The 513,087-nt window shown below is 37.4% G+C and overlaps 1 protein-coding gene across 1 annotated transcript; it reads right to left on the bottom strand.

The window, feature by feature from the left end:
• Positions 1–34,329: 34,329 nt before the first annotated feature.
• KCNH5 (potassium voltage-gated channel subfamily H member 5) lies at positions 34,330–401,770 on the bottom strand. Its single transcript, XM_070469447.1, has 11 exons — positions 400,908–401,770; positions 371,614–371,737; positions 360,642–360,748; positions 355,560–355,688; positions 342,615–342,730; positions 334,320–334,712; positions 311,502–311,928; positions 180,274–180,473; positions 135,285–135,537; positions 112,505–112,701; positions 34,330–44,185 (listed from the first exon to the last, which is right to left on the bottom strand). The coding sequence occupies exons 1-11, from the start codon at positions 400,978–400,980 to the stop codon at positions 43,238–43,240; spliced, it is 2,967 nt and encodes a 988-aa protein (XP_070325548.1). The 5' UTR covers positions 400,981–401,770; the 3' UTR covers positions 34,330–43,237.
• Positions 401,771–513,087: the final 111,317 nt, after the last annotated feature.

Below are 513,087 nucleotides of genomic sequence, written 5' to 3' on the forward strand. Positions count from 1 at the left end.
ACAGAGTGGCTGAACAAAAACAACAATATTAAAAATGGAAATTTCTTTAAAGTAAGTCCAGATTACTCTTACCACCTTATTATAATTTGTTGAATATTTATGAATATCCTCTTCAAAGATACAATAATTAGTCTTAGAGAAGTTGTGAAAGTTTCTAAAGTTAGACTGTGAGTTCAAATTATGACTCTGTGAGCTCAAATTATGTATGACTCTGTTGTGATATTAGCTAGATAATCTTGGATCCATGACTTAACATCTCTATGCCTCAGATTTTTGCCCATAAAAGTAGAATAAGGTTTTTGTAAGTATTAAATGAGTTAATATTTGTAAAGCTCTTAGACTAGCATTGGACATAGGTATATATATTGCTTTGAAATAGTGTAATTCTTACCCTCATAGAGACACTAGGTAAATATATAGTAAAGGGGAAGGGACTACTTATTTCAGTGAATATCATGGATGTTATCACAGAAGAATGGATTCACACCAGTTGAAAGGAGAGACCATTGATGCTAATAAGTTTATTTTTATTGTAATACTTCATATAAGAAAAAATGGGAGCCTGAATCGGGGCAACAGCCATGGATAAGTTAAGGACACCTTTGAGATGGTGAACAAAGAATCTACACAATATGGCAAGTGGCTAATTAAGTGAAGTGAGGAACAAGGAGGACTAAAGATAACAAGATATTGACCTCAGCATCTAGTAGAAACAGTGCCTCTTAAAAGCACACAACACAGAGCACTGTGAGGCTTTGCACAAGATAATGGCAGAGTGGGACATTTGAGAACAGATAGCAGGACCACTCCAGGAGCCTGGAGGCAAGAATACGTGATTGATAGGAATGTCCCAAGATCAAGGCAGGGATGAAAGCAGGAGACCAGGTCCAAGAGTCAGGGTTAAGGAATAAGAAAACTGAAACAGTGAGTGACCTAGTTTAGGAGCATGAATTAAGACACAAGATCAGAGAAGAATCTAAGGTAACCATCTGTCTCCTAGGGTATTAGATTAGAGCATCCCAAATCTTTCTTACCAAAAGCCAAGATTCATCCTAGATACCAGGGAGTCATTATCAAACTGTAGGAGTTCAACTAAAGAAGAATCAAGAGTCCAGAAAACAGAAGTTTACCTCCATAAAATTCTGGAAAGGAATTTCTATATACTTGGATGATCCAATAGAGGGGTTTCCAAGTAAAAATGGAAACCAAGAAACAATTATAATTATCAATCTTTTAAAGCAACTACTTGGAAGTGTGTAAAGGTTATCAATGACGGAAGTATAAAAAAGGGGTCAGAAAATACTCAAGATGTCTCTATAATGACATACAGAGATTTGGTAAATTGAATATTGGTCATTCAGGTTAAGAATAGATGTAGTAACTAATGTACATTGTCAAAACACAGCAATAAACAAATACCTGTGGGAAACTACAGCCTGCTCAAAATAAACATAGTTTTTGCTTTGTTTGCTTTAATTTGGTTCAATTTAGTTTTCACAAGAGATATGAAAGATGTTCTTTGTTAAGAATGCATATACATCTGTGTAGTGTCAATAATTTATCTATAGAAATTAAGCCTTTGGCTAATTATTGGAAATTATAGGGAATAGAGGGTATGAAGAGGAAAAAGAGCTCCTGGAAGAACCAAGACATATTTTGTTTAAGAGTTGTTCTAGGCTTGGGTCTGATCATGAGACTATGGAAGCAGTCAACTGAGCAGACAGAAGTTAAGATACGACCTTATTTTGGGTCTCAGGTGAGCCTGCAGCAATTGTGATGGTAAGCAGATTGTATTATCAGTAAGACTGCATCTCCAGATTTCCTAATGGCCCTGTTGCTCAATAAGGTATAAGGAATATTTAGCAACAGACTGTTTTGGTTACAACCTGGCTTATGCAGCATAAATATTGAGAATACAGTTTCCGAATAACAAATGTCAGTAATCCTAAACCACAAGAGTGTGCACGCAATTTATCTGATACAAAATTATAGTGGACAATAGTTTCAACCACAAATCAAAGATCAATGCCAATTGGGGAGAGTGTGGTGAGGCCCACCACTTGGTATCGATCATCTAAGCCACAGTCTCACACACAGATGATAATTGCCACCAGTCATACCCACAAAGATAGAACCACAACACTTCTCTTGTGCATGTCAACATGCACCAAGCCATTGTCACTTAGGTAATTCCATGTTTGCAGCTCTGCAATTCAGCCCTAAACTCTTTGTAGGTAACAGATAATAAGTGTAAAATCACATTTTAAAAGAAGATCTGGTGTGTTATCTACTTATCAATGCTTTTAGTAGTGAATTGCAATCATATTAGTTATTTGAAAATAAAAACATCACTTTTAAACCATTATATAATTCTAATAGGACATTTCGCAAATGAATCACAATGTGTGTCTGTCTATAGTATTCTTAATTTCTTTGAAATAAGTTAAGCAAATATGAAGCATCACTGAAACAATTTAAACCCTTTAAAACCAAATGAACATCCTACCAAAATAACAAAGAACATAAATTATGCTTTAAAAAATACCTGCACATTTCTCTACTGTTTTAGAAAGTGTGTTTAAATTACCCAGATTCCAACTGTCTTCTGTACACAATGAAACAGAAATACTTTATTTCTTTCTTTCCCACTATACCTTGCCTAAGTAGAGAGAAGGACCAGCCAACATTTATTGGTTGATGAATGAGAAGTTCTGACAAAACGTGGTCCACTGGAGAAGGGAATGGCAAACTACTTCAGTATTCTTACCTTGAGAACCCCATGAAGAGTATGAAAAGGCAAAAAGATAGGGCACTGAAAGACGCTACCCCAGCTACCCCAGGTTGGTAGCTGCCCAATACGATACTGGAGATCAGTGGAGAAATAACTCCAGAAACACTGAAGAGACAGAGCCAAATGAAAAACAACATCCAGGTGTGGATGTGACTGGTAATGGAAGTAAAGTCCGATGCTGTAAAGAGCACTATTGCATAAAAACCTGGAATGTTAGGTCTGTGAATCAAGGAAAATTGGAAGTGGTCAAACAGGAGATGGCAAGAGTCAACATTGACATTTTTAGGAATCAGTGAACTAAAATGGACTGGAATGAGTGAGTTTAACTCAGACGACCATTATATCTACTACTGTGGGCAAGAATCCCTTAGAAAATATGGAGTAGCCATCATAGTTAATAGAAAGTCTGAAATGTAGTACTTGGATGCAATCTTAAAAACAACAGAATGATCTCTGCTCATTTCCAAGGCAAACACTCAATATCACAGTAATCCAAGTCTATACTCTGACCAGTAATGCTGAAGAAGCTGAAGTTGAATAGTTTTATGAAGACCTACAAGACCTTCTAGAACTAACACCCACAAAAGATGTCCTCTTCATTATAGGGGGATGGATTGCAAAAGTAGGAAGTCAAGAAACACCTGGAGTAACAGGTAAATTTGACCTTGGAGTACAGAATGAAGCAGGGCAAAGGCTAATAGAGTTTTGCCAAGAGAACACACTGGCCATAGCAAACACCCTCTTCAACAACACAAGAGAGGACTCTACACATGGACATCACCAGATGGTCAACACCAAAATCAGATTGGTTATATTCTTTGCAGCCAAAGATGGAGAAGCTCTATACAGTCAGCAAAAACAAGACCAGGAGCAGACAGTGACTCAGATCCTGAACTCCTTATTGCCAAATTCAGACTTAAATTGAAGAAAGTAGGGAAAACCACTATACTGTTCAAGTATGACCTAAATCAAATCTCTTATGATTATACAGTAAAATGTCAAATAGATTCAAGAAATTAGATCTGATAGAGTGCCTGCAGAATTATGGACAGAGGTTCATGACATTGTACAGGAGACAGGGAGCAAGATCATCTCCAATAAAAAGAAATGAAAAAAGGCTAAGTGGTTGTCTGAGGAGGCCTTACACATACCTGTGAAAAGAAGAGAAGTGAAAGGCAAAAGAGAAAAGGAAAGATATACCCATTTGAATGCAAAGTTCCAAAAATAGCAAGGAGAGATAAGAAAGCCTTCCTCAGTGATCAGTACAAAGAAATAGAGGAAACAATAGAATGGGAAAGACTAGAGATCTCTTCAAGAAAATTAGAGATACCAAGGGAACATTTCATGCAAAGATGGGCTCAATAAAGGGGACAGAAATGGTAGGGACCTAACAGAAGCAGAAGATATTAAGAAGAGGTGGCAAGAATACAAAAAAGAACTATCCAAAAAAAGTCTTCACAACCCAATAATCATGATTGTATGATCACTCACCTAGAGCCAGATATCCTGGAATGTGAAGTCAAATGGGCCTTAGGAAGCATCGCTATAAGCAAAGCTACTGGAGGTGATATAATTCCAGTTGAGCTATTTCAAATCCTAAAAGATAATGCTGTGAAAGTGCTTCACTCAATATGCCAGCAAATTTGGAAAACTCAGCAGTGGCCACAGGACTGGAAAAGGTCAGTTTTCATTCCAATCCCAAAGAAAGACAATACCAAAGAATACTCAAACTACCACACGATTGCACACATCTCACATGCTAGTAAAATTATGCTCAAAATTTTCCAAGCCAGGCTTCAACAGTACATGAACCATGAACTTCCAGATGTTAGAGCTGGATTTAGAAGAGGCAGAGGAACCAGAGATCAAATTGCCAACATTCGTTGGATCATTGAAAAAGCAAGAGAGTTCCAGAAAAACATCTACTTCTGCTTTATTTCCTACACAAATGCCTTTGTGTGGATCATGACAAAATGAAAAATTCTGAAAGAGATGGGAATACCAGAGCACCTGACTTGCCTCCTGAGAAATCTGTATGCAGGTCAGGAAGCAACAGTTAGAACTAGACATGGAACAACAGACTGGTTCCAAATAGGGAAAGAAGTACGTTAACGCTGCATATTGTCATCCTGTTTATTTAACTTATATGCATAGTACATCATGAGAAACGCTGGGCTGGAAGAAGCACAAGCTTGAATCAAGATTGCTGGGAGAAATATCAATAACCTTAGATATGGAGATGACACCACCCTTATGGCAGAAAGCAAAGAAGAACTAAAGAGCCTCTTGATGAAAGTGAAAGAGGAGAGTGAAAAAGTGGCTTATAACTCAACATTCAGAAAACTAAGATCATGGCATCCAGTCCCATCACTTCATGGCAAATAGATGGGGAAACAGTGAAAACAGTGATAGACTTTATTATTTGGGGCTCCAAACGCAATGCAGATGGTGACTGCAGCCATGAAATTAAAAGATGCTTGCTCCTTGGAAGAAAAGTTATGACGAACCTAGACAAGATATTAAAAAGCAGAGACACTACTTTGCCAACAAAGGTCCATCTAGTCAAGGCTATGGTTTTTCCAGTAGTCATGTATGGATGTGAGAGTTGGACTATAAAGAAAGCTGAGTACCAAAGAATTGATGCTTTTGAACTGTGGTGTTGGAGAAGACTCTTGAGAGTCCCTTGGACTACAAGGAGATCCAACCAGTCCATCCTAAAGAAATCAGTCCTGAATATTCATTGGAGGGACTGATGCCAAAACTGAAACTCCAATACTTTGGCCACCTGATGCGAAGAAGTGACTCATTTGAAAAGACCCTGATGCTGGGAAAGATTGAAGGTGGGAGGAGAAGCAGGAGACAGAGGATGAGATGGTTGGATGGCATCACCAACTTGATGGACATGATTTTGAGTAAGCTCTGGGAGTTTGTGATGGACAGGGAGGCCTTGTGTGGTGCAGTCCACGGGGTCGCAAAGATTAGGACACAACTGAGCGACTGAATTGAACTAAATGAAAAGTGTGGAAAGAGAACATTGATAGACTATCATCTATACGTTATTGACAATAAAGATTTCACAAGCATCAAGCATATGAAAAATTTCACAAGATTATTATATCTCAATTTGTAAACAATACCCTTGGTTTCATCTAAAAGGTGATATAGTAAAAAAAAAAAAAAAAGGAAAAAAAGCAACAAACAAACAAAACCAAAAGTAAGACCTCTGCATGTACATCTAAGTTCTCTCAGATTATCCTGGAAAGCCTTTAAAAAAGCTGTAAGAATAATACTTCTTCCTTTGAGAATTTGTATTTTGAGAATTCTCAAAGGAGGAATGTTCACCTCTCTCCCACACACAGAGGCAAACCGATCTCAAAAAGGTTTCTCTTGGGAGTTCCCTGGTGGTCCAGTGGCTAAGACTTTGTCCTCCTAATGCAGGGGATCCAGCTTAGATCCCTGGTCTGGGAACTAGATCCGGCTTGCCACAACTAAGACCTGGCGCAGACAAATAAGTAAAAATAAATATTAAAAATCATCGACACAATGGACATAAGTTTGAGCAAACTCTAGGAGACAGCAAAAGACAGGGAAGCTTGACCCTGGCATGCTGCAGTCTGTGGGATTGCAAAGAGTCAGACACAACTTAGCGACTGAACAGCAAATTATTTTTAAAAAATTATACCTTTGGCAGAAACCAACACCATTCTATAAAGCAATTTAGTCCATGGAATTCTCCAGGACACAGTATGGGAGTGGGTAGCCTTTCCCTTCTCCAGGGCTTCTTTCCAAACTAGAGATCAAACTCAGGTCTCCTGCATCGCAGGCAGATCTTTTACCAACCACAAGGGAAGCCTATGAATACTGGAGTCAGTAGCTTTTCCCTTTTTCAGGGGATATTCCCGACCCAGGGATTGAACCAGGGTCTCCTGCATTGCAGGCGGATTCGTTACCAACTGAGCTATCAAGGAAGCCCTAGAAAGCAATTATCCTTCAATAGATTCCTAAAATTAAAAAAGAAAATTAATTTCTCTCTTCTGCTGTCAACTTTGACTACTTAAATTTATTCCTTTCCTTTCCTTAAGTACCAACTATTTTTAAACAAGTAGGATAAGTGTGCTTCCACTTTTTCATTATCTTCTTACTCTTAACCCCTCAAAGTCTGCATTCTGTCATTACCCCTCTACTGAAACTGCTGTCTAAATGATTCTACTTTCCAAATATATTGGCATTTTCTGTCTTCTTTCTCTAGGAAGGTTATGAGCCTAGGAACCAAGTTTTCCTCTGCTTATAGACTCTAGGCCATTGGTCTCCTCTGTTGTCCTTCCTCTGTCTTCTTTGCTAGCCTCTATCTTCTCAAATGCTACAAGCACTAAACAATCAAGAAATAATAATGATTTTCATTATAATAATGACTAACACAAATTACCACCACCCGACAACTGATATTCAAAAATTATATCTTTATAACAACACAGTGAGGCAGGTACTATTTTCATGTGCATGCCAAATCTGTCACAATGAGATTGATTCACCTATCCTTGGTGACAATATGAGTAACTGGCCATGGAGGATTTAAATTCAGAGTTTGACTTTGCTTTATAAACATTGGTAAACCTGGTCTAGATGATCATTTCCAGAACCTTTTCTGACACTCTCATCCAATTCCTGCTTACTTCTCATTGGTACACTTCTGTTAGGGAAAGTGTATATTTACTTTGTGTGAAAAAAGTGAAGGTGTTAGTTGCTCAGTCGTGTCCATCTCTTTGCGACCCCATGGACTATAGCCAATCAGGCTCCTCTGATCATGGAATTCTCCAGGCAAGAATACTGGAGTGGGTAGCCATTCCCTTTGTCAGGGATAGTTACTTTATTTGCCTCCATTCCTTTTTGTCTCTAATACACTTTATACACTATAGTGAAATTATTGTCCTAGGATATAACCTTAATCATGTCACTCTCTTGCTTGTACCTTCAATAGCTCACCATTTTCTTAATGAATTCAGAACACATTTGTCATTTAGTAATGCATGTAGGACCTACTTTATTCCAGCTTCCCTAAGCTTTATGTCTTCACCTCTAACACGCGGTGTAGTAAAGCCATCCTCCACCCCCCAAATTAATGCCATTATTTCACACATCCATAACTTTGTTTATACTATACACTTTATTTTCACCTCTCCCTCAATGCCACCCATCAACATAATAGCCATTAGAATTCTATTATATTCTAATCCATCCATCAAATTACAGTGTCACTTCTCTTTTCCTTGAGTTCCAAACCTTTATAGATCCTTTATAGCACTTACCATATCATTCTTTAAACAACAGTTATTTTACCCATCATCCCATTAAAAGTGGTGGGTGTATCTTACTATTACAGCCCTAGCAGCATAAAGCTTAGCCTTTCATAAATAGTAGATTTTTAAAAAATATCTCTGCACAAACTCATTAAATGAATTAGTTTTGTGACTTCATACACAGAGGAAAAAGATGGTTTACCAAGAACTTTCCTAATTGAAGCATTCAGTCATTTCACAAGTTACTTTGGAATATTAAGTGTAAAGCAGCATCATAAGCATTTTACTGGGACTTTGATTTGGAAATCATCTCCCAAAATCCATTCTACTGTTTCTATTTCACCAAGTGACCCAGTATATTTGGCCAACCATATTATCACCCTGCTAAGACTCAAAATGTCCCTGTCATTCTTACATCTAAGTGGGGTCTGTAACTAAGTCTTGGCCAATGAATGTAATCAGAAGTGTTGTGTAGTATTTCTAGGAAGTCTCCTTAAAAGTTTGAGGCCCATGTCTTCTTTCTTCTTTCCCCTATATCTACTGCTTGGAACACAGATGGAATGGGCTCTAGGAGCCATCTTTGATAGTGAGAATTAAAGTCCCCCCCTTGAAATGATGAACCTGAAAACTAAAAGGACTATGAGTTCCAGAAGGCTCTACAATAGTCACACTAGCCCTATTTTGGATAAAATAAAACAAAATGCCCAAGGTGAAAAAACTAACCTAAGATTGCAGCCTACTAAGAGATAGAGCTAAGGCTAGAATCCAGTGAGGCTTACCCCAGAGACAGCATTCTTAGCCATTGAGCTTTGCAGTCTCAAGTTCTAGCTGCAATAAACTGTATACTATAGATAATACTATAATTGATAAGCTAGAATGATCATAAAATGAACACTTTCAGAATATTAGTATTTTTATCAAGATAGAATGGGGACATATCTGGAATTAGAAAAAACACTCTTAAAGTAATATGAATAAGGAAAAATATGGCACTAAATTTTGGGCCCAGTTCATTGGAAGGACTGATGCTGAAGCTGAAACTCCAATACTTTGGCCACCTCATGCAAAGAGTTGACTCACTGAAAAAGACCCTGATGCTGGGAGGGGTTGCGGGCAGAAGGAGAAGGGGACAACAGAGGATGAGATGGCTGGATGGCATGACCAACTTGATGGACATGAGTTTGAGTAAACTCCAGGAGTTGGTGATGGACAGGGAGGTCTTGCGTGCTGCAATTCATGGGGTCGCAAAGAGTCGGACATGACTGAGCAACTGAACTGAACCGAAGCTGCTATAATAGTCATATGCTTGGTTCAATGATAATTTGTAAATTTTCAAGAAATTTAAATATTAAAGAAATGCTTTTAAAGAGCACAAAATATTGATTTTTCACCTCTTAACAAACATGCCAAGATACAACTTTATGTGTTGATTATTTGAAAATGATTATCTGTTAATGCATATGGGCTTCCTTGCTGGCTCAGTAGGCAAAGAATCCACTTGCAATGAGGGAGCCCTGGGTTCAATCCCTGGGTTGGGAAGATCCTCTGGAAGAGGGCATAGCAACCCATTCCAGTATCCTTGCCTGGAAAATCCCAAGGATAGCGGAGCCTGGCAGGCTACAGTATATGGGGTCACAGAGAGTTGGACACAACTGAGCGACTAAGCACATCTATCAATGCATAGCTAAAAAACACTAAATAGGAGTACACATTTGAAATTAACACAAAGAAAGAGTTCCCATCTGTCTTGAAGTCATTTGCAAAGGAGAAACAGGATAACCTGAGAGGTTTTTTTTTTTTTTTACATTAATGAGATTTTCAAGTAAGATAAAAAATATGTCCAGTGTAGATTACCACCACATACTTCAGTATTTTCATGTTCGACCTATACTTTCAACTATATTATTCTTATTACTACTCATCAAAATTTACCTCTACAAGAAATAGAATACAGCTTCAGTCCTTTCATGCATTAGATGTTGTCATGTCTTATTCATTATAAATTACCTTTCAATCTAACAGCATTTAAACTGAGAAAAATTTGGAGCCTTTTAAACTCATTTTCTCAAGAGAAAATAACTTTATAGTAAAATGACCTTTCTTTGAAAAGAGAAGAAATATCACATTTAAAAAATTTTCAAGGATATGACTGTGATAAAGCAGATGGCTTTTATCCAGATATAATATCTAAGACTCACCTGTGTTCATTGTATCAAACCCTTTTTTGTATAATTCTAACTATAGAAGCTGAAAATGGTCTCGTAAAACTTGTTGTCATGACAACAAAATCTTCTAAGAAATGATGCAAGTCTGAATGTGAAGGAAGTATTCATGACATGATTTAATAGAAAAGATGCTTCAACCACCCATTCCCACCCAGCCACTGCAATCCCATTATTCAGCTTGTCTATTGTTTGCTTTTGTTTTTTAACATTTAACAAAATTTACACCCTACCTAGCCTTTACTAAATATGCTAAAAGTAGGAGTTATTTTCAGCTTTCTTCTACCAATGGTTACTTATGGTAAGAAATGGGTATTAAAATTTATCAATCTTTATATGTTATTCAGAAATATTTTTTTTGGTCACTTGGTTTGGTTTGAAGAAGCTCTTCAAACATCCTTTAATAGATTTCTTTATAACAGGAAATTTGATAACTCTGAGCAAGAAGAATTTATAAGGAGTTATGAATTTATTATTTAAGAAAGCTGGGAATATAAAAAGTGAAAAATAAAAATAAATTTTAAAAGAAAAGCATAGTTGTTTTTGTCTTAAACACACACACACACACACACACACGCAAAACCTTCAAAACCAGTGCCAAAAAGAAAACTTGCTACTTCACTTTTAAAAAATCTTAGAATCTAGGCTCTTAAATGGGAATAAATTCTAATAAGCTTCAAAATGTAAAATATGGGTGATATTGTTGTGAGGTAAAAAGTAAGAAAAAACAACTATGAAAAGCTTTGGTTTGTAGCCTTCATATCCTATGGGTCATGTTACTTTCTATCATTTGTTCTGGCATTTGGCATCTTTCCCACTGCAAATGTAAAGCACTTCTCTAGTCCCTTCCTTCTCTTACATCAAGAATTCAAAAACAAGAGTTTGATAACCTAGATGTTAACCTTTGTTCTTGCCAAGTTAAACTTCTCATTGCTCCCTGAAGAAGGTCTTAGCCACCGTTGTTTTTTGTTTTAATCTCTCATCAACTGTTTTAGCCAGTGTAATAAGTCAAGAAAACAAATAAATGGTAGACTGATCAATAAAAAGAAGTAAAACTGTCTCAACTTGTAGATTCTGTGTCTACATAGAAAATCCCAAGGACATTATAAAAATACTCCCAGAACTAATGAGTAAGTTCAGCAAGGTCACAGAATACAAGATAAACATACAAAAATAAATTATATTACTGTACAATGGGAGTAAGCTTGTAGAAACCAAATTAAGAATACAACATCACCTATGATCACTCACATACAAATATTTACATATAAATCCAATAAAACTTGTACAGGACTTGTATCCTAAAAACTAAAAAATGATAAAGATATTCAAAATATCTCTAAATAAATTGAGAAATGCTCTATAGTCACAGATTGGGAGACTAAAGACAATGAAGATATTAATTCTCCCCAAATTTATATACAGGTTTAATGCAATTTCTATCAAATCTCAATGAAATTTTCTATAGATATAGACAAAATTATTCTATAATTTATATGGAAGACAAAGAAACTAAAATAGTTGAAAGTAATTTTGATGAGAGAGAATTAATTGGGAGGAAATACTTTATGTAATTTTAGTTCTTATTCTATAGCTCCAAAAAGCAAGATCATGCAGTCCTGGTAGAGTAGCAGACACATAAATAAACAGAACAGATTAGTAAGGCCAGATGGTTGTTTACAAAGGTGAAAATACAATTCAACAGAAGAATAAACTTTTTCACAAATGGTTCTAAAATCATTGAGCATCTGTAAGCAAAAAAGGCATGAATCTTACACCTTTTACAAACACTAACTCTAAAACAAACCATAGATTTGTGTGAAACGTAAAAATCTAAAACTTTCACAAGACAGCATAGAAGAAAATGTCCCAGACATCATGAAGAGTTCTTAAGCATAGTTTGAAAAGCACTATCTATTAAAAACAATCTACAAATTGAAGTTAATTACAGTTAAACACTGTAATTATTATAGTTATTATTACAGTTAAATACTGTCAATTATTGTAATTGACTTTACCAAGAGACTCTGTTAAAAGGATGAAAAGATATGCTATAAACTGGGAGAAAGTATTTGCAAACCACACATCCAACAAAAGATGCACATTTAGAACACATAAAAATATCAATTAAAAAAAATAGCAGATACATGAAGAGACACTTCTCTGAAAAGGAAATACCAATGGCAAATAAGCACATGAAAAGTTCAACATCACTAGCCATTAGGGAAATGCAATGTAGAGCCACCATAAGAAATCATTATATACCTATTAGAGCAACTCAGTGAAAAAATACAAGCTGGAATCAAGATTACTGGGATAAATATCAGTGACCTCAGATATGCAAATGACACCACCCTAATGGCAGAAAGTGAAGAGGAACTAAAGAGCCTCTTGATAAAGGTGAATGAGGCAAGTGAAAAAGCTGGCTTAAAACTCAACATTCAAAAAACGAAGATCATGGCATGTGGTCCTATCACTTCATGGCAAATAGATGGGAAAATAATGGAAATAGTGACAAACTTTCTTTTCTTGGGCTCCAAAATTACTGCAGATGATGACTAGAGCCATGAAATTAAAAGATGCTTGCTTCTTGAAAGAAAAGCTATGACAAACCTAGACAGCATATTAAAAAGCAGAGACATTACTTTGCCAACAAGGTCCGTATAGCCAAAGCTATGGTTTTACCAGCAGTCATGTATGGATGTGAGAGTTGGACCATAACGAAGGCTGAGCACCAAAGAATTGATGTTTTTCAACTGTGGAGTTGGAAAGACTCTTGAGAGTCCCTTGGACTACAAGGAAATCAAACCAGTCAATCCTAAAGGAAATCAATCCTGAATATTCATTGGAAGGACTGATGCTGAAGCTGAAGCTTCAATACTTTGGCCACCTGATGTGAAGTTGATTCATTGAAAAAGACCCTGATGTTGGGAAAGATTGAGGGCAGGAGGTGAAGGGGGCAACAGAGGATGAGATGGTTGAATGGCATCATCAACTCAATGGACCTGAGTTTGAGCAAACTCTGGGTGATGGTGAAGGACAGGGAAGCCTGGCGTGCTGCAGTCCATGGGTTCACAAATTGAGTGATCACAAAAACAAGTGAAAAATAGTGACAGTGCCAAATACTGGCAAGAATGTCGAGACAATGGGTCTTTCACGCACTGCTGGTAGGAACATAAAGTGGTACAGTCTCTCCAGAAACACTTGGGCAGTTTCTTAAAATATGATAAAATGAAACATTTGTGTGAAATGAATTATTTTCTGCTATGCCAGTAAACATGACTTAGTACTGAACACCACCAAAATACCATATCACAGCTATGTCACAGTCATCAGGGATTCTAGCCTTCCACATGCAAATTTCTGAGCCCAGGTTGTCATCTAGCAGTCATCAGCCACTTCCTAGGCTCCTGAGCTGAAGAGCTCAGGGAGGCAAGAAAGTGCAAGAGATAGTCATCTGCCATATACACCACCCCTTAAGGTAAATGATGAATTAATGATGTTGTTGCTCAGTCACTCATATATGTCTGACTCTTTGTGACCCCATGGACTGCAGCCAAATTAAGGCTGAGAACAATCAAAAAGCACAATTTGGCCCCAGATAGCTGAGATGCATATGAAAAAGATGATTTCCAGATAGCTGAGATGCATATTAAAAAGGTGATTTCAGTAAGCCTGGATGCTTGAATCTCCCCATACATAAAAGATTGCTAATCATTTAATGAAAGAGATCTGGTTTTCCTTAATTAAAAGTAATCTTTTAACATTCAGATTACCTGCCTCTTGCGGAAAACTTCTAGGTAGCCTTGCTCCTCCCTTCCCCACCTCCTCAGAAACAGTTCTCTCAGGGTCACCTGAGATGCTGTCTCCTGAGCTTGAAGTCCTCACAATTCCCACCAAATAAATCTACTCTCAACTTTTAGGCACGTGTGATTTTTCCAATCAACAATACTAAACATACACTTACCACATGACCCAATAATTTGCGTTCTGAGACATTTATCTCGGACAAATGAAACTAATGTTCTCAAGAAAGCCTCTACACGATTGATCACCGCTGCATTGTTTGCAATAGGCTAAAAATGGAAACAATGAAAATGACCCTCAATGGTGAAACAAACATGATGCACTCATATTGTGGAATGCTCTGCCAAAGTTAAAAGGAGTCAACTATTAATACACACAATGAATTGGTTGGACCACAAGGTTATATGCTAAATGAAAATGTCAGTCTCATAAGATCTCATACTGTGTAAGTTTACTCACAACATATTTGGAAATGATAAAATTATAAAGGTAGAGAACAAATTAGTGGTTGCCAGGGTTGGAGATGAAAATGAGATGGGAGAGTGGAGGTTGTGACTAATAGGCAATAGAAAAAGATAGATCTTTGTGGAGGTGTTACAGCAGGCAGATAGCTGTAGGAGCAAGAGAAATGTGGGCAGGGGCCAGATGGCAGGAAACCAGACATCTTGTTAACAGCAGGGTTCCATAGGCAGACAAAGCAAAGCCAGAAGCTTCAGACTGATAGGAAACCACACATTCTGGGTGATAAGGGTTCACTGTTGTTCAGTAGCTCAGTCCTGTCTGACTCTTTGCGACCCCATGGACTGTAGTACGCCAGGCTTCCCTGTCCTTCACCATCTTCCAGAGCTTGCTCAAGCTCATGTCCATTGAGTCAGTGATGCCATCCAACCATCTCATCTTCTGTTGGCCCCTTCTCCTCCTGCCTTTAATCTTTCCCAGGATCAGGATCTTTTCCAGTGAGTCCTCTCTTCACATCAGGTGGACAATATGAAAAGGCAAAAGGATAAGGGTCCAGGTAGCAGACAAAGAAAGGGAAGGAAAGGCAGGAATCTCCTGCATCCAGATGTAATCCTTTGCTCATTGTGTTCTCATTACATAGAAGATTAGCCTTACAGGTAAGAAGCACTCATGCACTGTCGCTGTGACACTTCTGATCTTAGCTAAATAAGCACAAAAAGCTCTTCCTCCCTGGGCAAAATGGAGCTGAGATGAAAATCAGGGATAATAACCCCCAAACTTCACCTTCCCCAGTGAATATTCCACCCTTTTACTTGTGTGCCCCTTGTAACTTGCTTGCCAAAGTAACCCAGGGCAGCAGCATCACTTCATCTAACTGCCTGCTCTCCCTCTGAGAGTATATCCTTGCTTAAATAAACTTTTACTTTCTTAACCTCTCTGCTTCATCTTCAAGTTCTTTCAAGACAAGAAAAAACCTGAAATTCACCAGGAACAGTGGTAGAACAGTTCTGTTTTGATTGCCATTGTGGTTACCCCACCATACTACCCACACGGGAAAAGACTTAGAACTATAAACACACACTGTGCCAATGTCAAATTCCTAGTACAAGTGGGTACACAGGACCTCTCCAAACTACCTTATGGCTGCTCATGAATCTGTAAGTATTTCAAAATTATAAATTTAATTAAAAATATCAGTACTGGATTCTAGCCTTCAGAGATGGCCTATATTCTGCCTGTGGAGTCTGTTTCTCACTAAAGAATTCCACTTCTTACCTATCTGTTCATTTCTGAATTGTTTCATGAAGAATCAAGAACTTTAAATTCACCAGCAACATATTGGCAAATCCAGCCAGGAGAATTGGGTAAGTCTCAGGCTCTCGCTTTTCCTGTGCTTGGGGGATATTTTCCATACTTCCCATCACTACTCTCCTACTCTCTCCCTTACCTCACTCTTGCTTTCCACTCTAATCTCATGCTTTACTCTGCTGAAAATGGAGCAAAAGAACTATGCCAAGTATTATCCAAACTTGCCTCTAGGTCTTCCATTACTTACTATTACGTATGCTCAGGGCATGTCAGGAAAAGTTTCCAGCCGTCCTCACAGGCAGCTAGGGACACAACCCATAGGCTCTTTGCCCTCTGGGTTTGCCTTATCCACATTACATTAACTGTTAGTAAGTCCACTTGTGTAAAAATATGAAATACAGCCTTACTTAGAGTTTGTGTTAGGATTATAGTGGCTGTGATCCCTTTGGGAGCTCCCTCACAGAGTAGGTGATCTGTGTGTGTACCCCCAGGTATTAGGAGATGGGGGATGGTCCTATACCACGTGGTTGGGATGTTTGGGACTCATGGCGGTAAGATTATCATTCACCACCCACATCCTGGTGTTTGTCTGGCCCCCTCCAGGGTTCACCCTGACCCCACCCCTATCCCATCCTGTTAGGGTAGAGCAGGATGCATTTCCCAAACCATCTCCCTTAATGACCAGTGACTGTTTTCCAGAACTTACCACCTTTGTAGAAAAGAAAGCTGGCACTTAAATAGGTCCTAGAACCATGAGGATACCTTTACCAGGGAAACATACCTACAGAATCTATAGAAAAGCCTTCAGGAAGGCCAGTCATCCTTGGTACCATGGATGCTAGGATAAGACACAGGTCCCAGGACATAGAGACCGACAGGACTGCCATAGGAGTGTTGCTTACCCACACTGTGGATAAAGTAAACAGGATTAGATAGACGGGGATGGCTGGATCAAGTCCTGATTTAGAGAGTTCCCATGGGACCTCCACGGAGAAGGAATTGGCAGCCCACTCCAGTATCCTTGCCTGGAAAATCCCATGTTCAATCCCTGGGTTGGGAGGATCCCCTGGAGAAGGAAGTGGCAACCCACTCCAGTATTCTTGCCTGGAGAATTCCATGGATGGAGGAGCCTGACAGGTTACAGTCCATGGAGCCTCAAAGAGTCGGACACAACTAAGCAACTTTCACTTCACTTCACTTCACTTCATGGGACCTCCAAATGCAAATGCTCCTTTCTGGTATAGGAACATCCTCTCCCTGAACAAACAATGGGGAACCTCTTCCATTCCCAAGGAGTCACTCCTCAGGCGAATTTTGAGTTATTAGGACAAGTTTCCTCCCGACTTTTTAAAATGAAAAGGCTCATTTTCTTTTGTAATAAAGCTGAATCCCAGTATAAACTTGAAGACAATGAGGCCTGGTAAGAAATCGGAAGTCTCAACTACAATACCATTCTACAGTTAGACATCTTTTGCAAAGGGCAGGGAAAATGGACAGAAGTTCCTTACGTACAGGCTTTTATGGCCCTAAGAGAAAACCCAGAGCTATGAAAGTCCTATGTTAGGGAACTTTGCCAGCTGGGACCCATTTAGGCTACACAGAAGCCCTCTCAAGTGGCAGCCCTAGAAGAACAGGAGCCCCAGACAGAAGACCCAGGCTCCACACTCTTCTACCCTCTTTAGCCTCTCCCCTACCATACAAGCCTCTTTACCCTTCTGTACTCAAAAATGCAAGCAGTCTCTTTGCCCCCATCAGGAATTAGTAGATGTGCCTCAGAGAATTATCAGAGTCCATACCCCCTTTTCCTTGCCTGGCCTTAAGCAATGTCACACCAGTTAGGCAGATTCTCGGAGGACTCTAACTGGTTCACCAAAGAATTTGAGGCCGGAAGTTTGCCATGGCACCCTAAACTCCTCTCAGCCTTTTTATTGATACAGTCTTCAGTGTTTTTAACAATAGAGACCAGGCTGAGGATAAAAAGAATGAACAGCCTGACTTAAGGAAGAGATGATGGCAAGCCAGGCTTTTGACAACTGTCCTGACAAGACCTAACCCACCTCTGAAAAGTGAAAGTGAATTCGCTCAATTGTGTCCAACTCTTTGCAACACCATGGACTGCAGCCTACCACGCTCCTCCATCCATGGGATTTTCCAGGCAAGAGGACTGGAGTGGGGCGCCACTGCCTTCTCCAACCCACCTCTTGGTCATATCAAAAGTGCTCCCAGAAGACCTCTCCCAGGAAAAAGAGAAAATTTCAGTTTGGGGTGTCTTGAACACTAGAGTAAGGAATGCTCAGGAAATAGGTCCCAGCCCATGACCAAACACTGCGCTCAGCCTGAAACAATATGGGCCACTGACAGAGGGGATGCCCTCAGGTCTAAAGGAAACAAGGAAATTCCTCCACGCCAGTCACGGCAGTGACTGACAGGACCTGGAACTTCCTAAGGCTCTCAAGCAGACAGTCATCATCACAAGGGAGAAACCACAGATGAGGTGACCATTGATGTGACAGTCTTTTGTCACTTATATTTTTGTACTCTGATGCCATTACAAAAAGTGCTTCTTTTATTAAGGAGATTCATAGGAAGGTTAAGGAAACAGTTACAACAGTTCCACATCAAGATGATGGCTATGCAAGGATTTCAGCTGATACCAACTTAAAACAAGGAGCTGCCCTGCCCCTGGGCCCACAGATCAGGCATCCAGAGATTTTAACTCCCTGATAGGCAGGGTCAATGGCCCTATTCAGCCTTGAAGCAGTTACAGGAGATGAACCATGGACCTCCTGCTTCTCATAAAAATATGGGAGTAAAATCTTTGAAGGGAACAAGAAACAAGAGGCAATGGGGCAGGGCACAACCTTTAAAAAAATGACAGAGCCATATGACATGACAAAACTGGTTAGAAGCAACATGGCAGACAAGTCAACCTCTAATAGACCTTGAGCCTGATCATACACTCATTGTAATACATTAGCATGGCAAATGATACACCCACCAGCACCATGACAGTTCTGAGGCTAATCATAAAATGCCCAAAAGTGGGCAGTGGCCCAATTCCTGGAAATCTCCACCCCTTCTCTGAAATATTGGAATAATCCTCCTACTCATTGGGCTTTCCTGGTGGCTCAGATGGTAAAGAATCTGTCTGCAATGCAGGAGACCTGGGTTTGATTCCTGGGTCAGGAAGATCCCCTGGAGTAGGGAATGGCAACCCACTCCAGTATTCTTGCCTAAAGAATCCCATGGACAGAGGAGCCTGGTGGGCTACAGTCCATGGACTGACAAAGAATCAGACACGACTGACTGACTAATACACACTTATTAGCCTATGAAATGACTCACCCTGTAAAAGTTAACCATGCCATATTTTGAGGCTCTCTTGCCTTCTGAGATGGCCCACACTGTCTGTAGAAAGTGTTTCTCTCTAAATAAATCCACTTTTAATCTATCACTTTGTCTCCAAATTTTTTCATGACAAAGCAGGAACACTAAATTCACTGGCAACAAGAAGAGAAATTGAAATACAAATAAGAAGAGTGTTCACTTAAAAGTTCATAAAGCTCAGTATGTCATTTTAATTCAATTTGGAAAGATTTTGGAACATTTCAATAAAGTAAATAAGAGAGCCATAGACTCCCAATACTGCCCACATGAAGGTGACATTCATTTGTCATCTTTAAATACATTTATTCAAGAACTGAGAGAAATTTCAGGGAAAAAGTCACTGAAAAAAGAAAACTAATGAAATAAATGAAAATTATTCTGACATCAAAGACAGAACTATTACCAAAAAATGTTTCATCATATCAAAAGAAGTAATTCAGTAAGTTAACTTTCCAAAAGAATGATAATGAATAGATTCTGGGATTGTTTAATAATCCAGTCAGTGAAGAGGAGTTAAACTTATGACTTTGTTACAGAAAGACTTACATTCCTCACTGACAAACTGACACCTGTGAGGATAATATACAACTCGTAATACACCTCTATAAAAGGACATGGATGACCAACTGATTAATCAATCAATGATTATTTCTCAATTCAAAGAGTGTTTAAAATTATTCACTGCTGAAAAAAACTCGATAGGCTCTGGAGTCTTTAAATCATATAGGAAAGAAATCTTGTTGGAAGTTTCCCCCAAATTGACAACAACTGTAAACATTTACATGACATTTCCAATAATGAGTCGTGAAACTGGAAAATTTTTAAACTATCAATAAGAATAAAACATTGAACAAACATGCTACAAACAAGACTGACTTGTCTCCTCTCTGCAGAGCTATTATTAAATTGGTGACATTTGGAGAAGTAATCTAAGTAGACTTTTTTGAATATGTAGCTCAAAAAGGTAACAAAAGATATTTTAGTCATACATCTAATAAAACATAATTTTTCTGGACTTTCTGATATTTATGGTATTGGTCAGCATTTTTAAGCTTTGAATTTTAAGATTTCTTTTCTCATGCTAAGTAAATTATGACTTTCAAATCTCAAAAAAAAATAGTGCTGGAATGTATTGTTAAGAATTTAATGTGGAGTTTGAATTGAAAAAAGTGTCACTAGCCTTTTTAGCAAGACAGTACAAAATGATGGTGAATTTTATTCCCTCGCAGACAATAAAGATCGGGAGGTGTCTTCTGCAAAACTTGTGAATATCTAGAATAGTATAACATCCAAATCAGAAAATAAAATAGTACATCTTTGTATCTATAGGACACGCATTTTCAATCTAATTTCTATCCAATAAAATAATCTGGTTTCTATAAACTTCAAATCTTAACTTGTAATAGACTCTGGGAGAAACTTAGGTAATATGGTAAATTAATACATCTATGCTCAGAAAGGGCTTCCCTGGTAGCTCAGAAGGTAAAGTGTCTGCCTGCAATGCGGGACACCTGGGTTCAATCCCTGGTTTGGGGAGATACCCTGGAGAAAGAAATGGCAACCCACTCCAGTACTCTTGCCTGGAAAATTTCATGGATGAAGGAGCCTAGTAGGCTATGGTCCATAGGATAGCAAAGGGTCGAACACGACTCGGGCGACTTCACTCACTACTATGCTCAGAAAACTTAGCATGATAGGTCTGGAAGACGGTATAGGTTATTCTAACAACTTTCAGCTCCCTTGAACTGGGGCAGGGCTCACTCTTTGAGCATTATGTACACCTCTGGGGCTCAGGAGTAGTGCCTTCTGGCCATCTGCTTTTTAGTTCAGCTCTTCAAGCCTCAGAGTGAAAACTAGGGTAGATCTTATCACTAACGTTCCCATTTGGAGTTTCAGAGTGATTCTTCCCACAACCATCATTTTCTCTGTTTCCTTTCCTCTTCCTTCCACCTGTGCTAAATCTCTTGACATTTGTTTATCTATGTGCTTCCTATGGGACTTCCCAGGTGGCTCAGTGATAAAGAATCTGCCTGCAATGGTTTGATCCTTGGGTCGGGAAGATCCCCTGGAGAAGAGAATGGCAACCCACTCCAATACTCTTGCCAGGAGAATTCCATGGGCAGAAGAGAACGGGGTCACAAAGAGTTGCACATGACTGAATGACTAACACTTGTGCCTCCTATCCCAATCCTAAACTCATTTGAAAGCAAGTTCTTTCTCTCTGATTTACCTCTGTAACTCTCCATTTCTAGGCATAGAAGTTCTATATAGTAAAAATCTAATACGTTTGTAAAATAAAATACCTCTTCAGAATTAAAGGAAAATTAAAATGGCACAGTTATGCATCAGTAATTCTATATATTCTATAATGTTGTTAGCACTTTATCAGAACATATAACTTTTGTTTCTTCATTTTAATCATATTGCACCAAAAGGAGTAAATTTAAAGAAAACTGAAAACACTGAGGCAGAAGAGTCTCTCTGGGAGGGAGCCAGTGAGGTATTTAGATATTCCCTCAACATTTCAGTGTTAACATTTGACAGTGTTAAGGTAACATTCAATGCTTATTTAGTCAACAAATAACTATTGAATATATTCTAGATGCATGGCCATTTTCCAGGTTCTGAGCTAAAAATGGTGTCCAGGAGATGTGGTCTTAGTCCTCACGGAATCAGGTCACAGTATCAGTCCAATGGAAATGGGATTTATTTTTATAAATTAGTGGAAGCCTAGTTTGAACTTATAAGCTATACTAAATATACTTCAGGACAAGTACATTTAGAAGCAGCACAGTCTGAGGTCCCAGGATTGTGAAACAGTTTTCAATAGGCATCTTCTTTCAAAGTTTCACTGTTGCTTGAGACGTGGCAGAGAAAACTGAGCCAAAACACTTGGTTTGGAGCAATACTGAATTCTAACTGTGAGCACGTCTGTTCTGCTCAGCATATTCCAAGTCCTTTCTCATTAGGTTATTCTGGAAGAACAAATTAAGGCTAACAAGTCAAAAGAAAAATGTCTTTTCTTCATAAATTTCCAAGAATGAGTTTGCAATACAAACCAACATGGGTGGATCGGTATGTTCTATACCCCTACATTTCCTAAGCTTGAGAACTAAAGTAAGATTTTTCTAAAGAGAATAACAGTACATAGCATTGTTATATAGCCATGTCTACTTGACTTCAGAGCAAGAAGAATCTTTTTTAACTAAGAAAAAAAACACACACACACACATACACACCAGCAAAAACTGCAGGCTGCTAAAAAATCTAGTGGATAAAACAAACTAGATGACTCTTCTACTAAATAAAGAATTTAACAAAGAAATTTTTGAATAATGGACATGTTTTAGATCTGAATTATGGTGATGATTAGACAACTATAGAAATTTACTAAAAGTCTTTGAATTGTACACTTATAATAATAAGTGAATTTTCTTCTGTTTAAATTACACTTCCATGGGGGGAGAGCAAATTAGCCAAGATGGCATGTACAGGCTCTCTCGCCCCATGCTTTGTAAATAATGATTATGTAACAGCTGAGAGCATTGATAGCACTATGCAGGTGCGTCATGAGGTACTCACTGGGTCACGAGTCACTTCGCGCTGTAGGGATATACGAACTCCACCTAGAAAGTGGCGGCATTTACAGCTGTGTCACAGTTGTATCAGTTGGGTCAGTAGCTAGAGGAGAGAATATAGTGTATCTACTGCTACGGCTGCTACTTCAGCTAGGAGGCAATACTGTGATGGCTGCTGTGCCAGCCAGGAGAGAATAAACACGTCTGCAGTTCCTACAGATCCTTTAGTCTCCTTCCAGCCTCTGAGCTCGCATCTTGCCTCCCCTGGGTTCAATGAACAGTGCGCATAGTGAGATACAGCAAGATAACTGGCGTCATGAACAGGATGAAGAGTGATACAACTTCAAAAATGTTGTTTGTAAAGAGACAATAAACCTTCTCCAAAGAAAGCTTCTCCAATAGATCTTCACCTGGTAACGAATCTCTAATAGCAGAAAAAATTCACTTGTACAACTTTGTATACTTCGGATACAAAGGAAGGCATATTTGCTGGAGACAATAAATGTTTCTAGGAATCATGATATTCAAAAAGAAGTGAGAATGAGGCTATTTGCTAAGATTATGTATTGTCTCCCAAGCTTCTTCCACTCACATCAATGTGACATATGCATGCGCTCATGTAGAAGCCGTCACATTTACTCTGAAGTTGTAATGACAGTAACAGAAACATGAACTTGTGCAGGGCTCTCAATGTGTTTTCTCATTGACAGGCACAGGCAAGTTCACATCTCTGCCTCTAAGCCCAGACTTTCCTTCCAAAGATCATTTCATGAGTTCATCAGAGCTATTACAACTTAGAAGGCAAAGAAGGTGAGGAAGGGAAGAAATCCCAACAAAATTAAGCCAGGTTGCATTTCTTTAAATTGTTCATAATGAGCCCAGAAAATATATTATTGTCAACATTTATTCTCCAGCAATTTAAGCTATAATGTACTGGGTAGTGTTTTTTTAAAAAAGGCTAATTTGTAATTTGAGAGATACTTCAAAGAATCATTTAATTGTTCAGTGAGTTCGTCTAAAAATGAAAGTTGGGAATTCAAATATTTTTCCATCCACAAAGTTCAAGTGATGGAAGCATATATAAATATATGAAAAAACCTAAATATCAAATGAAAAAGATACAAATGTTCTGTAAAAGATATTTGAGCTGAAATTTATAGAATTAGACTGAGATCTGCCATTCTATCATGACAGAATATAGAATGAATTCTGCTTTGTTCAGACAGGTAGGAAGAGATTTTTGGGTATAGAGACTATATACAGACTAAAACGGTTTAAAATTTTGATGGGTTATACCATAGCCCCCAGTCTTTATTGTGTTTTGGACATTCTGGGGCTGTTTTGTGGGTCAAAGCAGTCGCATTATATTCTAGTTTTTTGGTTTATTTGTTCTTTTTGTAATTTGAAAAGAGCAAGCAATACACCCTATGGTCATGGTCTAAATAAAAAGTTTCTCAATGAGATCAATTATAATGCAAGTGGGTGCGTCTTTGGAATGGGAGTGGGTCTTTCGCATATGCAACAATTCTACAACACCAGCTGGGTGCCCTAGGCATGCTTACAATCATAGTTGCTTCAGTCGTACCCAATTCTTTGTGACCCCATGGACTATATGCTCCTCTGTTCATGGGATTCTCCAGGCAAGAATACTGGAGTTGGTTTCCATACCCTCCTCCAGGGGATCTTCCTGACCCATGGTTCAAACCCACATCTCTTATGTCTCCTGAATTGGCAGGCGTGTTCTTTACCACTAGTGCCAGCCAGGAAGCCTAGGTGCCCTAGGTGCTCTATGATTCAACTCAATTTCAACACTATCCACCCAGAGACAGCATCAGATTCTGTTGGTTAAGGGCACAGTCCCTCAAGCCTGCCTCCACTTCAGCTGCCAATTGCAGGTCCAGGTTGTAACTTGTACTTCTGACTGACCAGGTATAAATAAAGCAGAAGTTACCATGACCACCTCCTTGAGTTTAATCTGTTAGAGAGGCTCACAGAACTCAGCGAAATATTTTACTTGCTAGATTTCTGGCTAACTACAAAAAGCTATTAACTCTGGATCAGCCACATGGAAGCAGAGGGCAAGTTATGTAGAAAGAGCATGAAGCTTCTGTACTCTTTCCAGGCATGCCACTCTCCTCAAATCTCTGCAGGTACACCAAGCTGCACTCTGAACCTAATCCTTCTGGGTTCAGGTAATGCTGGCCTCATTACCTAGGCAGAACTGATTAAATCTTTGGCCATTGGTGATTGAATTCAATTTCCAACTCACTCCCCTCCTCAGAAGTCACTGGGTTGGGACTAAAAGATTCCAACCCTCTAATCACATCATTGGTTCCTCTGGCAAACAGAACCCATCTTAGATGCTATCTGAAAGTCACCCCTTTAACAAAAGACATCTCCATCCCTCTTATCATGTAGGGAATTCTGAGAGTTTTAGGACCTCTGTTCCAAAAACAGGGACAAGGACCAAATATATTTTTTTTCTTATAAATTACAGTATCACAACTCAAGCTCATAATTATGGATATATTAGGCTGGGTAATTTGTTATTATGGCAAGCTATTCTATATGATGCAGAATGCATTGAAGCCTCCTTGTTCTCTATCCAGTAAACACCCAGAGCACTTCTGCCCCAATTAGAAAACCAAAATGTTGCAGAAACTGACAAATTCCCCCTGGGAGCAAAATTATCCATTGCTAAAAACTAATGGTCTAAATAATCAGTCCAAATTCTTTAGTCAAGATTGCATATGAATTTGGAAAAAATATAATGTCTCTCACCAACAAATTATCCAGATAAATTATAAATTTGTTGATACCTAAACAATGCAAAGTGAGTATCTTGGAAAGTTGAGACATTTGCAAGAAGGGAAGTATCATTAGTTATGTTTTATTACATCAGCAAATGGCAGCATCAAGGATAGTGAGTGAGGTAAATGAGTCTGTTCTAAACTTTCAAACTGCATAAAAAGGGACTGATTTTTTACTACATGGCTGATCCCCATTATGCTAAATAAATTGCCCTTATTATGAAATATTAGCAAAGAGTCAAAGACAAAATCCAAAATCTATACCCAATCAAATTTTATCACCACATTTGACTACAAAGCCCCACTGTATATAGAGATTGTCACTTAATTAATTAAAATGAGAGGAGACATAATGTGCTTATTTTTGAAGAGCAGTGTTTGTTGACTAAAATTAAAATTCTCTTCAGTAAACTGAATTAACACTCTGTTCTAACCGCAACCTTTTTGCTTTGTTGGTTATGGAAGAACCCACCATTCCAAATGGTGCAAGATAGTTAAACACACAACACCCAACACTGGAAAGGTGAAATAGCAGTTAGAGTCGCATATACTCACAGTCTGGGGGAGAACGAAACTCTGTTCCATGCAGGGCTGCACTGGGGTTGCATTTGAGAGCAGAACAAGCAAGGGCTGTGAGGGGAAGGCTTTGTAGTAACAAGAGGGTAGGAGCGGCCCTTGGTTCCCATCTGAGGATGTGATTGGCTTGTTTGAAAAACTCATGGGTGGCAGAGAAGTGAAATCTGCTTAGTTGAGGACTGAGAGGAACACAGCTGTTCTGGCTGATAGAGAATTAGCCAGGTGGGGAGCTTTTCATGCTCAATGGGGCTGTTCATGCACCTACGGCAAGAACAGGGAACTCATGGTTACCTCTGACAGGTGGAAGTGATGTATGATGCCTTGCTCATCCTGAATGCAAAGAGAAGACCATGTGACAGGTATATTTTTCCTGTATGAGTTAGCTGTGTTAAACCTTTTCAAACTGAAGTGAATCTAAAAATAAGAGACCTGTGATATTTCCAGCATCCTTTTAAGACCTGCACTGTGTCCAAAGCACACTTGAGCGCTGAGGGAAGCTATAGAAGAAGAAGCAAACACAGATTTTTTTTTTTTCTTTAAATAGCTTCAGGCCTACATCCTCATATAATTTTGCATTGATCTCAGTGCTCCTGTGGGGCTTTCCACACAGATCACCGTGCAAAGGAGAAACCAAGGTGATGCCATGGATTGCAGTATTTCACTCCTGTGCACACACAGCCCACATGTGATGGTGAACCCTTACACTGTCTTATGCCCTAGAAACAACACAAGGTCAAACCCTGAAATCTGGGCATGTGTGTGTGCTCAGTAGTGCCTTACTGTTTTTCAACCCCATGGACTGTAGCCTGCCAGGCTCCAGTGTCCATGGAATTTTCCAGGCAAAAATACTGGAGTTGGTTACCATTTCTTACTCCAGGGGTTCTTCCCAATGCAGGGATTAAACCCACGTCTTCTATATCTCCCACATTGGCAGGCAGATTCTTTACCATGAGGCCACCTGGGAAGCTGGAAATTCTGAGATCAGATGATAACTTCCTGTGAGAACCATGAAACACTGAAGAGTCCCCCCCAAGTAACATTGATATTTATTTTATTTCTTCAAGTGCTTAAGTAAAAGCCAGGTATCTAATGCAAATCTGAGAAGCACTTTGAGGCAAATATAAACTTGGTGTCAGAGCTCTGGCTTTGAAAACTTTCTCTGATAATTTCTAGTGTATGAGCTTAGAAAAGGTTCCTAGTCACCTAGAACCCATGGTCTTGAGTCTGTAATGGGGTCACTTAGGACATTACATATGAAAGTAATTAGGACTCTATGGAACAAACGATAGACAATTCTATTTATCTATCCATCCACCCATCTATATACAGCATACAAAAGAGTAAGAATCTTGTTTTACAAAAAAAATCAATTTGAGTAAAACATTAAAAATAAGGGCAAAAGCACAAAAGATGCAGTTCTGTATAAGCTGCAGATATCCTGTCAGGGCATGGAAGGGAGGCTTATAAGGGAGGATATAGTTGTTGGTGTTGAATTTTGGTCCCTGTGTCATGTTCAGTATAAGCACTAAATTGCCACACTCACTTGAAGGTAAAGAAATTGGATGAGAGTCCTAAACTAACTCAACATCTAGGGGCCTCTCTACTACTTTACCTTCAACTTTGGGAATTTATCTTACAGCTTGGAATCATAAATCAGAAAGGATGCTGAAACAGAACTTAATTTACAGTTGGTGTAACAGAGATTTCATAAGATACTTTCATTGAAAGTAAAAATGTTGAAGGGTACTGTTTCTTGAGAATTTCAGATTAATTAAATTAGGGCTATTATACAGCCCATAAGTTAATGAGGTTTTTAAAAAGCATATTTTATTTCCTGAAGTGGGAGGTGGGACAGGAGAGCGTGTGTAGGATATGTGTTTGCCTTTACGGTCGATAGGGAAGTAATAGCACTCTAGCTGCTAGCCATGCTTGAATAAACTTTGATCTTGTCTGATTTTCTCTATGAAGAAGGTTAGAAAATCTGGAACATCAGTAGAAATTGGGTGTCATGTGAGTTACTGATATTAATGACTCCTCAAATAAATTCTAGAATCTACCCTTGAGTACTGGGAAAATTAATAGTAAATATAAAGAACCTCAAGTTTTGTATCAGCTTCCCAGGTGGTGCAATGGTAAAGAATTCATCTGCCAATGCAAGATATTCAAGAGAAACGTGCTCAATCTCTGGTCGGGAAGATCCCCTGGAGTAGGAACTGGCAACCCACTCTAGTATTCTTACCTGGAAAATTCCATGGACAAAAGAACCCGGTGGGTTGTAGTCCATGGAGTTGCAAAGAGTCGAACTCAACTGAACACACACACACACACGCAAAGTTTTGTATAACCCATTAACCTTTTCAAAGTACTTTCACTATTATCTCATTTGATTATGCCTACCTACTCCAGGCTGCACAAAAAATAAAGTACCGACTCATAGAGGAGAGGACTTGGTGAGGGGCTCCTGGCAGCCCCACAGCACAGAAGTGTCTTTTTTTTTTAATTTATTTTTATTAGTTGGAGGCTAATTACTTTACAGTATTGTAGTGGGTTTTGTCATACACTGACATGAATCAGCCATGGACTTACAGAAGTGTCTTATATACTGCTTGTGCGCTGAAAAGCAGCTCTCCTCCTTGCACGCCATCTGTCAGACCCTGTCATTAAGAAGGTTTAATGGTGATTGTCAGATATCTTGCTTTAGTCCTTCCTTTTTTTTTCCCCTGAGGCAGGCAGGGAGTCCCAAAGACATCAGCTCAAGGTCACCTGCAGAGTGTTTCTTCTCCCCCTGCTTAGAGCCCAGTGGAAAACTACAGGGAACAGCAGGTCGTGCGAATGGGCAGCAGTGAAAGAAACAGGATTCTAAAAATCTGTTCTCTTCTCTCTTTGCCCAGATTGTTCAGAGTTAGAGGAATGGTGAAAAGGGTAGAAATTTAAAGAAGGTATGAGAAAAGAGATGAGATGGTTAGATAGCATTACTGACTCGATGGGCCTGAGTTTGAGCAAGCTCCAGGAGACAGTGAAGGACAGGAAAGCTTGGTAAGCAGCAGTCCATGGGGTCTCAAAGAGTTAGACAAGACTTAGCCACTGAACAACAACAACATGAGAAAGCTGACATTCTTCCTTTTCTCTAAACCCAGGAATCATTCTTGGCACTCCTGCCAATCAGTAAATTAAATAGCTCAAAAGTCATTAGCATAAGCATTTCAACAGAATCTTGCCGTGGGTGTTAGAACAGAACATTCACAGCTCTGGAAGACAGCCAACCGTAAGGTCCTACCTTGGGTGTAGCTGTATTTGATCAATATGGTCATCATATCATACACAGAAGCAATGTTTGTTGATGGGTTCAATGATTCCAGGTGACAAGATGCCAGCACTCCTCTACCAGCCACTGACCATATTGAACACTTTTATTTATAAACTGTAACATAGACATACTTTCCCTTTCTATTGAAACAGTCCCAGTGAGCTTTAAGAATCATGGAAGATACTCTCCTTAAACACACACATATACATATATTCACACATTTAAAGACTTAACTTTGGGTACCAGGAGAGAGTAGAATCAGGCACGATGGAAAGTAATGTTTGATGCGCCCACATGGACTGCAGGAAACAAAGGCCCAGAAGTTCTAGCTTTTGCTCCTCACACAATGATCTGGGTTGCTCAGCAACCAGCCAAGTTTTTGCATCTTCTTGAACTCTTTCCTAAGTTACATCACTAGTCAGATACAACAAACTTGATCTATTTAGTTCTGACTCTAAAATTTGTAGGAATAAAGAGAGTATTATGATTATAGGATGCTAAATAATAATATCAGAGGGAGAGTACATTACATCTTTTGTGAGATACCATTTTAAGAAAATTGAAATAAAGAACACCCGGCTTTAAGTAAATAGCACAGTCAGACAATTGTTATTTCAACAACACTCAGAGATGAGACTAGCAATGTTTTTAGTAGCATTAGCTGAAATGTGTGTGTGGGAGACAGAGAGAGTAAGCAAGTGTTCATTGTGGAAAATGAACACAGCCATGTGATATAGTGAAATCAAGATAGCTGAATTTCAATCCTAACTCCTATGTAATCACAATAACTATACATATAACTTTGGAGAATCACTTACCCTCTCCAATTATTGGTATCTTCCATTTCTTGAAGTGAGTGTGGTACAGATTCATTTCCAATATCCATTCCAGCTGTAAAATGTCAGTTCTGGTTTGCTCACATTGGGCACATTTTTATTTAATCCAGTTAAATTATGCTTGTTTACCTAGATTAAGCAAAAGACATGACTTGTTTTCAGCAATGTTGTAGAAAGCAAAACCTTCCTTGCTGGTGGGGAGTAGAAGCGTGCTAATATAAGATGGAGAATCTAAAGGTTCATATAAGCTTGGTTCTTCACCACACACACTCAGGAGAAAATGTCTCATGGGAGAGAAATTTATGTCTCATCCTCCTCTTAATCTTATATAAACCCATAATATGTTTTATAACATTTTGAAAATAGATGTCTTTCTCTATTAAGGTATTACCACCAAACGTGCATGGAGAGACTGTAATATATTGCTGACTGTGTGTGTGTAAGGAAAGAGGGGAAAAAGGGGGAAACAGTAGAGGAAGCATTAATTACTGATATTTTGAGCAGAAAGTATGCAACAACTTTGATGTTCATTTAGTTTCATGTGATCATCATATCCTTGGCTTCCATATGAGAGCTGACTCCTGTAGAACCTCTGCCTTCTATAAATATACCCTAATGTATCCATACCAAAGAGAAAGCTTTATTTACTTCTCTCTCAATCAAAATGTTACACTTCAGAGAAAAGAGATATCAACAACTATTCATTGATGTTATTAATGTAATAAGTGAATAATACAAAAAATAGAGGAAAACAATAGAATGGGAAAGACTAGAGATATCTTCAAGAAAATTAAAGATATCAAGGGAACATTACATACAAGGATGGGCATGATAAAGGACAGAAATGGTAAGGAACAGAAGTAGAAGAGACTAAGAAGAAGTCACAAGAATACACAGAACTATACGAAAAAGGTCTTAATGCCCAGATAACCAGGATGGTGTGGTCACTCACCTACAGCCAGACATCCTGGAGTGTGAAATCAGGTGGGTCTTAGGAAGCAGAGTGGAGGAGATGGAATTCCCACCGAGCTATTTAAAATCACAAAAGATGATGCTGTTAAAGTGATGCACTCAATATGTCAGCAAATTTGGAAAACTCAGAAGTGGTCACAGGACAAGAAAAGGTCAGTTTTCATTCCAATCCCAAAGAAGGGCAATGCCAAAGAATGTTCAAACTACTGTGCAATTGCACTCATTTCACACACTAGCAAGGTAATGCTTCAAATCTTTCACACTAGGCTTCAGCAGTATGTGAACTGAGAACTTCCAGATGTAAAAGCTATGTTCAGCAAAAGCAGAGGAACCAGAAATCAAATTGCCAACATTTATTGGATTATAGAGAAAGCAAGTGAATTCCAAGAAAACATCTATTTCTGCTTCATTGACTATGCTAAGGTTGTCTAGGTCACAACAGACTGTGGGAAATTCTTAAAGAGATGGAAATAGCAGACCACCTTACCTGTCTCCTGAGAAACTTGTATGCAGGTCAAGAAGCAACATTTAGAACCAGATATGGAATGACTTATTCAAAATTGGGAAAGGAGTATGTCAAGGCTGTATATTGTCACCCTGCTTATTTAACATATATGCAGATTTTTGCTGTTGTTCAGTTGCCAAGTAGTGTCCAACTCTTTGCAACCCCATGGACTACAGCATGTCAGACTTCTCTGTTTCTCGCCATCTCCTGGAGTTTGCCCAAGTTCATGTCCATTGAATTGGTGATGCAATCCAACAATCTCATCCTCTGTCACCCTCTTATCCTTCTGCTTTCAAACTTTCCCAGCTTCAGGGTCTTTTCCAGTGAGTCAGCTCTTTGCATCCGGTGGCCAAAGTACTGGAGCTTCAGATTCAGCATTAGTCCTTCCAAAGAGTATTCAGGTTTGATTTCCTCTAAGATTGATTGGTTTGATCTCCTTGCATCCCAAAGGACTTTTAAGAGTCTTCTCCAGAACCACAGATCGAAAGCACCAATTCTTTGGTGCTCTGCTTCTTTATTGTCCAGCTCTCACATCCATACATGACTATCGGAAAGACCATAGCCTCGACTATAGGATCATTTGTCTGCAAAGTGACGTCCTTGCTTTTAATACACTCTATATTTGTCATAGCTTTCCTGCCAAGAAGCAATTGTCTTTTAATTTCATGGCTGCAGTCCCCATCCACAGCGATTTTAGAGGCCAAGAAGAGGAAATCAGTCACTACTTCCACCTTTTTACCTTCTATTAGCCGTGAAATGATAGGACTGGATGCCATGATCTTGGTATTTTTTAATATTTAATTTTAAGCTGGCTTTTTCACTCTCCTTCACCTTCATAAAAAGGCTCTTTAGTTTCTCTTCACTTTGTGCCAATAGAGTGGTATCATCTACATGTCTGAGGCTGTTGACATTTCTCCCAGCAATCTTGATTCCAGCTTGTAACTCATTCAGCCTGGCATTTCTCATGAGGTGCTCTGCATATAAGTTAAATAAACAGGGTGACAATACATCATGTGAAATGCCAGACTTGATGAATCACAAGCTGGAATCAAGATTGCTGGAAGAAATATCAACAAACTTGTATATGTATATATGCACTCTAATGGTAGAAAGTGAAGAGGAACTAAAGAGCCTCTTGATGAAGGTGAAAGAGGAGAGTGAAAAAGCTGGCTTTAAATTCAACATTCAAAAAAATAAAGATCATGGCATCTGGTCCCATCACTTAATGACAAATAGATGGGTAAACAATAGAAACAGTGGCAGATTTTATTTTCTGGGGCTCCAAAATCACTGTGAATGGTGGCTGCAACCATGAAATTAAAAGATGTTTGCTTCTTGAGAGGAAAGCTATCACAGACCTAGACAAGGTATTAAGCAGCAGAGATATCACTTTGTAGACAAAGGTCTGTACAGTCAAAGCCATGGTTTTGCCAGTAGTTATGTATGGACATGAGAGCCAGAGCATAAAGAATTCTGAGCACTGAAGAACTGATGCTTTCAAATTGCTGTGCCAGAGAAGATTCTTAAGAAGCCTTGGATTGTAAGGAAATCAAACCAGTCAATCCTAACAGAAATCAACTCTGAATATTCATTGGAAGGACTGATGCTGAAACTGAGGCTCCAATACTTTGGCCATCTGATGCAAACAGCTGACTCATAGGAAAAGATCCTGATGCTGGGAAAGATATAAGGCAAAAAGAGAAGAGGGCAGCAGAGAAAGAGATGGTTAGATAGCATCACCAACTCAATGGACATGAGTTTGAGCAAACTCTAGGAGACAGTGGAGGACAGGGAAGCCTGGGGTGCTGCAGTTCATGGGGTCACAAAGTGTCAGAGACAACTTAGCAACTGAACAACAGCATTCAGTGACATTCAAAAATGCACCTCTTATACTGGATTTCTTCAATTAGAAAAAAAAATGTTGTATTCTCAAATAACAATCTTTATTATATATTCAACCCTTACCTTTTGATGCTTCAAGGACTAGTGGCAGAACCACTTATGAATGTTTCCAAAAAATAAAAGTACTCTATTTTTCTGTGTATTATACATTCTACCCTTATGCTTCATAGACTGGGATAAACCTATAATGTTAGGGAAATAATAACATTTTTATATATTGATAGAATGAAGAAATATTAAGAAATCTCTTAAAATAAAATTTTCTCAAAATTCTATCTAGATTTTATTTTCTATCTTTCATAAAACAGATATATCTTCTAATTCAAGCACACTTACCACTGGGGTTTAAAATTCAATTTCAGATAAGACTCTAATTTTATTACTTCTCTCATAACTACAATTTATCAGAGGAAAGGTATTCTAGAAGTTTAAAATAACATTTTAAGCCAACATATTAATATCAAAAGACTTTTCATTGAACCCACTGCTTCATATGTTTGTAATGTGAAACTTTTCATTTACTAAACTAAATTCAAGACAATAATTTTCAACAAAGACTCAACTCAAACAAGTTCCATAAAATGCACATTTTATTCTGTATCATGAAAAAATATTCACATTTAAATAAAGTGGGAAAAAATGAAAGTTAATCCTCCCTGATGAAATACAGTTTATTGTGCTGAAACCCAGAATTCTTTTGGGTTAGAAACTTCCACCTGCCAATTCGCTTTTTAAAAATGATTTTTTCTTGAGAACAAATCTTAAGTAAGGTGATAATCACCACAAACTTCCCAGAAATAATTAAATTTTGATCACAAGCATTCAAAACATTTTCACACATTCTCTCAGCAATCAGTTATAAGACAATATAGTACATACAAAATTTCTGTATTACACACTGCAATACCTTTAAGTAGAAAAAATGATCTATTAAACATGAACTAAATTTTGAACAGAACAAACTAGTACTGCTTAGCATAGGTATTAAAAACATCACAAGAAGTTTTTCCATTATTTCCTTGGCCAATACATAAATCAGTTGTTTCCAGTGAATTAACCTTTATAGATACAGACATTTTTAATACCCCAAATTCCCATCAGTATGGTTGCAGTGGCAAAAACATTTACAAATTTGCAAAAGTGAATTTCCATAGTAACATTAGTGTTTTAGTCAGGAATCTGCAGTACAATATACAAAACACTGCAACTAATGTAAACAAAGTCACGAGAGCATAGAATAGAAAGAAATCTATAGTCTCTGATATATCATAAATATGCACATTTTGCTTTGTTTTGTCTGAGTACCAAGCACTTCTAGGGATCATTGCTTTTCCCATAAACTACAATGGACATTTTGGGTAGAAATAGATCTAAATTGGCTTCCAGTTTCAGTGCAGTAACAATCACATTGCTCTTAACATCAAATTCATGTTTTAGTTCACTTTAACTGTGAATAGAATCTAAGCAGGAAGATGACTGCTCAGTGGAAGATGGCAGTGCTGCCAATAAGACGGATGGGGACAAGACATAAAGACATTTTTACCCTCTTTGAAAAAGAACACTGAGAATCATAATATGAAAACATTTCTGAAGAGATCAAAATCCAATCTTTGCCACTATTTTTTAAATATGGAATATTTTAAATAATCTTAATTTTAAATGAAAACACAGTGGGCTTTTTTTAATAAACTGGCCAATGCATGACTATGATATATTGTTATTAAATACCCAGGTCTATCAAAATGTCTTTGACATGAAATTCAAAATGAAACTTGATCATGATTTTGCATAGTTTGCTAGCTGTTCTTCCTTTTTACTCTACTGTGGTCTCATCGGGAATCTTTCCCATCATACTTTGGTTGGAAAAAGTTGAAGAACAAATGAGGGATTCATGATACAAATATCTCTGTAACCTACAGTAATCTTTAGGTTGCCCTAATCACAAAGTCCAGTTTCCCAATAGAGTCTGACTGTGGAAGGAAGAGGTTAAATTTCATGTCATCGAAGAGGATTTAGCAGAGGAAGATAAATTATTTGGTAGTGAATGACTTAATTTGGTTACTATTAATACACAATATGGTTTATTTAGGCATCAGTGTAGATATTTTCAGCTTGATTGGGCTAGTCATTCAACAGTCAGTACATATGCATGAATGAGAGAGTGATTAGATCTTCTTGGTTTTACTCCATGAAGATAGAACCCAACCAGCTAGGTACTTATGGGCCTCGGCTTCTCGGTAAGAGCTAGAGGTTCTAAATGCAATTGATGGGGGAGCACTCATTTATATATGTATTAAAGCTATAGCACTTGACAAACTCACATTGCTTCCTGTGTTTCATTAAAGGTTCAACTATGTTTTTTGACAACATATAATCTATAAATACATAAATATCTAAAAGCATCACACAGAGGAAAACACATTAAGAGGAAGTAACTGTTATTCCCACTCCTCTTTTTTATTTTCCTCAGTTATAACTCTGGCCCAGTTGCACTTTTAGGTCAACTATTCCTTGAACAAATATATTTAGATGTAGCACAAGTCATGACCTTATTTCTATAGTAAAACAGTGATAATGTAAAAGCCAGGGATGAAAGTGAGCCAACTATAAAAGCTTTATGCAGTGTCATCAGGGTCCTCTCCAGTTGTTATGAAAAAGGTAGACTGATCTTTTCTATGGTTACCTCTCACTATATTATCATCAAAGTGAAAACAAAATGGTTTGGGCTGAGGGTCCCAGAGTATAATGTCATACCCTACTTTTCCTCCTTATACCAAAACATTAGCTTAAAAAAATTTCAAAGGATAGAATAAATAAATCATACTAAGAAAATTAACATTTTATTCATTAGAGAAAACTATTTAAACTCTCTGAAGTAAATATACATACAAAAAGTTAATTAAATTTGGAAATAATACAAATTGCTATTCTAAGCTGAAATAGTTCATTTGGATAATGCATTTAGTAGTGGTTTGGCCAAGAAGCCAACAGTGGTATAATTAAAAGAAGAAAAGATCTGCATAATCTACTTAGAGCTCAGTGGGTCAAAATAAATTTTAACAATAAAATATTTCTATAGTCTCATTCAAATACCAATAATAAAAAGTAAGAGAGATTATAGACAAAAGAATCTGAATATTTCTTGTTTTTCTTGAATATCATGAATTACCTCTTTATGTTAAAATAAAGTTGGAAAAGGAAATATTAATACTAATGACCACAACTTGCTTCTTACTTATAACCACATTTGGCAGCTTACCTCTACTGATACCTGTCAATTGTTGGGAGAAATATAGGAAAAGTTCATTATTAGGATGAGGCACTCTGTGCTTGCAACAGTTATGACTGTTATCTCTGTCATTTATTCTAATCTACTATGGAAAATTAAAAAACTACATTTATATCATAGAGTGAAACTTTTAAAATTATTTTAATTTTAGGAAACTTATAAAGTACATGTCTTGAAATATTTGAAATTTGTGGTTGGACTAGATAGCCCTTGAAATGACAGTAGTTTGTAAAATAAAGTTTTCTTTCCAGGGTCTGCCTGCCTGTGTTAAAATCTCAATAGCTATGCTATCCTAACGAGCTTCCTCATCCACTCTCCAATCACATATACATGATGATTAATGAAAGATTCAGACTTAGCTACCCCTTCTCATTGAGAAGACTGAACATATTTACACAGAGCAGTCAATAAAAGTAATGTAAAGCAATGTATACCATTAAAACTAAGGGAAGTCAAAAAAAAAAAAAAAAAGAAAGAAAAAAATTCTACATAAACTCACCAAAGTTGATCTGATTGTACCTGTAAGCTTTGCCAAAGACCACACTTACATCTCCATGCACTAAACTGCAATCTCCATTACATTCTTTGTAGATTTGTTCCAAATGTGAAAATGCAAATCCTGATTTGGACTCTTGTGAAATCATGCAGTCTGGCAAGACTATCCTACTTAAAACCTTCCTCTGTTTTTCTTCTGACCCTGTAGTCCCCCATGTATCACTTCTTGGTATGTTTTCTCAGATCAAGATGAGAAGAATTTTCCTATAATGTCAAATTAATATATATGAACCCTCTAAAAAATAATAAATGTCACACCATACTTGGAAGAGTCTTTATTACTGAAGCTGCTAACATTTAGGAAGTACCAGTTTACACTGAGAGCAAGCTGATTGAAACCATTTATTCACATACGCAAATACACATGTAGTAAGGCTGTGAGTTGGAATGCCACAGGCCCATCACAGTAGATAAAAATATGTCACTGACCACTTAGCAAATAATTCATAAGGCTTACAATGCATAGCAAAAAGTCATGGTCAATGATGATCTATCTATCTATCCCCTTAAACCTTCTCTAATACTCCTTGAAAGTTTCAGACATTTGTAACTATTCTTCCTTTAACTTGAGATGTCTGTGTCTGTTTTCAAAATAACACCTAATTCCTAATTTTTAATAGCAATTTAAAAATTCTGATTTGATGGAAAGATTAGAAAATCCAATAGAGATCTAAATACCTCTTATAGTACATTAAAACTTCCCCTTTGTTTCTACATGCTTTTGCTGTTTTCTTTGCTCAAAAGGTCATAGCAAATGCAGTACAGCAGGTTTGAGTGTCTCTCTTAGCTTGCAAGACTGTCTTTGCAGATTGAACAATCATTAAGAAAATGAATCTCATTTTTGAAAATAAATTTTTACATACTATAAGTGGCTTCTTTTGAGTTATCGATATCACTAATTATAAACTATAACTGTTTAAACTTAAAACACTCTCATTCAGATAAAACATGAGTAATTCTCTAATGTAATTCAAATGGTTTTCCTTTTTTAAACCTGTTCTTTTTCCAGTTCAAGATACACATTGAAGAACTGATTGGTCATTGAAAAGGATTCTTTCATAGCTAAAATTTTTGGTGTAAGAGCATCTACCTATGTGGAGCCACTATTTTGAGTAAGTCATGATTATTTTCATACAAAAGGTTGAAGATGAAATATACCTTGAATACTCAATTTGTTTACATTTTCTCACAAAATTGAGGATTTCTGCTGAGCTATATGATTAAATAGAATAAGAAAAATCATAATATTTATATATGACTTTTTCTCTTATTTCTCTCTTCTAAAAGTTCTTCATTCTTCTCATGTTTGATTAGTAATAATTTTCAAATCTTACATTCACATGTCAGTGACCAATAATTATTTAGCCACTTATGTCTTTCTCCACCACCCTCTGACCAGAGAAGTCTTCTCTAAAACCTAGAATATTTAGAAAATGCATCTTGGCTGGTCTTCTATGAAAGAAAAAACAAAACAAAATGATAATTTGTCTTTAATGTTATTTTCATCAAAGAGGAAGATGATTTTCCACTGACCTAACATCATCTTGATATAAGAAGAGGACAGTTCTTATCTTATTAATTACTGATTGGGAAACTGAAGCCCAGATACACTAAAAAACAGCTAACTTGCCCATAGTTACTGTGATTATGACAAAGACACAGATTCAGAATCCAAGACAGAGCTCAGATATTCATCCTAGGATTGAATCCTAGTTTTCCAAAAAGTTGTTCTTTCTTCTCTCCCTTCCCATCTAGACCACAAGAGAAATACTCCTATATGTAACAAAGTATGAAACACAACCTTCACATGATTACAAATATTCATATTTTAAAGTTATCCATGTATGGTACGTACACTCTAGACAACTTTTCTGATTACCTACATGAAATTTTGGAAAGGAGACATAAAATAACTTAAAAGATAAAAATTTTACAAGATAGTAGAATTTATTAGGGACATGATGAATAATTTCACTAATATCAGCCACTGCACACTTCATGAACAATCATTGCTCTGAAAACTAATTTAAAAATAAAGATTTTCTAAAAGAATTTAGTTATTTAAAATAGAACAAGTGAACCAAATCTCCTTAAGTTAAGGACAGAAAACTGAGATTTTCATTTAGGCTCCAGTAAGATTAGCTTTCAAAATGCATTTTAGTTAGCAGTCATAATTAATATTCCTATTAAAGTGCTGGGTACTCGGGGAATATATATCTGTTCTTAGGAACAATTTAAAACTCCAAACTTTCTAAATCTCCTGCTGTGATCTACATGTTGTTTTTTTTTAACTGAACACTTCGGACATTTGTGTTGCTATTGGTGTTCAGTTGGTGAGTCATGTCCAACTCTTTGCGACCCCATAGATCAGAGCCAGAGAATTAGAAAGGACATTTGTAATGCTAAACTTAATGTAAGATGAAACCTGTGTCATAACAAAATAATTTCCATTTTAACAATGAAGTCTGTGTATCTATTCAACATCTATGCCCAGACCATTCTAAAGACTGTTTATGTCAACGTGGTCCATGAACTGCTTTGAAATTGTCATCTGCCTTTTGTGTTCCTATTTGCCTTTATCATAAGCTCCTCTACTAGATCAATGTGGTGCAATAATATCCTAATATAGACTGATAAAACTTGTCATCCTGATATGCAGCTCACATTTTTTTTTGTTTGACTTCTGCTATCACATTGCAACCACCTGTCCAAGGTACAGCATCTGATCTTATACATTATCATAGAAGAATATTGAAGATGTGTAAGTTGTTTTGGAAAATGTTCCAATTTTAAATACATATCTATTTACTCCTATTATTACATTGTTCAGAAAGATAATAATTAAAAAAATTTATTCTGGATGCACCAAGAGCATCTATACAGCGTAAGAATAAAACATGCAGTCCTCTGGTCCCCCAAAAGAGAACCTACTGTCTATGTGCTGGTTGAGGCAACACAGAACATGATTGTATCATTATTGGACATATTAAAGTAAGCGCTCACCCTTTACCCAAGTCTGAGTAAGTTTGACTGGAAAGAGTTGTGGATTCTGAGAACCTATAAGATTACTCTATATACAATGTTTGCTGAACACATGCATTCCTGCTGAAAACAGCAGAGTGTATTCAGCACCACATAATGTCATGCACACAGGAACAGGGGTGGCTGGAAAAGAATACTGTGATAACCGCACCATAAATAAACAACTGATACTCTTCCCTCCTTTGTACTAAAGTAGTTCCAAGCCATATGTTTCTTTTCCCAATACATAAACATCAGTATTGTAGGTCAATTAGATGAAGTCAATGTTAGAACACAGTAAATATTAGCAACACTAATAAGCAAAGGTATGGATTGCCAACTACAAACCACTCTGATGTTTCAGAGTTACTCATACTTTTACACCAACCGTTATTTCTGAAGCACGTGGCTAAAGTTAAACTAACCATTTCTGTACTCAGATTATTTTTTACCACTCACTGTTGAAAGCTTAGGCAAGCTTGTCTCAGATATGGTTATTTAGAAAATACCCTGAAATTCAATAAATATCAGAAGTCAAGGAAAAGTACCATCCTCATCATGAAAGCAGTGGAGTCCCACTTTCAACGATGATTTCCTACACCATGATTACTTCATTGTCCTGTGCCTATGGTAGGTAGTTATTGTAGCATAGCATGAAGACGTGCTACTCTGAAAACTTCCATTATGGGTAATGGAAGTTATGGGCACAAAAAATAGGAAAATGAAACCCATGGCACATAACGTCTGTCCTGAAATTCCTAGATTAAAGAGGCACATCTTGTGGGCATGTGAAGAAGCTCTAATAGAAATTCTAAAATATCAACTGTTTTTACAAATCACTTTGCTTTATACTTCTCCAGGCAGATGGTCATAACTTGTCCTTTAGTTGTGTTGTTTTTGTTTGGGGATCCTGGGAGATAGTTTAAAAAGCTCATAAAAATGGGTACAATACATCAAAATATCTATTTTGATTTTGCTATCACCTCGTGTATGTTAATATATATGTACAGATGGTCCAATAATATACAAATTACTGTTACATATTTTCAACTCAATGCAAACAATAACTGTCCTACTTCCACTATTAAATGTCATTCATGCACCAATTTAAAAGTATGCCTCTCTGATCAACTTTATAAAATAAACTTTAGTCAAAAGAAATAAACTTTTCTAAGTTCTTACAAATGAATGTGCATTTTATTCTCAATACATAGCATTTGAGAATCTAGCTATACACGATCTTCTGTTACTTTTTTTTTAGTTGATAATAGGCACTTTCTAAGAAGAGGATTTGTGGCCCAAAAGACTCTGAAATTTGGTCTTTATTACCCTCCTTTCATAAGCAGATCTGCCTGAGCCATAGTAGTCTATTGTATCAACTCAGAAGAAGTCCAGCAGTAGAACTGTGTGCAAAAAAAGCTTTAGAAAATTGTAACTAGAATAATATTATAGAAAAGCAGTTTTCTGAGTTGAGCAACTTAACATCTATTTTTTAGTGTTTTTTTTTTTTTTCCTAACCACATTTCATGTAGTACCTCTACAAGCAGTAAGAATCAGGTGTGAACAATTCTGTACCTGTGTTCCATTCCTTCTAAGTCACAAATATGCTACAAACCTTATATTTTTATATTCTTTTTTATTTTACATCATTCTAGTTAATTTTGTATATGTTTGCTTGGTTTTCTTTTGCTAAGAACCTTTCAAGTTCATCTTTGAGCAAGTTTAAAAAAAAAAACAAATTTAGAACATTCATCACCTTTGGAAAATCAGCATCTCTAATGTAAATTGTTAAAAGACCCTTTTACCCTGTGGTGCAGTATTCCTATAATAATATACACTATATTAATAGTTCAGTATTTATGGGGTTGAAAAACATGAGCTTATAAGATGGTGGCTGTTATCCAAGATGAAGGGAGTAGGGATATCCTTACATAAGAGTTAATGATTACTATCTAAGTAAACGTTAAACAAGAAGTACAGTTGAGCAAAAATGCAATTCATGCACAAACCCCAGAGTATAAGTTCCAGATCCCACGTCGATGTCTGACTGAGGCAACAAAACAGTTATTTCAATGGAGCAAACACTGCCTGTTGTTGAAAATAACCTAACACTATGTTACAGAAAAATATCCTATGGAATGAGATCATAAAATGGCACTAATAGTTTAAAAGGTTGAATGATTCCTTGGCGTTAATTTATAATTTTAACTTAACAGAAGAGTGAGGAAATGACAGATCAGTATACTCAGCCTGAGATCAAATTTGTCATGGCAACATTGGCAGGTTGGACCCTGATTCTTCAACTATTACACTGTCTTGGTTAACAAAAGTCATACTTTTTAAAATTACAGAAGATATTATAAATAAATGTAAATTGTGCATGCAGTCAACTGCATAATATACAAGCAATATCTACGTTTTTAATAATTATCTTCTTTGGCAGGCCAGAATCCAGCTGGACATGCAATATTTACACATCAAAATCCATATTGTGTTCATCATATTGAAAGCAAGTGAAAATATATATATATATGTATATACTGTATATACACACATATGTATATAGATGTATATACTGTTTTTAATATATTAACAAATATATACGTATATATATATTAAAAGTGGATTTCATCTTTGTCAGATTCAGGTGACTCAGGCCTTGAAACACTAAAAATATCCTGACAGGGTATCTGAGGAGGTGCTTGGAGAGGCATTTGGGATTTTGGAGACGAGACTGGGGGTGCGCTTTTCTCTGAGAGTATTTTTAAGATTTCTGCCACCTGCTTCTCCAGGGCAGTCATTCTGCAGCTTAGCAGCTGAATGTCCTCCTTGAGTTCGTGTTTGACTTCCTGCAGCGTGGTCTGTAAGGCCTGCTCGGGGATGGGATAGAAGGGGTGTTTGGCATCAGCCTGGATGGGGCTGTGCTCTAATGGACTTCGTGCCTCCCCAGCCTTATCCAAACGAAGGTCACTTTTTGTAATCCCACTGTCACAGGAATCCGTTTTCCTTAACGGGTTTTTGGTGACACTGCTCTCTGAATCACTGCCCTTGGGGTCCTCGGACAATAGCCCCATCGACTCAGCTTTAGTGACGTTATTCCAGTCTTCCTTCTTCTCCTCATGGGCTGCCATGTTGTTCTTGAGTCGCAGCCACCCTTTTCCGTTTCCATTCTTCATCCTTACGGGGCTGTTGACTTTGAGGCATTTGGGGTCAGCGCCGCCACCGGGCTTGAGCTCCATGGCGTCGCGGTTGTTCTGCTTGAGGGACTCGCCGGTTTTCACGTAGGCCAGGGACGTCTGAATGGGTGTGATCTGTGACACGGTGACCACGCTGGTGCCGGTGATGGGCGCGCCATTCTGTAAGGAGCGGCTTTCTACCTGCAGCTGGTTCCGCTCGGGGTCACTCTGCGTTGACCCCTGATTGCGCAGCTCCTTCTGCTGCTTGAATTTCTGGAAGAGCTTTCTTACCGGATGGTCCACGGGGATGCTGAGGGTGACCTCGTTCTTCTGCCTGAGGCGCTCCTCCTCTTCTTTCTTCACATCACTGATTTTGCGGAAAATGATCTGTGGAGGGGCAGAAAGATTAAAAACTTGACTATAAAAACAGATGACTTTATACTTGTGTGACAAGATACCAGGTATATTCTGTTTTCCAAAGGAAACTCTTGAAGATAGGGCAAGCAAGGCCACTTCTGAAGGGAGAAACAGTCCAGTGCCAGTTAACAGGTACAATACACTTGAAATCAGACGTAGAAACTGACTAAGCTTGCTCAGCTCATTTTGTCCCACTTCCTTGCATATCAGAGGGGGAATGTAGTAAAGAGACAACTAAATAGAGCTATTTGCTTTCTTGTTCACATTCCCATTTCACAGAAAATATACAAATACGTAAATATAAACATCTATTAATATGTTAGTATATATGTATATGCATATATGTATACATGCATGTGCAAGAAAACATATTTATCTCTTTGCAATAGATCACTATTTTCTGTAAGTTTTTCTTTTTTCTTTTTGATCATATTAATATGATTCAAACCCATTCTTAATGTTACCCTCTGTTTAGAGGTCAAATAATAAGCGTTCTAAGCTATAAAAATACTAAAAGTTAGGCAGTCTAACAATATAGCACTGTGAGTTGGGTGGAAGGAGGGATTAAATTTATTTATGTGGCTCTGAGGCCAGAACAAGGATTTATATATAGGAGCTTCGGGAAGGTAAATACCAGGTCAGTATACAAACTTAATTTCAATCTACTATGCATTAACTGATTACACTGCCTCAAAAACTCATGAAACTCACACCACTAAAATATTCAAATAGAAATAAGAATGTTGTCCATGTAATAATTCTTTCACTGAGTAGGAAGCTGGACTCTTCAAATTCCAATATTTTAAAAATTCAAATGTAAAGTTAAATACATAGTACATGCAGGATTAGATGAGCACTCACAAATAAGTAAGCATAGATTTTATTAAAAATGTGTTTTGAAAATAATATTGTGAAGTTACAACCCCATCAAGAAAAATATAAAAGACTGACTATGTAAGAAATTATTACCACTTATATTATCAGAGTCAGAGGTGAATTTGGAAAGTGCGAGATTTTTTACTCAGTCTTCTAAAGAACAAAATAACTACAGATGAGGGTTATATGGAATATTCACAAGGGAGTTATATTAATGTGCTTTCAGAATCAGATAATTTTATGATGCTAGCAAAATTACTTGCCTCCATCACCCTCTCTTATTAAGCTGTTGGTTGTATTAGAAATACATGTGAAGTATATAGTCTCTCCCATGTAATAGACTCTCAGAATATGTTGATTATCTTCCTTGAACTCTCATAAAACACTTTCTGTTTGATACCATTTTCATCACCTCTGTCTCCGTATAGGCATTGATCTTATGCTAGAACCAATACTAGTGATGATGACTATAAACAGAGAAGTCAGGGAGAGGCAATTCTCCCTATAAAAGCACATTTTCTAAATTGATATTGATGCACTAAATACAGCTTATCAAGAAGTAATAATTTATATTTTAGAATAAATATTCTCTAAATTAAGTTACTGTCTATAAAGACCAGCATATTTTCGCTTCTCTACTAGTACATGAAATGGATCTTTTTGACAAATGTAATTCTAATCTCTTTAGTCTGCCATCAAAGCTCCAGCAGTTTAATAAGAAGCCTTTCAAAGGGTTGACATGTTTCTCATGCTTCCTAGGTAAACAAGGCTTGTGCTAAACTTCAAGATATTAACACTTTTTGAGACCAGACAAATCCAAACATGGAAATGAAGATACTCTATTCCTGGATCATTCCCTTTCATTGTAAATGCAGTTACTTTGATTCTATGCACTGACATAAAGGGATTAATGTAAATGGTAGGTCACATCCTTCTTACCACTGGACTCCAGCCTTGTTTGTTTTTAAATGTAGTTATTTAGCATTGGAAAGACACAGCTGAGATTACCCTTCACATTTAGGGGGTGGGGAAATGCATCTATGTCAAATGAACAGTGGAGGAGGGCAAGTGCTTGGCGCACAGGGATGTCAGATAAAGTACAAGACATCCATGCAATATTTAGGACACACTAAAAAATCATACATTATTTATCTGAATGGGATAAATTTATACTGCCATGTGAGGTTCACAGATGAAAGATTTGGGATTCCTGGAGACTGAGAATCTGTGGGCATCTTAAGCCATACCTTTGTGCTTTAAATTTTCAATACAATGGCTAATAATTGCTTATAATTATTGAGTGCTTACCAAATTTGGGATGTTTTATGATTTAAGGATGTAATATGCCCAAGTAAATCATCAGTTAAAAAAAAAAAAAAAGCCTTCTTTCTCCAGTTTCCTTTACCAGCCAGGCCCTCCCCAGTATCAAAAGCCAACAAAGGCCTTTGACACTGCTCCCACCAAGTGGAGAACAAAGACTCCTAATGCCATGCTACTGAGCACAAGGTGAGTTCTGTGACAGGGCCAGGCTGCCACTCGGCAACCAGGGACAAATGAGATAAAACTGGGCTGGCATATTTTGTCACCAAGAATATGTAAAAGGAAATGAGAAAAAGAAAGAATGAGGTTTTCTATATGAAAAACAGAATCCAAAGAATTCATACCTGGATTTCATCAACTATTTAGCATAAACAGACTTGTAAGTCAGAGGTCACTTAAAAAAAAAAAGTTTAAATTGAATGGAGTTTGCTGAATGAGACTAAATTTATTTATTTTGACCTGTAGAACAGAAATTATGACTTATTCAAAAATACTTATAAAAATACTTATCAAAAATACTTATAAAAAAAGAGGTCACTTCTACAGGTATATTAGCTCATTTAACTGTCACTACTCCTCTATGAGATAGGTCCTATTATTGTCATGTTACAGAAAAGCAGACTGAAGCACAAAAAGTTTAAATGGTTTGCAGTAGGTCACACAGCTAGTAAATGGCCAGGACACAAATTCATGGAGTCAGATTCCAAACAGTTAACCGTTACAGTCTAATGCAGTTTTTCAGGATAACTTTGATACCACCTCCTGCACCTGTACCCAGACAGGTGAATGGATGAAGTAGGGAGTGATACAGCAGTTTAACACCCAAAAGGTAACCCTTCACAGAGCATTTGTCATGATGAACCATCCCTCCAAGTGGTGAAATGAATAAACAATTGAAGCTCTGTGCATGTTGAATAAGTAGAGTTGACAAACACTTGCTGGGTAGAATCAAGTTCAAATTTTTGACCCACAGATCAATCTTTAAAGAATTTGAGTAAGAATCCTTGAACTGTAAGAATAGAATAACATCCATTAAGAATATATTTTCTAGCTGATGACAAAGCAAAACTTTCCTAATGCAAGGTATGAGAATATAGGCCCTGAAATTAAAAAAAAAAAAAATTACAGAGGTGTCACAACTAGTTGGCCTATGTCTTACATGCAAAGCCTGATAGACTTTGCTATGACATAAAAAATGTGTTATATAACAAATAAGAAAATAAAGTCACCATATTTCTAAAACATTAAATGTAGTAACATTAAATATAATAAATGCTCATAGTTTGAACATAATTTTATGACTCTAAACCCCAACTTTGAATAACAACATGTTTTTATTATGAAGAAGATATTTCATTATAAAAACTAGGATGGAAATTATTCTATATTACCATCACAAGCATGAACATTCTCATATAAATTATCTGAGTCCATGCTGAATCTTTCCTTCTAAAGAAGTGCTTCTTACCTTTAACGTTTTAATCATGTAGAATAAAATGGTTTAAATTCATAAGGAAGAGAAAGATTGATAATTTTTAGTTAAACCTTCAAAACAGTGTGCTTTTATTTTAGATTAAAATAATCTGCAGGCTACTTTTTGGCATTGAAAGAATCTTCAAACAATAAGAGTTTTCGTTTTCCAGTTGATTCTTACATTGTCAATGTGTCATACAGAAAGTAAAAAGTTTCCTATTAATTCAATAATTCAATACATAATCTATATACATTAATTCTGCCAAATGTTAACATGGAAATTATGATTATTTTTCCTTAGAAAACAAAGATTAAAAAACAAAATCCCCCAAAACATTATTTTAAAAAATAATTAAAGGATCTGAGTAAAGTTCAGAGGAGATCAACTTTTATAAGAATTACATCATGTAAAGAAAAAACTTGGATTAAAATAAATCAGCTTTTAAAAATGAAAATTTGCTCTTTTCTTTAGTGTTAATAACCTACAACCTCTTGCACTTGATATGTCCTGTGTCTCTCTTTTGCTGAATGGCAAGTCAAATTGTTAATAAACACTAAAAAATTAAGGACAAATTAGAAAAGAAAAATCACAAATCAGACTATGATTAGAGCCACACATTTATTGGTAGACTGCACAATAGCCTCTACTGTTTCTATGAGTAAAGGGGTTTATTTCATTTAAGCTTTTCTTCTCCTTGCCTCATTATGTTCTGTGGAGCCCATGATGGAAGGTTTAATTTATTTAAATGATAAAAGCTTCTTAAACTTGACAGGGAACATGGCCAACTGAGCTTTCCACTTCAAAAGTAGGACATTTGATAATAAAAGGGATATCAAAATTGAATAATTTGAATGTGTACTGAACTTTGAAATCCAATAAAGGCAAGGGGAAAAAAAGGGTTAGAATCATTTATTTAATGACATGGATTTAGTATTATGTAATTTGGAGGATAGAGGTATACTCTCTGAAATGGCTCATCACTTCCCAGATCTGTGAATCTACAGAATTGACTAGGAATTTATAGCTACTTATACAATCAAACACCAACTCCAGATTATCTGACTCTCTTTAAACCTAGTTGGTTTGGTGCTTTCGTTCCTTTTACTGTTTCTATAAACTTAGTCACTAATTCTAATTCTAGTCTTTCCAACCATTCCAACCTGAACTAATACTACAAAGAAGTACTTATCAATCACTACTGTGTATCTATCAGACGCTATAAAGTTCTTTTAACAAAGGCCGCAGTGACAGAGCTGTGGCAGGTGACCATGTGTGACTGAAGGATAACAATGATACACCATACTCTGATTTGAAATACGACTGCCTTGCTTCATTCAACCATCCATAGGCTCTTCCAGGGCAAGGAATGTGTTATAGATCTAGTTCAGTCCCTTAGGTCTTAAATGAGCTTCGAGGAATTAATTAATTAAGTGATTAATACAAAGAAAAAGGAAGGAAGGGAGGTGAGTAGAAAGGAAGAAGTAAGGAAATGAGAGAAAAAGAAAATTATTTGATTTTGTTAATGTGTTGGGAAATGCCTAAGCGAATATGTGTGGTTGCTGCTGCTGCTAAGTCACTTCAGTCGTGTCCAACTCTGTGCGACCCCATAGACGGCAGCCCACCAGGCTCCCCTGTCCCTGGGATTCTCCAGGCAAGAACACTGGAGTAGGTTGCCATTTCCTTCTCCAATGCGTGAAAGTGAAAAGTGAAAGTGAAGTCGCTCAGTCGTATCTGACTCTTAGCGACCCCATGGACTGCAGCCTACTCCATCCGTGGAGTAGGCTCCTCCATCCATGGGATTTTCCAGGCAACAGTACTGGAGTGGAGTGCCATAGCCTTCTCCAGAAGATGCAAATGCAGGACATTCCAAACTTAACTGATATAATTACACATTTCTATTAGTAAAGTTTTTTCATTAAAAAAACATAAAAGAAGGAAGCCAAAGTCTTCAAAGCCAAGAATATAGCTAGTCCAAAGTAAAGCTGGCAAAGTTTAGATTCAGCCTCAAAGATTGCAATAATCCATGATTTGTCTTCCCTGTCTCAATTTTTACCTTTATTTCCCTTTATTCCATTCTTCTCTATTATATATCAAATGTGATCATGTCCCACACAAAAATCAGAGTAAAATCAAAGCTCTTTAATGCAGTCAGCAAGCCTACAGTGGTTTAGTTAACCTTCCTTCCCAGCTTCTGTTTTCCTTCACTCTCACTTGACCTTCACACACCAGCTACTGAGTCACTTTGAGATCTAGACTCTAACACTGCACACAGTGTCCTCTCTCCCCCTCACCTGCTGGGGAGCTCCTACTTATCCTTTAATCCTCAGCTCACTCTGATCTTCTTTATGAGGCAGGACCAGCTAAACAATGTCCTTTTATATATATATTTTTTTAGTTGCTCAGTCATATCCAACTCTGTGACCCCACTGACTGTAGCCCACCAGGCTCTTCTGTCCATGGGGATCCTCCAGGCAAGAATACTGGAGTGGGTTCCATGCCCTCCTCCAGGGGATCAACTCAGGGATTGAACCCAGGTCTCCTGCATTACAGGCAGATTCTTTACCATCTGAGCCACCAGGGAAGCCCGGCTACACAATAGGTAGGGCCAAATACAACATAAAAATTCAGGGCCTCTAATATCATACTTAATGGTAAAATACTGAAAGCTCTTTCAAGAGTTCAGGAAAGAGACAGGTACGTACCATCTTGCCACTCCTATTTATCACTGTGCTGAAGCTAATTGTCAGGGAGATTGTTAAGAAAATGAAATAAAAGACATCCAGAATGAGAAAGAATTAAAACCATCTCTATTTGGAGATGACATGATTAGGTACACAGAAAATCCTAGGAATCCACGTACAACTGTGCATGCATGCACACACACACAAACACACAGAGAAAAAAACTAATAGAGCTAATAAAGGACTTCAGCAAGAATGTAGGATACAAAATTGAAAAAAGTTATATTTCTATGCTAGTAATGAATGATCTAAAAATAAAACTAAGAAAATAATGTCAGAAGACAGCATCAAAGAAAATAGAATACTTAGGAAAAATTTTAACAAAAGAAACACAGGACTTATACACAAAAACTATGAAACATTGCTCAAATAAATTAAAGCCCCAAATTGATAGATATTCATATTTATGAATTGAAAGACTAAATATTGTTAGCATGACAATATCCCCAAATTCATCTGTAGATTTAATTCCTAAATTAATTAGGAACTAAAATAAAAACTTTATTTTTCAGGAACTGACAAGCTGACCCTAAAATATAGGTGGAAATGCGAGGGACCCAGAATATCTAAAATTATCAAAATATAAGAATGTAGTTGGAGGATTCATACTTCCCAGTTTAAAAACTTATTCCAAATCTTTAGCAATCAAGACAATGTGGTACTGGCATAAGAACAGACATATACATCAATGGAATAGAACTACGAGTCTAAAAATAAACCTATGCATTTATGATCAATTGCTTTTTGACAAGAATGCCCAGAGGATTCAATTAGGAAAGATTAACCTTTTCAACAATGGTGTTGGAGCAACTGCATGTTCACAAAAAATAAAAAACATATAGATGTATATAGATACAGATGCCACTCTCATACCATATAGAAAATTCAACTCAAAAATGTATCAAAGACTTAAATGTAAGAGCTAAAACTCTAAAATTCCTAGAAAGAACCCAAGGCATAAATCTTAGTGACCTTGAATTAGGCAAAGCTTTCTTAGACACCTAAATCTCAAGCTACCAAAAATATTAAATAAATAATTTGGACTTCACTAAAATTCAAAACTTAATCATAAAAAAGAACGAAATAATACCATTTGCAGCAATATGGATGGACCTAGAGATTATCATGCTAAGTAATTCAGAGAGAAAGACGAATATAATAACACTTATATATGAAATCTCAAAAAGCTTTTACAAATGAACTTATATACAAAAGAGAAATAGTCCAATAGAAATAGAAAACAAACTTATGCTTACCAGAGGAAAAACAGTAATGGGGAGGGATCAATTAATAATGCAAGTCACTTTGCTTTATACTTGAAACTAATACAACATTGTGAATCAACTATACTTCAATAAAAATATATAAAAATAGTCAAAGAATTAGAAAAGATATTTACCCAAGGATGATATACAAATTATCAATTGGCACATGAAAAGGTGCTCAGCATCATTAGTCATTAGGGAAATGCAAGCCAAAACCACAATTTCACATCCTCTAGGATGGCTATAATAAAAAGATAACAAGTACTAATAATAGCAGAAAATACCAAGTGTTGGGAGGATGTAGAGTAACTGGAACCCTCATACACTGCTGGTGCAAATATAAAAATGCCTCTGTGGAAAACAGCTTGTCAGTTTCTCAAAAATTTAACATAGAGTAGCCATACAACCCAGAAATTCCACTGGTAGGTATATATCCAAGAAAATATAGTGATGCAAAAACTTGTACATGAATGTTCATAGTGGCATTATTCATGATAGCCAAAAAGTAGAAAAAACTCAAATATCTAATAATGAATGAATCAGCAAACAAAATGTGGTATACTCATATAAAAAACATTACCTAGCCATAAAAGGAAACAAAGTACTGATCAGTGTGACACCTTGAAAATATTATCCGAAGTGCAACAAGCCTGATACAAAGTGTCATGCATTGTATGATTTCACTTATTTAAAATGTTTAGAATAGGCAAATTTAGTCAGGAAGTAATGTTTTCCAAGGTTTAGGGGATATGGGAAATGGAGAATGAATACTAGGCAAGAGTGAGATTTCTTTTTGGAGTAATGAAAATATTCTGGAATTAGATAGTGGTGATGGTTACGCAATTTTGTGAATGTACAAAAAATCACTGAACTGTATCCTTTCAAATGGTAAATTGTATGGTGCACGAATTGTATCACTAAAAAAAAAAGCAGGTCTCCTTGTTCAAAATGATGAAGAATTTCAAGATAGCAGTAACAGAGTATTCAACCAAGATCGGAGCTCTTCTCCTGAGAGCAAAGTCTTAAGGCTGGGCATCCAGGAAGCCACTGTGCTGGGAGACTTTCACTTACTGACCCCAGGTAGAGCTGGTTCTGTCCTATTCTACATCCTCAGGGAATTTATTTTATGACACATGGATGGTGGGATACAGAAGCAAATATGATAATCATTCACACTGTATTTGTTAAACACCATGTTTCAAGCTCTGTTTAAGAGTTTTATATATATATATATATATATATATATATATATATATATATATATATCAGTAAACAAAACAACACCTCTTAACTATTCCATAGAATGTCAGGTGATGTGGGCTACAAAGAAAAAGAAAGAGTATAAGGACCTAGAGAAGGCAAAGTCGTTGGATCTCTATTGGGAAGTGATATTGGAGCAAAGACAGTCATGGAATGAAGAAGCTGGCCATGCAGATGGCCATGGGGACAGGGGGAACCTGAGCTGAGAGCATCTGCATGTTTGACGAACAGTGAGGAAGACAGAGCAGCCGGCATTTAGTAACCGTGGGGAGAATTACTGCTAAGGAGGTTGGAGAGGAGGCCACGGACTTCGGTTTTCAAATGTGAGGAGACGCCATGGGAGACTTTGGAACAGAGGGTCTCACTTCCACTCTGAAACGATAGTTCAGGCCATTGTGGTAAAAATAAATATATGGTCAGAAGAACAGGAGGAAGGTACCAATTAGGAAGTTTTTTGGGTAACTCTGCTAAGACATCATATTTGACTAAGACAAGAGAGAGAGAAATGGAGGTAGTTAAAAAAAAAGAAATGGAGGTAGTGACAAGTGGTCAAATTCTGAATTTATTTTGCCAGTAAGACTAATGGAGTTTTCAGATGTACTGGATAAACAATCTTAGAAAAAAAAAAATTCAAAGTCTCTCTTTAGGCTACACAAAAGTACAAATAGCAGTACCATTTTCTGATGGTGAAACCTGATATGGTATCCTATAAACTAGAAAGACAAGCTATCTGTCCCCCTAGACATACACACACACACAGATGCACACATGTATACATACATGCATATATAAACATGTACACAATGTATCAAAGTGGAACAAAAGCAGTATAACTGACAACACTCCCATTAAAAGCTGTAGGGAATCACGGCTGAGAGGCTCAGCCATCACTGGTCCACAGCAATGATGAGATCTGCCAGGCAGGCACTGTGATGGCCCTCTGCCCTGGTAGTGGGGTAAAGTCCTTTATTAGTTTCTCAGTCTGCTCTGTGGGGATAAGCTCTATCGTCCACTGTTCTCTGTGGCTCATGATTCCATTTCCTTGGATGCTCATTTTTGTCCATTTCCCTCTACGGTTCAAACCTATTATTGGGGTTGGAAAATTTATACTATCTCAAGACTGTAGGGCTTCCTCAGCTTCTTCCTGCCTGCAGATTAGGGGCCTGAGGTTTGGTTTTGAGCTCACATTAAAAAAAAATGATTTTTTAAGACCAAGTTTAAGATTGAAGGCAGAAGGACAAGGGGATGACAGAGGATGAGATGGTTAGATGGCATCAACGACTCAATGGACATGAGTTTGGGTTTACTCCAGGAGCTGGTGATGGACAGGGAGGCCTGGCGTGCTGTGGTTCATGGGGTGGCAAAAAATCGGACACGACTGAGCGACTGAACTGAACTGAACTGATGGTTTCTTTGGCCATATAATTATCTTAAAAAAATTAACTTCTGATATGTTTATAGTTGATTCCATATTCCTGCAACCTCACAAAAAGTTATTTCCTAGATATAGTTCTCAAGTCTGGGTTAATCCTTTACTTTCTAGGCACCATGTCTCTGTTACTCTCAGTCTTTGCCTCTGTCTCTTTCACCATGATGGAAACTACATTGAAAGCATCATGTTTGATGGGATGCCACATCTCTGTTATCTGATCTTTGCCATGTGAAAGTCGCTCAGCCGTGTCTGATTCTTTGCAACCCCATGGACTACACAGTCCAAGGAATTCTCCAGGCCAGAATACTGGAGTGAGTGGCCATTCCTTTCTCCAGGGGATCTTCCCAATCCAGGTACCGAACCCAGGTCTCCTACATTATAGGTGGATTCCTTATCAGTTGAGCTACCAGGGAAGCCATAAAACTGTCTAAATAGACTTTTTTGGTACCAAAAAGTCATTTTTGTACAAAAACTTTCCTGTCTTATTTTTACATTTCATGTTCTAAATCCTTTCCCTATCTGCTTACCGGCCAGCCAATTCTTATCTGTGATCACCTCTTTCTTCTCATGCCTTGCTAAATGTAACCAGTCACAGCCCCCACTCACTATTATTATTCTTCTTTCCAAACTTTTCCAAGAGAACTAGTGCATTGGAACACAATCACACGTGGCCACTATACCACATGTTTCATCCCTGGAAAATATTGGTTTCCATCTTTTCATGTCTCAAATATCAATTTCCTTACTTATTTCTACTCCTGTTAAGTTACTGCCTCATATGTTAGAATTAATGGTGGCAGAGTCTCACTCTTGGTATCACCTTAAGCTGATACCCAACAGTATTGCAACTTATTTCCAGTGACACAAATATGAGAATATGTTTAACACAGTGGACCATATGATTTAAATAAAGCTGGTAAATTTTTATGTTATGTTTTTTCCAACAATTAAGGATTCAAATAATACCTAAAAATAGAATCATAAATTTTTTGAAAAATTACCTTCAATTCAAAAAAGTCCTCTTGCACCAAAAAAAAAAAAATACAAATTAATCAATAAATAGACATGAAATTAAGACTATTTCCATAACTACTGGTCAAGACAAACTAAAACACTGATTATTAACCAAGAAGGAAAATAAATTACATAAGACAAGAACAATGGAGGGGTAATAATTAAACAAACACTCACATAGTTTTACTGGCAACAGATATATGGGAGATTCAAATTTGAATTCAACATCACAGTTTCAAGCATACTGAACAGAAAATTGTCAGTTACATACTTGAAAGAAAAACAAAGTGAAGTCGCTCAGTTGTGTCCGACTCTGACAGCCCATGGCCATGGGATTCTCCAGGCAAGAATACTGGAGTGGGTTGCCATTTCCTTCTCCAGAGGATCTTCCTGACACAGGGATTGAACCCAGGTCTCCCGCACTGCAGGTAGACTCTTTACTGTCCTAGCCACCGAGGGCTCTATACTTGATATATAGATAAAAACAAAAATGAAATTAATTTTGGGGAGCAAGTCATAAAAAGGAAATAATTGTTAAGGCAGTGCTAAACAAAAATTAGCTAAAATTTATTTTCCCAGAATCTGAACACAATATACATATACTATTAAAAAAAGGATCCTTCTTAAAGACCTATAATTTTCAACTGCAACTATTTGTAAGCATTTAGACATTTAGAAGAAGATTCAGAAGAATAAAGTTATTTTACTTTTAAGTTCTTATAGAATTTTTAGCACACTCAAGTTTAAAGGAACAAAATTGATTAAAAAAAAATCACCATTACATGTTGATTGCTATGCAATATAAGAATAAAGCCACTAGTGTGGGCTTAAATCCATAAATGGACCATTAGATCACAATGTTTTTGATAACATAGTTATTCTGATCACGGTAGCAATTGTGTCCACATGTCTTCATCTTGGAATTGCTGCAATAAAAATATCAGATTGGGGGAATTGTACTAAGTATTTCCCACGGATTATTTGATCATATAAATTGAACAATAATCCATTTTTTAGACAAAAACACTGAGGCTTATAGAGATTTTAAAATTTTCCCCAACCCTACACAACCAACAAGAGACAAAACTAGGTTTCCAACCAATCAGTTCTGTTGAACTCAGAAACTAGAGTTCTCTGATTTAAGACTGTCTGATCTAAATTTAGGAGAGATGTAAAAGATCTAAAGGATCAAAGGCCTAGGGAGGAGGAAATTAAATGATAAATGAGGTTAAACCACTTTAGTAATAGCATACACCAAAGTCATGACTGGGCTGAAAGTTTAACACACAGAAGGAGATACAGAAATATGAATATGTAATAGGACTCTTCAGTATGCAAGTAGAAAATAACACTGCTTAACATTTGTCAAATGTGATACATTTTATAACACACTTTAGCATATGTTGCCTCATCCCCCTTCTCCAAACTCTACAAGTCAGGCAGGGCAATTATTATTATCCCTATTTGACAGATGAAGGTCAGAGAAGTTACATGACTTGCCTGAATTCATTTAGCTAGCAAATGACCAAGCTGGGACTGAAATATATTTTCTACTGCCAACTCCAGTGTTCCTTTCACTATTCCTTGCTGACACTCCTAATGCTATGTATAATTTTGTTTTATAGTTTACAATGTACTTTCAGCTATATTACTCTACTAGATCTCATTTGATACTATTTCTTTGTCCCCAGGAACACATCTAATATGTGGCTTTAGCATTTGCCTTGTAAGATAATTGCCGCGCCTCAGGAAGAACTATTATTAAAGTAAGGCAGTTACAATACCTCAAAAAATATTTTCTTAATGAAAGAAAATTTCTACAGTTTTGTCTGAAAAACCAACTCTAGTGTATATAAATATGTGTTAATTTTTGCCTTGATGCTAAAAGAATATTTCAGCTCTCAGTTACTATGATACATAAATTCTTTGCTGCTAGGAAATATAGATTGATAGGTAAATAATTATCTCTTAGAGTATTATCTTTTAGAAAGATTTAGCAATGTATATCTAGTCTAGATGCTATCTTACTGTTTCAGTCTTTTACATTTGAAATCAAATTTACATAAAATAATTCTTGGATATTTCTTTATTTTGTGGAATTGGACAGCTGAAACTCAAGAGGAATCAAGTGAATGGGCACTTGGATGGATAGATAACCATTCAGTTAGTTTCAGAACTAAGTCCACTCTCTTGTTTGTAGTTTAAAATGGTGCATCAATTTTTTTTAAAGATGTCTCTGAGAGTCAGGAGACTAGGGTTTGGATACTATCTCTGACTACCTGTATAAAGTTGACCAAGCCACTCAGTCTTTCTAAACATCAGTTCAGTTCAGTCGCTCGGTCATGTCCGATTCTTTGTGACCCCATGAATCGCAGCACGCCAGGCCTCTCTGTCCATCACCAACTCCTGGAGTTCACTCAAACTCATGTCCATCGAGTCAGTGATGCCATCCAGCCATCTCATCCCCTGTTATCCCCTTCTCCTCCTGCCCCCAATCCCTCCCAGCATCAGGGTCTTTTCCAATGAGTCAACTCTTCACATGAGGTGGCCAAAGTATTGGAGTTTCAGCTTCAGCATTAGTCCTTCCAATGAACACCCAGGACTAAACATCAGATGTACTTAAATATCTATTTATACAGGTAAATAATTCTCTATTTTATCAGGCTGATTTAGCTATTCTATGTCAAACAGACATAAATTGCTTATGTTGAATCTAATGAGTGGTATAAATATAGCATATGTTGACCCAGTTGAATTAAAAATGGTGTCTGTAAGTATTTGTTGATTGCAAAATAACCAAGTTCTTGTGTAGAAATCACTCCTCTTTCATTCACCACTTGGATTATTGAACTTTCCATAAAAGCTAAATTAATTGTGCAAGTAATTTTGCCCTGCCTCTTTGGACCAACTCTATTCCATTTGAATAACTTGTACAATACTTTCAACATTTTACATTCTAGTAAAAGGCTAGTAGAAACAGAATTAGTGATCAGTGCCCACTTCCAACTTAAAAAACCTTTTGCAAGTGACTTGATGTTTAGAGGATCCAGTGGAAAAAACAATGATGGGTCATTTGGAGACTGATGTTCTAGTCCTAGCCAGGGATCTAATTAGCCATGTGACCTTGTGTACAAGTCCCATAATCTTTTGGGGACTTTAGTTTCTTTACTTAAATACTTATCCCTTGGGCTTTCCTGATGGCTCAGCTTGTAGAGAATCCGCCTGCAATGAGGGAGAACTGGATTCCAGCCCTGGGCTGGGAAGATCCCCTGGAGAAGGGAAAGGCAACCCACTCCAGTATTCTGACCTGGAGAATCACATGGACTGTGTCATCCATGGTGTCACAAAGAGTCAGACACGACTACCAGCTTTCACTTCACTTATGACAAGGCTGGATTTAGTTCTTTTCAGCTTTAACTATCTTCAGATACATGAAATAAGACAGACAATCTACTTTACTCTCTTTAAATTATTCCTAACATAACTTCTTGCTAGAAGAGTGCACCCTTGCCGCATTTTCCAAGTGTCAAAATTATTTTCATCAAACCCTGGCTCTACTGAGGCTCCTATGACCCTTGGTAACAATTACCGAGCCAGGATACATACATGTGCTGCTTTTATTTTTGTTTTGATTCTGCTTCCTCCGCAGGCAACTGCTCACATGCTGTGCTGAGATAAGATGAAAGTTTGCTGCTAATTACCAAGGTTGTGCTTCTAAAGAGTGTGGGCCAGTAATTGAATTGCAGTGTCTAGATTTGGGTAATAGCTAATAACTTTGTTCCCACAGTGCTAAACTGTAATTAGTTATTCTAGTCAAACAGTGAGAAGCTCTGTGGCTGTTTCCTTAGTGTTGCAGTTGTCAGGAGCTGGAAACTACAGTTTTAAAAGGAACAGAGCTGCAGATTGCCTGAGTGATTGAGATGTGTCAGTTCAGTTTCCCACCAACATGCATGTGCATCCACACACTGCAGCGTCAACAGAGGCTCCTGGAAGTAAAGTTAGAGCTCTCATCATTGTAAGGTCTGGTTAAAGGGATCTAGGCTCTGGGGCACAAATTTTGAAAAACTATATGTGAGTATTAGATGGCATTAGAATATATGATAACCTCACCTGAAGCTTCCAATAATAATATATTCATATATTGGTACCAAATTACTATTCATTAATTAAAACATATATCTGTGATTTATTCTATTTGGAAATATGTTTACAAATATGCTTACAGTCAAGATAGATCTGCCAGTATCATTTTCTATTTATTCTTAGCTATTATTATTATTAGCTATCATTTATTATTAGCTAGTTGTGTTACCCTTATGCCAAAGGGCATCATATTCCATACAATACTGTGATTGGAGGTATTGTCTCCTAAAAACACAGGTAAAATAATATGTAACTTAAGAAGAATCTTTGCCCTGTTTTCTTAGGAAGCACAAACTATAGCTCATCTGAGACTTCAGAGAATTTTGGATATGAATGAAAGATAATCTCTGAGGAGTAAGCTAACTATTTTTAGTTGAGAATCACATGGGATAAAAGGGAGAAGTCTGAGAGATCATAGTTGATTGAGGACAAAAGCAGGGAAGGAGAGGGAGTATGAGAGTTTATGTTTTTGAAGGTCAGCTGGGTTCTTGGAAAATTTTGCATAGAGAATATGAAAATAAATGACAAATAAATGCAGAGACAGACCATGTGTATGAATTGGAACACTGACTATTGTTAAAATGGAAGAAGCTCTCCCCTAATTGATTCATAGATTTATTATAATGCAAATCAAAATCCTGCAGGATCTTTTGAAGATTAACAAGGTAATTTTATAATTTATATGGATATGTAAAATGTATACAATGGCCAAATCACAACTAATTGATAGGAAAAATACTAGAAGACATACTGCCTATATTTTCCTATTAAAAATGATAGTAATTAAGATACTGTGGTATAGCATATGTCTTCTCAGGCTGCCACAACAGAATATTATAGACTGGGTGACTTATTAGTTCAGTTCAGTTCAGTCGTTCAGTCAGTGAAGTCTCTTTGTGACCCCATGGACTGAAGCATGCCAGGTCTCGCTGTCCATTGCCAACTCCCAGAGTTTACTCAAACTCATGTCCATTGAGTCAGTGATGCCATCCAACCATCTCATCCTCTGTTGTCCCCTTCTCCTTCTGCCTTCAATCTTTCCCAGCATCAGGGTCTTTCCAAATGAGTCAGTTCTTTGCATCAATGGCCAAAGTATTGGAGTTTCAACTTCAACATCAGTCCTTCCAAAGAACACCCAGGACTGATTTCCTTTAGCATGGACTGGTTGGCTCTCCTTGCAGTCCAAGGGACTCTCAAGAGTCTTCTCCAACACCATAGTTCAAAAGCACCAATTCTTTGGTGCTCAGCTTTCTTTATAGCTCAAATCTCACATCCATACATGACTACTGGACAAACTATAGCCTTGACTAGATGGACCTTTGTTGGCAAAGTAATGTCTCTGCTTTTTAATATGCTGTCTATGTTGGTCATAATTTTTCTTCCAAAGAGTAAGCATCTTTTAATTTCATGGCTGCATGAATTTCATGGGTGACTTATAAACACTGGAAATTTATTTCTCACAGTTCTAGAGGTTGGGAAATCCAAGATCAAGATATTGGTAGATTTGGTATCTGGTGAGGCCCACTTCCTGGTTTATACGTGTGTGTGTTTAGTCACTCAATCATGTCCAAATCTTTGAGACCCCATGGACTATAGCCCACAAGGCTCCTCTATCCGTGGGATTCTCCAGGCAAGAACACTGGAGTGAGTAGCCATTCCCTTCTCCAGGGGATCTTCCTGACCCAGGGATAGAACCCAGGTCTCCTGCATTGTAGGTAGATTCTTTACCCTCTGAGGCACCAGGGAAGCCCTGGCTCATCTTTCACTGAAAGGTGAGGAAAGTTCTCTGGGGCCTCTTTAATAAGAATTCTAATGCGATTTATGGCTCTACCAAATGACTTACTCACTTTCCAAAGGCCTCTCTTCCAAATACCATCACATTAAGGAGTAAGTTTCAACACATGAATTATGAGAGAACATAATTATTCACTCTATAGTAGCACATGAATAGACGAACAAATGAACAGAATAGACTGTTCAGAAATAGACCCATACATACTTGGACACTAAATTATGATTAAAGTAATAGTATAGTAAATAGGGGGAAATAATCTTTTCAATACAGGTATATGATAAATGGAATACCTGAAATACCTTGCCCTTTATCTCACATTACAACACAAAAATAAATGAGATAGATTGCAGATCCAAATAAGGAGAACCATACCCATAAAACTCTTAAAAGAAAATATAGAAGAAAATCTTCAGTACCTTGAGATAAGAAAAGATCTCTTAAACAGCAAGCAGAAAGTGGGAATCAAAAGAGGGGAAAAGAATAAATGAAACTAACTACATTAAAACTAAAGATTTTTGTTCTTTTAGAGACACCATGAAGGGAATCAAAAGACAATCAGAGTGAAATTCAATACCTATACCCTATAGAGGACTCACATGCAACATTTATGAAGAATTGTTATAAATCATTAAGAATAAAGACAGATAACCCCAATAGAAAAATGAACATTTTACCAAAAAAAGCTATATATAAGTTACTATTAATTATATGGAACAGTACTCATCTTAAATAGGAATCAAGGCAGGGTAAAATTTAAAAGCACAATGTATTTCCCTTACACACTCAGCAGAATAGCTCAAATGAGAAAAAAATAACAAATATTGGTGAGGATGTAGAAAAATTGCAAGCTCATAAACTGCTGGTGTGTATACAAATTCATACAAACACTTGTAAAATTTGTTTGTTGAGTATCTACTAAAGCTAAAGATAAACATACTCTAAGAAATTTCACTTCTAGGTGTATATCTCCTCTCAAAAAATTTATACAAATGTAAATAAAGAGGCATACACAAGATGTCTATAGCAATATAGTTTATAATAATCCCAACTGGAAACCCAAATGTCCATCAAGAGTAGAACAGACAAGTTGAAGTATATTTATTTAGTAGAAAACTACAGTGGGTATTAGTGAACAACTATAGGCAACATGAACGATTCCAACAAAACAATATTGAATGAAAGAAGCCAGATACAAATGGGTATGAAATATGTATTTCTATTTGTATAACTCTAAAAATCAAAGAGGTGGAACTAATCAAAGTATTAAAAGTCAGAAGTCAGAACAGTAATTAACTCTTGACCACAATCTGCCTGCAGTGCAGGTGACTTGAGTTTGATCCCTGGATTGGGAAGATCCCCTGGAGAAAGGAATAGCAACCGAGTCCAGTCTTGCCTGGGGAATTCCATGGACAGGGAAGTCTGGCGGGGTACAGTCACAAAGTGTTATGCTGAGCGACTAACACTTGAGATTTAATTTGAAATGTTACAACCATGAACACCTTAAAAAGGATAATAATAGATTACTGTGAACAATTACATGCCAATAACAAGGACAATCTAAAAGAAATGGACAAATTCTTTAAAAGGTACAATCTCCTAAGACTGATCCAGGAAGAAAAAGAAAATATGAATAGACCAAGTACCAGTACTAAAATTGAATCAGTAATTTAAAAAGTCCCAACAAGCAGGAAGTCCAGGACCAGATGGTTTCATAGGTAATTCTATCAAATATTTAGAGAAGAGTTAACACTTAGCCTTCTGAAATTGTTCCAAAAAAATTTACAGAGGAAGGAACACTTCTGAACTCATTCTATGAGGCCAGCATCACCCTGATACCAAAACCAGACAACAGATATCACAAAAAGGAAGAAAATTACAAGCCAATATCACTGATGAACATAGATATAAAAATCCTCAAGAAAATATTAGGAAACTGAATCCAACAATATATTAAAAGGATTGTACCCCATGAACATGTGTGATTTATCCCAGGAGTGCAAGGATTTTTCAGTATATGCAAATAGTCAATGTGATACACCACATTAACAAAATGAAGAATAAAAACCATATGATCATCTCAATAGAGGCAAATAAAGTTAAAGTTAAGTCGCTCAGTCATGTCTGACTCTTTGCGACCCCATGGACTGTAGCCCACCAGGCTCCTCCATCCATGGGATTCTCCAAGCAAGAATACTGGAGTGGGTTGACAAAGCTGTTGATAAAATTCAACATAAGTTTATAATTAAAAACTCTCCAGAAAATAGGCATAGAAGGAGCATACCTCAACATAATAAAGGCCATATAACAAACTAACAGTCAACATCATACTCAACAGTGAAAAGTTGAATGCATTTTCTCTAAGATCAGCAATAAGACAAAGATGTCCATGTTCATCACTTTTATTCAACATAATTTTGGAAGTCCTAACCACAGCAATCAGAAAAGAAAAAGAAACAAAAGTAATATAAACTGGAAGGGAAGAAGTAAAACTGTCACTGTTTGCAGATGACATGATGCTATATATAGAAAATCCTAAAGATGCTACCAGAAAACTACTAGAGCTCATCAATGAATCTGGTAAAGTTTAAAGATACAAAATTAATATACAGAAACCTGGTGCATTTCTATATATTAACATCAAACTATCAAGAAAAGAAAGTAAGGAAATGATTCCATTTACCATTGCATCCACAAGAATAAAATACCTAGGAAAAAACCTATCTAAGAAGATAATACCTGTACTCAGAAACCTGTAAGACACTGATGAAAGAAACTGAAGATGACACAAGCTGATGAAAGGATATGATATATTATTGCATCAGAAGCCCTCTTATTGTTAAAATGACAATATTACCAAAGACAATCAATAGATTCAGTGATATCCCTATCAAAATACCAATGGCATTTTTCACAGATGGAGCTAGAACAAATAATTTTAAAAACTGTATGGAAACACAAAAGATCCTGAATGGCCAAAGCAATCTTAAGAAAGAACAAAGCTGGAGGAATCAAGCTCCCTGACTTCAGACTCAACTACAAAACTTCAGTCATCAAAAAAGTATGGTACTAGCACAAAAACAGACACATAGATCAATGGAGCAGAATCGAGAGCCCAGAAATAAACCCACACACTTATTGTCAATTAATATATGACAAATTAAACAAGAATAAATAATGGAGAAAAAACAGTCTCCTTAATGAATAAATGGTGCTGGAAAAACTGGATAGCTATGTGTAAAAAAAATAACATTAGAATAGTCAATAACATTGTACACAAAAATAAACTCAAAATGAATTAAAAACCTAAATGGATTAAGACTGACACTATAAAATTCCTAGAGGAAAACACAGGCAGAACACTTTAGGATATAAATTGTAGCAATATATTTTGGCTCTGTCTTTGAAAGAAAAAGAAACAAAGGCAAAAATAAATAAATGGAACCTAATTAAACTAAACACTTTTCCCCAGCAAATAAAACCATCAACAAAAAAATATAGAACCAACTAAATGGGAGAAGATATTTGCAAATAATATGACCAGTACATACAAGGCAATAGAAAAAGATTAAAAACAGGCAGAAAACTTGAGTAGATATTTTTGCAAATATGGCATACAACAGGCATCAGGCACATGAAAAGATGTTCAATATCACTATTTATCAGAGAAATACAAATCAGTACAACAATGAAATATCACCTCACACCTGTCAGAATGACTGTCATTAAAAAGACTACAAATATGAATATTGGAGAGGATGTGAAAAAAGGGAACCTTTTTTATATTGTTGGTAGGAATGCAAATTGGTGCATCCAGTGGGAAAAATGATAGACTTTATTTTCTTGGGCTCCAAATTCACTTCAGATGGTGACTGCAACCATGAAATGAAAAGAAATTCTTGCTCCTTGGAAGAAAAGCTATGTCAAACCTAGATAGCATATTAAAAAGCAGAGACATTACTTTGCTGACAGAGGCCCATATAGTCAAAGCTATAGTTTTTCCACTAGTCGTATGGATATGAGAGTTGGACAATAAAGAAGACTGAGTGCCAAAGGATTGATGCTTTCAAACTGTGGTACTGCAGAAAACCCAGGGATAGCAAGGAGATAAACCAGTCAATTCTAAAGGGCATGATAGGTTTGTAGGAGCTGAGAATAAAATGATTAAAATAAGCTTGTTTAGGTTGGATCTGGGGAATAAGGAATAACTAATGATATTTAATTTTGTGAAGTCACTAATGTTGCCTTGGATGGGGACAGGGAGAGCTTCCTAAACTTTTGAGCAGGATCTTTAATCATGAGTAGAATGGAAGGAATTGTAGGCAGAGAGACTCATCTGGTAGAACACGCAGAAGACTAAGATCATTGTGCATAAAAAGAAACTTAGTTAAACTTTGACTTGGAGTCAAAGTTTCTTGGGACTAAAAGATGGAATTAATCTAAAAATGTAATTTAAATTTACTTTTAAAATTTTTCATTCGACAAAGGATTAATCTCAACAATATACAAGCAACTCCTCCAGCTCAACTCCAGAAAAATAAATGGCCCAATCCAAAAATGGGCCAAAGAACTAAACAGACATTTCTCCAAGGAAGACATACAGATGGCTAACAAACACATGAAAAGATGCTCAACATCACTCATTATCAGAGAAATGCAAATCAAAACCACAATGAGGTACCATTATACGCCAGTCAGGATGGCTGCTATCCAAAAGTCTACAAGCAATAAATGCTGGAGAGGGTGTGGAGAAAAGGGAACCCTCTTACACTGTTGGTGGGAATACAAATTAGTACAGCCACTATGGAAAACAGTGTGGAGATTTCTTAAAAAGCTGGAAATAGAACTGCCATATGACCCAGCAATCCCACTTCTGGGCATACACACCAAGGAAACCAGATCTGAAAGAGACACGTGCACCCCAATGTTCATCGCAGCACTGTTTATAATAGCCAGGTCATGGAAGCAAGCAAGATGCCCATCAGCAGACGAATGGATGAGGAAGCTGTGGTACATATACACCATGGAATATTACTCAGCCATTAAAAAGAATTCATTTGAATTAGTTCTAATGAGATGGATGAAACTGGAGCCCATTATACAGAGTGAAGTAAGCCAGAAAGATAAAGACCATTACAGTATACTAACATATATATGGAATTTAGAAAGATGGTAACGATAACCCTATATGCAAAACAGAAAAAGAGACTCAGATGTATAGAACAGTCTTGTGAACTCTGGGAGAAGGCGAGGGTGGGATGTTTCAAGAGAACAGCATTGAAACATGTATATTATCTAGGGTGAAACAGATCACCAGCCCAGGTTGGATGCATGAGACAAGTGCTCGGGCCTGGTGCACTGGGAAGACCCAGAGGGATCGGGTGGACAGGGAGGTGGGAGGGGGGACTGGGATGGGGAATACATGTAAATCCATGGCTAATTCATTTCAATGTATGACAAAAACTACTGTAATGATGTAAAGTAATTAGCCTCCAATTAATAAAAATAAATGGAAAAAAAAAATAATAAAAAAAATAAAATTTTTCATTCTTTTTCAGAAGACTGTGAGTTCTATAGGGCTTCTCTGATAGCTCAGTTGGTAAAGAACCTGCCTGCAATGAAGAAGACCCCCGTTCAATTCCTGGATTGGAAAGATCCACTGGAGACGTGATTTCCATGAGAGTAGTCATCATTTCTACCTTTTCTCCAAATCACATGACCTCCACATTCTCCTGGTTCACTTCCTAGTCACTGGCCTTAGTTTCCTTATCTGGATCCTCATCTTCTTCCTGATTTCTTAATGTCAGGGTGCCCGAGGGTCCACCATTTTAAATAACAGCCATATCCCAAAGAATAACCAAAAAAATTATGTAGTCATAGTCTAAACTTCAAGCTTTCATATTCACATATCATCTAAAATGAATATATTTTAGATAGAGAAGTTCCTATTAACAATTATTCCAAGATAAGAAGCATAAATCAGAACTGTCCTGGGCAAAGTAGAACATATGGACACCACATATATACAGCTACTGACCCAAGATCTGCCCTTAGATAGTCAATAGGCAGCTCAACGTGGCTCAAAACAAATTCTTCATATTCAAATGTGAGAAAGGGGACTGCACACTGTTCAGAGATCCCAGACATTGAACTGGATACAGTGCTTAGATGAGACTTGCTATTGTCTACTCTGTGTTCTGTAAGACATACAGTCAATATCCATTGCAGATTACTAATTTATCACTAAACATTTTTCCTCCCTTGCACAAGGCTGGATGACATTTTTTTGTCTCACTTAGAAGTTGCCACGTAACAGCTCTAGCTAAAGAAACATGTTTAGAAATTATGTTGTGTCATGTCCATCCCTAATCTAAAATAATTTCCATACAGGATTCACTCTTGTCAGTTGGAAGTAAACAGCCAGTGTGCATCTAGAGTATGATGGAGTAAAAAGATGGAAAATTCTGGGCCTCTGAATCACTCTATTGGAGACTACACACTAAACATTTTCTTTGAGTTTTTATATAAACAACAATCAAAATTTTATTAAAATACTGAAATTTGGGGATTATTGATATTTTGGTGCTAGAATTTCCTTTACAAAGAAACTAATAGACTTTCTCTGAATTTTCAATTTGATTTAAACATTGTCATATAAATATTTTGTTGAAGTCAAAGAGTATGTTAAAATAACCTACAGTTTGCATGCAAAGCAGAATGCAGGAATGAAAATTTATCCCAGGAATTTCCTTTTATATTTTGAAATAAAAAATTATCTTTCTGGACTTACTGGACTACATCAAGGACAAGAAATATATGGGTCAAGTATTATCTTCTGATACTTTTTTATTAAGAAGCCCAAATAAAATAGCTAATAGACTGTTTAACTATTTAACTTTAGCTATTAGCTATTTAGCTATTAGCTATTATTTAGCTATTTAACTGATAGCTATTTAACTTCAAGCATTGCTTAGAATTAATGATTCCTGTTGATAAGATTATATTACCTCCTTTGATAGCTATGGGGAAAATGAGTTGCAAGAGAGCAAAATAAATAACTTTACAGCAAAAATGTTCACTGTGAATCAAGTGCTACAATCATTGGCATAGTAATCAATTTATCTGACACATCACTCCTCTTTATTTTCCTTTGGTTACTCTTCACTATGTGGAAAGAAATCTCTCCAAGTTATTTCACTTTGTTTAATATTAACGGAATTAAGAAACCTCTTTCCATATCTAATCAAGAACAACACATGGAAAGTTTATTTGTTAAATGAATCAGGAAACATAATAGACTCCCAGAAATCTTTATTTTTACCAGGAAGACATTATCTACAATTAAAATATGTCTTTACTGATAGGCAGATTTCATCCCTGACACAAGAACACATATTTAAAATTGGTAGAGTAAAACTACAAAGGCACAATATCAAACTGTATGCTATTTAATCATATTACAAATAATAAGTATAGATTTGGGATGTGTGTAGCTGAAGCATGTGCCACTCTTTTCTAACAATACCATTTTTCCATTGATTTTACTGGCAAAAATTAATGATTTAGGAATTTTGAAATTGTAACAACTGATCATTTTAAAATACTAATCATATTAATTGTTGTGGTTTGGTCGCTAAGTTGTGTCCCACTCTTTGTAACCCCATAGACTGTAGCATGCCAGGTTTGTCTGTCACTTACTATTTCCCAGAGATTACTCAAACTCATGTCCATTGAGTCAGTGATGCCATCCAACCATCTCATCCTCTGTCACTACCTTCTCCTCCTGCTCTCAATCATTTCCAGTTTCAGAGTCTTCTCCAATGATTCTGTTCTTGGAGGCCAGAGTATTGGAGCCTCAGATTCAGCATCAGTGCTTGCAAAGAATATTCAGGGTTGAAATCCTTTATGGTTGACTGACTGGTTTTGTCCTTAGGGACTCTAAAGAGTCTTCTCCAGCACCACAGTTTGAAAGCATCAATTCTTTGGTCCTCAGCCTTTTTTATAGTCCAGCTCTCACATCCATACATGATTACTAGAAAAACAATAGTTTTGACTAGATGGACCTTTGTCAGCACAGTGATATCTCTGCTTTCTGATACACTGTCTATGTTTTTCATAGCTTTTCTTCCAAGGAGCAAGCGTCTTTTAATTTCATGGCTGCAGTCACCATCTGCAGTGATTTTGGAGTCCGAGAAAGTAAAATCTGTCTCACTGTTTCCACTTTTTACCCTCCTATTTGTCGTGAAGAAATGGGACCAAATGCCATGATCTTAGTTTTTTGAATGATGAGTTTTAAGCCAGTTTTTTCACTCTCCCCTTTCATCTGCATCAAGCGGCTCTTTAGTTCCTCTTTGCTTTCTGCCATTAGAGTGGTATCATCTGCGTATCTGAGGTTGTTGATATTTCTCCCAGCAAACTTGATTCCAGCTTGTGATTAATCCAGTCTGGTATTTTGCATGATGTACTCTGCATAAAAGTTAAATAAGTAGGGTGACAATATACAACCTGGACGTACTCCTTTTCCAATTTGGAACCAGTATGTTGTTCTATGTCCAGTTCTAACTGTTGCATCTTGACCTGCATACAGGTTTCTCAGGAGGCAGGTAAGGTGGCCTGGTATTCCCATCTCTTTAAGAATTTTCCGTAGCTTGTTGTGATACACAGTCAACGGCTTTAGCATAGTCAGTAAAGTAGAAGTAGATGTTTTTTTCTGGAATTTCCTTGCCTTTTCTATGATCCAACAGATGTTGGCAATTTGATCTCTGATTCCTCTGCCTTTTCTAAGTCTAGCTTGTACATCTGGAAGTTCTCAGTTCAGGTACTGCTGAAGCCTAGCTTGAAAGGATTTTAAGCATTACCTTGTTAGCATGTGAAATGAGTGTAATTGTAAGGTAGTTTGAATATCCTTTGGCATTGCCCTTCTTTGGGGTTGTAATGAAAATTGGCCATTTCCTGTCCTGTAGCCACTGCTGAGTTTTCCAAATTTGCTGGCATACTGAGTGGTTAAAAGATGCTTGCTTCTTGGAAGAAAAGCTGTAACTAACCTGAAAGTGAAAGTGTAAGTCACTCAGTCATGTCCAACACTTTGCGACCTCATAGACTTTACAGTCCATGAAATTCTCCAGGCCAGAATACTGGAGTGGGTAGCCTATCCATTCTCCAACAGATCTTCCCAACCCAGGAATCGAACCAGGGTCTCCTGCATTGCCGGCAGATTCTTTACCAACTGAATTATTAGGGAAGCCCATAACCAACCTAGACAGCATATTAAAAAGCTGAGACATTACTCTGCTAACAAAGGTCTGTCTAGTCAAAGCTATAATTTTTTCAGTAGTCATGCATGTATGTGAGAATTGCACCTTAAATAAAGCTGAACCCTGAAAAATTGATGTTTTTGAACTGTGGTGTTGGACAAGACTCTTGAGAGTCCCTTGGAATACAAAGAGATCCAACCAGTCCATCCAAATCAGTCCTGAATCTTCATTGGAAGGGCTGATGCTGAAGCTCCAGTACTTTGGCCAGCTGATGCGAAAAACTGACTCATTGGAAAGGACCCTGATGCTGGGAAAGATTGAAGGCAGAAGAAGAAGGGGAAAACAGAGGATGAGATGGTTGGATGTCCATGGGGTCACAAAGAGTCAGACACGACTGAGCAACTTTACCGAATTGAGTGCAGCACTTAACATCATCTTTTAGGATTTGAAATAGCTCAACTGGAATTCCATCACCTCCACTAGCTTTGATTGTAGTGATGCTTCCTAAGGCCCACTTGACTTCACACTCCAGGGTGTCTGGCTCTAGGTGAGTGACCACACCATCGTGGTTCTCTAGGTCAGCAAAAGGGCAGACAGTAGAAGAAAGAATTACAATCCCATAGCCTCCAGAATAAAAACCACAATCACAGAAAACTAACCAAAATGATCATATGAATCACAGTCTTGTGTAACTCAGTGAAGCTATGACCAATGCTGTATAGGACTACTCAACATGGACAGGTCATGGTGGAGAGTTCCTACAAAACGTGGTCTACAAGAGAAGGGAACGGCAAAGCATTCCAGTATTCTTGCCTCAAGAACCCTATGAACAGTATGAAAATGCAAAAAGATATGACACCAAAGATGAGCCCCTCAGGTTAATAGGTGTCTAATATGCTCCTGGGGAAGAGTAGAGAAATAGCTCCAGAAAGAATGTAGAGGTTGGGCCAAATCAGAAATGACATTCAATCATACTGACATATTGACAGGAAAAAGAAAAGAAGATACTACAATAATTCAATGTAGTTCTCTATTTTGAGATAGAATATTAATTTGTTAGCTATAAGCTGCATGGAATTAGCAAATACCATTCATGGTTTCCACAGGCATGTAGAGATATAAATATTATACAGTTGTTTACTAAAATTTGAACCTACAGTATATTTATAAGCCCTATGTGACACTTGCTTTAACCTTCAGAAAAAAATGTGTTGCACTGAGAATGAAAATGATAGTCATGATACTGGTAGATATTTTATCTAAAGTTTATGAAATATTTCCAAGAATGCCACCATTAGCATGGATTTAAATATACATGTTGCCAATATACTTTTAAAATAGCACCCAAAAGAAGATGGAGAAAATAAAATCATTAGAGTTGTGTGAGATGGATATTGAGGGACTATCACCAATGGCCTCATTTCCTTTGGTCTTACTCTACTACCAAACTAATGTGATAAAACCTGTATCCTGAAGCATCCCTTTAACTGGCCTTGCATTACATAGTCAGGCTGTTGTACATACACCATAATGAGAACAATCCCTCAGTCACACATATAGGGCACATGTGAGAGCTCAGGATCTCCAACATTAACCAGGCTTTCAGTGGGCACATGAGGTCTTGATCACTTCCTGCTTCTGCTCCCCACAGTGTTTGTTTAAAAGATATATAGTTCTCCTCCAATCCACCCAGGTATTCCACCCTCAAGAGACGTGGGTTTGATCCCTGGGTTGGAAAGATCCCCTAGAGAAGGGCACAGAAATCCCCTCTTGTATTCTTGCCTGGAAAATCCCAAGGACAGAAGAGACTGGCAAGGTCCAGTTCACAAGGCCACAAAGAGCTGGACATGACTGAAGTGACTTTACATGCACGTATGCTCAGCAGATGACCATATCCTCTCTATGGAGAATTCTTTCCCCTTTACTTCCTAGAGATTCAGTACAACTCTGCTTCTTCCTCTCTTTCTTGCCAAACTGAGAGTGAGATGTTCTTCCTTCTGTTTAAAGACTCCCCTTCACTTTGACTCTTTATCACCTGAATTCTCCAAGACTTGTCTCTATCATTTATCCTTAAATACTCCAATAGAATGAACTTTTTTTCTACTGAGTTTTTAACCTCAGCTTTTAGCTCTCTGCACGCTGGTAAAGTGGGAAAACACTTAAGAAAACTCAACCCCTTCCTTGGACTCTGTAGCCACTCTAATATTTTATCTTCTTACTGTTCTACTCAAACTAATTTTGTACTGAATATATTCCATGTGACTCTCAAGATCCACTCCTCACCCTTCTTGACCTTGCTATGTGCATTGTATGTTTGACCTGTATGATTAGGTATCAATGGAACTACTTTTTGCCTTGCTTCCAGTTAGGTTTGGCCAATTGGAAGCACTACAAGGAAGAGTTTGAGGAAGTAAGGAGACTGAGGATTGGGCTTTCTTATCCCAGCTCCTCCTGGAGTGTCTCCATGGTCTAGCTTAATTTCTTATTTAAATGTCACAGATTCTATCAGGCAACTTTCTTGACACAAGCTCTCTCTCTCTCTCTCTCATTCTCCTTATCCCTCTCTCCCTCCTTTCTCCTACCTCATTTAGGTCAAAAGATAGTAACTCTGTGCTGTAACTTCTCATTGGGTAGCAGTATCCTTTATGTGGAGAAACCATAAGGGCTACCCACATTTTGTACGCAAACCTTTTATTTACTTCATCTCAAATTATCCAATAAGAGTCTGTGATTTTTCTCCTTCTAAGTTCCAGTTGATATAATTTCCTTGAAAGAACAGTTTATATCGATACTATTTGTTGTTGTTGTTCAGTTGCTCAGTCATGTCTGACTCTTTGCAACCCTATGAACTGAAGCATGCCCAGGTTCCCTGTCTTTCACCATCTCCCAGAGTTTGCTCAAACTCATGCTCATTGAGTCAGTGATGCTATCTCATCCTCTGTTGCCCCCTTCTCCTTTTACCTTTAATCCTTGCCAGCATCAGGGTCTTTTCTAATGAGTCAGTTCTTTGCATCAGGTGGCCAAAGTATTGGCGCTTCAGCATCAATCCTTCCAATGAATATTCATGGTTGATTTCCTTGAGGATTGACTGGTTTGATCCCCTTGCAGTCCAAGGAACTCTCAAGAGTCTTCTCCAACACCACAGTTCAAAAGCATCAATTCTTTGGTGCTAAACCTTTTTTATGGTCCAACTCTCATATCCATACATGACTACTGGAAAAACCATAGCTTTGACTATCTGGACCTTTGTTGGCAAAATGATGTCTCTGCTTTTTAATACACTGTCTAGGTTTGTCATAACATTTTGTCCAAGGAGCAAGGATCTTTTAATTTCATGGCTTCAGTCACCATCTGCAGTGATTTTGGAGTACAAGAAAATAAAGTCTGTCACTCTTTCCATTGCTTCTCCATCTATTTGTCATGAAGAGATGGGAATGGATGCCATTACCTTAGTTTTTTGAATGTTGAGTTTTAAACCAGTTTTTCTACTCTCCTCTTTTACCTTCATAAAGAGGCTTTTGATATACTACTCACACACATATCCTATTCAGTTATCAACCTATGCAACTTAGCTTTTGTCCCATCATCCCTACACTGAACGTATTTTCTTTCTCTCTGGTCACTATTACTGGCCTCCACATAGACAAATCCAGTGGTCATCCTTTCAGTCATATTTTACTTGACATCTTTTCTACATTTTATACTGTTGACCACTTCATTCTTCTAGGAAATTAACTTCCTTATACTTAGGCCCATCAAATGCTTTTTGCTGTCCCTCTATATCTCAATCCTGAGTTCCTCCTACTATTATCCCTTCCAACATCTGTGTTCCTCATGTTTCAGTCCTTGACCTAGTTTCCTTTTAACATTATATGATTTTCCTAAATTAAACCCTTCACTCTCAAGACATTAAGCATTTCCAACACAGTCCAAATTCAGCCATTCACTTAGACACAAGTATCTATACATTCTAATGTCACTTTATGTGCAGCATTGCCAATACTACAATCACTGTCTTTACACTACATGCCTCAGAACTTCTCTTTTCCTCGAGGCTAATGGATCCATTCATTCAACCAGAAGTCTGAGTCATCCTAGTCTCCTCTCTCTTCTCCACTCCTCACCATATCAGCTTCCTCACGATTCACTAAAAATTATTGTTATGCTTCTACCAGAGAGAAATTCTGGAGTGAAACATCTGACCATGCCACTCCACAACATAGGAGCCTTAAATGACTGTAGCTTGAGCTCTTTCAAGGCAAACAAGTGTTTTCTTCCATGTTAAACCTTGTATCCTCAGTCTTAGCAGTTGGAATTATCATGCCTTGTGCTTTCTGTGTTATTAATACCAAATTGCTTATAGTTCCCAGTTCAACCTATTATTTTATGCCTCCACGTCTTTTTTTAAAATTTTAATTGGAGGCTAATTACTTTACAATATTGTGGTAGTTTTGCCATATATTCATATGAATCAGCCATGGGTGTACATGTGTTCCCCATTCCGACCCTCCATCCTACCTCCCTCCCCATCCCATCTCTCAGGGTCATCCCAATGCACCAGCCCTGAGCACCCTGCCTCATGCATCAAACCTGGACTGGCAATCTATTTCACATATGTTAATATACATGTTTCAATGCTATTCTCTCAAATCATCCCACCCTCACCTTCTCCTACAGAGTCCAACACTCTGTTCTTTACATCTGTGTCTCTTTTGCTGTCCCGTATATAGGGTCATCATTACCACCTTTCTAAATTCCATATATATGCGTTAATATACTGTATTGGTATTTTTCTTTCTGACTTACTTCGCTCTGTATAATAGGCTCCGGTTTCATCCACTGCATTAGAACTGATTCAAATGCATTCTTTTTAATAGCTGAGTAATATTCCATTATGTATATGTACCACAGCTTTCTTATCCATTCATCTGCTGATGGACCTCTAGGTTGCATCCATGTCCTAGCTATTGTAAACAGTGCTGCGATGAATGTTGGGTTACACATGTCTCTTTCAATTCTGGCTTCCTCAGTGTGTATGCCCAGCAGTGGGATTGCTGGGTCGTATGGCAGTTCTATTTGCAGCTTTCTAAGTAATCTGCACACTGCTCTCTACAGTGGCTGTACTAGTTTGCATCCCCACCAACGGTATAAGAGGGTTCCTTTTCCTCTGCACCCTCTCCAGCATTTATTGTTTGTAGACTTTTTGATAGCAGCCATTCTGACGGGTGTGAGATGGTACCTCATTGTGGTTTTGATTTGCATTTCTCTGATAATAAGTGATGTTGAGCATCTATTCATGTGTTTGTTAGCCACTTGTATGTCTTCTTTGGAGAAATGTCTGTTTAGTTCTTTGGCCCATTTTTTGATTGTGTCACTTATTTTTCTGGAATTGAGCTGCAGGAGTTGCTTGTATATTTTTGAGATTAATTCTTTGTCAGTTGCTTCACTTGCCATTATTTTCTCCCATTCTGAAGGCTGTCTGTTCACCTTTCTTATAGTTTTCTTCGTTGTGCAAAAGCTTTTAAGTTTCATTAGGTCCCATTTGCTTATTTTTGCTTTTACTTCCATTACTCTGGGAGGTGGGTTATAGAGGATTCTGCTGTGATTTATGTCAGAGAGTGTTTTGCCTGTGTTTTCCTCTAGGAGCTTTATGGTTTCTGGTCTTACATTTAGATCTTTAATCCATTTTGAGTTTATTTTGTGTATAGTGTTAGAAAGTGTTCTAGTTTCATTCCTTTACAAGTGGTTGACCACTTTTCCCAGCACCACTTGTTAAAGAGATTGTCTTTTTTCCATTTTATATTCTTGCCTCCTCTGTCAAAGATAAGGTGTTCATATGTGCATGGATTTATCTCTGGGCTTTCTCTTTTGTTCCAGTGATCTATGTTTCTGTCTTTGTGCCAGTACCATACTGTCTTGATGACTGTTGCTATGTAGTATAGTCTGAAATCAGGTAAGTTGACTCCTCCAGTTCCATTCTTCTTCTCAAAATTTCTTTGGCTATTCGAGGTTTTTTGTAACTGCATACAAAGTGTGAAATTATTTGTTCTAATTCTTTGAAAAATACCATTGGTAGCTTGATAGGTATTGCATTGAATCTATAGATTGCTTTGGGTAGTATACTCACTTTCACTATATTGATTCTTCCGATCCATGAACACGGTATATTTCTCCATCTATTTGTGTTATCTTTCATTCCCTTCATCAGGGTTTTATAGTTTTCTATATATATACAGGTCTTTTGTTTCTTTAGGTAGATTTATTCTAAGTATTTTATTCTTTTCGTCGCAATGATGAATGGCATTGTTTCCTTAATTTCTCTTTCTGTTTTCTCATTGTTAGTGTATAGGAATGCAAGGGATTTCTGTGTGTTAATTCTATATTCTGCAACTTTACTATATTCATTGATTAGCTCTAGTAATTTTCTGGTGGAGTCTTTAGGGTTTTCTCTGTAGAGGATCATTTCCTCTGCAAACAGTGAGAGTTTTAATTCTTCTTTTCCAATCTGGATTCCTTTTATTTCTTTTTCTGCTCTGATTGCTGTGGTCAAAACTTCCAAAACTATTTTGAATAGTAGTGATGAGAGTGGGCATCCTTGTCTTGTTCCTGACTTTAGGGGAAATGCTTTCAATTTTTCACCATTGAGGATAATGTTTGCTGTGGATTTATCATATATGGCTTTTATTATGTTGAGGTAAGTTCCTTCTATGCCTACTTTCTGGAGGGTTTTTATCATACATGGATGTTGAATTTTGTCAAAGGCTTTCTCTGCATCTATTGAGATAATCATATGGTTTTTATCTTTTAATTTGTTAATGTGGTATATCACATTGATTGATTTGCAAATATTGAAGAATCCTTGCATCCCTGGGATAAAGCCCACTTGGTCATGATGTATAATCTTTTTAATATGTTGTTGGATTCTGTTTGCTAGAATTTTGTTAAGGATTTTTGCCTCTATGTTCATCAGTGATATTGGCTTGTAGTTTTCTTTTTTTGTGGCATCTTTTTTGGCTTTGGTATTAGGGTGATGGTGGCCTCATAGAATGAGTTTGGAAGTTGATCTTCCTCTGCAATTTTCTGGAAGAGTTTGAGTAGGATAGGTGTTAGCTCTTCTCTAAATTTTTGGTAGAATTCAGTTGTGAAGCCATCTGGTCCTGGGCTTTTGTTTGTTGGAAGATTTCTGATTACAGTTTCAATTTCTGTGCTTATGATGGGTCTGTTAAGATTTTCTATTTCTTCCTGGTTCAGTTTTGGAAAGTTATACTTTTCTAAGAATTTGTCCATTTCTTCCAAGTTGTCCTCTTTATTGGCATATAGTTGCTGATAGTACTCTCTTATGATCCTTTGTATTTCTGTGCTGTCTGTTGTGATTTCTCCATTTTCATTTCTAATTTTGTTGATTGATTCTTCTCCCTTTGTTTCTTGATGAGTCTGGCTAATGGTTTCTCTATTTTATTTATTCTCTCAAAGAACCAGATTTTAGCTTTGTTGATTTTTGCTATAGTCTCTTTTGTTTCTTTTGCATTTACTTCTGCCCTAATTTTTGTGATTTCTTTTCTTCTACTAACTGGGGTTCTTCATTTCTCCTTTTCTAGTTGCTTTAGGTGTAGAGTTAGGTTATTTATTTGATTTCTCTCCTGTTTCTTGAGGTAGGCTTGTATTGCTATGAACTTTCCCCTTAGTACTGCTTTTACTGTATCCCATGGGTTTTGGGTTGTGTTTTCATTTATTTCTATGCATATTTTGATTTTTTTTTTTATTTCTTCTGTGATTTCTTGGTTATTCAGAAGTGTGTTGTTTAGCCTCCATATGTTTGTATTTTTCATAGTTTTTTTTTTTTTGTTGTTTTCTGTAGTTGACATCTAATCTTACCACATTGTGGTCAGAAAAGATGCTTGAGATGATTTCAATTTTTTTGAATTTACCAAGGCTAGATTTATGGCCCAGGATGTGATCTATCCTGGAGAAGGTTCCATGTGCACTTGAGAAAAAGGTGAAATTCATTGTTTTAGGGTGAAATGTCCTATAGATATCAATTAGGTCTAATTGGTCCATTGTATCATTTAATGTTTGTGTTTCTGTTGCTAATTTTCTGTTTAGTTGATCTATCCATATGTGTGAGTGGAGTATTAAAGCTTCCCACTATTATTGTGTTGCTGTTAATTTCCCCTTTCATATTCATTAGCATTTGTCTTACATATTGTGATGCTCCTATGTTGGGTTCATATATATTTATAATTATTATATCTTGGACTTGGGTGGCTATTTCCTTCCCCATTTTAGGGAATTTTTCAACTATTTTCTCCTCAAGTATTTTCTCATGGCCTTTCTTTTTGTCTTCTTCTTCTGGGACTCTTATGATTTGAATGTTGGGGCATTTGACATTGTCCCAGAGGTCTCTGAGGTTGTTCTCATTTAATTCTTTTTCTTTTTCTTCCATGCTTCATTTATTTCCACCATTCTATCACCCACCTCACTTATCCTATCTTCTGCCTCAGTTATTCTACTATTAGTTCCATCCAAAATGCTTTTGATCTCAGCTATTGTATTATTCATTATTGATTGATTCTTTTTTCCCATTTATTTTTATTAGTTGGAGGTTAATTACTTTACAATATTGCAGTGGTTTTTGCTATACATTGACATGAATCAGCCATGGATTTACATGTGTTCCCCACCCTGATCCTCCCTCCCACCTCCCTCCCCATCCCATCCCTCTGGGTTTTCCCAGTGCACCAGCCCTGAGCGCTTGTCTCATGCATCCAACCTGGGCTGGTGATCTGTTTCTCACTTGATAATATACATGTTTCAATGCTATTCTCTCAGGTCATCCATCAATTCTTTTTTATTTCTTCTAGGTCCTTGTTAAGCTTTTCTTTCATCTTCTCAATCCTTGTCTCCAGACTATTTATCTTTAACTCCATTTTGTTTTCAAAATTTTGGATCATTTTTACTATCATTATTCTGAATTCTTTTTCAGCTAGACTCCCTATCCCCTCCTCTTTTGTTTGGTTTGGTGGGCTTTCATCATGTTTCTTTACCTGCCAAATATTTCTCTGCCTTTTCATCTTGTTTAGGTTGTTGTGTTTGGGGAGGCCTTTCTGTGTGCTAGAAGTTTGTGGTTCCTTTTTTTTGTGGAGGTTCCTCCCTGTGGGTGGGGTTGGACAAGTGGCTTGTTAAGGTTTTCTGGTTAGGTGAGCTTGCATTGGTGTTCTGGTGGGTGGAGGTGGATCTATTATCTCTGGAGTGCAATGAAGCATCCAGTAGTGAGTTTTGAGGTATCTATGGGTTTGGTGTGACTTTTGGCCAACTGTATTTTTGTGCTTGGGATTATGTTCCTGCTTTGTTGGAGAATTAGCTCTGAAACTTGCTGGCTCTTGGGTGCCTCCATGTCATTTGAAATCTGTCACTCTTGCCCAAAATGCTCTTGATCATGTTATTTGACTGTGTTCTTAGTGTTCTGGCCTTGGCACTGTTTTTTTTTTTGTTTTTTTTTTGTTTTTTTTTTCATTCAAGAAACCCCTCCTCCAGCAAATATTTACCCAGCCTCTCATCTGCTGGTAACTGCCTTTCCCACTGTCCTTCTGCTGTCTACAGCTCAGCTCCTATAAAACCCATAAAATCTCTCAGAGAATGTAAAATAGTATATCAAAATTATGTGTTAGTATCTCTCTCTACCTTATTAAACCTGAAGTGTTTGAAGCCAGGGACATGACTTGATCATCTTTAAACACTGAATAGCACACTTACTTAAATTAAACAAATATTTAACAGAAGTTTTTCATAAATTAAGAGTCAGTTGTTCAGCTCAGTCACTCAGTTGTGTCTGACTTTTAGCAACCCCATGAACTGCATAACGCCAGGCTTCCCTGTCCATCAACAGCTCCCGGAGCCTACTCAAACTCATGTCCATTGCATCAGTGATGCCATCAAATCATCTCACTCTCTGTCATCCCCTTCTCTTCCCACCTTCAATCTTTCCCAGTATCACGGTCTTTTCCAATGAGTCGCTTCTTGACATCAGGTGGCAAAAGTATTGGAGTTTCAACTTCAACATCAGTCTTTTCAATGAATATTCAGGATTGGTTTTCTTTAGGATAGACTGGTTGGTGTCCTTGTAGTCCAAGGGACTCTCAAGAGTCTTCAACACCACAGTTCAAAACCATCAATTCCTCAGTGTTCAGCTTTCTTTAATAGTCCAACTCACACATCCACACATGACTACTGGAAAAACCATAGCCTTGACTAGACGGACCTCTGTTGGCAAAGTAATGTCTCTGCTTTTTAATATGATGTCTAGGTTGGTCATAGCTTTTCTTCCAAGGAGTGAGAATTTTTAATTTCATGGCTGCAGTTACCATCTGCAGTGATTTTGGAGTCCAAGAAAATAAAGTCTCTCACTGTTTCCCCAACTATTTGCCATGAAGTGATGGGACTGGATGCCATGATTTTCATTCTCTGAATGTTCAGTTTTAAGCCAACTTTTTCACTCTCTTCTTTCACTTTCATCAAGAGGCTCTTTAGTTTTTCATTTTCTGCCATATGGGTGATGTCATCTGCATATCGGATATTATTGACATTTCTCCTGGTAATCTTCATTTCAGCATGTGCTTCATCCAGCCTGACATTTTGCATGATATACTCTGCATTAAAGTTAAATAAGAAGGGTGACAATATTCATCCTTGATGTACTCCTTTCCCAATTTGGTACCAGTCTGTTTTTCCATGTCCAGTTCTAACTGTTGCTTCTTGACCTGCATAGAGATTTCTCAAGAGGCAGGTCAGGTGGTCTGGTATTCCCATCACTTTAAGAATTTTCCACAGTGTGTTGTGATCCACACAGTCAAACGCTTTGGTGTAATCAATAAAGCAGAAGTAGATGTTTTTCTGGAACTCTCTTGCTTTTTCGATGATCCAACAGATGTTGGCAGTTTGATCTCTGGTTCGTCTGCCTTTTCTAAATCCAGCTTGAACATCTGGAAGTTCACCGTTCATGTACTGTTGAAGCCTTGCTTGGAGAATTTTGAGCATTACTTTACTAGCATGTGAGATGAGTGCAATTGTGCCGTAGCTTGAACATTCTTTGGCATTGCCTTTCTTGGGGATTGGAATGAAAACTGACCTTGTCCAGTTCTGTGGCCACTGCTGAGTTTTCCAGATTTGCTGGCATTTTGAGTGCAGCCATTTCACAGCCTCATCTTTTAGGATTTGAAATAGCTCAACTGGAATTCCAGCACCTCCACTAGCTTCATTCGTAGTGATAAGGCTCACTTGGCTTCACATTCCAGGGTGTCTGGCCCTAGCTGAGTGATCATACCATCATGATTATCTGGGCCATGAAGATCTTTTTTGTATAGTTCTTCTGTGTATTCTTGCCAGCTTTTCTTAATATCTTCTGCTTCTATTAGGTCCATACTATTTCTGTCCTTTATTGAGCCTATCTTTGCATGAAATGTTCCCGTGGTATCTCTAATTTTCTTGAAGAGATCTCTAGTCTTTACCATTCTATTGTTTTCCTCTATTTCTTTGCATTGATCGCTGAGGAAGGCTTTCTTATCTCTCATTGCTATTCTTTGGAACTCTGCATTCAAATGGGTATATCTTTCCTTTTCTCCTTTGCCTTTAGCTTGTCTTCTTTTCTCAGCTATTTGTAAGACCTCCTCAAAAACAAACAAAAACAAACAAACAAAAAAAGACCTCCTCAGACAACCGTTTTGCCTTTTTGCATTTCTTTTTCTTGGGGGTGGTCTTGATCCCTGCCTCCTGTACAATGGCAGGAACCTCCATCTATAGTTCTTCAGGCACTCTGTCTATCAGATCTAATCCCTTGAATCTATTTCTCACTTCCACTGTATAATCATAAAGGATTTGATTCAGGTCATACTTGAATGGTCTGGTGGTTTAGCCTACTTTCTTCAATTTAAGTCTGAATTTGGCAATAAGTTCATGATCTGAGTCAATCTGAGCCACAGTCAGCAACCAGTCTTGTTTGTGCTGACTGTATAAAACTTCTCTATCTTTGACTGCAAAGAATATAATCAATTTGATTTTGGTGTTGACCATCTGGTGATTTCCATGTGTAGAGTGTTCTCTTGTGTTGTTGGAAGAGGGTGTTTGCTATGACCTGTGTGTTCTCTTGGCAAAACTCTGTTAGCCTCTGAACTGCTTCATTTTGTACTCCAAAGCCAAATTTGCCTGTTACTCCAAATAGCTCTTGACTTCCTACTTTTCCATTCCAGACTCCTATAACGGAAAGGACATCTTTTTTAGGTGTTAGTTCTAGAAGATCCTGTAGATCTTATCTTCATAGAACCCTTCAACTTCACTTTCTTCAGCATTACTGGTCAGGGCATAGAGTTGGATTACTGTGATACCAAATGGTTTACCTTGGAAACAAGCAGAGGTCATTCTGTCATTTTTGAGATTGCACCCAAGTAGTGCATTTTGGACTCCTTTGTTTACTATGATGGCTACTCCATTTCTTCTAAGGGATTCTTGACCACAGTAGTAGATATAACGGTCATCTGAGTTCAATTCACCCATTCCAGTCCATTTTTGTTCACTGATTCCTAAAATGTCAGTGTTCACTGATTCCTAAAATGTCAGTGTTCACTCTTGCCATCGCCTGTTTGACCACTTCCAACTTACCTTGATTCAGGGACCTAACATTCCAGGTTCCTATGCAATATTATTCTTTACAGCAATATTAAGAGTGCTGGCTGATGTGTTCAGTCGCTGCTGACTGTTTGTGACCCCATGGACTGTAGCCCACCAGTTTCCTCTGTCCATGGAATTTTCTAGGCAAGAATACTGTAATTATTAGTAATTGCAAGCTTCTTGTTACTACTTAACATCAGTGTCACTACTTAGAAAATGAATATGGAAAAATTTTGAATATTGAAACATTTTGGATAGCCATGAAAAACCTCTTTTCTGATTTATTATAGGAATGTTTTTCAAAGTCATGAATTGATATATTGTATGCAGTAGCCATATACCAGTATAAGGTTCTACATAATGTATTCACTTGAACTTAAGACAAGTGCAACCAAGTACTTGGTGCAGATCAGGCTGGATTTTTAGATCTCAAGACCAAGGAAGGTGTCATGTCAAAACGTGTGAGAGCTGATATAATCACTATACCTGAGACCCTGTTAGAGACATTGCAGGAAACAAAGCTTAATGATGTTTAGTTGGGAAAGTGGGAGGACAACTTTGTAGCATGCAGACTTTTAGGTTCAACAGGGAGAGTTGATGTCAATTTTGGTGACATAAAGAGGTAACAAGAAAGCTGGAGCTGCAGCTGCAGTTAGGAAGTCCCTTGGGTGGCCTCAGGAATGGTAGTTATCCCAGTTACAGAGCAAAGCAAGCAGTGGAACACAGTGAGGCAAGACAACTTAGGACCATGTGAGCTACCTAAAGACCCCTTGAACTGAAGAGAGGTATTTGATGTCTGATGTTCCTCAGACACTTTCCTCTTGCATCACCTAAAGAAATATGTATTCATATATACTTTTGAAATATATATCTAAAATAATTGGAAATATCTATTTCAATTAGTCAGTAAATATTGAGGCTTACCATTTCCACTAATACCAATACCGTTCTGGTCTAAGCCACTATTACAGGCTGAATTGTGTCCCTCAGAAAAGATCTATTGAAGCTTTAACCTCTAGTACTTCAGAATGTGGCTTCATTTGGAAATAGTCTTTACAGAGGTAATCAAGTTAAAATGAAGTCTTTAGGATTAACCCTAAACCAATATGACTGGTTTTCTCATAAAAAGAGGAAACTCAGAGACAGACATACGCAGTGGAAAGATCTGATGACACAGGAAGAAGACCACCACATGACTGAAGTGATATACCCACAAGCCAAGGAATGCTGAGGATTCAACAGAAGCTATAAAAGGCAAGCAAGGATTCTCCCCTAGAGGCATCAGACAGAGTATAGCTCTGCTGACACCTTGATTTCAGACTTGGGGACTCCAGAACTGTGAGACTATAAATTTTTATTCTAAGCTGCCTAGATTTTGGTGCTTTATGACGGCATCCTTAGCAAACTAATGCAGCCCCAACACTTGAGTAGGTGCAATAGCCTCCTCACTGGTCTCTCATTTTGCAGTTTTACATCTTCCTGCTTTTCCACCCCATAACATATACTTAGTGTATAAGATGGAAGCAAGAATGAATCTTTCAAGTATGTATGTCATCATGCCACACTAGCCTTCTACTCCACATTCTCCCATGGTTTCCCATCTTATTCAGAGTAGAAATCAAAGCCCTTGCACTAGCTCCTAGACTCTGTACCTTTTGATCTTATCTCTTACTAGCCTCTCTTTTGCTTGTTAAAGTCCAGCCTCATTGGCCTCCTTTCTGTCCCTCAGACATGCTAAGGAAACTCCTCTACTTCAGCCCTTTGCACTTGCTATTTCCTCTGCATAAAGCCCCTTGATATCATAAGACACTCTTCATCTTTTTTAGGTCTTGCCTCAAGAGTCACTTTTTCACATGGTCTAATTATCCTATGTACAGTTGCAACCCTCTGAAAATGCACCAACCTTCTTCCTTGCTTCATTGTCCTCCACATTATTTATTACTATCTAATATATATTTCCTTTATTGAATTTGTTGTTTTTCCAGCCTGAATTTAATCTTAAAAATGACTTGGTATTTTTGTTGTTGTTGTTCACTTATGTACACTGAGCACTTAGAACATACAACACCTGGCACAATGTATAAGGTGTACCTGTTGAGTGAATAAATAGATTTCTAATTCCTTAGAGGTAGCATAAAGTAGAATGATACTGACTGCCACAGGAGTTAGAATTCCTGGGTTCTATACCCCATGGTATACCCCATCGCTTACTGAGGGTAATGGACTGGTGTGGGTCATCTCTGACTGTTCATTCATCTGTGAAAATGAGAATAAAGTCCACTCTATCTATTCCACAGTGTTGTTTTGAGGATCAACGTGGATGATAGATATAAAAGTCCATATGTAATTTATACCATGCTATGTAAATATGAGTTATTATTAAAATAAATCTACTCAGAGTTTTATAGAGTGAAAGTGATTCTCTATATTAAGAGGTAAGTAATAAAAAATGACATTCCTAATTGTGGAGAAGTCAGAGTTCCTGAAAATAAGTTCTAAAAAAGAAAATAAATCCCTGCCGAGCATGACTTAAAGATTTTTTAAAGAGGGAGCTGAGAAATGCAATATTCATTATTAACTACTACTTACTAAGAGTTATTGAACAGAAGAACCCAGGACGTTTACACTTTCTTGAAACATGAAGAATTCATTGTGTGTGAATGAGATTCAGCACTATTGCCTGAAAGCGTATCACTCCATAAAAAAGGGAAGAGAAAACACCTTAAAATATCATACTGTGATTTCTTTAATTTACCTTACCCACTATGATTTACATATGCTAATATATTCCTGCCAAGTAAGTATTCTATAGATAATGCATAGTGCTCATCTTCCTATCAAATCTTAAAATAGCATTTAGGATATCTGGTATAAACTTAACATTCACTTCACAGTTAAACAGAAATCACTTCTTAAGTATCTATTGAGGGTCAGGCAGTGACTGATGGAGGGAGCAATGATGAATAAAACATAGTCTCACTCTTATGGCAGTTTGCAATCTACTTAGGAATATACAGCCATATAAACCTCAATACAAATCAAACTCTAAAAGGCCTTTAATAGAAGGAACTCTCTCATACACACATACAAAGCACATTATGAAAGATGGAAAGTGACTGAAGGGTTCTAAAAGAGATTTTAGAGATGGTAATATTTTAGCTGAGTCTTAAAGGACTTAACAGAAAGAGAAGTAGAGAGGATGTAGGCCATGCCAGGCAGTGGGAGTAGCCTGATCAGGAGAAGTACCAACTTCAGGAAGAATTTAGACAGACTTGTGGTAACTTCATCTGTAAGTAGATTTTAATGGTAATGTGGATATTTAGAGGTCATCCTTGATCTGTGGAAATTAATAATAGCAGCAGTAAACTTTCTGTCCAGTACAAATTATAGTACGGTTCCAGAGTCAAAGGCAGTGGTATTATAGCATGTCTTATTAACTAAACTGAAAGAAGTGGTCAATCTCTTGTGAGGTCATGTGCTTCTTTGTGAATCTAATAAGGCTTATAAAATATCCCTCAAGAATATATATTGCCCAAGACATGAAACATTTTAAATTTTATTTCAAAAATTTAATAGATTTCTTTGAAGCTTGATTTGAACAAAGGTTTAGAACCTTTAGTCCAAATGGCATGGCTCTTTGAGGAATTTTTGTTTCCTTTTTTATGTCAGTGTAAATTTAAGAGCTATTAGAGGGGGAGCTCTGAGGCAGTGCTAAGGTAACACATCATTTGAAAAACAAAAGCTTATGCATCAACGTGCTGAAGGACATCTGAGATATTGTTAGCATGCTAAGTCGCTCTAGTCAGGTCAGACTCTTTCAGACCCCATGTACTGTAGCGTGCCAGGCTCCTCTGTTCATGAGGATTCTCTAGGCAAGAATACTGGTATGGGTTGTCATATTCTTCTCCAGGGGATCTTCCAGACCCGGGATCAAACCCAAGTCTCCCGCATTGGCAGGCAGGTTCTTTACTGCTAGCTCCCCCTGGAAAGCCCAAGATATTGTTTACTAAATATCAATATTTACCATCTTAACAGAGAAAACTGTTAAGGAGAATAGGAGTTCTGTGACCCATTGAAACTATAAATCCCAAGGGCCGCCAACTTCAATCATGGTACCATTGTGCAGATTGAAATACTATGAGAAAGTTCTGCATGAACATTTTAAGTGGACAAAGATTTATGGTCCTATAGACTCAGGGCATGGGATTTGAGTGTTACTGTTTGTTGTATAAACCTGCAAGAAGTTTGAAGAATTGAAGGGAAAGTTTGCTGCATAGCTCAAGGATTGCCAATAGCACATTATCTTTGATTTACAATAGCATTTAATGGTGCTTTATAGATAGGCCATAAACATAAAATATAATCAAATGTGAACCTTTTAGCAAAATAAGATGGTGTTTTTGGTGGTGTGGGATGGGAATGTTTTAAAATCTGAATCAGCACTGCTAAAAATCCTTTCTCTGACAAACAGACCATATAAATAGCTAAGCTGCTTTCCATTCCTAAAATCACACATTTAAATAAGTCTGTTTAACAAACAGAAGAAAGAAAATCAAGTAGCAGTCAGTTTGTAATAGAATCATTACGTGGACTAAGACATCAATGCATGTCTTTAAAACCAAAATGTGGCCACAGTATACAGCATGTATGTATACAGGCATTTGTGAGGATATATTTGACTACAGAAATACACATTTCTTGCCATTACTCACATTTTTCTATTGTTCAACCTTTCTGTGTGTATATGTGTGTGTATTTGTCTTATCTGATCTTAAAAATGCAATTATAATAATGACCATCATACTCTTGCCTAGGTGTGCAGACAGAGGTAGCCTTATTCCATCTACTTTTTCATCTATTGCTCTCCTCTTGTTCATCAGTTCCCTATCCTATGTTGCGCTCCTGCTGATTTTTCCAACATTACACCCAAAATTTCTCCTTGCTTTCATCTCATTCTGAAAAGTCTTACTAATCTGTGAAGCTAGTTCAAAGAATGTGACTTTTAAGAGATATAATCCCAAAAAGAAAACATTCCTATGCTCGAACCTCATTCTGGTTTTCTTCTTCTGTTTATTTTAGTAAGATCATCTTGCTATTTTGACAAGCTATACATAAATGATATTTAATAGTGTGGTAGAAATGAAGTTTAGTCAACTCTATATTCACAGCTGATTGTTTAGTGTCAAGAAATCATTTTTGGATAATTCTTAGTAAGAATGAAAGTAATATCCACCAACATATAAAGCCTTCTCCCTGTCTCTTCAGAGCAATACTGACTGATGAGCTCTATGCAGCAATTTAAAACAAAGAAGTCACGGGAAACCTTTAATAGTCTTATTTCTGGCTTCCATTACTTACTTAACTAGACTTAATCTGCTAGTTTCTAGACATGTCTTATTTTTAAGTAGAAGTCACTTAAACATATGCTTTGATTTCACTGTGTGTGAAAAAAAAAGGAAAATGCTTATAAATATAAAAGACATCCTTCTCACATTATAAGGGCAAGCAATTATAATCTTAAATTCTGTAGATCACTATGTGAAGAAGACTTATAATGGAATGGTCCCAGCAAAACAAGTATACTTTCAGATGAAGTGGCTTGGACCTCTTCAGAACTTTTCTGAGATGTAGGGAAAAAAAGACTATATTATATATTCAGATGAGAGGATGATTGATAATACAAGGACCTGTTCTGTCAATAGATTAAGATGGGAGAAAAGCATTAAGGATAGCTCACAATACTGCAGATAGAATGATCTTCCAACTATGTACCACAGATTGCCTGTAGATAGTGAAGTACTAGCATAGTAGCATACTATAGCTCATTCTTTTAATGAACTGAACATGCCAAACCAACTTTCAGTTAAAATTGATTGCGTTATCCAGATTTTAGATTGTAAAAACTCTGTCATCTCTTCCAATATCTTGTAGAATCTCTGAGTCCCCTCCCCACCATCCAATAATAATACAAGGCTTAGAGAGAAGAATTCATCCACATAAGTGATATTTGCAACTTACTTAGAATGACTTTTTAAAATGTATTACCAGAGAGAGAGAAATGGAATATGATAATGAAACTTTTGGCTAATAGAAGTTAGTATTATTTTCTAAAAATTCTATTATCTATCTAATCTTCTTCCCTGGCAATACACAGCAATAAAGTTTCATTCTCTGCTTTTATTTTAAAAACAGCCTCTACATTTGTGTTCCAGCAAAAAAAGAATAGAATTAGTATTTTCAATGAGAAGTATTACAGATTGTTAATTCTACAAAAATTATCTATGATTTATTTTTAGCTATAAGAAAAGACCACCAGACTCAAAGTGAGACCCTGGTGCTTAATTCCATCTCTGCTGCTTATCAGGGTTACACTCTTTGGTCTTTACTTCTGTGGATCTCAGTTTTCTGGATTATACAATGGAACCACAATATCTTCCTCAAAGGCCTGGCAGGATTAAATGTAATCACATCTGTAAACAAGTGGCATGAAAAGCATACAAAATATTTAGAAACTTTAGCTTAGCTAATATCACAAAAAGAGAGCATGAGGTACCCTATGTGATTCAACTTACTTTTTTACAGCAAAGTTATTTTATTTTATTATTTTATTTTTCAATTTTTCTTGCCATACAGTGTAACTAAGTGGTTATCTGTTTCCCAATCAGGAATGGAACCTGTACCCGCTGCAGTAGATATGCAGAGTCTTAACCACTAGACCGCCAGGGAAGTCCCTCAACTTATTTTAGATTTCTGAAAGATCTTCAAATTTTTGTAGGTTTTATTATCAGGCTTTAAAATAAGCTAACACCATTATATTTTAATATGTAAAAATACTAAATAAAGTGAATGTGTGTGTCTATGTGTGTGTATGTGTGTGTGTATGCATATACTCAGTTGCTCAGTCATGTCTGGCTCTTTGTGGTCCCATAGTTTATAGCCCAACAGTCTCCTCTGTCCATGGAATTTTCTCGGCAAGAATACTGGAGTGTGTTGCCATTTCCTACTCCAGAGGATCTTCCTGACCCAGGGATCAAACTTGCTTCTCCTGTGTCTCCTGCATTGGCAGATGGATTCTTAACCTCTGGCTCCATCTGGGAAGCCCAAATAAAGTGAATAAAATAATTTAATTACATTGTAATAATAATCCAAAACAGAAAATCTTAAAAGATTTTATGGACTGAGTCTAAGTCCAAAAGGGGAGATACTCTTGCACAACAAACACCTAATTTTTAGATAAGTGGGAAGGGCCAGAAATTTTTAAAAAATTAAGGAAGAAATAACTATACTCTTTTCCCTTAGCTATCTGAGAAAGCTGATTATTTTAGATACTCATTTTAGTGAATTAAAAGATCTAGTCTGGTTTCCACAAAACAATGAGATTGCAAACACTTGAAGCTCTAAAGTGGTATTTCTCAAAGTGTTTTCTAAGAAGCATCCAATTTATAGTCATTTAGGGTAGATTCCTGGGTCCTACTTCAGATGACCTAAATCAAAATCTTTTAGGACAGGCCCCAAGGAATCTAAACTTTAGCCAATGCCCCCCAAGTGATTCTTATGCATGGTTTTAAAATCACTGACCTAAAACATGGTTTTCAACTCTGGCTTCACATTATAATCACTTAGGGAACATAAAAAATAAAATTAAAAGAAAAAGATATCTATGCATTGTTCCAAAACAATTTAAATTGGAATCTCTAGGGGTGAGGCCCAGCATCACACTTTTATTCAAAGCTCCCAGAATGATAGTGATTCTGAGTGCAGCCTGAGTGGAACTCCACTGCGTTAAAGCACTCCAAGATCCCAGCTTCCTCTGTCAAGGCAAGAGTCAGAAATCTGCAGCAAAAGACAAACTTGCCTTTACACACAAACCTCCAAGCTGGCCTCACTGCTAAGGCCAGGATGGTCCTTTACCGCCCAAATGTATTTTGCCTACATTTATTTCAGAGGAGTAAATATTTGGATTTTTTCCACTGGACTCCATCTCCAACTTGGTTAATTAAATTAAATTAACCAAGTCAGTTCCCAGAATAAAACTGATGCTCAAAAGAGGTTTTTTACTTCATTATTATTTTTCATTCCCTTCAACTTTTTGTCACACAGTAGTCATTCAACATATATTTATTGATCCACATATTTGTGGATCTCTGTCTTTGTCTGTTTGGGCTGTTGTAACAAAAATAACATAAACCAAATGGCTTATATAGTTCTCACAGTTCTGGGGGCTTGAGGGGTGCAATGTGGAGATGCTAGCAGCTTCTGTGTCTAGTAAGGACCTCTTTTCTGTTTCATAGTCTCTTCTCTCTATACCTTCACATGGTGGAATGGGGTGAGGGAGTTTCTTGTGTCTCTTATTGTTTTTTATTTTTTATTTTATATTTTTTTATTGTTTTTTTTATTTTTGTTAATAAAATATTTTTGCTCAATTAGTTAATTGAACATTTATTATTTGCAACACTCTATTTTGCCTTACCAAGTTTGTGTTTGTTTTTCTTTTTTTAATTTTAAAATTTTTTAAATTGGAGTATAATTGTTTCACAACACTGTGCTAGTTTCTGCTGTGCAACAATGTGAATGAACTCTATGTTCACATCTATCCCCACTCTTGAGCCTCCCGGCATCCCGGCATCCCAGCATCCCCCCGTCCCACCCCTCCAGATCTTCACACGACACTGAGTTGAGCTGCCTGTGCTATGTAGCAGCTTCCCACTAACTGTCTGTTTTACATATGGCAGTGTATATATGTCAGCGTTACTCTCTAAGGCCTCTTTATAAGGGAACTAATCCCATTCACATGGAACGCAGCCTTATCTAACTCAGTGAAACCAAGAACTATGCCGTGTAGGGCCACCCAAGATGGATGGGTCATGGTGGAGAGTTCTGACAAAAATGTGGTCTACTGGAGAAGGGAATGGCAAACCACTTCAGCATTCTTGCCTTGAGAACCACATAAACAGTATGAAATGGCAAAAAGATAGGATACTGAAAGATGAACTCCTCAGGTCGACAGGTGCCCAATATGCTACAGGAGAAGAGATGAGAAATAGCTCCAGAAGGAATGAAAAGGCTGAGTCAAAGCAGAAACAACACCCAGTTGTAGATATGTCTGGTGGTGAAAGTAAACTCTGATGCTATAAAGAACAATGCTGCATAGGAAACTGGAATGTTAGGTCCATGAATCAAGGTAAATTGGAAGTGGTCAAACAGGAGATGGCAAGAGTCAACACTGATATTTTAGGAATCAGTTAACTAAAATGGATTGGAATGGGTGAATTTAATTCAGATGACTGTTATATCTACTACTGTGGGCAAGAATCCCTTAGAAGAAATGGAGTAGCCCTCATAGTCAACAAGAGTCTGTAAATGCAATACTTGGGTGCAGTCTCAAAAATGACAGAATGATCTCTGTTAGTTTCCAAGGTAAACCATTCAATATCACAGTAATCCAAGTCTATGCTCCACTAATGCCAAAGAAGCTGAAGTTGGCTGGTTCCATGAAGACCTACAATACCTTTTAGAACTAACACCCAAAAAAGATGTCCTTTTCATCATAGGGGACTGGAATGCAAAAGTAGGAAGTCAAGAGATATTTGGAGTAACAGGTAAATTTGGCCTTGGAGTACAAAATGAAGCAGGGCAAAGGCTAGCAGAGTTTTGCCAAGAGAACGCACTGGTCATAGCAAACACCCTCTTCCAACAACACAAGAGAAGACTCTACACATGGACATCACCAGATGGTCAGTACCAAAATCAGATTGATTATATTCTTTGCAACCAGAGATGGAGAAGCTCTATACAGTCAGCATAGGGAACCTACTATTATAGCATAGGAAACTCTTCTCAATACTCTGTAATGGTCTACACGGGAAAAGAGTCTAGAAAACAGTGGATACACACACACACACATATAAATAACTGATTCACTTTTCTGTACAACAGAAACTAACATAATATTTTAAATCAACTACAATGATACAAATTTTTTGTAAGAAACAAATTCTTTAAAAATAATCAAGTCCAAAGGCTAAAAATCAAGTTTAAAAACTGCTATCCCACTACAAAGCTACAGTCATCAAGACAGTATGGTACTGGCACAAAGACAGAAGTATAGATCAGTGGGACAAAATAAAAAGCCCAGAGATAAATCCATGCACCTGTGGACACCTTATCTTTGACAAAGGTGGCAAAAATATACAGTGGAGAAAAGACAATCTCTTTAACAAGTGGTGCTGGGAAAACAGGTCAACCACCTGTAACTGAAACTAGAACACTTTATAACACCATAAACAAAAATAAGCTCAAAATGGATTAAAGATCTAAATGTAAGATCAGAAACTATAAAACTCTTAGAGTAAAACATAGGCAAAACACTCTCTGACATAAATCACAGCAGTATCCTCTATAACCCACCTCCCACAGTAATGGAAATAAAAATAAACAAGTGGGACCTAATTAAACTTAAAAGATTTTTCACAACAAAGGAAACTAAAAGCAAGGTGAAAATTCAGTCTTCAGAATGGGAGAAAATAATAGTAAACGAAGCAACTGACAAAGAATTAATCTCTAAAATATACAAGAAGCTCATGCAGCTCAATATCAGAAAAATAAATGTCCCAAATAAAAAAATGGGCCAAGGAACTAAACAGGCATTTCTCCAAAGAAGATATACAGGTGGCTAACAAACACATGAAAAGATGCTCAACATCACTCATTATCAGAGAAATGCAAATCAAAACCACAATTAAATATCATCTTACTCCAGATAGAATGCTGCCATCAAAAAGTCTACAAACAATAAATGTTGGATAGAGTATGGAGAAAAGGGAACCCTCTTACACTGTTGTTGGGAATGCAAACTGGTATAATCACTATGGAGAACGGTGTGAAGATTCCTTAAAAAACTGGAAATAGAACTGCCATAAGACTCAGCAATCCCACTGCTGGGCATACACATGGAGGAAACCAGAATTGAAACAGACATGTGTACCCCAATGTTCTTTGCAGCACTGTTTACAATATCTAAAACATGGAAGCAATCTAGATGTCCACCAGCAGATGAATGGATAAGGAAGTTGTGGTACATATTCACAATGGAATATTACTGAGCTATAAAAAGGAACACATTTGAGTCAGTTCTAATGAGGTGGATGAAAAACTGGTGCCTATTATATACAGTGAAGTAAGCCAGAAAGAGAAACACCAATACAGTATATTAACAGATATATATGGAATTTAGAAAGATGGTAATGATGACCCTATATGCAAGACAGCAAAAGAGACAGAGATGTAAAGAACAGACTTTTGGACTATGTAGGAGAAGACAAGGATGGGACGATATGAGAGAATAGCATTGAAACATGTATATTATCATATGTAAAATAGATGACCAGTGCAAGTTCAGTGCACAAAGCAGGGCACTAAAGCTGGTGTTCTGGGACAACCCGGAAGGATGGTGTGGGGAGGGAGATGGGAGGGGGTTTCAGGATGGTGAGACACATGTATACCCATGGCTGATTCATGTCGATGTGGCAAAAACTACCACAATATTGTAAAGTAATTAACCTCCAATTAAAATAAATAAATAAATTTTAAAAACCTGCTATCCAAATGTTTACCTCTATATTAACTTTATTTCGTCTGAGCTTTGAATTCTTCTAATCTCAAGGAAGTAAAGAGAACAGTAAGAACCTTAAGGGTTTCATTAGTAAAAAAACAATCTTGCTTTATTAAATATTAATTTACCCTTGTATAGCTATTGATTTTTTAAAACCTTTTTTGCTCTACCTCACTTAACTTCTCCTAATAATTCCCTGGGTTCTGTAGAACATATTCATATAAGGGGAAAATTAGTAGACTCTCTGAAGATGGGTTTTGGTTCCAGAACTGTTATTTCACCATTTAATATTGAGAGGTCTTAGTAAGCCATGTTGCTTTTATTTTTTCTTTTTATGTTTTCTGTTTTATTAAATGGAGATATGATCCCTAAAGGACACATAAAATATTGCATTTTAAATAGATTCCTAAACTTCAAGAGCTACAAATGTGTCAGATATTATAACTATTTCAATTTTAAAGATGACCAGATTGAGGCACAACATGTCAAGAGGCCACTCAATATAAAAAGTAAATAAGAAATGTTACCTTGGCTTAAATATAGATTCTCTCATTCTTAGTCAATATATTTTTTTTCATATTACCACAAATACTCTCAGAACATGGCCAAATGGACTTTTTGACATCAAACCAAGTAAAAAAATAAATCTATGTCTATTTATATCTATCTATATCTACATATAGATATAAAGAAAGAGAATCAGAATTTTGGGGGAAAAACCTAGTAAAATATCACAGCTTTCAGAATGCCTAATTTAAAATCTAATTTTGAATCTAAAAGACTCTTAGGTGCAATGAACGGAGAAGGAAGGAAACTGAGATAAGTAACCAGGAAGAATGTAAAGGGTATGTCCTTCCAAGGACATATTAATATCAACAGACTTACAGAATTTAGTCTTCTCCTCTACGTTTTGTTCTGACCTGGAGTTTAGCAGAGAGTTCTTTACCACTTGCTTTCCTAAAAGACACTTATATTACACAAATTGACAGCAAGAGTGAAAGTCAAATCATCAGACTTTTAATGTACAAAAGTGATCTTGCATGGCAAACCAATTCAGTAGCTGGTTACTCAGTCTGTCTATGTAGATCACAGCTCATAATGTAGAAAGTCTTAAAGAATCACTCATCCCCCCACCTTAAGGCCTGTGTTGTTTGAGACGGAGCAGCGGTCATGTTACTTGTCAAGAATAACAAGCTGTCCTCACGCTATGAGTGGTTGTCATTCTAGACAAGGTAGCTTAACCTACAATCAGTATTGAGTCTGACTTTCCAACAAAAGCAGTATTTCCTCAGAATATCTAACATCATAGGGAGTGTTCTAAAGCACCGAGTTGATCAACTCTCTAAACAAATCTATGTGATATATAGTTTAAAATGGGCTTCCCAGGTGGCACTAGTGGTAAAGAATCTGCGTGCCAATGGAGGAGATACAAGAGATGTGGATTCAGTCCCTAGGATGGAGTAGATCCCTTGGTTGAAGATTCCCTGGAGTATGAAGTGGGAACCCACTCCAGTATTCTTGCCTGGGAAATTCCATGACAGAGGTGCCTGACAGGCTATAGTCCATAGGGCCACAAAGAGTTGGGCATGACTGAGTGATAGAGCACACAGCACATATAGCTTAAAACTTTTGGAGAACCAATCACATGTATTTTATCCATTTTTATTTAAGCAATCATTGGAAGAGGGTCTTTGGTTAGAGCCAGTGGCCAGAGAGATACTTAAGATAAGGACTGCAGGGGACTGAGGATTGGCCAGGGGGCAGGCATTAATCACAGAAGCCCAAAACAAGACAGACAGACTGGATACTAGCCAGTGCCCTGCTTCTCATGCGGACCACATGTCCTAGTGTAGAAATAAAGTGCCAGAAATCTCTGGGGAGGAAATACTGCACACTTGAACCGTCCACAATTCCCTTACAAAGCAGCCACTTCCCTGGTTACCCTTAGTGTCACAAGAGTCTTCACTCAGAATCTAAAGACTTCATCTTCTCCCTCTCTTTTCAGTAGGGAACAAGGGATCACAAATGCTGGTCACAACCCTGGGTAGGCAGTTGCCACTTTAGCAATGGCTTTCCAACCATGCTGGGCATGTGAATCACTTGGAGTGAATCTTCCTGATTCAGGGCTAATGTACTAGAAAGTCCACTCACTGCTGCTGCTGCTGCTGCTAAGTCACTTCAGTCGTGTCCAACTCTATGTGACCCCATAGACGGCAGCCCACCAGGCTCCCCCGTCCCTGGGATTCTCCAGGCAAGAACACTGGAGTGGGTTGCCATTTCCTTCTCCAATGCATGAAAGTGAAAAGTGAAAGTGAAGACATTCAGTCGTGTCCGACTCTTAGCGACGTCATGGACTGCAGCCCACCAGGCTCCTCCATCCAAGGGATTTTCCAGGCAAGAGTACTGGAGTGGGGTGCCATTGCCTTCTCCAAGAAAGTCCACTTAATAAAGCTCTAAAGCCACAACCTCCAATCTGCTTTATCAGTAATAATAGTCATATTTTAATCTCTCAATTCGTTGCAAATATGAATTAGACAAAGGTCTTTATATCTTAGATCCTTCAGACCTCTACAACACTCCAAAAGATGCTATGGTCAAAAGAAGAGTGGGTGTTTCTAAGCTCCAAAAAGCTACATGGAGAATAAACCTTGGGGAGTAAGGATAGAGGCAAAACTAGAAGTTTTAGAAGGTGGTAGGAAGATATGAATGCATTAAAGGGAAAAATTATAATTTTTTTTACAACTTGTCTCTACTGCAGATTTTTATGACATAAGCTCCTCTTCAAACAATTCTTAAAAAAATCCAAGCTCTTTAAAATTTTCTTAGAGATATTATTATGTTAGGGGAATGTAAATCCATGTACATAATAATTATGTTCAATCCTCTTGCAAATAGGATGCACTCCAAATATTGATTCACTCATTTGTCAAACATTATTTGAACAATGCAGTATAAAATGCTAGTAGATGCTATGATTACACTATTCACAACCTTTGACTTCAAGTAGTTTACAATTCTGTGAGAACAATGGACTAAATGTAAGAAGCATAATAAGTGTACTAAGTACTAAGCTTGAGAAGTTACTTCTTTTAAGTTACCATAGCTTTGATGCAAAAGCATCTCATGCCCAGATGACACAGATACCATCCAGGGAATAGATGAAGTTCACTTCAGTGGCCCAGTCTGCCACCGATCCTAGAGAGAGAACTTCCCTGAGCTGTATTTTTGACTGGGGACTTTTTCTAATTCATGAGTTGCTCTTTTTAAATGACAGTTCTCTCATCCTGCATTTCTTTTAATTAATAACCCTGTGGGATGTTTTTCATTAAAAATGAATTTTACCTTTACTATGAAATGTCAAACATGAATAAAATGAGCAACTTTTTCTTGCAGAGAATATTAAAAAAAAAGAAAGATATTAATTCACCTTTACTTTGACAAATTTGACTGGTGGAATGAGCTTGTTAAAGCAATATATCTCATTCTTCCCATACCAGAGGTCTCTCTATTATGTTTTTCACAAGCAGATTAATGGATGCAAATAATTTTTTTTTAATTAAGTCCTTCAAAGATGCCAGAATGTTAAGGGCAGGTGAAGCTAAAATTCTTATGGAAGCAAAATGAAGTTGCCTCTTACTTCTGAAAGTGCAATTCAAATTTAGCTCGAGGTTCTAAATAAGAGTAGACTTAGCTCTTGATTTATAAAACTACAAGGTTAATACTAAGCACAGATTAGAAAAGTTCTTTTCTATTTTTTCCCAGTGCTTGCCGAGTGTTTCCCATTAAGTGAAACACATTTATGTAATAACTATTTCTATATCCACAGGGTCATAGTTAATAGGACAGTATTTCAATAGATTTGCAGAGTGCTCGGACAATCAAATTTTATAGATAAAATTCAGCATGAGTTTAGAACCATTAGCTAAAGTACACATTTTAGATCAAGTTAAACTGGTAATATTAATCTTCACACACACAGCAAAACAGCGTGGAAGTGTGTTCATTAACCTACATTGGAGAAATGCAATCCATGGGCTAAAAGTGCCAGGAACTATGCTTGGCATCACAACCCCTGCCTGTTCTCTTAACGTGTATCATTAGCAAAATCATTTCCTCAAATGTTAGGGATCACAGCTGAAATTTTAACCCTAACAGAGGTTATGCATGCTGAATATGTGAAGTTGAGAAAAGGCAGAGCTACACATTGTTTAGTGCTAACAGAAGAAAGTAGGTATTTCTTTTGGGAAAAGCCAACATTATTCTGGGCAAGCATGAAAGTGCTTATTTCCACAATTTTCAGCTTATCCATTGCTGCATATGAAATTCATCACCAGTACATATTATATTTGGCTTTAAGGGGGGGATTCTACTTTCTAAAGAGATCAGATCCGGCTGTCTTTCTAACATTGCTCTTACTTTCATATCACCAGTAACACAGATTCCAGTAATACTGAGACTAAACATTGACCTTTTCTTCCCATTAGAATTTTGAGAGGGTCTTGCATACCAGTCTGGCACAGACACATGAAATGCATCCTTATCAACATCTTCATCACCATCATCATCCCCATCAATACCACTAATCTCCACTAAGACTCCCATGGGATAGTCTCTATGCATTTAACACTCAACAAAATCCCTATGAGGAGGGTACAAGACCCTAAGACCCATGAGGACAGGAAACTATTCATTTTATTCACTCCTAATATTCTTGATTTACAAAAGTATCTGGCACTTAAGAGGCACCTCTTGCATATTTATATACTATTATCTCATTTCATAGATGTACAAACTGAGATATACTAAGTAGATTCGTGTGCCCATGATCACACTTTTGAACCCAAAGCTGCCTCTCAAGTTCTCACAAAGACAGATCCTGGAACATTCTCTATGAAAGAGCATAGATGTCCCTTGACTATGGGTGTAAACAAAACTGTTTTTAGTTCTGAATCAGGTGGAACTGTGGTCCACTTTTCCCACCTGAGTTCTTTAGTAAAGAAGGAGCCACATGTTTGGGACATATTTTTCCGTTTTCTCCTTTCACCAAAACAACAACTAAAGATTCATCTTAAATTCAGCACCTACTACTGGCAAAGAAAGAATTCAGGTACCTCTTGGAGAGTCCCCAATATTACCATTTTCCCTTAATATTTATGTACAGATTTTAACCAGTTGAAATATATCTGCTCAGAGTTACCCAGTGGCAAGTCTACATTTTTTATCTTTAATTTCTCAAGGAATGTTTTTAATTTCTCAAAAATGTAATCTTTGCAAATTCCTATTAAAGATGATTTCAAAATGATCCCAGTAGTTATCAGAATTTAAAAAAATACGAAATTGGATATCTCTTTTCCTGCTACTTTACTCTCAGTACTTACTCCCCTATGGGTATTGGGCTCCGCTGCCAGAAAGGGAAGCAGCACACAGTGCTTCAAAGTAATAAACTCTGCAATAGCACTACTCATTCGATCAACGAATGTCAGGGGAGTGCTGGAGCACAAAGAACAGTCGGATGTAGGGATAATAGACATTTGTCTGTTTTCAAGAGCTTGACAGTCAATGTATGGGGACAGGGCATCTGTTCAATATATAGAGCCCTCCAAAATAGCATACAGTAAACACTGAATAAATGACACAGTGGTGGGTGGTACAGAAGTAAAGAGCTGGAGTAGGTGGGGAGGCCCATGGAGAAGGTGGGGGCAAAGCTGACCCTTGAGGAGGGGGCGGAAGTCACAGGATAGATGATTGATTGCTTTTACAAAATAGCAATTCAAGTGGCACATATCTTTTTCCTTGTAATATATTCTTTTCCCAAGCTCTCCTGTATTTGTCTAAATCTTGATGATTCCATTTCCCATATTCTAAAGATGTGATCTCAGATTTTTAGTTTTGAGAAAAAAGTCTTTTATAATTCAATAAAGGAATACTTTTGCCCTTGCTCTGTATTTAAAAGAACTACATTTTTGCTGTATGAATTGTTACGCTTTGCCTTTATCATAATCCCGGTCATTCTTTTTTTTTTTTTTTTTTGGCCACATAGTGTGGCATGCAGAACTTCCCTAGGGATTGAACCTAAACCCACTGTAGTGGAAGCACAGAGTCTTAACCACTGGACCACCAGGGACGTCCACTCTGGTCATTTATTTTAGCTTGATTTTATTTTGGTGGTATTAACTGCATTTCTGATATCCTTTAATCAAAATTAATCAGCTGCATCTTTGACAGAGTAGAACACATCTGAGTATTGAATACTTCTACTGTCTGAAATCTACACAAAAGTATCAGTTTTCTAATTTGGACATATTTTTCCAAAGAGGATTTGGACAAAATGAGAAAATGCCTGAATGATTTAAAGCTTTGTGGCAACAATTATCAATTAATTTCTAGTATTTGGATATTTGACCATGGAAAATGCAGAGGTGCCTTTGCTTCTAGAAAAAGAGTGATGTGTTTGTTTTATAAAGTTCAAGAGCTGGAGATCCAAATCTCTAATATCTTGTTATATAAAGACAGCTTACCCTTCAAGCATCAGATACACTTTTGTATAATTGCATTTGTTGCAAGTCTTTTCTGTTGACAGACTTGCTCTGATTGATGTTTTGCATTTTTAAAGTCATCTCCCTCTGCATTGTTTGAGCTTCATTACTGTTGCCAACCTCCATAGAATTTCTGGTTCATAATTAAAACATCCATCTAAAAGGAGTATGCCAAGTAGAATGGCCTAGGAATGTAAAACAGAGATTTTTCAGTTTGGCAAAACTACCAAATTCAAATCTACTTTCATAGTTTTCTCACCAGAGCAAAGGTCCACATTAAGTCCCCTTTTTGCAAGCTCTTTGGAAAAATCAGCTACATTAGAATGAAGACGATGAGGCCTTGTCAGGCAGTTTTCTTTGCTCTCACTCCATACCCATTCCAAAGAGCCTACAGATAAAGTCCTTCTAGTGTGTGATTTCAGTAACAAGCCACTCGGTGACTGCCAGGTGTGAAAATGTTGCTATTAGCAAACCAGTAGTCAGTCTCATTTTATGGAGTCATAAATCCAGCAGGCTGAATCTGAAGTTTCATGCTCGCTTTTTGCTCGCATAACAGACCCTTCCCCATGTAATAGCATGCCCTACAATGGCTAAGTAGGTCATTCTACATCCTGGTGTCTGAATTTCCAAGCATTAGGAAACACTATTTTCTTACTTGGAAGGGGCACAACACATCTTCTCATCACAGTAAACTACTTTCAAAGGACCTGTGTTACATATCACCCATTTAACGTGCTGGAATTATAATGCAGTCCACAACCATACGGAAGGTAGTTGCTAAGGCATCTGCTGAAGGAAGGAAGCAAATTCCTGGAAAAGGTCCAATGCCCCACACCACCTCTGTTTGCGGCCTGCAGGGAAAACTGAGTGCATTTTACATGCAGATTTAGCAGTAACATTTTTTGCTCTGCAGTTTCCTCCATTCCATACTGTGAGCTTCCTAAGGGACAGCGCCTCTGCTGAACTTCTACAGATGACATCACTCCCTAAAGGATAAAACTGTGGACAGAGAACGAACCTCTGTAAAATTAAATGCCAGCTTCCCAAAATGATGGGTGAATTAAGTATAACCTGATCCAGAAAGAAGAAGCAGAAAATGAAGGATTTTTTCCGGGAGAACCTAGCCTCTTCGGGTCATCTGAGTGTCTCTGGCTATTTAGTAGAACGACTTGATTTGATTCCTTTGGGAAAAGATAACTTGATTGGAATGTCAAAATCTGTAACATGCACCTCCGAGCTGGGGAAAAAAATGGACATTCCAGGACGGCAGATTCTATTTTGGTCAAAACAATCAACTGTTAAGAAGTAAATCTAATCACAGAGCAGCTCTCTATTTTCTCATTTGCAAAATGTATACAATGCTTTAAAATTCTTCTTTGTTTTATAAAAATTGTAATGCTTTATTATAATATTTGTTTTACTTTATTGGAAAAAGTCTGAATTCACAATAAACATCTTGAAACTCCTCTCTGATTAAGCAGACCCTTCTCAAAATATGCCCTGCATTAAACTGTTACAAACCTACTTCTCAAAATCAGTGTGAAAGGCTTTTGAATACATGACTTTTGAGCTATTTTCGCAGGTACTTCAGAGAACAGAAAAGGCTGAGTCAATAGATTTTACTTGAAAAGTGAAGGAAAAAAATCCCTACAATAAAAGCTATATCATCAAGTTCAGGTGTTGTCTTGGGGATTGAGGAGGAAGGAATTCCCACAAAAGAACTCTGCCTAAAAATTCATTAAAATGCAGATCCATAAATAGATCCAGATTTGGCATTTACATTCAACCACATACATTGACATACATTGACTTCTTTTTCCATAAGAGAGAAAGAAAAAGAAAATACAATAGGAGAAATTGCATGCATACCAAATTTAAATCAATACCAAAAGGCATTAGGGAATAAAAAATGTGTGTATTTCAGCCTTAATACTAATAACAATCTTTGCTTTTACATTCAAAAGGAGTATTTTTCTTTAAATGAAGATGGCATGATATAGCACCGGGTTTTCTGTGGTCCCTTGTCAAATATTAATTTCTAAGAATTAAGAATGGTAGACATATTGGAAATGAACAATCTGGCATCCAGTTATGATGCTCCTAGAAAGGCACTACTGTAAGGCAGAATTCAGCTCTAAAATAAAACATATGATTGTTTCAAGTGATTGCTGGCAACTTTCAGAATTCCCCCAAAAAACGACTTATAAAATATCCACCTTCCTTTATTATGTTAGTTAAATACTCCTCTCTACAAGTTTATTCATTTTGTTCTTGTTTACTACTAAAATACATGCTTTCTTGCAATCAGAATAAATTCCAGCGTTGCGAAAAGTGGTCAAAGGACAGCATACTGGCAAGTATATTGGTAAATTATTCAATCTAGCCCCCACTCTGAAACTTGGGAAACTCTGTCCTTAGCTAATGCTTTGGAGGCATTATTGAAGAGCAATGGATCTGTGAACCTATGTCCTGGTAACTAAATGTGGGGAAAGTTTCTTTTCTGTCTGGAAGCAGACCAACATAGAGCTCTAAATAGAAGCAGCTTAAAGGCTCAGAGGACTGCATAATTAGGTTTCTGCTTCATCTAAATGCACATGACAAACTTCTGGAATTGCTGAAAGTCCACTCCTTTTTACCAACATCAGTGAAATGAGAGCCAGCTTGGAGTTGGGAAACCAAGTCTGGGGCCTCAGGACAGCTATCAGCTCTGTGGCCCCAAGCAAGTCATCTCATCTCTCTTTGTTCACTTCCCTATAGTGTTGATTTGAAGCTAAAATGAGATAATGCCTGTGGTGTGCAAACTACATCAGTTTAGAGGTGAAAATTCTACAAACCATAGCATGTAAGCAGAGCAATTGCCAGCAGGGCCAGTAGTTCACAGTGAATTTGCAATGCTGATATTCAATTGAGGTCATGAGAGTTATAACAACACTCTGCTCAGATTCAAGTGTGGTGTGCAGATTCTTCAAAGGAAACTGCAAAATAAAAAAATGTTTGCTCTTCGAAGTTATTTAGAATGAGATTAAGGGACTGTCCTGGTAAACATAGCCCCTGGCATCAGGTGATCTTAATTCATTCAACAGTGATGTTAAAATTGCTTTACTATCCTGAGAACACTAGCATTATACAGAATCTACAGACATAAATGGTTAGAAACTGCAGCTGGAAGTTAACTGTAATTGTGATTTAACACTAATTAGTAATGGTCATTTTCATTTTCATAATCGTATTTCATAAGGCTCTCTGCCAAAGTTGTCAAGGGTATCATTTGTTTCTCAGAATGACCGAGATTATTCTGTGCTGGGCAGCATGGACTGATTCATATTTCACTCCTTCAATTAGCAAGCACTACAGGTACTATTCTGGTCACTGGCAATAAAGAGATTACAGAAAATATCTTCTTTAGGAAGCTCCTTTTTCTATTGAAAAAACAAAAATGTAGATAGGAAACCAAAATATCACAATCAATGCTGTGAGAGAAGTAAACATAGGTACTATATAGAATACTTCAGTTTTATATATCTTTGGCTTCAACTGTGGACAATGTTTTCCCAATATCTTTTTCATGGGATTTAGAAATATGGATTTGTGAAATGAATGTGCTCCCATATTTTATCTAGCTGATATGGGCAGGAGGGGGGCAAAGAAGGTAGTGAAGCTGGAATTCCCATTATCACATTTCTAAACTATTTCTTCAAAGATCCCAGTCTAGACTATTAAAATACCTGTGGGCTACAACACATGTACACCAATAAAACACTTTAGACTTGTTTGATATCCAATTTCAGAATGTTTTCCACCCACAAAAGGTAACTGCTGTAGAGATGCTTCATTGCTCACAGAAAAAAAAAGTCATTCTGTGCCACTGAATTTCCCATTTTAAGAATGCTGTCTGGAAAGAAACTCCATTACTTAGTTCTAAGCCTATGATAATGCAAGAGCGATTCTAAACTATTTTTTATCACTGACACATTAAAATACAGAATTGGTGCTGTGCTTACCCATGAAATTGCCAGTTGGCTTCAACTGCCCTCTACTTAAAAACAATGCCATCTGTGGAGGACTCTGGCTTTATGGGATGAAAAGAACACTACAGGGACCTCTATTTCTGTTTTTCCAATTGAGAATTTGTGTTGATCATTCTTGGAAATTTTTCTAAATTTAAATGAGAATCCTTCCTCACATTCCTGTATTCCAAGTGCAAGAACATTTATCAAGTATTGATAATTATGCACTTCCCAGGAAAAAAAACAAACAAATGCTGAATATTGATACTGCTCAACATCCCCAGTAATACATATCTATTTCAGCTGTAACTTTTGATTTTAGAACATTTCTAAAAATTACTCCTTCACATTTAATTTAAAAAAATAGGATTGTTATGGACTGAATTTTTCTTACCTGCCTTCCCAATTCACATATTGAAACCCTAACACCTAATGTGACTATACTTAAAGGTGGGACCTCTAAGGAAGCAATGAAGGGTAAAAGAGGTCATAAGAGTAGGCCACTGCTCCAGGGAATTTTCTTTCTTCTTTTTTGATTGTGGTAAAAGTTACACAGTACAAAATATACTATTTTAACCATATTTAACTGCACAGTTCAGTGGGACTAAGTACATTCACATTATTGTGGAACTCTTCCCAGCATTAGTCTCCTGAATTTTTCCCCTTCCTAAACTAGAACTCTGTCTCCATTAAACACTAACTCCCCACTCATCCTCTCTATCACCCTTCCCCTTTACCCATCAAACCCTGGCATCTAAAAATGTACTTTATAACTCTATGAATCTGACTATACTAGGTACCTCATATAAATGAAATCAAACAATATTTTCTACTTCATATATCATGCATATATACACTGTATAAAGTGGAAGTTGCTTGGTCATGTCCAACTCTTTGCAACCCCATGGACTATACTGTCCATGGAATTCTCAAGGCCAGAATACTGGAGTGGGTAGCCTTTCCCTTCTCCAGAGGAATCTTCCTAAGCCAGGGATCGAACCCAGATCTCCCATATTGCAGGCAGATTCTTTACTAGCTAAGCCACCAGGGAAGACCATACACAATACATAGCAGTATATATACATGAATCCCAACTTCCCATTCCATCCCACCACCCACATCTCCGCTTGGTATCCATATGTTGTTTTCTATGTCTGTGTCTATAATTTTTATAAAAAGAGACATCAGAGAGTCCACTGTCTCTTTCCCCACACTCAAACACAGAGTAATGGCTGGCCATGTGAGAACATAGCAAGAGGGGAGCCATGTGTGACCCAAGAGAGTTCCCACCAGACACCAACCCTGCCAGCACCTCGATCTTGGACTTCTAGCCTCCAGATCCTGTGAGAAAATAAATTTCTGTTTAACCACCCAGTCTGTGTTATTTTGTTATGGCTTTCTGAGCAGACTAATACAAGGGTTTAAAAAATATCATTGAGGTGTTTCAGATTACCCTGTCTTGAACAAAAGGATACAGAAATGTATGGTAAAAAGCAGTATCAACCAGAAGCAAGAGGAGTCTCTGAGACAACATGGAGGCATTTCTTTGCAACTACAACTAAAAGGCAAGCATCTTTTTGGCATCATTTTTTATCAATGTCCAATGGGCTCCCCTCCATGAACAAGCCTCCAAGGGTCCTCTCTCTAATTCCTCCAGCAATGAGTTATGACAACACCTGTGAAGTGTCACCACCAGGGATGGTCATTATGGACTCAGTGCCCAGGGATTTTATTGGAGTTTAGCCAGTAGGTATCCTCTGTCTGGCACATACTAAAATTCCACACTCCTTGAAGGAAAGCAGATGTCCAGCATGAATGATATTGTTTGAACAAACAGTAGGCATAGTGAGCTACTCTTATTAGTCAAAGTATTAGAAACCATCTTGAAATTCAAGTTCTCAAACGCCAGCCAAGGGCCCACTTTAGAAGCAGGACTTTCAAAGTCTAGCAGTCATGCCGGCTGCATTAACTCTATACACAAACAGTAAACATCAGTGTATAACAGGAGGCAGAATGAGCAGAAGTATGATGGTTACTTTTAAAGTCTGATTAGAATTCTTTAAAATTTAGATATCACCTTCACTGGTTTTGCTGTGTGCCTTCTGGGCCTGTAACTGAGTGCTGGTCCTCAAACTAACAAAAGCATTTAGTCATTCCAGGAAATGGTGTCTTAGATTGGTAAAAGAAATAATCTATGAATAAAGTCAGAAAGTATGACAACCTTCCTCTGCTCCTCTCCTATGCCTTTTCTGATTATGTTTAAATTTATTGGGAACTATAGAATTGTCTTATTATTATTGAAAACTATATACCAATCAATCCTTTTGCTCAACTTAGTCCAGTTTCTGACTCTCATATTCGGAGGAGGGGGGGGCAGTTGGAGTGGGGGTGCTGTCTCCAGAAGTCTGGTAAAGCCTGTGAAATAGGCCTCATTCCAGAAGAGTTGCTTTAAATGCACAAAATAAAATACATAGTGTTGCAAAGGAAATATATTGAAATTCAATTATCAAAATATTAAAAGCAATTTACAAGACTGTAATCTATGTGCTTTGTTATTAACACAATAACACATCTAGCAGCAGGTCTAATAACTTCATAATATCATAATTATGAAGCACTGATTAGTATAAACATTTCAGGATGTCTTCAACAAAAATAATATGCTATGAGAAACATAATCTCTTTTGGTACCACTAATAAAACTGTAGTTTGGTATCAGCCTTCATAATTGAAAGAAAAGCTAAAGTTCACTTAGAAAATAATAATGTAATAATTTTTCTCATCCAAATTTACAAGATCCAGGTAAAAATTTCAGGCTTCTAGTATTATAAGATCAGAGGCTCACGAAATCATTCCATTCAGTTCACAAATTGTTGACCAAGGGCAGGTAGACCTGTTTTGTTTGACTGGGATTCCAAGGCAAATACAATACAATACAAATTCAAATACAATGTGGAAGCTTCCCCTTCCACATCCAGTATGAGTTCTCTGGTCTTCACAGACACATAGTCTTAACTCAGGTGTGTTCTCTACCTGACTCCTACAGCCAGCCACCTCTTTTTTTTTTTGTTTGTTTTGTTTGTTTGGATTTTGGTTTTGTGTGCATCCACCTCTTATATATGGCATTTTCCATTTCATGATAACCCTCTACGTGGGTGGCACGTAATAGAGATTTGTTTTCTAATAAAGGGGAGAATTCCATTTGCATACCTTCTGCCATTCCCATCTAACTTGCAGGCTTCCACTCAGCTATTGACACACTAAGGCCTATCAGAAGCCGCCTGTATTTGTAAATAATTTTTCACTGAAGCACAACTAACCTCATTTATTTACATACTATCTTTGGCTGCTATGGACTGTACTGGGTCCTCCTAAAATTAACATGGTGAAGTGCCAATCCCCCCAATATGATGATAGTTGAAGAGTCTCAGGGAGATAATTAGGATTAGATGAGGCCATGAGTGTCCTCATGATAAAATTTAGTGCCTTTATAATTGGGCTTCCAGGTAGCTCAGATAGTAAAGAATCTGCCTGCAATGCAGGAGACCTGGGTTCAATCCCTGGATCAAGAAGATCTCCTGGAGAAGGGAACGGCTACCCACTCCAATATTCGTGCCTGGAAAATTCGTGCCTGGGGGGCTTCTCTGTCCATGGCAAAGAGTTGGACACCACTGGGTGACTGACAGTTTTTTACTTTCACAAGAAGAGATACTAGAGAAATTGCTTCCAAACTCTCTGTCTACCACATGAGAGCACAGCAAGAATCAGATGTCACCAAACCAGAAATAAGAGTCCTTACTGGGGAACTGAATCGACCAGCACCTTGATCTTGGAGTTAACCTCCAGAATTGTGAGAAATAAATTCCCATTGGTGAAACCACCCAATCTATGGTGTTTTGGAATGGCAACCCAAGTTAAGACAGCTAATATCATGCTACAGTAGGAGGGCTGAGTAGTTGAGACAGGAACTATATGGCCCTCAAATATCTTCTTGCCAGAAAAGTTTGCCAACTCCTCCTCTAGTTTTTGGATGAAAATATTAGTTACAATTCTAGAAATTTTATATTGAGGGACCTAACAATGGTTAGTGGGAGCTATATTTGCATAACAAGCATCTTGTTTCTCTTTAATGGAGATGGAAACAAGCAGCTAACACGCTATCACATTCCTCCTACTGCAGCCACCAAGAACTACACACTATAAAAAACTCCCCACTGAGACACCTTAAGTGCTTATGTGGCCAGAGCTGTAAATCTATGAAGGCTGAAAATCTGGGCCCCAAATATGCTTCCCCAACTTAGTAGGAGCACACTCTTAATTAATGGTTATGATAGCTAGAAGACATCAATGATATGCTAAGGACATAGACTTGACTCTGTAATTCACAGTGAATATTCACTTCAAGAATGCTTAAAATAGTAGCAATAAGAACAAAATATTTTTGTTAATAGTTCAATGGGGAAACTATTAGTGGAAGTGTGTCTGTGGGATATTGTTGTGGGGGAAAAAGTCAGCTATTTGAAAAAGCAACATAGTATAAACTAAAGAATATGGGCTTTAGAACAGGCAGAGATGGATTCAAATCTAGGCTGTGACCCATAATTTATGTGGCATCCAGCTATCTCACTCTCAGAACTTCAACCTCCTCACCAATGAAATGAAGATTATACTGCCTCATTTGCGGATTGTCGATATTTAATTCGATTAATTATATGTAAAATATGTTGTAGTACATGGATATAAAGTAGACTTTCAAAATGGTGGCTCTTCTCATGAATCACAGGAAGATATTGTCTCAGTTTCTCTTATTTATGAAAATACTTTTATCTGAGAACAAAGTGACACTGATGAGAAATATACCTGAACCGACATTCAAGTTACTGACACCGTTCATCAATTACAGAAGGGCAGGAAATATTTTTTAAAAACAAGCAAACAAAAAACCTGGCACACATTTTAACAAGGAACAGGTTATTAAGGGAAGAAGTCATTTGATTTAACTCACACACTGGCACCTACAGAAGCAGGTGCACAATTCCTGGGTCCCATTAAAAAACAGCACAAGTTTTCTGCTCTACTTCTATGCCTGTCCTCAGAGATAGACACGCTGCTACACACACTTGGCTCTCATAACCAATGTGTGTGTGTGTGTGTGTGTGTGTGTGCCCACACACGTGTGATATGCATGTGCTCAGATGTTCGAAAGAGAAAAAAAAGATCATAGAGCTTTGTGATGAACACATTTTGAAGAACCAAAGTTTATTTTGTCTTTATTATCCCTCTTTGAGGGATGCAATCATTTGCATTGCAATTATATCAGTTGGTTATTTAATATTAATCCCTCCCATGTGTTTTGAAGGGAAAACAACTGCCCTTTTTTCCCACAAGAATATTATAAACATCAGATGAGATAATGTATAAACAATAATACTTAGAGGAGGACAGTGACAAATAATATCTGCCCTGAGGACTGTAAGGACAGATCCAGGTTGTGGTAAGTTTGTAGTATGTGGGAAGATTCTAAAACTGGCAAAAATGTATATTGGGAAGATTTAATAAGATATGAGTTTCAAATATCTACCAGGCAGCCGTGTAGAAGAGGAATTTGCCACTGGAAAAGTTAGAGCACAGAGTGAAGAGACATATTTCTGTGTAATAGACAGGACTTCAATCTCCCTAATGCAGGAGAAGGTGCTCTGTTTAGTTCATATTTGGCACCAGTCTTCCAGGTTTATCATTACCTTAAATCTCAATTACTTGTACAAAGAGATGTTTCACATATTTGCATTTCACATAACATTCACACTCGCCTGTCAGCTTCTTGAGCATAAAGACTGTGTTATTTAGGCCTCATGCTCTCTATAGCTCTTTACATTTTATCTTTCAGGTTGTGGATGCCCAATAACTATTTGTTAACAAAATATAAACTGAAACTGCTTTTCAAATATAAATCAAGTGCTGTGATACTAGTATGAATATGACTCCTGCAGTCTTATCCTCTCTTAGAACCCCGAGTAGAGAATTATATTGATTTGCTTATGCTCATTTCTATGTTGATGCAGTATAGATGTTAATTTGCCACTTAGATTGATTTTTTTTTCCCTCTATGTTAACTAGCAGGAAGGTTCTATTTAAGGGGTTGGTGGAAGGGAAGGCTTGTTATTTCAAAATGCTTCACTGCAGACAGGCAATCATCTTAGATGAAATTCCTTAAGTGCAGTTATCCAAACGTCTATTTCATTCTTGGCAGTAAAATAGCCCTCACAAGTGTCCAATGACCTATAAATCAGAGCTAGAAGAATTCTTTATGCAAATTAAATTTGTGCCACACTCATCAATAAAAAAGAAAACAGCAAGAAGATTAAATTTGCAGCAGCCACACAAAGTAAGGGATTCCTGTATCTATTTGTAGGATATGTCAGTATGGCTTATTATTTTTTGAGATAGTGTGCTTTGAAAGAATTAATGGGGAATGAGCTTTATGAATTGATTATTAAATGAGAGGGAGGGTGTAAAGAGAGAAATATAAAGTAGGCAACCAGTGTGATTAAACTTAGAAGCTTTAAAAGACCCATATAATAAGGTAAGAGACACTGATATTAATTTTACAGCAGTATTATAAACCCCAAGAATTAACTAATTATATTATAGCACAGTTTGTTTCTCCTCATTTTTCATTTTACATTTAAATAATAGATATTCAAACCTTTATCCAACTATCCAGGTTTTTACCACTCCTTTAAAAAGTAAGCAAAATAAAAAGAAAGTGGGAAAATTATATCACTTTACATTGATGGGAATGTACTACTACAAAATAAAATCACTATACCACTCTTTAACTAATAGAATATAATGTACTAACCCTCTAGAGGCTAGTAAGTGGACATGGATCCAGACAACTTACCCGTTTTCTTAGATTGCAAGTAAGAGTGAGATTCCTTGAGAATGAGTTTGCAAAAGCTGTATAAAAGTCCAGGACTTTAAGCAAGGCTTCTCGCTTGATGATGTGGAGGTCACAGTATGTCAGTGCTCGGACATTGGCACACGCGTGAGCAAGGGTAGTTTCCTTCCAGAAGATGTCTCCAAACACATCCCCTTTCCCTGGAAAATAGTTAAGATACATACATTCAAGTATCTACACTAGTTTTTTTAATCCTAGTCATGTTCTTTTTTCTAATTCAGTTTCATATGTTACTGATCATCTAACATAATTTAAAGTCTAAGTATGCAATACCACATATATACATATATATGTACATATATACATACATATATATGTACATAACAATGTACAACACTTTCATATAATGTGTAAAGTAACATCATCCTAAATTCAGTCTTTGACGGAAATCTAGAATGACATGAATAAATGAAATCCCACAGAGAAGCCAAGAACCTCATTTTAAGAAATAGTTTCATTACGTTCTGCCACCTTAACTTCTCCCATTCTGCCTAAAAGGAGCAAAGGTGACTTCTTAGTTTCACCTTTTCTTCTGCTCCTTCTGGTAGAAATGACAGTAAAATGCAATATGTAAGAACCTCCTGTTATAGCTTTATAAATCTGGAACTGACTTGACATGTATTAAACATAAATTATTCAGCACCTAGGTTCTGTGTTGCAGGCAAACAAAAGCTCACCAAGACTGATTCTCCAAGGAAGCCTTTCCCTCTTCACAGAGCTAAACCTCATGCACAGCTTCAGAGCCCCTGGAGAAAGCTCCAGTTCACAATTACGGAGCCAAAGAAACTAAGCTGGCTAAAACACAGAGGTCCAGATTTGCTATGCCATAAACAGTTCCATCAAGAGTGCTATACTGTAGTCAAATGTGGATGTTAAAATAATAGAACACAGAAATCAACTATTTACTTCAGAGCAACACCCACTGGTGACCTGAAATCAACAGTTCACCATACTGAGTCAAGGGTACTTAGCTGCCCAAACACAGGGAAATGAGGAAGCTTCAGAGTAAGTGCTAAAAGCTTTTTCTGCTGAGGCAGTTCCATTGTGCCCCTGTCTTGTGAAGGGCCATCAACTGTGTTCTCCATTCTTCTGCAGGAAAGAGAAGGTTTTAAAGTGGAAAAGATGGGGAATATATTCAGGAGGGGAAAAAAAAATTTTTTTCTACAGTCCCTCTTTCAAAGTGTACTGTGTGGATCACAATAAACTGTGGAAAATTCTGAAAGAGATGGGAATACCAGACCACCTGACCTGCCTCTTGAGAAATCTGTATGCAGGTCAGGAAGCAACAGTTAGAACTGGACATGGAACAACAGACTGGTTCCAAACAGGAAAAGGAGTACGTCAAGGCTGTATATTGTCACCTTGCTTATTTAACTTACATGCAGAGTATATCATGAGTAACGCTGGGCTGGAAGAAGTATAAGCTGGAATCAAGATTGCCAGGAGAAATATCAATAACCTCAGATATGCAGATGACACCACCCTTATGGCAGAAAGTGAAGAAGAATTTAAGAGCCTCTTGATGAAAGTGAAAGAGGAGAGTGAAAAAGTTGGCTTAAAGCTTCAGAAAACTAAGATCATGGCATCCAGTCCCATCACTGCATGGCAAATAGATGGGGAAACAGTGGAAACAGTGGCTGACTTAACTTTTCTGGGCTTGAAAATCACTGCAGATGGTGATTGTAGCCATGAAATTAAAAGATACTTACTCCTTGGAAGGAAAGTTATGACCAACCTAGATAGCATATTAAAAAGCAGAGACATTACTTTGCCAACAAATGTCCATCTAGTCAAGGCTATGGTTTTTCCAGTAGTCATGCATTGATGTGAGAGTTGGACTATAAAGAAAGCTGAGCACTGAAGAATTGATGCTTTCGCACTTTGGTGTTGGGGAACACTCTTGAGAGTCCCTTGGACTGCAAGGAGATCCAACCAGTCCATCCTAAAGGAGATCAGTCCTGGGTGTTCATTGGAAGGACTGCTGTTGAAGCTGAAACTCCAATACTTTGGCTACCTGATGTGAAGAGCTTACTCATTGGAAAAGACCCTGATGCTGGGAAAGATTGAGGGCAAGAGGAGAAGGGGATTACAGAGGATGAGATGGTTGGATGGCATCACCAACTCGATGCACATGGGTTTGGGTGGACTCCAGGAGTTGGTGATGGACAGGGAGGCCTGGCACGCTGCGGTTCATGGGGTCACAAAGAGTCGGACATGACTGAGCAACTGAACTGAACTGAACTCCAACCACAGAGATGAGTGAAGATTAAAGTGAAGATTAAAAAGCTCTTATCATGAAGATTAAAGTCAGAACTGTCAAGAACTAAAGAAGAAAGATCCCTGATAACACTTCAGGCATCAGACCAATAGAGAGAGAAGATAGCACGCAACCAAAGAAAATGAGAGAAAAAGAGAGAGAGAGAACAAGGGAGACAGAAAGAGAAGCTGAGGTTAAGTGAGATTATAGATTCTTTGCCCACCCCACACAGGAAGTTTGGAAATCCTTATAGAACCAAGAGCCACTCTGGAGTGGAGAGAGAAAACACATATATCATTGAGGAGGTGGTTAAAACCACTATGTGATCAAATGATCATCATAAAATAGCCATAATAGATATTTAATAAATATTGAGCAATGAGATTGCTTCCAGATTCTCCCAACATTTCCGTGTTAGTTAGTGATGATGACCTTTTAAGCTGCTGATGAACAGTTTAACTGTATGACAATCATATATTTGTTCAAGGAAGGATGACCAGGGACCCGAGAGGCAAATAAGGTGTCTGGGGTGATACAGCATCAAAGCAATCCAAGGAGACTTTAACCATAGAAATTTAAAAGATAAACTCAACCTACCCTTAACACAGATGAATTTTAGAGCTCCATTTTCTTTAAACTAGCAATTCCAATTATAGGTATTTATTCCAATTGCATTATCTGAAGGACCGAGTTCACTGAAGTGATATTTATAATTGCCAGGAAGGGTAAAAACAAGATAAATGTGAGTAAAAATAAATAAATAACTGATGGAATATTATGCAGTCACTAAATGTCATAATTTTTTTAAGTGACAGCAAATTTGCCTCAGCACAGGAGTCAGGGTGTCAGTCTCATACAAATGACAGAGAAAGGTTCACAATATGTGAAATAATAAAAGCAGAATATTAAATCATATACATAGTATTATCTCATTTTATGCACCCTTTTCTTCCCAGAAACACACACAAAGCAAATGTATGAAATATGATTGCTGTTGTTCAATTTCAAAGTCCTATCCCACTCTTTGTGACCCCATGAACTGCAGCACTCCAGGCTTCCCTGTCCTTTACTATTTCCCTAAGTTTACTCAGACTAATGTCCACTGAGGCAGTGATGCCATCCAACCATCTCATCCTCTGTGGCTCCCTTCTCATTTTATCTTCAATCTTGTCTAGCATCAGGAAAAGAGTTGGCTCTTCACATCAAGATAATGGATCAGTTTTACTACATCTTTTCATTTACATGTGCTATTTTTTAACCAGAAGAAATCACCTATTATATTATTATAGTCCCCAGTGTTATGGAAATAACAGGACTTTTAAAGGGCTGCTTTGAGCCACTATTATGATTCCTTTTCCCCTATTGTCATTGCTACTCTTTCTATACTGGGTTTTACATTGAAGAGAGACAAATGATTACATTTCTTCCTGAATCATTTCTGAAACCTTTTCTCAAGTTATCACTTATAATACAAGCTCTGACCTATTTATAAATACTCATTACTTTTCAACTATTTGATTTTCATGTATAGCAACAACAATAATTATTAGTGTCTGACTCAGTAATTTTGCTTCTGGGACTCAATCAAAAGATTTAAAACAAATGCATATAGTATTCACTGGAGTGCTATTAATTATAACCTCAGATTGGCAAAAGTAAATAAATAAAAATACCCAAAGACAACAGAAATCTATAGCAATGTATATTAATTCATGAGAATTAAAACTAGTTTCAGAAATTCTGGGCAAAAATGTAGATCTCATAATGTTAAGTAAAAAATAAAGATACAATTATGGTTACAGTATAGTGAAGTACACAAAAATGAAACTGAAACTCTAATAGAATTTTCTATTAAAAGTCTATCTTGACACTTTCCAAAGAAGACATACAGATGGCCAGTAAACACATGAAAAGATCTCAACATCACTCATTATTAGAGAAATGTAAATCAAAACTACAGTGAGATACACATTACACCAGTCATAATGGCCATCATCAAAAAATCTACAAGCAATAAATTCTAAAGAGAATGTTGAGGAAAGGGCACCCTCTTGCACTGTTGCTGCTGCTGCTGCCAAGTCGCTTCTGTCGTGTCTGACCCCGTGTGATCCCATAGACAGCAGCCCACCAGGCTCCCCCGTCCCTGGGATTCTCCAGGCAAGAGCACTGGAGTGGGTTGCCATTTCCTTCTCCAATGTGTTAGTGGAATGTAAATTGATAAAACCACTATGGAGAACAGATGGAGATTCCTCAAAAAACTAGGACTAAAACTCCCATATGACCCAGGCATCCCACCGCTGAGATATATGCTGGACATATACGCTGAGAGAAACAGCAGTTCAAAAAAGCACATGTACCACAATGCTCGATGCAGCACTACTTACAATAACCAGGACATAGAAACAACCCAGATGTCTATCAACAGATGAATAAATAAACAAAGTGTGGTACATATATACAATGGAATATTACTCAGCCATAAAAAGGAACAAATTTTAGTTAGCTGTAGTGAGGTGGATGAACCCAGAGCCTGTTATACAGATTGAAGTAAGACAGAAAGAGAAAGATAAGCAGAATATATTAAAGCATATATATGGAATCTAGAAAAAGAGTACTCATGAAACTATTTGCAGGGAAGAAGGAATAGAGAAACAGATATAGAGGACAGACTTGTGGACACAGAAGGGGAAGGAAAGGGTGGAATGAATTGAGAAAGTAGCATTGACATATATATACTACCATGTGTAAAAATAGGCAGCTAGTAGGAAGCTGCTATGTAACAGAGGGAGCCCAGCCTGGCATTCTATGATGACCTAGAGGGGAGGAATAGAGGTGGAATGGGAGGGAGGCTCAAGAGAGAGGAGATGTAAATATATAGTTATGACTGATTCATGATGGTATACAGCAGAAAACAGCACAACATTGTAAAACAATTATTTTCCAATAAAACATCTACTATTCCTTAATTTCTTAAAGAAGAACAATCTTGATGGACAAAAAATTATTATGTTTTATTATTCTATGTTAGTCTATATGGTATATTATAGGTTACTATTAATTTATCAATTGATAATAAATTGTGTTAAAAAGCAAAAGGGACATAAAACAAAAGAAAATGCACATAACTATTACAGAAATTGGCTTCAATTGATGTGTTTATTGTTTTCCTTCTCTCTACTTTTTGTTTTCTAAATTTTTTCTAATGAATTTTTTATTTAAAAATAACAAATATTTTCACAGATGTTTCTCCTTATACTTTTTTAGTGTGACTGAATTAATAAAGTAGGTACACAGATCTGCAGAACAGTAAATATTCATCAATAATAAGTGTATCATCAATAGATAAAAGATAGTCAATATATAATCATAAATTTCCCCTTGCCAATACAGATCATTTTAAATTGTGGATGCATTCAAATGTCTGTTATATGTTTTATTTTACCTAAACTGATGAAACTAAAATTCTCACCATATTTCTATCAAAATTTTAAACTTTAAATTATTTATCTTTTTTAGTATCATGGGGAAATAAAAAGTCTATGAGGCTGAAAAGTAACATGGGAAGTTAACTGACGCAACCAAAGTAAAATTACTCTCTGCTCCTCTCCCTAAAAAATGTCTAGAGAAGCATAGCAAAATTAACAAACATGGATTATCCTGCTCCAAACATGAGAACTCATGTTACATATAAGCAATACTGATTGTTTTATAACACAGAATTTCCATTAGGATACACAATATATCAATCAGACATTAATCAAACTATTTTTCTTTATCCAGTTTTCCATATCATCTAATAGTCACTCAATTCACAACTTTTAAAGCAATTGTGGGAAGATGGTTGTCACATAACTCAACTAATAAATTTACAACACGACTAATGTTCCTCAGGAAATATTATGCACATTTACACTGAGCAATGTGCAGGAATCACAGCAGTGAAGACACAGGGTTATGTATGGACTGTCTAATAGAAAAGCGCCCCCCCCCCTTTTTTTATCACAAAAGGCTTTGTACACTTTTAGAACTGGGAAATCCTGTTCATCCTCTTAACTATACAATGTTTGATGTTAGTTTTTAGGTCAGCTCCCACTGGGTGCAAATAGTTTCAGCTATAAACATTTTAGAGTTTGAGAAAACTAACCTTCCCCCAAAGTGCTAAAATTAGTAGAAAAGCTCACACTCTACATGAAAGTTGTTGTTTGGTCTATTTATACTTTCTCAGTTCTTTGTATCAAGTCTTATGAAGCATTTCACTTCCAAACCACAGGAAGCTGGATTGTAAAATAGAAGAAAATGTTAACAATTCATACAGCAGAAAACTGGAAAATTTAAGACAAAATAGAGACAAATAGTCACAACATAATTAAAGGAGTAATACAGATCATATGTCAGTCCCCTGAGGTGCTGATTTTACAGTGTTTTTATTTTAATGTGAAACACATCATTTGATGAGTTAATGATATAGATAAAATGAATTCATAAAAATTATCTCAGTTATTCATCAATGAGTACAGTGATCCACTATAGCCAATGAATTCCTAAAAATAGAGTGCTTGAGGCTTGTTTAGGTAGTTTTCTGTGACTATATGTGATACAGTGATAGCTCTATTTAACAATTCTTCTATAGAATGGACTTAATTCACCTATTTACTTTTATTAGTCGTCCCTTCACTATAACAGATTGTTGTAGTTGGCTCATAAACTTTATTGTGAATTCATATACACAAAAATTCATTTATAAATTAACAAAGCTAAGAGTTGTTAAATTGTGTGATTTTAAATTGACTTTGACTTTATAAACAGCAAATGTCAGAAAGTAATATTTTGAAGGAAAAGAACATGATGAGCACTAAAACTTACAGATTATATAGGTGTGTTAGAATAGAGTTTTTTAAACATTTAGAACTGATGCCTGCCAATCTTTAGTGATTGATCTTCAAAGTCATCTTGTTGAAAAATTATAACAGATGCAAATCTGACACCTTGAGAGAAGCAAATAATTCTTATCTACTGAAAAAATTACTGATTTAGCTTATGAATTTTTATTGACATGCACAAAGAATAAGCCAAATAGTTCTCATTAAGTGGATGTATAAAAACAGAAAGTATTCTGATGAATAAGTGAAGGACAATGGTGGCAACCTTTGTGGAGGTAGAAGATGTGTTAATAAGCAGGCTGATAATCCTGAATTTGGCATTATTAGTATTAAGAACAAATTGGTTATATACAGAAATCTGAACACGTGTCCAAATCAAGAAAGCTAGTATCATATTATTTTTAAAAAGCCTAAGAAAGAGACTAAATTAAAAAGTAGTTAAATCTTAAAATTCTATTTTCTCTTTCAAAGAAAGCATTCAGAGTTGAAGTTTATTATAATTTCATACTATAACTAAGTCTTATAACTTTCGCATCTGTCAAATGGGAGAAATAAAGGCTGTTCACTTCACCCCATTCAATGAATGCATCCATCCTAACCCTAACTCTAGCACTACACTTAAGCTAGAACATGTGTTTAACTGTGGGGGAAAAGACATGCAGAAAATAAAAATCCTGCTCTCAAGAATTTTTAAATGTATAATACAAGAGACATGTCCAAAAAATATAGGAAAAGATAAGTACTGTAGAATCAGGAATGGCAAAGTACATAAGTGAAAATATTTATTTTGAATTCAAGGGAATTTCGTTAAGACCACACAAGTAAAATAGTGTTTGAGTTTAATCACAGTGGAGTCTTTGAGAGAAGAGCAGTATTTCTTGTGAAAGAGCAGCATGAACATGATCTGCTCAGGGCATGATGAGCAGTGTTACCCCAATACTGGAAACCTATGGGATGTAGACAGAAGGCCACGTCTAGAGGGAAAAAAGAGCATCCAAGAGAGAGAAACTTTAGCACTGTGCAACAGTCTGCTTCATCCTCTTTCAAAGGGAGAACCACCAGAAGTGTTTCAAGTAAAGACAGTCATGGCCCATTCAGTGCTTTAGTACCAGAACTAGTGATGGTATGAAGAGTGTCAAAGGAGGTCCTGTTACATCACTGTGAGACAACCGTATGATATTTCAGAGATTACAGATACATGACTTCACCTTGCCTCACAATCACCTCATCACAAGTTAAGATAGTGACAAGATTAAAGAGGAGAGAAAGATATAAAGGATATGATAGTAGAAAACAAATGCTCTATGATTTGTCTATTGATTCGAGTGAGATCGAGGGAGTAACATATTTTAAATACTCTAGGAAGAAATATGAACCAAGAATTCCATACCCAGCAAAACTGATTTTCAAGAATAAAGGATGAAAACTCTATCACTAATATAAAGAAACTCAGGGATTTTGCTCCCATGGATTTTTCCCAAGATTAGTGAATATCCTTTAGACAACTAAATTACCTAGAGAGACACTGATACAGACTAGTGGTAGCCCTAACTATATAGTTATTGCATAATTAAGACTAAATGAAGGTTAAAGGAAAAGGGTACAGTATGCTACGCTATAGGCTCTGAAAATACAGAGCTAGTACAGCTGCTAAAAATAATGGGTAGAGAAGAATGGGAAAACAAGCGTATGCAAAAACCTTTATATGTATTTTCAGTAATTATACTGGTGGTAATGGTATTAGTATTGTTATTCTGAGGTTGCTATATTTGTAATGTCACATAAAGCAACTGAGCATTTATGCAATACTTTAATTTGATCATCCCCAGCATTCTCAATATGGAAGAAGTAGTTGAAGATGTAATATAGAAGTGAATAAATAAAGCCCTAGTATACTGAATTTTATTTAAATATAATCTGTATTAACTCATTAGAAATTTTATTTCTATCTATCTATATCTATATATATGGGTATATATATGTAGGTGTATATACCTATATGTATACAGAGAAACAGACACACAAATGTCTTTCTCATTTTATTTATTAAATGGACCAAGAAACACTGACTGACTTAGTAGCTGTGAATATCTGTAGGACCAAAACTGTGAAAAAAATTTCACAACAATGAATTCAAGCTTCTTGGAGAAATGCCTAATGACTGATTTCAGGTGTGAGGCAGAATTATACAAGATGAAGATCTGGTCTTAGCAATGAAGTCATCAAAGACTACTGTATCAAAAAGACATAGGAGCCAACTTGAAGGGGCTCTAACTGGCAAAGACAGGAAATTGACACTTCAATAGTGGTCAAAATTGTAATGCACTAAAATTCGTCGTTTGTTTAAATTCATTAGTCCATAAAGATATTTTTAAGGAACTATCTAGGTACCCTTAAAGGACAAGAAACCAACTGGCTATCTTAAAAGTTGGTAAATAATGAGAAAGTATTAAGTATATGTGCAGTCACTTCTATGTGAACTGCATGTTGCTGCTGCTAAGTCGCTTCAGTCCTGTCTGACTCTGCCATAGATGGCAGCCCACCAGGCTCCTCTGTCCCTGGGATTCTCCAGGCAAGAATACTGGAGTGGGTTGCCATTTCCTTCTCCTGTGAACTGCATACTGGGTAACCAAATACTAGTTGAGAGGTAACTATCTATAAAAGCATTCCAATCAAAAACAAAAATATAAACTAGAATACTTTCCTTTTGCAACTCCCAGTGAATTAATGGAGCTAGGCATTGAGTATTGACAGTTGCTAACAAAACAAAAATACAGCTAGAGACAAAAATACGTGTCATCTGATGAAAGAACACAGACCCACTTATAGTCTTGCAAAGGGATTGAACCTGAGTCTGATCAGGCCTCTGAATCCAGCTGCTAATTGACAGGAAATAGAGAGGATGGAGAAACCTGCTAAATGACAGTCAGGATGCAATCAGCAGAGCCCAGACTGTGGGAACTCTGCAGGACAAAGGGCTCAGGGTCTTCAGGAAATAATTATAAAGAAAAGAAAGGGGTAAAGGAGGAACTTGGAGCTTTAAATGATAGATCAAATTCAGAAATAGGTGAATTAAACTTGGTGTTTAGAATGGACCACAAGGTGTAATTTCTCCTAGGTGGATGGAGATTGTAAAAGGTCTTTCACTTGACCTGTGAAACGGTTACAGGATCCTTGAACTACAGAAATTCATTTGGTTATATGTTTATATTGTTGTACTTTATGAACATGTTTTTTAGTTTGCAAATTAAAAAATTCTAGTAGTTTTGACGTGCACCTACTTACTAACACCTCCACCTCCATATACCAAAAAGAAGACTGACTTCTCAACGGCATTCACAGAGCAAGTCAACCAACACCTACAATTTACTAGCTTTGATCTTCTTAGTGACAAAACAAAACCAACTTATTAAACTCGTAATTAAACTTTCAATTTCTTAAAAACAAAAGCACACTTGATACTTTTTGAGAAAATATGAAATAATGGGCTTGATTAAGGGAAGGCAGAGTAGAGAAGGATAGTGGGAGCAAGACACTGGTATGTAGGTAGGTGTAAGAAATCTAGAAAAATAAAGATGAAGCTTTCTATACATGGATGCCATGACTTCAGGAAAACAGAAGAGCAATGGGAAAAGCAAGACAAGCCTTCCAACTCTATCCAGAAACTGTTAGGACTTATGGGAAGAGTGGAGGATTAAGCGTAGGAACTGAGACAAGTCACAAGAGCAGTACAAACTCAAGGAGTGGAAAAATAGACTCCACGTCTTCATGGAAGAAAATGAAAAGATTTGTAGCCATTCTTGCAATCATGATGCATCCTCCACATTAATACCTACCAACTAGATGGACTCTGAAAGTTTCCAATACCCACATGAAAGACAGAACTTAATATCCTCATCTTATGATCTGAGGGCTCATGTCAGTTCTCCCCAGACCTAAACACCTTTATGGGGTGAACAAATCACTTGGAGGAGGGCCATATTTGTAGGCATTTAGTAGCTGATTAATCATCTTACACCTGGGTAAAAAAAAAAAAAGTGTAAAGTAAAGTTGCTCACTCGTGTCCGACTCTGTGACCCTGTGGGCTGTAGCCTACCAGGCTCCTCCGTCCATGGGATTCTCCAGGCAAAAGTACTAGAGTGGGTTGCCATTTCCTTCTTCAGGGGATCTTCCCGACCCAGGGATAGAATCCGGCTCTCCTGCATTGTAGGCAGATGCTTTACCCTCTGAGCCATCAGAGAAGCCCTTTACACTTTACTTTTTATGGTACATTTTTTAAGATATGATTTATTTTTTTATTGAAGAATAGTTGATTTACAATTTTGTGTTAATTACTGGTATGGTACTTAACAGTGTTGTTAGAAGAAAAGCTTTGTTTTGGCTGTGTAGCTTGTGGGATCTTAGGTCCTCAACGATGGACCAAACACATGGCCCCTGAATGGATGAGCAGAGTCTTTACCACTGGACCCTAAGAGAAGTCCCAGAAAAAAATATTTTTAGTAAAAGGAAACAAAGTGAAAAAGTTAATATTCAGCACTCTAATTTCAATCAAGATTAAACCAAAATTTCAAAATTCTATTTTAAAATTCCTGGTAAAGAAAGCATCACATTTGAAATGTGATGGTTAAGAGCATGGACATTGAGTCAGACAAATCTGGGTTCAAGTCCTATACCCACCGTTTATTTTCTAGGTGGGGCCTAGGGTAACTCACTGATACTGCAGAGCCTTGGCTTCTTTATTTGTGAGATGAGTTCCCTAGGGCTCAGGTGGTAAAGAATCTGCCTGCAATGCAAGAGATGTCCTTGGTTTGATACCTGGGTCAGGAAGATTCCCTGGTAAAGGGAGTGACAACCCACTCCCAGTATTCTTCCCTGGAGAATTCCATGGACAGAAGTGCCTGGTGGGCTACAGTCTATGGGGTCACAAAGAATCAGACACAACTGAGCAACTAACAAGATGACTATACTAAGCACTTTTTTCACAGATAAATTAGAGAATTTGATGTAATAATACTTATCAGATAGTGAGCATTTAACAACTATTAGTATTTAAAATACTGGAGTGGGTTGCCATTTCCTTCTCCATAAAAGTTGTGATAGGAAAACTTAAAATCCAAACATATGTAGGTGTTTAAATTTTACTTAAGTATGGGCATGGGCATGCTCAGTTACTAACTAGAGATAAGATGTTTCTTTCTATAAGTCCCTTTTAACTCTAAAGCATTGATATTCCAATAAAAAATTCTAATTTGTAGATCTATCCATTCCAGTTGATGGTAAAAGTAATGTCAATTTCAGGAATTAAAGCCAAATTCCCTTCCATAGAAAAAAAATTTTCTACCATGGCAAACAACCACTGTGTAAGTTCAATTCTTTCTTGATACTGGGAGTTGCTAATGGAGAACAAGGAAATAGTGTTTTATTAAAGAGTTTTTAGTGGGCTGAGATATTTAGCATTTATCCCTTCTTATTCTCCATGTTAAAATTGCCCAACTAACAGTCGGAAAGTGTTGTCTCAGTTTGTATTAGATCTATGCTAAAGCTAGGATCTTAGAGACACATATTTTACAAAAACCACATAGATGAAAGAGAAAGAGAGGGTAGTCAGTATCTCAAGATAAAACAAAGAAAATGGCAACAGAATACAATATAAGAACTAAAACAGCTGTAAAAACAACTTAATGGCAAAACAAAGTGCTAAATAATTTGGCTCATTGAACCTTTACTGAGAACCTATTAGAGGTCCTTACCACAGATGACAGAGAGATGAAAATGAAAAAGACCTTTCAAGTACTCACAACACAGTAGAAGAATAAACAAGTAAAAGACAGATGAAGAACCCTGTATAGGCATGTAATGGAAGCCCAGAATAGAGGTACTTAATCCAGACCAGGGCAAAAACGGAGAGAGTAAAAGAAGAAGAAGCAAGAGACAGACAAAAAGAGGAGAAAAGATGTTTTAAACAAAGAAGCAGTGTACACAACAGTTTGCTAGGAAGAGAGAACTTAGTGCTCAAAAAACTTTCTTTAATTCAATATGGTGAAAAGAGATTAGGAATAGGGAATGGCACAAATCAGTCTGGAAAGCAGGGCACAGACCAGAACCTAAAAGGCCTCACAGTCCAGGCTAAAAGTCATGTTTTCATCCTGAAGGGGCTAAAAAGCCAACCCTAACAAAGAGACTAAAAAGATATTTTATATTTTAGAAAAATTATCATGATGGCAGCATAACATAGAATTGGAGGTCGAAGTTGACAACAAATAGCAAGTAGATAGGCCTTTCAGATGGTAGCCATGACCCAGAACCAAAATTTTAAGAGCAGTGGTCATAGGAAAGGACATTCAGTTCAGTTCAGTCACTCAGTCATATGCGAATCTGCAATCCCATGGACTGCAGCATGCCAGGCTTCCCTGTCTATCACCAACTACCAGAGCTGAATCAAACTCAGGTCCATCGAGTCAGTGATGTCATACAACCATCTCATCCTCTGATGTCCCCTATTCCTCCTGCATTCAGTCTTTCCAAGCATCAGGGTCTTTTCAAATGAGTCAGTTCTTCATACCAGGTGGCCAAAGTATTGGGGCTTCAGGTTTTTTTTTCCCCATTTATTTTTATTAGTTGGAGGCTAATTACTTTACAATATTGTAGTGGTTTTTGCCATACATTGACATGAATCAGCCATGGATTTACATGTGTTCTCCTTCCCGATCCCCCTTCCCGCCTCCCTCTCCATCCCATCCCACGGGGCTTCAGTTTCAACATCAGTTTTTCCAATTAATATTCAGTACTAATTTCATTTAAGATTGACTGCTTTGAATTTGCAGTCGAAGGGACCTTCAAGAGTCTTCTCCAAACACCACAGTTCAAAAGCATCAATTCTTCAGTGACAGCTTTATTTGTTCAACACTCACATCCATACATGACTACTTGAAAAACCATAGCTTTCACTAGATGGACATTTGTTGGCAAAGTAATGTCTCTGCTCTGTAATATGCTGTCAAGGTTGGTCATAGCGTTTCTTCCAAGGAGCAGTGCAGTTCAGTTCAGTGACTCAGTCGTGTCCAACTCTTCGCAACTCCATGGACTACAGAATGCCAGGCCTCCCTGTCCATCATCAACTCCCAAAATTGACTCAAATTCACATCCATTGAGTCAGTGATGCCATCTAATGATCACATCCTCTGTCATCCTCTTCTTCTCCCACCTTCAGTCTTTCCCAGCATCAGGGTCTTTTCAAATGAGTCACCTCTTCACATCAGGTGGCCAAAGTATTAGAGTTTCAGCTTCAACATCAGTCCTTCCAACGAACATTCAGGACTTATGTCCTTTAGCAGGGACTGGTTGGATCTTGTTGCAGTCCAAGGGACTCTCAAGAGTCTTTTCCAACACCACAGTTCAAAAGCATCAATTCTTTCTTAGTCCAAATCTCACGTCCATACATGACTACTGGAAAAACCATAGCCTTGACTAGACAGAACTTTGTTGGCAAAGTAATGTCTCTGCTTTTTAATATGCTCTAGGTTGGTCATAACTTATCTTCCAAGGAGTAAGCATCTTTTAATTTCATGGCTGCAGTCACCATCTGCAGTGATTTTGGAGTCCAAAAAATAAAGGCTGCCACTGTTTCCATGTTTCTCCAACTATTTGTCATGAAGTGATGGGACCGGATGCCATGATCTTTGTTTTCTGAATGTTCAGTTTTAAGCCAATTTTTTCACTCTCCTCTTTCATTTTCATAAGAAGCTCTTTAGTTCTTCTTCACTTTCTGCCATAAGGGTGGTGTCATCTGCATATTTGAGGTTATTTATATTTCTCCCAGCCATCTTGATTCCAGCTTGTGCTTCATCCAGCCCAGTGTTTCTCAGAATATACTCTGCATATAAGTTAAATAAGCAAGGTGACAATATACAACTGTGAAGTATTCCTATTCTTATTTGGAACCAGTCTGGTGTTCCATATCCAGTTCTAACTGTTGCTTCCTGACCTGCATACAGATTTCTCAGGAGGCAGGTCAGGTGGTCTGATATTCCCATCTCTTCCAGAATTTTCCACAGTTTATTGTGATCCATAGTCAAAGGCTTTGGCATAGTCAATAAAGCAGAAATAGATGTTTTTCTGGAACTCTCATGCTATTTTTTGATGATCCAGAGTATGCTGGCAATTTGATCTCTGGTTCCTCGGCCTTTTCTAAAACCAGATTGTACATCTGGAAATTAATGGGTCACGTATTGTTGAAGTCTGGCTTAGAGAATTTTGAACATTCCTTTACTAGCATGTAAGATGAGTGCAATTGTGTGGTAGTTTGAGCATTCTTTGGCATTGCCTTTCTTTGGAATTGGAATGACAACTGACTTTTTCCAGTCTTGTGGCCACTGCTGAGTTTTCCAAAATTGTTGACACATTGAGTGCAGCACATTCACAGCATCATGTTTAAGGATTTGAAATAGCTCAACTGGAATTCCTTCACCTCCACTAGCTTTATTCATATTGATGCTTCCTAAGGCCCACTTGGCTTCACATTCCAGGATGTCTGGCTCTAGGTGAGTGATCACACCACTGTGATTATCTGGGTCATGAAGATCTTTTTTGTATAGTTCTTCTGTGTATGCTTGCCACCTCTTCTTAATATCTTCTGCTTATGTTAGGTCCATACCATTTCTGTCCTTTATTGAGCCTATCTTTGCATGAAATGGTCCCTTGGTATCTGTAATTTTCTTGAGATCTCTAGTCTTTCCCATTCTATTGTTTTCCTCTATTTCTTTGCTTTGATCGCTGAGGAAGGCTTTCTTATCTCTCTTTGCTATTCTTTGGAACTCTGAATTCAAATGGGTATATCTTTCCTTTTCTCCTTTGCTTTTGGCTTCCCTTCTTTCCACAGCTATTTGTAAGGCCTCCTCAGACAGCTATTTTGCTTTTTTGCATTTCTTTTTCCTGGGGATGGTCTTGATCCCTGTCTCCTGTACAATGTCACAAGCCTCCATCCATAGTTCATCAGGCATTCTGTCTATCAGATCTAGCTCCTTAAATCTATTTCTCACTTCCAAGGTATAATCGTTAGGAATTTAATTTAGGTCATACTTGAATGGTCCAGTGGTTTTCCATCATTTCTTCACTTTAAGTCTGAATTTGGCAATAAGGAGTTCATGATCTGAGCCACAGTCAGCTCCCAGTCTTCTTTTTGCTGACTGTATAGAGCTTCTCCATCGTTAGCTGCAACAAATATAATCAATCTGATTTCAGTGTTGACTATCTGGTGATGTCCGTGTGTAGAGTCTTCTCTTGTATTGTTGAAAGAGGGTGTTTGCTATGACCAATGCGTTCTCTTGGAAAACCTCTATTAGCCTTTGCCCTGCTTCATTCTGTACTCCAAGGCCAAATTTGCCTGTTACTCCAGGTGTTTCTTGACTTCTTACTTTTGTGTTCCAGTCCCCTATAATGAAAAGGACATCTTTTTTGGGTGTTAGTTCTAAAAGTTCTTGTAGGTCTTCATAGCATCATTCAACTTCAGCTTCTTCAGCATTACTGGTCAGGACATAGACTTGGATTACCATGATATTGAATGGTTTGCCTTGGGAAGGAACAGAGATCATTCTGTTGTTTCTGAGATTGCACCCAAGTACTGCATTTACAGACTCTTTCGTTGACTATGATGGCTACTCCATTTCTTCTAAGGGATTCTTGCCCACCATAGTAGATATAATGGTCATTGGAGTTAAATTCACCCATTCCTTACCTTTTTAGTTTGCTGATTCCTAGAATGTGGACATTCACTCATGTCATCTCCTGTTTGACCACTTCCAATTTGCCTTGATTCATGGACCTAACATTCCAGGTTCCTATGCAATATTGCTCTTTACAGCACCGGACCTTGCTTCCATCACCAGTCACATCCACACCTGGGTATTGTTTTTGCTTTGGCTCCATGTCTTTATTCTCTCTGGAGTTATTTCTCCACTGATCTCCAGTAGCATATTGGGCACTTACCGACCTGGGAAGTTCATCTTTCAGTGTCCTATCTTTTTGCCTTCTCATACTGTTCATGGGGTTCTCAAGGGAAGAATACTGAAGTGGTTTGCCATTCCCTTCTCCAGTGGATCTCATTTTTCAAAACTCTCCACCATGACCCATCTATCTTGAGTGGCCCTCCAAAGAAAGGACATTAAGTATAGGTTAAAGAGACACCAAGAAAACAGAATGAACAAGATCAGTTTTGAAGGGATGGTAGGGAGAGGGTGTGAAGTTAAGTCTAAACTTTGTGTTGTTGTTTAGTCACTAATTCGTGTCCAACTCTTTGTGACCTCATGGACTGTAGCCCACCAGGTTCCTCTGTTCATGGGATTTCTTAGGCAAGAATACTGGAGTGAGTTGCCATTTCCTTCTCCTAGATATCTTCCCAACCCAGAGATCAAACCTGGGTATCCAGCACTAGCAGGAGGATTTTTTTCCTTTCTTTTTCTTTTTTATTTTACTACTGAGGCATCAGGGAACCCCCTATGTCTAAACTTCCAGTTAATAAAGACTATATTTTACCCTAAAATCTACATACTGAGGAACTCTAAAGTGTATAATTTAAGCCATAGACAACCAATGTTTTATTCACTACTTACAAAGTTTAAAAGAAGAGAGGCATGAGTTTTTTAAAGCAAATAACTGGTATACTTTCATAAAAATGTCTAAATTAACTAAGTTCATCTTCATCACAATATGTATAGCAAATTTATCTGGTTCATAGTACAGCATCTCAAAACAGAGAAATGTGGACACAAAAGAAAATAATTTTGTGGAGCTTGGGAAAAGCCCTTTAAAGAATTTAAGTGTGAAACACTTGACTTTCAACAAAAAGTATATGGGAAGAAATTTTAGCCACAACACTAAAGTAACATTTTCACAGATTCTCAAAATAGAAGAATATTATTCATTCACATCTCAGATTTCTTTTTTGGGGGGTGATAAAAATAAGAAGCAGATTTTGAGCTCTTATGTTTTTTTGAGTAAAATTTTCAAATTTTTTGAAGAATATATGCTTTCTTTGATAATGGACAAATGTTTATAAGAGATTAACTGATTCTAAATAACAATTCTAATTAAACTGGAATCTTTACCCAAGTAATAGAAATTACACTTTTCATATTACTGTGTTGTATTGTGTTGTATTGTGTTGTGTTGTGTGTGGGTGCTCAGTCTTGCCCAACTCTCTGCAGACTCCATGGACTATAGACCACCAGGCTCCTAAGTCCATGGAGTTTTCCAGGCAAGGATACTTCAGTCAGGTTGCCATTTACTACTGCAGGGGATCTTCCTCACCCAGGGATTGAACTTGTGTCTCCTGTATTGCAGGCAGATTCTTTATCACTGTGCTACCTGGGAAGCCATTTTATATTATTAAGTTCATTTAATTCGGTCTCTTTCTTCTTCTCTTATGCCTTCTTCCTTCAACTTAAAAGCAACATCTAAGCTTCTGTTCAAACTCTACATAAATAAGCATGGTTCTCTTGGGAACTTAAAGTTACAGTTAACAGACTTAGACATAGATTGCCATAGATTAATAATTCTAACCATATGATTTTAGTAATCAGTGAAAAGAGAAAAGTCAAAATGTGAATGCAGCAAATCAACTATTTTAGAAGACACGTCTAAAGTTAGTGGGGAAATGCCATTTATATAGTCTCTGTAAGGTACAGTATACTTTGTCAGACACTTAAAAGTAATCTGGCTATTTTAGGCATACCAATAAATCTGTTCACATTAAGTAATTATAGGGTAAAAACTAAAATGCAAGAAGATATTAAAGCACATACAATATTATTATGCATCATGAACTTAATTTGGAATTCTTTGTGTTTTATAAAAAGTGGGAAGGTCAAAAGAAAAAAAAAGTGGGGGTGTAAGAACTGAAAGAACTTCAATTTAGAAAAAGACATGAACTGCAATTATCTTCATGTGCCCTATTTAGAAAACATCTTGAAGCCATCTCTCCATGTTAAAAGAGAAGGTATTTATTGACTATATTTTTATCTTTCCATTAATTAGTTCTGCCTCAGAACTTATTCATTAAATACCTTAACACTTTTGACACATTAAAGAATTATGGAGCTACCAAGAGACCGTTGAGAGGCAAAGATCCAACAGAATGAACTGCACCTGGTTTTTGGATTCAGAGATTTTAATTAATTTTAAAATGACCTCACCTCTACTTTTCAACTGGCAAATAAATCAGCGTAAGAGAGAGTAAGGCCTATTTATTTCTCCTATCAGATCAACTTAGACAAATTCTCATTTTTCTGAGGTATATGCAGATGGGGAAGGGGATGCAGTTTCTGTCTGACCCTTAATAAGGGTTGTGATGAAAAAGAAAAGAAATCAATGCTAAAAGTCACAATTGAGCTGAAGATAAAATAGTTACAAATATCTGTGTACCAAATAACACAGTAATAAACATTATAAATAGCAAACTACAGGAAATACAAAGAGACATAGATACAACACATTAATAATAAAATAACATGTCACTCTCAGTTCCAGGATAGATAAAGAGGAAAAAAAATAAGTAAAGACACAGAAAACCTAATTAACTTACTCAATAAGGTTGAAAACCTTGATATATGCCAAACTTCATGTGCTGATAACTCTTGTAACTTTGCATTAAGTTTGCATATTTCAAAATTAGACTACCAAAAAATTAGAAATAAGAAAAAATAGGATTATAAAAAGAATGAACAGTCAGCATAGTGTCAGAAGTGATGTGGATGAGTTACTCCTTTTCCCTCTCCCTCTCCTAAAACATTGTTAAACATCTAAAGTGTTAAACAAAAAAACAAAAATCCTTTTTAATTATAAAAGAAAGTATTGTTGGCTTAGGAAAGTCTGAAAACATGCATCCCCAGTGGAAACCACACTGTGGTTGAAGTCACACAACAAGCTAGTGAGACAATCTACAAGTCAAGAAGCTGGTTCATTAAGAAAGACCCTTCTGGCAGGTTCCATGCCTCTTAGATGAAGCACAGGTGGCAACAGACACAGGCTTCAGCAGGCTTATAGGTGGAACCTATAAGCCATGTAAGCACAAGAGCATGTGTCTGGACCATGGCAGACGCACTCCTTGGGGCATGTGGTGCAAACATCTCTCACATGTGACATCACACACCGTCTCCTGCAGAAACTCACTAGAAGTCCACACTCCTACTCCACAAACTCCTCAGACTGCCCTCCTATAAAGCCAGATTGGTAGAAGGTGCAACACCAAGGCAGAGTTCTCAAAGTTTTTCTCCACAACTATCTTGTTACTGATGATCCAAATCACAGACACATGAGGATGTGACTTTGGCCAGCACTAGGGTACTGGTGACCCTTTGAGCCTCTCCAGCATCACGCCTTCCCACACCCCTGCCCCCGCACTTATTTCTTCCTTGGAAGATCACTTCCAGGGCAATTTATTTTTTTAAACAGAAACCTTTTGATTGCCTTTTGGCTGAGCTAATCTTTGTTAGAGACCCACAGAATAAAGGAAAGAAAGATTGCCAGAGCGGTATATATGTAATTTAATTCATTAAACCAAGAGATGAAAAATCTCTGAAATATCCAGATTTTTGAGGAGGATAAACAAAAAGCATTCATTCAAAGAAATAAAATATGACAAATATATGATGAAACTGGACCAATACCCAGAGGCTCTGTGCTCATTTTTACTGTGTCATTGGGCAAAACTAGCTACCATTTTATTTTAAAATGAAAAGAAAATGCATTTTGTCTGTTTCACTGAGCAAATGATTCCAGCTTAGCAGACCTAGCCCAGAGGCACTGCACTCAGGGCTTTCTCAATCCATCATTTTAGAAAAGAAGCTAGCAAGGTGAAGCTGTGATGAAGAAAATGGGGCAAAACAAATGACAATGAATGCACAGTCTAGGAAATTTATCACAACAGTACTCATTGTAATATATTTGATGTCTGCTATCCCACTCACCATTGACATGAACATGTAGGAAAAAATATACCTGTTTTGGGCTTGTGTTTTATCATCTTCTTTAAGCAAACAAGAATTGTTGTAGTGTGTATATGCTACATTTTACCACGAAGGATTGTTCTGGTGAAAAGTACACTTTTTATGATGTATTATATAACTCCTTTATGCTCCAGGAAACAAAGCAGACCACACACTATGCAACATTAAGCACACCCAGAGTGCTGATTCTAAGAGCTGCATGCATTTTTCTAACCAAACAAAAAATAAATAAAAATAAAAATAGCTTCTAAAAGAAATTTATGCATAAATGTAATAGTATTTCTCAACAGTTAAAGAAAGTTTTATGAACAATAGTGTTCAGTCATTTGCATACTTGAACTATTTTTTGTAACCCTTACAAATTTATTGAACCTGTTTTCTTAGGAAGTCATTGTTTCTCAATTCTGTCTTTTTCAGGTAATTGTGCTTTTTGAACCAATCCTTCATTTTGGGGGCTGGATTTTGCTTTTGCAGTTTCTAAAATACACCAGTCAATCCTTTACTTATGAGAATAAGCAGCATTCAAGCTATGGTAGGTTGACCTCAGTAGCTAAAAAATCCAATAGCTTAAAAATTGAGCTCATTTTTCATGAGACAGAAGCCATGAAAAATGTAATCAAAAGAGAGCTGACATCCTACAATTCTAACTTATTTTACTTGAAAAAACACAAGAAATGATTCTCCTCTGGCCTCATTATTGCTTCCCTTTTTATCTATGTGGACTTCATGCTGCAGATATTTGAGCAGAAAATGATCTAAAATATCATTTAGCAATTTTTTACCAAGATAAAATGTAAAATGAATTACACTGTCCCCAAACATGCAATTTAAAAAATTTTTTTTTCACTCACATGTACTGTCACTGCCTTTTTTCATTAGTACAACTATATCAGGTCTCTGAATTTTAGAACAAATTTATTACTAGCTGAATAATTTTCCTCACTCATAAATATAGATAGGTAGAACCAGCTTTAAAAACCTAAGCTTACTTGCATTATGATCATTTCAATATAACAGGTCAAATTCATCTACCTCCTCATCACTTTCCGCTCATTACTTAGGTCCACTGCGAGCAAGCAGAAAGATTTGGGGAAAGATGATCTGTACTCAAGTACTAATTCTCAGGTAACTAGCTGAACCAGCCACTAAACTGGCTGGCTGTTGTTGGATGTATAAAGCCTCAGTTTATAAACCTCTAAAGGGAAGTGCTGATCTGCAAAGGTTCTGTTGTCCCTCTGAGACAAATACTGTAGGTTACTAACCTGACAATCATTTCACAAGCCATTTTCACGCTTACCAACATGGAAGTTCAGTCACCCTAGGCTGTAATCACCTCTCGTCTAAAAGGCATTGTCGTATTGTTGCCAAAGAAAGTTTAATCAAACCCTCATGCAGCCCATTAAGCTATGACCAATACTAATGTTCTTTGCTGAAATGGCATTACTAGTAGTCACTGAGATTCATCATCTCATTAGTGACCCAATTTCCAAAGTCACCCAGCAATGGAAATTTCTCAGGAAAACCTGAGAAGTAAAACCTCTGAAACTGCTGCATGTTTGCTACTACATTAGGAAAGTTCACAGTACCTAAAATAGCCACCACCTCATCATCCTGGATGACTTCCAAGGATCCTGACACCACAAAGCAGAGGGCATCCACACTTTCTCCAGCATGGTAAATGAGGTCCCCAGGAGCACAGTGGATAGTTTGGAATTCTACTGCCAAGGCTCGCAGACACCCATCGCTGGCCAATCGAAAAGCAGGATGTTCATTAAAAACCTTCCGGTTTAGATGAACACAGATATCAGCTCTCATGTCCTTGGGACAGATGGAGAGGACCTGAAGAAAGTGAGAGATGAATAAGTAAGAAGGAAAAAGAGAGAAAGACTATTTCCAACAAAAAGGAATCTGACAAATACTGATCGACTACGGCACAGTCTGCAAAATGCCATATCAAGGAAAAAGGTAACGAGACACAGCTCTGCTCTGAAAGATCTAATAGTCCAGTGAGATGGGCTGATGAGCATATGGGCTATTACAACACAGCACCATGTAGGGAATCTCTGAGTGGGTATGGATCTCATCATGGAGAGAAGACAGTCTTAAGACAGCCGGGAAGAGTCTCAGAAAAGAATGTATTATAATGTCATCAAAAACATAAAATAGGTCATTAACATTCATTTCAGTCTAGCTGCTACTTTATAATTTTTTTCATAACTACCTCAAAATTCAGGATAACGGACCTTACTACACATTAGAGAGGATTCATATTAACCAATTACAAGACAACAAAATCAACAAAAGCATCATTGCAATATGTCATGCAACTTGACGTGGCTGATAACAACTCCACTCTCCATATGTTTTCTTCACTCTGAAATAGTTTTATTTTACTAATAAGTTTATGTTCAGGAAGCTAAAGGGTATTCACCAGCCTTCTGTAAGGCTTAAAAAACTGGCATTGTCCACACTGACAGAGGTGGGCACTGCAGGCTGCGTGGTAGTCCTTGTTCATTCAGGTCTTTGACTCCTAAAGACTGCTGAGAGCAACAGCAGAATTCAAGCTCCGAGCACCATTTAGAAGAGGGGATAAATGGCAGAAACATGCTTAAAGAGACGGAGGTAAAGAGATTTTATCCCCTGTAGCTTTCAGACAAGGCAATTAAAGACCCAGATTAAAATGGACATATAATCACATTATCGTCAGAGCATCATCGAGCAAGATATGATTATAGAAGTCAGGACAGTCCCTGTGAAAGGTGCATGTGCAAACTCAGAATCCTCTCCTGACTCCCTTGGTAAATTCTTCCTTATAATCAGAAATGTTTTTCTTTGATAGAATTTGAATCCCTTGAGCTGAAGTCTAAGTTGATTTGTCCTCATTAAATTATACCAAATAATGTTTTCATATAAAATAGTGTTCTTTCCTATGTTAACTGCATTTTAACCTTTAAAAAATTACCTAAGGCCTGGAATATTCCTTTCACTTGGAGCTCACTATCCATGAAAAGCAGGTTGCTTCTGTGTGTAGAAGATGAGCCATCATAAATGTAAAGACCCTTAATTAAATTATACTTTCAATATCCATCCCCTTAACCTTTCCTAATACTGTGATACCACGTCACATCACTTCAGGATCTGCGGATTTTTTCTTACTCTTCTGAATTCCTATATGCAATAGTGATCAGCTCTCCTATCTTTCTGAAAGAGTTCATCTTTGAAAAAATGAAAATCTAAGAGAACTATAAAAGCAATTGGCACTTTCCACATCAGTTAGTTTCCATAACAATACAATGTTTTCTTTACTATATTAACTTTCAGTGACTCCTTAAAATATTAGTCTTTCAATGGGCACGTATTGGGCTTCTACCGTGAGGCATTTCACTGCATTAAATTCCTGGAAGTAGAAGGGTAATAGGCTGTCTTTGCTTTGGCAGAGCTAACGATGAATTAGGGGGAGGTAGGAGGTAAAAAGACAATTATAATATGGTGAGAAAAGTATGATGGGGAATGGCCATGGTGACATGGAAGAGTGCCTAGAGGTATCATGAAAGATCAGCCTTAGGAGGTCATAGTTCTGGGTACAGATCTACCACTTACCTTTGTAACCTAATGCAATTTATTTATTACTCTGAATCTCATCTGTGAAATGGGGTGATAGTGTTTATTTCATAGGTCCATTGTAGGAATTAAATGAAAGGATTTGAGTTTAGCCCAGTTTAGTCTTGCACACGGTAAATGTTAAAAAAAGGCTAGGCTTTGTTTTCCCTACCGAACATTTGAGTATTCCAACATAATGTAATGCTTTTTTTAGCTCTCTTTTTTTTTCCATTTATTTTTATTAGTTGGAGACTAATTACTTTACATCATTGCAGTGGTTTCTGACATACATTGAAATGAATTAGCCATGGTTTTATATGTATTCCCCATCCCGGTCCCCCCTCCCACCTCCCTCTCCATCCGATCCCTCTGGGTCTTCCCAGTGCACCAGGCCCGAGCGCTTGTCTCATGCATCCAACCTGGGCTGGTGATCTGCTTCACCCTAGATAATATACATGTTTCGATGCTGTTCTCTTGAAACATCCCACCCTCGCCTTCTCACACAGAGTCCACAATTCTGTTCTATACATCTGAGTCTCTTTTTCTGTTTTGCATATAGGGTTATCATTACCATCTTTCTAAAGTCCATATATATATGTTAGTATACTGTAATGGTCTTTATCTTTCTGGCTTACTTCGCTCTGTATAATGGGCTCCAGTTTCATCCATCTCATTAGAACTGATTCAAATGAATTCTTTTTAATGGCTGAGTAATATTCCATGGTGTATATGTACCACAGCTTCCTCATCCATTCGTTTGCTGATGGGCATCTAGGTTGCTTCCATGTCCTGGCTATTATAAACAGTGCTGCGATGAACATTGGGGTGCATGTGTCTCTTTCAGATCTGGTTTCCTCGGTGTGTATGCCCAGAAGTGGGATTGCTGGGTCATATGGCAGTTCTATTTCCAGCTTTTTAAGAAATCTCCACACTGTTCTCCATAGTGGCTGTACTAGTCTGCATTCCCACCAACAGTGTAAGAGGGTTCCCTTTTCTCCACACCCTCTCCAGCATTTATTGCTTGTAGACTTTTGGATAGCAGCCATCCTGACTGGCGTGTAATGGTACCTCATTGTGGTTTTGATTTGCATTTCTCTGATAATGAGTGATGTTGAGCATCTTTTCATGTGTTTGTTAGCCATCTGTATGTCTTCTTTGGAGAAATGTCTGTTCAGTTCTTTGGCCCATTTTTTGATTGGGTCATTTATTTTTCTGGAGTTGAGCTGGAGGAGTTGCTTGTATATTTTTGAGATTAATCCTTTGTCTGTTGCTTCATTTGCTATTATTTTCTCCCAATCTGAGGGCTGTCTTTTCACCTTGCTTATAATTTCCTTTGTTGTGCAAAAGCTTTTTAAGTTTCATTAGGTCCCATTTGTTTATTTTTGCTTTTGTTTCTAATATTCTGGGATGTGGGTCATAGAGGATCCTGCTGTGATTTATGTCGGAGAGGGTTTTGCCTATGTTCTCCTCTAGGAGTTTTATAGGTTCAGGTCTTACATTTAGATCTTTAATCCATTTTGAGTTTATTTTTGTGTATGGTGTTAGAAAGTGTTCTAGTTTCATTCTTTTACAGGTGGTTGACCAGTTTTCCCAGCACCACTTGCTGGGAAAAAAGAGGTTATCTTTTTTCCATTGTATATCCTTGCCTCCTTTGTCGAAGATAAGGTGACCATAGGTTCGTGGATTTATCTCTGGGCTTTCTATTCTGTTCCATTGATCTTTGTGTTCCATTTCTGTTCCATTTCTGTCTTTGTGCCAGTACCATACTGTCTTGATGACTGTGGCTTTGTAGTATAGTCTGAAGTCAGGCAGGTTGATTCCTCCAGTTCCATTCTTCTTTCCCAAGGTTACCTTGGCTATTCGAGGTTTTTTGTATTTCCATACAAATTGTGAAATTATTTGTTCTAGTTCTGTGAAAAATACCATTGGTAGTTTGACAGGGATTGCATTGAATCTATAGATTGCTTTGGGTAGTATAGCCATTTTGACAATATTGATTCTTCCAATCCATGAACACAGTATATTTCTCCATCTGTTTGTGTCCTCTTTGATTTCTTTCATCAGTGTCTTATAGTTTTCTATGTATAGGTCTTTTGTTCCTTTACGTAGATATACTCCTAAGTATTTTATTCTTTTTGTTGCAATGGTGAATGGTATTGTTTCCTTAATTTCTCTTTCTGTTTTCTCATTGTTAGTGTATAGGAATGCAAGAGATTTCTGTGTGTTAATTTTATATCCTGCAACTTTACTGTATTCGTTGATTAGCTCTAGTAATTTTCTGGTAGAGTCTTTAGGGTTTTCTATGTAGAGGATCATGTCATCTGCAAACAGAGAGAGTTTCACTTCTTCTTTTCCTATCTGGATTCCTTTTACTTCTTTTTCTGCCCTGATTGCTGTGGCCAACACTTCCAAAACTATGTTGAATAGTAGTGGTGAGAGTGGGCACCCTTGTCTTGTTCCTGATTTCAGGGGAAATGCTTTCAATTTTTCACCATTGAGGGTGATGCTTGCTGTGGGTTTGCCATTTATAGCTTTTATTATGTTGAGGTATGCTCCTTCTATTCCTGCTTTCTGGAGAGTTTTAATCATAAATGGATGTTGAATTTTGTCAAAGGCTTTTTCTGCATCTATTGAGATAATCATATGGTTTTTATCTTTCAATTTGTTAATGTGGTGTATTACATTGATTGATTTGTGGATATTAAAGAATCCTTGCATTCCTGGGATAAAGCCCACTTGGTCATGGTGTATGATTTTTTTAATATGATGTTGGATTCTGTTTGCTAGAATTTTGTTGAGGATTTTTGCATCTATGTTCATCAGTGATATTGGCCTGTAGTTTTCTTTTTTTGTGGCATCTTTTTCTGGTTTTGGAATTAGGGTGATCGTGGCCTCATAGAATGAGTTTGGAAGTTTACCTTCTTCTGCAATTTTCTGGAAGAGTTTGAGTAAGATAGGTGTTAGCTCTTCTCTAAATTTTTGGTAGAATTCAGCTGTGAAGCCATCTGGTCCTGGGCTTTTGTTTGCTGGAAGATTTCTGATTACAGTTTCAATTTCCTTGCTTGTGAAGGGTTTGTTAAGATCTTCTATTTCTTCCTGGTTCAGTTTTGGAAAGTTATGCTTCTCTAAGAACTTGTCCATTTCTTCCAAGTTGTCCATTTTATTGGCATAGAGCTGCTGGTAGTAGTCTCTTATGATCCTTTGTGTTTCAGTGTTGTCTGTTGTGATCTCTCCATTTTCATTTCTAATTTTGTTAATTTGGTTCTTCTCCCTTTGTTTCTTAATGAGTCTTGCTAGTGGTTTGTCAATTTTGTTTATTTTTTCAAAAAACAGCTTTTAGCTTTGTTGATTTTTGCTATGGTCTCTTTAGTTTCTTTTGCATTTATTTCTGCCCTAATTTTAAGATTTCTTTCCTTCTACTAACCCTGAGGTTCTTCATTTCTTCCTCCTCTAGTTGCTTTAGGTGTAGAGTTAGGTTATTTATTTGACTTTTTTCTTGTTTCTTGAGGTAGGCCTGTAATGCTATGAATCTTCCCCTTAGCACTGCTTTTACAGTGTCTCATAGGTTTTGGGTTGTTGTGTTTTCATTTTCATTCATTTCTATGCATATTTTGATTTCTTTTTTGATTTCTTCTATGATTTGTTGGTTATTCAGAAGCATGTTGTTTAGCCTCCATATGTTTTTTTTTTTAGCTCTCTTTAAAAGTTGTTTGCTTTTTTTTCATTCTCCACTCCTGCCTGAATTCTGTGTCTTGACTTTGATGAAGTTCTAGGCAGAATTAAGAAAGTATTTCTGCATGAGCCTGAATATATTTCAAGTTTTAGCTAATGTTAACATTTTCCTCAAGTTGAAAATAGAATTGGTGCTAGGGGAGCAAAGATCATAAAAGCAATTTTAAAACATATACATACATGTATAAATATTATACTGAATAGCTTAGTGGTCAAACAGATCAATCTATTTCTATTTTTGTTACCTTACAGAATTTTCTTTCTTTTTTCTTTTTTTTTCATTTATTTTTATTAGTTGGAGGCTAATTACTTTACTATATTGTAGTGGTTTTTGTCACACATTGACATGAATCAGCCATGGATTTACATGTATTTCCCCATCCCGATCCCAGAATTTTCATTGCTTTAGATTCATTTTGGTAATAGTCATTTTACATTCTTTTAATTATTTCTTTCAAGATTCATGCTGAAAATGAAATCTCCCAGTATTAGCAATATTCTCTGTTTAGTAGCGTATCAAAAGAGGACTTTTACTACATTTTAAGTGCACCTTTCTTTTCTTTACTTTCCTTAAGACATTGACTTTTTTATTATTTTGATTCACAGTATATACTAAAGTCCAAATGTCATAAAGTGACAAATTAAAACTAAGTGTTAAATAGACCAAAGTCACACCTACGGACAAGCTCCACCCCAATCCCTCATATAGAGCATGTGCTATATCCCTGTCACCGAGATGTGAGCATAATATTTTTTTTTTCTGCAAATGAAAGCCCTAATGAGAATCTTTGTGCTGATGCTTGTGCTCAGTCATGTCCAACTCTCTGTGATCTCATGGACTGTATCCCACCAGGCTCCTCTATCCATGGAATTTTCCAGGCAAGAATACTGGAGGGGTTGCCATTTCCTCCTCTAGGGGATCTTCCTGACATAGGGATTGAACCCTCATCTCTTGTGTCTCCTGCATTAGCGAGCAGATTCTTTACAACTGCACCACCTGGGAAGCTAATAAATGTCTTGCCTGAATGCGTGTGTGCTAAGTCACTGCAGTGGTGCCCAGTTCTTTGCGACTCTAAAGACAGTAGCCCACCAGGCTCCTCTGTACATGGGATTCTCCATGCAAGAATACTGGAGTGGGTCATCATGCCCACCTCCAGTGATCTTCCTGATTCAGGGATCGAAACTGCCTCTCTTATGTCTCCTGAGGTGGCAGGCGGGTTCCTTACAACTATTGCCAAATGGAAAGCCCAATAAATGTCTTATGCAAGGCAAAATTTAGTTTTAAGTTATAAAATAAAACTTCCAAGATAAATGTCACACCTGGTCCATTATTCCGAATTTCAATGTACTCTGTTTTGAATGTCATCCAATCTCTTGTCAGATAGCTCCCAACTGGGTATCTTATCAGTTCACTTCAGTAACTCAGTCGTGTCCAACTCTGTGACCCCATGGAATGCAGCACAGTGGCTTCCCTGTCCATCACCAACTCCCAGAGCTTGCTCAAACACATGATCATCGAGTCGGTGATGTCAACCAAACATCTCATCCTCTGTAGTCCCCTTCTCTTCCTGCCTTCAATCTTTCCCAGCATCAAAGTCTTTTCTAAGGAGCCACTTCTTTGCATCAGGTGGCCAAAGTATTGGAGCTTCAGCTTCATCATCAGTCCTTCCAATGAATATTCAGGACTGAATTCCTTTATGATTGACTGGTTGGATCTCCTTGCAGCCCAAGGGACTCTCAAGAGACTTCTCCAACACCACAGTTCAGAAGTATCAATTTTTTGGTGCTCAGCTTTCTTTATGTAAGAGGTTCAACTCTCACATCTCAACTCTCACATCCACACATTACTACTGGAAAAACCATAGCTTTGACTATACAGACCTTTGATGATAAAATAATGTCTACGCTTTTAAATATGTTGTCTAGGTTGGTCATAGCTTTTCTTCCAAGGAGCAAATGTCTTTTAATTTCATGGCTGCAGTCAACATCTGCAGTGATTTTGGAGCCCTAAAAAATAAAATCTGTCACTGTTTCCTTTGTTTTCCCATCTATTTGCCATGAAGTGATGGGACTGGATCACAACAAACTGTGGAAAATTCTTAAAGAGATGGGAATAGCAGACCACCTAACCTGCCTCCTGAGGATCTATATGTAGGTCAAGAAGTAACAGTTAGAACTGGACATGAAACAACAGACTGGTTCCAAATCAGGAAAGGAGTACGTCAAAGCTGTATATGTCACCCTGCTTATTTAACTTGTATGCAGAGTACATCATGAGAAATGCTGGACTGGATGAAGCACAAGCTAGAATCAAGATTGCTGGAAGAAATATCAATAACCTCATATAGGCAATGACACCATACTTACAGCAGAAAGTGAAGAATTAAAGAGTATTTTATGAAAATGAAAGAGCAGAGTAAAAAAGTTGGCTTAAAACTCAAAATTCAGAAAACCAAGATTATGGCATTGGGTCCCAACAGTTCATAGCAAATAGATGGGGAAACAATAGAAACATTGACAGACTATTTTTGGGGGGCTCCAAAATCACTGCATATGGTGACTGCAGCCATGAAATTAAAAGACGGTGGCTCCTTGGAAGAAAAGTTACAACCAACCTAGACAGCATATTAAAAAACAGAGACATTACTTTTTCAATAAAGGTCCATCTAGTCAAAGCTATGGTTTTTCCAGTAGTCATATATGGATGAGAGAGTTGGACTATAAAGAAAGCTGAGTGCAGAATTGAGGCTTTTGAACTGTAGTGTTGGAAAAGACTCTTTAGAGTCCCTTAGACAGAAAGGAGATACAACCAGTCCATCCTAGAGGAAATCAGTCCTGAATATTCACTGGAAGGACTGATGTTGAAGCTGAAATTCCAATACTTCGGCCACCTGATGCAAAGAACTGATTCATTGGAAAAGACACTGATGTTGGGAAAGATTGAAGGCAGGAGGAACAGGGGACGACAGAGGATGAGATGGTTGGATGGCACCACCAACTCAATGGACATGAGTTTGAGTAAGCTCCAGGAGTTGGTGATGGACAGGGAAGCCTGGCATGCTGCAGTCCATGGGGTTGCATAGAGTTGAACATGACTGAGTGACTGAACTGAACTGATGAGACTGATTGCCATGATCTTAGTTTTTGAAAGTTGAGTTTTAAGCCAGCTTTTTCACTCTCCTCTTTCATTTTCAAGAAGCTCTTTTGTTCCTCTTCACTTTTTTCCATAAGGGTGGTGTCATCTGCATATCTGAGGCTATTGATATTTTTCCTGGCAATCTTGATTCTAGCTTTTGCTTCATCCAGCCTGGCATTTCACATGATGTACTCTAATAGTCATAAACAAATGAAGCTACATTTCAGAAGATGATATCTAATTAGTAGTGACTTCTTTTGTTTGACTCCAGGGTTGGTTTTCTTTATCCCCTCTTCATGTCCTGCTGCTGCTGCTGCTGCTCCTAAGTTGATTCAGTCGTGTCCGACTCTGTGCGACCCCATAGACTGCAGCCCACCAGGCTCCTCTGTCCACAGGATTCTCTAGGCAAGAATACTGGAGTGGGTTGCCATTTTCTTCTCTGTCTTCATGTCCAGGAGGTAATAAATCAAAGTGTATTCTCAATTAAGACAGTAAGCTTTGTCTTTGGAAGAGCTCTGGCTATGTATACAGGATCATTTTTAGAATTCTGCAAGTTCAGTTCAGTTCAGTCACTGAGTCATGTCCAACTCTTTGCAGTCCCTTGGACTGCAGCATGCCAGGTTTTCCTGTCCATCACCAGCTCCCAGAGACTGCTCAAACTCATGTCCACAGAGTCGGTGATGCCATCCAGCCATCTCATCCTCTGTTGTACCCTCTCCTCCTGCCTTCAATCTTTCCCAACATCAGGGTCTTTTTAAATGAGTCATTTCTTCGCATCAGGTGGCCAAAGTACTGGAACTTCAGCTTCATCATCAGTCTTTCCAATGAATATTTAGGACTGATTTACTTTAAGATTGACATATTAGGATTGATATATATAAGGAATCATTTTTAGAATTCTGCAAACCAAGTATGAAAAGAGAGAAAGTATGCCATGGTCTGAAAAAAGATAACATTTTTGAGTATTTATGATACCAGTTTCATTAAACCCAAGATCAAGAGGTATCTTAACAGATAACCCTCAGACTCCAAAGAGCTAATCTCAACACGAGAGTCATATGAGTTTTACTCATAGTAAAACACAAATATCTCACTTTCTTAAAAATCTAAAGACTTGCTTCCCCACCAGATACAGCTCAAGTCCTAAGCAAGTATACAAGGCTCTTTATAATAGGAACCTCTTCCAGCCACATCGCTTACTATCTTCCTTTAAACTTGCACCCAAGTCACATATTTCTTGCCTGTCTAAAGTTGGGCTTGCCTTGTGGCTCAGCTGGTAAAGAATCATCCTTCTGCAATGCAGAAGACCTGGGTTCAATTCCTGAGTTGGGAAGATCCCCTGGAGAAGCGAAAGGCTACCCACTCCAGTATTCTGGCCTGGAGTCACAGTGTTGGACATGACTGAGTGATTTTCACTTTCATTTTCAAAGTTGCCATGCTCACTTGTGGTTGTTTGCCTTTGTAGAAGCTGTTCCTTTGACTGGCATATCCCATCATCTGCTTCTCTGCCTTGTCACCTCCAATCCATCCATCAAAACACATATCATCCCTTGCTGTTTCACAAATACAATTTACACACAGCTCTATCATAGATTTTAAAGTCATATAGAAGGGGAAATGAGAGTAAGAGGTGTTGTGATCTGCATTTTTAAATAATAGCACAATAGTAACATTAAATTACCACAGAATTGAAAAGACCTAATCCTAAAGCTTTTAAACTTTTATTTACAGTAGTAGAATCATCCTTTACATTTTTAATGCAATCTTACCTTATGTCTACCTGATATATAAAGCAGATACATGTGGCATTATGCTTGCTGAAAATGTGATAGAGAAGCTGACTCCAGGCAGGGCTCCAGAGGACACATTCATTCATTTAACTCACAGCATAAGCTCTGTTATATACTAGCCACATGCAGGCTACTATGCAGGCCCTCCAGATCTGTGAGATAAAACTCTCATGGTGCATATCTTCCTGGAGCTTCCAGTCAGGAACAGTTTGAAAAACCACTGTTCCTAGTCCAGTGCCCCATTTTACAGAAAGGTATCTGATATGCTCAAGGCCTGTCAATAAATTAGCAAAGCTTAAAACTCTTGAGTTCCAGCTCTTAAGCCAATGCTCCCAAGTAAAGCTCAACCAGAATTAAAATGCAACATCTGGCACTTTCTTATGTTCTCTGGTTATTAGTGTATTACAGAAGTAATACTGCTGATTTCTGAAAATCAAAGTCCAATTAATCAAACTAGTTTATTAGGAAATCAGTAATGCCACCACCACCATCACTGAACAGCCTCAATTTCTTTGCAAATTTGTTTCCATTTCTCACTAAACATTTTATTTTAGCTCCATTTGTATTGCATACAAAGTGTGTTGGTAAAGACATGAAGATTCACTGACAAATTATTAGTTTATCTCATTACCATTTGCCAAAGGAAAGGCATCTTATTCCATACATAAGTTTTAGCATATGTATTGGAAAGATCTGAACTAGATATTATTATGAAAGTGAAAGTGTCAGTCACTCAGTTGTGTCCCTGTCTGACTCTGCAACCCCATGGACAGTAACCCACAAGTCTCCTCTATCCATGGAATTCTCCAATTAAGAATACTGGAGCTGGTAGTTATTTTCTTCTCCAGAGGATCTTCCTGACCCAGGTATTGAACCCAATCTCCTGCTTTCTGGCAGATTCTTTACCATCTGAGCCACCAGGAAGTCCAGATTATATCACAAAGAGAAAATTTGATAAATGTCATTCAGGTAGGTCCCCTCCCCCAACAATTTCATCCTCTGTGCTATTGGTGTTTAGAAGAAGCTTAGAAGAGAGACCTAAATACTTTCACTAGAAACCAAGAAGTTAAATCAAGATTCTCTGAGAAAATGATTGACTAGAGTCAAAGGAAGAAGGTTGATTCTCTCTAATTCATTCTTTGAATATACTTTAAAATGTATTTTAATACTCATCATATAAAACATGGGAAGTCAAAAAAACTATAAAGAAGAACACAGAATTTCTTCATTATTTATACATATTTATGCACATACAGGGGCTTTCATGGTGGCTCAGATGGTAAAGAGTCTGCCTGCAATGCAATCCATGTGGAACTAGTTGAAAGAATTCACCTGCCAATGTAGGAGATATTCCATCCCTGGGCTAGAAGATGCCCTGGAAGAGGACATGGCAACCCACTGCAATATTCTTGCCTGGAGAATCCCAAGGACAGACAAGACTGGTGGGCTGCAGTCTATGCGGTCACAAAGAGTTGAACACAACAGAGTACACATATACACATGTAGAATATTTTTATAAAACTTGAGTCTCTAAAGTTTTATTTCAGGCCATAATCACTCAATGTCATGTTATAATCACTTCCCATGCCATGAAATATTGATTCCAAAACATAATTTGAATCACTGCAAAATAATTCCTAATATAATTATAACACAATTCACTTAACCATTGTATTATAATTGGATGTTGAGATTTTCAGTTTTCCCTTTCATAAATCGAGTCATAACAAATACCCTGTACCTTTTTCTTTTCTAGTCATCAACACTTTATATCAGATTGTCTTAAGGACAGCAGTTTTAGAAGTAAAATTACTGAGCAAAGTATAAAAACATTTTTAAGGCTCTTGCCTAATTGTTTCCCAGAAAATTAGTACCAAGTTACATTTTGACTGGTAATATATGATTGTATCTTACACGATTTTAGAATCTGTCTCCAAAATCTCTTGCTTGCATTTAAAAGAGAAACAAATGGCAATTTCATCTGAAACAAAAGAACTGTAAATTTAATGAGACAGGGGCTGGAGAGCTTTAGTTTTAGTGGAGGTATCTCCTACCACTGCTCCTGAATTCAGTGACCACAGAGGGACCACTTCTAATTCATCTTCAACAAATTTTTAATGTGAAAATGGGGATAATAAGTACAATTGCATTTTAAGTGCCTGAAGGTAGTGAACTAAACAAGGCTCCATCTTGACGTCTCTTACTTCTTTAAAATATTTTACTGTTTATCTATAAAATCTTATATCAGGAATAATATAGTGCTAGTTATTTTTAATAATAGTTGATTACTGAAAATGATCGCCTAGTTTTCTTTTTTAAAACAATGGAATAAATACATTGATGACATTTTGATAGGCATTGAAGTCGTCATTCACATTCTTCAAAATTCCTGCTAGCTTTGTTGCAATTAAGTTATGCCCTGCTAATTAATCTCTGTTCACCAGTCCAACTTAATTAGTATTAAGTTAGTGAAAATTAGTTCAAAATGTCAAGCAAATGACATTTGCACTTAAAACATTTTTACAATCCTTCCTGGGAATGAAAAGCTCAAGACTACCAACAAGTGAAGCAATGTTCTCTGCAGAAATTCAATTCTCATTCACTTTATGGGACTAAAAGAAAGCTCACCTTATTTTATTTTCTTATTTTTTGATTTTTGAGTATAGCCAAACAGCCATGTGGACCAAAGGAGAGCAGCTGACTGGATGTTAGTCTGCCAATTGCTGGGGTACCAAAACCCCTGCAGAATTAACTCAGAGAAATGTAACAAAATAAAGCCAAAGTAAATTAATTTCCATTATTTAAAAGTAAAAGGACACTTTTAGCAACAGAGACTGCTATAACCATTGAATTATTATAGGTTAAAATTCATAGGTTTCAATTTACAGATAAATTTTCTGTGACGAGACTTCACATACAAAAGTGAGACAGAGGTTTTTGTTTAAAATATACAGAAAACCACTCCCACCAAGCTTTTCCTGGTCTTGTTTTCCAGCAAAATGAGCAGTGAAAAAAAAAAAAAACAAATAGCAATTGTTATCAATTTTTAACTAGTGAAAGCTACTGTTTGGGACTATTAACTTTCCCAAGGGCTCTGACAAAATTTAGAGTTTCTATTGTTCTCTATCTCATCTCTGTACTTTTACATGTGCATAGGAAAAGGAGTACGTCAAGGTTGTCTGTTGTCACCCCACTTATCTAACTTCTATGCAGAGTACATAATGAGAAACCCTGGGCTGGAGGAAGCACAAGCTGGAATCAAGATTGCCGGGAGAAATATCAATAACCTCAGATGTGCAGATGACACCACCCTTATGGCAGAAAGTGAAGAGGAAATAAAGAGAGTCTTAATGAAAGTGAAAGAGGAAACTGAAAAAGTTGGCTTAAAGCTCAATATTCAGGAAACTAACATCATGGCATCCAGTCTCATCACTCCACGGAAAATAGAAGGGGAAACAGTGGAAACACTGGCTGACTTTATTTTTATGGGCTCCAAAATCCCTGCAGATGGCAATTGCAGCCATGAAATTAAAAGGTGCTTACTCCTTGGAAAGTTATAACCAACCTAGACAGCATATTAAAAAGCAGAGACATTACTTTGTCAACAAAGGTCCATCTAGTCAAGGCTATGGTTTTTCCAGCAGTCATGTATGGATGTGAGAGTTGGACTATAATGAAAGCTGAGCACTGAAGAATTGATGCTTTTGAACTGTGGTGTTGGAGAAGACTCTTGAGAGTCCCTTGGCCTGCAAGGAGATCCAACCAGTCCATCCTAAAGGAGATCAGTCCTGGGTGTTCATTGGAAGGACTGATGTTGAAGCTGAAACTCCAATACTTTGGCCACCTGATGCAAAGAGCTGACTCATTTGAAAAGACCCTGATGTTGGGAAAGATTCAAGGCAGGAGGAGAGGGGATGACAGAGAATGAGATGATTGGATGACATCACCAACTCAATGAACATGAGTTTGGGTAGGCTCTGGAAGTTGGTGATGGACAGGGAGGTCTGGCATGCTGCTGTTCATGGTGCAAGGAGTCGGACACGACTGAGCGACTGAACTGAGCTGAACTGAATATAACTAAATAAGAATACTTTTCCACATGTGAAAATATGTTCTAAAATTAGATTTTAGAAGTAATTTGATTAATTATCCAGTGACTAGAAACAATCTGGCAGTGATCTTTTTAAAAGTCACCCATGACAAATGATATTCCTGGTGTCTTTAAAAGAAGGAGTTCCTCTCATATGTTGTGGATGGAAATGAATTACCTGATTATATTGACAAAACTGAATATATATATGTGTGTGTGTGTATATATATATATATATAAAATCAGTCACTAAGTTGTGTCCAACTCTCTGTGACACCATGGACTGTAGCCTGCCAGGTTCCTCTACCATTAGAATTGTCCAGGCAAGAGTACTGGAGTGAGTTGCCATTTCCCACTCCAGGAGATCTTCCCAACCCAGGATCTAACCCTCATCTCCTGCATTGATAGGGAGATTCTTTACCACTGTGCACACACACACACACACACACACTATATATATATATATATATATATATATATATGTATACTTTACTCAAGGATTGCAAGATCAGACCAATCAATCCTAAAGAAAATCAACGCTGAATATTCATTGGAATGACTGATGCTGAAACTGAAACTCCAAAATTTTGGCCATCTAATGTGAGGAGCCAACTTACTGCAAAGAGGTGGGTGGCGGAGGATGAGATCTTTAAGTAGCATCACTGACTCAATGGACATGAATTTGAGCAAACTCCAGGAGATAGCGAAGGTCAGGGAAGCCTGGAGTGCTACACTCCATGGGGCTGCAAAGAGTCGGACATGACTTTGCAACTCAATAATAACAGTCCATCCTAAAAGAGATCAGTCCAGAGTGTTTATTGGAAAGACTGATGTTGAAGCTGAAACTCCAATACTTTGGCCACCTGATGCGAAAAACTGACTCATTTGAAAAGACCCTGATGCTGGGGAAGATTGAAGGCAGGAGGAGAGGGGATGACAGAGGATGAGATGGTTGGATGGCATCACGGACTCAACGGATATGAGTGTGGGTAGGCTCCGGGAGTTGGTGATGGACAGGGAGGCCTGGAGTGCTGTGGTCAATGGGGTCACAGAGTCAGACATGACTGAGCAACTGAACTGAACTGAACAACAAAGCTACTTCATTCACTAATTTTACTTCTAAAAATGCTGTCCTTAGAAAATCTAATATAGGTAGAGGGTATTTGACATGGCTTTATATATACTTATGGTGACAATTATTTCCAGAATGAAACATTATTTTATAACTCTAACAAATAGATATATAATAAATAGCAATGTATGAATGTGTAAAATGACTAAGTACTATAAAACCAGAAATGTTTCAAAGAACACCAAGCTTTTCCACTCACTCTCCCAATGTGCTGACATTTATCAGACTAGACACAGATCAGTATGTTCTTAGTAAATAAAGCCTGCTTTATTATTTATAGTTGAAATGGGATAGCAATACCAGACAGAGCTTCCTTATAATTAGACCCTTCACTATTAGTAACATATCTCAAGTATTTAGTTCTCTGGGACCACTAGAACAGACAAAAAATGTATAGTTACTTGAATATTTACAAGCTCAAGTATTCCTCCTAAATTTTCTATGGCAGTATTTCATGCATAAGTAAGCTATAAGAAAAAACATACAGACTATATTAAAACCAATTCTAAAAAACTTGTACAATAAGTACAATTTTAAAAATTAAGAAAATGAAATATAAGCCTTAGATTGAAAGAAGATATGTGTCACACATGTATCTTTCAAAGGAGACATATCCAAGATAAAATGAAAAACTTCTTCAAATCAATAGGAAATAGGCAGAGATCCTAATTTACAAAAAAAGAAAGAAAACTTACGAGTTGGGCAACTACAATAGAGATTACCTAAACAATGTGATTTTTAAAGGTTTTCAAAATCATTAAATATGGGGAAATGCAAATTAAAGCCACAATTAGATGTCAATACACAGACACACAGACTGCAATGGCTTAAATGTAAAAGGCTGCTAATATACCAAGAATATACCAAGAACATGGAGAACATATGGAGCAACTGGTCTATCAGGTATTCTAGTGATAATGTCAAATAATATCCCTTTCAAGACTCTTTGACAACTTCTTAATAAAACAAAACTCCTACCAATACTATAATTCATCAATTTAATTCCTATGAATATACACTACAGAAGTCTGTAAATATGTTCACTAAAAGAAAGTTCATAGTATGTTTATATATAACAGCCCCAACTTAGAAGCAACCCTCATGTTCATCAGCCATAGAATGAAGATGGCACCTTTGATATATCCATATAATTAAATACTACATATATACTGTATGATCCCACTTATATGAAGTTTAGCATCAAAATAGTGGTTACAACAAACAACTCAAATGTCCATCAATGGATAAATGAATAATCAAAATGTAGTAAATTCATGCAAGAGAATATTATTTACTCATTAAGAAGAACTAAAGTACTGATACATGTTGTAACATGGATAAAACTGGAAGACATGCTAAATGAAATAAACCATCACAAAAGACCACATATTATATGAATATGATTCCACTTATAAGAAATTTCCAGAACTAGCAAATCCATAGAGACAGAGAGTAGATTAGTCCTTTCCAAGGGCTTGGGGGAGGGGATAATAGAAAGTTATCACTGAAGGGGCTGAAGTTTATTTTCCAGATGATGAAAATGTTCTGGAGGGTGGTGGTGGGTACACAGCATTGTTAATCTACTAAAAATTGTACATTTTTAAATGGTGAATTTTATATGTGAATTATATCTCAATTTTTAAAGCTGATTACTTTGGAGTGGGGAAAGTGAAATATGCACATGAAAGTGAAAGTGTTAGTCCCTCAGTTGTGTCTGACATTTGCAACCATATGGACTGTAGTTCCCCAGGCTCAGTCCATGAAATTCTCCAGGGAAAAATACTAGAATGTGTTAACATTCCTTTTACCTGGGCGAGGCATGGGATGAAACTTTCTGTGTGATAAAAATATTTTTATCTTGATCTAAGTAGCAGTTATATGGTATATACATATGTAAAACATATTGATCTCTATGCCTATGATTTGTATGCATTATGTGTATGTATGTATGGGTGTGTCAGACAAAATACTATATGGAAAATCATTACTGTCACCAGTTTGTAACCACTAAAAATATTAGCATTAGACAAATTTGATAGAATTAAGTTGTATCACATATGGGATAGAACAGGAGACACGACTAATTTCATTAAATAATTACATAGTATTGGTATAGAGTGTCTTTTATATGTAAAACATATAGGAGATGGCATTAATAGTTACAGTTTCTGCATGCAAGTTGCTTGCCTATCTCACCAGGAAAGTAAGACACACTCACTACTCAGTCAAAGTTACAGGGAAAGGTAAGCAAGTTGAAAAAAAAGAAGCCAGCTTTAGAGGAAATAATTGGCAGCAGCTCAGAGGAGGGTATAATTAAGGAATATTTGAGGGAAAGTGAGCTGGTCCATGAAGGCCAAACCAAAGTGAGACTTGGCTATTTTACAATTAATCAATCTTATGAGTGTGAAATCTCTTTTTCACTTTACGTAATTGAAACAACTTTTCTTAAATTATTGGTACATCATAATGAATTTTTTTTTAGAACATAATGAATTTCTATCACTAAATGCAATGTCTACCGTCTTAAGATTGTATCAATGCTATTCATAAGACCTGAAAACAGAATAGTAAATACTGCTAGTTATTTATCTACTTAATAGTATATATGTTGTCATGGGGACTAAACTGTTCCAATGTTTTAGGACCAAAAATAAACTTTTCTTACTTTTTTTTCTTACTTACTTTTCTTACTAAATGAGTCCATTTAGTAGCACAAGGGAAATACATATGTTTTTTTGTAAGTTTAAGAAATTCTGTCAAAACTCATTAGTATTCTGCAATATTCCAGAAACCAAATTATCATCTTTTTGATATAGCATTTTATGTTGACACTATTAAAAGGATTTTGGGGAAATTAACCCAAAATTAATTTTGATTTATGTGTTTATTACTTACATCGATATTTGTCACCAATGTCTTCATTACTGAGAAACCAGACATGTCAGTAATCAAACTTGCAATTTTCATCATCCAGAAAACAGCCATGAATACAAGAGTAAGTAAAACTGCCCATGAAAAGAAGGCTTGCAAGCATATGATATCTGCCTCAGAGGTCGCTTGATTCTTTTTTTATTAACCATATATTGAATCAACCATTCTTTTTTTTTAACCATTCAATATGGGATGTTTATTCCATATTGAACACTAGTATTTTTGTACATTATGATTTAATTTTCATAGGCACCCCATGAAGTAGGTACCACTATTGTTCATCTCCATTTCACAGATGATGTCACTTGCTTGTTTAAGGAACTCTACCAGAGTCCCAGATCTTGCAAACATGATCAAGTTTGACAAATCAAAGATAGCAAATTATTAGAAATTTTGCAGGCAGTGCATGCTGACTGTGAGGAAAAGCAATAGATGAGAGCTGAGAGCCAAAGAAGTAGTGAAGAAACTAAAACATAATGATGAACAGGTGGAGATGAAAACTTAAATCATAGTATCATCTATAACCTATAAAATAGCAAATCTATCAAAATATGGACAGGATCTATATTCTGAAAATTACAAGATGTTGATGAAGAAAATCAAAGAACATCTAAAGTAGTGGAGAAATATACAATATTAGTGAATTAGAGGACTCAACATATAAATAGTAGTGAATTGGGTAATTCACCCTAAATTTAGCTATAAGTTTAATGCAATTCCTATCAAAATTCCAGCAAAGTTTCTTGGTAGACATAGACAAGCTTATTCTTAAATATAAACAGAAAAGTGTAATATCTAGAATAGCTAAGAGCATTGAAAAAGGAACAAGGTAGTAGGAATCACTCTATCTAGTGTTATGGCATATTCTATCGCTGCAGCAATGAAGACAGCGTGATACTGGCAAATATAGTCTTTTCAACAAATGGTGCTGGAAAAACCGGACATACATTGGGGAAAAAAGCCAACTTCAACCTAAACGTTACATCTTACACAAAACTTAACTCAAAATGCATCATGGACTTAAATATAAAATGCAAGACTATAAAACTTGAAGAGACTGAAAAAACAAACTACAAACTGGAAAAAAAATACTTGCACATATCCAACAAGAGACAAATATCAAAAATATATAAAAGGTACCAAAACTCAATGTTTAAAAAAAATCCATTTAGAAGAAAAGACATAAAAGATGTTTTACTAAAGAGACTAGACAGATAAAACCTAAGCACATGAAAGTATGTTCACCATGATTAGCCACTATGAAAATATAAATGAAACCTACAATGTGGTATCATTGTACACCTAATATAAGAAATATGATGACCCCAAATGATGAGAAGATGCAAAGAAACTAGTTTGTCCATATAATGCTGGTGAGTATACAAAATTGTATATCTACTCTGGCAGTTTCATACAAAACTAAACATGTGCTTAACATATGACCTAACAATTACACTCTGGGCATTTATCCCAGAAAAATAAAAATTAATGTCCACACAAAAACCTGCCCACAAACGTTTATAGTTCTATTTGTAATAGCTCCAAATGGAAACAATGTAAATTTTCTTCAGTGAGTGAACAGTTGAACAAACTGTAGTAAATCTATGCCATAGCATCCATTCAGTAATAAAAAGGGACACAACTAGCAATACATGCAAGAATTTAGATAGATCTCAAGGGAATTATGCATAATGAAAGAAGCTAACCTTACAAATTTACATGGTTCTATTTATACAGCATTCTTGAAATGACAATATTAAAATGCTGGAAAACAGATTAGTGGTTGCCAGGATTTAGGAAGGTGCAGGGGACGGAGGTGACTGTCACAGTGAAAGGTGAGCCCAGTGATGGAACTGCCCTGTACCTTGACTGTGGCGGTGGTTACATGAATTTATGCTTGTGATAAAATTGTTTGTTGTAGAACCAATCACACATACACACACTCACACACACACTTACACGAAATTAGTGTGTGTAAACTGGTGAAATTTCAATAAAGTTGATGATTCATATCAACATCAACTTCCTGTTTATATGGTAAACTGAGTGAAAGGTAGATTCTCTCTGTTATTTCTTACAACTGTATGTGATCTACAATTATCTCAAAATAATTTTTTTTAAATAAAGTTAAGAGTTTTGTATTAACTAAAACTAAAAATTTTTTTCTCTCCCTTTCCAGGAAGGAACAACTATCCTTCAAACAACCATCCTCTCTAGAATATAGCTAATAACAGAGTATTGCATTTGGTGACATTAATACAGTTTTATTAAGCATTACCTTTCATGAAGCCAAAAATACTTGAGAATGCCCCTCAGTAGGAGAACTGTCTGTATGCACTGGATTTACATGAGCCAGCTTGGCTGGAAGATTAGCTTAATCTCATCAGAGACAACTATAGTTTGTCCCTCTGCCCTAGGGTAAACCCAATGCCAAACCTCTGACCTGAGCCATTAGTCTCCAGCACAAAGCCAAAAGCTTTAGCCAGAAAACACTTTGCTCTGGGAAATCAAGCTGTAATTTTGTAATTTATAACAGAACTCTCTCTAAAATATTCCAGTTTCATCTTCTTAAATGCCAAGACCCTTCAAAACTGTACTGAAAAATCTCATTTAGACAAAAAATTTATTTGGTATTTAGTGATGTTTTATATCTGAAAAAAATCTTTATGCAATTATTTTATTTTCACTTAATGAATCCTTTAATGATATTAGCTTAGAAAATTGTAACTAATCTAATAAACTGAGAAAGCAGTATCAAAGAAGTAAAGGGAATAACTCCTTCCCTAAATTCACAATTATATCAGTCTGCTATTTCATTTGCTCATTGGTTGATGGTCACCTATGAATTCTAGAATGAATGATTTGTCTTTCAGATACAGACAAAAAAATATATATAGCCACTACCTTCAGAAGGTTCTAATTTTCTGATTAGGATAGTTTAGCAACAACAATAACTAAAACTAATATATTTTATCAATGAAACATGAGTAACATTCTGGGAAAGTCCAAAGACCTGAGTGACTCAGAAGTTATCTTACCCTGAATAGTCAGCAGCCTTCAGCCTATTTTTGAAATCGCAGTATCTAGTGAGTAGGAAACAAAATATCCCTCTTCCAAGGTTCAAATATAGCTTTGTGGGGATTTCAATATTGTTTTCTTAGATTCAATTGGTTTGCACTTTGAAATAGAAAATGACACCACTATTTTAATCCTTAGGAAAATGATACAAAGCAGATCTTATTATTTCCATTTTACAAAGTTGATCATAAATTCATGGTCTGGGTGACTTAAAGCCTCTTTGTTCTTTCTGTAACATAGCATTTTCTTATATCTGTTGGTTATTCCTATGTCTTTTATGGAGAAATGTCTATTCATGACTTTTGTTTGTTTTTTAATTGGGTTATTTAGTTTTCTCACTACTAAGTTTTGTGAGTTCCTTATATATTTTGAATATTAATCTCTCATCAGATATAGGGTTTGTAAATATTTTTCTCCCATTCTATAAGTTGTCTTTTCACCAGTTATTTTCTTCCTTTGCTGTGCAGAGCCTTCTTAGTTTGGTATAGTCCCATTTATCTGTTTTTGGTTTTGTTGCCTGTGCTATTGTTTATATCCAAAAACATCACTGCAAAGATTTAAACATAAGACCCAAAACTTTAAATTTCTTGGAAGAAAACCCAGGGGAAAGCTTCTTGACCTTGGTCTTAGCAATTTCTTAATTCATTTTGAGTTGATTTTTGTGCATGGTATCAGGTAAGAACCTGATTTCATTCTTTCGCATGCAAATGTCCAATTTTCCAAACACCAATTATTGAAAAGACTACCCTTTCCTGGTGGTTCAGATGGTAAAGCGTCTGCCTACAATGCTGGAGACCCAGGTTCGATCCCTGAGTTGGGAAGATCCTCTGGAGAAGGAAATGGCAACCCACTCCTATATTCTTGCCTGGAAAATCCCATGGATGGATGGAGGAGCATGGTAGGCTATAGTCCACGGGGTCACAAAGAGTCAGACACGACTGAGCGACTTCACTATCACTACCCTTTCCCCATTGTGAATTTTTTTAATATAAGTTCATTTATTTTAATTGGAGGCTAATTACTTTACACTATTGTGTTGGTTTTGCCATACACTGACATGAATCCACCACGGGTGTACATGTGTTCCCCATCCTGAACCCCTCTCCCACCTCCCTCCCCATCTCATCCCTCAAGGTCATCCCAGTGCACCAGCCCTGAGCACCCTGTCTCATGCATCGAACCTGGACTAGCGATTTGTTTCACATATGATAATATACATGTTTCAATGCAATGTTTCAATGTCCAATGCCATTCTCCCAAATCATCCCACCCTCGCCCTCTCCCACAGAGTTCAAAAGACTGTTGTATACATCTGTGTCTCTTTTGCTGTCTCGCATACAGGGTTATCATTACCATCTTTCTAAATTCCATACATATGCATTATTATACTGTATTGGTGTTTTTCTTTCTGGCTCACTTCACTCTGTATAATAGACTCCAGTTTCATCTACCTCATTAGAACTGATTCAAATGTATTCTTTTTAATGGCTCCATTGTGAATTTTTGGCACCCTTATCAAAGATCAGTTGACTATCTATGTGCCAGTTTAATTCTGGGCTCTGTATTCTGTTCCTTGGTCTATATGTCTGTCTTTATGCTTGCACCACAGATTCTAACGACTGCAGATTTTTAAATTATTTTGTTATCGGTTAAGTGTGATGTCTCCAGTTTTGTTCTTTCTCAAAATTGCTTTGGCTATTTGAAGTCCTTTGTGGTTCCATAATGAAACTGGATAAACAAGGTCAAACTGAACTTTGTTTTCCTATTAAGCCCAATAACATTTATGGTCTTTCCTTTCCCACTTATGTATTAATATGTTGGTCCATCTCTATCATATATAATGCCTCCTCATATGTTTGGGACTATTTTTTAGATTTATTAACTTGTGCCACTGTGGCGCTAGTGGTAAAGAACCCACCTGCCAATGCAGCAGACTAAGAGAAATGGGTTCATTTCCTGGGTTGGAAAATACCCCTCGAGTAGGAAATGCAACTCACTCCAATATTCTTGCCAGGAGAATCTCTCTGGACAGAGGACCTGGCCAGACACAACTGAAGTGACTAAGGATGTACACACACCATTACCATATGTTAATTTGATCATCCCTATGCCAAAATCACACTCTTAATTACTATACATTACTGCTCCTAACTTCTATATTGCATCTGTCTCCACTACTCTAATAAATCTGCTTCTATTATATCAAGTCCACCAATATGTTCTATGTTGAAAAATTCAAGCAGAATTTTTCACATTTCATTTACATTTTTGGAGATTTCAAGATAGTTGTTCATTTTCTGACTTCCATGAAATCAAATATTTCTGCTTTAGATCTGATATCACCAACCACTTTTCAATGTTCTTTCAGGCCCTTTCTCATCTATTTCACCTAAATGTAGGAGCTTCTCAAAGCTTGATTTTATTCTCTTTTCTCTTTCCTAGCTACAGTGTCATTTTGAGTTATCACAGCTAAGTGTTTATGGCATTTTATATATTAATGACTTCCAAATTTATATGTCCTATAAACATCAGAATTATACCTATTGATAAAATAAGTATTTACTGATCATATAACATGTACCAATCACTAGTCTAGGTGCTAATTATTTAGCAATGAACAAAAGACACAAAACTCCTTGCCTGTGTGAAATGTTTGTTCTAATTGTGACACAACAAATAAAGAAATGAACTATATGTATAGTAATTAAGGCTGTGATAAGTTGTGTGAAGAAAATTAAATAATAGAAGGTGCCTAAAGACTCTAAGAGTAGAGATGCTGCAATTTTAAATAGGATAGAAATCTGCAATCCGACTAGAGATGTAGTGATCTTAAGCAGAGGTCAGCCAACTAAGACCTGAGGACCAAATGTGAACTGCCACCTGTGTTTGAATGGCCAGGGAGCTAAAAATGGGTTTTACATTTTTAAGTGATTAGTGAAAAAAAAAGAGGAAAGTAATGTTTTATGACATGTAAAAATATATGAAATTCAAATTAATGTGACTATAAATAAGCTTTTAATGGGAAACAGCAACGTTCATTATTTACATTTTGTCTGTGGCTCTTTTCATGCTACAGTTGCAAAGCTTAGTAGTTGAGACAAAGACCACTTGGCCCACAAACCTAAACTTTGCACTTTCCTGTCCTTTCCAAAAAAACTTTGCTGATTCCTATCTTAATCAATACACCCTATTGTTTGCAAACAAAAAGGTTTGCATAACAAAGTCCTCTTTGGGTCTAATGGCAGCAGAAAGTATTTCAGAGTTTAGGCAAATATGTTTTCTTCCTTTAATAGACATTATTTCTCTTTTCTAATTCAGCTTCCCGGAAAAAAAAAATCTCAATAAGAACAAGTTTAACAAAAATTAGATTTCAGGTGGTTGGACACCTTTATTGTGTTTAATCCTTTCCTTGTAAATGTATGTGGAAGTGTTTATGCATGCTTTACAAGACAATGAAGACAAGACAATTAAACAAGAAGTTTAATTTTGTGTGAAAATGTATGCATATATGAACAAACAAGGATACATTTGATACACTATTTTAAAAGGTTACCCTTAAGATTATAGTAACAAAACTGCCTTATCCTATTATGGGATTTGGAATTAAGGGGTTAAACAAGTACGTGTCCAAATTCGTGAGGAGGTATAGTGCTCCTGGCGATGAAAATATTTTCTCAATTTATATAATATGTAATATACACTATAAAGAAAATATGTAGTATCATTTGAAAGACTTTTCTCACAGTTCTGTTTAAATAATTGTGCAGGAATTATTTATCTGGAAAACACACTTCTGTGAAATAACTCATGCTTTCACACTGACATTTTTATGTATCATTGCCAATAGTGAACAAAGGTATATTAAGATTAAGTGATATCAGGTCACATGTTTTATCAGTTAGAAAGTAAATGTCATATAATTAAGACTTGGGGTTTTCTATCCGCTCTTCTGAATCTTCTATAATATACTTTAAAACTAAGCTATCAAAAAGGAAAACTTAGACTGGGTTTTTTTCATTTGCTTGTTTATTTTGGTTTTTGTTTTTGAATATTTTTGTCTTACTTTTGAACCTTACAATAGCCCTCAAAATGTCAGATAAATGAAATTCTTCCTCTGTGAATTTGTAGGAAGATTTTACTACAAGAACTTTCTTAAAACCAATTAAAGATAAATCTATTATCAAATATACTAGCTCTAGTACTCCACTAAATTTTGATTACAGAATCAGGTCCTTTTTATTAGGTGTTCTACATAAGTAACAAGTTTGATGGTAGCACCACTACTAATATATTCATTCTGTACTTTCTTATTGGGGTACTGTATGTTTCTTAGCTGAAGTAAGACCTTATGGCTTTCTGAAATCTGTTCATTAAAATATTAAGTTTTTAAGGGAACTGAAGTTCTTAAAGGAATTTAAGAAAATAAAATTTGCATGTTTTTTTCAAAGAGTACATACTAAACATCTGTACAAATGAAAGCAGCTTTTCTTAACCCCAATACAAACAAGAAAACAAGACCTTTTTTTTTCACTATTGAAAACCGTGCTGCTGCCACCACTGCTGCTTTTTAGTTACTAAGTGTGTTTGGATCTTTGTGGCCCGATGGACTGTAGCCCACCAGGCTCCTCTGTCCATGGCACTGCCCAGGGAAGAACACCAGAGTAGGCATCATTTCCTTCTCCAGAGGATCTTCCTGACCCAGGGATTGAACCTGTGTTTCAGTATTAAGCTAACATTCATCCCATTTTAAGCAGCATAAGCTCACTAAAATTCCAATTTTCATTGTTCTTTGTTGTAGTTTTACCAATTCAGTCTAATAAAATTACATATCTCCTATTGATAATTAAAAACAACACTTGTCACAATAATGCTATTAGTTTGCTTCAGGGTATTTACAAGGTAGTAGTCTAAAATCAACTCATTATAACATGTATATATGTGGCTCAGAGGGTAAAGAACCCAACTCGAAGGCAGGAGACCTGGGTTGGAAAGATTACTGGGTTGGGAAGATTCCTCTGGAGAAGGGCATGGCAACCCACTCCAGTATTCTTGCCTGAAGAATCCCCATGGACAGAGGTGCCTGGCGGGCTACAGTCCATGAGGTTGCAAAGAGTTGGACATGACTGAGCAACTATGCACAGCACAGCACAACATGTACATAAGAATTCAGCTAAATCACAGGACACAGTAGATTTAGGAGTAGCACATTTACTCACCATTCTCAATGCAAGCAGAATCAGCCTTCTCTATGTTAAGAAACAATACCAAAGATTTTTTTTTTAATTTCTTCTTTTACACTGAATGCTAACACTTCAAAATCATTTAGATTTTTATTAGGGATTAGAAAATATTAATAATTCACACAATTATTTTTCTGCCTCCCCCACTAGTCTGTAGGTTTTGTAAGGCAAAGACCTTACCTATCTTGTTCAGTTTCATCTCCAGGGCCTGGTATAGTGTCTGGAACACAAGTTTAGATTGAGTGGTGCAGGGCAAAGAGCATGAAATTTGGAATTAGAACCCTAAGAAACAGAATCAAATTCCGACTCGCCATTATATTCATAAATGTATGTTCTGTTACCCTTCAATTCTTAGTCTATACATTCTTCCAGGGTTTCCAGACCTGGGGGCCAAGTGCCACTTGGTGTAATTATAAAAGATTATCAGTAGGTCAAAGAGAGTGAAATTGACTTGATCAGTCTGCTAGACTCGGAGTCCTGTAGGATATGCACTCTCCCACTCACCACTGAAATTCCAGAGACTAGAACAATGTCTTTAATATAAATAGAGGTTTAATCAACAGTTATTATTAAATACTGGAACAGGAAACAAATCTTTAATGTATTGATAAATATCAACCTACACATCAATATGTTTCTAAATGTTTATGAATTCTTAACTAAACTTCTCAGAATTTCACCTCCATTTAAAAAGAATTTTCCATTTTTCCTCTAACCACACAATATTTTATTACAATTAATAAGCCATTATTAAATCAAAATCCCTCTAACAGAACATTTAAATGATAATGAAGTGTTACCATGAACAGTAAAGAGGATTTTGAGTTTGAGGTTTTAGTTTCATTTGCTTCCTTCCTTACCATATGGAAGGATGGTTCTCAATGGTCTTGAGAATGGCTAAATAAATAACTTACTTCTAATCATACTGTGATTTATTGAAGTATATCAACCATTTAAAAATGCTAAAATTATGCAACCATTGATTTAACTACTTTTCAAGGTACTCTGAAGTCAAGTAATAACTGTCAGATTAAATGGGCATAGTTCTCTTGAAGGTTCTTGCATTTAAATTGTGCCATTAAACAAGAGGGATCTTAATGGAAACAATGGGTATAAATGAATGACTAGGCTGGCTTGTTTCTCTGCTTATAGTAACTGGTTTTTCCCTCAGAAAACTGCTTTTGCTTTCCATTAATTTTTCATTTATTGTCAAGCTAAAGTTAGATACAAGGATTACAATATTAAACTATTAACCGAGACCCTATTTTCTGATTTTTCCTGATAAAACGAAACTACTAATATTTCTCAAAAAATCTTTCCAAAACTTAATTTTGGAAATGGAAAGATCATTAAGCATAATACCCTTTAAGTGTACCATGTTGTTGCAAATATGTGGAATCTAAAAAAATGAAACTAGTGAATGTAACATAAAAGAAACAAACCCACAAATGTAGAGAGCAAACTAGTGGTTACCAGTGGGAAGATGGAAGAGGGGAAGAGGAAAGACAGGGGAAAAGCATTAAGAGGTACAAACTACCACATATAAAATCATAAAAATATACTACTTTGTGTAAAATAAATAAGCTACAAGCATGTATTATACGGCACAGGGAATATAGCCAATATTTAAAATATTATAAATAGAGTATAACCTTTAAAAACTGTGAATCACTATGTTGTACATCTGAGACTTATACTGAATTTTTACAAATATACCTAAATTTAAAAACAATTTAAAGATCATGAAAGAATATATATTCTGAAACCAAATGTGTTTAAGTGATTGGTCATTCACTGGAAAATGCAACTTGACTGGAAGGCCAGCTAACTAGAACTCAAGTCTCCTTACTGATGATCTAGCATTTTGTTCCTCATACTCACCTACACTACCTCCAGTTTGCACCCAAACTACGGAATTTTTATCTTCACATTGGTTTCTAAGAGTGGAACCTCTTACCACTACACGCCAGTCAGGATGGCTGCTATCCAAAAGTCTACAAGCGATAAATGCTGGAGAGGGTGTGGAGAAAAGGGAACCCTCTTACACTGTTGGTGGGAATGCAAACTAGTACAGCCACTATGGAAAACAGTGTGGAGATTTCTTAAAAAGCTGGAAATAGAACTGCCATATGACCCAGCAATCCCACTTCTGGGCATACACACCAAGGAAACCAGATCTGAAAGAGCCACATGCACCCCAATGTTCATCGCAGCACTGTTTATAATAGCCAGGACATGGAAGCAACCCAGATGCCCATCAGCAGACGAATGGATGAGGAAGCTGTGGTACATGTACACCATGGAATACTACTCAGCCATTAAAAAGAATTCATTTGAATCAGTTCTAATGAGATGGATGAAACTGGAGCCCATTATACAGAGCGAAGTAAGCCAGAAAGATAAAGACCATTACAGTATACTAACACATATATATGGACTTTAGAAAGATGGTAACGATAACCCTATATGCAAAACAGAAAAAGAGACTCAGATGTATGGAACAGACTTGTGGACTCTGGGAGAAGGAGAGGGTGGGATGTTTCAGGAGAACAGCATTGAAACATGTATATTATCTAGGGTGAAACGGATAACCAGCTCAGGTTGGGTACATGAGACAAGTGCTCGGGCCTGGTGCACTGGGAAGACCCAAAGGGATCGGGTGGAGAGGGAGGTGGGAGGGGGGACTGGGATGGGGAATACATGTAAATCCATGGCTAATTCATATCAATGTATAACAAAAACTACTGTAATGATGTAAAGTAATTAGCCTCCAACTAATAAAAATTAAAAAAAAAAAAAAAAAAAAAGAGTGGAACCTCTAACTCTGTAGTAGAAGACCCATTTCCAATATCTTTAATTGCTTCTCATGAGCTCACCATATCTCATCTGACAACCTGTACAAGTTTTCAGATGGCCTCTGTGGTATGTTTTAACTCTGAGATTATGACAATGCAACTCCAATAAAAAGCTAAGGGGATTTATCTGTGGGGGTATAGGAAGATGATAAGTAGAAAGGATAGGGAAACACTGCTTGGAAATGTAAACATGTGAAATAATAGGAACAAAGAAGATGTGATAGGGAGATGCTGTCTACAAGATAACAGTATGCAACAAGGGATACAGTGGCTAAAAGCATAGCATCTGTAATACCAATCTGGTCCAAATCCAAGTTTCAATATGTGTGATCTAAAGCACAGCTGCTAAAGAAACTGCCTGCCATGCAGGAGACCTGGGTTTGATCCCTAGGTTGGGAAGATCCCCTGGAGAAGGGAAAGACTACCCAGTATTCTGGCCTGGAGAATTCCATGGGCTGTGTAGTCTATGGGGTTGCAAAGAGTTGGACAGGACTGAGTGACTCTCACTTTCACTTTCAAAGCAGTCATTTACTCTCTTACAGCATAGTTTCCATATTAATAAATGAGAATGATTATGGTATTTATGTGTTGGAAAGAATAAAAAGTCACATAATAAAACTGTCTATTAAATTCATGAAGATTAAAAGAAGATCAATGCCTGCTCTTAACAATGCTATTCTCAAAAAGGACACACATTAACTTATGTTGGTTATAGCTCATTTGATCTTTTAGAAGAAATAAACAATAAAAATAACTTTAATACATGTAAATCCATGGCTGATTCATGTCAATGCATGACAAAACCCACTACAATATTGTAAAGTAATTAGCCTCCAACTAATGAAAATAAATGAAAAAAAAAAATGTGTGTACCCTTTGACTGACAAGCTCCATTCTCAGTGTTTACCTTAATATAATTCTTAGCCATCTTAAATATCCAATACTAGAATATTGATAAAATATGACATATTCTTTAAACAGACTACAAATGGGTAGGTAGCATATAAGTGAAAGTGAAAGTCGCTCAGTCGTGCCCGACTTTTGCGACCGCATGGACTATACAGTCCACGGAATTCTCCAGGCCAGAAAATTGGAGTGAGTAGCCTTTCTTTACCTTCTCCAGGGGATCTTCCCAACCCAGGTTTCAAACCCAGGTCTCCAACCCAGGTCTCCCACACTGCAGATGGATTCTCTACCAGCTGAGACACAAGGGAAGCTCCAGAATACTGGAGTGGGTAGCATATAATATAAAGCATTTCACAAAATCACACAGAATAAATGTGGCAAGCTATATTCCTATGAATGGTAGGATTATGGGTGATTTATAATAGTTTATCTGGGAGTCAGTGATGGACAGGGAGGCCTGGCCAGCTGTGGTTCATGGGGTCGCAAAGAGTCAGACATGACTGAGCGACTGAACTGAACCGATTCTTTCTCTAGCTCTCATTTCTTATTTTATATAACAGTCATATATCACTATTAAATAAACATTTGGGGAAAAATGTTTAGAAAAATATTTTTCTTCTAACATTTATTCATCCATGATGAATGATGATAACAGAATGTTTAAAGTCTACTCTGGTCATGAATGTATTCTCTAATATTTGTCTACAAAAGCAGCAGGCCTATTTATAAACAAATATATGCTAATTAGTTTAATCAGGATTGGGACACCAAGGGAGTCAATATGTTCCCATATGCGTTGTTACTGCTTTTAGAATAAGATTTGTAGCCAATATGAATGTTCAGTTCAAACTATTTGATAGCACATATAATGTACAATCTAGGTAAAGCTAATTATTGATTTGAGTAATTAATGGACTGACTAGATCTTTGCTTTTTCTTCTTTTTTCCCCCCATTTTCTGACCAATCAGTTGAAGATAAGCACAAAGCTAATTTGAGTTTCATTATAAAATTCATGAAGTTTCCTTTTGTAACAAACTTTTATGTCCAAATTTTCTTTCTTTCTCTATTGCCTTCTTTAAACCACATCTTCCAATCCAAAGTAGATTTACTCTCTCTCCTTTTATTTTTAAATATTCCATAGCTCCCTGTATTGTATTTCAAGTGTCCTCACAATTTGGAATCACACACTTATCTCTGTGGTTATTTAAGCCTTTCCTCTCACAACAAACTCAGAGCAACACAAAAGCAGAAACTATGTTTATTTACTACTCCATAGCAATTACAATATCCTACAAAACTATGTTTTCCTTTTCTTTCTTTTCATCAACTTGATTTACAATATCATATTTGTTCCAGGTGTGTAACATAGTGATTCAAAATTTTTATAGATTATACTCAGTTTAAAGTTATTATAAAATACTGACTATATTCCCTGTGCTCTATAATACATCCTTGTAGGTTATTTATTTTATGCATAGTAGTTTATACCTCTTAATCTTCTATCGCTATGTTTCCCCTCCAGTCTTCCCTCTCCCCACCAGTAAAAGTAGCTTTCTCTCTGTGAGTCTGTTATATTCATTTGCTTTATTTTTTAGGTTGCATATATAAAGTGAAAACATACAGTACTTGTCTCTTTCTGTCTGACTTACTTCACTAAGTGCAATATCCTCCAGGTACCCCCATGTTGCTGCAAATGGTAAAATTTCAATCTTTTTATGGCTGAGTAGTATTCCATTGTGTGTGTGTGTGGGCAGGGTGTATGGCATGTCATCTTCATTCATTCACATGTTGATGAACATTTAGATTACTTCCATACCTTGGCTGCAGTAAGTAGTGCTGCTATAAACACTGAGGCACATGTATCTTTACAAATTAAGTGTTTTTCTTTTCTTTGGATATGTACCCTAGAGAATAATTGCTAAATCATATATTAATAGCAGCTCTATGTTTAGTTTGCTGAGGAACCTCCATACTGTTTTTTATAGTGCCTGTATCAATTTACATTCCCACCAACAGTCTATAACGGTTCACTTTTCTCTACAACCTTGCCAACTTCTGTTATTTCTGGTCTTTTTGATAACAGCCATTCTGATGGGTATGAGGTGATATCTCATTGCTGTTTTGATTTGCATTTCTCTAAAGATTAGCAATGTTGAGCATCTTTGCATGTGCCTGCTGGTCACCTATACATCTTCTCTGGGAAAATGTATATTCAGATCTTCATACACTTTTTAATCAAGTTGTTTTATATTTTTATATTAAACTGTATAGGCTATTAATATATTTTGGGTATTTCTTAACAGTCATATCATTTGCAAATACTTTCTTCCATCCAGTAGATTATTTTTTCACTTTGTTGATGTTTTCCTTTTGTATGTAAAAATTTTTAGGCTTAATTAGGCCCCATTTGTTAATATTTGCTTATTTAATTTGCCTTAGGAGACATTCAATAAGAATATCACTACAACTTATATCAAAGAGTTTTCTGCCTGTTTTATTCTAGGAGTTTTATGGTTTCCAGTCTTATAGATCTTTAAACCGTTTTGAGTATTTTTTAATATGGTGTGAGGAAATGTTCTAATTTCATTCTTTTACATGTGACTGACCAGCTTCCCCAGCATCACTTACTGAAGACTGCCTTTTCCCCATTATATATTATTTTTAAGCTTTTTACTGCTTATGAGTTCACTTTATTTTTATTGGAATATAATTACTTCACAATGCTGCATTGGTTTCTGGTGTACAATATTGTGAATTGGATATACATATATACATATATATCCTCTTCCTCTTGTGCCTCCCTCCCACCCCCCAACTCCACCCCTCTAGATCATCCATTGTGTATTCTTGCCTCCTTTGTTGTAGGTTAACCTATTATAGGTGTGTGGGTTTATTTCTAAGCTCTCTATTCCATTCCACTGATTTATGTGTCTGTTTTTGTGCCAGTACAATACTATTTGGATCACTGTAGCTGTCATATAGTCTGAATTCAAGGAGTGTGATATTTCCAGCTCTGTTTTCCTTTCTCAAGATGGTTTTGTCTACTGGGTCTTCTGCATTTCCATACAAATTTTTTAGATTACTTGGTCTAGTTCTGTGAAAAAAAAACCCTTGGTATTTTGATAGGAACTGCACTGAATCTGTATATTGCTTTGGATGGTATGGTCATATTAGCAACATTAATTCTTCCAATTCATGAACATAGCATATATTTCCATCTGTCTGAGTCATTTTCAATTTCTTTTATCAGTATCTTAAAATTTTCCAAGTCCAAATCTTTCATCTCCTTAGTTGGATTTATTCCTAGGTATTTTGTCCTTTTTGATAGGATTGTTTTCTTATTTTCTCTTTCTGATAGTTTGTTGTTGTTGTTCAGTCACCCAGTCATGTCCAACTCTTTGTGACCCCATGGACTGCAGCATGCCAGGCTTCCCTGTTCTTCACCATTTTCCAAAGATTGCTCAAATTCATGTACCCTGAATCAGGGATGTCATCCAACCATCTCATCCTCTGTCGTCCACTTCTCCTCCCACCTTCAATATTTCCCAGCATCAGGGTCTTTTCCAATGAGTCAGTTCTCTGCATCAGGTGGCCGAAGTATTAGAGCTTCAGCTTCAGCTTTAGCATCAGTCCGTCCAATGAATATTCAGGGCCGATTTCCTTTAGGATTGACTGGTTTGATCACCTTGTTGTCCAAGTTTGTTGTTAGTGAATAGAAATGTAACAGATATTTGTACATCAATTTTGTATTCTGCAATTTTACCACATTCATTGATGAGGGATAGTTTCTTTTTGCAGGTATCTTTAGGATTTTATATATAGTATAATGTCATCTGCAAATAGTGACAATTTTACCTCTTTTCTGATTTGTATTCCTATAATTTCTTTTTCTTTCCTGGTGACTGTGGCCGGAATATCCAATAGTATATTGAATAAAAGTGGAGAAAGTGAGCACCCTTGTCTTATTCCTGATTTTAGTGTAAATGTTTTCAGCTTTTTACTGTTCAGTATGATGTTAGCTTTGGGCTTATCATAATGGCCCTTAATATGTGAGGTTTGTTCCTTCTGTACCAACTTTTTGGAGTTTTTTCATAAATGGATGTTGAATTTTGTTGAATTCACAAGCTTTTCCTACACCTATAGAGATTATCATCATATGACTTTTTATTCTTTAATTTTTTAATGTGAGAGATCACATTGTTTGATCTGTGAATGCTGAACCATCCTGGCATCTATAGGATAAATCCCACTTGACTGTGGTATATGATCCTTTTTATATACTGTTGAATTTGGTTTAGGGTTGAATTTGATTCATAGGATGAATTCATTGAATTCATTCATAGAATGAATTTGAAAGCATTCCGTCCTCTGCAAATTTCTGAAATAGTTTGAGAAGGATAGATTAACACCTGAACATTCTCTAAATATTTGGGAGAATTGAACAGTGAAGTCATTTAATCCTGGAATTTTGTTTGCTGGGAATTCTTTTATTACTGATTGTTTCATTACTGGAAATTTGCCTGTTAATATGTTCTAGTTCCTCCTGGTTCAGTCTTGGAAGATTGTACATTTATAGGAAATTGTCCATTTCCTCTAAGGTGTCCACTTTATTGGCATATAATTATTTGTAGTAACCTCATATGATCCTTTACATTTCTGTGATGTTGGGTGTAACTTCCTTTTCATTACTGATTTTATTGATTCAGGCCCTCTTACTTTGTTTCTTGCTATGACTGGCTAAAAGTTTATCAGTTTTGCTTATCTTTGCAAAAAATCAGCTTTTCGTTTACTAAAAAAAATTTTTCAGTCTCTAATTTTTCCTGCTCTAATCTTTATGACTTCTTTTCTTCTACTAATTTTGGGGTTTGTTTTTTCTTCTTTTACTAGTATAAGGTTAGGTTGTTTATTTAATATTTTTCTTGTCTCCTGAAGTAGGCTTGTATTGCTATATACTTCCCTCTTACCACTGCTTTTCCTGTATCCCATAGACTTTAGATTGCTGTGTACTCATTTAATTTGTCTCAGGGTACTTTTTTTTATTCCTTCTTTGAATTCTACATGATTCACTTGTTTAGTAGCATATTGTTTAGACTTCCTGTGTTTGTGTATTTTTTGCAATTTTATCTTGTAGTTGATTTCTAGTCTCAAAGTATTATGGTCAGGAAAGATGCTTGATGTGATTTCAATCCTCTTAAATTTACTGAAACTTTAGTGAACTATCATATGATCCATCTCGGAGAATGTAAAATCATGTTTCCCTTTGATGTGGATATAAATTTTAAAAGATAGCCACTTTCCTTTTTGTAAATTCTACCATAGCATCGATGCTTCCTTAATTGATGTCTTCTACGTCTTGGAGATAGCCCAGCAGAAATTAGGGAAACAAAAACTTCCACAAGGAAGTCTGAGATATAAAGAAATAAGAAAGTATGTTAATATAGGAAGAGAAGAGAATGTTGAAAGGTCTCAAAACAGATCAATACCCAAAAGAAGTAAAATTTAGAGAAAGATGCTAAATTGCACAGCAATACATCTCTCTCCTTAACTCCAGGAACATGTGCAGAGGAGGGAATGAAGCAGCATCTCAGGCAATTGTCAGTGAACAACTACAGGAATTTCTTTCTTAAATAACAAATATTCATTTTCTTGTAATGTATTTACACTATTTGCTCCACCCTCTTGCTGCCTTCTGCTGTGCCAGACAGGGCTGATGATGGTTATCCAGCACTACTAATAAAGAAGCTAAGAGTAGCTTTTCATACTTCATAGTCTATGAATGACCAAAATAAAAGCTATCAGCCTGAGCCAAAAAATAGGCATTTTTTAAGTCATTATCATAAAAACCAGGAAAGAGATGGGAAAGTGGATGAAGTGTAGAAAGTCACATGTCCTGAAATAAAAATAAAAAATAAAACAGGCATCCTGGAGTATGAAGTCAAGTAGGTCTTAGGAAGCATCACAAAGCAAGTAGAGGTGGTGGAATTCCAACTGAGTTATTTAAAATCCTAAAAGATCATGCTGTTAAAGTTCTGCACTCAAAATTCTTAAAGAGATGGGAATACCAGACAACCTTACCTGCCTCCTGAGAAACCTGTATGTAGGTCAAGAAGCAACAGTTAGAACCAGACATGGAAATAGGGACTGGTTCCAAACTAGAAAAGGAATACATCAAGGCTGTATATTGTCACTCTATTTATTTAACTTATATGCACAGCACATCATATAAAATGCTGAGCTGGATGAAACACAAGCTGGAATCAAGATTGCTGGGAGAAATGTCAATAACATCAGATATGCACATGAAATCACCCTAATTGCAGAGAGCAAAGAGGAAGTAAAGAGCCCCTTGATGAAGGTGAAAGTGGAAAGTCAAAAACCTGGCTTAAAATTCAACATTCAGAAAATGAAGATCATGGAATCCGGTCCCATCACTTCAGGGCAAATAGATGGGGGAATGATGGAAATAGTGACAGACTATTTTCTTGGGCTCCAAAAGCACTGTGGGTAGTGACTGCAGCCATGAAATTAAAAGACACTTGCTCCTTGGAAGAAAAGGTCTGACAAACCTAAACAGTATATTGGAAAGACTACTTTTTTCAACAAAGGTCAATACAGTCAAAGCTATGGTTTTTCCAGTAGTAATGTATGGATGTGAGAGTTGGACCATAAAGAAGGCTAAAGAATTGATGCTTCTGAACTGGGGTGTTGGAGAAGACTCTTGAGAGTCCCTTGAACTTCAATAAGACCAACCCAGTCCATCCTAAAGGAAATCAACCCTGAATATTCATTGGAAGGACTGATGCTGAAGCTGAAGCTCCAGTACTTTGGCCACCTGATGAAAAGAGCCAACTCAGTAGAAAAGACCCTGTTGCTAGGAAAGATTAAAGGCAAGAGGAGAAGGGGATGACAGAGGATGAGATGGTTGGATGGCATCCCCAACTCAGTTGACATGAATTTGAGCAAGCTCAGTGAATGGTGAAAGACAGGGCAGCCTGGCATGCTGCAGTTCACAGTGTTGCAAATAGCTGGACATGACTGAGCGATTGAACAACAACAGTATCAACAACAGAAATAACAGGAGTGTAAGCTTTTTTTTAAGCTTATTTTATAAAATCCAACCATTTAAACAATCCTACCTTTATCTAATAGACTGCAAAAATTGTAGGAAACAGTATAATATCATTCATAAAATAAGTATTTTGATGGCCATTTCTACAGATTTGTTGTAGTAAGTTTAGAGAGTTTAAAAACAGAGCATTTAAGGTGGCTTAGTGCAAAATAATAACTTGTTTACAAACACCTACTCATACTGTAACACCACCTACAACATCCATGGATTCATTCATTATTTAATTTTTTTCACCAAAGTCCAAAATATATTTCTTTTCATTAATGGTGTATGTATATAGAAATATTTTATTCATTCAAATTATCCTCCAACTGAGGTTCTATTTTCATCTATATTTAAAGACAACAGTATGCAGTGAATAACAAGCAAAGACTGCAATTAAAAATGGTGTCATGTATAACCTAATTTTTATAATTTATGATTGGTAAAGGAAGAAATCAAAAGTAACCACAATAAATAAAATTATTTTATATCATGTATTATTGCTTATCTTATGCAAGCCCTATGTGCACACTTTTCATACTCCAACCAACTAAGTGATGGTAATGTCCATTGTGGATGTGAGTTTCATAAAAGCATCGAAAGCAATTCTCATATCAAGATAAATCCAGGCTACTGAGCAAGTCATCAGTGGTCTTATATGAACAACTCCTTCTTACTCCTGGACTAGAGCTATCAAATGATTCCTTAGTCCCTTCCTCAGAGGCTATGACAAGAATGTTGAGAAAATGAAACACAAACTAGCCCACTCTAATGCACTAAGGTAATTTCAACATGATACATAAAAAGTGCACTTAATATTATTCTTAGAGAATGATTTGAGCCACTCTGGTTTTAACCTGTTATACAATGTCTCCTTACCCTTCCTGGAGAAAAATAATACTGCCTACTACTTGACACACACAAAATTTACTACTAATTATATTAGCTAACAATAAAATAAAGCTGGCATTGGAGTACTCTTAAAATATTTCAAAAGCCATGACACATCAAATATAACTTGATGCTTCAAATTACTATACAGAAAATATTACCTAAAATTCCTATCTACTTACAATGTTTCTAATAAACTCTTGAATGTTATTTTGTTCAACTTCTGATTCACGAAAGGAAAAATATAAATGAGGTTTTAGATAAAATCTACCTTTTCAGATAATGCCTTCAGGTCAGCTAGAAAAGTGTGAATGCTTACCCTGTAAGTTTTCAAAAAGTAACAACTGAGAAGCACATGCACATATGACAATAATAAAGTTTCCTTGCCATGTTAAGGTATAGATAGAAAAGTCACAGTTTTCAGATATTTGGAGCATGTTACTTTCACACAACAGGCTGAAGTATAGTTTCCTAAAATAACAGACTACCCAAAGTCTCTTTTGCTCAACAAGCTGTTTATTTAAAAACCACAAGAAAAAAATGCCAGCTGTCCCATGGGCCTGGCCTGGCTTAGCCACATCAGAGATTTTGAACCCTCAAGATTATGTTTAAGATGGTGTTTGTTATGCCACATTGGAAAAACCAGTTAGTTTCATGTATAAAACTACAGCCATGGATGTACTAATAAAAATTGTTGAGAAATAATTATTGAATCATTATTGTATTTTATTATATAATATTCAATAAAGGATCTCTTGAATATATGTTTTTGGATTGTAAAATGGCTATGATATTTAATGGTACTCTAAATCATTCAGATACAGTTAGCATGTAGTTTTAGGGTCAGGACCCCAAAATTCACTTTGCACTATGTTCTGTCCATATCCTTTACTGGCAGGGAGTTAATTTCTGCCTGATGCAGACAGCACTGCATCTTTAAATAGTTCAAATATCTCAGGTTACCCATCATACCTCTTTCCAAAATCTTTAATTATCCAAACTAAGTATTCATACTTCTTTTAACTATTCATCTTATAACAAGATTCCGAGAAATTTACATTATCATGATTATGTCTCATAAGTGTACTGTCTTTGATAATATTTCTTTAAAATATTCAGCTAAACATAATATTTTGCCTATGATATGAATGGCATGGACTATATTGGGATGATTATTACCTCCCTTGACCCAAATGCAAAAGTCCTATTAATTCATCTTAAGATCAATTCAGTTTTGTTTAACTATCTTCACATGTGTATGCTTACATGGCATCTTTAACCAGGTGAGGCTCTTCTTAGAAAGTTAGTGCCTTCACTTGGGTTCAGCTATGCCTTCCTTTAGAAACTTCTTGAAGTATTTAAATAAATTAAATTTTGAACCAAGATAATGACACCATGAATATATAAGAATGTCATCCCTGTTTTTCACATTTAGGAATACAAAGAAATATTTAGACAGGCTTTTCTAAATTGAAACACACACACACACACACACACACACACACATATATATATATATATATATATATGTAAACAAATTAAAAGAAAGTTAGGACTGTGAAGAAAGCTGAGTGCGGAAGAATTGATGCTTTTGAACTGAGGTTGGAGAAGACTCTTGAGAGTCCCTTGGACTGCAAGGAGATCCAACCAGTCCATCCTAAAGGAAATCAGTCCCGGGTGTTCATTAGAAGGACTGATGCTGAAGCTGAAACTCCAATACTTTGGCCACCTCATGTGAAGAATTGACTCATTGGAAAAGACCCTAATGCTGGGAAGGATTGGGGGCAGAAGGAGAAGGGGACAACAGAGGATGAGATGGCTGGATGGCATCACTGACTCGATGGACATGAGTTTGGGTAAACTCCAGGAGTTGGTGATGGACAGGGAGGCCTGGTGTGCTGCGATTCATGGGGTCGCAAAGAGTTGGACATGACTGAGCAACTGAACTGAACTGAACTTGTAGAAAAAATATATATATTGCCTACTATATTTGGAAGAAGTAAAGTGCTTCTGTGATAGGTATGCTTTTAAAATAATCCAAGATTTTAACATATTCAAAATCAATTTCTTTATATTCTAAAGGCATAAATCTGCCTGAATGTTCTGCATAATTCTGCCAGAACTTTTCATATAATGGGATCTGCCTACTGATACTTCATGCTTATTACAAAACACGTGAAACAAGAAATGAAGACCAAAGAACTTTTTTCTTATTAAGATTTTTCAAAGAATATATTAGAAAAAATGTGTTAAGACAGTGGAAAATAAAAAATGGTAAGGTTTTTAACTTTATTCTACAAAAAAGCAGAAAATAAATCCAGTACTATGAGAAATATGTGGTCCCAACATAATACAAGTTATATATTTTTTCATGTAGTCCTAAAGCTGAAAATAAACTCTCTAGGCATTTAGGTAGTTTAAATTATTTCTCAGAAAAGTTACCTCAAACTGTCGGATAGACTTTTTTAGGTTTAACTATCATCATTTCTATTTCCCCACTATGAGTTGCTCTTTCCCTTTTAAATCCTCTCATTCCACCCATTTCTCTTTTCTTTTAAGTGCACAGAATGTTATCAAGTAGCAAAGCCCAGAGGATGGATTTTGGTTATTGAATTTTAAAAGAAACTGAAGCAATTATAGTAATTAGTAGTCAATAAAATACTTTCAACCAAATAAAATTAATCTAGATACTGTTCTATATTTTTAAATTTCCTAAGGCAACCTTTCATGATAAAAATGCTACAACTTCACATCAGTACTGATCTTAATGCCACAACTTGTGTTAGAGAAAGCATTATTCATAAAAGACAAGTTAAGACTGAATTAAATCAGTGATTAATTTGCTTGTGGGTTTAAAGCTGAATTCAAAAAAAAGTCTATAAACCTAAATATGTGGAAGTGGTAGAAATGAAATCTCAGTAATTGGGGTGAAGGTTTTCTCTAATTAGCTGCAATGCATCATTAAATTCTACAGTACCAGCAGCTTAAAAAATATATAGCTGTTTTAAAACCAACAAGAGAAGCATTAGAACAAAGATTTTGTTTTACACATTATTTTTGTCCCAGAAAATAATACTTAAGTGGGTAGTAGCCATCCCCTTCTCTAGGGGATATCTTGACCCAGGGATCAAACCTGGGTCTCCTGCATTGCAGACAGATTTTTTTAAGATCTGAGCCACCAGAGAAGCCCAGTATCAAAGAGCATAACTCTTAAAAACCAGATGTTGTTTACTAAAGCTACCTTCAAGTAAATCCATATTTCTAAGATTATTTCTACAACTATAAGATTTTTGTGATTACTGTCATCAAACTTTCATTTTCTTTTATCTATCTTATTTTAACAGACTCAAGCAATGTCATTCCTATTATCAAAAGTAAAGATGAATTATATAACAGATAGATACATGGATGGATAAATAGATGGATGGATGGATTAGATAAATAAGATGAAAAGAGATACAACAGAGAAACAGAAAAGATAGAAAGCTTGGTTGCTGTTTTGAAAATAATTTATAAAGGGACAGGGGAGGATGCACAGATCAATCACTTGGCTACAAAATAACTCACATAGGACAAAAGAGAGTGACTTTGACCAAGTAATAGGAATGGAGGTGGTGAGAAAGCACGTCCATGACTTTGTTTTATCCAACAGCTAATTCATTTTAATATTTTTACTTATTTCTTTAAAAATATTTTCATGTGAATAAAAATTTCATTTCAATTTTAATATTAACTTCATCTTTTTTCCCTAACACTCCATTTTCCATGAATATTCTACCAATCAGAAGTACATTTCTGTGACCACAAATAGTGAATAGCAAACAACCAAAACAATGTCCATACTAAGAACTACATTGTGGATGCCCTTCCATGCACACCCGATGCCAGTGTATTATACCCTAACTGTATCAAGAAGCAGACAGGTAAGTAGGTACTGGAGGGGAGGCTTGCAAGAATCTGTTGATTCCATTATTGAACTAACCCAGCATCTGAGAATTCAGAGAAAGAGAAAGGAACTCAAAGATCAGATCTGTACCAGATCTGTGGCATAGGCTCTGGGTTTATGTAAAGAGCTATCATTCCAACATTTTACTGGTGTTTTCTGTCAGCAATCATAAGACCCCACTGAATTTTCTGGAAAGAAAAGCTTCTGACCAAGATACTGATTGACAAGGTAGATGGTTGCCTCTGAGTGCAGTTTCACTGAGTGTGGACCTCAAAGAATATCCTGCATTTGGCAATTTAAACACTGATTCTCACATGCACCTCTGAGGAAGATTCTTTTCCTTCTTTGGATTCCCTCACATCCTTATATTGGTTCAGGCACACATTAATCAAATTCCACAGATGTGCAATTTGTCCTTTTCCCCTCTGTGGTCACATATTTCACATTAAGGGACCACTTAATTGCATCTTGTAAACTGTGGGGAAATGAGCAAATCTCACCTGCTTTCATAATTCTTCCACACAGCTATCCTCCAGAATCTCACCTGCACTCTCTGCAGGCTTCCCTTCTTCAATTCTTACTTTTCAAGTCCATTCCCTTCAACTCCCCTCAGCCGTTCTGCCCCTAACAAGACCTGTTCTGACTTAAAACTTCCTACTTGCTTCATGAAATTCCCCTAACTAAACATCTACTTTGTTTGTTGGTTCTTTCACCATGACACTGACAGAAACACTACGTCAACCTCCTATGATTAAAAACACGAAATTTGTGGGAAATGGCAAGGAAGACTGTGTGCTGATTTGTTGTGGTTCAGTTGCTCAGTCATGTCCAACTCTTTGCAACCCCATGGACTGCAGCATGCCAGGCCTCTCTGTCCTCCACCATCTCCTGGAGCTTGCTCAAATTCATGTCCATTGAGTTGGTGATGCCATTCAACCATCTCACTCTGTCATCCCCTTCTCCTCCTGCCTTCAATCTTTCCCAGCATCAGGGTCTTTTCTAATGAGTCAGTTCTTTGCATCAGCTGGCCAAAGTACTGGAGCTTCAGCTTCAGCATCAGTCCTTCCAATGACCATTCGGAACTAATCTCCTTTAGGATGGACTGGTTGGATCTCCTTACAGTTCAAGGGATTCTCAAGAGTCTTCTCCAGCACCACAGTTCAAAAGCATCAATTCTTTGGCACTCAGCCTTCTTTGTGATCCAACTTTCACATTCATACATGGCTACTGGAAAAACTATAGCTTTGACTATATGGACTTCTGTTGGCCAAGTTATGTGCTTATTACCATATGTCAAAAATGTGATGATTACCAAATGTACTGATTACCATAGGTCAAAAATCAGTACCTAAAAATAAAGCCTTCATCAATGCTTATAGAGTGAAATAGCTCAAGATCAGTTTTCTCTAAAATTCTTATATGCAAGCCCTACTTGTCATTCTCTACATTAGATGTGAATCAGTTGGGTATAGGATGTGAGGACTTTTTAATTTGACTTTATTTATCATGAGAGAACTTTGATTTCTTCTTTCACCCTGGTATAATTTAGATGGGAAAAATTTAGATATTCCATGAAAAGACAAGAAAGAAATTAGGACTGTTAGGTGGATTACAAAGGTGGTATTCATAAGTTTTGTAAGGAAATGGGGAAAACAAAGAATTTTAAGTGGCATTATAAAACATAGAAGAGAGAGAAGAGGAATTTAGGTAGAGGATAAAATAGAAGACATATAATCTTTCAGTTATAAGCATGGACGATTCCAAATTTTAAGTGAGCAAAGTATCAAAAGAGAAATCAAGAATAAAATCTAGCAGGAGAAATGACAACACTATAGGCATTTTTGAGGTATTTGGAAAATTATTCAGAGTGGTAATGACAGTATTTTAGGCAAATTAAGTAATTAGCTGTTTTCAGGAGCCATAATCCCTAAATTAAGTGTGATGACCACTAGTACTAATGGATGAATAATGGTTGATTGCTTTCTAAGTGCTAAACAATATGATTGACTGATATTTGCTTGTGAAATACAGAATAACAATAACATACAAGTAATATGTGAGTGACAAAGTTACATGCATCTGAAAATCCTATTGAAACATAAAATAAATAACAAAAATGGTCATAATAATCCATACCTTTTCTGTGTCAATGCCTTTTGACATGGACCATGTTGAGACAATATAATCCATGACTCGTTCACTAAGGCCTTTGGGGACCTGATACAGTTTCAGAAAGTCCCGTACATTATTCAGCATCTCATGGTATCGGTTGGTGTTGGCATACATTTGCTGGAAAATTGTGGTAACATTTCCAAAAATAGTTGCATAAAGAAGAGCTGAAAGAGAAGATATGAAAATAAAACAAATATCCCAAGTGAAAATAAATGATATGAATACTGGCCAGATCAATAAATTATCTGACAGAGATACCTTAACAAACTTTTCAGGATTATGCATGATAACCCCCTGAGAAGAGTGCCTAGAATTTGCTATTCATTCAGTAAATCTTATCTTTAGTATGATAAACATGATTTTATGAGTGACAACCAGCTAGTCAGTTTAGTAAAACATAATGGTGATTGATAGATTTCATGAAGAATTAGATGATCCAAGTTTATGATTTGCCTCTTAGCCTTATCACTAAAATTATCCTCCAGCCCTGTCTTCCTGAATGAAGCTTAATCAATTTAAAATTTTGAGGAATTGATGATTCATTTTAGAAATATATGCTCATTCTCATTGCATGCTTCTTCCAGCTTTTGGAATATTTCCCTGCTTATCAATATTTTTGACAGAATATCAAAAATATAGGATGAAAAGGCAAATCAAGGTGTTTCATTTCTAGAAGATTCTAGGAAGAAACAGGAATTAACAGCTAAAACAAAACTTTGGGAGTGCCTATAATTTACACTTATTAAATTTATGTCATAAATCCAGTACTGTAAGGATTTTTTTACTTCATTATTTTAATTAAGAATAAAGTAACTTGTAACCTGCAAACCACTGTTATCTATCTATAAGAGCTAAAGAAAAGTATAAGGTGTTTTAATGCCCCTGATTGCTATTTCCTCCATCAACCAATAATTTACCAACTCCTCTTTCTCCAGATTTATCAGGTTACTAATGTTGACCTGATCTTGAAAAAGCTTTTAAAAGCAGTTGAGTTCAGAGCCAAATCAACACATCTTCAATCACACACCACTCCTAACCTATCGTGTCCCTTTAGTTTTATCCCTAAACAATAAGCTCTTTTGAAAAGAGGGCAGTATTTTAGTGCCTTTAATATTCAGTAAACACTATGTTTAATAACCATACTCATTCCAAAAGCGTTTCACAAACGGGTAGAGTATCAGACAATGATCACTTCCTTTCTTATTCCTCTAAGCATTTGAAAAAATAATCCCTCTGAACAAAAAGTACAAACTGCTTCATTTCACAGTTTCATCAGTCAAGTCCCACTTGATGGAAAGAGTATAACATCAAACCAGTGAAGCAACTTAAGATCCTCAATCTATTTTCAGAAAATCACTTGTTTTCTTTAAGAACAGTGGCTCTTTGAGCATAACAAATTAAAATTGCACAATAGGAAGTTATGATTTTACAAGCAGTTACTCGGGTTCTTTTTTAATCACTTTTTAGGGTTTTTTTGTTTGTTTGTTTGTTTTTACGGGAGTTTTTGCTATTATTTTGGGATGTTGGTGTCAGCACAGAACAATTTTTAAGATAGACAATATTTTGTTAAAACTAAGTAGGAAGACTATAATGCTGACACTTCTCAACAAGATCTTTAAATTGTTCAGTATTTATATTTAAAAACAACAACAACAAAAAAAAAACAACAAAAAAGTAGAGGTAATCACAGACTTAAAACTCTATTCCTTATTGTTGGTATTAAGAAAGACAAGTGCAGAAATAATGTGAACAAACTAATGGTAGAAGAATCACATAACCAGTATGGAATTTTGAATCTCCAAGAAAGTGACATGAAGAGAGTTTATGTTTTTAAAATAATGAGCTTTTCACAGGTTAATTAAATAATGCTACAGTCATGCTTTTGAATAGCCCCCAGCTATTTTAAGATGTCAATGAATATTACAGAAATATTACCTTGACATGTTCAACTTGTTTGGCTCCCTAAGATGCTTGTAATATGTTATATTTGCCAAAGTGTCTTACCACTGCCTTTTAGTTAAACAAATTACCACACATTTCATCTTTTGGGGTACATTAAATATGCATACATTCTAGTCATATGAATAGCTTAAGCACTGAAATATGAATAAAACTGTCAATGTATTTGCAGTTTTCAACATTAATAAATGAAAGATATAATCAGCATCCCATTAAGCTGGATATATTACAAAGATATCTTCTGCCTCTAGCTTTCATGTGAGTGTGGTGTCCTACACTGAGTAAGACTAATCAAGGTCATAAATTAAGGTAAGACATTCAACTATATACATATAATTATATGTATACATGTATATAATTTATATGTATAAATATGTATGCATATTTGTACACACATATTTGTAATATGTGTAATATATAATTGTATATACATATATAATACATACATAATTATGTATACAATTTTTTACTTTGAAATGTTATAAAAATCAGCAGAAAGCTCACATATACCCACATGTAGCTCTCTCAATTATGACATCCTACAGAGACATTACTTTGCCAACAAAGGTCCATCTAATCAAGGCTATGGTTTTTCTAGTGGTCATGTATGAATGTATGGTCATGTATGGAATATAAAGAAAGCTGAGCGAAGAAGAATTGATGCTTTTGAACTGTGGTGTTGGAGAAGGCTCTTAAGAGTCTCTTGGACTACAAGGAGATCCAACCAGTCCATCCTAAAGGAGATCAGTCCTGAGTGCTCATTGGAGGGACTGATATTGAAGCTGAAACTCCAATACTTTGGCCACCTGATGCAAAGAACTGACTCATTGGAAAAGACCCTGATGCTGGGAAAGATTGAGGGCAGGAGCAGAAGGGGACAACAGATGAGATGGTTGGATGGCATCACCAACTCAATGGACATGGGTTTGGGTGGACTCTGGGAGTTGGTGATGGACAGGGGGGCCTGATGTGCTGTGGTTCATGGGGTCATAAAGAGTCGGACACGACTGAGCAACTGAACTGAACTGAACTGAACTATAAGAATTTGCCTGCCAATGCAGGAGATGTAAGAGATGCAAGTTCAATTCCTGGGTCGAGAAGATCACCTGGAGGAGGAAATAGCAACCCACTCAATATTCTTGCCTGGAGAATCCCACGGACAGAATTGGAGGGCTACAGTCCATGGGGTCACAAAGAGTCGGACGTGACTTAGTGACTGAACAACAAAAACAAATAGACATTATACTTAACTCGTATTTTACCTGCAGTCATTTTTGAGGTATATAACTTTATATAAGTTCTATCATCTGTACAAATCTATGTAATATATGTACACTTTTAAAAAGAGAAATCAGTTCTTCTTTAAAAATATTTTAACATTTAGGACTAGTGCACATTTCATAAAATATGGTGACAGCAAGTATGACATTCCATGGCAAGCAACAATACTGCTTCCCACCACAGTTTGTGTTCACAGAATAAATAAGTACATCCTTAAGGAAACTGACCCTGGAACATGACACCCGACAATGAAAGAAATAGATCTCAATAGAAACTAGCTCTATACTGCTAACTCCCAAAGTAATAACCTCTTTCTTGAATTACAGATACACAGATATTCTTGAATGTCTAATGCCATTCAAATCTAACGTGTTCAAAAGAGAACTCATTTAACACTACCTTCTCTTCAACAACCAAGTGCATTTTTCATCTCATTAAATTGCAAAGCCACACCTATTTGCTCAGACTAAAGCTACAGAGTCTTTCTTTTTTTTTTTTTTAAGAAAGTAAAAAGAGAAATTTATTAGCTAACAATCAGTAGAATATTGAAATCTAAGCCTCCGGAAGACTAGGAAAGCCCAACACTAAGAACTTGAGTGGATCTCCTCTCTCTCTGTCTGTGATCTCTTGTCTATGGCTGTTTCCTCTCTCTCAAGTCCGCCTTCTCCACGTGGCAGGACAGGCACTGTATGATTTGGGTTGATGGTGACATACAGAGTCTTTCTTCAATTCACTCCTTAATTCATCTAATCTACTCCATTATCAATTCCTATTGGCTCTACCTTCAAAATAGAGCCTCAATTCAACTTCTTCTCACCACCTCTACCAGCATCCTTGTCTCCTTTAAGACATGCTTTCCCACTGACTAGCGATTGTGTCTTTGGACCAGTTACTAGAGCTCTCGAGAATTCTATTTCCTGTCTTATAACTTTACAGTTACTCTAGACTCTTTACAAAGGAGTTGTGCTAAATAAGATAACTCATATAAAATAATTTTAAGAGTCCAATAGGGAGTAAGCATTCATCAAATGTTATGTATATATCATCATCATCTTCATGGAAATAGCTTCCAAACTATTGACTTTCACTCAGCAGAAAAAACAAACCCTTCTTCATGATCAGTCTCCACCCCGTATTACACCTTTGTTCCTAAACTTATTCATCACTACTTTAATTTATATGACATATTTATCTGTTGATATCTACCTTCCCAATTAGAAATGCAAAATCCGTAAGTACTAGCCTGGCCTTATCCTTTCCTTTTTGCTCACTGCTGTATTTCCAGAACAAAGATCAGTTCCTGAGATATTATAGGTATTTAAATATTTTCTTTCAGTAAGCTGACACACCAAAAAGCTAGGAAACATTTTTTTCAGAAACATTCTTTTTTTCAAGTCAAAGTTTCACTACTGGTGACACAAAAACATAGAAGAAGTACACATTATTAATGCACATGAGAGAATTAAATGTTGAGAAGCTAAGGCGATACATGTCCTGGCCATATTAAGATAGTAAATGCATTGGGAAGGCCCATTGTCATTCATCAAGCACGAATGCTCTTGCTTGGCCTGGCAAGGTTTGTAGGGGACTATTACATAATTTTACACTTTGAATGGGATGCCATAGAGGTAATTTTCCTACTTTACTACTAATAATTTGATTAACCAGTTAAAATTTGTTAAGCCTCTTTTATATGCTCTCCTGTAGCCTTTTAAGCTTAAGTCAATTTAAGACAAGCCAGTTTTACTATCTTATCATATTTAAGTGCTTCCCTCATAGCTCAGCTGGTAAAGAATCCGCCTACAATATGGAAGACCTGGGTTCGATCCCTGGATTGGGAAAATCCCCTGGAGGAGGGAAAGGCTCGAACTCCAGTATTCTTGCCTGGAGAATTCCATGAACTGTGTAGTCCATGGGGTGGCAAAGAGTTGGACGCGAATGAATGACTTTCACATCATATTTAAAGACTTGGTAATTCTGACATATATACTGGTAAATATCTTATCTAAAAAGTCTTATAGGTTTCTTATTCACCACAAAGGGATTATTTTAAAGAGAATTATGTTAAATTTAAGATGGTTACAATTCTCTGACACTCCTTCAATAGACAGCCAGGGTCTTTTCTCCTTTCCCTTGAAATTAAGCATACTCTATTAACTATTTTACTAACAGACTATGGTGACTATAATCACATGCCAATATCTGGGCCCATACCTTAAGAAACTAGAATTAATTTCTAATTCCTCACTACTAAAATACCTGCTAAAATAACTAGAATATAGTTTCTGTGTTGTGAGAGAGCCTGAATATTCTTCTGGAAAGGTACACATGGAGAGAAATCAAGGTCCCTGGCCAAGAGTTTTGGCTGAACTCCCAGCTAAACACTGGCCTTCACTGGCCTTAGGCTGAACAATTTAAAATAGGGATATAAGAAGACATTTCTGATAACACTTAAGGCAGGGTGGATGGTTCAACCATCACTTCCCCTTCTGTTTATATTCATAACTAATAATGATAGTTAAGACAGGAAGGAAAATGTCCTATCAATCTATGATTCCATATGCAACACATAACTTGACAACATCAGCTTACTAGCCACGTATGTGACTGAGCCAACTAAAAAGTGAATTTTTCAGACCCACTCAAGCAAACCCAGTGATAACATATGTGCCAGAAATAAAGTCATGACTTCCTAGCCCTGCACAAATTATAGATTCATGAGTGAAATAAATGGCTGTTCTTGTTTTGAGCCACTAATTTTGATTAGTTATGCAACTCTAATATTCTAATAAACAGTTTTATTAATAGTTGATTCTCAACTGATTAGTAAACCTGAGAGAGGAGAGTAGCAAGTTCCTTATGATACACATCAGTCTAATAGCATATTTAGGAAAAAGAAATTTTAATATATTTTATTGAATATATATTAATACTAAAAAACATCCATTATTTTTATAACATAAACATTGAAGTCATGAATGAATGTTTTCAAAAAGAAAAAAGTTTAAATGATTTAATAATATCATATAACTTAATCCCAGATTCCATTCTGGGATTAAACATTAATCCATTGTTTAATTCCATGGATATTTATTGAATATCTATTATATGCCTCCACTACAATAGTCACTAAGGACAAAACATAATCTCTGTTCTCAAGTAGTACTCACTACTTCCAAAGGAGAAGTATTCATCTTTAATTCTCCAAAATCATATCCTTTGAAAGAAAACTAATGATCATCATATCCTTTTCATAGTTTACAAAATTCACAAATGAACTTATACCGATACCAAGTATATAAATTAAGTATAGTTTATTTCTCAGGGTTAAACAACCGGCAGAGTCAAACAATCTGTATTGAGCTAATTAATTGTAACTTTTTACGTACACTCTTATAAGTTGCACAGAATAACAGGTCAGATGATGATATCCAGTTCTCTGAATAAATTATGTTCTCAGTCACTTCATTTTGTTTGCTCCTTAGGTCACGCTGCAGCCATTCATCTTCCTATGAATAATTTATATTTTTTAGACTTTTTGGGCCCATTCATGTTGACATCAAACATTTATTTTTCCTAGTTGTCTTTCTTTTATAAATCTTGGCAAGTAATCATTAGCCTTAGACTATGTAGTTTAAAATACTTATATGAGAATGCATTTCTGGTAACCATTAAAGCCACATAAGTGGTTCAACCATCATTTCCATTCCTATTTTTATTTACTAAAGTCTACCTTTAATAAGTTAAATTTAAGACATGGAGGGAAATGTTCCACCAAAATATGATTGTATATGTATCACATAGCCTGTTAAAACACTTGAAATCACTCCAAGTGGCTGAAAAAAGTGAAGCTGATCATCAGGCCTCCAATTTCAAAGTTTTATTCTCCTTCCAGTTGTCTCATAATGGCTTCAGGTTTCCCTGGATGCTCTTTTGCAATGACCCATAAAAGAAAGCACCCTCCAGGCATCAGTTATGAACCAGATGTTTTCTCTTTCCCAGTATTCACTTAATCCATGTCCCTTTCACCTAGTACCTGAACCATGCCAACTATCTTGCTAGAAATTAATTTCATTAATTACTTGATGTTAAGTGCTAAATATTGAAAACTATTTGATACACTATCTCTCTTAGGGATGTTGGCATTTTGAAGGAGGAATTCCAGGTAATACAATGAATTGACTGAATCATCATTAGAATCAATGTTCAACTAGTAAGATAAGTTGACACAGAGAAGAAAACATTTTTTAACTTTATCAAATTATAGCAAGATTTTGGAAAGATTTCAATAGCTTTCAGTGGATACCATGATCATCATGAAAACTGACTACATCAAACTAGTTTCAATAATTACATGTGTGCATGTTAAGTTGCTTCAGTTGTGTCTGACTCTTTGCAACCTCATGGACTATAGCCCTCCAGGCTCCTCTGTCCATGGAATTCTCCAGGCAAGATTGTGGGAATGGGTTGCCTTGCTTTCCTCCAGGTATCTTCTCAACCCAGGGATCAAACCAGTGTCTCTTACATCTCCTGTACTTACAGGCAGTTTCTTTACCACTAGAGCCACCTGAGAAGCCTGCAATAATTATATGGCAATGCTTATTATTTTTTATTGAAGTGTAATTAATTTACATAATACTCTCAGATATGCAGGTTTCCCTGATATCTCAGTTGGTAAAGAATCCACCTGTAATGCAGGTGACCCTGGTTCGATTCCTGGGTCAGGAAGATCCACTGGAAAATGGATAGGCCACCCACTCAAGTATTTTTGGACTTCCCTTGTGACTCAGATGGTAAAGAATCTGCCTGCAATGCAGGAGACCCGGGTTCAATTCCTGGGTTGGGAAGATTTTCTGGAGAAGGGAAAGGTTACCCACTCCAGTATTCTGGCCTGGAGAATTCCATGAACTATATAGTCCATGGAGACGCAAAGACTCAGACATGGCTGAGCGACTTTCACTGCTCACTACAATGTGAGCTATTTATATAGTTTGGATATTAACTCCTTTCCAGCCATATCATCTGTAAATATTTTCTCCCATTGAGTGTGTTGTTGTTTCATTTTGTCAATGGCTTCTTTAGCTGTGTAAAAGCTTTTAAGGTTAATTAGGATCCATTTGTTTAGCTTTGTTTTTGTTTTCTTTAGGGGACAGATCCAAAAAAATATTATGTCCAGAAGTGTTCTGCCTGTTTTCTTCTAGGAGTTTTGTGGTTTCTAGGCTTACATTTAGGTCTTTAGTCCATTTTGAATTTATTTTTGAATGTAGCATGAAGAAATGTTCTTATCTCATTCTTTTAACTGCCATGTTTTCCTAGCACCACCTCCTGAAGAGAGTTTTTTCTGCATTGTATATTCTTGCCTTCTTTGTCTAAGATTAATTGACCATATGTGTGTGGGTTAATTTCTAAGCTTTCTATTTATTCTACAGATCCATGTGTCTGTTTTGTGGCAGAATCATTACTGTCTTGATTATTATATTTTTGTAACACAGTCTGAAAACAAAGAGCTTATATTACAGGGAAGCTGTAATATAGTTTGAAAACAGTCTGATACTTATAGCTCTGTCCTTGTTTCTCAATATAGCTTTGGCAATTAAGAATCTTCTGTGGTTCCATATTAATTTTAGGACGATTCATTCTAATTCTGTGAAATCCGTAGATTGCTTTGGGTAGGATGACCATTTTAACAATATTAATTCTTCCAATCCAAGAGAATGGGTTATCTTTAAATTTACTTCTGTCATCTTCAGTTTCTTCCATTAAGTCTTTTGTTGTTTTTGGAGTTCAGTTCTTTTACAACCTTGATTAATTTTATTCCTAATTATTTTTGATAGAATTACTCTTTTTGATAGAATCTTAAATAGGATAATTTTCTCTTTCTTATAGATCATTATTGGTATGCAAAAAGATAGCAGACTTCTGCATATTAATCCTATGCCCTGCAACTTGACTGAATTTATTTATTAGTTATATTTTCAGGATCAATGATCTAAATGTAAGATGAGAAACTATAAAACTCTTAGAGGAAAACATAGGCAGAACACTCTCTGACATAAATCACAGCAAGATCCTCTATGAACAACTCTCAGAGTAATGGAAATAAAAACAAAAATAAACAAATGGGACAAAATTAAACTTAAAAGCTTTTGCACACTGAAGGAAACCATAAGAAAGGTAAAAAGACAGGCTTCAGAATGGGAAAAAGTAATAGTAAATGAAACAACTGACAAAGTATTAATCTCCAAAATACACAAGCAGCTCAATACCAGAAAAATGAACAACCCAATCAAAAAAAGGGCCAAAGAGCTAAACAGACCTTTCTCCAAAGAAGATGTACAGAGGACTAATAAACACATGAAAAGATGCTCAATATCACTCATTATTCAGTGCAGTTCGATTCAGTCACTCAGTTGTGTCTGACTCTTTGCGACCCCATGAACCGCAGCACACCAGGCCTCCCTGTCCATCACTAACTCCCAGAGTCCACCCAAACCAATGTTCATCGAGTCAGTGATGCCATCCAACCATATCATCCTCTATCGTCCCCTTCCCCTCCTGCCTTCAAATTTTCCCAGCATCATGGACTTTTCCAATGAGTCAGCTCTTCGCATCAGGTGGCCAAAGTATTGGAGTTTCAACTTCAACATCAGTCCTTCCAGTGAACACTCTGGACTGATCTCTTTTAGGAAGGACTGGTTGGATCTCCTTGCAGTCCAAGGGACTCTCAAGAGTCTTCTCCAACAGCAAGTTTAACAACATCAATTCTTCAGCACTCAGCTTTCTTTATAGTCCAACTCTCACATCCAAACATGACCACTGGAAAAACCATAGCCTTGACTACATGGACCTTTGTTGACAAAGTAATGTCTCTGCTTTTTAATATGCTATCTAGGTTGGTCATAACTTTCCTTCCAAAGAGTAAGTGTCTTTTAATTTCATGGCTGCAATCACCATCTGCAATGATTTTGGAGCCCAAAAAAATAAAGTCTGACAGTTTCCCCATCTATTTCCCATGAAGTGATGGGACCGGATGCCATGATCTTAGTTTTCTGAATGTTGAGCTTAAGCCAACTTTTTCACTCTCCTCTTTCACTTTCATCAAGAGGCTTTTGATTTGGTCTTCACTTTCTGCCTTAAGGGTGGTGTCATCTACGTATCTGAGGTTATTGATATTTCTTCCAGCAATCTTGATTCCAGCTTGTGCTTCATCCAGCCCAAGTTCCTCATGATGTACTCTGCATATAAGTTAAATAAGCAGGGTGACAATATACAGCCTTGACATACTCCTTTTCCTATTTGGAACCAGTCTGTTGTTTCATGTCCAGTTCTAACTGTTGCTTCCTGACCTGCATACAGATTTCTCAAGAGGCAGGTCAGGTGGTCTGGTATTACCATCTCTTTCAGAATTTTCCACAGTTTATTGTGATCCACATAGTCAAAGGCTCTGACATAGTCAATAAAGCAGAAATAGATGTTGTTTTGGAACTCTCTTGCTTTTTTGATGATCCAGCAGATGTTGGCAATTTGATCTCTGGTTTCTCTGCCTTTTCTAAAACCAGCTTGAACATCTGGAAGTTCAGAGGCCAGCTTCTCCGAGCTGAAGCCTGGCTGGGAGAATTTGGGGCATTCCTTTGCTAGCGTGTGAGATGAGTGCAATTGTGTGGCAGTTTACCATTCTTTGGCATTGCCTTTCTTTGGGATTGGAATGAAAACTGACTTTTTCCAGTCTTGTGGCCACTTCTGAGTTTTCCAAATTTCCTGACATATTGAGTGCAGCACTTTCACAGCATCATCTTTCAGGATGTGAAATAGCTCAACTGGAATCCATCACCTCCACTAGCATTGTTCGTAGTGATGCTTCCTAAGGCCCACTTGACTTCACATTCCAGGATGTCTGTCTCTAGGTGAGTGTGAATGATCACACCATCGTGATTATCTAAGTCATGAAGATCTTTTTTTGTACAGTTCTTCAGTGTATTCTTGCCATCACTTCTTAATATCTTCTGCTTTTGTTAAGTCCATACCATTTCTATCTTTTATTGAGTCCATCTTTGCATGAAATGTTCCCTTGATATCTCCAATTTTCTTGAAGGGATCTCTAGTCTGTCCCATTAATTGTTTTCCTTTATTTGTTTTCACTGATCACTGAGGAAGGCTTTCTTATCTCCCCTTGCTATTCTTTGGAACTCTGCATTCAAGTGGGTATATCTTTCCTATTCTCCTTTGCTTTTCACTTCTCTTCTTTTCACAGCTATTTCTAAGGCCTCCTCAGACAGCCGTTTTGCCTTTTTGCATTTCTTTTTCTTGGGGGATGATCTTGATTTCTGTCTCCTGTACAATGTCACAAACCTCTGTCCATAGTTCATCAGGCACTCTGTCTATAAGATCTAGTCCCGTAAATCTATTTCTCACTTCCACTGTATAGTCATAAGGGCTTTGATTTAGGTCATACCTGAATTAGGTCATACTTTGATTTAAGTCTAGTGGTTTTCTCCACTTTCTTCATTTTCAGTCTGAATTTGGCAATAAGGAGTTCGCGATCTGAGCCACAGTCAGCTCCCAGTCTTGTTTTTGCTGACTGTATAGAGCTTCTCCATCTTTGGCTGTAAAGAATATAATCAATCTGATTTCGATGTTGACCATCTGGTGATGTCCATGTGGAGAGTCTTCTCTTGTGTTGTTGGAAGAGGGTGTTTGCTATGACCAGTGCATTCTCTTGGCAAAAGTGTTAGCCTTTGCCCTGCTTCATTCCATACTCCAAGGCCAAATTTGCCTGTTACTCACGTGTTTCTTGACTTCCTACTTTTGCATTCCAGTCCCCTATAATGAAAAGGACATGTTTTGGGAGTGTTAACTCTAGAAGGTCTTGTAGGTCTTAGAACCAGTCAACTTCAGCTTCTTCAGCGTTCCTGGTCGGGGCACAGCGGCAGCTGCGACGGCAGTGCAGGAGTGGCGGCTGCCATGGCACAGGAGTGACTGAGAGGAGCTACCCCACGTTCAAAGTCAGGAGCAGCGGCTGCGCTTCACTGGAGCAGACGTGAAGAGATACCCCACGTCCAAGGTAAGAGAAACCCAAGTAGGATGATAGGTGCTGAGAGAGGGCATCAGAGGGCAGACAGACTGAAACCACCATCACAGACAACTAGCTAATCTGATCACAGGACCACAGCCTTGTCTAACTCAGTGAAACTAGGCCATGCCATGTGGGGCCAACCAAGACGGACGGGTCATGGTGGAGAGGTCTGACAGAATGTGATCCACTAGAGAAGGGAATGGCAAACCACTTCAGTATTCTTCCCTTGAGAACCCAATGAACAGTATGAAAAGCAAAAAGATAGGACAATGAAAGATGAATTCCCCAGGTGGGTAGGTGCTCAATATGCTACTGGAGATGAGTGGAGAAATAACTTCAGAAAGAATGAAGGGATGCAGCCAAAGCAAAAACAACACCCAGTTGTGGATGGGACTGTTGATAGAAGCAAGGTTCAATGCTGTAAAGGGCACTATTGCATAGGAACCTGGAATGCTAGGTCCATGGATCAAGGCAAATTGGAAGCGGTCAAACAGGCGATGGCAAGAGTGAACATCAACATTCTAGGAATTAGCGAACTAAGATAGACTGGAATGGGTGAATTTAACTCAGATGACCATTATATCTACTATTGTGGGCAGGAATCCGTTAGAAGAAATGGAGTAGCCATCATAGTCAGCAAAATAGCCTGAAATGCAGTACTTGGATGCAACCTCAAAAACGACAGAATGATCTCTGTTCATTTCGAAGGCAAACCATTCAATATCACAGTAATCACTAATTATTAGAGGAATTCAAATAAAAAAACTACAGTGAGGTATCATCTCACGCTTGTCAGAATGGCCATCATCAAAAAGTCTACAAACAATAAATTCTGGAGAGGGTGTGGAGAATAGGGAACCCTCTTACACTGTCGGTGCGAATGCAAACTGGTACCATCATTATGGAGAACAGTGTGGAGATACCCTAAAAAACTGGGAATAGAACCGCCATATGACCCAGGAATCCCACCACTGAGGAAAAACCCTGAGGAAACCAGAATTGAAAGAGACACATGTCCTCCAATGTTCATTGCAGCACTGTTTACAATAGCTAGAACATGGACGCAATCTGGATGTCCACCGGCAGACAAATGGATAAGAAAGTTGTAGTACATATACACAATGGAACATTATTCAGTTATATAAAGGAATGCATTTGAGTCAATTCTAATGAAGTGGATGAAATTGGAGCCCACCATACAGAGTGAAGTAAGTCAGAAAGAGAACACAAATACTGTATATTAACACATATATAAGGAATTATACAGAGAAGGCAATGGCACCCCACTCCAGTACTCTTGCCTGGAAAATCCCATGGACTGAGGAGCCTGGTAGGCTGCAGTCCATGGGGTCGCTAAGAGTCGGACACGACTGAGGGACTTCACTTTCACTTTTCATGCATTGGAGAAGGAAATGGCAGCCCACTCCAGTATTCTTGCCTGGAGAATCCCAGGGACGGGGGAGCCTGGTGGGCTGCAGTCTATGGGGTTGCACAGAGTCAGACATGACTGAAGTGACTTAGCAGCAGCAAGGAATTTTAAAAGACGGTAATGACAATCCTATATGCAAGGCAGTGAAAGAGGCACAGATGTAAAGAACAGACTTTTGGACTATGTAGAAGAAGGCAAGGATGGGACAATATGTGAGAATAATATTGAAACATGTATATTACCATATGTAAAATAGATGACCAGTACAAGTTCAATGTATGAAGCAGGGCATCCAAAGTCAGTGCTCTGGGACAACCTAGAGGGATGGGGTGGGGAGAGAGGTGTGATAGGGGTTCAGAATGGGGGGACACATGTGTACCTGTGGCTGATTCAAGGTGATATATTGCAAAAACTATCACAATATTGTAAAGTAATTATCCTCCAATTAAAATAAATTATTTTTTTAAAGTGGGTTACTGACAAAAGTAGTCAACTAACGTGAAAATATTAAACCAGCTAGTCTACACTCTGTACCTTATGGTGAAATGGTAAAACTAGTTTGTGTCTCTACAGAAGACATTAAATTATATCAGTCAGTTTAGTCACTCAGTCATGTCTTACTCTTTGCGACCCCATGGACTGCAGCACTCCAGGCTTCCTTGTCCATCACCAACTCCTGGGGCTTACTCAAACTCATGTCCATCAAGTCGGTGATGCCATCCAACCATCTCATTCTCTGTGGTCCCCTGCTCCTCCTGTCTTCAATCTTTCCAAGGATCAGATTCACATGAGTCAACTCTTCACATCAGGTAGCCAAAGTATTGGAGTTTCAGCTTCAACATCAGTCTTTCCAGTGAATATTCAGGACTGATTTCCTTTAGGATTGACTGGTTTGATCTCCTTGCAGTTCAAGGGACTCTCAAGAGTCTTCTCCAACACCATAGTTCAAAGGCATCAGTTCTTTGGCACTCATCTTTCTTCATAGTTCAACTCTCACATCCATACATGACCACTGGAAAAACCATAGCTTCAACTAGATGGAACTTTGTTGACAAAGTAATGTCTCTGCTTTTTAATACACTGTCTAGGTTGGTCACAACTTTTCTTCCAAGGAGCAAGCATCTTTTAATTTCATGGCTGCAGTCACCATCTGCAGTTATTTTGGAGCCCAAGAAGATAGAGTCTGACACTGTTTCCACTGTTTCCCCATTTATTTGCCATGAACTGTTGAGACCCAATGCCATGATCTTAGTTTTCTGAATGCTGAGTTTTAAGCAGTTTTTCACTCTCCTATTTCACTTTCATCAAGAGATCACTTTCTGCCATAAGGGTGGTATCATCTGCACATCTGAGGTTATTGATATTTCTCCCGGCAATCTTGATTCCAGCTTGTGCTTCCTCTAGCCCAGCATTTCTCATGATGTACTCTGCATATAAGTTAAATAAGCAGGGTGACAATATACAGCCTTGACATACCTCTTTCCCGATTTGAAACCAGTCTGTTGTTCCATGTCCAGTTCTAACTGTTGCTTCTTGACCTGCATACAGATTTCTCAGGAGGCAGGTCAAGTGATCTGGTATTCCCATCTCTTGAAGAATTTTCCACAGTTTGTTGTGATCCACACAGTTAAAGGCTTTGGTGTAGTCAATAAAGCAGTAGTTAGATGTTTTCTGGAACTCTTGCTTTTTCAATGATCCAGCGGATGTTGGCCATTTGATCTCTGGTTCTGCCTTTTCTAAATCCAGCTTGAACATCTGGAAGCTCATGGTTCACTTACTGTTGATGCCTGGCTTGGAGAATTTTGAGCATTCCTTTGCTAGCGTGTGAGATGAGTGCAATTGTGCAGCAGTTTAAACAGTCTGTCCAAATTTAAATTCATTTAAATTGTATGCACATTGTCAAAATTTCTAAAAAGTTGTTTTAGCTATATTATAATTATATTTATGTCCTTTTGGTATTAGCCAATAATTAGATTATGCATTAACATCTCAAGTACACATTTATTAAGTGCTTACTGTGTGTAAATGCAATACTAAGCCCTATGAAAGATATGAGAAATATACAGTTTTATATATATAATTTTATTTTTTGACTAATACTTAAAGCAATTTAATTGTAAAAGTCTATGCTCAAGAATGATTATGAATTTTCTCATATTTCTTAAAAATCTTCCAAACAGTATATCAGAAATCTGACAAAATATCACAATAAGAGGCTTGATCATTTAATAATAATACAGTTGGCAAAATGTCCTGAAGGGTCAATTAGGTCAAAACTAAACAGGTAACTTACTTGTTACTGAAACTATTCTACATTAAAATCTTAGATCAGCCTCATCATCGCTGACTTAACATTGCCCTTAACAACTTTCATTATTCTTTTCCTTTTAAGTAATGTTTATCTCCTTCACATTTAGTACACATTGATTCTTATCTTCTCCCTTATCTTAACTGTCTATAGAATTAACCAATCAAACCAACACTTTTTTGAGAGTGAAAGAGGGCAATCTTATTAGTTATGCTGGGACAACAAGGGTAAGGAGAGGTATCCCAGGTAAACCAGACACACCATGAGTGACTCCATGTTTATTCCAATTCCTTTCTCTATGGCCCCTTCCCCTACAAGAGACAAGGTCTGTGAGCTTGTAATAATCCCTTGCATCACAGCTCACTCTAAGAACTTCTGTTCATTCATGGGATCTCAACTAACATCTGAACTCATATGTCTTCCCTGATTACATGCCATATCATCTCATGACTTTAAGGGCCTACACAATCACTTTATTTGGATAACTGTATCTATCAAACTGCCTGATGCAATGCCTAAGAGGAATCATGCCATTTCCTCCTAGCCTAGAATACCACTCTTCCCCAAACTGCTCTTTACATTCATTGGAATGGGCATGAAGCATAAAACCAAGGCTCCAGAAGCTAAAACCACCATGCTGCTTTTTTTGCTGAGACTGTATACAGAACTAATATAACTGGCCATGGGAGTTTAAAATGAACAGTGAAATTTTTTTTAATATGAGTGATATCAAAACAATATTTTCTAGAGAAGGAATGATGACTTGGTCAAGGTATAAGGAATTAGATTTGACATGCAGTTCAAAATTTGCAAAATTTATTCTTTGGAACACTATAATTCCCTGTGATGGTGAGAGATGTTTGTCTTTAAAAGAAAGTTTCTGGATCAATAAGTTTTATATTAGTTCTCCCTCCTAGAATCCCAATTCACATTAGCATATCACAATGCATATTAGCATATCAAAAGCTTCAAGAAGCCTTGCAGTAAAGACACCATTCTTCATACTTGTTTGTTCTTAGAACCCTTTTTCTTCATTAAAAACCTTGTAACATTTTGCAGATCTCCATGCAAACCATTTCACAATCATTGCAGTAGACAGGAAGAAGCAGATGCAGGCATTGGAGCAGAGGAGAGACTGTTGCCACAATCACAGGATGCTAATGCATGCCAGCAACTGAGGATGCCATTTTAGCAAATCTAAAAAACTAGTGTGCTACATCAACCCATGTCACAGATTGATGGAGAGAAGGAACTAGCCATGAAAGGTAACACCAATCTGTAGGAAAACAAGAGTAGAAGTGCCAGCTGATGCAGTCAAACTCAAATTTGGTCAAAAAGTAACCTAGGCAAATGGCAGACAGCAAGGTGAAGAACAGTATGTATGAGCAGACTGGGGTCCTTACTTTCTCTAGCCAAAGCTTGTTGAAGTTTTAGGCATAGACTTCCTGCAGTACCCTGTCACTATGCTATGTGAGTCTTAAAGTGGCATTCCTTAATTGACTCTTGAGTCAATGTTTGATGAACAATGGATAAAGGGCAGAAAAATGGCACATTTTTTATCATTTTAGACAAGCTTACTAGAGTGGGAAAAGATTACAACAGGCAAACAAGCTACCAGCTTGGACACCATTTCTGTGAAGCGAAAATGATGAGGATCTAGAAGATAAACCAAAAGACACGAAGAAGATTCAGCAATGCAGAGCAACCGAACTTAAGACAGTGGACTCTGACACAGTTATGCTCTTACAGTCTTGAAGAACCTGAGAAGGACTGGCCATAACTTGACACTAATCAGTCTGTTTTTTCCTTTATGTTGATCTGTATCTTCTAAGTTCTTTTTTTTTAATTTTTTTGGTAAATCACTTCTGCTGTATATCTTTAGCATCTCCACATAAGTGTAAACTGATTAGGCATAAGAAAATATATTTTCCATGAATTGAACATTTCCCAGGAGAATCTTGTACACTGATTGGAGCAACAAATTAACTGATGTTAAGCAAGCACTATAAGCATAATTTCATATATGATAGGGTACTTCCCTGACTTATTTTAATGATAATATCTCATCCTATACTTAGACAGGATTGGATCTCTTAGTGAGTAATCACCAAGAGATTATAATGTGCAAGACAGTCATATCATCATCAAATTAAAAGAACAAATTCATGTAATAATATATAAAAACATGAAAAAATCCATCAGCTGGAAACTTAAAAAGCAGAATGCATTACTTCACTTATGATTCCTGGGAACTATCATTCCTAGAAACTTTGAGCATTCTATCTACAGAAACTTTTTAACCTCTATCTTTGCATTAGGAGCTGGCTAAAGAGTAACAGTTAACTGCTTATAATGAATGGAGCCAACACAAACCTGTTAGGTCTATAAAAATAGCATTGATTTAAAACATTTCAAAGGTTTTAATTCTAAATACTATAAAATTATCTTCATCTTTCTAATTTTCAAGATGGTATAACCCATGAAACACTGTGTATGCATAAAACAGTGCATGATACATTACTAAGCTTCTCTATCTCCCACATGACTAGGTTTCATTTTTTTCTAATAACACTAGGTATGAAATGTTCTCTTTTTCAATAAATCATTACTGCCAAAGTCTGACATGTATGGAATAAAGCCATACCAAGTTCATTTTATTGGGCACTTCACTGTGGCAGAAATGTCAACTATAATAAACATGTGATGAAAAAGATCTTCAGGGCTCCCATCAGGTAGTACATAAAGTGACAGTAGGTTAAAACTGAACATTTACATGAAAAGGTTGGGTGAATGAGACTGACAGCTGTCATTAACATTCTGAAGAAGAAATATGCTACCTAAGATTCCTTGGCTTTCACAGTTTACATGTGCTTTCACAATCCCATTTAATCCTTCTAACAAACATGGGCCTGAGCCTTACTCTTCCCCATTTACAGATAAGAAATCTGCCTCTTCTCCCCACCCATACTACCACTGCTGTGGTTAAGCACTTATCACCTCTCAGCCCCCTGACTGACAGCCTTGCCAAAGATCATGTTCCAGTTGTAAGAACTGGATAATATTAAGCTTTTCTAGGGGAGAAAAGAATCTGAAAATACAGTTGCTTAACAATAACTAATTTTTACTTGCAGTTCACAACTACAGGGTGGATGTGGATCACAGAGTTCTCTGTGTTGTAACCAGCTTAAAGGCCTATAATGTGGCTCTTTTTGATGAAATGGATGCCTTTTGTAATTAAGTCATTAGGCAAATTTGTAGAATTTATCTGATAATAAAAATTATAAACAAATCAGAGATTCAAGCATATATTGTATGCTATACAGCCTTGGGCCCTTGATAAAAATGAACTGTCCAACTGGTTAAATCACAGACTGTATATTTGGGGAGGATGGTTGTCTAATGTCCTGATATTTTGAATTACATTAACTATTGTTTGGAGGCACTTAAAAAAGTGAACACTAATATTTTCTTTTCTGAGATCTGGAGTAGAAGAAAATACTACAATTTTGTACCTATTTATCATAAATCCAAAAATCCTACTCAATATTTTCTCCCAGTTAAAATGATCAGGTGGCAGGGTATAGAAGTAGTTGGAGATGAGAACAGCCCTTAGACTTTGCAAAGCACATGAGTGACTGTCACCAGTCTGCTTCTGACAGATGCAAAGTGATTTCTCTCTCTGTGGATGTCAACTGACAGCTCATCTCCAAGGGTTGATACATTTCAAGCTTTCTATTTTTAATTTTAAACCCAGAATTCTAACATAAGAGGGTATTTTAAGGGGCTAATACCTACTAACTCTTAAGCAAACAGGAAACCTGAAACTCCTGAAGCTAATGATGAAAACAATTTATATCAATATTCTAATTGTTCCATTCCTAAGTCATGTCTGTTTGTGACACTCTGGAATGCAGCACGCCAGGCTTCCCTGTCCTTCACTATCTCCTAGAGCTTGCTCAAACTCATGTCCATTGAGTCGGTGATGCCATCCAACCATCTCATCCTCTCTTGCCCTCTTCTCCTTCTGCCTTCAATTTTTTCCAGCATCAGTGTCTTTTCCAAGAAGTCAGCTCTTTACGGTATGTGATCAAAGTATTGGAGCTTCAGCTTCAGCATCAGTTCTCCCAAAGAATATTCAGGATTGATTTCCTTTAGGATTGACTGGTTTGATCTCCTTGCAGTTCAAGACACTCTCAAGAGTCTTCTCCAACACCACAGTTCAAAAGCATCAATTCTTCGGCTGGTACTCATCGTTCTTTATGGTTCAACTCTCTCATTCTTACATGACTACTGGAAAAACCATAATTAAACTAAAAATATCCTTCCATAGAAGAAGGAGCAGAGTACAAACTAAAGCTTATTTCCTATACTTCATTTCTGAAGACATGAGGTTTTTTTCTGGAGACTCTGCTTGTGTGTTTGTTACCACAGAAGACCTGAACTTCACAAAGTAGTTCATAATAAAAATTTATAAAAGTGTTGTGTATAAATGTGCTTCTTTCATTTTAAATGGCTGGTAAGATTAAGAGAACGGAATTTTTGAATCAGGTGAATATAGGTACAAGTCCCAAAATTACTACAGACTAGTTTCTAATCTTGTTAAATTTATTTAATTTTTCTAAACTGTTTCCTCAGTTAAAAAAATAATAATAATGTGGCCTTGCCTTTTCTATGTGGTTTGGGGAGGGAATTGAATGACATGATGTGTATAAAATGGTCTGTACAGAGGTTGCCACATACAGACACTCAAGAAAAGTGAGCTATAGTTCTAAAATAAGAAATAGTAAAAATTTTTAAATATTTACTTATTTTAACTGGAGGATAATTACTTTACAATATTGTGATGATTTTTGCCATATGTCAACATGAATCAGCCACAGATGTGTATGTGGCACCCCCATCCTGAACCCTCCTCTCTCCTCTCACCTCCCTCCCCACCCTATCCCTCTGGGTTGTGCCAGAGGACTAGTTTTGGATGCCCTGTTTCATGCATCAAACTTGCACTGCTCATCTATTTTACATATGGTAATGGACATGAGTCAATGCTATTCTCTCAAATCATCCCACCCTCGCATTCTCCCACTGAGTCCAAAAGTCAGCTCTTTGTATGTTGTTAAATGAGAAAATTGAAATCTGACATTAATATCATATTGACATACATAAAGATTTTGGAAGCCAGAAAAATACTTCTTAAGCGTTTTTATGGCAAGAACTTGAGTGCAGGTGATCAGCAAAATCCCAAATTCTAAGATTTTCTTGCTATGTTAAATGCATTTTGGATTCTTTATGTATTAGTCTTAAATAGTAACCTATTGTTTTAAAAATTCTATGAAGCAAATAAACAAGATGGCAAGGTATCAAGTCTGCTTTTAAAAGTATTGCCTGATGAAAAGCTAATAAGGCTAATTTAGACTAGAAAGATTTATTTTCTGTAATTCTTCTTGTTTCCCATTAATTTCATCTCTGAACAAGTTGAAATCATGGTAGATATGTTTCAGGGAAAATTAAGTGATTTCCTAAAAATGAAACCTGAACTTCTTCCAACCATTATAAAGTAATTGATAACAAACGTCATGTCATTGTAAATAATGAGAGAACAAAAATAAACAAAATACATGAAACAACTGATTTAAAATTTGGGAAGGAAAAAATAAATAAATAAAATAAAATTTGGGAAAGAAAAGGACATAACTATTACACTGAGGGACAGGGAGTAATAAGAGATGAGTCAAACAACTACCTTGAATATGTTTTTAGAGACAAAAGAATTGGGTGGAGGAGAGTGAAAAGAAAATGGATTTTAAGTTGATGAGAGTGATCAGGCTGAGCTGACGAGATTGAGATCAGAATTTAGGGAAGGCTAAGCTAACTAAGAGGTGGTAAGAATATACAGAAGAATTGAACAAAAAAGATCTTCATGACCCAGATAATCATGATGGTGTGATCACTCACCTAGAGCCAGACATCCTGGAATGTGAAGTCAAGTGGGCCTTAGGAAGCATCACTACGAACAATGCTAGTGGAGGTGATGGAATTACAGTGGAACTTTTTCAAATCCTGACAGATAATGCTGTGAAAGTGCTGCACTCAATATACCAGCAAATTTGGAAAACTCAGCAGTGGCCACAAGACTGGGAAAGGTCAGTTTTCATTCCAATCCCAAAGAAAGGCAATCCCAAAGAATGTTCAAACTACCGCACAATTGCACGCATCTCACACACTAGTAAAGTAATGCTCAAAATTCTCCAAGCCAGGAATCAGCAACACATGAACTATGAACTTCCGGATGTTCAAGCTGGTCTTAGAAAAGGCAGAGGAACCAGAGATCAAATTGCCAACATCTGATGGATCATTGAAAAACCAAGAGAGTTCCAGAAAAATGTCTACTTCTGCTTTATTGACTATGCCAGTGCCTTTCTATGGATCACAATAAACTGTGGAAAATTCTGAAAGAGATGGGAATCCCAGACCATCTGACCTGACTCTTGAGAAATTTGTATGCAGGTCAAGAAGCAACAGTTAGAATTGGACATGGAACAACAGACTGGTTCCAAATAGGACAAGGAGTACATCAAGGCTGTATATTGTCACCCTGCTTATTTAACTTATATGCAGAGTACATCATGAGAAATGCTGGGCTGAATGAAGCACAAGCTGGAATCAAGATTGCCGGGAGAAATACCAATAACCTCAGATATGCAGATCACACCACCCTTAAGGCAGAAAGTGAAGAAGAACTAAAAAGCCTCCTGATGAAAGTGAAAGAGGAGAGTGAAAAAGTTGCCTGAAAACTCAACATTCAGAAAACTAAGATCATGGCATCCGGTCCCATCACTGCATTGGAAATAGATACGGGAACAATGGAAACAGTGGCAGACTTAATTTTAGGGGGCTCCAATGTCACTGCAGATGGTGATTGCAGCCACGAAATTTAAAGACGCTTAATCCTTGGAAGGAGAGTTATGACCAACCTAGATAGCATACTAAAAAGCAGAGACATTACTTTGCCAGCAAAGGTCCATCTAGTCAAGGCTATGGTTTTTCCAGTACTCATGTATGGATGTGAGAGTTGAACTGTGAAGAAAGCTGAGCACCGAAGAATTGAGGCTTTTGAACTGTGGTGTTGGAGAAGACTCTTTAAAGTCCCTTGGGCTGCAAGGGGATCCAACCAGTCCATCCTAAAGGAGATCAGTCCTGGGTGTTCATTGGAAGGACTGATGTTGAAGCTGAAACTCCAATATTGGCCACCTGATTCAAAGAACTAACTCATTTGAAAAGATCCTGATGCTGGGAAAGATTTAAGGCAGGAGGAGCAGGGGACAACAGAGGATGAGATGGTTAGATGGCATCACCAACTCAAAAGACATGAGTTTGGGTAAACTCCGGGACTTGGTGATAGACAGGGAGGCCTGGAGTGCTGTGATTCATGGCATCGCAAAGAGTTGGACACGACTGAGTGACTGGACTGAACTGAACACAGTCAAAAACTTTAGTGTAGCTGATCAAACAGAGATAGTTGTTTTTCTGAAATTCCCTTGCTTTTTCTATAATCCAACAAACGTCGGCAATTTTGGTCTCTCATTCCTCTTCCTTTTAAACCCAGCTTGGACATCTGCAAGTTCTTAGTTCACATAATGCTGAAGCCTAGCATGCATGATTTTAAGCATGACCTTACTAGCATGGCAGATGAGTGCATCTGTCCAATGGTTAGCACATTCTTTGGTACTACCCTTCTTGGGAATTGGAATGAGTATTTACCTTTTCTAGTCCTAAGGCCACTGCTGGGTCTTCCAGATATGCTGACATAATGAATGTGAAACCCTGTTGATATCTTCCTTTAGGAATGTGAATAATTCTGCTAGAATTTCATCACATTCACTAGCTCTATCAACAGCAGTGCTTATTAAGGCCCACTTTACTTAGGGCTTCCCTGATAGCTCGGTTGGTAAAGAATCTGCCTGCAATACAGGAGACCCTGATTCGATTCCTGGGTTGGGAAGATCCCCTGGAGAAGGGACAGGCTACCCACTCCAATGTTCTTTGGCTTCTCTTGTGGCTCTCAGCTGGTAAAGAATCCACCTGCAATGCAGAAGACCTGGGTTCGATCCCTGAGTTGGGAAGATATTCTGGAGAAGGCAAAGGCTACCCATTCCAGTAGTCTGGCCCGGAGAATTCCATGGACAGTCCATGGGGTTGCAGAGTCGGCACAGACTGAGCAACTTTCACTTTCACACTCACTTTACTTCCCATCCCAGAATGTCTGGCTCTGGGAGATTAACCACACCATTGTAATAATCTGGTTCATAAAGATCTTTTTTATTCATTCTTTCATGTATTCCTTCCATCTCTTCTTGATCTCTTCAGCATCTCTGAGGTCTCTACCATTTTTATCCTATATCATGCCCATCACTGGGTGGAAATCTCCCTTGATGTTTCCAATTTTCCTGAAGAGATTTCTAGTCTTTCTGCTGTTGTTGTTTTCCTTTATTATTAAACACTGTTCGTTGAAGAAAGCCTTGTCTCTTCTAGCTATTCTTTGACACTCTGCATTTAATTTGTTGTATCTTAGCCTCTCTCCCTTGCTTTTCACTTCTCTTCTTTCTTCCACTATTCAGAAAGCCTCCTCAGATAATCACTTCACTTTCTTACTTTTCTTTTTCTTTGGGATGGTTTTGTTCACCACCTCTGGTACAATATTATGGACCTCTGTCCATAGTTTTTTGGGCACATTGTTATCTAGATCTAGTCCTTTGACTCTATTCTTTACCTCTACTGTGAATTCATACAGGATTTGATTTAAGTCATACCTGACTGGCCTAGTGTTTTTTTCCAGTTTTCTTTAGTTTAAGCCTGAATTTTGTTGTAAGAAGCTGATGATATGAGCCAGTTCCAGGTCTTGTTTTTGCTGAATGTATACAATTCTTAGGCTATAAAGAATGTAATCGATTTGACTTCAGTATTGACCATTTGATGATGTCCATGTGTAAAGTCATCTCTCGTGTTGTTCAAAAAGAGTATTTGCTATGACTAGTGCATTCTCTTGGCAGAATTCAGTTACCCTTTGCCCAACTTCATTTTGTTCTCCAAGGCCAAATTTGGGTTTTACTCCAGGTATATCTTGACTTCCTACTTTGCATTCCAATTCCCGATGATGAATACAACATCTTTTTTTAGGCACTAGTTCTAGGAGGTCTCCTTGGTCTTCATAGAACTGATCAACTTCAGCTTCTTTGGCATCAGTGGTATGGGCATAGACTTGGAGTACTGTGATGTTAAATGACTTGCCTTGGAAACAAACTGCGATCATACTGTCATTTTTGAGATTGCCCCCAAGTACTGTATTTCAGACTCTTTTTGCTGATTATGAGGGCTACTCCATTTCTTCTATGGGATTCTTGCCCACAGAATGGTGGCAGTAGTAGAAGAACGGTCATCTGAAGTAAATTTGCCCATTCCCATTCATTTTAGTTCACTGATTCCTAGGATATCGATGTTTACTCTTAGCATCTCCTGCTTGACACATCCAATTTTCCCTGATTCATGGACATAACATTCCAGGTTCCCATACAGTACTGTTCTTTGCAGCATCAGATTTTACTTCTATCACCAGGCACATCAACAACTGAGTGTTGTATGCACTTTGGCCAGCCACTTCATTCATTCTGGGGCTATTGATAATTCTCCTCTGCTCTTCCCCAGTGCTATGTTGGAAACCTTCAGACCTGGGGGAATTCATCTTTTGGTGTCATATCTTTTTGGCCCTTTATGCAATTCATGAGGTTCTCATGGCAAGGGTACTGGGATGGCTTGCCATTCCCTCATCCAGTGGATCATGTTTTGTCAGAACTCTCTGATATGACCTGTCCATCTTGGGTGTCCCTGAATGGCACAGCTTATAGCTTCAATGAGGTAGTGCAAGCCCCTTCATAACAATAAGGCAGTGGTCCATGAAGGGGAGTCTGTTAGACTCATCTAAAAGAACTGGCCTTCCAATGCAGAGAACACGGGTTTGATCCCTAGATCAGGAAGATCCCCAGGAGAAAGAAATGTCAGCCCCATTCCAGTATTCTTGCCTGGGAAATCCCATAGACAGAGGGGCCTGGTGGTTTGTAGTTCATACAGTTACAAAAGGGATGGCCATGATTTAGCAACTAAACGACAACAATAAAGCCTTTAAAACAAGCCTTAAAAGGATCAAGATTATCTTCAAATTATCAAGCCATGTATAAAAACAATATTCAAAACACTTCAAGTGAAGGCAATAAATCTAATCAATAACACAAAACTGATAATGCTCAACATTTGTTCAAAAATTACTAGATACATGAAGAACAAAACATGATGTCCAGATAGAAAAAAAATAGTCGATATAAATAGATTAAAAGAGATGATATAACTAGCATACAATAACTTTAAAATGATTTTTATAAATATGCTTAAGGATTTAAATAAAAATATGAGCATAAAGTGGAGAGAAAAGGAAGGTATAAGAACAGCCAGACAGAACTTCTAGAGAGAAATATACAAAATCTAGAATAAAAAATGTACTGGATAGGGTTTATAGCTGATTAAACACTTTCACAAGAAAGAAAAAGTAAGCTCAAAGACATAGTAATAGAAATTATCCAAACTGAAGAATGAGTGAAAAGACTTAAACATATCAACAGAACGTGAACAACCCACGAGACACGGCAAATCCTTTCACATGCATTACTTAGAGTCCTGGGAAGACAATGAAGATAGCAAAATATATTTAAGGAAAGGGAGATGAAATGCTCCCAAATTTAATGAAAATTCAAAAGACATAGATTGAAAAAGTGCAGTAATCCTCAAGCAGGATAAAATATCCCCTGACAGAGGGCATGGCAACCCACTCCAGTATTCTTGCCTGGACAATCCCCATGGACAGAGGAACCTGGTGGGCCACAGTCCATGGCGTCGCAAAGAGTCAGACACGACTAAGCAACTAAGCACATGACTCAAGATAAAATACAAAAAAAAAAAAGAGTACACCATAATCAAATTGTAAAACCATTGGTAAAAGAAAACTCTGTCAACATATAATTTTATATCCCATGAAAATATTCTTGAAAAATAAAGACAAAAATATCTTCACAAAAATAAAAATTGGGAATATCATCACTAGAAAACTTGCACAACAAGAAATATTAAAGAAAGTTTTCTAGGCAGAAGGAAAATAACTCCAGATGAAAAATCAGACCTATATAGAAGAATGAAGAACACTGGAAAGAATAAATATATGGATAAGTATAAAAGACATTTTCACATTTTTAAATTCATTTAATGGAAAGTGACTATTTAAAATAAAACAATAATACACTGTAGAGTTCACAACATATTTAAAAGTAAAGTATATTATAGCCATAGCAAAAGAATAGTGATAGAATTTAAATTTGAATTTTATTTCCAGCTTTTTAAGAAATCTCCACACTGTTTTCCATAGTGGCTGTACTAATTTGCATTCCCACCAACAGTGTAAGAGGGTTCCCTTTTCTCCACACCCTCTCCAGCATTTATTGCTTGTGGACTAACTGCCATATGACCCAGCAATCCCACTTCTGGGCATACACACCAAGGAAACCAGATCTGAAAGAGACACGTGCACCCCAATGTTCATCGCAGCACTGTTTATAATAGCCAGGACATGGAAGCAACCTAGATGCCCATCAGCAGACGAATGGATGAGGAAGCTGTGGTACATATACCATGGAATATTACTCAGCCATTAAAAAGAATTCATTTGAATCAGTTCTAATGAGATGGATGAAACTGGAGCCCATTATACAGAGCGAAGTAAGCCAGAAAGATAAAGACCATTACAGTATACTAACACATATATATGGAATTTAGAAAGATGGTAACGATAACCCTATATGCAAAACAGAAAAAGAGACTCAGATGTATAGAACAGACTTGTGGACTCTGGGAGAAGGCAAGGGTGGGATGTTTCAAGAGAACAGCATTGAAACATGTATATTATCTAGGGTGAAACAGATCACCAGCCCAGGTTGGGTGCCTGAGACAAGTGCTCGGGCCTGGTGCACTGGGAAGACCCAGAGGGATCGGGTGGAGAGGGAGGTGGGAGGGGGGACTGGGATGGGGAATACATGTAAATCCATGGCTAATTCATTTCAGTGTATGACAAAAACTACTGTAATGATGTAAAGTAATTAGCCTCCAACTAATAAAAATAAATGGAAAAATAAATAAATAAATAAATTTGAATTTTAAAGTGATAGAATTTGAACATCTTACATTATATGTAAAGGAGCCTTCCCAGATGGCACAATCATAAAGAACCTTCCTGCCAGTGCAGGAGAGAGAAGAGATGTGGGTTCAATCCCAGGGTCAGGAAGATATCCTAGAGTAGGAACTAGCAACTTAACTCCAGTATTCTTGCCTGGAAAAGTCCATGGACAGAGAAGCCTGGCGGCCTACAGTCCATGAGGTTGCAAAGAGTCAGACACAATTGAGCAACTGAACACATGCACGCATGTACACACACACACACACACACACACACACACACACACACACTATATGTAAAGTGATAAAGCATCATGTGAAGGTAAAATATGGTGATAAATTAAAGTTACATATTGTAAACCATAGAAGAATCATTAAAAATTAGAACAAAGAGGTTTAGCTAATTAACCAACAGAAGCAATAAAATTGAATGTGTAAAAATACCCACTAAATATCAAGACAAAGTGGAGAAAAAAAGAAAAACAATAAAAACAAATAGCAAAAGAGTACATATAAACCCAACCATAGTGATAACACATTAAAAGAAAATATTCTAAGCACTCTAATTAAAAAGAAGAGAAAGTCACATTAAATAAATATTCAAGACCAAACTATAAGAAGTGCACTTTTAATATAAAGACACAACTTGAAACTTTAAAATGGCCAAAAATCCAGTAAACAAAAGAAAGCTAAGTGGGATAAATTTACCAAAGGATGCTTCAGTACAAGAAATACTAACAGAGGAATACTTTATGATAATGAACTCATTACTTCATTAAGAATACACAAAAATTTTAAGTGTGTATGCATCTAGAAAAGAGTCTCAACATAAATAAAGTAAAAACTATAAGAATTAAGCTTGGAAAGAGTCAACATTGCAAACAGAGATTTTAATTCTCCTCTCTTAGGAATTCACTGAGCAAGTATGAGAACATTAATTTAAAAAATGTAAAACCTGAACACTACTATCAAGCAACTTGACCTAACTAACTATAAAACATCACTCCAAATAATGTCACAATATACAAAATTCCCAGCTGTATATGAAATATTCACCTGGCTAGACCATACACCATACGATAAACTAATCATGACTGACACAAACTAACACACTGCCATGAAAACAGAAACTTTGAATAGCATATTGAAGATACAACATTTGAAATTAAAGGTCTTCCCACAAATAAGACTCTACCCAGATGGTTTTTATAGAGAATTTCTCAAATATTTAAGGAAAAGATGTTTGGGATCTTAACCAAGGTTTTTTTCAGAAAACAGGTTCTTAAAAAATAATTCCTGACTTATTTGATGAAGGTAGCATTACCCTGACACTGAAACTAGTCAAATGTGTTAGAATACTAATATTACAGAACTGGAGAAGGAAATGGCAACCCACACCAGTATTTTTGCCTGAAAAATCCAATGGATAGAGGAGCCTGGTAGGCCACAATTCTTGGGGTTGGAAACAATTGGACACAACTTTGTGACTGATTAAGCATGCAATACAGAATACTACAAACCAATAACTCTCATAAAGGTTAATAAAAAAGTACTTAATAAAATATTTGCAAATTTAATTCAGCAATATTTTAAAAAGGTAAGTATCACAACCAAGTATGATTTATCCTAGGAAGGCAATGTTGATATAACATTTGGAAAATTAATTAACCTAATTCACCATAATAACAGACTAAAGCAGCAAAATCATACAATCATTTCCATAGATTCCAAGAAAGCACTGTATAAAATTTAATACCCATTAATGATGAAAATTCTCAGAAAAGTAGAATGTGGTGGGAATATCTTCAAAGGGATAGAAGTAATTTACAAAAACATAGGTGATATATTTAATATTAAAAGATTTAAGATCTTCCTCTAAGATGGGAAGTAAAGCATATTGACTCTCAACACTTGTATTTTATATTATGTTGAAATCTTAACCAGCGGAATAAGGCAGGAAAAAGAACAGACACAGTAGTTGGAAAGGTGAAAAATAGCTGATTTGCAAAAAACATGATCATACAAATGGAAAATCTCAAGAAATATACCAAAAGCTATTAGAACAAAAAATTGTGAATATAGTCATGTGCAAGACACAAAAAGAATAAACAAAAATCTAATTTTATTTCTATATACTACTAATAAATAACACAAAAATTAAATTTGTAAAGCAATAATACTTAAAAATCAAAATCAAATAGTGCAAAACACTTAAAAATAAGTTTAAAGATGGTAACGATAACCCAATATGCAAAACAGAAAAAGAGACACAGATGTACAGAACAGACTTTGGGACTCAGTGGGAGAAGGCGAGGGTGGGATGTTCTGAAAGAACAGTATTGAAACAAGTATACTATCAAGGGTGAAACAAACCATCAGCCCAGGTTGGATGCATGAGACAAGTGCTCGGGGCTGGTGCACTGGGAAGACCCAGAGGGATGGGATGGGGAGGGAGGCGGGAGGGGGGATCGGGATGGGGAACACATGTAAATCCATGGCTGATTCATGTCAATGTATGGCAAAAACCACTACAATATTGTAAAGTAATTAGCCTCCAACTAATAAAAATAAATGGGAAAAAAATAAGTTTAAATATATGCACTGAACAATAAAATTCTACAAACATACTATATATTACATACTATATAGTGATCTTTATCAAGATAATATTGTATTGCCATATGGGTAAGATATATAGATTAATGGAACAAAATAGAGTCCAGAAAGTTAATTTATGTTTGTTCAGGTAATTAAACAGAGAAAAGACAGTAGTCCACAGTAAACAGAGGTGGAAAAATAGCATCTTCACACAAAAGAAAAAAAGAATCTTGACTCTTACCATACATCATATATTTTTTAAAATTCAAAGTATAATCATAGACATTAAGGTAAAACGAGAGCTACAAAATTACTTAAAGTAAACATCTGACAAAATCTTATTGACATTAAGGTTAAAAAAGTATTTCTACAGAACACCAAAAGCACTAAATATTTTCAAAATTGATAAACTACACTTCTTACAAATTAAAACCTTCTGCACTCCAAAGTATTTTCATTAGAAAATAAAAATTCACATTACAAACAGGGAGAAAATGTTCCCAATACATATATACAAGTATATGTGGATATATGTATATCCAAAATGTACAAAGAACATGTTTTAAACCAGTATCTTAACTTAAAATGGCCAAAAAGTTCAAAGCCCCTTTGTACTAGTTTGCTATGGTCCCCATAAGAAAGTACCAAAAACTAAACTAAATGACTTAAAAATAAGCAGAAATTTATTTTCTCACAAGTCTGGAAGCTAGAATTCTGAAATCAAGGTATTAGCAGTCCTCTCTCCTTGGTCTACACATCATGTTATCCCTGTGTCTTCACATGACCTTCCTTCTGTGCATGTCTCTGTTCAAATTTTCTATTCTTACAAGGATATAAGTCATAATGAATTAGAGCCTACCATAATTACCTTACTTCAACTTAATTACCTCCTTAAAGAAGCTATATTCAAATAAGGCCACATTCTGAGGTATTAAACATTTCAACTTATGAATTTGGGGGGCACAATTCAGCCTATAAAACTTTCATTAAAAATACATATATATATAGTAATGAATAATAATCATGATCCCTGATTGCAAGCTATATTACAAAACTATAACGACTAAAACAGAATGCTATTGGTATTAAAGCAGACATAGAGCAATGGGAATAGAAGTGAGCCTGAGAAATAAACTCATGCATATATGGTCAGTTAATTTGACAAAGTACCCAAGAAGATAAAATGAGGAAAAGACAGTCTTTTCAATAAACTGTGTTAGGAAAACTAGATGGTCACATGTAAAAGAATGAATCCTTAACACTGTTTTAGACCATATGCAAAAATGAGCTTGAAATGGATTAAAGGCTTGAATGTAAAAAACACCTAGGAAAAAACACAGTTGGTAAGCCCCTTGACATAGATCTTAACAATGATTTTTTTAAATTCTGACACCAAAAGAAAGAATAAATAAGTGGGACTATACAAAACTAAAAAGCTTATGAACAGGAAAGGAAACCCTCAGCAAAATGAAAAGGCAACACACTAAATGGGACAAAATATTTGTACATCAATCTGATAAGGGACTAATGCCCCAAATATATGAAGACCCCATACAACTCAATAGTAAAAAACAAACAATATAATTTTTTAAATGGGCAAAAGATCTGAACAGACATTGTTCCAAAGAAGAAATATGGATGGCCCACAGGTACATGTAAAAAATTGCTTAACATCAGTAATCATCAGGGAAATACAAATTAAACCACAATGAAATATCACCTCACAGCTTTTAGAATGGGTATTATCAAAAAGACAGTAAATTACAAGTGTTGATGGGGACATGGAGAAAAGGGAAACCTGTGCACTATTAGTGAGAGTGAAAAATGGCTCAGTCATGTAGAAAACAGTATGAAGTTTCCTCAAAAAGTTAAAAATAGAACTACCATATGATCAGTAAATTTATTCATAAATATTCACCCAAAGAAAATAAAAACATTAACTTGAAAAGTTGTATGCACCCCCATGTTCATTGCAGCATTGTTAAAAGAGCCAAGACATGGAAATAACCTAAGTGCCTATCAATGGATGAACTGATAAGAAAATATGGTATGTGTATACAATGGAATATTATTCAATCATAAGAAAAAATCAAATCTTGTCATTTATGACAACATGAATGGACTGGAGGACATTTTGCTAAGAAAATAGGTCACACAGAGAAAGAGAAATAACATGTGATCTCTCTTATATGTGGAATCTAAGAAAATAAACAAAAAAAACAAGTTCATAGAGAGAGCAGACTGGTAGTTGCTAGAGATGGGGGGTGGGGGTTAGAAGAAATGGGTGAACTGAAACTAAAAGAATGATTAATAAGAACAAAACTAATTCTCAAAATCATTAACAGCTAGGCCAATATAAATTAATCACAATGAGATATTACTACACACCCACCAGAATGGGTAAAATTATAAAGACTAATTACACAATATGTTGAAAAGGACATAAAACAACCAAAACTCTCATACATAGCCAATGGAAATGCAAAGTGGTACAACTACTGGGAAAAAAAGTTTGGCGGTATCATATTTACCGTACAACCAGCAACACCATGTAATCCATATGATTAAACTCTAATATTTTAATCTATAGGTAGTATCAAGTCATGTACATGTCATCTGTCCCTAGCAATACCCCCAGAGTCTAGAACAGTGTGTGGCATACAGTGAATATAGACAAAATATTTACTAAATGAATGAAAGCATTTCTTTAACAAGTTCATTATTATTGAACATTTAGTTTATTTTCAGTGTAAAGGTAAACTTTTACCTTCAATCACATTTCTTGTAATTTAAGCACATTTTAAGTTCCTTGAAGTTTCCTAATACTATCCAGGAAACTTGTAGCAATTTATATTCCCATCTGTACTGTGACACAGCTATCTCATTCTGCTCTCTACCCAGTATCAGGCATTAAAATTTATTGCAACTTCACCAATTTGATTTGGAATTTACTTTCTATTTTCATACAGTTAATCATCAGAGTATAAAAATTCTTTTCAGAATGTAAAAAACTAGAAAGCAGAACCTGGTTTTCAATGCTGGTATAATGAGAAACTGTTTGATCTCATTCAGCACACCTGTTAGGATACGCTCGCATTCTAAAATCAAAAGGAGATTCTCACTCAAAAAAAAAAAAAAAAATTTAGTACTAACTATGGTCCAGAACTACATGCAATTGCAAGTTTTTAGGCTGATATTAAACCAATGATGTATAGATGTTCTGGGGGACAAGGGCAAAAGATAAAAGAAACTGGGTTGTAGGCAGACAAAAAAGAGAAGATTCTGAAGAATTTCATTAACATTAGTGGCAATTTTATCACTGTGCACAACTTTCATTTATTATCTCTTTTTTTAAATAAGAAACAGCCATTACAGATCTGGTGTACTATTTGTCCATTTTAAAATATCTGAGAAACCTAGATCTGTTTTTAGAAAAAGATGGAAAATAAGTTCTGGATATGTTTTTTGCCAAGTTGAACTTGGAACTAACAAAGGTTCCACATAAAGATCCAGCCAGCCACTAATATATGGCTCAGTCCTTCCTTTAATTGACATGGAGTGGCAAAAATTGCTACAAACTGCAGAAGCTCAGTTGGTAAAGAATCTGTGGGTAATGCAGGAGACCCAGGTTCAATCCCTGGGTCAGGAAGATCCCCTGGAGAAGGAAAAGGCAACCCACTCCAGTACTCTCGCCTGGAGAATTCCCTGGACAGAGGAGCCTAGTGGTCTACAGTCCATGGGATCGCAAAGTCATATGTGACTGTGTGAGTATGTTCAATTCAGTTCAGCAGGCACTTTATAAGAGCTGAGTTTAATGAACTTTGTCATCTTTTTACTGGAACAAAACTGCTTTACAATATTGTGTTAGTTTCTGCTGTAGAGTATCCTGAATCGGCAATATGTAAATCCATATGCCCACCCTCTTAAGCCTACTCTCGTTCTGTCCCTCCTGGCATCACAGAGCACCAAGCTGAGCTCCCTGTGTGAGTTATATAGAGCGAACTAAATCAGAAAGAGAAAACCAAATATCATACACTACACTGTATATATGGATTACAGAAAACGGTACCGATGAATGTATTGCAGGGCAGGGACAGAGGTGCAGAAATAGATGTTTTTCTGGAACGCTCTTGCTTTTTCCATGATCCAGAGAATGTTGGCAATTTGATCTCTGATTCTTCTGCCTTTTCGAAAACCAGCTTGAACATCTGGAATTTCATGGATCACTTATTGCTGAAACCTGGCTTGGAGAATTTTGAGTATTACGTTACTAGCATGAGAGATGAGTGCTATTGTGTGGTAGTTTGAGCATTCTTTGGCATTGCCTTTCTTTGGTATTGGGATGAAAACTGACCTTTTCCAGTCCTGTGGCCACTGCTGAGTTTTCCAAATTTGCTAGCATAGTGAGTGCAGCACTTTCACAGCATCATCTTTCAGGATTTGAAATAGCTCAATTGGAATTCCAGCACCTCCACTACCTTTGTTCATAGTGATGCTTCCTAAGGCCCACTGACTTCACATTCTAGGATGTCTGGCTCTAGGTGAGTGATCACACCATCGTGATTATCTGAGTCATGATGATCTTTTTTATACAGTTCTGTGTATTCTTGCCACCTCTTCTTAATATCTTCTGCTTCTGTTTGGTCCATACCATTTCTGTCATTTATCGAGCCCATCTTTGCATGAAATATTCCCTTGGTATCTGTAATTTTCTTGAAGAGATCTCTGGTCTTTCCCATTCTATTGTTTTCCTCTATTTTGTTGCATTGATCACTGAGGAAAGCTTTCTTATCTCCCCTTGCTATTCTTTGGAACTCTGCATTCAAATAGGTATATCTTTCCTTTTCTCCTTTGCTTTTCACTTCTCTTCTTTTCACAGCTATTTCTAAGGCCTCCTCAGACAGCCATTTTGCTTTTTTTGCATTTCTTTTTCTTGGGGATGGTCTTGATCCCTGTCTCCTGTACAATGTCATGAACCTCCGTCCATAGTTCATCAGGCACTCTGTCTATCAGATCTGGTCCCTTAAATCTATTTCTCACTTCCACTGTATAATCAGAAGGGATTTGATTTAGGTCATACCTGAATGGTCTAGTGGTTTTCCCCACTTTCTTCAATTTAAGTCTGAATTTGGCTAAAATCACTGCAGATGGTGACTGCAGTCATGAAATTAAAAGATGCTTACTCCTTGGAAGGAAAGTTATGGCCAAACTAGACAGCATATTAAAAAGCAGAGACATTACTTTGTCAACAAAGGTCCATCTAGTCAAGGCTATGGTTTTTCCAGTACTCATGTATGGATGTGAGAGTTGGACTATAAAGAAAGCTGAGCACTGAAGAATTGATGCTTTTGAACTGTGGTGCTGGAGAAGACTCTTGAGAGTCCCTTGGACTGCAAGGAGATCCAACCAGTTCATCCTAAAGGAAATCAGTCCTGGGTGTTCATTGGAAGGACTGCTGTTGAAGCTGAAACTCCAGTATTTTGGCCACCTGATGCGAAGATCTGACTGATTTGAAAAGACCCCGATGTTGGGAAAGATTGAAGGCAGGAGGAGAAGGGAACGACAGAGGATGAGATGGTTAGATGGCATCACCGACTCAATGGACATGAGTTTGGGTGGGCTCTGGGAGTTGGTGATGGACAGGGAGGCCTGGTGTGCTGCAGTTCATGGGATTGCAAAGAGTCGGACTCAACTGAGCTACTGAACTGAATTGAACTGAACTGAACAGAGGTGTAGATGTAGAGAATGGACTTGTGGACACAGTGGGGGAAGGAGAGGGGGGTGAACTGAAAAAGTAACATTGACATATGTAAATTTGTCACTTTTCAACAGTCAAATTGACACTGCATAGAAATACCATTAAGGCATCATAAAAATTCATATGCATTAGGGGATATTTGTGTTGCCTAATGGGTTTCCACCTGATGTGAAGAACTGACTCATTTGAAAATACCCTGATGCTGGGAAAGATTGAAGGTGGGAGGAGAAGGGGACAACAGAGGATGAGATGGCTGGATAGCATCACCAACTCAATGAACATGAGTTTGAGTAAACTCTGAGAGTTGGTGTGGCCAGGGAGGCCTGGCATGCTGCAGTGCATGGGGTCGCAAAACATTGGACACAACTGAGTGACTGAACTGAACTGAATGTGTTTCCCAGGTGATCAGTGGTAAAGAATATACCTGCCAATATAGGACATGCAAGAGACGTGAGTTTGATCCCTGGGTCAGGAAGATACCCCAGAGGAGGAAACGACAGCCCACTCCAATATTCTTGCCTGAAAAATCCCATGAACATAGGAGTCTGGTGGGCTACACTCCATAGGATCTCAAAGAATTGGACACAACTGAGCATGCACATAAGATGCATGCATATAAGAGCATGCATATAAGATGTCCTAATAGAGCACATTTTTCTACCCATATTTGGCAGTATAAGTGATCAATGCTACACTGACATGGTGCTTAGCTTCCCAGAGGTAATATTCTAAAATAAGCAACAGTGAGGTACACAAGAACAAAAGAAACAAATACATATCACTTGTCTAAAGATGTCCATGGAAGATTGCATTAGTTCCACTGTTGATAAATTCTCATGACAAGATGGTCTCACTTCTGAAATCTCTGAAATGCCTTGTGCTGTAATAAATGGAAATAGCTCATTATCACTGTACATATTGCTAGTAATAGTGCCATTTAAGAAGCACTTTTTATCATAATACTCTGTGAAGTTGATATAAATACCCATATTTTACAGATCTAGATGAAGAAGAAGGATATTCAGTAGATTAAATAACTTCTCAAAGTTACATTGTTAGCGAGCAGTGAAGGCTGAGTTAAAATTAATTTCAGGCTACTTTCAAAATCCTGCCTCCTGATCAGATATATTTTTCTAAAATAACTCTGATGGTTCACTATATTTTTACCACCCTCAGAAACCTTTTATTTTAGACATTTAATCAATCTTTAAGGACCTTCTGGAATCCACTGAAAACTCTTCAATCTCATTTTCCAGCCTAGTCAGCTTGAGAGGACCAGACGTAAAAAAATCTTTTTCAGGAAAATAATCATTGCTTCTAAGGGGGGGGGGGGGGGTGAATGTGAGTTACAGAATCAGTATTGAGCTTCATGCTGTTATTTCTGTGTTCCACGACATGCAGCACCATGGGACTTCAGCCAGGTCTCATAAGCAACGTGCTCATTTTAGTTCCATTCAGTCGTTCAGTCATATTTGACTCTGAGACCACGTGGACTGCAGCACTCCAGGCTTCCCTGTCCATCACCAACTCCAGGAGCTTGCTCAAACTCATGTCCATTGAGTCAGTGATGTCATCCAACCATCCCATCCTCTGTAGTCCCCTTCTCCTCCCACTTTCAATCTTTCCCAGCATCAGGGTCTTTTCAAATGAGTCAGCTCTTCACATGAGGTGGCCAAAGTATTGGAGTTTCAGCTTTAGCATCAGTCCTTCCAATGAATATTCAGGACTGATTTCCTTTAGGATTGACTGGTTTGATCTCCTTGCAGTCCAAGGAACTCTCAAGTGTCTTCTCCAACACCACAGTTCAAAAGCATCAATTCTTCAGCACTCAGCTTTCTTTATGGTCCAACTCTCACATCCATACATGACTACTGGAAAAACCATAACTTTGACTAGATGGATCTTTGTTGCCAAAGTAATGTCTCTGCTTTTTAATATGCTGTCTAGGTTGGTCTTTTTCTTCCAAGGAGCAAGCATCTTTGAATTTCATGGCTTCAGTCACCACCTGCAGTGATTTTGGAGCACAAGAAAATAAAGTCTCTCACTGTTTCCATTGTTTCCTATCTATTTGCCATGAAATGATGGGACAGGATGCCATGATCTTAGTTTTTTAAATGTTGAGTTTTAAGCCAGCTTTTTCACTCTCCTCTTTCACTTTCATCAAGAGGCTCTTTAGTTCTTCTCTTTCTGCCTTAAGGGTGGTGTCATCTGCATATCTGAGGTTATTGATTTTTCCTCTGGAAATCTTGATTCCAGCTTGTGCTTCATCCAGCCCAGTGTTTCTCATGATGTACTCTACATAGAAGTTAAATAAGCAAGGTGACAATATACAGCTTTGACGTCTCCTTTCTCAACTGGAACCAGTTGGTTGTTCCATGTCTGGTTCTAACTGTTGCTTCTTGACCTGCATACAGATTTCTCTGGAGGCAGGTAAGGTGGTTTGGTGTTACCATCTCTAAGAATTTTCCACAGTTTGTTGTGATCCAACAACAAGCAATGTGCTATACACTCAGCAATCAGACTCATGCTTCATATGTAACACTAATAACTTGACAGTGTTGACAATATAGCCCTAGACTATATAGCAGGGCCGCATGCCTTTGTGGTTGTAATTTATAGTGTAATATGTGCCCTGGAGTAACAGTGCCACTGTTCTCACTCACACAACAGTCACTGCAAAACTGAGTTTGGAATATTCATTTTTTGCCTTTTCTTTCTTCATTACTTTCATTACTTTCTTTCATAATATAAGCTGAACATGCTTCTTGGGTGGATTTTAACTGAGCAGCATTTAAGGCTTCAGGATTAGACACAGATGCAAATTTACAACCAATCAAGGCTTTTATCAACAAACATGCAACTTCAGCCTCATATTGGTCAAATGAATTAGCATTTAGGAAACTAAGTTGAAAAAATTTAAGTACTTTCTGGACAATAAGTTTGTAGCTTTCTATCACTTCCTTTCTACTATATGGCCTGAGAAATTTTTCTAATGTGCCTAAAAGTTTTATAAATAGTTTACAATGATAAGCTTCTGCAGTGAGGTTTTAAGTCTCTGACATCAGATTAGCCTGAAATTACACTGAGAAATCACAGTGGGAACTGTTTAATGAGTTAATTAGTACTCACTCGTCCAATAGAGCTGCACTCATTAATCTGGGAGATAAACAGCAGATGCTTGCTTTCTGCTCTCTGAAGTATGGTTCTTCTCCCACATCCTTTGGTCCATATAACTATTTGATCCAATCAGGACAACTTTGTGAGTAAGAATTAGATGTATCTCCAAGTTCAATAGAAACAAATTACCGAGGCAATTATCTAGGAAAATTTAGCTGCCCAGTTTAGAACACTAGTAAATGGGTTAGTTCCTTAGGTATTCCATGAAATGTAATTATTTCACCTGAAAAAAACAGAAGTTTTTCTCAGTACGGAGTATCATGATTAACTAGAGACTGCTTCTAAGTTCAGGACAGTGAACATAAATAAATAAAATAAATAAAAAAAAACAACTGAAGACAGCCTTGAAACATTCCCCGATCTGACAAAACCAGTCAAACAAGCAAAGCTGAATTTACCTTATTTTGCAAGCTTGACATAGCCTGGGTCATTTCTTGCTTATACTTCTGGAAATCATAAGCTAACCTAAATTGCTTCCCAAAGTTGATAAGAGGTAACCACAAAAAAATTTCCCATCATTTAAGAAAACTCTGGTATTATAACCAATCACTGTAAAGAATTAAACAATGACTCTCTTAGTTCATAAACTGTTTTATAACCGTATATACCTGAGCCTCCTTCCATGTTTTGGTTTGAGTGTTCCTGGTTTACAAGCTGTCCTTTTGGTTTATGCAGAATAAATTTTCACTAATTACTATTTGGTAAATTCATTGGTTTTATCTCTGTTATTTTTGACATTTTATGGCATCAGAATTGAGATGTAAAGAAGACTCTCAATGACTCTTGAGCAGTGAGCTAACAGGTCCTGATATCCACGGGGCTCACTGAGTTAACAGTTTTCTCAGTGACTCCAGAATTTGAGAGTAAGTCTCTTGGATGTGAGCTCTCTGCTCTCATTTTGTTTTGAATTCTTAGACTATATTATACACACCTGTATTTTGTTTCTTGGTAAATCATCCTAATCTGTTTAAAAAGGGAGAAAACATGTGATTCCCTGTGTTTTGGAACTACTGATGGGAAAAAACAAAAACAACATCCCTCACAGTTAGACATGTTAGAAAATCTAAAGACAAAAATGGGTACCACCTGGTCTATGGGCAAGGCTCTTGTGCCTTTGGTGAAACAAGTGAACTTTCAGAACTGTAGTAGCTGTTTTGGAACCTTTATCTTAGGTAAATCCACCTTAAAGAGCAGCCTTAAAAGAGAGGATTCCAAACTTCTCAGAGCTTCCCTAAAGGCACAGGCATAAAGAACCTGGCTGCCAATGTAGGAAACCTGAATTACATGAGTTCAATCCCAGGGTTCAGAAGATCCCCTGGAGGAGGAACTGGCAACTCACTCCAGTATTCTTGCCCAGAAAATTCCATGGACAGAGGAGCCCAGTAGACTACAGTCCATGGGATCTCAAAGAGCCGGACACAAATGAGCACGTACATACAGAAGCTTCTAAAAGACAAAATGACACCAAAAACAGCTCAGTATGCAAATAAAAATCTTTAGTGAAAAATTCTGTCTGGCTGAGCATGTAAAATTAACTTTAGTGCATCTGCAAGAAATATAATTTAGATCCAGGTATAATTTGAGTTTTATACCTATGACATGGCTAGAATTTTTAAAACAAAAGCTACAGGACTCCTGCTTGCATCTACATGTCTATTTATGTATGTCTATGTCCATGTTTTAGTTATGTGATATTCTTCTACCTTCAGATGATGTTGTCAAAATTTATTTCTAAAGAGCTCCATTTAATTGACTTAAAGAAAAAATTTTATATAAATTTGGTATTCCTAAAACTCTCAGAAATATAGAAAATAACACAAATGTCTTTCAAGTTCACATGATCTGGGGTAATTTTTCATGAATGAAAACTAGTTTATGTTTTTTTGCTTAATGAAAGCAGGCATTTCCTCAAATTTGTTCACTACAAAAATAAGATGATAGCTGTTTAATCTCTGATCCAAGTATAATTGTTAAAAACAGTAACTTACATAAGTGGAAATAATATAAAAGTTTATATTAAGTTAAACTAAATAATATATATTCATTGAACATCTAAATAGTTTTAAATAAGATAAAATACTGAAACATTAATTAGTCAGGATAAATTTATCCACCTTTGGCTTCTTAATTTTTATAGAGAGATGAGGATATCTGAGTCTATTAATACATGTCTTTTGTTACATTAAAAAATTATACTATAAAAACATGTCTTTGAAAAATGTTTTTATAATTACATATTTAGAATTTGCTAATCTAATACAGGATGATAATGATTATTCAAAATTTCCCCCTTCCTTGTTTTCACTGGAAAGCAAAGATTACAAATGTTAAAATTCATAGTCAATATGTAAAAATAAAAGTACTAAATATACTAAGGGTGAAAAAAATGCATTATATAAAAAGTAGGTAAGAAAAATAGAATGTGTTATTTTGATAAGAAAAGGTCTGAAGGACAAGGATTTGGGGTTTATTTGTTTCTTTGTTTTTGGTAAGGCAAAATAGAAAATAATTTTGTCCTAAATTAAAATAAGTATTCTAGAATAAGAAAGGAAAAAGAATAAACCTAAATGAATATAGAAAGTGACAGAAGGTTTGTGGAATAGGAATCTCGAGAAATAAAATCTTATGCGTGGTCAAGCTAAAAAGTGAAATGAATTTAAATTAAAAAAGAGAAATATAGGAAGGGGTGGTATAGGGGTATGCAGTTACAAGACAAAACGAACTCTGTAAAACAAAAGAGTCCAAAATGCAGTACTTGGATGCAGTCTCAAAAATGACAGAATGATCTCTGTTCATTTCCAAGGCAAACCATTCCATATCACATAATCCAACTCTATACCCAACCAGCAATGCTAAAGAAGCTGAAGTTGAACATTTCTATGAAGACCTACAAGACCTTTTGGAACTAACACACAAAAAAGATTTCCTTTTCACTATAGGAAACTGGAATGCAAAAATAGGAAGTCAAGAAACACCTGGAGTAACAGGCAAATTTGACCTTGGAGTACAGAATGAAGCAGGGCAAAGGCTAATAGAGTTAGCTTGAAACTAACTAATAGTTTAGTTACAGAACACACTAGTCATAGCAAACACCCTCTTCCAAAAACACAAGAGAAGACTCTACACGCGGACATCACCAGATGGCCAACACCAAAATCAGATTGATTATATTCTTTGCAGCCAAAGATGGAGAAGGTCCATACAGTCAGCAAAAACAAGACCAGGAGGTGACTGTGGCTCAGATCATGAACTCCTTATTGCCAAATTCAGACTTACACTGATGAAAGTAGGGAAAACCACTAGACCATTCAGGTATGACCTGAGTCAAATCCCTTATGATTATACAGTGGAAGAGAGAAATAGATTGAAGGGACTAGATCAGACAGAGAGTGCCTGATGAACTATGGATGGAGGTTCATGACATTATACAGGAGACAGAGATCAAGACTATCCCCAAGAAAAAGAAATGCAAAAAAGGAAAATGGCTGTCTGAGGACACCTTACAAATAGCTTCAAAAACAAGAAAAGTGAAAAGCAAAGGAGAAAAGGAAAGATATACCTATTTAAATGCAGAGTTCCAAAGAATAGCAAGGGGAGATAAGAAAGCTTTCCTCAGTTATCAATGCAACAAAATAGAGGAAAACAATAGAATGGGAAAGACTAGAGATCTCTTCAAGAAAATTACAGATACCAAGGGAACAGTTCATGCAAAGATGGTCTCAATAAGGGACAGAAATGGTATAGACCTAACATAAGCAGAAGATATTAAGAAGAGATGGCAAGAATACACAGAAGAACTGTACAAAAAAGATCATCACGACCCAGATAATCACGATGGTGTGATCACTCACCTAGAACCAGACATCCTAGAATGTGAAGTCAGTGGGCCTTAGGAAGCATCACTATGAACAAAGGTAGTGGAGGTGATGGAATTCCAATTGAGCTATTTCAAATCCTGAAAGATGATGCTGTGAAAGTGCTGCACTCACTATGCCAGCAAATCTGGAAAACTCAGCAGTGGCCTCAGGACAAGAAAAGCTTAGTTTTCATTCCAATCCCTAAGAAAGGCAATGCCAAAGAATGCTCAAACAACTGCACAATTGCACTCATCTCACATGCTAGCAAAGTAATGCTCAAAATTCTCCAAGCCAGGCTTCAGCAATACATGAACCATGAACTTCCAGATGTACAAGCTGGTTTTAGAAAAGGCAGAGAAACCAGAGATCAAATTGCCAACATCTGCTGGATCATCAAAAAAGCAAGAGAGTTCCAGAAAAGCATCTATTTCTGCTTTATTGACTATGCCAAAGCTTTTGACTGTGTGAATCACAAAAAACTGTGGAAAATTCTTCAAGAGATGGGAATACCAGGCCACTTGACCTGCCTCTTGAGAAACCTGTGTGCAGGTCAGGAAGCAACAGTTAGAACTGGACATGGAACAACAGACTGGTTCCAAATAGGGAAAGGAGTACATCAAGGCTGTGTATTGTCACTGTGCTTATTTAACTTATATGCAAAGTACATCATGAGAAACGCTGGGCTGGATGAAGCACAAGCTGGAATCAAGATTGCTGTGAAAAATACCAGTAACCTCAGATATGCAGATAACACCACCCTTAAGGGAGAACGTGAAGAACTAAAGGGCCTCTTGATGAAAGTAAAAGAGGAGAGTGAAAAAGTTACCTTAAAGCTCAACATTCAGAAAACTAAGACCATGGCACCCAGTCCCATCACTTCATGGCAAATAGATGGGGAAACAGTGGAAAACTTTGTTTTGGGGGCTCCAAAATCACTGCAGATGGTGACTGCAGCCATGAAATTAAAAGACGCTTTAGTCCTTGGAAGGAAAGTTATGACCAACCTAGACAGCATATTAAAAAGCAGAGATAATTACTTTGCCAACAAAGGTCTATCTGGTCAAGGCTGTGGTTTTTCAGTAGTCATGTATGGATGTGGACTATAAGGAAACCTGAGCACCAAAAAATTGATGCTTTTGAACTGTGGTGTTGGAGAAGACTCCTGAGAGTCCCTTGGACTGCAAGGAGGTCTGACCAGTCCATTCTAAAGGAGATCAGTCCTGAATATTCATTGGAAGGACTGATGTTGAAGCTGAAACTCCAATACTTTGGCCACCTGATGAGAAGAACTGACTTATTTGAAAAGCCCCTGATGCTGGGAAAGACTGAGGGTGGGAGGAAAAGGTGATGACAGAGGATGAGATGGTTAGATGGCATCACCGATTCAATGGACATGGAATGTCCATTGAAATGGACTTGGAAGTTGGTGATGGACAGGGAGGCCTGGCGTGCTACAATCCATGGGGTCGCAAACAGTCGGACACAACTGAGCAACTGAACTGAATTGAACTCTGTGAAAAATAAATATGCAACAAAGATATATTGTATAGTATAGGGAAATATAGCCATTGTTTTTAATAACTTTAAATTAACTAAAAAGTACAAAAATATTGAATCACTATGTTGTATACCTGGAACTAATATAATATTGTAAATGAGCTATACTGAATTTTAAAAAGTTTTAATATTAAAAGTATACTGGAGCAAAACTAGAATTTTATTTTCTCTGTTATATCCCAGATATTTTTAATTATTGATCTGCTCTTAATAAGAAACTGTAAACAAAAGCTTTCTTCACCTTTAATATAATCTTCCTAGGAAACAGAAAATTCTGTATCTCAAGGAAAAAATTTCCTACGCTTCACCTTGTCTATGTCAGGCCTTTGGGTACTTAGGAAAAAAATGGTGTTTTCAATATTAAGAGAACTAAGGGATTTTTCAGAACTATGTAACCTTTTTTTTCTTTTTTCTTTTAATTGAAGGATAATGGCTTTATAGAATTTTGTTGTTTTCTGTCAAGCCTCAAAATGAATCAGCCATAGGTATACATATACCCCCTCCTTTTTGAACCTCCCTTCTGTCTGCCTCCCCATCCCACCCCTCTAAATTGATACAGAACCCCTGTTTGAGTTTCCTGAGCCATACAGCAAATTCCTGTTGGTTATCTATTTTACACATTGTAATGTAAGTTTCCATGTTACTCTTTCAATACATCTCACCCTCTCCTCCTCTCTCCCCATGTCCATAAGTCTATTCTCTATGTCTGTTTCTCCATCACTGCCCTATAAATAAATTCAGAAATTACATGAAATTCTTAGAATCTGAGATGTTCTAATGTCATATCATAATTCCATCTTAAAATTTAAACTTTATCTTGAAGTATTCTTATATCACAAAAGTAACCAAATGTCCTTTATAATTGCATTATCATGAACTCTTACTAGATCTTTAACCATGGCTAGTCTTAGGTCTGTTGACACTCACAGTTATTGTTTTCTTTTGAAGCATTTGCAAAAGTATTCCTACAAAAATGGTTCATCTTCAAAGAGATCCATAGGGAAAGAGTCTTGAGTGGAAAACCGATTCATAAAGCCACTAACCCAAGGTCAAGGAAAATAAGAATTAATTACATAAGACTAAATGAACAGATAAAGATGATTATAATTTTTGTGACTTCATTTAAAACATTGCTAGTTAATTTAATGTTTTATTTTCCAGATTTAAATAACCTCTTTTTCTCTGGTCTTTTAAGTTTTCTATAGCTTACAACAATTTGGTAAAGTATGTCTTTGCAACAAAGATTGAAACATTTATCTTTTTTCTTTACCTGACACTTCTAAAATTCTGAAACTTATTAAATATTCTTATTGTTCATGACAATATAGATATCTACATGAATTCAATAAGAATCTATTCTCTTATTAAAAAAACTCAATTGGACAAGTCCTCAATGACTTTCTTAGCCTAAAGGGATGCTGAAGGTGTAATCTGAGCTTCCCTATTACCAAGCAATTTTAAAGAGCCAAAATTGACTTTATAGAGTCAATTAAAACCTCTTGTATATTACCAAAACTTTGAAATGTCATCTGTGAGAACATGCATAGAATTACTGTTCTGATTCCACTTAGGTATATAATCAAGTCAGTTCAATAAAACGAAGCTTATTTCATAAACAAATCAGTTTCATTATAAGTATTATTTGATTAAAATGGAATTAATATCAAAAAGTGTGTTTTAATAAAAAACTATAGTTTATCCATTATCAAATTCTAATCCTGTCTTTGAGGTTTTATCTACTTGGAAACTTCACAAAAACAAAAACACAACAGGTTACATATGGACAAACTTTATCCCTGTTGCTCTATGGGACACTCAAGTAAACTCTAGAACACCTGATGACATCATCAAAGACATTAAAACTGCAAACCAGAAAAATTCATCAGACAGAAACTGTCATCTTTACTCCACCATCTAGAGATGCTTCGAACTTCAATCCAGAAACTTCTCAAACTAACTTCTCTCCAAACTCAGAAGCTGAATTTATAATTTGTTCAAACTACCAAGCTTTGTTTTTCTTTTGTTACCATAGAAACACCTCTCATTAAATTATCTGATTGCTCACATCATACAGAAGCCTAATTGAGGTGGAAGCTGATCTGCATGACCACCTCCTGAAATAAAGTATCTTCACATTCATCCTGTCCTAAGTAATCATGAGTACATGTAACTGCCAATACATCAGGCTGTGCCCATGTAAATAACTTTAAGGAATTATAACCCATTTAAGTTATTTAATTGGTTAAATCTTGGCTCCCGGGAATTTCTGCTCCAGGAAACTTTTTGATTCTTGGCTATTGTTCTCCTTTTACTCATCATATTAACCTTTTTAGTGTGTTGTATTTGCTCAAAGGTTTAAAAGCTTGTCTCCAGCCACTCACATGCAAAATGGTATCTATTACAATCAGACAACTGGATCAAATCAACAAAAAACACATAAATGATGAAGACAGTGACTAGACAGCCCTCTGGCCTAATGACGCAACATAATGGAAAAAACAACTATGTGATTCTTGGGCCTGACTACATCCACAGTGGTAACTGAGAGGAAGGCTACACTGGCTGGTCTTACTCTCAGCCTCCTGAGAGAATAACCAAAAGAGGGTGGGATTTTTTAAATCACCAAGAGACCAGACTTGAATGACTCCCTAAGCAGACAAAACCAGTTTAATCAAACAAGCAAAGCTTAATTTAGCTTTTTTTGTTTTTGAGAGACTAACTTAGCCTTGCTTATGCCTTTGGAAATCATAAGTAAACAGTTTCCCAAGGTTGATATGAGGTGACCACTAGCCAATTCCCTATCATTTAAGACAATTCTAATATTATAACCAATCACTGGAATAATAAACTTTCTTATATAAGCTGCTTGATAACCATATATCCCCAAGCCTCCTACGTTTTGGTTTGAGTGCTCCCAGTTTGCAAATTGTCTCTTTGGTATGTGTACAATATTGTGAATAAAATAATAAAACAAAATAAAATTTTACTAATTACTACTTCAGTAATTCCCTGACTTTAGCTATTTCTGAGTTGCTCAGTCGTGTCTGACTCTTTGTGACCCTATGGACTGTAGCCCACCAGGTTCCTCTGTCCATGGGATTTTCCAGCTAAGAATACTGAAGTGAGTTGCCATTTCCTTCCCCAGGGGATCTTTTTGACCCAGGGATTGAACCCATATCTCCTGCTTGGTAGGCGAACTATTTACCACTGAGCCACCAGGGAAGGTCTTTGACATATGGAATGTAAATATTAAAACATCAAAATTCTAGGATACTTTGAGATGCCTGGTTCATTAAGGCCAGACTTGTAAATGGTATACTCAAAGAGAAAAACTGAGATTGAGATACGCTAATGAAATGTACTTGTAGGTACATAAAAACTCTATTAAATACACAAGAAAGCTATTAATCACACTAATTGCATTCGTCAACTGGAATGACGGAGGGAAACATTAACATTTCATTTTACACCCTGTTGTTCTTTTTCTACCATAGATATGTATTACAGCAATAATAATTACAATAACTTAAAAATGGGTGTAAAGAGCAAATTTGGTGGAGTAAGCACTAAGAATCTTTAAGCCATGGAGGATAATGTCCTTTGCTCCCAAGTTAGAATATCTGGATATATACATAGTCATCTGCCTTCTCTTACCCAGACACAGACATTTAACAAGTTTTATCCCAAGAGAATCTACCTTATAACCACAGTCCTTTTTGCCACTTGGAGAGTCACCAATACTGAAGAAAGGGCATTTTATAAAGTTCTGTTTTAGAATTAAAAATATTTTTTCTAATTGAAATTATAATAAAACTGGACAAGAGCTCACAAAATCCCATTTAACTTGTAATATATCTATAATACTAATACCATTCAGAATGTGTTATATTTATACACTTAAAAATCTGATTTCCCTGAGTCTGTAATTTGCATTCCAAACAACTGACTTAGAAATGAAAATTATTACTCTAGGCTTGCCATTTACATGGCTTTAAAGTACACATATGTAAAGAATATAAATATGCCATGAATATGCCAGATGTTTTTAAAAACACAAATGACAAACACAAAAGAATAGAAAACTAGATAATAAGCTAGTACGTGAAAAATATCGATGATAGAAACATTAAAATTCTGTTTGAATTAGTACAAGTTCACAGTCCATAAAAGGTTTATCTGAATTCTATAACACACAATTATATCAATTCCAGTATGAAGTGAGTAAATTTTGAAAAAAACTATATGCTTTTATAAAAAGCATTGAAAAAGACACATAATCAATTTATGAATTATTTGTACAGCTTAGTAGGATGCCAGTATACAAAAAAAAAACAAAGATGATCTCAAATCCTTAAAAATCAAGTATAGGACTTTAAGGAATAAAAATGTAAAGACTAGTTCTTGAAGAATGAAGTGGACAATGATAGTAATTATATTTCAATGTTTGACCTTAATGCTTAGGAAAAGATTCTTAAAATGCCACCAGCTAAATATATATAATACATAAAATCAAACAACCCACAACTGAAACTAATACCTACCCATGTGGTACTAGACAAATCAGGTCATCCCTATGTACTTTAATTTCATGTTTTTCCCTTGGATTACATGCTATCTAAAGTTCTTTTAAGTTCAAAGACAATTATGTTAGTTATAATTATTATTATATCCCATATTTCAAGAATATAGTAAGCATATAATGTTACAGGAGACTATATAAAGGGAAAGTATTTTCCCAGACTGTGATGAAAAGATAAAGATTTATAACTAAGATTATCAGTTTCTATCATTGGCCAGGCTCACAAATAATTTAAAAATCATAGTTAAAATACTTCTGACAGGAGACAATGACAAAATAACATGGCCTGTGCTTTAGGGAGTGTTAGATTCCAGGGGAAGTAGCAAGTAGTTAAACAAGTAAATACTTCAAAATATTATGGGTATAAAGTTTGTTGGCAAAATGGTGAAGATCACTGTCAAAGTATCCCTTTGTGTTTCAGAGTTGTCATTTATCATCACAGAGTAGAAGGGAGAAATAATTAAATACAAAGTTAGATGGAGAATATATATATATATAGTATTTTTATACAAATAAATAAAATGTTGAAGTTCCAAAGAAAGACTTAGAAGAAAAGGGAAAATGAAGCCCTAAATCCCACAGCACTTCTCTAATGTAATAATTTCTGCTTTGGATTCTGTGCTGCCAACACTTGTCTGTTTGCAGATAAACATCTCACAATTATTAGTCATGTTTGCTCAAGCTGAACATTTCTCTCCTTGAAAACTGAACACCTGCAGAAAGAACACACACACACACACACACACACAAGAATATCTCTCTTCTGAACATCCTTAGGCTGCAACAACTTTGGTACAGACATGCCAAGACATCTCTAATTATAAGCTGGTTTCCTGTGGAACCCATCAACCCAAAAGATAACATCCAAGCATGAAGCAATTTCGTCAAAAACTATACTTGTTTCACGTAAAATCTGTGCTTTCATTTTTGTATTATGTCACATGGTCTGCATGAAAAACTAACAAAATAAAATAAAATAAAACAGGATCCTGCTGGATACAGGGTTTTAAGAACATGATCACATGCTGTCCTTCATGGTTGTGCTGCACAAAAGCTGTGGCACAGCAAGGCTTCCCATGGCTTTAACTGGGAGTGGTGTGAGAGTATGTTTGGAAACTCACAATGACTATAATACCAGTTGAAAGTTTTAAAAGAATACTTGGCCATTTGCTCCACGAAATTCTTCAAGCTGTCAAACTTGAGTTGAACCTTGAAAGAAACTGATCATGAACTCTTTGTAAAACTGGCTTCTTCAATCATGCTTTTCAGGAAAAAATATGGTTCCTCTCAACACAAGCATTAAGATAATATACACAGCTGGTTGAAAATGTATTTGCCTCCAAACACTTGGCTAATGGAATAGGCTTGTGAAGTTTATGGAGCATCTTGAAAAAACATAAAATGGGTAAATTACTACATCTTTGCATTAAAAAAAAAAATTGTGAGGACTTAAGGCCAGAACTGGAAGTGAGGGACAGGGAAGCCTGGCATGCAGAGGTTCATGGGGTCACAGAGTCGGACACGACAAAGCGACTGAACTGAATTGAACACCAGAACAGCTAAGACTGTTAGATGAGACTACTCAATAACAGAACGTTTAGATATGAGTAGAACTGGTATGGTATGGACCTAACAGAAGCAGAAGATATTAGGAAAAGGTAGCAAGAATACACAGAAGAACTATGCAATAAAGATCATCAACCCAGATAACCATGATTGAGTGATCACTCACCTGCAGCAAGATATCTTGGAATGCAAAGTCAAGTGGGCCTTAAGAAGCATCACTACGAACAAAGCTAGTGGAGGTGATCGAATTCCAGTTGAGCTATTTCAAATCCTTAAAGATAATTCTGTGAAAGTGCTGCACTCGATATGCCAGCAAATCTGGAAAACTCACCAGTGGCCTCAGCACTGAAAAAGTTCAGCTTTCATTCCAATCCCTAAGAAAGGCAGTGCCAAAGAATGTTCAAACTACTGCAAAATTGCACTCATATCACACGCTAACAAAGTAATGCTCAAAATTTTCCAAGCCAGGCTTCAACAGTGCATGAACTGTGAGCTTCCAGATGTTCAAGCTGGATTTAGAAAAGGCAGAAAAAAAAAAAACAGAGATCAAATTGCCAACATCCTCTGGATCATCGAAAAAGCTAGTTCCAGAAAAACATCTACCTCTGCTTTATTGACTATGCCAAAGCCTTTGACTGTGTGAATCACAAAAAAACCTGTGGAAAATTCTTCAAGAGATGGGAATACCAGACCACCTGACCTGCCTCCTGAGTATCTGTATGCAGGTCAAGAAGCAACAGGTAGAACTGGACATGGAACAACAGACTGGTTCCAACTAGGAAAAGGAGTACATCAAGGCTGAATGTTGTCACTGTGCTTATTTAACTTACATGCAGAGTACATCATGAGAAATGCTGGGCTGGACTAAGCACAAGTTGGAATCAAGATTTATGTGAGAAATATCAATAACCACAGATGTGCAGATGACACCACCCTTATGGCAGAAAGCAAAGAAGAACCAGAGAGCCTCTTGATGAAAGTGAAAGAGGAGAGTGAAAAAGTTGGCTTAAAACTCAGCTTTCAGAAACTTAAGACAATGGCATCCGGTACCACCACTTCATGACAAATAGATGGGTAAATAATAGGAACAGTAAGAGATTGTATTTTGGGGGACTCAAAAAACACTGCAGATGGTGACTGGAGCCATGAAATTAAAAGACGCTTACTCCTTGGAAGAAAAGTTATGACCAACCTAGGCAGCATTTTAAAAATCAGAGACATTACTTCACCAACAAAGGTCCATCTAGTCAAAGCTATGGTTTTTCCAGTAGTCATGTATGGATGTGAGAGTTGGACTGTAAAGAAAGCTGAGCACTGAAGGATTGATCCTTTTGAACTACAGTGTTAGAGAAGACTCTTAAGACTCCCTTGGACTGCAAGGACATCCAACCAGTAAATATACAGGACATCAGTCCTGAATATTCACTGGAAGGAGTGATACTGAAGGTGAAACTCCAATACTTTGGCCACCTGATGCAAGGAACTAACTCACTGGAAAAGACCCTGATGCTTGGAAAGACTGAAGACAGGAGGAGCAGGGGACAACAGAGGATAAGATGGTTGGATGGCTTCACCGACATGATGGATATGAGTTTGAATAGACTGGGAGTTGGGGATGGACAGGGAAGCCTGGTGTGCTGCAGTCCCTGGGGTACAAAGAGTTAGACACAACTGAGTGACTGAACTGAGCTGAACTGAGAACTGGTAGTGTGAAGATATGGGAAGCTATACTTCTCAGCGGTTTAAAATAATACTTCCAAACCTAAGAAAATGCCACATTTGGCTTACCTAATCCACCATCTCAATAACAGAAAGGGCATTCTAAAGAAGAATACATAATTAGTCCCTTTGCTCCTATTTCTCCTGTTATAAATTGTTATTATGCTATCTTAGTTAAATGAGATGGCTATTTTACTATTATCATTGAAGAAATTGGACACAATATGGTTCTAATCATTTCCACATACTACACCTGGACTCCAGGTAGACTTCAGAACAATACTACTTGGCTTGTGCGGTCTTTCTGGCAACAGCGGGAAAGGAGTACAAGCCAAATCGGTTCTCGATTGAGGCAAGAGCTACATAGCAATCTTTAGACAGTCCGGTGCTGCTACACTGCAGTTACAAATAAGGACTGCCCAGGACTTCAGGTTAGAGTTGAATGGCCCACACAATTCAATGTTAGGATTTTAAAGTTCTGTGATGAATATTTCCAAACAAAATAAGGCAAAACACAGAGCATGAGAAAAAAGCAAGACAAAATTGCCTCTTCTCAATGCTTCAGAAATCATCTGGATATATTAAAATAAAAAAAAGAACTGTAGAAGTAAGCTTTCAACCTAAAGCTTGGTACTGAAGACATCAGATAAAATAACGCTGAGCATGATAGAAGGTTTGAAGATCCTAGAAGGGAACTGACTTCATTAAAACAGAAAAAGCCTTGGCACTGGGGTCAGAACCACTGTATTCTACCATCAGCTTTGCCTTTGAGAGTCCAGCATGAAACTCTTGGAACTCCAATGTTTTTTTCTTTAATTGTGGTCAAATATATAGCCTCATCACTTTTTAGGACCCAATTCTTCATCTTTAAAATAGGAAGTTGCAGGTGAGATGGCTTTTAGTCTCACTTATCTATGAAATTTTATTAAACCTTTCTACTAATTTTAATGCATGTGCTTCTAAGAGCATTTTATGTTTCCTTTACCTAAGAATGATGAAAATTGTTGGCATGAACATTCTCAAGCTAGAGTCTGAGGTTCTGCAGATAACCTGGAATCTTCTGTATTTTGCTAGATGCATTGTGCTTTGTCTTACCAAGAGCACAAACACTCTGCCATGAAAAAAAAAGGAGAAAAACTTTGATTTTACTCTCTAATCCCATTTAGCTAAAATAACAAAGACTCAAAAGCCATGTGCATGTTGTAGAAAGATGTGCTTATAACATTGCAGATTATTTCAGAAGCTTTCTATGAAAGGAAAATTTAAGCAGAAATTATGAGAACATATATTACCTTTTGGACTATAACCAATAAGTGAGATTTATTTTATTTCAAAGCTTTGCTATGTCACCCTTGGCAGAAAAATCATTCAACCTATTTGGGTCTCAGATGTATGCTTTGTGTGAAATTTGAACTACACCTAACCTGCCTGTAGGCAGGCATATAAAATAGATGATTTCTTAAGGTGGCTTTCAGCTCTAAGATCTATATTTCTGTGGTTTTAAGTTGGAAAATAATTTGATATACATTCCTATAATTCTCCTCAGAGAACTACATTAAATTGTCAGTGGCAGAAATAGAGCCGCTACATATTAGAAGCAAGTGTCAGTGTACATCTTGACCTACACAACAATATTATTACTTGTAGACTTTATAAGATTGCAGAACTCCTGTCGCCTATCCACATAATCCATTTGGATCTGTGTCCTTGTTTGTAATATTTACTTTTCATGCCACAGAAAAAAATCACTGACCCCAACCAAATAGACAGTACACAAAAATAATTCCACTTATCTAAGAATTTCCTTAAATTTCTCTTTGATAAAGCCAAAGAACTTAAACTGATCACAGGGACCACAGCCTGTCTAACTCAAGGAAACTATGAGCCATGCCCTGTAGGGGCACCCAAGACAGATAGGTTATGGTGGAGAGTTCTAACAAAACATGGTCCACTGGAGAATGGAATGGCAAACCACTTCAGTACTCTTGCCTTGAGAAACCCATGAACAGTATGAAAAGGCAAAAAGATAGGACACTGAACAACGAATGCCCCAAGTCAGTAGGTGCCCAGTGTGCTACTGGAGATCAGTGGAGAAATAACTCCAGAAAGAATGAATAGATGAAGCCAAAGCAAAAACAACACCCAGTTGTGTATGTGACTGGTGATGGAAAAAAATTCTGATGCTGTAAAGAGCAATATTGCATAGGAACCTGGAATGTTAGGTCCATGAATCAAGGCAAAGTGGAAGTGGTCAAACAGGAGATGGCAAGAATGAACATTGACATTTCAGGAATCAGTGAACCAAAATGGACTGGAATGGGTGAATTTACTCAGATGACCATTATATCTACTACTGTGGGCAGGAATCCCTTAGAAGAAAATGGAGTAGCCATTACAGTCAACAGAAGAGTCCAAAATGCAATACTTTGATGCAATCTCAAAAATGACAGAATGATCTCTGTTCACTTCCAAGGCAAACCATTCAATATCACAGTAATCCAAGTCTATGCCCTGACAGTAATGCTGAAGAAACAAGTTGAACAGTTCTATGAAGACCTACAAGACCTTCTAGAACTAGCACACAAAAAAGATGTCCTTTCCATTATAGGAAACTGGAATGCAAAAGTAGGAAGTCAAGAGTTAACCGAGTAACAAGGTAAATTTGACCTTGGAGTACAAAACAAAATAGGGCAAAGACTAACATAGTTTCAACAACAGAACGCACTGGTCAAAGCAAACACCCTCTCCCAACAACACAGAAGAAGACTCTACACATGGACATCACCAGATGGTCAACACCGACATCAGATTGATTATATTCTTCGCAGCCAAAGATAGAGAAGCACTATACAGTCAGTGAAAACAAGACGGGGAGCTGACTGTGACTCAAATCATGAACTCCTTATTGCCAAATTCAGACTTAAATTGAAGAAAGTGGGGGAAACCACTAGACCATTCAGGTATGACCTAAATCAAATGCCTTATGATTATACAGTGGAAGTGAGAAATAGATTTAAGGGAGTAGATCTGATAGACAGAGTGCCTGAAGAACTACAGACAGAGGTTCGTGACACTGTACATGAGGCAGGGATCAAGACCATCCCTGAGAAAAAGAAATGCAAAAAGGCAAGATGGCTGTCTGAGGAGGCCTTACAAATAGCTGAGAAAAGAAGAGAAGCTAAAGGCAAAGGAGAAAAGGAAAAGTTATACCCATTTGAACGCAGATCTTCAAAGAATATAAGGAGAGAAAAGAAAGCCTTCCTTGGTGATCAATGCAAAGAACAGAAGAAAATAATAGAATGGGAAAGACTAGAGATCTCTTCAAGAAAATTACAGATAGCAAGGGAACATTTCATGCAAAGATGGGCTTGATAAAGGACATAAATGGCATGGACCTAACAGAGGCAGAAGATGTTAAGAATACGTGGCAAGAATATGCAGAAGAACTATACAAAAAAGATCTTCATGACCCAGATAATCATGATGGTCTGATCACTCATCTAGAGCCAGACATCCTGAAATGTGAAGTCAAGTGGGCCTTAGGAAGCATCACTATGAACAAAGGTAGTGGAGGTGATGGAATCCCAGTTGAGCTATTTCAAATCTTAAAAGATGATGCTGTAAAGGTGCTGCACTCAATATGCCAGCAAATTTGGAAGACTCAGCAGTGACTATAGGACTGGAAAAAGTCAGTTTTCATTCCAATCCCAAAAAATGTTCAAACTACAGCCCAACTGCTCTCATCTCACATGCCAGCAAAGTAATGCTCAAAATTCTCCAAGCCAGACTTCAACAGTATGTGAGCCATGGACGTCCAGATGTTCAAGATGGACTTAGGAAAGGCAGAGGAACCAGCAATCAAATTGCCAACATCTGCTGGATCATCAAAAAAGCAAGAGAATTCAGAAAAACATCTACTTTTGATTTATTAACAGAAAGGTCAAAGCCTTTGACTGTGTGGATCACAATAAACTGTGGAAAATTCTTCAAGAGATGGGAATACCAGACCACCTGACCTGCCTCCTGAGAACCTGTATGCAGGTCAAGAAGCAACAGTTAGAACTGGACATGGAACAACAAACTGGTTCCAAATTGGGAATGGACTACGTCAAGGCTGTATATTGTCACCATGATTATTTAGCTTACACACAGAGTACATCATGCGAAATGCCAGGCTGGATGGAGCACAAGCTGAAATCAAGATTTCCAGGAGAAAAATCAATAAACTCAGATATGCAGATGACACCACCCTTATGGCAGAAAGCAAAGAAAAACTAAAGAGCCTCTTGAGGAAAGTGAAAAAGTTGCCTTAAAACTCAGCATTCAGAAAACTAAGACCATGGCATCCACTCCCATCACTTCATGGCAAATAAATGGGGAAACAATGGAAAGAGTGACAGACTTTATTTTAGGGGGCTCCAAAACCACTGCAGATGCTGACTGCACCATGAAATTAAAAGATGCTTGCTCCTTAGAAGAAAAGTTATGATCATCCTAGACAGCATATTAAAAAGCACAGACACTCTCCAGAAAGCAGGAATAGAAGGAACATACCTCAACATAATAAAAGCTATATATGACAAACCCACAGCAAGCATTACCCTCAATGGTGAAAAATTGAAAGCATTTCCCCTAAAATCAGGAACAAGACAAGGGTGCCCACTCTTGCCACTACAATTCAACATAGTTTTGGAATTTTTGGCCACAGCAATCAGAGCAGAAAAAGAAGTGAAAGGAATCCAGATAGGAAAAGAAGAAGTGAAACTCTCTCTGTTTGCAGATGACATGATCCTCTACATAGAAAACCCTAAAGACTCTACCAGAAAATTACTAGAGCTAATCAATGAATATAGTAAAGTGGCAAGATATAAAATTAGCACACAGAAACCCCTTGCATTCCTATACACTAACAATGAGAAAACAGAAAGAGAAATTAAGGAAACAATTCCATTCACCATTGCAGCAAAAAGAATAAAATACTTAGGAGTATATCTACCTAAAAAAACAAAAGACCTATATATAGAAAACTATAAGACACTGATGAAAGAAATCAAAGAGGACACAAACAGATGGAGAAACATACTGTGTTCATGGATTGGAAGAATCAATATTGTCAAAATGACTATCCTACCCAAAGCAATCTATAGATTCAATGCAATCCCTATCAAGCTACCAACGGTATTTTTCACAGAACTAGAACAAATAATTTCACAATTTGTATGGAAATACAAAAAACCTTGAATAGCCAAAGTAATCTTGAGAAAGAAGAATGGAACTGGAGGAATCAAGCTGCCTGACTTCAGACTCTACTACAAAGTCACAGTCATCAAGACAGTATGGTACTGGCACAAAGACAGAAATATAGATCCATGGAACAGAATAGAAAGCCCAGAGATAAATCCATGAACCTATGGTCACCTTATCTTCAACAAAGGAGGCAAGGCTATACAATGGAAAAAAAGACAACCTCTTTAACAAGTGGTGCTGGGAAAACTGGACAACCACTTGTAAAAAAATGAAACTAGAACACTTTCTAACACCGTACACAAAATTAAAATCAAAATGGATTAAAGATCTAAAGGTAAGACCAGAAACTATAAAACTCCTAGAGGAGAACATAGGCAAAACACTCTCTGACATAAATCACAGCAGGATCCTCTATGACCCACCTCCCAGAATATTGGAAATAAAAGCAAAAATAAACAAATGGGACCTAATGAAACTTAAAAGCTTTTGCACAACAAAGGAAACTATAAGCAAGGTGAAAAGACAGCCCTCAGATTGGGAGAAAATAATAGCAAGCAAACCAACAGACAAAGGATTAATCTCAAAAATATACAAGCAACTCCTGCAGCTCAATTCCAGAAAAATAAATGACCCAATCAAAAAATGGGCCAAAGAACTCAACAGACATTTCTCCAAAGAAGACAAGCAGATGGCTAACAAACACATGAAAAGATGTTCAAAATCACTCATTATCAGAGAAATGCAAATCAAAACCACAATGAGGCACCATTACACGCCAGTCAGGATGGCTGCTATCCAAAAGACTACAAACAATAAATGCTAGACAGGATGTGGAGAAAAGGGAACCCTCTTACACTGTTGGTGGGAATGCAGAGTAGTACAGCCACTATGGATAACAGTGTGGAGATTTCTTAAAAAACTGGAAATAGAACTGCCATATGACCCAGAAATCCCACTCCTGGGCATACACACTGAGGAAACCAGATCTGAAAGAGACACGTGCACCCCAATGTTCATTGCAGCACTGTTTATAATAGCCAGGACATGGAAGCAACCTAGATGCCCATCAGCAGACGAATGGATAAGGAAGCTGTGGTACATATACACAATGGAATATTATTCAGCCATTAAAAAGAATTCATTTGAATCAATTCTAAAGAGATGGATGAAACTGGAGCCCATTATACAAAGTGAAGTAAGCCAGAAAGATAAAGACCAATACAGTATACTAACACATATATATGGAATTTAGAAAGATGGTAATGATAACTCTATATGCAAAACAGAAAAAGAGACACAGATATACAGAACAGACTTTTGGACTCTGTGGGAGAAGGTGAGGGTGGGATGTTTCGAGAGAACAGCATCAAAACATGTATATTATCAAGGGTGAAACAGATCACCAGCCTAGGTTGGATGCATGAGACAAGTGCTCAGGGCTGGTGCACTGGGAAGACCCAGAGGGATGGGTGGGGAGGGAGGTGGGCAGGGGGATCGGGATGGGGAACACATGTAAATCCATGGCTGATTCATGTCAATGTATGGCAAAAACTACAATATTGTAAAGTAATTAGCCTCCAACTAATAAAAATAAATGAAAAAAAAATACATTAAAAACAAAAAAAAATAAAAAATAAAAAGCACAGACATTACTTTACCAACAAAGGTCCATCAAGTTAAAGCTATGGTTTTTCCAGTAGTCATGTAGGGATGTGAGAGTTGTACTATAAAGAAAGCTGAGCACCAAAGAATTGATGCTTTTGAACTATGGTGTTGGAGAAGACTCTTGAGAGTCCCTTGGACTGCAAGGAAATCCAACCAGTCCATCCTAAAGGAAATCAGTCCTGAATATTCATTGGAAGGACTGATGCTGAAGCTGAAACTCCATAACTTCGGCCACCTGATGCAAAGAACTGACTCATTGGAAAAGACACTGATGCTGGGAAAGATTGAAGGCAGGAAGAGAAGGGAACAACAGAGGATGAGATGTTGAATCAAATCACTGACCTGATCGACATGAGTTTGAGTATGCCCCGGGAGTTGGTGATGGACAGGGAATCCTGGTATGCTGCAGTCCATGAGGTCTCAAAGAGTTGGACACAACCAAGCAACTGAACTGGACTGAACTGAACTGAACTGAAGAACTTCTTAGTCATTAAAACATCTAAATTGGGAGAGGCCAGAGTCTCTTGGAGCCTCTAATTTATCCTTACATCCCAGTTGCAACACAGTTTAATGGGTAACAACACCTTCCATATTAACATCTTTGGTTATATCATGCAGTGTATGGCCATGGCCTAGGAGTTGGCTAGTAGATGTACATAAGCTGTAAGAAAGAGGGGATTTTGTTCAAGTTCCTCTATTACCCCATAGATAATGCAAGTTCAGTATCTGATGTAAAAATTACTCATGGCAATGCAAAGGTGAGAGAATTGAGGAAAAAAAAATAATAGAGACAAAAGAAAGTAAATTTCAATAAACATGTACTTGTTAATTGAAAGTTTGTCCCCTGCCAAGCACTGACATAGACACTGAAGACATAGTATTGAACTAAATAGAGAAATACCCTCCCCTTGTGGAGCTTTCATTCTAGCAGAACATCACATGTGGATCCAGTCAGGGAAGACAGAGATTGCACCAAGGAAACTCAATCACAGGGAAACAGTATATCAAGAATAGTACAACCAAGTAACAGGAAGTAAAGAGAGGCAAGAACCAAGAGTCAGATACCCAGAATCCAGGGGAAAGATGATACCGTGGTCTAGAGAGCAGCCCATGATCACAGTGACTGACAGGGCAGGGCTGGGTTTTTATGCAGGTGCAGTTCCCATTGCTCTGAGTCTTAAGAATCAAATCTTCACAAGGTGAGAAGCCAGGATAGATTCTGACATTAAGATTATTTCCATACCACAATGTTTTGGATATGAGACAAAATTGGCTCATTAAGTACCAAATTCTGCACAATAACAATTCTGTGTGGTAATGAATTATCCTGCATAGTTCTTGTGTATTTAGGGCTTCCCGGGTGATGCTAGTGGTAAAGAACCCACCTGCCAACGCAGGAGAAATAAGAGATATGGGTTTGATCCCTGGGTCAGGAAGATCCCCTCGAGGAAGGCATGCAACCCACTCCAGTGTTCTTGCCTGGAGAATCCCATGGACAGAGGAGCCTGGCAAGGTATAGTCCATATGGTCGCAAAGAGTCAGACACAACTGAAGCAACTTTGCATGCATATGTGCCTATGTGTTTTAGCTGGGTATATAACTACATAGGAGATAAGCTAGTTACCCACAAGTATTGAAGATAGTTGTTCAAAAAGGCATTAAAAGGTTAAGTGGAAAACCTAGAAGCTGAAGGTTATAAAAATGTCATGGATTAAATGGGCTTCAAATCACCAAACCAACATGAGTCACCAAAACTTGAAACTAAACATTATGCCCCTAATTCTATAACCCTGTACTCAGAAACACACACACAAATACACACACCACAAAACATGCATGCACACAGAATCTAAGTATCAAAGAGAAGGAATCTGTACCTTAGGAGGTGTGGGAGTGGGAAAGGAAGCACTCAGATCGGTAAGTAATAAATGCTCTCATCAACTTAGGGGTATAAGTCACTTTATTGTCCTCTTGTGTGTTTGCAAATGCATGTGTTCAAATATCACATAAATTTCTTCCATATCAAGTAGCGACAACACTAAATCAACCTCAGTTTCTTATTCCAGCAAACTTTTCTATCTTTACTTTTATCAGTATATTTAAACTGAATGTTCAAATCACATTCTTCAGAATATCTAAAAGCCAAGGTTACTAATGATTTCCCCTATATCATAACAAAAGATGTCTAACACTGGTTAACATCCAGCCAACTCTAGATAATTTTTGTCTGACTATTTGCTAAATTATAAGCCAAAAGTTCATTGTAAGTCATTTTCCACGCTTAAGCCTCTGCACGGAGCAGTTTCCTCCACCTAATGGCCTTAACTAAATGGATCCACCTTTGATTTTCATTAAATGTGCTGAAATTAAACTCACCGAGGCTCAATAAATTTTCAGATATTTCAAAAGATAACTCCTCAGTTTAATTTCTTTAATTCTGAATGAATGCATTCTCCTCATCTTCTACAGCTAGGAATCTATAGATGACCAAGCCTATAATCTACTCTAATTGGTAACTGAGAAACAGAGCAAAATACCTTAAATTCATAATAATGGAAGGAAACTTGACTTTATGTAGTTTTAGACTCAGTTAACAAAATTACAAATAACATGTAATTCCCACGTGTTCACTTAATTCTTAAATAAGCCTTTTAATCTTTGGAAATATGAGACAACAAGGTTCTTTCCTACTTTCTATTTGGGATATTTTAGAGTGCTGATGTTAATTATAAATGTCATTTGTTGTTTTATTTACTTCAGTCTCCTAGGAAATTATACAATGATTCTGATAACTTAGCACCCACAAATTTAATCCTTGTGTTACCAGTACAGATGAAAAAACTCATTAGTCAACATTAGCTCATTCAACATAATGATGTGAATAAAGCAAATCATTTTTTTTTGAGTCAGGATGGAAGCAAAGAACAAATTGAAATGCACCACTTATGATCACAGTCTTCTGAGTTCAGAGATATGACAAGAACACCCTGAAATTTCAGATGACCAGAAGACTCATATCTTTTTCTCACAAAAATCTACTGATGGAACTTATGCCCCAAAGAGATGTCTTATCAAGATCCATCAGCATTACTAAAGAATACCTCTGTGTAGCATACACGAATAGCCTACATCAAGTTCTTTCTATGAATTCCTGTAGCAGGTATAACCCTTACTCCATCTGGGTAAAGATTTAATTCACTCTCCTAGTAGGGAAAAAGATGATGAAGGGTGTGGCACAGAAAGAAGAAATTGCTTTCACATCACAAGTTATGCCAATAGGAAGAAATGGTAGAAACATCTGCTGTGTATTCAATCCAACAGTCCATAGGTATATCCAGAAACAGGGAACCTACAACAACAATCTCAAGGATGTTGCTCTCCTTGATGGCAATTCTCTGGAACTATGAGGGGAAGGGCAGAAGTCATGGTCGTTAGTGGCAGCAAGCACACCCTTCTTTTTCATTTGAAATGTCAATAGGTTACTGCAATTATAAACTATGAATCAACCAGAATTACATTCTGTTTTGACTGCAAAGGGTCTCTACAGCAATACAATGAAACAGTTTGATTTAATTTGCCAGCAAATAGTAGATAACTGACATAAAATTTTTTTCCAGGTAAGGAGAGCTCAATAGATAGAGGCCTACTGGTGGTAAATTTACTTCAATTCTTCACCTTGCATTGCCAATGAATATTGGGGATTGTTGAGGGAATCTTCCTTCTACCTTCCTCTTACTATGGGGAGTATCCGTAAAGGAAAAATAAAAAGTAGACTGATCCATATGTTTCAAAAAGCTTTCTGAGGTATATTCAGAGTTCAATTTTATGATCAATATAGTATATGTTGCACAGTCATCAACAGAATTTACACAAAAAACTGCTTTCTTGACTTAAAGACTATGAAATGAATTCCTCTTTCTTTTATAGGCATTTTAATCAGAATTCAAAGATTTTTTTGTTTTGTTTCAAACAAAGATCTTCATGAATCCTTAAGAAGCCCTCTTTTAATCCATTTCAGTCCCAGCAACTTTGGGCTTCCCTGGGGCTCAGCTGTAAAGTATCCACCTAACAATGGAGGAGACGCAGATTCATTCCCTGGATTGGGATGATTCTCAGGAGAAGGAAATGGCAACCCATTCCAGTGTTCTTGCCTGGGAAATGCCACAGACAGAGGAGCTGGCAGGCTACAGTCCATGGGGTCGCAAAGAATCAGACATGACTTAGCAACTAAACAACAATGAAACAGCAACAAATAATATCAATGAAAGATTTAAAATTTGTTTAAGATCATATAGATAATATCACATGGTCATGTATGAGGAATACACATAAAAAGCACCTTGCCTCTCTTTAGAAAAAAAAAATTAACAATTGTTGAAACTACTAATGGCATCACTGACTCAATAGACATGAGTCCATATGCAAACTCTGGGAGATGGTGAAAGGCAGGGAAGCCTGGCATGCTGCAGTCCGTGGGGTCTCAAAGAGTCAAGCACAACTTAGCAACTCAACAACAACACCTAATTCCAAATTACTCTGCAGCAACTGAATAAGGGAACAAAAGTCACTTTGAGGCAGTGGCTAGAACTGACAAATTTTGGTCACTAACTTGCTATGTGGTGGTGGTACCCTGTCCCCCACTAACAACAGGTGCTTTAAATTCTACTTCCACTTTACTGACATCACAAGCAAATTGAAAATGACTAAAGACAATGAATGAGTCTTCTGAGCAAGCAGTCTGAGAAATAAATAGCAATAACTCCTGATTAGCATGACTTTTAGCCAGAGGTTATAAATAATGAGTAACAGATGTCTGATCTGGAGTCCTTTATTACATTATCTTAAGTGAAATTCAGGTTTATTTTTAAGCTATTCTTGAATCAGATATTGTAAGGCAAGAAAAGTATTTCTATTAGTGGGAAAGAAGTGTTTTTCTAGATGAACCAAATAGAAAAGATAAGGCTAAAAAATTAACAAGGGTGTTTATCACATAATGAAGGAAAATGGCTTTTTATCTGAAAGATGTTAGAATATTTTTAAAAAAAAAGAACATTATGGATAAGAAGAAAACAGATGTACATTTATCTGGGGTCTATCATGGCTTTGGTGCAGAAGGAGGCCAAGGAATAAAATGTTATCACTGTCTCATCTATAGCATGGGAACATTAAGAGAACTCATAGAGGTCAATAATTTGAAACAAAAGAATATAGAAGAATATAGTCAGGAAGAAGAACAACAAATGAAAAATGGAACTATATGAGTTTTACTTCTTTTCACATAGTCACAAAATGCAACAATATTTTGTGTATTCCTCATTGCTCCTTTTTATCTCTATTTCTACCCAATACTTTGGGTACCAATTTGACCTGGTAACTGAAACATCCAGTTGAATCAGTCCCATGGAAATGGAGCATGAAAAACCAATACTAACCATAACAGAAAAAAAAAAATCTCTAAATGTTTTAACTTGAATGTGAAATTTCTCAGTTAATGAAAACTCATGAGTATAATTGGAAGTTAAGTCGATTAGCCAGTAAATTATTAACTACCTACTAAGTACATGGCATTGTATCAAGCACTGTGAATTAGTAAAAAATAAAATCAAATACCTGGTCTTAAGGAACAAAGGATATATTAGAGACACAGAATGGAGAATATAATCTATCATATAAAGATTTATTTCTAAGTTTACATTTTAGAAATAAGAGAAAAAATAGTCACATTATGCATATTTTAGTGACTATGATACCTGATTTCTGGCATTAAAAAATAGATGGAAATAAAAAACTAGAATAATAGTAAAAATCTCAGAAGGGAATGAGTGAAGTTGATTTTAAATCCCTTACATTGCACTGAAAGAAGGTAAAGATACTCCTTAACAGTAGACTTTGTTACACATTACACATACACATTAAGATATCTAGAGAAATCACTACAAAAATAGACATGGAAATTATAACTGCCAAAATAATACACAGGGAAAAACTCAATCCAAAAGAAAATAGAAAAGAAGGAAAAGAAATAGAAAAATCAAAAACTGAAAAGTCAAAGTAAGATTATAGATATAAATTTTATACAATATTGGTAATTAAAACTAATTCAAGTAAACAAAAATCTTTGATTAAAAGCCAGATTGTTAAAGTGAACTTTTTAAAAATACAACATGAATTGTTTATAAAAGGTTCAAAAGAGTGTAAGAACATTGAAAGGTTGAACATTAAAGGCTAAATTTATGTGCCAGATAAAGCATAATTGAAATAATTATGGTATTAATAACAGATAAAATAGTCATTCATCTAAATATCATTTTTAGAGATAAATGCAAATACTGCTAGAGATCTAATTATTTAAAATTATTGCTAGAGATATTATAAATTATTGCTAGACATATAATGAATACATAATAGACATGAGATGCATAATAGTGATATGTAGAGCAACTACATATTAATCAAAATTTCAATCACCTAGGAAGACATAATTTTAAATGGTATGCACCTTGTAACATAACTTCAAAATATAGAAAGCAAATTGCCAATATACAAAGAGGTTTTGAAAAATTTACAGAGATAATTGGAGTTATTAAAACATCTGATTTACCAAACAACTGACTTATCAAGAAGATAAAAAAAAACAGTAAAGATATTGAAAAACACAATTCAAAAACCACAAAAACTGGAGAACTTCATTCTTCTCAAACATACAAAGATGTTTGACAAAATTGACTATATCAAGGTCATAAACAAGTCTTGATGAATTTCAAACATACTAATACAATGCAGAATATATTTCTTACTGAAAGCACAAATAAGCAGCCAATACCAAAAATAAAGTACTCATGAATTTGGAAATGTTAAAATAGGCTTTTACGTAACCTATTGGTCAAAGAAGAAAGAAGGCATCAAAATAGAAATTAGAAAATACTTAGAGCTGAGCACTATCTCATATATAAGGCATGTACATATAAGGCATGTTCATATCATGTATGTAATCCACATTTTTCATATTTTAATATTTCAGAAATCAAAATGTATCTTATAATCAATGATGACTTTCAGTTTTACTTGACCAGATGACATAATTGCATTAACTGCATTTAACTGTTATTCCTGGTGACTTAACAAGAAAATTGTACCCTCCACATTTCAGTGTACACAATGTTTAGAACCATTTGAGGAAGAAATACAAATCCCATTTGTTGACCAAAAATGATCCAGTGACATACTTATGGGAAGATCAAAAAAGCACCAGCATCAAAACTCGTATTTTGGAAGAAAATTCCAGGGAAAATAATAAAAGCTCTTGAAAGCACAGAGGATGACATAATGCAAACAAAAATAAGAGTCCATGATTCTGAATCAATAAATGATTCAGAAGAGCTGTATCTGGATGTGAAGAAGTCTATTAAATATCTTAACCAATTTAGTTTTACATTTTATTTCATATGTAAGGAAGCTTATGTTTTAAAATATTTAAAGACTCTTTCAACAAGTATAAATAAAAATTAGAAATTATGAAAAGCTATTATGTTATCATTGTACTTTTCTAAGTGTTATATAAAATAATGCTTATTAGCCTTATCCAGGGCTAATTCATATCAATGTATAACAAAAACTACTGTAATGATGTAAAGTAATTAGCCTCCAACTAATAAAAATTAAAAAAAATAAATAAATAATGCTTATAACAGGTAATGAACATGGTACCACATATGAAAAGTATAAGATAAAGCTAAGAGAACATAAGTATTGAATACTTACAACACAGAAATGAAAAGCTGAAAACGAGCTCAGTATCCAAATGAAGAAGTTTAAAAAAATAAAATGAAATTTAATAAATGAAACAGCTAAGTGCAAAAACTAACAAAGATGAAAACAAAAATTGGATGAAGACAATAAACAAACCAAAAGTTGATTCTTTGGAAAAAAAGAATAAAAACATCTAACATCCTAGTGTCCAAGTGTCAAAGGAAAAAAAGAAATGAATAAAAATAAAATTAAAAATAAACATAAATGATGATACAGCAGATATTAACAACTTTTTGTCAGGGTTGAAAACTGTATGATAATAAATTAAAAAATTTATTACAAAATGTAATTTAGCAGAACTTAACATAGCAAAGGGCTTCCCTGATAACTCAGTTGGTAAAGAATCCGCCTGCAATGTAGGAGACCCCGGTTAAATTCCTGGATTGAGAAGATCCACTGGAGAAGAGACAGGCTACCCACTCCAGTATTCTTGGGCTTCCCTTGTGGCTCAGCTGGTAAAGAATCTGCCATCCTCTGGGTTGGGAAGATCCCCTGGAGAAGGCAAAGGCTACCCACTCCAGTATTCTGGCCTGGAGAATTCCATGGACTGTATAGTCCTGGGGTTGCAAAAAGTCAGACACAACTGAGCGACTTTCACTTTCACTTTCAATATAGCAAAGTAGCTCAAAAAAAGAGAAAATTTTCTTTGATACTATAAATATTATAAATGGTACTATAAATCTTGAAAAAACTGAATTAGAATTAATATCAGAACAAAAAATATCAACAAGTATAGATGGTTTTTCACAAACATTCTATGAAACATTCAAGAAACAGATTAAGTCAGTCGAACATTCAGAAAACTAAAATCATGGCAACCAATCCCATCACTTCATGGTAAATAGATGTGGACAAAGTGGAAACAGTGACATATTTTATTTTCTTGGGCTCCAAAATCACTGTGGACGGTGACTGCAGCCACGAAATTAAAAAACTCTTGCTCCTTGGAAGAAAAGCTATGACCAACCTAGATACCATATTAAAAAGCAGAGACATTACTTTGCCGACAAAGGTCCATGTAGTCCAAGCTATGGTTTTTCCATTATTCACGTATGGATGTGAGAGTCGGACTATGAAGAAAGCTGAGCATCGAAGAATTGATGCTTTTGAACTATGGTGTTGGAGAAGACTCTTGAGAGTCCCTTGGACTGCAAGGAAATCCAACCAGTCCATCCTAAAGGAAATCAGTCCTGGGTGTTCATTGGAAGGACTGATGCTGAAGCTGAAGCGCCAATACTTTGGCCACCTGATGCAAAGATCTGAGTCATTAGAAAAGACCCTGATGCTGGGAAAGATTGAAGGCAGGAGGAGACGGGGATGACAGAGAATGAGATGGTTAGATGGCATCACCGACTCGATGGACATGAGTTTGAGCAGACTCTGGGAGACAGTGAAGTATAGGCAGTGCTGCAGTTTATGGGGTCGCAAAGAGTCAGACAAAACTTAGTGACTGAACATCAACAACTGTCTATCATTAGCTCCTTCAGAATCTGCAAAAGTTAGGAAAAGTCCTAGTCTTCTCTGAGGCTAGTTTCCTTTAATACAAAAATTAGACACAGGACTTCCCAGGTGGTCCAGTGTTTAAGACTCTATGTTCCAAATGCAGAGGGCCCGGGTTATCCCTGGTCAGGCAAGTAGATTCTACATGCCACTTAAAAGATCCTGCATGCCACAACTAAGACCCAGCAGAGCCAAATAAAAATAAATATTTTTTAAAATTAGACAAAAGCAGTATGTAAAAAAAAAATTACTGCCACTCTCACTTTTGTATATAAATGCAAAATTCTCAATAAAATATTAGCAAAAATAACTCCATAATCTATTAAAAAGTTATGCATCTATATGATAATTATGCATAGTAACTAAACAAGTTCATTCTGAAAACACAATATTGAATCATCATTATAAATTGTATTGCTCAAATTCACTATGTTAACAGATTAAAAGAGAAAAAATAATCCTCTTAATAAATACAGATAATGGTTTGATAATATTTGACTATTTGTTACAAGATTATAAGCAGACTAGAGTAAAAGGACCCCTCTTTAACATGACAAAGGTTATTTTAAAAAACCCTAGAGCAAAAATAATATTTGATGGTAAAATAGAGAAATATTTCTTTTGGAAGCAAGAACAAGATAGAATATTCACTCTCATTACTGAACTAGAGATTCTAGCTGGTTCCAATAAGAAGAGAAAATGAAGTGTTAGGATTTTAAAGAAAAATTATGCTGTACTTAATAACATACAAATCACAAAAGAATCTTCAGACAAATATTTAGAAATGATAAAAGTTTGTCATTATAATTGGCTATAAGTTTAATTAAGAAAGATTTAGGGCTCTCCTATTCAATATCTATAAATGGTTAGAGGACACAATTTTAAAGAATACTATTAGAATTTATTAATTCAAGAAGTATTTATAAAGTGACCATTAAGTATCATACACTAGTTCATGTACTAGAGCTTTATAATTTAAAAATAAGTAAATAAAAGACAAAAAGCTCTTTCTGAAGCTCACAAACTAAATAAGTTAATGTAAAATATATCATATATTTTATACATGAGTTTTTTTTTTTTAACTTAAAAAGTTTTTATTGAAACAAAGTTGACATATGTTAGTTTCAGGTGTCCTATATAATGACTTTATATTTGCATACATTATGAAATGATCACCACCATAAGTCTAGTAACCATCTGTCCCCATACAAAGTTATAATAATATTATTGACCATGTTCTTTATGCTGTATATTTTATCCTCAAGACTTGTTTATTATGTAACTGGAGGTTTGTACCTCTTAATCCCCTTCAGGGTGGGCCTAATTTATAATAAACACTCAAATTAGTATGACCTGGAAGAAAGTAGTATTCTGTTTTTAGGTAATTGGGTAATTATGCCTGTTCAGTACACTTAGGTTTTGGAAAAACCTGGATGTGAATTCTGACCTTCACCACCTATATATGTAATATAACTTTGGGAACATTTTCTGAGTTTTCAGTCTCAGTTTTTTAAATGTAAAATGATAATAATAGCATTTACATTTCAGAATTTCAGAATTAAATAAGATAGTATAAACAACCTAGCACAGTGTTTGGTACATGGTAGAGTATAAATAGTAGTCACCGTTATTCTCAAAGGTTATATTCAAACGTGTATGACGAGTGCCAGAAAACGTAATTTATTTAGACTTTCAGAAAGCATTTATCAGGGCTTGGCAGTAAAACCTATCAAAAGATAGTTGGCATGTGGTAGGGAAGATGTGGGGTGCTTTTTTTTTAATTGTAGTGGTTTTTGCCATACATTGACATGAATCAGTCATGGATCTACATGTGTTCCCCATCCGGATCCCCCTCCCACCTCCCTCTCCATCCCATCCCTCTGGGTCTTCCCAGTGCACCAGCCCTGAGCACTTATAGAAATAAACAACAATAGACAGGTAAAACTTTTAAGGAAAAAATTATAAACACATGGAAAGATAAGCCATGCTCAATATCATGAGATGCCAGTTGTCTACCAATTTATCTACAGTTTCAATGTATCAAATTTATTAATCAAATCTGTTAAATATTTTTAGATATTGCTGTGGGGGGAGGGGTATAAATTTGCTTGGTGTTTCTAAAACTTATGGAAAGAGAAAAATACCAAGAAAGGTCATAACACTCTGACAATAAGCAGCACCAGATTGGAAGATCTGCCGTACTTAATGTTAATATGAATCATAAATCTCTAATACTAAAAGGCAACAAGTATGTACTGGAGAGGCAGCATAGTGTAAAGAGCCAGACTGCTTGTGCTGGAACCTGGGGTCTGCTACTTTTTGGATGTGACCTTGGATAAGTTAACTTAACCTTTGTACTATGATTGCTAATAAAATGAGGATATTAAGGGTACCTTCCTTATAAAAATTGTATGTTAGCTTAGAACAGTGTCTGGCATGTGGTAAACATATATACATATTTGATACTGTGGTTTATAACACTAAATTATATGGAAAGATAGATGACTCCCAACAATGCCATGCATATATGAAAGCCTGATATATGAAACAAGTAGTACTACAGATGGCTGGGGGAGTGGGAGGTGAACAACTCAGTAAATGGTGCTGGAATCATTGACTAGCCACATGAAGTAAAGTGAAAAGAAATTCCTAATAAAAATAAGTTGCAGACTTGTCTAGAATTTAAGCAAAAGTAGAAAAAAAATTTTAAATATGCAGAAGGGAACATAGGAGAATATTTCTATGACCTCAAAAAGATGGCAAAAGCATAAACCATGAACAATTGACTTAACCACACTAAATGAAGATCTATTCATAAGAAGATATCACAATGAAAATGAAAAGATATCTGACATACTGTGAGAAGATTTGCAATACATATACAGGTAACCAATAAAGAACATATTCAGAATATGGAAAGAATGCTTATGAACCAATTAAAAAGATAGATCAATGAAAATGTACAGAAGACTTGAAAAGATCCATTATAGTAGGAGACATATGAGATGATTCTTCTCTTTTAAACAATTGCTATTAAAAGTCAGAGAAATGTAATCTGAAAACACAACTATTTCATTCCCAGAAATTTGGTGGTAATGGAGTAAAATTTCACATCATCTTATAAAATTAACCAAGTGCATGGCAATTCTACTCCCAGGTGTATAAATATTTAGTGCACATGTGCACTGAGAGATGTGTGCAAAAATGTTTATATAAGCATTGTTTATACAAAAACTAGAACTACAGATAACATGATATCTACCACATGTTGCACTGGTTAAGAAAAGAATTGCAGCAGTCTAACAATGGAATACTTTAGCAGTGGGAAATGTCACATATCAAGATGACGAAAAAAAAACCAGCTTTTAGCTTTGTTAATTTTTGCTATGATCTCTTTAGTTTCTTTTGCATTTATTTCTGCCCTAATTTTTAAGATTTCTTTCCTTCTACTAACCCTGGGGTTCTTCATTTCTTCCTCCTCTAGTTGCTTTAGGTGTAGAGTTAGGTTATTTATTTGACTTTTTTCTTGTTTCTTGAGGTAGGCCTGTAATGCTATGAATCTTCCCCTTAGCACTGCTTTTACAGTGTCCCATAGGTTTTGGGTTGTTGTGTTTTCATTTTCATTCATTTCTATGCATATTTTGATTTCTTTTTTGATTTCTTCTATGATTTGTTGGTTATTCAGAAGTGTGTTGTTTAGCCTCCATATGTTTGAATTTTTAATAATTTTTTTCCTGTAATTGAGATCTAATCTTACTGCACTGTGGTCAGAAAAGATGACTGGAATGATTTCAATCTTTTTGAATTTACCAAGACTAGATTTATGGCCCAGGATGTGATCTATTCTGGAGAAGGTTCCGTGTGCACTTGAGAAAAAGGTGAAGTTGATTGTTTTGGGGTGAAACATCCTATAGATGTCAATTAGGCCTAGCTGGTCCATTGTGTCCATTAAAGTTTGTGTTTCCTTGTTCATTTTCTGTTTAGTTGATCTATCCATAGTTGTGAGTGGGGTATTAAAGTCTCCTACTATTATTGTGTTACTATGAATTTCCTCTTTCATACTCGTTATCGTTTGCCTTACATATTGCGGTGCTCCTGTGTTGGGTGCATATATATTTATAATTGTTATATCTTCTTCTTGGATTGATCCTTTGATCATACAAAAAACCTCGAATAGCCAAAGTAATCCTGAGAAAGAAGAATGGAACTGGAGGAATCAATCTGCCTGACTTCAGACTCTACTATAAAGCCACAGTCATCAAGACAGTATGGTACTGGCACAAAGACAGAAATATAGATCAATGGAACAGAATAGAAAGCCCAGAGATAAATCCATGAACCTATGGTCACCTTATCTTCGACAAAGGAGGCAAGGATATACAATGGAAAAAAGATAACCTCTTTAACAAGTGGTGCTGGGAAAACTGGTCAACCACTTGTAAAAGAATGAAACTAGAACACTTTCTAACACCATACACAAAAATAAACTCAAAATGGATTAAAGATCTAAATGTAAGACCAGAAACTATAAAACTCCTAGAGGAGAACATAGGCAAAACACTCTCCGACATAAATCACAGCAGGATCCTCTATGACCCACCTCCCAGAATTTTAGAAATAAAAGCAAAAATAAACAAATGGGACCTAATGAAACTTAAAAGCTTTTGCACAACAAAGGAAACTATAAGCAAGGTGAAAAGACAGCCCTCAGATTGGGAGAAAATAATAGCAAATGAAGCAACAGACAAAGGATTAATCTCAAAAATATACAAGCAACTCCTCCAGCTCAACTCCAGAAAAATAAATGACCCAATCAAAAAATGGGCCAAAGAACTAAACAGACATTTCTCCAAGGAAGACATACAGATGGCTTACAAACACATGAAAAGATGCTCAACATCACTCATTATCAGAGAAATGCAAATCAAAACTACAATGAGGTACCATTATACACCAGTCAGGATGGCTGCTATCCAAAAGTCTACAAGCAATAAATGCTAGACAGGGTGTGGAGAAAAGGGAACCCTCTTACACTGTTGGTGGGAATGCAAATTAGTACAGCCACTATGGAAAACAGTGTGGAGATTTCTTAAAAAACTGGAAATAGAACTGCCATATGACCCAGCAATCCCACTTCTGGGCATACACACCAAGGAAACCAGATCTGAAAGAGACACGTGCACCCCAATGTTCATCACAGCACTGTTTATAATAGCCAGGACATGGAAGCAACCCAGATGCCCATCAGCAGACAAATGGATGAGGAAGCTGTGGTACATATACACCATGGAATATTACTCAGCCATTAAAAAGAATTCATTTGAATCAGTTCTAATGAGATGGATGAAACTGGAGGCCATTATACAGAGCGAAGTAAGCCAGAAAGATAAAGACCATTACAGTATACTAACACATATATATGGAATTTAGAAAGATGGTAATGATAACCCTATATGCAAAACAGAAAAAGAGACTCAGATGTATAGAACAGACTTGTGGACTCTGGGAGAAGGCAAGGGTGGGATGTTTCAAGAGAACAGCATTGAAACATGTATATTATCTAGGGTGAAACAGATCACCAGCCCAGATTGGGTGCATGAGACAGGTGCTCGGGCCTGGTGCACTGGGAAGACCCAGAAGGATCGGGTGGAGAGGGAGGTGGGAGGGGGGACTGGGATGGGGAATACATGTAAATCCATGGCTGATTCATTTCAATGTATGACAAAAACTACTGTAATGATGTAATTAGCCTATTAAAAAAAAAAAGAAAAAAAAAAGATGATGAATCTAAAACACATAGTGTTGAGGCAAATCATCAAGTCATACATAGTACAGGAATCCATTTATACTAAATGCAAAAAAAACAGGCAAGACTAAATAATACATTGTATGTGGACATTCTTGCTATGAAAACAAAACCAGGATAGTGGTTTCTAGGGCAGAGGGAGTCGGAAGGATTGGTAGAGTTTTCTTTTTTTTCTTTAAGCTACATGCTAAGTACATTTACTGCTTTGATACCCTATATATATATTTAATAAATACTCTTTAGATGTATGATGAATCACACAACAAAAAATCTTAATAAAGTACTTATAATCTCTTCCCACATCCAAATCCATAACACTTGTTAAAAGTATGTGTAAACATATGTGTACTTTATAATTCATATACAACTTTTAAATTTTACTGTGGTAAGAATCTTTAATATGAGGTCTCCCCTTTATAGCTTTTTAAGTGTACAACACAATTATCGTCATCTGTAGGTAAAATGTTGCACAGCAGATCTATAGAACTTACTCATTTTGCATAACTGAATCTTGCTAATCAATGGGTATGAGGTTTCACACTTGCTTTCTACTTGCTTTATCTCCTCATTCTTGGAAACTATGACTTAATTACCTCTCTAAAACCAGCCTAGGTTGGGTTTGATAGAAGCAGTATAGTCTATTTTTCAAGAAAGAGTCCAACTCTGTAGTCAGAGAAACATGGCTTAAATCCTAGCTCTGCCACACCAGTTAGCAGTAGGACTTAACACAAATCACTTAATTTTTCTTTGCTACAATTTTCTCATCTGAAAAAGGTGTGGATAATAATATCTATTTCATAAGACTGTTATAAATGCATTTATGAAAATTATATGATTTTTCACTAGTTATGAAAATTAAAAACTGTCAGTCTCATTATTAGGCCTTAATAAATAGTTGAGCAGAATACTATAGTCCTTCAGTTAATGTTTTACAAATGGAAAAAAAAGAGCTCCCTTCTTCCTCTTCACTCCACCCTATGTTCCTGTCAAAAGATGGAATCCTCAAACCACCACCACCATTGCGCACACACACACACACACACACACACACTCCTAGACTACCAATTCTCAATCCATTATTGGTTTCCATTTAGCTAAATTCTCATTCTCATCCTGAGAATATGTCAAATGTTTAATATAATGTTTAATGTTTAATATATAAAGTTCCTCCCAGAGAGATAAGGAATGGGAACCAACTGAGTCTGTTCCTGAATAAGGAGGAACTTTTTTCTGAGGTTAAAGGGAAAGATGGGCTAGAAATGCAGACAGTTACAATGAATATAGAAATAGTTTAGATATCATCAATTTTATTACTTTTATCTCTAGACCTCAGTCTCATTGACAACACATTATGGTCCCCTTCAGTTCTAACACTCTACTGGCCCATGAAGAACTCTGAGTCCCTGTGGACACAGAAAAACTCATCTAGAAGTGACAGGGAAAGCGCCAGGGTTTCAGTGATAAACAAATAAAAGATGGTTTCACAATGACAAAGATGAAACTAGACTGCATCATTCATATGGCCTGAGGAAATAGCTAGAAAAATAATAAATGTGTAGATGGATGGATGATTGGTCCCATTCTTAGGGCTGTCAAGTTATATAAAATGCATGATTACTACTGCTATTTTAATAGTTTAATATTAAAAAGTTTATCAGATTCTATATATTAAGAAGTTCACTATACTGTAAATCATGTTTGTTTACTTTTCAGAAAATATTGTGAGGTGACCACAGTCTTTTTTTCTTGAATGAAAAGTATCATTCTTACACCAGTTTCTTAAGGAATTGTAACTTTCATGTGCAATTAAGAGAGTAGGGTTTTCCAATGTGTCAGAATGGTGGCATTCCTATAAAATTACCTTAAGAGTACACCCTGATGAATTTGTTACAGATGCAACTCCCTCAGAAATACACACCATCTTCATTAATAATGTTTGTAAAAGTAATTATTTCCACATTGCATATAAATAATTTTAGTCTAAGCAATCTCTATAAATCAAGAATGAGATTATCAGAATATTTTCTCTTAATCACTATACATGTTTTTCCTTCATTGGCAAGAATCTGTTATTCCACACTGTGAAGGTTCTCCACCACACTGAATTCAAGCACTTGCTCCCACTTTTACGCTACTGTTACAGAAGGAAAAGAGGAGAAAACCTAGTTAGCAGTTGCCTGGTTAATTACAATGGAGAGAGTGTTATGTTTGAGTTCTCCCATCCAACCACAGAAATCCTCTCATCTTTAGCAAAATCCCGCCCACACACTAATCCACGCAGGTCCCCCATAGTCTTCAAAGGTTTCCTCATAAACTACACCTTCTCTGATCTAGAGAACTTGTCATGCTCACACACACAAGCACATATACACACTCTACAGAAATTTAGCCCTCATCAAAGGTAGAAAAATCGTTTTCTTTTAGACATGTTTACCATTTCTTATATTTTTACAAATATATATTCTTAATCATTATAATAATCATCTTAAACTGAGGCTTAAGTGGTAATCTCTAGCCCAGACTTTGACAAAAGTCCAGAATTCCAACTTGGGATGTATTTCTCAGCTCATCTTGCCCCGAACAACAAGCCAAATTGAAGTCTTACATCTGAAATTTGATTAGGCTTGACTTCTGTTAACCCGCCAGTGATAATTGTCAGTTCACATGTTCAAATTTTGCTTGTGAGATAAAGGAAGCTTAAAAGGAAATGAAGGGCTTCTCAGGTGGCTCAGTGGTCAAGAATCTGCCTGCCAGTGCAGGAGACATGGGTTCTATTCCTGGTCTGGAACATCCCACATGCCTAGGAGCAACTGAGCTCATTCACCCCAACTGTTGAGCCTGTGCCCTAGAGCTCAGGAGAGCAACTATTCAAGGCTGCAAGCGCTGAGCGCCTGGGCTCCGCAACAAGAGGAGCCAGCACAATGACAAGCCCGTGTATAGCAATGGCAAGCCCTCACGCCACATGGCCAGCCCGTGCAGCTCAGTGAGAGAGCAGCCCTCACGCTCCACAACCAGAGAAAAACCCACTCAGCCACAAAGACCCAGCACAGCCAAAAAATTAAAGACTTTAAAAAAGGAAATGAAACAGAGTATAATCTAAAGGACATTCATTATAAAATTCATAATTTACCCACCACTGATCAAGATGCACTTCTGAGTGTCAGTTTATTTCTTTAGAGTGTTCACAAAATCAAAGCGATTAAGGAGTCATTGAAAAATCACCAATCCAGTTACCTGGGTTCAGATGGAATTGAACCCATACTAGACTAAGAAAATATCTCCTTCTAATGAACTCCAAATAAATAACCACAACTTCCCTCCTTATCTCCAAATCTCAAAACCTCACCAGTTCATCAGATCCTTTGAATGACAATCAAGACTCTTTGTTTCAAATGAAAAGGAAAACACTTGGCAACATTTGCATTATAACCTTAATACCAAAAATTATTAGTGAATATAGAAAATAACGAGTCACAGGGAAAAGGCTGTAGGAGGCTGGAATCATGCATGTCTGCCCTGAAAACCACCATCGTTCCAGACTTGATTTCATAGGGAATATAAGATGAAAGTTTGGATTTTTTCCATCTTATTTTCCCCTTCTTGCTAACATCTCTTTTCCTTTTTCTCTTTAACTTTAGGAGAAAACAAAATGACAGATGTAAGATATGAGTCCTGGACTTTCCCAACAAAGAGGAAGCCATGAACTCATGAAGTTGCCAAAAGTTAGAAAATTACTCTGCTAAATGTGTTCAGCTGCTGTGAAAACTGCTATTACCTTTCCTGCTCTCCAGTAAATGAACCAGCGTTCTGTTCCGTGAACCAACTCTTAGTGGAGGGGAGTGAAAAAACCAGCCTTCCAGGGTGAGCCAACGGGGTTTAGTTCTCTTCCGGCTTTGATCACTCTCTCTTGCTATATCAAAAGGACCTGCAGAGTGCTTTTAATGGGGCTTTCAATTGCACGATGAAAGAGAAACATGTTCAGTAACAGTTGTCGAAATTGGGTTGAAACAGAGGCTGGAATAAGGCCCACTTCACCTCCATCTGCCACCCACCCAGCACGTAACAGTATGGCCTCCTACCCACCACTCTGCCTTTTCCATGTTTGGAATTTTGCTTCCTTACTCAAAAGGTAACACACTTACTATAAAACTTTTTAAGTGAAAACTCCTTTCATGGGCAATGACCACATTTTTATTCATCCTCATAATTTTTTTTTTCTTTTTCAAATTATTTTAGTATCTAGACTATATCCACTTGTTCACTGTCTCATTCATTTACTGAGAGTCTAATAGGTGTCAGATACTAGGCTTCGATTAGAAAACAGTGAGCCAGAACTTGCACATTTCCTATGTTTAGAGGTGTTTACAGTCTATCTACTGTGGAATATTAAATTAAAAAGTCACAAATAGGACCTCTTTATGCAGATGTGTGTCACACAGAGACTCCTACATATACTCAATGCTGTGAATATATGAAAGGCTGAGCCAGCCTTGTCCAGAGGTCAGAGAAGACTTCCCTAATGAAACACTGATCAAGCTGAGAGGTAGAGAAAACACCAAATTTCATTCTGTAACAAAACCACTTTCCTCTCTTTTATACAAATCCATATATTTCAGTTGGATCAACACTGTTCACAGTTTCCACTAAAAATGAGAATAATCCATCTTCCCTTTAAAAGAAAAAGGTTGAATACTGAAAATATAAAACCCATTTATCTCTCTGTTAAACAATAAACAGAACTCAGTCAGGCTTTTATCCTTTGCTTTCCCATTGAAACTGTGAAATCCATAAAGAAAAATTGAATAGACCACCCTTCACACGTAAAAGTCATCTTCCTCATGCACCCCAAGTAGGATACAAATTAGAGAGTCTGTTTTCTTTTTCCTTTAATAACAAAGCATTTGTTCTTGTCTCATGTTCTGGTGACATCTATATTCTTTATCATTCCAATTTCCCTATGAAAGTATGTATATAAAAATACTGCACTGGATAGAGAAGGAATTCAAAGCCAGCCCATGCCAAAGCATTCTCAGACACTTTACCTAAAATGTCTCAAAAACAAAAGTTGTATCCTTCACTGAAAAATTTACAACACTCTCTCAATTCTTCCTGGATTCTTTGTTCAAATACACTTTGCATCTTCAAGCCCCAGTGTATTTTCTTAACATTACAATCTCAATCTCTTCCTGCTATTCTAACTACAACTTTTCACATGTAGGAAGCCTCTCATGGTCTTTTCTAGAGTTAGTTTAATTCTTTATTTAGCTCTGTTGCCCTGATTTTTGTTTAGCACAACTTATTCAGCATATTGGCTTGGATGCAGACTCTCAGAAAAACTGGAGAGATTAATCAGGCTTGGTGACAAAGATCCTGTTTCTCAGCTGTATGGAAACATAAAATATGGCCTGTCATACCTGGAGTGTTTCAGGAGTAATTACAGGGAAGCAACATAGATCTTGTCCATTACTCCGCCTTGTTTATGAGGCCTGTCACTCTATCAGAGAAGAAAATGAAATAAGTCTACCATGATTTGTCTTCACAGTGCCATGCTGTTTCCTAGTTTATCATACATTCATATTCTCTCCCACAGAATGGTCTTATTGATAATTTCATGCAAGCTTTCAAGTAGAGGGCAACTGCCAGGGTTAGTATGTAACAAGGGGCCTGGAATTCGAGATCAGTGTCTGGGACAAGCAGCAAAGTAGCCTCAATCCAGGAATGCCTACAGAATGTAGAATCTGAGAACTGATAGCTGAACAAGGAGTCTAAGTAACAAGTATTACAAATTAAAAGTAAGCCAGATGTCAATACTAAGTTACCTCTTTTTGTCATTTCATGTTTATTCACATGTTTTCTGTAACATAGGAAGCAGTTCTCAAGCTCCAGTGAGCTGTCTGCTGGAGTGTCAAGTGATAGGTCCAAAGCAGAGCAGCATCTGGACCTTGCTCTGGACACCTCCCCTATGTAGCAGCATCATAAAAACTCAAGAGATCATCTGATGGTCAGTACCCTCCTGTGGCTAGATCCACACGAGAGCATTGTGCAAGGCAGAGTCATCTACCGCAACACTGTCTTCAAAATATTGGGGATACATTCTCAGGCATCCCAAGGGTATACCCTTGATCAATACACCAACAAAGTCATTCTTTAAACGATTATCAAACATAGTTATGTGTGCAAACTAAACAAATTCTTGGGAGTGATAGTGTCTACATGTTTACAACTCGTCTCATATTTACAACTTACTATCATATTAGCAAAAGTATCATATTTTATTTTATTTAACCTAAAAAGAAATCAATACTTATTAAACACTGAATATGTGGTGATACAAACTTATTTGTCATTCTTCAACTCATTTCATCTTTACAAGACTGCTATGATGTCCATTTTACAGGTCAGGAAACTAAAGCTCATTTGAGTTGACTACTTTTTTAGTAGTCAGGGAAGCAGAGATGAGCAGACATATGACAGACAAGTCTGATTTCCAAACACCTGCCTGCCTCCTATTCACAAGTCTATTTCCTATTCACACAAAAAGTGCCTCCTGAATTGCTGGTCAAGATGGCAGCCTTAGAACATGCCATGGTCTCTCCTTCCTACCCCAAATTCCTATTACAAAATAGCCTGTTGTAACTTAGATGAAGAAACCTAAGCAAACCCCATATTCAGGGAAACTTTCAGGAATCCATCCAAGATAGGAAACAGCATCTAAACAAAGAAAGAAATGAAACCAGAACATCCAGAGGAATGGACTAGAACTCAACAGGGGTAAATAAGGAGAGATTGCTAATAATAGCAGCAACCATTTGAAATAACTGCAACAGTTTGAAACAAACTCTAGATAATCTCAACATGGTGGTTGACAGGGGATAGGGAAGGAGAGGGGAAAATTAAAAGAATACTATAGGTCTTTTCTTGGACAAGGTAGAGAAACATAATCAATTCTGAGCTCTGCTAAATATATATGCATATATATTTATATAAATACATGTATATCAATTTATATGTATATGTATATATATAAGTCCCTTCAGTCATGTCCGACTCTTTGCAACCCTGTGGACTACAGCCCACCAGGCTCCTCTGTCCATGAGATTCTCCAGGCGAGATTACTGGAGTGGGTTGCTGTTTCCTCTTCCAGGGAATCTTCTTGACCCAGAGATCAAATTGACACCTCTTGTATCTCCTGCATTGGCAGTCAGGTTCCTTACCATTAGCACCACCTGGCACTATATATATACATATGGCTTCCAGGTGGCTCAGATGGTGAAGAATCTGGGGTTTGATCCCTGGGTTGGGGAGATATTCTAGAGAAGGAAATGGATACCCACTCCTCTGTGCATGTCTGAAGAATCCTAAGTACAAAAGAGCATGGCAGGCTATAGTCCACATAGTTACCCCAGGCAGGCACAACTGAGCAACTAACACTTGAACTTAAACTTGAAAGAAAATATATTTTTTTTCTAAAAAATAATTGCTGTTGTTGTTTAGTTTCTAAGTGTGTCAGACTCTGCAACTCCATGGACTGTAGCCTTCAAGGCTCCTCTGTTTATGGGATTTTCCAGGCAAGAATGCTGGAGTGGGTTCCCATTTCCTACTTCAAGGGATATTCCTGACCCAGGGATCAAACCTGCATTTCCTACATTAGCAGGCAGATTCTTTACTGCTGAACCACTAGGGAAGCTGCATACTTAAATTTATTATATATTAAAAACAAATGTATACTTAGTAGGGCTCTAAATTGGTTATATGTCATAAATAAAAGTATATTTTTATAAGTCAAATATTTGTGTTTTAAATATATAATTATATATAAATCATATATATTGGAAATATATTTCAAAATATGAGTTACATTTTAAATATTATGTAGTTTATTGTTTTTATATTATATATTATTACATGTCAATGTATTTCAACAAATTTATTTTAAAAAGAAACCAAGTAGGTGCATTAAAAATTTGGAATGCCAATCAGATAAACTTTCAAATAATGAAAGGGGACATAAATTTTAAAAACAACTACAACAACAAACACAACAAGACAGTCAATTCAGCAAAAGGCTGGAAAAAATGTGGGGAAAGAGTGAGAAACATGAGAAACGTAAAACAATTCCAATTTTGCATAATTCAAACTAAACAGAACTATAATAAACATAATTTTTAAACTACAAGTTTTCATCAATGCTGTTAAATGGAAAATATACCTCAAGCAAAATTTCACACAAGTGTAGAAATTAGAAGGGAAAAATAATATACTTAAAAAGTTAATAAAAATCAGGATGCTTGCAATAGTGAAAAAGAAGCAGAGGAAGAGGGAAGAGGGAGGGGAATCTAGCAATATGAAAAGCAGGAAGAACAGAAACCAAAGGGAGTATTTAAAATTAATAGAAGAAACAATCAACAACAAAGAAATGTGAAGAAGCAAGCAGCATAATATTTTTAAAAATGCAATAAAATTAAGAGAAACTGATAAATCTACACACATATTGGGATTTCAATATACCTCTCTAACAAATCAACATCTTCAAACAGGATTTAGAAGATTTGATTAGTATTAATAAGTTGCATATATATTAATATATATATATATACACATACAACAGAAGATACTCATTATTTTCAAACACGCAAGAGACAGCCTCGAAAGCTATTAGAATACATCATACTTCAAAAGAACTTATTTCATAATAGTCACAATCAATAGAATGAAAGAAAATTGCAACTAAAAGAAACATCAAAACGCAAAGCAAAAATTTTGACTTGGAGATAAAGTAATTTAAAATAACTCATGTATTAAGAAATAAATTTAAAGGCAAATTGACAATAGAGAATTTAACAATAATGAGAGCATTATATATCAAAACCAGTGGTGTATATCCAAAGAGATTCTCCAAGGAAGTTTTCAGAATTAGATATGCTTAAAAGAATATAAAATACAAACAAAAAGATGTACATCTTCAATTAAAGATAAAAACAAAGTAAACTCAAAGGAAATACAAAGGTAAAAGTTTAATTAAATCAAGAACAAAATTATCAACTAATTGAAAGAAGTTGCTTTCAAATAAACAGAGAGATGGCAAATAAGCATATAAAAAGTTATTCAAATTCATTAGTCACCAGCAAAACAAACATTGAAACCAATATATCATCACACACCTATCAGAATGGATAAAATAAGAAAGAGTTACAGCATCAGAGGCTGGAGAGGGGAAACAGCCTCATTCATGCAGGGATAATGGAAAGTTAAAATGGTACCAGTTCAAAGGACAGTCTGGCAGTTTCTTATAAAACTACACACACAATTATCACAAGACCAAACAATTGCACTCTTGAGCATTTATCCCAGAGAAAGGAAAATGTATATTCACACAAAAACTTGTCAACAAAAGCTCAAGGCAATTTCATTCATAACAGCCAGATATCTATGTATTCCATGGAATATCATCCAGGAGTAAAAAGAGATGCTTTTTCGAAAGGCACAACAATTTTGATGAATCTTTGGGAAATGATGCTGAGTGAAAAAAAATATTTCAAAATAAAAATTCTTAGGAAAGAAAAAAAGATTAGTGATTGCTAGGGATAAAAACATCTACTTCTGCCTCATTGACTACCCTAAAGCCTTTACAATGTGGATCATGACAAACTGTGGAAAACTCTTAAAGAGATGAGAATACCAGACACCTCACCTAACTCCAGAGAAACCTGTATGCAGGTCAAGAAGCAACAGTTAGAATTGGCCATAGAACAATGGGCTGGTTCAAAAGAAAGCATCAATTCTTCAGCACTCAGTTATCTTTATGGTCCAACTCTCACATCCATACATGACCACTGAAAAACCATAGCTTTGTCTGGACAGACCTTTGTCAGCAAAGTAATATCTCTGCTTTTTAATAGGCTGTCTAGGTTGATCATAACTTTTCTTCCAAGGAGCAAGCATCTTTTAATTTCAAGGCTGCAGCCCACCTGCAATGATTTTGGAGCCCAAGAAAAGAAAGTCTGTCGTGATTTCCATTGTTTTACCATCTATTTACCATGAAAAGATGGGACCAGATGCCATGATCTTAGTTTTCTGAATGCTTAGTTTCAAGCCAGTCTTTTCACTCTCCTCTTTCACCTTCATCAAGAGGCTCTTTAGTTCCTCTTCTCTTCACTTTCTGCTGTATGAGTGGTGTCATCTGCATATCTGAGGTTATTGATATTCTCTCGGCAATCTTGATTCCAGCTTGTGCTTCATCCAGCCTGGCATTTCGCATGAATTACTTTGCATATAAGTTAAATAAACAGGGAGACAATATAAAGCCTTGACATACTCCTTTCCCAATTTGGAACTAGTCCATTATTTCATGTTCGGTTCTAACTGTTGCTTCTTGACCTGCATACAGATTTCTCAGGAGGCAGGAAAGGTGGTCTGGTATTCCCATCTGTTGAAGAATTTTCCACAGTTTGTTGTGATCCACACAGTCAAAGGCTTTGGCATAGTCAATAAAGCAGAAGGAGATTTTTTTTGGAGCTCTCTTGCTTTTTTGATGATCCACTGGTTGTTGGCAACTTGATCTCTGGTTCCTCTGCCTTTTCTAAATCCAGCTTGAACATCTGGAAGTTCACAGTTCACGTACCGTTGAAGCCTAACTTGGACAATTTTGAGCATTACTTTACTAGCATGTGAGATGAGTGCAATTGTGTGGGAGTTTGAACGTTCTTTGGCATTGCCCTTTTTCAGGATTAGAATGAAAACTGACCTTTTCCAGTCCTATAGCCACTGCTGAGTTTTTCCAAATTTGCTGACATATTGAGGGCAGCACTTTCACAGCATCATCTTTTAAGATTTGAAATGGCTCAGCTGGAATGCCATCAGCTCTACTAGCTTTGTTCATAGGAATGCTTCCTAAGGCCCACTTGACTTCACACTCCAGAATGTCTGGCTCTAGGTGAGTGATCCTACCATTGTGGTTATCTGGGTCATAAAGGTCTTTTTTGTATAGTTCTTCTGTGTATTCTTGTCACCTCTTCTTAATATCTTCTGCTTCTGTTAGGTCCATATTTTCTGTCCTTTATTGTGCCCATCTTTGCATGAAATGTTCCCTTTGTATCTCTAATTTTCTTGAAGAGATCTCTAGACTTTCCCATTCTATTGTTCTCCTCTATTTCTTTGCATTGATCACTGAGGAAGGCTTTCTTATCTCTCCTTGATATTCTCTGGAACTCTGCATTCAAATGAGTATATCTTTCCTTTTCTCCTTTTCCTTTCATTTCTTTTCTCAGCTATTTGTAAGGCCTCCTCAGACAACCATTTTGCCTTTTCCATTTCTTTTTCTTGGGGATGATCTTGATCACTGCCTCCTGTACAATGTCACAACTCCCATCCATAGTTCTTCGGGCACTCTGTCTATCAAATCTAATCCCTTGAATCTATTTGTCACTTCCACTGTATAATTATAAGGGATTTGATTTAGGTCATACCTGAATGGTCTAGTGGTTTTCCCTATTTTCTTCATTTACATCTGAATTTAGCAATAAGGAGTTTATAATCTGAGCCACAGTCAGCTCCCAGTCTTGTTTTTGCTGACTGTATAGAGATTCTCCATCTTCAGCTGCAAAGAATATAATCAATCTGATTTCCTCCAAACTTTTTCTCATGCCATGTGCCTTTGCTCTTTTCTTTTTATAAATTTTTTACTGGAGTATCACTGACTTACAATGCTGTGTTAGTTTCTACTATACAACAAAGTGAATCTGTTATACATGTGCATGCATGAGTGCATACTAAGTCATTTCAGTCATGTCTGACTCTTTGCAACTCCATGGACTACAGCCTACCAGGTTCCTTGGTCCGTGGGATCTCCAGGCAAGAATACTGGAATGACTGCCTTTTCCTCCTGCAGGGTTTCTTCCCGACTCAGGAATCCAACCCACGTCTCCTCAGGCTCCTGCACTGCAGGGGAATTCTTTACCACTGAGCCACCAGGGAAGCCCATGCATGTACCTACATCATCTCTTTTCTTAGATTATTTTCCCATATAGGCCACTACAGAGTATTGAGCAGAGTTCCTTGTGCTGCACAGTAGGTCCTTATTATCATTGAGTGAAGGAAGTCAGAGAAAGAAAAATATCATATGATATCGCTTATATGTGGAACCCTAAAAGAGTACAAATGAATTTATCTACAAAATAGAAATAGAGTTCCAGATATAGGAAATAAACTTACGGTTACCAGAAGGTGAGGGCAGATAAGTTGGAAGATTGGGATTGACGCATACACACTACGATAAGCCTTTGCTCTTTGTTGGCTGTGCTGTGCACCCTTTGCTGAAGTAAATCTTAGCTACACGAATAACTAAATACTGAATCCTGTGAGTCCCAGCAAATCACCAAACTTGGAGTTGGTCTTGGAGACCCCTCACATATCTCTCCACTGCCTCAAAAGAGATGAAAGTCCAAATGACTTTTTGAGCATGCTTCACCAAAACTGTAGTTAGAAAACTCATTCCATCCAAACCTCTCCCAAACATGTAAAAAGCTGCCCTATGTATTTTAAAAGGCTAATATAATCAGGCAATTTACTACATTAACAGGTCACAAACACACATACACACTTACACAAACCCATAATAGGTTCAAAATATATGTTGAAAAGTTTTAGTTAAAAAAAGAAAAGTCTTACCAAATTATAAACAGGAAAAAAATTCCCCTACTTCATTAAAGAAATACATAGTAAATATGACTGGAGCAGGAAATAACAACCCACTCCAGTGTTCTTGCCTGGAAAATCCCACGGACAGAGGAGCCTGATGGGCTTCAGCCCATGGGGTCATAGTCAAACACGACTTAGCATCTAAACCAAACCTGATGCTTTATTGTGAAATTAGAAGCATTTCATTAAAATTAGAGAAAGAAAAAAAGGTTCAGTTTCATAGATACTGCTAAGTATTTTACTGAGCATCATAGAAATGTAATAAGACAAGGAAAAATAAATAAAACATATAGTTAGGATGGGCCTTCCCTGTAGCTCAGATGGTAGAGAATCTGCCTGCAATGCAGGAGACCTAGGTTCAGTCCCTGGGTCAGGAAGATCCCCTGGAGAAGGAAATGGCAGCCCACTCCAGTATTCTTGCCTGGAGAATTCCATGGACAGAGGAATCTGGTGGGCTACAGTCCATAGAGTCACAAAGAGCTGGACATGACTGGGGGACTAACACACACACATAGTTAGGATGGATGAGACAGTCACTAGGCAGGATTGTCACTTTATAGAAAATTAAGTGAAATCAACTGTTAAAATACAAGGACTAAATTCAGTAATGTGACAGGATATAAAATCAACATACTAGAATCAGAAATTCTCTGGTACATCCACAATTACCAATTAGGTAATTTTAGAAAGACCATAAAAAAGATATTCAAAGCAAGACTGTAAAATACCTTGAATAAACTTTACAAGCAGTATTCAAGATCCTCATGGTGACAACTGCAAATGTTTCTCCATCTCTATTCCAACCACGCTGGACTCAGTACTGTTTTTCCAGTACAGAGTACAGTCATATCAGGCCTCCTACCTCACAGCTTTGCATCTTTTTGTTCTGGAAAGCAGCTCTTTCTGAAAATATACACATGGTTCACTTACTCTCCTGATTCAGGTCTATTGCTTTATTAGTGAAAATTTCCCTAACTCAACAGGGTATACACACATGTACACACACAAACACATTTCTATGGTTCTTTCTCCTTATACCCTACTTTTTCTTCTGAGTGCCTATCACAATGAAACGTACTATATATATATATATTTGAATCTTATTTGTTGTTTCCTCTCTTCTTCCATTACATTAAGCTATTTAGAAGTAGGGGTTTTTATATCCCTAATGCCTATAACAGTACCCTAAAAGTAGTATGTGTTCAAAAAATATTGTGTGAAGGATGTATAATACCTGAATTAATTGAGATATACCATGTGCATGGAAGGGAAGTGTTGATGCTATAAATATATTAATTATTCCAATTTAACCTATAAGTTTATTATAATCTTAATCAAGAGTCAAATAGAATGTTTCTACATAACTTGACAAGATAATTCTGAAATGAATATAGAAGAGACAATGCTCAGGAATAACCAAAACTTGGTGGTTCAGAAATTGACATCTTGACCAATAAAATAGAAGATAAATAAGTGGGACCATTATCACTATTAGTGAAAATTTTGTATGTAAGAGGAATCAGCATTTCAGGTTAGTGGGCAAAGGCTTTTAAATACTTTTTAAAAATTCAGGAAATATAAAGTGCTTTACATACTCCTCTGTTTATTTCACAATATATACCTATTTCAATTCATCACATTGTACACCTTAAATTTACACAACATTATATGTCAACAATATCTCAGTGAAGGTAGGGAGAAAAATATACTGAAAAATATATATGACTAAAGATTATTCATACCTAACCCTGCCTACCTCTTAGCACTGTGAGAATCAAATGAAATGGTACTTGTAAAAGAATAATAAAGTGTATTAAGATGACTTTAATATAATAACAGCTTGTAAATTAAGTATTAAGAATTATTTTATAATTTTATAATAATAATTGAAAGCTGAGTGATTGAAACATTCAAATCTTATTTTCTTAAATCCTTAGTATGTTTGCTGAATTACATCAGAATCTAGTCTTCTATTCTCTTACCTTTGTCTATTATCTTTTAGTTTTTCTTATATATTGATTTATTTTAATAATTAGCTAGAAAAGCAATCTTCCATGCACAAATACAGCACAATTAAATCTTGTATTTACCACTCATATAAAGCCATTTTGAGTGTGAAATTAAGAGGGACTAGGAAGCTTCAACTGTTTTTTGTTTTGTTTTTAGACAAAGAAGCAAGGTATGTTTCCCTTTAAGTTTCATGGTTTGGTACATCTATCTACTTAAATCTAATCCCCTGCTGGGATTATAAATTGCTACAGAGAGCAAAAATGGTTAAGTTTTTCTTCCCTCAAACTGTGGAGAATTACCTAACAAATATATTTATATTTTCTAATAACATCTATTTGGAAAATGACTTCTAAATTGATACTTAGTTAAAAATTTCTTTCCAAGGGGTAAAAATGTAAGTGAGGAGGGATTACAGCAGTTATTTGTCAAGACAAATGAAGCCACAGGATAAATCAAATGCATCTTTGTGGCTTAGGATATAAAATAAGCCATGAATGATCAATGGTGACATAAATCAAGGACAGACCGCATGTTAAAATAAATTTGAAACTTCTATATATGGCACGGATTGGTGGGCAACTGATTCAATAGGTAATACAGCAATGGTTTGTCTAATTTACAGAGACTCTCTAAATTCAATTTATATAACCACCTAGAAAATTACAGTACTCAAGAGAAGTTAAAGAGCATGAACACTATAAAATCTAAGGCAAAATGGTTTTTAATGCATACTGGAAAAAGCTTTGGTTTCTTAATGATTCATAATCATCACCTAAAATAACTTAGTTTGTCAAAGAATTTTATTCATCTTTCAAGTAACCGTAGAGCAGTAATACTTCCCTAAGGCTTAAAAAAGATTGCTCTTGGCTTTCTTTTTATGTTAAGCTCCTGGAGTCATAGAGAGAGAAGCAACAATTTCAGCCTCAAACCTCCCCAACTAAAATCCCTCACCCTTGTATAAAAATTAGGAATTAATTCTCACTTCATCCTCACATCTGACCAAAAAACACATTCACAGAAATTCTGGTAATGGAAATAAGCAGAGTGAAAATGGATGGATTTTTAGGAGTAGATGAACACTAATTTGTTTTCTTAAAATAGAAAAATATATTAGGAGTTATTATAAAAATTAAATTTTCTAATGATGTATAAAGAGCTCTCAGATGTTAACCATATTCCTTCTCCAAAAAATAGAAATCATTAATCACCATCTCAATCGAGTTACTCATTGTGAGTCATCATTTATGTTGACCTAATGTGGTTTGGGAGAGTCTCACTCATGATTATATTTTTTGGAGGCCCCCAAGCCACTCCTTTAAATTGGAAGGGATACAATGAGGGGAAAGAAGTAAAGAATGGCATAGGGATCCGTATCACCATGGAACTCCTAGCTATGAGTTATCCAGAACTTCATGAACAAGTTAAATAAAACTAGCCTCTAACAGAGACACAGTTGAAAACAGAACATCAGAATCATAATTTTATATGAAACCTAATTTTAACAGGGTGGTTACAATGTAGCTTTATAAGTGACTAGAATTATTTGTTTTCTGGGAATTTTCCATTTCAAGAAAAGGAAACAATCTCATTTCTGTCTTCTTACATTTACATGTAATCTTTGTTGCTGTTTAGTCACTAATCCTGTCCAACTCTTTTGCAACCCCATGGACTATAACCCACCAGGCTCCTCTGTCCATGGGATTTCCCAGGCAAAAATACTAGATTGGGATGCCATTTCCTTCTCCAGGGGATCTTCTCAACCCAGGGATCTAACCCGAGTCTCCTGAATTGGCAGGCGTATTATTTATCACTGAGCCACCAGGGAAGCCCTACATATAATCTACATGTACATAAAACATGTTATGTGTCTATTTACACATATTACATGTACATGTTTCTTTGAAGATATGTAAGGGACATGCAGGGTATCAGTGGGGAAAAAAGTAGTAGAATGTCCAACCTTTGGCAATGAAAACTAGAGACTTGGTTTAGATCATGTTACTGGGATGATAAAACAGTTTGGGGTAAAGTCCTAACTTCTTTTTTGTTGCGAGGACTAAATAACAAAATTCAGACTAATTTGCATGCTCTGTCTACATTCTCTCTGTGCCTTAATTTACATCTTAAATACCACTGATTCCACAAAACCAGTTCAATGCCTACCTCAGATCATGGGCTTCTGCTGCAGTAATATAATTAAAGAGTGCCTGTTATTCATCAGACAGTGTGGGGCAGATCGCATATATGTAGTTTTCCTTCATCCCACTTACACTGCTATAGTCACATTGACTTCCTCGTCATTATTCCTCAGACATCAAAAGAGCAGCCACAATCCCACCAAAGGGCTTTCCATCTGCTGTTGCTTCCATCTCGAAGGTGCTCTCACAAGAAATGCACAGATAACCTCATCACCTTCACACCTTTCCTTGAACATCACCATTTTAGTGAACATACCTGAGGCTGTCCCTGCCCCCACACTCCCAAACACCCAGGTTCTGCTCTACTTATCCTTTTTCTGCCTATTAATGATTATCTGCTTGTTGGTGCTCAGTCGCCCAGTCATGTCTGACTCTTTGCAACCCCATGGACTGTAGCACGCCAGGCCTCCCTGTCTCTTACCACCCCATCTCCCAAAGTTTGCCCAAGTTCATGTCAATTGCATGGCCACCCAGCCATCTCATCTTCTGACACCCTCTTCTTCTGCCCTCAATTCTTTCCAGCATCAGGGACTTTTCCAATGAGTCACCTATTAGCATCAGGTGAACAAAATACTGGAGTTTCTGTATTAGCATCACTCCTTCCAACTAGTATTCAGGATTGAATTCCTTTAAAATGGACTGGTTTGATCTCCTTGCTGTCCAAGGGACTTTCAGGAGTCTTCTCCAGCACTGCAGTTCAAAGGCATCAAATCTTTGGTGCTCTGCCTTCTTTACAGTCCCACTCTCACAACTGTATGTGACCTCTGGAAGACCAGAGCCATGACTTATATGGACCTTTGTTGACAGAGTATTGTCTCTGTTTCCCAACACACTGTCTAGGTTTGTCATTGCTTTCCTGTCAAGAAGCAATCGTCTTCTAATTTCATGGCTGCAGTCACCATCCACAGTAATTTTAGAGCCCAAGAAGAGGAAATCTGTCACTATGTCCACCTTTTCCCCTTATATGTGCCATGAAGTTATGGGGCTGGATGCCATAATCTTAGTGTTTTTAATACTCAGTTTTAAGCCAGGTGTTTTACTCTCCTCCTTTGCCCTCATTGAGAGCCTCTTTAGTTCCTCTTCTCTTTCTGCCATTAGAGTGGTATCATCCGCATATCTGAGGTTGTTGAAATTTCTCCTGCCTATCTAGATTCCAGCTTGTGACTCATCCAGCCTGGCATTTAGTATACTATCAATTCCCTTATTTACTGTGTCCATTATTTATTGCCTGTCTTCCCCCTTTAGAATGTAGGCTCCATGAGAGTAGGTATCTTTGTTTAGCTCACTCTTATAATCCAAAAGCCCACAACAGTATCTGATACATGTCTGTGTGTCCTAAGTCACTTCAGTCATGTCCAATTCTTTGTGATCCTATGGACCATAGTCCCCAGCCTCTTCTGTCCATAGGATTCTCTAGCAAGAATATTGGAGTGGGTTGCCATGCTCTCCTGCAGGAGGTCTTCCCAACCCAGGGATAGCACCCATGTCTCTTCTACTATCAGCAACTATGTGACAATAAAATGGACAACTTAGAAGAAATGGATGAATTATTAGAAAAGTATTACTTTCCAAAACTGAACCAGGAAGAAATAGAAAATCTTAACAGGCCCATCACAAGCACAGAAATCAAAACTGTAATCAAAAATCTTCTAACAAACAAAAACCCAGGACCAGATGGCTTCACAGGTGAATTCTACCAAAAATTCAGAGAAGAGAGAACACCTATCCTACTCTTTCAGAAAATTGCAGAGGAAGATAAACTGCCAAACTCATTCTATGCAGCTACCATCACCCTAATGCCAAAACCAGAAAAAGATGCCACCAAAAAAGAAAACTACAGGACAATATCACTGATGAACATAGATGCAAAAATCCTCAACAAAATTCTAGCAAACAGAATCCAACAACATATTAAAAAGATCATACATCATGACCAAGTGGGCTTTATCTAAGGGATGCAAGGATTCTTCAATATTGACAAATCCATCAATGTGACACACCACATTAACAAATTGAAAGATAAAAAACATATTGTTATCTCAACAGATGCAGAGAAAGCCTTTGACAAAATTAAGATCCATTTATGATAAAAACCCTTCAGAAAGCAGGCACAGAAGGAATATACCTCAACACAATAAAAGCCATATATGATAAACCCACAGCAAACATTATCCTCAATGCTGAAAAATTGAAAGCATTTCCTCTAAAGTCAGGAACAAGACAAGGATGCCCACTCTCACCACTACTATTCAACATAGTTTTGGAAGTTTTAACCACAGCAATCAGAGAAGAAAAAGAAATAAAAGGAATCCAGATTGGAAAAGAATCACTGTTTGCAAATGACATGATCCTCTACATAGAAAACCCTAAAGACAACACCAGAAAATTACTAGAGCTAATCAATGAATATAGCAAAGTTGCAGGATATAAAATTAATACACAAAAATCCCATGCATTACTATACACTAACAATGAGAAAAAAGAAAGAGAAATTAAGGAAACAATTTCATTCACCATTGCAACAAAAAGAATAAAATACTTAGGAATAAATCTACCTAAAGAAACAAAAGACCTATACATAGAAAACTATAAAACACTGATGAAAGAAATCAAAGATGACACAAACAGATGAAGAAATATACCATATTCATGGATCAGAAGAATCAATATAGTAAAAATGAGTATACTATCCAAAGTAATCTATAGATTCAATGCAATCCCTATCAGGCTACCAACTGTATTTTTCACAGAACTAGAACAAATAATTGCAAAATTTGTATGGAAATACACAAAACCTAGAATAACCAAAGCAACCATGAGAAAGAAGAATGGAACTGGAGGAATCAACCTGCCTGACTTCAGGCTATACTACAAAGTTACGGTCATTAAGACAGTATGGTACTGGCACAAAGACAGAAACATATATCTATGGAACAAAATAAAAAGCCCAGAGATAAATCCATGCACCTATGGACACCTTATCTTTGACAAAGGAGGCAAGAATATACAAAGGAGAAAAGATAATATCTTTAACAAGGGGTGCTGGGAAAACTGATCAACCGCCTACAAAAGAATGAAACTAGAACACCTTCCATAAACAAAAATAAACTCAAAATGGATTAAACATATAAATGTAAGACCAGAAACTATAAAATTCCTAGGGGAAAACACAGGCAAAACACTCTTTGACATAAATCACAGCAGTATCCTCTATGACCCACCTCCCAGAGTAATGGAAATAAAAGCAAAAACAAGCTAATGGGACCTAATTAAACTTAAAAGCTTTTACACAGCAAAGGAAACTATAAGTAAGGTGAAAAGACAGCCTTCAGAATGGGAGAAAATAATAGCAAATGAAGGAACTGACAAAGAATTAATCTCTAAAATATACAAGCAGCTCATGCAGCTCAATACCAGAAAAATAAATGACCCAATCAAAAAATGGGCCAAAGAACTAAACAGACATTTCTCCAAAGAGGACATACAGATGGCTAACAAACACATGAAAAGATGCTCAACATCAATCATCATCAGAGAAATGCAAATCAAAACCACAATGAGGTATCATCTCATACTGGTCAGAATGGCTGCTATCAAAAAGTCTACAAGCAATAACTGCTGGAAAGGGTGTGGAGAAACGGAAACCCTTTTACACTGTTGGTGGGAATGCAGCCACTAGTACAGCCACTATGGAAAACAGTGTGCAGATTCCTTAAAAAACTGGAAATAGAACTGCCATATGATCCAGTAATCCCACTGCTAGGCATACACACTGAGGAAACCAGAATTGAAAGAGACACATGTACCCCAATATTCATCACAGCACTGTTTACAATAGCTAGGACATGGAAGCAACCTAGATGTTCCATCAGCAGACAAATGGATAAGAAAGTTGTGGTACATATACACAGAAATATTACTCAGCTATTAAATATAACACATTTGAATCAGTTCTAATGAGGTGGATGAAACTGGAGCCTATAATACAGAGTGAAGTAAGCCAGAAAGAAAAACATCAATACAGTATATTAATGCATATATATGGAATTTAGAAAGATGGTAACAATGACCCTATATGCGAGACAGCAATAGAGACACATATAAAGAACAGACTTTTGGACTCTGTGGGAGAAGGCGAAGGTGGGATGATTTGAGAGAACAGCATATGTGAAATAGATCACCAGTCCAAGTTCGATGCATGAAACAGGGCACTCAACGCTGGTGCACTGGGGTAACTCTGAGGGATGGGATGGGGAAAGAGATGGGAGGGGGGTTGAGGATGGGGGACACATGTACACCCATGACTGATTCATGTGAATGTATGTCAAAAACGACTAGAATATTGTAAAGTAATTAGCTTCCAGTTAAAATAAATTAATTAATTTTAAAAATTCTCTTTTATCTCCTGCATTGGCAGGCAGATTCTTTATCACTAGCACCATCTGAAAATTAGTGTGCAATAAATACTTGGTTAATGAACAAATGAACATGTCTCCGACCCTCACAATGACCCACAAGATAGGTGTCACATTTAGTTTAAGATGAGGAACAAACCTCATAAAGACCAATAAGTGATCCAAGGTGACACAACCAGGAAGTACAGAATTATTACTGCATTATTATTACTTACATTATCACACCTGCTACTTTGACCTCAAATATAACATCAGTTCTATGAATGCCTCATCATTTTCCCCAGGAGTATGGTCTCTGGTGTTCATTAAGTGCTCAGTAAACATAGCAGAGAAAGAAAGGAGAAGGGACAGGTCAAAATCCCTATCCATTATCAGCAGTTCTGATTTTCAAAAAGTAAGCTACAAATGGGAACAATATTGCAAATTAATAGTCAATTTTCCAGGACCACCATCCTTAAGAAAGTTAAGTAAAAGAATAACCCATTTGTCATAATAAGAGCAGCCGACATATTGTTAGCTACCTTAATTCTTCTTCTTTTTTATCATTTATTTTTATTAGTTGGAGGCTAATTACTTTACAATATTGTAGTGGGTTTTGTTATACATTGACATGAATCAGCCATGGAGTTACATATATTCCCCATCCCGATCCCCCTCCCACCTCCCTCTCCACCCAATTCCTCTGGGTCTTCCCAGTGCACCAGGCCCAAGCACTTGTCTCATGCATCCAACCTGGGCTGGTGATCTGTTTCACCCTAGATAATATACATGCTGTTCTCTCGAAACATCCCACCCTCGCCTTCTCCCACAGAGTCCAAAAGTCTGTTCTGTACATCTGTGTCTCTTTTTCTGTTTTGCATATAGGGCTATCATTACCATCTTTCTAAATTCCATATATATGTGTTAGTATGCTTAATGTTTTTTATCTTTCTGCTTACTTCAGTCTGTATAATGGGCTCCAGTTTCATCCATCTCATTAGAACTGATTCAAATGAATTCTTTTTAACGGCTGAGTAATATATATGTACCACAGCTTCCTTATCCATTAGTCTGCTGATGGGCATCTAGGTTGCTTCCACGTCCTGGCAATTATAAACAGTGCTGCCATGAACATTGGGGTGCACATGTCTCTTTCAGATATGGTTTCCTCGGTGTGTATGCCCAGAAGTGGGATTGCTGGGTCATATGGCAGTTCTAGTTCCAGTTTTTTAAGAAATCTCCACACTGTTCTCCATAGTGGCTGTACTAGTCTGCATTCCCACCAACAGTGTAAGAGGGTTCCCTTTTCTCCACACCCTCTCCAGCATTTATTGCTTGCAGACTTTTGGATAGCAGCCATCCTGACTGGCGTGTAATGGTACCTCATTGTGGTTTTGATTTGCATTTCTCTGATAATGAGTGATGTTGAGCATCTTTTCATGTGTTTGTTAGCCATCTGTATGTCTTCTTTGGAGAAATGTCTGTTTAGTTCTTTGGCCCATTTTTTGATTGGGTCATTTATTTTTCTGGAATTGAGCTGCAGGAGTTGCTTGTATACTTTTGAGATTAATCCTTTGTCTGTTGCTTCGCTTGCTATTATTTTCTCCCAATCTGAGGACTGTCTTTTCACCTTGTTTATAGTTTCCTTTGTTGTGCTAAAGCTTTTAAGTTTCATTAGGTCCCATTTGTTTATTTTTGCTTTTATTTCCAGTATTCTGGGAGGTGGGTCATAGAGGATCCTGCTGTGATTCATGTCGGAGAGTGTTTTGCCTATGTTCTCCTCTAGGAGTTTTATAGTTTCTGGTCTTACATTTAGATCTTTAATCCATTTGTATGGTGTTAGAAAGTGTTCTAGTTTCATTCTTTTACAAGTGGTTGACCAGTTTTCCCAGCACCACTTGTTAAAGAGATTGTCTTTTTTCCATTGTATAGCCTTGCCTCCTTTGTCGAAGATAAGGTGTCCATAGGTTCGTGGATTTATCTCTGGGCTTTCTATTCTGTTCCATTGATCTATATCTCTGTCTTTGTGCCAGTACCATACTGTCTTGATGACTGTGGTTTTGTAGTATAGTCTGAAGTCAGGCAGGTTGATTCCTCCAGTTCCATTCTTCTTTCTCAAGGTTGCTTTGGTTATTCTAGGTTTTGTGTATTTCCATACAAATTTTGCAATTATTTGTTCTAGTTCTGTGAAAAATACCATTGGTAGCCTGATAGGGATTGCATTGAATCTATAGATTGCTTTGGGTAGAATAGTCATTTTGACAATATTGATTCTTCCAATTCATGAACACGGTATGTTTCTCCATCTGTTTGTGTCATCTTTGATTTCTTTCATCAGTGTTTTATAGTTTTCTATGTATAGGTCTTTTGTTTCTTTAGGTAGATATACTCCTAAGTATTTTATTCTTTTTGTTGCAGTGGTGAATGGTATTGTTTCCTTAATTTCTCTTTCTGTTTTCTCATTGTTAGTGTATAGGAATGCAAAGGATTTCTACGTGTTAATTTTATATCCTGCAACTTTACTATATTCGTTGATTCCAGAAAATTGCAGAAGAAGGTAAACTTCCAAACTCATTCTATGAGGCCACCATCACTCTAATTCCAAAACCAGACAAAGATGCCACACAAAAAGAAAACTACAGGCCAATATCACTGATGAACATAGATGCAAAAATCCTTAACAAAATTCTAGCAAACAGAATCCAACAACATGTTAAAAAAAATCATACACCATGACCAAGTGGGCTTTGTCCCAGGAATGCAAGGATTCTTTAATATCCACAAATCAATCAATGTAATACACCACATTAACAAATTGAAAGATAAAAACCATATGATTATCTCAATAGATGCAGAGAAAGCCTTTGACAAAACTCGACACCCATTTATGATTAAAACTCTCCAGAAAGCAGGAATAGAAGGAACATATCTCAACATAATAAAAGCTATATATGACAAACCCACAGCAAGCATTACCCTCAATGGTGGAAAATTGAAAGCATTCCCCCTGAAATCAGGAACAAGACAAGGGTGCCCACTCTCACCACTACTATTTAATGTAGTTTTGAAAGTTTTGGCCACAGCAATCAGAACAGAAAAAGAAGTAAAAGGAATCCAGATAGGAAATGAAGAAGTGAAACTCTCGCTGTTTGCAGATGACATGATCCTCTACATAGAAAACCCTAAAGACTCTACCAGAAAATTACTAGAGTTAATTCTTCTTTAGAAAAATTATATCTTCTATTCTTATTCCAGTCTGTAGGTACTAGTCTAGAAAATGACCTGAAATTAATAATATAACAGTTTAAATTTGACAATCTAGAAATAAAATGACAGGTTTTTAACCTGACCTTTCTTGATTTGTGTCATTTTTCAGCTTCAGTACAAAGTATGATTCCACTGGAAAAAAAATCTATTAGAAATTATCATGGAACTAGTTGCTTTGATATTTTCTTTATGTACCCTTCTCTAACTTTTTAAGGAATCCCCTGTCACTGTATTAATATGATGTTTCTAAACATAGTAGCGTTTATTTGTAGAAGTACACACATGGCCCTCATAATCTGGCAGTCATATGCAATACTGCCATGTGAGATGCTACAAAGAGTGAATACTTTGATAAAATAACTTATGAGAATATTCAAATTTTAAATGTGCACATCTTACCATTTGAGCAGTGAGAAAAGACAGGAAGTGAATTCTTAAGGAAAAATTATCAGGGAAATTCCCACTAGATATTGGATTTTATATTCTTTAAGAACAGGTTCTTTGTCTTATTAACCATTGAATTTTCAGAGCTTAGTCAGTTCCTGGCACAGGACAAGCACTTAAGAAATGTTTATGGAATCAGATCAGTATACCGCAGGTCTCAACCAGAGATCTCCTTGCTTCAATTAAGCAGTATATGAAGAATAACAATTGTTTTATCTAATTGACTCTGTAACTTTGTAACTGGCCAAAATTCTTGAGAGGTGCCCACCAATTATTTGGGTATAACTAATTGTGCTTTTGTAATTTTTCTGCATTGAATTAATGCCATCAACCCACTATATAAATATGCATATTCTTCTAACTCTCTCCCTATTTCTTGAGAGTAGGGACTATATGTTCTGGTGTACACTTCACTTAATAGAATATTTAAGGTTTGTAAAGTTCCAGAACTACTGTCATTTAAAGAAGAAATCTAAATAAGAAACACCAAAGCAAAATATGGAACTCTCGGGAGTATAGGCTTTTATTCTTTCCCAGTAGACTTTTTAAGGGTTACAAATCCCATAAAAATTTACACATGATATTTAAACAAGTGTAAAGAAAGCTGAGCACTGAAGAATTGATGCTTTTAAACTGTGGTGTTGGAGAAGACTCTTGAGAATCCCTGGAACTGCAAGGAGATCAAACCAGTCAATCCTAAATGAAATCAAGATTGAATATTCAAGACTGATGGCTGAAGCTACAATACTTAGGCCACCTGATGCAAACAGCTGACTCATTAGAAAAGACCCTGATGCTGGGAAAGATTAAAGACAGGAGGAGAAGGGGGCAACAGAGGGTGAAATGGTTGGATGGCATCACTGACTGGATGGACATGAGTTTGAGCAAGCTCCGGGAGTTGGTGATGGATAGGGAGGCCTGGCGTGCTGCAGTCCATGGGGTCGCAAAGAGTCGGACACGAATGAGAGACTGAACTGAACTGATTTAAACAAGTGAAGGCAGTAAAAGTAAACATGGAATTATCTCATAAACTCCTAAGTTTCCAAGAGTCATGTACTATTGTATCTATATCCCAGTGTTAAAAACATAGCAGGTCCTCAACTGATGTTGAAGCGAAAGTATATGTAAATACAGAAAATATTATTTCAAAAGTCATTTTCTAAAGCTTAGCTATTTATGAAAGTACCACCATTTTGGTAACAATCATACCAAATCATAGTACTAAATCTTTCTTTATTGAACACTTATTTGATGTCAGGTGCTATGAAAGCATTTTATGTACTTTATCTCATTTAATCTTAAATTGCAGCTTCAATAACTGAAAATCATTATAATGCCCACTTGACAAATGAGGAAATTGTGGTTTAGAAACAAGCAACTTGCCCAAAGTAATTCTTGGCCCAAAGCCAGGTTTTTATTCCAAGTGTGGCTGATGTATACATTCTCTGGAGTAATCAACTGATTGGGGGATCATTACTGAAAGGAAGACATAGCTAAAAAGAAGGTCAGTACATTTCTTAAGCACCCAAATTCTTTAATGCTATTTTTTAAAATATGTCAAAAAATAGACTTCTTCTTAAGGTTACAGTTTTATTATATTAGAAAGAACAACCCTGATGTGAGAAGTAATTAACTTCAGGAGAAAGCCCCTGGTTCAGTGAAGCCTTTTTATTAGAACACTGAAACAATTAAGTCTGTTGTACCACTGAGGTGCCTTCTCTGTTTTTCTGATGAGAAAAAACTCTTTCCCTGTTGCTATATAAACTCTGGATTCTGTTCTGAAAACCTCCAGGCCAGAAAACACAACTAATGGGATTTGAGAACACAGAGATGCTCTGGAATTGAAAGGTTTGATTAGATAGGTGAGAAGCACAACTCAACAGAAGCTCACACCAATATGCTCACAAGGCAGTACAGGTGCAAACACATGCTGAGCCTCAGAAAACAGCTTCTCATCCTTTCAGGCTCTCACTCCCAAGTGACTGACAATTCAGCTGAAAAAGAAGAGGTCCAGATGAAGGTAAAAATAACAGAGCTCACAATGTACAGGGAGGCAATTTTCTATCCACTTAATCACTGAGCAGGATCCTGAAAGACTGAGAAGCAATTCACATGGGAGGTAATATGGTTAATTTTCTAGAAATCTGAGAAATTGGATTTTGAGGATTCATACTAATAAAATAGGAATACAGACTAGCATAAAAACTGGAGCCTACCCTATAGTTTAAAATATGTTTAACTACCATGAAGGAAGTTATATTTTATTTAGCTATAATCAGCATAAGATCTGCTTTACTCCTATTATACAGCTTTACATTGTCATATAACTTCTTTTGTTCTGCATTAAATGTCCTAACATTTTTGATGAGACTGAGCTCTGTTCATCTCATTGCAAGAACAGAAACTATTCACTTACTAAATGGCAACCCACTCCAGTGTTCTTGCCTGGAGAATCCCAGGGACAGCGGAGCCTGGTAGGCTGCTGTCTATGGAGTCACATAGAGTCGGACAGGACTGAAGCGACTTAGCAGCAGCCACAGCAGCCTATTTAAATGTATTCTTGGGGGACAAAAGGGCAAAAAAAAATGTTTACTTTTTGCATTGTCTTAAATACAGTGCTTGCTGAAAATACCAGTGCATTCATAAATGTACTGATAGTTAATGATGTACTATCAACTGAAATCTATACACCTTCTAAATACTAAATTTTGATCTGAAGACTGAAAATGTTCTGTGAATGAGAAAATTATCTGCAGCAAAATCCAGTATAATACCAGGGATAAAACCTTTTCTAATTGTACATGTAAAATCCTGCTTAATACTTGCTCTGACTATTTACTGGAAATGAGATGAGGGAAGAGTTTGCTCAATATGCCTGCCTGAAAATGGACCAAGTATTCCAACGTGGGGCTCTCTTATTGACCCATTTTTACAAATTCACTTAACTACGTGGACATCATCCTCTTAATTCTTAAAATCCAAAGCATACCCCACATTATTCTTAATCTTAACATTCCTATGGCTCTTTTCTTTTAATGTCTAATTGCTTTTCCACTGAAATTCCTTTCAAAAGACTCAAATGGAATCCGATTACTAGAAGAAGAAGCATATTAACAGTCAAGGATTCAATTCCTAATCTTTCTATCAAAAGAGGGAAATATTTTTCAGCTGTAGGCTGGCCATTTAACCTTTTTATTCCTCTGCTTTCTCATCTGTGTAACAGCGCATAGTGAAGGGCCATGGCTGAGACTGTGGCTATGGCATCAGACTAATCGACATTCTAATCCTTACCAGATGTGTGATTTGAGGTAAGTAATTTATCCCCTTCTTCCGATTTCCCTCATTTGAGAAATGTTAAAAGTAACGTTATATTAGGAACTGGAGAAAATGAGAAAGTGTTTGTGAAAGCCTAGTAAACTTAAAAGAGATTGACTAATAAATGAGTTACATAGCTTGGTTTTGTGTCCTATTAGAGGAAGTCATTTCTAAGTGTTGGGGTAAAGGAGGTTTTATTAAGAATGCCTAAAAATCCAGAAAAACCCATTAAAAACTTGTTTGAGCACATAAAATTTTTTAAAATTTTAATGCAAATAATAAATAGACAAATCATAAACTATAAAATGAGGCTAAAGAAGTGACTCCCAAACTGTAAAAAAATTATTTGTAACACACTGAATAAACAGTTATCTTTCATATATAAAAGAATTAGTAAAAAAGAAACTACACATGAACAAAAACAATGGATAGATGACATTAATAGGTACATAACTTGCAAAATACACACATATACAGGTACAAATGATCAATAAGCATAATGCATATATTCAAACCTACTCATCATGAAGGATGGGATGGGGAGGGGGTGGGAAGGGGGTTCAGAATGGGGAACACATGTAAATCCATGGCTGATTCATATCAATGTATGGCAAAAACCACTACAATATTGTAAAGTAATTAGCCTCCAACTAATATAAATAAATGAAAAAAATAAAATTAAAAAAAAAGAAATAAAAACAAAATTTTTTCAACTCTCAAACAGGCAAAGTTATTTTAAAACTGACAAAATCAACATTGGAAAGAAGCAAAAGAAATGAGAATACTCAAAGTATATTGGTAGACTGTTAAGTTGTTACAGCCTTTCTGGTTTGGCACTATATAGCCAAATAAAAATAAGAAGGCCCTTTGTGCCAGCAATCCCACTTCCAGGAATTTGCTTCCAAAAAAGCAATTGTCCACATACCAAAAGATTTGTGGAAATCATGTTTATTATAATATTGCTTATAATGTATATATTGGAAGCGATTGTTCTTCAAAATGCGACTGCTTAAATATATTATGTAAAGCCATATAAGGTGAAAGTCGCTCAGTCGTGTCCTACTCTTTGCGACCCCATGGACTATACAATCCATGAAATTCTCCAGTCCAGAATACTGAGGTGGGTAGCCTTTCCCTCCTCCAGGAGATCTTCCCAACCCAGGGGTTAAATCCAGGTCTCTCGCACTGCAGGCAGATTGTTTACCAGCTGAGCCACAAGGGAAGCCCATATAAAGCAGTATGATATAACCATTATAAAACGTGGTATATACTTATTGTCATGGCCACAGAAAAGACATCCCTAATACATTGTGAGCATAGGAATAGATTACAGAACAATATGTATAGTTTTGTGTTACTTAATAAAAAGCTATATGCACTTCCCTGGTGATTCAGATGGTAAAGCTTCTGCCTGAAATGTGGGAGACCCAGGTTCAATCCCTGGGTCGGGAAGATCCCCTAGAGAAGGAAATGGCAACTCACTCCAGTACTCTTGCCTGGAAAATTATATGGACTGAGGAGCCTGGTAGGCTACAGTCCATGAGGTCGCAAAGAGTCAGATTTTCACTTTCACTTCACTTTCACATGTACATGGAGAAATTTCAGAAAGTGTATTCACCCAAATACATCTATGGTTTTTCCAGTGGTCATGTATGGATGAGAGTTGGACTGTGAAAAAAGCTGAGCACCATAGAATTGATGCTTTTGAACTGTGGTGTTGGAGAAGACTCTTGAGAGTCCCTTGGACTGCAAGGAGATCCAACAAGTCCATCCTAAAGGACATCTGTCCTGGGTGTTCATTGGAAGGACTGATGCTGAAGCTGAAACTCCAATAATTTGGCGAAGAGTTGACTCACTGGAAAAGTCCCTGATGCTGGGAGGGTTTGGAGGCAGGAGGAGAAGGGGACAACAGAGGATGAGATGGCTGGATGGCATCACCAACTCGATGGACATGAGTTTGAGTAAACTCCAGGAGTTGGTAATGGACAGGGAGGCCTGGCGTGCTGGGATTCATGGGGTCGCAAAGAGTCGGACACGACTGAGTGACTAAACTGAACTGAACTGAGTGGAACTTCAGGTGATTATGATCTCTTTTACATTTTCTGTATGGTTTCAATTTTCTTCAAAAGTGTGCGTTACTTTTATATTCAGAACAAAATGAAATTATTTTCATCTTATTAGCAAACAAATATTATAGCTAATTCCCTAGAAATGATGTTTTAATAACAACATAACTGCTCTAGGTTTTCTTTTTTTTTTCCTGTAAGCTTTATAATGTTAGAAAAGCATCCTGGGATCCACAGGGATGAAAAAAAAAAAACATAAAAGGAAATTACAGTATTGCTGAGATGATTAAACTGAAAGCATCTTGCATCCTAGACTAGAGTGAAACTTAACCAAGTTCCATAACTTATGAGTTGGTGGCTTTCAACAAGTGACTCAATCTGTCTGTGCTCAATTTCTCTCCTCTGTGAAACATGGGCAATAACATCACTTAACTCAGAATATTATTATGGGGATGAAATGAGTTAAATTATGTAAAGCACTTAGATTCATACTTGACATCCTAAAAAAAATTGTCAGCTATTCACTGTAAAATGAGATCCTCTAAGGAATCATTCTTCCCTGTCATGGAAGTACATGAAATATTTACTGTTGTTATCATCTACCTGCTCACAATGCGTCACCCACAGACACAGTAAGAGGATGAATCATTTTCTCTGTCTCAGAATACCAAAGGTCAAACAGTCTTTTGAACGTGATTAAATTTACATATAATATCACCAAACCAAAGGTAGAAAGAGAGGTCAATGAAGGCTTAGGAAGGCAGACCAGACGGCCAAGGTCCCAGGGTATCTGAGGGTGTCCAGTCTTGGCAAGATGATATCAGTTACTCTGACAAATCAATAAAGAAGAAAAACTATTACTAATACCTTGCATTTACACAGTGCATGACAGTTTTCAGGGAGCTTGCCCATCTCCATAATGGGTTGGCAGTGTTTCTGATCACTGTGCCAGTTCAACGCGGAAATGGAGACTGACACTTGACCAGCACTTAGGATGCCATTTCCCACTGGAGCAAATGGTACAATAGAGCTGGAGGTCTAGGAACAATGGTGGAGAAAAATGTGGAAGAAGAGGCAGATGATTGGAAGCGGAGCCAGGATACTCCTCTATGTGAGTAGCAGCAATAGGGCAGGACAACCCAGAGAATATTTTACGTCAACTCTGGAACTCCTCTAGTGAAATCTGGAATGCTTACTCCAAGTGCAATGAAGAAAATGAGAAAAACTGAGCCTCTCAAGCTAAAGCAGGGTTGGAGGGGTGGGGTTTAATTTGTTCATCCACTTATTCTGATGTACAGAGCATTCTAAGTGTCGGATTACAATGAGATGCAAAAGCCTCATGGGTTATACAGTGTGGTGCCCTGCCAGCTCACCTCTCTTACCCCTCTTCCAGTTCCAGGGTGACCCTAAGAAATCTTCAACCCTCCAGTGCAATTTAAAAACCACTGGACTCAGTGTTGTTGCAGCTTTTTAAAAAATTCCTCACAATAAATTTATTTAGATTGTCAAGAAATAAAAATTACAGTCTTGAAAATAAAATTCACTAAACATGAAATCTAAAACACCAATAAATTATTCAAAGCTATTAATTTCTGAAAAATAATTTATCTTCCCTTTCCCTCACTAACAATTTATAATCATTTATCTCATTAGGGAACTCAGTTCTGAATGTATATCATAAGAAGAAAAATGCTGTCTGAAAATTTAAAAAACATAAATATATTACCAAGACTCCCCTAAAACAGAGATCATGCATTCATTTATAAACTTGTGAACATTCTCATTACATAAAAGAAATCCTGCAAACTACAAAAGAGCTTTCTGTTTCAATAAAGCAATTAGGTACCTTAATTGTTCAGTGTTATCACTTAAAAGCAGCACAATTAATTTGTCATTCTATTAATGCCTGTATGCTTTTGTGTGGCTCTCTTTTAGATATCTCAAGGTGCTTTCCCAAACATTTATTTTATTTTTATCCTTTGTTGCAGAGCTAAAAAACACATTTCATAGCAGACTGGAGAGGTTGACATCAGTTTAGAAACAACAACAAAAAAAATGGCCAAATGTGGCTCAGCATGTTCCATAATTAAACAAGTTTGCAACGACATAGGGCTCTGTTTTCACTTTCTTGCTCAAAAAACTTCTTATTAATCCTAAGCAAATCAAAAATAGAATCTTAAAAACCTGTCATTTCTCTGAATAAATGGAAGATAAATTAAGCTTATTCTTTGAAACACAGGAAAGTATGATTTGTGTTTCATGACTTTGTGGATAGAATCTCAAAATCCTAACGAATATGTCATGTCTGAAAGACCATTAGTAAAAAGAAAATGGCTGTGTCTTATACCCAGAAATTGAATGTGGTGGAGAAAGGTTTAGAGACAACTCCATCTGTTCTGATCAAGTTTTGTGTCATCAATATCCCAAGAAATCTCCATGAAGACACATGACTTTTTATGACTACAAATAACCCTCTAAAGCACACACACCATCTGGGGAAAGAATTGCGCCACAGAACCATACAGAAACAGTTCCGTACACATCTCACTGGCTGTTCCTGAGGCCTCCAGTGAATCAGGACCCACTTGCCTCTCAGTATCCACTAGGCTGGTTGTGACCTGATTTCAGGATGGGCAAGAACTGATTCTTCCACCTCTCAGCCTTCTGGGCTCAGATGTGATAAATAAAATACATCTTGATGTGCCTCATTTGGACAGGAACAGACACACAGGGGCTGGATTTTTAGTATTTTGAGAAAATCAACAATAATTGTTGTGCTTAAAAATTTAAAACAAAACATGCTCATGATGCATTATTTCATCTGACCTCATAACAACTCTATGACATACATAGGACTATATGATTATATCTATAACCAGACATTTTTTTGGTTTATTCCAAGAGATAATGATGTAGAGGACATATATTCTCGGTTCCACCTTACATGAGTGCATTCAGGTATCTAAATTTTATTTCTTCCATATTCAACTTTATAAGGCAGTTTTTCTTTAATATATCTGAGGTCTGGAGAGCAGGAAAATGACTACCTCATTCTGTATCCTTGGGCCTAGATATCTATACCTATACCTATCTCTATAGATAGATAGATGGGCTTCGCAGGTAGCACTAGTGGTAAAGTACCCACATGCCAATGCAGGAGACATAAAAGATGTGGGTTTGACCCCTGGGTCAGGAAGATCCCCTGGAGGAGAGCATGGCAACTCACTCCAATATTCTTGCTTGGAGAATCCCATGGACAGAGGAGGCTGGCAGGTTACAGTCTATAGGGTTGCAGAGTCAGACATGACTGAAGCAACTTAGGATGCATGCTAATAGATAGATAAAAAGATAGCCAGGCAAAGACATAAGAAATTAAGGCACTGGGGCATACAAATTTGTATTAAATAGTAGATATACATAAATATGAAATTTCTTACATAAGTGTTTGATTAATAGTCAAATGAAGACCTAGAAATTCTTTCTTTTCAGTTAAGCAAAGTATAACGAGAAGAAAAAAAGACATATACTAACATAATAAAGATGGGCTGAAACTGGGTCTCTGAACCACACATTTTTTTGTTAACTGGAATTTAGACCTAGCACCAAGAATAAGAGAGAGAATACCGTATAAATTACTCTGTGTTTAACTAAAAAACATATGTTTCCCTATCCCACTTCAAGACTAATTAAGGCACAAATTCATTTTAAATTGAAAATAAACCACAAAAGGTTTAAAACAAATTAATGTATGACATTAAACCATATGGCTTTCTTTTGTGTAACTGTAGTTTGCATATTTAACTATTCATCTAAATGTTTCCTCTTCTTTGAAAATTCTCCGCAAGTATACTGTTTGCTTTTCCCTTGAGTACCATAATGAATTATGGTACTTCAACATTAGATTTGGTGTCAGCCTACAATATATATTTATGCATAATAAGATACATAATGTTACATGGGATATGCATATGTGTGTGTGTGTGTTCAGTCACATCTAACTCTTTGTGACCCCATGGACTGTAGCCCACCAGGCTCTCTGTCCCATGGGATTTTCCATGCAAGATTACTAGAGTGGGGTGCCATTCCCTTCTCCAGGGGATCTTCCCAAGCCAGGAATCAAACCTGGGTCTCCCAGATAGCAGACAGATTCTTTACCGTCTGAGCCACTAGGGAAACTTAGACATTATATATTCATTCTGCTTTTCACAGGTAGAAGATAAAGAATTAACCAACCTCTCCATTGCCCCTGGTACCTACCTGGTATCTTTAAACTATAAATTCCCAGTGAGTAGCCATTCTCTTTTGTGCCTATATTACAGAGATGGTCCATAGCCTGTATCACATAACCACAATGCAGCTTATAATCAACTCTTGTAGACATAACTCTGGAATCTGAAGTTAGATTTCCAATTATGGATTTCCAGAGACTGCATATAATAGTTTAATGTTTTAGTGTTTTCTGACAAACTATTAAAGAAGAAAGAAATGCCCATTTTAAGAAAAACAAAATCTGGAAGAATTACAGAAAAGACCTCACAGGTACTGGCTTTTTTGTTGTTGCTAATACATAAACCAGAGGAACAGATAAAAACAGATTTGCCATTTCAGATTGCAAAGGCTTTAAAAATTACAAAGACTACATATTGATCAAGAACAGATGAATGTTTCATAAATCCTGGAATACCATACAGTAAACATTTCAAAATGCTTCAGGCAGAAAATATTGCAAGTGATTAGTACAGAAGGAAAATAAGAGGGCAAGAGGAAAGAAAAGTATGCAAGGGAAGCAAGAAAGAGAGGCTTGCATCAGCAACTCAACCTTTAATTTTAGGAAATTAAAGTATTTCAGTGCAAAGGAGCCTGACAAGCTAGAACTGCACCTTCGTAGCTGCTCTGATAAATGTATGAAACATTTAGAGGTTCTTCAGCACAAAGTACTATGTTGGATGGAGTTAAAGGAGCTGCCAGTATTTTAAAGCCTAAATGGGGAGCTATTGCTATGCAGACAGTTAACTAGATTGTTAACTAGATTGTTAGGAGATCTAAAGTCCCCAAAGAACTAATGTTTGAAAAAAATGCCAAAAATAAGGAGTAGCAAAAAAACAAAGAGTCCCACTATCTTTGTCTGGGTTGCCATAACCATTACCACAGACTGGGTATCTCAAACAACAAAAGCTTATTTTCTCTTAGTTCTGGAGACTGGTAGTAAGGCTCCAGCACGGGGTTCTGATGAGAGCTTTCTTCCTGGCTTCCAGCAGGTCACCTTCTTGCTGTGTCCTCACACAGGGGAGAGAAAGGCCTATTGTCCTTTTCTCTTCTTATAAGGGCACCAGCTCCATCAGATCAGGGCTTCACGCTATGACTTCATTTAACCTCATTTAACCTTAATCATCTCCTTAAGGGCCTTATCTCCAATACAGTCACATGGAGGTGAGGGCTTCCACATATGTATTTCGGGGAGAAACAATTCTGTCCACAGTGCCTGCTTCTTGGGCTGAAAGATCAGGTCCCACTACCTTTCTAACCTCACCCTACACCATTCCCTCCATTCTCTATTCCAGAAATTCTGTCCACTTGATTTACAATGAGGATACAACCTTTTCACAAAATCTTTAAGGCTTTACTGGTAACCATGATGATTTTTATTAGTAAACCTCCTCTTGATGTAAATTTCTCTGTGTAAAGTTCTATCAGACAACGGAAAAGCTCCATATATCACAATAGGAAAACATTTCATTTTTACTACTGCTCCGCTGGTAAGCCTGTACTCTATAAACCTATTTAGGACTTCAGACTCAAGCTCAAGACTTTAAAGGTAGCGCTTGTACAACAATGTTCACAAGATAGAACTTCACAGGAAGCCCAGTGAGTTTCACTGCAAAGTGGCTTTCATCAAAGGCACATATGTTCCCATCCAACACTGACTGCCTCAGTGAAGTATTCCAGCTGACAGCATTTCAGAGCAAACACAAACTAAGAAACACCTATAACAGGTTTCTCAAAAAATCCAAACATCACTGTGCTAAATTCACTATAGTCTATTTCATGCTATTTATTAAATGCTGATAGAAGAGGAATTTAGCCCTGATTGACTTAAATTTAGCCCCTCATACTAAGGGTGGTTTTTCCTTTCACCTTTTATTGCTGACCGCGTCTAGTCCTAAGAATGTAAAAGAATCCTGACATCAAGAAATTGAATATATTTTGGTCTAGCTTCACTCATAATACTGGCTAATTCGATGCCTCCCTTTAACTCTAATGTGTAAACCTACATGAAAAGGTTAGACTCCATCCACCCAACTTAATCTAGCTAAAGACAGAGTGTTTAATCCTTTTTACAGTGTCATTCTATGTATTTAAGGGATTGGGAAAAGATACTCTGCTGGAGATGGGCTTGAAGACTGATGTGGTGCAACAGAAAGCTTGGCACCAATGCATACAGAGGAAAAGAATGCAAAAGAGAATGACTGAGCAGAGACTGTCATAACAGCACAGGAACGCCAAAGATCAGGGACCATACAGCATAGCTGAGAAGTCAAGCAAACAGTGGAGTGGACTTGCAGGTTAAATAATCAGATATTATATCAATGGACTTCTGATGGGTTTAGTAAGGATGTGGTATTCCTTACTAAGTAGGGGATTCCCTACTTAGTAGATTGAGACAAATGGCAAATACTAGTGCAAAATTTTAGATCAAGGGCTGTACAAATCTGGATAATAAACAGAGGAAACAGAAGTAAGAACCAGTATAACTGACAGAAGCATGCAAAAAAACAGAAAGGCCCAGCCAATATAGTCAACATGATTCTTTACATTTACGTGCCTCTGCTGCTTCACAAAATTCCACAAAATAACAGTAAATAGATTTTTTTAACCATGATCCTACAAGGACAAAGGAAGTAGGAGAACGGCAGCAAAGAAAACTTTTTAAAGCTGGAAGAACAAGTTTTAACTGACTTAGCAGTTAGTTATGATTGAGGATGAGGAACTCGTGAGATGTGCGCACACACGCACATCCACGCACACGCACATCCACGCACACGCACATCCACGCACACGCACATTCACGCACACACAGCATTTTCGTCCCTCTAATTCTTTGTTCTTCCTAATGGCCCTCTGCTGTCCTCCCACTGAAAGGGTAGCAGTCACTTTTCAAAGGAAGTGCAAAGACAGCTAAGAACAAAGAAAACAGCATAGCTTTGAGTTTCAAATTAGACATTTTTTAAGCCCATAGCCAAAACAGTAATCTTGAAAGCATAGATTTTCTTGGCGAGTGCCAGGCCCCTGAGACAGCAAATGGCTTCTTTTGTTGTTATTCTTATTGCGCTTTGTTTTTAAGGTTAAACCTTAGTTCTTTTTCCAGAAAACATGGGGTCAGAGGAAGGAGCAGTGAAACACGGGTGGGCAGAACAGAAAGAAACATAGGTGAAAAAAGAAACCTAAAATAGGTTAAAAGGGAAAAGTGAAAACAACAGAGAAGTGTATCCTTCTCCCATCCAGCATTCTGGGACTTGCCAGACACATAGAGCAACCCAGGACAGACGCAACCTTAAAGGGTGCTTTCAAGGGTAGAAAAGAGTCGGGGTGGCAGGAGTACGGAGGTCACTGACTTTGTGAGTGAATCAGCCACATATATTCATGGATCTAAGTTTTAATATCTGTTTGAACCCACCACTAAAAACTCAGGTCTGGAGAACCAATGCAGTTTTGCTTTGCTCTGAATTTACAACTTTTCACATATGGAGTACCAAAATCCATTCATTTCTGAAGAATTTATTGAGCACCTACTATGTTCCTATTATGCCAGGGATACAGAGTTGAATCAGACAGACAAGATTCCAATCTTCTTGGCTCTCATTTTAGTTAGAGAGACAAGCAATAAGTATATAAAGAAGGAAAGAGTATAATTACAGATCATAATAAAGGGATAATGAAATATAAATAGAGGACAGGGATACTTTAGACACACTTTGGAAGAAAGTTCTCATGGCAGGAAACCAGAGAAAGGGGGCATGAATCATCAATCCTTGATTATTTTCCCAACTTAAAGCTAGGAAGAAAAAAATGACCTTCTCGAAGAGTCTTCACTCTTGGCATCATCACGTTAGCTCCTTTCCATGCCTGCCTGCCAAACAGTACCCCATGTTCCAAATGTTTTCTTCACCCTCCTCTGAAATCTCAGCATCTCTTTTCTCTTCATTGTGACAGTGAACTACTTTGAAATTCAGTCTGAGCTGACATGGTGATAAAGGCTAGACTTACACCTTTCAGAGAACAAAATGGCAGTTTCACAGGGGCCTTCTGCAGGGAAGGACATGCAAAGAAAAGATCATCAGGCAAAACAATCAGGAATAGATCTTAAAGTTGGCTGACTCCCTTAAATCACTCCTTGTAAGGAGACAGTCCATCAGGAGAGCTGCCTTTGATCTTTCAATAAATTGTTGCCAGTATCACAGTGTTCAATATTTAAGAGACAGACAGAGTACAGCGATCCAACACAGCAAACAAAGAAGAAATATCCAGAGCAGTGGGAGGGTACCAGGGAGAAATAAACATCAAAGAAGCTGTGAAAGATGACATTAGTAGAGACATTTAAAACAGAGCAGAGAAACTGTTCCATAGAAACAACCTTGCACATCCCATTTTCTATACTTGTGAACTGGACCAATATGCCACCATTTTAAGAAGGCTATAAAATAAACCAGAATATTCTTTCTGTTGAAAGGATTGATAAATGAACTTTTACCTAGTGATCATGTCACCTAACCAATCGAAGTAGAAATCTAGCTTTATATCATCTTGTACCAATGAATATATCTAAAAAAAACAACTTCATCTTCCTCTCTCTTGAGAAAAAACCCTGATCCCCTCTCCTTTGATCAGAAGACTATTTGGGTTTCTACCTATATCTGTATACTCTCAACTGTGACTCCTTGATCCCAAATAAACATTTTGCCTCTTGAACTGGATTCTTGTTTTTCAGGTTGACAAAACCAAGGAAGGTGCTGCTATATGGATAAAAAGGTGTTTGTGAAATTTAGCAAATGTATTTTGAGAAGTGGTACAGAAGTCCACAGTCAATAGGTAGAAAGTGGAGTTACAAAAGTAAAGACATATGCTTTAGGAAGCCTGCTTAAGGGTAGAACTGATAGATTGTCAATAGTTAAAGAGAGTGCAAAGAAGTGTTTTATTTACATATGTGTATTTTTTTAGAATTGAAAAGACATGAGCATGTTTATAGGGTGATGAGAAAGAGCCAGTAGAAAGCTAGATGGACAACACAGAAAAAAGAAGGGAAAAAAACTGGAGGAAAGAAAACACCAAGAGACAAAGTAAATCTATGTCGACATCCTAGACCACTTCATGGAACCCTAGGTTCATACCAAATATAGCACTAGACATAACAAATGCCCATGCACAATTTAGCTTCATAGTTGCTAACACCAAAAGGCTAAAAGTAAATCCTGACCTCACTTTCTCTCAAATCCTCACATTTTGTTGGTACTAACCAATTGTCTAGAATCTAACCAATTCTAACTACCACGACCATCTTCTCTCACCTTAACTATTAACCTGTCTTCTCTCACCTTAACTATTAACCTTCCATCCTTGTCCCTTATAGTCCATTTTCCATGAAGCAGCCAAATTTATCTTTATGAATTATAAGACAAATCATTCCATTCTTTGGCCCCAAACTTTCAAAAGTATTGCCATCTAAGTCAGAAAAAAAGCCACTACATTGGCCTCTAACATAACTGTCTGTGTGTTTTACTCACGCCATCTCTCACCCCTTCCCCTCCTCTAGACTGCCTTTATCAGAAAGGGGTCAGGAATGAAAATAATGTACATCTGCTATAATTGTCCTTTCTTTTTCAAAGAAATAAAAGGAGGGCCAGCTGCTGAGATGAAAACACTGGTCATAGGTTTAAAGAAGTGGGAAGAAAACATATTGCAAGTTGCATAAGAATAGCTACTCCACAAACATGAGCAGGAGATGACCAGAACTAAGTAAAGATTCTTAAGGTTGTGAATCGTGCATTTTAGTGGTGCCTATTCACAGGGATATGTGGTTTATTTCAGCCAGTACTCAGCAATCCTGGAACAGGAGCAAAAGAGACAGACAGATCCAGGTTGGGAATTATTTAGGGATAAAGGAATCTACAGTGCCTGTGTGTGTAAAAGGGGGAGATGCAAGGAAGTGACATTATTCTCCAGACTGGCCTCCTCTGGGAAGGGAGTTGGGGAAACTCACCTACTACAAAGGTCTTTTGAAGCCTTTTGTAAGGAATCTGACAAACACATAAGCAGCTTAGTATGGGAAAAGTTCCTGAGATCTTAGCTTCTACCCCAAATTCTCATTGAAAGAGTTAACACTAGATATGTCTCCTTTGCTAAAGTCTAACCAGAGGCATGAGTTTAAGCTTCCTTCCTTTAACTCATTTTAAACCTGTAAGGTTCCCAATTTAGACTTCCACAGATTAAGACTTTTGGGGGTTGTTAAACATAAATTCAACTTGAAAGAAGATAGGATCTAAAAGAGTAGTTCCAGAGCTAGCTTCAAAGAGAATTTTTTAAATTCTAGCAGTTGAACTCCAAGGGAGGCCTACCTCAGTCATCACAATTTTTGTAAAAATTAACAATAGCAACAACAAATACAGAGGTAAGAAGCAGCCACTTGGGAACTAATTAGATTAGAAAGTGTCCCAAAGAAAAGTCTCTTGGAGCATTCCAAAGCAATACTTAAATCCATGCATAAAGGTCTTTGATAAAGGTAGTCAGTGTTTAAAAAGCAAAAACATCCCTTTCCCAACAAAGGTCTGTAGTCAAGGCTATGGTCTTTACAGTAATCATGTATGGTTGTGAGAGCTGGACCATAAAGAAGGCAGGGCACCAAAGAATTGATGCTTTTGAACTCTGATGATGGAAAAGGCTCTTGAGAGACCATCCCCAAGAAAAAGAAAGGCAAAAAGGCAAACAGTTGTCTGAGGAGGCCTTACAAATAGCTGAGAAAAGAGAAGGAAAAAAGGAAAGATATACCCATCTGAATGCAGAGTTCCAAAGAGTAGCAAGGAGAGATAATAAAGCCTTCCTCGGTGATCAATGCAAAGAAATAGAGGAAAACAATAGAATGGGAAAGACTAGACATCTCCTCAAGAAAATTAGAGATAAAAAGGGAATGTTTCATGCAAAGATGGGAACAATAAAGGACAGAAACAGTATGGGCCTAACAGAAGCAGAAAACATTAAGAAGAGGTGGCAAGAATACATAGGAGAACTATACAAAAAAGATCTTAATGACTCAGATAACCATGATGGTGTGATCACTCACCTAGAGCCAGACATCCTGGAGTGTGAAGTCAAGAGGACCTTATGAAGCATCACTATGAACAAAGCCAGTGGAAGTGATGGAATTCCAGTTGAGCTATTTCAAATCCTAAAGATGATGCTGTGAAAGTGCTACACTCAATATGCCAGCAAATTTGGAAAACTCAGCAGTGGCCACAGGACTGGAAAAGGTCAGTTTTCATTCCAATCCCAAAGAAAGGTAATGTCAAAGAATGCTCAGACTACCACACAATTGCACTTATCTCACACACTAGCAAAGGAATGCTCAAAATTCTCCAAGCCAGGCTTCAACAGTATGTGAACTGTGAACTTCCAGGTGTTCAAACTGGATTAAGCAAATTCAGAGGAACCAGAGTTCAAAATGCCAACATCAGTCAGATCATAGAAAAAGCAAGAGAGCTCCAGAAAAACATCTACTCTTGCTTTATTGACTACACCAAATCCTTTGACCATGTGGATCACAACAAACTGTGGAAAATTCTGAAAGAGGTGGGAATACCAGACCACCTGACCTGCCTCTTGAGAAATTTGTATACAGGACAAGAAGCAACAGTTAAAACTGATAATGGAACAATAGACTGGTTGCAAATTGGGAAGGAGTACCTCAAGGCTGTATATCGTCACCATGCTTATTTAACTTATATGCAGAGCAAATTATTCAAAATGACAGGCTGGTTAAAGGACAAGCTGGAATCAAGATTGCTGGGAGAAAAATCAATAACCTCAGATATGCAGATGACACCATATGCGAAGAGAAACTAAAAGCAAAGAGGAACTAAAGAGCCTCTTGATAAAAGTGAGAGAGGAAAGTGAAAAAGCTGGCTTAAAACTCAGCATTCAAAAACCTAAGATCATGGCATCTGGTCTCATTACTTCATGGGAAATAGATGGGGAAACAATGGAAACAGTGACAGACTTTATTTTCTTGGAGTCCAAAATCACTGCAGGTGGTGACTTCAGCCATGAAATTAAAAGACGCTTGCTCTTTGGAAGAAAAGCTATGACAAACCTAAGACAGAGTATTAAAAGCAGACACATTACTTTGCCAACAAAGGTCCATCTAGTCAAAGATATGGTTTTTCCAGTAGTCACATATGGATGTGAGATTTGGACCATAATGAAACCTGAACACCAAAGAACTGATGGTTTTGAACTGTGGTGTTGAAGATCTTTAAGAGTCCCTTGGACTTCAAGGAGATCAAAGAAATCAATCATAAATGAAATTAGGCTTGAATATTCATTAGAAGGACCATTGCTGAAGCTGAAGCTCCAGTACTTTGGCCACCTGATACAAAGAACTGACTTATAGGAAAAGACCCTGAAGTTGGGAAAAATTGAAGGCAGGAGAAGGGGACACCAGGGGATGAGATGGTTGGATGGCATCACCGACTCAATGGACATGAGTTTGAGCATGTTCTGGGTGTTGGTGATAGACAGAGAAGCCTGGCATGCTGCAGTCCATGGGGTCACAAAGATTTGGACACCACTGAGCAACTGAACTGAACTAAACTGGATAGCAAGAAGATCAAACCAGTCAGTCTTAAATGAAATCAACCCTGAATACTCATTGGAAGCACTGATGCTGAAGCTGAAGCTCCAAAGCTTTGGCTACCTGATGTGACAATCAACTCATTGGAAAAGACCCTGATGCTGGGAAAGATTGAAGGCAGAAGTATAAGAGGGCAACAGAGGATGAGATGGTTGGATGGCATCACCGATGCAATGGAAGTGAATTTGGGCAAACTCCAGGAGATAGTGAATGACAGGGAAGCCTGGCATGCTGCAGTCCATGGGGTGGCAAAGATTCAGGCATGACTTGGTGACTGAACAACAACAAAGGTCTTTGGAATGATTTTTATCTTAACATGTTCTAAATATAGCCATCTGTGGATTTGTTAATCTTTCGAATATATAGGGGAAAAAAATCTAACTATTTTATCTCCATCAAAATTTAAATCATATGTACAATGATCCTTGATACTACATATGTAAGGATCATTAAGTCCTCATTGTTTTTCTATAGCAGAGCACCACTTTCCCTTTAAAGCAACAACCTGCCCCAGGCAATATACACAATCATGGAAATCAAAACTAAATTTATTTAAAGGTCCCAAAGCACCTTGTAGTCATCAGTAAATAAAATTCTCCCTTGACTAGGAAAGGGGAGAACAGCTCCAGAGGGAGGGGATATGACTGATTCGAGTTGTTGTGTGGCAGAAACCAACATGACATTGTAAAACAAATAGCCTCCAATTAAAAATAAAATAAAATAAAATTCTCCCCTGACTAAAATACCTGTTCTTAGAAAGCAGACTTTCATTAAAAACTTCTCTCAAAATCAAGTTTTTGTTTTCTACTTTGTAACATGAAAGGAAATGCCATGCATATATAAACACCAAATAATCTAGTAGAAATATATTTTATTGAACTTGAAAGTGGAATCCAAAGCCACACTTCTAAATTTTACCACTTCTAACCTAGTGGACATTTCTAACAAATGACCTGCAAATCCCTCACACTCAGCCCTCTTGTCCCAGTATTACCTGTCCCTTCTTTCCCACCTTAGAAAGAGCTTTGTCATTCACTCATTGGAATTAGCCAGAAATCTACAAGTCCTTTTGAACTCTTCCTTCTACTCTCTCACTCATTCATTGATTCAACAAAACAACTGAAATGTTTCAGGAACTTTATATCAGCTCAGTTCAGTCGCTGAGTCCTGTCTGACTCTGCCACTCCGGGGACTGCAGCATGCCAGGAATTTTACATACAATTTCTTATTTAGCATTTCAAATGAGTCTGTATGTAGGGCTTATTATCTCCATTTTATAGATGACAGTTTAGATAATTGATGCAAATTCTTAATAAGAAATAAAAAATAAACCTAGATTTGTCTGATTCCAAAGTCCAAGGTCTTTTTATAAGCCAAACTATCTATGCTTGACCATGGGCAACTAAGGGCCATGTGCCAAGTCTGGCCATCTATATCTGTTTAAAGTTTTATTAGAATGTAGCATGCTCATTTGTTTGCATTCTTTCTATGGCTGTTTAGCACTACAACAGCAGAGATGAGTAGTTGCAAAAGAGTCATTACAGCCTGTGAAGCCTAAGACAATTATCTGGCCCTTTATAGAAAAGAAGATTTTGCCAGTTCTAAGCTGTATCATCCATCATATCTCTACCAACTCAGTTTATGCCTTCCTGGATTACTCCAAGAGCACCCTAACCAGTTTCTTTGCCCACAGCCTCCATCTCCTTCAATCTGTCTTGCACACTGAAGAATCAAATCCTTATTTATCTCATAACCATTAGCAAAAATGACAAAATCCTTCTAAAACTATACAAGGCCTTTGGCATCTTGGTACCTTTCTTCCTCACCTTCCTCCTGCTTTCCATTCACGCTAAAGTGAAATACTCAGAGAACAGCAGAAAGGTCAACTCAGTTCATTCCTGTTTTTTCACAGAAGTTCCCTTTCCCTGAAAAGTACCTTAGCCTTGCCTCATTTACCTACTTGTTTTTACATCCTAAGTTCAAGAGTCAATTCCTCCAAAAACCTTCCTGGATTCCTCAGGCTGAACTAGGTGAACTTTTTTTATTAATTTTTTTCCAACATATGTTCAGTGAGCACATCTACCAACTAGGGCTTCCCTATTGACACAAACAGTAAAGAATCTGACTGCAATGCAGGAGACCTGGATGCAATACCTGGGATGGGAAGACCCTCTGGAGAAAAGAATTGCTATCCACCCCAGTACTCTTGCCTGGAGAATTCCAAGGACAGAGGAGCCTGGTCAGCTATGGTCCATAGTGTTGCAAAGAGTCAGACACAACTGAGCAACAAATACTCTCACTTTCATCAACTAGGCACACTACTTTGTACTAAACACATGACAAATAGGACAGTTTTCAAACAGTTTTCAATCTACTGGCCTGTACATCTGAAACTACTAAACCATAAAAAAGATGCCCATAACCCTGAACTTTGGGCTCCATGAAATATGTTTCTTCATGGGATACTAAAGCTCATTAAAGAAAAGGGAAGAAAAAAGTCTTTTTTACAAGCAAGGGTAAAGCAGATACAAAGAACTGACCCAGTTTCCAAAATAAACATTAAGCTTAAAGCTCTCTCCATCTGGCTAAACTAAAACCAGAAATGAAAATCAGCATGTCCACACTCTATGTCCTAACTACACCACAACAGTAAAGAAAAAATTTAACATATAACTTATTATTATATCGGTGTCACCTAAAGTCTCATGTTTAGATTTGTAGACAAACTTTTTAATCTTTTGGAGAAGTGTAACAACTCTCAACCCTTTTAACCTTTAAGGTTAACAACTTTTAACCCTGACTAGATATCTATTCAGACCAAATATCCTTCAGAGTCCCCATTGGGCATTCTCCCTGGGCCCATTTCTTTACCCTGAGGCAAATGTCTCTCAGTCTTCCAAGCTGCCTACCTTCTATAGGGTAAAACGCTGTTCTTTCCAAAAGCTTAATTTCTTTTCTCCATAATATTCCTTGGCAGTCTTCCCTCTCAACTCTCTACTGAATATATTCTGTACAGGACATATCTTACTCTCTGTAAAAAGAAAGGATGCACTGTATATGCAAAGTCCTAACCTTTTAAGTGACACCTCTTCTTTTTCCATATTAACCTCATCTCCAATAACCAGTCCAATTCTAAGAACAGGATCATAACCATCCTAACCGAACCTCAGATAAATCAAACGTTAGTATTGAAAAGGACCTTAAAAGTTATTTATTTCAATTTCTGCAATTTACACTTGAAAAAATTAAAATCCAAAGAGATCCAAAGCTATCCAAGGTCACACAGACCTTTGCTCCAGCTTATTCTATTAATATATTTTCACAATCTCTGAGTCTCACCATCTTGCATTTGTTTCTGTTTCCTATGGAGCGGGGTAAGTGCAGCGCCACACTCTCGGACTGGCTTTTATCTGAACTCCGCTGAGGGTGCTAAATGAGTCCATGTACTAGAGAATACGTGTGGCATCTGTCTCCTCTGCGTGATGTTGAGTGACCAGTGTGTAACTAAGTGCTCACTGGTGACCCTTAACTACCCTCATGGAGATCTGAATTTCCTGTTATACATATCCCACTGGCAGATGGTCCTGCTATCCTTCTAAATGTGTTAAACCATTTGTCTGATGCATTATAAACCATACCAGTCAATTATAGAAAGTTCTTAGACTGTTGGAGCTATCATCAATTACAGACCATTTAAAAATTATAGTAGCATTGCTATGACTGGGTTTCCTCCCTCCCAATTAAACCCAAGCCGTTTTCACATTTGTAGTTTTTGTTTTGCTTTGTTTTACTTTTAAAGGCTTACTTTGCATGGCATCCTACCAGGACAGATTCTGATCACTGTAGACCCCATGAGTCAGGCTGCTTCAATTGGCAACTAAGCAGACAACAATGGAAAAAGTGAAAACTGTTTTTAAATAAAATAAACACCCAAGCATTTATAGTTCTTTTAAATAGGCTGTTAACATGTTTACTAACATATATAACATTTTATAATATATTAAAACAAAACAAAGCAAATGAAAACAAATTTTTGGTTGAACATAATTTATGGCAAAAAGTTATCTAAAACATTCTTATTTTGTGTTTCTTTTTGATCACTCACCTAGAGCCATCCTAGAATGTGAAGTCAAGTGGGCCTTAGAAAGCATCACTACAAACAAAGCTAGTGGATGTGATGGAATTTCAGTTGAGCTATTTCAAATCCTAAAGATGATGCTGTCAAAGTGCTACACTCAATATGCCAGCAAATTTGGAAAACTCAGCAGTGGCCACAGGACTGGAAAAGGTCCATTTTCATTCCAATCCCTAAGAAAAGCAATCCCAAAGAATGCTCAAACTACCACACAATTGCACTCATCTCACATGCTAGTAAAGTAATGCTCAAAATTCTCCAAGCCAGGCTTCAGCAATACGTGAACCGAGAACTTCCAGATGTTCAAGCTGGTTTTAGAAAAGGCAGAGGAACCAGAGATCAAATTGCCAACATCTGCTGGATCATCGAAAAAGCAAGAGAGTTCCAAAAAACATCTATTTCTGCTTTATTGACTACGCCAAAGCCTTCGACTGTGTGGATCACAATAAACTGTGGAAAATTCTTCAAGAGATGGGAATACCAGACCACCTGACCTGCCTCTTGAGAAACTTGTATGCAGGTCAGGAAGCAACAGTTAGAACTGGACATGGAACAACAGACTGGTTCCAAATAGGAAAAGGAGTATGTCAAGGCTGTATATTGTCACCCTGCTTATTTAACTTATATGCAGAGTATATCATGAGAAATGCTGGGCTGAAAGAAGCATAAGCTGGAATTAAGATTGCTGGGAGAAATATCAATAACCTCAGATATGCAGATGACACCACCCTTATGGCAGAAAGTGAAGAGGAACTAAAAAGCCTCTTGATGAAAGTGAAAGAGGAGAGTGAAAACGTTGCCTTAAAGCTCAACATTCAGAAAACTAAGATCATGGCATCTGGTCCCATCACCTCATGGGAAATAGATGGGAAGACAGTGGAAACAGTGTCAGACTTTATTTTGAGGGGCTCTAAAATCACTGCAGATGGTGACTGCAGCCATGAAATTAAAAGATGCTTACTCCTTGGAAGGAAATTTATGACCAACCTAGATAGCATATTAAAAAGCAGAGACATTACTTTGCCAACAAAGGTCCATCTAGTCAAGGCTATGGTTTTTCCAGTGGTCATGTATGGATGTGAGAGTTGGACTGTGAAGAAAGCTGAGTGCTGAAAAATTGATGCTTTTGAACTGTGGTATTGGAGAAGACTCTTGAAAGTCCCTTGGACTACAAGGAGATCCAACCAGTCTATCCTAAAGATCAGTCCTGGGTGTTCATTGGAAGGACTGATGTTGAAGCTGAAACTCCAATACTTTGGCCACCTCATGCGAAGAGTTGAGTCATTGGAAGAGACACTGATATTTGGAGGGATTGGGGGTAGGAGGAAAAGGGGATGACAGAGGATGAGATGGCTGGATGGCATCACCGACTCGATGGGCATGAGTTTGAGTAAACTCTGGGAGTTGGTGATGGATAGGGAGGCCTGGCGTGCTGCGATTCATGGGGTCGCAAAGACTTGGACACGACTGAGTGACTGAACTGAACTGAATGAAAAACACAAGTGTATAGTTTTTTACAATGGTTGTAATAAGCTAAAATACAAGTTATATGATTATTTAGTAATGAAGCAAGAGCTAAGCAATTGTTTTCTTGATACATCTGTCAGGGGAGTGTGAAATTTCCTTGGTTCTCTCTCACCACAGCAAAAATTTGAAGCGACAGACAGACCACCAGTGTTACAGCTCCGTGTTATAGCTCAGTTTTATTTGGCAGGCAAAGGAAAATACATCCTTGAGGCCTGTGGGTGGGCTGACCCAGAAGACACAAAGAGAAGAGAAGCTCTGGCTCAATTTTGGCTCCTCTTTTTATGTTTTTCTCCTCCCCCTGAGCCTGCCCTATGTAAACTGGGATGCCAAGAGGGCTGTTTGTTTTACCTGAGGTCCTTACTCCGGTCCTTGGACCTTCCTTTGTTCTATTTTCACAGGCTTTTCCCTTCTTTGTCTTTTAGCCACAGCCATTTTGGATTCCTTTTTTCTATTCTAACTACCTAACACACCTTTAAAAGAGGATCCATAAAAATATTAGACAAAAAGGATAATTATATCAGAAAATTCTATAACTCATATTTCTTTGTTTTATAGCAATCAAAACAAGTCATCAGCATACGAAGGTGTTTTCTGAATAGAAAAGCAAAATTAGTCTGCTAATCTTCAGGAAAAGTTATTAGGGGCTCAATAACATGATTATATGAATGAAATGGAATAGAAAGCATTTAAGGAAGGCATCATTAAGTATTTACTGAGCAAATTGGCAGAGATTACCCACATCTTGATCTAAAAAAGAAAAGGTATGCTGTTCTTCACAACTACTGCAGAACTAAACTTTGAAAATGCTCTTTTCCACAAAAGCCCTTTAGTGGTGATTAGTGAATATTAGCAGAGTAGTTAGGTTTGTTCATGATTAGACAGAGGAATGAGGAGGAGCTGACTGTCGTGGGGTAGTAACGGCTGCTGCCAGACCCAAGGGGCACACTCAAGGCAGACAGCATAGCCAAAGAGATAAACCTGAGAAAAAGAACAAATGGTAGTAGACCTATGTAAGAAACAACCCTTCCAGATCTGGAATCTGAGCAGGAGCAAAGGTAAGAACATTAGATTTAAGCCTAAGAAATCCCTAGGTAGCAGAAAAGAGAAATACCCTGGGACACTGCTGACACAGGGTGCCTGGAGTTGAAGGGAGGCCATGGTCATAAACTATGATATCAACAAGGAGAATCTTGAGACTGTGGTCCAGGACAGAGTTCACACAATTCAGCATCAGGGCGAAAGAACTGAGGAGTCTGAGAAGACAGGCCATTAGAGAAAGAAGAAGGTTCAGAAAGGTTCTAGGAACTGGAATTGCTGCCATTTAAATTTTTAAACTTTGCTGGAAGGCACAAAAGTTTCAGGTGGCTTTCTCCAGAAAAAAAGAATCTATCATTTACAAGTAGTGATTACTTTCTCAACAGAAAATAGGCAGTTGGTATCTCCATCAACCTTCTGAAAAACATCTTTGTCAGTTATTGAGTTATAACGTTACAAGTGGTGCTTCTCAAGCAGCCAGCACAGATTGACTGGAATCCTAGCACAACTGAAAGCACAAACCTGTTTTTTAACTCCTTCCCTTCCTCCCCTTGTCCATCACACACACACACACACACACACACACACACACACACACAATCTCTGGATAAATCTGAGCCTGATAACACTTCTTAGGTTCTAAGAACACTTACTGGGTTTGTTTTCCTCTGTTTTCCTTGGTGCTGTCACAGGAAAATAATTATATTGGAAAAAAATTATACTAAGAACACAAACAGCTGCAATAGCCACATTTGGCTGATATTTTGTACATGTGTGTCTAATAAGATTTGGAATTATGGGAAGTTACTGTAATACTTCATGGTGCTTAACAGTTTTCAATCATCTTCTTGGGTTGTTTCAAAGGAAGCATGCCATGAAATTACCAAGGACCCAAGGACTAAGAAGGAAATTAAAAGGCATCTCCTTGGAACACTCTGGCTACAGAAGATGGATTTTTTTCAGAGGCACAAAAAGAAAACCAAACTCAAAAGATATCAGAAATTGGTTTATTCAGGTGTGAAAGGAGATACAGCAGAAACTCAAGAAGGAAAAGAATCCACTTTTTGCCCAGATCTTCATCTTGAAATTAAGACAGGAACTGAAGAGGAGACAGGAGAAAGAAATTTTGACACAGCAATATAATTGGCTGTACATGAATTAGGGAAGAAGGGGGCCAACAATGAACTAAATGAAGTTTTGAAAACTCAACTCAATCTACGTGAAAATTTCTAGAGGTGCTAGTTTCAGAAGGTAGTTGGTAGAAAACAAAAACTATGGTGGGAGAAACAGTTGTTGGTGATTCTACTGCCTCACCTCTCAGAACTTATTATCAGGCCACATGAGAAACTTAAGGCTGGGACAACCCATGGACAGAAGAGCCTGGCAGGCTACAGTCCACGAGGTCATGAAAGAGTCGGACAGGACTTAACTAAACAACAACAGCAGCAATCCAGGTGAAGTAGCTGCGCCCCACCACGGGCCCACAATACAGGTGAGCTCAGCAGGCTTTCACAAAGGAATCACAGCTAAAATTCAATGTGCATTCTTCTGGCATATGGGCTCATCAGCGATCCAAATGGGGTAGATTCAAGGACTGGAGATTTTCATTATGATCATCAGGGACATCTTCAACTTCATTTATCATGCAATAAATTTTGATTGGGCACAGCATTAAAAATTGTTTAGAAGTTGAGTATATAGAGAATATATGATGTTGAAGCTGAAACTCCAATACTTTGGCCACCTGATGTGAAGAGCTGACTCATTTGAAAAGACCCTGATGCTGGGAAAGATTGAGGACAGGAGAAGATGGGGACGACAGAGGATGAGATGGTTGGATGGCATCACCAACTCCATGGACATGAGTTTGGGTAAACTCTGGGAGTTGGTGATGGACAAGGAGGCCTGGCGTGCTGCAGTTCATGGGGTCATAGAGTCAGACACGACTGAGTGACTGAAGTGAACTGATATAGAGACCAAAAAAAAATAGGCCATACTGTCATGGAGTTTACATTTTGAAGAAAAAGAAAACAGAGTAAACATGGTTTCAGGCCTTGTAGATACAATAAAGAATAGATTAAAGGGAAGAGAATAAGAGTGATTGGCATGGCAGTGGGTAGCACTGAGAAGAATTTCTGGAGAGGTGGTTTGAATGGCGACCTGCCTAAATTGGGGCATAAGTCAGGGGAGGGGGTCATAAGCAGTGGGGGAAGCAGTGCAAGGAGCCTGAGACAGTTCTATTTTCTGATGTGTACAGCAATATGGTTGGCATGGTTTGAGTAGGACAAGCAAGAGTGGGAATGGTAAAAAGTGAGGTGAGAGAAGCAGGTGAGGGCCAGACCACTAAAGCTTTGATTGAAGGGGTGGGATATCAGGATTTTATTTTTCATGCAGTGTAAAACACTGGAAGACTCTGAACACAGGAACAATATGTTCTTACTTTCTGAGTTAAGATTATGAGTCAAGGGTTAAAATGGGAGCAACATATAGGAGATTATTAGTTGATCTTGGATGGTAAGCTACAGAAGTGGGGAGAAATAATCAAATATACTTTCATGGTAAAGTCAACAAGACTTGTTATGAATAGATGTAATACATAAGAAAAACAGGAATCTAAGATGATTCCCAGGCTTGCAGTCTGGGAAACAAAGTGAATAATGGTGTCCTTCAGCTGTATATAGATTTTCTTTTTCTGTTATTGTCTTGTTGAAAAATTAAACTATGCTAATATGTCCACTCTGAAAAATAGTTTGACAAGTTATTTTTTTAAAACAGAACACTATTTGTCCAAGAAATCTCTTTTCTGGATTTTTATCCCAGAGAACTGAAAAGTTATGTCCAAACAAAAAACTATACACAAACAAGGTATGCTATTCTCCACAACTGCTTCAGAACTAAACTTTGAAAATGTTCTTTTTCACAAAAGCCCTTTAGCAATGAATTTAGTGAATTTATTTATTATAATAACCAAAAACTAGAAATTATCAAAATGCCCTTCAGTGGATGAATGATCAAGCAGCAGTATATCCAAACCATGAAATACTGCTCAGGAATAAGAAGGAACAAACTATTAATACATTCAACCACTTAGATGGATTTCGAGAGACTTATGCTGAGTGGAAAAGACCAATTTCAGAAAACCACATTTTGCATGATTTCACTTATGTAACATTTTCAAAATCACAAAATTATATAGATAAAGAACAGATCAGTAGTTGCCAAGGTTAGGGAGGCTTGGGGGAAGGGGTGAGTGTGACATGAAGGAGATCTTTGAGGTAACAGAAAAATTCTGTGTTTTGATGTCAGTAGTGGTTACAGGAATCCACAAATGTGATAATACAACACAAAGCTATCCACACACTGTGTCACAGCCAATGTTGATGTTGTACTAGAGCCCTATAAGATATAACTGTTGTGGGAAACTAAGGGAAGAGCACAAAAGTCCTCACTATTCTTTCTTTCTTCTTTTTTTTTTTTTTTTGGAGTTAAATTTCTTTTTCTTTTTTTTTTTCCCATTTATTTTTATAAGTTGGAGGCTAATTACTTTGCAATATTGTGGTGGTTTTTGCCATACATTGACATGAATCAGCCATGGGTTTACATGTATTCCCCATCCCGATCCCCTCTCCCACCTCCCTCTCTATCCCATCCCTCTGGGTCTTCCCAGTGCACCAGCCCCAAGCACTTGTCTCATGCATCCAATCTGGGCTGGTGATCTGTTTCACCCTAGATAATATACATGTTTCGATGCTGTTCTCTCAAAACATCCCACCCTCACCTTCTCCCACAGAGTCCAAAAGTCTGTTCTGTACATCTGTGTCTCTTTTTCTGTTTTGCATGTAGGGTTATCGTTACCATCTTTCTAAATTCCATATATATGTGTTAGTATATTGTACTGGTCTTTATCTTTCTGGGTTACTTCACTCTGTATAATGGGCTCCAGTTTCATCCATCTCATTAGAACTGATTCAAATGAATTCTTTTTAATGGCTGAGTAATATTCCATTGTGTATATGTACCACAGCTTCCTTATCCATTCGTCTGCTGATGGGCATCTAGGTTGCTTCCATGTCCTAGCTATTATAAATAGTGCTGTGATGAACATTGGGATGCACGTGTCTCTTTCAGATCTGGTTTCCTCGGTGTGTATGCCCAGAATGGGTAGGGAGGTGGGAAGTAGGCTCTAACAGAAACAAACACAACATTGTAAAGAAATTTAACTCCAACAACAAAAGAAAACTGGAATTAAATTTCTTTACAATGTTGTGTTTGTTTCTGTGATACAAAAAGAGCCAGCTGTATGTATACACACATCCCCTCCCTATTGAGCCTCCTTCCCACCTCCCAACCCCCACATCCCATTCCTCTAGGTTATCACAGAGCACCAAACCGAGCTCCCTGATCTCTGCAGCAGGTTCCCACCATCTACCTATGTAACACACACAGTGTATAAATGTCACTCCTGCTCTCCCAATTTGTCTTATCCTCCCCTTCCACTAGGCTATCTTTGCAAATTTCAGTGAATCTATAATTACTTCAAAATGAATTCTTTTTCTACTTAACCATGCTCAAGTATAAGGCAAAATGCATTATATAAATATTAAAAAGTAGCATAATAATAAATACTACATCTGACAAAATGTTGTCTCCTGAATTTATAAAGCACCTCTTCTGCCAATACGTCTTATCACTTTCGGTATGTAGGCAGCAGTTCAATTAAGAGATCTTCAAGATCTCTTGTGAGAACATTTTCCTCCTAAAAGCCTGTGGATCAAAAATCCCTTGGAACTGACACTCTACCTCTCGTACCTTTAAGCAGCAAAGAGAACCTGTGTGTTCTTGTTTCTGTACCCAATTAAAAGAGTATGGAAAAAAAACACTGTTAACATCAGTGTCCAGTAACTTGCAGACATTCTGAACTCTGCAAATTACCTTGTTTAGACCCAATATACTGACCTTTCACAAATCAACTGACATTCCTAGACTCTAACATTTTTCCCATTCAGTTCAGTTCAGTTCAGTCGCTCAATTGTATCTGACTCTTTGCAACCCCATGAACCGCAGCTCGCCAGGTCTCCCTGTTCATCACCCATTAATGTCAAAATATAAAATTTTATAACACAGAATCTCAAAAAGGATGGCTTAGACCAGAAACAATTAACATGACCTAGAGGCTACATAGTAACACTAATCATAACTTCAGTCCTGAGGTTACTCCAGGTCTCAGAACTAGGCTCAGATAAATCATCCAAGTCAATGAGATACATGGTGTATATGGTGGTGAAGTCCCCCTCAAAATCTCCTTTTTCAACAGCTTCTTTTGTATATATTTCCTTAACATTCTGATATCCTGTATTGTCCAATCTCAGTCTGATGGTGGTGATAGAATACCTGGTCCTTCACTCCTGTAGAGAAGCATCCTACTCCCAAGAACATCATCAAGTCATTTAGTACTCAGGTCTGCATGCCTCATCCTAGACACATTCATCATTGCTGAATGCACTGACAATTACTAATCCTTTTATTCTCTCATATTGGCATATATTCCACCTAGAATTCTGTAATGAAGACTAGATTTATAAACACTTTTATTAGTCTAAACTGTACAAACCTACATAAGACTATTAACTAAAACATTTTCTAAATAAGCTATCTCACATCACATCCTGTCTATTTTTCAGAATTTAAAGCACTGCCAACAAAACCTATGGAATATGCCAGACACTGTCTTTCTTGATGTTGTTCTTCCTTTAGAAATAGCTATGCTGGGTACAATGCTATAAACAGAATTAAATAAAAGAGATACCATTCTGACTTTTTTATCACTCCATTCATACTATTTTTCAGGTGCCAATACATCCTAAAGGGTAAAATATATATCAGTTTGCATTTCTCTTTTCTAAGGCTGAATAAAAATTAAAGCAAGGTAAATGAAATGGATTGAATATCCTTCTGAAGACAAAGTAATTTCATCTTACTTCTATCCAAGATTGGAGCTGGAGAGCTGCCAACAATAATACTTTTTAAAAAAAAAAACAGAAAAGATACTTACAGCCAACCATCATCATGGCCACTGAAAACATCTTCTCCACATCCGTGGTAGGAGCTATGTTCCCAAATCCTATGGTTGTAAGGCTTGTCATGGTAAAGTAGAGAGAGGATACATACAGGGAATCCTTGCTGGGTCCTCCTTCCCACATCCCTGCACTGGTGTTGTACCGATATGGAGTCCCAATGCTCAAGGCCAACTGGTAGAGCCAACTGTCTATTTGGATGGTGTTCGTGACTTCATCGATGACCTCGTAGTCCCCGATGCTGTACCATATGCAGGCCAGCCAGTGAGCAACTAGTCCAAACACACAAACCAGGAGCACAAGGACGGCAGCTCCATACTCCAGGTAGTGGTCCAGTTTCCTGGCAACACGGCCCAGTCTCAAGAGACGCACCACTTTTAAAGAACTGAAGAGACTGCTGATTCCCTGAATCAAAGAAAAGAAATGATACAACACTTTCAGAAAAGCAAAGGCTGGTGAAAACAAAACAATGGCTCACCTTAATGAACTCAAGCACAATTTATATACTAAGAACATACACATACATAATACAGCTCTGACTTTAAGCCAGTGAAAAAGTTTAAATGATAAAGTTTTTACATGCAGATTCCTTCCCACCAGGAAATAAGATATTTGTGAATTATTAGATGTACAAAAAAGTTTCATTAGGTAAGACCCAGTTTATTTTCATAAGGGGAGTATAAATAGCACAGAGAAAAACCAAAGAAGAAAATAGCTCAGATGCAATACACAGAGTATAGAAATAGGGTGACAAATTCAGACCTTTCATTTCTTCTCCTTGTAAAATGTTTCCTCTACTCTAAAAGATTTTATTTTATTTCTTACTTTATAAATGCTATGAACAGCAAAACTTCTGAAAAATGGAATCCTAGTTTTACTGTCAAGCAAACAGGAAATATTTCTGCGTATATTAGGAGAATGAGCAAATGTCACTGCTGCTTCCACCACCTCCTGCCAGTTATGAAAATCACTAAATTTGTAGAGCTGTGAAAAAGTGAAGAGTTGAACCTAGAATGGGATATCTATGAAATCCTATCATCCTCTAGCAATAGTCATAGAAAAGAATACTATAAGGGAATAGCAGCAAGAAGATTCATATTTTGTTGAGAAGCTCAAAATACCAAATAGAGAATTATCCAAATGGAAACACAGCATAGACTTTTTTCAACACACCACAGACTTTATTCAGTCCATGAAGTTCCCAAAGTTACTTTTTTTGCAAAGCATGCAATAAGCCACTCAGAGAGATTAATGTCATTCCTGGTGCAGAAGAGGAAGACAAAACAGTGGCCCAAGACCCTCTCATCTGATCATCACTTCAATTCTCACAGAGTCCATGACTTCCTTACTGCTAATTCTGTCTCCCAGAGAGGAGACAAGGAATCTAACATAACCTGAAAGTGAAGTAAAAGCGTCAGCTGTTGAGTTGTGTCCAACTCTTTGTGACTCCATGGACTGTAGCCCACCAGGCTCCTCTGTCCCTGGAATTCTCCAGGCAAGAACACTGGAATGGGTAGCCATTCCCTTCTCCAGAGGATCTTCCCAACCCAGGGATCAAACCCAGGTCTTCTAAATTGCAGGTAGATTCTTTACCTAATCTGAGCTTAATTCTGATCAACATAGAAGAACTTGGTAAAATAGAACAGAGGCAATATTAATGAGACTCTAATTATGGCACTGTATAGTTACAGTGAAAAAGGTTAAGAATGCATTTTATTATACTCTATATGATGGTATATGTTTGAAATTTTGCAAAAGAAAAATGTGAAATAGAATGAAAATAAAGAGAAGTACAAACAGGAGACCTAGTGGAAGCAAAAGAGGAACAGGAGCATCCTGTCTCAGTTTTCTGTCTCAAGCTCAATATCCTTAGGCCTGACTCTATTTAGATTCTTATTCTCAAAGGCTGTGGCATATACACAGTCTTAAATCAATTCTTATTTCACTTGAACACTTGGGGGAGGGGAGATATTGAACTTCAAACAGTTCGAAAGGATAGCATCAATAAAATTCAGATGATGAATGGCATCATTCAGTGATATGAGATATTGAGAGGTAAGAAGATTCAAGAGAGTCTGGAAGCTCTCAAAACAAAGGGACTATGTAATCACGAACAAGAAGAACAAAATAAGTATTTATCAAGCATTTCTATATGTCAGGCTATGAGTTGGGCCCTGGGGACATTAAGACAAATATGCCTTGCTTCTGCTCTAAAGAAACCTATAGTCAAAATGCATGAACTCAAACAGGGTTAAATTAAAAAATAAATACAGTGCTGTAGATGTTTTCTTCCACTTGGCTCCAATTTTTTAAAGAACTGTGGTACTTCTATTTAAATACTACAGAGAAAATTTATTTCTACCATAATTTTTTTTCTAAAAACAAAGGAAGAAGACACAGAAACTTTATCCCCAAATCAAACTAAAAAATAGTCACAACCTTCAGCTAGACTGTTAAGAATCAGGACCTACTAGAATTAGGGCCAAATGAGGGAAGAACACACTCTCTTGACCTCTGATGTGGGCAGATCTCTACAAGAGAAGGTGATCCACCCTGAGGACCACCTGCTCTAGACTCCAAACCATCAAAAGGCACTATTTTCTGTAAACATGTTCAATATCATTTCAATATTACAAAATACTTGGTAAGAATTGTAAAGGGTTCTGTGATACCACTTCCTCCTAGATCTTAGTCAGCTCCCCACTAACATCTCTTGCAAAATCATTTTCTGAGGCTAGCCTTATCCCTGCTTCTATTATGCATTAGGATTCTCAATACAATTACCCTCAACCTCTCCTGGTTGATTTACTGCCTATCCATGTTTCAACTGACTTCAATACATGAAGGATTCATAGCACAAAACTTAGCACAAAACTCTTTCCCTAAGTTCCCGATACAGAAGCCAAATGCCTGCTGCACATTTCCATTTAGGTATTCCATAGGTGTTCAACAGGGAAACGTCCCAAAGGGAATCTCTTTGTTCCTGAATCAGTTCTTCATCTGCTTCTCTTGTGAACAACATCACTATGAACCCCACCCTCTCTCCTGCCACACTCAGACAATTATCAAGTTTTGAGAATCTCAGCATTCAAACTTCTCAAAATAAATCTCAATAAATCTCTCAAAAAATGTCCCTTCTTTCCCATTCCCAAGGTCACGTCTTGGTTATGGCTTCATGGTGTTTCTCCCTGTGTGACAGAAAAAGGCTCTCCATCAGTCACCCCAACTCCATTCGCACTGCTTTTACTTATCTGATAACGCTGGAGAGGCTAGCCTGGTATTGTTTTATATTTTATTTTGTTTATTTATATTTTATTTTGTTTATTTATATTTTATTTATATTTTATTTATAAAATATTTTCTATTTTATTTTATATTTCATATATCTATATACATATATATGTATGTATGTGTGTATATATTTATATATATACATATATATGTATGTGTGTGTATATATATTTATATACATATACATATATATGTATGTATGTGTGTGTGTATATATATATATAAAAACATGTCCCTCTCTGACCTAAAATCTTTGGTGTTAGCTCACTGCATAAAGGATTAAGAGTTCACTCCTTACTCTGACATGAAAAGTTCTTCAGGACCTTGCATCTGTCTATCTGGTCAGCATCTCCGCCAGCAAGCCCTCCCTATGCTATCTCGGCTCACGCCGTGCTCCGCTATGTAGAGCTCCCAGAGTGCCCGTGCTCTTCATGCCACACTATAAGTTGTTCCCTCTGCTTAAAGCACCCTTCCCTCCCACTGTCTTGGTAGCCAGGGCCTTACTTAGAGTTTATGACAAAGACTCTCTCCTCCATATGCATTTCTCTGACCTATCATCTACATGGTCATACCCACTGTGAAAGTCAGGTATTCTTCCTTTGTGTTATTACATACTCTCTGCTCATCTATATTACAATAATTATCACAATAGTACTTTATTACAAGGCTCCGTTTGTGTGACAACATGCCAGGAAATGCTAAATCACTTGAAGAACATATCCAGTATCAATTACAAAGCTTGTTGTTGATGTTATTCAGCTGCTCAGTCGTGTCTGACTATTTGTGACCCCATGGACTACAGCACACCAGGCTTCCCTGTCCTTCACCATCTTCTGGAGTTTGCTCAAACTGATGTCCATTGAGTTGTTGATGCCCTCCAACCATCTCAACCTCTGTTGCCCCCTTTTCCTTCCTGCCCTCAATCTTTCCCAGCATCAGGGGCTTTTCCAATGAGTCAGCTCTTCACATCAGATGGCCAAAGTATTGGAACTTCAGCTTCAGCATCAGTCCTTCCAATGAATATTCAGGACTGATTTCCTTTAGGATTGACTGGTTTGATCTCCTTGCAGTCCAAGGAATTCTCAAGAATCTTCTCTAACACCACAGTTCAAAAGCATCAGTTCTTAGGTACTCAGGCTTCATTATGGTCCAACTCTTACATCTGTACATGCCAACAGGAAAAACCATAGCTTTGACTGTATGGACCTTGGTCAGCAAAGTAATGTCTCTGCTTTTTAATACACTGTCTAGGTTTTTCATAGCTTTTCTTCCAAGGAGCAAGCATCTTTTAATTTCATGGCTGTAGTCACTGTCCACAGTGATTTTGGAGCCCAAGAAAATAAAGTCTTTTAGTGTTTCCATTGTTTCCCCATCTATATTGCATGAAGTGATGGGACCAGATGCCATGATCTTTTTTGAATGTTGAGTTTTAAGCCAGCTTTTTCACTCTCCTCTTTCACTTTCAAGAGGCTCTTTAGTTCCTTTTCACTTTCTGCCCTAAGAGTGGTGTCATCTGCATATCTAAGGTTACTGATATTTCTCCTGGAAATCTTGATCCCAGCTTGTGATTCAGTCAGCCTGACATTTCACATGATGTATTCTGCATATAAGTAAAATAAGCAGGAAGACAATCTACAGCCTTGAAACATTCCTTTCCCAATTTTGAACCAGTCTGTTGTTCCATGTCCGGTTCTAAGTTTTGCTTTTTGACCTGCATACAGGTTTCTCAGGAGGCAGGTAAGGTGATCAGTTTACACAGTTTATTCCCATTTTTAAGAATATTCCACAGTTTGCCATGATCCACACAGTCAAAGCCTTTAGCATAGTCAATGAGGCAGAAGTAGATGTTTTTCTGGAATCTCTTGCTTTTTCTATGATCCAACGGATTTTGGCAATTTGGTCTCTGGTTCCTCTGCCTTTTTTTAATTAAACCCAGCTTGTACATCTAGAAGTTGTTGGTTCATGTACTGTTGAAGCCTAGCTTGGAGGATTTTGAGCATGACCTTGCTAGCATGTGATATGAGTGCAATTGTGCATTAGTTTGAATACTCTTTTGCATGGCCTTTCTTTGGTTTTGGACTGAAAACCGGCCTTTTCCAGTCCTGTGGCCACTGCTGAATTTTCCAAATTTGTTAACATATTGTATTCCAAGGCTTGACTTACAGTAATATACTAAGCTATCAATATATTCAGTAATGTATGAAAAACTTTTTTACAATACAAGTATTTGTGAGTGTAATGAATTGAACGTGTCATGGGGCAGGGAGACGGCATAGTTAACAATCCTATATGATAGGTATCACTACTAAAACATAGCCTAGAAAAATGAAGTACAATAATTTGGCTAAGTTTATGCAGCTAGTAAGAGGAGCCTGGGTTCAAATATAGACAGTCTCATCCACACTCTTTGCTCCTAACCACTTCACTATGTGACCTCATTCTAAACCTCACTATATTTAGAGCATAATATATTATTTAACTAATCATATTAGTACCCACAGTGTTGGCTTAAACACAAGCATTCTCTAGAAGACTGAATCAAGAAGATTAAATAGCTTGCTTCCCTCTTATTCCCACCCAGGCACAGCAGTGACCCCCTTACGGGTCTGTGAAGGCCCTAGAGCCCTGGAGAATCTATAGTTCTCTAACACGGACCAACTCACTTCATCCTCACAATATCAGGACTCCTGTCTCCACTGCTCATAGGAGGACACTGAAGCTCAGACAGGTTAAACAACCTGTCAAAAGTCACATAGCTAGCAAGGAATGGAAGCATCACTCAGATCTAGTCCTTCAGATTCTACATGTATTTCCCACAATAGCCAACGGCAGCATCTTCCTGTCCTCAACCGCAATAATCATTGCAATAATAATCTTCCTAGAAGAGAATATCAAGTGTATCCTCCAGGGGCTCATCATAGACGTTAAACACAATCTCTTCTGCTGGCCTTCAAGGTCTACAAGCCCATCTCTAATCTGCTGGGTCATTTCCAACCACGACTTTGCTGAACAATAATGTTCAAGTCAAACCAAACTTTTTGCTCTCAAAAACAACCCCAAAATTTCACCTTTTAATTTGTCCACAGTAGACCTTTCATCTACTTATGAAACCAGAAACTGTTATTCAAAATAAGTAATATAGAAAAAAGGAAGTTTGTTTTATTTAGAAAGTTTTTTTTTCCAACTATATCATTCTCCACTGTTTTGTATCCAAAAAAATTTACTGAAATCACTATAATCAAAATTCAAAGTTAAATGACTTTCTTTTAAAACTTGACAAAATACTTAACACTTGAAACAATCCAAATGTCCATCTCTGGTAGAATTGATTTTAAAAATCATTGCATGTTCACTCGACAAAATACTATCCAGAAATAAACATGAATAAACTAGAATTATATGAAATAACAAGAATAAATCTAAAAAGTGTCATATTGAACAAGAGTATATACTGCATGATTCCATTTATAAAAGTTTAAAAACAAATGGAACTACTCTTAGGGATTAGAAGTCATTAGAAGTCAAAGTGGTTTTCTTTCTTTGGGGAGGGACTGTGACTATGTAAGGCCTGAATGGGCTCTGTCAATATTCTGTTTCCTAATATGGCATTACTAGGAATGACTAGGTGTGTTGGTTTTGTGAAAATCCCTCAAACTCTACTTATGATTGTAAGATTGATGGAATTTTTAACATATAGTATATTTAAATAGCAAGAAAAAAGTGTTAAGAAAAATCCATTAGTCACTGTTGTGTTGTTAAGGTTAACGTTTCACCACAGTACATAATCTGGATTAATGATTTCTTCTGCATCATATGATTTGGAGAGAGGGGAAGAGGAGTCATATTCAACTCAATCCAAAATAAGATTTTACTTATTTTATAACTCACCCTCATAAACTTTAGATTGGGTCTCAAATTATACTTAATCCCCTGTCAGGAATTTTAATTTAACCCATGTGGTAATACTGGATACTTTGATTGTCCAAAATAAAAATTACTTCCTTCTGTACTACCACCTATTTTTAACAAGCTCTTGATTCTGTACTTTCCACCAGTTTTGACTGCTCATTCATTTTCTGCTTAATTTCACTGCATGCTTTCCAATTTTTTCTGTGCCTTCATCTGTACTCCAGTGGCATTCGGCCTCTATCCCAACCTCTGAGCTCTTAGCTCACAAATCCCTGGGGTTCCACTGGTGGAAGAGAATATCAAACACATCAAATGCATAATAGAACACAGCAGGGCTAATGGAGAACTTTCAGTCATCTGCCTTCCCTTCTAGCCAATTTCCCTACTTGACAAGCCCCTTAAGCCATGAGAGCGCAAAGAACAATATCCTGTAGATATCTCAGTGTTATTTACTCTTCAAGGTATTTTTGTAGATTCTCACATTAAAAGTACATGGAGTGTCATCAGCATAAAAATAATGTCTTGCAATGATAAATCCATTTAAAATACAAATCAATTCTCTCATCCGAGCCAAGGATAATAGATAACGCAGCTAGTATTCTTTCCTTCCTTCTTCCCCTATTGCTTCATAAACAGAAAAGGAGTGATCAAAGAACTTGTCCAAGGACATATGACAATTAAGTGGGGGTGAGAGAACAGGAATACAGACATAATATTCAGTTGCTCAGTTTTCCACCTACATTTAACATTCTCTCACATAGGATGTGTAGTAGATTGTTTAAAAAAAAGCAGCTGCAGTCACTTCCTTCCCTGTATCTATACCCTTTCACCACATTACTTTGCAACCTCTCCCAACAAAAGATAGACTCTATTTCCACATCTTGACTTGAGTCTAGACTGGCTTTATGATTCACTTTGGCCAAGAGAATGTAGTGTAAGTGACATTTGTACCAGTTCCAAGCCTAGACCTCAAGAAGCATAACCTCTAATCATGGTCTTAGATCTTATGGCCATTCTAAGTTGTCATATGAAGAATGGCAACTAGGTTTGAGGAGGATGAGAGGTCATAAGAACAGTCCTCTGAGTTATCCATATGAGCCATCCCAGATCAGCTAGCCACCAGCCATCCCAGCAATCTACCATGGATGCATGGGTGAACGTAGCTGAAATAAGCCAAACCTAGCTAAAGCCAGCAGAATCACTCAGAACACAGACAAATGAGTTAAATAAATGGTGATAGAATTATCCATAAAGTTTTGGAGTAGTTTGTCATGCAGAGGAAAAAAGCTAACTGATACAAATGTGAGAAAAGCATATGTATTTATGAGCACATTATTTCATACTTGTTTGATATAAAATGGAAGCAAAATACATACATACTTGGCATCTGGTCCCATCACTTCATGGCAAATAGATGGGTAAACAGTGAAAACAGTGTCAGACTTTATTTGGGGGGGGGCTCCAAAATCACTGCAGATGGTGATTGGAGCCATGAAATTCAAAGACACTTGCTCCTTGGAAAAAAAGTTATGACCAACCTACACAGCATATTAAAAAGCAGTGACATTACTTTGCCAACAAAGGTCCATCTAATCAAAGCTATGGTTTTTCCAGTAGTCATGTATGGATGTGAGAGTTGGACCATAAAGAAAGTTGAGTGCTGAAGAATTGATGCTTTTGAACTGTGGTGTTGGAGAAGACTCTTGAGAGTCCCTTAGACTTCAAGGAAATCCAACCAGTCCATCCTAAAGGAAATCAGTACTGAATATTCATTGGAAGGACTGATGCTGAAGCTGAAACTCCAATACTTTGGCCACCCAATGCAAAGAATTAACTCACTAGAAAAGACCCTGATGCTGGGAAAGACTGAAGGTGGAAGGAGAAGGGGATGATAGAGGATGAGATGGTTGGATGGCATCACCAACTCAATGGACATGAGGTTGAGTAAAGTCCAGGAGTTGGTGATGGACAGTGAGGCCTGGTGTGCTGCAGTCCATGGGGTTGCAGAGTCAGACACGACTGAGTGACTGAACTGATAAGTCTCATTTTAATAAGACAGTCTCCCAAATAGGTAAGATATGAATGTATAAAATAAACTTTAATATACAATTGGTAGATATTAGTTTACCTTCTGTGTTGGGACATATGTCACTATCTTGCTTTGCAAGAATTTATCATGATTGGTCAACAGAAAAATAATAGCATTCTATATCACCAAAACTACCACTTAATGGAAAAATCTGTAATCACTTTTTAAAATCCAGATGCATATCAGGATTATCTTGGATTTTTTTTTTTTTTAAAAAATACAAGCTCAGGTATTACTTTTTTTCTCCAAAGTTCCAGATATGTTTCTAATGAGCAGCCATGTTTAAAAGCAACTGGACTATATGATGATCTTCTACCTTTACCTAGCTTTCTCACTTTTTCTATTTCATATTCAATGCTCCTATTTCATTTAGTTTATATTTTCCAATTGCTCCATCTCTTTTTATGTTATTTTGCAAGGCTTTATCAAGCATAGTAGAAAAGCTTTTATATACATATATACAAATAGTATGTATACTATACATATTTTAGAAAACTTATGAATTTTTGCCCCACTAAAAAACTTACATTTTGATTCTACTTGTTTGACTTAGCATGAATAGAATGTTAGATTTCTAATTTAAACAATAGATATGCAACAAGCAACAAAGTTTTACTGTATAGCACATGGACTTATAGTCAATATTTTATAATAACCTATAATGGAAAATAATCTGAAAAATAACATATGTGTATACATATAACTGAATCTCCTTGCCATGCACTTGAAATTTGTAAGTCAACTTTACTTCAATAAAATATATATATATATTAAGAAAAAAATTATATAGGGCAGAAATCACTGCTTATGAGTGGAAGAACACCAGGCATTTTTCCACAGGATCTGACTTCAGAGCAGTCTTTATTGCAGTCCTCAGAGTTATGTTCCTTGTGAACTTCCCATCAGGGCACAAATAAGAAGTGAGCAAATAAGACTCAACTGGCCATCTTACTGAAGTACTGAATCCATCTTACTCTAAAAACCTGAAGAACTGAAATTGTCTAGCCCCGTACTTTGCTTGGACACAGAGAATTGAAACCATAACTAGCCATCTATATTGACATGACTTGGTACTATTCGTGTCTTCCTTAGCATGATCTTATTCTTCAGGACTTCTGCCCAGGCAAATAGTTTGATTATGCAATATAGGAACTACCTTAAGACCCATTAACTCTTCAGTGGAAAGCACCGACAGTTTAAGCCCTAAGATTCTTTGAACTTTTCGCCTCAAAATCATCACCTTACTGTTTCCACCAATCCTGGACCATGGTATCGTGATTCTTAAACCTTACCCAATTCTAACAAAGCCTACTCTCCTAAACCTTTCCCAATTTGAAAGATCCACCTTAAACCAAATTTCCAGTTCCCAATAAATTCTCTCATTTTCTGAGAAGATACTATCAAATGTCTGAGACACTACTAAATCTTTGCAAGATAGTGTTCTCCCATCAAATGGTAAGCAATAAAAACTCAGCTTTGTCTTATCAATGAACTGTGTTTGTAGTTCTAGCTTTTGATGCTTCATGCCCTACCTAACTTAATACCTATGATGACAATACAGGTATAACTTTCAGAGTTCCACAAGAGATAGGCTCAGAATTGTATCAGTCAGGGAACCCTTAAGCTATGGTGTCCTTGTCAAGTTATTAATAGCTCATTAAAAGTTCTTTACAGTTCAGATGAAATTTATCCATCAGAGATCATTTTTAAATATAAGTAATATTGCCTAGAAACACAGATAGCATATTTCCTTCATCAGAGGAAGAATGGAAGACAGCTGACCAAAGGTAAAGCTGTCCTGCAGGAGAAATGGTTTTTTAACCCTTTATCCACAATGTGTAATAAACAAATTTCTTAAGGATAAAAAATTCCGATATAAAGGTAACCATGTTCCCTGTGAGTCAGCATGTGTTATCTCTGAAAGCAGAGATAAAATCATAGTATAAAATAAAGTAATAAGAAGATTAAATGGAGTAGGAATGGAGGCTTAGAACTTCCTTCAAAGAAGAATGAGGAAATGCTGAATTCTCAGCATAGTGATAATTATTATACAAATAATAAAGAGCAATTTCTAAGCAAGTATCCATGGTTAATTAAGGCAAAATTTTTAAGAGTTATAGTATACATATTGTAATATATTTCACCCTTCTTTGCCTTTATATCAGAATCATTTCCTAATGCTTAACAATAGGAAGCATTTACCATGAATGAAGATCAGTACACATAAAAATTTCTATTTATGTAAGCAACAAAATCAAATAAAGGAATCTCACTGCTGTCCTCTTCGCTTATAACTTCCTATCCTCCCAAAGCTAATTTACTCAGTTAAACAGATTGTTTTGTCTCTGTAGAAAATTAATGCAAAAGAATATATTCCTGGAATGTCACCAGCTTTTTCAAATTTAAGGATATCTATCTTTAAACCTTCTTATTACCCAAACTTGATAACATTCTGTGCCACCAATCTCCACTTGGAAAAGAATTTAAAAGTTCAACCTACTGCTACTCTGCTTCAATTTTAAATCTGTGGCTGATTCTCATCCATTTCCCAAATCCTTTCCCCATCTCCTCTTTCACACTGACTTCTCTTTTATTCACACTTTTGAATAGTTTGTGAGAAAGTTTTACTCTCAAGCTAGAAGGTAGGTACATTTGAGTTCAGTGACTAAGCCTTGTACATCTTTGTATTCACTTGTCCACAATGCTTTGTACTCATAGTGGGAGATTCCAGCTTGGGGATCTAAACCCTTTGGTAACACCTAAACATGTATTGAAAGTTGGTAGGGTAGGACATCTGACTGGAAGATTATTAACATGAAAATTCATGAAAAGAAACTTATGAATGGAAAGTTGAGCAGAGTAGCCAAAGGATAATGCTAGATTTTCTGAGTGGAGGATTTGGAGTCACAGATAAAGTTGTGTCACAAAGATTGCCTTTGTCCCTGTCTTTTGTGTTACTAATAAGAAATGATTTATGCCTCATTCACTTCAAGAGAAATACATATAGTGTGACAATTATGTTCCAGGAACTGAAAATCCAAGATATTAGGAAGATAGAGGCTTTGCATTGATGAAGCATAAGGTCTATTTTTGATTCTACCAGAAATGAGCACAGGGCCTAACCCCGGTTTTCTAAAGATCTTTGTTGTATTTGACCTCTTAATTTGAAGTAAAATTGAAGCATAAAAAATAGGGTCACCCATAAACCTTACCCTGAGCATACAGATGAAAGATGAGTGTTAGTAAACCACTAATCCAATCCTCAATAAAAATATAAATGTTTTTATTGTTATCAGAAGCTCTAGGATTATTAGTGGGCTTTCTTAAGTGAAGACTTGATAGGTAACTAGGACATAAAATTGCAGCTAAAGTTTTAAAGCAAGCTACTAAGAAACTAAAAAAAAAAAAAAAAAGGAGAAAGTCCCATGGAGAAGGTAAAATTCCTCCCAGAAATAATATATTTCATCACAGACAATACATGTAATACAATATAGCACATCCGGAAACATCTTACACTTTGCAGAGTTAAGTAACTTTATCAGAGATAAAGAGAAAAGCTATATAAATGATAAAGGGATAAATTCTCCAAGAAGGTATAACAATTCTTGTATGCATGAACCTAACAAAAACTAATAGAACTTCAAGTACAAATGAAATTAATCCACTACTATCTTTACAGACTTCAACATCCCTCTGTCAGAGACGGTCAGATCTAACAGGCAGGAAACCAGTAAGGACAGAGCAGAAGGCAATGGCACCATCCATCAACAGTCTATTATTGACATCTTTGACTACTTTATACAGTAACAGCAAAAAAAAACCTCATGTGAAACATTTATCAATATAGACCATATCCTGGGTTATAAAACACACCTTAACAAATTTAAGACAATAGAAATCATACAACAGCTGCTTTTGGATCACAGTGAAATTAAACTAGAAATCAATAACAAATATAACTGGAAAAAATAAAAATATGTAGAAATTAAACAACACATTTACAAATAAAACATGGATCAGAGAAGAAATCTCAAGAAAAATGTATTGTTCTTTGAATTAAATGAAACTGAAAATACAACTTACCAAAATTTGTGGGATGTAGCAAAGCAGTACTCAGAGGAAAATTTACAACTTAGAATGCATATATTAAAAAGTAATAAAGAAGTAAAATCAATAACCTAAATTTCTAAGCTTAGCAAACTAGAAAAAGAAAAGCAAATGAAATCCAAAGTAATAAGTAGAAAAAAATATATTAAAATTAGAGCAAAAATCCATGAAATTGAAAACAGGAAATCAGTAGAGAAGATCAACAAAATTTTAAAAGCTTTTTCTTTGAAAGCATCAATAAAGTTGTAAAACCTCTAGCCACACTAGCCAAGAGAAAAAGAGGACATAATTACTAACATGAGAAATGAAAGAGAGGACACCACTACAGATGCTATAGACAATCAAAGTATAACAATAGCAATAATAATAACTACAACAATAATAGAATGATATGAACAACTCTGTGCCTATAAATTTGATGATTAAAATAAAATGGATCAATTCCTTGAAAGACACAGTCTACCAAAACTCAAATATACACACAAAAATAATTATTTGAAGAGAACTATATCAAATTGAGTCAATAATTAATAATCTTCAAAAACATATAGCACCAGAGCCAGATTAACTCATGAGTGAAGTCTACCAAACATTTAAGTAAAAAATTTTACCAATTTTCTACAGTCTCTTCCAGAAAAGAAGCGGAAACAATACTTTCTAACCCAGTTTTAAGAGGCCAGCTTTACTCGAATACCAATACTCAAATACACAAACACAGTATGAGAAAAGAACACTACAAATGACTATCTCTAATACATAGATGCAGAAATCTCAACAAAACACTAGCAAATCAAATCCAACAATATATAGAAATAATCATACAGTATGGCCAAGTAAGATTTATCCTAGGTATGCATGGCTGGTTCAACAATCAAAAATCAATTAATGTAATCCATAACATCACAGATTAAAGAAGAAAAAGTTATATGTTTATATCAATAGATGCAGAAAAGGCATCTGACAAAATGCAGCACTTATTTATAATGAAAATGTCTCAAAAAACTAGCTACAGAGAAGTATTTCTCAACTTGAAAAAGAACATCTACAAAACCCTACAGATTATTTAATATCATTTAAAAAAAAAAGGAAATAACACGTATACAGATTAGGAAGGGAAAAAAAATATCTTTCTTTAGAGATGACATAATAGTCGGACACAGAAAATCCAAACAAACTGACCTGGGGGTGGTGGGAGGGAGGAGGAGTCTGGAACTAATCAGCAATTAAAGGAAGTTTGCAGGATATATGGTCAATATACAAAAGCCAATCACTTTCCTATACACCAACAATGAACAAGTGGAATTTAAAATTAAAAACATGATACCATTTATATTAGCATAAAAAACTTAGGTATAAATCTAACAAAATATGTACCTGCTGTGTACTAGGAAACCTATGAAACTGATGAAAGAAATCAAAGAACTCAATAAATGGAGCAATAGGCCTTATTTACGGACAGAAACATTCAATATTGTGAAGATGTCAGTTATTCTAGAGTTGATCTAAAGCTACAATGTAATCTCAATCATAATTCCGTTAAGTTGTTTTATATATGTCAATAAACTGATTGTAAAGATTATATAGAGGGATAAAAATTGTGCAAAATAGCCAACACAATATTTGAAGGAGAACAAAGTCAGAGGATAGACACTCAACTTCAATACTTGCTATAAGGCTGCAGTAACCAAGGCAGTGTGGTACTGGTGGGAAAAAAATAAACAAATGGATCAATGGTACACAATAGAGAGCCTAGAAACAGAACCCCATAAATAGAGTCAACTCAACTTTGACAAAGGAGCAGAGGAAATACAATAAAGAAAAGACAGGTTTTCAACAAAATCTTGATAGAACACATGGACATCAAACAGAAAAAAAAAAAAAAAAAGGATCTAGTCACAGACCTTATATCCTTCAAAAAATAAAATAAAACAGATCATAGACATAAACATAAAACATACACTGTAAAGCTCTAAGAAGATAACATGGGAGAAAACCTAGGTGACCTTGAGTAATCATTTTTCAGATATACCACCAAAGGTACAATCCATGAAAAAAGTAAAAAACTGGAATTCACTAAAATTAAAAATGTTGCTCTGTGAAAGATACTGTCAAAAGAATGAGAAGACAAGCCACAGACTAGAGGAAAATATTTGCAAAAGACATGTGCAAATAATAAAGGAGTATTACCCAAAATATGCAAAGAACTCTTAAAACTCAACAATAATAAAATTAACAACTCCATTAAAAATGAGCAAAAGATCTCAACAGACACCTGACAAAAGAAAATACTCAGATGGCAAATAAGCATATGAAAATATGTTCATATATCACTGTGTGTGCATGCTAAGTCACTTCAGTCATGTCTGAGTCTTTGTGACCCCATGGACCATAGCCCAAGCAGACTCCTCTGTCCATGGGATTCTCCAGGCAAGCATACTGGAATGGGTTGCCATGCCCTCCTCCAGGGGATCTTCCTGACTCAGGGATGGAATCCATGTCTCTTACATCTCCTGCTCTGGCAGACAAGTTCTTTACCACTAGCACCAACTGAGAAGTCCACTCATCTATCATTAGAAAATTGCAAATTAAAACAAGATATCACAAGTCTTAGAATTGCTAAAATCAAAAATTAATAATTATTGGCATTAATAATGCCAAAGACTGGCGAGAATGTGAGTCAATAGGAACTGTCATTCATTGTTGGTGGAAACGCAAAATGGTGAAAACCACTTTGGAAGATAGTTTGGCAATTTATAACAAAACTAAACATATTTTTACCACATGATCCAGCAACCATGCTGTTTGATATTCACCGAAATGAGTTGATAACTTACCCAAAAGGTTTTGCCTACACAAAAACCTAAACTCAAAAGTTTATAGCAGCTTTATTTATAATTACCCAAATTTGGGAGCAATCAAAATATCCTTCAGTAGTAGGTGAATGGAAAAATAAACTTGATATGTCCAGATAATGGAATATTATTCAGCACTCAAATTAGCTATCAGCCATGAAAAAACATGGAAGAACCTTCAGTTTAGTTCAGCTCAGTCGCTCAGTCGTGTCTGACTCTTTATGACCCCATGAATCGCAACACACCAGGCCTCCCTGTCCATCACCAACTCCCAGAGTTTACCTAAACTTATATCCATCGAGTCGGTGATGACACCCACCCATCTCATCCTCTGTCGTCCCCTTCTCCTCCTGCCCCCAACCCCTCCCAGCATCAGGGTCTTTTCCAGTGAGTCAACTCTTCACATGAGGTGGCCAAAGTATTGGAGTTTCAGCCTCAGCATCAGTCCTTCCCAATGGACACCCAGGACTGGTGTTCTTTAGGATGGGCTGGCTGGATCTCCTTAAAGTCCAACCTTAAATGCATACATATTATTAAGTGAGAAGTCAATCAGAAAAGCTTTCTACTGTAGATTCCAACTATATGACATTCTGGAAAATGCAAAGATATAAAGATAGTAAAAGGATCAGTGGTTGCTAGAGGTTAGGAAGGGAGAAGGGATGAAGAGGCAGAGCACAGAGTTTTAGGACATTTGACATTTGTCAAAATCCATAAACTGCACAACACCATGAGTGAACCCTACTGTAAACTATGGACTTTGAACAACATGATGTGTCAATGTAGTTTCATTCTGGTGGGGGTGTTGATAACGGGGGAGGTTATGCGTGTGTGGGGGCAACCTCTGTTATGGGAAGTCTCTGTAGCTCTTTTCAATTTTGCTGTGAACCTAAAATGGCTCTTTAAAACAGTCTTATTATCATACTAATAAGAAAAATCAATAATTATAAGGTGACTTGGCAATATTTCTATGGATTTAATAAGATTCAAACTAGTAAAACTAAAAACAAATACTATGAAATCCTCTCCTATACCACTCAAATATGATTTTCAATTATCTAAAGGTATTAATGAAAAAGTAATGGTGATCAAATTATATTAAATAGCAATTTCCAATATACCCTTAATGGAGGGTCTGAAATTTCTCAAAAGCGACAAAATAAATATATGAATACAATTAGCTTTTATATCCAATTTTTTGCTTTGATGTCTAGATAAGAGATAAAAATTTTATATATAAACAGATATGCTAAAATGAAATGATGTATGTGCCCATTTGACAAGCATAAATCAAGAAAAATTATAATTTAGAAAATGATTTTCCTAAACTTTTCTGGAAATTAAAAATATTCATAATACTTCCACCCAGCAGTTTCTGGCTCAATCATTTTGTCTCTTCAAACAGTGCATTAGTGATCACTTTTCCAATTTCCAATTTTACCTGGTTTATTGTGTTTACCACTTACTAATACCACTCATTGTTCCCTGAATTCCCCACGTATCATGTTTCCTAATTCCATTTAGTCTACCAAACTGTTTGTTACCTGTAGCTGCCCCATATTTCTATGATGTCTTATAATTCAGTTCCCCCTAATCTCCCAGAAATCAAGTTCCCTGGACCTCCCAGAGCTGTATTCAAATACTTACTACAAAGGAGTTTGTTTTTATTCCTTAGATTCCTTGTGATAATGTCTTTTACCCCCATTATATTATCTAGGAAATTGACATTATTTCTTTTCAAACAGAATTCTTTCCTTCAATGGACTCTGTCTTCCCAGCCTCACAGTTATCTTAAAGAATGACATATCCAGTTCGTGAATTCCTAGTAAATCAAGTTGTCTTCAGAAAGCATGTCATCTGAGACACTCTTGAATATGAAAATGTCATTACATCCTAAATTATTTTGCACCGTATCATGTTAAAGGAGTAAACTATGTTCTTCAGAGTCATATTCTCCTATTCCCAAGCTACCAGCTTCCTCATTTTTAAATTCTATTTTGTTTTAAATTCTATTTATGTCCTGGTACAATCTACTAAAACCTTACTAACACTTTATTGCTTCAGGTCAGTGAGTCACCAATATACAGTAAGCAGTGAAGAATTCCCAAGGAGATGGAATGCATTCCTAACCATCACAGGGCATGTCACCAAGCTGAGGAAATAGACACATACAAGCGAAACAATAAGATCCCTTCAGACATGCACAATTCTACAAATAAAAATCATTCATATCTAGTTTTCCATCGACTCTTAAACATCTTGTGAAGTAAAAAAGTCAAGCATCCCTTCTTTTTTTTTTACAGATATGCAAACTGAAATCTATAGTCACCATCCCAAAGGCTCACAATAAACAAAGTCCTAAAGAAGTCACCCAATAATTGAAAGAGAAACTTTAAAAGAATGTGGAACCAAAATATAAGACAACACTAGTCTGAAAAATGAGAAAGCAAACAGAGGCCCTTGATTTATTTAGAAGGGCAAAGACACTTATAAGTCAAATACTGAAGATAAAAATATTAAGAGCAATCAATTAATATAAAAACTTCCAATCCATTAGAGGGAATCTAGAAGATTTTAAAAATTCAGTCAATCCAAAAAATAGAAGAAAAGAAGAAGAAGAAAGTAAAAAAGAGAGATAAAAGTGAATAAAACACATTTTAGAGTGGAAAATAAGATGCTCTACCTAAATCAAAAAGTAATTAATCACAATAAATGTAAACAGACTGACCTTCCCAGTCAGAGAAACTCTCAGTATGTATAGACTATTTACAAAAGACACAACTAGAGTATAATGATCTAGAATGATTAAAACTTAAATGATAGAAATACATATATCAAGTAATATACAAATGCTAGTTTAGCTCTTAGTATCAAGCCAAACAAACTTTAAGGGGAAAATAAAGGCATTATTAGTTACAAGAAAAGTTGGAAATAATGTTGAGAAAATTTCCCAGAAAGTATAGCAAAAAGATAAAGGATTGGAAAATAAGGAAAGAGAGAAAAAGGAATTAGAAAAGTCTAGTAGGTATTAGAATAAAAGGAGTTTCAACAAGAGAGAGAACAGAGAAGAGTGGGAAAGGAGATGGAGAAAAATTATAAGAAACAAAATTGAAACAGAAGACATGCTTTTCCAGATTGAAAAAGACTACCCAGACAGTGCCCAGCAAAACGGGTGCAAATGGACTCACAATAAAGCATAGTACTGGAAAGATTCAGAACCCTAGATAGAGAAGATATATCAAATTTCCAGAAAGAGAAAATAGGTCACAATGCCTCCAAGTTTCTTATGAGATTATTAGAAGGTAGACTGTAATGGCACCATGTCCTTCAAATCTGAGGATAAATTATCAATGGTCTAGAATATTGCAGATAGTCAAACTACCCATCAGGTAGGAGGGTAGGATGAAGAGAGATCTGTTTAAGAAAATGATGTTGATAGGATATTGCTTGCATCAATGTAAGGAAGGGAGTTTTAGACAATTGGCAGAGTTTAGTGGTTGAGTGAGTGATGAGTACATAAAAGGAAGCAAATGATAAAACCAGACAATTATCAACTCTCAGGAAAATGGAAAGTGCAGAAGAGGAAAAGTAATCACAATATGCTGAAGGTTCAGTTACAAATGAACTTCCCTTGTGGCTCATCTGGTAAAGAATCTGCCTGCAATGAGGGAGATGTGGGTTCAATCCCTGGGTTGGGAAGATCCCCTAGAGAAGGGAAAGGTTACCCACTAGAGTATTGTGGCCTGGAGAATTCTATGGACAGTGTAGTCCATGGGGTCACAAAGAGTCAGACACAACTGAGTGACTTTTACTTTCACTTTCAGTTATAAATAGCATTATTTGTAGACACGGTGATATAAACACTATTTATGCAACCAAAAGGATGATATATCTATAGTGGGAGAATGAGGTGATGGAAATAAGTGCATGGATACAGTGAGGGCAGGGAGAAAGAGGCTGAAAGCTCCAATTTCATAGTGAGAAGTCAAAGACAAGTCCCAAAAGGTGTAAGTACACAGTCTTGCTGTTTGGTGATGGAAGCAAATATTAAAAGATCCCCTAAACAGTCTGAAAGCTGTTGTACACAGTCTTGCTGTTTGGTGATGGGAGCAAATATTAAAAGAATCCCCTAAACAGTCTGAAAGCGGTTGTCTCTAGGGTCTTCTCTTTTAAAAAATTAGATATTGCTGATTATTCTTCATGTAAGTTTTACCAGTATTCCCTTGAGCAATGTATAAGAGACTTCATACCACCACTACATCAACTCAGATCCCTTACTGAGTGATACCAAGTCAGGGTTAGATATGCAAGACTTTCACTGAGATAAATGCCTATGAAGGAGAAAGGAGGGAGGAGTCTTCAGACCACAGTGCACATCTGAAACCTTTGAAGATGGAAGGAAGAATTGTGTAGAAAGAGCCTCAACCACAGCACAGGTAAATGGGAAGTTCCAGGGCAAAAGGTGCTCAGCAGAGGAGTTCTTCTTGAGCAGGAGTAACTAATTATAATATTGGTGGTGGTGGTTTAATCACTAAGTCATGTCTGACTCTTTGTGACTCCATGGACTGTAGCCAGGCTCTTCTGTTCATTGGATTTTCTAAGCAAGAATACTGGAGTGGATTGCCACTTCCTTCTCCAGGGAATCTTCTCAACCCAGAGATCAAACTCACGTCTCCTGCTTGGCAGGTAGATTCTTTACCACTGAGCCATCTGATAAGCCCAATCATAATATTACCACTATCCCTAGGCACTGGTTGAGTGCAGCCTTGGGGAAACAGCTTCGAACTGTGACCCGCAGCAGATCAGAAAGCCATAGCAAGTGTCAGTCAACTGCATTCAGTGGTATATTGGTAAATGGTTAACAACTAATGCCATAGAAAGTTTTTTTTTAAGCCTTTATTTATAGCATTTGCCACTTTAAGGGTGTAAATACTCCCATTGTGGCCAATTTCAAAGTACCAGGGTGACAGTGTGATATCACTGAATGCTGAGTTTGAAAGGGATGCTAAAGAATGTCTTTTCCAAACCAGGAGCCACTTCCAGGAAGCCCCTAACTGTGCTTCATGCAGCAGGCTTCCATGAAGGGAGATCTAAGCAGTACACATTCTCAGACACCATATTCTCCAACCCAGTATGTGTGATAACTGATGGCATGTCAGTATAGTCTGTAAGTTTACTTTGCATTTTCCTTAATAAATCTGAGGATATTGTCATTTATTTATATAGTATATTAGATGCATTTATTATTATGCAATCTAATTTATTTTCTTTTCTGTGAACTAAACCAATCTTTTGATTATTTGTATTAAAATCTTTATGCCATTGTTCTAAATAATGGAAATCTTAATGCATTGATCTGAATATATTAATCTATTTAATATAAGTGAACATATAAATACTACTTATTATCTTCTTATCATAAGATTAGCATTTTCAAAATGAACCCATATCAATCCTTCCAGAAGGGAAATAGGAAAGAAATATACCTTAAAAGCTTGATGTAGATGGAATTTAAAATCAGAAACAAATTACTATGATTCTTTTTTCCTTGAATTTTTAAAGTAACAATTATGTGTATAGCATCAAAATACAATGTCTATACTAAACTTTCTGGAAATATTTTTAGTATCATTAAAGCTGATTCAATGCAGAAATCTTTATGGAAAAAGATCCTGAAGAAAAGTTTGCAATCTACCTCCCTACACACACAGAACGACAACAATGTAGTGGAGAATTTTCTATCTGAACAGTCTATGAGGACAAAGTAGAATCTTTAGGGAAATTAAGTTTGCAATTACTATTATGAACACATTTTAAAAACAGATACATTCTATATTGATTCATTTATATACATTCTTGGTATAGCAAGTTGAAAATCATCCACAACTAAGTTAGAAACTCAGAAGCTCTGGATGAAATGGCCGTTAAGACATTACATAAGTTTTAACATTTCTAGTTGTGCAGATGACACTGAAAAAGCAAATTCTTGAATTAGACCAGATATCGGAAGTCATCTAATACAGTCTCTAACCACAAATTATTAGGCAAAATTTAAAGAAAAAAGTATAAAAAAGAGAAACCAAAAAGGCAAAACTTCAAGAATTTCTCTACCATAAAAGTTTTCTGGATCTTTTTGTTAACACAAGCACTGCTACCATATGTATCTGGAGGGGAGGAATCAAAACATCTGTGGGTGCACAGAGTTTTAAAATGCTACTGTTTTCCCCAAAAAATACATCTATTTCATTATCTTTCAATCAACTGTCTATTTCATAAACCATATTTGACTTCAAAGGCTGTGGCTTTTCTTCTCCTCCTTCAAACACAACTTTCAACCACAGCCATTTCCTAGTATTTTCAACCAGATATTTTTTAAAGAGTGAGTAAAATTTATAAAGCAATAAAATATGATCATTTATGGCAGGTATTTAGCAGGATAAAAGTTGAAAGTGATGACTATAAAGAAGTTTATGTTATTTATAAACTCCTTTTATCCTAATTTTCTCAAAACACGTGATTAAAGTACTAAAAAAAAAAAAAAAGAAACTTACCTCATCCACATTTTCAAAGGCATTGATGATGTCATAAGGTAAACAAGACAACAGATCGATCACAAACCAAGTTTTCAGATAATTCATCCTTATCAACTTGGGGTCAGAAATAACCTCTCCACCAGGTCCCACAAAGGTTGTGTGAAAATTTAAAACAATGTCAACCAGAAAAATAACATCCACCACACTGTCCAGCACCAGCCAGGCTATGTTGTTCTGCTTCGTTTTGAAGGAGACGTTGTAAGGAACCATAATGGCGGTGTAGAAGGTAAGAATTAAAATCACCCAATCCCAAGTTGTTTTAAAAGCACAATAGTGTAAAATAATGTGTGGTGGTGTCTTTGGCGCTTCTTGCTTATACTGAGGAAGGATATCTGATCCCAGCTGAAGAACCTAAAAGAGACAAAATGTATTTATAAGTGACCCATACATCTCTGCAAAGTTAGTAATGAATTCAAATTTTCTGGCATCCAAACCACTGGTTTCAAAGCCAGCCATGCTCTGTAATTATATCTCTTCTCCTGAGTTGTAACAAGGTTCGTCCAAAGTCACTACGAGGCCAATCACTCTATCGAAGTTGATCTGTCTGCCATTCCCTCTAACTTCCTCTCCCGTGGCCAACTCGTTCAGAAACTGGTCCCCACACACGGAGGGCAGAAAGAGACCAAAGAAAGGCAGACCACTCCAGATTGGCAGGTGGCAGTTTTCATAGGCAAGGGAACTTACAAAGTTTTATTGGGTAGCCATAAAACCAGAGGTCTCAGAACCCACCACCAAATCTTAAAAGTTTATACAGGGGTTTAACTGGCTTCAGTCATATACACAGTCCAGATGGTCTCAACCACAGCTAACTCTCTCAAGACTGTATCCTTGAAAAGCTCTCACGATGGGAATGGTGGGCAAAAAGTACATTTCAAGGACAAGGGAGGGGGTGAGGAGCTTCCAATTGCCTGGGTCCAGCTCAAGGATCACCTGGCAGTCCCATCCTCTTGATGACCTCCTCCAACACCAACACTGATCCACAGCACTGCTGGACATCCACTACTGGATGTGCCTTCTGCATATCCACTGGGCAAAGGTGCCTAGAATCACACATCTCACAGACTGTCCAGCTATTATTTGCATGGCTCACCATTATCCATTCTTTATATATTTGGGCTTTGAAGGAGCATAACTTTGATTCTAAAGGCCTTGCTGAATCCCAGGGCCCCATTATTCATGATCTTGCTGTTGCATGGGACTCAACCAGGGCCCTACTCATGGGCACAGCAGTATCAGAGTTATAAATGTTATAGCCTGCTTTCCCCCATTTCCCTTTCAATCAGATTTAAAGAATACTGGATTTCCTCCCCAGACGCAAATTTCCTTTAGAAAAAAATTCCAAATAGTCAGGTTTGTTTCTCTATACCTTTTTGACAATTTGACAATTTTTCATACAAATTTATATGAACCCTGACTTATACTGATTAGGTCTCACTAAAGAGACAATGAGAAAAAGCAGATGACAGTGCAAGAGCAGAGGTCTGGGCAACCCTGGGAAAAGGTAACAAACACAGTACTTGGCACCTCCTTCCAGAACCTGGAACATGGAAATTGCGAAAAGGAGTTGAAGAAGCGGGTTGAAGACCTCTGCTTCATGCCACCAATGAAGCTATAACTGAGTAAACCTGTGTATTAAGGAGTTTATAAGTGGGACTTTGATGAACAATATTTTCAGCAGCTTTACCACTTACACATTCAATTATTCAGTGTCCCTAAGACTAATGGGACCCAGAAAATAGGAGTCAACAAGTTCAAATTATAAAATCATAACTGCACTAAATTTATGTCAATGCACACATAGAGGTAAACAAAAATACCTGTTAGCCTGTAATTTATATGCCTCAAAGCAAAATAAGTAAACTAGCATTTTTTGAAATTTGAGACTTATCCTGAAGTCTCTCATACATAGAACTTATACAGCTGAATACAGCATATAATATAATCATTGCTATTTTGAAATGTGCAAAAATCACTGATATTCTCTTTAGATGTATATTATAATTATTGTTTTAAGTTTGGGAGTTATAAGAATTATTTATAAAGATTTTTACATATTTATGCTCATTATCAGTACCCCAGTAATACTTTTTCCATGAGATCTTAAATTACCTAGCAACAAATTATCCTACAGGTAGGTTAAGTTTCATGTTGAGACACAGAATTACATATACAGACTCCTACAGAATCATGGCTTCTCTTTCACCTTTCAACTACAGATCTATGCATTCCAACATCACGGTTAAACATGAAAATTTCCTTCATATTCATTGTTAGTATTATACCATCTGTATTTACACACTCTGTAGTTTGAGTACAAAGAAACACACTTAGAAAATAAACTCAGTGCCAGGTTGCATTAGGACCTTTATTTTTGCCTTCCTGGACCCCTTCCTCCTTAAAAATAATAAAATAAAAATTCTATTTTATTTAATATTTTATCTTTATTTAAATATAATCTTTATTTTTATTTATCTTTATCTTTATTTAAATATAAATGCAACATAAATGTATAAATTTTATTTAAAATTACATTTTAAATAAAAATATAATTTATTTAATATTTTTATTTAAAATTATATTTTTAACAGCATTATTACAAAGATGAATATTTAATTATTTATTTTTTTACCTAAAAGTTCATCGTTTCCTTAACTGCTAGTAGAAATTCAGGCATCGTGGTGGACGCCTGAAAGTGTTATTGGTGCTACGCTCTGTGCTAATAGACAAACTGGTCCCACTCAGCACCCTGGAATAATATAAGGTGTCTCCTCTAGAGATGAACTCACTTTTGAGTTCAGTATTTCTTAAATCTGGCCACAAACTAGAATCATCTAGAGAAGTTGTTAAAAATACAGTATACTCATGCCTAGACCCCTATGCCAGAAAAATAATTAAATTCATTTTGTGTATTAAATTAAATTCAGAGAATCTGTACTTTCAAAATCTTTCCAGGTGATGATAGTGTATAGATCAAAATAAAAATCCTTGTCTTCTATTTCTTTAAACACTCATAACCCAGTTCTTCAGATGGTGACTTGAATTTTTAAAGCAATCCAAAACTGCTCCAAGAGAAAAAGGAGGAGCAGGAAGAGGAGAAGAAAGGAAACGCCAGCAAAGAAAGGGACGGGGCACGCCATGTGCTTCAGTTTGATGTTTCTCCCATGTAGAGCGCTGCTTTAATCTCAGCCCGGTCACGGGGGCTTTTATAAAGCAGTGAGTAACAACTGTTCGCTTTATTTCATTTGTACTTTCAGGAGCAGTAAGCCTTGGATAGATGGGGATGAAATCACATGCCCTGATGTATTTTTGCACTGATACAGACACATTCTTTCCTCCTGAATATCAGGAGAACACTGACTCTAAAGGAGTCAGAACCACAAATGCAAGTGGAAGCTGAATTCAATCAGTAGAATGACAGAGCATGTTGAAAACTGATGAATTGCCTACACAGAGACCAGAATCCTTGAAACCAGGGATCAGCTCTAAATTTAAGAGGCCTAGTGGAAATAAGATAAAATGTATATGTGTTGGAAAAAGTGAAAGGGCTGGAAATTTAACAGCAAATTCAAATACTCAAGCTGAGCAAATTACATGATTCTGACTACAGCTGGAAAAACTGTCTTTATGCTAACTTGGTGCCTCTTTTTGGTCAGTCTTTGAAAACCTAAGAGTATACATAGACTAACTCTCTGTGTAGAAAAACTTGTTATTTCCACATGTTCTCTGAAATCAAGGCCTAAGATCTACAAAGCAGTTTTGTATCTGAATCAGCTTTATAAATTAGGGATGACAGATAAAGAAATGAACAATAACCAAAAGGCAAAGCAAACAAAGAAAAAAATCAGATGGGAAGAAACAGGAATGAAAATTCATCAAGAGTAAAAATGAAAAGTGATGAGCTGTCCAGGGGATAGGAACTCTCCATTTGAAGCAGAGGAAAAAACCACCTTCAGTGATTTGGGGTGCTAAGGTAGAAATTTTTCCTCTCTATAGTCTCTTTCCTCATGTGCTTGCTCAGTTGTATTAACAAAGAAAGAAAAACTGGATAGGGTGTAGTTAAGACTTAGAAAGAGTCAACAACAAAAAAGTCAGTAGTCACAGAAATAAGCTCCTACACTTTACCTTGATTTATAGAAAGAAACGAACAACTGAAGGCAGAAAAGAAAGTAGCTTCAAAATCAAGTAGTACTTAATAAAAAACATATGTAACAGGAAGTTGTATCTGATTGAGTGCATTAAATCTTGTGCCAACTGCATATTATCTTTTAAAATATTATGATTACTATTATCATTTAACATTTAGGTATGTTAATGTCTTACTAGGGCTTTTAAAAATATTTCTACACATCGAAGTATTACTCTCTCCTCAAAGGTACCAGAAAATCAGACACATCACCCTGTTAGCTATGTTCCAAGAAAAATTCCAGAAGTCTCCCAATTTGAAGAATTTTTGCTCCCTAACTTTCTCCAAATGAAACCTGGTATCTGCAACAAGTTAAGAAAGTTACTCTGGAGAAATTCAGCTAACCTTTCACCAGCAAAACAAACTGATGAACTTACATATTTAACTGTATCTTTGTCTTCCTTGGTTAGTTACCTCAGAATATTTTGTGAGTGCCCAGTAAGTACTCAGCACAGTCGTGGTAACTTGATTAGTTATTTTGTCATCTTTTGTACCAGTAAGACACAAGATGATTATGTAAAACATGTCAACAGCAAAATTTCTAGCTGCCTTGGAGTTCTATCCTCATTCCTTTTCTCTTTGATTTCAATACACTCTGTATGGGTAACATCACCCAGTCCTCTGACTTTAACAGCCATATCTGTGAGGATGATACAAGGCCTGCAACTCAAACCCAGATACCCCTTGAGAGGCAGACCCATAAATCCCACTTCCTTTTAAAGATCTCCACTTGAATTTCCTGTCAGGAACTTCAAACAGTAGGCCCAAGAGTAAATCTACTATCATTGTCCCCAAACCTCCTTTTCTTCCTCTTCTATCTGAGATCTTATTAACCAACAGTAGCCACCATCTTTTAAAGTGCTGCACTCAATATGCCAGCAAATTTGGAAAACTCAGCAGTGGCCACAGGACTGGAAAAGGTCAGTTTTCATTCCAATCCCAAAGAAGGGCAATGCCAAAGAACATTCAAACTACCATACAAGTGTGCTTATTTCACATGCTGGTAAGGTTATGGACAACATCCTTCAAGCTAGGCTTCAGCAATACATGAACTGAGAATTTCCAGATGTACTAGCTGGATTTAGAAATGGAAGAGGAAACAGAGATCAAATATATTGCCAATATCCACTGGATCATAGAAAAAGCAAGAGAATTCCAGAAAAACATCTATTTCTGCTTCATTGACTATGCTAAAGTCTGATTGTGTGGATCACAACAAAATGTGGGAAATTCTTAAAGAGATGGGAATACCAGCCTTACCTGTCTCCTGATAAACCTGTATGCAAGTCAAGAAGCAACAGTTTGAACCAGACATGAAACAACTGACTGGTTCAAAATTGGGAAAAGAGTACTACAAGGCTGTGTGTTGCCACCCTGCTTATTTAACTTATATGCAGAGTGCATCAGTGAAATGCTGGACTGGATGAATCATAAGCTGGAATCAAGATTGCCAGGAGAAACATCAACAGCTCAGATATGCAGATACTACCCTAATGGCAGAAAGTAAAGAGGAACTAAAGAGCATCTTGATGAGAGTGAAAGAAGATAGTGAAAAATCTGGCTTAAAACTCAACATTCAAAAAACTAAGATCTTGGCATCCGGTCCCATCACTTCATGGCAAATACAAAGGGAAAAAATGAAAGTAGTGATAGATTTTATCTGGTGGGGGCTCCAAGAATCCACCTGCAATGCAAGAGACCCCAGTTTGATTCCTGGGTTGGGAAGATTCCCTGGAGAAGGGAAAGGCTACCCACTCCAGTATTCTGGTCTGGAGAATTCCATGGACTATAGTAGTCCATGTGGTTGCAAAGAGCTGGTCACAACTGAGAAACTTTCGCTTTCGCTTTCAAAATCCCTGCAGACGGTGACTGTAGCCATGAAATTAGAAGGCACTTGCTCCTTGGGAGAAGAACTCTGAAAAACCTAGAAAGAATATTAAAATGCAAAGACATCACTTTGCTGACAAAGGTCCACAGAGTCAAATTATGGTTTTTCCAGTAGTCATATACAGATGTGAGAGTTGGACCATAAAGAAGACTGAGCACTGAAGAATTGATGCTTTTAAACTGTGGTGTTGGAAAAGACTTGAGAGTCGCTTGCACTGTAAGGAGATCAAACCAGTCCATCCTCAAGGAAATCAACCCTGAATATTCACTGGAAGTACTGATGCTGAAGCTAGAGCTCCAATACTTTGTCCAAATGATGGGAAGAACAACTCACTGGAGAAGACCCTGATACTGGGAAAGATTGAAGGCAAAAGGAGAAGAGGGAGGCAGAGAATGAGATGGTTAGATACCATCACCGACTCAAGAAACATGAATTTGAGCAAACTCTGAGAGTAACGAAGGACAGGAAAACTTGGCATGCTGCAGTCCCTGGGATCGCAGAGTTGGACACAACTTAACAACTGAACAACAACAACAATACTATCTGTCCATCCAGTTGTTCAAGCCAAAAACATAGAGTTGTGCTTGACTCATCCCCTATCTCACATTCATTTCTAACCCATCAACAAATGTGTTGACTCTAATCTTAGCACATCTGCAATCTGCCCTCTTCCGCTGCTGGCTCCCTTGCTTAAGGTCAGAGTTGTCCTAGCTGCATTACTACTAGAACCTCTTAACTTGTTTCTCTAGTCCCCATTTCAACACAGAGCCACTAGGTCAAACAAGGGTTCTTGACCATTTTTGTTCCATGGGTCTCTCAGGAATCTAGTGACATCTATGGATATCAACTTCTTAGAATAATGTTTTCAAATTAATACAAGATTACAAATACCACTGAGACCAATCTCCCTTTGAGAGGTTTGTGATGCACAAATATGACAATGTCATTTCCCTGGCACATGGGACACCAACCACCACTGTTCACTATATACCACCTTAACCTTTCCTTTCCTTCCTGACTTCATCCACATTGAATTCACAGTCAAAGGCACCATACTATCTCATCGCTGAGTCTTTGGACATGCTGGCCTCTCTTGCATAAATCACCTTCATCTCTTCTTCACTACATTTTTCCTTCAAGATTCACTCAGCCCAATAATTCTGGAGAAAACTCTAATTTGAAAAGATACATGCACCCCAATATTTATAACAGAACTATTTACAATAGCCAAGACATGGAAATAATCTAAATGCCCATGGACAAAGGAATAGATGAAGATGTGGTACATATATACAATGGAATATTACTCATCCATTACAAAGAATGAAATAATGCCATTTTCAGCAACATGGATGGATCTGGAGATTATCAAACTACATGAAGTAAGTCAGACAAAGAAAGACAAATATGATATATTACTTATATATAGAATATAAAATATGATACAAATTAACTTATTTACAGAATAGAAATAGACTCACAGACTTTGAAAACAAACTTAAAGTAACCAAAGGGGAAGGGGGGAGTGAAAAATTAGGAGCTTAGAATTAGCAGATACAAACTACTATGCATAAAATAGATAAACAACATATATTTAAAATCTTATAACTACTATATATTCAATGTCTTATAATAACCTATGATTCAAAGAATATAAAAAAATATATACTATATTATATATATATAATCACTTTGCTGTATACCAGAAACCAATAACACAACATTATAAATCAACTATAATCTAAAAAAAAAAAATTCACTTAGCCCAGGTATCATCTCATTCAGGTACCACCTCCCTCCTCTGCTGGATATTTAACTCCTTGATGATAGGGTCCATGGCCCATTCATCTTTATATCCTTTACATAGTACCTAGCATAGAGCAAACCCTCAATAAGTCTATGCTGCACACACAAGTGAATGAATGAATTTTCTATCTCATTTGCTCAAAGAAAACCTCATATTCTACAGACATCACCTGGGATGTTTTAAAGTACCTTCCCATTGTCAAAGCAGGAAAGCATAAAAAGAAATATATGAAATTTCTACAATTCTACAAGGGAAAATCAATTAACACATAAGTATTTGTAAAATAATGGCTAGAAATATCAATATTGAGACATTTGGATGGGGGAAATGTACCACCACCAGCATGTTGAGAGGTAAGGTTAATCTTGCACTTACTTCAGCTAGTCTTGAATGTTTGTGGACCACCTCTGTTTTATTCATTGGCGTGAGCTGTTGCAAAACACTTCGGCTATTTGTCAAAGCCCGTGTCAATCGAGCAAATTTTGTCCAACCTTAAACATAAGGAAAGAAAGTCTCAGTTTTTCACACATAATGAATATAGAAGTCAATATTCTTGCTCATATTCAAGGGATCTCAGAAATAACATAAGTAATGAAAAGTTAGCACTTCATGCTAATGAAAATGCAGAACTATTGAAAAGTATCAACCTAAAGCGTTTTATTTTTACACAGACATCATCATATACTTCAAGTGCAGTTATAAGATAATAAGTAACTTTTATGTGTGATCTTTGTGTTTTGTGCAAATCTATTAATACCGTATAGTCCAAGCAGCTAGGTGTCCATAAAATTCTGTCCTCCCCCTTGCATTGTATAGGTTTGTTATTGGGAAACAGTTGCCCAGCCAGGAATGCAGTTTCCAGCATTCTGCACCTCTAGGTATGGACATGTCTCTAGTTCTCACCAATGGAATGAGAGCAAAAGTGATGTATGTCACTTCCACGCATGCAACAACTTAAGAGGCAAGTGAAACTTCTCCATACTTTCTCTCTCCTTCTGCTAGCTGTATGAACATGACAATAAGGCCCCAGGAGATGGCAAAGCCACTGAATCAGAGCACAGAAGAATGCCATATGCCAAGGATCAATTGTTTGGATTGTTATATGAGCAAGAAATAGGCTTCTATTCTGTTAAACTACTTAAGTTGGGGGGTATTTATTTTAGAAGGTAGCATTGCCATAATAAAAAGTCTTATTGTATACTTATGTGAAGATATACATACATAAGAGAATAAAGTCCAACTTCAACAAATCTCACATACTGTAGTTCACATTACACATCTCCATCTTCTTTGTAACATAGCAAAATGTTATTTCTCTCTTACTAACAATTTCACTGGTATTTAAAGATTATTTGGGGACTATATAGAATCTTTAATCGTGTTTTCTAAAAGTGTAGTAACTTTAACTTCTGAGGGGAAGGAATGTGAATTTAATAAAAAAGAAATTTCTTCCATTATTTCCATTATTAAAATCATTAATTTTTCATTATTAAGTTAATTAACTTTAAGGAAATGTCAATGAGATGTGACCAAGTGGAACAAAACCACCCAGTCTGCTCCTATCTCAATCAGCCTTTCTCTAGCTATCCAGAAAAGCTCTAATCTATTACAAACTCCAGTAAGATCATTTGATAATTTCCACGTTATTACCTTTAACTAGGGTATTCACCAAACAACTCCTTAAAAATGAAAACTCGTGATGGTCCAATGGAATGACTCTAATGAAACTGATGAAATTTCAGACAATGTGACAAAAAATGAAGGAAGAAATCCTGAGCAGACACAACCAAATGTCTTTCAAGCCACACAAGGTAGATGACATCATATTTTACTGCTATTCTTCAATCTAATTCTGGCTTCGTTTAGGCTTTATATTGGCCCATCAATTCAGCTTACTCTATGATATCAACTATTGGATTGGGGAAAAGAGCAAACTGGTACTGGTTGATAGAAGATTTTTTATTCTTTTTCATTAATGGTGCTCATTCTAGTGACTAGAATGTTAGGTTTTGGAAATTGTATGCAACCCTAAAGTTTGCCCTGTGCAATATGCTAGAGAAACAAGGAAGTACCAGATATGCCATCAACTCTTAAGAACTAAACATCAACATAAAACACTATCAAACAATCTATATCACCAACTTAGACTTTTCTTCCAAGTACTAGACCTATGTCTAATTGGCCATTGGTCACCTCTTACTCAGATGACTCTTAACATGTTCAAAACTGATCTTATCATCACCTTCTCCCCACATCTCCAACTCTGCTTTTTTCGTGGATTCTTGGTCTCAGTGAATGACTCAACAATATTTCCAGCTGTCCAAATCAGAAACTTGAGATTCACCAGCCTCCTTCACTATCACATCACACACACACACACACACACACACACACACACACACACACACATCCAATTCCTTCCATAAATATCCTAAAATTTAATCTCCTTTCTCCATCTCTAATATGTCATGTCATATATATCATCTTTCACCTGAGTTAGACAGTAGCTCCTAAAAACTTTAGTCTATATTCTGTTCTCTGACCACATATTTTCCACATTGATGCCAGAGCTCTTTCTACAGCACAAGTTTTACTATGCCCTTCTCCCATTTTAAATTCTTTAAGAGATCCCTAGAGGCCTTCAGGATAACACTGATTATCCTTGGTATATGTGTCATTTAGTCTCTGACCCTAAATATTTGCTCTGCATCCATCTCCTTCTACTTCTCATACACACTCTATACTCAAATCACTAACAAATTAAAATGACAAATTGAAAAACAAAACTAAATCCATTAGGAATTCTTTGTTCACCCTATGACATTCAATGTTTTCATGTTTTCACACGTTATAATCATGCTGCCTGCTTGAAATGCTTTTTCCCTTCCCATCATTCTGGCTAATGCTTACTGGTACCTCCAAACTCAAAGCATCCTGGGATCCACTGGAAGCTTCTTGGATGCACCCATGAGAGATGTACTATCCTTTGTGCATTCACACTACAGGATACATACCTCACATGGCACTAACAATACTAATGCAGTCATTGATAAGCATGTCAGTCACTCCCATTAAACTGCCATTCATCTCTCCATTCTCAGAACTTGGTAGAGGCTTGCCATAAAATAGACCTTTAATTGACTAACTAATCAAGTTATTTGTAACATTAAAAATAATATTTAAAAATAAGCTGCATTTTTATTATCATGAACATTAATATGAAATATTGTCACGTATTATTATCACTGGATTTTGGTTTGGTTTTTTATTTATCGGGTTAAAATGATAAGGATGTCCTCATATGACAGCAACTATATTGGCAGCAGGTATATTAAAATATTTCCTGTTGATCATTTCTCTTTCTACAGCAACTGAGTATTATAATTGCAGTGAATATTTTTAGAAACTTCCAAGTCAACATTGATTCAGTTTCCTTTCTTTTCTTTTTCTCTAGCTGAGCCACAAGTCTTGCAGGATCTTAGCTCCCTGATGAGAAATCAAACTCAGGCCCTCAACAATGAAAGCACAGAGTCCTAGCCACTGGACTGCCAAGAATTACTGCAAGTCAATCTTATACTAACTCAAAGTTGATATTTCTAAGATGAATAATGTTGCACCTATTAGTACATCTGATTATTGGATTAAAACAGAAGCTAATTTTTATTCCCTGTGTGTGATAATGGTTTGTTCAGAAAAAATTTTTAAAAATTAAAGGAGACATCAAAGGAATAAATTCAATAACACATGGGAGAATACAAATCATCAAATACCATGTGTTCACTCCTTTCCTAGGATAGTACAAAGAAGCAAATGCGGGAGGAAGGATAAACATAATAATGAATGTTTATCATCATCCTCTGATTTTCTATTTCAAGAATCATGAGTACACACTACAGTTTTTTAATGAGGAAGCAGCAGTTCCTCATTTAAACAAAAAACAACTGTGCCTGTGTTTGTGTATCTCATCATACATATGAAGTCAATGTAATCAAGAACTATTTCATCCCTTTACCTTATTTCAATGTCCTGGAGGAAGACAAAATGTTAAAACTGTGAAAATAAAACATGGTAAACAGTAGAAAGAAACAGAAAGAAAAACATTAATTCTTCATTCTGAAACTTTCACACAGTATATTCTGAAACAACCCTTAAACATAGATGAAAAGGGAGTTTACTGCATGATATGACTTTTAGGTGCCAGATTTTATTCTTTCTATCCCTGGTTGTCTAGTTCCATGACTGTCACATAGTGGGCACAAGACACATTTCTGAATGAATGAGAACATTTTAAAAAGTTCAATAGAAATTAACACGGCATCCAGATTATATGTATTAGTAGTTAAAATTAGAATATAAAGAAGCAAATCTTCTGGTTTTCTATGTTCAGCTCTTAGCAGATACTAATACAACTCTGCCTTGTGAAGGAAGGGCTTTGGGTTGGAGAAGCTAGAAAGGGTATGGTAGAGAGTTGAGGAGGAAGTGTGGAGGACTATAATTTTTCTCTTAAAATGAAAACTGGGGAGTTGCTAACAGAAAAAAAAAAAAAAAGGTGGTGACAATTGTCAAACTGACTCAGACATACTGAGAGAAGTTTAGAAGGAAATATCAATACTTGGTAAGGATTCTTCCTAGAGGAAGCAAAGGCAGTTGTCTAATCATTTAACCATTTAAGCACTTCAATATCAAAATGCTCACAGAGCTAGAAAACACAATGCAAAGCCAGGGAGTGTTTTGATTCACATACAGAGTGAAGTAAGCCAGAAAGATAAAGAACATTACAGCATACTAACACATATATATGGGATTTAGAAAGATGGTAACGATAACCCTATACGCAAAACAGAAAAAGAGACACAGATGCACAGAACAGACTTTTGGACTCTGTGGGAGAAGGCGAGGGTGGGATGTTTCGAGAGGACAGCATCAAAACATATATATTATCTAGGGTGAAACAGATCACCAGCCCAGGTTGGGTGCATGAGACAAGGGCTCGGGCCTGGTGCACTGGGAAGACCCAGAGGGAGCGGGTAGAGAGGGAGGTGGGAGAGGGGATCGGGATGGGGAATACATGTAAATCCATGGCTGATTCATGTCAATGTATGACAAAACCCACTACAATACTGTAAAGTAATTAGCCTCCAACTAATAAAAATAAATGGAAAAAAAAAAACATAAATCAAAGGGAGCAATCAAAGATGCACTCCCTAAATTGCTCAGTGATCTTTTGGTCACTCTGGTGAGAGCTTTCTTGCAGTCCTCATTTCTAAACAGCATTATTTTCTTTATGCTGTCCCTCTGTCCTCACTCTCAGCAGATTACCTTATCAAATATATTATTGAAAAAACAGAAGAGAGAAGAAACACAAAAGCCTTCAACCTCCCTTCTGTTCCCTCCATCTCAAGTTCCACCCAACCATAGTAACTGATTCTTGCCTGTACCTTTATTATCTCAGAGAATTAGGCATTTGCTCCTTTCTGATGATCATGTATATATTCTACTTACGAACATTTACGTGACTTTTAGATTTTTCACTATCACTAACAACGCCACAGTGAATTTCCTTATACCTATATACCTTTGTGCTCTTGGATACATCTGGAATTGCCCATGTGACTAAATGAATTAGTTCATTTGATCTGTCAGCAGCCCCCACTAAACAGTCAAACTTTGAAAAAGTTAAGCAGTCACACTGTCTAGGTCAGAGGGAAAAAAAGGCATATCAGCAGTTCTAACTTTCCCCAGCGATACATTTACTGATTTCACCTTTACTGAGACCTAACTGGTGTGACTGATTATTCAGCACAGTTCCCTGATGTTACTTAGATGTGGTCGATATGGGGTAATGTGAACAGACAGCTGAATATGAAGAGCCTAATACTTGCTCTATAAGTTGTTCATGGCATTATGAGAACATTTGTTCTCCTAAAAGCTTAGGATGCCAACTCCTTCTTAATAAAACATTAGTTTAGCTCTATTGGGTTGCAATTAACCTCTTTGTCATGGACTGCCTAATCTTAAAAATAAAAGGAAGTCACAGAAGCAGTTCAATCAATCTACTAGATTGCAACACAAGATTCTAATCTATAAGAAAAAAGCTTAGGTAAACAATTATACTCTTGGCCAAAGAGACTGCATGGTATAATTACTCATATTTCATCTGTTGTTTCCTCTCTAAAGAAAACCATTGGCTTCCTACAGGGGGAAAGCTGCTATTTTTGCTGTTATTTTCATTCTACAGGAACTTTTTTTGTCTCAATTATTGGCACAAAGATGCCACAACTATTTGGCACAGGATATTTCACACTGTTAAGTGTCTTGGCAGTTTTTGAATCTGTTTGAAAATACTGTACTGTATAAATGGGCAGAGATTTGAACCATCGCTTTTAGAACACATATGGATAATCAACAGAATGAATTTCTTGGCTGTAATTTTTCCCCACTGTATTATTATAAATGATGTATCAGGTACCACTGACTGGTAATCTGAGCAACAGTCCCAGGACCTCAGTATCAGAAACAAAAGATAACAAAAACACCTTTCCCTCCTTGAATTATCATCAGTAAATTCTGTTGATTCAAAACAGTACAGTCCTGTCAGAATCAGACTGTTCTCAACCTGTGCTTCATCTTTGTAGGGAAAAAGGAGAGCAGAGGGTTTAAGGTGGCCAAACCCCAATAAGTATCCACTGGAAAGGGATAAGGCAGCATGGTCCAATAGGGAGAACACTGGATTGAAAATCAGTCAGACTTTGAGTGTCAGAATCTTCAACAGCAAAATGGAGGTAATAACACTAATTTTCAGAATTATAGGAATGAGCTATAAAGAATACAAAGCTCCTGACACATATTAACTGCTTCATCAAGACTGGTTTCTTCCCCTTCAATAGTTTCTGCTACCACCCATCATGTATATATAAGTTGACATCACTCAGTGCCATTCATTTTAAAGGCAGAAATTCATCTAGAATGAAGTTTTGGTGATCATAAGATTCATTATGAAGAAGTACTACTCTCAAATTAGTTGGCTGCCATTACACTCTAGTTACCATTCCAGATACAACTTAGAAGTACAATTCACAGTCAGCCAATTTACTCATGTTTTTGACCTATATGTCTGAGTTTCTTGGTAAAAATACCAACATAAGCCAAAGGAGACTGATACCAATTTCAATGAATTTTGACACATTCTTAAAAGATATAGGCCTTTGTTCCAATCACTGCCCTTTTCCACATTAAAAAAGGTAAAATGGCCTTGTTCTAGAAATTTTTTTAAAAGTTATATCCTGGCTTTCCTATGTGTGGATTCACTTGTTTGTTCTGCATTTAAAAACACTATTTTCTATATCCCCAGCCAAGCTTTTATTATCTAAGTATTGCTTCAAATTTTTGCAAACACCTTCAACCTATTCTGTTGCAAATATCCTCAGCTCCTTGATCCCTTCTCCCTGATCCTTGAGCTCCCGGATTCTTTTCATCTTGCTCACCTAACCAAATCCCAACTCTGGTTAGATCCAACTCACCTACTTCACCATCTACACACCTTTGACTACACTAGGGTGGAGTAAACACATAATCACGCTCATAGATATGAACAAAATGTATGGTCACAAGTCTCACGCGGACCTTAGTGCTGCACTGAAAACCTGCTGAATTTCACCTTAGCCACTCACTGCTCCACTCTCTACACAACTGTTTCATACTTCCTCCTCCTCTCCCCTTCAACCCCTCCTTACCGCCTCACCATCCTTACTCTCAGCTGATAAGCATGTTTCCTCTTTTACTGAGAAAATAAGAGTAATCAGAAGAAAGCTTTCATTATATATCTTTTTTTTTTTTTCACACCACCCCTCTCCCCATTAGGATATAATGGAAGGAACTTTGTGTCTCCAAGACCTAGTTAACAGTGCCAGCACCATACTGTATGCTCAGTCAGCATGCTTGGTTGGGGAAAAATAAATAAATAAAATTAACAAAAAGAAAAAATAACTCCTAGAAGAGTCACAAAAAGGCTCAGGTTAAGTAACTCTGCTGCCCAAGGTTGAATCTAAAGTAACATTACTATATATGTAGAATCTAGAAAAATGGTACAGACGAACCTATTTTCAAGGTGGGAAGAGAGATGCAGACATAGAGAATGGACATGTGGGCATGGTGCAGGGCAGGGCAGGGTGGGATGAAGAGAGAGAGATTAGGCTTAACATATATATACCACCGTGTGTTAAATAGGTAGTTGGTGAGAAGCTTCTATAAGCACAAGTTCAGCAGGTGTTCTGTGATGATCTAGAGAGGTGAGAGGAGGCTGCGGGAGGGAGCTCCAAGAGGGAAGGGATGTATGTATGCATATGACTCATTCACTTGATCATACAGCAGAAACTAACACAAAATACAAAGCATTTATATTCCAGTAAAAAATTAAGATTGCTGCCTCCATGTTCAATGAGCTATACTCAAATCATATTGATACTCTGGTGTTATCATGAATTCTCATCTGCTCTTTCCCAAAAGTTCTATGGTCCCCTTTGCTCAAAAAGTCAAAAGATGCATTTTTGCACCAAGTTTTCAAAATATACTTTCTGATATGCTAGTTTCATAGGGACAGTAGGATGATTGCTTAATGGCATAAATATTTTAGTTCTATTGAATTTTTCATATTAAATTTACAACTCACATGAATAATAGAAAGTAGCTCATATACACCATTCACAGTTACATTGTGCAATACTTTTTTAGAAATCTGTTATGTATTTGAAAGGTGTGGAGGAGTCTCAAAATAAAAATCTATTTAAAATAAGCTCTTCCACTACAAATTCTGGTTTGGAAAGAGATATTTTACTCTAAGGTTTTCACAATGAGGCTTGATTTTCCCTATAAACTTTAATTTACAGGTCTATCAAACAGATTACTCAAAAATCAAGTGGTCTAAGTTGTCTCAAGTTTATTTAAATGGAGTTCATTTTTGTAAGAATAAAATAATGCATTCAAAAGAGAAAGAGTTCTATGAGTCTGATGAAAGGATGCAGAGAGATGGATGTAGAGGCAGATAAATGAAGAGCAATTAGCTTGAGAAATAAAGGTCAGTCTTTCAATATGAGCACCCTTTCTCCCAACCTCATTGTAAAATGCTGCCAACTTTTAGTTTCCATAAACAGATACCACCATTAATGCTCAGCAGGTCAAACCTGTGAGAAAGCGCTGTACTTTTCTTGGCCAACTTTAGCTGTGCCATGAAGTCAGTTAAAGTGAGTGAGAAAAACAATAACCATTAAATATGAAAGTTAAAAATGTATAAATATTTTTGAGGGGAAAAGTGTGGTTTTTTACTCAGTCTGGCTATCATTCATGTATGAAGGCAGGTAAAATTCATCTGAAGAATATGTTGGGTCACAAGTCATATGCCAATCATTTATCTTTTATTTTAGAATATAGCACTTTACCAAAATTTACAAACAATTTGCTGAAGCTCAATATTAAAAAAACAAACAATCCAATCAAAAAATAGGCAGAAGACAAGAATAGATATTTCTCCAGAGAAGACACACAGATGGCCAAGAGGCACATGAAAAGATGTTCAACATCACTAATTATTATAAGTGAAAAACAAATCAAAACTATAATGCTATATCACCTCACACTTGTCAGAATGACCTTCATCAAAGTCTACAAACAATAAATACAAGCAAGGGTGGGGACAAAAGGCAACTCTACCATTCTGTCAGTGGGAATGTAAATTGGTGCAGCCACTATGGAAAACAGTATGAAGATTCCTTAAAAAACTAAAGATAGAGCTACCGTATAACCCAGCAATCCCACATATATGCCTGAGCATATATCACAAGAAAAACATGGTTCAAAAGGATATGTGCACTGCGATGTTCATTGAAGCACCATTTACAATAGCCAGGACATGAAAGCTACCTAAAAGTCCATCAAGAGATGAATGAATAAAGATGTGGTATAAATATATATATATATTTGTATATATATATATATATATATGAATATAACTCAGTCATTAAAAAGAATGAAATAATGCCATCTGCAGCAACATGGATGGACCTGGAGATTATCAAAATAAATGAAGTAAGTCAACAGAGAAAGACAAACATCATAAGATATCACTTATATGCAAAATGTTTAAAAATGATACAAACAAATATATACAAAACAGAAACAGACTAACAAACTTATGGTTACCGGGGGAAAAGGTAGAGGGAGGGACAGATTGGGAGATTGTCATGTGCACATTGCTATATTTAAAATGGATACCAATAAGGACCTACTGTGTAGCATAGGGAACTCTGCCCAATACTTTGTAATAAATTAAATGGGAGAAGAATTTGAAAAAGAATAGACACGTTTATGTATAACTGAATCACTTTGCTGTACACCTGAAACTATTAATAACACAACATAATTAATCAACTCTACAAACATATCATATATCATTTTACTTTAGCATAAAATAAAAACTAAAAATATATATATGACACTTTAAGATACAGACAGCCGTGAGCTGCAGGTTTTTCATAAATATTTATTGTCAAGTTAAGGAAGTTCTCTATTCCTACTTTGCTGTGAGTTTTTATCATGAACAACTATTGGGTGTGGTGAAATGCTTTTTCTATGCCAACTGATATGATCAAATCAATTTTCTTCTTTAACCTGATATCAGTACTACGAATGATAGTGACAGGTTTTTGAATTCTGAAACATCTTTCCATGTGGAATAAATCTCACTTAGTCATTAAGTGTAATTCTTTTAACACATCCTCACAATCTATTTTTGTTGAGGACTTTTATATCTACATTCACGAGAAATGTTGGTCTGTAATATCTTTTTCTGGTTTTGGTATGATGGAACAACTGGCTTCGTAGAATGAGTAAGGAGAGTTTTCTCTACCACTGTTTTCTGGAAGAGACTATGAATTCACCAATGAAACTATCTGCACTTCTTATTTCGGAACTGTATTAATTATTAACTTATTTAATAGATATAAGACAATTCAGCTTATCTATTCCTCCTATTATGAGTTTTGGTAGTTTGTGTCTTTCAAGGAATTGGTCCATTTTAACTAAGTTATCGATTAGGTGGCTATCAAATCACCCAAAGTATTTCTTTATGTGCTTTTATGCTCATGGGATATGTAGTGATGGCCCTTCTTTAATTTCTGGTAATGGTAATTTGTGCCTTCTCCCTTTTTCTTGGTTATCCTGGCTAGAGGTTTGCTAACTTTAACATTCTTTTCCAAGAATCAGCTTTTGGGTTGCAGTGATTCTCTCTAATTTTTTTCTATTTCATTGATTTCTACTCTAAGGTTTATTACTTCTTGTCTTCAGCTTGCTTTGGTTTAAATTACTCTCCTTTGTCTAGTTGCCTAAGGTGAAAGCTTAGATATTTAGTTTCATATCTTTCTTCATTTCAAATATATGCATTTAATGATATACATTTCCCTTTAAGCACTGCTTTTACATCTCAGAAACTTGATATGTCATATTTAAATCTTCATTTAGTTCAAAATATTTTTATAATTTATCTTAAGATAAATTATAAATTTATAAATTCTTCTTTGACCCGTAGGGTACTTAGAAATCTGTTAATTTCCAAATATTTGGGGATTTTTCTACCTGTCTTCCTCTCATTGATTCCTGGCTTAACTCCATTTTGATCTGAGAACATACCTTGCAAGATTTATACTCTTTTAAAGCTTTTAAAGTTTGTTTTATGGCCAGAATATGATCTGTCTAGTGAATGTTCCACTTAATTTGAGAAGAATATGCATTCTGCTGCTGTTGAATGGAGCACCTTGAATTTCAAAACAGAGGTGCAATAAACCTAAACACTATTAGAAAACTATTCTGTTAAAAATAATATTACAATATATCCTAAACTTCCTAGATACCAGGTCTACAAGTAAAATCAGAGCAACAGATAGTACAAGTTGAAAAGTGAATACTTTATTTGAACTTCTAGGATATGATTTTGTATACACATTTTCAGAAATAGTCACAATGAATTGCTCTCTGTCATACTTTAAATGATCTGCACTTCATAAAATTTTCCTCTTGCAATTTGATCCTAAACAGAAACTGAGCATACATACACATACATGAGTGTACATATATGATATACACACACACACACACACACACACACACACACATATATATATACACATGTAATTTTTCTCTGATTATGATTACAGTTGAAAAGATTAAAATTGCTATGCCAATTTTTTTAAGAGGTAAAAAAATTCAATGTTTGCTAAATGTAAAGAAAACATTCCATTTTTAGTCTCCTAAGAGATAATTAAAAATACCATTTCATAAAAACTTCTTCTAGGGTATTTAAAATTCTTCATTTATATGGCATCAGTTTCTAATTTAAAAATAATTAGAATAAAATGAGAGTAAATTACATATAAAAGGGGATAGACGCACATACCACTCACTAATGTCTTCTATAGTAGTCTCTCTGAATATTATAGTCAATAAGACTCAAATCAGAATGTTTGCATTTTACCAGCCACTTTCTGGATGACAAAATTGTTCACATAATTAAACAACATCTACCCAAGAGAATCTACAACAACGAAGTAAAGGAAGAAAAGTAGCCTGAAAAAGTCAGCTATTCACGCTCTAATCAATATAACAAAATTCAATCAACTAATCAACTGTGCTCCAGTAGGACTTCACCAAACAAACCCACAAGCTGTTATACTTTTTGTTTCTAAGTCTCAGTATGATAGAAGTTGTTGAAATTCCCATATTGATTCAAAATTTATAATGCTCCGTGAAATCTCTTCCTTATAGTTCATCTCAATTTCTCTTATAATAAGTTAACCACCTGATATTTCAATGTCCTATTTCCATTCAAACCATATGATTGAATAAAATTGATTCTGGACAAGTAGTAGAATAAATATAAAGCCAAAGAAAGGCCACATAGTAAAGTTTTGTTTTAAAAGTTCAACGCATGGATATTGTTAAAATAATAATACTATATTTAAATGACAGGCTAATCCTTAAGTATGAAGGCAAGGGTGGGATGTTCAGAGAGAATAGCATTGAAACAAGTATACTATCAAGGGTGAAACAGATCACCAGCCCAGGTTGGATGCATGAGACAAGTGCTCAGGGCTGGTGCACTGGGAAGACCCAGAGGGATGGGATGGGGAGGGAGGTGGGAGGGGGGATTGGGATGGGGAACACATGTAAATCCATGGCTGATTCATGTCAATGTATGGCAAAAAACACTACAATATTGTAAAGTAATTAGCCTCCAACTAATAAAAATAAATGAAAAAAAAAAAAGAAAATTACCTTTTGTTGAATCATCCTCTATTGGCTGTTTGAACAACGTAATATCCTTGAAAGTGCATAGGAACAAAACCACCTTTTCATGTTCGTTTCTTATTGGTGCAATTTGCATATAAAACCAAACAGGGGTTCCTGTAAAAGAGAGAAAGGACAACAGTGTGATGCAGCCACCACAATGATTTGGTCTCCTGCTTTCCCTCCTCCTTCAGCCACAAACTGCTATGCCAGGAATCAGCACCAAAACAACAGTATTTTAATTACTGAAAAGAATCAGTAAAATTTTCATTTTATATCAACTACCAGTTGCTCAAAAATTAATGAATATGTTTTTCAACTCAAAATATCAAAATTTGAAAATAAAGCACAGGGCATCATTTCATAATACAGTGGAATGTAGGCAGTCTTGCTATTTAAGTATTGTTAATGGGGCTTCCTGACGGCTCAGATGGTAAAGAAACGACCTGCAGTGAGGGAGGCCTGGGTCAGGACAATCCCCTGAGTCAGGAAGATCCCCTGCAGAAGGGAATGGCTACCCACTTGTGTGTTCTTACCTAGAAATTTCCATGGACAGGGGAGTCTGGTGAGCTACAGTCTCTGGGGTCACAAAGAGTTGGACATGACTGAAGGACTAACACGTCCACGTTTCTTTCAGAGTTGCCTTTAGATCTGGGTCTCTACACCACTGCTGCTTTCACCAACTCCCTTCCATATTCTCACCAAGTGTGAGCATTCCTATGTGCTTCTCCACGTTACATCGAGAAGTGTTTCCAGTCGACTTCAACATCAATACCTGATGCTTTGATAAGTATTTCTCTTGCAGGAACTTCTGAATTGCTGTTTCTACCTCAAGGTTATCTCATCAGTCAAACAGACTTAAACTCTTTAGCTTTGACCACATCCCCACATCAGAGAGAGAGGATGTCAGCAACATTACAAGCCTGATGTACAGAAAGTTATACCTGAAGACTTTAAGGCAGTGTTAAAGAAAAAAATGCCCCCAGGCCTTGAAAGTCTCAGACCTCTTCATGAGACACTGCTTCCAACCTCCTTGCTCAAAGCATGAGCCTAGACTCTGTCACAATGATCTTCAAACAATAGCTCCTGCAGACTTCAGAACACACAGTGTTTTAAAGTATTCAAGCCTTAGGATTTGGACAAATTAGAAATTGGCATTACATCAAATAATAAATATTTGAAGACACAAGAAATGCCTTCAAAGGAGTAATTACTCACTAAATGATAAAACACTGAGGGAATTTTCCATCAGAATCAAAATGATGCATTTTTCATTACAGTCTTTCCAAGCCACAGTGCAGTAAAGCCTCTCTGAATATTCTATTTTAAAGACATATGGTCTTTTGTCAGGTTTAGGATTTGGGGAGTGAGATGTGCAGCTGTTAATATTTAATCTTTAGAGGAAAGATTTAGCCTGTTAGTGACTTTCAATGAAAACCCATAAGAAGCATCTCCATATCTGTGGTCAAAAATTGTCCGGTGATAATATAACCATAAAGGGAAATTTGCCATTTACACAGAATAGGTGACTTGACTACCGGATGCTAGAAGTCAAAGAATTCCAGAGAAGAGGTTTTTATAAATATTCAGTTCTGACAACCAGGTCCTTTGCAACCCCAGGGAGCCTACAGAAGGACACAGTCTTTTCCAAAATGATTACAGGATGAGACAGGGACCTCGAAAACAATCCCACCATCTCCCAGAAAGGTTTGGTCTTTGTTTTCTGCTTCTTATTTTACACAGTGCGTCCATGAACTGTGAGTGATGTGCATAGTTTGACAAATCACCAGACCCAGACGCTCGCAGATACATGGCCTATGGCTGTTCCAACACAGTGAGCTTGAGGCAGTAGGTCATAAACACAGAGAAAAGGGCATTAAAAATAAGTCGTTTTCCAAGGTCTGCTAGAAATCTAAACAGAAAGAGATGATGTTACAGCTCAGACCTTCCAAGGAAAACAGCAACTTTTCAAATTTCGGCATTGAGTCAGAGCTGTTGTTAAAATTGCTTTCAGAAATCACAGTATACTTTTTACAAGTTTAGTCACAGGCTCAGACTTCTCCAAGGAGGCTGAGTTTTGCTGCATGGGTGGTGAATATCTATATTCTGGATTTGAGTTCAAAGTGATGGAAAGTCTGGGAGGGTTAGGTAGAGAGACCTGTAGCTGCTGGAAACTCAATGCAGTGCCCAGGCATTGATTATTTTGAGTTGCCCTAGCTATCGCAGTTCTATGTTTGTGCAAACAGAAAGATCCATTTTCAGTCATCCTTCCAGAGTCACTGCATTTTTTCTCAACAGTATAAGCAACTCGCTATAATCAAAGCAATGGACCTAAAGAACTGAGGTTGCAAACTTAAATGTCAATCGTGATACATATTAAACCAGATATCTCAACCTCCCCATTTGCAAATGGTGTTTAGCTAATTATTTAATGGAAGTGTTGGGAGGACTTGGCATTCAGGCCAAGATTTTGGCATTCCCAAAACAGTTCTCTACAGACGTGTGAATTTTTCTAACATTAAAAAACATCATAAGAGCACAATTCTTTCAGTTGATGTTCAGAAGCCTTTAGCTAACTATTTACAAGATTTTTTAAAGCTGCTTTTAAGTATAGTAGAACTCCATTATAGTGCATGGACAATATCTATTCTTCATATTAAGAAAAAAACTCAATGCAGATACTATCCAGAAATGACAGGAGTTTTAATATAGAGTGCTATGTGCCATAACTCCTACTGACTCCATACAGACAACTATGCATATATAAGTTATCTGAAAAGAACCAGACAGGCCTGAACAAGGGCCAGACAATTATTACAAGCTATTAACATAAAGCAAACTATCCAAACCACCTTCATAGGAAACTGTTAAAAATGAAATATTAAAGTTATTGCTAACATGATTTAAAAGATATAAACAAAACAAAATTTCCACAAGATATTTTTGAGACAATCAGAAACTATGGCTCTGACTTTGAAGCTTTAAAATCAGAAGAAAAAAAAAAGATTATTCTGTTCAAATCTCAGGGTAAAAATGACTTTAATGAAGTAAAAGTCACTCAGTCGTGTCCAACTCTCCACGAGCCCATGGACTATACAGTCCATGGAATTCTCCAGGTCAGAATACTGGAGTGGGTAGCCTTTCCCTTCTCCAGGGCATCTTCCCAACCCCGGGATCAAACCCAGGTCTCCCACATTGCAGGCGAATTCTTTACCAGCTGAGCCACAAGGGGAGCCCAAGAATATTGAAGTGGGTAGCCTATCTATTCTTCAGCGGATCTTCTCGACCCAGGAATCAAATCAGGGTCTCCTGCATTGTAGGCAGATTCTTTACCAACTGAGCTATCAGGGAAGCCCCTAAAATGATCTTAGTAATAAGGAATAATATTAAATCATTTGCTAAACTTGAGTTATATACTGAAGTCATTCAAGGGGTAACAACCCTGTATAAAAATGCAAGGGGGCATTCCCTGGTGGTCCAGTGGTTAGGACTCTACACCTCCACTGCAGGGACATGAGTCAATCCCTGGTGAAGAAATTAAGATCCTCCCTTGCGGTGAGGCAAAAAGAAAGAAAGAAAGAAAGGGAGTTTGGGCATACAAGTTTTGGCTACAAAATATCAGTATGTGTTTGGATCTAGTGAAAAAGTCCAGAAAGCACCTAGAAACTGGCTTTTCTCTTATAGAAGACAGAGCTAATTATTAAGAATGGATTGTTCTCTAGTTGACAAGCCAATAGACAGTTGGATATGATGTCAAAGAGAAATATATTTTCAGTCTTGATTCTATAATGAAAAATAAGATGACAGAACATTCCTTAGGTAAAAACCACTGAAACTAATTCTTCCATTGCCAATAGCACCTGGTAATGGGAACTTCACTACTAATGTGAAGCAATGCCTATGGTTGTCGTTATCCATATGATGGCCTATTAATAAAAAGAAAACCTAAATATTCAACAGAGGACAAACGTTTAAGGTACAATGGAGAGGATAAACTATGCTTCACAAAACCCAACCAGCACTAAACCTGGTACAAGCATTTCCTGTTGAAGCTAGAATGCTTCCTGAACTGGGGAAGAATTTAGTAACCATCAATTTTCACTAAAGATAATAATTGGCTTTGCTATCGTTTAACCATTAACACTAAATAAGCTGACTCATCTTATGCAGTGACTGTTCTTTAGGAAAAAAAAAAGGGGGGGGCCCATTTGGAAATGCAGCAAAAAAAAAAAATAAAGTAAGTGACTATTCATAAAAAACAAATTAGAAAGGAGACTTGGTTGATGAGTGTATTAGTTGGTTTTTTGTTTGTTGTTTGTTTCCTCCAAACTCTATTGGAGAGTCTCATCAAACTCACTCATAATTACCTAAGACCCATATCATGACGTATTATGTGATTATATAATGGACAACCAACCACTCATATCTCCCATCATTAGCCAACAGCACATATAATCAATACAAAGTTACCAGATGTGAATGGTACTTTCTGAAAGTAACAACTATTCTCACCAGTCTTCCCACAAAGCAGTCTGGTCTAGCAAACAACCATATTGGTAAAGATTCACCTCAGGTAGATACCATACACTCACATGTCATCTATGTATGTGTTGAAAGATAACATACTCACTGATAACAATCCACCTTCCCTTTAACCATAAGAAGAAATGAACGAATTTCTCATTTTTTTTTCTTTTTTTATTTTTCATTTATTTTTATTAGTTGGAGGCTAATTACTTTACAATATTGTAGTGGTTTTTCTCAGTCATTTTTAGCTGCTGTCACATAACTATAGGATCTTTACCATAGGTATTAATCACAAAATAACCTGCCATCTGACACACAAAAGAAATCATATTCAAAATGCATTATATTTTTCTTTCATTCCTCAAAAGGTTGTTTTTCATAAGCATTATTTATTAATTTTGCTATCTAATTTTTACAAATACCTCCTGCCAAGAGAAGCAATAAATCTTTTATATTCTCTCTACACTATAGCTTAGCTACCACTTACCAATATATAATATTAATAAGGAGTTGACACATCTTATTGATGACTTAGATACCTACTGTTTTTCTTGTACAAAAGAACTTCAAAGCAGTTTGACTCGTAGTTGTCAAAAGTCTGCCTGACTTTCTCAATGGTTTTTTTGTCAGTCAATTCTCCATACATAAAACTGGAAGAAAAAAAAAAAAAAACACCAAACAATCCATTTCAGTTTGGGGTTGCTTTTCAAATGCTACACAAAATCATATACTTGTCTTTTTTAAATTAAGAATTCAAAGTTAGTTACAAAATAATTGCTTCCACAAAATGAACTAAAATATTTAAACCATGTTTTAATCATGACTCTTAAACTCTTGCTAGAAGCTAGCTTTTTAAGTGATTTTGAACATATAGTGAGAAAGAATAAGAGAGAAAAACAGTCCTTACTTTACACAAGTCCAGTATGCATCAATTTTAGTTACTTAAACATTCCTGTTGTTAAATAATACCAGTTTCCCAACAACACAGTTCAAATTTTGGTTTTCATAGTATATTAACTATGATTGATACCATAAAGTATAAACTTTGCTGCTATATCATCAGTCTACAAGTCACGAGTAAATAACAGGTACACATAACAATCAGTGATCAATTTCACTACTTGCTTTAAAGCCTGTCAGAATTACAGTGCATTCAATACTCAGCTCATGCATAGACAGCAAAGTGTGCGGTAGTGTTGCCTCCTTGTCTCTCGGTGGTACACTCATGGGCCATTTTACAAAAATGGAGAAACAAAAGCAGGAATTCACCATCAAAGATTAAAGCCCACCAAAGAAATGTAAAGTGATCATGGTGGAGGTGAAATTCAAATTAAACATAAAAGAAGTTATTTCTTCTGAAAGAATGGTGGGATGTTGACACTGCTGTACTTGAGAGACTTGAAATATGCAGCCAGAGGAACCTAGTGAGGACAAACCTATCAACATAGATCAGTAAAAGGATTGTTGTAAAAAAGACCAACGTTTCCAAGGGGACGTAATACCATTTAAAAAAAAAACAAAAAAAACCCTTCACATTAAAGGAGTACTAGGAAGTAATTCACAGTACTGAAAGTAAAAGGATAAAGTTGAAGAGGATTCAAACTTAAAAGAAGTACACTGTTCGCTAAGAGGTAGAAAAAATGCTCTCTTCATATCATAAAATATATTACAAGAATGCAAGAATTGTTCAAATGACTTATGATAGGTTTTTGCAAAGAAATGAAACACTTTAATCTCAATGTTTCTAATGTTATAGATCACTAAGTAATGTACTAAATAAATATCAGTGTTACTACTGTTTTCATTTCCCTGCACTTAAAACCAACAGGAAGAGATTTTTTTTTTAATGCTTTGACAAACATTGTTAAAGGTCATGGAACAATCATACTTTTCATTGAATATTAAGATCACACTATGTGCTTTCAACTTATATGGTTTTTTCACATTCCTATACTACAATGAAATGTGAAGATTCAGTATTATATGCATTACTGAATTGGCATTCTCGTTACTTATGAGGATTTTTTTGAAATACATACAAGTAGACCCAACGGAAGGAAAATAAAGAAGAGAAATTGAAGGAAACATACCCTATTACTGTGGCTAGAGGAGCATAAAAACAGAGATCAAAGAGTAAACTTCCACATCTCACAAACATTTCCTAACATTTGAAATTATCTATTTTTTTAAGAGAACTTCACCAAAAGTCTGCAAATTAAACAGAACTCAGTCAAAGGAGTACAAGACTCTAAAACTAGTCTTGATGCTTTTGCAATCATAAGCTGTGCATATGGTTTCAAATACCTAGTTCTACTAGTTGCTATGATTGTCCACATCACTTCTTCCACCAGGAAAAATATGTGCGACCTGACAGTTTTTGAAACCTCAAGTATATGTTTGTCATTGCTTTTCTTAGAATTTTCAAGAAATTAACTTATTAGCCAGCAGTAAATCCAAGTGGGGTGGGACCCGAAGCCTATACAGCTCTAGAGGCCCTCTTTAAGGAGCAGAATATTAAATTTATAAAACAAAATTAATTACAGAGCCTTGAAAGCCATACACTCACGGAAAGGCATAAAGGTTAAGGTCTTTTATCTTCATAGGAAATCTGCTCCTGAATATCTCAATCTAGAAAGTTTACAACATGAAAAGCATAGTTTGTTAGCAAAAACCAGCAAAACTAGCAGGATTCAACAATGATAACATATCACAGCTAAAAATTACAGAGTGACAACCCATCTTATGGTAACACCAAACTGAGCAACTAAAATTCTAGAAACTAAGAAAGTACTGATAGATGAAGCTGAAAGTGTTAGTAGCTCAGTCGTGTCTGACTTTTTGTAACCCCGTGGACTGTAGCCCACCAGGCTCCTCTGTCCATGGAATTCTCCAGGCAAGAATACTGGAGTAGGTAGCCATTTCCTTCTCCAGGGGATCTTCTGGACCCTGGGATCAAATCCTGCATTGCAGGCAGGTTCCTTACTGTCTGAGCCATCAGAGGCCACTGATAGATGTGGCCAACCAAATGTTCTCCAATCTGTATCCTGAATTTTCAATTACTTCTATTTTTTATTAAAAAGGAATAGTTAATTGTCATTATAATATCAAATAAGCAAGAAAATCTTAGAATAGGATGACAGGTTCTAACTCCATAATCTTACAGCCAGACTAGCCCATGATGCTTCAGAGGGCAATGAAAAGTCACTGTTCCTGTCAAAGCCTGACTTAACCATCATGTGAGTTTTATGAAAATCTCCTGAGGGCGTCACAATTAAATTAGAATTTCTCAGTTAAAGTGAAGAAAGTCACCCTCCTTTCCTCCACCAAAACAAAACACTAGTTTAATACTGCTAATATTTTTTTATGGACAGGTAAACTTTTTATTGACTGATATATTTAATCTAAAGATTCTACTAAAGAGAAAATATTAAAACACATAAAAACAAAAAGTATGATATGAGCAATTAAACTACTAAATACTTGTGGTCTTTAAGAAAAGAAAAAGCATTTACTCCTATTACTAAATGTCGGAGTCTATGATTCAATAAACCAAAACACAATATTCACAATTGGCCAACAAAAAAACATGAAAAAGAAATCATCTAAAATCTAACAAGGAACTAAAATAAAGTTGGTGAAAAATTAACTCTAATAGGATTAAAGATGAATTACAACTCAAAAATATTCAAAGAAACCATCTTGGAAACTGATGTAACAGTAACACTTAAGAAGAAGTACAAGTTTGATTTAGCTAAAATTCTAAAGAGGTGAAAACAGCAGTTTCTCAAATAAACTCTGAAAATTCTATAACCCATTCCTCTTTAGCTCTCCCAATACTAAAATAGCCTGTTCTAAGAAAAACAGGGGCATTTTAAGAAAAAAAATCCCAGATTATTATACTCTGAATAATTTTTCAAAAATAATATTTTATATCTTCTATTGTTTCACTCATATTTTTATTTTAAGCTTATTAAACTATGTATTTCCAGTGACAGAACACATATTTTAAGCAGTAAAATGCAACGGTTAAATAGTAAAAGGTATTTCAAAATGACCCAAAAGAATGTCTGAAATGTATTATCCGTTCTTCCAAGGCAAGTGTTCTAGAAAGTAATTCAAATTTTGAAAGTATTTCCAACCAGCACTGTCCAAACCAAAATGACTAAACCAGTGCTTCTGCATATACTATGGGTACTCTGGGTATGGCATATTTGCTTACTTGCTCAGTTTTCCTTATGTGTAAATGCTGAATTTCTTTACTGAGGTTTCCTGCAACATGACTCCAGATGACTGAAGCTCAATGCAGTCTTTGAATGGTTAATGGTATTTGAATGGAAACAAGATTTAGAAATGATAATCATCAGACTTTAGAAACCACATATCTATAAAATAACTTTTTACAGTTTTTATGTATCTTATTGACTATCCTCCAGGAATATATAATGGGAATACTAAAAAACTATAGAACTTCAAATTACTCTACTGAATCACCAAACTACCCTTCAGTAATGATAAATGACTTCCGCAACTGCACTGTTGTCTTATTGGACAGAAAATAAAATTAGGTGCACAGAGCAATCTATCCCTGCTATAATATGGAGCAGCCGTGATATAACAGAGCACCACTGCACCTAGAGGACCACTTATAAACTGTTTAACCCATGGCCAAGTTGTTTCACTTCTCTAACTCTTAGTTCTTTCATCCATGAAAAGTGAAAATGTTAATTGCTCAGTCACATCCAACTCTTTGTGCCCCCATGGACTGTAGCCTACCTGACTCCTCTGTTCATGGAATTTGCCAGGCAAGAACACTGGAGTGGGTAGCCATTCCTTTCTCCAGGGGATCTTCGCTATCCAGGAATCAAACTGGGGTCTCCTTCCCTGCAAGCAGATTCTTTACCTTCTGAGCCACCAGAGATGATAATGTTAATATAACTCAGACAGTGAGAATTAAAAAGGGTAATGTACATGAAGTTATAAATTATAATGTACTATACAATCACTGAATTATTACTGGAATGCTTCTCATGGGCGGGGTTGGAAGAGGGCCCTTCCAGCCCCAACCCTACTCCCCTGATCCTTTACAATTTGAGGGCAAGAGCTGGTTCATTCCTGCTACTGGGCAGAATCACTGTGTCTGAAAGAGATACACACATCATTTGGTGTGTCTTCTTTCTTTGTGAGCCCATGACATTGAGGTATAAATTCACCCACAGCCTGCTGCTGGATACTTTGGCCACTTATCTTGCCATACAACTAACTTGAGGGAGATCTGATCTTGGGAATAAGGGAGATTTCCTGAAGGCTAGCTTGGGCCATACCCAGCTTGCCTGAGCATTTGGCAGTGTATCTTTCATGTACATCCTACCCCGGAAACTTCTAGGGACCAGTGGCTTTGCTTTATAGCAAGATTGACTTATTTTGGGATCCCTTGTTCTGCCATCATAATCTCACAAATGAGCCTCATTATGATACCAGAAAGGAAGGATGGCTGCCATGTTGACAGACTTCCATGGGAGAAACCAGAGTGCACACTGGGAAAACACATAAGCTAATCATAGATACTGCCTATCTATCCTAACCTGCTAATGGTCAACAATGTGAACTCACTGTATAGCTCAGGGAACCCTACTCAGGGCGCTGTGATGACCTGAATGAGAAGGAAATCCACAAAAGAAGGGATATATGTATACATAAGGGCTTCCCTGGTAGCTCAGACGGTAAAGAATCCGCTGCGATGCAGAGCTGATTCACTTCGCTGTACAGTAGAAGCTAACAGAATTGTAAAACAACTATACTCCAATAAAAATTAACTTCAAAATATCTGCTAAGGGTTAGCAATGTTCTTGGACTAAGCACATAAACATTCAGTGCCCACAAGTAAAGGATAATATTACATACAGGCTGTAGTTCATAGCCTAGCAAATGCTTCATCACAGAAACCACACAGAGTGACTTAAAAATATGTGGTCTCCACCTCAGAATCAGCCACAAAAGTAAAATCATCATGAAAGTTAATCACAGGATGGGCTGAAATCTATAGTCAAAGGATCAAAAAGAAGCCTAAGAGCGAGTGAGGAAAAGGATTTAGAAATAAATAGGAACAACTTTCAAAATCTGAAAGAAATAATTTCATAATAAATCAAAGCATTACATACTTTCTACAATGGATCATAAAAGGTTTCATAGCTCATTAATTTATATGAGCTTAAAAGGATTTAGATCGCGTCATAAAAGGTAAATCCATAACATGTAATTAAGGGAAAGTAGGACTAGAATCAGACATCTCTAATGTTCGGAGTGACGTGATCACTGAGGCACTCTGCCCTCCAGTGCTTTTCTCAGTGTGAAGCAGAGCCCTCAGCCAAATGAAAAGGACTGACTGACATCCATCATGTGGAATGTTCTCTTGTTGACTGAGGTAACCCTGTGTTAATAAAACTACTTGTGAAAACAAAGTGTCATTTAACATCTCTGCTTTATTGTCTAATCTGATAGCCTGGTTAAGGATTATTAATGTGCCTTCATGGGGGGAAAAAAAATGTATTCAAATGCATCTATCTACTCCTATCCTCCCTACCTATATGATTGGTCTTCCCACCCTTCTATCTTAAAAAGTAAAAATAAATAAAAATAATTTTTAAAAAGCAGAACAGGTTTTTAAAAGGCTCAGATTAATCAAAAGTAGAATGCTAAAGTGGTTTTCACCTGAACTATGACAGTATGTCTCCAATGTCAGGGCTTTATAAGGGTCCTGAGATAAGATCAGACGTTTTTAAATGCCATTCCCCCAAAACCTACATACAATCTCTTTCTAACACACAATATGTTTTATGTCCTTCAGTATAGAGCAACAGTTCAAAAGCTTGGAAATGCAATTATTAAATAATAAAATGAACATTTGAAATTCCTAGGAATCCAGAAATTTCATAAAAAATAGTTTTTGAAATTTTAGCTGAAATAAAAATGAGACAGTGCATGGTACACAGCAGATTTTTTAATAGAAATTTAGCTGCTATTATAAAGTATAAGGATGTGAAAGTGAAGTCGCTCAGTCATGTCTGACTCTTTGTGACCCCATGGACTACAGCCTACCAGGTTCCTCCGTCCATGGGATTTTCCAGGCAAGAGTACTGGAGTGGATTGCCACTTCCTTCTTCAGGAGATCTTCCTGACCCAGGGATTGAACCCGGGCCTCCCACATTGGAGGCAGACGCTTTACCGTCTGAGCCACCGGGGAAGTCTATAAGCCTCCCTCGTGGCAGATGAAAGTGGAAACAGAGGGCTGTTCTGGACAGCAATCCGACAGCAGTTAATTTACAATTTCTGCATATATTCTACTGTACAGCGATCTTATTTCTGGGCATAGTGACAGAAAACTTCTCACATGGGGCCACAAGAAGATGGCTATAAGGATGTTTACCTCCAAGTTGTTGGAGTAGCAAAGTGGCAGAAGTTGGAATTCAAGACTAGTAAAGTGGATAACGAAAATGAAGGCTATGAGAACACTATAAAATGGTCAGACATGATGAAACAGATTATGATATAGCAACAACAAAAAAAAAATCCCAAGAACATAATGGTGAATGAAAAGAGCAAGAAGTTGTATATTTTAATGCATGGTATAAATTAGGCAGGACTTCAAAACAAATGCACATAAGGCAACATCATTATAAGAATACACATATTTATTTTACAAATGAAACTGTTAGAAAGACATAAAATATATACACTAAAATGAATAACTATGGAAGATGAAGGAGGATGGAATGAAGGAGAAAAGAAATAAAAGAAGAAGAAATAAAATGAAACAAATAAAATACTTTATCCAGAGTAATCACAATGATAATATTGGAACAAACTGAGGAATATATTTAATTTTTTACTCTATACACCTGGTCTAATGAGAGAAGGATTGGGAAAGACAAATACTCACTGATGTGTAGTTTCTTATTCTGTCTAAAACTTGTCATTATTAAAATCAGTAAAATTCTTTGATTTGTTTACAAGGCTACCCTCACTATGAAATTATTTGTGTCCATTTTTAACTAGACTTCAGTGATTTCAAAACTATATAATAACATTTAATCTAAACCCTGCTGAGACATAAGGGAGCAGAAATGGTCCATACAAACCTTAGCCTCCCAGAACTTAGAACACACAGCTCAATCAGAGTGCTAGGCCAAGAGCTAATATCCACCCAGCAGATAAAAGGCACAAGAGACAACAGTGCTAAAAAAGGGAGTCTCTCAAAGAGGGGCCACCGTTTTTCATTGTTCCCACTTACCAATTTCACGCCTGGAAGTGAAGGCTGAATGTGAGAATGAGTTTAATAGAAAATGAAGATCACTGGAAGAGGATAAGTGGAAGAAGAGAATATTTGAACAGATAATTTCTTAAAGTTCACTAAGCATCAGAACCATCTGTGCTGCTGGTTAAAAGTACTGATTCCTGCTCCCACCTACCCACCTGGGGTGCTCCTGATTCAATAGGCTTAAGGTGAGGTCTGAGAACCTGTGTTTTGCTAAACCTCTCTAAGTGATTTCCATGAAGAGTCAGGTTTAGACTCCATATGAAATCCCTACCCTCCATGAAGATGTAGAATATATATATATTTGTACATGCATATAATGTTTTGCAGTATAAATGGGTAGGAAAAAAGGAAAGAAAAAAATAGGTAGAAAAAAATCAATCACTGTTTCCCTGGGCAAATCCCTTAACCTAACTCTACTTCAAGTTTTTTCTTCTGAAAAATAAAGAATATGGAGTAGAAAATAATTCATATACCCTGCAGTTCTAAAATAACATGATTTTGGTACTTAGTTAAGTGGGAGCAGTAAGAAAAATTAACTCAAGGAAAAAACATCCCATCTGGTCTTACTGAAATATTGTGAAAAGTTTTCAGTTCTAAATTGGTTCCTTATATAGAGCTTCCTTTTCTTTTTTATGATCTTTTTTGGTAATACTCTCTTTAAGCTCACAGATATAGAATATTTTAAAAGCATTGCTATAAATAATATAAATGCCAGATTCTGTTTTACATAAGTCAAACAAAATAGCAGTGGTACAACATACCAACATGACAAAAGTATGTGTGATTTATTCAAGATGAAAGAACTTTATCTTGATCTCTTTAAATGTTTAAAACCATGTCCTACTTGGTTGAGGGTTGTTGACACTATGGCCAAGACAGTTTCAGCAACTCAAAAAGTGCTGATGATATCAGTGGGTCTCTGATATAGGCTGCTCCAATGATCACTTTTCATTTTTGCCTTTTCATACAGTTCATGGGGTTCTCAAGGCAAGAATGCTCAATTGGTTTGCCATTCCCTTCTCCGGTGGATCACATTTTGTCAGAACTCTCCACCATGACCCATCCATCTTGAGGTGGCCCTACATGGCATGGTTCATAGTTTCAACTTAGACAAGACTGTGATTCATGTGATCAGTTTTGGTTAATTTTCTGTGATGGTGGTTTCATTCTGTCTGCCCTCTGATGAATGAGGATAAGAGGCTTGCGGAAGCTTCCTGATGGGAGGTACTGGCTGTGGGTAAACCTGGGTCTTGCTCTGGTGGGCAGGGCCATGCTCAGTAAATCTTTAATCCAATTTTCTGCTGATAGGCAGGGATGTGTTCCCTCCCTGTAGTTTGGTGTAAGGCCAAACTATGGTAGGGGTAATGGCAGTAATGGAGTTCCCTGGTGGCTCAGCTGGTAAAGAATCTGCCTGCAATGCAGAAGACCTGGGTTCAATCCCTGGGTTGGGAAGATCCCCTGCAGAAGAGAAAGGCTACCCACTCCAGTATTCTGGCCTGGAGAATTCCATGGACTCTATAGTCCATGGAGTCACAAAGAGTCAGACACGACTGAACGAATTTCACAATGGAGGTGATGGCAACCTCCTTCAAAAGGACCTATGCCATCAAGCCACAGCTCCCAGGACTGTTGTATTCAGTGCCCCTGACCCTGCAGCATGCCACTGTCGACCCACACCTCTGCCAGAGACTCCTGGACACTCACAGGCACGTCTGGTTCAGTCTCTTGTAGGTCCTGATGAGCACAAGATTTTGTTTGTGCCCTCCATAAGTCTGTTTCTCCAGTCCTGTGGTGTTGGAGAAGATCTTTAGAGTGCCTTGGACTGCAAGGAGATGAAACCAGTCAATCCTAAAAGAAATCAACCCTGAATATTCATTGAAAGGACTGATGCTGAAGCTCCAATACTTTGGCCATCTGATGCAAAGAGTTGACTCATTAGAAAAGACCCTGATGCTGGGAAAGATCGAAGGCAGGAGGAGAAGGGGACGACAGAGGAAGAGATGGTTGAATGACATCACTGACTCAATGGACATGAGTTTGGGCAAGCTCCAGGAGATGGTGAAGGACAGAGAAGCCTGGCGTGTGGCAGTCCACAGGGTCGCAAAGAGTCAGACACGACTGAGCAACTGAACAACAACAACAGTGATCACTTGGCACATAGAATAGTTCATGGCCCAGAGAGGGTGACCAAAAAATATTTACTGAATGAATTGATAAATTCACAGCTATGCAAAAATACTTCTCTTAGCAAAAGCTCTCACCAGTGCCTCTTAGACTATATATTTCTACTGACAATTTAATATCCTTAATATTCTAATATACTTTTTGCCCTATAGGTTTTATGTGAGTCAATAGGTTCTCAATTCCAATCTGGTGGAGAGGGTAATTGGAATTCCAATTCCAACTATCTACGCAGAGGCAGCATCAGATTTTTCAGATTGAACATTGAGGGTTCTGTACCACATGACTGCCCTCCTGCTGACTTCAGGCATCAGTACAAGCCTAGGTGTTGACTGTGCTTCTGATCCACCTAATTCAGATTGGTTCCCATGATACCACCCTTAGACTTCAGCACCAGATATAAATCAGGGGTTCCCAAGACCTCTTCCTTTGGTTTGAATAATTTGCTAGAGCAACTCACAGAGCTCAGAGAAACATTTTACTTACCAGACTTCTGATTTATCATAAACGGATATAATCCAGGAACAGGCACATGGAACAGATGCAGAGGCAAGGTAGGGGACTTCCACGCCCTTACCAGATATGCCACTCTTAGCTCTTCCACACATTGTCCAAACTGGAAGGCCTCTGAACCTGTCCTCTGAGTTTTTATGGAAGCTTCATTACACAGTCATAACTGATTTTATCATTGCCACTGGTACTGATTCAACCTCCAGCCCCTCTCCAGAAGAATGGGGAAAAGTTGCACTTCTAATCACATGGTTGATTTCTCTGGCAGTCAACCCCATCCTTAGGTTATCTAAGGGCTTTCCAAAAGTCACCTAATTAACATATCACAAGAAAAGCCAAGAATTGAGGAGCTCTATGCCAGGAACAGAGCTCTGTGCCAGGGTGGAAGACCAAATATGTATTTCTTATCACAAATCATGATATCACAGGGAGTCTAAATTTAAGTCTTTTAATCACCTTCAACATTTAGTTAAACTTTAGAAAACATTCCTGAGCTGTTGTTTTACCTACCTGCAAGTGCTACTTTTCTGCATGACGTCAGCTCGATGATACCCAGAGAGTTTGCAAAAACCGTCATTACTATAAACTACAGGCCAATCCACAATCTGGGCATTTCCCAGTAAGAAACTCGATTCTAAAGAAGAAAGAAGAAAAGGGAAGTTTTTTAGCTTCATTTAACAATGTACATCTTTCAAGTAATTAAAAATACAAATTCATAAAAATAAATAAATGTAACTGTGGTTTTTATAGCATGAATAATAAAATATATCCTTGAAATTATTATTAGCATAGCATAACCAGGAGGTGAGATCTGCAACAAGTACAAGATTTGCATATGAACTAAAAATTCCATTGAGAAGAAGCTAGTTTACAATACTCTTGCATTCAAGTAAATACTATGCTATGAAAACAAAGTATGGTTAATATTAAATAAATGTTAATTACTATAACAAACACAGCCAAAAATAGTTTAATTTATTAAGACTAAGGCTACAGTCACTACTTCACAAATTGAGAATATTAAACTTAAAAGCAGAGGCAACTTTGGATTTGCCTCCAAAAAGTGTATTGATGTAATTTTAACATGATGGGACAAATTCTTTGTACATCAGTTAGATTTACAGAAGGGCTTCCCTGGAGGCTCAGTTGGTAAGGAATCTGCCTGCAATGTGGGAGACCAGAGTTAGATCCCTGGGCCAGGAAGATCCCCTGGAGAAGGGAATGGCTACCCACTCCAGTATTCTTGCCTGGAGAATCCCATGAACAGAGGAGCCTAGAGGGCTACAGTCCATGAGGTTGCAAAGAATTAGACATGACTGAATGACAAACCTTTCCTTTCCTTTCCTTCATTTCAGTTCAGTTCAGTTCAGTTGCTCAGTCATGTCCAACTCTTTGCGACCCCATGGACTGCAGCATGCCAGGCCTCTCTGTCCATCGGCAGCTCCTGGAGCCTACCCAGATCCATGTCCATTGAGTTGATGATGCCATCCAGCCATCTCTTCCTCTGTCATCCCCTTCTCCTCCTGCCTTCAATCTTTCTCAGCATCAGGGTCTTTTCCAAGGAGTCAGTTCTTCACATCAGGTGGCCAAAGTATTGGAGTTTTAGCTTCAGCATCAGTCCTTCCAACGAATATTCAGGACTGATTTCCTTGATTTACAGAAGTCTAACTTAATTTTTTTAAGCCTCTTTTTAAAATAAAATTATTCAAAGACATTATTTTCAACCACATGCTACAAGGAGATCAAACCAGTCAATCCTAAAGGAAATCAGTCCTGAATATTCATTGGAAGGACTGATGCTGAAGCTGAAGCTCCAATACATTGGCCACCTGATGTGAACAACTGATTCATTAGAAAAGGCCCTCCCTGATGCTGGGAAAGACTGAAAGCAGGAGAAAAGGAGACAACAGAGGATGAGATGGTTGGATGGCATCACTGACTCATTGGACATAAGTTTGAACAAGCTCTGGAAGTATGGTGATAGACAGGGAAATCTGGCATTCTGCATTCCATGGGGTCTCAAAGTCTCAGACATGACTGAGCAACTGAACTGATTGATATTTTCTGACCTGAAAATAATTTAATCAAAAGTCATCTTTTAATTATCTAGAAAAATCTAAAGCATTTGGATGTTTGGAGGTTATCCAATTCATTTCTAAACCACTGGGTCAAAGTAGAATTAAAAGAAATATAAAAGATATTTTTAACTGGATAATAAGTTTGTGGTATATATTTAAAGCAGTGCTTAGGGAGAAATTTCTCATTTTAAAAGTTTATTTTTAACGAAAAGTTTAAAATCAATGATCTAAACTTTTACATGGAAAAAAACTAGAAAAATAATAGCTATTAAACCGAAATTAAATAGGAGGAAATAAATAAGCATTGGAATGTTGATGAGTGAAACTAAAAACATCCAAAGGAAAGTGAACTATTAAAGAAAGAATTACTGACCAATAGATGTTATGAATGTATCTGTAAAAATCCAGAAGAAAATAATGGCAAATAGAATCTAGCAGTACATAAAAAGAAAATAGATCATAACTAAGTGGGGTTTATCTCATCAACATAATTTGATGTATCATTATAAAATCAATCAAGGTGGTCCATCAACCAAATAAAAGAAAAAAGCCATATGATTATATTTCAATAGACGCAGAAAAAAGCATTTGACAAAATTCATATGTATTCATGAATAAAATATCTGAACAAACTAAAAATAAAATAAAACTTCCTCAAACTGATAGAGGAGACCTACTAAAAAAATCCATAGCTAACATCATTTTTAAAGCTGAAACATTGAATATTTTTCCCTCAAAATTAGGAAAAAGCCAATGATATATACTTAACATTTTATTGGATGTCCAACTAATGAAATAAAAAGGAAAAGAAAAAGAAAGAAACAGAAAAAATAACAAACATAAAAATGTTAAAAAGGTAAATGCAATTTTTTTCTATTTGCAGATGATATGACTGTTTACATAGAAAATCCTAAGGTATATTCAAAAGAATATCTAAAATTATTAAGTGAATTTAGCAAGGTTACCAGGTATAAAGTCACTATAAAAGTATATTTTATTTAACTAACATTAAATTGGAAAATGAAAAACAATTTTACTTAGAATGATATCAAAAAATATAAAGTACTTAGTAATAAATTTAATAAGATACATGCAAGACCTCTAGAGTGAAAACTAAAAAAGGCTGCTCTCAAATGACTTCAACAAATGGAGTTATGCCATGTGAAAGAACTGAAAGACTAGATATTTTAAGACTTCAATTCTCTTCAAATTAGTCTACACATGTAAACAATTCCAACAAAATTACCAACAGGCTTTTTTGAAGTAACTGACAAAATAATTATAGAATGTGAAAATACAGATTACCAAAAATAACCCAAAATAAATTCTGAAAAAGAAGAACCAAGTTGTAGAACTATACTGTTAAGGTAATTAATATAGTATGAAATTGGAATGAGGACAAATAGATAGATGAAACAGATTAAAGTGTTCAGAAACAGACACATATATGGTCGACTGACATTTTTGGCAGATGCCAAGGCAATTTCATTAATAAAAACAACTTCAATGAACTATGCTGAAACAACTGGCTAGACACAAAAGGAAAACTGAACCATGACCCCTACCTCATGCCACACACACAAAAGTAATTTAAAACAGGTAATAGACCCAAATACAAGAGTGAAAACTAAAAAGAAAACATAGTTGGAGATCTTTGCAATTCTGAGGAGACAGGAATTTCTAAGATTCTTTCACGGGGTGTGTGTGTGTGTGTGTCTGTGTGTGTGTGCATGTGCACACTCCATCACATCCAACTCTTCACAACCCACAACCCCATGGACTGTAGCCCACCAGGCTCCTCTGTCCATGGAATTTTCCAGGTAAGAATACTGGAGCAAGTTGCCATTTCCTACTCTAGGGGATCTTCCCAATCCAGGGATCAAACCTGCGCCTCTTGAGTCTTCTGCATTGGCAAGCAGATTCTTTACCACTTGTGCAACCTAGGAAGCTCAAGACTCTTATAGTAATCACCATAAAATAAAGTGTTGATAAATAAATTGTTGTTTTAGTGGCTAAGTGAAAGTGAAAGTGAAGTCGCTCAGTCGTGTCTGACTCTTTGAGACCCCATGGACTGTAGCCTACCAGGCACCTCCATCCGTGGGATTTTCCAGGCAACAGTATTGGAGTGGGTTGCCATTTCCTTCTCCAGGGTGATCTTCCCAACTCAGGGATCAAACTTGGGTCTCCCTCATTGTAGACAGATGCTTTACCATCTGAGCCACCATGGAAGTCCAGTGGCTAAGTCATGCCCAACTCTTTCGTGATCCCATGGACTGAAGCCCACCAGCCTCTTCTGTGCATGGGATTTCCCAAGCAAGAATACTGGAATGGGTTACCATTTTCTTCTCCAGAGTATCTCCCCAACCCAAGGGTTGAACCCACATCTCTTGCATTGCAGGCAGATTCTTTACTGTTGAGCCACCAGAATAAATAAATTAGACATTATCAAAATTAAAATCAACTGCTCATTGAAGGATACTGTCAAGTAAATGAAAAGGAAATCCATAGACTGAGAGAAAATATTCACATGCTGATAACCAAGAAAGAAATTCTATCCAAAACAAGTCCCAAAAATCCTACCAGAGGGCAAATGACCCAGCTGACAAAATGGGCAAATGAGTTGAACAGACATTTCACAGGAGAAGATACACAATGGCCAATAAGCACAAAAATAAGATGTTCACCATCATCATGGGGGAATATACTCTAAAAACACAATGATATATCTCTGCTCAACCACTAGAGTGGTTATAAAGGCTAATGATACAAAACGCTGACAAAAGTATAGAATAACTGAAATTCTTTATAAAATGCTAATGAGAATATAAAATTGTATGATCACTTTGGAAAACAGTTTCAAGTAAAGTTAAATATTCAATTATGACCCAGAAATTTCACTATGAAGCATTTACTCAAGTGAAATGAAAATATTTGTTAACAAAGACTTGAAAATTGTTCACATCAGATTTATTCATAGTAGCCAAAAATCAAAAACAATGCAAACGTCCATCAACAAAAGAATGGATTAAAAGTTATGGTATATTCCTACAAGACACTACCCAGCTACATACTACATACCCATTCCATACTACAATGGAATGAATTACTGATCACACTTCACTTTAGTCATTCAGTTACGTCTGACTCTTTGCGACCCCATGGACTGCAGCACTCCAGGCCTCCTTGTCCATCACTAACTCCCGGAGTCCACCCAAGCCCATGTCCATTGAGTTAGTGATGCCATCCAACCATCTCATCCTCTGTCATCCTCTTCTCTGCCTGCCCTCAATCTTCCCCAGCATCACGGTCTTTTCAAATAAGTCAGCTCTTCACATCAGGTGGCCAAAGCATTGGAGTTTCAGCTTCAACAACAGTCCTTCCAATGAACACCCAGGACTGATCTCCTTTAGGATGGACTGGTTGGATCTCCTTGCAGTCCAAGGGGTTCTCAAGAGTCTTCTCCAACACCACAGTTCAAAAGCATCAATTCTTCTGTGCTCAGCTTTCTTTATGGTCCAACTCTCACATCCATACACAACCACTGGAAAAACCATAGCCTTGACTAGATGGACCTTTGTTGACAAATTAGTGTCTGCTTTTTAATATGCTGTCTAGGTTGGTCATAACTTTCCTTCCAAGGAGTAAGCACCTTTTAATTTCATGGCTGCAATCACCATCTGCAGTGATTTTGGAGCCCAAAAAAATAAAGTCAGCCACTGTTCCCACTGTTTCCCCATCTATTTGCATTAAGTGATCGGACCAGATGCCAGGATTTTAGTTTTCTGAGTGTTGAGCTTTAAGCTAACTTTTTCACTCTCCTCTTTCACTTTTATCAAGAGGCTCTTTAGTTCTTCTTCACTTTCTGCCATAAGGGTGGCATCATCTGCCTATCTGAGGTTATTCATATTTCTCCTGACAATCTTAATTCTAGCTTGTGCTTCATCCAGCCCAGCATTTCTCATGATGAAATTACTGATAGATTGCAACAGTACAAATTAATCTGAAAAACATTATGTGGAGCTAGTGGTAAAGAACCCGCCTGCCAATGCAGGAGACATAAGAAAAGTGGGTTTGATCCCTGGGCCAGGAAGATCCCCTGGAGGAGAGCATGGCAAGTCACTCCAATACTCTTGCCTGGAGGATCCCATGGACAAAGGAACCTGGCCGGCTATGGTCCATGGGGCTGCAAAGAGTTGGACACAACTGAAGTGACTTAATACACACACACACATGTGTTTTCCCTCCTTCTCCATACTGATAGATTGCAATACTACAAATTAATCTGAAAAGCATTATGATGACTAAAAGAAGTCAGAAACTATGATTTCATTCAAATGAAGTTTAAATACTGTCAGGTTAATCTACAATGATAGGGATCAGAGCAATGATTTCTGAGGGGGGCAGATAGAAGAGGGACTGACAGGAAAGATGCAAAAAGAACTTTTTGGAGAAGGTCATTTTCTATCTATAGAGATATAAACTACTGAGGTATATACATACATTTGTCCAAACTAATTGAACTGAACCCAAGATCTGTATCTTTCACTTCAAATAAAGTAGACCTCAAAGTCCAGAGGATCACAAATTTTAGGACACCAGTGTCATTTAAGCTGTCCTCTAGCTGTAAGAATGGTAATACTACCTTTCTCTGATACATATAATGATTAGAGATTAAAATAAGCTTATTTCTATATACATGCTTCATAAAATATAAATCCTTCTATAAATATATAATATTTTCATATATATAAAACATTAATTATAAAGATTTGTAATATGATCACCTAAAATTAACCTCTTTCCCCTTTTAGCCCAGGTCAGTCTTAGCCAATTTGCCCTAATTCACATGCTCCCCACTTCATCCCTAGGTAGCTGTGGCAGTGCATACAGCTTGTCATACAATGTCTCCCTGTCTCAACTGTCTCAACTCCCTGACGTTCAGGCTGATTTTCAAACTAACATTCATTTGTCCCCCTCAAACCCTGCCTCCTTCCTACTACTCTTCATTCAGATCAAATCTCACAACTGCTTATATCGTTGGGTCCTATTCCAGACTTACAAAGTCCTCTGAAATAAGCGTCAGCCTCTCTGCCTGTAAAAACATTTCTCATTACTCCTAAAGTCCATACTTTAAGTCAGTTTTCCTCATTATGTCACCAAAAGACAATCTTCATGATGCCCTCTGTCCACACTTTTTCTCTATCCCTTCGCCTATCAAAACGTTTAAAAACCAGTTCAACAATCCATTCTCTATGGCACATTTATACCAGTCAACCCACATTTTCTGGCTATCAGTATGTGTGTCCAAACCTTCACAGGACAAACTTTCCATAAAAGTTGTCTGTTCTCATGTGTTCTATCTTCTCAGCTCCTATTCACTCAACCCACTCCTATCTAGCTATGTCCTCACCACTCCAAGACAGCCTAGGTCACTAATTACCTCTCATGTCACTGAATCCAAAGGACACTTTTTGCTCTTTCCACTTAATTCAGAAGCACTGGTAACCACTCCCTCCTTAAAAATGTCTCAATCCTTAGCTTACATAGAAAAACATTTCCCTGATTTTCTATATACTCCTCCTCTTCTTTGCAGTCTCAACATTCTTTATCCAGTGAGTATATATTCAAGTTCCTTCATGTCCGCTTCTCTTATGCTTTCACCAATCTCCATAGATTTAGTAACTTATAATTGTATTATATCACCAGACCAGACCTCTTCTATAAACTCTAGATCTTTATACCCAGGTTGACCTCTCCTCTTAGATAGCTTAAATGTACCTCAATAACATATATATGACCTGTCATTCCCCCAGGTCAGATATCCTCCCAATGTTCCCTGTTTTAGAGGAATTATGCAATTATGAAGCTCCAATACCTTGGCCACCTGATGTGAAGAGCTGACTCATTGGAAAAGACCCTAGTCCTGGGAAAGATTGAGGGCAGGAGGAAAAGCAGGTGACAGAGGATGAGATAGTTGGATGGTATTACCAACTCAATTGACATTAGTTTGAGGAAACTCTATTGGGTTGGTGAAGGACAGGGAAGCCTAGCACGCTGCAACCCACAGGGTCACAAAGAGTCAGATATGACTCAGCAACCGCACAACAACAACAATGCAATTATGTAAACCAGAAATCTGGGAGCCATCTTTCAACATCCTTCTGATTACCCTTATATGTAATGTATTACTAAATCTTATTAATTCTATCTCCTAAAACCCTTTTAAATCTTGCAATTTCTCTAGATCCTCATCATCATCTTCCTTCCAAGCTTCCATCATCTCTCCCCTAGAGCACGCCAAGATCTATCTAATTGGTTTACTCAGACCCTCTCAATGAAGGAATCACTGGGGACTCTTTCAATGGATTATCCCCACTGAAGCCAAGTAGGTCTCTTTAAAATTCAAACCAGACAACGTCCCCTTCCTGCTATAACGTCCATCAGTAACTTATCAGAACCCTCCAACGTATCCATGGTCTATAATGACCTCAAAGTCTGTCACGCTTCAGCTCTCAGCATTCTGCCCCTTGCCCTCAGCATGATAGCCACAGTGACTTTTCCTTTCTTGTAAGTTTTATCCTCTTCCATCACAGGAGGCCTTTTAACTTGACATTCTCGCTGTCTAAACATCATTCATCTCCCTCTGTATCTAGTTGACATCTACATTTATTTAGACCTTAACTCAATTGTCATGACCCTAGTGAACCTTTCCCTGACCTTTGGACCAGGTCATCCATAATAATTTTAGGCGCAATGTACCTCTCCATCACAGCCTTTATCAAGGTTGCAATTTTATACCTATCTGTGTCATGACATGATTAACACACAACTGCCTGTTGAGCTGTAAATTCCTATTCGACCCTCCAATACCTAACACAGTGCCTAGCATATAATACATGCTTGCTAATTGAGTGACTGTATCAATGCTTTTGTTGTTGTTTTAGTTGCTAGGTTGTGTCTAACGCTTTTGCAACCCTGTGGACTGTAACCTGCCAGGTCCTCTGTCCATGGGATTTCCTAGGCAAGAAGACTGGAGTGAATTGCCATTTCCTTCTTCAGGGGAACTTCCTGACCCAGGGATTGAGCCTGTATCTCCAGCATTGCAGGCAAATTCTTTGCCACTGCTACACCTGGGAAGCCCTGACTATATCAATAAACAGATACATTCATAGATTCTTACAGGGATCACTTTAGATAATTAATATCATTAAAATTAGTGTGAAGTACCTCCCTAAATACTTCATGTATGCTTTCATCTATGGTAATTTTTGTCTTATCATATGGATGATATAGTCCTCAGAATTATAAATTTTATGCCTACTGTGCATACAAAGTCCCAATACAGTAATTATTCTTTTGATTAGAGGAATTGCCCAGTATCCCAGGAAAGGGAATTTCACAGTTCTAAAACAGAAGGACCATAAACATTAAAGGGCCTTCTTTCCCCCAAAACTATCCAAATCAGTGTTTTTCGATTGTTTAATTAAAGCTCATAGTAAGAAATAAATTTTACACAGAGACTCAGTGTGTTTACACACATGTACACACAACTGAAAATATTTCTCAGAAAATGCTCTTACTATACAAGATGTACTCCATTTCTGTTCTATTTCAATCTTTTACTGTGCCAGTCAAGACCCATTAAATCGATCTATGCCCTGTGAAGCGTCATATCTCTTGGTTTTAAAAACCTGCTTCAAACTATCCCCAAAGGCCTTTCACGTCTGCCTCTCTCATAAATAGACTTGTTTTCAAGACATTTTCTAAGATTTAGATCAGAAGTTCTTATTGCCCCTAGTTGAGTCTGTTATTAAAAACATTTGCCTGCCCCAACATACTACTTTCAATAGTTCCACATGGGAAAATGAAGATTCCAGCTCCGCAGGGCCTAGCTATCATGATACATTTGCTGTTGATATGTTATTTCACTTATATCCTAGTGCTACTGTGTAATAACAAAATTAATAACAAAAGCAGCCAGGAGCAGAGCCCTTGCTCTGTGCCAGGTCTTGGACCATATGTCACATGTACAACTCCATCCAGTGATGAGTGAGAGACTCACTAAGCCCCAGTGCCCCAGAAGGTCAGAAGAAGGAAGCACAAAGCTCCTTAAATTCCAATTCTTCACTGAGATATTTGCAAATTCAAACATTTTCTATGGGAAATATGACTAGGAATGAAAGGCAAGTCTTAAAACAATTCACACCAAGGAAGACTAATTCTTATACTAGCTTGAGGGCAGAGTGGTTTGGGAAAAAGAATACAGAAGCTGGAATCAAAAGTGAGCTGTTTCACTCTGTTTAACAGGCTTTAGGCTCATCTACCTCACTAGAACTGACTCAAATACATTCCTCTTTATGGCTGAATAATATTCCACTGTACATATATGTACCACAGTTTCTTAAAATATCATATACGGATGCACATTTATGGGGTCCAGAAAAATGGTACTGATGAACCTATTTGCAAGGCAAGAATAGAGATGCAGACATAGAGAACAGACTTTGGACACCACGGGGGAAGGAGAGGGTAGAATGAATCAAGAGAGTAGTGTGGAAAAATATACATTATCATATGTAAAACGATAGCTAATGGAAAGTTGATGTATATCACAGGGAGCTCAAAGCAGTACTCTGTGATAACCTAGAGGACTGGGATGGGGTACAGGTGTCTTCAAGAGGGAGAGAACATATGTATACTTATGGCTGATTCACATTGTTATATGACAGAAGCCAACACAATATTGCAAAGTAATTATCCTCCAATTAAAAATAAATTTTTTTAAAAAGTGAGTTGTTGAAATATTGCCTGACTTCAATCTTATTTTTAAAATAAATATATTTAATTTTAACTAATAATATAGAATATGGATAATCCAGATATTTGCTAGCTACATACTAGAATATTTGCTTGTACTAGAGTTTAAAGTATTAAAAAAATAGTCAAAGAAATATGCTCTCCATTCATCTTTATGCTTGGAGTTTGATTACATTAATTTATACCAACAGAGAGCAAAGTAACTAGACTGTGTGCTCACCAGCCCTTACCTCAAGGTCTTAATGATTACATGTTAGCAATATGTGCTCTGGGTTGAGGAAGGCAAACACAAGAACTGCTCTACCATTTCTGAATATTTTATAAAGCCTAACTGAGAATTGACTATGCCAAAGCCTTTGACAGTGTGGATCACAATAAACTGTGGAAAATTCTGAAAGAGATGGGAATACCAGACCACCTAACCTGCCTCTTAAGAAACCTGTATACAGGCCAGGAAGCAACAGTTAGAACTGGACATGGAAAAACAGACTGGTTCCAAATAGGAAAAGGAGTACATCAAGGCTGTATATTGTCACTCTGCTTATTTAACTTATATGCAGAGTACATCATGAGAAACGCTGGGCTGGATGAAGCACAAGCTGGAATCAAGATTGCCGGGAGAAATATCAATAACCTCAGATATGCAGATGACACCACCCTTATGGCAGAAAGTGAAGAAGAACTAAAGAGCCTCTTGATAAAAGTGAAAGAGAAGAGTGAAAAAGTTGGCTTAAAGCTCAACATTCAGAAAACTAAGGCCATGGCATGCGGTCCGATCACTTAATGGCAAATAGATGGGGAAACAGTGGGAACAGTGGCTGACTTTATTTTGGGGGGCTCCAAAATCACTGCAGATGGTGATTGCAGCCATGAAATTAAAAGACGCTTACTCCTTGGAAGGAAAGTTATGACCAACCTAGACAGCATATTAAAAAGTAGAGACATTACTTTGTCAACAAAGGTCGATTTAGTCAAGGCTATGGTTTTTCCAGTGGTCATGTATGGATGTGAGAGTTGGACTGTGAAGAAAGCTGAGCACAGAAGAATTGATGCTTTTGAACTATGGTGCTGGAGAAGACTCTTGAGAGTCCCTTGGACTGCTGGAGATCCAACCAGTCCATCCTAAAGGAGATCAGTCCTGGGTGTTCATTGGAAGGACTGATGTTGAAGCTGAAACTCCAATGCTTTAGCCACCTGATGCAAAGAGCTGACTCATTGGAAAAGACCCTGATGCTGGGAAAGATTGAGGGCAGGAGGAAAAGGGGATGACAGAGGATGAGATAGTTGGATGGCATCACCAACTCAATGGGCATGGGTTTGGGTAGACTCCGGGAGTTGGTGATGGACAGGGAGGCCTGGCATGCTGCAATTCGTGGGGTCGCAAAGAGTTGGACTCGACTGAGCGACTGAACTGAACTGAACTGAACTGGGAAAATTAACCACAGTGCCAGGTCCTTCACACAGCAAGTGATCAACTAGTAAACTTTCATTACAAATTATCACCAAACTACTCAAAGCTCTGTGGTGACCTAAGCAGGAAGGAAATCTGAAAAAGAGGATGTGTGCATATATACAGCTGATTCACTTTGCTATACAGCAGAAACTAACACAGCATTATAAAGCAACTATTCTCCAATAAAAAAAATTGTTTTTTAATTATCCCTAGAAGCCCTTTCCACAAATCTTCTGCCAACGCTTGGATTGTCTCAATACAATCAAGGGAGCTACTGTGAAAAACCTGGGGAATTTTAGTTAGGTTATTGGTTTCCTCATAACAATGCCTACCACTCTGGATAGTTTATGGAGATTAGAATAATGTCAGCAAAATCTTTATAAGCTAACCATTGGAGTAAAAATTGCCTATAAACTATAAACTATTATTGTTTATTGTGTACAAGATTCTTTTACAACTGTATTATATACGCAGAGAGAGCTATGTGTAAGCTCTGTGTGTGTATAAACAAATACCCTAGGAAAAATAAAAATTTAAATGTTGACCCTGTAAACCAAAACCTATAAAATTATACTCAGAGCTAAACTACAAAATAAAATATTAGGAGAAAGTGGGAAAGAAAGATAAAGACAGACTTTTTTTTATTTTAAAGGCTAAATTAAATGGAAATTACTACATATTAAATAAATAGTCCAGGAGCTTCTTTTGGAAACTGGTCTGTTTGTTGAAACTCAGTATGTATATATGAAATATTCACACAACTGCTCCATTTCCCTATAGTCATGAAAATTATTATTGCAATAAATGTGAAATCTGGCATTATTAACAAATATTAAGAACAAGATAGCAGAGTAATTAAAATTGCTTCCAGAAAATTTTAGTTCCCTTCGGCTTTAAAACATGGCAGGGAAAAGCAACCTGGTTACTGAAGGATAACGTCTTTTGCAAAGAAGATAGTTGAAAATCTCAAAAGCAAGACCACCTCAGAAGTTTTGAAAACAGAAAGCCATTAAAGAAATTGCCCATAATTCTGAGTGACCGTCACAATCCTGATTATTATGGAATGAATGTAACCATTCTCCCAGAACTGATACGTTGAAACCCTATTCCTTGTGTGATGGTATTAGGAGGTGGGACTTTGGGGATTTGATTGGGATTCAATGAGGTCATGAGGCTGGAGCCCATCATGACTGGGATTAGGACACTTATGACAAGGGAGCTTGCTCCCTCTGCTTGGCTTCCTATCACATGAGGAAGATATGATGAGAAGTCAGCAGTCTGCAACCAGGAAGAGCATTCTCACCAGAATCTGACAATGCTGGCACCCTGACCATGGCTTTGCAGACCCCAGACCTGTGAGAAATAAATTTTTGTTGGTTATAAGCCACGTGATTTAGCAACAATCATATCCAAATGTTTTAAATACACGTATGTTCCTATTTGAGGCATCTAAGAATTGGGTAATTTTCTGTCACGGGTGGTAGTAGTCCGGTAAAACATTTCAGAAGCAATAATCGCACATAAGAACAGATTCTCAAATGGATCTCTGAAAGAGACAGGGGCTCAAAAACATTTCACTGTATTTTTTTCAAGACCATCCAATATCCTCCCAGAGATGGACATGAAGTGAAATACTTTTTCCTCAAGGGTTGGAAGGTCAAAAACTAAATCACAAGACCACCAAAATCTTTACGAGTGTTTCTCAATTTTGACTATTCATTTGTTTGGGATGGAGGTTGGGGAGAATTGAAAGGGATCACAGGAGTTACTAGTTCCGGGCCCCACCTCTCGAAAGAGTGATTTTCATGGATCTGGAGTGAGAAACAGGAATAAGTAACAATATTTAAATCTTCTCATGTGGTCTAACATGCAGCCAGGGTGGAGAAGTCCTGATCTACTTCAGTAAATCCTAAATGCTGCCAGCCACACAAAAATACAGCCACAAAGGTCAGCCTAATGCTGTCAGGTTTGGAAAAATTTGCTCTCATATCTTGCTATTCAACGTGTGGACCAGTATCACCTGGGAGTTTATGAGCAATGCAGAATCTGGGACCTACCCCAGACCAAATGAATCAGAATCTGCTTTTTAGTGAGGTAATCAGGTGATTCCCCAAGCTCATGAATACACTCATCTTGTGCATGCTTTCCTTACTTTTAAGGATAGGAAAGCTGGCCAGGGACGTTAGAAGACTTGGCAAACACAGGTAAAGGGAATTTAGTGGGGCAGAAAGATAGAATTCGGTCTCACTGTCTGAGACTTTCTCTTCTGCCATTTTATTTCTGAACTGCTGTTTAAACTTTTGTTTTCATGTAATAAAAAGGAAGCCCTTCCTCTTTACAGGGCTATTTCTTCAGACAACAAGGAAAATAACTACATTCAGTTTAACACCACTACACATTAATCCCATTCCTAAAGGAGATTGTGTACAAACCATGAGGTCAATAATTTTGCTGACAGAAGTTTCTGGAAGAAGAAAGGTTATATTCAGTCAATGAAAACAACATAAAAGCATATTAGATGTTTTTCCCCTTCCATAGCAATTCTAGGAAAATGATGCCTTTCCTCTACTGCCACATTAGCTATATCTGGCATGATTAGATGCTTATTGAGGTGTTTGTTTCATTTATTTTGCTTTTAATGAAAACTACACCCTTTTCTGATCCAGAAATTTCATAAACAATAACAAGCATGAAATACCTGTTGGGGGGTTAAACTTCTCTCTCTTCCTCTCATCATTTTTATGCAAATTACCCTAGAGAGAAGTATTTCACCACACAAGCACAGAGAAATTTTCAGCTATTTTAACAAGTATTACCATAACGCAGGAGACCAGGGTTTGATCCCTGGGTCAGGAAGATCCCCTGGAGAAGGGGATGGCCACCCACTCCAGGATTCTTGCCTGGAGATTCCATGGACAGAGGAGCCTGGTGGGTCCCAGTCCATGAGGTTGCAAAGAGTCAGACACAATGGAGAGACTAACACTTCTGCTTTCACAAGACACAAAGGAATTCTATAGAGCCCTGAGGAAGAGAGAAAACAGGCAGTGGAGGTAGGAAAGGATAGGCCTTCACAAAAAGAACCCAGAAACACTGACTAAAACTTGCTCACAAATTTATACTTTTTCCAAGGTCTAGAGCTGCTTCTGAGGAAAGTCAACCAGATTCTCCTTCTGATTACATTCATTTAGTCCTAACCTTGGAGAATACATCACCTAGAAGTCATCACTCTTATTCTGAAAGCCCTGGCATAAAGCTCCTCCAACAGAGGTGAAACCCATAGTGTGAGCACTGGAAGGGAAGGACTGGGGTGTAGACTCACAACTCCAAGCATTACCCTGCCCTGCACAATCCTCCAATTCAAAGAGCAAGAGGATTCAAATTCCAAAGATCAGTGGCCAAGAAGGGAAATTTGGAGCTTGAGAATGAAATTCATGAACCAATTACTAACATTTTCTAAAAGGGATTGTAAAGGGTATTTCAACACTGAAAAGTGAAATTGAAAGGTTTCCTGCACTGCAGGCAGATTCTCTACCATCTGAGCCACCGGGAAAGCCCAAGAATACGGGAGCGGGTAGCCTATCCCTTCTCCAGTGGATCTTCCTGCCCCAGGAATTGAACTGGGGTCTCCTGCATTGCAAGGAGATGTTTTACCAGCTGAGCTACTGACTGTCAAATATTCATTATAAAGTTACATTTGATTTAGAATTTTGGTTTTATTTAAAATTTTATTTTGGATAGAGAGAACAACCTACTGGTTACCATGGGGAGAAGGGAGTAGGGACAAGATCGGGATAGGAGATTTACATACAAACTATTGATACTGTATAAAATAAATAAGCTACAAATTATGTTGTACAGCACAGAGAGTATAGACACTATTTCATCATAATTTTAAATGTAGTATAATCTATAAAAATTTTAAGTCATTGTTATACTTCTGAAATTAATATAATATTATAAATCAACGATACTTACTTCAATTTAAAAAACCCACTTAAGAAACATACATACATACCCCTCAGAATTTTGTCTCTCATAAGAGCCGGCCTCCTATTAAAATCTGAAGCTACATGTTTCTAATCCACAAAACAACCAGACTGATCAGGTTAATTACCTGACCTGTGATACTCTTTTCTAAACCTCTGAAAGAAGAATACAGAAATCACTTCTGTACACAATCACCCTGAACAAAGCTCTCTTCAGCTGCATTATTTTCTTCCAAGGAATGAAAAGGGAGCTAGAAGGCAAAGTGATAATGCAGGTGATATCTAGAGCTTCACACTGTACCTGGAAATTTTCCAATTTTCTCCATCTCAGTTTTCCCCATCTCCATCCCTACCTCCATCTATTCCCAGGTGCTTGAGCCAAAATCCTATGCTTCACACCTCTTCATTCTTGCCATCCAATTCATCACTATTGCAATTCATCCTTTTGCAAAATTCAGGCTCAAATTGAAGAAAGCCATTTGGGTATGACCCAAATCAAATCCCTTGTGATTACACAGTGGAGGTGACGAACAGATTCAAGGGATTAGATCTGGTAGAGAGTGTGCCTGAAGAACTATGGACGGAGGTTCATAACCCTGCACTGGAAGTGGTTACCAAAACCATTCCCAAGAAAAAGAAATACAAGAAGGCAAAGTGGTTGTCTGAGGAGGCCTTACAAATAGCTTAGGAAAGAAGAGAAGTGAATGGCAAAGGAGAAAGGGAAAGATATACCCAACTGAATGCAGAATTCCAGAGAAAAGCAGAGAGATAAGAAAGCCTTCTTAAGTGAACAATGCAACAAAACAGAGGAAAACAATAGAATAGGAAAGACTATAGGTCTCTTTAAGAAAACTGTAGATACCAAAGGAACATTTCATGCAAAGATGGGCACAATAAAGGACAGAAATGGCAAGGACCTAATAGAAGCAGAAAAGATAAGAAAAGACAGCAAGAATATGCAGAACAGTACAAAAAAGGTTTTAATCACCCAGATAATCACAACGGTGTAGTTGGTCACTCATGTAGAGCCAGATATCCTGGAGTGTGAAGTCAAGTGGGACTTAGCAAGCATTGCTACAAACAAAGCTAGTGGAGGTGACGGAATTCCAGCTGAGCTATTTTGAATCCTAAAAAATGACGCTGTGAAAGTGCTACACTCAATATGCCGGCAAATTTGGAAAACAGCAGTGGACACAGGACTGGAATAAGTCAGTTTTCGTTCCAATCCCAAAAAAAGGCAATGCCAAAGAATGTTCAAATTACCATAGATTGTGCTCATTTCACATACTAGCAAGGTAATGCTCAAAATCCTTCAAGCTAGGCTTCAGCAGTACATGAACTGAGAACTTCCAGATGTATAAGCTGGATTTAGAAAAGGCAGAGGAATCAGAGATCAAACTGCCAACAACACTGGATCATAAGGAATTCCAGAAAAATATCTACTTCTGCTTCATTGACTATGCTAAAACCCTTGACTGTGTGAGTCACAACAAACTATGGAATATTCTTGAAGAGACTGGACTATCGGACCACCTTACCTGCCTCCTGAGAAACCTATATGTAGGACAAGAAGCATCAGTTAGAACTGGACATGGAATAATGGACTGGTTCAAACTTCAACACTAAACCCTAATAATTTTACCAGCAGAAGCAACCACTTCTCTTAAACTCTACAGGTATTCTCCCAGGCAAAATGCTCCACCATTTCTTGCCTGGACTATCACAAGAGTCTCCTGGCTGCTCCCTACTAGCACTGTCCTTTCCTCCAACACAACTCGCCATTATACAGCAAGTGAACCCTGTCGCCAGATCTGTCCACTGACTTGGAATACAATGCAAAAGCCTTTCCCTGAGTAGTCAGGCTTCTGTCTCTCCACCCTGGTTTTCCACATTTCTCTTTTTTTGTCCACTGCGATGCAACTACACTGGCTTCTAAGCTTCACAAACTCAGCCACTCATTTTCTCTTTCTTCTTAGACCGTCCACAAGTTTCCTCTCCCTGAAATATTCTTCTGTCCACTCATCATCTATTTACCTCTTACTTTAGGTCTGAATTCAACACTACTTTCTCGGAAATGTCTTCCCAGACACCATCTCCCAGTCAAAATTAGCCTCTAACACACTTGACCACAGCATCCTCCCCTTTTCCTTCAAAATGCTTACCACAATTTGTAATTTATATTTGGTTTGGATTGGTGAAATGCCTGTTTCCCCACGAGATTACAAGTTCCATGAGGGCAGAGACCACATCTGTTGGTTCACCACTGTATACCCACAAAAGCTTACTGAATGAGCAAATCAAATAGAAAAATTCTTATTCCTAAAGTCATACAGTCAATAAATAATTATTAGAGCAATGCTACACATTATCAAGAATATAGATAAGGATTGTGCTAGGTATTTTTTTTTTCAAAGAATGAACAGTTTTGTTAAAAAAAAAAAAAAATTAGGTGTTCCAACACAGATTTCCCTGAACTCTGGAAACTTGTGAATTTAAATCATGCAGCATATATTACTTTTTAAACTTGTCTTCTGGGTGTCTATAGATATATTTAAGTTTCAGAGAACAGAAACAGCAGAACAATCCCTGAGGCACATACAGCACATTTTATTTGGGTTAAATAAAATCCTGGCACAGATGGCTAAACAAAAGCATAAATAATTTATGTGTCATGCCCACATCCACAATGTTGATTTCTGGTAGGTGCATTACCCACTTCTACTATGTCAATAATAGAATATAAGACTGGTATGTTTCAGTCCTCACAAATATACCTTTATCCTACAGCTCTGTATCAAAGAAATGTGTGTGTGTGTGCGTGTGTGTGTGTATAGACACATACGCTTTGTACCTTCCACAATGAGACTAATTATTATATAATAATATTGGCAACATTAAGCAGACCATCACTGTGGGAGTTTGAAATATGCAAAAAAAAATCTGTTAATTTATTCAAACTTGTTCAGCTGCCATCAAAGATAAAAATATGCCTCCACTTTTCATCTCCTTCAAGATCAAAGGTACGTTTTTAAGTTTCTGTGTTTCTTTGATGGCATTAAATTCATTTTTCCATCCAGCCAAAGTGGTTCAGGATTCACGAGCTATTTTAACATATATTCCTGAAATTCTAATGGTAGGAAAACAGCAATTTTGTTATAGAAAATATATATGTACACACACATATAAAAGAATGTCCAACAATTCAAGGCTTCTACTTTTAATAATTGGTGTTTTCTTCATGAAAGATATGTTTCTTAAAAGTACACTCATCAGCATCATTAAAAATAAAAGATAACTGCAATGATGGCCTATGTGATTTGTAGTCTCATAGTACAACAGAAAATCTTCACCCATGTAGATAAAAACAAATTTTTACTGAATTTTATTACAATGATATTTCTTAAAATACATAAGGGTGTAAAACATTCACTAGTTATATAATCTTGGATAGAAGCTAAATCAGTCAAGTTACGTTTATCAGGGAGGAGAAGTATTACATTTTTAATGTTTAAGCATCATTTTCTATCTTGCAAATAAACCTTGTTTTTGCAAATGAACTGCAGCTGTTATGAAGGGAGTCTATTTCCTTTAGAGTTTACCTTTTAAGGCTATCAAATACTAATGGCAAGATAACTAATGAAGAATTTCAATTAAAAGACTAGTCTAACCTCCACACCTGGTAGAAAAATAGAAGCGAGGCTTTTCTAAATACATTTATAATCCAATTAATTGCTAAAGCTTTGTCCTATATATTTTTTTAAATTTCTACTATCTATGCAGTAGGAGCTAATTGTTCAAGGGAAAGATACAGATCACATATTCAACTTTCTCTCCTTTGGCCAGATTTAACTGAGCCGGTTACAAAAAGAGGCTAAATTTCTGCCTTCTTCTTGAGTTTATCCAAGCATTACCAATTACTGAGGTAAAAAGAATTGATGCTTCTTTGACTATAAAGAGTAGTTCTTTGTTGTTGTCATTGTAAGGAAGAGTGGTGTTTGTTTGGTTTGGTTTTTTCTCCAAATAAGTACGTCCTTGGTAAAGTGAAGGCAAATGCCTGTAAGCTAAGATCCAGGGGTATAAAACTTAGGAAAGTCTCAGCAATTTAATACTTTGCTTTGTTCAGGTTAAAAAAAAAAAAAAGAAAAGAATCACCCTTACTTTAGAGAAAAAATAGGAACAGGTGAATATTTTTTAAGCCCTTGATGAGGCACAGTGCCAGAGCCACCACATTTGTGAGTTTGCCGAATCTTTCCAGCAACCCTGCAAGGTAATCATTAATACTGTAATCCTGTAGAGTCCTAGATGTCATCGAGAGTGATGGCTAGAGTCAGGATGGAAGTCCGTGTCGAGACAAGATAGAAATGCCTTTTATCTGTTGAGAGCACTGTTTTCTGCCCTACAGAGTTCCAGAAAGATGACGGGTTACCTTGACTATGGTTGCTCTAGTTGAAAATGAGGCTGCTTAGGAATGAATAACAAGAACATATCACATTCCTTTCATTCCTCACTCTCAGAGATCTTTTGTTTCTGGGCCCAGTTAACGACACAACTCTTCTTTCAACCTGTAACTCCTACTTTAGTCCATTATACTTGTACACATTGGCCATACATGATGCCAGTTATGAACACATCTCATGCCCTGAGATGAGTCAGTACAGTGAACTATCATGAATTCACTTACTCTGCACCCAGCACTTATAAAGAGTACAGCAGGAATATATGGCAAAATTCTTACCCCTGGAGATTAATAATCTGGTTAGGAAGTAAAACTAGTATTATACTGCATAGGAAGCCAAAAATGACCCTAAAATTTCTAGACTAAACGATTAAAATATTAAAGACACCTTTGACAGAAATGGGGAAATACCAAAGGAAGTAAGTCCGCTTGATGCCAAAAGCAATGATAAATCCAATGCTGTGTCCACACTGAGTTTTAGATAACTTGTGGGTAGTGCAGGAGAAATTCTGTAGGCCCCTGGTAACATGGGACTGGAGAACAGAAAGGATAAAGTTTAAATTATGACAGGGGACAAACTTGCTCTGAAAAAAAGGGTATAAATGTAAGAAAGACAGTTGAAAGTTGAACCTGAATGACCATTCACCCTTGGGTGGGGGGGTGGAGGAGGGAAGGGGAGTGGAAAGAGAATAGAAAATGAAAGGGAAACGGGCAAGAGAAAATACAAAGTCCTGAAAGCCAAAAAAAAGTGTGGAGAGGATAGAGGAGCAGAGTCTTAAATCCTGCAGAACTAGAAAAATATGGACAAATGAAAGGTTTCTGGATTCACAAGAATGCTCACTTGTAACCTTTCAGGAAGTCTCAACATTACAGTTTAGTCAGAAGTCCAGTGAAAGGAGGTTCAAAAGGAAGTGGTGACCAAGAATTAAAGGCATCAACTACAAATGGTGTTGAATATCTAAAGTGCTAAACATCTAAATAATAACAATAACTAGCTACACTGATGTGGAACTTGTTAAGTGCCAGACTCTGTTCTCAGCACTTTGCACATATCCTCCCATTTAATCCTCACTTTAGCACTGTAAGTTAGGCACTATTATTACTTGCATTTTGCAGAGCAGAAAACTAGGGACAGACAAGTTTGTCATAGAGCTAGTAAGCACCAGAGCCAGGACCTGAACGCAAGCCTCCAGAACCTGTGGTGCCTAACCAGTGTGTACACTGCCCATCACGGGAAAAAAAAGTGGGGGGGAGGAAACATTAGTTTTATCATCGTGCTCAATGTGCATCCCCAGTGCTTAGATCAGAGTCTAGCACATGGTAGGCACTCCACAAATTTATGTCAAATTATCGAATTAGTGAATGATTAACTAGAAAGAGTATGAAGGTCAAGCAAAAGGATGGCAGCTATTTTAGGTGAGTTTATTCTCAGACTGTTTAACCCTCATTAAAAAATTTCTCTATTCTCTCAACACTATGAAAGTAAACTCATTGTGCTATAATTTGTCCCAAATTAAAAATATGCCAGGAAACATGAAAAGGCTTACAGAAAAGATGAGGATAAAGATGAACTTTTGCTCTTTCTTAATCTAAGCGAGTTGTTTTCCAGTTAAACTTGGTGACCTGAGGCTGACCCTGAAGGCTCTAACAAGCCAAAATCTATCCTGCCTCTTCTTCTGATTACTGCACAGGACTGCAAGCTGCTTCTCAAGGTGGAATTCACTCAGAAGATACATAAATGGATATAGATCAACTCCCAGGGATAAAACTTACCATCAATAACTCCTAATGCAAAATCGTTTTACAAAAGGAATTAATTAGAATCAAAAAATTTATAAACAGTTATTTCCTATAGCCAATATTTTAAGCCTTGGAGATCAGAACAAAAAATGATAGGAAATATTTCAGCTATATATCCAGTTGCAATAAGAGACGAATGTGAGATCACTCACACAATCACCTCTCAAGCTCTCATGACTCCCATCTGATTTTCCCCATTCAATGTGATTTCCATGTTCAGATTTACACATTGGTTATCTAAATATTTTAAACTATGCAGTTACTGATACAAGCTTACCTAATAGATTTAATCGGCAGTGTTTTAGAAAAGAATCAATTCTAGCCTTGGTTAACTTCGGAGACAAAATTAAAAGCATTTATTCAACTAGTATGTAGCGTTATGTGCTCTTCACAGTGGAGGATACAAAAGTTATGTGTAAGGTACAACCCATATCCTCAAGAAGCTTAGCCCATATACCAACACTTCCCTGACTTCCCAGTTATTTGTCATTATCTCTAGAAACTGCTGATTGTGCACCTAAGCTCAGATCTAAAATCATGTATCTTGTGAAATCAATAGGACTTAGTACTTATGTTTCGTTGATGGGACCAGACCCAATAAAGAAAGAAATCCATTTCAATAAGATTTCAAATTGCTTTTCAACCACTCTTCCTTTATAAATTATTTCACTTTTTATTTAATTTTCTTATCTTTTCCCATGTGAAAGCTTAATATATCAGAAAACCATTATCTAGAATGTATACAAATACTTCTTTGTGTTAGTAATAATATTCATAAACAACCAAATACTAAAATAGTGTCTAAAATGCACTCTGAAATATGTGACAATATTGTCAGTGGTCATTTGATTAACTATCTTTCAAGACCAAGTCTTTCCAATATTAAAATATCTACATTATATAAAACGAGAATATTCAAATGACTCTTTTTAGTCATTCTTCAGTGATGAAAAGGAGTTATATCCTACATTATTAAGCTAGCATATTTAGTGAAATACACTGAGGATGTTTTTTCAGGCGTGCTAAGGTATAACTGACAAATAAAAATTGTATATATTTAAAGTATATAACTTGATGATTTGATATCACATGCAATCAAGCTAATCAACACATCCATCATTTCACATAGTTACTACTTTGCTTTATTGGGTGTGTGGCAAGAACGAGGCTGGAGTTTTTTAAATTCTATTATTAAAGAAAAATATTTTACAAACGTCCATTTCTTACAACACATAAAGACTACTTTCTTTGACCTCAATTTCCACAACAATAATTACCACTGGTTTTGTGACTTGTTATTCAGGTTTACTTGCTTTCACACTATATCTATGTAATTCATAGAAGTACTGTATGAAACATTTTAATTTTCCCCACTAAAACTGATTTTGTTTGGGACATTTCAGAGCATCTCTCAAAATATGGTTTCTAACCCTACCAAAAAGAAAACAAAAAATCCCTATAACCAAGATTCAAACTTGATGATGGACAAGAAATAAAACCTCTTAAAGTAGTACTGTACCTCCAATCATATTTTTTTAGTTTAATAAGTTTGGAAAACTTTGAAGGATATTTATTTTAGCTCTGTATTTTATTTTTAAAGTTTGCATAACATTGAACTACTAGAATCATGTAACATCCTAGGTAAGTATCTATAAATCTGTAAACTATCTTTTAATAAAATCAAAGCACTATCATGAACTGATTCTACTTGATCGAACAATCAAAATTATATTAAGATATCTGATGAGGGAATTTTTTGTTGAAATAGAAAATATGTATTCATCCTTCTAATGTGAACATTAATTATACATAATTATTCTGAAAAACTTTATATTTTATATATATTATCACCACACAGAGATGGTTACAATAACATTTTGTTCATCTGCTAAAGTGAAAGTTATACTAACCTAAAATTTGAATTTGTTTCCATAAATTGTTTTTACTAATATCACATTCATTTAGTCAGAAAATGTTGGTTATCATCAACCAATATAAGATAGCAATTCCTTTCTTCTTTTCACTTTCTTATAGGTCTTCTATTTTAGATATTTTCTGCCAAGAGTAACAACTAACTTCATTGATTTTTAACCCCCAAACTTGAGGAAAAGGACAGAAAAGAGAACCAGACATAAATTAGTTTAGCTGTGGCAGAACCTATACTGCCCTCCTGTGGTGAATCTTAACTACAGACTCTGGAGAACAGTGCAAGCTTTTCCTAGACTAAAGGCTGGAGAATGTGGAAGCATTGTTCCTCCATGCTAGCAAGCAGCTGTTATTAACAATGAAAGCAAAAGATAAATATTGACTAAACTAAAAAGACTCCTTTACAGAAATTTACTCAGTCACTGTCAAAACAATCATAGCTACTCCCTTCTACTCTATAAAATACTGTGCTATAGGTTTCTTTTAGTAGGGCAGTTGACAGATGGCCAAGCATGTGGATTTCTTTTACCCTCTACTTCTTATACACTATACCACTGCAGTCCATGGGGTCGCAAAGGGTTGGACACAACTGAGCGACTGAACTGAACTGAACTACTTCTCGAATCAAGCAAAAGAGAGACAAACGGAGAAATTTCTAGTGAACACAAGGGTGTCCTGGGATAAGCAGCTCCCTAGTCAACAAAGTACTGCATCTGTTATATAAGGCAATGTGGACCCTGAAGAATGGGCCAATCCTCTCGCTTACTTATAAATATAATTTAGGAAGTGGTCAGTGCAATTTCAACCTCTGTGATATTTTAAAAGTAGAACTGATACATCATAAGACTTGGATAAACCAAAGCTTCAGAAATTCTAAGTGGTTTTATCAATATACCCTGAAGAATGTTTTAGATCTTTCAAGAAAAAATATCAAGTACTCTATACCAAAAAAAAATTTGTCCTTCATCATTTTTTTTAATTGGATGATACTTATGAGTCATTATTTCTTTATTTTGTTTTTAAATCACTAGCTTTCCACTTTCTCTCCTATAGGATCTCATTTAAGGTCTCAGTTTTTACAAGTATTAACTATAGCACAAAAAATTATTTTAGACTTTCCTATTGGTAAGAGCAAAGAAAGTATTTGGGGAGGTATTTCAAGTAAAATGAAAAACTGAGTTTACTAAGTAGCTTCTCTTGAAGGTTAAGCAGTTCATAAAATACTGCTTTTTCTGTTTTCTTCTTTCCTAAGCCCCTTTTTTTCTCTAAAAATAAAACACTTCCAGTTTTTCCTAATGTCTAAAAGATAAAAGAACAATAGCTATATTCTAATTTAAAAGAAATTATTTTTATAGTTAAAATTTTCAAAATGGTAACTAGTTTACTGTCACTCAAACTAATAATGCTTGCCTATTTGCTAAAGAATCAAAGACAACATATACACAGAAATGTACTGCCCAAAGCAATAATTACATTGAAGGCCTTGGAAATATCTTGTTTTGTTTAAATCTAAAGTTCCACCTAAAAGTCCTTAAAAACCTACTTTCTTTCAGGTATCTACCCTCTACCCATAAGGGTACGGCTCCCTACAGCCCAAAATTTATGGATGAAGAGCTTGAAAAAATACTGAAATTTAAATAAGGAAAGCTAACCTAATAATGTTTCAGACACAGATTCAGTCAGTAAGCACTTTGGATGGAAGCCTTCCATGAGACATTGCATGCCTGTAATGAACTCGCCACATAGTTCCTAAACTGTATCTTCCTAACTACATATTTTGATTTTACTAGCCAAAAATGTATCTAAATCTTGCTATTGCATTTATGCTCTTGACCTTTACAACTTCTTGGAGTAAATAATGTGCACTCTCTACCTATTAGAATCACATGTAATGATTGTAATTCCTTTTATTTGTCTAAAAATGATCTTATCTTTTATCTTAAAACTAAAAAGAGGAATTTCCTACTTCTACCATTTGGGTATTTGGCTATATAGTATGTTTGTATCCATCCTACTCAATGGCCCTCATTACTTTATTTTATAAACTTTGAATCACCAATAACAATTTGAAATGCTTTCCCATAACAGACTGAGTCAACTAAATAAGGAAAATAAAAATCCAATCTCGAGAAGTGTAAAATAACAGCAAATAGGCTATGGGACCATTCTAGGGCAAAGAATATAGCACGGTTATTCTGGAAAATTGCAACTGAGGAGTTTGGAACTTTATTAGGAAACCCTTGTGTTTAAAAACTATACCCAAATATATCACACTTCTTGCTCTTTTGTTCTTCGTCAAGAAGTATTCTGATGGATTTCTAATTGACTGAGCTTTCAGCTCATTAGTGATAGCCTAATAAATAAAAGCGTGTATCCCTCCTTTTCTCTCTCCCCCACCTCTTGTTCCCTCCCTCTCTGTATTCTGCTACTTTTTACATCTCTCTTTTGCCCCTTGAGTGTGTGAAAGAATCTATTTCCTCTGCATCTATCTTTGTGTCTGAGTGGATACCTGTCTGTATTTTATCTGTGTGCATCTCTACATATGTTTCTACTCCATCTGATTCTCACTAAAAGATCTGATCTTTTCATAAGAAGAAAATGAGGTTGTGTCAGAAAGAGAAGAATTTCATGGAGTACAGGTTAATAGCCAGTCCCAAACCATCTTCCTTCAATTCTTAAATATATTGGGAGTACTGCTTCCTTTTTTTTTCCACTAAAGCTCTGTCAATACATCACTTTCAATGTTGTTAAGTTATTGAGTAATGAAATCTTTACTGTGACAAACTCAATCCATCTGTGAGAACCCTGACGGGTATTTTCTGTTAATCTCAATTAAGCAATTTCTCAGAATGAATTTTTTGATTTCTCTGCCAAATCATATAGAAGTGACAACAATTGTGGGATATTCCCACAAAATATAACACTGTAATTCTCAATTTCTGGGGTACTTCCTGTGTAAGTGGCATTGAGACATTCCAGTACTGATTACATACACAAGGACATACACTTACCTCAAATATCTAACACATTTCAAACAAAGCTGAGAAGTTTTGAGTAGCTGTATTGTAAGTTAGCCACAAGCAATTAGAGGTGATATTTAAAATGTGAAAACAGATGAATTTTCATTTGTACTTGGTGCTATGCATGGAAAGAAACATTAAACCAGTGAAGCAATTATAACATGAAGTGTAAAAAAGATAAAACGTTCATTAATTTGGATAGTGGATTTAAAAATGGAGGCAATAGAAGCAGCTATTTCTAAGCCACATAAAGTAAGTCATAGTTTCATGGTATATCAGAAATAAAAGATATTCTGCAAACTGGCTCATAGTTTCAGTCTGTATAAGAAGTTTCATCCAAAGATGCTATATGAGTAAACTTCAGTCATTTCTCATCTACTTTCTAGTTACCAAGAGGAGAAATAGAGAACCCTCCAAATTTTAAGGCCTTCTCTTAAAAATCCTCTTGCAGACCAAACTGCATGGAGTTGAAATAACCCAAGAGGATGAGAAAGCTGAAAAAAAAGGGCTTTATCTTAAAAGCTATATCTTAAATAGCTAATTGCAATAAACTTTAAATTTCCCAAACTAGTTGTTTTAACAGCAATATCTCTTTGTATTCCAGGTTTCTATACAATATTAATATAGGAAATAATGTATTAACATATAAATTGTCTACCATAATGAGTTCATATTTTATATTATCATAAAAAATCAAACACACATTCAAAATCACATTGGAATGGCTAAAAATATAGTTATTTTTTAAAACTAGACCAGGCCTATTAGTCATTTTTTCCAACCTCAAAAAGTCAGTTCAAGATTTGAAACAGGCATTGATAAAATAGGAAGAAATAAAGTCAAAAGTCACAAATTAAAGCCTAATACCATGTCATAGACTGATGAAAAGTACCTTGGAACACTTACATTACAGTCCCAAAATCAAGGGAAATATTTGCAAACCTAGTTTTAGAAGAGATTAAATCCTAAAAATTAACACAACCTAATCTACCAATTCAGGAAAAGCACAATTGTGCCTCTCTCTGTCTTGCCCACTAAGCAGGGAGCTTTTTGAAAGCAGAGTGTCTTAATCATTTTTATCCAAAGGACCCCACAGAGTGTCTCTTGTATAAGGCATCCAAATAAATATTGTTTAGTTGAATGAACGAATGAATGAATGAATGATTAAACAATGATTATGGAACTGCATAGAGCATTTCCACTGCTTTAGTCCAAGATCTACTGTAATTAATATGCAGAAATGTCTTTCTCATAATTCTCCAAGCAAAGGATCTCAAAATAAAATAACTGGCTTCTGAAGGAAAAAAGGAGCAACTTTAAAGCATCTTTTACATATCTTGCTTGTAAAATTAAAAATTATATAAAAGATTTGAAAACAAGTAGAAGATGTATACTTCAGTAAAATGCAAAGTTTACAAGGTCCTAAAAGGTGAAATATACAACCATCCCCATTCAGATATCTTAGAGGAAATGAATGCACAAATGGACAGAAATTTAAAGTCACTTTAAGGCAAGAAAACCCTAGTCTCGGTAGCAAGGTAGGACGGCATTTTTTAAATTGTTTCTTTAGTTACTTTAAAAGCACAGTAGCTATTGCTTCCCCTCTGCCTTTCTCCTGTTTAAGTCAAATCAAATATATCATACAGATCAACATAGACCAATGCCTCAGAAAAGACAAACTTCAAATTTGACCAAAATAATCGCCTTTCCTTTTTTCCAGAACGGACTCTTAGGTTCAACTCCAACCAGCCTCCCAAACTCTAGGCTCCTTTCAACGGTACCCATTGGGCCTGAAAGCCATTCCAGAGACTTAAATCTTAAGGAGCCACTTTCACAGCCATTCCCAACTTAAGGGAAGCCCTTCCACCGAGATTAAAAATTTAATCAGTCTCTGCAGTCTACTTGATTCAGGGAGAAAAAAAAATGTGGTGGAAAGATGAACGAGAAAGACATCCCTCAACAAACTCAACTCTATTCTCCAGCCCTACCTCCTCCCTACCCGCTGCTCCCCTTCGACTTCCTCTGCTCCCGGCTCTGGACAGGTGGGAGGGGGGGTGAGTACTTTTTGGGGAGGGGCTGCAACAAACTTTCCTTCCGCCACCTCTTTCCCACCCCCACCTCACATCAGGTCCAGCTGGTAACTGAAGCCACTGGGAAGGGCTGTCCGTATCCCCCTCCCCCCTTGGGAGAGGGATGAGATGAGGTGGATGGGGGGCGTGGGTGGGCAGGATGCAGGTGGAGGGGTCTTCTGACTGTAACTCTTCTTACCACTGGAGCGCCTGACGATGTTTTCCAGAAACGTGTTCTGCGGTGCCACCAGCCCTCTCTTGCCCCCCGGCATCCTGGGTCTAAAGAGCAGCGGCCAGGATCCGCGGCGGGGGAGGGGGGGTTGCAGGAAGAGAAGGTGGAGCAAGAGGAGGAAAAGGTGGAAGAGAAGATCGAGCCGAAAGAAGAGGGGGCGCGGCGGCGGCGGCGGGGTCCCCTGACTGTGTCTCCAGCCCGACCCGGATGAGCAGCTCTGGGGAGAAGGACCAGGCAGTTCATGGTAGTAGCACTCCCCCGGCCGCCGCTGCCCAGACTGTGGCGGTGCCGCGCACGGGGCTCGGGAACTGCAGGCTCCGCGGGGCACAATGCGCCTGCGCCGCCCCCGCTGTCGCTGTCCCGCCGGTGCTGATGCTGAAGCTGCCGCTGAAGCTGTTGTCGCGGCGGCGGTCACCTAGGCGCGGGCTCAGCATTTCTCCCCCTGCCCCGACCACCGGGGCCGAGGGAGCAGGAAAAGCCCACTCGAAGCCCTCTCTGCCAGAGCCTTTACTGCCCCTTCCTCTCTCCCTTCGCTAGCCCACCCCTCTGGCGCGGTTGGGTCAGGGCTGCCCGGCTGAGCCCAACTTCTGCCCGGCGGTGCGCCCGGTAGCCGCTCCTCTCTCCCCGGAGATCGAGGCTAACGCTCGCTGTCCAGTGGGGCCCTGGAGAGGGCGAGGAAGTGGGGAGAGGCAGGCAGGATGCCAAAGAGGACAGCGGGCAGTCGGAGGGGGTCACATCTCGGTTTCTCCTGCCAAGGTCCCGAGTCCCGACTGCTCCCGAGAACGCAGCTGCCGGGGCGGAGGTGTTGATCGTCTCCCGCTCCAGCCCGGGCTGAGAGCGGAAAGGGGACTGACTGGGCGGCGCGCGGGGACGCAGAGCAGCCACCTGACGCTGCTACCGCCCCCCTCTGGGCTTGGGCGCCCGAAGCTCAGCAGAGGAGCCCTCCTCACCCGCCCTGGCCCACGCCTTGAGCCACAGCCAGATAAGGTCCGAGCGCAGAGCTGGGGGCGCAGAAATGGCCCCTGCACCCCAGGCTGAGTCTGGCGCGCGGTGGGGTGCGGCGACTACACTGGGATGCTTCCCAGGGCTGCGGAGCGCAGAGGCGAGCGGCGAGCCCCGCCGCTGCTAAGTTGCGGGAAGGGTTGCACTTAGTGAAATGAGTAGGGGAAGAGGGTGACTAATTCACCCGCCGAGAGAAGAGTGCAGCGAGCAGCGTTTGCGGTGGAAAAACAGTGACGGCTGTGGGCGCGAAGCTGTCCAGGTCCGGAGACTGCGAGCGGGAATCGTTTCCAACAAAACTCGGAACCCGCGACAGGAGGGGAACCGTTAAAAACCGAGCCCACAAGCCCACAGGCTCAGAGTCTGCAACGGAGAAGGGAAAATAGCCTAAGTGCGAAGGGACTGGGGAAACAGAGGGAAAGAAATGAGGGCGCTCAGGACGGCAAGGGTACTTCCTTTTACCTAAGGCCGTGGTTCTAAGTGGTCCCGGACTGGAAGCACCTCCTAAGAACTTGTTTAAAATGCAAATTATTCGGCTCTACCCTAGAGCTCGGAACCAGGAACTCTGGGAGCTGGGGCTAACAATGCTTTAAGAAGCCCTCCGGATAAATATTCTTATTGCTCAAGTTTAAGAAGAACTGATCGAAGGCTTTCGCGCCGGAGGCTTCGCCTGGGCCTGTCTAGAAAGGACGACTGCATAAACAGGGTCGAGGAGTGAGGACAGAAATTGCGCTCCGGCTGGGTCAGAGGTTGGTGGCGAGGCAAAGCATAAAGAAGGAAGGCTAAAGGAGAGTTGGATGGGGCCGTCCCCTTTGCTGAGACCTGTGCTAGATAACCCTTGCCAGAAACGGTCAAACTGGGCTATACTCAGAAGCGGTAGGATTCTCCCTGGAAGGGGTCAGAGGAAATAACCTCTGCTCCGCCCCTACTCTGGGCAAGGGGATTGGGAAGTGGGGGTGGTGTCTCGACTTTCTTTGGAGACCGCTAGATTACCAGTCACTTGTCTCAAGTTACTTTCCCCCTCTCCACAGCAGTCTGTGTAAGGGCCGTAGCCTGTAGCCAAAGCGAGTGAAGTGAAGTCGCTCAGTCGTGTCCGACTCTTTGCTACCCCATGGACTGTGGCCTACCAGGCTCCCCTGTCCATGGGATTTTCCAGGAGAGAGTACCAGAGTGGGTTGCCATTTCCTTCTCCAGGGGATCTTCCTGACCCAGGGATTGAACCTGGGTCTCCCACACTGCAGGCAGATGCTTTATCCTCTGAGCCAGGAGGGAAGCTAGCCTGTAGCCAAGAGACACATAAATGCACAGCCAATATCCAGGCTTTAGTTTAGGGTCATTTTCTCCCTCTCCTCTGAAATTTCCACCAGTTCCTCCAGAGACTGAGCAAGCCTAGCAGGTTGATGCACTGTAACAAGCAGTTTGCTCTGCTCGGATTCTTTCCGCACAAAATCAAGACTGTGAATAACACTAGCCTAGCCTTGCTTTCCGGGCTTCCTCCGGTGGCTCAGCGGTAAAGAATCCGCCTGCAATGCAGGAACCACAGGAGACACAGGTTCTATCCCTAGGTGGGGATGATCCCCTAGAAGAAGGCATGGCAATCCTCTCCAGTATTCTTGCCTCAAGAGTCCCATGGACAGAGGAGCCTGGTGGGCTACAGTCCATAGGATCTCAAAGAGTCAGACGTGACTGAAGCACCTTAGTACACTGGCAAGCAGCCTTGATTTCTACCCCAAGCACTCCTGGTGGTGCCAGTTCATTTTCCTACAACTGGAATGTCTTATAAACGCATAGGGGTGTTTTTTAGTATAAATGCATTGGGGTGTCTTCAGTTAAATAACAAGGAGCTCAGGTTCAGATTGGATCCTGGTGATTAGCCTGCCAGGGCAGGAGTCGGAGATGTGGCTGAGGTTACAGCTCTCTTTCTGAAGTTTCCTGTGTGTGATTTAAAAGGAAAGTGAAAGTCAAAATCTCTGTTGTGTCCAACTCTCTGGGACCCCATAGACTGTAGCCCTCCAGGCTCCATGGAATTCTCCAGACAAGAATACTGGAGTCGGTAGGCACTGTCTTCTCCAGGGGATCTTCCCAACCCCAGGGTCAAACCCAGGTCTCCTGCATTGCAGGCAGACTCTTTCCCACCTGAGGCATCAGGGAAGTCTGTATAAGCAGAAGAAGAACTGGAAACCTGGGCTTAGACACACAGTTGGATTTTACCCCTCTTCTTCTGTAAATTCTGCTGTGATTCTTCTGTGACCTCTGCTTATGGTTACTAGGCTACTGTACAGACCACGACTAATCAGCCATTCACAGTCTGAGGTACTGAGGCAATGAACAAGCAGGCTAATTTCATATATATAGTAGAAAATATATAAATATCTATAAAATACATACATAATATCAATATATTTCATAGATTGTGATCCTAGACTTCTAACATATGATAAATCTATCATCAACATTTACAGCAAATATCTCAAATCTATATGTTCTTTTGCACATCGTCAGCTGCCCACATCTCGCCTCTGGGTATTGATATAAATCTCAGCTTGCCAGCATTTCCCATCTAGTATAAATATCCCTGTTCCTAATCACTCCTCTGTGGGTGTATTAGCTCACACTTCCCAAAGAGGAAAGTCCTTTGGACTCCATTAAGACACAGTTACACAATTACTGGTAGAATTTCCCCATTTATTTCCAGCTGCAGATTTAATTAAAATGACATCCTTTCTTCTTTGTCCTTCATAATATCATAGCATTATCACTTTGCAATTATTTTGATTATTGCAAAAAAACATGATCGTTAGAAAGTGTCAAGTCCTTGGTTTACACACATTTCTTAGTCCTCTAGTTTAAATTTTCAATTTACAGAAGAGGAAAACAAGGCCTGGAGAGATAAGGTGCCTAATCTAAGATGCCACAGTGCTTTAGATGCTACACTGTGACTAGAATCGATCCTTCTAAACCTGTAGTGAGAGCTTCTTGTAAATAGAAAATAACCTGATGTTGGTATAGCGTGGTAATGATCAGCAACATCTGATGATCTCTATTGCCATCGCTGGTTTTTCAGAACTAGAGAGAAGAGAAACCCCTGATAATCACTTGCAACAGCTCCTAATCAACATAGAATTAAGGAAAACAGAGCAGCACTGGCACCGTATGGACTGACTGGCTCTAAGGAATGTGCTGGCAGATTGCAGCAGGTGCCAGTGCAGCATTTTAAAAGTGGTTTTCAGACAGAGTCCATATGTTGTAACCAAGCCACAGGATATACAGGTGAGACAGACAGGAATCAGCAAGCTTTCAATGTCACACAAAGGGCATTTCACGGCAAAGATTACATTTTAAAGCAGAATCATTGTCCTTTCCTTCTGTCTTGGGGTATTAGAGTGGTATTGTCTGTGAGAGCCAAGAGTTCCAATACCCAGAGGTGTTCACCAACTCCTAAGTCACAGCTATGAAATGAAGGGAAAGCTAGCTGAGCTGCAGGTGTGTTTCAGTTTAACAGCGACCAGTACAAAAGTGAAGAGTTAGAAAATGATATATTAGGAAGCAATGGTTTGTAATTACTATAGGTTTGCTGAAGGATTCTTTTATCCCTCCTTTGAGGATTTAAAATATAGTTTATTTGACAATAGCTGTAATTATGTGTAAACTCTCAGAAATATATTAAAAATAGGTCCAGTCTAACACTGTTTGATCTTTTATTTGAAAATGGCCCACCTACTACTCTCTCTGGGGATGGTTTTTCTCTCCATCCCTGCTGTTTCTGGGCAGAGGTATAAGATACAACCTGTAGATGCTAAATGGATGGTTCTGATGGATAACCTCAGATATGCAGATGATACCACCCTTATGGCAGAAAGTGAAGAGGAACTAAAAAGCCTCTTGATGAAAGTGAAAGAGGAGAGTGAAAAAGTTGGCTTAAAGCTCAACATTGAGAAAACCAAAATCATGGCATCTGGTCCCATCACCTCATGGGAAATAGATGGGGAGACAATGGAAACAGTGGCTGACTTTATTTTTCGGGGCTCCAAAATCACTGCAGATGGTGATTGCAGCCATGAAATTAAAAGACCCTTACTCCTTGGAAGGAAAGTTATGACCAACCTAGATAGCATATTAAAAAGCAGAGACATTACTTTGCCAACAAAGGTCCATTTAGTCAAGCCTATGGTTTTTCCAATGGTCATGTATGGGTGTGAGAGTTGGACTGTGAAGAAAGCTGAGCACAGAAGAATTGATGCTTTTGAACTGTGGTGTTGGAGAAGACTCTTGAGAGTCCCTTGGACTGCTGGAGATCCAACAAGTCCATCCTAAAGGAGATCAGTCCTGGGTGTTCATTAGAAGGACTGATGCTGAAGCTGAAACTCCAGTACTTTGGCCACCTCATGCGAAGAGTTGACTCATTGGAAAAGCCCTGATGCTGGGAGGGATTGGGGGCAGGAGGAGAAGGGGACAACAGAGGATGAGATGGCTTGATGGCATCACCGACTCGATGGACATGAGTTTGGGTAAACTCCGGGAGTTGGTAATGGACAGGGAGGCCTGGCGTGCTGTGATTCATGGGGTTACAAAGAGTCAGACACGACTGAGTGACTGAACTGAACTGAACTGATGGAGAAATGGGAGGAAAGAAGAAAACAAAAAGCCAGAAGTTGCTCTCCATCCTGGCCTCCAGGATTGGTGACATTCGCTGCAGTATCAGTGCAAACCATTTCTGGTTTACCAATCCACTTTCCAAATCTCACTCTCCACCTCCCCCAGAGCCTCACCTTTGCTCTAGCAATAAAATATCCAAATTATTATTTGATTTCCTTGCTTGCACAAAGTCCCACACTTAAACTTATAACCTTCCTCCTTCTCCCTCCCACCCCACAATCTAAGAGAAAGCAGAATATTTAGCCTCAATTTCCCCTGCTGTAAAAATGGAAATTTGAAATTCTACTTAAGAGAGCTGTTATGAGGATGAAATGAGATCCTATTTGATAGCTGTTAAAATAGTATTTGTCGTGTAAGAAGGACCATATAAGTGTCTGTCAATAAGCCTTTTCATCCCTTCCTATTTTCATCTACAATAATAGCTCTAAGTGGTGGTCACTACTTGTGCTCACCAATAAGCGAGCACCTTCTCCACTTCCTTGAAATTAATTATAGCCATAAACTATTAATAGTTCTGGTCAATGAACTGTGAATAGAGGCAATGTTTATTACTTCCTGGTGAAAGCAGATAAGAGTCAGAACCCAGTGCTTGAGGCTCGTCTTCCTCTGCTTCAGTGACTGTGGAATGCCAAGCAACACAAGAACAGCTACAGGAAGGATTACCTAGACCTCTGGTAGACATTATATAAGCAGGAAATAAGCTTCTGTTAAGACACTGAGATTCTGGCACTGTTCCTTCCTGTACCATACCCTAACCTACCCTGACTGATACGGATTGTGAACTTGCTTTAGCTACAGCAAATTAGGGGAATGATAATTCCCTGACTGTACACTAGAATCACCTGGGGAGCTTAGAAAAATCCCAATGTCCTGGCCACAGCCCCCAGACCAAGTACATCAGAATTTCTGAGTGTGAGACTCATACATCAGTAGTTTTTTAAGTTCCCGAGGTGATTTCAATGTGCAGCAAAGTTAAGAGCCATTGTCCTATTGGAAGCATCTTAAATGTCCATCAACAGAGGAATAGATAAAGGAGATGTGGTACATATACAATCAACTATGCTTTCAACCATAAAAAGGAATGAAATTATGCAATTTGAAGAAATGTGGATGGACCTAGAGACTGTCATACAGCATGAAATGTCAGAAAGAGATAAATATTGCACATGAACACATATGTGGAATCTAGAAAAATGGTATGATGAACCTATTTACAAAGCAGAAATAGAGATACAAATGTTGAGGACAAACATATGGCCACCAAAGGGGCAGGAGATAAATTGGGAGACTGGGACTGATATGTATATATACATATATACACACACTACTATGTGTAAAATAGACAACTACTGAGAATCTACAATCTACTGAGTAGACAATCTACTGAGAGTGTAGCACAGGGAACTCCATTCAATGCTCTGTGACCTAAGTGGGAAGAAAATCCAAAAAAGAGGGGATAACTGTACCTGTAACTCATTCACTTTACTGTACAGCAGAAACTAACACATTGTAAAGCAACAACATGCCAATAGTATTTTTTAATAAAATAAAATGCATAGTATTTGCAAATAAAAAAGAACCATTGTCTTAGAGCAAAGATGCACTCTATAGGACTCTCTGAGATTCAGATATTGTGCCAAGATCCTCCAATGGCAACCCACTCCAGTGTTCTTGCCTGGAAAATCCCAAGGACAGAGGAGCCTGGTGGGCTGCAGGCCACGGGGGTCGCGAAGAGTCGGACACGACTGAGCGACTTCACTTTCACTTTTCACTTTCATGCATTGGAGAAGGCAATGACACCCCACTCCAGTACTCTTGCCTGGAAAATCCCATGGACAGAGGAGCCTGGTGGGCTGCAGTCCATGGGGTCGCGAAGAGTCGGACACGACTGAGCGACTTCACTTTCACTTTTCACTTTCATGCATTGGAGAAGGAAATGGCAACCCGCTCCAGTGTTCTTGCCTGGAGAATCCCAGGGACGGGGGAGCCTGGTGGGCTGACATCTATGGGGTCACACAGAGTCGGACACAACTGAAGCGACTTAGCAGCAGCAACCTCAGTTCTCAAGGATCAGACCTGTGGTACAACCATCCAGCAAAGACTCCATGCTAATACATTCAACTATGAGTTTCTCTATACTCGTAGCTGCTGTGCTTCTCAAGAGAGAATCACAAAAGCTCCAAGACTGATGCACCAGAAACTCAAGGTCTCCATAGTCAATCTGCCTCTCCATTGAATATATTAGGCATCTAGGGATGCCTTCTACATCCTTCCACGTCCTTCTACATCCCTAGTCAACTGACCTTTCTATTCTCTATAGTAGCTTTCCAACGCTGCTTCTCTCTTTTCATACCTCAGATGTACCCTCTTACCTCTCTGTCTTAGAAGATGAGCCACAGAGAACAGGTTATGTTGTCAACCCTTAGACTTCCTGCTTTGGCTCTCTCTTCTTTATCTTCTTTCTTCATAGTAAGCAGAAAGCAATTCCCCTCACCATCCCTCCACGAGCACTCTGGATCCTATTCACTCACGCCTCTGGAAGGACTTCACTTTACTAGCGGCCCCCTCATTCCTCTAAGGAGAAGGCAATGGCACCCCACTCCAGTACTCTTGCCTGGAAAATCCCTTGGACGGAGGAGCCTGGTAGGCTGCAGTCCATGGGGTCACTAAGAGTCAGACACGACTGAGCAACTTCTCTTTCACTTTTCACGTTCATGCATTGGAGAAGGAAATGGCAACCCACTCCAGTGTTCTTGCCTGGAGAATCCCAGGGACGGGGGAGCCTGGTGGGCTGCCGTCTATGGGGTTGCACAGAGTCGGACACGACTGAAGCAACTTAGCAGCAGCAGCCTCATTGCTCTCTCTTCAATATCTAATATGCTTTAAGAATGCTTCCTTTACTCACTGTTCTGTTCAGATTTTTTAATTGCCAAATCCAGTGAGGCAATTTCATTCTTAATTTTACTTTACCTGCCTATGATGGTTGACCCTGTTCCAACTCCTGTCTACTCAAAACGTTCTCCTGCCTTAGACTGCCTGGTTTTGAATATTATTGTGTGACCTCAGCATTTTAATTAACCTATGTGTGTTTGAGTTTCTTTATTAGTAAAAAGAGAATAATAACAGTCCTTATCTCATATAATTGATTGAAGAATTAAATGAGATATAGAGTCAATACTCTGTAATTGCCTATATGAGAAAAGAATCTAAAAAAGGGTGGTTATATGTATATGTATAACTGATTCACTTTGCTATACACCTAAAACTAACACAACATTGTAAATCAACTATACTCCAATAAAAAAATTTTTTTAAGAATAGACAGTCAACTGAGGCCTACTATATAGCACAGGGAAATCTACTCACTATTTTCTAATAACCTATATGGAAAGAGAATCTGGAAAAGGATGGATATATGTAGATATATAACTGGATCACTCTGCTATAGACCTGAAACATAGCATTGTAAATCCACTAGAGTCCAATATAAAATAAAAATTAAATTTAAAAAATAATAAAAAATACTGATTTCTCAGCCCAAAAAAAGGCTGAGAAAAATCATTAAATAAGAAAAAAACAGAATTAAATGAGATCATACAGGTGGGCAGTCTTGTATCCACATTTTTTAATGGAAAACTCTAAATCCTAAACTTTTTTTTCATAAATTTGTCACAAACTCATTCGCCAGAAAAGTCTGACCTGAACTGTCATGAAGCTATTTGTATTCTTTCATTATCCCACTTGCTGTGAATACTGACATGTTTTGCTTCAAAGATACTAATGTGTTTGATAACAGGAAATGTTGTCAATAATCTTTATAGAAGAGATAAAAATATATAGAAATCTACAAATTTCTGAATTCCAAAATACAGATCTCTTCCTGTAATTCTAGACATGCCTACCTATGTGCTGACTGACCCTCTTGATGTGGTGATTCCATGGAGATCCCAAAATCAACATATCCAAAACAAATGTATCATCTTGCAGCCTGCCCAGTTATTCTCTCCCTTCAGTGTATATCACCTCCATCCACCCAGTTGTTAAGTCAATAACTTTCTTCTCTATCCCTAGCTCTGACAGCCACTCTTGTTTATTCTACCATCCAGAGGTCTCTTAAAAGTTCCCACGTACTATCACTGTTCCCACACTATCACTGTTGGCACTGCTGGAGGTCAGACCTCCTCCTATGCAATCAACGTTGAGAATTCTTGTTACCTTAATTTCATGTACCTAGAGCATATTCATGTGTCTCCATCAGGATAAATACTTCAGGGTCTCATCATCCACTTGGATTACTGCAACAGTGATGTAAATTTATCTCCCTGCGGTACTGCTCTCCACCTCCATCCCCAAGCTCCACCCAATTCATTCTTTACCCTACACTGTGGCTAAAGCTCTTAAAACATAAATCTATTTACATCCCACTCCTGAGTTGTCCTTTGCCCTCAGCTAAAAGTCCAATGCCCTCAGTTAGCTTTTTTCTAATCCTTCCCTATCAGACTCTTGCTTACTTACCCCAGTGTCAGTGCTCACCATTCCCCTTTGTAACCCACGTCCTCATCCTTCCTTGCTGCCCACACTCCTTTTTGTTCCTTGAACTTACTATGCTCTCTCTTTCTTCCTTTGTTATTGTTTAGTTGCTAAGTCACATCTGGCTCTTTTGCAACCCCATCAACTGTAGCCCACCAGCCTCCCCATCCATGGGATTTCCCAACCAAAAATACTGGAATGGATTGTGATTTCCTTCTCCAGGGGATCTTCCCAACCCAGGGATCAAACTCATGTCTCCTGCATTGGCAAGCAGATTCTTCCCCACTGAGCTACCAGGGAAGGCCCTTTCTTCCTTTACCCATGTCCTATATCACCAAGCATATTCCTTCTGAACCTAGATTAGATAACTTTTCCTCTAAAAGGCCTTCTTTGACTGTCCAAGACTTAGTGAAGAGCCCTTCCTGTGTCTTCTTCCAATGCCACCATACGCTTTTTCTGCCGTAGCATTTGCTTCACTGTTACTAAAAAAAAAAAAAAAGGTTATAAATACAGTTGAGATCCTAATTATCTTCTCACTAGAGCTGCCACTAACCACTTTGGCATCTTCATGAGAATTAAGAAATCTTCGTTGGACAATCATAGGCCCAAGGCAAGGACATCAACTGCTGAAATTATTGTGATCTGGATTTCTATTTCTATTTATTCCTCTGAGGGGTGCCCTCAGTGGAAAGAAGGAGGAAGTCTTTCTACACGAGAGAAATAGGAAAGGGAAATTCACAGTAATAAGAAAGTTTATGATATGTGACTAAAAGTGAATAATTCAGATTTAACAAAGACAAACAGGAGACAAAATTGTACATACGGATAGGGACTCATTATTAGGGACTTTGGCTTATTTTGTAGACAATGAAAGATATGTTTTGAGTAAAAAAGTAACATGGTTTTTTAGGAGAAGGAATCTATATGTAATGGGTACACAAGATGCTTTGGGGACTCATCACAAAAATTTTTTTTGTAACTATGTATTTTTACAGATGTTCACTAGGCTTATTATGGTGACCATTTTACAGTATACGCAAATATCTAACCATTATGTTGTATACCAAAATTATCTAATGTTGTGAGTTATACCTTAATTTTTTTTTTTTTTTTTTTTTTTGCTTTGGGGAAAGAGAAGACCAGGATTAGAGAAACAAAATAAGAGACTCCTGCATATAAAGAGATCATACTTTGAAACAGTAAATGTTTTCCTTCAACTTCTATATTTACTGTTATTCTCTTGCTATCACCCATATATATATTTATTTAGCTTTTATTAAGTGCCTATAACATGCAGAACACAAAATAAATTGATTTGTTAATTATTCAATGCTATTGAGAAAAATTTTTAGTATAGAATTAAAGATTTTAATTTCCACCCACAATTCACACCACATACCACTATAAATTCCAAATATACTACTGAGTTAAATACTTTAAAACTGTTAAAAATGGGTTTCTAAGTTATTTCTGAAACATAGGAAATTATAAATAACAAGATAAGCAGGTTTGATTACACCAAACCATATCACCTGCACATACACACAAAGCATAATGGAGATGAGGAATTTGAAAGAATGAAAAATCATTCACGATTAATTTGACTGGGAAACTTTTTCTTCAAAATCTGCTTGGAATGAATACAAATCTATATGTAAAATATTCCAATGAACAAATAGCCCAATAAATTAATGGATAATAACCATAATTGTAAATTTTTGCATGATTCTCAACGACATCTTGTGAGATTAATAGAACAAGTATAATTATTTCTATTGCTCACATTTTCTAAATGCCCCAAATATATTAAGTGACTTTTAGAAGATCCTCAGCCAGTATGTGGCAAGTCAAAACTCAGCCCAATTCTTTGGATACTGTGTTCAATATCCTTTCCTCTATGTCACATTGAAATATCAATAATATAGAACAAGGGTATAACCCAAATGAGAAAATACATTTATGATAATTGCTAAAACTAAACTATGCCTTATTGCTAATGAACTTAAATGATCCAGATATTTAGATATGATTAAATCAATAAGCCAATCACAGTATGTGAATTTAATTGTAAGCAAAATTCCATTAGAATTGACACATTCAAGGACTATGTAGAAATACGGAAAAGATCTTTGAAAACACAGGCCAATGGAAAAACATGTAATGTGAAACATTACATATTCTTTGATTTCTACAATATACATTTTGACTTGTAATCAGGAACATGATAAAAGGTTATAGATTTTATGACTCAGTGGTGATTTACAAGATTGGGGTTTTATTTTTTCTTTTCATATAATAATATTTCATGTTACTACTGACTTTGATGTTTCTATTCAATGTTCACTGTCAGTTGTCAATAGATCATTTAAAACCAAAGCCAAAACATGCCTGAAAGAAATGATACACACACACATAAAATGTCTAGGGAATAAGTATAAAGCAACTTATTTCCAAAAATAAAAAGCTATATTGAGGTATAATTGACATACAATAAACTATACATATTTTAAAAGCTAAATTTAAAAAAAAAAAAGCTACATTTATTGACTTTTGACATTTTGTTGCTCACTCACTCAGTCACATCTGATTATTTGCAACCCCATGAATGCAGTACACCAGGCTTCCCTGTCTATCACCAAGTCCTGGAGCTTGGTCAAATGCATGTCCATTGAGTTCGTGTTGCCATCTAACCATCTCATCCTCTGTCATCCCCTTCTCCTCCAGCTTTCTCTATTTCCCAGCATCAGGGTCTTTTTAATGAGTCAGTTCTTAGCATCAGGTGTCCAAAGCATTGGAATTTCAGTTTCAGTATCAGTCCTTCCAATGAATATTCAGGGTTGATTTCCAGTCTTCTCCAGCACCACATTTTGAGAGCATCAATTCTTCAGTGCTCAGCCTTCTTTATGGTCCAACTCTCACATCTGTACATGACTACTAGAAAAAACATAGCTTTGACTCTATGGACCTTTTTCAGCAAAGTGATGTCTCTGCTTTTTAATACACTGTCTAGGTTTGTCATTACTTTTCTTCCAAGGAGCAAAGTGAAAGTTGCTTAGTCATGTCCAACTCTTTGCGACCCTATGGACTATACAGTACATGGAATTCTCCAGGCCAGAATAGCCTTTCCCTTCTCCAGGGGATCTTCCCAACCCGGGGATTGAACCCAGCTCTCTCATTGCAGGCAGATTCTTTACCAGCTGAGCCACAAGGGAAGCCATCCAAGGAGCAAGTGTCTTTTAATTTCATGGCTGCAGTCACCATCCACAGTGATTTTGGAGCCCAGGAAAATAAAGTCTATCACTGTTTCCATTGTTTCCCCATCTATTTGCCATGAAGTGATGAGACCGGATGCCATGATCTTAGTTTTTGAAAGTTGAGCTTTAAGCCAACTTTTTTAAACCATCACTACAACTGAAAAGTTTCCTGATGCCCCTTGGCAATCCATGCCTCCTTTGTGGTCCATAGGCAACCTCTGACCTGCTTTCTTTCACTATAGTTTCCATTTTCTAGAATGGTATGTAAATGAAATGATGCCATAGGTACTCTTTTTTTTGTTGTTTGTCTTCTTTCACTCAGGATAATTACTTTGAAATTCAGGTACATTTTTGTGGATGTGACTAGAAAGATGATTTCCATGTACACTAAAGTTTGATAGCTATAGTCAAAGGGCATTAATAATGACGAAAACATAATTTCCTTCTGGCATTTGCAGAATTTGTTGACGGAGGCACAGTGGTATTTTTCAATTCTTCTCTTACCAAGAGACAGCCAGAGGGAATGATCCCCAGCTGGAAAGTGGGGTGGGGACTCTGGATCCAACGCTGCCTGCAGTTCTTGGGATTCAGCTCAAGTTTTGGTAACGCAGTTTTCTTATCTGTGAAATGAAGTTAGACTGACTCCTTTTGGTGAATAGGAACCACTTTTTTTTCCCCCTAAGCTGTTAACATCTCTAGACTTGAGAGAACAAGAGGATTAAATGGGGAAATATACAGGAAATGCCAAAAAGGCAGACTAGGGAGGGGGCTGAGCAGTGGAAGAAGCCAGTGAACAGATGTTTTCTTTTCTTTAGGTCAAAAGCTTAGTAACCTTACAGACACTGATCTATTTGCTGTTCAGTAACCCTCCATTTGCTGAGAAGGCAGGCTGAGGAAGTTGTTTTGCTGTCAGACAGAACTGGACTGGAATCTCACCCAAGCCCACGTCACTTCCCTTCTCATAGCATATCGGAAAAATGAGAACAAAGAAAAACAGGCATTCAGACATCTGATAGATTGTTCTGAAGATTAAATGAGACAGCATCTAATAAACAAAAAACTTCACCTCTAAAATGAAGACCATTTTAAATGGAAGTAATGAAGTTCAGAGCTCTCAATATTTCAGGAATATTTGGTAGCAACAAAAATCCAGGTCCATCTAGCTAGAAAACAAAAGGAAATGGAGAGCATCCCTGGGCAGAATCCCTCCTATAGGTCTCTCCACAATGCTCCCCTTGAGGAACCTGTATACTGCAGACAGACTCTATCTAGTGAAGGAAGTGTCCACACTGCAACAGCCTTTTGTTCAGTGATACGCTGAAACTAGCTTCTACTGGCTTGTGAGAGCCCACTTTTAAATTTTCAGGAATCTAGTGAGTCAGTGGTTAATCACTAACAAAAAGTAAACTATAGTGATTTGCAATTAAATGACATATTAAAAAGGAAGGCAATCAATATTCAAAACTCCTTGCTTCCTAATTGTGTAACTACATTTTAGTATTATCTCTGCTGTTAAGGTTATTGATTTCTCATGAATCTGTATAGTGGAAATCCACTATACTGGCATGCTACAGCACATTAATTTCCAACCCCCATATTCAGTGATGTCATATTGGAACCTTGAAGTCAGCCATTGATCTCAGCCAATGCTACAAATCAGGATTTGATTTACTGTTTGTTGATTATCTAGACTTCAGGAAATGATGGGGAAAATGCAGATTATGAATAATGAGGATTAAATTTAAGTGTTTGTGTCTATAGCTGTTACATTGTAAATACTAATAAGCAAATATTCTTCCAGTATTCAAAAACTATTACCCGGTTCAGTAAAGAAGTCACTCACATCATTAACATGAATGTAAATTCTAGCACATATCTTCATTGTTTCATTTATATCACTAACATAAATGAAAATACCAACTAATGATTATGTTGGAACTACATTATCCTCAATAACAACCACAGGTTGACGACAGACTTAAGAGTCAAGCAAAACTCAGTGAAAGTATGCTGTGAGAATCAATGGACTATATGAAATTCACAATAAACAGTACTGAATATTTTACTATTGCTTAAAATTTGTGCTCTACACCTCTTATATCAGTGGACTTTATAATAAATTTAAATATATGCATATATATGCATTTCTTGGAAGTCAGCTAGAGATAGCCATTAAACATTTCAGTTCAGTTCAGTTCAGTTCAGTCACTCAGTCATGTCTGACTCTTTGTGACCCCATGAATCGCAGCATGCCCGGCCTCCCTATCCATCACCAACTCCCGGAATTTACTCAAACTCATATCCATCAAGTCAGTGATGCCATCCAGCCATCTTATCCTCTGGCGTCCCCTTCTCCTCCTGCCCCCAATCCCTCCCAGCATCAGGGTCTTTTCCAATGAGTCAACTCTACTTGCATGCTAATGTCCAGACTCACCAATTCTGAGTTTAGTAGTCCCAGTTTAAATAGAAAGCTCTCTTTTCACTATCTAAGCATCTGTCCAACTGTGTCACACATCTACACATCTGTGCTTGCACCAAGAATGGTTGCACAGTGTACATAGTATAGGAACTGACTTAACATGGGGCAAATGCCAGGCAATACCATGTTTGATAATCTCACTGACTACAGAGACAGGTACAGTTCCCCCAAAGGAACAAAGATACGGGACAAACAAAACCAGCAGATGCCCATTACAGTAGGTCTTCCTTAAATAGTAACTCACTAGCATGTAAAGCAGCTCTCTCAGGAAAGAAAATTAGCGACAGTTTATTCATGCAGTAGTATATCTGACATTCTAAGATTAAATAACCTGCAACATATTTAAATATTCTCCTTTCCCTAAGTCGTCAATAGGTTTTCAGCCATCAGTTGTTTATGATTTATTCTTTCTTCTAACCAGCATTTCTTGAGCTTCTACTTTTTAAGGAACTGGGTTAGGTACTCTAGAACTACTTAAGTTTACTCTAAATTTGATAAATGGCAGTTTAGCTTGATCACAAGCTCATCTGTTGTGTCTCAAACATCCTGTTCTGAATATGGTATCACTTCTTTAAAAAACTGTTTATGCCACCTCAGCTTCAGTAGACTAATTGAACCAAACATGTTCAAAGAGGCAAACTCTAAGAATAAATCCCCAAATGTCAGCGCTGTCTAGGAGGAATGAAGAAACATATGGGATCCCAGTCATTCTTCAAATTATTCCTGCTAAGGTATCTGAGGGGGCCGGGCTCTGGAGAGAAGCTTTATGCCTTCCAGAAAAGTCATATGGTCATGTAATTCTAATTGTAACCTTGAAAAAAATAATACATTGTGCACTTGGAAGTCATTGCAAAAATACTCTTATCACAAAGGGCCATCACATTACATCCTATTTGCAGTTCAAAGCACTGTTAGAGCCTTAAAAATGCACAAGAAATGTCCTCCTATTGTAAGAACATCCTTTGCATGTGAACATAATGAATGCTATCCACCCTATACCTCATCTTTGGGGAGATCAGGCCAATGTCTTCTCTGGAGATGACTATAGCGTTCTTTGAAAATGCATCTTACTTACTTCCAAAAGAGAACAAATGGCTCTTATGCTAGAAAGAAATAGATCAAAGTGGCTCAGATGTGTAAACTAGAGGCAGTTAAAAAAGAGTTTTTGTTTAAAGGATATAGGCCAAAAAGAAAACATAAGCTCAGGAAGTTAAAGCAGTCAACTCAGCTCAAATCAAGAGAGAAAAACCAGCCTGAAACAGTTGACGCAACTCTGCAGACATAGGACAGAATCTGTGTCATGGGCTAGTGGAATGCGAGAAAGGAGCTGGGACAGAGGAGCTAGAGCAGGCAGGGGGAGGAGGCTTGAGTGCCAGCTATATGTGAGGCTTTGCTTTAGCTACTTGTCATAGGAAATCAGTAATCTTCTCTTCAAATAGGTATTATATACCCCCAAATGACAGATGGTGAAACGAAGGCTCAGAGAAGTCAATAACTTGTCTCAGATCACACAGCTAAAAAGTGTTAGAACCAGAATTCAAATTTAGAACTCTGGTTCCAAACCCCTCTTCCTACAGTTTGGTTTCAATGAAACTGGACAGCAAGCAAATACAAATCCTAATATCCAAAGGGACAGTGATGAGCTTGATTCCAGTGTAGGCTGTCATTTATTCCTGGGAGTGAAGCACAGCAGAAAGCTCTAGACAGTGGCAATATTTTCAGTCAGGTCATGAAACAGGCAGGAAGAGTAGAAGGACAAGTAGAAGAGAATATTCTATCTGATTCAGGATCTTAGATGCAGGATCTTAGCCAATGGCTAGGGATGGACCTGGGAACAAGTCCAGGTCCAGGGAGAGAGCCTGGTATGGCTATACAGGCTTACTTTATTGTGCTTCACAGATATTGCTTTTTTTTTTTTTTAACAAACTAAAGGTTTGTGGCAACCCTGCATTGAGCAAGTCCACTGGCATCGTCTTTCTAACAGCATTTGCTCACATCATGTCTGTGTACCACATTCTGGTAATTTGTGGAATATTTCAGACTTTTTCATTATTATTATATTTGTTGCAGTGATCTATGATCAGTGATCTTTGATGTTACTGTTGTAATTGTTTTGGGAAGCCACAAACTATGCCCACATAAGACAGTGAACTTAATTGATAAATGTGTGTGCTCTGATTGCTCCACTGACAGACAATACCCTATCTCTCTCCCTCTCCTTGAGCCTCTCTATCCCCTCTTTAAACAACAATATTTAAATTGGACCAACTAATAACCCTACAATGGCCTCTAAGGGTTCAGATGAAGAGTTGCACATCTCTCACTTTAAATCAAAAGCTAGACATGATTCAGTTTAGTGAGGAAGGCATGTCAAAAGCTAAAACAGGTCAAAAACTAGGCCTCTTGTACCAGTTAGCCAAGAAGTGAATACAAAAGAAAAGTTCTTGAAGGAAATGAGAAGCACTACTCTAGTGGACTCAAATGATAAGAGTGAAATAGCCTTATTGCTAATATGGAGAAGGTTCTTGTGATCTGTAGAGAGGCTCAAACCAGCCACAACATGTCCTTAAGTCAAAGCCTAGGCCAGAGCAAGGCCTCAACTCTCTTCAATTCTGTGAAAGCTGAGACTGGTGAGGAAGCTGTAGCCGAAAAGTTTGAAGCTAGAAGAGGTTGATTTAAAAAGGTTTAAGGAAAGCATCATCTCCATAACATAAAAGTACATAGTAGAGCAGCTGATGTAGAAACCACAGAAAGTTATCCAGAAGATCTTGCTAAGATAATTAATGAAGGTCACTACACTAAACAATAGATTTCCAATGTAGATGAAACAGCATTCTACTAGAAGAAGATGCCATCAAGCACTTTCACAGATAGAGAGGAGAACTTAATGCCTGGCTTCAAATCTTCAAAAGACAGCTGACTGTCTTGTTGGGGGCTAATACAGCTGGGGACTTGAAGTTGAAACCAATGTTCATTTGCTATTCTGAAAATCCTAATATCCCTAAGAATTCTAGGAAATCAACTCTGCCTGTGCCTGTAAAATGGAACAACAAAATCTAGATGACAGAACATACACTGTTTATAACATGGTTTACTGAATATATGAAGCCCAATTTTGAGACCTACTGCTCAGAAAAAAATATACTCCTTTCAAAATATTGATAATACACTTGATCACCCAAGAACTCTGATGGAGGTGTACAATAAAACTAACGCTATTTTCATGCCTGCTAACACAGATCCATCCTGCAGTTTATGGTCTTGGAGTAATTTTGACCTTCAAGTATTCTCGTTTAAGAAGTACAGTTTGTAAGGCTTTAACTGCCAAGCCAGGATTCAATAATACATGAACCGTGAACTTCCAGATGTTCAAGCTGGTTTTAGAAAAGGCAGAGGAACCAAAGATCAAATTGCCAACATCTGCTGGATCATCAAAAAAGCAAGAGAGTTCCAGAAAGACATCTATTTCTGCTTTATTGACTATGCCAAAGCCTTTGACTGTGTGGATCACAATAAGCTGTGGAAAATTCTGAAAGAGATGGGAATACCAGACCATCTGACCTGCCTCTTGAGAAACCTGTATGCAGGTCAGGAAGCAACAGTTAGAACTGGACATGAAACAACAGACTGGTTCTAAATAGGAAAAGGAGCACGTCAAGGCTGTATACTGTCACCCTGATTATTTAACTTATATGCAGAGTACATCATGAGAAACACTGGGTTGGATGAAGCACAAGCTGGAATCAAGATTGCTGGGAGAAATATCAATAACCTCAGATATGCAGATGACACCACCCTTATGGCAGAAAGTGAAGAAGAGCTAAAGACCTTCTTGATGAAAGTGAAAGAGGAGAGTCAAAAAGTTAGCTTAAAGCTCAACATTCAAAAAACTAAGATCATGGCATCTGGTCCCATCACTTCATGACAAATAGATGGGGAAACAGTGGAAACAGTGGCAGATTTATTTTTCTGGCCTCCAAAATCACTGCAGATGGTTACTGCAGCCATGAAATTAAAAGATGCTTACTCCTTGGAAGAAAAGTTATGACCAACCTAGACAGCATATTAAAAAGCAGAGACATTACTTTGCCCAACAAAAGTCTGTCTAGTCAAGGCTATGGCTTTTCCAGTAGTCATGTATGGATGTGAGAGTTGGACTATAAAGAAAGCTGAGCACAGAAGAATTTATGCTTTTGAACTGTGGTGTTGGAGAAGACTCTTGAGAGTCCCTTGGACTGCAAGAATATCCAACCAGTTCATCCTAAAGGAAATCAGTCCTGAATGTTCATTGGAAGGACTATTGTTGAAGCTGAAACTTCAATACTTTGGCCACCTGATGCGAAGAGTTGACTCATTTGAAAAGACCCTGATGCTGGGAAAGATTGAAGGTGAGAGAAGAAGGGGACGACAGAGGATGAGATAGTTGGATGGCATCACCGACTCAATGGACATGAGTTTGAGTAACCTCCAGGAGTTGTTGATGGACAGGAAGGCCTGGCGTGCTGCAGTCCTTAGGGTCGCAAAGAATCAGACACAACTGAGTGACTGAACTGAACTGAACTAAACTGCCATATATGGTGATTTCTCTGATGGATCTGGGCAAAGCACATTGAAAACCTTCTGGAAATGATTCACCATTCTAGATGGAATCAGGAATATTTGTGATTCTTGGGAAGAGGTCAAAATATCAACATTAATAGGAGTCTGGAAGAAGTTAATTCTAACCCTCACAGATGACTTTGAAGGGTTCAATACTTCAATAGAAAAAAAAAAAAAACTGAAGATGTGGTATATATATCAAGAGAACTAGAATTAGAAATGAAGTCTGAAGATATGACTGACTTGCTGCAATCTTACTATAAAACTTTAATAGATGAAGAGTTACTTCATATGGATGAGCAAAGGAAGTGATTTCTTGAAATGGAATCTACTCTTGGTGAAGATGCTATGAAGAGTTTTTAAATGAATGCAAAGGATTTAGAATACTACATAAACTTTGTCAATAAAGCAGTGTCAGGGTTTGAGAGGATAGACTCTAATTTTGACAGAAGTTCTGTTGTGGGTGAAGTGTATCAAATAGTACTGCATGCTGCAGAGAAACCATTCATGAAAGGTAGAGCTAGTCAGTGCAGCAAATTTTATTACTGTCATAGTTCAGGAAATTGCCACCGCCACCCCAACCTTTAGCAACCTGATCAGTCAACAGCCATCAACATTGAGACGAAACCCCCCACCAGCAAAAAGATTACAATCTGCTGAAGGCTTAGGTGATTATTCAAATTTTAAGAAATGAAGTATTTTTAACTAAGGTATATACTTTTTATACATAATTCTTTTTCATACTTAATAGACTATAGTATAGTGTAAACATAACTTTTATATACCCTCGGAGTTCAAAAAATTCCTGTCACTGGCTTTATTGTGAGATTCACTTTATTGTAGTGGTCTGAAACCAAACCTGCAGTATCTTCAAGGTATGCTTGTCCTCAAGGAACTGTCAATGCTAGTTGGCAACTGAAATTCAAACTCAAACTGGAGGTAGAAGCCCCATCATATGGAACAGCTGCCTGGGGGAAGAGGATGGGATGAAAGTTGCAGCTAAATACACCACAAGATCCTAGCACCCCAGTCACTGTACCTTGGACTTTGGCAGCAAAATCACATCTGATGGGGACATACCTCCTTAGGTCCTGAGATGGCCTCAGCCTCTGAGTGGAGTCAAGCCTGCAGGCTGACGGTCATCAGCACTGGTATCCAAGCATGGCTCCTAGTAGAGGAGAGAGAGATTGAGTAAGAAGACCAAAAAAGAAGTGGAACATTTGTAAATGCCAAAAAAGTTCTAAGAAAGGAAAAAACAAAAGATGGAGATCAAAGAGAGACATAAAGGGAAAAGGGACATTCTTTAGATTAAGTGTTTATAGGAGGCCTCTCTGTGAAGGTCATGTTCAAGCTGCAAACTAAGAGGAAGGAGAGAACATAGGCCAAATGGAGCAGAAAGAGCAGCCCAGGCAGAGGGGAAAGTGCTCGAAACAGGCTGCACGTGCCGCTAAGGGTGGATGTTAAAGAAACCATAAGAGAGGGAGGCTCCTGTGGGGGAGCGCAGGGGAGAGGAAAGAAAAGTGATGCTGGACATAACAAATGCAACATCATTCAGCTTGTAGACCAAGGTAAGGAGTTAGAACTTTTCCCTGCAGAGTACAAAGGGGAGCCGTCAAGGCATTTATAAGTGGGATGCAGCATGATCACTCTGCAGCAGGAAGAAACAGGAGAGAGTATGGGACCAACGAGAAGGCTGTTACCATCATCTAGGCAAGAGGTGAGTATCCTGCTGCAAAATGGACAGTGGAGATAGGAAGAAGAGGACAGGGTGCAGATAAAACTAGATCAAATCAACAAGGACTCGTGAATGAAATGGGTGTGGGAAGAAAGGACAAGGGAAGAGTAAGGGATAAATTTGTTCCTGCCATCGGCAGCTGGGTGAACAATGGCGCCGTTGGCTGAGATGGGAAAGCTCTATTAGGGAAAGACATGTTTCAGAAGAGAAATCAGAAGATGCATTTTGGACACCTTGAATCTGATATATCCAAAGTGGAAATGTCAAGGAAGGCATTTGATAGTTGACTGTGGACCTCACAGGAAAGGTTTTGACTCCTGGGAGCAGATGATGTTGTTTAATCGCTAAGTCACGTCTGATTCTTTTGTGGCCCCATGGACTGTAGCCCACCAGGCTCCTCTGTCTATGGGATTTCCCAGCCAAGAATATTGAAGTGGGTTGCCATTTCCTTCTCCAGGGATCTTCCTGACCCGTGACCGAACCTGCATCGCCTTCATTGTCAGGTGGATTCATTACTGTTGAGCCACCAGAGAAGTTCTGGGAGCAGATGGAACTATCCCAGAAGGAAATTCTACAAGGATTTCCTCTTAAGGTATCTACATTACCTCTGTGTCTACATTACCAGTTCCACAATTGCACACATATGTTACAGAGTATGTTGTTTTATACCTTTCATGTCTTAGTAAATTAAAAAAATGGAAGTAGAAAGAGGTACAATAAGAAAAGAACCACAACAAAAAGACTAAATTCTCACAGCACTAGTCATATTAGGAAAACACTAGAAAAACCTAATTACCATCAGTAGGCACTAGGCTAAATAAGTTATTGCACATGCCTTAAATGAAATATAATTCAGCCACTTGAAATTACTACGATAAATCTATATTTATTTTCTAATATGGAAGATATACAAATTGTGTTATACAGAGAAGACATATTATAAAAACAAGAGTATATAAGTCATGTCATGTATTTGTTAGAGATAATTTAATAACCATATGGATATAACCGCCCCAAGCCTTGAGAAATATATGTTCCAAAATTTAAATAGTTACTTTGGGTGTTGAAATTCTGGGTGAGTTCTACTTTCTTCTTCATACTTTGATACATTACCAGGTTAAACTTTACAATGAATACACATTTCTATACATATATGCTTTACATCTTTATAGTCAAAGAACAAAACAGTCATTTTTATTTAGGGAAAATGAAACAAACAACAGTCTGGAAACTTCAGGTGGAAACTGGAAAGAGCCAGACTGGCAACCAGCTGCTCTGTCACAGCCGTGATCAAAATACAGTTTGTGTTTATTCAACAGACACTTCCCATGCACCTATTCTGAGCCAGACTCCACCATATTTTGTGACCTCAGTAAACTCACAAGGAAACAACCTGGCTTTAGATACACAGTTGTAGAAGACTGTATTATTTTGCTAGGGTAACAAAATGCCATGGACAGTGTGGCTTAAACAACAGGAATTTACTTGCTCTGAGTTCTGGAGACTGGAAGTCCAAGAGTGAGGAGTCAGTTGGCAGGCTAGGTCTCTTCTGAGGCCTCTCTCCTTGGCTTGCAGACAGCCACCTTCTCTCTGTGCCGTCACATAGTTTTTCCTTTGTGCTGGTGCATCCCTTGCATCTCTGTGTGTTCAAATTTCCTCTTCTTATAAGTCAGATCGTATTAGGGCCCATGTTTAGGACCTCCTTTTAACTTTATCACCTTTTAAAAACCCTATCTCTAAATGCAATCATATTCTGAGGTATTGGATGTTATGACTTTCACATATGAGTTGTAAAGAATCTACCTGTGTGCAGGAGACCCCGATTCAATTCCTGGGTTGGGAAGACCCCTAGAGAAGGGATAGGCTACCCACTCCAGGGTTCTTGGGCTTTCCTTATGGCTCAGTTAGTAAAAAAAAAATCTGCCTGCAATGTGGGAGACCTGGGTTCGATCCCTGGGTTGGGAAGATCCCCTGGAGAAGGGAACAGATACTCACTCCAGTATTCTGGCCTGGAGAATTCCATGGACTGTATAGTCCATGGGGTCTCAAAGAGTCGGACACAACTGAGTGACTTCTACTTGGGGTTATGCAATTCAGCCCATAACAAGGATCCACAAAATTAAAATGTCAGTTGTAAGAATGCTATTTATTTTGTGATTCACTCTGATGTCTTTTAAATTTTCTTTGTAAAATCTGGGCCAGATACTTAGAAATATCTTACAAAATAATAATAATCAGATAAAGAAAATTATTCCGTCTTCTTATAAAATGATTGAAAGTGTGTTAGTCACTCAGTCATGTCTGACTCTGTGACCCCATGGACTATAGCCCTCCAGGCTCCTCTGTCCATGGAATTCTCTGGGCAAGAACACTAGAGTGGGTTGCCATTCCCTTCTCCAGGGGATCTTGCTGACCCAGGGATCGAACCCAGGTCTCCTGCACTGCAAGCAGCTTCTTTACCATCTGAGCCACCAGGGAAACCCTATAAAATGATTAGATACTATTAATATTTGACACATTCACCTTTATGTTTTAGGTTTAAGATGTAGAAAAGTTTACGAGACAAAGAATTTGACAAAAGTGGAGGTTGCCTGGGAAAAGGCATGATATGCTGATAATTTTCTATATCTTGATAGGTATTTGTATCACACAGAGGTTTGCATTTGTCAAGACAATAAATATACACTTAAGATTTGTGCACTTCTTTGTAATATGTATATTTTACTGTAAATGAAAATAACTGTAAATAAATACTACAGACTATATACTGATGTCTGCAGTTAACTTTGAAAAAAAAAAGAAATTTGACAAAGAAGCTTTCATTCTGGAACCTATGAAACCTAGAATAGAAGTATTCAGAATAAAATTTCCAGTGAGTGAGATTATGTCTATTAACACAATAGATTTTTATAAACTGTTAATAACTCTTCAATTCACTTTGTTTTATATGCAGTGAGGAGAATCAGACTGAAATAAAATCAAGAATTTAAAAGCTAGAACCTCCTCTAAGAGTTAAAAAATATTCTTCTATATGTCATGTTCATCAAACCAGTCCATCCTAAAGGAAATCAGTCCTGAATATTCATGGGAAGCACTGATGCTGAAGCTGAAGCTCCAATACTTTGGCCACCTAATGCAAAAAGCCAACTCATTGGAAAAGATCCTGATGCTGGGAAAGATTGAGGGCAGGAGAAGAAAGGGGTAAAGAGGATGAGATGGTCGGATGGTGTCACCGACTCAATGGACATGAGTTTAAGCAAAGTCCAGGAGATAGTAAAGGACAAGGAAGCCTAGCCTGCTGCAGTTCCTGGGGTCGCAAAGAGTCGGAAACGACTTAGCAACTGAACAATAACAAAGTCATGTTCAAAAAATCAACTCACTTTGTTTAGGAATCCTCAAAATCCATTTTGCCTTAAATAATGCCAAATGAAAGGAAAAGAAAGCACCTCTTCATTGGAGAAAAGAGGGTTTCCCAAGAGATTTAACTGAGCAAACACCGAACATATTATAGCTGCCCATGGTAACAAAAATCAAATGAAAGACAAATAAATTACAAGCAAAGTCACACCTTCTCAGCAATATCCAAGTTAATGCTATCAACATATGCAACTGAGAACACTTGAAAAAAAGACTATTCCATTCCTACCTCCTCTGCATTCTCTTTTGTGCAAGATTCTACCCATGAAAAAGGAAGGGAGCAGGGATGCCAAAAAAATAGTGGCATTTACCACCACAGTGCTGGGTATAGAGCAGATTATCAGTATGTGTAGGGGATGTTTGTTTGCTCCTTCTGTGAAATATATCCCCCTGTTGCCCCCTCTCCCTTCTCAATTGTACCCAAGGTACCTTTGGTAGCATCCATCTCCCAATTTCAGTCATATGGTGTAGACTGCACGACCAACTCTGGGAAAGAAGTCTATGTTGCTTAGGCCAGTCAGCATTTCCTATCTACCATTACTGTTTTAAAAATGAGCACATTACTTAGTCAGAACCAAAGAGATGTGAAAAGACTTTATTGAACACTCCTGGGAAGAAGAAGCTTTCTCTCTCTCTCCTAGTCATTGGATTATGAAGCCTAGAATTAAAGCAGTGATTTTTGGTACCTAGAAGAGCCTGGGGCTATAATGAGTCAACAAATGGAGCTTCCAACTGACACCTACACGTGCATCCTTGGCATCTAGATCTGATTATTACATCAGGGTGACATATAATTCCTTTAATTTTTTAAGTTCTTTTGAATTATGATTTTTGTCACTTGCAACCAAAAGATCCCTAATTTAAGTGGGAAAAAAATGAATAAAAGAAGTGATAAGCTAGGCATCCGGCCCTAGCAGGTATATGGGGAAAGATTGCTGTAAGCATATTCTATATGTATGCACTATGGACAAGATTGCAATCTGTTACTCAAAAAGGGAAAAATTGCTCGCAATTTCCCCCACAAGATAAAATTAAGATAAATCTACCCAATAGTCCTAATTCCCACCTCTACCCTTGGATGGTCAATTTTCAACAACACGTAGATGACTCAGGTATGACCAATCTAGACAGCATATTAAAAAGCAGAGACATTACTTTGCCAACAGGTCCATCTATTCAAGGCTATGGTTTTTCCAGTAGTCATGTATGGTTATGAGAGTAGGACTATAAAGAAAGTTGAATGCTGAAGAATTGATGCTTTTGAACTATGGTGTTGGAGAAGATTCTTGAGAGTCCCTTGGACTGCAAGGGGATCCAACCAGTCCATCCTAAAGGAAATCAGTCCTGAATATTCATTGGAAGGACTGATGTTGAAGCTGAAAGTCCAACTAGTTTGGCCACCTGATGCAAAGAACTGACTCATTTGAAAAGACCCTGATGCTGGAAATGATTGAAGGTGGGAGGAGAAGGGGACAACAGAAGATGAGATGGTTGGATGGCATCACTGACTCGATGGACTTGAGTTTGAGTAAACTCCAGGAGTTGGTGATGGACAGGGAGGCCTGCCATGCTGCAGTCCATGGGATCTCAAAGAGTTGGACATGACTGAATGACTGAACTGAACTGAGACGATTCAATTTATAAAATCCCAGTAGCAAATATCCAATTCCAACATAACTTTTTTCTTCACATTTCATCATCAGTTGCTATATTTGATTCTTTTGACATAATCGAGCACATATTTTGGAAATGTTGGGGATGAAACTACTTTATCTGTCTATTAGAAGAAAAATACATGCTAAATTCTGTTAGGAACTTTATGTACATAATCTCATTAAATTACACAATAACCCTGTGGGAAAGATTGTAACGGCCTCATTTTAATTAATAAAAAGGAGGTTCAGAGAGGATATGGAGCATGCCTAGGTTTACACACAGGTAAGTCACAGAGCTGAGATTCCAGCCCAAGTCTAATGATTAAAATTGCACTTCTGAATTATACATTAAATAAAAATAATTTTTTTCCATTTATTTTTATTAGTTGGAGGCTAATTACTTTACATCATTACAGTAGTTTTTGTCATACATTGAAATGAATTAGCCATGGATTTACATGTATTCCCCATCCCGGTCCCCCCTCCCACCTCCCTCTCCACCCCATCCCTCTGGGTCTTCCCAGTGCACCAGGCCCGAGCACTTGTCTCATGCACCCAACCTGGGCTGGTGATCTGTTTCACCCTAGATAATATACATGTTTCAATGCTGTTCTCTTGAAACATCCCACCCTCGCCTTCTCCCAGAGTCCACAAATCTGTTCTATACATCTGAGTCTCTTTTTCTGTTTTGCATATAGGGTTATCGTTACCATCTTTCTAAAGTCCATATATATGTGTTAGTATACTGTAATGGTCTTTATCTTTCTGGCTTACTTCGCTCTGTATAATGGACTCCAGTTTCATCCATCTCATTAGAACTGATTCAAATGAATTCTTTTTAATGGCTGAGTAATATTCCATGGTGTATATGTACCACAGCTTCCTCATCCATTCGTCTGCTGATGGGCATCTGGGTTGCTTCCATGTCCTGGCTATTATAAACAGTGCTGCGATGAACATTGGGGTGCACGTGTCTCTTTCAGATCTGGTTTCCTTGGTGTGTATGCCCAGAAGTGGGATTGCTGGGTCATATGGCAGTTCTATTTCCAGCTTTTTAAGAAATCTCCACACTGTTTTCCATAGTGGCTGTACTAATTTGCATTCCCACCAACAGTGTAAGAGGGTTCCCTTTTCTCCACACCCTCTCCAGCATTTATTGCTTGTAGACTTTTGGATAGCAGCCATCCTGACTGGCATGTAATGGTACCTCATTGTGGTTTTGATTTGCATTTCTCTGATAATGAGTGATGTTGAGCATCTTTTCATGTGTTTGTTATCCATCTGTATGTCTTCCTTGGAGAAATGTCTGTTTAGTTCTTTGGCCCACTTTTTTGATTGGGTCATTTATTTTTCTGGAGTTGAGCTGGAGGAGTTGCTTGTATATTTTTGAGATTAATCCTTTGTCTGTTGCTTCGTTTGCTATTATTTTCTCCCAATCTGAGGGCTGTCTTTTCACCTTGCTTATAGTTTCCTTTGCATGACACTGTGATATGCAATGATGGGAATGCAAAAGACAATTTTTACAAGGTTCTGCCTTCAAACAATGCAATCTCACTGAGGAAAATACATATATGCAATTGAATTACCACAATATACAGAAACTGCTTTCACAGGGACTTCTCCGGTGGTCCAACGGTTAAGAATCTGCTTTCCAATTCAGAGAACATGGATTTGATCCCTGGTCAAGGAACTAAGATCCCACATGGCACAGGGCAGCTTAGCCAGTGCCTTCTAGAGCCTGCCTGCCACAACAAAAGACCCTACAAGCTGCACTAAGACCCGATGCAGCCAAATAAATAAATTTAAAAAAAAAAAAAACCTGCTTTTACAGAGCAATGAACAAAGTAGGACAGGAATATAGAAGTTAGAGTGTATGAGTAAAAGAAAAGTTTCATAAAGCAGGTTGATCCTGGGACTCAAAGAATGAATAAGTAAAGAAGAGAAAAAAGAAATGTCAAAGCAAAAGCCACAGCACTGAAAAGAAAGAGAGAGAGAGAGAAAGAAAGGTGGGGTTGGAGGAGGGAGGGAGGGAGTAGAGAAGAAAAAAAGGAGAGAAGGAAAGAGGGAAGGAGCGAAATAGAGTCTGGAGTGTTCAAGACACCAAAGACTGGCTATAGCAAAAGACTGAGGGGCAGGGTGTGGTCAGAGAACTAGAGGAATACGAAGTGAAACTGGAGAGGTCTGCTATGTAATGGAGAGAAGTGAGGAAAATATTGATATTAATATACATCTTGCCTCTTTTTAAATAGGTATGGGGCCTGGGGTGAACCAAAATTTGACTTTTAACAGTGTTATCATTTTTGCTTTTGTTTCTTAAGAGAAATCAGTCTGACAGTGAGATAGGAGCAAGAAACCATGATTTAAGTAAAAACCATGGTGCAATAGAAACCACTAGGCTCTCTACTCTGTGGTCTCTACCCTATGGTCTATCTATCTAGCACACTGCCAGTGAAGAGAGAAGGTGCTTGTATTTGCAAAGAAGAGACCATAGACGATCACATTATATGTGTAATCTGCTTTAAAACCTGGAAAGCCAATGGCACACTTTTGTGAAATATTGTTGAAGTTGAAAGCTTCAAAGAATATTCAGCAATTACTGGAAACTTTCAAATGCAAGGATTTCTGTCAACCATAAAAGTGTCTACCTTCTGATGCATGAGGTAGAAAGATAATGACTCATTTTATTTAATTGAAGTAGAGCGTCAGGTGTTAATCCACCCATGTAGGCTAAGCTTTAAAAAATTATAACAGCATAACAGCTGCTGAGTGGAAAGAACCTTCTTGTGTTCTGCACTATCTTTTATATTAAATTCCTTTTTCTTGAGAATGATTAAGTCTGTGCTTCAGTTTACTAATATACAGCTAGTGATAATGCTGGGTTTACAGAAAATAAAATTATTATTCTGCTCTGATTGCTGCCTCCACTGTTGAAAGACAACACGGTAATTTCAGTCACCAACATTTATCAGTGTTTACTTTAGTGGGATGTTAAATCTCAGAGATAGTGAAATTAAGTTACTTGACTAATAAATGTCACCGATGCGTGTTTTTAAACTAAGACAATGTAGTCCTGGAAAGTAGTTAGATGAGAAAATTATAGCTTAGGAAATAAGTCAAAACTAACGTTTAATATTTCTGAAAGGTAAGGCAGTCTTTTAAAAGTCACAGGCAGCCTGATAGCATTGCAGTCAGAATAGGAAGTCTCTGAGGCAAGTAAGAGTAAAAGCCTGGAGCCAGATCATCAGGCTTGAGTCCCAGTTCTGGCGCTTGCTGGCTAAGTGGCCACGGATTTAACCTTCATCTGTAAAGTGAAAAGGGTAATAGTGCTTACTGCAAAGGGTTTTGTGAGGATTAAATAACATTTTATAAGTAACCACTGTTGCATGAATATACCATTCAATACATATATATTAATCCCTTACTCCATGTATTAGTTGGGATTCTTCAAAGAAACCAGCACCAATAGGAAATTATTTATATCTATATGTATCAAGATTGCTGGAAGAAATATCAATAACCTCAGATATGTAGATGACACCACCCTTATGGCAGAAAGCAAAAAGGAACTAAAAAGCCTCTTGATGGAAGTGAAAAAGGAGAGTGAAAAAGCTGGCTTAAAACTCAACATTCAAAGAGCAAATATCATGGCATCCAGTTCCATCACTTCATGGCAAATAGATGGGGAAACAATGGAAACAGTGACAGGCTTTATTTTCTTGGGCTCCAAAATCACTGCAGATGGTGACTGCAAGTCATGAAACTAAAAGATGCTTGATCCTCGGAAGAAAAGTTATGACAAACCTAGACATCATATAGAAAAGCAGAGATGTTACTTTGCTGACAAAGGTCCATCTAGTCAAAGCTATGGTTTTTCCAGTAGTTATGTATGGATGCTGAAGGTATGTATGGATGTATGAAGCTCCAATACTTTAGCTACCTGATGTGAGGAGCCGACTCATTGGAAAAGACCCATATGCTGGGAAAGATTGAAGGCAGGAGGAGAAGGGGGAGATAGAGGACAAGATGGTTGAACAGTATCACAGACTGAATGGACATGAGTTTGAGCAAACTCAGGGAGATAGTGAAGGACAGGGAAGCCTGGCGTGCCCCAGTACATGGGGTCGCAAAGAGTTAGACATGACTGAGCGGCTGAACAATCTATATCTATTTGTTGTTGCTGTTTAGTCACTCAGTCATATCTAACTCTTTCATGACCCTCTGGACTGTAGCGCACTAGGTTCTTCTGTCCATGTGATTTCCAGACAAGAATACTATAGTGGGTTGCCATTTCTTTCTCGAGGGGATCTTCCCAACCCAGAGATCGAAGCCGGTCTCCTGAATTGGCAGGCAGATTCTTTGCCACTGAGCCAGGGAAGCTTATAGATATAGGTATCTATAGCTATACCTATAAAGAGATGTATTATAGAAATTGGCTCATGTGATTATGGAATACTCTGTATAATCTGCCATCTGTAAGCTGAAGAACCATGAAGTCAATGATACAATTCAGTCCAAGGCTGACGCCTGAGAACTAGGGTTCACTGATATAAGCCCTGGAGTCTAGAGGCCCAAGAGCTAGAACCTCTGAAGTCCACAGGTAAGAAAAAATGGACATCCCAGCTCAAGAAGAATTTGCCCTTCATGTATTTTTGTTGTTCTTCTTCTAGTCAGGCCCACCACAGACTGGATGATGTCTGCCCACGCTGGTGAGGGGGTGCCTCTTCATCAGGCTACTGAATCAAATACTAATCTCTTCCAGAAACACCCTTTTAGTCACATCTAGAAATGTTTCTCCGGTTATACCAGCATTCCTTGGGCTAGTCAAGCTGACATAAAAATAATTATCACATTTCATGGAAGGCCTTAAACTCTGTGGAAAACAAATAAATGAACACAAGATGGCCCCTAATTATCAGGCATTCACCAGGTAGTAGGAATACCAAAGCATGAATAGAGATAACAGTAATTCATTTCAGTAAACACGTAGCTCCTATCTATTATATGCAAGCTTTTGTCCCAGGTGTTGGGAAGAAACACTGTGCACTAGCTTAACTTATAACTCTCTATCACATTACTATGTATTACAATAAGACAAGTTCAATGAAAAGTGTCGTTGAAACATATAATGCTGGTAGAAGTTGTTGCCACTCAGTGGAGGAGACAGGATCAGGAAGAGCTTCATGGATAGGTACAAACTAATCTGGATCTCAAAGAGTGAGCAGGGTTTCAGCATGTCAGATATGGGACATGTGTGATAAAGGGTTAACTCAGCAGGCCTGGGTGGTTCAAATCTGCACATTAGAAAGAAATGACTGACTCTTGACTAGTTCCTGGAAGATAACCTGGAATATCATATTTGATGAGATCATCTTTGTAAACCTGGGCCTTGGGCCAATGACAAGTAGTTTATGCCAACAATCTGAATTATTGGGGATGCGGGCTACACTGTATCAGTTTAACCTCTGATGAGCTGGAGACTGAGTAACTAAGGTCAGCTACAAAGGATGATCCATACCTACCTCAGTTCAGTTCAGTTCAGTCCAGTCATTCAGTCATGTCCGACTCTGCGACCCCATGAATCGCAGCATGCCAGGCCTCCCTGTCCATCACCAACTCCCTCACCTACAATTAGATCTCTGCAGACCTAGGCTCAGGGAAGCTTTCCTGGCTGACAGGACTCTGTACACACTGTCATACACCATTGCTGGAAGAAATAAGCACTGTCCAGACAGCTCCATTGGAAGAGGGCAACTGGAAGTTTGCACCTAGTCGCACCTGGATTCTGCCCTGTGCAACTGGTTACCTTGTTGATTTCAATCTCTATCCTTTCATATAACAAATTGCAACCATGAGTATAACAACTTTTCTGAATTCTGTGAGTCCTTCTAGTGAATCACTAAATCGTAGTGTGGTCCTGGAGACCCCTGACACTGGATGGAAAATAACCAGGACCTTAAAGGATGGGCAGGATTTTAGCGGTTCAAATAGGTGCCAAAGTCAATTCGGGAAACCTGAGAATTGCACTACAGAGAGAAACTGTAAATATTTCCATGTCGACACAGTCTCAGATTATTTGTAAACATTGAGACACATACAGCTACAAATACTGTAATTACTATAATTGATTTAACAAATCAATTTCTAGCAGGAACAAATATATTGTATACAAAATGTATACATGAGTAAATTCCAAGTTTGTCATTATTTATGATTCATCCTATTATATTTTTGTATGAGTTTTACAAATAAAGACAGTCATTCTTTTTGTCATTAAATATAAATGAGAGCATACCTGTTCTATATGTAGCTCTCATTTTAAAGCTTATAATTTTCTCCATGACATATAGGATTAGATGTTTATTTTAAATCACCAGATGGCTTTTTTTTAAACTTTGATACATTTGAATTTGGTAATTTCAAAATAGACTGATGTTCAATAAAGATTTTTATATGTATTAAAATATGTTTTGCCCAATCTAGGTCATTTACATTGCAAAGGTATATTAAACAGCCATTAAAAAGAATGAAATCTTGCCATTTGCAGTGACACAGAAGGACCTAAGTGAAATAAGTCATACAGAGAAAGGCAAATACTGTATGTTTTCACTTATATGTGGAATCCAAAAATAACGAAAACAAAAAAAAATGAGCAAATGTAACAAGAGAGAAACAAACCTACAGATACAGAGGACAAACTAGTGTTTGCCAGAAAGGAGGAGCACGCTCAAAACAAGTGAAGGGGATTAAGAAGTACAATCTCCAGTTACAAAATTAATGTCACAGAATGTATAGCATAGGAAAAATCACCAACAATATTAAAGTAACTTTATATGGTGTATAATCTATAAAATATTGAATCACTGTTATACACCTGAAACCAAAATAATATTGTAAATCAACTATCCTTAAATTTTTAAAAAATATTGATATGTTTTTATTTATCAGATTGACTAAGATATTTCTATATTATAAAAAAAATATTTATTCCAGTATGTAGAAATGATCCTTCACTTGTTTCTTGTAGTAGTTACCCTGAGCAATAATTTTTCCAATACATCAAAATCACTTTTGTAGACATCTGCTTCCAGCAACAAAGATTATTATTAAATCTTGAAACATACCCATATATCCCATAATCTACTTCAATTCTCCTTAGATAACCAATTGGCCTTTCCTTTTCTTTGGGTATGAGTTGCTCAGCTTTGCAGCATTTGAAGAATTAGTCACATATCTCATAATCATCAAGGATAAAGCATTTGGGACTACTGTGACTAAAGAACAGGGCTACTTACTAATACTTTTAAATAAAGATGTAACAATAACAAAGAGCATTAAAAAAACTAAAAATCTGCCAGGAAGCGCATGGCAATGAGCAGCTCTTGCAATCTAGGAGTCTGGTGCCATGATCTGAGAAGTGAACAACCTGCTTTACATTGTTGCCTGTTTCTGAACCCAAATAGTTATGGAAATCCTGACTCAGTCACCTGTTGGTGGTGGTGAGGGCAATGATAACTACAAATATTTTCATTTATACTATCTGTTCCACTTACTGCATCTCAGAACAAAAATCAATTCCAGTTACTATAACTGCACAACAAATTATTACAAAATTTAGAGGCTCAGAACAACATTTAATTTGCTCATGGATCTGTAATCTGAGCGGAGCTTGGTTAAAACAGCTCATCCCTGCCTTACTGGGCACCAGCTGGGATGACTTGAAGGATAGAATTGGAATCACCTGAAAGCTTGCCCATTTACTTGACTCATGTCTAATGCTGGCTGTGGGCTGAGACCTTACCTGGCAATGTTGGCCAGAACACTTTTGTATGGCCTGGTTTCCTGGCAATATAGTGACAATTTTCCATGAGTGAGCATCCCAAGAGGAGGGGAAAGAGGGATGGAAAGGGAGAGAGAGACTGTTGCAGTCCTTTACTCAGACTCTTTTAGTGTTCCTTTCAGAAGACACATTCCAGATACTAATCTTACAATCAGAGGACTTTAGGGGAATGGAAAAAAGAAGCAAAAACCCCTGTGAATGATAAAACGAAATGCTCTGTTTAATTTATTGCAACAGCTAGTAATATCAGAATGAAGGAAAATGAAACCTTCTACTGAGCTATAACACATAATCAATTTCATAAAAATGTAGTCACTGATTATTCCAGGAGAAAATTACATTATGAAAAGTGAGAGAACTGACATACCTCTAGGCCTTTAACTTACCCAATAAACTGCATTATAATTGCCCCTGACTGACAAGACTGTTAAAACCAAGAAACACAACCTTCCTGGAGATAGCCTCAGCCTTTGCACATGAACATGATAATGCTTATTTTAATATAAAAGATACAATTGAGATCTATTCATATTGACACATTTTATTTATACATCAATACCCTAAGAAGACCAAAATTCTCTTTTGATTTGCTGATTTCATGTATTGTTCTTTTATCTTGTGTTTGGTAAACAAAAGAACCCTCACAATAGTTGTGAATTAATTAAAATGTAGAGAGTGCCCAGCAAGCATAATTATTCCTATATACTTTCTTTTATAAGGATCTATTATTGTTTGTAATAAGAAGAACTACATTTAATTTCCTAAAAATTTAGGAGGTATATATTTTGTTCATACTGCAGGATGACATTAGCCATTAACAATATACTAAAAGACCATTTACAGAAGTAGAAATAAATTCCAGAAATATCGTGAGGTGGACAGACCACAAAAATATAAACAATATAATCCCATTTTTATAAATGTAGCAGTATGTTTATCTTGTACACATTCTTTCCCCTTTTGGGGAAGGATGTATTGACATAAAAATATAAATAGCAGTTACTGTTCAGTAGCAGGATTAAAGCTATTTTTATTACCTGTATTTTGTTTATGTTTATTCGGTTTCCCTTATATAAACAGGTAATTTCAAATATTATACATCAACAAATTAATTCTTAAATTTGAAATTAACGACTGTGGTCATGCTCAAATGCTGTGAGATTAAAGACTCCAAAACCAAATCTGATTCTTGAAGAGGTCACCATCCTAATGTGTAGTTCTCCACTTTGCACATTCAGTTTTGTCATTATACTTAAGGCTGGTCAGATGGATGGTCGCTGCCCAACCAGAGATCTACAGGCCAAATATCCATGTACTAATTTTCAATGGCATGACCATGACATTTCTGCCACCACTGCATTCATAACTTATCCACAGCCCCATGTTCCCAAGATCAGGTACCTGAGAAGAAATGTATGTTAACAGAAAGTGTTTTGGTGAGTATATGAAACCAGTGGCCTGAGGATATATTCATCCAAGTTTTTTGTAGATTTCTGATGACCCCCACTAAACAACCCAGGACATCCGTACTCACCTGTTCTCCTGTGGGTTATCTGCCAACCCTGGCCACAACTGACAGGATCGTGAGTGTGGATCTGAATCAGAAGCAGCATTCCACTCTGGTCAGGGACTTGGTGTGACTTGGAGAAAAAAGGTGATATGATCCCAGTTGCCTCCCTTAGAAATTTTAATTTATCATTATTAAGATAATGAGGCTGCAAGAGAGCAGAAACTGGCGCAGTCATGAAATCTTGTCGGAGCCATGGTAGATCAGAAAACCAAAGTTAAGAGGCAGAAAAGAAACCACAGAGAGAAACAAGACACCATGAGCACAGAGACTATGGCAGAGCATGAAGAGACAGTCTCCCCTGGTCTGTAAAACGATCTCAGTTCTCGGCTGCTTTCCTTTACCTGCTCACAGACACCCTCCTGATAAACGGGGATGAGCAAGACTGCGGTGAGTTTCTTGTATCAAAGCACTTCACCAAGAACAACACTCTGACACAAACCACAGAAAGATCTTTTTTGACCCACCTCCTAGAATAACAAAAATAAACAATTGTCACCTAATTAAACTCAAAAGCTTTTGCACAGCAAAGGAAACCATAAACAAGATGAAAGACAACTCTCAGAATGAGAGAGAACATTTGCAAAGGAAGAAACAGAGAAAAGGTTAATTTCCAAGATATATATACAGCTCATGGAGCTCAATATAAAAAACACAAGCAATACAGTCAAAAAATGGACAGAAGACCTAAATAGATCTCTCTCCAAGAAGGCATACAGATGGCCAAAAGTATGTGAAAGGACACTCAGCATCACTAATTATTAGATAAACGCAAATCAAAACCATGATGAGGTGCACCTCACACTGGCCAGAACGGCCATCAACAAAAAAGTCTACAAATAATAAATTCTGTAGAGGGTGTGGAGAAAAGGGAACCCTCTTATACTGTTTGCAGGAATGTACATTTATACAGCCACTATGGAGAACAGTATGGAAGTTCCTTTAAAAAAAAAAAAACTAAACCTAAAACTATCATATGACCCAGCAATCCCACTACTGGGCAAATACCCAGGCAAAAGGCATAACTCAAAAGGATACATGTACCCCAGTGTTCATTGCAGCACTATTTACAACAGTCACGACATGGAAGCAACCTAGATGTCCATCAACAGATGAATGGATAAAGAAGATGCAGTATATATAGAAATGTAATGGAATATTACTCAGCCATGAAAAGGAACAAAATTGAGTCAGTGTAGTGATGAACCTAGAGCCTGTCATACAGAGTGAAGTCAGAAAGAGAAAAGCAAATACTGTATATTAATTCATATGTGTGAAATCTAGAAAAATGGTACTGATGAGCCTATTTGCAGGGCAGGAATAGAGATGGAGACATAAATAACAGGCTTATGGACACGGTAGGGGAAGAAGAGGGTGGGATGAATTAAAAGAGTAGCACTGACACGTCTACACTATCATGTGTAAAACAGACTGCTAGTGGGAAGCCGCTATATAGCATAGGGAGCTCAGCTGGGTGCTCTGTGATGACCTAGATGGGTAGCATCAGGGGGTGGGTGGGAGGCTCAAGAGGGGAAGGATATATGTATACATATGGCTGATTCATGTTGTTGTACAGCAGAAATTAACACAACATTGTAAAGCAATTATATTTCAATTTTTTTAAAAAGCACTTTACCTGCACTATTTCTGACTTACCGCCAAGTAACCATAAGCTGACCATAACCAGCATCTCTTTGGAACCGAGGTAGATTTATTCTCTAAAGAGAAGAGTCTACAGAGCAGTTCTTCAGGGTGCTTCTTTGAATAATGATAGACTCCACACTCTAGACTCTCAGCTTCCCAAGAGCAGCAACCTCATCTGGTTCTGCACACCCATGTATACGCAGCATAGTGCCAGCACGCAGAGTCTTTCAGTAAACATATTTTGAATGAAAGAAACCACAAGTCATTTTAAAATGTTCAATTTACATAATTTCCACAGTAGCCCTGTGAGATATTTCTCTTAACCACAGCTTACTGCAATGCAATTGTTGTCTATTGGCCCATGCAATATTATACTTTTTACCAGTTTCATCTGAACCATTAAAATAAAGAGCCAGAATAATAGCTAAATTTTAGTATTTTGATTAGTCTCTATAGTCAAAGAAAGAGAACAAATAATCCCTTGCTTATCTAAAGTGCAGCAAACCATTTTTGTTATTCTAATTTAATATTCCCATCAACCATATGAAAAAATATTACATTCTCACTTTACAGACAAAATTCAAGGCAGAGAGGAGTTATATAACTAGAAAGGAATGAAGCCAGAATTCAAACACAGGTCAGACTTAAAAATTAGTTCTTTCCCTTTATCCTAAGCTGCTCATGGCAATCTTAGAGATCATCCAATTTACCCTCTTGTTTCACATGTGGGAAAAAGTAAAGGTCTTAAAGTAGAACTTCTGATTCCTGACTCTGAGAGTTGAGAAGACATAGACATCATTGTTCTGCTGATGAAGATAGCAACACAAAGCCAGGATAATTCTTGACTGGAGTCATTGAACATATTGAGGATTTTTTTATCCAGATATTAGTATTGCTGATTCCATTTTACTGCTGAAGTTGTTCCACTGGCCATAGAAGACAACTTAAATCTCATAATCTACTGTTAGATTACTAATCTAACATAATCTACTTTCTTATGGTATGCATGCATGCATGCATGCATGCACGGATAGATCAATGGATATATCCCTCTATCTACATATATGCATAGATAATTTCCCCTGCATAGGAAGTTGTTATACTTTACATGACCAGTTCCTCCATATTCAAGCAAATGTAGATTTTTAAATAATTTTGTAGAGCCACATATGGTCCAGGTAATTTTATCTATATGCCACTTTACTAATATAGAGTCATAAGAGAAGCCTACATTTTCCCAAGTCTCCATTCATCTGGGGAATTAAAATCTTCTATATAAAATCTGAGTCATCATGAAAAGATCTAATCTTCCAATTGTTCAGCATTCATGATTCCTATTCCTTCCAAGAGAGAGAGAAGTGTGAATCACTGCCAGTACTGTGTCCTGAGTGCTAATTTCTAAAACTGTCTATTACCAGACCTCTGGCTTCATCTCATGCTCATTAAATTAACTTTAAGTCTCATAGTGATTCAAAGTCCCACCAGCAGCTTGCACTGAATTTTATAATAATTTAGAGTTTTCTAAATTTCAGTTTTCTAAATTCATTGCTATTCATTAGCAGTGATACCCTTGCACTAGATGTCATCAGGGAAAAACACCCAAAGGCAAGATCTCTGCTTCCAAAGTGATGTGTGTGTGTGTTTATGTGTTGTGTCCATGCTGACTAAGCAGTTCAGGCAAATGTTAGACCATGTCCACGTTTAGGCTCTGCAGTTGTGGTCTCTAGATACACTGGGATTCCAAACTACTTCAAATCTTGACTTGCAAGTCAGTAGACTATCACTAAATATGCACGCACGTGCACACACACAAACACACACACATATACATCTACCTACTAAATCTGCACACTGTGATGATTTACTATACTTGGATGCTTTAAAACATTCTTACCACTACCTGGTACAGTATAAAGATAATAAACTTCAGAGTCTGACATCTCATCTAAGTTTTGTCATTTACTAGTTTGCTATTATGCTGGAACAAGTTACTAAACCTCTCTTTTTCTCATTTTTTTTTCATTTGTATAAGGACAGTCCTGAATGTTCATTGGAAGGACTGATGTTGAAGCTGAAACTCCAATATTTTGGCCACCTGATGCGAAGAGCTGATTCATTTGAAAAGACCCTGATGCTGGGAAAGATTGAAGGCAGGAGGAGAAGGGGACAACAGAGGATGAGATGGTTGGATGGCATCACCAACGCAGTGGACATGAGTTTGAGTACACTCCAGGAGTTGGTGGTGGACAGGGAGGCCTGGCGTGCTGCAGTCTGTGGGGTTGCAAAGAATCGGACACAACTGAGTGACTGAACTGAACTGAACTGATAAGGACACTAATACATTTCCTCATAATAACACTCTAGGGAATAAATAAAATAATGCAGGTAATTCACCCAGCACAGCACCCAGGAGCTAATACTCAATGAAAGTCTCTAAGAAGAACAGAAGGCACCATTAGGTCGCAAAGGTAGGCCACCAACTCATATTTCAAAAATTACTGACAATTATATGGAGGGCAAAACATACAAATGCCTGGAAAACAATATGGAATATTTAGAAATTCAGAATGATCTAAAATCAAAATAACCCTAGCTGTCTTATGAAAATGAATTATAACTTTCAGTTTGAAGTGTATTTTTCTTAGGAATTTATCTCTGAGACATTTTGCTTTAAGGCATTGGTTTAAAGAGCTGAAATTTAATCAACTTGAAACTGGTAGCATAAGGACCTCTTAAATCCAAATGGGAACACATGGACTTTATCTGTAACATAATTTTTACAGAAAGATCAAAGAGAGAAGATATTCTACAAAGTCATGACATTGAACATAAATGATAACTATGAAACAGCATAACAAGTTTCATTTTCCAGCTAAGTATGATATTTTGGGAGATCATATAATTATTAGGCCAGGTAGTATCTTCAGGCCTCTGTGAATCTTGGGTCTGCACTTGGGCCTGGAGTGACTTAAACCTGGTCAGACAGATGGGCCTCCATCATTTCAAAAGAGCCTTGTTATAAGCTCTAGAGCTTCACAGTCAAATCATAGCAATAAAATTCATAGAAAAATCTTTTGAGAACTATCTAAAATGGGTGAGGTCAATTTAATAAAACAAAGTAACTTGTACTGGTATAGACATCTTTTAAAGGCCATTTGTCCTACAAACAAATTACCTAAGGAGTAAACCAAATTTAACCTTCTAAGCTGAGTGACAAGTCTTTGGTGCTCTTTCTTTATACAGTGATCACAGATAAGGGCAAATATGCTACATGGGGAACCACTTGAATCATACAAACCATGAATGCAGAGTCCAGACAATAATGGTAAAATGTTGGTCTGTAAATCTATCAGTTGACATAATGGCTTAAGCCCAGCAGGAGTCTTAATGATAGATCGAGTCAAATAAATTGGGTAATTTTCATAAAAGGCAACAAATTGTTAGCATAAAGATCACTTATTAAAAAAAAAGAGAGAGATGTTTAACAGTCAATGCACACACTGAAGAATGGAAACACCAGAGAGAGGTCATAGGGTATATGGGGTAGGGTCAAAGTTTCTCTTTCCTGAGACCATTCATTGGTGGTATATACTGCTGAGAGATAAAAAGGAAGTTAACTATAGAAGTTCAAACTAGTGGGACTTCCCTGGTGGTTCAGTGGTTAAGAATGCACTTTCCAATGCAGAACACACAGCTTCCATCCCTGGTCGGGGAACTAAGATTCCACATGCTGCAGGGCGACTAAGCCTGTGTGCCACAACTATTGAACCCACATGCCACAACTCGTGAGAAGTCCACACAACACAACAAAAGATCCCTCATGCTGCAACTAAGACCTGACACAGTCAAACAAAAATAAGTAAACGAATGAAGCTCAAACTAAAAATAAGGACTTTTATCATTGCATTTTGATCCAAAGATTTCATCAAACTGAGGCAGAAATGCTCCAAAAATCAGAATCCCCAGTATATGAAAGGAACCTGTTTGTCACATGTTTTCAATAATTAGTAATTGTTATTATGATTAACATTGTTACAATTATAAATAATTAAAGCAACTAATAACAGTATTTTGCTTCCCAGGGGGGTGCTATTGGTAAGGAAACTGCCTGCCAATGCAGGAGACATAAGAGACACTGGTTCAATTCCTGAGTCACAAAGATCCCATGGAGAAGGAAATGGCAACCCACTCCAGTATTCTTGCCTGGAGAATCCCATGGACAGAGGAGCCTGGAGGACTATGGTCCATGGGGTCGCAGAGTCAGACATGACTGAAGCAACTTAAGCACCTACAGAGTTGCTTACTATGTTTAACAACTACATTCAGATTCATAGTCTCTTTTAAGTCTTCAAAAAATACCATATGTTGTGTCATATCATACAGATGAAAAAATGGAAGTAAAAGAGATTAATTAACCTGACCAAGACAACACAGCTAGTAAATGGTCCAGGTAACATTTAGTGTTGTTTTCTCTAATCTCACAAGTTCACTTGAATAGTACAGATACAGCATATGTAATGACCTCATTTTAAAATATCCTAGGATAAAAATAAAATCACAGACATAAACACAAAAGTGTAACGGGAGTACAGAAATCATCAATTCTTTGGAGAAAAGTGGCCTTGGGTAAGCCAGCGCAGAACAATTATTATTACTCATTAAGAGAAAATAATCACTTTCTGAGGATATTTAATTTGCTGTAATACTAATAAAGCTTTAGAAAGCCCAAAGGATGGTTTATTGTGTGGAAGCAGTGGGGAGTGTGATTTTTCTTGATTGTATGGTCTTTTTTTTTTTTAATTCATTGTCTTTGCTTGGTCCAGTAATTACATTTTGAAGTTCCATAGCACAAAGAAGCTGATGTAGCAAATAAGCCAATTTGAATAGGCTTTTCACTGTTTCTCATAAAGACATGATTTACAGTTACAATATTTTTCTTCACCCAATGCCTTCAGATGATCAAATCCTCCCTCGGGAAAGGAAACAAAACGAGCCAAATTGCCAACATTCTTCACCTCTTGAGACAGCTTATTTGCATGTTGCAATGAAGGCTCTTATTATCTCTTATTCCATCTTGAATCTAGAATACTTTATTGTGATCTTAAAACAAAAAGACAGCTCTACCTTGATGAGTCTTATGATGTCCCTCCTGCAGAATTCAGTGATAAGCTTGACCCTCTGCCATTTTCTCAAACTATATTTTGGGTCAATTTGCAAGTACTTTTAAAAACATGCATTTAACAAATTTTCCAAAACACAGAATGAGCACCTAATAGACTTCCTCCTTATCTGAAATCAATGGCACCCTCCCTTCCTACTTAATCTGTGTAACCAAGGTTTCACAATACTGAATCAACTTGTTCAGATTCAAAAGACTTATTATAAAATTAAAGTTTCTAATACACTGAGTAACATCTAAGCAGAATCAGAGATGCAAAAAAAAAAAAAAAAAAAACCATTTCCAAAGGGAGTTGTGGGAAGAGATGACACACACAGAACTGAGCCTTCTCATCCTTGAACCGAGCTTTGGAGATGCTCAGACACCATGAAGAAGTTAACAGAACTCAGAAGACCTAAAACCGTAGGAACCTCTGTGAAGACAGAATTTAGGACCAAGAGGTGCAGGAAATGGCTGCTCAGAACAGAAGATGGCCAGGAACCATGGACAGAAAACAGGCTATGGGAAGCTGTTTTACCTCCCGCCATGCTCTGTATAACAAATGAGTGGCACCAACCTGTAATCAGCCAGCTGCAGTAGGGATCCAATAACCAAAGGACAGGACAATCCTTCCTCCTTAGAGCCCAGTAGTGACAACTGTGAGAAGCACCCGTGAGAAAAGGAAGTACCCGAGACAAAGTTACAAAGGGAAGTGGATGGACTGAGATAGGGTCTGGCAGAGGCGGGCATCCCTCTCGATCAGACAGGTGAGCACAGGAAGTGCTGCCCTGACTAGAAGACCAAGGAAATTCTTTTCTGCTAAACACTCATCTTTGTATTTCCTTTCTGCTTTGCTCTCTGCTAGCAATTTCTTCCTCACCTGGAACTACCTCCTGACTTCAATTCTTACATCATTTCACCACCAGTTCAGAACAGGGAGAACAGATGATAATGAAAATTAAAAAGGAGAGAAGAGACGAGAAATCAGTGAGTCACCGCCTAGAGTCCTCCTGCCTCAGCTTTGGTTCATCCTTAAGTTTCAGTATAAAAACCTAATCTGCTGACATTAATATAAGATGCTGTGTAGTGCATGCCTGTCACATACCAGGCTCAGGGCCACCTGCTTGACAAATATCATATAATTCAGTACAACATCCTGGGGCAAGGATCATTGCCCCTAACTCAGAGGTGATGAAAGTCTTAAAATTCAAAAGCCTTAAAATCTATCCATAGTCATATACTTTATACATGTTCAAATCCAAGATTCAAATCCAGATCAGGGTAGCTCCAAAGATCTTATTTAAGTATGCTCTTCACTACCATTTCTAGAATTCCCTTTGAAAATACCAAACAAAGCCAGGTGTAACTCAGATGCCCTTATAGGTTAGGAAGGTGATTCTTCATACCCAGGCAGTGGAAACAGGCTACCTTGACCATCATCCCCACCAGGGATTCTCCCTAAGTGAGGCAGGATGGAAAGAAAAATGGTTTGTTTTTGTTTTCGTTTTAAAAAGGATGCTTTTGTCTTTTCTAGTCATACTTTTGGAGAAGGAAAGTGGCAAACCACTCCAGTATCTTGCCTGGAAAATCGCAAGGACAGAGGAGGCTGGTAGACTACAGTCCACGGGTTAGCAAAGAATCGGACAGGATTGAAGCAATTTAGCACACACACAGAGAGTCATATTTTCTCTGTCCTTTGAGTTCTGTGTCAGAGAAAGAACACAACACCTATTTGATTCCTACCCAAAATACAAGGCATGCAGTTTGAGCACCGTGTATGGCAAGGCAAATGAAATTTGAACACTAGATATTCCCCCAAAGACTCCACGCTTCTCTGTTCCCCAAGCTCTCCTCCCTGGGGAATCCTCTTTGCAGAACACTTCGGTGCTCTGCCCACTGTGGCTTGGCTTGGGCATCACTGCTTTTCTAAGATTCATTCATGTGCTTTGCTCAATAACAGACCAGCTTCTCCAAATTCCCTGATTTATGTGTCCAGAAGAACAGGACATTTTCCTCTCTTTTCTCTCCCCCTCCCCCATCAGCTCTCAGATAGGGGTTCATTTTTCTCACCCATGTAAATTATTCTACCTACTTTGAAAGTCAGATGCTTTTCATTGTAGTCAGGGGTTTTTTTTAGTGCTCTTACTAACATTAATTAAGAAGTTACTTACAACTTACTAATAATTTAGTTACACAGAAAACATCTGTCTCTTCAAATGGAGTAGCAAGAGGTGCTCTTACTAATTCTCTAAGGTCACTGGCAGACCAGTACAGTGCTTAGACGATAACACTTTAGAGGAAAAGTATTCTATTAATCCCAGACCATGCTATTAAAATGCTCTTTAGTTAATATTTTTCCACAAAATCTTTAGCAATAGCAATTTTGCAACAAAGGGACGGGTCTATGTTTTAGCTAGATGGAAGGAGAGGTGTTCCAGAACTTCCAAGGCAGTGGGATGGCCCCAGATGTGAGGAGAGCTCAGAAATGCAGCTGGAAACTGCTCAGACCCTCACTGGTAGGTTACAACGGAAACCAGGAAACAGCAACAAGCTCCCGTGACTGAGAGTGGGGAGAGAAGAGCACAGGCCAGGACTTTGGAGTGCCCCATCTCCCCAGTGCAGAAGGAGCTAAGAATATTTCTATTTTTCAAAAGGATTTAAGTGGTTCCTGAAAACTAAGATCAATGTTTTGCATAAGTTTAGCCTTCATGGCTGCTGAAATTTTTTATCTGATTTCTCTTTTCCTCCAAAAGATGTTCTGGGAACATGTTCTGAAATCTCAGAGGAAAAAAATAAAGGCAAGGCAGGACCTCCAGCATTTGTTAAAATGTTTTGTGTAATCCATCCCGGTTTATTTGACTCCAGGACAGGCTGATTTTAATCCTCATATGCAGTCCTTTCTGACCCTTTGCCCACAAAGATAAGAGGAGTAAAGCTTTTACAATAATGCAATATTATATCTGGAAAGGATTCCACAAATCCTCCTGTAAGATCGGTATGAAAAAAATCCAATTTAGCAAAAGCTTTAAATACACACACAGGCATGCAGCTGCACAATACAGTGTACCTCTGACCTGGGAAGTCCACAGTGAACAGGAACCAAAGGGAAACATAGGTCTGTATTCCAAAAAAGCACACCCCTTCAGCATGCAAGTCTCAATTCAGCAATTTTTTAAATAGATACTAAACTAGTTATTAAATAAATATTAAGATTACTCGACTTTCTTTTTCTCTTCCTGTTTGCTGTGGATCTCAGACTATAAAAATAAAACTTTTGTTTTACCTTATGAATCTCCCAATTTTTTCTAGCATAATGTCTAACTTTGACAGTTTTGCTTTCCCTTCTCCTTTACCATGTATTACCATGATTTCAGAGTAAAATCCTTTTTTTTTTCTAATTTTAAGCTTGCTGCTTTATGCTTATAGTATTATCCAGATTTAATGGAGAATTAATAAACAAACAAACACGAAAATCAGCCTAATGGTTTCCCAACCAGCAGTAGTGCAGATAAAAGTAGTTTGCTTCCCCTTGGCAGATTTTGACCAACATTACACAATGACCTTATCTTGAAAGCAAAGTGATCAGCCTCCCCCAGAGCAGCCACCCAAACTACCTGCTTAGGCTATTAGTCTATTTTCATTATCCACATTTTTATTCTACTTTGTGTGTGCCCCTAGTTGTTTTGGGGTTGATACAGTTTAGCCTGGTGGGGTCATATAGAGTCAGACATGACTGAAACAACTTAGCATGCACACACGTACAGTTTACAGGTTCAGGCAATGAGATGTAGCAGTCGAGTCACATGCATTAAAAGAGAAAAAAATGCTAGTGGCCTGTGTGAAATTGACAGACCTTGCATTGAGTTAGAGCTGGAAAGTTGTATAAAGAAAAAATTTTTAATAAAATTCCCTCTTGTCTTTCCGGAGAACACTGCTGATTTATTGTACAGTGAATTCTTTCATAAAACCAAATATCACTTGGTGACACAGTTAAACTTCCTCTTATTTATCTGTTTTAAATCTGGATCTTTATTTGTTGGGTTTCACTGAATGAATTTCATTTACTCACAAATTCCATCTTCATCCCTTTCTGATTGTGCCACATGATCTATGACAATCCCAGTCCTTTTTTCTTTTGCACAGACAACAAATGCCCTTGCATATGCACGGAAGCTTTGTCTCTGCCCATCATTCTTCACCAACTTTCCGTAGAACGTCTTTATTTCCCTCATTTCCTGACTTTAAAGTCCTCAGTCCCCACACTCCATCTCTTAATGTAATTAGTTTGCATGTCTCATTTCCCTACCAGATGATCATTTCAAAGGTCAGAACCAAGTCAGGCCTTGTTTTATATCAACCAAAGCTTACAAAATAGGTTCTCAATAATTATTTGTTGAATTTGAACCAACGTTTTTCTTTCCTCTTCATCCAAGCCTCTTCTGACACCAGTTCAAGCAAATTGAGTTACAACACAAAATCTAAATACCTTGTGTAGCATGCAAGACTGGCCATATACCTGTCCCTTTTTCAGCCCTGTCTCTTCCATCCACCCAGAACTATGTGCCAACTCATATATATTTTAAGCTATATTGATTAAATAACAAAATTGTTGTTTAGCCACTAAGTCATGTTCTACTCTTTTTGAGACCTCATGGACTGTAGCCCGCCAAGCTCTTCTGTCTATGGGTTTCCAGGCAAGAATATTGGAGTGGGTTGCCACTTCCTTCTCCAGGATCTTCCCAACCCAGGGATTAAACCTGTAAGTCCTGCAATAGCAGGCAAATTCTTTACCACTGAGCCAACAGGAATCCTCAAAGAAAAATGTACCATATTATTTTAGGGCTTCCCTGGTGGTTCAGATGGTAAAGAATCTGCCTGTGATGTGGGAGATGTGGGTTCGATCCTTGGGTTGGGAAGATCCCCTGGAGGAGGGCATGGCAACCCACTCCAGTATTCTTTCCTGGAGAATCCCATGGACAGAGGAGCCTGGCAGGCTACAGTCCCTGGGGTCGCAAAGAGTCAGACACGACTGAGCGACTAAGCACATATTATTTTAAGAGAACAAATTGTGTAAGTCTTAAGCATATTACTTACCTTCCCTATAAGTGTTTATTTCAATGACTAATTGGCTCTCTATGCTAATTTTCATTTTTAAAATTTAGTTCCCCCAGCTAATAATATTACCTTATGCTTCTGTGCTTTGGCACATTATCCTCCTTCTTAAAACACTCCCTACCCTGACCCCTTGTCTACTAACTCATCTCTCCAATGACTCTGAATTCAAATCTCTACTCCCAGATTCTCTCCTGATTCCCAAAACCATACATATAATTGACTTGTTCATCTCCACCAAGAGATATCAGGAGTCTGTGGCATTGATCCAGTTGAAATACTATACTGATAGCTGTGAAGATGGATGAAAGAAGTAGTCTGGGATATATTTTGAGAGCTGTGTCGGTGGGAATGTCTATGACATATAGATGCAGATTACTTCACGTTATTAGAAGTTTACCACAATGAGGCATAAGCTCACTTTCCTGGTAACTTTGCTGATTGTTAAAGATCTCCTAGCTAAACACCCTAGACGCAGATGTCTTGCAATCACATGTTTAGTTGTCAGACTCCTTTTTGGAGATCCAGACTTAGATTTCCACCTTCCTTCTCAAAATTTCTACTTAAATGTCTCACAGTTATCTTGTATTTAACATATCCCAAACTGAACTCTTGTATCTTATGCTACCTCAAACTGCTCTTTCTCTAGTGTGCCTTACCTTAAAAGTTGGGTATTTCTTTACGTAGTGCCAGAAACTTAGGAGTCAACTTTAATGATGATCTCTCTTACTGCTCAGATCTAAATGATCATCATGTCCCAATGATTCTACCACTAAATTATAACTTGAAGTCACATATTTATGTCCATTTCTATAGCGACCACCCTGGTTCAATCCAATTTCATCTCTCACTAGACTAACCTGAATAATTATCCTTTCTGCCTCTGCTCTAGACTTTACTCTGTGCTTCTACACAAGCCAGCGTGTTGTTTTAAAACTTCAAATCTAATTATGTCTCCTCAATTTTACATTCTTCAATGCCTTCTAATCCTTTTAAAATAAAATTTTTAAAATCCTCAGCCTGGTTTATAGTACCATGCATAATTTAGTTCCTACCCATCTTTCTAACTGCATCCCACAACATTCTTTCCCCTTACTCACTTGGCTCCAGACACCCTAAGTTTCATTCTGTCTTTACAAGCTCATCAGCTCCATACCTGTGATCTCCTCTACTATATACTCAGCACCTAGGCCATGCTTGGCACATCATGTTTAATTAGTTCAATTAATGTTTATTAAATGTATAAAATAATTAATGAGTTCTGAGGACCATCACCTTTATGCCAAAAGAATAGTTCAATCTATTATGATCCTCTTAGCTATAAGTAATGGAGGAGCCAACGAACAGAGGTCTCAATATTAAGAATTTTATTATGTCACACAGCTAGAAAACCAAGGAAAGGGCAGTTTTGACTCAGCTTTGACCAATTATTTTAGCTTCAGAATAACATCCTAAAGCCTCCAGGTTCTTTTCTTCTCTCCGCTCTGCATGCTCAGCATGCAGGAGCAGGTCCATCCCCTAATGGTCACAAGAAAACTGGAGAATTTCAAATATCACAGGTAGATGACAACATCCAGCTAACCACGAGAGTGTTTTTCCCCCATTCAGCTCCTTTTATTAATGAAAAAACATCAGATCTCTCTTACACCAACTCCTTTACACTCTACCCCCTGCCCAATAGCCTCATCATTTTTTGGCCAGGTTTTTGGTAGTAAATCCCATGGTAGTACATCTTCCCCTGATAGTCAATCCTCCCTCCTTCAACCACAGTGATATTTCTAAAATAAACATTCAAAGTTATTTTCTTTCTTACAATCTTTTCCCACAGCTGTGGAAAGTTCAATGCCTCAGCAGACCCTGAAAGTCTCACCATGATTTAGTCCTCACTGTGTCTCTAGCATGGACTTCCCTGGTGGCTCAGATGGTAAAGAATTTCCCTGCAGTGCAGGAGACCCAGGTTCGATCCCTGGGCTGGGAAGATCCCCTGGAGAAGGGAATGGCTACCCACCCCAGTATTCTTGCCTAGAGAATCTGATGGACAGAGGCTACAGTCCATGGGGTAGCAAAGAGCTGGACAGGACAGAGTGACTAACAGTCTCACTTTCACTTGCCTCCAGCCTAATTTCTAAGACTTCCCTATTCATGAGGAGAGGGAGTCTTACTGATAGAGTCCAGACTTTGAAGTTTGACTCCCTGAGTTTGAATCTTGGCTCTGTCACTTCCTTAATTACGTGAACAAGCAATTTAACATCTATATGTCTCTTGTTTTCCCATCTATAAAATAATATACCCTGAAAATTAAGTGAGGTAATATATGCAAAGTATATGAAACAGTGCCTAGCCCAACACTAGTTACCATCTCATGGACAAACCATTCCAAGTTTCTTTGAACCTGATTTTTTTGTTCCGTCTCTGTGCATCTTCCTCAAATCCCCTTCCTCATTTTATTTGCAAAGCGAAGTCCTCACTGTTCAAAAGTCACTCAAGAGCCCTAGCTTGTGAGGACTCTAAGCTTTCAGATGCATTATCAACTACTTCTTAACATTTGCTCTGGGTTAGAGAAAGTTTAGTTTTTCTATTAGTACCAGTATTCCCTATCAAGCAGTCTCCTACCCATTCTTTGTGACTTCTACTGGACTCTTAATACTCCAGAAACAAACTCTTGATCCTTCAGTCCAATTTGAAAAATAAAAAGGTTAAACATTTGTAGAAAACTAATCTTAGACTTCAGAAGTGACATAAAGGAATTCTTCATTGTTCATTTTATTCAACAAGCACTTATTCAGCACTGATTACAGGCACCATACAAAGAGCAGGGATCACAAAGATTAGTAATATAAGAGTTTATAGTCTAAAGTACAGACCAACATGGTCAGTGGAACTTTCTGTGATTATGTAAATGTCCTATAGTTTCTTTTGCCAAAATAGTGACAATTAGCCAGATGTGGCTATGGAACACTTGGACTATAACTCATGCAACTGATGAAATGAATATTTAATGTTATTTAATTCTAAGTAATCTAAATAGCCACATGTGACTAGTGATTACCATATTGGACAACATAATATAAACCATTATATAAAGAAATAATTACCAGGCAACCAAGACTGTTGAAGAGATCCATATAAAGTAATATAGGAGCAAAGAGAAGTGAGTGACCAATTGTTTATGGTGGTGAGAAAAGCTTCCAATATTTGGTCACAAAGAATGAGTAGAAGACTGCATGATGGTGAAAAGTAGTACAAATGGAAAAACAAACTTTCTCCAGCTTAGACAGAATCTAAAGAAATAGCTGACAGCTCATCTGAAAGCTTAATGAAGATCTCACAAGCTGGGGCTTTTGTCAGTAAATGATTTCTTTAAGATGTATATACCACACCACTTGTTGGTTTTTAATCTTCAGTGAAACTCAAAGAGCACAATTAGGAAGGAACGGAGAGAAATGAATGAAGACGAGTGAATTATGCTGTACATAAAAGTGTGAAATATTATATTTTGAGATAAGTGACCTCACAGGTTATAATGTAGTAAAGAATATTTCTTCATCTGTGAGTTTATACTATATTAAACTGATTTCCAAGAACTTATGTGTCCTTAGGGAGTATGTGTATGTTGTAATGTGATATGTGTGTATTTCAGAGGGAACCATTTACCACTCAACAAGGAGTATAAAGGAATATAAAATCTGCACTCATCTTAATAGAGAGATTTAGGGGAAAGGACTAGGCTCCAGACTGAAGACTCCATTCCAAAGCCATCCTACACTGTCTTCCTAGAGCCCCTAAGGCATATCTCTACACTACATTACTCCAACTTTGACAAATATACTATTGGGTTAAAAGGAGAGATTCTGAAGTCATACTTGACCCTATGGAAAAGGTTTCCAAAAGATGAGCAGAGATTTACCCTGAGGAAGTTAGGAGAGAAGGTAAACCTGGGGACACAAAAATAAATTTAGAAGAGGGTGGGACACATTGAGAAAGTAGCACTGAAACATATATATTACCATATGTAAATTTAGATAGCAGGAAGAAATTTACTGTATGATGCAAGGAGCTCAAATCCAGTGCTCTGTGACAACCTAGAGGAGTGGGATGGGATGGGAGGTGGGAGGGAGGTTTAAGAGGGAGGGGACATACATATACCTATGGCTAAATCATGTTAATATATGGCAGGAACAAACACAATACTGTTAAGCAATCATCCTTCAATTTAAAAAAGTAAATTATAAAAAATAAAAGTTTTAGTTTTGCTTTTTACATTTAAAAAAAAATAAAGTTAGGGAATGTTACAGCAGAATGACAACTGTCCACAAAGTGGCTGACAATGGTTTAACCTCTTGCATACACTTCTATTGAGTCATGAGACAGGTAGCACTTTGAAGAAAGTTTTAAATGTCTTCCTTTAATATAATCCTTGTTGTTCAGACAACTTAGCACACTGAAGTCCTTAAACAAAATGAGGAAGTGCATGAAGAGAAGTTAGCCCTGCCAAATGTTCAGTATCTCTACCTCCTCCACAACCCTCTCCACAGTGGCCTTGAGACAGGAACAACACTGTCTTAAAGGTACTATAGACAATTTGTTGTTAAATTTCACTCTTAACAACAACAACCACGTCCAGCAGTAGAATAAATAGTGGTAGGTGGGAAGATGAGACTCAGAAGAGCAGTGATCCAGTGAATGGAGGAGAAGATCCAAGACTTCTCTCCTTGAGCTTGTACACACACACAAACACACATACAACTACACAAAGATACTAGAGGGTGATGACTCTCAAGGGATGAAAAATGCTAAGACTTTGATAACAGTGAGAAATGCATTCCAATGAGCTTATATGCAAGTTACTGCATAATATTTGAGAACCGTGCCTAACTCCATACCATTATACCCATTTTAGTTTACTTGAAGAAAAATCTGAATTAGTGAAAAGTCTTAATCATATGTGATTTTTAAGGATATACAATTACATTACTTTTTAGTGAGTTGAACACACCTAATGTTTGATACAACCCAGCCAAACGGAGGCCCACAAGATTGGCATTAATGGCTAGCTAATTAGCAATATCAGCTAATTGAAAATTCCTGCTTCCTTCTTCCTATTTGACTATTCAGTCATTTCTGTTCTTCATGAATGATATACAGGTAAACTCCAAACCAGCCCTTTATTCAAATAAGCATAACTGAATTTTAAAAAACCACACACAAAGTAAAGAATATTATCAAAGTAAATCAGCAAACTTGGTATAAAGGCAGGTTCTATTTCAGCATAAGAGGTGGGCAGAAGCTAGAGTCAGAGTCTAGTCAAGCTGTGTTGACACCTGCGAGTGAAGCAAGTTCTCTGATGCTTTTTTCCAACAAAAACTAATTCCAGTCTGGAAGTCAAGTAAAGCAAGTACTCTGTTACTTTCCAACATAAAATAACTATAGAAGTCAAAAACATAACTTCCTTCCCCTTTAAGCTCCAGGTATGGTATGCTGCTGCTGCTAAGTTGCTTCAGTCGTGTCCGACTCTGTGCGACCCCATAGACGGCAGCCCACCAGGCTCCCCTGTCCCTAGGATTCTCCAGGCAAGAACGCTGGAGTGGGCTGCCATTGCCTTCTCCGATGATATGCTAGTTAACTGCTTAACAACCAGCTCTCTAAGTGTAATTCTCACTTGAATTTTGGTTGATGTTTTGGTTTTTGTTAGCGAGAAAGATGAATTTAAAATATTTAAGTTGAAACTTTACCAGTTTGCTGATTATGTGAACACATTTTTTGCTGAACCAGCTGATAATTTTCTAACAATGGAAGAATATTTTTTCCTCTTTTGTGCTACTCACAATGAAACAGCTACAAACATCACATATTTATATTTAATCTTCATTATTAGCTTTTCCTTCATTACTTTCTTAGGTCTAGATAGACGATTAACAAAATAATAGCTCAAGCCTTAGTTTTTAGTGTTCGCTGATTTCCATTGTGTAAGTTTTCTCACCATGGATCCCTCCAGCTACTAACAGAATGCCAATGAATGCACACTTGGGGAGAGATACACAGTAGCCTAATATTAACTAATTTTCATCACACAGATAAATACAAATAACCTCAAGAGCATAGGGATAATTACAGTATGAAACAATTAAGAAATAACAAGTTTTTCCTTTGTTTTTAATATAACTCATTTCATCATAAGTTTACATAATTTAATTGTAAGTTTACACAATTTCATGTTGACAATGCTTAACATCCAGCTTGCAAAATCCCAAAAATTTAATAATCAACTCTCAGGGGACAGTAAAGCAGGCTCCAGCACACAACTGGTCCAGCCACAGCCTATATATGTAAACTATAATTCTGAACAGAGTAACATGCAACCTACTAGTATCCTCCAACATGTGAGTTTGTGTGAGCTTCAGAGACTTCAGAGAACAGAACACTATAGCAAAGAGACATAGGGCTAAAAAAACATTACAGAGAATATTTGTAACAATCAAAAAAATATAGGAGTAGATATAATACAAAGCACTGAGTATGTTAGAAAGGGTTGTTACATTAAAAGTATCACAGATTAGGCTTTTACCTACCCACCCAATACCTATTTTCCCTATAGATTAGTCTGTCAACTGCCTGTCAAATATCCATTCTCCCTTCCTTTTTTGCTAAAAGGACACTGCTATTCTTGGAAGCACCCTGAGCCCAATTAATAAATTATACTTTCCAGCCTCCATTGCAGCCATGTGGCAGTTTGAGCCAATGAAAGTAAATATAAGTCATGGCTTCCAAGAAGACTTTATTAAAGAATTCACTCTGTCACATGATGTTTGTTCCTCAGTCTTTTTCTCCCCCATCTGGAATTCTGTGTCAAGGCCCTGAGACCTGAAGGCTGAGAAAACATGCTTGAGATATTTGGCAGAAAGATAAAAGTCAGGTCCCTGATGACATCCTTGATCACATTGCCATCCCTACCCTGCCTGCCTCCAGCTTTTCATTATGTGAGGAAAACAGAAAACATAGCTAGATTATATCCAAACTACTCTCACTTTGATTTTTCTGCTTCTTGCAGCCAATCTTAAAAAGTCTAATTAATAAAGGATCAACATGAGAAGACCAGGAAAGATTGTCAAACAAGAACGTGATAAAGCTTAGCCATCAGTGTCACCAGTCCACCTTAAAATGCATCTGAAAGAGTCCTTCATTAATTCTCACTCAACCACCCACTAGGCATGCACAAGGACCATAAAGGAAAACTAGGGCTGACTGTTAATGTATCCTAAGAATTTGAAAAGGAATTTCAACTAAGTGTGAGGCCATTAAAGTTGGAATGAAAAATAACTGGTGACCTGTGGGTCATCCGTTGCTATCAGAAGCATAGGTAACAAGAAGGCAGACAGACACTCTGTCCCTCTGCCACTATACCAGCCAGTGATTGTTTTCAAATAATAGAAATTCAACACAAATTAGCATGAAAATTCAGGCAGAGATCAATCTAGGAGCTTGAACTACATTATTAAGATTCAGCTCCTCTTCATGTTTTGATTCTGTGCTTTCTCACATTGACTGTATTGAATGGATTTCAGGTTCCATGAGGTGGCCTGCACCAGCTACAAGATCATATTCTCCTGGGCTCAAATGCAAAGAAAAAGAACATCTCTTTCTTTCTTAGTCTCAGAAAATTATGTCTCATTGGCTCTGCCTGCATCATATCCTATCTTTGAAAGAATCACTGTGACCAAGGAAACATGCAATGCTCCGATTTCCCATCCCAGAGCCACCTGCCTCCTCCCTAGAACCAGAAAAGGAGTCCTTTTGAAAATACCTTGAGAAATGGAGTGTTTACTGTCATATCAGTAAACAAGAGTGTAACAGTCATCAACTATTGCAGCCCTCTGATGTGAACCCTAAGGGCACTCAGGAAGGAGAACAATACCTGAGCTGCCAGCCAACAGGCTACAGCCACTCCCTACAGTGAGTCCCAAGGAAGTTCAGTTCAGTTCAGTTCAGTTGCTCAGCCGTGTCTGACTCTGAGACCCCAAGGGCTGCAGCATGACAGGCTTCCCTGTCCATCACCAACTCCCAGAGCTTGCTCAAACTCATGTCCATCAAATGGGTGATTCAATCCAACCATCTCATCCTCTGTCATCCCCTTCTCCTCCTGCCTTCAATCTTTCCCAGCATCAGGGTCTTTCCCAATGAGTCAGTTCTTCACATCAGGTGGCCAAAGTATGGAGTTTCAGCTTCAGCGTCAGTCCTTACAAGGAAGCTCAGGATATGAAAAGCGCAGGATACTGGCCCCAGGATAGCTGAGATGCATATGAAAGGAATGATTTCAGTGAGCCCAGGCTCTTGCATCTTCCCATACATATGCTAAGTTGCTTCAGACCCTTCTGACTCTTTGGGACGCTATGCACTAACTTCCTTGAGATATCTGGTTTTCTTTAATTAACAGTAATCTTTTGATGTTTACACTACCTACCCTTTGTTGCTAAACTTCTATAAAACCTGGCTCCTCCCCTCACCTTCTCAGAGCAGTTCTCTCAGGGTTACTTGAGAGGCTGTCCCCTGGGCTTGAAATCCTAAAAACTCCCACCAAATAAAACAAGCCTCAGCTTTCAGGTTGTGACTATTTTTTAAGTCGACAACAAGAACTGAGTGGAATTACATCAGTTATTGCCAGTTTCTACCTACAGGGCCAGTGAGGACATACAAAGCTACACCTTGGCCGCTTTCTCAAATGATTCAATTCTCTGAGACAGAATCACTTTGGGAAAATGTGCTCGAGTGGAACACTTGCTTTCTTATTCCCATCTCATGTCAGCTCTGGAGAATAGAAAAAGGGCAGTCTCTCAAAAAAATTGAATTTGATACCAAAAGGAGGACGAATACATAAAAGAGGGCAAAGACAAGGTCCATTATACTCTTGGTTTCCCTCAGGATAGAAATTCTGAGTTTGCACTAATGAAAAACTGAGCAAGTCCTTCTTCTGTGGTGGGAATTTATTCAGAAATACCACTCCCCAGATTGCTCAGACAGTACTACACCTAACTTTACACACACACCGGGAGGCTACAACTTCAAGGAACCAGCTAAGTAGGCAGGTGGGGGAAGGGGCATGAGGTGCAGTCCTCGGTGTACAACCTTGGAGGGAGGTAGAGAAAGGAAGAGCCCCGGATGAAGTCAATGCTGGGGATGATGACTTTTCACCTGCCACAGTGATTCATAGAGTCAGAAGCAGTGGAAACACAAGAAGATCCTACCTCAACCAGGCAGTTACCACACCACATGAATGCCTTCCAGACATTACGAAGCAAACTGGAAGCCCTTCCTAACAAAAATAAGAAGATGGAGATATATTTATCAGGCGGCAAAGAAACAAAAATGTAAGAGACACAAGCCAGTTACAAAGATTTAACCAGCAAAGAGAGGAATTTATGTTGACAAAAAGAACAAGCCGCCATAAATGTTTACACCAACTATGCAGAGCAAAAACTATTATAACTTCTAAAAATTGATCAAAACTATCAGTTCAGATTGACAATAACAAAAATAAAATCACTACCTGTCGAAATGTATCAGTAACATAATATAATTATTTATACTGGAGGATTGTTCTAGTTATTTATTCAGTGGAGGAAAAAAAAACCACCCCAGGATGAAGATTTCAAAATTAGTTCTCTCTCCTACCTTTTATTATCCTAATCAGCAACTTACTTGAAACTGAATAGCCTTGAATGGTTCTATCTTTTCACAATGGTCTTTGTTCTACTTACTGTAGTCTCTGTTTTTCTTCTTCACTACACCCAGCCTATACTCTTAACTGTGCATGCTTGCTAAGTTGCTTCAGTCGTGTCTGGCTCTTTGCCACTCCATGGACTGTAACCCACCAGGCTCCTCTGTTCATGGGATTCTCCAGGTAAGAATACCATAGCAGGTTACCATGCCCTCCTATATTCTACCTACCATCTATCCAATTACTTACTTAATATTACATCTCATTGACCTATTGTTTTGACTCAAATAATATTTTAAAGGGGAACTGGTTAATAAGAAAATACAAGATAAGGAGCAAAGGTAGAAAGGACCATCCATGCCCTTGTAATTAGAGTGCAGAAGGAGAAATACCACATGGAAAGTACTCTAGTTTGTTAGGACTGCTGCAAGGCAGTGCTATAGGCTGGGTGTGAGGCTGCTAGGGCTAATGCCATGACAGGCAGCCTAGATTAGGAGTAGGCCTGGTTTTTCAGGGTAACATGATTATCAGGCCACCTGGAGCCAGCCAATCAACATGCACCTAGTAAGAAAGAGGGAACCTATCAGGGGAAAGCTGAAAAGCCCGTGAACACCCAAGTTTGAAAAAAAGCCCGTGAAGGTTTGGGCCAATAAGATTGCTTTGCAAACATGTAACCAATTCGCTTAAGCCAGCTACCAACTGCTTATGCTCACCCTATAAATTTGTGTAACAGCTTAGGCTCGGGGCTCTCTGACCCCGCACCACTATGCGGCAGGAGCCCTGACTCGAGTCAGCAATAAACTTCCCTTTTTGCGAATTGCATTGTCTTGGAAGCCTTCTCTCTTCTCGCTCGGGGATTCAGACATTGGGCATAATGCTAGGTAACTTAAACAACAGACAACACTATGAGACAACATTTCTATGTTATCTCACAGCTGTGGAAGCCAGAAGTCTGAGATCAAGGAGTCAGCAGGGTTGGTTCCTTCCAAGGGCCATAACGGAAGGATCTGTTCTAGGCCTCTCTCGGCTTGTAGAGGCCATCTTCTCCCCGTATGTTTTCGCATCTTCTTCCTTCAGTGCATTACTGACTCTGTATCCAAAATTTCCCCTTCTTATAAGGATACCAGTCATACTGGATTAAGGCCCAACCTAATGACTTCATTTTAACTTGATTACCTTTTTAAAGACTCTATTTCCAGAAAGTTCACATTCTAAGGTACTAGGGTTCCAGCGTATCTTTTTTTTCTTTTTTGGGGGTTTGGGGAGAGACACAACTGAACCGGTAACAGGAGGGATGGCCCTTCCTGAGAATGGACCAGCATAGAATTGGTGCCACCTGCTATCCAATGAGTAAAGCTTATATCTTTTTAATAAGTCACTTAAAACTGTCACATGAAGAAATTCTTCCCTTCATATTTTTTGCCTTATCACTACTTAATTCACATTATCCAACTCCTTTCCTCTCATAAATCAACTGGATCTATATTTTCCTATCTAGTTGAATTTTTTGTCATTTAGTAAACAAAGCACATTCCTTCTTAATAAAGCAAAACCAAGGTTACCATACACAGGCACAAGACTGGTATAAAGCCCTTCATAACTGGTCCCCGAATATCTCTAATCTACAAATGGACCCAATGAGTCCCTCTCAGGCTCTGAATCCAATTTTACTAACACATAGTGAATGTAAGAGTCTGATCTTGAGCTATACTTCTGGTTCCACACTAATAGAAAGCTTCAGTTTGTCAGTAATTGATTTCCTGATTTGTGATCCAGGCTGTCTGTGACTGAATCCTTACCTTTTCTTCTTCCTAATTTCTGGCCCAGGATCTCATGGCTAGATTCTTGTTTTCCCCTTTAAGAGTAGGATTTACAATTTCTGAATTCTCTGCCTGCTATCTCAATATGAACAAGAAGTATATTCTTGCCCTGGACGTCACTCTCCTTAGAACTGGGTCATTGATACTGGGTTGCCAAAGTTTTATCAGGCTAAACACATACCCTCTTGAAAAATTGTTTGTCCTGTCTCCACTTGGATATCACGGTATCTGCATACAGTAAGTATATAGCAAATGTTTGTGTTTTTTTAATATCAACTGGTATTGGATAGTAAATATTTGTTAGTCACTTCTTCCTTACCAGGCCAAGGACCAATACCCCAAAATTATATCTTCTTTCAAGCTCACATGTTTGCCCTTCCATCCTTAAAAAGTCTTACTTTGCTCCCATGTATAAATCCCTGATCTTTATGGGAGTAAATGAGTCTCTACAGATTCAAATTCAAGACTTGCCCAGACTAGGACTCAAATCAAGTCATGTCAGCTCTGATCAGACACTGACACTACCACATGTAGTATGGTTCCACATTATAAGTAAAAATTGCTCAGTCCTAAAATAAAGAAATAACCCTAATATCTCCTTCTTGCTAATAGATCAAGACCTATTTTGACAGAATCATTCCAAGAAAGTTCAAGCAGCCTCTACAGAAAGGGGTTAACTCAGGCTGGTTGTTCCAGCCCCAGCATGTTCCAAAGAAAAGTCTGATCTGAGAGGACCTGGCTCCTGGTCAGCTCCTGGGAGACAATCTCAGAGCCTTCACCAATTCACCTTTTACCCTTGCTGGTTTTAATCTGTATCTTTTCACTGTCATAAACAATAACTGTGAATGTAACAGCTTTTCTGAATCCTTGCAAGTCCTTCTAGCAAATCATCAAGTCTGAGTATGATCTTAAGGAACCCTGATTCAGAGCCACTTTGAGTGAATACCAAGAACAAGAAGCCAAGTATTTTAGCTTTTTTAATCCCTGTTGATTTTTGGTATTAAGAACATTTAGAAATTTTATACAATCTATTTATTTTTCTTGGTTTTCACTTACATATCAAATTCTCAAATGAACTGACTATATCTAGAAACTTTTTTCATACCTAAATGCATTGACCAAGAAAATCAACCTCCACAGATTTAGCAAAAGGAAATACTCGCACATGTTCACATAGATGGGCATAAAAGATTCGTTCCAGTATGACTTGTAAATTAAAAAAATCAGAAGTGACATATATCCTTCAGCACAGGAATGTTACAATGCATACTTTGGAATATTATGTAGCTGGCCACTGCTATGAAATGCAATCCAAAAAAGATTCAGGGGGATAAAAATCTAGTATGCAGGACACAGCTTCATTTTTGTAAAAACAAGATGAAATCCTAGTTCTTTTTGTTTGTATAATGGTAGGAAATGAAGTGGAATCTCATCCAGTGGGGACCATGGAGCAAAGAAGGGAGGATGGAATAAGTGGAAATTTCTTTGGTATTATTTAAATACTTTTCAATCATTTTTTGGCGTGGTTTAGTATCACTTTTGCAATTTTCCCAGATTTCCAAAATACCAGACATTCCAACTTTTAACCATTTTGCCTTTATCTTCAATGCCAAAACACCTGGCACTAATCACAAAAGTCAGCAATGTCAGAGTTGTTGTAGCATTTACCTCTACTTTTTCCTCTGGACAAATCTCACCTGAACTGTGGTTCTGGTTTAGCAGATGCGATCTGGCTCACCAGGTGTGAGAATCGGTAGCTGGAGGGGAGCTGGCAGATAGCCTGAATGAGAATAAGCCTCCTTTAAAGGTACTTATTTGACCTTATCTTAAAGATCTTTGAAGTATGAATGCCCTGTTTTCTCTGGGTCACAAAACAACCCAAGCAGGACTTCCTCCCATGAACGGTTGGAGCTGGGGGAGCTCTCCACCAATGAAGAGGAGTGTGAGTGCTGAGCGACCATTATGATATGATAAAGAGCATTTTTTCTTAGCTATATTCCTGCTTAGCCAACTGCTGATGTTACCTCACGCAAATTCACTTCTACTCCAGATACCAGTTTTCATCATTTGTAAGAATCTTGAGTAGATCATCTCTAATGTCTTTTACAGCACTACAATTCTAACCATATATCACAATAAATTAGCTCCATTTGCCTTCACCTGGACACAGTTCTTCCCCCTCTACACAGCTACTGCTTTCAATCAAATACCCTTGTCATTTCCATCAAGAGAAGAAAAGGTTAGGCTGCTGTAGGGGGGAAAAAAAAACAGGGTGATTCTTGTTGGGAAAGAATCACCCACCACACAACTCACCTAAAATGAGAATAAATAAATATATTAAATACTTCTCATATTTAAAATAAAGCTATATATTTCATATTAGTTGTATTATATAATTCTAACACAGCAATTTATGCCTTTTGATGTTTATCAAGAAGATGAATTAAAACTTTGATTAATGAAAAGAACATGTTTCATATTTATATATTCTCTTTAATCTTTTGTGTGAATACAGAAAGAACGTTAATCTCTGACAAAACAAAAGGAAGCTTCAGTGTGGGGAGAATAAGTAATAGACCACAATGTTAACAGAAATGTAAGAACTCATGATCATTTTCAATTTCTAGGACCAACTTCTAGCTATTCTGAACATTTATTTTTGTCTTTCAATTTGAAGTCCTATCAGGAAATACAGAAAGAAAAACATTCACTTATGGTCTTCATTTCCAAAATAAATTGAGCCTCATTATAAAATATCCACACTCTTCTACTGCAATTAATCTGTTCACAAGAAAACCAAATACAGAAGATTAATGGATCACAAATTAGGGCTGCTGTACATGATAGAATGACTACCATCATCACCTCAGTCATGACACTGCATGACCTAAGTGTTCAGTTCTTCTTCAACAAATTGCAACACATAACTGTGGCACTAATTCTGTTTCCAAAACAGCTTGGCATTATGTGTTCCTGAAATTTTATTTATATTCTTTTTCACTTTTGCAATTATAAATCCCTGCAGTTAAGGGTCATGGAAAAATGTTGGTTAAATCTGTCCTATAGCCCTAAATGGGCAGTGGATATCAACAGTATTTGTGGTGTTCTTGGGACAGCTTTTGTGCTTCAAATTGTTTACTAAAGGAGCTAATTTTAGGTTGAATACCAATAACACCTGAAAAGAATAACCTTGAAAAACTACACAAATAGCAACTAAAAGGCAATGTGATATGATGCTGTAATTTAGCTAGGGAGCACATTTAGAAAACAGCTGTAAATCAACAGATTTTATTAAGATCTGAGGTAGGCACAAAATATATAGATGACAAAGTCTTTTTCTTCAAAAAAAAATAACACTCTACATAGGACCCAGAGCATAGACGAAAACACTGTAGTTTGGTAAGGAAAGGTATAAACTCACCTGAAATCAAATTGAGAATGTACATTCTAAGAGTCGATCAAAGGAAGGTATGACACAAACCAGAAAGTATTAAACGTGTATGGCACATACTCAGGGGAGCTTGTTTAGAAGGGAGATGTAACAAATGAAAATATTTTATGGAATAGTAGAAATGGCCTCAAGTCTGGATATCAAAATTGGAAAGGGCAATAGAAATATCAGATGGAGATAGGCATTTTGACAGACTCTTTCTGATTAATACTTCTTGAGTACTGCTTGGGGCAAGAGAAGTATAAGGATACTCAAGGTACCTGGACTGTGACTCTCGGAGGGAAGGTAAGGATGGCGACACTAGGCACTCAGGTTATCAAGAGATTCTGGAAAAACCTAGGGAGCCTGGAGTATCATGTGTGCATATTCATACTTTGGGGTTCCCTTTTAGAAATTCTAACTACTGTACAATGGTGGGTGTTTGCGTTAGTCAGTCATGTCATGTCAACTTGTTGCAACCCCATGGATGCTAGCCCACCAGGTTCCTCTGTCCATGGAATTCTGCAGGCAAGAATACTAGAGTGAGTTGCATTCTCTTCTCCAGGGGATCTTCCTGACCCAGGAATCAACTCTGGGTCTCTCACCTTGCGAGCAGATTCTTTACCATCTGAGCCACCACTTTAGAAATTTCAACCATTGTACAATGGTAGCAAACAATATCATTGCTGCATACCTCTGTGATTAATCTCAAGGCAATTCCTCCTCATTCTGGTTGGTGTTGCATAACACTTTTAAATACCTACACATGCGCCTGACTCATATTTTAAAACTCTGAAAATTACTTGTACAACCAAATCCTTGATATCAGCTTCTTTTTTTGTTGTTGTTTCTTTCACTTTAAGGTATATTTAAAACCTTTCAGTAGCAACCATAATGGGATAGCTGGTAATCAAACTAAACACCCCACTGGATGAATTACAATATTTTTAAATAACTATGGGCATTGGAGGGAACGGAGCTTTGGCACATGTGAGAAGAAAGGAACAGGTGGTGAGATTTATCATATTCATCTGTCTCTTTCCTTGAGGTTGCTTTCTAGTATCCTGTAAACAGAGGTAAACCCCTAGCAGAAATATGGAGGTCTAAATGGGCTATGGAGAAAGAGTTTGGGGTTTAGGTGGCCAACGCAGCTGGCACATGAAGATTAAAATCACAGAAGATAAGGATCTTCAGGAAAGCAACCCCACGATCTGTATAGAAATCCGCCTCAAGTCACTGACTAACACCTGAACTTCACATTGAAGAGTTTGAGCATAAAAGAGGTAATTGCTAGCACATTCGGTAAGGCAAGAAAGAAAGAAAAGCCACTGAGTTTGTCATCCCATCTCAGACAATGTGATCATCTATTAGAACATTCCACTAAATCTATAAAAAAAAAAGCCCTTAGAACCAATAAGTGGGCTTAGCAAGACCATAAGATACAAAAATCAATTGTATTTGAACATACAAACAATTAACAGCTATAAACTGAAATTAAAGAAACATACTATTTACAATAGCACCTCAGGAGCAAATCTAACAAAATAAGTATAGTTATTTTATATTGAAAAATATACAACAGTGATTAAAGGAATCACATTTAGGATAAAGCAGAGCTAAGCAAATGGAGACACACACTTTTCATTGATCAGAAGACTGTCGTCAATTTTTCCCAAATTGATCTTTAGACTCAACATCATCTCAGTGAAGGGCTTCCCTAGTAGTTCAGTGGTAAACAATTCACCTGCCAATGCAGGAGACACAGATTCTATCCCTGAGTTGAGAAGATCCCCTGAAGAAGGAAATGACAACCCACTCCAGTATTCTTGCCTGGAAAATCCCATGGACAGAGGAGCCTGGTAGGCTACAGTCAATGGGGTTGCAAAGAGTCGGACATGACTGAGCAACTAAACTTTCTTTCTTGATCTGATAGCAGTTACACAGGCATATACAAGTGAAAAAATTCAATGAAATGAACCCTTATGATTTGTGCACTTTACTGTATTTATGTTGTATGTCTCAACTGTAAAAGTAGGAAGGAAAGGGAAAAGAAGAGGAAGGGAGAAAGGAAGAGAAGGTGAGAGAAGAGGAGGGAAGGAGAACTTTATATATTGCTGTGGCATGATGATGTGATCTCCAGGATATGATGTCAAGTAAAAAGTTGAAACTCAGAACAATATTTATGACATGACACTTTTATCTAAGAATGGAGACAGGGAGATACCAATATGTATATTTATCAAAAAGTAACAATTGAGGAATAAGCCAAAAATAAATAAACTGCTCCATACAGGGCAGGAAGACAATAGAGTGCAGGCAACAAGGATGAAAGCTACATCTCTGAATGCACCTTGTTTATGGTTTATATTTTAGAGCCATGTAAATGATCTTGCATAATTTTTAAAATAGATTTTTTTAAGTGCTCTGTAAAATAAAATTAATAGTATGAATATATAGAGAAGAATTATTTCAAGTGACTCTAAAACATAACATTTGAGTGTATCTCCCCCTGAGAATGTATACAAAAGACGAAAGAACTGCCAAGAAATCACAAACTGTATTCATGCTTTAAGTCTTTTGCTAGGATAGCAGGAGAGGGCGCTCTTGAGAGCTGTGAAGTCTAGAAATTTACCCTAGCCTTACACCTCCACAGGAGCTTCCTGCTAACCACAAAACATCTCATCTCATTAAAATATGAGTAACAGTAACAAGGAAATACAAAAAGATGAAAAAGAGCATGATAACTTTCTTACAGATAGTGAAAACACCAGAAAAATACTGACACAAAACAGGTTAAGAAGCGCAACTTAACATTTCAGCTGAGAATTTTAAACCTTTATGTACCAACTGAAACTGTAAAGGAGAAATACCAAAGCTCAAAGAAGAGATGATCAGACAAAAGGAAGTAATAGTTGATAACAGGAGGATAGGCAAGATGAACTGACAGCGCTCAGAAAAGAAAAAGAAAAAAAATGACAATTTCAGAAATAAAGACTAAATTATAAAAAAAAAAATACAAGGAAGAACAGACACCATCAGTAAGAATAGAGAGGATAGAAAATCAAACAAAATACAAAGTAAAATAGAAAGAGGCAAAAAGGACTACATTTAAAAAGTCAGGACTAAAAGATTATAGATAGATTTATATATCTCTGGTCTTCCCAGGTGGCGCTAGTGGTAAAGAACCTGCATGTCAATGCAGGAGCTATAAGAGATCCAGCTTTGAACCCTGAGTCAGGAAGATCCCCAGAAGAAGGGAATGGCTACCCACTCAAGCATTCTTACCTGGAGAATCCCATGGACAGAGGAACCTGGCGGGCTACAGTCCATGGGGTCGCAAAGAGTTGGACGTGACTGAGCACACACACATTTACTTTTGTCTTTGCTCACACATCATTATTACAGTGTGGTCTTTTTTTCTTACACTACCTTGTGACCTTGTCTGATTTTGGTATCTGTGATGTGTGAGTTCAACAGCAGAATATCATGAGCCAATTCCTACCACTGAATAACACAGGCAAAAGCAGAAATGAATGAGTTAAAACAGAAACTCAATACATCAAATATCTGAAACAACCACAACAGAGGATGAGATGGTTGGATGGCATCACCAGCTCAATGGACATGAGCTTGAGCAAACTGCAGGAGACAGTGAAGCACAGGGAACCCTGGCACGCTGCAGTCCCTGGGGTCACAAAGAGTCGGACACAACTTAGCGACTAAACAATATATACAGTCATTTTACTTTGTCATGGGGGTGGCAGGAAAAGGTGCAAAGCAGAAGGAATAAATAGATGAGAAGAGAAACAAGTCCTTACTTGAGAGTTTTGCTAACTCCTCTTCAAAGACACATTTTATAAATATCTAATATTGGTAATGAATAATTGACCATTTTAATAGTCACAAAAGGAATCTCTTTGTTTTTGATTGTCACTGTAGAAGACTACATGAAATAATTTAACTTGTTATTTTATATTAGAGTATATCTGATTAACAATGTTGTAATAGTTTCAGGTATACGGCAGAGCAACTCAGCCAAGCCTATACATGTATCCACTCTTCCCCAAACTCCCCTTCCATCCAGACTGCCACATGACCTTGAGCAGAGTTTCCTATGCTACAGAGTAGGACCCTGTTGGTTATTCACTTTGAACATAGCAGCGTGTACAGGTTCAGCCCAAACTCCCTAACTATCCCTTCCCCACCTCCCCTTCCCCTCTAGTAACCATAAGTTCATTCTCTACATCTGTGGGTCTGTTTCTGTTTTATAAATAAGTTCATTTGTATCATATCTTTTTAGATTCTTCATGTAAGGGATATCATATGATATTTCTCTTTCTCTAAAATTTTTAAAACTTTAACACAAACCTTTCTAGACTACTAGAATCACAGGCTCTAATTTTACAAATCTCTCTTTTTCTAGCATCAACAGTTAAAATTTGCAGAGCAAAAACATTTTCCTAAAAACAAGACGTCAGCTACTCCTTATGGGGAAAGTGCTGCTAGTTTTCAATAACATAACATAAGGTAGATAAATGAGAGAAAGAGAGACAGAGACTGAACAGAGTTTGAGGAAAGGCATACATTTTCTGTGTATGCTTTTTTCCCTACTGTTATGAGTCAACAATATAATTTTTTAAAGTAAGAGAAAAATATAAGGATTTTAGAAGGCTCTGGAAATGAGTTCAATAATCAAGGAGACAAAGCATCACCTTCCTACAGGGTTTTTCCCATCAGTCTCTAAGCACACCTATTAATAGAGTGACTTCAGTGACTCATCACTTTCTTTTGTGAGAAGAACCACTAGTCTCACCAGCAGTGCCATGGGGACCTTTTGCAATGCAGGCATTACAGGGGGTGTAGCCAGAAATAATGTATTCTACAGAGTTTCCAAGTTGGTTACACAGTAAACAGTCTGAATGGAACAAAATGAGAAAGGGGGGCCAAATGAAAAGGAAACCAAGGCAGAAACTAAAGTGAGGTGGATCTTCAGTAACAAAAGGAAGGAATAACTCTCTGAGCAAATTCTGGGGCTTCCTATAGCTTTCCAGGCACAATCTTCCCCCTCAAGCATGCCACGCTTGAGGTGGGCAAGTTGAAAGCCATTTCTGTTTGGTGCATCCAAAGATGACACTCTGATTCTTCCAGAAACTACTACACATCAGATATCAAAAGTAACCTACCTGCTGAGCCAGAGCTTGTGGAGCCATATCACCTTGGTGACCACACTAGATAGACAGATAGATGGATAGATATTTTTCCCTCTGTGCTTTAAATTGCTAAAATGCTGAACATGTTTTGCTCTTTCCTACAGTACACCACATACTCAATCCAGATAGAAGACTTAACCATGTATACAATAGAAAATTGTCAATAACACTTACATAGAGCACAAGTCAGCCTTTCTCTGTAAATGGCTGCCTGGATAGTGTTACCTGAAAGGAAAAGAAATATTCACCCCAAAAAGTACCTCCCTGATTGTCCTGGCACATTGTAGGCCAGTTTTGATTTCTGAAAATTTGTGGCGTAAGTGCTACCCAATTGAGCAGGCCATAATAAAGCAGATTTAAACAAGAAGACTGAGGGCCTGGTGTTCTTGATGCTTAAATTTTTACTAAATAATCAAAACTAGGATTAATAGGATGAACATTATTATAAGATTTCTTAACAAAGAGAACATATTTTAAAGTATTTTATACACCAACAATGTACAAACAACAAATACTGAATTTCCAACATCCAAATGAAACTTACCCCAAATGGTAACAATCTAGAACTTGAAATGCAATTTTTAATTATATCAGGGGTATAAACCTGCTCTGCTATATGATGGGTAGTTCCTCAGACCAGCCCAGAAGAGATATTTTTCCCTCCTGACCAAACTTTTTTCTCTAGTTCAAGTCCATCAACATATACCTTGGCTCTCTCCATAATATCTAGTTCCCATTCACTTTTCAATCTAGGATGTGCTACCCTCTAGACAACTCTTCTCAAACTGTTTCCAGTACGGTCACTCTTCACTCCCTCCCTACTCCCCTCCTTCACATGTCCCAATTTGGGTCCCCTCCATACTAGCCCCCACTCTCAGAATCCAGTTCAGAAATGACACAAAGCAGAACTAATTGCCAACCATGGTCCAACAGCTCACCAGGAAAAGCACGCCCTTTGGGGCAAGTACTGATGGAGAAGGAGGGCTTATCCAGGGACACATCCCATTTACAACTTCTGATCTGTATAAGTGGAAAAGTCATGGTAAAGGACTGAGGAAAAACCCAGAGGGGTTCCTGAATCTTACGAGAGGACCTTTCAGATCAATGACTCCACCTGGTTGACATCCAGAGCTTCCTCAAATTACTCTTAACAGGGAGGAAAGACCAGTCTTTTCAAAAGACCTAGATGAAGCAGAGAAGAACAGAAACAGTGCAGGTCATGCTGTTATCAGAGGGGGAAAACAAGTTGTCCCAGACACCAAACCCAACGTGGACCCCTGAGACCATGGAGAAGATGGTAGAAGACAGAGGCTGGCCCAGTACAAAAATATGACCCCAAAGGGAGTACAGGCAGCAGGAAAGAAAGCTCTGTTGGAAAGAGATAGTCATCAGGAGCCAACGGAAAACCCTGCAATATTTCTCAACGCTCAGGGAATGCCTCTGAATCTATACCACCACCGACCCGGAGTCACTGGAAGGGTTGCAATCCTGAGGTCATATTTCATTTCCCGAAGTGCCCCCAACTTCAGGTGTAAACTTCAGAAACTGGAAATAGGACCATATACCCCTACCTCTCACCTGGTTGAGGTTATCTACCAGGTGTTTAATAACTGACATATAGAGGAGGAAAAGTCAGAGCATTAAAAGGCCCAGAGGTAAGCCCACCTACTTACTGTCGCCCTCCATCCTCAACTGGTTGGCACAGGGAATCTGGACTAACTGCCCACAGAAACCCTAGAGTCTGGTGAGCCACCCCCAGCCCCCACCAAAGGATAGCAAGCCAAGGAACAAGGAACAGTCAGTGCATGCACCTATGTAAACAAGAGGGAACGCTGGAAGGGAGAATGCCCTCATCGCCCCCAAAGGGGAATGGAAATGGTAGATCCCAGCTTTCACCCTCGAAGGCAGATGGTCTAAATAAAGGAAGAAAGGTGAAGCCAGGGCTTCCTAAGCTGGCAGTCCAATTGACCCCCAAGGAGACCCAATTGACACTGGATGTAGAGGGGTGAGCCTATTGAATTCTTAGTCAACACTAGTGCCATTTATTTGGTTCTGAATACCAGATCAGGTAAACTCAGTCACAGAGCTGTAAAATTATGGAGGTATCAGGGAAGGCCCAAGACTGGGCATTCATATAGCCATCAGAATGTAAACTGTATTAACACATGCTTACCCATTCCTTCCTGTATGTCTCCAAATGCCCTATACGCCTGCTGGGAAGAGCTATCTTACACACATTGAGGGCTGGTGTTCACCTGATGGGAGACAGATTGGAGACTGGTGTCCCCTTAGACAAAGGGCACCAGATAATGTTTAATGGCTGAGGACAGACCTCTGCAGACAGAAGGAGTCAACCTCCCTGGGGTCAGAAATGGATAGAACAAGCTAAGGGAGCCAGTCCCATGCTAGTCCATCTAAAATCTAACATGCATGGCCCAAAAGGAACAGTACCCTCTCCATCAGAACACCTTGCTGGCCTTGCCTCTGTTATACAGGGCTTAACTGACCATGGTCTTATTAGACCTTTGCAACCAGCCTGTGACACCCCGATTCTTTCTGTTAAAAAAAACCCAGTGGGGAATACTGGATGATACAGGACCTAGGGCAGTCAGTGAAGCTCTTGAGGATATACATCCAGTAGTTTCTAATCCCTATACCATGTTGGTTACTCTATTAGCACCAGAATGTGGTATTCTGTGCTAGATTTAAAACATGCCTTCTTCTGTATTCATTAGCCTCAGAGTCACAAGAAACATTTGCTTCTGAGTTGCAGGACCCAAACATGCAACACAAACAACAATCTTGCTGGACAGTCTTGTCCCAAATGTTCGAAATTCCCCCACCATTTTTGAGGAAACTTTAGCTAAACACCTAAAAGATCTACATCTGGAGGAGGGAACCCTCTGCCAGTATGTGGACAATACTCTGACCACAAGTTCTGCTAAGGGGGCCTCTGACAAAAATACTATTAATGCTCTGAATTATCTAGCCAATAAAGGATATAAGAAGCCCAAGAAAGAGGCTCAAATATCACAAGCTAAGGTGACCTACCTAGGCTTCATTCTCACAGTAGGTAAGAGAACCCTACCCCAGGAAAGGAAAGAAGCTATTTTTGCAACGTCACCTCTCCTAAAACTAGAAGACCGCCTAGGGGTTCCCTGGGATGATCAGATTTTGATGCATCTGATACCCAACTATGGTCTAATAGCTAGCCTTCATGTGAAAAATCTAAGGGAAAAGATGATGATCCTTTTGCGTGGAATTCAGAATGTAAAGGGACCTTTCAAGAATTGGAAAAAGGAATTACTTCAGGCCCCTGCCTTGGCCCTCACAGATTTAGCTAAACCCTGTGACCTTTACATTCATGAGGAAAGGGGAATCACCTTCAGGGTATTAGCTCAAAAACTGGGACTCCTTACTCTGTTGGTTGCTTATTTCTCTCAACAATTAGATCAAACCACAAAGGGATGGCCTCCTTGCCCACAGGAAGTAGCAGCTACTACAGTCCTAAAGGAAGCCAAAAAGTTAAGCAGTTTGGTCAGCTGGTCATTAAGTGGATTTTATACCAGTTCAGGCTGTACTGAGTTCTAAGGAAATGAAATGGCTATCTCCTGGAAGTTTGATTCAAGTTCAGGCTCTGCTTTTAGATAATCCAGTGGGTACCATAACAGCCTGTTTCACACCAAATCCTCCCACCCTGCTACCCACAGAAATGGAGCCCCTGGTGCATGACTGTACAGAAACCGTAGACACAATCTAGTCCAGTCACCTTGACTTGGGAAGTGAGCTGCTGCCAAATGCTGAAGAAAAATGGCTCACAGGCTGGAGCAGTTTTATCAGAGACAGGGAAATGTTGGCAGGATACACAGTAACCTCACAGACCTACGTCACAGAAACAAGAAGTCTACCTCCAGGGACTCCTGCCCAAAAGGCCAAGCTGGCAGTACTTGCCAGAGTCTTAATGTTCAGGGCAGGGAAGCTCTTAAGTTTTTACACAGACTCTCTATAGGTGTATGTCACCCAACACACACACGGGGCTATTTGAAAGAAAAGAGATATGTTTACTGCACAGAATAAACAAGTGAAACATGGCTTAAGGATATTCCTGTTCTCAGAAGCAGCACAGCTTCAAAACCAGGTGGTGGTGATTCATCGTGGGGTCCACTAAACAGGGGTACAGAGGTAATAAAGGGAAACAGAAAGGCAGACCAAACTACCAACAGGGTAACCCGAGAACCAGCAACTTGGCTATATCCACTCACACCTTGAAAGACAGATCCACCCAATTATTACCCAATCCACACAAAGGAAGATTAGAAAAAGCCTAAAGAAGGAACTTCAGCAGAGACCAAGGAGGCCAAGTGTGGCTAGTTAACAAACGTGGCAATACTGCTCTCCTCAAATTGCAGCTTCTCAAGCCATCACAGGCGCTCATCAAGGAGCTCACTATGGGAAGGAGGCCGTATGTAACTGATTAGTTGAGGTCATGGTAACTCCTGGCATTAAAAGTACAGTCAGTCAGATAGTTGAGACATGTCCCATCTACACAATGAACAACCCCAACACTACTAGTGTGACCCTCTCTCTGACCTGAAGCTTCTCTCCTGAAAACCACTCAAAATGTGAACAGGGATACTCAGGCCAGGGCAGTGAGCCCAACAGCAGGGCACAACTGTGCCTTCAGGCAAAAGACCTAGATGCCTTTGTTTTCAGGAAATATTTGACTTGTGACTATTATTCTCTTGCTAATACATGGGTCAAGCATCTGAAATTTTCTGGTGTCCTTTGTCTCCCAAAGGTTAACCTATGGTGGTCCCTAGGGATAGAGTCTGGACTGAGGCCTGGTGACCATCACACACATCTAAAGGCATTTGGGGAGAAACTCTTTCCCTCCACCTGGGGTTCTGACAACACCCAAACTCATCAGGAAGACAGACCCATGCCCCTTAGTGCCCTCAAGAACAAGGATCAGGACAAAAGACAGAGAAGGGATTTATCACCGGCAAAGCCCATTAACAATTCTCATAAAGTAAAGACAGACTCTGGGAAATAAAATAGCATCTAACCTTTTTTTTTTTTTAATTTCCCTTGGTGCCTTGTCTAGTTTCACTTGCTTGTAGGAGCCCACACTGAGGCCTTACCTGGCCCTTCAGACCAGAGTTCCTGATGCAAAACTGCTGTGCCGACACCTCAGCTGCGCAGGCCATTCAAAATGGCGGCAGCGGGCCGTGTGCAGACATTGCATCCAGCACCACCACCTGGAGCCTGAAAAGCTCACCTGTGGCTGCCCCAGGAGAACTCTGCTTCCCCTCCCACCTCTGACAAGAACCCTAGGAGGCAGCCCCACCCACCGCCTGCCTGTCAGGGAGTGTGTGCTCTAGAGCGTGAGGTCGCACCTCTTCATTCTTTGATCAAAAGAAAAGAGTTTTTCTTCACTTCTGACCTGGACTTGGTCTATTCTATTGGCTCCAAGCAGGAGGATCCTTGCTGAGGATGGACTTGAAAGGGTCAGTAACAACTTTTCCTCTCCATCCCATTCTTGACTCCACAACAGAAACTGAAGTCCATTTTTGGTTCCTTGACCGTTCTATGCTTCCTCCTGCCTCAGAACCCTTATCCTCTCTGCTGGACTCCTCTGCCTGAAACTCTCTCCCTCTTTCATTATTTTCTACTCAGAACACCCAATTCCCATACAGGTCCAGCACATATGGTTGTACAGGCTATGGACTGAACAACTCCAGGAGAACTCCATTCACATCTGAGTCCATGTGACCACCATCCTCTGGACCTTTGCAGTGTCTACATGATAGGTCTACACAGTCATACATGATAGCTCTGGTCCACCAGTGTTATCCATATAGTTCTTGCACTTTCCTTAAGTCTCTGCTTGCTGCTGCTGCTAAGGTGCTTCAGTTGTGTCCAACTCTGTGCGACCCCATAGAAGGCAGCCCACCAGGCTCCCCCATCCCTGGGATTCTCCAGGCAAGAATACTGGAGTGGGTTGCCATTTCCTTCTCCAATGCATGAAAGTGAAAAGTGAAAGTGAAGTCGCTCAGTCATGTCGCTGAAGTGGGTTGTCATTGCTAGAAGTTCCCTTTCTTCAGGAAGTTCTGGACTTCCCCTCTTGATCAAAGTTATGACCTGTCTTCTGTCTCCTTTGGAACATCATGATATTGAAGACAGCCCTTTTCTCAAAATATTGCAACCATCTGTTTTCCTCTGCTAGCCCCTGCTAGACTGTTTATGGTTCAGCATGTCCAAGCAAAACTCAATAACTTCTCCTCACCCCTACCTCACTCACCCAGTCATTCACTTTTCATCACCCAAACTTCCCTTCTTCTGTATTTTCTACTTCAGATGAAACTATGTATTCACTCAATTCTTCAACCCATTCTTTGACAATATTCTCATTTTACAATCAAAATTAATTAATAACCACAGCACTTTTACAAAGACTTCCAAGATAGCACGTACCAACCTGAGTTATATTGTAATTTTTGCTTCACATGCTAATTTCTCCACAAACCATGAACTTATTAGACACAAGACTTCCTACCTTTCACCAATATCTCACATAATGCTTGAAACTATTCTGTATTAATATCTTAGTAAACTACAAATCCAAATAAACCATTTTTTAGGACCCTGTTCATTCATTCTTATGTATTGGGACATTGGTTCTTTTAATTATATCTTATTCATTTGAAATTTGGCTTTCATTCAGAGAAATACTAAAAAGGGAATTTTTCTATAATCAAATGAACATTTTCTCATATAAATAAAAATAATTTTAGTGTACATTCACATTTATCACTACTTATGAAATCTACCTCATTGCTGGAAATTTAACTGGCATAAAATAGATACTGACAGTTATGGTGACAAAAGGATGTTGTTTAGAAGAACACCATATATAGTAAAGCAGTCCAAAAATAAAGTCAGAATTCTAAAAACTGTTCTTTTAAGTAAATTTCCATCACTTTGTTGATAACAAAACATTCTTATTTGTTAGAGATATAAAAACATAAATGTTTCCTTTTAACAATAAAAACTCTCCCTACAAAAGAAAATTAAATAGCTACTGTTTGAGTCTGGGCTCTGATGCTTACAGATTTGGGGATCTTGGACAAGTCAATTAATCCTACAAAGCCTCAGTATCCTTATCTGTAAACAAAAGAGAAGTAATCATAACATGATCTCACAGAGTTAAATATCAAGATTAAATGTGAATTGGTAAGTAAATGTGATTTCTAAACTCTAAAGTGTTAGGTCACCATTATAATCACGGTTATTATGATTCCTACAAGGTAAACGGCTTTCCAAAGAATGACACAGTCCCCATATGGATTTAGCCCTCACTCCCTATAGTTACTTATTATTGGAACTGGCTGTGAAAGACAAAGTTTCAGGTTGTGTTATCATGAAATTGGATAAGAAAACATAGTATGTATAAACAGAATGTACATGTACACTATTATTTTGGCATAGAGTATATTTGCATGGAATATTTTCATGATTTTTAGGAAATTAAGCCATAGGAAACCAATGTTCCAAGTCTTGCTTTCAGCCACCAAATAGTATAGAACAGAGTAAATATTTCAGGCTTTGCAAACCATATGATCTCTGGTATCACAACTACTCAATTCAGATTGCAAAAACAGCTGTAAACAATATGCATATGCATGAGAATGACTGTGTTCCAATAAAACCTTACTTATGCACATGAAATTTTGAATTTTACATTATTCTTAAATGACCATGAAATATTATTCTACTTTTGATTTTTGAAACCATTTAATAATGTGAAAACACTTAGCACATGGAATGTACTAAAAACAGGTGTCAGGCCAGATTTGGTCAATGTGCCAACCCCTAGTATAAAAGACAACATCTCAAATTGCAGATTATACAAATAAATAGAAAGATATTCAGTGTTTGTGGATTGGAAGAATTAATATTGTCAAAATGGCCATAGTACCCAAAGCAATCTACAGATTTAATGCATCCCCTATCAAAATACCCATGACATTTTCCACAGAACTAGAATAAATAGTCCTAAAATTCATATGAGACCACAAAAGACTGCAAATTGTCAAAACAATCTTGAGAACAACAAAAGCTAGAGGAATCAGGCATCCTGACTTCAGACTATCCTGCAAAGCTATAGTAATCAAAACAGTATGTTACTGGCACCAAAACAAACACAGATCAATGGGACAGAATAGCCCAGAAATAAACCCACACACCTATGGTCAATTAATCCACAACAAAGGAGGCAAGAATACATAATGGAAACAAAACAGTATTTTTAATAAGTGGTGCTAGGAAAACTGAACAGCTATATGCAAAAGAATGAGACTAGAATATATCCTCAGACCACATACAAAACTCAAAATGGATTAAAGACCTAAATTTAAGACCTCGAACCATAAAACTTCTGAAACAGAATATAGACAGAATACACTCTGACATAAGTCATAGCAATATCTTTTTGGATCTGTCTACTAAGACAAAAGAAAAAAACAAAAATAAACAAATGGTACCTAATTAAGCTTAAAAGCTTTTGCCCAGCAAGGGAAACCACTGACAAAATGAAAAGGCAAGCTACAAATAGGAAAAAATATTTTTGAATTATATGACCAACAAGGGGTTAATATCAAAATATATAAACAGCTAGTACAACTTAATTTATTAAAAAAATATTTTTTAAGTGGATGTGCATGCTAAGTCACTTCAGTCATGTCCAGTTCTTTGTGATCTTATGGACCATAGCCAGGCTTCTCTATCCAAGCGATTCTCCAAGCAAGAATACTGGAGTGGATTGCTATGTCCTCCTTCAGGGGATCTTTCAGACCCAGGTATTGGATATGTATCTCTTACATCTGCTGCACTGACAGGTAGATTCTTTACCACTTGTGGCAAAGACTTTAATAGACATTTTTCCAATGAAGACATACAGATGCCAAAAAGGCACATGACAAGATGCTCAATATCCCTAATTATTAGAGAAATGCAAAGCAAAACAAGAAGCTATCACCTCATACCTGCCATAGTGGCTATCTATCATCAAAAAGCCTACAAATAACAAATGTTGGAGAGGATGTGGATATAAGGGAACCTTGTACAGTGTTGGTTGGAATGTAAATTAAGGCAGCCACTATGGAAAACAGTAGGGAGGTTCCTCAAAAAATTAAAAATAGGACTACCATATGATCTAGCAATTCCATTCCTGGGTATGTATCCAGAAAAAAAAAAAAAAATGAAAACTAATTTGAAAAGATAGATGTACTCCCAATGCCCATAGCAGCATTATTTACAAAAGCCAAGATATGGAAGCAATCCATGTTACCATCAACAGATGAATGGATAAACATATGGTATATATATTCAATAGAATATTACTCAGCCATATAAAAGAATAAAATTTTGCAACAACATGGATAGACATGGAGGGTGTTATGCTTAGTGAAACTTCAGGAAAAGACCAATACTGTACATTATTACTTACATGTATAATCAAAAAATAAAATAAAATAAAACAAATAAATACAACAAAACAGAAATAAATCACATATGCAATAGAACAACCTAGTGGTTACCAGTGGGAAGAGAGATGAGGGAGGGGTAAAATAGGGGTAGAAAATTAAGAGGTACAAATGACTATGTATAAAATAAATGAGATACACGGGTATATTGTACAGCACAGGGAAAACAGTCAACATTTTATGACTTTAAATGAAGTGTAACCTATAAAAAATATTTAGTCACTATCCTATACAAGTGAAATGAATTCAACATTTTAAACCAAATATATTTTACTTAAATAATAAACATATAAGTAAATAAAAGATAACAGCTCACATTGGACAGTTTTCTCATAAAAGAAATGCAGGTTAACTCCTTTTGGTGTAGTAATTTAGCCAAGTTTGGCAGTTTTCTAAATTAGAATACTTTTGAGATTATATTATATATAAAATTCTTGATTGTTTCTATAAACATTGTCAGAGGAAATTGGAAGTAGCTATTCCACAGAAGGTCACTGTCTACTTTAATTTAAGGTACAACAAAATATACTTATGCATATCCTGTAACACATCATCTGTCTTCAGGTGGCATATCATGTAATCTGGAAAGACTTATATATAGTGATTTTTCATGATACATTTGCATCTGCAAAATCTAGTTTCATCTAGTTTATTTATTCTATTTCCCAGGCAGTGTAATGAGAGTGTGGTTCAGAGAGCCACTCAAACCATGCTTTAATCCCAGCTTCCCACTTAATACCTGTGTAACTTAAAGAGAATTTGTCAAATTCTTTAAAATTAATTCTTCATTTGCAAGACAAGAAAAATGACAAGAGTATTTGCAGAGTTGCTGTGAAGTGAAAGATCGTGTATCTTAAATGCCTGGGGCAAAGAATGGCTCCTTTTCATCATTCTGCTTCCAATTTCAAAAAAGTTCCAAAATCCATCTCCTACTCTGAGTTAAGGTGAATTTCCCTCTTTGATTTCTCCTTTGTCTGATTCAGTATGATCATACAAGGAACCATTAATGTTTTTTAAAATTTTTATCAGCATTTTATCTACATTTTCAAATGCTTTTTTACAATGAAGCTGAGTACTCATTTTATGGAAACATTTAGATGCCTGTTTTTAAAGCACAGAGATTCACAAGAACATCTAAGCATTAACCTCAAGTACATGTGTGTGTGCTAAGTCACTTCAGTCCTGTCCAACTCTTGGCGACCCCTTAGACGGTAGTTTCCCAGGCTCCTCTGTTCATGGGATTCTCCAGATAAGAACACTGGAATGGGTTGCTATACCCTCCTCCAGGGGATCTTCCTGACCCAAAGTGCCAAAAAGTTCCAGAAATCATTCATATTTTCCCTTATAAAACATTAATATCCCTTATATCTATAAAAAAAATACAAGTCTACTTTATTTTTCTTTAAGATGTACAGACATTTAAAACTGTCCGTTTTTCCTTTCTTCATCAAACCAAAAATCTACTGAGAGTTTTCATCATCAAACTGGAAAAAGCTGAGGAAAAAAAAAAATCTCTTGACAATGAAGGGCCAGTGATCAGAGCCAATCAAGTATCCTTTCCAGCTATTTTCTCACTTGCCCCACAGATCACTGATTCGGCAGAAGGTTCTGAAGTCTGCCTATGCTCAAATTTCAGTTCTTCAACTAGAAGGCTAAATAATATTGGGCGAGTTTAGTAACCTTCTCTGTGCCTCAGCTTCCTCTTCTACCAAATGGAGCTAAGACTAGTATCAGCTCACAGGAAGGTCTATGAAGTGAAGTGAAGTGAAGTTGCTCAGTCGTGTCCAACTCTTTGCAACCCCATGGACTGTAGCCTACCAGGCTCCTCCGTCCATGGGATTTTCCAGGCAAGAGTACTGGAGTGGGTTGCCATTTCCTTCTCCAGGGGATCTTCCCAACCCAGGGATCGAACCCGGGTCTCCCACAATGTAGGCAGACGGTTTACCATCTGAGCCACCAGGGAAGCCTATAGTGAGGATTAAACGTGTGTGTCTCAAACTGGGTCCTCTCAAAATTGAGAATGAAGTGGGTTTGGGTTCAGGTAGCCTGTCTGGGAGGTGATCCCAGAGAGCTGGGATTGTAAGACAACAGAGGGAGAAACTCCAAGTCCATTCAGATGCATTCATTCTAGGACTGGTTCGTGCTCCAAGTCACTTGGCTCAATCCTGCAGGGAGACTTCTGAAGAGCCTTATATTAATAGAATGACCCTCAAAGTTATACCTTTAAAGGATAGGAAGCTGGAGGCGTTAGTCCGCTAACTCCTACTCCTCATTTGTAGCGGTTCACTGCCAGTAGCTTAACTTCCCCCTCACAAGCTGGCTGGCTTGTTCTCTGACTGAGCAGACTTCCTCAGCTTCAGCGGAAGCCCAGAGGCAAGACAGCTGAGGCATATCCTTGAGGTGAGATGATATCAACAAGCACAGAACTTTTCATCTTGGCTGCACTAAACACCAATGGCAATAGGTTCAGAAACTCTCTAGCACAATATGTGAAACATCAAGCACAGCATTTGGAAAATAGTAACTCCTGAATAAATCATAGTTCTTAATATCAATTATGTTATCAGAATCAACTCTGTGCTATAGAAAGACAAACCCTATTCATCCTTTGCATCCTGAATACTGAATAATAATGACACAGACCCAGATAGGAAATGCCAGCAAGAGTGCAACTAGCAGAAGGGCACAAAAATAATGAGCTCAGTTAGGACTTCATAGGGTTTTAGGTGCCTACAGGGTACTCTGGTGAAGATAACAGACAGATAGGAATTTGGGTCTGAAACTTAGGAGAGAACAGATAAGAGCAGGAGATGGAGACTCTGGAACCACCAGTATCTACATTAAAGTTCAAATATTAATATTTGATCATAGAGAAAGACAAGCTGAGTGGAGAAAAGAAGAGGGCTAAGAATAGAACCTTAAGCCATAGTAGCATTTAAGAGACTATGAAAAGAGGGCAACACTGGAAAGCAAACACAAAATAACTCTGCCAGGAAGGTAGGAGGAAAGCAGGAGAGGCTGGTGTCATGGAAACCAGAGCAGAGAAGAAGAGTAAAGTTTCCAGAAGGAGGGAGTATCCGACAGGGTCAAAAACTGCAGAGATCAACATGAAAACGATTAAAAAATGCTCATTACATACATATTTTAAAGTATGTATTTGTTTGTTAATGGAGTATGTTTTTAGTTGGGAAAAATAGAAACAACAGGGCAATTTAAAGACTGAGACACAAGCAGATCTATCAAATTCAATTCAATACAAAAGATTTTTCCTGCACACCTACAGTGTGCCCAGAGCATAACTGAAACTGAGTATCCAAAAATCACGTAAAACTAAAAAATAAAAAAAATAAAACTAATAATTTAAGTTTATTTGAATCTCTTATCTTTTTCTGTCCTTGAAAAGTGAGCTTTATAATGTGACTATTTGATATCATGAAATTGGCCTCAAGCTTTAACTCTATTTGTGTGCATTGCTTATCAGCAAGCATTCCCAATTGCTCTTTCCACACTAGAATGCAAAGCATGTCAGTTGAACAATGGAAGTTATGCAAGCCAACCTCATTATTAATACGCCCACTGGCTTTTCCAAACATATGCTTAAATATCTTCTTCATTCTAGGATTTGATAGCTTAGTATCTCAAAACAAGAAACCTTGCTGGTTTCCTTGCCGTAATAACCAATCGTCTTTTAGTTTTGTGGTTGGAAGCCATTGGCCACTAGGTGGAGAAAGATACCAAGTGACCCCCTAGCTAAAGGCATGAACTGAATTTTTAGTTTCCCAGATTCACTTAGTGACTTCTCTAAATAGTAGGTTGGATTCAGTCATGAACAAAGGAAATCTCTATGAATGGTGATGCCAAGTATTCCATGCACTTAGGGGTCATTCTTTTCCCTGGAATCTGTGCATTCACTTTGCAAGAATGAGTTCCCTGCCCTTCTCATCAAGATAACCCTCAGAATTTGAATTAATGAGTTATTGTTCTGCCTCTCAGCCTTGAGCCTTCCACAGTGCACTGGTAACATAGTTCTTGCTCCATGGGTGAAATAAAGGGGAGGACACCCCATGAGTCATCTTCCAGGCCTGTACCACACTCAGATACCACCCTTCCCCTCAAAAACACAACCATACCCTTCAGAAATATTTGAATTTTTACTGGGGACCTCGGAAGGACAAAAGATCTTTGAAATCGAAAGTGAGAAAATCCTCAAGGGTAAAATTTGAGAACCATGACTGGCACATCCATAACTCACCCAGCATCTGTCTTGACCTGAATCATAGTAAATTTGCTGTTATCTTGAATAGCTAATGTGAATAGTATTTTTATTCAAGTAAATTTTATTAAAAATTAACTCTATTAAATTCCTGTTTGCTATGTTCTTCGTCTTTCAAACTTTTAAAATCACAATAAAATTTTTGTTCTTTTCCTTTCTAAAGTTTTTCTCTAATACATCTCTCCTAATTTTAATGAATTAATCACTTTCACAAAAGACTTTAAATAAAGGTTTTTAACTTTCTCTTCAAGTAAAGTTATATGTTTATTTTCTCACCCCTCATCCAAACATGTCCAAATATGTGAGTTATTTACTGGAAAATATTTCCCACTTTGCAGTTAATCACTGTTTGCAGAAAGGAAAAATAAAAAGTCATAATTGTTTCATAGACAGGATTTTCTTCTTGTCCAAGAATATTCTAGCGTCTGCCAATTTAAATCTTACATAAATTTTAAAATGTAAGAAGTGGATCCTAAGAGTTCTTATTATAAGAAAAAAATTTTTATAACTATATGAGATGAGGGATCTTAACTAAACTTATTAAGGTAATCATTTCAAAATAAATATGCCATTATGATTAACACTTAAAACTTATTTTGAAAATGAAAAGATAAAAGTGGAATAGTGGATGGGCAAAATTAGTTAAAGATTATAAAGCTAAAAAGGAAACACAGTGAGAAAATGAAAGAAGTAGACTGAATGGAAAAACATTTAACAGGGTCGTGGGGTTGTATCTAAAGACTTTTTTGCTGATTTGTATCCCAGGCTCATCCCTTTCTAACCATAAGTCTTTTCAGAATTGATTTCTTACTCCTTCCATCTCCAGATTCACTGCTTTCCCTGATGTTTTAGATCTTGTAAAGATGGCAGTAGACTAAAGATAAGCAATAACTTTATTTCAAGGAAAAACTCCTATAGGTAACTTAGTGATTTATTAACTACCAGGTTATTGCCTTCTATAACTAACTTAGTTGGCCTGAAAATTGTGAGATCAAATCTTTTATTCTGTTAGATATTTCAACCTTTAAGAAAGCAAGCCCCACACATATGTGCATCCTCCACACATAAGCAGGATCACAGAACTCAGAGTGAAGACCTTGGGAAGAGCTCATCTCAGCCCTGTCATTCAAATGACAGGGAATCGAATTCTGAGGAAGGAAAGCACCTTCACTTGCATCTCCTAGTGGTGGTGGATGGATTCAAATCTTAAGGCAGTGCTCCTCATCCTAGTCCAGCGCTCATTCCACATTGCAGTTTTCCTGAAATAAAGCCGAGTTCAGCCTGCACTTTGTCTGTTTGTTGCTCTAAGACAATAGCAGACACTCTGACTTCCACCAGCAGAATCAAACAGCATCATCTGTACAGCTCAGATTTCTGTAACTGCTGGAGTTTATCACGTGAAGGGTTCGGAGGGCCATGAGCCCAAGACTCAAATTTAGACTTCACTATTTCACTTTATCTTTGATTAAGATTAACTTTCAGTTATAGAAAGACATAAACCGAACTGAAAGACACTTCCCACACAACTTCAAACTTGGATCCCTTCCAGACCACCCTGTAGGGCACCAGGATCCCATGAAGAGTACAATCATGTTGCATGATACTTTTTGTGTGTACACGCATGTGCTACCAGAATTGATTTGTTAGATATAGTTATGTAAACTACATATCTGCTTTTGCATTTCACTTCTTCATATACCAGAATGTTCAAAAATGAAAATGCTCAGAACTCTTTGGATAGCTAAGAAGCTCTGCTGCCAGGAATACCAGATTGTGTTGTAGGAAAATAGGGAATTCCTCCAACACGGAGGCACCATTCACTATGCACACTCATCCTCTGCTGGGTGTTCTATTTGGAGTTTTGTAATATTATACCATGTAATAACATATGTCATCCTCATGACATAGGTACTGTTATAGCACCCAGTTCACAGATGAGGAAAGAAGGTTTAGGTTAAAGGCTCTAGCACAGGTGACTAGTAGGTAACTGAGCCAGGACTAGAGAGAGAACCCAGTCCTGGCTGACCCCACATCCATATTCTCACCCCTCTGGATCACCACCTCTCGAGGTGGGTTAATTTCCATGACAAAACCCTACTGGTTCAGAAAAATCCATGGAAAGTCTTCAACCCCCACCTAGTGACCTATTAAAACTAAAGTGTTAGCCACTCAGTCGTGTTTGACTCTTTGCCACCCCATGAAATGTAGCTCCTCTGTCCACAGAATTCTCCAGGCAAGAATACTGGAGTGGGTAACCATTCCTTTCTCCAGGGGATCTTCCTGACCCAGGGATCAAACCCTGGTCTCCTGTATTGCAGGCAGATTCTTTACCATCTGAGCTATTAACCACATAATAAGCTCTTGCCCTCAGCCCATAGTACTCTTATTAACAAGGAGGAAGTGAGACACTCCAGCCTGTGCCAGAAACAGTCTGTGTGATAGTCTGAGTGTGTACATTACATTCAGAGCTTAATGTTGGCGACGTGAGGTCTAAATGCTGGTTGACTTACCCGTAATCCTGTACCCTTTCCCTGACCTCTATTTCTAACACATTTCTCACACTAGCCATTTTTTAGTCCCAGTTTTACATGATAATCTATTGAATTGGTGCATTTATGGCTCATTCCTCAGTGTTTCTGCCTGTTTCCAAGTTATAACCAAATCCTGCTTCTGTTTCTTTCTCTATTAACTCCAAAAGACAGTGTTTTTGTCCAATAGGCTCTCAGCCTTCATGATACGCCAAACCACATCAAAGCCTAAAGTTATGTGAACTGCTTACCTAGGACTCACACTCACATGTGTGCTGAGTCGTGTCTGACTCTTTGCAACCCTATGGACTGTAGCCCACTATGCTTCTCTGTCCATGGGATTTTCCAGGCAAGAATACTAGAGTGGGTTGCCATGCCCTCCTCCAGGGGATCTTCCCAACCCAGAGATCAAACCCCTGTGTCTCTCGTATTGGCAGGCAGGTTCTTTACCACTAGCTTCACCTATGAAGAGCTCACCCAGAACTGGGCCCGGGTAAAGACAGAAAAATGGTTAATTTGCCCCAGTGTCTCACTCTATTCACTCCGTGTATAAGTCTCTTCTGCTCTGTTCTCCCCAGACTTCTTATACCCACATACTACTCTGAATTCCTATAGTTAGGAAAGATCATGATATTACTAGCTATACAACTGACTGGTCAATGTTCCTTATCCTGCAGAGGACTCCTGGAGGGAACAATGCCCTTGGTAGAATTTCAGACGCTGTGAACCCAGTAGGGAGATTGTTTTTTGGTAGGAGTATTCATTATAATATTTAAGCAGTTATTTGGTCACATAAAGTTGGCCCTTCTTGGAGCCAAGCACAACTCAGAGGATGGCAAGGTTTCTGCCCCCTTCCCCGAGGCAGGATGAGGCACCCTAGGGAAGAACAGAAAACCAGACCCACCCAGTGAGGACAGCCAGGCTTCAAGGGCAAGCGCAGGCCAAGAAATAGAACACACAGTTTCCAGAGGATTCACAGCAATAGGGAAAGGAAGTGGTCAGTCAAGCTTCACTTCAGGAACGTCCTGAAACTGAAAGGAGTGTCCCAACAGGCAAGTGGAACAGTAAAGGGAGATTCACCCTGGAGCAGGTCACGCCCTGAGATCCAAGCCAGAAAGAGCTATGGGGAAACTTAGCAGCCAGGTTGAGGAGCAGGAGCACTGCTTGAATTCCTGGCAAGAGGAATTACCAGACCAACAGAGGTCCCTGACTCTAAAGGGACCAAGATACGAGGCATGTATCTGAGATATCAGTTCAGTTCAGTACAGCCACTCGGTCATGTTCGACTCTTTGCGACCCCATGGACTGCAGCACGCCAGGCCTCCCTGTCCATCACTAACACCTGAAGTTTTCTCAAACTCATGTCCACTGAGTCAGTGATGCCATCCAGCCATCTTATCCTCTGTCATCCCCTTCTCCTCCTGTCATCAATCTTTCCTAGCATCAGGGTATTTTCAAAAGAGTCAGTTCTTCACATCAGGTGGCCAAAATATTCAAGTTTCAGCTTCAGCATCAATCCTTCCAATGAATATTCAGGACTGATTTCCTTTAGGATGGACTGGTTGAAGCTCCTTGTAGTCCAAGAGACTCTCAAGAGTCTTCTCCAACACCACAGTTCAAAAGCATCAGTTCTTCTGAGATATCAATTTGGCTCAAAAAACAAGACAAGAATCTATCTCTTACATATAAATGGGAAGCCAGAGTCTCAGAACAAACTTCCCTAATCAGAATAGAGACACAGTTCAGAGCCAGAATCTGTGCTCTGACCCCTGGACAGAGTCCAATAGGTTCTCTGTTTGTTGTCAGAATGAAGACTTGGGTGCTGCTGCTAGCAACTGAAAGAATGGTGGTCCCAGTTTGGAGATCTGAGGGTTAGATTGGGCCATATGCCTATATAACACTTTATGCTAATGAGGCAAAGGCATCCTGTGCACGCAAAGGTAAACCTGTCAGCACAGCTCTCGGTAGTGGACATATTTGTGTTCTTTATAAAAGATACCCCTCCCAGTTGGGCACAGACTTGCGCAGGTCACAGCCTGGTGTCTGGAACACAGCTAGATTCTAGCCGCCTTCTTATTCCTCAATCAGCCACCCTTGGGCAGTCAACAACCTGTCCAACCATACCCAGCTGACCTGGACAGCATCATACAATGGCTTAACAGTAGGAGAAAGCCTGTTCTGGAAAAGTCTAGAATCAGAGGCAAGGAAAGGATTTTCCTTCTCTCCTCTAAGGTATAACCAAGCCTCATCCACATATCCCATGGAACATAAAAAGGGGAATCAAGAGGAATATGCATCAGCAGCTGATCAAAAGACTTATTTCCTCTCAGAAAGGACATTTAAATATGAATTCAAGCTAAGTAATCTGAGAAACTCCAAAATAAATGCTTTGGCAAAAACATGCATTTCATTACTTTCTTTTCATAGACCAGTTATGTTCCTTGTTTTTTTTTTTTCCAGGCCTGCCTAACAAGAGTTTTTATTATCTATGACCAAGTAGAAGATAAGTTGGACAGATGCACCATTCTGAGGCCAAGATCCTCACAGCAGCTCTTTTTTTGCTAGAAGCAACATCTGGCTGTATGGCTCTTTTCCCCCTGGAGATGCAGCGGCTGTGGACGTGGCTGGCTGCTCAGTTTGTTTGCAGTTGTAGAACTGCATCCCAAGTTGTTTCTGGCATAAGCTGCAGCTGGGCAACATCTGACTTCGTCCTTCCACAACCTCCCCCATCCTTTTATATAAAGCAAACCCCAAAGGAGTTGGGGCAAGATTCTGGATGATGTCAGCCCTCTGGCCCTATGCCCTCGGTAGACATTGAAAGTGAGGCCCAGTGGTGTAGGGACCAGCGTTCTGTACCCTGTGAAGGTTGAGGGAAGAGCATAATCACATCAGTCAGGCAGGAGCAGGGGGAAAAATGAGTTTCTGTTCACAGGGGAGAGGAAATGAAAAATCTTTCTGGAGCATGGGTACTTTCCTGTCAGTGACGCCTAAAGATAAAGAATGAAGAGAGGAACCTATAAAGATACTCAAGAGAGAAAGGAGGCCAACAGTCCCCAAGGGTTCCAGGAATACCTTTGAATTGGAAGGATTCCGGTCTGATAATTTTTTGAAAATAATGTTTTCATTTTCCAAATGATACATAGTCGCTGAGGAAACTATAGAAAAAGAAAGTAAAAAATACACACCTAGAGAGAATCCTATTTCTATCATTCAAACTCAGCCCATTTAGGATGTTTCCTTCCTTTTTTCTCCCACTACATAGAATGAGGAGAGGATCTCCCTAGATTCACTCACACGTGATATATGTTTTTATATTTTTATATAATACTAAATTATAAAAAGTTTGCCATGTTGATGGTCTCCTTAACCATTTTTAATGGCTACATAATCAGGCAGTGATGTCAATTTTCTAAATTAACATTATTTAGGTTCAGAGGTCACTGAAGAAACATTTTCAAAAAGGAAACAGAATCAGTAATAAATAAGTAAATAAAAATAAAGATTGGATTTAGACAATGAGAAGTAAGAAAAAGTTGACATAAACTGAAAGATGTATATAGACTGGGAAACTAGCAGGATGACAGTACAAATAGTAGCAATTCTGAAGCTGGACCTTAGAGCTTGTCTAGTTCTGTGCTACTCAAAGTGTGATCCTCAAACCACCAGCATCATCTGGGAGTCTGTTAGGAGTGCAGAATCTCATCCTCCACCCCAGACCTACTGAATCAGAACCTGCATTTTCCGAAGAACTTTGGGGAGTTCATTTGTGCATTAAAGATCAAGGATCATTGGTTTAGAACAATTTCCTCCCCTATCCAGAGAGGTAAAATCTGACCATAGTCACACACTTGTTAGCCACAGACCTGGTTTCTGTCTTTCTACTAAATCAAAATTGGTACTATTCAACTAGTAATAATAATAGATAACAGTTATCAGTAACTATGTGCCAGGGATTATTCAAATTGTTTTACATTTAATCCTTATCACAACTCTACTAGTGTCCCTATTTTATAAATAATTTTTAAATAACTTGCCCAAGGCCAGATAGTAATCGACAGAGCTGAGACAGAGCTCCATTACTTGAGCTCCTAACCACTGCACTAGATGGATATATGGACCATTTTGCTATACTTCAGCTTAGCTTATCTGACGCATATCACACTTGAGTATGTTAGAGTCCCACACAAGGGACAGTGTGCAGAGCTATGTGGATCTGAACCAAAAAGTCTATTTCCAAAGCCCCCACTTGCTCTTAATGAATCACTAGGCCAGCAGAACTGCGAAAGAGAACAGTACGTCCTGCTGTCTGAAAATCACTACAGCCAATGCAAGGAGTCTTAATCTGCAAGAAGTCGCCTATATGTTAGGCTTCCTTTCTTATTGAGTTTTCTATTAACCCATTATTGATTTCTTCTCCCAATTTATTCATTCACCTTAATCTTTTATCATGCCTATTTTTTCTTTATTAGTTATTATAGCACTGCTCAGAAGACTATGTCAGAAGACAGTCTCTGCCCTCCTAGATTTTGCAGTGCAAAAAGAAAGATAAAGATTAAATAATTATATGAAATATAAATATATTGATAATATATTATACATTGTTTATATGACTATGTTTAACTTCAAGTAGTGCTATGAAGGAAAATTACAAGTGCTGAGAAAAACCAGCATGGGCTGGTGACCTCATCTTGGAGTCAACCTTAGACAGGTCTACCCACTCCCTGCAATTTCACACACACATTACCTTCCTTCATCATTGTCTCTCCACTTAAATATCAAACTCATTTTACAAATAGTCACATTTTTTTCAAATCAGAAAACTTTCTAACATCCCCATTAAATTCAGTACCTGAATTACTTTCCTACTGCTGTTATAACTAATTACCACAAACTAAGTGGCTTAAAACAAATTTATTATCTTAAAGTTCTGGAGGTAAGTAGTCCAAAATGGATCTTCCTGGTGGCTAAATGGCTAAAATCAATGTGTGGCAGGTCCTCGTTCCTTTTGGAGGCTCTCAAGGGGATTGATCTCCTGGCCTTTCCTGGTGTTTAGAGGCTCTCTGCTTCAGCCAGCAACTGCACAACCCTGACCTCTACTTCTGTGGTCACATCTCCTTCTCTATGATTCTTCTACCCCCTCTTTCACTTATGGGGACCACTTACATTGAGCCCATCTGGATAATTCAGGATAATCTCCCTAACTCAGGATTAATCACTTAATCCCATCTGCAAAGTTCCCTTTGCCATGCATAATAACACAAGTTCAGGGGATTGGGAGATGGATGTGTTTGGGGGTTATTATCCTGCTGCTGGGCTGTGTCTGCACTCGTAGCTTCATCCTATCACCACTGTCTCCTTCTCATTCTTTCCCCTCATAATACAACCACGTAATGATTCCAGTAACACATCAGCTAAACAGGAAGAAGGAAGCATAATGGGGCAACCCCTGAACCACAGTTTTCCACTGGAGCATAGCCTTTCTCCTTTTTTTTTCAAACAAAGCTTTTGTCTTGGACTTGATTTTCTAAAAAAAGCCAAAACAGCACATTTCCTGATTCAGAATATGCCTACAAAACAACAGAAAGACTATCATTTTTTCCAGGTAACTTTTATAAAGGAAAAAGTTACACCGAAATAGTTCATTATATCAGTAGAGACATTGGGAAGGTTGATTAGAATGGATCAAAAGGAACTTTGACTCCAAAAATCTATCCCCAAAACAATTAGAGATGAAGCACAATGATGTACAATCATTTAAAAATGAAGAGGTGAAAGCAACCTAATTATTCAAGGTTACAGGATTGAAAAAAAAAGATTGCAGGGTTGAATTATTATATGTTTGTGCAGTGGTTCACTCTGTAGCCTTTTAAATAATATTGTGATACATATTAAGTGACATGGAAATAGAGTAGTGATATAAATTTTCAGAACTAGGCAGCATGGTTAATTAACATACATGATTATGTTCAGAATTATATAACTAAGATAACCACAGAGTTCTTTTTTTTAGTCTTTTGGCTTTATCTGTGATTTTCTAATTGTTGCATTATAACTTAGATTACTAAGCAATAAAAAAGCAGAGCTTTTCAAGTAGGGTTTACTGATGAAAACATACAGATATATAATCATTAAAATAATAGCAATAATAACCAGAATGCATTTAGTTATTTTCATTTTGCAAAGCATATTCTTATGCAAATTTTATACCCTTTAAATGATTTGGACACTAGCCAGGAATGTATATACCCTAAACAACCAATGAGAATCCACATAGCTATAAATAGCAGACACAAGATCACTTTTACCATCTATCCCTCTCCCCATGATCCCTATGCTCTTGTTACACAGAACTTCCACCAATCTTCCAAATGTTCCACACTTATTGTCACCACAGGACCTGTACACTGACTGTCCCCTCTGCTTGAAATACTCTTCCCACAGATCTTCACATGGCTGGCTCTTTCTTATCATTTAAGAATCAACTCAAATGTCACCTCTTCCTCCTCAAAGAGATCTTTCCTCACTACCTCAACTAAAATATTGCCCCCACCCCTTCCCCCAGACAGTTTTTTTCATGGCACCTTTCTGAAATTATTTTCCCCTTTAGGGTGTTTGTTTATACTGTGCATCTTCTCCCCACTCCCATCCTTTTCTTCCCCTAAAATGCAAAGCACATGAAAACAAGGCTATTTTTTCCTCTGTTCAGTAATTCCTAGAGCATGCCTCATACACAGGAGGTACTCAATACATTTTTTGTTAAATAAAAGAATTGCCAGAAAACTGTATCTATTGCCTTATAGAACATGGGCTACAGGAGAGCTTTATTTTTCTTTGCAGCATTCAATTCCTTACCATAATTCTGGAAAGTTCTTTACTCTTTTTTTTAATAGAATCATCATGTACATAGAGTGAAATACACAGATCTTAAGTGTACAATCTGATGAACTTTGACAATTATATAAGCTCACTTAACCCCAACCAATATATATAGCTTTTAAATCACTCTAGCAAGTTGACTTTCTAGGTGTCTCCACAGAGGCAATAATTATCCTGCTTTCTATCACCATAGATTAGAACTCCCTGTTCTGGAGCTTCATATAAAAGAAATAATATAGTACTATGCTCTTTTTTTTGGCTACATGTTTTCATTCATTATACTTCTAAGATTTGCCCATCTTGTTGCATTTAGCAATAATTTATTCATTCTCAACACTGTGAAGTATTACATTGCATGAATATTTTTCTATTATTTTATTTGCAGACATGTGACTTAGTCCCAGTTTGGGGTATTATAAATAAAGCTGGTAGAAACATCCTTGTATAAGTATTTTTGTTAATATCCATTTTCATTTTTCTTGGCGAAATAACCAGGAATAGGATTACTGGGCTATACAGTAATTATATAGTTTAACTTTATACAAAAAACCGTCGAACTGTTTCTCCAAAATAGCTGTGCTGTTTTACATTAACCCTAGCAAAGCATGGAAGCTCTGTTGTTTCACATTCTCGCTGACAGTTGGTGTTGTCAGTCTTTTTAACTTGGAACTTTCTGGCAAGAATGACATGACATACCCCTGTGGTTCTAAATTGCACTCTCCTCATGACAAGTGATGTTGAGTACCTTTCATGCATTTGCTGTTCATTTTTATATCTTCTGAATAAAATGCCTGCCTGCTCAGCTATTTTGTCCATTTTCTCACGTGGACGGTGTGGGTTTTGATTTCTTCATTATAGCAGGTGTTCATTATGTGGTTGTGAGTTCTTTGCAGATGCATAGATTACAGCTATTGTCTCCTAGTCTGTGACTTACCTGTTCATTTCCTTAGTGATGCCTTTAGAATAACTGAGGCTTTCGATTGAAGTCCAGCTTATCTTTTTATTCTATTGCTAATGCTTTTTGTATCCCACTAAGGAATCTTTGTATGCCCCAAATTCAGAAAAATACTCTCCTATTTTGAATCAATATTATGTATGGTATATAGTAGGAATTGGTACTCATCTTTTTCATACACTTATCTTGTTCTTTCAGTACCATTGGCTGAAAAACCATCATTTTACCTATTGAACTGCTATGGTGTCTTTGTTGAAAATTAATTGACCATAAAAAAAGAGTGGATCTATTTCCAAACTACTGTATTCCATAGATCTATTTTTATATCTTTAGTTTAATATCATGCTAGCTCGATTGCTGTATCTTCATAGTTAATCTTGAGATCAGGTAATGTAATATCTCCAATTTTGTCCTTTTTTTAAGGACTATTAGTCATTTCTATTTCTTATACCAGTTTTATAAGTTGTATCTTTCAATTAAGTTATTGAATGTCTTGACAGAGTTATTCATAATATTCTTCTATACTTTCAGTGTCTGAGATTTGTAGTTATGTCTTAACTTTCACTCCTGCTAATAATAATTTGTAAGGTTTTTTTCCATGTTCATCAGTTTTGCTAGGAGTACATCAATCTTATTAGTCCTTTAAGATTCAGTTTGGGCTTTGTTGCTTTTCTCTATTTGGCTGTTGTGTCTGGTTACTTTAAAGATTTTCTCTTGTTTTAACTGATTTTTAGCAATTTGACTCAGATTGTCTAAGGATGGTTTTCTTTAGAGTTTGTCAAGCCTCATGGATCTATGAGTTAATGACTGTCATATTTGAAAAGTTCTTTGCCCCATTTTCTCTCTCTTCTCCTCTTGTATTCCAAATGTGTCATGATTGTGGACTGCTTGAAATTATTCTGCAGGTTACTCTTCTGAAACTTTTTCTAATCTCTTCACTTTCATTTGGGTAATTTTTATTGGAATGGTTTTAAGTGTACTGATCAACAATCAATGTCCTGTCTAGTTTGAACCCATACACTGTTTTTCTTAGTTCAGAAATTACCTTGCTCTAGTTACAAGAAGAAACTACCCTTCATCTCTGACCCATAAGTTCTGCGACTTCTACCAACATCCATGAAATTGTGGCAGGCTCACTTCTTAGCTTGCAGGTACATGGGCATGAATCTGAGCAAACTCTGGAAGATGGTTAAGGACAGGGAAGTAAGACATGCTGCAGTCCATGGGGTCAAAAAGAGTCAGACATGACTTAGCAACTGAACAAACAACAACAGTAAAATTTCAGCCCCTCACAGTCTTTGATAACCAGTATTTAAGCTTAAAAGTGTTTGGAGACTGCAATTAAAGATATTATTTTATTCTTCTTTATATTTAACTATGGTAGAATCCTGGAATTCACTCCCACAGAAATATGTGAAGCAATATTTCTCTCTGTTTTTTAGCTCTTCATCCATTGCAGCTTACTCAACAATCTCCAAGGACCCTGGGGATCAAGCAATTTGCTTTGGTCTCTAATCCTCTTCCAGATTCCAGTTCATTCCACCTGCCCATGGAATCATCTAAGGCTTGAGTGATTTCTCCTCATCCCTACAATATTTCTCAATCTATGGCAGGTTTGCAACACCATCTGTCCAAACAAAGACTGACAACTTGATCCAAGGTATAAAAGCTGCTACACGTATCTGTTCTCTCTTTTTCTCCTTTTCTTTCTTTCTTTCTCTCTTTCAACTAAGATTTAAGTTCTTCACAGGTTCCTGCATTCACCCTTCTCCACTAGCCCCATATAAAAAAATAATTTTTATCTTATCTGGCTTTTTAGTTGTTGTACTATCAGATCAGTTCAGTCACTCAGTCGTGTCCAATTCTGCAGCCCCATGAACTGTAGCTGAACTGTAGCATGCCAGGCCTCCCCATCTATCACCAACTCCAGGAACTTGCTCAAACTCATGTCCATTGAGTTGGTGATACCATCCAACCATCTCATCCTCAGTTGTCCCCTTCTCCTCCTGCCCTCAATCTTTCCCAGCATCAGGGTCTTTTCCAATGAGCCAGTTCTTCGCATCAGGTGTCCAAAGTATTAGAGTTTCAGCTTCAGCATCAGTCTTTCCAATGAATATTCCAGACTAATTTCCTTTAGGATGGACTGGTTGGATGTCCTTGTAGTCCAAGAGACTCTCAAGAGTCTTCTCCAACATCACAGTTCAAAAGCATCAATTCTTCGTCGCTCAGTTATCTTTATGGTCCAACTCTCATATCCATACATGACTACTGGAAAAACCATAGTTTTGACTATATGGACCTTTGTTGGTAAAGTAATGTCTTTGCTTTTTAATATGATATCTAGGTTTGTCATAGATTTTCCTTAAAGGAGCAAGTGTCTTTTAATTTCATGGCTGCAGTCACCATCTGCAGTGATTTTGGAGCCCCCAAAAATAGTCTCTCACTATTTATTTCAATTCTTTCCCCATCTATCTGCCTTGAAGTAATGGAACCGTTGCTGTACCATATCAGGGAGTAAATATCTTTCCTATTCTTCTATATCACAATCAGAAGTTTCAACCCTGATTCTGATATATACCTTTGCAATGTAATGTATAAGAACTCCAAAGGTATTTTATACAAAAACTCAGGAGTTGTATCATTGTTCTTGGGTATATGCATTTAAGGGCTTCCCTGGTAGTTCAGCTAGTAAAGAATCCACCCGCTATGCAGGAGAATCCAGTTTGATTCCCGGGTTGAGAAGACCTCTTGGAGAAGGGATAGGTTACCCACTCATATTCTTGGGCTTCCCTGGTGGCTCAGATGGTAAAGAATCACCTGCAATGTGGGAGACCTGAGTTCGAACCCTGGGGTAGGAAGATCCCCTGGAGGAGGACATGGCAACTCACTCTAATATTCTTGCCTGGAGAATCCCCATGGACAGAGGAGCCTGGCAAGCTACAGTCCATGGGGTCTAAAGAGTCGGGCACAACTGAGCAACTAAGCATAACACAGCACATACGTGTTTAAATTCCTCTCAATAACAACTTTTAGATGTAATCAACAAATTTTAACCACTAGCCAAGTGTAGTTAAGTGACAACTGACAGCTGCTGATGCTGGGAAAGATTGAAGGCAGGAGGAGAAGGGGACAACAGAGAATGAGATGGTTGGATGGCATCACCACCTCGATGGACATGAGTTTGAGCAAACTCCAGGAGTTGGTGATGGACAGGCAAGCCTGGTGCTGCAGTCCACGAGGTTGCAAAGAGTCAGACACAACTGAGTGACTGAACTGAACTGAACTAACAGCTGCTAGAAGTGCTGCTCACTAAAACTCACAGGGATTTTACTTTGCTTAGAATGATAATCCTCAGTGACCAAAGGATGAGAAATTTAAGAGTTAGATTTGATTGCTTGCTTAAAACTAAGGACAGAAAGCAACTACAGAAGTGACATTAAGAAAAGGTCTTTCTTTTTATATCATCATATTGAAAGAGACATAAAAATGTTGAACTGAAGTTGTTGAAAATCAATAATTTAGCACAACAGGGATCATCCACCTTCAAACTTTGGAAATTTAGCTGTACACTGTAGTAAAACCTCCTTAAAATGCCCCCACTGTTTTATGAGTCTGGTCTTTACTGAGAGTTGAATTTATCCTATGAGTACCCATGCGTAAGTAAATAGAGACTTTATTTCCCATCGGATAAGAGACCATAGCAGAGCAAGCCATGGCTCTTTTAAGCACCCCTTCCCACAGAACTGGAAGAGACAGATCATCCGCTACCAACTAACCTCCTGGCTTTTTAGTTATAATAGCACCCACTACTGCTAAACTTCATTGGTTAGGAATTTTCTCACTTCCTCTGTAGTATAGAAGTACTTTATTTAAATAAACATCTATGAGCATCTACTACATATCTAACATAAATGCAGCACTAAGGATGTGAGAGTAAATGGGATGCACTCACTGCCCTTGAAGATTTCAGGATGATCTTATCTCAGGTTACCACCTGAAATTTCAGCTCTTCTCAGTCTCCTCCCCTTCCATGCTCCCCATCCCAATTGATCCCATTGCCTGTCATCCCCAGTGAAGTTTACTTCCCACAGCTGACTGCCTTCCACACCCCTGACTCCAATTTGAAACAATACTGGCCCCTCTACCTTGTGCTGGAAAGCTTGAGTTCACTGCTTCTCATATACTCTCCCTCTGAATTTTCAGAGGCATCCTAACCCCAAGATCCAGGTCTTTTTATTCAAGGAACATATCCTCTTGGTTATACTCCAGAGGAAGTCATTTCCAATCTTGAATGCCCTCAAGTAAATACAACTAACATATGCTCACTCGTTAAGCCTCCTAGTTCATTGAACACACCCCAAAATGTAACACATTTTACCATCGGCAGCTAATGGTATGTATCACCCACTCAGAACCAGACATTCTTCCTTAGTCTTTCAGTCTAATCCTGCACGCTCCATGTCCTGATCTTCCCTAAGGGTAGAATAAAAATAAGAAGACCACAGATCCCATGTAGTGCCTATGTGAGTTTCAGACCTGGATCAGAGGATGTCTCAGACTTTAATTTCCCTAGCTGCTTTCCAATCCTAGATTTTGAGAAGCAGAATTGCCTAGTATTTGTGGTAAACTGTTCAGAGAAATGGACACAACAGTAGCTCCCACCTCATCAGTTCAGTCCAGTTCAGTTCAGTCACTCTCGTGTCCGACTCTTTGTGACTCTATGGACTGCAGCACACCAGGCTTCCCTGTCCATCACCAACTCCCAGAATCTACCCAAACACATGTCCCATCTTGTACACCTTTTGCAATTAAGGTTTTCTACTACTCTCATGAAGCTATGGAGCCTCCCGTGAGATCTGCACTGGCACTCTGACTTGATTTTACCAACAGATTGCAGTAGAGGTTAAGATGTGTGCCTTCTAATACCAGGCTTTCAGAGACCTTGTACTTTCTAATTCTATGATACTGGAACACTCCCTATTGGAATCCTGTCTTACATGCCTTAAGGAAGCCTAAGCTAATCACATGGCGAAGCCATAACATAAAGAATCATATTGTCCCAACTGCAACTTCAACTGAACCCGGACTTGAGCCAATCTGACATCTGAAGGTAACCATATGAGTGACTCCAGACAACAGAAGAACTGCCCAGCCAATCCACAGAATCATAAAAAATAGGTACATTTTGGGATGGTTGTTACACAGCAATGAAAACTGCAATAATATTTAAGGGCATTATTTGAGGAACAACAGTGTCTGTGTTTGAATCCCACTTACTCTTTCACTTATTAGCTTTGTAGCCTTAGGCAAGTTATCCAACCTTTCTATGGTATTAAATGTTGACCTCTTTTTTCATAATATAACTTTCACTTGGTACACAACAACTCAGCTAGACCTCATTTTCAAGCCTCCCTTACATTTAGTCACCATGTAGCTAAGGAATGTGAGCAGAATACACATTTACCATTTCTTGGCCTGGACCTTAAGACATTGGATGTGCACTTCTTCATACCCTCTTCCCTTTCTGAAGGACTGGACAATGGATGTGCCCATAACCTAGCTTCAGCCATGCACTGACAAAGACAACCTCCTAGAAGACAGTGCAGAAGCAAGGTGAAAGGAAACTGGTTCCCTGAATGGCTTCATGGAACAGGAATATCCACCTAGACTATAGCACAAGGAAAATAGGCTTCTATACTCTTTAAACGAAGACCATGACATCCGGTCCCATCACTTCATGGCAAATAAATGGGGAAAAAATGGAAACAGTGAGAGACTTTATTTTCTTGGGCTCCAAAATCACTGCAGGCAGTGACTGCAGCCATGAAATTAAAAGATGCTTGCTCCTTGGAAGAAAAGCTATGACAAACCTAGACAGTGTGTTGAAAAGCAGAGACATTACTTTGCTGACAAAGGTCCTCAAAGTCTGCCTTGTGAAAGTTGGACCATAAAGAAGGCTAAACACTGAAGAACTGATGCCTTCAAACTGTGGTGTTGAAGAAGACTCTTGAGAGTCATTGAACTGCAAGGAGATGAAACCAGCCAATCCCAAAGGAAATCAACTTTGAATATTCATTGGAAGGACTGATGCTGAAACTGAAGTTTCAATATTTTGGCCACCTGATACAAAAAGCCGACTCATTGGAAAAGACCCTGATGCTGGGAAAGATTGAGGGCAGGAGGATAAGGGGACAAGAGAGGATGAGGTGGTTGGATGGCATCATCAACTCAATGGACATGAATTTGAGCAAACTCCGGGAGATGGTGAAGGACAGGGAAGCCTGGAATGCTGCAGTCCGTGGGGTTGCAAATAGTTGGACATGACTGTGTGATTCAACAGCAATGACTCTAAACTAAAGTAGTATTCAGTTTCCTTGTTACAGTATCTTAGTCTTTACCTAATATAATCTCTGTGCCTTAGCTTTAAATAATGCTTGAGGGCAATTTGAAATTGGTTGGTATTCCTTCCATGAAAGGAAAATAACAGGAACATTATAAAAATTATTAGTGTCTTTCCATATTCCCCCACAGGAAAAGTGTCCTGCTGTAACTGAACACTAGAAGAGAGTCTAAAACCATGTTGTGCAAGAAACATCTTATAATTTACTATAAAGTGCAAAGTATTCAAGGCCACAAAATTTTTTTCTGTAGTTTTTGGTTGAAAGGTATTCTAAGAGCACTCAAAGTATTCAACCTATTATTGGGTGAGGATTAGTTGCTGTTGTCAGCAATGTATATTGTTGAAATGTCCAATCTCAGTACTTGACCAGGTGAGATGAGGTGATGGATGAATATTTTCTAATTTATTAATAGTATATAAGGCAATTGATTACCAGATGTTATATATGACTAAAGAACATAAGATATACTTTTTTATTTTTTAATCCATTTCATTGCTTTGTGGGTGACCCATGATTGTGGGTCAATCATGAAGACAATATGATCAAATGGAATACATTTTCTGCAATTATTTTTAACCCAGTGGAACTCATTTGAGAGTTAAGCAGATAGAAGTACAGGACAAGGAGGCCAATTTTTATGGGAGGGGATTAAGCACAAGTACCTTATTTGGATATTCATGCTTTAAAGGAATTCTCTCTAAAATCTCTGTCATTTAGAGCAGTCCTTATACAGCAGGAATTTTGGTAAACTTATTATAAGCTTTGAGCAGATAGAGAAGAAGACAAAATGTGGCCCAATGTTTATCAGAGTCTGAAAAAAATCACAGAACTGTACTACTTCATGTGAGTCTGCCGAAATTTGTACTGGATGACACACTAGAAGTTTATAAAATAAAAATACACAAAAGCCTTATATGTTATTTTCCATGTTCTATGGCTGTTATTCAATTTGTATTAAAATTGATGATAATAGGTCTAAGAGAATAACCATTTAATGCAAGAATAAAATGAAAACAAGCATTGTTGTACATTCATTCACAAATATATGAATAGATTCTTAATGTTTTAAGGTCTGTTTGGCATTCTAAGATTGATAAGTGTTGGAACTGCAACATGAGGTAGAAAAGTCAATAACTAATTCCATGATATTCATGAAAGTGAAAGTCGCTCAGTCATCTCTGACTGTTTGCAACCCCATGGACTATACAGTCCATGGAGTTCTCCAGGCCAGAACACTGGAGTGGGTAGCCTTTCCCTTCTCCAGGGGATCTTCCCAACTCAGGAACTGAACCCAGGTCTCTCATATTGCAGGCAGACTCTTTACCAGCTGAGCCAACTTTACCAGCTGAGTCAACAGGGAAGTTAGGAATGTTAAAATCCTTACGAAGGGGGAAATTAAGGCATTGGTAATTTATATAAAATAGTGTGAATGTATATTGAATAATAGACAGCATTTCTTTGGACAGACTCTATTTGGTTATTAGGGAAAGCAGGGGTGGTACAGAGACCAGATGTTATCTTCTGTCTTCCAAAATGGGCTGGAACCACATCAGGAATTTGATCTGGTGCCACCACTCTTCCAGCTTAACCCCACGGTGTGACTGAGAGATTTAGACAAATGCATCTTAGAAGCTGAACAAATTAATATGGGTTCTGTGCCAGGTTCAGTTAACTTGCTTCTAGATTCCTAGTTCATCTTCCTCCTAAGAATCTGGCAATTAGAAAATCAGGCTTTGAGTTGTAGCTTTCAAGGGAACAACTTTATCTTAAAATTTAACTCTCTTAGATTTACTTTCAGTTCAGTTCAGTCAATCAGTTGTGTCCGACTCTTTGCAACCCCATGAATCACAGTACGCCAGGCCTCCCTGTCCATCACCAATTCCCGGAGTCTACCCAAACCCATGCCCATCGAGTCGGTGATGCCATCCAGCCATCTCATCCTCTGTCGTCCCCTTCTCCTCCTGCCCTCGATCTTTCCCAGCATCAGGGTCTTCTCCAATGAGTCAGCTCTTCACATCAGGTGGCCAAAGTATTGGAGTTTCAGCTTCAATATCAGTCCTTCCAATGAACACCTAGGACTGATCTCCTTTAGGATGGACTGGTTGGATCTCCTTGCAGTCCAAGGGACTCTCGAGAGTCTTCTCCAACACCATAGTTCAAAAGCATCAATTTTTCGGCGCTCAGCTTTCTTCACAGTCCAACTCTCACATCCATACATGACCACTGGAAAAACCATAGCCTTGACCAGATGGACCTTTGTTGGCAAAGTAATGTCTCTGCTTTTTAATATGCTGTCTAGGTTGGCCATAACTTTCCTTCCAAGGTGTAAGCATCTTTTAATTTCATGGCTGCAGTCACCATCTGCAGTGATTTTGGAGCCCAAAAAAATAAAGTCTGACACTGTTTCTACTGTCTCCCTATCTATTCCCATGAGGTGATGGGACCAGATGCCATGATCTTAGTTTTCTGAATGTTGAGCTTTAAGCCAACTTTCTCACTCTCCTCTTTCACGTTCATCAAGAGGCTCTTTAGTTCTTATTCACTTTCTGCCATAAAGGTGGTGTCACCTGCATATCTGAGGTTATTGATATTTCTCCCAGCAATCTTGATTCCAGCTTGTGCTTCATCCAGCCCAGTGTTTCTCATGATGTACTCTGCATATAAGTTAAATAAGCAGGGTGACAATATACAGCCTTGACGTACTCCTTTTCCTATTTGGAACCAGTCTGTTGTTCCATGTCCAGTTCTAACTGTTGCTTCCTGACCTGCATACAGGTTTACTTTAACTCTTTACAATTACTTAATATTATAAAGGGACAAAGTATAACTTTATTCTGAGGAGTCCAGCAAGTGTAGCTTAATGAAGTGACCAAAGTTAACATCACCAATAATCAAGTCAACTGGATCATTTGCCTCCTGACATGGTGCACTGGGAATAATACAGTTCTAAATGCATAAATGAACTTATCCATAAAACAGAAATAGAGTTATAGGAGTAGAAAACAAACCTATGATTAACAGGAAGTACAGAGGGGGATAAATTGGAAGATTGGGATTGACATATACACACTATTTATACCAAATGAACAACTAAAAGGACCTAATATATAGGACAGGGAACTCTACTCAGTACTCAGTACTCTACTCAGTACTCAGTACTGGCCTATACAGCAAAAGAATTTTTTTAAAAGTTGATAGATTTATATATAAAACTGATTCACTTTGCTATACTGTGTACCCCTGAAATTAATACAACATTATAAATCAACTATCCTCCAACAAAAATGTTTTTGAATGCAAACCCTAACATATAGTGTTCCTACCAAAAATGCATAACCTGATTCTGAACCTGAGAAAACATCAGCTGAACCTGAAGTGAGGAGCATTTTATAAATATCAACCTATATTCTTCAAAAATTACATCTTAAAATACAAATAAAGAATAAGGAACTGTCCAAAGAAGAAGATTTAAAGAGATATGATGACTAAATGAAATGCATGATCTTAGATTGAATTCTGTACTGAAGGGTTGTGGGGAGGGGAAGGATTGCTATGAAGAAACTTGAATATAGGCTGCAAATTATGAAATGGTATTATAAAGATGCTGTTATTTTCTGAATGTAACCATTATACCATGGCCATGCATGAGAATGAGCTTATTCTTAGGAGATACAATATTTAAGTATTTAGGAAAAGGAATATAACATCTGCAACATATTCTCAAAAGCTCCAAGAAATACTATATAAACATAGAGGGAGAAGGCACAAAAAAGCAAATGTCACAAAAAGTTAATAATTGGTAAATCTGGATTACCAATGCATGGGAGTTCTTTCTAAAATTCTTTCTTCTTTAAAGTTATTCTGAATTGTAAATTGTCTAACCCTATTTTTAAAACACAAAGTTATTAAGACATGAGAGACATGAAAAGTCGTTATTTTTAATACCCACTATCTTGGTTAATACTTTCAGGGAGTCCTAGCAGTCCCAGGGGTTGCAGAGTCGGACATGACTGAGAGACTGAACTGACTGAGAACAAAAAAAAAGATGTTTATCTCTTAGCAAACTAAGAATACAGATCATTAGAGCTACTCATTAAAAAGACAGCTTTAAGTGTTCATCGACACATTCAAAATAGACACTTTTCCAGAGTGTTTTTCTGTTGTTGTTGTTGTTGTTTTTCTTTTTTTTTTTTCCCACGGCCATGTCACAAGGCATGTGGGATCTTAATTCCCCAACCAAGGATTGAACCCAAGTACCCTGCAGTGGAAGGGCAGAGTCTTAATGACTGGGCCACCAGGGAAGTCCCCAGAGGGTTGTTCTTCCACAGTAGTTTCATTGGAAATGTCTGAGGATTGAGATTATTTCAAGTGGATATTGTTAACCATCTAACATCCAGAAAGGTAAACTTCAAAAAGCAGGACTCTGTACTATACACGTTGTTGCTGTTCAGTCACTAAGTCGTGTCTGACTCTGTGACCCCATAGACTGCACACACTAGGCTTTCCTGTCCTTCACTATCTCCCAGAGTTTATTCCAACTCATTTACATTGAGTTGGTGATGCTATCTAACCACTTCATCTTTTCACCCTCTTCTCCTCCTGTCCTCAATCTTTCCCAGCATCAGGGTCTTTTCCAGTAAGTCGGCTCTTCACTTCAGGTGGCCAAAGTGTTGGAGCTTCAGTTTCAGCATCAGTCCTTCCAATGAATATTCAGAGTTGATTTCCTTTAGGATTGACTGGTTAGATCTTCTTGCAATCTGAGGGACTTTTCAAAGTCTTCTCCAGCATCACAGTTTGAAAGCATCAATTCTTTGGCACTCAATCTTCACATCTGTACATGAATGCTAGAAAAACCATACCTTTGACTATACGGACCTTTGTTGGCAAAGTGATGTTTGTCTTTGCTTTCTAATACACTAAGTTTGTCATGGAGGGCAGTAAAAAAGCTGACCTAAAACTCAACATTAAAAAAACTAAGATTAGAAGATCTTAACAAAACCATCACAAGCAAGGAAATCGAAACTGTAATCAGAAATCTTCCAGCAAACAAAAGCCCAGGACCAGATGGCTTCACAGCTGAATTCTACCAAAAATTTAGAGAAGAGCTAACACCTATCTTACTCAAACTCTTCCAGAAAATTGCAGAAGAAGGTAAACTTCCAAACTCATTCTATGAGGCCACCATCACCCTAATTCCAAAACCAGACAAAGATGCCACAAAAAAAGAAAGCTACAGGCCAATATCACTGATGAACATAGATGCAAAAATCCTTAACAAAATTCTAGCAAACAGAATCCAACAACATATTAAAAAAAATCATACAGCATGACCAAGTGAGCTTTATCCCAGGAATGCAAGGATTCTTTAATATCCACAAATCAATCAATGTAATACACCACATTAACAAATTGAAAGATAAAAACCATATTATTATCTCAATAGATGCAGAAAAAGCCTTTGACAAAATTCAACATCCATTTATGATTAAAACTCTCCAGAAAGCAGGAATAGAAGGAACATACCTCAACATAATAAAAGCTATATATGACAAACCCACAGCAAGCATCACCCTCAATGGTGAAAAATTGAAAGCATTTCCCCTGAAATCAGGAACAAGACAAGGGTGCCCACTCTCACCACTACTATTCAACATAGTTTTGGAAGTTTTGGCCACAGCAATCAGGGCAGAAAAAGAAGTAAAAGGAATCCAGATAGGAAAAGAAGAATTGAAACTCTCTCTGTTTGCAGATGACATGATCCTCTACATAGAAAACCCTAAAGACTCTACCAGAAAATTACTAGAGCTAATCAACGAATACAGTAAAGTTGCAGGATATAAAATTAACACACAGAAATCTCTTGCATTCTTATACACTAACAATGAGAAAACAGAAAGAGAAATTAAGGAAACAATACCATTCACCATTGCAACAAAAAGAATAAAATACTTAGGAGTATATCTACCTGAAGAAACAAAAGACCTATATATAGAAAACTATAAAACACTGATGAAAGAAATCAAAGAGGACACAAACAGATGGAGAAATATACCGTGTTCATGGATTGGAAGAATCAATATTGTCAAAATGGCTATACTACCCAAAGCAATCTATAGATTCAATGCAATCCCTATCAAACTACCAATAGTATTTTTCACAGAACTAGAACAAATAATTTCACAATTTGTATGGAAATACAAAAAACCTCGAATAGCCAAAGTAATCCTGAGAAAGAAGAATGGAACTGGAGGAATCAATCTGCTTGACTTCAGACTATACTACAAAGCCACAGTCATCAAGACAGTATGGTACTGGCACAAAGACAGAAATATAGATCAATGGAACAGAATAGAAAGCCCAGAGATAAATCTACGAACCTATGGTCACCTTATCTTCAACAAAGCAGGCAAGGATATACAATGGAAAAAAGACAACCTCTTTAAAAAGTGGTGCTGGGAAAACTGGTTAACCACCTGTAAAAGAATGAAACTAGAACACTTTCTAACACCATACACAAAAATAAACTCAAAATGGATTAAAGATCTAAATGTAAGACCAGAAACTATAAAACTCCTAGAGGAGAACATAGGCAAAACCCTCTCCGACATAAATCACAGCAGGATCCTCTATGACCCACATCCCAGAATTTTAGAAATAAAAGCAAAAATAAACAAATGGGACCTAATGAAACTTAAAAGCTTTTGCACAACAAAGGAAACTATAAGCAAGGTGAAAAGACAGCCCTCAGATTGGGAGAAAATAATAGCAAATGAAGCAACAGACAAAGGATTAATCTCAAAAATATACAAGCAACTCCTCCAGCTCAACTCCAGAAAAATAAATGACCCAATCAAAAATTGGGCCAAAGAACTAAACAGACATTTCTCCAAGGAAGACATACAGATGGCTAACAAACACATGAAAAGATGCTCAACATCACTCATTATCAGAGAAATGCAAATCAAAACCACAATAAGGTACCATTATACGCCAGTCAGGATGGCTGCTATCCAAAAGTCTACAAGCAATAAATGCTGGAGAGGGTGTGGAGAAAAGGGAACCCTCTTACACTGTTGGTGGGAATGCAAATTACTACAGCCACTATGGAAAACAGTGTGGAGATTTCTTAAAAAGCTGGAAATAGAACTGCCATATGACTCAGCAATCCCACTTCTGGGCATACACACCGAGGAAACCAGATCTGAAAGAGACACATGCACCCCAATGTTCATCGCAGCACTGTTTATCATAGCCAGGACATGGAAGCAACCTAGATGCCCATCAGCAGACGAATGGATGAGGAAGCTGTGGTACATATACACCATGGAATATTACTCAGCCATTAAAAAGAATTCATTTGAATCAGTTTTAATGAGATGGATGAAACTGGAGCCCATTATACAGAGCGAAGTAAGCCAGAAAGATAAAGACCATTACAGTATACTAACACATATATATGGAATTTAGAAAGATGGTAACGATAACCCTATATGCAAAACAGAAAAAGAGACTCAGATGTATAGAACAGACTTGTGGACTCTGGGAGAAAGTGAGGGTGGGATGTTTCAAGAGAACAGCACTGAAACATGTATATTATCTAGGGTGAAACAGATCACCAGCCCAGGTTGGGTGCATGAAACAAGTGCTCAGGCCTGGTGCACTGGGAAGACCCAGAGGGATCGGGTGGAGAGGGAAGTGGGAGGGGGGGACCGGTATGGGGAATACATGTAAATCCATGGCTAATTCATTTCAATGTATGACAAAAACCACTGCAATGATGTAAAGTAATTAGCCTCCAACTAATAAAAATAAATGGAAAAAAAATAAAAATTAAAAAACTAAGATCATGGTATTCAGTTCTATCATTTCATGGAAAACAGAAGGGGAAAATGTGGGAACAGTGACAAACTTCATTTTCTTGGGCTCCAAAATTACTGCAGATGGAGACTGCAGCCATGAAATTAAAAGCTTGATCCTTAGAAGGGAAGCTATGACAATCCTAGACAGCATACTATGCATGACGCACTCCAAATCCAAAGATCCATGGCTCCTCTACAAAGTCATTCAGCATCTTTGGGCCCCCATTGCATGTCAGGTGCCACATTGTTTGTGGGCTGATTCACAACATAAACATAGTTTCCAATAAGCTGCCAGTCCATAAATAGATCACTTCTAGCCCAGACCTCTCTCCTGAGCTGCAACTCCACATGGGCCACAGCCTACTCTATCTCTTCACTGGATTCCTGACAGGCATCTTAGCCTGCACCTGCCAAACTGCACTCTAAGTCTGTATATCCTCCAGTCTTTTTCTCTTTCAATAAATATGGAATCCTTCTAGTTGATTTGGGGAGAAACATTGGAGTCACCTCTGCCATCTTCCATTGTATCACCACGACAGCCTAACCATTATCAAGTCCTCTTGATCCTATCTCTAAGTATATCTTCACCTACTTTTTTCATCTCCATCTAAGAAAGACAAATAATTTAGTGATTAAGATCATGAAGTATGGAATCAGATTGCTTGGACTGAAATCCAAGCTCCAATCTCTCAGCTGTGTGTCCCTAGCCATGTTCTTTCCTTCATTGTGCCTCAGCGTCTTTATCCGTAAAATTGGGATCAGTAATAGTATCTATTTCTTTTTAAATTTATTTTATTTTTGACTGCACTGGGTCCTTGTGGCTGCACAGGCTTTTCCTAGTTGCAGCAAGCAGGGGCTACTCTCTAGTTGCTATGTGTAGCCTTCTCATTGCAATGGTTTCTCTGTTGCAAAGCCTGTAGGGCATGCAGGTTTCAGCAGTGGCAGCTCTCAGGCTCAGTAGTTGCACTCACAGGCAGTAAAGTGTGGGCTCAGTAGCTGTGGTACGCAGGCTTAGTTGATCCATGGCATGTGGAATCTTCCCAGACCAGGGGTCAAATCTTTGTTCCCTGCATTGGCAGGCAGATTCTTAGCCACTAAACCACAGGGCAGTCCTATTTCATAGGAGTATTATAGTAACTACTCAGTAAATGCTGAATACTACCATCTCCTCTGCCACCACTCTGATCCAAATAATCATCACCTCTCAGCCTCTTATTTATCTCTGTAATTCCACAGTTGTACCTCTCCGATCAATACCACTGCTACTGCTGCTGCTAAGTCGCTTCAGTCGTGTCCGACTCTGTGATCCCATAGACGGCAGCCCACCAGGCTCCTCCGTCCCTGGGATTCTCCAGGCAAGAACACTGGAGTGGGTTGCCATTACCACTAGAGGGTCTTTATCTGAAACACTGATAAAAGTATGTTATTTCCCTGCTTAACATGTTTCAGTGGCTTTCCACTGCCCTTGATTATAATCTGAACACATTTCCAAAGGCTACATGTCCCTGCATGACTGAGCCTAGTGATTCTCCAAATTTTGAGAGAAGACCACATGTCTGTGTCAGTTGACACAGTGCTACAAATTTCAGGTCAAAAAAAAAGACAAAACTCATCCCAATATTAAAGAATAAAAATATAATTTTAAAATGATAACAATTACATGTAAGTGAGAAGTAGAATATTGCTTGCAGCTTTTTACCAAGCCATCCAGCTCCATGCCAACTTCCATCAGTTTCCATCCACATATAGGTGACTTATTTTCTTCTACTTTATCTCTAATAAGCTGTACAATCCTAAATCACAATTGAATCACAATTGTAGATATCAGGAATGGCAATCAAGGATGGACCTGTCAGAGCACTTAAAACTGAATGAAGCAGAGAATCCAAAAATTATATGATAATTTTTTGCTGAAGATCACTTTCAAAGCTCTGTCAGATGCTAAGTGAAGGAGTACATCAGACACGAGAGCAGAAAGGTTAGCAATTTGCACCAATTTCAAATCTGACAGCATCCAATTCTAACAGCATCTATTCATGTTGTAGTATAGCATTTAGATATGGTTTGAAAATAATACATAATCATTTTTATCTGGGCCCAGTGAAGAACATCATCATGTACTAGGGGAAAAAACAAAAAACAAATTTTCAGCAGTGGACACTTCTTCACTATAAGTCAATCTTTGTAATGGATCCTGCCATTTTACATTTGAAATCTTGAAATGTTGGCTTTCAAATAATGAATCGGGCTGTTTGAGATTCTGATATCACTGAGATACACCACTTGAAAATAGATTTCAATGATAAAGCTGTCATTATCAGATCATCAAGAAGAAATACTTCTATCTCTTTCCTCATTGCAAAAGCTTGTGAACACCTTTTCTCTCACCAACAATTCTCCCTCTGTCTTCTGAATCTTTATTTTCCTATTTATTAGGTCATTATCATTGGCATAAAAAACTATGCTGTTATTCCTTTATTTAAAAGAGTAAGACCTGGGAACTCCCTAGTGGTTCAGTGGTTAAGACTCCATACTTCCCCGCAGGGGACACTGGTTCAGTCCCTGGTTATGGAAACTTAGATCCGGCATGCTTCACAGAGTGGCCAAATGAAAAGATAAAATGTATTTTTAAAAAAGAATAATAAGATAAGGTGACCATAGGTTCGTGGATTTATCTCTGGGCTTTCTATTTTGTTCTGTTGATCTATATTTCTGTCTTTGTGCCAGTACCACACTGTCTTGATGACTGTGGTTTTGTAGTAGAGCCTGAAGTCAGGCAGGTTGATTCCCCCAGTTCCATTCTTCTTTCTCAAGATTGCTTTGGCTATTCGAGATTTTTTGTATTTCCATACAAATTGTGAAGTTACTTGTTCTAGTTCTGTGAAAAATACCATTGGTAGCTTGATAGGGATTGCATTGAATCTATAGATTGCTTCAGGTACTATAGCCATTTTCACAATATTGATTCTTCCGATCCATGAACACAGTATATTTCTCCATCTATTTGTGTCCTCTTTGATTTCTTTCATCAGTGTTTTATAGTTTTCTATATATAGGTCTTTTGTTTCTTCAGGTAGATATACTCCTAAGTATTTTATTCTTTTTGTTGCAATGGTGAATGGTATTGTTTCCTTAATTTCTCTTTCTGTTTTCTCATTGTTAGTGTATAGGAATGCAAGGGATTTCTGTGTGTTAATTTTATATTCTGCAACTTTACTATATTCACAGGAATCCCACTCCTGGGCATACACACTGAGGAAACCAGATCTGAAAGAGACACATGCACCCCAGTGTTCATCACAGCACTGTTTATAATTGCCAGGACATAGAAGCAACCTAGATGCCCATCAGCAGATGAATGGATAAGGAAGCTGTGGTATGTATACACAATGGAATATTACTCGGCCATTAAAAAGAATTCATTTGAATCAGTTCTAATGAGATGGATGAAACTGGAGCCCATTATACAGAGTGAAGTAAGCCAGAAAAATAAAGACCAATACAGTATACTAATGCATATATATGGAATTTAGAAAGGTGGTAACAATAACCCTATATGCAAAACAGAAAAAGAGACACAGATGTACAGAACAGACTTTTGGACTCTATGGGAGAAGGCAAGTGTGGGATGATCTGAGAGAATAGCATTGAAACAAATATATTATCAAGTGTGAAACAGATCGCCAGTCCAGGTTGGATGCATGAGACAAGTGCTCAGGGCTGGTACACTGGGATGACCCAGAGGAATGGGATGGGGAGGGAGGTGGGAGGGGGGTCAGGTGGGGAACACATGTAAATCCATGGCTGAATCATGTCGATGTATGGCAAAAACCACTACAATATTATAAAGTAATTAGTCTCCAACTAATAAAAATAAATGGAAAAAAAAGAATAAGAAGTTTTAATTTCTCTGATCTATACTTTAAACCTCTCCAGTCAGTTTTACATTCCCATAAATTTCACCAAAATCACTCTTGTCAATATTACCTGGGACAATGACATTGCAAAATCCCACAATCAATTGTCAGTCCTCCTTTTACTTGAATGTTAGCAGCTTTTGGTGCTGTTGATTACTACATCCTCAGGAAACACCTTCCTCACTTGATCTCCTGGACACCATGTGTTCTTAGGTTCCTCCTTGAGGGGTTCTCCTTGCTCCACTCAATCTCATTTGTGCTTCTAACCTCAAGAGGGTTCTCCTTTCTCCAGGGAGGCAAATCTACACCCTAAGCCTCAGTTCTACTTAAAATCCAGGACCATATATGTCTCTGTCCAATAGATACACCATTTCCAAAACTGAAATCTTGACCTTAGTTACTCTTAAATCTCCACTCACAGTCCCAGTTGATGGAAGTGTTATCCTTCTGGTTTCTCAGGCCAGAATCATCAGGGTCCATCCTTGATTCATCTTGTTCTTTCACAGCCTGCATACCATCCTTCAGATCACTACTGTACCCAGAACACAACCTCTTCTCTCATTTTCTCTCTGGCCCAAGCCACCAACATATTTCAACTGGATTATTGCTATTGATCTCCTTGCTTTCATCCTCCAGTAACTTCCAGTCCATGTTCCTCGCAGAAGCTAGGGTGATCCTTTTAAAATATGCCCAGTTAGAAGCCACAGAAAGGTATAAGAGCAAATACAGAGTACCAGAGAATAGCAAGGAGAGATAAGAAAGACTTCTTAAGTGAACAATGCAAAGAAATAGAGGAAAACAGTAGAGTGGGAAAGACTAGACATTTCTTCAAGAAAATTGGAGATACCAAGACAACATTGCATGAAAAGATGGGCACAATAAAGGAGAGAAACAGTAAGGACCTAATAGAAGCAGAAGAGACTAAGAAGAGGTGGCAAGAATACACAGAAGAACGAAAAAGATTTTAATGACCTGGATA

This window comes from Odocoileus virginianus, chromosome 6 (assembly GCF_023699985.2).
Source record: "Odocoileus virginianus isolate 20LAN1187 ecotype Illinois chromosome 6, Ovbor_1.2, whole genome shotgun sequence".
NCBI lineage: Eukaryota > Metazoa > Chordata > Mammalia > Artiodactyla > Cervidae > Odocoileus > Odocoileus virginianus.

Coding starts and splice junctions, on each gene's coding strand:
- KCNH5 (XM_070469447.1), bottom strand. CDS start 400,980: ATGCCGGGGGGCAAGAGAGGGCTGGTGGCACCGCAGAACACGTTTCTG. Junction 355,689..360,641: donor TCTTTTGTACAAGAAAAACA/GTAGGTATCTAA, acceptor TCTCTTTTACAG/GAACCCCTGTTTGGTTTTAT. Junction 112,702..135,284: donor TGAGGTGGTGGCTATTTTAG/GTACTGTGAACT, acceptor ACTATTTTCCAG/GGAAAGGGGATGTGTTTGGA.